Source organism: Phodopus roborovskii, unplaced genomic scaffold (assembly GCF_943737965.1).
Source record: "Phodopus roborovskii unplaced genomic scaffold, PHOROB, whole genome shotgun sequence".
Lineage (NCBI taxonomy): Eukaryota > Metazoa > Chordata > Mammalia > Rodentia > Cricetidae > Phodopus > Phodopus roborovskii.
Genome location: NW_026126517.1, coordinates 22,607,742 through 23,141,151, shown reverse-complemented (window position 1 = coordinate 23,141,151; position 533,410 = coordinate 22,607,742). Strand labels below are relative to the sequence as shown.

Sequence of the window (533,410 nt, the reverse complement as noted above, 5' to 3'; positions counted from 1 at the left end):
TCAATTCACTAGGTTCCAGCAGGGAGACCTGCAGCCTGATTTGTCTAGAGCATCCGACCTGCCACAGTTATGGGGTGGCTGTCTCTTCCATGTCTCGGTTTTGCCTTTGATGGTTTCTTGCCATGAACCCTCATGACCCACCTGATCACTTCTCATTAGTCAGACTAAGGATCAGTGGCTTCAGACAGTTTTCAAGTATTAGCACTCCAAGACACAGCAACATATTCGTTGATAAGAACTTAGAATGAAAAGCTTCAGAGTTACCACATCTTGAAGGAGGGAAAGAGTATGATTATGCCATCATACTATCTATCAGAAGTGGAAAGTGTTAGGTTTCAAATGTGGACAAATGGCTGAGATGCCTATTTCACATATCAAAGCAGACCCGGCTGTTCCAGTGCTCTACTGGCTGGTGACTATCCTGAACTCTTCACCTCAAGGACTGGGCTGCTCTTCCCTATATGATCCAACCATTTTGGTTACCTGTCTCCAGAGTGCTGGTATTAAAGGTGTCACCACCATTGCTTGGCTCTTTCCTTTCTTCTCATTATATTGTTTTTCTTTCATTCAGAAAGCCCTGGATAAAATTTAGCAGTCATTCTCATAAGAAATAAACAGCCCAGGACGACACAGTGAAACCCTGTAACCCTGTCTTGAGAGGTTTCTTTTCTTTCGTTCTTTCTTCCTTCCTTTCTTTCTTTCTTTCTTTCTTTCTTTCTTTCTTTCTTTCTTCCTTTCTTGTTCATTCATTCATTTAGTGATTTATTTATTTTGGGGTTTCGAGACAGGGTTTCTGTGTGTAATAGTCCTGTATGTTTGGAAGTCACTTTGTAGTCCAGTCTGGCCTCAAACTCAAAGATCTGCCTGTCTCTGCCTCCTGAGTGCTGGGATTAAAGACTGCCACCACTGCCTTGTAAAAGGAAACTTCTTAAATAAGGTAGCTGAGGCCTGGGATGAGGCTCAGTGGCATATAATTCTAGCAGGTGAAAGTCCCTAAGGTCAACTCCCAGTAAAAGTTATCAATGAAGTTAATCAGGGAAAGGTGAGACCCTGCCTAAAATAAACAAATATTTTTTTTTTAAGAAAGAAGAATGCTGTCCTTGCAAAGGACTCAGTTCCAAATTCAGTTCCCAGCATCCACATCAAGTAACTGCCTGTAACTTAAGCTCCTGAGAATATGACATTTCTGATCTCTGAGAGGTGCACCTGAAATCACATGCAAAAAAATAATTTTTTTTTCTTTGTCTGAGACAGGGTTCTTTTTCTGTCCAAAACTCGATTTTGTAGGCTGGCCTTGAACTCACAGAGATCTGCCTGCCTCTGCCTCCCCAAATGCTGGGATTAAAGGAGTGGGCCAGCAAGCCTGGTTTAAAAAAAATTAAGTTGTAAAGATGGCTTGATAGTATAGGCCTGTAATTCTAGCTTCTCAATGCAGTGAGTGAAGCTATAAACATACTCCTGGTTTGTCAACTGATGTGTCAATTTTGCAATTCCCCGTTTACTTTCTTTCTTTCTTTAAACATAATTCTTTATTGATTCTTTGGGAATTTCACATCATGTATGCAAATCCTGCTCACCTCCTAGTCTCTCCATACCTGCCCTTCACCCCTGCAGCATGCCCCCTCAAATTAATTATAAACAAAACCAACCAGCCAATTCACCAACCAACCAGCCTACCAACCAACCAACCAAAGACCACTTTGCTCTTCTGTCTTTCCAACACCTCTCCATTCATCCTAGTGGCACCCAGAGCTGCAGTGTGACACACATATATACCCTCTTGTCCAATCAGCCCCACCCAAAAACTGTTCATTGCAGTGAGTCATTGGTCTGGTTCAAGGCCACTGGCAGATTATCACCATCACTGGACTCTCACCAAAACTCCTCTCTGACATCCTGCTGTTACCTTGAGTCATGTAGATCCTGCAGTTACTCTGTAGGACCCGTCTGTCCCTTCACGAGCTCCAACAGGTCATAGATGGGGTAGATGTTAGGATGGGCCAACCCAAGACCCAAGATGTGGGTCATGTGATACCTGAGCTGGGAGCCACTTGGGGCAGGGGCAGCTTTTTTAGGTCCATGCCATCCTGACTAGCTCTCCCAGACCTGTGGTGAGGGGTGGTGTCATCTCTCCCAAGTGTGGGGATCTCCCATGAGGGGCAAAACCAGCTCTCCTGATGCAGTGAGGGGCAGGGCCAGCTATTCTAGGGCCATGAGAGTCTGGACCAGCTCAACATGGACCTCAGATTTCAACACTGAATGGCTCCTATGGCCCTGTGGTAACTGAGACCAGATCCTCACTCAGCCCCCTGCTTTAACAGCCTTGACAGGCTACAGAAAAGACATGTAGGCCTCTGACTCAGCACATGACACAAAGAAACTCTAGATCCTCTGGCCTTTGGGAGCCTAGGTCCAAAACTGAACACAAAGAAACTCCAGAACGCCCCCCCCCCCAGCCTCCTAGATACTTGGATCCTGGGAACTGTTTGGCCACAAAAGAAACTCCAGGGGAGACCAAAACCTCTCCTGTAGTCTCCAGGATACAATTCTGAAAATTATTGGTATCTATGAATAACAGGCCACCTACAAGTAACAAGACAAAGCCATAGAAACCACAGAATGTCCCCTCTCAGCACTGACCAATGAGAATAATTGGTGCACAGGTATTTCATGTCAAAATATGACTTTGAGGAATTCCCCTGATTGTTCCCCAAATGTCAACCAATCAGAAACCAACCCATACCTACTAATGTAATCCTATGGTTTTTGCCTTTAAAAACCTGACAGTAGACAGGGAACTTGTTTTCTCTGGTGGCTGCTGCATCAGCCAGCAAGATGATGTCCCTGTCATGGTTGGATGAACAATAAACCCTATGCATTTGCATCAGTGGGTATGTCTCTGATGTCTTTGGGGCTCTTCATGACTTGAGCACAACAGTAACATGGGCCCTGGACATTATCACAGATCCCAGCTACAGCAGAAACACAGACCCAGACATGCCCTCAGCAGCAGCCAGGACCAGAAGACACCATTGCCCCATCTGGCAGCTCAGGTTACCCAGATCAGCATGGTCCCAGTGGTTGTACAGCCATGCATGTTTCGGTCTAGACTATGGACATCCATGGGGCTTTTGGAGATACCATGAGCCATGGACATCAACGTAGAACCCAGCTGTGGTAGGACCATAGATCCAGACATGGTCCTCAGTAGCAGCCTGGGCTTGGCTGTCACCATGGCCCCAGATGACAGCATAGGCCACTCAGATTGGCATGGCCTCCCATGGCAGCATGGCTTTTGGACACCAACATGGTCCCAGGTGTCGGCCCAGATCCCTATCATTGGTATTGCGTTGGCTGTTATCGGGAGTCACGGACATCAACACAGACCCTGACTGTGGCAGGATCACAGATCCAGATATGCTCCTCAGCAGCAGCCCTGGACTGGACTACACCAGGGCTCCACATGGCAGCCTAGGCCATTCAGATTGGTGTGGCCCTGGTGGCAGCATGACCCTCTGGCGCCAACCTGGTCAGAGGTTCCCGCTTACCTTCTTAATTGGTTACTCAATGGCATTTATTTACATGATTTGTATTTCTGAATACTGATCTTGGGAGAAACTGAATAAAACACAAATTGTTCATCAGTATGATGACAATTCCAGAGCAACCCTTATTTTTTGAGGACTATTTTCTAGCTCTTTCTATAAGCGAGAACAAAAACAGTTTTTGTTTGTTTGTTTTTTGGAGGCAGGGTCTCTCTGTGTAACAGCCCTGGCCATCCTGGAACTCACTCTGTAGACAAGGCTGGCCTTGAATTCACAGAGATCTACCTGCCTCTGCCTCCTGAGTGCTGGAATTAAAAGAGTGTGACACCATGTCTGACAAAAAAAAAAAAAAAAAAAAAAAAAAAAAAGAAATCATCCTGTTGCTTTATTTTGTTTTGTTTTGTGTTTTCTTTGTGTAACAGTCCTGGCTATCCTGAAGACCTGGCTGTCCTCAACTCACAGAGATCTGCCTGCCGCTGCCTCCCTTGTGCTGGGATTAAAGATGTGCCACCACCGCCCTAGAAAAATGTTTTAAGGAAAAACAGTTAAGAGGGCTTTTGGTGTACCTCAGGCTGGCCTGGAATGTAACTTTTCTTTCTTTTCATTAATTATGTTTTATTTTTAAAGTGTGTGTGTGTGTGTGTGTGTGTGTGTGTATGTGTTTTGTGTGTGTGTATGTGTTTGTGTGTATACAAGTGCCTACCCACCCCAGAGGCATGGGATCTTCTTGGAGTTGAAGTGATGGGTGGTTGAGAACCACCTGACAAATTGGGAATTGAACTTGGGTTCACTAGAAGAGCAACAAAGGCTCTTAAACACGGAGCCATATTTCCAGCCCAGATTTTCTATTTTTCTCCTTTATTTTTTGAGATAGCATCTCTATATATATTGCAGGAACTGAGTATGTAGATCAGGCTGGCCTTGAACTCAATAGAGACCCTCGTTCCTGAGTGCTGGGGTTAAAGGCATACACCACCATGCTGAGCTTCTTCTCTAAACAATATTGCATTAGTTTATGTGTTTGGTGTTTGAGTGTTTTGCCTGAAGGTATGTCTGAGCATCACATATATGCCTGGCACCAGTAGAGACCAGAAGAAGCTGTTGGATCCCCTGGAGTTGGAATTACAGCGCAGTGAGCTGCCATGTAGGTTCTGGGAATCAAGCTCTGGTCCTCTGGAAAAGCTGTGTTTGTAATCATTGAGCTATTTTTCCAGCTGTATACCCCAAGTTCTGGGGTATAAGAAGCTATGGGCAGTATTCAGTTAGGTTTGTGGTGATGCTCTGGTGAGTCTTGGCATTTTTTTTTTTTTTTTTAATTCTGTGGCGAGAATACAGTAATTGTAGGTAGCTTGGCAACAGAAAGATTTGAAGTTCCCCCATGACAGCGCCCCTTACCAGCAGGAAATAGTTTGGAAAGAACGACGCCCAAATTCCCAAATATTGTCTATAAATGTTTGTTTTCATTTAAATGGACTTGGTTATATAAAATAAATAATAATAAAAAAAGATTTGAAGTTAAACACAAGAAACACATCCTGCTGTCTGGTTTGAGATCCATAGTAACAACACCCTTAAGTGCTTCTTTGTGGGGTTAGAGTCTAATGGCGTGGGACTAGTTTTGAAAGTTAGCAGTAGGGCTGAAGAGATGGCTCAGCTTTTGAGAGCACTTGCTGTTGCTATTTTTGCAAAGGACCAAGATTTGGTTCTTAGCACCCACAAGGTGGCGCACAACTGCTTATAACTCCAGTTCCAGAGGCTCTAACGCCCTCTTATGGCTTCCACGTGCACCAGGTGTGCAGACAAATGTAGATAAAACATGCATACACTTTTTTTTTTTTTTTTTTTCCCAGTCAGTGTCTTACTGTATATTTCCCAGCTGGCTTGGAACTCCCTGTGCAGACCAGGCTACCCTCAAACTCGCAGAGGGTAGCCAGTCTGCCTCTGTGTCCCGAGTGCTAAACCTAAACGCTTGTGCCACCAGGCGTGTCCCACTCACACACATTAAAAGGGAAAAGTATCCAGCTTTCTTGACAACCAAGCCGTCTCTAGTCCCTCCATAGTTCTTTTATTAAAGGCCCAACCAGTGGGTTGACTATTCAGTCACTGTTGTTCACCAGATTTTATTCACACTTTTTAAATGATGGATAATTCATACTACTATTACTATTATGAAAGTTCCCTTCCTACTGCGGAAGAAATTCTCTTATTTACATTCGGGTCTCTCTTTGAACCCCTTGTTGATGGTGATGGAGTTGGTCTCATCCACCACCTTGAACTACAACTTCCATGAAACAACCGGCAAAGTCTGCGTGATCTGACGGGAACCTCAACCAATCCAATGCCAGGACTCTCAGTCAGCAACCTATTGGCTCTTGGTAGAGGCGGGACTCCCAGTTGCTAGGCTGGTGCCTTTCCGGAAGTGGTTGCCGGTCGCTGCAGGGCAACACCCCGGCGTCCCTGGAAGCGGGGAGCCAGGCACCCCGGTGTCCCTGGAAGTGGGGGGGCCGGGGTGGTGCTGGGTTGGCGGCACCGAGCCATCGTCCCGGGAACCCCGGGGTGGGGACAGGTGAGACATCGGAGCCCGGCTTGCTGGCGTGGCGGGCTTGGAGTTTGCAGCGCTGCGAAGTGGTGTTGAGAGGGAACTGAGGTGGGAGAGGAGAGCCCTCGGGCGCGCGCGGCCTGGTTTTCTAACTTCTCCTGAATCTACTACCCTCTTCCCCACTCCACCCCGCTTCTCCCTCGTAACCCACTCCTGGGCTATTCCAAGCTCAACCAAACTCTTGGTATCTTTTGGCCAGCTGGGCAAGAGAGGGAGGTTTTGAGTTTTCTTTGCACTGATTTAGAAATCTACTCCTGGAACCGCTGCCCTCTTGGCCTGGGTGACTCGCTCAGCCCTCTGCAGGCCCTTGCTTGCTTCTCATCTGACTTCAGCTCTGGGGATTGTGCTCAAGAGTTTTAGTTATCGGCTGCTCAGCCAAGTACTTGCTGCCCGGCCTGATCCCTCCGTCTCGAGCTCAGATCTGCTTATGGATCATCTCCAACCTTCCCCGGACTCCAGATCAAAATCTGTCGAGTGTTTCTTGTCTCAGTGGAGAACTTCCCCCGTTTAGCCCAGTCTACACTGGAAATTCATTCTAGTGTCTGCAGCACACATCTGTTTGGCATGTATCCGGTTCTAGGCAGTTTGCTGTGGGGTTGCTTCATGGCCAAGGCCCGAAATCACAACGCACAGCTGAAATCCTCTTTGCTTTCTCTCGACTCTCCCTTCACCTAGACTGTAAGACCCGTTATTCTGCATTCTCCTATCCTCCCGACTGTTCCTTTTTTTTTTTTTTTTTTTTTTTTTTTTTCAGGTAGCCACAGCCTTGGTTCATAATTTCTCGTTTAGGCTTTCAGAATAACGGCTTCTGTTCTTGCTTCTCTCTGATTAAGTCCTTGGCAGATGTTGGTCACCTACCTCAACTGCAAATCTCATCACTTTGGTCTCCTTTATGAAATTCCTCTGACAGCTCCTTATGAAGTCTGCATACGGCTTCAGCCCTCCCAAGCCCATAGTAGCTGCTCCTTGCCTTCCATTCTAGCAGTCTCTTTATTTGAAAAGTGGGGATAGTAGCCTTTATCTAGCTGAGAGGGTGGGGTGAGATGATAGACATAACATCCTTAGTACAGTCCCTACAACATAGAAATATGCGGTTAGTCTAAACTTTGGTTGTCATAATTAATCCTGACCCTTCCAAGCATATGTGCCCTCCCCCATATATATATATATATGTATGTATATATATATATGTATATGTATATATGTATATATTTGTATATATGTGTATATATATATATATATATGGTTGTCATTTCGTAGTACTAGGGATTGAACTCAGGGCTTTGCACATGCTGGGCAAGCACTCTATAGCCCTAGTCTCCACCCCTTCTCTCCAAGCCTCTTTGCTTTTGTTCATGGTGCTCTTTCTGCTTTAAGTTTCCTTGCTTTGAGGGCTGGCGAGAAAGCTCAGATGTTGAAGTTCTTCCTCTGTAAGCATGAGAACTTGAGTTCAGTCCCTTGTAAAAAGTCAGGCATGGTGGTTCATGCTTGTAACCTCAGTGCTGGACACATAGAAAAGGTGGACCCCTGGGACCAGAGTTAGAGGTGGTTGTGAGCTGGGACTGGGATTTCGGTCCCCTGGAAGGGGACCAAGTGCTCTTAGCTGCTTGGTGGTTCCCCTGCTGCAGGGCTTGTGTGTATGCTGCTACTTCTATCGCCAGTACTACTTGTTTCCTTCTCTGTCAGTAAATACCCGTTCCTCCTCCAGGTCTCAGCATAGGCACCTTTAATCAGGCTCAGGCTTACGCTCATATCTTACTCCATGTGAAATGACACTTTTATGTTTTCTTTGTGTGTGTGTGTGTGTGTGTGTAACTTGAAGTGTATTCTTTTTCCCCTTCCACCACGTGGGCTTGGGGAGTGAGCATAGGCTGTTAGGCTTGGTGGCAAGTACAGTGAGTCATCTTGCCAGCCTCCTCCCCCATCCTTTTTCCTTTTCTTCCCTTCTGTTTCCTTCCCTTTCCCTCCCTTCCCCTCCGTTCCTCCTTTCCCTTCCCTTCTCCCCTCCCATCCCCTCCCTGCCTCTCCCTCATCCTCCTCCCCCTTCCCTTCTTTCTTTCTTTCTTGAGACAGGGCCTTAAATAGCCTTGGCTGTCCTTGAACTCCTGTAGTTGAGGATGAACCTTGCATTTGGGAATCTGTTCACACCTCCTTGTGCTGAGATGATGGGCGTGCTTGCCTCTCCAAGTCTACTTTAGTACTGATACTCTTATCTGGGACTGTCTAGCTAAGCAGTAGTAGCTCTGGGGAGTGGTGACTGAATCTGTTTAATACCATTGCACGTCTAGTGCCTAGAGGGAAACTTGATAGGTGCTCAACAGACATTTTTTTCCATCTCACGAGTGACCTCCATGAACTGTCAGTGAGGTATGAGCTCTGTCTGCACACTTTTCCTGCCTTGCTTCATGTTGCCCTCTTGCTTGGCCTCTCCTTGCCACATTTCTCTGAAGCCAGGAAAGGTATAGGATAGCCAAACATAATTTATTTGTTTTTCTGGCAGAAGAGTTCTCTGAAATTTGGAAAATCCATGAGTCTAGATTTTTCAATTTCTTCTCCTGTAAGTAATTAAATATAGATACTTTTGTTAATAGGCAGGTGTCCTGGTTTGTTTTTATTGCTGTGAAAAATACCATGACCAAAGCAATTTGGGGAGAAAAGGATTTATTTTGTCTTACAGCCTATAGTGCATCGTGAAGGAATGTCAGGGGAGGAACTCAAGCAGGAATAGAGGCAGGAGCCATGGAAGAACAATGCTTGTTTTACTGGTTCACTCTTCAAGGCTTGATCAGCTACTGGTGTTTCCCCCCCCCCCCCCCCATAGGGTCTCTCTATGTAGCCCTGGTCTTTGTAGCCCTGGCTGTTCTGAAACACTCTGTAGATCTGGCTTTGCCTGCCTGTGCCTCTCTATTGCTGATACTAGAGGCACACACCACTACTCCTGGAGGCTGGAGGTCACAGATAAGATACTCTTTAATTCCTGCCTTGTGCATTGCTACCATCCTGCTTTGTCTTCATCTGATGGAGTGAGGATTTTGATTTCTCTTCCTTTGCTTAGAAGGACATTAATTCTGTCAGGTCAGGGGCCCACTCTTATGATCTCACCTAATGTTGATTATGTCTTGAAGACCCTACCTCTTATAAAGTCAGATCATAAGTGTTTTGGAAGGACACAGCCCCCTCCATTGGGACCCCTCTCTTCCCTCCCTCCTCCGTGCTCCTAACAAGCCCTGTCTTTGTCCCTTTCCCATCTCTGCTTCTTCTGCCCTAATTTAAGACCTCACTAACTTTCACTGGGACAGAAGTCTTCTCAAATGCCTTTCTTGACACCTGTTTCTTATTTCTCCAATTCAGCCATGCCAGTCTTCCCAGAGTTCCTGTGCTAAATAAAAGGCCACCCTTCCCAAAGCCCTCAGTGAGGTCCCCTTAGTACAGGGAATGAGACTTTCCATGTCCAGCCCCAGCCATACGTGCTGTGGTTCCATGCCCTATGACACCTGCAAGATTCACCCGTTGCTCCTTGTCCAGAGTGCTTTCTTCAGCCTTCAGTGGGAACTGTCCTCTTCTTAGTGCTCTCAGAGCAGGTGTGGAGGTGGCATTGGCTCCTGGACCTAAATAGCATGCACCGGGGGCACTATAATGGCCTCTCTGTGCCCTGGGGTGTGCTGACACACCGGAGGGTCTGTGTTTTTGGTGTCACTGGGGTTTTCTGGCTGAGGTATACTACAGTTTGGGGTATTTTCCTGTTTGGGAGGGATACAAAGTTAAGCTCTTTAAAGGTGTAGTTTTGTTTTATGTATATGAATGTTTGTCTGTATTTATGTGTGTGCACCATGTGTGTCCCTGATGCAGGCAGAGGCCAGAAGATGGTGTCAGATCCCTTGGCACTGGAGTTATAGAAGGTTGTGAGCCACAACATGGGTGCTGGGGAATTGAACCCAGGTCTTTTGAAAAAGTAGCCAATGCTTTTAACCACTGAACTATCTCTCCAGTTCAAGGTAAACACGATAGAGAGACAATCTTGAAGATCTATTGTGGTAGGTACACTGAGAGTGTGTTCTCTAACCTTGGGCAAGCCAGGGAACTTACCCAGGCACAGAGTCTGTGAAGCTTGGAGCTGCAGGCAGGCTCCCCAGCCATGCTGATCTGCAGCCAGGATCCCTGGCCATGCTGGTCTGCAGGATCTGATGTGACACAGATTCTCTATGACCCAACTCAACATTTCCCTTCCAGGCCAGCTCACTAATTTTCTCTTTGGACAGGGTCTTTGGGATCTAGATAGTTCTGCCAGGCTGAATCATGGCTAGACGACCCATCCTCTTAGGTGACCAGCTGGTTCTGGAGGAAGATTCTGATGAGACCTACATCCCCAGTGAGCAAGGTAAGAGGCTTGTGGTAGATTGTAATTGTCCTTTGAGGACAGATATTATTTTTGATTTACTTAAACAAAATTTTTAAAAATTAATTTACGTGTGTGGGTGATTTGGTTGCCATGTACATGTATATTACATGTGTACAATGCCTGCAGAGGTCAGAAGATGGCATCAGATACCCTGAAACTGGAGTTACAGATGGTTGTGAGACACCATATAGGTGCTGGGAATTGAACCTGGGTCCTCTAAAAGAGCAGCCAGTGCTCTTAAGCACTAAGTCCAACCCCCTGATTTGCTTTTGTTCTTCCAATACAGTGTTAGTTCAGGCACAGTACTACTGCTCAGTGTACTTGAGTTAGATCAGAGGTTGGCAAACTACAGCCTTTGGGCTCAAGTTGGCACCTAGCCTGTTTTTTGTCAATAAAAACTTATCAGAAGACAGCCAGCCATGCTTATTTCTGTGTCCTCTGTGATTGTCACCATGCTGTAATAACAGTGTCAAATAATTGTGACAAAGTGGGGCATTGGTGGCTGGGCTTTTAATCTCAGCACTCAGGAGGCAGATCTCTGTGGGTTTGAGGCTAGCCTGGTCTACAGAGAGAATTCCAGGACAAGTTCCAAAGCTACACAGACAGATTCTGTCTCGAAAAACAAAACAAAAAACAAATCAAACCAAACAAAAAACCAAACCAAACCAAACAAAAAACAAACAAACAAACAAACAAAAAACCCAAAGTAATTATGACAGATTTATGCCCTCCAAAGCTTACAGTATGTATTATCCAGCCCTTTACAGAAAATGTTTACTGGCCCTCTAGAACATGAGATTGCAGTGTAACAGATATTGTGAAATATCACATGTAAATCCAATTTTTTAGAACAAGCTAAGGCTGGCATGTTGGCATTCCCTGTAATCCTAGCATTTAAGGGGCTGAAGCAGGAGGATTGCTACAGGTTAAAGGCCAAGAATACAGAATGAGTTTGAGGCCAGCCAGCGCTTCATAGTCTCAAAAACAACAACAGAACAACAAGGTTGTAGCTCAGTTGGTAGAGCGCTTGTCTAGCATGCATTAAGCTCCAGGCTCAGTCCTAGCATCTCATAAATTCAGGTGTGGAGGTGCAGCTCTTAGGAAGTGTGTGTGTGTGTGTGTGTGTGTGTGTGTGTGTGTGTGTGTGTGTGCGCGCGCGTGCGTGCGTGTATGTGTGCGTGAGTGGGACAGCAAGGGGAATCTGCAGTTTGTTGCCATGTCACTAGGCAGTGAGTTTAAGGTCCTTTCTTAAAATAAAAACAACAAAAAGAAAAAAAAGTAGCATTATGTATTTATATTACTTTGTTCTAGTCTCTGCTTTAAAATTTTAGTATCAATTTTCCTTTCAAACCAAGCTGAGTATAGGGGTGAATGCCTTAACCCTTAATCCCAGCACTTGTGAGGCAGAGACAGGTGGATTTCTGAGTTCCAGGCCAGCCCTAGTCTACAGAGTAAATTTTGGGCCAAACAGGACTAAACAGTGAGATCCTCTCTCAAGCAATCATAACAAAAAACCAAAAAGCCCCACCCCACCCTGGTAACTCCATTAGTTAGGTCCTTTCCTTTTCCCTATCTGTGAGAGAGGTTCAGGAAGGTTCCTGTAGCTCTGCACTGTGCTGAGTGGTAGAGCTGGGCCACCCCAGGCCCTGAAGTGCTTTGCTGCTCATGGATTGAAATTTGCTTTGACATTCTGAAGAGTTGTGGCCTCTGCTCACTCAGGTGGTTTCTTACCCGGGAGTGAGGGTAAGAACATGTGCCCCCACCAGTCTAGGATCCCACTTATCTTTGATATGCTTCTAGCCTGGTGTGTTTTCTGATAGCCATGTAAAAGTTCTAAAATTGAACATATTCATTATTTTATTTGTTAGTTAGTTTTGTAAACATTTACATATGGCATGGTGTGCCCATCACAGTAAACATGTGAGGGTCTGAGGACAGTTTGTGAAAGTGATTCTCTTTGTCCACCATGTGGACTACAGGAGTTAGACTCAGGTCTTCAGGATTGGTGGCAAGCATCTTCACTTGCTGAGCTGTCTTACTGCACCCCTATCCACTTCTTGTTTTTGAGATCCAATTTATAACAGTCCTCCTGCTTCAGACTCCCAAGTGCTAGATTATGATGAGTTACCACCTAGCTGTACATTTTTTCCCCTAGAGACAGGGTTATCTCTGTATTGCTTTGGAGCCTGTCCTGGAACTAGCTCTTATAAACCAGGCTGGCCTTGAACTCACAGAGATCTGCCTGCCTCTGCCTTCCAGGTGCTGGGACTAAAGGCATGCAGCACCAACGCCCAGCTCCTAGCTGAACTTTTATTGTTCATTCTCTGGTACCAGAGAGCGAACCCAGACACAAAGGACATACTCTACTATGGAGCTATATTCTCAGCTCCAGACTCTGAATTAAAATAGGACAGTTCTTGGTAGATTGTTTATTTTTATGTGTATGTTTTATCTACATGTATGTCCCTGTACCACGAGTATGTCAGAAGAGGGTGCTGGATCCCCTCAAACTGGAGTTACAGACAGTCATGATCCATTGTGTGGGTGCTAGGAATTGAACCTGGGTACTCTGATGTACATCCAGTGCTCTTAACCACTGAGCCATCTCTCCAGTTTAGATTTTGTAATTTTTATGTTATCTATCAGTGTGATGGTGAATGGCCTCTGAGTCATGTTTTTATTTAGAAAAGCCACCAAAAGGAGAACTGGTTTCTCTCATGTTCCTGCATCATTAATGGGATAGCTCACCTCTCGGCTGCCCTTGCTGCTGCTATGTGCATTTGGGTCTGTCTCTTATCCCATTGGGTTATCTAGCCACATGTCAGTGTCTCACTCTGAATTTTTGAGGCTCTGACAGATTCTAATACCGAATAGGGCTAAAGCACCCTTGTTGTAATTTTTCCAGTTTTCTTGGCCATTTTTTTATTTGTTTGTTTTATTGCCCCATGACTAGAATTATCTTGTCAAGTTCTGGGTAGGGCAGTGTATGGGAGGACTGTTGGTACCAGGGAGTATGGTGACCCATATTGTATTGATTCAGAAGGGACTGTCATCGTTGTAAAGTGTAAATGTTTATCATATGTGTGTATGCTACATATGGTATGTGAGTGGCGGTCGGAGGACAACTGAAAGGAGTCAGTTCTATCCTTCCACCATGTGGGTTCCAGGAGTGAACTCTGGCTATCAGGCTTGGCTACAAATGTCTTTACCTGCTGAAGCAGCTTGCTGACTGACTGCAAGTTTTCTTAACTTTATTTATTTATTTTTTGAGGCAGTTTCAATCTGTAGCTTAAGCTGTGTTTATATGAGCATATTCATCCCTCCCTCCCTTCCTTTCTTCCTTCCATCGTTCTGTCCTTCCATCCATTTCTTCCTCCCTCCCTCCCTGGCTGGCCTCAGTCTCACTAATTAGCCTAGGTTGGTTTTGTACCCCTAATCCTGTGCCTTCATCTCCTAAGTGCTGGATGATCGCAAGTTGCTTCATTGTTTCTAGAATTCAAGATATATTTCCCTCACTTCTTCCAAATTGCAAAATGTTCCAAAATCTGCCTTTTGGACGAAATATTTCTGATAAGAGATGTAACCTGTAAAGTCCATGCAAATACTCCAAAACTGGAAAGGAATTGAAACCTGTCCTGGCACTCACTCTGTAGACTAGACCAGGCTGGCCTCAAACTCAAACTCATAGAGATCCACCTGCCTCTGCCTCCGGAGTGCCACCAATGCCCTGAAATCTGTAGCATTTTTTGGGAAAGATATGCTTGATTTCTATCTCATTCTGCATCACTGGCTGTCCTGGAACTCACTATGTAGATCAGACTGGCCTAAAACTCACAGAGCTCCTCCTGCCTCTGTGTCCTGAGTGCTGGGATTAATTTTCCTTGTTTGTTACACAGGGTCTTGCTGTGTAGGTAAGGCTGGCCCAAGACCGGCAGTGACCCTGTTGCCACTCCTCTGGAGTGTCTGCCTCTGTGACTTCCTGCTCAGCTCTCTGTTCTCGTTTCTGCATTGTCTGGTCTGTGTTCCACCTATTGGCACAAATCTTACAGGGAGAAATGGATTGTTTCCAGACTGGATTCAAAGCCCTTCCACATATTTAGTATTCTTGATGAGGTTTTAGGGTTCTTTGTGACATGGCTGTCCCACCTTGGCTTGTGCCATCATGTTGGTTTTTGGCAGTCCCCAGATGGGCTAAGCTGTATTTTGTCATTGTTCTGTTATTCTGGCTCCATTGTACAGAACTAAAAAAGGTGAAGATATTTAATAAGTCATTCCCTGGACAGTTAAGGGCCAACTGGTCCCCAGGTATGTCACCCTCTATTTTGTCACGGAGATGACTTATATGGGATATCTGGTGGCCTGGACTAGACTCAAGCCTGGGTATTTATTTCATCATTCTGGTGGTCACTAGTGATATGTCCCAATGGACACCTTATATGGGATATCTGGCTGGCCTGGACTAGACTCAAGCCTGGGTATTTATTTCATCATTCTGGTGGTCACTAGTGATATGTCCCAATGGACACATCACCTATTCTTTTTCCTAAAGATCAGATTGCTCTTAGCATAGTGCCTCATCTCTTCTGTCCTCCAGATCTCTGGCAAAGGGCTGTCCTAACTATCTGATTCCAAGAGTAGAGTAGAGTGGAGTCCAAAATATATAGCACAATTGAGTAAGAAGCAATCGCCTTTTAGAAGAGGGATTCACTAGGGAGAAGAGGCCACGTGAATATCATTTCCTCTCTCAGCTGGGGACCTTCCTGTCCCTCAGAGAACCAGGCACTGCCTTCTGTCTGCTACAGTGGCACATGGTACATGTCACCATCACAGCACAATCTATTTTATGATCTGTGTTTGCAAGGTCCTTGAAGATCTCGGTCTTCTGTAGTTGATGGAACTCACTTGGGGCTTGAGGGCCAAGTGCCTCAGGCCAGCCCTTGTAAATCTTCTGAGAGTTTATCTACTAGTAAGGTTGCCTTCCTGTATGGTTCCAGCTGTGGCCTGGGTCCTTCCTGAGGCCACCCCACTGTGCAATCTTGGTTTCATTACTCTCTCCCTTTGTGAACTGTGGCTTCAGATTATATTCATGGGAGTTTGGCGGTAGCATGACTTGATTCAGATGCTATTTATAAATAGTGATGTAAGGAAACAGTTCTGTGTGTTTGTTTATTAAAGCTTTTTGAGATGGTCTCAAGTGACCCAGCTGGCCTGGAATTCACTGTAGAGCTGAGGATGACCTTGAACTCTTGATCCTCCTGCCTCTACATCCCAAGTACTGGGATTATGGTTGTGTACAGCCACATCCAGCTTTAGTTCTATATATTTATTATTTATATTTAGAGAAACTATATTTTATCCTTGCAGAAAACTTGATGAGTAAAGGAAAACCCGGGAAAGAACTGACTCAATTTTGCTTCTTTCCATGCCTTTCCCTCCCCCTCCTTCTTCCCCTCCTTCCTTCCCCACCCCCTCTCTCTTACCCTCCTACCCTCCTCCTTCACCCTCCTCCTCTTTTTGCAGAAATCCTCGACTTTGCCAGAGTGATTGGTATTGACCCCATCAAGGAACCAGAACTGATGTGGCTGGCGAGGGAGGGTATTGAGGCTCCATTGCCCAAGGGCTGGAAACCATGGTAAGTCATTACAGTAGCTCATTAACTTGTCCTGGACCTGACTCTGGAATTTAGTGGTGTGTGTGTGTGTGTGTGTGTGTGTGTGTGTGTGTGTGTGTGTGTACATGTGTATGTGTGTAGATCTGATGTGTACTGCCATGCCTGTCTTATGTGTATAAATGTTTTATCTGCATATATGTATGGGCTTGGTTCTTGCAGAAGCCTGAAAAGGACATCAGATTCCTGGGAATTATAGTTATAAATGCTGGAAATTAAATCCTGGTCCTCTGCAAGAGCAACAAGAGCTCTTAACTGCTGAGCTGTCTCTCTAGGCCCCCCCTTTTTGTTTTTATTTCTGTTCTTTTAGATTTATTTTTAATTGTGCTGTCTAGTTTTATATCAACTTGACTCAAGCTAGAGTCATCTGAGAGGAAGGGACCTCAATGGGGAAAATGCCACCGTAAGATAGGGCTGTAGGCAAGCCTATAGGGCAGGATTTGTGCAGGTAGGGTCCAGCCCATTGTGGGACTGGTGGTCCTGGGTTCTATTTTCTCTTTTTTTTTTTTCTTCCTACCTTCCTCTCTTCCTTCCTTCCTTTTGTTTTTTCAAGATAGGATTTCTCTGTGTAACAGCTCTGGCTATCCTGGAATTCGCTCTGTAGACTAGGCTGGCCTTAAACTCACAGATTCACCAGATTCATCTGCCTTTGCCTCCTGAGTGATGGGATTAAAGAAGTGCTACCACGTCCTGGCCATGGGTTCTAATTCCTTCCTTCCTTCCTTCCTTCCTTCCTTCCTTCCTTCCTTCCTTCCTTCTTTTTTTTTTTTTTTTGAGACAGGGTTTCTCTGTATTGGGTCCTAATTTCTTATAGTAGGCTGAGTAAGCCATAAGGAGCAAGTCAGTAAGCAGTACCCTCCATTGCCTCTGCTTAGCTCCTGCCTCCAGGTTCCTGCCCTGTTTAAGTGCCTACCTTGGCTTTCCTCAGTAGACTGTGACTTGGGATATGTAACCTCGATAAACCCTTTCCTTCCAGAGTTGCTTTTGGTCTGGTGTTTCGACACAGCAGTAATAACCTTAAGACATTAACTAGGTGTATGTGTGGGGTATATGCATGTTAGTGCAGTTGCTCGTAGAGATCAGGTCAGAAGAGGGTGTTGGAGCCTTTGAAGCTGGAATCATAGAAAAGGTTGTGAGCTGGGAAATGAAATCAGATCCTCTGTAAAAGCAGTATACAATTTTAACCACTGAGCCATATCTCCAGCTCCTTGGCTGTTTGTATGATAGGTACTTTATCTGAGCCATTTCCCCAAGCCCTGGAGATTAGTTTTAATGATCAGGGGCAAGACTGCCATTCTCTGCAGGGTACCTCTTGTTTCAGGACTGAGTAGGCTGACTTGAAGGTCCCTGGGATAGGATCAGAACGTCCCTCTAGACCACAGAGCTGCCACCCTGTCTTGGTCCTTTCACACTGGTGTCTGGGTTGGTTGCACTGAGGAGGAGTCAGAATACTAAAAGCGAAAGCTATGAGATTTGGGGAGATTGCTCAGTGTAGACAGAGTTTTCCTGTCTCTGCAGCTGTTTCCCAAATAACCAACACTGAGACTTAATATTTCTTATAAATGCTTGGCCGTAAATAGCTCAGGCTTGTTAATAGCTAACGCTTACATTTAAATTAACCCATATTTCTTATTCATGCTCTACCATGTGGTACCTTTTCCCGGTACGCATGCTCACTTCTCCCTGCATCTGCTGGCGATTGCTTATTCCGTCCTTTTTCCCATTCTCCTTAGTTTTGTTGCCCTGCCTATGCTTCTTGCCTGGCTAGTAGCCAATCAGCATTTTATTAAACCAATCCGAGTGACAAATCTACAGGGTACAAGAGGATTATTTCACAGCAGCTCAGTCTGTAAAGTGCTTGCTTTGCAATCATGAGGTTCTGAGTTTGGTTCCCAGAACTCATGTGCAAAAAGCTAAGCATGGTGGTATCTCAGCATAAGGAAGTGTAGATAGGCACTTCCTGGGGCTTGCTAGCTAGCTAGTCTTGCCTACTTGATGAGCTCTGGGCCAGTAAGAGACTCTGTCTCAAAAACAAGGTAGATGGCTGTTGAGCAACAATGCCTGTGTTTGTCCACTGGCTACCACATGCATGTTCATAAATGTGCATGAGTATACATATGAGAATGCACTTACACAGAAATAGTGACAGCTTATCTCCTCAGTATGTCTAAAATAGATGCTGAGGCCAAAGGGGTTTGTATCAAGGCCACACAAGTTTGGCAAAAGTTTTCTGTCTCCCTTAGCCATCCTAGAATTTGTGTAGCATATTCTTTTTTCTTTAAATTATTATTGTGTAAACCATATATGTGTATATGTGTGTTTGTGTATAACTTTGTGGATTTGGTATTTCCCTTTCACCTTTACATGGGTTCCAAGATTGTACTAAGATTACCAGATGTCATAGTTAGGGTTTCTCATGCTGTGAAGAGACACCATGACCATAGCAACTTTTACAAAGGAAAACATTTGATTGGGGCTGGCTTAGTTTCAGAGGTTTAGTCAATTATTGTCATGGTGGGAAGCATGGCAGTGTGCAGGCAGACATGGTGCTGGAGAAGGACCTGAGAGTTCTACATCTGGGATCTGCAGATGTAGATATAGAAAGAGAATGTGGCTTGAGCATCTGACACCTCATACCCTGCCCCCCAGTGACACACCTCCTCTAACAATGCTAGACCTACTCCATCAAGGCCTAATAGTGCCACTCCCTGTGAGCCTGGGGTTTCTTTGAAACCCCCAGGGTTTCCACTTCCTGGTCCCCACAGGCTTGTAAAAATGCATCAAGTCCAACTTTAAAAGTCCCTATAGTCTATAAAAGTACAAAGTCTCTTCTGAGATTCATGCAATCGCTTTTTTAAAGGTTTATTTATTTATTATGTATATAATGTTCTGCCTGCATGTATCCCTTTAGGCCAGAAGAGGGCACCAGATCTCATTACAGATGGTTGTGAGCTACCATGTGGTTGCTGGGAATTGAACTCAGGACTTCTGGAAGAGCAAGCAGGCAGTGTGCTCTTAACAGCTGAGCCATCTCTCCAGCCTATCATGTAATCTTTTAACTATAATCCCCTATAAAATCAAAATTAAAAAAAGCAGATCACATACTTTTAACGTGTATGGCACAGGATATACATTACCTTTCTAAAGGGGAAGAAAGGGGACATAATGAGGACCAAAGCAGGACCAAAAACTAGCTGGCAAACTCTAAATTCTGCATTTCCATGTCTGATATCATATCTCCAACTTCTTTTAGTGACTGTAACACACTTCTCTCTCTTGGGCTGGCCCCACTCCCTATTAGCAGCTCTCCTTGTCAGGTAACCCACGGCTCTGGCATCGCCAACATTTGGGGGTCTCCAAGACAATCCAAGCTTCATGAAATGGCTTTTCTAGGCCTTCATACAGGGACACCCTTGACACACTTCTGGCCTCTGGAGCTTCCCTTGGTCATGGAGGGGATTCCATAACCCCTTTCTTCTTCTATCCTTGGCTCTAAACTCAGAACTGCATGGCTGAAGCTGTGAAGTCCTGCTGTTTGCTGGGGCTGAAACATGCCTCCCTTGTTTAATTACATCTTCACCAGCTTTCTGTTTTTGATGGTTTCCTTCTGCTTGTTTTGTAGAGTAGCCTGGCCTTGAATTTAGGGGATCCAGCAGCCTCTGCCTTCTGAGTACTGGGATTAAAGGCGTGCACCACTATACCATTGTGGTCCTAAGCTTTTCTTTAATTCCTTTTTACAAATTGGAAGCTTAGCTGGGTGGAGTCTTGCTCTGAGGTCAGCACTCCCTATATTCCACTTAGCATCAGGCTTTAATCTGGTTACATTTCCTGGTGCCCCTTTATTCTTCAAATTGTACATTTAGTATTTTTCCTTTCTCAGCTTTCTCCTTTTCATTATAAATATATATGAGTGAACACTAGTAACCATAGAACAGAGTCAATACTGGGCTGCTTTGAGACTTCCTCTGCTAATGCAATTAATCCGAAAACTCTTCAGTGTAGCCTTAGGCATTGTTTTGGACAAGGGTAAAAAAGTAGCCACATTCTTAGCCAAAATATCACAAGAATGGTCTCTAGGCCACAAAAAAATATTCTTCTCCTCTGAAACCTCCTGAGCCAGGCCCTCACAATTCAATTCACCCTTGGCATCACTGTCTTCTATGTTTCTCCTAGTATGGTCCATTAAACCCCCTTTAAAGCGTTCAGCTGCCTTGTTAATCCAAAGTCCAAAAGTCTACATTCCTTCAAACAAAAGCATAGTCAGGCCTGTCACAGCAGTACCCCAGTCCCTGGTACCAACTTCTGTCATAGAGTTTGTGTTGCTGCAGAGACACCATGACCATGGCAACTCTTATAAGGGAGACATTTAATTGGGGTTGGCTTACAGTTTCAGAGGTTTAGTCCATTGTCATCAGGGCAGGAAGCATGGTGGCATGCAGGCATACATGGTGCTGGAGAAGGACCTGAGAGTTCTACATTTGGAGCTGTAGATATAGGAAGAGAATGCCACCCTGGGTGTGGCTTGAACATCTGAGATCTCAAATCTTGTCTGCAGTGACACACCTTCACCAACAGTTGTCAGACCTACTCCAGCAAGGCCATACATCCTAATAGTGCCACTCCTTGTGTGAGCCTATAGAGGCATTTTCTTTGAAATCACTGCACCACTGAGCCATCTCTTCTATAGCCTCTTCTGGGCTTCATGCTCATGGGTTCATTTTAAATCCCTTAAAGCTGTCTGGATTGGGAAAGAAGGCAGAAGTTGACAGTGCCCCAGGAGGAGAAGCTGAAAAAGCCAGGGCCAGTGCTGCCCGCTCTCTCCTCCCACGCACAGCATCATCTCCACTCAGGCGACACTGTTCAGTGCTGCATGTCAGCTTTGCCCTCTCTTTACTTCTTCCTCTCTCACCTCATGTGCAGAGCTCATCCAAGTTGTCTTCCTAAAGCTGCGACCTGAGTTTACATCTCACCCAGAGGAGGGTTTCCACTCTATTCTAAACTAGTCCTGAGGCATCCTAGGTGTCCTCTCTCAGCTGGGAAGGGAGGTGCATTTGGTGGGCTAGGTAATTGGCCCTTTCTTACCCGGCTGTGCCTACCCACCTTACTCTCCTCAGCAGAAGACATAGACTCTTCTCAGCTCCACTTTCTTGACAGGCTCCTTGTTCTGTTGATCTTTTAGCAGCCTCTCCTTGGACCATATCCAGGTTCACATCTTTCTTCTGGGAAATCTGTTAGCGCTTCCGACAGTGTTCCTGGTGCCGAGAACTCAGGCGTGCATTGGAAAGCTAGCACTTTCTGTTCTGCCCCAGTGCCCTTTCTGATGGAGGGTGGGGAACTGTCTGGTTTAGGGCCAGCTGTGGGCAAGGCCTTGTTTCAGCTGCCTTCATGTACCTGCTAGTGTGGTTGACACTCTCTTGTCCTACAGGGAGAACATGATTTTCATTTTCTTTTTCTGGTTTTTCGAGACAGGGTTTCTCTGTGTAGCTTTGGAGCCTCTCCTGGAACTCGCTCTGTAGATCAGGCTGGCCTCAAACTCTCAGAGATCCTCCTGCCTCTGCCTCCCGAGTGCTGGGACTAAAGGCGTGCGCCACCAACACCTGGCTCTATTTTTCATTTTCTAAAATAACATAAGTCATTAAAAGTTACTTGTACATGTTTTCTTTTACCCCATTCTCTTCCCCAAGCCTAATTACTGTCCTTCTAGAACTTTTAGCACACATAGCACACTCCATTTGTGGTTTTATTGTTTTAATCATAACTGTTACATTGTGTGCACTGTTCTGTCAGTATAATGTGTAGGTCTATCTCATTTCTTTTTTCTTTTGAGACAGTCTTGTTATGTAGCTTAGGATGGCCTTAAATTTGTGATCCTTCTGCCTCAGTCCTCTGAGTACTTGGATTACAGGTGTGTACCTCTCTCTCTCTCTCTCTCTCTTTTTTAATCTTCTGAGATAAGGTCTCATGAGTCTCAGGCTGGCCTTCATCTTATGCTGTAGCCGAGGATGGCCCATAACTCCTGATCCTTTTGCATGTGCTGGGATAACAGGTGTGCACCACTATACCCGGTGGCTTTTTAAGACAAGGTTTTACTGTGTAGCCTAAGCTGGCTGTGAACTTATGATCCTCCCTCCCCAGCCTCCTGAATGTTGGGATGATAGGCATGGGCCACCACACTTGTCTTACCTGCCTGTTACAGTTTCATTTTTGTTGTTGTGATAAAACACCTTAGCCAAAAGCAACTTAGGGAAGGGAGGGTTTACTTTAGTTCACAGTGCTAGTTCACAGTCCAACGTGTTGAGAAGTTCAGAGGCAAAAGAGCTTGAGGCAGCTGGTCACATCATATCCGTGGTCAAGCACAGAGAGAAACTGATGTGCCTGTATGGCTCGATAACCAGCCATTTTCTCTCCTGTTGTTTGCTTTGAGATAGGGTCTCAATGTGTAATTCTGGGTGGTCTAGAACTCACTGTGCATACCAGTCTGGCCTTGAACTCCCAGCCTGTGTCTCTGGAGTGCTGGGAGTAAAGACATGCCCTACCACATTCTACTCTTCTGTACTCTTATACAACCCAAAGCCCAAATCAGGTACTGATACTCACGAGGGGCTGTCCCCCACAGACATGTTCATTGCCCAACCAGATAAAGAAAATTCCTCAATTGAGACTATTCCTGGGTGATTCTAGGTTGTGGCAAGTTGATGTTTCAGGTGTATACTTTCCCATGTTAGACATAACACATTTTATGTGTATGTGTGTTAATGAGTCTGGAACATAGAACCTTGTGTATGCTACCAAAGCACTCTATAACTGAACTACGTCCCCACTGCAGGTGTACCACATTCCACCCCCAAAACAAAAAACAAAAAACAAGAACAAACAAACAAAACCCCCAAATTTAACTTTTATACTAAAGAACATTTAGATGTTTTTTGAGACTAACCACGCATAAGAGAGCCTGTTTCTGGGACTAGAGCTGTGTCAAGGTGGTTAAATGCACTGGCTGCTCTTTAAAAGGACTTGGGTTTAATTCCCAGCATCCACTTGGTGACTTGCAATAGTCTTTAACTCTAGTTACATGTTTTCCTCTGGTCTCCAAGGGCACCAGTCACAAATGTGGTTCACAGACAAACATACAGACAAAACACCCATAGACACTGGAAAAAAAAAAAATCAGTATTCCCTGATGCCTATCATTGATGTACTCATGTTTTGTGCTGTTTTCTCTTGATCACCCGGCTTTATAATAAGTCTTGAAATTTTTTAGGGTAGGTATTCCAACTTTGTTCCCATTTTCTTTTTAGTGTTATTATTAATTATTTTAATGTCCGTGGGTATTTTGCATGCATGTATGTATGTCTGTGTGTCACATGCATGCTTGGTGCCCTAGAAGCCAGAAGAGGGATTTGGATCCCTTGTAACTAGAGTTAATGATGGCTGTGAGTCTCATGCTGGGAATTGTACTCAGGTCCTCTGCAAGAGCACCGGGGTTCTTAATTCCTAACCACTGCTCCAAGTCCTTGTCCTCATGCTCAAAGTCTCTCAGTTCTTTGCATTGCCATGGGAATTTGAACATTATCTTGTCACTTTACTGTTTGGATTGGGACTGCACATAAATCAATTTGGGGAGAATAGGCATCTTAAGTGATATTGAGTCTTCCAGCCCATGAACATGGTCTGTTTCCATTTATTTAGGTTTCCTTTAATATCTCTAAGAAATGTTTAATAACTTTTGTGTACATGTGTTGCCTCTTTATCAGATTTATCCCTAAGTAGTTCATATTTGATGCTTCTATAAGTGCTGTATTTTTAGTTTCCAATTGTTGGCTGGTTTTATAGAGAAGTAAAATTGGTTTCTGTATATTGATCTTGCACTGTACAACCTTGCTAAAATCAATTATGTCAGGCCTAGTAGCTTTATTTGTTTTGTTTTTTTTTTCTTTTTTTAAGATTCCATAGGATTTTCTACAGAAGTGATTGTGTCTCCTAGGAATAAAAGTATTTTTGCCTCCTCCTTTCTAATTTGGTTGCCTTTTCTTTCTATTTTGTACGTTGGTGACCAGAGCCTTTAGCATCATTAAGTAGAGGCAATGCTGGAGGATGTCTTTCCTTTGTTCCTGATCTTAGGGTGCAACTTTTGGTCACCATTAGGCAGCTGCTAGCTGTGGGCAGCTGCTAGCTGTGGGCTTCCTGTGGATGACATTTGTCAGGAGAGTTTGTGCTGTTGCTGGGACTTTGAAGAAAGATGGATGAGTTTTACCCAGTGTGTTTCTACATAAGATTGAAAAAGATTAGGTGGCTTTCTTTTTTTGTCTTTTCTTATAGCCAAATTTATTGATTTTTTTCAAATATTTTTATCAATTTTAGTTGCATTTATTTATTATTTGTGTGTGTGGGTGTGGGCATGTCACAGCACTTGTAAGTTTGGATGTCAGAGGACAGCTTATGGGAGTTGGTCCTATCCTTTCACCATATGGGATCCTGGAAGGGAACTCAGGTCCTCAGGCTTGGCCATAAACACCTTCACAAGCTGAGCCATCTTTCTGACCCGATTTTCAAACGTTAAACCAAATTTCATATTCCTGGGATATACTTGGTCATGATGTATGATCCTCTTTATATTTGATCTTCTAAATTGCATGAAGTGTTATTGCGTCTGTGTCCATGGGGGAAACAGATCTATAGTATCATTTTCTTCTAATGTCTTTATCTTGTTTTGTGCCATGTTATTGTCCTCATAGAATGAAAATTTCTTCCTCTTCAGGTTTGTGGACAAGTTTGTGTAGGATTGCTGTCATTTCTGCTTTAAATATTTGTAATCATCTGGGCCTAGAATCTTCTTTGTGGGAAAAGTTTTAACTTCAAATTCAGTTCTAAAAAGAGAAGGCTATGTATGGATAAGTATACAAATGCAAAAGCAAAGGCAGGAGGGTTGCTGTAAGTTCAAGGCCAGCCCAGACTGGTCTACATAGTTAGTTCTAGTCCGGCTAGGATTCCTTAATGAAACCCTTTCTCATCCTTGCCCCCATGAGATACAGAATATTCAGGCCAGTTCTTTGCTTTGCTTTGTCCTTTGAGACAGAGCCCCTCTATGTAGCCCAGGACTGACTTTGTAAACTAGGCTGGCCTCAAGTTGAAACTTTAGGTCCTCCAAGTTCTACCCGCTGAGTGCTGAGATTAGAGGGGTGGGGCACTTATGCTGTCTCAGAGCAGGAAGTACCCATTCAAATGCTGTGCATAGATACAAACGTATTAAAGATTATTTATGTGCATATGTGTGTGCTTGCTTGTCTGTTTGTACAGCATGAATGCAGGTGCCTGAGAAGGTCAGGAGAGGGTGTCAAGAGTGCTAGGAATTGAGCCCTGATCTTCTGCAAGGGTGGCAAGTGCTCTTAACTTACTTCTCCAGCTCCAGTTTAATAACTTTATATTATTATGTTGATAGGTTGATGGTTATGTGGTATGGGGGTTTGAACCGTAGGCTTCTAGCATTCTAGGCAAGCATTCTACCAACTCAGCTATATCCCCAGCCCTGGTTAATTCTTTGTGAATGAGTTTTGGTAGTTTGTTTATTTATATTTTATTTTATGGTTTTTTTTTTTTTTTTTTTGTGTGTGTGTGTGTGGTTTTTTTTTTTTTTTTGCATATAGAGGTCAAAATAGGTAGGTGCTGGAATCAGACCTGGTCCTCTGGAAGAGCAGCCAGTGCTCTTGTTAATCCATCTCTCCAGCCCCATTTAAAAAAAAAAAAAAAATCAATTAGTTTATTTTTTAGGTATTTCTTTTCCTTGAGTAATCTTTGAGAAGTTTGTTGCTTGTGTTAAAAAATAAAATAAAATGTAGAAAGAAAGGAAAAAAAAAAAGAAAGCTGCTCTTGTAGCATTGAGTGTTCGTATTTTATCTTCCATGTCTAACTTATTTCTCATATTTAAAAATACCATCTTATCTTCCATGTTGTGTTCTGGATAATTTCCTAGGTTTATTTTTCAATTCCTTATTTGTTTATCCTTCAGTGTCAAACTTGATGTTTAGCACACTTTAAGAAATAACTATCCTTTGCTGTGATTTTATGTATTTCAACATTTGTTCTCTTTTTAAAGAATTATGTTTTTGCTGGACCTTAGAAGGGACTAACCTCTGAACTCTGCTCCCTCCTAGCCAGAACATCACGGGAGACCTTTACTATTTCAACTTTGACACTGGGCAGTCTATTTGGGACCATCCATGTGATGAGCATTATCGGAAGCTGGTGATCCAAGAGCGGGAGAAGTGGTTGGCTCCCGGGGCCATTAAGAAGAAAGACAAGAAAAAGAAAAAGGAAAAGAAAAACAAGAAGGACAAAGAAACCTCCAAAAGTCCTCTGGTGAGTCAGACTTGAGGCCACTTCCTACATAGGGCTCCAGCCCAAGGGGTATGGGGACCCTCCAGGAGTTCAAATAATAGTGAGTTCTTGACAGGACATTGTCTAATTTTACCTGGTGGATTTTTTTCTTTCACCTTCTAGCGGTTGTTACTTCTTTAAGTAATTTCTCCTCTCTCCTTGGGGAGCACATGTTGCACGGCAGGGTTAGTGCCAGTGTGAGCTCAGCAGAGCCAGGACCGTGTTTGCATTTGATGAAGAAGTGGCACTGTCCCCCACTCTGGGGAGGTAAGAACAGTGGAATTGTCAGAATATCGGTGCCTTCAGGTTTTAAAAGAAAAGCTGAGCTTGGTGGCGCATGCCTGCTTGCAGTCCTAGTACTTGGAAGACTGAGGCTGGAGGGTCACGATATTAAGGTCAGCCTGTAACTGATACATGTATGCCATCGGCTTTGCTGATGCCCTCAGTGGTCTTTGTGGCCAGCGTCCTTGGCTAGCAGAGGGTAGCAGCAGTTAGACTGGATCACGCTTAGTGTGGTCTTCAGTAGCGTCTGTGCTGAGTTCAGAGGACTCTTCCGAGTATTTATTTGAAGTTCAGCATGTTAGGTAGGAGGTGGAGGTTACCAACCTTGTTTCAGGAGGAGCTGAGTGAGAGCCTGTGGTTCAGGACAGACTTTGTCCCCTTCATGAAGGCATGGGGCTAGCAGCCTGAGGAAGCAGTTCCGTTCAACCCTGTGAAGAGCACGGAGGGGAGCATTGTGGGGTGTACAGTGGGGAGCACTATGGGAGCACTGAGAAGACTCTTTCAACTGTCAACGGTCCAGTTGTTTTGTCCTTTTGATTTTGTGACCCACCTGGCACTCCACCTCCCACCCCCATGTTGAGAATTCCTCGGGCCATACACATGCTAGGCAGGTGTTCTACCCATGAGCCACATCTCCAGCCCCGTTTTTCTCTTTCCTAAAGTGTCAGTTCTAGCCTTGAGCAGTTGTTAAGTCATTCAGTCCTTTATCACGTTCAGGTTCAGTTGCTGCTCTGTGCCCCCTTGCCTCCTCCCAGCTTTATGCACAGTTCTGAGAAAGAGGGCGAGAAGCCTTGTTCCTACGGAATAATGAAGACAGGTGCTTTCCAAATGGAATGTTAGAATTTTCTAATATCATCATGCATTTGAAAAGCAGAAGGTGGACGCTCTCAGGATAATCTGAAATGGTATTTTGGCATCTGGCAGGCTCCAGCCTGACTTAAGGTGGGCTTGGATGACAGACTTGGCTGTGGATGTATGTTTGAGTCCCAGAAGCTCCTTGTTTGAAAGGGCTCCTCTGAAGTTTCAGGAAAGGATCCCTCAGTGGGATTCTTAGGGCTCAGTCGAGGCACCTCAATCTTGAGTTTGTCCAGTGGTCAGGTCAAGGCTCATGGGCTCCCTAGGCTCAGGTGGTCTGGCCCCTCTAGAGATGTATGCTCCCAGCTGACTAGTTAGTATATTCGCAGAGGGTAGTTGATTATCTTAATGCTTTCTGGTAGCCCTAAGATTCTGAGATTGGGTGTTTTTTAAGCAGTGCCAACTTGTGCTGGTGGTAGAAGGCACTGGACTGAGTTTCCCAGGCTTCCTCTCTTCTCTTCCTCATAGGACATTTCTGGGAGTACTTGATAGGCTTTATAAAATTAACCAGTCATGAACCTGAGGGCTAGAGGAAGCCTAGGGACCAGCTGTGGTCTCCAGGCTTTGACTAGTGGTAAAGTACAGTCTTCGTATGACTGCTCTGTAGAGGCCAGCTTCAGAACAAACAGGGCTACTATGGTTTCCCAGGGGCTGTGGTTCTCTTCCCTGTCACTCATATTGTAGCCTTCACACCGTGGTAGCACCTTAGGAACTGAGTTCCCAGGGCTCCATGGAGCAAGGTTTATAGGCTGTTAATATGGTGGTGGTGGTTGTTTTCCTCTCTATAGAGGGAGCTAGAACCTAGAAAGGGGCATATATTTAGCCTAGGGGAGTTTTGGCCTCTCTTCTCTCTCTGTCTTATTTATGCTTTGTCTTAAAGAGGGTGGTTTTCTGCTCTGGGTCTTGGACTGAAGTGGCAAGAATCCATGAGAAGGTCAGTCCTTGTTTTCTTTGCATGTTTATATACCCATCTAGGAAACACAGCCTGAGCAGGGACTTCTGCCTTCTTCCTCCTTCCTCCGAGGCCTGTCCCCTCTCCCAGCACCTGGGCTTGCTGATCTGGACCTAGACCAAGAGGTGCAGGCTAGAAGTGAGGCCTCCTTTAAGAAAGGGAGGAGCCTGTGCATGCTGGGCGACACCCCGTGGCCTCTCATGGGTGGCCTTCCTGGCAAGCTGCAGCCACTCTCCAAAGGTCAAGCTCCTCGGACCCACCAGATCTTTGCTGACGTGGAGAAAATCTTAGGCAGGCCTCCGGTCCAATGCAAGACAGAGTTAGGAGACCCACAGGGTCTGGAGTCAGCCCAGAAAGCAACAGAGAAGTTCTACCTGGGATTTTCAGACCCTGAAATAGAAAAGCTGGAATTGAGGACCAGACAGCAGAAACCTGGCCTTGGGGGTGCTCATCCCACTGAGCCACTCCAGAATGGGCAGGGAGGGTTAGAATGCAGGAGCCAGACTCCTATGTACGCTAAGCTTTCTGAAGCCTCCAAAGGCCTGCAGCTGAAAGGGGAGCAGCACAGTCCCGGCATAGCCACTCTGAGCTGCACTGGCCCTGGAGGGGACAAAGGTCAGAGCCCCATCCCCTTGAGATCCTCTGAGGAGGAGCCCTCCTTGTCCCTTTGCTCATCTGACCACACCCTGCCTGCCAGGAAAGGCAAGCTGTTTTTACTAGAGAGCAGCCCAGCAGAGGACTTGTGCTGGCAGGGAGTTCCTGGGGAAGGTGGGGACCTTGGCAGGGGGAGGTGGAGGAAAGAGACTCAAGGACTATGGATTGGACAGGTCTCCAAGCTTGTCAACAAGGACACCACAGAGAGCTGCAAGGAAATGGAACCTGTTACTTCCAAGGTCCCAGAGGCCTTAGCCGAAGATTCACCACAGGGCCTCTCCCTGATGCCACCTGATACCTTGGCATCAGAAGCAGTTACCAAGCCCCCTCCAGGGGATCCTTCCAGTGAAGGGAGGCACCATCCACCTGCCTCTCTAGAGTCTCCCAATGAAGACAGGAAGCCTAGTGTCGCCGGGGCTGACTCGGATAGCAGTAGTGGAGGGGGCAGCAGCTTGGCCTCGCCCCTTGGCTCACAGGTCCTAGGTGAGGTAAACAACTTCCCCTGGGACATACAGAGCCCCCAGGGGTGTGTTCCCTTGATGGGTCAGTCAGGCCCAGGGCCTAGAGATGTGCATTTCTGCCCTTTCCTGGTGCCCCAGTTGTCCCATGTACAGAGCTCTGCTGAGGAGCAGTCAGAGAGTGAGGACTACTCTGAGGACCAGAGGTTCTACCAGCACATCCTGCAGATGGTCAAGATCTCCAGGCGGCCAGAGGGCCTGGAGCTGCCTGAGAACATGCAGGAAGTGCCGTGCAAAGACATCGCCGGCATGGTCTGTTGCATGGCCACCGAGTCTTCCAGGATGTCTAGTGAGGGTGAACACAAGGCCGTCAGAGCTCAGGAGAGGGACTCGGGGTTACTGACTTGGGGGCCAATGCTGCTGGAACATTCTGCCGAAGTGGTCTCTGCCTCTGCCGGGCAGGAGGCCTCTCAGCCAGCACAGTGCCAGCTAAGCAGTGGCCTCAGGCAGGGGCTGGTCCAGCCGGGTTCCGACACCGGGCTTGCTGCAGAGCCGAGCAAGATGCAGCTTCTCCACCAGGTAGGCTTCTTAGAAAGTGGGGCCTGAGGTCTGGGGCCCATGAGCTCATCAGGGAGGGAGTAGGTAGAACTTCTGTTGCTCAAAAACCCTTCGGTCTGTTTCCTTGACATTAACCCACCTTCAGAAACTGAGGAGCCCTTAACTACCCATGTGGCTACCTGATGAGATGACTTGGATTTCAAGTTTGTCCTGCTCTATCTCCTGCAGGCTAGAGCTGAGGGTATCTGTGGGTCTTCTTCCCTAGGTGTAGCCATGCTCATGGGTGGTTCACATGCTTTGAAGTGATTATCTTCTGAGGGTGGGCAAGGTGGTACTGATGTTGGCCCTTATCTAGAATCCAGGCACTTTCTGGGATTTGGGAAGTCTTGATTCTTGAGAAGAGTCAGTCCTTGAGAGCAGGTACTCGTCCCCAAAGCTTTGCATGCTCCCTTCTTGGAGGTACACAGCACCAGAGTCTCAGCACTAGCATTCCCGAGAAGGACCGAGCCCACAGCCTGCCCGCTGCCATGCAGACAGCTGCTTCTGCTCCTTGCCTCCCAAGGGTTCCCAGAAAATAACATGGCTAACCTGTGTCAGGTTGTGTGACCCTGTTTGTGACTTCACTTCCCTACCAGAATTTCCCAAAGGGCGGTGCTTGCTTTGTCATTCTTTCACGTTGACTCTTGCAAGAGTCACCCCATTTTTCATTCAGAAATCACATTGGATGGACCACAGGGCTCAATCTGAATTTCCTAGGTGTTACTCTGTGGCCCAGCTGTGACTTTACCCAGTCATTCCCTCTAGTCCCTAATTGTGGACACCTACAGATTCTCCGTTACTTCTAATAACTAGTGTAGTACTATAAATATCGGATAAGCCACAGATTATCCTGAAAGTTTTAATTAGCCCAATGGCATCAAGTTTATCTGTTCTGAAGGACAATGGCATGCACAGCCCCATGCTCAGAGTTAATGGCCATCTAGAGAACATGATCAGCTAGGAGCCAGGGGTGTATAATTTCCCTGCTAACCACCGATTCAGTAAAGGCCCAAGAGAACAAAGGCCTCAGCATGCCTGTCTCCCTCCCTCAAGCCCCCAGCACGTTAGCAAATTAGCCATGTTAGGAGTCTGTAATTTTCTATAAATACAGTGTGGGAAGGCTTCTGCTTACTGATATGCTTGGACTAGTGGAAGGGCTCAGCAGGCAGGGCAGGCTCAGTGTCTGTACTTCTTCCTACCATGTCACAGGAGCGTATAACATTTTCTCTCTCTGAGATCATCCCAAACTCAATCCCCACTCTGCCCCACTAAGCCTGTAACTTTGGACAGGATTCTTGACAACACCTCACCTTCATTTGCGAAAGTGGGGTCTCTGCATAGTGGTAGAGCCCATCTTAGGTGATTTGTGAGAATGAGCAGGGCCTAGTATTTAGCATCACTGGCCAGTTTTATGTATTGGTATCTCTTCTCCCTGACAAAGATGTTCTGTGCAGGTCAGATGATTGGCCATCTGCAGAGGTAAGAAGTATCTTACCTCATTTCTCAGCAGACTCAGGTATCCTCTCAGTACAGAGATAGGCCCTGCTGACACTTGCCTGGTCTAGATTGTCCAAAAGGGTGGTGATTCTAACCTTGGATCCCCCCTTCGTGGGGGTTAGTGTGGAGTTGCTCTCTGGTTTTTGTTTTGTTTTGTTTTTTCTAAGATAGGGGTTCTCTGTGTAGACTTGGCTGTCCTTTAACTAACTCTGTAGACAAGGGTAGCCTCCAACTCACAGAGATGTATCTGCCTGTGCTTCCTGAGTGCTGGGACTAAAGGCATGTATCACCACTGCTTGGCTATTCTTTTTGTTTTATGTATATGGTAAATTTGAGAAAAGTTTTGAAGAGTGTTGTAATGTGTCCCTAGTATGCTATGCTGATCTATTTTTTGAAGTTTTTTTTTTTTTTACTTTATTTCATGTGCATTGGTGTTTTGCTTGCATCTATGTTTGTGTGATGGTGTCAGATCTGGAACTGGAGTTAGAGACAGTTATGAGGTGCCACGTGGGTGCTGAGAATTGAACCCTGTCCTTTGGAAGAGAAACCAGTGCTCTTAACCACTGAGCCAGCTCTCCAGCCGCTCAGTGTTTTTAAGATTTTATTTTTTTAATTGTGTGCATGTGAGTGTGTCAGTGCGTATGTTCATGTGAGCACAAGTGCTTGTGGAAGCCAGAAGAGGATGTCAGAGATTGTCTAGAACTGGAGTTGCAGGCAGTTGTATGTGAGCGGCCTGAAGTAGGTTATTGGGACTATATAAACTCAGATCCTCTGAAGAGCATCAGACTCTCTTAACCAGTATGCAATCTTTCCAGGCCCTATGCTGGCCTCTAACTTGTTAGGCCAGATGATCAATTCCATAATATCGCTATAGCCCTGGGCTCCTTACAGAGGCCCCTAGTGTCTATCATCTCATTTGTTGAGCTTCTCAGCAGACCCCATAGGGTCAAGCATGACCCACTTCATTTGTAGATGAAGGAATTGGGAATGTGGGAGGCTGTGAGTAGCCTGAGGGTTCTCACATTCTGACCTGGTCTGGATTTTGAATCCAGTCCTCACTGGCATGAAGGTAACCTTCACTTGGATCTCCTGAGAACAGGGGAAAGCAAGTCAAAGGATGACAAGGCACATATTTATGTACAGCAGCCTCCAGTGTGCACAGCCCTACAAGGAGGCCTGCACTTTCTTCTGGTATGTATGTCCATCGTTGTCATTAACATGTTGAGACTGCTTTTTCATCAACTGTAGGGACCTCTAGTAGCTGGGGTTTATCTCTGCCCTTCCCCCATCCTGTGAACTTGTTATATAGCTCCTGAAAGGGGAGCAGAGCCCCCAGTCTTAGCATCTGCCAGATGTGAACTAGCACACAAGTTACCAGAATCAGGGAACTGGTCTGCGAGTCTCACCCAGTTGGCACATGGTATTTCTGGATGTTGTGTTTCATTAGCAGCCTCCAAGCGGAGGCGGTTTAAATTTGAACAGGCAGGATTTAGATGCTTTATTTTTATATCTGCCTCTAACACCCTGAGAGCCACGTGGTTTCTGGGGTTTGTAACAAGATGTGTTGTGTTGCCCAGGTCCTGGGTTCCCCCTTAGCCCCAGTCCAGGCCCCTCTTTGGAGCCTGGCTCCCTTCCGAGGCCTTGGTGATGCCCCGCCCTCTGCTCTTCGTGGATCTCAGAGTGTGAGCCTGGGGAGCTCAGCAGATTCTGGGCAGATTGGGGAACCCATGCTGGTGAGTCCTGCCTTTGCTGTGCATATCCTTTGTTACTGTGGGACCTTTTGGGTGTCATACTGGGATCAGTGGCCTGTCCCTGAGATACAAACTGTCTTCACAGTTCTCTAGCTAGTCTGGGAAGAGTCACTCTGGTGGTGGGGGTGGATGGGGCTGTAGGCCACCTGTGCTGATCTCCCCATCCATGGCTCTGGGGCAGTGGGAGTTGGGAGGGAGTAAGCAGTGTGAATTAGACTCCAGATTCATGAACATGGTGGGGCTTGATTGGGGGCCCATGTAGGTATGAACTGAGGAAGCATGCCAGGATCATTCTGAAGGTCTTTTTGGTAAGTCCTTTGTTCCCTTTGTGTTTTGGAGCCTCCACAGGGCCTCAAGACTGCTACTTGTGCAAAGGGTTTCTTGGGTTCTGCCCACGAGAGCAGGCGTGCTCTTAGCCTCTTGGCTTTAGGGGAAGAAACCAATGAAGAGGACGAGGAGGAGAGTGACAACCAGGTAATGGTGAGGTTCCTTTTCTGGCCTAGAAACCCTCTGGGTGTATATGTAATTAAACGGAGGTAAAGCTCTCTCTCTCACACACACACAGGTAAAATTTTAACTTACTTTAACTATCAAGTAATTCAGGGTTATTATTTTCTTTTCTTCCTTCCTTCCTTTATTTCTTTCTTTTTCCCATAATGTTATGTTACCATCACTACTGTCCATTTTCAGAGTCTAGCCACCAAACAGTAAATCATTCCTTTTTCTTCCAGTCCCAGTCCCAGTCCCAGTAACCTCTATAAAACTGTTTTTTTTTTTTTTTTGGCTCACAAATTTGCCACTTCTAGATGTTTTATATGAGTAAAGAGTAAAATCACAGTGTTTTTCTTTGATGTCTGGCACCTTTTTGCTCAGTATGCTGCAGCGAGTATGTAAACACTCATTTTGAAGCCTGTTGTGTGTGTGCACCATGTTCTGTTTATGCACTCATCTGTTGGTGGATATATGGATTAGTTCTATCTTTGGCTAACCTCCCAGCCACTTTAAAAATGAATAAAAGCATTTTTCCCCCCACCCATAACTTCCTTTCTTGACCGGTCTGTATGCCTCTTAGGTCTGAGCTGGAGAACACAACATACTTACTTGGTCTTGTGTTCACTGGGTAAAGGGCTACTTAGATTGGTCTTAGTGGAGGTGTGCCCTGGAGTCCCCCAAAGCCTTGCCAGGGCACCCCCACTCTCCTCTGTATGCCCTTCATGTTGGGCTGGCCAATTTCTTTAGACTTATCACTTTTTTCCTGGTCAACTTGACACAAGCTAGAGTTATCTGAAAAGAGGGAACCATGATTGAGAAAACGCTTCCATAAGATTGGCTTGTAAGCAAGCCTGTGAAGCATTTTATTAATTAATGATTAATATGTGTCCAGCATGTTGTGGGTAGTGCTATCTTTGAACAAGTGGTCCTGAGCTATTTACGAATACAGGCTGAACAGTTGGGCGGTGGTGGTGCACACCTTTAACCCAAGCACTTGGGAGGCAGAGGTAGGAGGATCTCTGTGAGTTTGAGGCCAGCTGGGTCTACAGTGCGAGTTCCAGGACAGCCAGGGCTACACAGAGAAACCTTGTCTCTAAAAACCACAAACAAACAAACAAACAACACAGGCTGATGGAGCCAGGAAGAGCAAGTTAGTAAGTAGCATTCCTCCATGGCCTGTGTATTGGTTCTTGTTTCTAGTCCCTTCCCTGAGTTCCTTCCGGAACTGACTACGAGAGTTGTAAGCCCTTTCGTCCCCATATTGCTTTTGGTCATGAACTCTATCACAGCAACAGAAGCCCCATCTAAGACAGTGCTCATAGTTGTCTTTGCTTGCAGAGTGTCCGAAGCTCCAGTGAACTTCTCAAGAACCTGCATCTGGACCTTGGTGCTCTGGGAGGTCACTTTGAGTATGAGGTAAGAAAGAGCCTGAGAACCCTGTTGATAAATGCTTCGTCTGGACTTTACCTTTGTTCCTTCTGCAGCTTTGCTGTCTGCAGAGCATATTTGGAAAGGAACTGGTCCATTTGGGTCTGTTGTTTGAAATATTTTTTACTCTTTTGGCTTCTTGGTCTTTTTGAGGGGCCCACCACCTAGCTCCCCAATAAATCACACACGGAGTCTTATTCTTTCTTATAATTGCCCAGTCTTAGCTTGGCTTGTTACTAGCCAGCTTTTCTTATCTTAAATTAACCCATCTGCTTCTTCCCTCTGGGATTTTATCTTTCTTCTGTATTTCTTACTTTCTTCTTTCTTCGTGACTGGCTGGCGGGCTGGTGGGCTGGCAGGTCGGCAGGTCGGCTGGTCCGTCCCTGACATCATCCTCTTCTTGTTTTCTTTTTGCTCCTCTCTTTCTCCTTCCTCCCTCTATTTATATTCTCTGCCTGGCAGCCCCGCTTATCCTTGTTCTTGCCTTGCCACTGGCCATTCAGCTCTTTATTAGGGCCATCAGGTGTTTTAGACAGTAACAGTAACACAGTAACACAGCTTCAGAGTTAAACAAATGCAGCATACACAAAAGTCACACACCTGAAAATAATATTCTACCACATGGGTCTGTGTAGGATTTCTTGGATTCAGGGAATCCAGTCTCTCAGCTGTCACATGACTACTTCTTGGTAAAGTGCCTGCACTAGCAGGTGCTTTGAGCATAATGAGATGTGTATGCTTATGGCCTCCCCCCTCCTTGCGTACTACACGGGGAAGAGATTTCGTACCTAAGGCAAACTTGGTGGAAGAGAGGACATTTGCCCCGGGTTTTGAAGGGAAGCTAAATTTTAGACAGGGATAGTCTAGATAAATGAAGAGCCCGAGCAAAGATTTAAGGGTGGAAAAAAAGCATATGGGTGGGAACAGTTTCTGGAGCAAGCTTCCAAGGTCCCACCTGTCTCTGAAGTCTGACTTGTGCTGCCTCCAGCATGTTTTTCATGGAGAGCACACAGGCAGTGCAAATCCCTGTGTCATCATATGCGAACCTTCCGTGCTTGTTTTGGAGCCTGGGCATAGAAATCATAGGAACATCTCCCACTGTATAGTCTCTGTCTAGTGTCTGATTTATTAATTTAAAAATTTTTTACTTCCCACCCCCCAATTTATTAATTTTTAAGCAATTAACAGTTCTCTAAATTTTCCTCAAGTATTTGTTATAAGTAATGAATCATGAAGTTGCAAATTAGAATCATGAAGACATTTAAATACCGACTGCAAGGTCTAAGCCTCATCCAGGCCTTAGATATTATGTTGTCATTAGTGCCTTCTATACCTTAAAGACAAAATGACTTTTATGTCATTAGTATGACCACAAACCTGGCCAGAAGAGCAAAGGTGCTCCCATCACAAATTGTAGTTGGTTTCTTAATTATCCCTATTCTTTGTGTGTATATGACTGTGTGTGTGTGAGACTGTGTGTGTTGCACATATATATTTGCTGGATCATAATATGCCCAAGTGCACATAGAGGCCAGAGGAGGACGTTGGGTATTCTGCTCTCTCACCCACTGCCTAATTATTCCCTCAAGATAGGTCTCTCACTGAGCCTGGCACTGGGCTGACAGGCAGCATGACCCGTGATCCTCCTGTGGCCATACCTGACTTTTTACATGGGTGCTCATGCTTGCACAGCAAGCAGTCTTACCCTCTGAGACATCTCCTCAGCCCCCCTTATTATTTTTAATTGCATTTAATTTGCATATGTGTGTGTGTGTCACAGACTATACGTGGAGGGTAGAGTACATCTTTCAGGAATCAGTTTTCTCCTTCCATGAGGTTCCTGATGATCGGACTCAGTCTGTCAAACTTGGCAGCATGTGCCTTTACCATGAACTGTCTTACTGGCCCAATCTCTTATTATTTCTGACTCATATTTCTTGGTACTCATCACTGCTTGGAAGCCAGGATACTGTCTTAGTCCACACGCTGGCTGACAGGTTCTGGATGGTACTTGAGACCTCACCGTGGGCGCATCTCTTAAGGGGTTCCAACTCTGTCTTTGGGGCAAGATCCATAGTAAAGCTTTGCTGATTATCTCAGGATCCATCAGTTCAGCCTTTTGGTTCTGCATAGTCAGCTATGTTTTGATTGTGCCTTTAACACTTTCTGCCAAATGTAGCACTTTTCCTGACTGCCCCATCTGTATCTCCAATCTGATACTGTCTGCTTTGAAACTGCTTTGAAACTGTTCCTTCTGAGTGGGGCTGGTCTGCTTGAGGAAAGAGGTCTGTTTGGTTCTCTACAGGAGCACTTTGTTTTCTTCCCAGCCCCCCGTTAACCAGTGCTGACTGACTGGTGGACTCACAGAAGGTCTTCAGTTTGCACCTGGATGGATGTCTGCGACTAGGAGAAGGGGTGTCATGAAAGCTTGCATGTTTGGAGAAAGAGGGTGATTTCCAGGAGATCAGGCACAGTGAAGGTGTAGATGCTTCATAATTTATGTCTGTACACCCAGCACATAGCCCACTTCCTGGGCATAGGAAATGCTTGGGTGTGTTTCATTTAGCAGCTGAGAGAATGGAGTGGAGGATATCCAGATAGGCTGGGTGGTGTTTTTTTCCTTCCCTTGGCTGTCTCGATTTCTGGGTACAGTAGGTGTTTGTTCCTTGCAGTCAGCTGGTGGATTGAAATTCCACTGTGGCTTGATCATGACTACTTCTTAATGGATTACAGATGTCAACCAAGAAAGGTATTTTTTTCCTTTACATGTTATGGCCTTCCGAAGTTTTCCCCTCGCTGGTGTGGGAAGCAGGAGCTTTTAAATCATTTTAATAGCCTGCCTGGCACCACAGTGAGGTAGGGAAGTGTCTGGAATAGGTGATGCTTAGACACCTCACATACCTGTCTTCAGTTCTCTGCCACATGGGGTGTGGTAGTCCTATGCTAACCTCAGTTGGTATTAGGGTTTTTTCCTAGGGTGAGGTGTTAGTGGTGGAGATCAATGAAGGCTTCTAGGCAGGCGAAGCTGTCTCCACTTGGGCACTTAACTTTGAAATGGCTTTTGTCCCGGTTATTCCCCCCCCCCCCCCCACACACCTGGGTCTTGCAGTGCAGCTACAGCCCTTCTTCCTGGGTTCATTTTGCCCTGTGTCACCAAGCAGTCACTTTGCTCTTCCTTCCATAAGAGGGCAGCAGGATGGCAAGAATGTCTACTCTGCCTTCCAACCTAAACCCCTTGCTAGTCTATTACAGACTGAAAGGGAAAGGTTCGCGGACCCCACACCAAGAAGGCTTCTGCGGGAGAGGGGGAGGCAGAGGGTGGTGAGGAGGCAGTATGTGGTCTTGCGGTGCTGATGAAAAGCCATCAGCTATCAAAAGGGAGGGAGGGGACCTCAGCTTAGAAATCACAGGATGATGTCAGTGTGATTGGAAAGTGCTAACTACACCCAGGGAGCTGTGCAAAGAGCTGAGACCAACTGAATGGGCACCAGGCCTGGAAAATAACCCAGACCGGTGGTTGGCTTAGCAGGAGTCTCCCCAGAACAGTATGAATGCCTCCCCCCAGGCCCTGTGACCCCCCCCCCTGCAGTGTGGATCATGGGAGCCCAAGTGCCTTTGTGCTCTGGGCAGGTGAGGGGGTGGGACTGCAACCTGGGGAGACTCATGACTTTTGAAAAGTGTTAAATTCAAGAACTGGTTCTGACAGACACTCCTCTTCACCCCCCTCCTTGTGCAGATGGCAAAGTCTTGAAATATGCCTTGAAATGCAGGACTTGAGACTGTGGCGGGAGGAGGTTGGGGAGTTTGAGCATGGAGGAGCCCAGAGCAGAGCTGTGCACTCATAGAGCCTGGAGCAGAAGACTGTACAGAGATGTCTGGGGTGTGTATACTACCTGGGGGCTTCAGAACCTGGGGACAGCCAAGGATGGGCTGGGTGAACAGGGACAATGTGGAGTCACATGAGATACTTAGATCCCTGCATCTTTTTGTAGATGATAGACAGCCAGGACACATTTCTGGCTGTCCTATGGATAGAGTCACTAGATGTGGATGCAGACCAAGGCTATTTGTTCTAATGGTTGTCTTATTTTATGAATTTTATGTTTAGGCAGGCAAATTGAGGTCACCCAGTCTCATGGAAATCTTCCTTTTTGGGAGAGGGAGGGATGCTGAAGGTGGAAGCTAGGGCCTTACACTTTGGGCACACACTCTACCAGTGAGCTATGCCCCACACTGAATTCATCCTTTGAAGGGTTTATTTGAGCTTGAGAGTTGCCTAGATGACGCTTAAGATTCTTATAGTTGGGTTGTGTTCTCTCCAGTATAATTATGAAACTCGGGGCTCGAGAGCTGGCTCATTGGTTAAGAACACTTACAGTTCTCATCACCCACATCAGGTGGCTCACAACTGTTTGTAATTCCAGTGGGTCTTATGCCCTCTTCTGGCTTCCATGGGCAAACCCTACATGTCATACACAGAGACACACAGATACACACATGAATAAATAAAAATCTTTTAAAAATAAATAAAAATAAGACCTACAGCTAATGTTTTAAAAGATTTATTAAATATACAGTGTTCTGCCTGCATGCTGGAAGAGGGTACCAGATCACATTATTATAGATGGTTGTAAGCCACCGTGTGGGTGCTGGGAGTTGAACCCCAGCCCTCTGGAAGAGCAGCCAGTGCTCTTAACCCCTGAGCCATCTCTCCAGCCCAGCTATTTTTTGTGTTTGTTTGTTTGTTTGTTTGAGACATTGTTTTTCTGTAGCTTTGGAGTCTGTCTTTGGACTTGCTTTGTAGATCAGGTTGGTCTCTTGCCTCCTGAGTGCTGGGTCTAAAGGCATGCACCCTATTTTTTTTTAAAATGAAAGAAAAAAAAAAAAAAAAAAAGAGTGAGAGTCTACTTCTATCTGGTATCCTCTTCTTTCTTACAGTAACAGGCTTGGGGCTGGTAGCAGTCACACCAGCCGCTAGTGCATCTTAGGTTCGAGTGGCCAAAACTCACAAGACATTTCACTTTTTTCAGGGTTAGCTTAGTGCTCTTCCCCACCCCAGGCAGAACCTGTGTGGTCATCTCCTGTCCCCTAAGGCAATGGGTGTCTGGTACACCGTAGCTCCCAGAGGATGAATATGGGGTCTCATTATCAGAGAACATTAGTGGTCATTTCTGCGGCATTTCTGCGGCACTGGCAGTGTAGAGAGGCATACTTCTAAGTTCCTTGCCTCATTTAATGAGTGGTAGTTAACTCATTTAACACTCCAAGTGGCTTGTAAGGTGGGCAGTCCTTGAATCTCTGTATTTAAGAGGAAGGAATGGGGAGGCACAATAATCTGCTTGAGATTGCATCTCCTGTCTCCCTTTACCTTTTCTTGGGAGCCTGGGTCAGCCTGTTAGTCAGCTGCCAGATCTGCAATGGCTCTGTCTTTGGCTTCAACAGACATCACACTAGGACAGCAGCAGAAGCCATGTAGAGGCCTTCTCCTTCAGGCTGCCAACTTGCCTTGTGATGCTCAGCTTTCTACTACCATAGTGAAATATCTGAATTAAACTTTATGCCATATTAAGAAAAGGCTTATATCCTCCAGCAGTTTTGAAAGTGATGCCGTGACTGATTAGCACACTTCTTTTAGGTCTGTGGTGAGGCAGTCCATCATGGTAGGACCATGTGGGCCTAGCAGAGATGTTCACACCATACGCCGAGGAGCAAAGAGATGAAGGGTGTGACCCTAGTAACCCAAAGACCTCCCAGTTGGGACTCATGTCCTAGAAGTTCCACCCCTTCTCAGTAATGCCACTGTAGGGCAAGCTTCTACCACATAGGCCTTTTGGGGGACACTTCAGATCCTAACTTAATATGCTCCTTGTTTTCATCTTCAGGATAGGGAATTGGGAAGTCTTAAAAATTCCTGATCAGGAGTTGTTCGGCCTGACAGCCTAAGTGCCAACACAGATGTTTTTCTGGAAGGAGGCTCTGAGTCTGGGCCCAGGAGAGATCACTGGCTGTATTTCTGAGGGAGGGCTTTCTGTTTCTATTTTGGTCACCTCTATGAAGAATTTAGCAGAAGCAGCCTTGGGTTTTTACTAGTGAGTTTGTATGTGAGAACAGGGTGTGGTCACTGTGATAAGTGTGCAGCTCGGCTCTCCTTTCAGGAGACCTAAGTGGAGTTGAGAAAATTGACAGCTACCAGTTACTGGCCTTTTTGTCTTTCCTGGTTCCTGCTAAGATTCCACTTCCTTGTAGTGTTACAGATCTTCCTAGGAGTTTGGGGACAGGGCCCTTCCTGCCTGCCTGATGTGGGACTTCTCTGACAGCGGCCCGCTTGAGCACGCTGCTTGACCCAGGTGTGCTCATTAGGCTCCTGTGCTCCTCTTTCTCTGCCACAGATGACCACCTGTGTCTCTTCTGAAGTTCTCCCTCCTTTGTTGGTCTGCCCCCTCTCTTACCCAGCTAATCCCACCTGGACAGCTGCTTCTCAGAGACCCCAGGTTGTGTGTCCTGGATAGGATATGCTGTCTGCAGGGTTGCTGACGTTCAGCTTGTGTAGGAAGACTCAGGGAGGAGGAGTACCCTTCTTATATTTTTCCCTTTCTTTCTTTGAAAAATGAAAATAAAAGTTCCCATCTTTGCTGTTGTTCTCCTGCATGGTGTCTGTCATCGTTTTGAATAAATATTGGCTCCTGAGGGCTGAGGGTTTGGCTGACAGGGCTGGGGGATATGGCAGATGATGGTGGAGTTGCAGTAATTTCTAAGCCCTGTTTAATGTGTCCATATCATTTCAGAAACTGCCATTCAGTTTATCTGGATGTGGATCAAGGGCCAGCAATCTGTGTTTTGCAAAGCTTTTGGGCAACTAAAGAGACAACTCACAGTGGTTAAGAACACATACTGCTTTTTCAAAAGACCAGAGTTTGGTTCCTTGTGCCTTTATTGGGTAGTTCACAACTGGCCATAATTCTAGTTCCTGTAGGAGCCAATGCTCCTGGCCTCTACAGACACCTGGACTCACATGCACATGTGCACACATACATACATAATTAAAGCATTAAAAAAAAAAGGCTGTTTGGGAGGGCTAGGAAGATGGCTCAGTGGGTAAGGTGCTTGCCGTGCAAGCATGGGGACCTGGGTTCTGATTCCTAGCACCCATTTAAAAATCCAGGTATGACAGCATTCATCTATAATCCCAATGCTGGTAGCAAAGAGACAGGTAGCTTCCTAGAGCTCCAGATTTAGTGAGAAGCCATGCCTCAGAGTAACCGAAGACAACAACTGACATTGACCTCTGGTTTCCATATGCAAGTGGACAGACAGACAGACACACAGACACAGACACACACACACACACACACACACACACACACACACACACACTATGTAGGATAACAAGGTCAGAGCTCACAAAGCCCACCCAAGAGTAAAGGGTCAGCCACTCCCATCTTGTGTCAGTTTCTAAACTTTTTGGCTCCTTTCTGACATTGTCTTCCCTCCTCAGGAGTCTCCAAGATCCAGCCAGCCAGTGGACAAGAAGGATGTTTCTCTCGACTCAGATGCCGATCGGCCCCCGACTCCTGGCAAGCTGTTCAGCCAGGGTGGCGACAGTAGTCTGGCCAGTGCTGGTGGCAGCAGATCCCAGGGAAGAGGGGCAAGTCCCTGGGACCCACATAAAGAAAATGAGAACAACAATCTCAAGACTTCCGAGAATGAGGTGGCTCCTGGATTAGACTCTGGGGATGATCACTCTGCCAAGGCTTCCACAAAGGAGCAGGAAGAGGGTGCAGTGGAGGCAGAAGAGGAGGCTTCCGGGAAGGAGACTGCAGCCAAGGAAGCTTCTGCCCTGGAGGAGAGCACATCAGACGCCAGGGAGGTAAGTCCCTTGGTCCCAAGGCAGTTGTCAGCTGGGACCCGCTGCTGCTGTCTACAGCTCCTTACAGCTTCCTGCCTCCATGTCTGTATTACGGAATCAGGAGCTGCATTCACCTGTCAGCATCAGCCAGAGCCCTTAATTGTGACAAATATGCCCAGACCCAGCGGGAAGTAAAGTCCTGAATGAAACAGCAAGCCTGCTGGCACTGGGAATTTAGAACAGAAATGTGCTTTTCCATTGGCACCTCCTGGAGAGAGAGAGAGAGAGAGAGAGAGAGAGAGAGAGAGAGAGAGAGAGAGAGAGAGAGAGAGAGAGAGAGAGAAAGAGAGAGAGAGAGAGAACACACCTCTGGCATTATGGCTTTTCCTACCCTTTAGTCTTTTTCCATATAGACAGTGAGAAAATTCATTTAGAGAGCTTCTGTCTAAGTCCTGGAAAAGACACTTCCAGAGTTGGTAAGATGGCTTAGTTCAGAAAGTGCTTGTGAACAGCTTGAAGGTCTGGCTTTGACCCCAGAATCCATCTTTTTTTTTCCTTCGGGTTTTTTGAGCAGGGTTTCTCAGTGTAGCTTTGGAACCTGTCCTGGAACTCTCTCAGTTTACCAGGCTGGCCTCAAACTCATAGAGATCCTCCTGCCTCTGCCTTCTGAATGCTAGTATTAAAGGTGTGTGCCATCACTGCCAGGCTCCAGAATCCATCTTAAAAGCCAGGTGTACTGATGAGCATTGTATGTATAATCCCAGCTCTGGAGAGGGGGAGATAGATGGATCCTTGGAGCTCACTGGCCAGCCGGCTTAGCCAGATCAAATGGGCTTCCGCCCAGTGAAAGATTCTGTCCCCCAAAACAAAGTGGATGGACGTCATGAAGAGCAACACCTGACCCTGACTTATGGCTTCTACATGTACACACACACACATACACACTCTCTCTCTCTCTCTCTCACACACACACACACACACTCACACACACATATACACACTCACACACATACACTGTGTGCACATGAAGATATATTTTATTTTTTGAGATAGCATCAGATGTCTATAGTGCTGACATCCTGTCTCTACTATTCTTAGCTCTCCTATCCTGTTTAAATCCTGCTGGTCTGATTGGGATGTGGTTGTCCTCTATCAGCATAAGTACATAGCCCCATTCTTGTATAGCTTTTTATATCTGTTAGTTTTCAGAATTGGTAGCTTTTTGGCTTAGGCTCAGTCTGATGTTGGCCCTGTGACCTATTGGGAATTCCATGGATAGCAGCCCTGAACATTGGAGGGGGGGGGTTGTTTCTCTGTCATGTGTCCCCTGCAGGAGTCAGAGATCCTTGAACACTCGAAGGACCCACAGTTCTCAGAGTCTGAAGCTTCTGTTCCCAAGTCTTTCCATGGCCTGGTAAGTTGCAGTGAGCTTCAGCAGGGCGGTATGAAGGATCTTGGTGTTTTTTTTTTCCCCCCAAAACAGTACTTTACCAATGGTCACACATCTGGGAAGTGGGACAGTTAACCCTCAAAACTAGGTCTTGTTAGTTCCACTTTCTCAACTCAGTGACCAGGGGTAGCACTGCCCACTTCATCAGTTTACTGTAGGAATGAACTGAGGCTGGTGTCAGTGTTCTTACTTTGTGTGACTTTTCTATGAGGCCACCTGAGCAGCCTGTGACCTAGCAGGACAGTTATATGCGGGAGGCTTCAGGTGTTCCTGGGTCACTGAGCCATGCTGAGGACAGTTGCTAGGCTTTGGCCAGGATTTAATTTGAAAGTTAAGGCTTTTGTCCTACACTGTCAGGTCATCCATGATTTCTGTGTCCTGGACCTCCATCCAGCTGGATCTCCAGTCCATTTGCCAAGACTGAGTCTTAAAGGGGAGATTGGGTTACTTTTGGTCCACTGTTATGTCTGCATGTCCCCCTCCATCTGCTCAGAGGAGGCAGTTATAAGGGAAGGGATTAGTGGAAGAGGGTTAGGGATGAACAGAGAAGACAGGAGGGCTGCAGAGGAGTTAGACAGCTGAGTGCTCTGGCCCCACACTGAGCCATGGGCTTCAGAAGCAGATGGCAGTTGCATTAGATTGAGTAGAAATCAAACTGAAGGGAAATATAAAAATCCAGCAAACCCCCAGAAACTAGAAAGGCTAGAAGGGTAAGCCAAGAACAAAACAAACAAATAAAACCTAAAACAAACAAAACCCCACAAAAACAAAACCCATTATTAGTAAAACAAAACAAAACAAAACTTATCCAAACCCCAAACAAAACAACAACAAAAAACCCATTTAGCCAACTAAACACTTGGCAATGATGAATAACTGTGTTTCACCCTCTGGTCCTTCCAAAGCTGCCACCGTGTGCTGCTGTGCCCATCAGCATTCTTCACTCTGGGTGTGGAGGGAGGAAGCTGGAGACAGAAAGCAGGATCAGACCTTTTCTGGGCATCCCGCCATCCATCAGGGATGACAGAACTGTCCCCTGTCAGATAGCAATCCTTCACTTAATCCAGCAGGATCTTAGGCTCAGAAGGGATGTGGTTTGGTCCTGTGGCAGCCAAAGGGCAATGAAGAATTGGGCTTGGTGTGGGCACCTGTTGTGTATTCCCAAGAGGACTCTGAACAAATCACTGTGAATAATTCCCATTGTTGGGGGGGGCACCTCTCTGGGAAGAAGGAAGGAATGAACTGGAAGGAGCCAGTCAAACATCACTTCCAAGCTTCCCATGGGTTTGGGTTTGCTGGTTTTTCTCCTGCCCTACTCCGGTATGGGATGGATGGGGAGTAGGAGACATCTGGGAAGAGCCATGCTGTGTAGTATGTGTCTTGGAAAGAGTCAGGCCTGGGGCTCATCTGATCTGCAGCCCCCTTGTTTCCAGCTTTTTGTCCTGACCAAATTTTATGTACTACATGGCCTGCAGCAGTGTCCATGAGGGCATAAGCATTCCAGTTAAGGCTTATTTTTGTGTATAATTTTATTATGAAAAAAGGTAAGTATATAGAAAAAAAATCAAAAGAATTTTATAGTGAATTTTCATGTTCTTCACTTAGTGTCTACAGGGGATGCTTGACTCTGATTCCCTCATCATCTTGCCTGCTTTTGAGAACTTAATTAGATGTCACAGTGTTGAGCTCAGTGCCTAGGACCTAGTACACACCCTTTTGAAAGGTTGGCAAGCACTGAGCATGACAAGGGCAGAGCTGATTTTCTCATCTCTACCATCTCCAGGACTTTGGATTTCGCAGCCGGCTCTCAGAGCATCTACTGGATGGTGACATGCTTTCTCCAGTCTTGGATGAAGCCCACTGGGAGGTGAGTCTGGGTGGGCTAGGCTAGGGCCTTAATTTCTCTGGCAGATACTTTTAGCTGACTCCTGCCTATCAGTGCAGACTTCTGGTCATTCTTTCCCTCCAGACACTTGCCTCTGGTGGAACTTCTGGCCATGACTGCTTTGTTGCTGCTATGCATTGAAATATCCCTGCCCTGTCTCATGTCCATTTATCCATATGACAACTGAGGGTTGACCACCTGCCCACCCATCCCTTCCAACTCTGTCAGCGGTCTGCACATGCTGCACCTTGTGATTGCTCTGCCGGCCTTACAAAGGTGCCTGAAACACAGATGCTGCTCTAAAAGGGACTTAAGTCAGGGCAGTTGTTTTTCTCCTCTGTGGGCTACTACAAGAGGGATTCTGGCACATGGTCTTCTCAGGGTTTAAGGAACAACTGGTTTGAGTGGATGGGAATCTTGTGTGAAACAACAGGATGCTTAATAACCCAGCATGGTGTGTGCTGGTGTGTGCTGGTGTGAGCTGGTGTGAGCTGGTGTATGCAGGGAGCCGTGTTTTCAGGTTTCATTTGAGCCCCATATGTTCCTCTTGGGTCTGGCTGGTACCTTCCTGGGTGGCTATCCAGTTACCAGGTCTCTGCTAGACTTTGGACACCCCCTGGTTGCAGTGCTGAGGATATTAAAGCATGTTGGAGTGTGGTTGGCATTAGATGATCTGGCGATGGGCCAGCAGTGCCTCTGACAGGGCCCAGCCTATAGCTGTCTCCTGTTCTCAGGGTGTGGAAGTGTGAGGCTGCAGGAGAGAGCAGCAGCCACTTCACAGCATGGACAGATCCATGGGTGCAGTCTTCTTTGTGGTCCTCTGGGGCTCTAGCTCCATTTCCTCTCTTCTGATCGCTCCCAAGGCTAGGAACAGGGAGAGCCTTAGAATGAAACTGTCTTAAGTTCTGCTCATCTCAGAATTATTTTGAGGACTAGGCATGTAGCTTAGTGCCTGACACATGTGAAACCCTGGATTCCATCCACAACACTGGAAGAAAAGGATATAACTTCACATGTAAGTGACATATAATAAACTGCATAGTTAAAGAGAAAAGTTTGATACATTTTGCCCTATGCATTCCTTTGAAATAATCCCCCCTTCCATTGTTGGACATTGAATATAGATAGAGCTGTGTATATGCTAGGTGAGTTCTCTACCACTTAGCTACCTCAGCACCCTGGTCCCTGCCCTTAAAAAACAAAACAAAACAAAACACATCTAAATTGCTCAGGCTTGTCTCAGACTTGCAACCCTCCTGCTTCCACCTGGGGACTAGCTCTTTAAAACAAAACTCGGTAGCTGAGGTAAGGCTGGGGTCTTGGGGTCCTGAGAAGTGTTAGGTCAGAGGCTTAGCATTGGTAAGTGCTTGTTTTGCTCTTCTTTCTGAGAGTGCCAGCATGCCCTGTCCCTTCTCAGGGTCCTCTTTTTCTTTCTGAGACAGAAGTTCTAGGGTGAAGTAAAACCCTGCTGAAGACCCACTGCCCTGCTTCCCCGTGTTGTCCCTTCTCTCCTGGGATGCTGCCTCAGTTTGTTGCAGAAGCACAGGGCCTGAAGCAAGGGGGGGCAGACAGAATGATGTGGTCTGTGGTCAGCTCCAGTCTGCCTCTGTATCCTCATGCTCCTAGAGTCCCTCGTGGCTTTGAGCTTATTTTGAGTTTTTATCATTTTAGTTTGTGAAGTGCTCTGTCTGTCTTTGAAAACCCGGGAACAAGAGGATGGTGGCGGGTGGTTTGCAGGGAAGATTCATGGCGAGCTGAGCATTAGAAGGAGAGTGAGGTGGGGTGGGGAGGGTGTGCTTGCCCGTCATTGTGTGTAGGCTGTGCCCAGGCTGATGCAACGAGGGGTGGCAGCACTGGCAGGGAGCCTTTCTGCTTCAGGCTCTGAGAGGTGCAAACAGGTGGTGTTGCTAGTTTTAATGTAATTTCAGGGAGCTGGGTTTTCGTGCAAGCCTTGCCCTTCCTTACCTACCCAGATGGCAGAGTCAGATCAAGTGGGGGGGGGTATTCAAGCTGCCAGAGGAGAAGTGTGTGTGTGAGATGGGCAGAGGACTAGGACCCCACTGGGGAAGACAGTGCTCTGTCTCCTTCCCCATCTCTCCTGGTGACCTCTGAGTCCTAGAGCACACAGATCTCCTGTCAGGAGGGCCAGTCCTAGAGTAGGCCTGGTGCTGTCACAGAGCTTTACATTTCTCTCTCTTAGGCTGAGGGAGAAGATGGGAGAGTAGAGACTGGTGTTATGGCCTGCCTTCCTCGGCAGAAGTTATGTTTATGTGTAGGACACCTCACCCTTACTGAAGCCCTGGAAGCTGAGCTTTACCATGCCATAGTTCGGGGAGGAGGCACTTGAGGAAGGACATTCTGGAACAAAGAATGGATCCCAGGCTGACATCATCACTACATTGCTTTAAGAAATATTTGAAATCATCAGAAATTGTCTTTTTTTTTTTTTAAACCAGTTTGCTAAATTTGCTTAGCTACCCAAGATGTAAAATAAGATGTGGGTGTTTATTTTCAAACAGATGCTGTAATACCAGACTGTGAGGTGGGGGGGAGGGTCATTGTTTGCTGATGGGGTTTATGTCCTAGAATGGTGCAGCGGAAGGAATGCCACTGTCCTTCCCCAAAGTCAGACGGCATCCCCCAGTTTGGGGCATAGCCTTTGTTCCCTCTATATTCTGGTACTTCAGAATTCTTTCTTTCTGGTGTGCTTACCTACTGGCTTTGGTCTGCCCATTTAATTTGGCACCTCTGTGCCACTGGTCCAGGCCTCAGTGAATTTAGGGTGTCCATGGAAATCGTTGCCTTCTCTTTGCAGCTAGCAGTATAGGCTCCAGGCAGCAGGCCAGGCTTTTAGATCCCCCCACCCCCCACCTCTGGCTCCTATCTATGTGTGTAGTGACCATATTTGTTTATCTCCTGTTCCATATATGGGCCAGGGGCTTAGCTAGAGCTTAGGAAGTTGCATTCTACAGTCAGCAGACATGTTCTGTGTCTCAGTGGCTCCTGTCCTCTCAAGACATGCCATAGTACACCTGCTGAGTATTTGACTCATCAAAATAAGAGACCCTTGCATCGCATACCCCTCTAATGAATTTCTCCCCTGGCTTCTTGCTTGCAGGCCCAGGGGTTAGGCCAGGAAGAGCGAGATGACAGCCAGTCCAGCAGAGCCGAGCCACAGAGCAAGCATTCCCCAGTCTCTGAGAGGTACAGTGGGAAGCTGCCTCGGGGACCCAAGGCATTCTGTGTCTTCAGGGTGCTGTTTGGCTGGGGTAGAACTCCTGGTTCTTATGGTTGCCATTGGCTTAGTATGTATGCCCTTGCTGGAAGACAGATGGTGACCTAGCTGGATGGCAGTACAAGGTGTGTGTGTGTGTGTGTGTGTGTGTGTGTGTGTGTGTGTGTGGTGTGGGGGCATGGTGGGAGGAACCCTGCCTGTGGTGGTGTACTGTGACAGGAGTGTGAAGTGTCACTTGGCAGGACTTTGCACATGGCCCTTTGGTGAGTTCAGGGCTCTGTCCTCTTTGTTGGTTTGGGCTGATTAAGCTGGGTTAAGCTGTGTGTATCTGGTTGTGAGCCAGGGCTGAAGTGCCCTGTTGGATGTCTAGAGCACCATGCTCTTCGACTGAAGCTCAGCATTCTGAGCCAGGCTTCTTCCTGTGATGATACAGGTGGCTGCACAGAGTCACACACACACACACACACACACACACACACACACACACACACACACAGAAAGAGAGAGAGAGAAAGAGAGGGGGGGGAGGAGAGAGATCCTGTGATGGTAGAGGTGGCTGTGCAGACACACACACACACACACACACACACACACACACACACACACACACACAGAGAGAGAGAGAGAAAGAGAGAGAGGGGGGGGGAGGAGAGAGATCCTGTGATGGTAGAGGTGGCTGTGCAGACTCTCTCTCTGACCCCCCCCCCCACATATGTGTGTGTGCTCCTCTGGCCTCATCCCATAAAAGGAGGAGGGCTACCACCCAAGAAAAGAAAGGATAGTAGTCATCTCTTCTGGGATCTGAGAGAATGGTATGCACTCTTCCTTCTTTGCTGTGTTCAGTAATGCTCTCTGCACTGGCTACTGTCTGTCCACTTGAGTATGGTGCCCCCTTCCTCATTTATTTTTAGTTTTTAGATTCATGTGTCTGATGTTTTACCTGCATGTGTGATTGTGCACTGTGTGTGTCCCTGGTGCTTGAGGAGGTCAAAAGAGACCCGTGGATCCTCTGGAACTGGAGTTACAGATGGTTGTGAGCATCCATGTGGTGATGGGGATTGAGCCTGAATCTTCTCTAAGAATAGGTGTTCTTTTTCACTGAGTCATCTCTACAACCTATCCTTGCCCCATTAAAATTTTTTATTTGATTTTTAAGTGTGTGTATGTGTGTGTCTCTCTGTGTTCATGCATTCAGTCATGAATGTGAGTGCCCACAGAGGTCAGAGGTGTCAGATGTCCTAGAGCTGGAACTATAGGCAGTTATGAGCTGTCTGACATGGATGCTGGGAATTGAATTGAGGTCCTTGGAAGAGCAATACATGTTCCTAACCACTGAGCCATCTTTCCAGGCCTTCCTTTCTCCATTTCCCCTTAACCCTTTCATCCCTCCCTGGCCCCCCATGATGGTGGATTCTGAGAACGGACATATATGTGAAGGTGTTCAGCTGCACATGCAGCAGGGCACGGAGAGCACAGCTGTAACTTGCAGGAGGGGGCTGAGGAGGAGGAGGCTGTGGTGCTGCTTGGGTGGCTGCTATGTCTGAAGCACAGCCGCTCCTGTCCGGCTGAGGAGGCCTGGTGTGCACTGTACCCACACACTGTGTGCTCCCATCTGGCCTTCCAAGTGAAGGCCCGGCTCTGTACCTCTGGCTGCCCTGACCAGGTTATGGTTCCCCAATTCTGTCTAGGAAGCAGCTCCAGAGTACCCTTCACAGCCAGGCCACCGAGGAAGGGCCTCTGCAGACCCTGGTGGGGCAGCCTGAGTGGGAGCATGCAAAGGAGCCTGGGAAGGACTCTGTAGCCAGCCCCCTCCCACTGGCCCCCCTCCAGAGGTAAGGATGAGGAAGAAGGGTCCCTGAGGGTCGTGGCCTCTCTGTGTGTCATTTTAATAGTGGGGAATAGTGGGCCTGGAGAAGGGAATGCGAGATGTTGTAGACACCGCAGCCAAAGCGGCAGTAGCAGATCAGCGGAAACTGGGGTGTGGGTGAGAGTGGGGGTGGGGCAGTGGCAAATCTGCTTCTTCATAGTTCTCAGCCTACAGCTGAAATTAGGGTAACCAGCCTGATCCGGGGAGCCATAGGGACTCTTGAATAAGAGTATGCCTCCTTCCAGGGCCGACTACTACTGCTTTGGGTACTACATTCCTGCTAGGGGACGCCTTTCAGCTCCTTTCTCATCTGCATTACCCTACCAGGCACCAGCCCACCTCTAGTCTCCACAAACTGAGCTGGAGCACTGTTTTGTCCCAAGCCCAGACAGACATCAGTTTGTGTGTGTGTGTGTGTGGGGGGGGGGCTGGGGGTGGGGTGGGGGGTGGCGGTGGACCTCCTGAAGCCAGATGGAAAGACCTCTCTGTCCCAGCCTGGTCCAGAGCCCAGGGTGTATTTGCCAGTGCCTCTGTTCTCCTGGCAAGAGGAAGATGTTGGTGTTAAGATTCATACAGTTGCAATGAGCCGCAGGGGAGGCTGAGCTGTAGCAATGTTCAATCAACAGCATCCATTGAACACCTGCTGTGTGTAGCGTCATTTCAAATGACCATAGAAGAGCCTGGGAGGGAGGGGGATTGGGGAAATGAGGTGGGGAAGTTTCCCTGGTGTTGCCCTCCTTGTCCCTACCACAGATCTTTGACCCTGAGCCCTTCACTTCCTACCAGCTCTAACACAGTTGCTTCTCTATTGCTTGCAAGGGAGCAGGTCCTGAGCCCACCTGCTTTCCCTGAGAGGGCTGAGGAAAAGCACTCCCAGGCTGAAGAGCTGGGCCTTGGGCAGCAAGTGGCTGAGGAGCCTGAGAAGGTGGCAGTCAGCCCCACCTCACCTGACTCTCCAGAGGTGTAAGGGCCAGTTTTATGTGTCTTTCCTGTCTTCCAGCGTATGGACTGCTTGAGTGCCCATTCCCCTTGAGTGGTGGCAAGGAGTAGAGCGAAGGGTGAATGCATCCTTGGTGCTCGGTGTGCAGCTTTGAGAGCTCCACCAGCCATTACTGACCTTATCAGATCTGAGGGTGGGTGAGGGGAACCTTGTGGCTCATTACCAGGAACCAGGAGAAGTATGTTCTCTCCTCTACCAAGCACTAGTTTTCTCTTAAAGCAAATATAAAATGTTTTAGAAAGGAAATGGAGGTTCAGGGTGGGGAGGGGACTTGCTGGTGAGTCACAGAGAGAGCAGACTTGCCCGCTAGAGCCCTGACGTTTGACTTTAGGCCTGAGGCATCTGTGCCAGGCTCCCCCAGTGAACGAGGGGTGCAGAGGACGCAGGGCTGTTGAGCAGACAGTTCTTTTGCTGGTGACTCACTGAGAGCTGCCCAGGCCAATGTGCTCATCAACCTAACTCTGCTGGAGTCACGTGGGCATGCAGCAGCCACATTTGTTTTAGACACTGAGCTATCCTACAGTGACGAAAGTGGCTGTCTCAGGTCTCTTGGGAGATTGTGGCCCAGTGGATCAGAGAGCTGTCATGAGAAGAGGAGCGGAGTGTGGCACAGAGAGAGGAAGCTAGGTAGAGGTCAGGAGGTGGTCCAAGGCCTTCTATGGGGAGGCCAGAGGCTCGGCTTAGCTCCTCTCCAGACACCTGGGCTGCCCAATGCCCTGACTTCATGTTTCTTCCTGTCACAGTGATGCTGTCTCTTCTGGGGTTTCCAGACCCTCTAGGCTCAGGGTGTCCCACCCTTAGGAGGTGCTTTCTTCGCTTTTCTTGAGTCTTTTCCAATGATAATCGGTTGTTTTTTAGAGTAGTGCAGGCGTTCTGCATCTGGCAGCTGAGTCTGAAGGGTTAGGCAGTAGGCACCATTGTCTGCATCTTTTGTTAGCATTTGTGGAATAGTAAATGGATCCAAGCCACTGGCTAACTATGTAGCTCAGTGGTAGAGCATTTGTTTGCCTAACACATGCAAGGTTCTAGTTCAGTCCCTAGTAAAACTGCAGAGAGTTGGGGTCTCTGGCTCTCTAGCTTAATAGTAGTACCCCCATTTCAGAATACTCCAGGGGACCACCTCTCCCTCCCTGCCTTCCCACCCTGCTTATCCCTGTGGATCTCTGAGCTTTTGGTGGCCAACCTGAAGTGATTAGGTTCCCCCGGTGCCTCCCCTTTGCCTCCCGTGACTGGAAACTGGGTCTCACAGAGGCTGATACCTGAGCGGTTGGCCTAGAAACCAGACCTACCTCTTCTTCCAGAGCCCTCAGATTCCTGTTAGTTCCTTAGGCATCATTCAATGCTTTAGACCTACCGTGGTGTTCAAGATAACCAAATCTGTAAACCAGGGAGGCAGGGGACAGGCCCATTTGCCCCTGTGTCAGCTGTGCAGGCAGGCTCACTGGTGCATACAGCCTGGGCACCTGTGCTCTGCTGCCCCATCTTCCTGCAGCATCTGTCCCTAGGGCTACACAGCTCTGCAGCCTACGAGGGAGACAGACATTAAAAGGTACTGTTGCTGGAAGGAAAAGATGCTTTCTGCCAAGGTTGGAAATGAGTTGGAGGGTTGATGAGGCAGAGAGCTGGGAGGGGAGGCCCTTGTGGAGGGCAATATTCTCAGAGGAGGTAGCAGCCATGTTGCTGTATCTGCCACCAGCTGGAAGCCAGGACGTAGAAGGAGGGAGGGGACGGAGTTGGGAGCAGAGAATTGATAGCATGGCTTAGGGTTATTATCTGACTTCTGACTTTAGGAATAGGGGAGGACAGGTCTTGACGGTATTTCAGAGATGTCACTAGCCTTTTCTGTCTTTCTCTTTCTAGTCTCTGTGGGCTGCAGTGGGATTCTTCACCCTCTTCTGCCATTCTGATCTGTCCCCTCCTGCTGCCTTCCATCTACCATACTGCTGAGCTGGAGGGAGGGGGTTTCAGGGCTCTCAGTAGGGCTGGCTGGCTCCCCTGTTTGATTCTCAAGTGGTTCTAGGATTCAGGTCCTTCACACCTGCTCCTGCTGGACTGAGCCATGGTCAGTGTGTTATGCCTGAGCACTGTGTAAGAAGAGCGTTTTTTGTGCTGAGACCCACTGGAATGTGAGCCTTAGGGATCCAGGAGTGCGCATGCCTCCTGGCTTTGAAGGAAGTGAAATGCTTTATCCTGATACTGTTCATAACTCTCTAGACGATCAATAAACTGATGCCATTGTTGTCTTCTTTGAGAGGGGTTCTCTGTGTAGTTTTGGAGCCTATCCTGGAACTCGCCCTGTAGACCAGGCTGGCCTAGAGCTCACAGAAATCTGCCTGCTGGGATTCAGGGTGTGCGCCCCTACCACCCAGCTGAAAGATCTTCCATTGTTGTCTCCTTAACAGTCCTCTGTGTGCTTGAGTTAGTGAAGAGTTCCTCACCATTCCCTGACATGAGCATAAGCATAAGCTGATGAAAGCCCCTCACCATGTTTGGCTCAGGGAAGCACCCTGGCTCCTTTGGTAGCAAGGCAGGGAACTTTGTGGCTTCCTCAGAGGTTCTTCTACATTGCCTTGGCCTCTGCTTGGTTTGAGAGGCAGAGAACAGACTCTGGGACCTGTTTCTGAAATGAGCCTGAAGTAGCAGGCAGAGCTACAGTGGGGGCATGGACACAGGATTGCGACTGTCCCTGGGGAGAACCCGTGAGGGACAGAACTTCATTCTTCTCTGCTCTGCCAGTTCCCGAGCCACCCCTCAGGCCACAGCCTCCCAGGGCTGTTTTGGGCTGTCCCCCTCCCAGGGTCCTGAACCTTATCCAGTCTGTGGAGCTTGTTCCATAGGACAGATGCTCACTGTATGTTACTGCCAGCCCCTGTGTGACCTGTTTGGGGGCTCCCCATTAGAGTTTTTCTGTGATGTTCTGTAGCTGTGGGACCTTGGTGGGCACTAACACTGTGGTGGTAAGCTGCCCCTCCCCCATGCAGGCAGACCACAGAGGCTGCAGCTCCCCAAAAGCAGTTCTCACAGTCTATACCAAAAGCCATGGAAGAAGCAGTGAACCAGGACCTGAAGGAAGAAGACCAGAGGCGGCTGCTGGAGTTGCAGAAAGAGAGGCAGAAGCAGCTGGAAGAGAGGCTATGGCGAGAGGAGGAGGAGGAGATGCAACGGCTTTACCAGCAGAAGGAGAACTCCCTCAGGTCTTTTTCCTCCCCGTGGAGGGGTACAGGGAGGGAGGGGCATCCTTTTTCTGTGCTGATCTATCTGGGATGCCCACAGCCTCACCAAAGTAGCTCCTAGAAACCTTTCCCAGAAACCTGCTGGTATCATATTGAGTACCCAGGAAACACATCTCTGGCCTGGCCCCTTTGTATGACCAGGGAGACTGGAGAGGTGGTCCTTCAGCTAGCTTTTCTGCAGTAGAATAAAGGCAGGCTTATTCTCAGAAGAAAATGGTGAATGGCTACCAAGAAGGTAATAAGCAGCAAGTCACAGCCCTCAGCCAGGAAAGGTGCTTCAGAAACATGCGCATGTGCTTTGTTGACAATTTAATGCCAAAGCTTGTCCTTTTAGACAGAACATTCAAGAGCTGTTGAAAGTTACTATTTTTGGACCACAGATAGCTAATTTGTGCTTAATTTTGAGGAAACAGAACAGATAACCAACATTTAAGTAGTGGGAGGGCAGTTTCAACCTCTCATTAGCCCAACACAGGCTCTCTGCACCAGGGTTCACTCTCTGTCACATTTTCTTGGGCCAACTAAAGGTCAGGGTGCAGCCAATGGCTTACCTTACAATACAGCATCTCTAGCACTCAAGGCAGCTCCTCAGGGCTCTAAGCTTGTTGTGGAGACCAGGATGTTGGAGGTATCTATCTCAGGGCCTAGAACATGCTAGTTGCTCCCTAAATGGCATTTCTTGTTTTGGTTTTGGGTTGAAATGAGTAGTTATAGCCAGTGATGACCAAATGATTTCCCATGGGCAAGAGTCTGTCTGGTTCTCCTTGAAGCAGTTTTTTAGGAGACTCTGGTTTCCCTTTACACACAGACATTCCCGGGTGTGGGTCCTCCCCACAGCTGAATGAGAGGACAGACAGGCTCTTGCCTTTTTTGTTTTGTTAGGTGTAAAATAGAGAGCTTGGGTTGCTCCAAATTCCCTTCCCATCAGCCCTACATTCATGTTGGCTGTATAAATTTTGCCACATAAAAAGAGACAGGTTTTTTGGGGGGATTTGTACTTTGCTCAATTTTTTTTCCCTCATTATTAAAGGAAAGCAGTGGTATCAATAACTCGAAGTAGGAAATCCTACATCTGTTTTAGCTCTGAAATTTACTACAAACCTTTTCAAAGGGGTTGTCTTCTGGTCTTCCGAGTCATGTTTTTCTTAAGGTTGAATGTCCTTGGTGCATTGCACACACCCACTAGTTTTGTGGGGTCTATGTGAGGAGTTAGACCCCCAACCCCTTCACACACATTCCCCCCCCCAAAAAAAAAACAAAAACAAAAAGATGTCATTTGTGAAAGCAGAGGTGAAATGATGGATATTATTGGTCAGATAAGGCGCCTCTCATGGACATTTAAGGCTTGCTCATAGTTTGGACTAGATGATACTGCATAAACCCAACACATTGATTGAACACCAGTTTTTTACATCTGTTACTATATTCTGTTCTTGATATAAAAGACTTAAAGATAGTATCATTAGCCTGGTATGATGGTATAAGCCTGTAATCCCAAGGATAAGGACTTAAGGCTACATTTGGCTATAGAGGGAATCTGAAGCCAGCATAGGCTATAGGAGATCCTGTTCCCTTCCCCAAAAGGAGGCAGGATTCTTTGAGGCAGGGTTTCTCTGTGTAGCTCTGGCTGTCCTAGAACTCACTGTAGACTAGGCTGGCCTCCAACCCAGAGATCCACCTGCCTCTGCCTTCTGAGTACTGGGATTAAAGGCATGCTCAACCACTACCTGACAAGAGGCAGTATTTCTTTTTCTTTGTGTGTGTGTGTGTGTGTGTGTGTGTGTGTGTGTGTGTGTGTGTTTGAGACAGGGTTTCTCTATATTGCATTGCTTTAGAGCCTGTCCTGGAAATCGCTCTGTAGACCAGGCTGACCTCGAACTCACAGAGATCTGCCTGCCTCTGCCTCTCCAGTGCTGGGATTAAAGGGGTGCACCACCGATGCCTTGCACCAAGAGGCAGTATTCTTGCTCTGAAGAAATTCCTTGCCTTGTAAGGAAAGCTGATAGAACAGATTAGTTATGAGGTACTGTGATGCACGACACAGGGAAGCTTGTGCTAAGAAAGGTTCTCACACAGATTGTAAGGGGAAAGGTGAATTGATGAGCTTGCATGTTGGGCAATGAATGTGATTTTGTCAAATAGAAAGATGGAATTCTTGGCTGAAGAACCAGTATAAGCAATAATCAAGGGGCAAAGAAAAGGGTAGTGAGATCTGGAGATGGCGATACATTTGTTGTACCTAGGATAGCGTCTCATGACTGAGTAGTGAGAGATGCATAGTGACTGAGTAGTGACTCTTGGGGTGGTTGTGATCTTCCTGAGTGAATACCTTGGCAGGGAGGATAATCTGTAGGTGGAAGGGAGCCTTGAACCAAGCCTGGCATTTGCTTCCTTTGACAGGGGTAGATGGAGTTTAGGTCCGGGAGGAACCAGCATGGATGACAGGTTGACCGATCTCTAATACCGAGGGTGGTTTGTAGGGAGGCCGCAAGGCTCTTAGAGGCCAAGTGGCATGGGTCCTGAGTACAAGAAAGACCTCTTGTCTTGTTGGTCACTCTCAACTGTCAACCTTTCCTTTTCCCTCAGCCTCCTAAAGGCACAACTGCAGAAAGCTGCTGAGGAGGAAGAGGAGGAAGAGGAGACTCGGATAAGAGAGGAAGAAAACCAGCGGCTGGCCCGCTTCCGGGCCCAGGTGCAGTCCAGTACAGAAGCATTTGAGAACCAAATTAGGTGAGTCCACATGGCGAGCTGCCCGGTCTGAGGAGGTGACCTGAGTGCACGGGCCTTTCCCCATTCCATTCTGTCTGCCCAGAGCTGAGCAAGAGGCTGCTCTGCAGAGGCTTCGAGAAGAAGCAGAGGCCCTCCAGAAGGCCGAAAGAGCCAGTTTGGAACAGAAAAGCCAGAGGGTGCTGGAGCAGCTAAGGGAGCAGCTGGAGGCTGAGCAGCGGAATGCCCAGGCCGCCTTGAGGGCGGGGAAGGAGGCTGAGAAGGAGGTGGCTTTGCAGCAACTGAGGGAGCAGCTGGAAGGGGAGAGGAGAGAGGTGAGTGAGCACAAGAGGGGCCAGCTCCAGGTTCAGGTGCAGGGGGGAGAGCCCTGAGCCCATCATGTAGCTCCACTCTACTCAGGGCAGGAGCTTGCCCCGGTCTCTGAAGCAGATGTGTAGGGTGGTGTCCTGTGGATTTGGGGAGCTTTTGCTTTTGAGCCATGGCCAGCACAGAGGGCTTGACACAAGGAGCTGACCCTGTAGGCAGCTTCAGTGGCTCCTTTCCCTGATTTCCGACCTGGAAGAAGAGACCAGCCCTTTGCACAGGTTTTCTCCTTTTCATTTTCTCCTCCTTCTGGCATCACATCAGCCTCCCAATTAAATCCAAAGTAACTGGCCACTGAGAGAGAAAGAGAGAGAGAGAGAGAGAGAGAGAGAGAGAGAGAGAGAGAGAGAGAGAGAGAGAGAGCTTTGGTCGTTAGACAACCAGTGATCTAGATCAGGTTTCCAGAGTCTCCTTTGACCTCCATCCGGCCTGGCCTGGCTGTTCTTATTCCCAGTGTGTGTGGGCTTGCTTGTTCAGAGTCGGGATGGAAGCAGTGACCTGAGGTTTACTGAGAGGCCCCTCTACACTGGCCTTCTTCTACCCCTCTGCCAGCTGCAGACTCTAGGGGCTGAATTATTTTAAAACAAAAGTGTCCCTGCGATTCTACTTGGCCCCTTACGAACAAAGAGCAAGGTGGTCTCCAGAACCCTGGCTTCCCATGGTCAGTGCCCGGCCAGCACCCTCCCCTGCTTCTCTCACTCACAGGCAGTGGCAGGCCTGGAGAAGGAGCACGGCGCTGAGCTGGAGCGGCTCTGTTCCTCACTGGAGGCCAAGCACCGGGAGGTGAGAAGAGTGTGGCCTGCTTTGAGGGGGCAGAGCCTGGACTCTCAGACCCTTTCATGCTGGGTGGCACAGGAGTTCAGCCCCGTCCTTGGCCAGTAGGGAATGAGTTTCCTTCACCCACAGGTTGCTGGGATGGGTGCTAAATCCCTGGCAGCGAGTCCCTGCACGGTGGCTCCTCATTTGAGGGTCCCGTTCGGTTGTATGTGCTGGCATCTCCTTAGGTGGTCTCCAGCCTCCGGAAGAAGATAGAGGGAGCTCAACAGAAAGAGGAGGCCCAGTTACAGGAGAGCCTTGGGTGGGCAGAGCAGAGAGCTCATCAGAAGGTTCATCAGGTGATTGAGTATGAGCAAGAGGTAAGGTCTGCTGGGCCGTCTAGCCTGAGTGGCCTCTCCTCCCTCAAAGCCAGGACCTTTGGTTCTTCTAGGCCACTGTGTGTTTGTAGGAAGGGGTGGTGGTAATAGTTCAGGTGCGTGCATGCTTGGGTGCTTTGTGTGTGTTGGAGACACTTTGTGTGTAAGACCTTCAGGTCCCCAGGCCTGTCTGCTCTCAGTCCTGCAAGCTGTGTTTCTTCTGTTTCCCTTCCAGCTCAGCAGCCTCCTTCGAGACAAGCGCCAGGAGGTAGAGAGAGAACATGAGAGGAAGATGGACAAGATGAAGGAGGAGCACCGGCAAGTGATGGCTGAAGTCAGAGAGCGATATGAAGCTGAGGTAGGCTCAGCCTCCCTCTCCAGCACATGTAAACACAGGCATACCAACTGCTGTCCTTCCCAGCTGGCCTCAGACACGGGGAGAGGGTGAGATCTGGAAAAGGGTTAGAAGAGACCTACTTCTCTGGCACCCTCCAATAACAAGATCATCGTTCTGTTTTTCTTTTGAAGCATGAGAAACCCCCATTTCCCCAATGAGGGGTGCTTATTCCCTCACAGCAGCTGCACTTTCTTTAAATGGTAATGTAATGATTGCCGATGGATACCTAGCTTTGACTAGGTACCAGGTGCTATTCTGAGCTCCTTGGCTATCTATCCTCCTGCATTCTGTCCACAGGGTAGCCATGGGAAATGTACTCATTCATCATCATCTTCATTTTGGAGACCAGGGCACTGAGAGCTGGGCAATTTAGGCCACCTTCCCAATCTGTCTGGCTCTATAGTTTTAGTTTTAGTCACTCTAAAACCATGTCCCCAGGGTGCATGGAATTTCAGGACAACAAGAAAGAAACAAGAGCCAAACAATAGCTGGATATTGTCTGTCTGCATTAGTTACTTTTTTTTTTTTTTTTTTTTTAGTGTTGTTGTAACAAACTCCCTGGCAAAGGCAACTCAAGGAAGGAAGGATTTCTTTTGGCCCCATGTAAAATCAGGGACAGAGGGGTGAGAGCTGATGCTCGGCTCCACCTGTGTCTCAGGTGGTCTGAGACCTCAGCCCATGGGCTATTGCTGCTCACCACCCCAATCTAGAAAATCTCTCACAGACACACCCTGAGCCTGGCTCCTATGCGACTCTAGGCTCTGTCAACTTGATAAGCAGTAATAGCAACCATCTCTTTTCCCATCTTCGGCCTAGAGGTGGGAATGTCTCACAGCTTGAGTGGACTCCAATTCAACTTGGCCTGCCCCTGTTGGGGGTGAATGGTGGGCAGGTGGCTCAGCCCCTGTGTGGGACCTTTAGGCTCCTGCTCTGGAAACTGGAATCCAGACTCTTTGTACAATCTTTCAGGGCAGAAACAGCAGCCTCATGGCAAAATCTGGGGAGCTGCTCATGACCTTCCTTTGTCTAACTGACCTACCACAGCAGGAGGTGGGGAGACTGGTTTTGGAGTGTTAGGAGCACTGTAGGTTCCCACCAGTGGCCCCACGATCTTTTCAGGAAAGAAAGCAGCGGGCTGACCTCCTGGGACACTTGACTGGAGAGCTGGAACGCCTGCGAAGGGCCCATGAGCGAGAGTTAGAGAGCATGAGGCAGGAGCAGGACCAGCAGCTTGAGGACCTAAGGCGTCGGCACCGAGATCAAGTGAGGGCCTGGGGGATGAGGCAGCACTTAGGAAGTCATGCGTGCTGATCCAAGAGTCGTGGGGCAGAGTCTGGCACCTTCAGGAATGGGATCTCACCCTGGCCATGTCTACACTTCAGGGTATCTTTGCTCCTTTGTTTTCTGAGCCTGGAGGTAGGCCCAGTATTGGAAAGGAGAGATCAGTCCATTTACATCTTTGGGATGGTCAGGTTCATGTCTCCTTGCCCCACTGGGAATCCACAAGATGTGGCATTCTGTATGCTGGGAGGCTGCAAGGACAGGGAAGGAGGAAGCAAGCCTGGGTCCAGCTTAGCGTTTGGAGTTTGGCATGCTGGGTTCTGGATCTTTTTCCCTTCCCTCAGCTAATACCTTTCACCCTTTCTACACCCATGTCTTTTCTCTATCATACTTCTGCCAGGAAAGGAAATTACAAGATTTAGAAGTGGAACTTACAACCAGAACCAAAGATGTCAAGGCAAGACTGGCTCAGCTGGATGTCCAGGTGAGGGAGGGCCATGGCTAGATCTGTCTTGCCTTGGTGAATGAGTGTGAACACAGAGGGCAGGCTCCACCTCAGTCTTGGGGTCTACGTTCAGCCTGGGGCTTATCTCCCTTCAGGAGGAGAACATGCGGAAAAAGAAACAAATGCTCATGGACGCGCAGAGGCAGGCTGCTCTGGATAAAGAGGTCTGTTTGCCCACCCTTTCTTTTTTGTTTATCTCCTGCTATCTGTTCACCTGCCCTGTCCAGGGCCCTGGGGTTCTAAGACTGTGTTGGACAGTGTCATGTTATCCAGCTTGGAGAATGGTGCTCTGGTGGGAGACCAGGAACCCACAGACCCCAGATCCTAGAGATAGTAGCTTCAGTAGCTCTAGCTTCCAACTCCTGATTTGTTGTTTTCCATCTTCCACACTTGTGATGCTGCCTGTCCCTCACCTTCTCCTTACGGGGTCTGTGGCGTTCTTATCTTTTCCTCTGCCTCAGGAAGCCACAGCTACCCATCAGCACCTGCAAGAAGCAAAGAAAGAGCACACCCACCTTGTGGAGTCCAAGCGGCAGCTGCGGAGGGTCATCGACGACCTGCGTGTCCGGCGGGTGGAACTGCAGTCCCAGGTGGATCTGCTGCAGGCACAGAGTCAGAGGCTGCAGAAGCACGTGAGGTAGTGTGAGCATGCTGCTCCAGCTGCAGAGCACGTGAGGTAGTGTGAGCACTCTGCTCCAGCTGCAGAGCACGTGAGGTAGTGTGAGCATGCTGCTCCAGCTGCAGAGCATGTGAGGTAGTGTGAGCATGCTGCTCCAGCTGCAGAGCATGTGAGGTAGTGTGAGCACTCTGCTCCAGCTGCAGAGCACGTGAGGTAGTGTGGGCACTCTGCTCCAGCTGCAGAGCACATGAGGTAGTGTGAGCACTCTGCTCCAGCTGCAGAGCACGTGAGGTAGTGTGAGCATGCTGCTCCAGCTGCAGAGCACGTGAGGTAGTGTGGGCACTCTGCTCCAGCTGCAGAGCACGTGAGGTAGTGTGAGCATGCTGCTCCAGCTGCAGAGCACGTGAGGTAGTGTGAGCATGCTGCTCCAGCTGCAGAGCACGGTAGGAAGTGTGAGCACTCTGCTCCAGCCAGTGGTGCCCTGATCCCCCAGCCCTCTACCCTCTGTTGCTTTCGGGCCTGTCTCATCATGGATCTCCACAGGGAGAGGCCCAGCTTGGAACCAGACAGAAACAGCCAGTACATTTCTGCTGCACTTCATAGAGAATGGAGTGCCGAGGCTATAAGAAAGAGAGGATTCTGGGTTCTGGTGTTCACACCCAGCCCTGCCCTGTGGGAGTGGGAGTGAGTGTCCTGGTCTCACAGCCCTGCCTTCTGCTGTCTTCCTCACCACAGTAGCCTAGAGGCTGAAGTACAAAGGAAGCATGACATGTTGAAAGAGCTGGAAGCTGAGAATAACACATCCCCACATTTGGAGCCAGATCTCCACATTGAGGACCTGAGGAAATCCCTTGGCACAGTGAGCTCCAGGCTGAGGCCTGGGAGTGATGGGAGGGGCTGTGAGTGGGAGGTGGAGAGGTGGGACATTTGGGGAGGAACTTGGCTCTGCTTTATTTAGGATCTAGCCTCGTTCTTATTCTCTTCTCCATCTTCTCTACCACTCAGATGGTAACTATATGAAAAGAGCACCTGGGGGCTGGCAGAGCTGTTTCTTTGGCTAAGACACCTGGAGGGGCTTCAGGATTTCTTTAGCCTGTGGGGTGTTTGCTTTTGCTGCACTCAGCTGGCATTTTCTATTATGTGTTTGCAGAATGAGATCCAAGAGGTATCCTCTTCTCTCTCCCAGAGCAAGGAGGAGATGAACCTATCCATGGACAGGTGAGTTTCCCTGGCCCATCTTGCGCCGTGAGTAAGTGCTTATATCAGAGCTGAGACGGCAATGACCACCAATGGGGCTTGGTTCAAGGCCTGACCCAGGGATGGAACAATAGTCTCTACTAAGCTAATATCCTACAATTTGTGACCTTTAACACAGCATGTCAGCACCTGCTGGCCTCTAGTTGGAGGTCAGACCACTAGGAGTGCCTAGTTATCTGAGTACAGGCTCCAGGCACGATCCGCAGAGTGTGTGAGGTATTGGTCCCATGTGCCACACTCTCTGGGTATTCATCAGTGATACCCCAGCCCCAGTCCAGTAGCTCCTGTGTGCATGTTCAGGTGGACATGTGCTGAAGAAGCGGCCCTGTGGCTCAGTGTCTTCAGTTTTCCTTCCTTGCTCCCTGCTGCCCCACAGTGTCCGGCACTTCCTCTCTGCTGAGGGTGTAGCTGTCCGGAGTGCGAAGGAGTTCCTGGTGCGCCAGACACGCTCCATGCGGAGGCGACAGACAGCACTGAAAGCTGCCCAGCAGCATTGGCGCCATGAGCTGGCTACTGCCCAGGAGGTGGATGAAGACCTCCCAGGCACCAAGATCTTGGAAAATGTGCGCACGAACTTAGATGAGGTTAGGAGCCTAGAGGAGGGCCTACCAGCCTATATTAGGAGGTTTGAGGGTGCTAGCTTTCCTCAGTTGAGCATTTTGGGAACTCTGAAATGGGCCACATGGGTCCTGGGATCACCTGCCTCATCGTGGCCATACATTATGTGTAAACACTTTCTCTAATAATAAATTGTTTTATCTTCATAGTACTCATCTTTAATGAGTGAGGTATATAGGTTAAGTGTCCCTAACCCCCAAGTCAATTGAAGCAGTAAAGTCTATGCAGATATTCCCAAATCTGAAAACTACAAAATCTCAGGTATTTCTGAGATCCAAGTAGTTTAGAAATGGGATGTTCAACCTGTATTGCCATTGCCATGTCCTAGGTGAAAGGTACGACCAATATCTAAAATATTTCAAGTCCAGTGCTCTTCTCTGCTGCTCTGGTACACTGGAGACAGAAGATCTTTGGATGCACTCAGTGTAAGGTCGAGTAGCTCCCCTGGCTGGCTTCTCTGATAGTCTGATTTGCAATGAAAGGACAGAGATGCTGTCATCACATGATGTTGCAGATTTTTGTTCCAGTCGAGGCCTCAGTAGCATGGGTTCCCTTGGATCACGTCTGAACCTCTATAATTCTGATGGTGCCAGAACTGGTGAGGGACACAAGCCCGAGTGCCCAGCTTGTGGGCAGCAGATAGCAAGAGGCTTGTAAACACAAGGATGGGCTCCTCAGGGTGTGTCCATTCTGTCCCTGGGCACTTTTACTGCTGTGATTGGTTCCTTTCGTTGGTGGCAAGAGTACTAGTAATGGCTAGCAGAGTGACGGTGACCACTCGGTTCACAGCTTGAGACCTTAGCGTCTATGGTATGGTGTTCCTCACATAACACATGGTCCTGTTAGTTCTCAGGGTCTGAGGGAAAGTAGCCGTTCTCTCAGATGAGCAGCCGGACTCAGGGTTAGGGATGTGTTTGAGACCACCCAGCCAGCAAATACCAGAGCAGGACTCTAGCATTTTCCCTCCCCTTCCTTCCTGGCCACAGGAGACCAAGCACCTGGATGAGATGAAGTCAGCCATGAGGAAAGGCCATGAGCTACTGAAGAAGAAAGAGGAGAAGCTGAACCAACTGGAATCTTCTCTACAGGAAGAGGTGTCACCCTGTGGCCCCTTTCTCCCTCCCTCCTCTACTCCTAGAGCCTTGATTCCTTCAGGCCTGGATCAGGGAGAAGGGGTCTCTAGTGCTCAGGCCCTTGGCTGAGATAGCAGAGGCAATGGCCCTGTGGAGACATCTGAGTGGTTGATGTCTGTGCTGATTTAGGGCATCCTTGGAGCATCTGCACAGAACTGGGGACTAGCCCTGTTCTTCCTGCATGGTTCTAGCAGAGGTGTGACCAAGTGTGGCATCAGGGGTGTCTCTTCCTTCCCTCAGGCTGTGCAGAATCTCCTTCATGCCCCAGGTTTCAGCTTGGGAGCAGGAATACTCAAATAGGGAGACCACAAGGCTAGTTTTGGGGGTAGATGATGGGGATCCTCTGGTCTTGGGGGACCTTATGGACTGCTTCACAGGTGGTTGGGTTCTCTTAGCTTAGCCTCTCTCCTGAGGCAGACTTTTTGGTGTGCCTCTCCTGGGTTGCCTATACAACCTTAGACCCCAGAAGAGCTACCTCATCAGGTCTTAGTCTTTACCACAAGGCAGGCAGAGTGAAAACACAGGGAAGGGACAGTGCTAATGGCCACTTCTACCTGTCAGGTCTCTGATGAGGACACTCTGAAAGGATCCTCCATCAAGAAGGTGACCTTTGATCTCAGTGACATGGAAGACTTGAGTAGTGAGAGCTCTGAGTCCTGCCCCTTGCCTCATAGTGAGTAGCGGTGTACAAGGAAGCCAGCGGGAAGGGGTGGAGTGAAGCCCAGTGTTGAGGAGAGGGAACATAGCAGGGGCCACTCCAGTCCCCTCCCCCAAGCCCTGCTTTGAGCCTGTATCTGGATGAGGTCCATCCTCATGGTGGATCTGCACCGTGGAGGGATGAATGAGCCAAGGATCCCCGCGGTCTCCTCTCTCCAGGTCTCCTGCAGCCACCCCCCCAACTCCCCCCCCCCCCCCGCCTCGGCTGCTCGGGCCTGTGGTTGAGGCAAGGACCTTGCTTTTCCTTTTGTCTATGTCCTTGGGCCTCTCATCTGGGACACAGAAGCCCTGCATCCATCATTTGTCCTCCCATACAATCTGCAGCCATAGGATACTCAAGTGTCAGCTAGATCCTGAATCCTTACCCACCATCTGCCTCTTGCAGTCACCCCGACCCCAAGTTCTGCTGATTCCAACAAGATCCATTACCTGAGCAGTTCCCTTCAGCGGATCAGCAGTGAACTAAATGGTGTGCTGAACGTGCTGGGCAGCCTCAACTCCCAGCTACCACCACAGGTCCTTAGCAGTCAGCCTCCACCTCCGCTCCTCACCTCCTCTCTTCGGTCCTCCAAGAACACCCCTGCCCCTGCCCACTCCCTCCTGACCAAGCCCTCATCCTCATGGTCTGCCACACCCACGTCCACTCAGTGGGCCTGGGACCCAGGACAGGGAACCCAGCTCTCCTCCTCGCAAACTGTGGATGATTTCCTGCTGGAGAAGTGGCGCAAGTATTTTCCGTGTAGGTACCTACTCCCATGTACACCTGGTTTCTGGGCGGAGCCTTCCCATGACTCTCCTTTACCCTATGTTCTCTCTCATAACCACCCTTTCCTTTTCCTTTGCCTATGTCAGTGGGGCCCAGGTGAAGGTAGACCCTGCTGTGGCCTTACAGCCTCACAGCCTGAGGCTCTGTGTTGGGATGCTTTACACTGAGCTTGTACTGTGTGGAGCTTTTATTGGCAATGCTAGAGCTAGGCCAAATCTAAAAAAGCCATTGTTGTCATCCCATTGTCTGCCAATACTAAAGTACACCACGGCATTTACACATGCACGCACACACGCGCGCGCACACACACACACACACACACACACTCTCAAGTCCGAATTGTAGTTCTCTTAGGTGGAAGTAATTATTTTTCCCATTTTATAGGAAATAAGTTGAGACTCAGTGAGGTTTAGTAATAGGCTCCAGAGGGCTCTGTGAGGGAGTTAGTCACAAACCAGGTGTGGACTCTACTTGTGGCCCCTTGGTCCTGGCTCCTGCTCTGGGAACAGGCTCCCCCTCTAGTCCATTCCTTGTTGAGGAACAAGGAAAAAATGTAAAAACATTTTCTGCCCCAGCTCAAATTGAAAATTAGATGTTTAGAATCAAAATAGATAGGACAGTTCTTGTCTGTCACCCGTCTCTCACCTTCAGTGCGAGCCTTTCCCTGCCATTGTTTGTTTTGGAGACATTTTTTTTCTGGGACTTCGGGAGGTATAGGTAGTGAATGTAGAAGTGGCCCACTGGGGCTGGGCTGGGGCTGGGGCTGGGGCTGGGGCTGGGGCTGGGGCTGGGCTGGGCTGGGCTGGGCTGGGCTGGGGCTGGGGCTGGGGCTGGGGCTGGGGCTGGGCTGGGCTGGGCTGGGCTGGGGCTGGGGCTGGGGCTGGGCTGGGGCTGGGGCTGGGCTGGGGCTGGGGCTGGGCTGGGGCTGGGCTGGGGCTGGGCTGGGGCTGGGCTGGGGCTGGGCTGGGCTGGGCTGGGGCTGGGCTGGGCTGGGCTGGGCTGGGCTGGGGCTGGGCTGGGGCTGGGCTGGGCTGGGGCTGGGCTGGGCCGGGCCGGGCCGGGGCTGGGCCAGGGCTGGGGCTGGGCTGGGGCTGGGGCTGGGCTGGTTCAGCTGACTGACTGCTGCCCTTGAACTCCTTGCTGTTCCAGCTGGCATTCCATTGCTCAGCAGCTGCCCTCCCCCACTGGAGAACAGGCTGGGCTATGTGTCTGTAAGGTAAGCCTCACAGTCAAGAGCTCCACTGTACCTCTCTGGACAGATGGCACCAGGGACAGGTGGGGGTAGACCTCATGGTCCTGTGACCTTAGCAGGTCCCCAGTCCAGAGTCATCTATATCTGGCCTTCGTCTGAGCAAGTGAACAGTCAAATCCCTGCTGCTTAGTTCAGTGGGTGTGGGGAAGGGCGTGTCCGACTAGCTGGACAGATGTTGTACACTGCTGTCCATGAGCCTGAGGTGAGACTCTGCTCTTCCTGTGGCCCCACAAACCCTGGAGTCTGGCCTGTCTTTGCCATTGAGCTCTCTGTCTGATTCCTATGGCCTCCTCTTCTCCAATGCCTGCTGAGTAACATCTGGAGTAAGCAGGATGCCCCATAGGGAGATGGACAGGCTATTATTTAACCCTGTTATTAATTTCCTATTCATCTTATTCCCTGCCAAATATCCTCTTGTCCCCACCCCCAGCCATAACTGTAAGTCCCGCAGCCATGTCTGCTCTCTGGGCCAGTCTGAGAGCTGCTGCTGCGAAAGTATCCGAGATAACAGAGGAAGTTTCTTGCTGAGATTGGCTGATGACTAACATGTAAAGGTCCTACCGAGTAGATTCTGCAATAGGTTCCCAGAAAAGGGGTGGAGGGGAGCCACTACCGCCCCTTTGGGGAACTGATGCTTGCCTCACCAGAGGAGGACCTTTGAATTGCTGGAGGCTGCACAGGGATGCTGGTGGACCAGTGAGAGGAAGAGGGAGGAGATGCTTGGCTCTGCCTGCTTCCTGCCTGCTTTCTTCCTCTCCTAACGCTCCCAATCCCCTTCTCTTCCCCAGTGAGCAGCTCCACCTCATGCAGCACTCCCATTCTCGAGTCCCCAAGATGGACAGTGTCAGTGTCCAGAGCATGATCGAGTCTAACCGGAAGTGGCTAGAACATTTCAGGAATGACCCCAAGGTGTATCCTTTTAACTGGTCCCCAAACCTTCGTCCCTTCCTGTTCTAGCTGCTGACTGGCTGTGCTCTGCCACAGGCCTCTGATGTTTGAGGAACACCCTGTTGGGCCTTTGACCCTTTCTTAGCACTCACCTGAACATGCTTAGCTATCCAGTTTTCCTTTACTTTGTGGCCAGACAGCTCTTCTCCTCGGTGCCCAAATCAACAACCACTTCGAACTTACTGCAGCTGGGCCTGGATGAGCACAACAGACTGAATGTGTTTCACTATTGAGCTCTGTCGGGGGCCAGGGCTGTGGCCTCCTCCTCTACACCAAAGTGCCTGAGGAGCCACGGACACTTTATTTCCCTCTGATCAGGCATGTCCTCCACTGAGTGCTCCACCCAGGACTTGGGAGAACCAGCAGTTAGGTAGGTGGAAAGCACGGCATGACTGTAAACAACTACACATGCTTCACCCATGAACTGTCCTGAGCGGACATGTGCAAACTTCTTCATCCAAGTGGCTGTGGAGGACTTCAGGAATGTGGTCACCTTCAATCAAAGCAACTGCCTTGGGAGTCCTAGGAAGTCTCCTTGGAGGCTGGGTTTCTGCCCTTCAAGCTCTGCTGAGGGCTCTCATGGCGGTGGAAAGTGTGGTCCTTTGTTTAAGACAGCTCTGTAGCATGGCTATGCCCTGGAACTTGGCAGTGCTGTGCCTACAGCTGTCTTTTGATACCTCAGCCCTGTAAGGATCACATCCCTCTCTTTTTGTATTTTTTTCCTTTTTGATGTCTTCTTCTGACTATCTCAGGTTTGGGCTCAGCTGCCTGAGTCCTGCTGGAGCTGTTAGAGGCCCCAGATGTTCTGCCTCTTTCCCTCAGCCAGCACTGGGCTCTCCTCAGGGCGAGCAGCCTTCCCTCCCTTAGGATGCCCTCCCTTGCTCTCAGGTCTCAAACACCCATCTCTCCAGGAAGCCAAAAAGAAAGCCATAAAGACGGGGATGGCTTCTGCTCTTCTTGATGTTTCTCTTCCTACAACATCCCTGAGTATCTGTGTGGCCCATTTCCATCTGTTCTTCTACCTGAGCCTCCCCTGCCCCAGTCCAACTGTCAGCCCCTCCCAGAGCTCGGTGGAGGGGCTGACTAGTACCTGGTACTGCCAGGGACTGTCTTGGCTAGTTGCTGCTTCTGGCACGGCCTCTACAGCCCCATGTCCCCCAGCGGGCTCTGCAGGCGATGTTCTCAGCATCTGTCTCATTGTTTAAACAAAACACCCTCATTTTTCTTGTCTTGAGAAGCTGTGGGCTGCCTTTACCCCTGTAACCCACAGAAAGAAACCCACTCTCACGCTTTACTGCTCATTTCTTTGCCATAGAATAAGACACTAAGAACCAGGTGGCTTTTTACCCTCTGAGATATTTTTTAGTCATCAGCCGACCACACACAGAAAAAAGTCCATTTTGTTATTTGTTCTACTCTGTGTGTCTTGAGAGCAGCTCGTGTGATACGATCAATCCTGTGTTTTTTTGCATCTATTAAATCTCTGCAAGTCTGTTTTCTACAAGGCAGTCCTGTGAATGTGTTGGTCTCTTTGGAGGCCTTTGTGTCCTTCCTCCTGAGGGGTAGGGAAATGGGGACGATGACTCTTCATGGACTATCTCCCTGGGTATCTGATTTAATTATCCAATAGTATGGAGCTTGGTGCAGGTGTGGTCTGCTCCATTTTCATGGTGACAAAAGCAAGGCTCAGAGACCTTTAGGTGCTTGGGGACCCTGGTAAAGCATAGCGCCCCAATGCCATCCCCCTCCCCCGGAGCACTCTCAGCCTGCCGTGAGTCCTCTAGGCGTTCTTGATCACATTCACTCTACCCCTTCCCTATTTCCCACTTGCTAGGCCGGGGACCCATGGGGTTATTTCCCCCGAAGACTGGGTTTCTTTTCCCATGTAGACAAAATGTGCCCTGTACCCTAGCCTTAAGCTGGCAAGGTTAAGTGGGTTTTCCCCCCTACTCCTCTGGGTGAACTGTCTGTGTACATTTTTAGGTTTATAGCATGGGAGTAGCTAGGAGAATCAACTCACATGACCTTCCTTCACAAAGAAAACCAACTGGAAACAAAAGAACTTAATCCAGTGTCCTAGCCACTTCTTAGGAAGGAGGAAGGAAATGAGGAAGGCATCAAGCTGACAGCTGTCCAACACTTCATGTATTGTGGCTTTCTTATGCTCTTGTTTGTAATTTTTTGTTTTGTTTTGTTTTGTTTTTTGAGACAGAGTTTCTCTGTATTGCTTTGGAACCTGTCCTGGAACTAGCTCTGTAGACCAGGCTGGCCTCAGACTCACGGAGATCTGCCTGCCTCTGCCTCCTGAGTGCTGGGATTAAAGGCATGTGCCACCAACACCCAGCTTGTTTGTAATCTTAACCTTAGGAAACTGATATTTTAGAGACAGGGAAGTTTAAGCTCAGAGAAGTTAAGTAACTAGATCCAAGTCACAGAGTTAATAACGAGGATTTGAACTAGAACCATCTGTTCCTGAAAGTCAGATTCTGTTGCCCACAACCACCCTAGTGTCAACAGCTCCTGTTTCTTCCATGCTTATGGCTCAGTCCCTGGCAGCTTGGTCTGAACACCTGGAATCCTGCAACTTGTGGTTCTAGCTGGGGTAGGAAAATCTTCCTGGGTTAGAGTTTAAAAGGGGAATTTGGGGGTCAGGGGATGTAGTGTCATATAATTTACTTGCTTAGCATGCATGTGGCCCTGGGATCAGTGCCCAATATAGAAAAAAAATCAAAAAAACCCAAAATGAATGATATTTGGCCAGGCATGGTGGCATGCCTATTTAATCCCAGCACTCAGGAGGCAGAGGCAGGTAGATCTCTTAGTTTGAGACCAGCCTGGTTTATAAAGTGAGGGTCAGGCTACCTAGTGAGAACCTGTTTCTAAATAAATATATTTAAATTAAAAAACCCAATTGTCCTTTCCCTTTTTTTCTTGTGGAATTTAGAATCTAGTTAGGAAGCTCAAATGACAAACCTCTGAAGCCAGCTGAAAGGGTTTGAGTCTGGGCTACACTAATAAGTTGGGGGAGGGTGTTCAGTGGTATAGAGTGTGTGTAGTGACAAGTTCAGTCCTTGCACCTTGCCCTTCTGTATTAGTTGGGGTTCTCTTGTTCCTGGAGAAAACTTTAAATGACAGTTAGAATTGGTCCTACAGTTATACAGATCAGTATTCAAAAGGCTTCAAAATCACGCTGTCCATGTTCTCTATAGTGCTCTGTGAAAATAGCAGATGCTACTGATCCCTGCTGGAGAACATGCAAGTACGAGAGGGCTGCTTCTGACCCCCACACTCCTGACTCCCCCACTCCTGACCCCCCCACTCCCGACTCCCCCACTCCCGACCCCCCACTCCTGACAGCCCCCACTCCTGACTCCCCTCCACCCCCACTTTACTGGTAGGGAACGGGTCATTCCTAACTTCAGATGCTATGGTTTTCTAGTACTTTCCAGCAGTGCTCTCCCATCCTCTGCCTCGGGTTGTTCCTGTGTGAGAGCAAGGGGAGCCTAGGGGAGAAGGTATTGATGCCAAGTGTGGGGCACACAGAACTGGCTCCACACTGGCTCCAGTTGGACCATTGGCTACAGCATTGGAGATAAGCCTGAGCACAAGGTGGCCTGGAGGAAAGGGTCACCACTATCCTTGTTGGGGGACTCTCTTTCTTGACATGACCGTTTCACTTCCCTGTACTCCACACTCCAGTTGCTCCCCCAGGCAGTCAGATGGGGGCCTGACTGAACCTGTCTGTCAAGAAGTGGCTTTGGGGTAGATAGTGTGCCTGAGGCTGTTTGGAGCTGCCCTAGTTCCCTGAGCCCTTTGTGGTTAAACTACGGAGTGGTCAGCCTGCTTCTCTGCTCTTGTGCTCTGGCATAGAGCCATGACACAGAAGACACTTTTGAGTATCTCCACTGAGGACAGAGGTGTCTTCTCTCAGGGTAGTAAGTTAGTTTAGAGGGAGGGGTGGTGAGATAGCTCAGAGAGTAAACATGCTTGCTTGTTGTACAAACCTGGCAGCCTGAGTTCAGTCCTGGGAACCCATGTGAAGGTGGAATGAGAACCAGCTTTACAGACTGTCCTCTGACCTCCACAGATGCACCATGAAATGCACCTTCATCCCCACCACAGAAAAAGAAAAATAAGGGAGTGTGTATCGCCGGTTCCATTTCACCCTCTTTCCCACGTGAAACTAAGCTTTCTAGCTGTACCTGTCCTGCAAAATGGCTGCCCGGAGTAAAGGAGCACTCAGCAAATCGTAAGGACTCAGGGAATGCTAGGTTCATCGTCAGTGCCCTTGCAGGAAAGTCAGGAACTTGGAGATTCTGTGCCTTGCACAGCTTCCCATAGTTAGCAGCAGAAGTCAGTAGGTGTTTCTCCAGTGTGAGGCCTGTGTCTAACTCCCTGCTGGCTCACAGATCCTGCCACTCAGGCTCTCGCTACCTGGGACTGGGCAGAGATCCAGTGTAGCCCTACCACATCTATTCTGGGCTAGGTAGGTCACTCTCCATTCTGCCTCACAATAACCAGATTCAGCAGGATTGGCTTGATGATGGCCATCCCCTTGCCAGGCTTTAGTGAGTGAGTGGAGATCAGGGTTTTCTCTAGTCTTCTCTTGGAGGGTGTCAGAGCATGAGAGGCATTGGGACAAGGGGGTGGGGGTGGGAGCAGTGTGGCAGTCACACAATCAAGTGCCTGTGGTGGGGAGGGACTTTGAGGGTGGCTGTCAGTGGCTTTCCCAATGCTGATCCCAGATCATAGCTTACCAAAGGCATAGCTTCCAGTGACACATCCCCAGTGACCTCCTTTCTCTGACCACACTCCAACTTCCACAGTTCTGCCACCGTCCACTAATGGGTCAGACCATGAGGTCAGAGCCCTCATGATCCAGTTATCTCTGAAAACAGATGCACGCTGCAATTCCCTAGGCACCCGTTAGGCTGGTCAAGTCGACAGTCAAGGTTGACCACCATCACCCTGTATGCGCAATGCTGCCATGTGAGAATGACATGAGACTTGCTTTGAGGAGACAGTGTAGGCCTGGTACAAGGGGAGATTTTATTGGCAGAGCCATCCACGGGTGGCTGTGCTACCTCTGTTGGACTCAGTTTACTTTCTGCTCTATATGACAAAATGCCCAAGAGTGGGTGATTTGTAAGTAGGCCTTTATTTCCTCATAGCTCTGAAGGCTGACAAGTCCAAAAGAGCGTGATGGAAGCATCTGCTCAGAGCCTGGTGCGACCTTCTTGCCGTATGTGGTGGTCTGAGGAAAGCGAACCCAAAGGGAGTGGCACTATTGGGAGGTGTGGCTTTGTTGGAGTAGGTGTGGGCTTATTGGAGGATGTGTGTCACTCTGGAGGCGGGCTTTGAGGTCTCATGTACACTCAAGTCACGCCCAGTGAGACAGTCTACTTCCTGTTGCCTGCATATCCACTTGTAGCAGCTACCTCTCCAGAACCATGTCTGCTTGCACACTGCCATGTCCTGCCATGATGATAATGGACTGAACCTCTGAACGGTAAGCTGCTACCTCATTTAAATGTTTTCTTTGCAAAAGTTGCCACAGTCATGGTGTCTCTTCACAGCAATAGAAACCCTAAGACACCGTATCATAACATGACAGAGGGTATCAGGGTTCTTTTCTTATACAGCTGCTAATGTCATGGTGCGGCCCCATCCTCATGACCCCATCTTTCCTGGTTTGCCTTGTTCATGTGACACAGCTTAGAGTCATCAGAAGCTTCAATGGAAGAATTGCTTAGATGAGGTCTGCCTGTGGGATGTTTGTGGAGGATCTTTCTAATTAACTGATGAATGAGGGCTCAGCTCATTGTGGGCAGGATTTTCTCTAGGCAGGTGATCCCGGACTGTATAAGAAAGCTAGAGGGCCAACAAGCAGCATTCCTCCACGGTTCCAGCTTTGAGTTCTTTCCTTGATGTCCTTCAATGACGGACTGTGATCTGGAAGTGTAAGCTAAATAAAGCTTTTCCTTCCTTTTGTTGCTCTTGGTCATAGTGTTTAGTCACAGCAATAAGAAGAATACCATGACCCCATCTAATCCTAATCTCCTTCAAAAAACACAAATACTATCAACACACAGTTTTGGAGACTGTGTAGTTTTGGACCCGATAACCTCTGGGGAGACACATTGATGCTATAAAAGGAGGTATGCATGGGAAGGTCAGCCCTTGCTGGTTGCCGAAGGACTTTTAAAAGTTGATGGAAGCTTGGATTAGGTGCCCTTGGAGGCCTGAGATCTTTTAGTTGTCAGACACTGAAACCAAATGTGGACCATCTGGAGAGCATCACATAGCCGGCAGATGTTCCCTTCCCCTCATTATTGCCACTGCCCAGCAGAAGTGGATTCTGGGAGGGAAGATAGGGTCCATCCTTAGGATTGGACCCCACTTGGTCCTCCCATCCTGCCGTCCTAATGACAATACATGCTCTCTTTTCAGCTCAGCCTTCCCTTGGCCTGGAATCCTGTCTTTATTCCAGGGGATAGAGGCCGGTACCTGGGTTTCTGATGGATGAGAGCCAAGTTCCTCTTCATCTTTGTCACAGATTAGGACAATACTAGCTATTGTAAAGATAAACTCCCGAACCCCAGTAATTTAACACATTAAATATTAACTTCTTGCTCACATGAAATCCACTCAGGATGCTGAATGGAGAAACACCATGAGTTCAAGGCCAGTTTGGACTACCTGTGAGGTCCAGGCTAGCCTGGGTCACAAAATAAGATCCAGTCTAAAATAGACAACTCCCTATCAATCAAACAATGGAACAACAACACACAGATGCTTGGTGAAAACAGTTTGGCAGGTTCTCAAAAAGTGAAATGTACAATTGTTATGTAGCTCAGAAAAATCTGATCATAAGCTTAAGAATCCAGACACTTACACACCCATGTCCCTAGCAGTGTTATTCATAATGCTCGGGAGGTCTGAGCATCCACAGATAAAAGATGGACCAAGCATAGTGAATACATACAGTGGAATACTCCACATCCTTAAATAGGAACACATTTCTGATACAGGACACAGCAGGGATAGTGAGATTGCTCAGTGGATAAAAACACCTGCCCCTAAGCCTGATAAACTAAGTTCAACCTTTAGGATTCATGTGGTAGAGAGAACTGACTTCTGTTAAGTTGTCCTCTGAACTCCATTTGCGCACCCTGGCACGTATGTGCATACACACACATGGGTGCACACGCATACACACACACACACTCAACAAATGTAAAAAAAATCATATGTTGTCATTAATTTCTCCTCTCTCCAAAAGACACAGATATAGTGGCTCCTTCTCAGCAGTTGGGAGGCTCAGGCAAGGAGCATTGAGGCTTCAAGCCAGTCTGGGCTACATACAGAGAGAACTTGTCTCAAGCAAAAACAAACAAACAAACAAACAAACAACAACAACAAAAGATGCAACATGGGCTAGGTGTGGTGGTTGCATATCTGAATTTCATGCACTTGGCAGTTGGAGGCAGAAGGACCTGTCACAGTTCTAGGTCAGCCTGTTCAAGCCAGTCAGTGCTACACATAAATACCCTGGCTCAAAAAATAAAAAGCCAATCAACCAACCAACCAACCAATCAAAACAAACAAGTAAAAATACAGCATGGATGAAATGCGGAGATATTTTTCTATGTGAAATAAACTAGTTATTAAACAACAGACATTGAATGAATGTACTCATATGAGGTCCCCCAAATAGCCAAATCTATAGAAAGTTCTAGAAATGGAGAGGGACAGTTGCATAGTTAAGTGAATATATCCTTAGTGATGTTCAATTGAATGTTTAAAATACTAAAAATTTGGTTGTATGTATTTTTACCATAATAAAAAAAAATACAAACTCTTGGCCTAATGACTTAACTGGATTGGTGAGATCCTGGCTTCTGTGGCTTTTAGCCAGGTCTTCCAGGGAATCTGTTGTGCAGCTAAGTTTGAGACCCACTAGTCTAGCTCTGGTTGTGGGCAGGCAGAAAGACATGGAAGGGGTAGTCTCTCTGATAGCCTTCTAGAGGGGGCTTCCATATGCACCCCCTGCACATTGCTAAGATACAGCTTCTGAGTCAGGCAGTGGCTTCATCCAGGGTGAGGCTTGAGGAGTAACACTACTTGCAAGCTTCTGGTGCTGATGATGCTCTTGGTCTTTGGACCACATTTTGAAGGTCAAGACCCTCAAGGTAGCTCTGTTGTTTGCTGGGGATGAAGGGGATATCTGGAAAGGATGAACAGACATTTAAGGCCATCGATTCAGGTCTTCATTTTGCTGAAGATGAATGATGAGGCTTTGGGGGATCTGATGTGCTTCTAATGACAGCCTTGCATCAGCTAAGGAGCGCGATGTGGTTCAGCATTATTAGCAAGCAGAATGGTCTCGGTTTTGTACAAACCTGATTCCTCCACTTTCTCCTCCTCCTCTCCATTTTTCTTCCTCCCTTTTCTCTCCCTCCTCTTCCCCATTTGTGACACGGCCTCACATATCCCAGGCTGGCCTCAAACTCCACCTCCTGAGAACTGGGATCACAGCATGCATCATCATATCTGGTTTATGTGGTGCTGCAGACTGAACCTGGGGCTCTGCGTGTACTAGGCATGCATGCTTACGACTGAGTTACACTCCAGCCTGGCCTGTAGGAACTTCCAGGCCTGTGTGTCTTACTAAGGGGCCAGCTCAGATGCACAGGCATTTAACTGGCTCTGTTTGGCTTTTCATTGCCTCTCTCATTCTTCCTCATCCTCCAGCCGCCTTCCAGGCTGACCCATTCCCTTCTACCAGACTTCTCCAGAGAGAAGTGTGTAGTGCTCCCAATCCCAAGTGCTCCCCATCCCATCAAGCCTGCATCAAGGCTCATTGACTGGACAGCTCATTATCCATTGCTTACCTGCTTCAATCCAGCTTACTCACAGGCTGGAGTCTCCTAATGGCTACACCTTCATGGCAGAGTTGAACTCAGGCTTTGAATGGTGGAACACCAGCTAGCAGGACTCAGTGGCCAAGGAAGCAGACTCTTAAGAGATAAAGCCCCATTGTGATCCCTTCCTGATCTTCTAAACTTGGAAGAGTTTCCTAATCCCTGAAAGCCCTGGTCTTCTTGTCCATCAAATGGAAATCCTGACACTGTCCCCTAAATCAGCAATGAGGTTAGTAGGCAATGTGATGGATGCACTCTACTTAGATCCTGCCCCACACACCATACCTTCTCATGACAATGTCCCCTTTGCAGCCCCTAGGAGGGTGGCTCCATTTCCTAATTACTTGGGTCTCTGAGGAGTTAGTTATTCATGCCTGTGTTCTCTGGCTGGAGTTAGGTCTGATTCATATTTGTTTCCCAATGTTTAGAAAGCGCGCGCGCGCGCACACACACACACACACACACACACACACACACACACACACACTCACACACACACACACAGTTAATTCTGAGCCTAACTCCTAGGTTTGATTACTGTGTATGAAGCCCCAGATGCATACACAGCCATGCATCTGACCTGCAGATGCACACATAGCCACGGAGGTGTCAGGCTCTGAGCTGGCACCAGGGCCTTGCTGGCCAGTCCTCCGGGATCTGTTTGGGTGAAGGGGCTGAAGTGGGCATTTCTCCATGAACTTGAACTCATTTCAAAGCCTTTACTTCTTCCCTTACCTGTTAATATGGTTGTTCATATTAATTCCTGGACATCCCACATATCCTCAGTAGGGTCTCCCTGTGGCCCAGGCTGCTTGGTGTGACCAGCCTGCATGCTGCACTATTCTTTCTCTCCATGCCACCTGTTGATCCCTTCTCACTCCTCTGTTTTCTTCAGACACAGCAGGGTTCAGACCCAACCTCCTTCCAGACCCATATGACACTTGTCTTTCTTTCTGGTGTCTGAATTGCTGATTCCTTCTGAACCTGGTGAGGTGCTGGTCTGAGTCTACTGGGTATGCTCCATTTCCCTGTCTTTGAGTCCCCTTTGCCCCCTGACCTCCAGTATCTTTCTCCTCCCTGTGGCCACACCTTGCCCTATGTCAGCTCAGAGCTTTGGGTGCTGGCTGGATCCCCAGGTAGTGTGTATGTATGTACGTACACACACACACACACACACACACACACACACATTCACTTTTGTACATCTCATGTAATTGTGCACCAGTGGTTCATGCAGCTACGCCTCCCTAGCTACTCCGGGTCTTGTGGAAGAGAATCCAGGGGACTCCCACCACCTGCTCCAGGCTTCCCAGCACACATTCCCTGACTGCCTCATTGCATGAGCTACACTCACTTTTCCATCCACACACAAGAAAACTGGCTCAGGAGGGTTTAGGCACTTGCTCAAAGGCTGGAGCTGGTTGCCTCTTAGAACCCAGCAAGGATCTGAGAACAAAAGGCATACTCAAGGGATGCACCTTGGCTAACTGCAAGTCTTTTAGAAAAGCTTCCAGCACAGAGTCAAAGCCCAGGCCTGGGACAGAGGCCTCTCTGCCCTCCCCACTGGCCCTTGCCAGATGGGAAAAAAGCTACCACATAGAAACATAACCTTTATTGCACACGGCGCTGGGTCTTTTTTCATAGAAAAAGGTATTAACACATAAGCATCTGCAAATTGAAGCAACTCCTGGTTTTCTTGGAACAGTAAAATCGCATGCAGTGTCTCTGAGTTGGGATTTTGGTCTTTGTCAAAATCACCTAGTTTGGGGTGGGGGGAGTGAGTAGGAGGGCAAAAAAAAAAAAAAAAAATTGCTGTCTTTGTGCCTCTGACTCAAAAGAAGGTGAGAGAGATATATAGATATATAGATTGTTGCTGTGTCCCATTCTGCCTATATATGTATATATCTCTCCACACGTATTTCATGGAGTGGAGGATTTGACTTGTTTTGTGCCCTGGCTTCATGGAGAAGAAAATAGTTTCATCATTTGTACAAAAGAGTCCTATGTACAGTGTTCATGACTTGGGGGTTTCTTTTTCACGTCTTTTTTTTTTTTTTTTTTTTTTTTGTCTGTGAGTTAAATATAAATAATTCAGGAAACAGCCACGTTGGTGTGTCAGGGCTGGAGGTGCAGAGGTTCCAGTGTGGAAGCCCTTCTCCTGACGTCAGCACTCCTACACCAGGGTGTAGGATTTGGAATAGGCTCCAGCCCCCTGTTTCTGAGATCGCCCTACCCCTGGGGTGCTCATCTCAAGTAGTGAGTCCCTGGAGCCCCCCATTTTGGTGTGTGGGCCTCCAGCCCTTGGAGGTTCGGTGCTGGGGGCCGGAGGGGCAGCACTAGAGGCAGAAGGAGGCTCACTGGGGGTAGGACCAGGTGCTGCGGGTGCCGTGCCAGCTGGGGGTGCAGGCATGGCCAGAGTCCTCTGAGGTAAGGTGGCCGTGGCGGTGGCAGCGGGGGCCCCTGGATGGGGGAGGCCCAGGGGCTTGCTGGCAGGGTCCAGAGTGAGGTGCCGTGCCTGGGTGTGGTAGGCTCGAGTCAGGTTCCTCATGGAGGCCTCTCGGGGTGGGACCACAGGGCAGGGCTCCCGCCCATCTGCCTTTCGGAAGAAGGCCTCTGACTTGGTGTACAGTGGCAGGTTGCAGTAGTCGCCTGGAATCACAGAGACAGAGGATTTCAGAGTCAGAAGCCTGGGGACACATTCAGTTCCTGTCTACCCCTACCACATTAAGGGAAGGACCACTCTGCCACGAGCTTCTCCCATGTGCCAGTCATGTATGCGATTTAAAAATATTTTATGTTATTTATTATGCATTTAATGCTCTGCCTGCATGTATGCCTGCAGAAGAGGGCACTAGATCTCATTACAGATGGTTGTGAGCCACCATATGTTTGCTGGGAATTGAACTCAGGACCTCTTGAAGAGCAGCCAGTGTTCTTAACCTCTGAGCCATCTCTCCAGCCTCTGTGATTTTTTAATGCAAAGGAGTTATTATACAGATAGAAAATTAAGATCAGAGAGGTTAAGCGACTTGTTTAAAAACCACAGAAATGTGAGGTTGAGTGAGAACATGGTCCTGAACTTTTCTCAAGCCCTTGTTCTTGCTTTACAGTCAGGGAACCAGGGAAGGAAGGCTGGATCTAGATAGGCTTGTGGTGCTGGGTGGCAGGGGCCAGAGCAGGGAGTGTGGGCTGAGCACTAACTCTTGTTGGCTCGGTGAGGGATGGGCACAGCCACGTTCTTGCCCCGGTCAGCGTCTTGGGGCTTGGGTGGAGAGGCGGTGAAGCGGCAGATGCCAGGCTCTGAGGGTGTGCTCATGGATGTCATGCTGTCGGCGTTCTCGTTGGTGCCTGTAGTCATCTGGTCAGAGGAGCTGTCCGAGATGAAGCACTCTGTGATCTCAAACTTGGCGTGCTGCAGCTGCTCCTCCAGCTTGGCATGCTCATAGGCCCGGGCCAGCTCCTCGTAGGTGGAGGAAGCACTCTCAGTAGACACCATGCTGTTCCGTCCTTTGTCTGGAGACAGGGAAGGGGTGCAGTTTGAGGGAGAGGAGTAGGCTATGGGGTGGGAATGGCATCTCCTAATTTAAGCAGCCATTTGAAAGCCTGGCCATGAGGGCACCAGGCTAAAGACCCTGTTCTCCCTGGGGAGGGTGATAGCGGAGGTGTATGTGGGATAGATCATTGGCTAATGAAGAACAGAACATTTTCAGTCTTAAAAAAAAAAAAAAAAAAGAAAGAAAAGCAACCAACCCCTATAATACCAGCTCTTCTTCCTTTAACAAATGTTCAATACATCTTTTTTTTCCCCTAATAATATTTTGGGGAGATCAAAATAAAATCATGGACCAAGCAAGGTCAAGTTCCCCCACAGCTCCCAACCCTCACCACATAGGGAGCTAATGGATAGCTGGGAAGGCAAATGATGAGGATGTTAGACAGCAGGCTGTTAGAAAGAAACTGGAAAGAAGAAAGTGGGCAATGAATGAGGGGAACTGGGGGAGAATGAATGGGATGCAGACAGGTCCCTGCAGATGGAGGTCCCTAGACCCACCTGTGTCTTGGGATAGACTGGCACTGTAGCTGTCACTCTCAGTGACAGTAACACCGTGCTGGGAACCCACGGTGCGCCAGTCGGAGGTGAGGGTTCGGGCAGGGGTGGAGGCCTGGCACTTGGTCAAGGTCCACTGGCTTGAGTACCGGTTCCGGGTGCTGTGGGCTGATTTCACGTTCTTCCTGGACACTGGGTCTACACAGAGGGAGGCAAGAAATAGCATACTCCAACTGAGGGCACTTAGACACAGGCAGCTGCCACTTAGCACAAAGAGCAGTGGGGAGTAAAGGTAGTGGCAGAAACAGTCACAGAGGTTCAGCTGGGAACGCTGGCCATGCAGCTTCTCTGAACATGTATAGGAGCAGTGGGCGGCTTCCTGATCTCCACCCTCCCCAGCATTTCCTTCTACATGGGGAAGAATGGGATGCTCTGTTCTGTTGTCTTCTAACTGTCATCCCCCGTGTCCTTGATGTAGCCTTCCCTTGTGTCTGGAGTCACTGTTTGTGACAGAAAGACTTTGCAGAGCATGAAGACCCAACCCTTGCTCCAAACTTCTAAGTAACGAAACTGAGAGCCATAAAGACAAGGCTAGCAATGTCTACAGGCAAGTCCTCCAGACTCTAACTCCAGAGCCTTATATACACTCCATCCCATTCCACTGTATGCACACACACACACACTCTCTCAAAATGTATGTGTACATATGTGCTCATGTGTGCATTTGTGTGTGGAGACCAGAGACTGATGTCTGTTATTATCCACCTGCCTGGTCTTTTGAGATAGGGTCCTTTGCTGAAACTGGTGCTCACCAATTTGATTAGGTTGGCTGGGCAGTGAGCTCTAGGGATGTACCTGCTTCTGTACCCCAAAAGCTGGCATTACAGATGTGTATCTCTGTCCCTGGCTATTTATATGGGAGATGGGCTTTTGCAGAGGCACCTTATTGACTGAGCAGATCCCCAGCCCTCTTTTGCTTGCTTTCTTTCTTTTTTAAAAAATCAACTCTACCCCATGCTGAGTGACCTCCCCGCTCCCCAACATCCATAGGACTGCCTTTTGCAGTTAATGCATACTGGTTCCTGGGCGGATGTCTGACATGTCAATGAGGGGTCCTGTGCTCTGGATGAGGGCTGGATGGTGTAAAGAGACACCAGTACAGAAGCTCTGTGGGTTGACTGCTTGGCTGAACTCAGCATCTGTTACAGGGATGGTGGCCTTGTCATCTCCTAAAGAGAGAAAGAAATTACTTGAAGTCCTCCCCAAATTTTTCTTTGTCTTTACCCAGTGCTGAATGCCAGATCTAGAGAGACCAGGAGCTCTCTGCATTGGAAGGAGAGGAAAGTTGGCCCTTGAGAGGAGCTGCAGTGAATTCCAGGGCTGCTGAGCAGGTGGGGTTGCAGCTAGAGCCATGGGCATGGCCGTGGGGCTTACAGTTGTCCTCCGTGGGTTGTGGTCTGGGGGAGCACACCTCGAGCAGGTCACTTACCTAGCTGCTTGATGCCCTCCTTGTCCTCGATGAGCAGCTGAACCCTGGGGATGTCAATGTGGAGCCGGGGACCCTGGGGCGGCCCTTTAACAGGGGTGTCAAAGCTTCGATTGTTCTTGCTGTGGAAGAAGGAAAGGAAGTGTGTGTCTCTGGAGCCAAAGAAGCTTGGGGTAAGGGACTTTTCAGACCAAAGGAACATTAGATACCTCTTTGGGTGGCTCCAATATAGGGGAGCAAGGAGATGGGAGTGTCAGGGGGAGGGGAGCAAAGAGAAAGCAGTTAAGTGACACCTACCTTATTAGCATTTCTGCCAAACTCTTTGCATCTGCAAAACAGTAGAGAGAGGTAGCTGGGTGAGAATGAGTTTGAGCAGGAGTGAAAGAGCCACATGGATGAAGTTGGGCAGTGTTTAATATGGCAATGGTCTAAGGAGCAGAAGGAGCAAGATAAAGACCCACAAGACAGCAATGGGAAGATTTCACTGTTTGGTGTTGGCTTACATCTGGCTCCCTTTTCTTAGACCCCCCCCCCCAATAGAGAGCTCTTCCTAAAGGAGATGAGGCATCTACTTCATGTCTACCAGCTGGAATTTAAGAAAAGGCCATAGCATGCTGGAAACAGACATTAGTAAAGGATCCTCAGCTATCTCTTGGGAAAAGGGGAGAGTGTCAGATGAGATAGAGGTGGTCAGTGAGAAATCCTAGATGACTAAACTCTCACACTAGCCAAGAGACTTTACTTCTTTCCCTAGGGCAGAGGTTCTCAACCTTCCTAATGCTGTGAGCCTTTAAATACAGTTCCTCATGTTATGGTGACCCCAACCATAAAATTATTTCATTCCTACTCCATATTGTAATTTTGTATTTTTTGAGACACTCATGAATTTTAGGCTGTCCTCAGACTTGAACTCCCTTTGTAGTTTAGGATAATCTCAAATTTCTGATTCCCTTGCTCTAACAGTCCAAGTGCTAGATTTAATGCTATATACTATCATACCTAGATTCTGTAGTGCTGAGGATCAAACCCCAGAGTGCATGCATGCTAGGGAGATACTCTTCCAACTGATCCACATCCCCAGTCCCCCCCCCCCATTTAACTATTTAATCATCTACTCAAACAACATTCCAACTATTGACTCACCTATGAAACAATACATTCAACATCAACCATCTTTCCATTTATATGCCCAACTAGCCATACCACTATGTAACCACCCATTCAACCATTGTCCCACCACACAGCTACTCTTTAATCCAACTATATGGATGGCTATATCATGGATCAAATTGTTACCTGTTATCCATCAAAATATTCATGCTCCCACCACCAACCCAAACAACCACTTATATATCCAAACCATCATCAAACCATTTGTCTATCCATTTATACATCTTTCTATCAACCATATATCAATCATCCATTTAAACATTCAATCATTGATCCAACTATCTAAGTATTCATTTACATAACATTTATTACCTATTCACTTAAATGATCTGCTCTTCCATCCCATCTGGTCCCGAATACCAAGGATAGGTTGGTAATTCTCTCTTCTCTGCTACTGTTGTCCCTGACTTCTCTCATTAAATAGTGAAGTCTATAAGTATATAGCTTGCCCATTCTTCACTTCTGCATCTCTACCCTTCAACAGTAGCTACTTTGCATCAGACTCAAATACTTTTTCAAAAGAGTGAGCAAACATATGAAGTAACTAGCAGATGCTAGATACTGTACCAGGTACTGGGACAATCAAGAAACAAAAGATTCATTTGATCAAGACTGAAGTGTTAAGTATCGAAAGGGACAATATTCAAAATATTTTTACATTTGACACAGCATGGAAACTTCCTGGCCAGGAATTGAACAGAGTCCTAGAGAGAGGTGTTTGCCAATGATATGGAACTATTTGCATATATTAATAACCAATATGGGTTTTACCAGTGTAGACCTGTGCAAAAGTCAGTTCTAGTTGGTGCAGGCACAAAATCCTGGGGCCATAAAAGGAGAAAGCTTTGAATGACTGAGGAGACTTAAGAAGGTTTAAGTGGTAGGTCTTCCTTTTAGGGGACACAGGCTCAGGTCTCTTGCCCAGATTGTTTTGTGGTTCACTGAAGGGCAGCCAGTATGGCTGGGAGTGACCACCCTCTCTCCCTGAAAGCTGATAGAAAAGTCCCTCACCTCGGAGCCTCTTCAACCGTTTCTCCTTCCTCTTCTTGCGTACAACAAAGAGCAGCGCCACCCCCAGGGTGGCCAAGATGACAGGGCAGCCGATGGTGAACAGCTTCTTCACATCATCCCCTTCACCTTGAGCAGACTTGATGGGAGGGATGGTGCCTGAGTGGGGCAGAGAAGAGAATCAAGGGATGCTATGACCTCGCAGAGTCCCATGTGTGGGCAAGCCTGCTGAGGTCTGTTGTCCTTGGTCTCCGATCCTTCACCTCTCAGTCCAGAGTTGTAACCCTCCCCTCTGCTTCCCTAAATTCTGGTCCCATCAGGGCAGTCATGAGCAGTTATGTAGCTTTTATGTTATATTAATGACTTTCTGGTTCTGTTCTAGAATTTTCCTGACCGTCTCTTAGGATTATTTTCCTGCCTGACCAGGTTAATGTGTAATCCTAGAGGGTAGGGGTGGGGTGGGGTAGGGATGTTGATGGGATTACAACCCACGTCTATCTGGGCACTGGAGGAACAAAGCAAGGGGATCAGTAAGGAGAAGTCATGGAGTGGGGGTAGATCCTGCCATCCCTTCGCCTGATGGAGAGTAACTCCTTCATCTCCCCTGCCACCTCACTCTGTTCCTGTTACTCCACCACAAGTATCATTTGCTGTCCCTGGGTGCCTGCAGGAAGGCGATGATAGACTCTACCCACTTAACCCTTTGCAAAACCCCAATTCATGATCCTTGCCAGTTTCCCAAGCTTTGATTAAGAGCCATCTTTTACACGAAGACTTTCTTGCTGGGGCCTATCTCCTGAAGACTGTTTTCATTCTGCTTCCTTAGTATGTAGGTGGACTTAATTTAGCTTATGACAATTGGCCCCTAAGAGCTCAGCTTTCTTTTTCTCCAATGTGTGCTGGCATGCAGTATGTGTGTGTGTAAAGTATCCCTGTGAGGTAGACACCAGTTAGGCGCTTACCAAATACCCATGCTCTTGTCTATATTACCCAGACTTCCTTGCAGCTAGCTTAGGGTCACATGATTAGTTGAACCAAACAATAGACTGTGAAAAGGAAGTAAGGTTTTTTTTTTTTTTTTTTTGGTTTTGTTTTTTGTTAGAGTGAAGCTCTGGGTTTGGTTCCCAATACACATGAACATATACACACCCCTTCAAGGCAATTAAGAACTAATGTGCCTTTTTTCTTGGGGAAGGGGCCATGTTCAAGATGGTTCATCTTGACCAGTACACTCTGCTAGCAGAGTCCTCAGAGGGCAGGGCCTCGGTTCAATCTTGGCTCAACTCTTCCCTCTCCATCTCCCTGAAACAATGTTCAGCAAGAACTGCATTATCAAAGACTTTCATCTGCCTGTTAGGACTGGCCACCTGTAGATCTGCCCACTTTTCTGGCTGCTACCAATCTACTGGTCACTCTGTCTTGCTCCTTAGCCCTGTAACCTGGATTTATTCCTGTCTGTTTCTATTTGTCCATCTCTTTAGAAGCCTTGGGGCTGTCCCATCGCATCCTTCCCAACTCACTGCCATCGTAGTCCAGGGTGGCAAATTGGGCGGTCTCGTTGCCACAGCCAGCGCTGTTGCAAGCCCTCATGCGGAGCTCATACCAGGTGGCCTCTCGAAGTTCTGTCAGAAACACTTCTGTGGAGCTGTTGGCCCGGACACCCTGCCAGGCCCAGGTCCCCTTGGGCCGGTACTCCAGGACAATGGCTGTGATGGGGCAGCCCCCATTGTTCCAGCCCTGCAGGTTAAGCCGAGCATGTGTGGAGTTGATGTGGGTGAAGAGGTGTTGGTCTTTACTGAAGGAGGGTTCTGGGGGACCGGAAGGGGAAAGAGAGGTTAGGGAGCCCTAGAAAGAAGAGATCATTCATCTATCTGGGAAGGCTTTTCCTGGGGCAGCGGTGACTGCAGCAGGGGTGCCCCAGATGTGGAGAAGTGAGAGGAAGAAAGGCCCTAGGGTGGGGCCCCAAGGAAGTAGGACCTTTCAGTCTATCAATCAATCAATCCCAATCAATGAATCAATCAATTAACTTTGACAAGGTCTTAGGTAGCCCAGACTGGCCTCTAGCTCTCTTTGTAGACAAAGATAACCTTGAATTGTCTGATTCTCTTGCTCCCACCTCCAAATACTGGGATTACAGTTTATGTGGTGCTGGGGGCTGAACTAGGTGGTCATGTATGCTAGATATGCATCCCCCCTCCCCGTGCCCCAGTCCAGATCAGTTTCTTCTGGGGATGAGAGTATACCGAGATGCTCTAGTGAGTCTCCTTCCTCTAGCCCCCTATAGCCCCCTATGCACTTGGCTTCTCTTTCCCCATGATAGCCATCCTCTGCCTTTTGCTGTGGGCTCACCACCCCACCCACCTCCCTCTTGGGCCCTGCTCTTCATCACCACCCCTGATCCAGCCTCACCCCGCCCATGGGTCTTGGCTTCGATGATCTCGCTGATGCGCCCAGAGCCCACACTGTTCTTGGCTGCCAGCTTCACCTTGTACCAGGTGCCACACTTGAGGCTGTCTAGCTTGAAGGAGCGCTCGCTGGAGCTGATGAACACATCCTTCCACTCCTCGCTGTTATCCACTGAGTATTGCAGCACAAAGCCTGCAGGAGGGGTTGGCTCAAGTGGGCAAAGCAGAGAAGGGCAGGACAGCAGAAACCCAGCCTTGGCTCCAGCAGTGGTCACAGGGATGGGCATATGCAAAGCTGGATGACTTCCATTCTAATGCTGGGTGAGTCTGGGTCTCTCCATAGTTCTAGATTTGGTTTAGAGAGCTGGCAGGCTGCAGGCACTAACTGTTCTACAAGGGTCAGGGAGTGTGACCAGCAGTACCCCATTTGGGAAGAGCTATCTGGAAGTGGATTCTTAGCCCCATCTCAGACTATTGAACCCTGAGCTGCATTCTTACAAGATCTCTGCTGAGTCACACATACTCTTGTTTGAGAGGCACTGATGTCATGTTTGTCTGCTTTGAAAGATTAGGAACCGAGGCATGGAGAGGGAAGCACTTTAGATGTGCTCCATTCGCAGATGGAGGGGGTGGGAGTACTTTCTATACTCCTGGGTGTCTCACGTTCTGACTCACCCTCCAGATCTTTCCTGGGGATTATGGGACCAAGTATTAGAAACAGGTGAAACCCCTCTCTCACCCTGGGACTCCAGAATTCCCTCTTCTCCTGATCAAGACTCCTCCTCACCTCTGATAGAGCTGCCCCCATTGTCTCCTGGGATCCAGGTCAGAGTGATGGAAGAGGCAGAGGTTTTGGAGACACTGAGGCGGGGCTGGTCCGGGGGAACTGTGAGGGAAAGACACCAGCTGTCATTTACAAAGGTTAATCCCGTATGTGGCAACAATGGAGGCACAGGGGTGATGACAGGAAGGTACTGGCCTTTCCACATGGCTTTCCATCCCTCCCACCCCCTCCTTTCCCCACCTTGGTTCCACCAAAGTCTGCCTCCCCAACACCCAGGGTGGCTTTCTTGGTTATTCAGTCTCTTTAACAGGATGGCTTTCCTGTCCCTGTCGCCACTTAAACCACCTGCCTTGCAGGGTCTCACCTTGCACCAGAAGGTTGACGATGATAGTATCAAAGCCTCCAGTGTTGGTGGCTGTGCAGGTGTAATAGCCCGAGTCCTCAGCCTTCACAGCACGAAGCAGCAGTGTGCCATTTGTGTGGATGAGCCGGTGTCCATCCAAGGACACTGGGATTGCCGAGTCTTCACTGCCAGATGAGGAGGTGGCATGGGTTATGGTACAGACTCCCCAGTGCTAGGGACCTCCCCAAAGTGTGGGGACAAACGGAAGAGGGGCAGGAAGAAGCTCACAGGGGATCTTGGGTTCTTGGGCCTTTGTTCAGCACTTGCCAAGGATTTCCAGTGAGCCCCTGTCTCTTTATCCACCCAGGAAGGTTATTGGCCAGGGGTGGGGGGAGGTAAACTCATATGAACAGTGCCATATGTCCTGTAGGACTGCCATGGGGCAGTGATGACCAAACAGCTTTCCATTTCTCAGGAGCCATAAACTCCTCCAGGGCCCATCACATACCTGTCCTTGGTCCACTTGACAGCTGGGGCTGGATCTCCTACTGAATTGCAAGGCAGCCGGACATCTTTCATCCAGGGTGTTGTTACAGTGCCTCCGAATGAGATGATCTTTGCTGGGGCTATTGGAAGGAGAACATAAGGGCCTCTCTGCTTTTTGCCCTTCACATTTCCCTAGCCCCTTTCATAGAGCTCCCCACATTTACAATGCAAGTCAAGGGAGATCTTAGGGTAAATTGGCTGCTTTGGTTGAGGTGGTCCTGTGACAAAGTGGGGCCAGTGTACCAGAGCTCAGGACAAGAACTGACAGGACCTGGGGTCTGCCCATTTTGGAGGAGATGGTGGGTGACCAGGCCTCCCAGAATTCGGGGCCATCTAGGTAGTGATGGTGTTCTAGCAGGGGCAAGGCACACAAGGAGAAGGGAAAGTTGGGTGTATTTTTGTGAGTTTACAGAAGTGTGTTGGAGGTGTAGTAATGTCTAGCTGTTCTGTCTCATGGGATAGTTGTGTATGTATAGGAATGTACTGTATTTGATGCCCACAGGGGTGGGGTCAGATTTCTGCCAAGAGCTCAGGTCCTAGGACCTTGTCCTGGGAAGATGGTAGGCTCTAAGCTCCTTCCCTTCTGAAGAAGGTGAAAACTGGAGAAAGGGTTGGTGGTACCCCGAGGAGAAGGAGGAAGGAAGGTGAGGATGCTCAGACAACTGTGTGCAAGGAGCTCTGACTCAGCTAGATGGTACAGCCCAGCACACCTCAACTGTCCTGGATGGCCAGGCCACACAGCTGGGTAGAAGCTGACAGAGTCTGATGGCAGCAGGTGTGAGCCCCTGGCTTACTACAGACCCTCAGTTGGATGCTTGCTGGCTCTCCTTCTGTGGCCAACAGTGGGGCTTCTTTTATCCGAGGGAGTGGAGTTAGGCCAAGGCAGGCCAGTCCTGGGATCCTGGCCTGGAGAGTGAGGTGAGCTTGGGGTTGGCTGGGGAGGGGATGTGACAGGAGGAAGGGCCAGAGATACTGATAAACTTGAAGCTCACTGATGCTAGTTCTTCTGCCCCTGGGCCAGGACAAGTAGAGCCCACATTTCCACTGTGAGTTCCTTCAGACCACCCCTCATGTCCAGATCAGGGATAGGCGATGTGTGCCCTGAGAAGGTCTTGTTCTAGCCCAGAGCCTGCTGGTGGATAGAGTAGTATTGTTGGTTGCATCACGAGACTCTCTCTGGAGTTCCAAAAGCCCTGTGGAAGCATCAGTGTACCCCATACTCAGAGAAGCCCCTCTTCCAGGAGCCGAGTACTAAGACCAAGAGAGTTTGCATTGCAAGACAAGGTGTTGTGTGACTTTTCCATAGTCAGGGGGCAGCAGAGGCCTATTCTTGGTGATGCAGAAGGGCGACTAGAGGCCAGGTCCTCACAAGCCTCAATCACAGTGCTACCTGTTCTTCCCAAACAACCCCTATTTGGGAAGAGCCAGAATTCTGCAAATGAGCTTCTGGAAGTTTCTCCCAGCCCCTGCCCCAGACCCAGGTCTCTCACCCTTGCCAGCAGGCTCAATGGTGACCTTCTCACTGCTGTTGCCCCTGCCGGCGGAGGTGACCGCGGCCACCCACAGCAGGTATTGCTGTCCCCGGTTCAGGTGGGCGATCCTGTAGAAGAGCTGTTCAGGACTCGTCTCATATTCACTGGGAGCCTGTGGGGCGGAGGCGAAGCCACACTGTGAAACAGAAGCCATGCCTTGGCCTCCAGCCTGCCATTGTCCTTGGTACCTTGGGCTGGAGCCCGGACTCTGTCCGGCATGCTCTTTCCTGGCCTGAGAATGGCAGTGGCCAGCATCTGTGCTGGGCTCAACCCCGGGAGCTGATGGTGCCAGTCTTGCAGTATTTCTGGGCCAACCCCAGTTTACCTGAGTTCTGTAGGCTTTAGCAGCTGCGGCTACAGGCCAACAGGTATGGGTATTTTGAATGTATGATGAGGGGCAGTCAGAGAAAGGAGAATAGGGATCCCAGGAAAAGCACAGGCAAAGGAAGGGGTTCTGTAATGCCGAATGACTGCTGTTGCCTTGTTAGGGCTGTAGTCAGCCCTCAGCCTGTCCCCTGCTCAGCCACCTTCCAGACTTGCCACCTAATTATACTCTTTCCTTCCCAGGAAGGGGTAGAGAGGCAGTTTTACTGGGAACACTTTATTAACGATCATTAGTGGTATAGATCACCATATATATTTGTAGGTTACATAAATCTATAACATTTTTTTTAAACCAAATGACAGTTTTGACAAGTTGCCAACAAAACAATATCAGATCCCAGTGGTTTTACCAGTTGCTTTGATGAAAAGATTATGTTGCCTTGGAAACCAGAGGCTCAGATATTGAAATGAATTTGAGAAGGCGCTTTTGATAAGCGCTAGTTTGTAGACCTCCTGTCAGCCTCTTCCCTGGCATCAGGCATGGGGCTGACTTTCATTTTGTTTTATTTTATTTTATTTTTTTGGCCAGCTGCAGGGAATGGGGGAGAGGATAGCACCAGGGCCCCTCTGAGATCAGGGCACAAGTCCAAGGAGGACGAACAGTCCCTGGAACAGATGGGGGCCCTGAGGCCAGAGGGAGTTAGTAATTAGTTATCTCTGCAGTCGTGAGATCTTGCACACAGGCTGTCTTGCACATGGCTGTGTGGATACACACATGTGCCGAGAGATGGATGTTACTGAGGGACATTCTCCATGGCCAGTGAGAGAGCTGAGGAGCCCAATGACTTGTGACAGGAAAAAAGAACCCTCCTATTTTGGACTCAGGTCCTCTGAAGGGAAATGTGTGCCCTCGTGACATGCACAGACCTTTTGGCAGTGCCCTCCTGCCTTTCTGGGGGCTGGTTGTGATGCTGTGTCTAACCTTGAACACAATTCCTGCTGGGGACAGGTGCAGAGACACTCTGAGTTCTTTTAAGCTAGGGTATCTGGGACTGGTGCAGTTCATGCCAGTGCATGACTCTAGGATGGTGTGATGGCTTCTACGCTTGGTGTGCTTACCAAGCATGTAACCCATGTGGCTAGGGCACCCAGAGCCTTAATTCTTTTGTAAATTAGGAATCATACAACCTTGCCTACTTTGGGCTGTGAGTCACCCAGCAAAGAGTGCATAATTACTTGAAAATCAGAATGCAGTTCCCTGGACTCGTTTTCTATGGGAATAGAGGTGTGTGTGTATATGTGTGCTTGTGGGCACATATGCATGCATATGTAGATAGATGTTTTGTGTCAGTGTGTACTTGAAAATACATTTGTGTTTACACAGAACAGAAAAGTTTATCTTTCCCTTGGTGATCTTTTGTGGTTTTTTTTCTGTGTGTGTGTGTGTGTGTGTGTGTGTGTTTCAATATGTGCACCTAAATGTCTGTATATCTGTGCATTTGTGTGGGAGTATGTGGGTGTGTATGGAGGTCAGAGGCCAATATTTGACTGTTTTCTCAGAAGCTATTCACATTTTTGTTTGCTTGTGTTTTGTTTTCTTTTCTGAGGTAGAGTCTGTCACAGGAACCTGTGCTTCACCATTAGCCTTGTTCTGGAACCCAGGATTCTGCCTGCCTTCACCTCCTCAGTGCTAAGATTGTAGGCACATGCCATGAGGGCTGGCTTTTTAGGTGGCTGCTGGAAATCAAACTCGTGTTTCTTGTGTGATCAGTAAGAAGTATTTTATCCTCAGAGCCATTTCCCCAAGCTCTTGCTTTTGTAGGGTTTCACTCTACAGTACAGACAGTCCTGGAACCATGGTGTAGCCAAAGTAGGCCTCAGATTGGTGATGAACTTCCTACCTCAGCTACCCCTGAGCTAAGAATACAGGTACTGAGCAATTCTTATAGTGGAATAGTGATCATGCAAAATAACCACTCAACCCTGTCTTTTCAACATCTGACAGGCTGGAGACAGAGCTTAGCTTACTTGGTAGGCTGCTTGGTTCAATCCCTAGCACTGTTCACTGTGTAAAGTCTCTCTCCTCTCTCTCTCTGCGTCACATGCATGTCATCCCAGCACTTGGGAGGTGGAGATGTCCAAAGTTTTTTGTTTGTTTGTTTTGAGACATGGTTTCTCTGTGTAGTCCTGGCTGTTCTATAACTCCCTCTGTAGACCAGGCTGGCCTTGAACTTAGAGACTCAATTGCCTCTGCCTCCTGCATGCTGAGATTAAAGGTGTGGTGGCATCAAAAGTTTAAGATCATCCTTAGAGCCTGGAATACATGAAATCTTGTCATCCCTCCTCTCAAAAATGTTAAGAAAAGTATCCCACAACCACTACAAAAATACAGAAGAGAACCTTCACAAATTATATGAAAATGATTATGTAACATGTAAAAATTTTATTTTAATATTATATAAAAACCCACTCCAATCCCACAATACATGTGCAGATCAAAGACTAGAAGGCTAGGCTCATTGGTGTAGCATGCCTGCTGCTTAGCACTTGGGAAGTGGAGGCAGGGAGACCAGAAGTCCAAAGTCTTCCCTGGGCAACATAGTGAGTCTGAGGTCAGCCTAGGCTACATGAGGCCCTGTCTCAAAATACCATCAGTGCTCATGTTTAGGAAGTGATCACAATAACGAATGTTTCCTTCCTTCTTTTTCTGCACTTTATGGAGTTTCTCATTATGTATGTATGTATGTATGTTCATGGACATGTGTGCCATGGTGTGCTGTGTGTATGGAGGTTATCTTAAAGCTTTGATTTATTCATATATATATATATACATACATATACATATGTATATATATTTGCATGGATTCATGTGCCTTGCTTCTGTGTGTATGGCGGTCATAAGATAGCTTCACTGTGGATTTTGGTAATCTAAATCAGATTGCTGGGCTCTTATGGCAAGCCCTTGAACCCACTGTGCCATCTCTCTAGCCCTATTGTTTACTTATTTGTTTTATGTATTTACCAATTTAGTGAATGCATGTGTGCACATGCAGAGATCAGGGGACAATTTGTAGAAGTTGGTTCTCTCTACTTTTGGTTTCTGGGGATTGAACTCAGCTTATTAGACTTGGTGGCAAGCACCTTTACTCACTGAGCCATCTTGTTGGCCCTGGCGATTATTTTTGTAAAAAGAGAAGCACAGCCACAGTATTGAAGTAACTGGTAAAGTCTCACCCCATCCGATGCAGCTGTGACTGCCCCCAGTCATTCACTGTGAGGCGTGTACCTGTGTGCATGTGTGTATGAGCACATCCAGTCTCATGGCCATCTGCTTCTAAGTCCACACTTACTCCGTGATTTCATGGTTTCACATGTCTCTGCATGTGAGCATGCCCCCATCCCTAGCACCCTGACCGGAGTTCCTTTTGTACATGAGTGGTAGCTAACAGAGTCATGTGGAGTATGGACTGTACTGTGCAGAGTAATAGTGCTCAGCACATCTCCCTCTCCTCACTCCCCAGACCTCCCCATGCATGTGAACTGAAGTACTCATCATTCTATGTAGACCTTGTGTGATTATACTTTCATGGCAGTCTCCCCTGAAAGAGGGGGTTCTTACGTGCTCAAGACACAAAAAGACTGGAATAAGGGTGTCTGCTACTTTGGGCTCTTGGATGTCCCCTGTGTGTAAGGCGTGGTGCCCAGCCTGTGGTACTATTGGGAAGAGGTGGAACTTTTAAGAGGTGGGGTGCAATTGGAGGGAGTGAAGTCACTGGGAGCCTGTCCTTCCTGTCCCTCTAGTCTTTGAGACAGGTCTTGCTATGTAGGCTGGGATGACTGTCTCTCCTCCACCTCCCAGCCAGGAGCACCCATGGTAATCTGAAAGTGATGGACTGCCATAATCTCACAGAGAGTGTCACTATTAGGAGGCGTGGCTTTGTTGGAGTGGGTGTGGCTTTGTTGGAGTGTTACTGTGGAAGAGGGCTTTGAGGTTTCCCATGCTTAGACTACTCTCCAGTGAATCAGTGGACTTCTTGCTGCCTGAAAGATGTAGGACTCTCAGCTCTTCCTTCAGCACCACACCCGCCTGCATGCTGCCACCATGACAGTGGGACCGAACCTCTGAAACTGTAAGCCAGCCACCCAATTAAATGCTTTCCTTTTAAGAATTGCCATGGTAATGGGGTCTCTCCACAGCAGCAGAAATCCTAAGACAGCCCATTTCCCCACCATGCACTTACTCCCAGCCACGATGAGCTGCCCCACTATAGACATAAGGCCATGGGGTCAGCTGACCGTGACTGAAACCTCCAAAGCTCCAAAGCCAAAACAAACCTCTCCTCTTTATAAGTCGATTATCTCAGGTATCTGTCATGGCAACAGAAAGCTGACTGACAGTCCCAGTGTCCTCAGTAGTAGGCAAGGAGATGGGGACCAGAAGCTCTGTGCTGGGTCCTGAAAGAGAACCCCAACCAGTCACTGGCCACTCCTAAGCCTGAGTTAATCAGGAGGTCTCCACAGACCGGCCCCTTTGAAAGTGTCTATTATCACAAGAGAAAGTGACAGTAAAGGCCGAGCCAGAGCATGCGGCTTCCTCCCATCAGCCATGAAAGGGAACATGCCATGTGTCTCAGGCTTTGGGGTGGTCAGGCTGTTTGATACTTAGTCATTAAATGTGTCTCAGTGACTCTGATAGTTTTGATAAATGCTGTACAGCTAGGGATCCAGAGATGAAAAGACACCGGTCCTGTGGTCCTTGGTGCCACAGAGACCAATGCAGGAGTCACCTATGCCAAAGGTTAATGTCCATAAGGCAGTTGGGTGATGGATAAATAGGCCCCAGGAGGACTCAACAAAGGCAAAGTGGTGGTATGAAAAGGAAGGTGAACAGTTTGGTGTTGGGAAAAATGGAGGGGGAGGGGGAGGAAAGAGAGAGAGGGCAGAGGATGTACTGAAAGCATTGATTGGTCAATCCCAAGGGTCTGTGCTAACGTGGAGCAACTAGAGTGTGCACCTTGTGTGTGTGTGTGTATGCACACATGCGTGTGTGTGCACCTGGCATAACACCAGCAGGAGCAATGTTCTTAGGTGGCATCTGCAGGCCATGTCCCAGCAACTCCTCTCCCAGACACTTACTCTACAAAAAAATGCCTGCCCAGTAGCAGTATGTGATGAGCTTGAAGAGAAAAGCACACCCCCAAGCCTCCACCTAGGATGCCAGTGGATAGCATGACACAGAAACTCGGGAATACACACACATGTGTACTCTAAAGCCAAAGCGATGAGTGAGAAGAATCTCTACCCACATACCCTAACCCTAACCCAAAGCAGGGCTGAGCTAAAGGAACCAGATAAATAGCAGGACTCGACCTACACTGAGGGCTGAAAGCAGTGCTCATCCAGACCGTTGAGTTGGAAGAGCGGAGGGAGAGAAGGTAATGGAGAAGCCCGGGAGGTCTCTAGAAGTGCTCTGATGTACTGTGCCCTGCTCTGAGTGTCACCAGATGGATGTGTTGCAGGCATTATGTTGCATGTGGCAGTACCCTTGAGTTTCCTGTCTGGGAAGAGACTCCTGGCTTCCCTGGTGAAGGGCTTTGGTGCCCACTCCAGAAGGGTAGTTCAAAACGCCCACAGAAAATCAGAGGGTGACATTGACCCAGCAGCTGCAGACAGCATTCCTGGCCCAGAGCTTGTGCAGGTCTGGGACTAATGGTGGCCTGCCACTAGAGAGGCTAGAGCATCCTTCTGCCGCTTGCCGAGCCCTAAGCCTCTCTCCCTGATAGCTCCTGAGGTGTTCTCACAGGCTGTCCTCAAACCCTGAGGATGTTGAGGGCAGGGGTTTCCTTCCTGTTCAAGGGATAAATGAGGTGCAGAGAGTCCACATACCTGGACTCCATGCCCTGATGGCTGGGGGTCAGAAAAGAGACAGGAGGAAGGATATTATGGGTTATGGCCATGTGCGATGCTTTCCTCATCCCCTCCTCTCTCTCTTCTTTCTCTGGGGACCCCTGAACTCCAGGTGGCAGTCAAGGCTGACCTCTGTGATGCACCTCAGCCTGGGACTCCAGGATCGGGGAAGACACTGCAGTCTATTAGGCTCTTGTCCCCACTGAAGTCCAGGCCCTGGTCAGAGGTGCCCTTACTCCTATAGTGTTCCCACCTTGCCTAGCTCCACACTGCAGCCGTCATTTGCAGCAGGGCCCCAGCAGTGTCTCCAAGCCTGGAGGACCCTGATGAAAGGCCATGCATTCCTGGAGTCCCTGGGAGTGACTGCGGTCAGTAGGTCAGAAGAGCAAAGCTGTCTGTCCCCCCCCCCCTCTGTTCTGTCTGCTGTGATCCACATGATTCAAGAGGAGCTCCAAAGCTGTGGCAAGCTTGTAGCCTCTTCAGTAGATACCTGGTCCACAATGGGTAGCATGCAAGATTTCAGCCACTTTGGGGTAGTACCCATACTTGAAAGAAAAAACTTTTTATTAATTGTATTTATTTATTTGGGAGAGGTATACACATGTCATTGTGTGTGTGTGTGTGTGTGTGTGTGTGTGTGTGTGTGTGTGTGTGTGTGTGTGTGGTGTCAAAAAGGCAATTTACAGAAGTAGGTTATCTTTTTTTGTTGGTGTTTGTTTTGTTTGTTTTCTGAGCCAGGGTTTCTCTGTGTAGCTTTGAGCTTTGGAGCTTGTCCTGGAACTTGCTCTATAGAACAGGCTGTCCTTAAACTCACAGAGATCCACCTGCCTCTGCCTTTTGAGTGCTGGGATTAAAGGTGTGCACCACCCAGTTTAATAGGTTATCTTCTAATGTGTGGGTCCCTGGGTCTGATTAGACTCATGTCCTGACTTTAACAAAGGCATCTTTACCCAGTGAGCCATCTTGTCCAGCGTCCATTCTGAACTATGATTCACAGGGAAGCATAGATAGAAAAAGCACGTGGTTTGACCCGAAAGCTGACTGATGTGTCATTCCTAAAAGCTGTGCTCCCTGCCCTCCTTGCCACTTACCGGCTGGCCGGACCCAGGGCTGGAACAGAAGATGGTGTACTTGCGGATCACCCCATTGGGCTTGGCTGGGGGCAGCCAGGACACGACCACACTGCTAGCTGATGAAGGGACAGCTTTGATGCCAGCAGGGGGACCTGGAACTGAACAGGGAGAAGACCTGGTCAGTCTAGAGAAGACAGAGCTCAGGCTTGGGAGACAGTGGTGGAGGGGGAGACTGGGTGAGTCTGGGAGAGCTCCCTAGAGGGGGGGACTCCAGAGCTGTGGCCTAGAATGGGAGGGCCCAGCATGGCCTACAGGCAGGAGGGTAGGACGATCATGAGGGCATAGGACAGGCTCTGAGATGGAGACTGGCAAAGGGGCCAGCTTCAAGACTGTTTGGCCAGGCCAGACACAGGTAGAGCAGAGAGAAATGGAACACAGGAAGAATCATCTGTTCCCTTTGACCTTAATCCTTGTATCCCCATGCCCTTACTAATGACAGAGCTGTGCTTAGGCCTTCATCTCACTGACACTGGTTTCCTTGCTCTCTTAGACCTGTGAGTTGGTAATGAAAATGACTTTTTGCCCAGGGTCTGTGTACTGGTGAGGTCCTTTCTGTTTCCAGGGAAGTCTATCTGGAAAGTGAACTCAGAAATCCACTTTAGACATTCACATAGGCTCAGGGTGGTCCTGCCTCTTTTCTGAACCTGTCTAAAGTAACTGGAAGCCCAGGGCCCTGCCTAGGAAAATGGTAGCTTTCTGTTTCAGCCACACTTCCCATCTCTCTCTCTCTCCCTCTCTCTCTCTCTTTCTCTCCACCTTATTTCTCTGTTCTTTTCCCAGCCCACCATTTTTACATTCCTTTATGGGCAGCAATTGTATCCTATCCAATTTTTTACCTTCCCTCCTCCAGCCTCAGTGACTCTATCCATGTGGAGATAAGAATCCCACTAAAGGGTTATGGTGAGAATTAATGTTAAGTAAAATAAAGCACCCAGAACAGGGATGGTGCATGAAAGACCCTCAATAGATGGCAAGAGTCACCATTTTTATCTTCTCTCAGCCATCTGTCCATTAGCCATGGCTATATCCTCTCCCTAGCAAGTAGTAATGGTTTGGGACCAACTATAGTGATGCTTTTCAGGAGCAGCAACCATCCAGGGGTGGAGTCTAGAGGCCAAGAGGCATCCTTGGCTTCACCTTCCTGGGCTGCAGTATCTGTGCCAGGATCTGCTGCGATTGTGAGATGCAAGGGTGTAAGTGAGGCTGTAAGTGTGGGGTAAGTAAGGCTGTCTTTGCACATTTTCTGCCTGTTATTAAGGGAAGTATATTAAATTCCCAATGGTGCAATTTTCTATTTTTCCATCTGTCTACCTATCATCTATTTCTATTTATTGTCTATCTGTCTATCTTTCTGTCTACCTATCTATCATCTATCTTTATTTATTATCTATCTGTTCATCTAGCTGTCACCTATCTTCTATCATATGTATGTATACATGCATGTATATATCTATCTATCATTTATCCATCTACAGTCTCTCTTTCCCTATCTATCTATATATCTGTCTGTCTATCTATCTATCTATCTACCTACCTACCTACCTACCTACCTACCTACCTACCTATCTATCTATCTATCTATCTATCTATCTATCTATCTATCTATCTATCCCCTACTTATCTATCTGATTTTTTGAGAAGGATCTCATTAGTTGGCCTCAATTTCCAGGTGTCTCTATCTTCCAGGTGCTAGGACTACAAGTGTGTGCCATCATGCTTGGTTTGTTTGAATGTGCTTTAAAGTTACATTTAGCCATACAAATTCAGAGTTTTCTCTGCCTACCAAACGAAGTCTTATAACCATGTGTCCTTATTCTTTTGTCTCCTAGGTCTGATATTAAAATTCTAGTTTCAGACAGGTGGTATGCTATAATTTTTTGTTTTTCTATGGTTTTATTTTGAACTTATCTATGCATATTTTTTATCTTGTGTGCGTGCATATACACATATGTCACAGTTCCTATGGCAAGGTCGGGTGTCCATCCTCACCTTTCACCTTGTTTGAAACAGGGTCTTTTCTTCTGTATTTCACCACTGCATATGCCAGGATAGCAGGTCCACCAACTTCTGAGCTTTTCCTGTGTTTGCATCCCATCTCACCACAGGAGCTCTGGGATTGTGGGTGAACTATTTTACGTGGGTTGAAGGGATTCAACAGCATGTCTTCAGTCTTACTCTGCAAGCATTTTACCAAGCAAGGTATCTTTCCATCCCCTTTTATACATCCTTATGCTTTAGATACCTTCTGCACATTTGAAGTTGGGTTTTGTTACTAGACAAGCTCTATCTTCTAATTAGAAAATTTACTCAGTTTATCCTTAATGCATCAGCTGGTATATTTGTGTTTAAACTTAACCTCTTATAAATACGTCCTGCTTGTTTTACTTCCTATGTTTCATTTTTTCTTTGCTTTTGTGACTTCTTTGAATTAAGTATTCTGAAAATTACACTGCTTGGACTGGAGAGATGGCTCAGAGGTTTAAGCACTTGTTGCTCTTATAGAGGACCAAGGTTCAATTCCTAACACCACATGATGTTTTACAAGCATTTGTAACCCCAGTTCCAGGTGATCCAATGCCCTTAGACCTCTGTGGGCACCAGATATGCACATGGTGCACATGTATACACACAGGCAAAATATTCACATAAATAAATTTTAAAAAGAAAACTGCATTTCCTACTAACCTGATAATTACATAGCATTGCATTATTTTCAGTGGTTATTCAAATAGATCCCAACATGAATTTGTTTTAAAGAAAAGGTTTCACTTCTTTAACCCATACCGGCCTCAAACTTAGGTTCCTCCTCCTTCAGCTTCCCAAGTGGTTTACAGGGTTAACAGGTGTGGGGCACTACACCTGACCACTAAATGAGTCTTTAATTATCCAAGTTCAGTATCAGTTGGCACTTTTCTTCCCAGACAATGCAAAGGCATCAGCGATTTCACATACTCTCCCAATTTGTATGCTGCTGTTGAGTATTTCAGTTCTGTATATACATCATCATTATGATCATTTTATACAGTCAGTATTAATTTAGATTGACCCATATGTTCACCATTTAATTGCTTTGTTTTCCTAGCTGCATCACTGAGCTTCCATCTGGGATCATTTTCCTGTTAGGCAAACAATAATACCTTTGAATACTTCTCTAGGGCAGGTATGTTGCTGATAAATTCTCCCAGCCATTGTCTGAATGACAATGTCGTTTTAAAAGTTTGTTATGTTTTTTAGATTTCTTTCTTTTATTTTATGTGTGTGAGTGTCTTGCCTGCCTGTGTGTATGTGTACCACGTGTATGCCTGTTGCCTGTAGAAGTCAGAAGAGGGCATAGGATCCTCTGGAACTGGAGTTAGGGATGGTTGTGAGCCTTGATGTGTGTGTTGAGACCCAAACCCAGGTCCTCTGCTAGAGCAAAAGTACTCCTGACTGTTGAGCTCTATCTCCAGTCGTCTGAATGAACATGTCTCCATTTCATTTTAATCTTGAAAACATCACAGGTCATAACAATTTTCTTACATATAAGCAATACTTTTTTAAAAACTTGTTTTCAGCTTCCATCATTTCTGACAAGTTGGCTGATAATCTTAGCATTGCTTCTTTCCAGATTTTCTTCCTTCTGGTTGCTTCTAAGATTCATTCATTCTCTCTCCCTCCCTCCTTACTTCCTCCTCCTGCTTTGTCACGCTGTGCTTAGATATGTATTTTCTTTACTTGCCATCAACAGAGTTAGAACATCTTGACTTTGCGGCTTGATAGTGCTTATCATCTTTAAGACAGTTTCAAAATATTATCTTCTGCTCAGTTCTCGTTCTCCTGTCTTCTGGGATGAATTCTGCATTTCAATATCCTTGATACTCAGAATAGTCCATCAACTAGCACGGGCATAAGTTGGGAACATGTTAAACACTGGAAAACCTCAGCTTCTACCCTTGACCTATTGAACCGGAGTCTGGATTTTAACATGATTCCTCACTGATAGTTCGATTTAAGGAGAGTGGGATTCAGTAGACACATTCCAACTCCTCAGTAGGCCCTGGCCTCTAATTTGTGTTCTTCCAGCACTATTCCGTGTCTCGGTCACTGTCTCATGATTCAGAAAATGTCATTTAGGGAAAGTGCTGCTTCACACCAGGTCCCTTCCTGAGTCCTGATTTTCCCTGGGGTCCTGACCCAGCAATTCACTCTCCTGTCAGCAGTATGATAACCTTTACCCACACATTTAAAAAAATCACTAGGTTTCTAGCTACCTTCAGCAGGGAAGGTAGGCGAGAGTCTCCTCTCAACTCACCCTTTCCTGTCCATCAGCTGCTGCCCCAGCAGAGAAGCTTTTCTTGGGCTTCTCCCACAGTCCTTACTTCACTGCAAGCAACAAGTGTTATCTTCCCAGAATGGCTCTAGTCCTGCTCCTTCCTTGGCTAAAAGGCCTTAAAATGGTCTTGTATGTACCTTGGTTTGGTTTTGGTTTCCACAGGGAAGGTGAGGAGTGAACAAAAGGCTTTGTAGTTCAAAAACTGAGTCCAACCAAGACAGCCTGAAACCAAGCACAGACTTGAGTTTTGCACTTGGTGAGTGAATGTGACTTCTATGTTTGCATGCTCATCTCCTTTCTTTGTAACACTTATTTTATATTAACTTTTTTGTTTTATGCACATGAATGTTTTACCTGTGTGTATGTATGTACACCATATGTGTGCAGTGCCTGCAGATATCAGAAAAGATCATTGGATCTCCTGGAATTGGAATAACAGTTGTGAGCTGCCATGTGGGTACTGGGAACTGGACAGTGCCTGTACAAGAGCAGTAAGTACTCTTAACTGCTCAACCATCATTCCTACCCCTTATTGTGTGTGTGTGTGTGTGTGTGTGTAAGGAGCCCCAGGAATCTGTCTGTCTTTACCTCTTTAGCTCTGTCTTTCAGGACTATGTTACCACACCTGGCTTTCTAGGTAAGTTGTGGAAATCAAATTTGAGTCTTTACATTGTATGGTTAGCAGTTTTCACAATGAGCTATCTCTCCATTCTCTTAGTTTTCCTATTTCTTTTGGTTGACTCTAAAGGGTTTTTTTTTTTTCTTTAGGAAAAGATGTAAATCTTGAAGGCAGTGGGCAGTTGAGGTCTTAATGCCTTCCGAGTAAGGTACTTGACCCACAGAAGGGCTGTGCTTGGAACATGGACCTGTCTGCTTTCTCTGCCAGATGAGTACAAACTGGGACATCTCCCTGCATATGGGAGAGCCTGGCTGGGGGAGCTCGTGTGGCTGTGTTGCAATGAACAGAGTAGATTGACACTCCTCCCTGCCTCTGACAAACAGACCTGTCTTTCGATCAGGTTCTCACACTCTTCCACACTTTACAAAGAGTTGACTCTGTCACCTACATTGGAGGATGTATTAAATTTTGGTCATAATTTGGTACCTGGTTTAATGAGAGGAATGGCCAAAAGGAAGTGAGGAGAAATCTGATAAGCAGGTTTCTGGGGAAAGTTTCTTTAATGCCAAGAGACTTGGCATAATGGTAACTTGACATGGCTTCCCCTTCCTGGTCTGGTGAGAAGCAGGGAGTGTTGGCCATCTTGAAATCTTGGCAGCAGCAGTGGTGGTGGGGGTCTGCCATGCTGAATTTGGCAGAGGGGAGCCACTGCCCAAACCAACCTGGAGGACCTTGCTCAGGCCTGTGTCGCATGGCCCCAGGCCTTACGATGGGACTAGGCTGGGCACCAGTTCAGGCTTCCTCTACTCAAGAGCAGGTGGTTCTGCCCAGAGCTGTCTCAGGAAGCCACAGCAGGGTTTAGTGGCAGGAAAGTGTGGCAGGAGGGCTGGTGAATATAAAAGTGATTAGAGCTTTTGAGGAGGGAGCTGATGGCAGGGCTGAAGGAGAGGAGGAGATCAAGCCAGGCTGGGAGCTGCCAAATATCTGGGTAGCCCTAATTCCAGGGTCTCCTTACTCTTTGAAATAAAGGCTGAGTAGGAAGGAAGACATGATACCAATGATGGCTACTGCTTACATGCCTACTGTGTTCCAGACACTTTACATACCTACTGTGTTCCAGACATTCTTCACCAAATATAGGCTTTCTAAGCACAGGGTACCTGACCCAGGACATTTAGTTAAGAAACAACTCAGGGCCAGTGATATGTCTAAGCAGATAAGGATATGTGCTGTGCAAGCCTGGTGATCTGAATTCGATCATCAAAAACCCTTGGAAAGACAGAGACAACCCCACCAAGTTGTCTTTTGAGCTCCACACATGTGCCATGGCATGCACATATGCACACACACCACATACACACATCTAAATAACAACATTTTGGGGCAGGGTAGAGTAAGAGATGGATGGCCAGAAGCAGGAGCCCATAGCTGTGTGTCAGGTATGGACCAGGTCACCTTCTGCTTCAGTGGTCTCCCAGATTTGTACAGTTCTGGGCCTCAACTGGAAGTTTAACCCTTCTCCCTACCTGTTCCTTTCAGGGCTGACAGCTTCCAGCCTGCATTTACTCACACTGTGTTCTTAAGCTTGGCCTGAATTTTGCTCAAGGAGGAAGGGTATTGTGATCACAGCTCCATGTGGAGGCCTATTCCACTTTCCTCCTGGTGACTTCAAGGCCTGGACCACACTGGAGCCTTGGTGGGATGACCACCAAGTCCTTAACCCTGGTTGTGATAGGTGGCATTCCTACCCCCATACTAACCATAACATCCATGCCTATAGGAAACTGGGCTGTGTCTGGTGGGAGAGCAGATGCTTCAAAAGGATGCCTTGTGGGCAGGGCTGGGAGGAGAGATGTCAGGCTGGTGACTCGGTGCTTCAGAGAGCAGAGTGGTAAGGGAGGAGACAGCTGTTTAGTTGTTCCCACATCCATCCCACAGCATGTCAGCAAGCTCCATGGTCAGGATGTTTGGAGGATAGCCACACCCTCCAAGCCACCCTCCAAGGGCTCAAAGGGACAGGAGAAAGAATGGTGCCCAGCTCTTGTCTTGCCCGTGGGATGGGAGCTGGAAGCAAGCAGCCTGTGTGTGGGGTGTGCTCCCAGGAAGCTGGTTCCTGAGGGCAGAGTGGGAGGTCAGTCTGGACTCACCATCTTCCTTGGTCTGGATGTAGAGCACGCTGCTGCGCACACCATCCCCAGCCTGCGTGTAGGCTAGCACCTGGACGCTGTAGTTGGTGAACTTCTCCATGCCCCGCAGCTCTACTCGTTCCCTCGTGGTGGTGACATTCTGCATCTCACCCCACTCTATGGAAATAGGCATCTGGTCATGAGGCTGGCTCTGCCATGCTCCCTGCCTCCTTCCCAACCTGGGTTCAGACATCTATTCTCTAGGGGCGAGGACTACATGGTCTTCTGCAAGGCAGCAGATCTGTCCCTAGGCCATGTCTCTCCCTGAGTGCCCAAGTATGTGTTGGCCTTGAACCCCAGTCGATTTTATACCAACTTCTGCTTGATGCTCTCTTTAAGAAGCATTCATCTTTTTACCTTCCTGAATCATGCACTCTCCTGCTCTCCACCCCCCCTTTCCTTAGCCCACTGAGGACCTAGCATTCTGGCTCTACTAAGAGCTTCTTGTAGATCCTAAAGAAGTATTTAGGGAAGGGTGGGTATGGAGTCTGAGGCAGAAGGATCTCTGGGACTTTGAGGCTAGCCTAGGCTACACCAGTCAGGGTTACATTGTAAGACTCTGTCAAAAAAAAAAAAAAAAAAAAAAAAAAAAGGAATAGTTTATGGCAAGGGTCCCATGGAGGAAGTCACAGAAGCAGAAAGAAAAAGAGCAGGGAGGGCTTCTGAGCTCTGTTGAAACTATGTGCAGGACTGGCCCAGACACAGGTGCTGTGGACAGGCTTTGTAGAGACGAGGGACTGTACATCAACTCTCAGCATCTCGCTGGTAACCAGGTCAGGCAAAGGGCTCACAGCACCGGCCAGGCAGCAGTGCAGTGTGTAGGGTCCAGAGGGTGAGAACACCATGCCCAGATGGGATTCAGAAGCCTGAGTACAGGAAGGAAGCAGGGCAGACCTCTCTGGGGCACATAGCAAGACCTAGGAAGAGGGCAGCTTGACTAACAGCCCGGCCAGTGGTCTTTGGAGAGTAGAGGGACCAATGTCCTCTCTGAGGGCTGCGTCAGAAAACCTGTTGCCTTGGAAAAGAGCAATCAAGTTCTGAAGGAGTGTTATAGTGACACTGTGTAAGTCTCACATTTGCTTGATATTTGAGACAGGACCTCACAATGTAGCTCTGTCTGCCTCTGCCTCCCGAGTGCAGGCATTAAAGGCGTGCACCACCATACATACTGGGCTGGCAGGGTGGCCCGGGATCACGTATCAAAAGGACTTGGGAAACCTTCAGGGGTTGAGCCCTAAGCTTTGGTAGGAGAAAATGGATCTGCATCCTACAGACTTCCTGGCCACTGGAAGGCATTTGTGTACACCACTGGGCATGAGAGTGATATATGTGTTGGAGTCCCATAGACCTGTCTGCATCTGCGGCAAAGAAGGCATCTGGAAGGCATCTCTTCCACTTGTCCCTCCATGTCCTCACTCTACTGTGAGCTCCACCCCGCCCCGACCTGCCCCTCATAGGACTCAGGTTGCTGCTTGTAAAAACTCACATCTTACTGCCCCCCCTGGCTCCATCAGAGTTTGGTCAAGGGTCAGCTTCTCTAGGGTTTGGATAAGCCTGTTTCCCCCCTCATCTCTCTTGGCCACCCTCTCTCCTCCCCACTCCACTGAAAGTAACCCCTGGACACACACACGTGTGTGTGTGTGTGTGTGTCACCTGCTCCCTGCCTGAAGTCCTACTATCAACATGTGAGAACAGTGAATGTGTCCCAGTACCTGATGACTCTTATGCATGCTATTGTCTAGGCTTAGCTGGTACCTACTGCCCCTCACCAGGGAGGTGACCATGTGCATGACCTTGACCCTCATCTGGCTCTGGTCCTAGGCTAACAAGGACATATGCAAGTGGACCCTCACTTGACACCACACCCTTGTGTTCTCCATATGTGGCAGAGGGGGCTGTGCTTGCATTTGACACACTGCTGGAAGCTGTTCAACTCTAACCAAGCCTGGGGAAGATCCCAGGGAATGTGAGCCCGTCAGCCTAGACCAAGCCATTAAGCCCAGAAGACTCACCCCCATCAACATAGAGTGACCAGAAGATGACCCGGTAGCCTTTGAGGACACCATTGAGGGTGCTTCGTGGGGGCTCCGACCAAGAGATGACAGCCACATCAGAAGTGATCGAAAGGGCTCGGACATTCTCTGGGGGTTGGCTGGGCACTGCAAAGGGTGGTAAGCATCAACAGCTAGTTATGGTATGAGTGACAATATAACGTATGTGTCTCATACTGGGCCCTAGTTGCTTGAGCATAGGGAGCAGAGTTAGACAAGCAAAGGGATTGTCTGAATCAGAGGTCTGGGAGTTGGGCTGCCATTCAAGTCTCCTCTGCTTCAGTCTGAAGCAGCTAGATACCTCTCCAGTCTCACCCTACCCTGACTCTTTGGGGCAAGGTGGTCCAGGTTCTGTTAGATTCCAGAGAAGGGGATGAACTAGGGTGTAGTCCCAGCAACTCCTCAGTAAGCCATGACAGTCAGCGAGCCCACAAGATAAGTGGTGGCTTGGGAGGACAATCAAGTCCCAGGGTTGTTGTAACTCAGTATCTATCAGAGCCCCTCCCTCAGTGCTCACTTCAGATCATAGATGATCTGGAGCCAGGTCTGGCCTGGGGATTCCTGCATTCTGAGGCTAAGCTGAGGGAAAATGAACAAGAAAGGGATCTCAATGGGCCCTGGCACACAGTTGGAGAGTTCCCACAGAGATCTCCAGGACTTCTGGGCCCATTATTCCTTGTTTCATCTTTACCTAGGAGCATGCCCAAATACCTGAATGTCCCGAAACCATACTGTGAGGCCAACATGGGTGACCTGTGTGCCTTTGACTCTGATAGGAGACATCTGCGTTTCCTGAGTTCCCTGTCTTGGGGTAACTGCATGCTGCATGCCTTTTCTCAGTGAGCAAAGAGCCAGAGTCAGCTCTGCTAAGAGCTTCAGGGGCACTTTGTGCTGACTTCTGAGGAGCCCAGGACAGAGGGAAAGACTGAGCCTGCTCTGCTGTGAATGGGAGAAAGGAGGCAGAGGCTGGAGAGAAGGTAATTAGATCCCGTTGCCCCACAAGAGGCAACTCTAATTTTTATGAGCATTTAAATGATAATACATCATCCTAACGATCCTCTTTGAGAGTGATTATTGTTTCATATTACTTAGGTGTAAAAATATAAGCACCATGTAATTAGAGACCCAGTGTAATAAACTAATACAGATCGCCCGTTCGAACAAAATGAAGGTAATACAATTATGGAAAAGACACTCTTGCTAAGGCAGGGGCCCTTGAATACCCCAGGAGGAGTGCTAATATTGCCAGAAAACGATCAGGATCTGACAGGCTAACGAGGGCCTTAATTAAGTATGAAAAACTGCGGAGCAAATGCACGTGGAAACTTTTTTCCCTGTCTCCTCCTTTGTTTTGAAAAGGGCTCCACAGCCCATGCTGAGCCCTCCCTGTGGAAACTCCAAAGGCTCCCGTCTATGGGAGGGAGGCTGTCCTCCTCTGAGGTCCTGGCATGGACTGCTTGACAGGTGAGGAATGAAGGATGGGGTTTTAGGGTTGGGCAGCTAGCCTGGGCTCTGGGTTTGGACAGCTGGTTCAGCAGACCTTCCTGGGGCATGTTGTATCCAGTCTTGCTCCCAAGCACTGGGGAAGCAGGAGGGACAGAAAGTACAGCCTCAGCACCAGGCTTGGATGTTAATCATAGCTGTTACTGTACTAGATAGAGAACTTCATTGCTGTCAGCTGTGGTCGCGCTTTGTGAATTTGACCCAGCTATGGTTTGCATGGGTACTCCACCGACCACTAGCAATATCCCAACCCCAATCATCATCATCGTGGAGTCCCTGCTACACAGAACTCTAGGGTCCAGCAAACGCTGAAGGTTTCCAGAGTGCTGTGGGAACTCCCGAAGTTCCTTATCCAGCCAGACTTGTGGTCAGTGTCTTCAGGTGAGGGAGAAACTTGGGCTGGGGTAGTATGGCTATGCTCCTGCAGGCTCTCTAACTCTCTGCTCCCTGCAACTCTCTGCTCTCTGCCAACCTTCCTTTTTCCTTTACCCCACTCAGATCTGGAGTCTAGCCCATCCCAAGACTCAGCTGTGTCCTGGGCCAGTGAGAAGGTTCTGGGGATGGAGCCTTGAAATCAAGTTTTGAAAGCTCCAGACAGCTTCTACCTTTCGCCAAGGTTCAGAACAGTGGCACAAGCTTCTCCAGTGTTCCTGGCCTGACTCTTCCTCTTGGGGGGGGGGGTGGGTGAACTTGAAGAGAGGAAGAGGGAGGAGAGGGCACACACACCTAAGCTCAGGGCCTGGGTTTTGTAGTGCCATGCAGCAAGGGCATCTCACCCTCCCTTCTGGGTGAAGTAGACTCAATATCCAGACAGTGTCCACTCTTAGCACCCCCACTTTCAATTGGGGTATCAGGAAGAAATTTTGAAGAATCTTCTGCATCTTCTTTGTTCTGCTCTCTTGATGTATGTGTATGTATATGTTGGTGGGGTGGGGGTAGGGGTAACTGTCTGCCTCCTCTTCTGGAGGCATCCAGGCCCTACCTCTTATCTCAACCTGATGCACAGTCAGGCTCCAGATGCTGCTTTTTTCATGTGTGTGGTCGGGACACATGTTCCTGTCCCCCCCCCTGCCAAACTCTGGAAAAAATGAGCCCCTTCATTTACCATCAGACTGTGGGGGGATTTCTAGTTATCAGGGTGTTATGATTTATTATTTATTTATTCTTGAGACAGGTCCTCACTGTGATTGCCAGCTGACCTGGAAATCACTGTGTAGATCAGGATGGCTTTGATCTCACAGAGCTCTGCCTGCCTCTGCCTCATGAGTGCTGGGATTAAAGGCATGTGCCACCATTGTCTTCTCCCTTTCAAAGTAGAAACTGGGTCCAGAAAGAGGGGAAAATCTTGGTCAGACGCTAGGGGATCAGAAAAAAGGAGAGAGATATAGGGATGGAGAGATAGGACAGACAGGTTAAGAGGTAGAGCATCAGCGAGGGAGGGGTAGAGTGGCCACAGGGGCAACGGGCAAGAGGAGATGGGGTGGCAAGTATGTTAGTTTTTTTTTTTTTTTTTTTTTTTTTTTTTTTTTGTCAACTTGATGCAAACTAGAGTCATCTTGGGAGGACCTCAATTGAGAAACTGTTTTCACCAGTTAGGCCTGTAATTAAGTGTTGAGCATTTTCTTGATTAGTGGCTGATGAGGGAGGGCAGTGCCACTTCTGGGCAGTTGGTCCTGGGCTGTACTAGAAAACAGGCTAAGTTAGTCATGGAGATACAGCCAGGGAGCAGTGTTCCCCCATGGCCTCTGCTCCTGGGATGCTGCCTTAAGTTCCTGTTCTGACTTCCCTCAGTGACACAGTGTGACCCGGAAGTAAGATGAATAAACTCTTTCTCCCTCAAGTTCATTTTGGTCAGTGTTTTTATCACAGCTGCAGCGAGCAAACAAGAGCACCCACGAAGCTCACGATGCCCTCAGGGTCAATGGACATCCAGGTCCTGGGTCTGTCTGAACCGAAATCTGACCCTATGCTTCCAACCCTGTGTCTGCCCTTACCATCCTCCAAGGTGGTGGCATTGATCTCACTGGATGAAGGTCCTGTGCCTGCACGGTTGAAGGCCTGGACCACCACACCATACTGAGCAAACTTCTTGAGGTTATCTAGGGTGTAGACCTCGCTGTCCCCGGTGGCCTTCATCTCTACGATGCTATACTGCCCATTGCTGCCAGGGCTGTTCTCCCTGTAGCCAATCTGGTATCCCCGGATGACTCCATTCTGCAGCTCCTTCTTTGGTGCCTGTAGGCCAGGGAAGAAAGGATGAAGACAGTGGCACTCTGAGATGACTTTGTTCTTAAAGCCAAGGACACATTATTTTTCACTTGGGTTGAACCTTGAGGTCCTTACCATAGTTATCTGGCCCTCTGTGACCATAACACTCAGATGCTGACCCATCTTCTCACATAACCCTTTATGCTGTTCTTGCTAGGCTTGTGACTGTCTCCACTATGATCCTTCTCCTCTGTCATGTCCTTGAGGAGAGGCCCCCTTCTTATGAGACAACCCTTAGCTGTTGGTGGGTTGTTCTGGTCTTTGGCCAGAGGCCTGGTTATTCTCCCATGGCTTCTGACAATCCATAGAGCTTACCTATGTGTTCGAAAGTCTGCTGCAATAGAACCTAATGTCACGGGGATGAGGTGTATTCACTCTTTTCACTGTTGAATCTCTGCATCTATAATGGGCCCTGAGTACATACTTAGTGTATGTATGCATGTATGTATCAATAAGTAGGGACATTACCTGTATGCTCAGAGGCCTAGAAGAATTAGAACCTCATACAGAAATGATCTGAAGGAGAGAGATGTGAGAATTTAAATGAAGGGCAATACTCTGTGATTCCTGATTCCTGTTCATGTATACTGGGATGATCATTATTGATAAAATGATGTGGAAAAATCAGAACCCTACTACACTGCTGGCAGAAATGTCAAGTGCTACAAAGGGCAGTCCAAGCAATCTGGCTATTTCTCAAGCAGACAGACATTGAGTTACCATATGATCCATGTGACCGTACAATCCTACTTCTGGTATAAACTTCAAAGGACTGGAGGCAGGGGCTCTGTTACTTGATATCCATGTCCACAGTAGCATTATTTACAAGAGATGGATGCATCAGTGAGATGTGGCATATCCACACAGTGGAATATTAGGCATCCAGGAAAGGAGCGAAAAGCTGACAGAGGTTATTGAATAGATGGGCTCAGACATTGTACTGGGTGAAATGAGCCAGTCACAAAAGAGAGGTACCATAAAGTCCCCATTACAGAAGGCTGTGGAACAGGTGAATTCACAGAAATAGAAAATGGAAGTTTCTAGGCGATGGGACGAGGGAACATAGAGTTCAGTTGAGGTGATGGATAAGTATTGAAAATGGTTCATGGTGATGGCCACACACCTCTCTGAATGTGCTAATTGGCACAGACCTGTATTCTTTTTAAAATTAACAAAAAGTATGTGGTGTTGGTGTGAGTGTGTGTGTGCATATGAAGAGATCTCAGGTTGCCATCAGGTGTCCTCCTCAATCACTCTCTACCTTGCTTTTGAGATCGGGTCTCTCACTGGTTGTTTTGGTGCTTGCTATTTTGACTAAACCCTCTTGTCTCTGCTCCCCAGTACTGGGGTTGCAGATGCACTGGGACATCAGGCTTCTACATGACTCTGGGGATCTGAGCCTGGGTATTTATGGTAACTCAGAAAGCACTTTGCCCTGTAAGCCGTCTCCCCAGCCTCCAGAGCAGCACTCTTACACATAGCTATAAGGTATAAGTTTTATACTCAAAACAAAACAAAACAAACCTAAACAAAGAGTGCTTGACTTCTGCCTGGCCCAGATCCTCTGGGAGCAGGCTGGGTTGTTCCCAGATACAGTGGCCAAGGGTGGGAGTGTGATGAGGGAGGAGGCCTGCAGGTAGCCACGGATGAAAGGTCAGCAATGTCGAGAGGATGTTGGTGGGAGTGAAGGGCCAATCTCAGAGGGCCAGAAGAACAGAGCAGAGAATGCTCTACCAGCATGGGAAATGTTCTTATCCAAGGCTCAAGTCCTGACAGAAACTCTACCTCATATAATCATGCACATATACAGGTGTCTTGAGAGAAAACATTGAAACATGAACACCAGTACATGGCGAGATCTTATAGGATCCCTGCTCGCACCCCTCCCCTGCCCAGTACATGAAGTACTATAAACACATGTTCAGATCCTTCCTTCCGAATGTGCATCCTAATCCCCACACCTGCCCACAGCCAGACACAGTTAGATCCACAAATAGAAACTGGCTTCTTTAGGGACTGGGCCTACCCATCTTTAAATTGAGATATAAAGCCACCTCTGTGCATATAAAACCAGTTAGAACCAGAGAATGAAGTTAATTTAAAAGCCCACCTTCTATTGTACTAAAAAATAGTGAGATAAAAAACAATTAAGTTCGTAAAACAGTCCCACTGTTTCTTTTAATTCAATGATGTTTTAAATGAACTGCATTTTAAGCTCACTGTTAACTCAATAAAGTTAAGTTTTTAATTTAACATAATTGTTTTGAACTCACTAAATAGGTGTGTGTGTGCCTGTAATTGACTTGACTTTTTGCTATTGCCTGAATCATCTCTGCACTTGGGCAGTTCTGTGCCAGTAGCTTGCAAGTAGGCAAATCTCTTCAGCTAGGGCTTGTGCATACTCATACACACACTTAGATACCTATCAGAGGTACACACTCATCTTCAAGAGCACAATACACTCATTCGTGCACTACATACACTCTGCTATTACATGTACACACAGTCACATCATTATACAATGCCACACTACTTTACACATCCAGGACTATCTATGCCACGATCTACCTCTGTACATATCATTTAGTCCTATCTGCATCATGTTATACGCATGTATACTTGACCCAGGGCTATTTATGTCTACTTGTATATCTCTGTGCATATAACCTTGGGCTATCTATACCACAATAGATACCTATGCACATGACCCAGGGCCATCTATGCCATGATATATGTTTGTACACAAGGCCACAGCTACATATGACAGCAGCCCTGGGCAAACACTCAGGTACTCCTGATATACATATATATTTCACAAATTTATACAAATCTTGACATACCTTCCCCCTCTGTCACTCACCTTTTTCTCTTTCCCTCTCTCTCTCTTTCATTCCACACCTCCCTCCCTCCCAATCACACACACTCAGGATTTAAATCAATCTTAATAATATTTCTCTGAAACATTAAGGAATCAATAGGGCTGATTGCAAATTTATATCATAAAGCAGGGGTGATCCATTCCACAGAGAGTCTTAAAGCAGAGTGACTTATCTTTCAAGTGAATCTTTATTTTTCATTAATCTGTTCTCAGCATTAAAAAAAATCCCCATGAGAAGTCAGTCCCTAAATTTATCGACATTCTGGCTCATTCTGAAGTTCTAACTTTCTAATCAATTTTATTTTTCATTATGAGACTTTGGAGAAATAAATTTCATTCTAAATTTTTATCGACCTCTGGGTCAGAGCTTTGTAGCAAACACCTGGGTGTTTTACATAGTTCTCTGGCTCCACCTCTGGGTACCCTATGTGAAGTCCCAAGAAATGAGTTCAGAACTAAGATGCTGACAAGATGGGGTGGGACTGGGCTTGCGGTGGGGAGATGGGTCTGGGAGTCCCATCTGTGTGCCTTGGTCTCTGTCTCATATCTGAACAACTCTCTAGTTTGAATCTCCACATCCTTGCCTTCCTCAGCTGGATGTCGCTGAAAATACCTTTCTGGGTACTTTATCACTTTTATCATTTCATTTTCTCACTCATAGGGAGAGGGTCAGATGTGTAGGAGTGAGCCCTGGGGACTGGATGCTGCTGCCGAGTCGTGGGAAGGCATGGAAGGAACCACTGAGTCATCTCTTCATGTGAGGGATAGAGAACAGGGACAGAGTTCCCTAGGAGCACCCTGACTCTTGGTTCTGCTAATCTCTTGGCTCATCAGTGGAGTCTCCTCTAAGATGTCCTTAAGTGGCAGCTGCTTCTTCTGTCCAAGTTCTTAGCCTCTTGGCACTGGCTACAGTGCACACTGGTCATTGACCTCTTTTCTCTGAAGCTTCCTGAGGCCTAGAAGGCCAGTGTTTATAGAAATAGTTCAGATGGAGAAATGGCTCAGCGGGTGAAGGTTCTTGCTGATAAGTTTGATGGTCTGAATTGTAACTCAAGGACCCATGGGGTTGAAGAAGAGAACTGACCCCTGCCCTCTGCATGTGTGTTGTTTGACACATGAGTGTGCATGCATTTGTATGCAGGAGCATGCATGTGCATACACACACACACACACACACACACACACACACACACCCTCTGATTTTACCCTGATGTTTTAGTAGGAGAACTTTGCACAAAATCAAACCCAATTCCTAATCTTTTATACCACATTGGGTTTAAGGATGGACCGGTAAGTGGGTAGACCACACTGGCACTGTCAAGCTCTTCATATCATCTCTTGCTGGAGGGTGAGGATGAAAAGGAGCAAGGCTTGAGAAGGGACCTTCCCTTTACCTTTCTCTCCTTCTACCCTTCAAATGCCACTGGACCTGGTGAGAAAATAGGCATGGGTATTGTATGACGAGAGATTAGTAAGCCTGGTGGATTACAGGTGTATCAGGCAAGATAGGATCTTACTTACCTTCCAGGTCACTTGGATGCTCTGTGAAGTCATTGGTTGCAGGGTGACATCCATAGGGGGCCCATCAGGAGCTGGGTACACAGAAGAAGCAACACTGAGTCACATCCTTGCAGAGGAAACAATCCTGTGTCCTCATATCAACCTGGAGGACTGCTGAGGAGGGAGAGGCAGCTGATCTTTAGAGTAGGACATGGCAGTTATCACTCTGTGATCATTTGTAGCATTGTACACATATGTATTAGAAATGTTTTGACATCATTTTGTTTCATAATAACACATATAAAAACATCAAGAGAAATTGTGTTTATATTTTTATTAAAAATCTGGGGCTAGGCCAGGTAGTGGTGGCACATGCCTTTAATTCCAGTACTTGAAAAGCAGAGGCAGGTGGATCTCTGTGAGTTCAAGGCCAGCCTGGTCTACAGAGTGAATTCCAGGATAGCCAGGTACACAGAGAAACCATGTCTCAAAAAACTAATCCAAACCAAGACAAAAAAAAAAAAAATCTGGAGCTAGATGGATAGCCCAGTCAGGTGTACTATGAGGACCCAAGTTCCATCCCCATAACCCATGTAAGAAAATCTGAGTGTAGTGGTGTGCATGTGTAGCTCCAACACTAGGCAGGCAGAAGCAGGTAGATCCCTGGAGCTTGCTGGCCAGCCAATTTAGTCTGCTTGGTAGATTTTAGGGCAGTGAGAGATTTTGTTTCAAAAAAAAAAAAAAAAAAAAAAAAAAAAAAAAAAGAAGGTGGATAGTACTGTCTCTTCTTTCCCACATAGGCTGGTGCTCTGGGAAGGGCAGGACTCTGGACAGCTCCCCCAAATTGGGGTGGCAAACAAGACAAAAACAATAATAAAGCCATAAAACATAAACAACCCCTGCCTTCTCAAAATCTCTGGCCTCTTATGACTCATAAAACGTATTTCTGGAATGGACAGGGTTGGTGGAAGCCCCTGATGTCCGTGAGTCTCAAGACCATTGGCAGTGGGGGCAGAGGACAGGATAGGTGCTCACCAGCCTCTTCCGTGCTGATGGTAAGCTCCTTGCTTGGCTCGCTGCGGCCAATCTTGTTGAAGGAGTACATGCGGATGCTGTACACAGATGCTGGGTGCAAGTCTACGATGTTAGCCTGGTTGATGGTTGGGGAGATGTTGCGTGTGGACTGCTTAAAATCCCAGGAATCTAGAAAGGAGACAGACATTTGAAAGCACAGCCTTGCATATTCTGGAGCCTATCCCTTCTCCAGCCTCAAGAATCAGCCTATCCCAGTTCCAGCTTGGACACCGGAGAAGTCCAGTTAACATTGACAGTAGAGAGAGCCTTAGTAACTCCACAGGGACTACAAATGGCCCATTTTAAGAAGCTCCATCTCGGGAGAAACCAGACTTTCCTTTTTCCCTATCAGCGTATGAGTTAAACTTCAGAGGGAGGCAGACAGGACATTTTCTATTGTCTGCTAAGGCCATCACTTGCTTGCTAACCCTGGGGTCCAATGGACAGTGCCTTTCTTATGGCATCTTTTGGAAACCCATGACTTCTCCTTGGTCACTGTAAGATACTCCATTCACTCATTGTCACTATGGGGAAGGGGAAGTGAAGACCCTTCCCTATTCCTCTGCTCTCCACTTCTGCATCTCTCTTCCTTGTGCATCTGCAAGGTGATCTGAGAGTTCTGTGTGAGGTTGGGGATAGTGGGAACAGACCAAGTGCCAGAGTGCACAGCTCAACCCCGCCATCTTTACTATCCCAGCAACAAAAATAAAAATGCAAGGTGTCAGAGTCTTCAGGAAGAGGGGCCAATAAAAGCGTTAACATATTCACAATTCAATTCATCCCATTTCAGGGCTACTGTTTAGCAAAACCGTAGAACATGGAAAATGGCAGATAAATGCAACTTAGGGATCCAGTGACTGCAAACCTTATGTATCTCCAGAGGAACTCAGCTCATCCATGCTTGCTGTGTCCCTCTTAGAGGACTCTAGAGCAAGACAGAGAGGGGCTGCAGTGACAGTGGTGGCTGAGCCAGGGCCTTCTCAATCCAGAGGGCTCGACCAGGTGCCCCTGCTTTTTAAATACTTCTGTAAAAAATGGTAAAGACGAAGGAAGCAAGCTAATAGTGGAGCTTAAAAATGTTCTCCAGGCATGTTCAGATACCCCTGCTCACTCTTCATAGTCTGTGCTTAGAAATCCACTGTGGCATGCAGTGTCCTGAATAAATCTCAGTGGAAAAGATCAAGCCACATCTCTACAGTTTAACTCAAATGCAGGAAAGGATGCTACAATTGTAGGCAGATTCTTAAGAGGGTATCTTTATGTGTGTGTATATGTGTGCAGATGTGCACCTACACAAGTCAGCATGCACGTGGAGGCCAGAGGACAACCTCAGTGTTCTGCAATCACTTTCTGCCATAGGATTTTGAGACAGGAGTTCTCATTGAACCTCAACTAGACTGGCTGGCTCGCAAGCCCTGGGAGGAACTCTGGGCTCTTTTTTGTTGTCTACCTCAATGCTGGGTTGCAAGTGAAATACCACTGTGCCTGATATTTTTATATTTTTATATGTCTGAGGATTGCACTCTGGTCCTCATGCTTGCAAAGCAAGCATGTTGCTGAGTGAGTGACCTCCAAGCACTTAAGAAGATATTTAAAAATTTTATTACGGTTATTTTAATAAGTAAGTAGGTAAATAATGTGTGTGTGTGTGTGTGTGTGTGTGTGTATGTGCCACACATGCATACAGGCTATCATCTACATATGAAGGTTAGAGGTCAACTTGTAGGAGTCAGTTTTTTTCACTATGCATGTTCTACAGATCAAAAGATCATTAGGCTTATTGGCAGTGCCTTTACTCACTGAGCCAGCTTGCTAGTCCAAAACACAGGATATGCACATACATACATATCCTGCATACAACAGAATCCTATACTTTCATTTCTGGTTAAATGATATCTTGATGCCTTTAAAACACAGCTCTCAGCTGCACAGGCTTAGCATCTGTGAAGGGCATCGGCCCAACTCCCATCTGTAGTTTTGCATTTAATTCATCGGTTGCTGGAGCCAAACCAGCAACATGGCAGGCTGTGGATGCTCTGAAACACATCATTTTCTTCTTGTCTTTAAAAACACCCCAGCCACCCAGAGAGTCACTGTGTAGCTGACAAGTGAAGCCAGAATTGCAAATAGCAGGCTGTACCTGCCGTGGACACCTCTTTGATTTGGGATGGAACAGAATGGCCATGTGGAGGCAGGTGCTCATGGCTCTGTACGTGGGATCCTGGGAGCTGGTGCCAGCTCACAAATCACATCGGGTTTGCCTGTGTTTATGGGAGCGGGAGAGTGATCAGAAGTCAGTGCATTCATTTTTGATGAGTGCAGGCAGAGGGGAGAGCCACATGGGATGTGTCTGAAAACAGGGGCCCCAAAGAGGCACTGACATCTACCAGGCACCTGTGTGATGTCAGGGCAGCAGTGGATGACTTAAATATGCGTTCTTGACTCCTTGAGCCTTCCTCTGGTGTCAGTGCTGTATCTTCAGCATTGGTCGAGTCCCATCACCCACCAGGCCTGCCAATGAGTCAGTCTCCCCTCATCCCCGCTCCACTTTCCCCTGGAATACTCCTCCCTTGGCTTTCTAAGAAAGCCCTTGAATTCTGCTTCTCTTTGGGGCCTGTTTTGCTCTCTTTCCGCAGCTGCAGCCTCCTTAGCCTACCACCAATGGACACTTTTCTTCCAGGTTCCATCCATGCCCTCCTCTCACACCATATACTTCTCACACCCAGGCTTCCTAGGTGTTATTCTGAACTTGTCCCTCTGTCTCCTTTGCTATCAGGTCTGATAGCTTTTATGTCCCTGTAGCTCTTGACTATATATGAGTTCTCTCCACTTATATCCCTAATCCAGGCCAGACTATTCCCATCTGTCCCTTTTCTCTCCTAGTCCTCTCTCCAGGCAACTGTGAGTCTCTTGCCAACTTCTACCTGTTCAGGACCCCACAACTGTCATTCATTCTGTATCCATGGTTGAGCCCCTCTCAAGGGCATGCACTATATTATGACATTGTGATTGCTCCTTGTAAAATGCAAATCTGACCCTGCCACCTCCTCTCATGAAACTCTTCGATCTCTTTTCCTTGCTACTGGATGAAGAAGAAGGTACACAGCAGGACCAAGACACCGTGTCCCTGGCTCATGTCCATCTCTCTCCAGCCTCATGTAGAGCCTTCATCATAGCCATGCCACAGCATCTCACTTTTGGGGGGTCACTGTTCTAGAGACGTTGCCTAAGAAGGTGCCCTGTCTCTGAAGATAGGAGCCATGTCTAAAGCTTTGGTCCACACCCAACTTTGCAAGTACTGAATCCTCAAAGCCAGTTGCTGGCTTTTAGATCAGATCACCCTTTTGGACTTTTACTTTGAATTTAGAGTCCCTCTGCATTTGCCTTTCCCTCCCTTGCCTTCCTCTGTTGCCAGTCACAGCAAGCTTGGCAGGGAAGGGGCTGTCCCAGATAGCATGTCCTTCCTTCTTTCGTCAGTTGTTTGCAGGTAGATCTGGCCTTGAGTTCCCACGTCATTTCTGATGCTGGTCTAAGCACTCCCCTCACCCTTCATGGCTAATGGATCCCAGTCAGGCCTGGAAAGGTCTCCCAAGTTCCCAGGCTTGATCATGGCCATCCCCCTGATGCTGAACAGCTGAACTCAGGGACCTACTTTCTTCTGTTCCCGCCTCTGCTCTCTGGGAACATTGCACTGGATTTGGTGAATATTGTCTCTTTTAATATTCCCTTTCATATGCGCCTGCCTTGCCCGGATTAACATATTTCATTAAGGGCTCTCTCTTCCTTTCTTCATCAAAGGATTTATGTTGCAAAATATTCTTCTTAAAAGCTAAAGAAGTGGCTGGGGAGATGGCCGTGCCTTCTGCTCTGAAGGCTGTTTGCTAAAAGGAGCCTGGGCTTTGGCCATTTTAGGAGCCACTCGCTGTAGAGGGCTCAAGGGAGGAAAGTGCCTCAAGGGGAGCACAAATCTGGTCTGCATGTCTGATCCCCCCTTGCATCATAGCTCTGAAGCCCACTCCCTGCATGGTACTACCCCAGTAACACAGAGACTCCCTGGGTCACAGCAGCAACTGACAATGTCTCAGTACCAGCTGCACCCAAGTCCCTACAGTACGACACACTAAAGCATGTTGACTTCCACCGGGGAGCCCCCCAAGCTAGCTGGCCCACCAGGCAGTCTTCTGGGCTTTGAAGGCTGTCCTCAGACAAGCCCCTCCCTGCTCCGTGCTTGGTGAACAGAGGCAAATGTGGCATCTGCATTTTTCAGTGTGTGCAGTACCATCTGATAGATTTGTGTGGACGGTGCTATTTATCATTCAGCATTCATGTATTATTACTCTACTGCCTGGGGCCGGGAAAAGACAGTGTGAACACGATGGCTTAGAAAGGGTAGGCTTGGCAATTTCCCTTGGAAAATTAGCATGATGAGCAACATGGCAGAAAACATGACAAAGGTGCAGGGCATCATGAGCAGATGGTCGAGACCCAGCTTGGGTGTGGTCTGGGGCAGGAGGCACAAGGGAGTGAGGGGGAACGTGGCATTTCTACATATGTCACCATGCTCCCTTCATCCTCATGACTTCCCTGAGAATGAAGGAATTCTGTCTCTACTTTGCAAAGAGATGTCCAAGGTTAGGGTTAAGGCTTGTGAGCTTACCTAGCATCCAAGAGGCCCCAGGTTACTCAGTCCTCAACACCACAAAACAAAACAAAAGCAATAAATCTGTTTGCAGTGTGTGGTGATACACACTCATAATCTTAGCATTTGGGAGGCCAAGGTAGGAGGATAACAAGCTTGAGGACAGCCTGATCTATACAGAGGGTTCCAGGCTTTAGGGAAAGAGCTTGTCTCAAATGTCACTCTACCTTTTAAGAAAAATGCAGGGAGATGCTCAAAAATATTTTCTAAATGCCACAAAATTCTGAAATTCTGCTCATCCTAAGTCTGTAGTTTTAGGAATGACAGTCATCTCCCTATCCCACAGGTGCAAATCATGAGATTAGATCACACACACACACACACACACACACACACACACACACACACACACACACACGTGTGCGTGCGTGCGTGTGCGCGTCCACTTTCTTCTTCCTTTGAGTCATCCTTCTGTTTCCTTGGATACAGTCTTCCACTCTCATGTAATACAGTTAACAGTAAACTGCATTTGATTGGATAGTGATTCTGGAAGTGTGTGTGTGAGTGTGCATGCATGCGGTTTGTGTTTCCACGCCAAAGGCAACATTCTGTTTCCTAATTCATTCCCTTTTTCTACTACATGACTTTTGCATGATTCTAGGGGCAGGGAAAAGACTGGCACTTGGTCCATGTGGCCCTCCACCAGACACATATATTTCAGCCTGCAAGTCCCATAGGGCTCTAAACTGCCACATAAGGTGTTTGAGTTATAGGGGGAGGGGAACTTATATTTGTCAAGGGTTCCCTCTAGCCTAATGCCAGCTGCCTCTAGAATTCTCTACAATCTTTCCCCATTAGACATTCTTCATTCTGCATCTACTTTAGAGGCAGGAAGCCATGCCATGCTCACACCTTTTGTCTTAACAACAATCTGAAGCTCTCATGGACCTATTGCCCCCAAATGCCAGGATGTGCCAGATGCTTAGTTGGGTGGACTTTTTGTCCCACTGAGGGCCACTTTCCCAGACCTCTGGATTTCTAAGTGTGCAAAGCCCCATGGGAAGGCTTCTGTGCATCTAAGCTCCAGAATTCCTCCCCTGTCCAGCCTACTACTGATGGTACTTCTGCCCTGGATAGGGCTATGCAGCCCCTCACCCTGTAATAGAGCCACAGGAGGATGAGGTAGGGAGGTTGGATGTGGATATGTTTTAAGAATAATGTTTTCCCTGGCTGCCTCTTTTTGCTTCTCCTCCCAGATGGGTGATGATCTTGGTGACCCCCACTGAGCAGTGCCCCAGGAAGTATTTCCATACATTAAAGAGATTTGTCTAGGGAGTAGGGAATAGGAAAGAGTGAAGTCAGGGAGAAGGGCAGAGTAGAAGTTACAAGGAAAATAGGAGAGGGGAGACAAGATCTCCCAGGTACCCACTACCCACCCAAGATGTGAGCTCAGATGGGGGATGGAGTGAGCATTATTGCATAGAAGTGGCGTGAGCCTCTGGGAAGCTTGTCCTCAGCTTCAGACAAGGCCTAGATGCGAGGTGGACACTCAGTCTCCTTGCCCTTCTGTCTCTTTACTAGCACCACCTGCAGGGCTGCATGTACCTCTTTGCTCTGCTACTGGATGCCAGCTTTTGGCAGGCATCCGTCCTTGGGGTAGGGTTGTGCTGTTCAAGCCTCTTGGGAGCACAGACATAATGGTTCTACCAAGTGGAAGCTCAGCTTGGGCTCTGTCCTCCCTTCCCTGCTTCAATGCACACCTGCAGCTGCAGTGCAGTGCCCATGGTTGGGGGCTGGGCCTTGCTGGCTCTGTCTTTCTGTCTTTTTGTCTTCTCTGCACGTAGTGTGTTCTGTCTTAGTCCACCAGACCTAGCTTAGTGAATCATCCACAAAGGATCTGGTGGGGGCCTTTCTTGGTGACCCTTGACAGAGCTGCAACCCTCCCTTTGCATTCAGTGTGATCCCTGGGTGTCTATCTGCAGCTAGCTGACCTGGAAGTTTCCTTTGGGTAGCAGCTTGTATCAGAGTTGATGTACCACATCTTGGGTATGCAGCAACTCCAATGCACATCAGAGACCACCTTCTCAGCTCCTTCATCACCATAGCCTGTAATGTGTGTTGCAAGTACTATGAGGAAGAGGACTGACCAATCAGGAGGCAAGGCCGTTCAGCCAAAGTGATATAGCTTGAGAGTTAAGCTAGGATTCAGTAGGTGAATTGGGGCTGGCAGGAGAAGGTCAGGAAAGGGCAGAGAAGGGCTGAGGTCTCCAGGCTGTTCCTGCCTTTTAATTTTAGTGATTTAGAGAAAGCAGGATAGGCCCTTGGTACTGGATTCCAAAGGTGCACAAGGGACCAGAGAAGTCTGTTTTCTTCTGACGCCTGCCATGGAGCCGTAATCTATCCTCTTGGCCCCTCTGCTTCCTCCTTCCCTATGCCATTCCTGCTGCTTGGCCATGGGGCCCATCCTGGACTCTGCACCTCCTGGGTACTTGGTATTTACTCTGCCCACAGTGTCTCACAGTAGTGTGGCAGCAGCATGGACCCTCTGGGGCTGCAGAGGAAGGTTCTGAAAGGGCTTTGGGAACAGCGACTCAGTGACCCAGTCCAACACATTCACCATCCCAAACCAAGACCATCCGGTGGCCCTGCAAAGCCACGGCATTCCCATATAGGCAGCCCACAGCCCTGTGTGCAGTATCTGTAAATCACTGGAGAATGTTGGCCCAAGGGTCCAGCCCTTCCTACCAGCAGGATGTCTCAGTCTGTACCTTTGCTTCTTAGGCTAGCTATTGTTCCCTCTCTTTGGAAGCCTCAGAGGTCTGTACACTGGAGGGTGCTGGTGAGTCTGCCTTAGGTTAGTGCTGCCCCATGAGAGAGGTACAGGCAGGCTGTGTACCCCAAGGGGTCATAGAAGGCAAGCCCTCACCATCTGTCCCAGCACCTACCTGATTTATTCTTGTATTCAATATCAAAGCCAGTGATGATGCTGTTTCCATCAAATCTCTGAGTCCAGCGCAGGTTCATGCTCCGGGCCTTCACCTCCCGGATCTCCAGCTCTGGGGGGTCAGGGGGTTCTGGGCAGGGGCGAAAGGGGAACAAAGGTGAGACAGTAGTGGGCAGCTTAGCTGTAGGCCTCTGGGCCCTAGGGAAGGTGGGGGGCAGGTGCCCAGAGAATGTACCTTGCACAGTGAGCTGGATCAAGCCCCGGTCTTCCCCGTAAGAGTTGATAGCATGGCAGCTGAAGAACACGGAGTCCCCACGGTCAGCTGGCTTGAGCTGAGATGTGCAGAAGCAGGAAAGGGAGGAAACAGTGAGAGCTTTCAAAGGGGACACTGCAGGGAGACTGGGAGGGAGATTCAGAGGGCCTTTATCAAGGGTTTATCTTCCCAGAAGGTTTGAGATCTGCATCTAGAGGAACTCAAGCAAGAAGGAAGGGTAATGAAAGAGGCTCTGGGTGGGGGTGTCCCCAAGGAGGCTCAGGGGTTCCAGGCAAGAAAGAGGGGCTGAGAAACCCACACAACGATGTCTGTGGTGATCAGAAAGGAGGCAGGTTGAAGTTCTAATGTAGAAATTCCTGGGTGGAGAGGAGCAATGTGTGGGATTGGTAGGTACTTTGTGAAGTGCTGGGGAGGACTCCCAGCCCCCCCATTTACCTAATGTAATGGGATCCCCTGGGCCTGGGTACCCACCTTAAGTGTGGAGACCACCTCATCGCCATTGTCCTTGGTGGCAATGGCATACCGCATGACTCGGTCTGGGTCAATGACTGTGTCACCCTTCTCCCAGCGGATGATGATGGGCCGCTCTCCCCGTGCAGTGCAGTTCAGCTCCTTGGCATGGCCCTTGATGGCGATGGTGGTGTTGGGGTGGGAAGTGATCATGGCTGGAACTGGGGAAGAGGAGACAAGGGGCTGTGATTATCCCAAGAGCAGCCTTGGGGAGGCACCTGTGAGACAGAAGCCTGCTCTTCACTCTGTCCCATCCATGCCTGGCTGTCTCAAACCCCAATTCCCCAGTGCCATCCACAAATCCTTCCTTAGATATCTTCCTCCCCCAAGCTCCGCTCTTTGCTGCCCAGATTCAGAGGGCTCCCTCCCAGGAAGGGGCACTCTGCTTGCCTATCCCTGCTAACATGCCCGGCCCCTTCCTCCTTTCCCCCTTATATTTCCAGGACCCTCCTAGCAATACCAGTTTTTGTTTTTGTTTTTGTTTTTACAAGCACAGCATAGTTACAAAAAAAAAAACCCAGTTATGTTGAAATATGGTTATGCAAATATTAAAAACACTAACAAGCAAACTTTGGATATTGTTTATCACACATCAATATGTTCTGCTCTTATTCTTTATGAAATAAGATCTGGCGGCAGGCCTTATAATTACTGTCTTATATTACCATGCTTTTGTAGCAGTGATGAGCACAAATGCTATTTTGAGAGATCTACAATAAATATGACATGACATGAAAATATCTGTGCATTTCTATGGGTGACAGTCACACACACCATTGCTGCTGTGGTTTGTGGCTTCTGTTCACAGGGAATGACTAGATCTCAGTTAGAGGTTAACATTAAAAAATGTGATTTTTCCACACTCAAACACACGGCTCCATTGAAAAAGGGGTCTTGGTGGACTCCAGGTTCAGGATCACACTCTAAAGCCAGGCTCTCTGCTTGTCAGAGCAGCTGAGGTGTGTTTAGCTCTGGCTTGTTCCACAGGAGGTCTGGGTAGGGGCATTATAAAAGACTTTCCAGCAATGCTATTAGGGCTCACCACATCCTGCCCCACCTGCTGACCCTATGGTTTCACCAAGGCAGAGCCAAGGCCCTGGATGGTCCTCGGGAGGCCTCCTCCACTCGCCTGAGCAGGGAGCCTTACCAACACCAGGGCCTCCTCTGGACTTGTGTGTCTTGACCAGAAACAGGGAGGGAGGTGAGCAGAGTCTCTGAAGTCTTGGCTCCTGCTTTCTGTCCAACTCAAACTAACCTGTGCAGCCTTTCACAGCATGAGGCACTGTGCCAGGCCTTGGGTATACATGCTGTAACACATCAGGTTCCATCCTAGATGGAGGGACTGGGAAGATAGATATATTTGTGGGCGACAGGAACATGGGAGACATCTGAGGACTGTTTCTAGGGATGTACAGAAAGGCATGTCCCACACTCACTACAAACATTCGTTAAGCCCTAGTATGCAGAGTCTGCTCACACCTGGGTTCTGCAGATCAGAGAGGAGCTCGCCTTTGACTACCATTGCTTTGTCTGCAATCGAGTGTGAAGAGACCCTTGTTTCTATCATTTCAAAACTCGATGCACTGGCACAAAGCCTTCTCAGTGGCTCCTCTTATTCCCCTGCTCCCTCCAGTGTCTTCCTGGACTGCTGTCATCTCTTGTTTTATTTTCATGGTGTGTGTGTGTGTGTGTGTGTGTGTGTGTGTGTGTCCATGCAGAGGCCAGAGACTGATGTCAGTTGTTGAACTTGGAGCTCATTGATTTGGCCAGCCAGTCTGGCCAGCTGATCATAGCGATACTCCTGTCTCTGCTTCCCCAGTGCTGGGATTACAGGCATACCACCACACTCAGCTTTTTACAAGAGTTCTGGGGACTCAAACCCAGGTCCTCTTGCTTGTGGGACAAGCACTTTACCAACCAAGTTATCTCTCCAGCCATGGCCCCTCTTCCAGTTTTAATGATTAGCCCAGACAGTGATGGCCCCAACCAACTCTTCAGGGACAGCTGGCTTTTATGACCCAAGAAGCTTTTGGAGAAAGGAAGGGTGGGCCTGGAGAGGTGCAACCTCAGATACCAACTGAAGGGTAAAAGGATGATTTGACCAGGTGCAAGAAGGTAGAGGGCAGCACCTGCTCCCTCAAGCTCCCTGAAGTCTCGCCTCACAGTCAGCTAGTCCCACGGAGGCCTACAGTGCAGGATCTGAGGAGAGGTGGGGGTGGGGAAGCCCTAGCCCCAGGCCCCCTGTACCAATGTCTCAGCACATTCCCCAGTCCCGGCTCATCAAATAATGAAGCAGATAAACTTTATAATGCACGGCATTACACCAGAATATACAATAAAATGTGAAAGACAAATAACGAGGTGTAAGTTATAATGAAGAAAAAGCCTGCAGTCAGAGACATCCAAGTATGAATTATTGACTAAGGTTTTACACTCTCAAGGATGTGCGCAGGAATATTTTTCCATCAAAGATTTGCATAATTCACTCGTATAAACCTGGGTAGAATATAGAGTGAGATTTTACATCGACAAGTCGAGCCTTGCACTGCAGATGCTTCCATGTTTTACGGGAGGGTGGGAAGGCTAGGGTTGGGGAGACCCAGCTGCTTCTACAATACCCGCAGGGAATGAGCAAGGCCTGAATCTGAGCCACTGGGTGGGTTTAAGGCCCGAGGCAGTTGGGAGAGAGGTGATCCTGTGTGTGTGTGTATGTGTGTGTGTGTGTGTGTGTGTGTGTGTGTGTACAAAAAGGAGGATGCAGGCTCAGCACGGGTCAAAGTTTGTGAAGGGAAGTAGGTGCAGAGGAAGAGATCTGGGAAAACTTCCCAGCTCTGAGCTATACTGAGAAGCTTGCTCATCTATGATCTGCCTTCCATGCAGGCCTACAGCACCCTGTGTAAAGACACCATCTATCCAGATGCAGCTTCATGCCATGACCTGCACCTTGCCAAGTGGATTCCACTCACCCTGTAGGTGGCATACCTTTGAGCAGTGCAGAACCTGTGCATCTACTTCAGGACACTTGTCTTTCCCAGAGACAGCTGAGTCTCCAGAGATCTTTGGCTTCTTAGTCCTGCATGGCAACAACATCGGGGGCTGGCTCCCCATCCTCCCATTGGCTTATAGTAAGATAAAATCCTCCCATGTTTATAGTAACAAGTGTGAGGCAAGACACACCTAGGCTCTCCTTACTGCCAATCCAGGGAAGCCACTGAAGGTAAGGAAGGAGGAGGGGAGTTTGAAGGGTTTGGGGGCCCTGAGACCTGGCTCTCGTCACTACAAGTTTTTCAGGCTTCCACCACATTTAAGTTAACTTCCCTGTGTCCCACAGAACGCCCCCCCACCTTCCAGGCACCCATGTCCTGCTCATTCTCTAAGGGAAACATTAGCTAGACCCATGTACACCAAATTCCTTCCTTAAAATGTTCCTGGCAGACAGAATCAGAGCGCCCAGATACAGACCCGTGCTGCTAAGTCTATATCCAGCAGCCACAGGCATTGCTGAGCATATGAAACAAGATGGAGCTGATTGAGAGGCACTATAAATGTAAAACAGACACCAGGCTTCAGAAATGTAAAAAGAAGAGAAATGTAAAATATCTCACTTACATTTTTATATTGATGATGTATGTTGATACTCTAGATAGACTGAGTTAAATGAATGATAGGATTACAACCCGTAATACTCTGCACAAGGGGAGGAACTTAGACTGTTAAGGGAAATGATTTTCCCAAGGCTATTCTGCTAGCAGAAGTGCACCTGAAAAGAGGGGGCAAACTGAACACAGTGGGTTATACCTATAGTCCCAGCTGTGGAGGGTGCTGAGGCAGGAGGATTGTTTGAGACGGCTTGAGTAACAGCATAGTGAGGGCTGTGAAGGAGGAGGAGGATGTGGACAAGAAGGTGGAGGAGAAAGAGGAGCAAAGAAGACAGAAGGAAATGGAGAAGGGAGTGAGGGAGGGAGGAAAGGAGAGAAAGCCAAAATGCCAAGTTCAAGTTCCTCTTGAAATTCTGTCTTGTTCTGAGTTCTCATTGGGCAGACAGCATTAGCTGGGTGGGGGAAGGGGCAGGGCTGAGGCCAACTTCACCCATACTGGAAACCCACAGGAGTGAGGAGACCTCTTGAAAGGGCAGAAAGGCAGCCAGCCACCTGCTTGACCCAAGAGGAACATCCTTGTAGCTTGGCTGCTGTGGGAGTAGGTGAGAGCCCTGGGCTGGAGGCAGATAGCTAGGGCTGATACAGAGAAGGGTTGGTGAAGCTGGACTCTGGGCTCTGGGCTCTGAGGCAGTCTTTTGCTCAGGAAAAAGGGGAAGACAGTCTTGAACAATAGCTCACTGTTTGGAGAAGGCACTTGAGACATTGTCTCCTGGCGTATGAATCTCCAACCCCTCTTGGGTCCTTGCTGGCAGTCTACTTGCCAGCTAGCAAGCCATAATAGAGAACTCTCTATTCTCTCCCCCAGGCTCTGTCTCATCCTTTAAAGGTCAGGTTGTCCTCCTGTTCCCAAATGGGGCCATGGACAGCCAGGTTTAATGAGGCAACACGATCTTTAAAGCCACTGTAGAGGGCATCGGGTCAGCAGATGTTGGCCCTGTTTGCTCTCCTTGTCTGTCTTCCTCCCACTTGCCTCTTGTGCTGGACCAAAAAGTTTCCCTGATTTATCAAATGCATCCTCTAGTAGGAGACTTCCTAGGTTTAAAATGACCTCCATGTGAAGACATCTGCAGGGGAATGGATTTGGACTCACAGTACACGCAAACACACACACACAGGTGGGAGGCAACAAAAGAACTCTAAAACATATCCCAAGGGGCATTCATTAATGGTCTTACTCCTGTACACCCACATGTGAGCCGGTGGCGTTTCCTCTGTATGCCAAGGCCTTGGTGTGATTGCTTAGTCCAGAGAACCATGAGGTAATATTACTACACACACACGCACACAAACACACACTCCCATGGTGCTCTGTGGTGGTAAGCTTGCCATGTGGCAGCATATTTGCTTTTCCTGAGTGACCTCCTTAGAGATCTGCCCATTTCTGCCTCCCAGGTGCTGGGAAGAAGGGTCTTGAGTTCTCAGACTTTGCATTATGGACTGAACTTTGCCTTGTTTCCTGCCTTTCCCAGGTCTCACTTCCTAAGCGGGATGGATCTATTCCTTGAGTTTATGAAGCATGGCGTTATGTTTTGAGGAGCACCATATTCCTTGCTTCAGAGGAGGATAGGTCGGGATCTATCACCCCTACCATTATGGGAACTCAGAGTGGTTAAGACTGCATGGAGTCATACTATGCTGATCCTCAAGGAGGAAATAAAGCCTCTGATAATTTACTGGGCCCCTTCAATTAGTGTTAGCCTAGATATCTTCTTCCTGGTTGCACCCACACACACCTCTGGATGAGTTTTGGGAAAAGTCCAGAAGAAGGCAGAAAATAGTAGGTGCATGAGGTATGTGGGGGCCAAAGGCCAGTCCTTATAGGCTGGGGCAGGGACAACAAGGCAGGCTCCCTCTGTATGTGTCTGGCTCCCTCCCTCTCCTCTTTGGTGATGGGAACTCAGCTGCTATTTCTGACAGTCCTCAAGCCACTGGGGAGGGAAGCATCAGCTGAATACCCAATGGAGAAGCACTGCCCTGTGGGAAGACCGGGCAGAAACTGATGATGATGGGTCAGTTGTCGGAGGCTGTGGGGCTTACAGTGAGGCTCTTAAACTGTGATTTGACTGAGGCTTTACTATGCACCAGGCACTAGGAATGAAGATATTGAATTCTTACAGATGGGGAAACTGAAATTTGGGGAAGCAAATAGCTTACAGTCACACAGCCAGTAACTGGCAGTCAAGAGTCCGGCTCAGAACTTTTGGGTAACTTGCTGGCCCTGTGACACTGGACAGAGGAAGAGAATGGAGGAGGGTTGGGGACAGGCAGAAATATGTGCCTGATACTAGTATGCCAGCTCTGTGGTGAAGGCTCACTTGGGGAAAGCAGATTGGTCTTGAAATTGGGGACTAAAGATGACAAGTCTGCTCTCCCAGATGGGAGAGGCCAGTGCATTCCCAGGATGTTTTCATGCCTGTTGACACTTGAGAACTATTATGAAGCTTAGTAACTCAGCATGGGCCATGTAGCTCAGCTGGTTGAGCCTAGCTTGAGTAAAGCCCTGTGTTCAATCCCCAGCGCTGTCTAACCTGGGCATAGTGGCACAGGAGGCAGGAAGATCAGGGCCACCTTCAGCTGGATAGTGACTCTGAGCTATATGAGACACTGTCTCAACCACAAACCCCAGAAAGCAAGACCAATAAGCCCGCCATGGTGTGGACCTAGCCCTTAGAGGTTGTGACTTAATGGATCTAAGTGAGGCCACTCTCGGGCTGGCTGTTTGGTTTTTCCCTTGCCTCAGGCAGGAAGTCCCCAAAGCCACCAAAACTGGAAGGGTGACAACAAAGTCAGTGTTCACTACCACAAAGGGAGGGCTTTGGCTTTTTCAGGAAGTCTTTTCTGAAAATGCAACTGCAATCTCTCCAGCGGTCTCCCAGGTCTTTCTGTGGAAAAGGACATCTTAGAGAGATGAGACGGGCTTCCAGAAGTCCTCCTCTTTGCCCTCAGGTAGACTTGGCTCTCAGAGACAGCACGTGCCCTGGAGCACAGCTCCTAGCTCTGTATACCATCCTGTCAGGGGAGAAAGTACTCCTCTCTCTCTGGGGACTCTCAGAGCCTTTTGTTTTCAAAAGGATTACAAGGTGAGGGAGACTCCTTCCCCTCAAACCCAGTCTTTTCTCCTCCCTCACTGCAAAGCCCGCATCCCCTTCCATGTTAACAAGCTCCCTGACAAGAACAGGACCTGCTTGGCAGTCTGAGATAAGCCACCACAAAGGGGCATCGTTGGCACGCTGGGAGGTGGGAGCAGTTTCCACTCAGCCACTCAGCTAGCCTCAGTGGCAGCCCAGCTCTGCAAGCTTCCCCTGGGACAGCTTTGGAGGGGAGGGGTGCCTTCTGGTGCCTGCTTTGTTTCCCGTTCTTAAAGAGCCAGGCCATGGCTTTGTTAATTTGATTGCACCCGCTCCCGCTTCTTGATTAGGCAAGCTCCACCTGAAGTGTGAGATTAGTTCAAATTGTGTGGCAGCAACCAGCCTGGCCTTGGTGAACAGGCAGGGAGGAGTCTGGGGAGCTGCAAGCCCCCAAGACTCCAGCTGTCCACGGCCTAAGGATGCAGGCATTAGGACTTAGGCAGGAAGAGTGTGTGTATATGCAAAGGATGCTGAACTCTGGGTCACTGAGGAGGGTGGGACCTTGCAGTCTCTGGGTCACTGAGGAGGGTGGGACCTTGCAGTCAAACTGCAGGCCTGTCTCTGCTGCATGGAGCTGCCACCCTCAGTCCCACCAGACCTTCCTCTGTCCAGCTATAAAATGGGGCAGTCATTTCTTCCCTTGGCTGTGGGCCAGGGTGTGCAAGAGCAGAAGTGGGGTGGGGGATGGGGACCCATTTTCCCCCACTGAGTGTGCTGGGAAAGAGATAGTAGTAATAATAGCCAACATTTATTGAATGCTTATTATGTGCATGCTCCGTGGTTAATGCTTTCCACGAATTAGCTCATTAAACCCCTCCCCGACACAGCCTAGGAGGCTTGAGGAGGGTAGCAGTGATGGTTCAGGGTGGCTTGGAACTGACAGAACCCTTTTAGAAACATGAACATTTTTCTTTGGCCACTAAGAGAAGGTGTTCTGGGTCATTGCTGAGAATACTCCAGAGCTGACGTTGCAAGCTTTTCCTGGCAAGGGCCAAGTGGCTAGTACTCTAGGCTTTGTGGGTCATTGCAGTGTCAAAGAAGCCACAGAAAACAAATAGGGAATGAACAAGGCCTGTTACTGGCTATGCAGGTGCTGGCAAGATTTGATCCTGGCTAGATTTGAGGCTTAGCTTGCTGACCCCTGTGGTTGAGTTGTAAGCTTGAGGCTCTTGACTATGAGGGTGGGTTGGCTAGGAGACTGCTCATATTCAGGCCAAGATGGTTCATTGTGGGGTTCCAAGAAGGTTCCTGAAGTCCACTAGCTGTGGGCAAAGTTGTTTCTAATCAAAGTGTGAGATGGTCATACTGGAGTTGGTGCTAGGAAAGGACACATAGAGAAGACGACAGGACCCCACAGGGAAAAGCCATGTGGTGACAGGGGCAGAATCTAGAGTGATGTTCCTGCAACTCAAGGATCCCAAGACTTGCTGCTGTCCCCAAAGAAGCAAGGATGCTTCCTTAGGTGGCCTCAGGAAAGCAAGCACAGGTCTAGTGATACCCTGTGTCAGACTCTGTGGACGGTGAAAGAGTGAGTCTGTGGTGTTTTGAGGAACTTGGTGGCACTTTTTTGTAGCAGCCAGGGGAAACAGGCAGGGTTCAGAAAGCAGCAAACTTAGGGAATTCTGTACTAGGTCCATAAGTTTTGTTTTCTGGGTCAAGAAGATAACCTGTCATAGAGAATTGAGTCTCTGAGGTCACAAAGGCTGTATCCCTCAGCTCTATATAGACATCTCACCCAGTGGGTATCAGGCTAACCTGTCACCTCTACTTTGCCATAGCACCCATGCTACCCCTTCATCCAGATCATCTTTGTGGGTGACACTGCCACTCCTTCTCTTCAGCCTCAGGCTCTTGACTTGATTCACAAAGGCTTGGCACTGTTCCTTCAAAGTGAAATCCTCCTTCCTCTCCGGTCCCTGCTCAGGGCCCTAATGCCATTCCTCCCCTCTAGGACATCATGCCCACACTTCAGCATTACTTTCCACCTCTCAGTCCCTAGCTGCCACCTTCTGCTCAGGTGCTCTCCTCACCATGAAGGCTTGTCTCCCAGTGCCTTCACCTGGCTGCCAGTCTCCCTGATGCCTCCTTTATCCTTCTGCTTGTTCCTCAAGGCTCTACCCCTACACTACCTCTCCTGGAAGCTCCAACTGCTCCTGCTGATGCATTCCAGGCTCCTCCATCTCTGACCTGACTGATGGCATGACCACCTTGTGGCCCACACTTTTGACTCTTCTACTGTTGTTTTCTTTTTTATTTTATGTGCATTGGTGTTTTGATTAGATGTATATCTGTGTGAGGGTGTCAGGTCCTCAAGAAATGGAGCTACAGACAGTTGTGAGCTACTACGTGGGTGCTGAGAATTGAACCTCAGTCCTCTGGAAGAACAACCAGTGGAGTCATCTCTCCAGCCCCTTGCTGTTGTTTTCTAACCATCCTATAATGTCTACAGTATGGGATGGAGACAGCTTCACCTTTTCATCTTGGAGGTTTGGGTACAGTCAGAGTATCTCTATGGGGTTCATGTGTTGAAACTTAAATTCCCAGGGTGAGTGTCAGGAGGGTGGGGGGACTTGATTTTGACTGTGACATTTATAGGTGAACCCTTGGGTGGTCCTGCATAGATCACCAGGGTAAGTAGGGTCACTGATTGAAATCTGGTGGAGTTTTAAGCAGATGAAGGGACATACACAAATGCATATGTTTGACATGCTCTCTGTTTCTCACATGCCATACCTCTAGGTTCGTGAGCTCAAATAAGTTCCTTTTCTTTAAGAGTTAGCCAGCCTGTGTATCACATTGTCAGCAACAGAAAGCAGGCAGACACATAGACCTCGATACCATGTTGGATGATGGACTGCTCAGTGAGTGCATGCCTGTGGCTTGCCTGTTGTTAACAGTGCATTCACTCCGAGTGGCTTTTGTCATGACTGGGCTCCCTACCTGGGACAAAGGTTGTTGGTGCTATTCAGCTGTTTGCCTACCTTTCTGCATCTCCTTACCTACCACATAGAGCCCTGTGTGCAGCGTGCCTGGATCCTGACTCTCATCTGAGCTATCCAGAGTAACCCCTTGGAGCTGGGAGCCATTTGGAAAGTCTTCAGCATGGTCATAGGAACTTCGGGGACAGGGGAGTGAAAATATGTCACCTGTCCTCACCTCTGAGGAGTGAGTGGCCCAGGTGAGGCACCTGGAGATAAACAGGGAGTGGAGGTTGAATGAGCAGGACAATATCTCTCCTTTTCAGTAACACCTCCCCAGTCTGCAAAGACCTGGTTTCCGAAGGTGACAAAGGAGTGGGTCTGGGACAGAAGCTGTTCTTTCCACCAGGTCCCCTAGGGGGCGAGGTCTGGGGATGTGACATAGATTGCTCCTGTTCCAGTGACCCTATTGGTCTCATGAGGTCAGTCAGCTGTCCTACATTTTGTTGGTTGAGTGATATTTTATTTTCCTTGCCCTCCCTGGAACATCCAGACTATGGCTTCAGGTCTCTATGGGAGAGTTCATTCATGTTTAGGGGTGAGAGAAAGTGAATGGGGTGATGTCCTGAGTCTCAGTTTACCCAGGGGAGGCCTTCTGGCCAGGCCCTTTCTGATCTCTGAGTGCTTCTTTTATCTTCCCAGGGTCTTTGGAGGCTGCAGACTCCTGGGAGCCTTGCTAACTCCCTGCTCATCTGTAAAGAAGGCCTGGGTGAAAGGAAGCTACAGCCTGTTCTTGCTTCTGCTTGACGAAGCGTGAGACACTGTGTTGGTTCTTACTATGAAGTCTGGAAATCAATAAGGTCAGAGAGGCCACTGGCTAATCATCACCATGGAAATCATCACTCCCTCCCTCTCTCACCAACATCCAGGGCTTTCTCTACTCTTGCCTACAGAGGAGACTCCCTGGTTTGGCACAGGCCATTCCAACACTGGGTAGCAAGGCTGAGCAATGGCCATCTAAAAGAAGAAAGAGCCAACAACAGCCTCCAAATTTCACAACTTTATAAGTGGGGGTGTTGCCCCTGAGTTCTGTCCATCACTCAGTTTTCTGCCTCTTCTTCCCACTGCTTGCAGATCCAGTAGAGGGTCTGCCCTGTTCCCTCAGCTTCTCAGGCGCTCATAGGGCCAAGGGGAAAGTCTGGGAGGCCACCAGTGTGAGGCAGGAAGAAGTAACAACATGCTGGGACATTACTGGGTAAGCCACAGCCTTGTAGAAATACACAGGTTGATAGAAATGGGTTAATAATTAAGATAGAGCTAGCCAATAAGAAGCCCTAGCCATTGGCCAACAGCTTTAAAATTAATATAGTGTCTGTGTGTTTATTTGGGGCCCAAGCAGCAGCAGGATCAGGCTAGCGGGACAAGATCTCCTGCAACACCAGTGATGCCAGGTTGATCATACCTGCAAGCAGCGGCCTGTCCATTTCCAGCACTTGGTGCCCGAGTACCAGAGTGGGTACAGGTCTTGTCTGTGCTATGTGCCAGGGTTGCAATTCATATACAGGGAAGACAGATGAGCTCTGGGCCTCAGGTAGCTCAGAGATAGTGAAGAGCCAGACCCCATCACCATGAAATACACAGGAGAACCCTAGGGCCACTCTGTTCCTAGACATCTCTGCCTCAGTTTACCACCTGTTTCCAGAGGGGCATTATGCATGTGACATCCCAATCTGTGTGTTCTGGCATCATTTACATGAGCTGCAAATGGTTTATTCATGTCAAGGGCCCAAGCAAGGGAGGAAAAGCTTCAAAAAAAGAGGCACTGGGAGATTGGAAAGATGGCTCAAGGGTTAAGAGCACTAGCTGATCTTTCAGAGGTCCAGATTCAATATCTAGCACCACATCATGGGTCACCATTATCTGTAACTCCAGTGGATACAACATCCTCTTCTGACCACACGAGTGATGCACAGGACATATATGCAGGTACAATATCCATACCCATAAAATAAAATAAAAGCATTGGGCAGCTTAAAGGCAGGCATAGGGCATTTGAGTCTGTACCAGGACTATGGTCGGGGCAGGTGTGGTCTCCGGATGACCATTTCCTTTGGTTCATTGATTCCTATCTCTGTGGGAGAGGCAGTAGTCCCATTACCAGGTCTTAGGAGACACCCCTTCTGTATGATAAAAGTTGTTTTCGCTGGGCAAGTTAAACAGGGATTATCTTGGATCCCCTAGAGTTGACTGCGCTTCCTAAGGTTTTGCATCTTGACCTCAGTGCCAGTGGTCAGCTATGGCAGATTAGCCAATCTGCTGCAGCTCAAGGGCTTCCTTGGGTCTTGCTAGCTCTTTCCACCCACCTACCTCCTTTAGGGTCCGATTCCTTCCACCTGCCTTCCTGTGATGCAGGTGTGTGGGAGCTGAGGGCCCTTGGAGTTCACTCTAATTGGCCTGACATTTTGCTAAACAAACAAATCAAAACTCAAACCAAACAAAGAGCCCTTCTGGGTTTAATTGGCCATGGGCTTTGTCTGTGGCTGAGTTACTGGAGCCTTCAGATAGGTGGAGGGAAACCTAGGGCAGAAAGAACATTGTCTAATAAAGATGGGGGACAGCAGAGTCCTTGGGGGAGGGGCTGCCATGTGATGGTGGCATCAAAACACAGCTAGCCCTCTCCACCCCCAATGAAGGACCGTGGCTTTGTGCCTGCCTCTCACTGAAGAATTCTCTTTGAAGATGGTTTCTTTTCCTCTGTGTGCCAGGTGGAGCAGGAATTGCCTCCTTCTCCTCCTTTTGGTCATATTATTTTTTTTTTCTCTCTCTCTAATTTAAAAGGGAGATTAAAGGTAGCCCTGTGGACGTGGTATTTTCTTTTGCTAATTACATTTATTGTCAATCAAGTCCTGGGAGGCAACAGCCTGGCACTCTGAGAAGCTCCACAGGCTGCTGGAAACACAGCTTTCTGGGCTAGAAGTGGCAAGGCTCAGCTAAGGGCTGGATTTTCTAGTTTGAGTGAATTCTTACTTCATGGGTGAGGAAACCATGGCCCAGGAGATGGAAGGAGTGGCTGATGGTCTAGGCTGTGGACACAGCTGTGTGACCCAGTGACATTGGCCCACTATCTCAGGTTTTGTGGAAAGGAACCATCACCAATTCTCCCAGAAAGGATGTGAGAAGAGGATCAGAAAGTGCACACGTGAAAGGGTGGGACTAGGCTCAGTGACTCAAGAGCTTATCCAAGACAAGTGGAGGCCACTCAGGAATTGCCTTTGAGGATGTCCAAGGGCTTGGCCAAGCCCCCAAACTCTTAGCATTCTGCCTAGGAAGATGGTTAGCTTACAGAGGAGGACACCAGGCTCACAGAGGTCGCTGTCCACCATCTCATAGCTCTCAAGTAGCAGACTGGGATTTGAACTCAGGGATGTCTATTCTACTCTCCTGGTCATGGAGCACCTACCACCTATCAGTACTGTCAGGGCAGTAATGTGCACATCCTCTTAGCAAGGCCCAGCCAAAAGGTCTGGTGTGCCTTGGAAGACTCTTTAGGATACACTGTACTCTCTGATACATTTTCTTTCTTCTGCTTGGGGACAGAGGGCACAAGGTCAAGTAGCCCTCTGAAAGCTTAGATCTGATACTATTCAGCTGAATCAAGCCAAATATCCTGAAAGTGGGAGACACCAAGGCAAGCCTTGGAATGGTCTTCGGGTGGCTGCCTCAACAAGTGGGTCAGGGAGGGTGCTGGTGACATTGGGGCATTTAGAATGGACTAAGAGGTGGCTGGGATTTCTCTAGCTATTTCAATGGGTAAACTCTCTCTCTCTCTCTCTCTCTCTCTCTCTCTCTCTCTCTCTCTCTCTCTCTCTCTCTCTCTGTGTGTGTGTGTGTGTGTGTGTGTGTGTGAGCATGTACATAGACTGTGAAGGTTCTACCTCCTTTTTCCTTTTCAACAGTGATTAGAGGAGGGGAGAAGAAAGTCAGAGTAGGTAGAATACAAATACAAGAAGGAGGAGAGACAGTGTCTTGAGTGGTTATTTATGGGTAACCTGGAACATCATACTGGTGTGGGAACAGTGAAGAATTGGAGTTCCAGAGAAGATGGAGTACATGGACACTCCACCCCAACTGTGTCACAGCAGGGTCTTCCAATAGCAGGGTACTTTATGGTATTTGTGCTGCTGTATGGAGGTAATCAGACCCTGATGAAGACCAGCATATGTCTATCCCTGAGCCCCAAACATCCCTGGCTCTGTCTGCCCCTTCCGTCCACCAGCATGGCTGGGGTGGACTGATGGGGAGACTCCGGTCAGAATGGAGAGGAGGGTAGCATATGAGTGTGAAATGGCATGAAGAACTAGTGTCTAAGAGGGGACATGTGAATGTGAGCACAGCAAAGGGTCCTTCTGTGAAGTGCTGAGCCATGGTGTGTGAAAGGGACAGGGGACAGGGACAGAGGGCCTGGAGCAGAGGGAATGGGAAAATGTGACCCGGCTTTGCTGGAGTGAGGGGATGGCTGGAAGACAGCCTATATTAGGACAAGGGGAGGGAGGGAAACAGCCACATTCTGCCCTGGCCTAAGAGTGAAATCCCATCATTTCCTGGGAGGGTTGACATCCCTGCACAGTCAACACAGAATTTTACAGTCCCTAGAAAAGTGTGGTGACTCATCTCAAGTCCAACCTGGCATGAGCCAGGACTCCTCCCACACTCTCTATCTTCCAAGGACTGTGGCCTTTGCTGCTCTGTCCCCTATGGAAATCCACATGCCCCAGAGCAGCAGCCTCGCAGGCACAGTGGAGTCCAGTGCTGTGGAGAGAATGTCAGTGATGGACCGGCAAGGACAAGTCCAGGGGAGCTGCTCTTCCCCTTGTGTTTCTCCCTGGCTGAGGGATGTAGATTGATTGCCTGGCTTTATTAAGGACAAAGTGCTTTTTGACGGTGGGAGGGAGGCTGCTCCTAGCATGGAGATTCCACTGGGGGCAGGGCGGGGGAGCTCCCTCAGCATCGATCTCCTGGCAGGGCTTCCCTGTCTGGGTTAAGGCTCAGAATTGCTCACAGAGGGAACTCTCGGGAGGTGCAGGGTGGACTGCACATAGGTCCTGTAGGTCTCTGGTCTCACTTGTGCCCAGTCAGGGCCACACTGGCTGCCAGACGTACATGAAGGGCTGGACACAGACTAAACTCTGGGGCATTATATTATCTTTGTGGATAGGGAAAATGTGGTTTAAGGAGGACATATATGCCTAACAGAGTTCCATAGTAGTGACATCACAGCCCCCATAGTCACATTTGGCTGTTGGACACCAAAACTTAAGTTGTCATCTCCATTGTTCAAAGTCCATTTCCTGACCCAGGACCACAGGAACACTTGCCCTGTGGTTCTTTGGGGACCCATGACAAAGGGTCCTAAGCCCATGTAGGAATAAGGCTTACCCAGCAGGAATGACTGCTGTGGTTCTTAACAGAATCCAGAGAGTTGACAAACAGTGGCCATCAAGGTGGCTCTCACTAGGGAATTCAGAAGCCATTCTCTGATTAGTTAGAGTTAGGGAGTTGTGTTGCCCCTAAGCACTTCCACTTACCCTCAGTTTCTGTATTGTTCAAAACACTTTTATAAGGTTTGTAAGTTGGAAGTGAACATTTAGAGTAAGATGAAAGACTAGAGCACGGGAGACGAATTGCTCTTTCCTAGGTCACACAGATAATTAGCAAGACTGGGACTAGGAACCAGTTTTCCAATTGACATGGTGGATATGGTAACTTCCTTTTGAATCTGTAAACACTCTGTACACAGCTGAGTATGTACTAAGTAGCAGAAAGAGGCTGTTTGATTTAGTTATTGAGACTGGCCTTGGTGAGCCTTGGCAGGGCTTGAGTGGGGGCAGTACTCACTTTTGACAGTAAGGAACATGGCCTTGCTGATGTCGGTGCCCACACCGTTGCTGGCCTGGCAGAGGTAGTAGCCGATGTCCTCTTCCAGGACGTGGCGTATCAGCAGGGAGCTGTTGGGCAGGATCTGGATGCGGCCAGTGAGGGGTACTGGGTGATATTGCTGGGGGTTCCCGCTCCCTGGAAGAAGGCAGCAGTTGGGTGAGGGTGTTGGGACTGGGTGTGACCTAATACCTTAGGAAAGGCCTGTAAAGCTCTCTTGTCCATCTGGGAACGTTTCATAGCAGAGTTACAACATCCCATAGTACTGACACCACACAGTTCCTACTGCACAACTTGAAATCCTCTCTGGCCTGTCCTGTCTCTGAAGCACAGGAACGGTTGAAGCAGTACCTCAGGCAGAGCCCACCTGGTCATTGAACTTGCTGGGATGAATTCATGGAACAGTAAGAAAAAGCCATATTTGGTCAACTTGGCGATAGGCCAGGAGATTGAGTTCTCATATGACAGTTGCCTGGTTCCTCTCCAATCACAACATTAGTCATGGACAGTCTATCATGTGGTGTGTAGTCAGATATCAACTGTATCCTTGTGATGAGGATGGGCTGTGTGGGGACCAAGGTCTCAGACCAGATAGGACCAAAAGGTGGGTGGGGCAGGGTGGGAAAGCAAAATGAATTAGCTTTAGGGTTGCAGGTCAAGCGGTAGGGACAAGAGGAGCTTTGGGGGCTGTGGAGGGAGCTCAGTGGTGGAGGGCTTGCTTGTCATGCACGGGACCCTTCATTTGATGCTTAGCATCACAAACAGCAAAGCAGGAAATTTGAATTCAGCATCATGTTGTATCTCAGCCTGGTGTGGCTGAGAATGGTTCTATATCATCAGATGTAGGGGTTCCCTAAGCTCAGGGTTCACTACTGCTCTCAGGGCAGGGGGTTGCATGTAAGAACAATCCCAGGCCCATCCGAGCATCCTCCTGTCCTCCCCTGCTCCTCTCACAGATACCATCTAGCTTACCTTTGGCATGCTTCCACATGACCTTGGGTGGCGGATAGCCATCTACTGAGCAGTTGAGCACACCAGCTTTGCCATAGATGCCATCCTGGTTGTTGGGCTGTACCACAAATCGAGGGGGCACTGTGGAAGAAGGGAAGCAGGGAGAAAAAGAGGCTGTCAGTCTGCTGGGTCCCCTAAGTTAGGGGGTCTCTCCCTTCTTGGATCATTACAATGTTGGGAGTCTGTGGAGTCAAGGAAAAAAAAAAAAGATTGAGAGCTCTTGTAAGTACTGCAGTGGGAGCTCTGAGTCCTGAGTCCCAAACCTGCCTGTGCCATGGCTGACCAGGTAAGGATGCTCTCCACTCCAGGCCTGAAAGGAAGAGGCTTGGGTCTCTGTCTGTAAAAACCCAGCCAGAACCAACTTATCAAGAGCCAGTAATTCCAACTGGAACTCTAGAAAGATGCTTTTGTCCCCCACCCCTTCCAGAGGCTGGCCTGACCCGCTCACCACGCACGATGAGCTGGCGCTCCCTGCTCACGGTGGCTGCTGCGTTGCTGGCAATGCAAGTGTAGTTGCCATTGTGCTTGAGGGAGACGCTGGAGATCTGCAGGGAGCTCATGAATTCCTTGCTCTCAATGGTCACACCCGAGCCTGAGATGATCACCTGTCCATCCTTTCTCCAAGTGATTCGAATGGGCATGTCCCCTGAGGACACCACACAGGGGATGTAGAGCAGCTGGCCGATGGAGGCAGGCGGGAACTCAAAGGGCTGGATCAGGGGGGGCACTGCAGGGACAAGAGGAAGCTATGGTCAAGTGCTACTCACCCACCCTGGTCATCTGTCCTACCTGGTATGGGTGGTGGGTCTGGCTTGCACTGACCCTGAGGCAGGCCCCCAGGTCTCTGGAACTTTTTTTCTCTTCTGAATGCAGCATCTCCTGGGCATATCCTGGTGCCCTGGCTCTTGCCCACCTGCATACCCAGGCCAGGGCTCCAGGTCTCTGACTTAACCTGCCCAACTCTCAGATTGGTCCTTGAATTTGACTCATGTGCTTCCTGACTCACTGCTTAGCATGTGTATAATTTCTCATCTTGGCATCCATCTCCCAGCCTCTTGGAGGCCTGGGCTAGGTAGAGATGAGGTATACTGGGAGGGGTGAGGATGGCCCGTGCAGATTGTCCTCCTTCCGTTTCCATGACTACTTGCCTAGACAGGTGCCTCCAAAACAGCTCTTCTTATCAGCTTGCCCCTCCTCATGGCCATCAGCATGTATAAACTTTACATATGCATAGGTGTCTCACTGAATCCTTCTACCAGCCATGGACCTGGAGCTTGATGGTCCCATTTTACAGAGTTTCAGAAGAGTGGTAACTGAGATAGGTTATGTGAGGTAACTTGAAATCTGATCTATCTGCTCCCCAAATCAAGGTTCTTTTCATTAAGTGGCATAGCTACCTCTTGAGGAAAAACCACTAATGTCTATAGACTCCTTGGGTAGAACTCTCTGCACCCAGCTGCCCTCATTTGGGCCCCTGGCGTGGGGGTGGGGTCCTGTCTGCAGCCTGAGTCACTGTGAGATGGATCCTACTCTCTCAGCACTGGCGGGAACATCAGCCATTATCTTTATGATAACTCAATTAGGCAGCAGCAACTTCCCCAGCTCATGGGGGGGAGAGAAGAGTGAAGGAGACAGACAATTAGCTTAACAAGGATGAGCACGAGTAGATGAGGGCTCCTTTCTGCAGTCGAATAATTAAATTACAAGGCTGCCCATGGTCTCCAGCTATCTCCCAGGCTCCAGCCCACCCTTCTTTGGAAGCCAGTGATGCTATTCCATCACAGACCTACCCAGAGCCACAGCCACAGCAGTGTGCCCAGGCAGGCCTTGCAGACACACAGACTTCCAGATGTGTACATAGTTCCTCTGGATCCTTGTTGGGGTGGGCTAGTGTGGTGGTATTTCTTGACTAAGAACTGCTGGTCTGGAAGACATGACACTTAGGAATGGTACTGCTTCCATGACTCCTATCAGGGGCCTTAGCTGGCCTTCCAATGCCACCCTACCTTGCCCTCCACTCCAGCTTGGGGAGGGGTGTCTATGATCATGTGTTTCTGTGCCTGAGCCTTGCTTGGGGAGCATGCCTGGCACTCCCTCATCCACTGCTAGGAGCTCCCTATCCACTAGCCAGCTTCCACCCCTCTGATTCCAGACCTGCCTTGGCTTTGGTCAGGTCCTAGACCCCAGAAAGATATCCTACAGTTCTGGTCATTGGTCAGATAACACATTTCTGTTATTGGCTGTGGTGGGACAGTGTTCCTGGTCCTGAGGGAGGCTGGCTGGACCATAGGCATCTGTATATAGAGTTCTCTGAAACTTAGGCTCTAACAATGGTCCAATACCCTTCATTGAGGCTTTCCAGAGAGACTAATTTTTTAGGTCATTGTGAACCCCTTCGCGCACGCACATATGTGTGTCAGAGAGAGAGAGAGAGAGAGAGAGAGAGAGAGAGAGAGAGAGAGAGAGTAAGTATAGGTCATATCTAGGCCCCCTTGTGGCTTCTGATTCAATTGCTTCAAAAATCCAGTGTAGACCTTACTTCTACCATATCTCTAAGGCTTGGAGCTAGGACTTGTATAACAGGAGTATTTAATGGGTAAAGAGCATAGGTACCCAATACATTCTCATTAGATATGCAAAGAAATAGACATGTCTGGATATCACTTCTCAGGGTTACCTCATCAGTTCCCCTATGTGATGGACCAGGGTAGACATAAAATGAGGGTCCAACTAGAATAAGAGGAACCAGGTGCTGCTGTTCTGTGAGCATGCCTGGGGCTTGTCCTTGGTCCTTCCGAGGGCCAGGCCTTTTCTGTGGCACTAACCCAGCTCTTGTGAATGAGGAACCTCTGGATTGTGAGCAGGGTTTGTGATAGTAGTGGCGCTCCAGGGGCTGGAGAACAGGACATGTGGCCAAGGCAAGGGTCATAGTAGTCTGGGCCCATTTCCAGGAGACAGAGCAAGAAGACAGAGTCAGTGATGCTGGGTGAGGAGCTTTTGCTCAGCGGGGGAGACTGTCTCCCTCAGTAAAGAAGGATATAGAGAGTGTTGCAAGTTACTAAGGCAGGTTAATTAATTAGCTAGCCAATTTATGTAATATTTATGAAATGTCTGCCCTATGAAGGCATTGCCACTGTGTGTATGAGGAGGCAGAAACTTGCCTGAGTTGTAGATGGAGAGCTTTGGGAGAGGCTAGATACCATCCTTCATGATTACTGGGCCAACACCCCTGGACCCAGACACAGGACTCAGTAGAGGCACGAGTCCTCTGGGGGTGATGGTAGCCTCAGGAGCCCTGGACATTTGAACTGATGCACACAAATACAAACTAATACATAAGATGAGGGAAGGGGACCAGGATGAGCCAAAGGGCAGAGACCACTGTGAACCATCATTCCTTTCTAGTCAGTGGAATGGCATGGAAGATCTCTTGAGAGGTTACTGAAAAGCAGCAGCCAGCGCCCATGCTGGAGGTTAGTTATATAGGTAGGATGGCCCAGGGTTCCTTGATGTCCTTTGTGACATATGACTAGACAACTCCTCAGAGGTCCAGTGCAGCAATTGTTTTCTATCACAGAGCCACCATCAAGCTGTGTCATGCCACTATGGCGAAAGCTCCTTCACCAGCTTGCATATAGCTGTCTACACTAAACTGAAATAGTCCCTCTTAGAGGAAGGACAGGCAAGCACTAATAAAAACAGGGAAGCTCACAAAACTTACAAGATTCACAAGGCTGTCCCCAAGGTGCTAAAAGCAGCCAACAGTTGCTGGGAAGAGGAGACACCTCCTGCCTAGCTTTAGGGCTGCAGCTTTCCTGACGTGGGTGTTCCTCTGAGTAACTCCTTACCTGTGCTTCTGTGAATAATCCCAACAAACCATTGCTTCACTCAGCTAGACTTGAGTGTAATAATTTCTTTGGTCTGTTAGTGCCCCACCTGGGATGAGAAGACATTTTGCGCACTTCTGCTAAGGAAAAGTCACACAACCATTTTGCAGATGGTGGAAGGACCAGATTGGCATTCTTACAGCGCTCAGAGGTGGCTCTTGGCTGCTGTGTAGGCTGGCTCACCCCAAGATGAGTGCTGTGGGCAAGGGGACTCTCAGCAGTTGTGGGATATTTGATAAGAAAACATGATTTCTTTCTTTTTTTTTTAGGCTCTGGGTTTCTAGAAAGGACAACCCATCATTTAGCCACATCTAAGCTCAGGTTCAGATATTGTGTGCCATCTTTCCCTAGGGGAAGCCAATTTTTTAGGAGTTGGGGGTCTCTGACCACCTGTTTTCACCAATGTCAACTGAAGTTCCAAGCTTGTATCCTGTGACCCTACACTTCTGCAGTAGCTGGAGGCTTCTTTCCTGGAGCAAGGTGCCATACTAGTGCAGGGGCCGTAGGCTAGAGTGTCTACAAAGATGCAGCCATTGTGGCAGTCCATGCAGCATCTGGCTGCCATAAAGCCTTTATAGATACTTGTTTGGAAGTGTCACGCGGTGCTGACCACCAGCCCAGCCCATAAATGCTTTATAGGGTCTCTTATCGTCTGTCTTTGAAGCCGAGCCTTTTATTTACTGCACCTGCTTGCAGAGTGTGCACTGTGGAAGTCAGATCCTCTCCGTCCACACAGAATGGACACAGGAAAGATCTATGTCTGGGGTCAGGACAATTGAATTCCAGACTCTGTTGTTCCCTCAAGTGACCATGGGCAAGTGGCTTGTTACAACCACCTGGCCTCTACCTTTGAGCCTTGGCTTCCTCCTCTGAAAAAAGGCAGGGGCTTCAGGCCTGGAGAGATAGGTAAGAGTGCTTGCCACACAAACATGAGGATTTGAGATCTGATCTCTGTGACTATGGGAGTGGTGATGCCTGTCTCAACCCCAGTGCTATTGTGGGCAGAGACAGGTAGAGCACTGGGGCTTGTGACCATGAACTTAGCTCCAGGTTCAGCAAGAGGTCCTGTCCTGGGGAATAAGGTAGGAAGTGGAGGAGCAGGACACCTGATGTCCTCTTCTGGTCTTCACACGCATGCATAGCACATATGCTCACACATATGAGTATACACCACACACACACACACACACACACACACACACACACACACACACACCAAATGGTGGATGTAGTAGGCCAATTAATTTCACAAATGTGACCCCAGGTTTTCCGTTTCAGTAAATATAATTACTTTTAAAATAAGCATAATTTACTTCAGTTTTTATCACAGCCATCCCTTCTTGGGAAGTCTTTCCCTGACCGCAAGTTCCCTCCCACTTGGCACTCTTATCCCCAGTCCTGATCTAGATTTACTATTACACATTGTTCACACTGTCTGTTTACCCCTAAGATGCAAGTTCCTGGAGGGTGGGGATTTTTTGTGTCTTGAACACAGCTGTGTGGATGAAACAGTAATAGTCCCAGGAACATAGTAGGTGCGCAGCCAGTCACTGAGTGAATAAACATGCTTCCCCATCCTTATCACCACCACCAGCAGCAGCCCTATCTGTCCCTGAAGGAGGTTGCTTGCTCTGTGTTCCCAAGGAAACTTGGCTGCAAGCACAGCACTTTCTAGAGGTTGTCATGGTAGTAGGCAATTCTCCTCCTGTAGAGCCTGTGGCGCCCCCTACCTGTAGATTCCGACAGGGCTTCTTTCAAACCACCTCTGCAATAGCAAGCATTTGGGTAGTTGGGTAGCTTATGGCTTCAGATCATAGGACCTCCCATCCCAAGCCATTCATGAGAGTGGGAGAGGGCTCCCCACAGGAGCCTCCTCCAGTTATGGCTGAAGCTATGCACTGACTAGATAGCAACATATGTGTGTGGGTCTGGGGTAGAAGCATGTAAGGATAAGAGTATGTGTGCAGGGGTGAGCTCCTCTTCTGCTGGCTTGCTCTCCATGGGCACTCAGCATGTCCTCAGCCTGGTCAGAGTGTGCCTCATGCCCTCACTGTAGCTGTAAGGACTCTCAGAGACTCAGAGGTGGGGAATGGACACATTTCCTCCACAGAATCATGCCAAAAGGTCCCAGTAGCTGGCCCTGCCTTTGGTTAATAAAACATTCAGTCTTTGTACCAAGAGATTCTTTTATGACACTTTTTTTTTTTTTGTTGAAGAGGTCCCCAAAGTCACCAAGTTGAGGTGACTTAGAATCCTACTAAGGATCTTTCCAGAAGCCCAGAGACAAGTGCTGCCTCCCTCAGACTGGTTCCCCTTGCCATTCAGTGCTGTGTATGCCAAGCCCAGGAAGTCCTCAGGACATCCTCATCCCCCTCCATCCATCTTCTGCTTCCCCTGCCTTGCTGTGCCTCAGTAGGAGCTCTCGAGCAATGTTTCATATAACCAACCATAGTTGCCTTTCATGGGTCAGGGATGCTGTCTCACAGGAGGAAGCATTTGTGCACAAATAACCGCTCACATGCATGTATGCTGAATCTGCCCCAGAATGAGAGGGCTAGTGTGCTAGCTACTTTTGACACTTGATTGTGCATGTAGTTTGTACACACATGTTCACCCCACACATCCCTGAACATGCGTGTGTATGCATGTCGGGTATGTTCTGATTTTGGCTCACTGATTGAAAATTTCATTAGCAGACAAGCAGTCCCCAGAAGGACTGGAGTCAGCAGTTATTTTCCCAGCTCACAAAGCGGCATGGGTTTGGCCGCACCTGGTCCACCAGTCTTGGCCCCACAGAGAAGTGGGGGTTGGGGAGGGGAGCTGACATACTATTGAAGGCTTCCAGTGCCTGTCTCATTCTACCCACCCTTTCCTGCACTCTGTCCCAGTCCGATTCTCCAACATGATGCATGTTGCAATGTTCAATAGCCATGGAGTTTGGAGTGTTACCCCTGCACCCACTCCTTCCTCCCTGGAGTCAGGGCCCCTTGCCATGCCCAGGGGCGCCTCCTCCTCCCCCCCTCCTTGGGGAGCTCTTGGAAGAGCACAGCCGCTAATCAAGCAGCGTGATCATAATCAGCTTTGATGGGCTCTTCTGCAAAAGTGCATTCTAATGAGGTGGGGGAGCTGAGCAGAGAGGGTGGGGGTGGAGGAGCCAAGCTTTCAGAGTGGTGGGGGAACTGGCTTCCAGGCCTTTACATGAGTGTCTGGTCTAGAGAGGAAACAGGGCTCTTTCTTACCCCTCCTGTGGCTGCATATTGGTATTTTTTTTTTTTTTTTTTTTTTTTTTGGCAGACCCTGATGAGGAGGAGCAGAAAGGTTTGCACACAAGCCTGTATTACACACAGACAGACACACTCAGATACACACAAATAGACACATAGATACACACATAGGTACTCAGAAACACAGATCCACACACCCTCGTGTAAACACAGATGGACAGACAGACAGACAGGTACATAGACATATAGATAGACAGACACAACAGACACACCGGCACATACACTACAGATACACGCACACACACACACACACCACATGTGCGTGCACTCTCTGTCCCTCTCCTTGGGCTGGAAGACATTGTCACTGTGCACTATCACTACAGGCCCAGTGAGTCACTGAGCCTGAATGCATCAGATTCAATTCATTAGGACCTATCGCTCCCTGAATGGGGCTGAATAATTGATGAGCAGAGAGCAGCTTTCAGAATGTTCTGAGTACTCCGAGGCTTGCTGGAGCCCTGTTATGTTTATTATTATTTTTTTCTTTTAGCTGACAAACCCAGCCAAATGCTTGCTGGAGCATTGGGCGCAGGGAGCAGAGCAGAGGTTAGATGCTTTAATATGTGATGTTTACACTGTACGCTTTCGGCCCATTGCTTGTAACAGAAATGGATACAGACTTCTGTGATGCCCAGTGGGGTGGAAGCAAGGCAGACGGGGTTGTGCCACATCCATCACCAAGTCCATTTGCCCAGGTGTGGAATGGGATTGTGGTCCTGGCTTGGTGTTCATGGGCTGCCCGGAAAGGGCATTAGGTAGGAAAGACTCTGGTATTGCTGCAGCCTGGAGCAGGGAGGTGACATTACTAATGTATAGTCTAGCTCTCTTTCTCAGGCCTAAGATAGCCACCAAGCCCTCAATTCTTGGAGCTCACAGTGTGACTTCCCATATACAACTCAGACTAATGTCTCAGATTCAATTCAACAAACATGCACCATCTGGGGATGGTGGTTACCCAGGATGCATGTGACCCGGCCCCGAGAACTGCTCAGGATGAGCCAGATGACAAGCACAGAGAGGAGGGTTTCCTCCACCTTTCATCATGACTGTTCAGGTTCCAGGCCTTCCCATCCATGAGGTCACTGTCATCACACATTGAAGGACCACCACCAAATACAGCATGTGTTCCCTGAAACACTTTCTCTCCTAGGCAGCCCTTTTCCTGTGCACATGCAATGTTGCTTCCAGGGTCAGAATAGGAAAAACCCAGGTCTGAGACCTTCAAGGGCTCCCCAGGTGTTGGGCCTTCTTGCCTGGGCCTGTGACCTTCCTTCCTTGGACCCTGGCCTCTGCCTAGCTTTCCCTTCCTGGTTAATTATCCCTCCCTGTCTTCTCTTCTGGATATGTGGGAGAGGTCTTTCCAGCTTCCTGTTTTCCCTTCTGGATGGATGTCTTCAGGAGGGATGGTTCTAGGTGATAGGGCCCCTCTTTGGTTTCAAGGGCATTATCTCTCTTCTATGACCTTCCGAGCCCCACATGTCCCCTCTGTTCTTGAGGTGGAAGCTGGAGCTGATGCTAGGCTCCAGTCTGTCCTCCTCAAGTCCATACCCTCCTCTGATATTTCCTGGTCAGGTCCAGCAGGATCCATTTCACCTGTCCTTAGAACCCACAGGATCCTCATCCTATGCACTCTCCAGACAATTCCCATGCCTGTGGACCCCAAAGGACATTTTTTGGGGCTCCATAACTGACTGCACTATCCCATAGCCAAGGGAGCAGAGGCTAGTGGCTTCTGAATTGTTCCTTCAAAATCAGTATACCTGTAGACTTAGGGGATTGCCTCTGAGAGGGTGACACAGATACTTAGCACCTACCTAGACTACTGCTCCAGCCACCCTCAGGTGAACCAGAAAGCTGTGGTGGGTTGGTGACTGAGCTCCAGGCCTCAGAGAACTAGTACATGGTCTTTCCCCATGCCATCTCAGAGGCTGGAGGAGTTCATTCTGGCCCAGGATGGAGTCAGGCTGGTTAGTGCGTGCTTCCTCTCCCTTGGCCTGCTGCTGCTCTTTAGGGTGGCCCTACTGGGTACCTGGTGGCCCCTTTATCCCTTATCTGAACCCCTGCCCAGAAAGCATGCCGCCTCCTCTTGTCTACATCTGAGCTTTCAAACCCCTTGGGTCAGTACTATTTTTTTTTCCTTCCCTGAAGCTTTTAGTTTTGTGCCCATCACAATAGCCCACTGTTACCTTTCTTCCAAAGCTCAGGCCCATTCGGTCTTCCTTGGGCTTCTACTCACTGGTGATTGCCTTCTGCTGGACACCTGTACCAGATGCCTGGGAGGGAGGGACCTACCTTTGACGGCCACGTGGACACTCTGGCTGATGGAAAGCTGTGGCTGGATGAGAACACTGCACAGGTACTCCCCCTCGTCCATGCCCTTCTGCACATCTGTCAGCTTGAGGGTCCCGTTCTCAAACACCACCTGGCGGTGATTATCCGGTAGCAGCAGAGCATCCTTGTACCACTTGATGGAGTAATAGGGGTAGCCAATGACCCTGCAGTTGATGAGTGTGTCCCGCCCGGCGACTGCTGTGATGTTCCTCATTGCCCGGATGCTGGGGGGTCCTGGGGAATGTGGGGGAAAGTGGAGAGGAGGGGCTGGTGGCGCCATGAGCCAGTGCCGTTTTGTGGTGGGGCTCTTCTCTCTTGCTTGGTCCCTGAGACTTCCCCTTCTCAGCTAAGGGCCACCAATGTGACCCCCAGAACTCACTGTTGTTATTGTGAAATAGTTGTAAACAGGTGTGAGCCACACATACCTATCACAAGGCTATGAGTCCAATTCACCAGGGTTGGACCAGGTGAATTCTTATTCGGGGAGAAACTAGGACCAAGTTGTCAACAGTGAAGCAGGGACCTCATGCTTTCCTGTGCTTGCCCACACTGCATTCGTACCTCAAGCAACCTCTCATTGAGCAATAAACTGTCCGAAAGAAGGCCTTGGCCATGTGAACTCACATGTTGTTTCTTCCAATCAGGGAAATTGTGTTGTGGGTACCTGAGAAAGGGCTGCAAAGTTGCGTTCTGATCACATTGCCTGGGGGTGGGAGTATCTTCAGCTGGGCTGGCTGGCAGGTAGCATTGTGGGAGTGGGAGGAGGAAGCTTAGAGGTCACCATGAAGGGACAGTACTAAAGAGCAGCAGATAACTTGGGGCAGAACTAGAGAGGACAGAACTAGAAAGTTTTCCAGGGCTCTGTAGCTCTGTTCCTGCTCCAATTCAGAGAGAGACACAGGGGCCTGGCCAAATGGTGGCCTCAGGCTTGTTATGTAGGATGGGAGAGCTGGAATGGGTGGATTTAAATGATCTCCATTTCCACCTCCTTCTCTGCCTCAGGGTAAACGTTAGCACCCCTGAACTGGTGGTCCATTTCTGATCCTCTTGGTTAGAGGTAATTGGTAGGGTCCAGAGAGGACTAGTCAGACTGAGAGGCCTACAGGGCATCAGAGGAGACAAGTTAACTTGGAGAACTGAGGTAAGGGAATGGCTGGCACCTCCTTCAGGCTGCCTATCGCTGGGAGTCACCCAACTCCAGCCTCAGTTTCAATCTTCTACTCCTGAAGATTTGAGCCTTGCAGTTGAGAACATGATCTCCAGGCCCCTGGCTGTCTACATCTCCTGGAACATTTCAGGGTTGGCTCTGTGTGGAACATTGGGAGCTCACTAGTATTAAGGTTGAGTCTGCCCTACTTCTATCTGTCTTTGTCCTTTCAAGACCCTGCTGGGGGCTGGCAGGTTCTAGCAGGTGCATAGAGCACCGGGGGCCCCAGAGTGGTTTGATGGGGATGGGGTGGGGAGGATGGGCAGGCTAGATTATGGGAGAGAAGGGGAGTGGGGAGGAGAATGGGATGGACTTTACCAGACACACACTCACACACAAGAATGATTGATGACACTATGGTGGGCAGGAGAGAGAGAGAGAGAGAGAGAGAGAGAGAGAGAGAGAGAGAGAGAGAGAGAGAGAGAGAAGATTGCAGAGAGAGAAGAGAAAGAAGACAGAAACCTCCACTAAAATCAAAATGACAGTTATTAAGAAGCACACAAGAATGGTGGTGACCACAAAGATGGCAAAGGAACTCAAAAGCCTATTCTGATATTTAAATGTGGACAGGCACCTCTTACGTTTATTCGCGCCTGATATTCAGCACTGCCCACCGAGTTCCGCGCTGTGCACCGGTACACGCCCCCATCCCGGATCTGGGGGCCTGTGACGTTCATGTGGCTGATGGTGGTGCCGTCGGACATGGTGTACTGGTTGGTGCGGTGGCTTCCATCCCGCACAATGGGCTCGTCGTCCAGGGCCCAGGTGACTGTGGGGGGCGGGGCGCCCTTGGCAGCACACATCAGTGAGAACTGCTCCCCGGGGTTGACCACCTTCTCGCTGAAGGATGAGACGATGCGGGGCGTGCCGTCTGCAGGGAGCGAGGAGCCCCCTTCAGGGTCACTGAGTCACAGAGAGACTAACCCCCCCAGGCCACCCACCCAGTGACTGGGAGGAGGCAAAGTGGCAGCCAGGATAAAGACAAAAGGTTGTCACGAGTGGGCTTTTGCTATACACAAACCCATGAGGTACAATTACTACCATGGAGTGAGACACAAGGCTTTGAGCAGGCTGCTTCAATGATGGCTGGCGGGAAGAACGGTGATGACAATTACTCCCCCGTCTTCTGGACATGGTGAAGATTAAATTAATTACTACATTCAAGATGCTCCTCTATTTATTAATAAAGACTACAAGGCTCAGAAGGCACAATGTGCATAAAGGCATGTGTGGGCAGAGTCTGAGTGCAGGTTTTGTACTTGACCATGCCAAGGACAGGGAGTAGTGGCATTTAGCCCTATTAACAAAAGACCTTAAGTTTGAGGTTTAAAATGCAAGTTTCCCAGAGACAGTGGAGGTGATGGGGGTCTGGCTAACCACATAATTGAGGATGAGACAATTAATTTCATGTACCATCTTCCTACTGTGAGATGTGGGGGTAGTGTTACCACCCTGATCACCTTCCCCCACAGGATTGGTGTCAGGGATTAAAAAGACATTAGGCATATAGTATCCCATAAATATGTATGCTTATTGTGTGACAATTTAAAACAAAAAATACGTTAGTAGTGCGGGCAAGGGACTGAGCCTGGAGGATTGCCACCAGTTCAAGGCCAACCAGCCTGGCCTACATAGTGAGATCTTGTCTCATAAATAAATAAGTAAATAAACAAACAGGTAAATAAAAAGATAACAAAAGTAGATGCTTAACATAAATAAATAAATAAATAAATAAATAAATAAATAGCAGGGCAGATGTTGTAGCGTTATTGATACTCTTCAATGTTACACATCAAAATGTCAATGTTTACCAGACACCTGGCCAGCCTGCCAGCCCTGTCCCTACCTCTGGATGGAAGAGACACTCATCTAGAACTTGGGAAAACGTGATGCTTTCCTGAGCCTGGGAGGATGTGACAATGTCATGCGACTTTGGCCTTTCCTTTTCCTCCTTCCTTCCCTCTCTATGCTGGCCCTGCCTTCCTACTTTCCACTCCCAGCTTCATTTTCCATGTCTCTGCTCTCCAGGGCCACCCTCTAAGGTGCCAGAAGTCTACTGAAGGCAAGAGGTTGGCCCCTCCAAATGAAAAAATGAGCTAGCTAGTGAAGTGCTCCTAAGTGGAAGGCTTCTGAGATGATGGCTATCCATTTCAAAGGATCCTGCACTGTGATTGCATATTTGTTGGGAAGAGCAGTGAGGGACTGGTTGAGCAAGCATTAGGGCTTATTGTGCACAGTCCTGTGGGCAGGAGGAGGCGCAAGGTCTTAGGTTCGGTGACTCCCTAGCTACCAGGCTCCACAGGCCCTGCAGTAAGACCAGGGAAGACCCACCCTTAAAACAAAGGTGGTGTTGCTTGTTGCTGCGTGTGTTTTTGTAGTAGAAAGGATCAGCTGGGAACACAACTAAACCTGAACTTATTGGAAGGCGGGGTTCCTGTCAACCCTGATGGTCCCTTTGCACTAATGAGCAAGAGGCATCTCCTCCGTGGCCTCAGCCTAGTGCTGGAGTTCATGGCTGGGCAGGTGGAGTGTAAGTCTGATTTAGTTCTAGTTTTTGGCTAAGCACCTTGCACTGTGCACAGTATGAACAAGCGTGCCCAGGGGTGCTGTGTGAGGGATCCTGGGTGGTGGCAGGTGTACCAGGAAAGAGAATAGGATAGAAACGGAGACCCTTGATTAGAAACAGTCTGTTGAGAAGAGGCCACAGGTTGGAAATGAGTCCAAAGTTCAGAGGTTCCTGGCACCACCGCCTCTGGAAAACCCAGAACCTCTAAGACCCCTCTACTAAGAAAGTGCTAGTAACTGTTGAGGGCAAAGGTAGTATATGATATAGTAGTGTTATACTATACCATAGTATAACTGTATCATATTGTTAAAACCCTTGTTCACTGGACATGTGGCCAAAGCTTTGATTTCCTCAACTTCAAAAATAAGGGACTGATAGGAGAGCATGGTGCCTGCCGTGTGTGCACTGAGCAGCACTGGCCTGATGCCTCCTGGCATGTGCAGCACCTCTCAGGAACTACAGCCCCACTCTGCTTTGCCACCCACACCCACTCACCTTCCAGCACAATGATGGCAAAGTCCTGGGCTGTCTGGGTCTTGCGAGTGGCAAAGCACTGGTAGGCTCCCGAGTGGCTCTTCTGGGCCGAGGAGATAAGCAGAGTTTCATTGCTGAGCCCACGGATGGAGATGGCCTCCCCCGGCAGTACCAATTCAGTGTTGCGGTACCAGCGGATGGTGAACTCTGGGGAGCCCGTGAGGGCGCAGGACAGGATGACCGTGCTACCGATGCCCGTCTTCAGCTTCTTTGGTGTCAGGGTCACATGAAGGGGGTCTGAGAGGCCAAGTTGGGCAGATGTGAAGGCATAAGGGGAGGTGGGAGGAGAGGAAAGAGTTTACTGTGATGGCATGTGGCTGGATGGATAGAGGTCAGAGCCCAGCTCTGCAAACACACCTGTGTGAGATTTGGGACTAGGAAATGCCCTGCTCTGGGCCTCAGTTTATTTATGAGGTACAAGCTAGGGTTTCCTGAGGGATGTCTTATTCTGATGGCCTCTACTTCCCTGCTTAGGCAGATCTTTAAGGCTCCCTTAGCTCTCCCAGAAGCCTGGGATCTTGATTTACATGGCACCCAGAAACTAGAAGTCACCTTTCTTCCTGCCAGCTGCCTCTTGTCCCCATGCAGGTCACTAGCTCCTGCTTCCTGCTACCCTGATGTCCTTTGTGTCTGGGGTTCCATCACCTCCCTGTCCCCCTCTCTACTGCAGTGTCTGCCTGCTCAGACCTTTCATGGGTTCTCCAGACTCATTAAGGCATCCAAAGCCCCCAGAAGCCTAAGGCCCTCATCATCTGTCACCAAGGTTATAACTCTAGAACATCAATGACCTGTACATGGTTCCTGTCTTCCTTAGCATGCTCAGGTTGCAGAGCCTAAGCTCTAGGCCTAGAATGCTCTGCCTAATTCCTGCTGAGCTCTGGTCACTTCTTCCAGGGAACCTTCCTGGATTTCACTTTCCTCCCACTTTAAGTCTCCTATCTCCCCACCAGGGAGTAATTAGTGCCATACAGAGCAGCCTGACATTTCAGTACCCTTTTCTCATCCTTTGGATGCTGGGCCACTTGGAAGTAGCATTATGTCCCCACCAAGACCTGGACTATGAGTATCGGACTAATGACGGGATGGTGGAATGGTGACAGCCCCAAGTTGGCTTCCCTCACTGATTTCTATGCCTGAACACTGCTGTGCAGGAGTTCAGGTTGCAGGAATGTAGGAACCCAGGGACCTTTCAGGAAGAGAAGGCAGGCCTGGGGGGTGGGGCATAAGAGAAGGCTGCACTGCTTCCTCTTGAACCTGAGTCTCCAGCAAGCCACTGTGTGTGTGTGTGTGTGTGTGTGTGTGTGTCTGTATGTGTGTGTTGTTTTGGCTTTTGAGACAGAATGGATGCAGCCTGTGAGCTTGCCTAGGCTTGAATTCCTAATCGTCTCTATCTCATGGGTGCTGAGATCAGATCACAGGAGTGTACCTGGATTAGATATGAAACATTTGGACACTGTTTAGAAGAAGAGGGGAAGTTTTGTTACAATCCTTTACTGTTATGATCCTTCTATCTGTGTTCAGGGCTTGCTCATGAGCAATGATTCCCTAGTTCCCTGGGGCTGCTCTCATCATTTTTTTAAGTCTTTGCCTTCTTGCTGTCCTGGAGCAATTCTTGGGAGGTGATGACTGCATGTGGGGGATGGCCTCCACTCTACAGGAAATGCACACAAACTGTCAAGGCTTTCTGCACTATGGGAGGATGTTGAGCCCAGGTCTGGCTAGAGAGTCAGATGCAAGGTTGGAAGGCCAGAAGCTCTGCAGTGTCTGTCTGTGGCATACCCAAAGGTCTCATGAGAAGATGGCGAGGGGTCAAGTGCTACCTTGACCAACCTTTATGGCATAGTAGAATCTGCTGAGGATGGAGTAGAGTCACCCTAGATAGCTCCTGCCTTGCCAAACGGGAGTGACCTCAGGGAACTACCATGCTGTTGAGTACAATGTTCAGGGGCTCAGGCTAATGCTGCCTGACACCTGGAGGGCTTCTTAGGGATCCTAGATTCCTTGACCTCCTGGCTGGCAGAAAACTCTGGATATTAGAGCTCAAAGGAGCCTCTGCATGTGACAGACATGGGCAGCTCAAGAGTCAGGATGGATGGTGCTGAGGGAATCATCGAGAGCACTCCACTCCCATGGCATCAGCTCTGCCTCCAATGCCTCTGCCTGCCTGCTGGGGCTCAGAACAGGAGAGGTCTGCAGGGCCTTCCTGCATTCCATAGCTCCCTGGACCCCCGGGTTCTGTGCGGGGAAGAACAGGGAAGGACCAGACACCATATGCATGGCAGCCCCAGGTACTGCTGACTTGGCTGCCTCTGCACAGTGTCTGGTCTGATTGATCAGGACCCTTGCTAATTATTCTTAAGCACTTGGACAGTCATCCTAGACGGAGACACAGTCCTGCCTTGTGGATTAACATCAGCATCGACTCTCTCAGCCAGACAGCCCTCTGCTAAGAAGCCTAGGAGCTCTCCCTTTCATGATCTTCCCACAAGACCCCATAGTCGGCTTAACTACTGGAGAGATCACGTGACTGGAGGTTACAGGTAAGGCTGCTAATGCCAGGACTGAAAGGCAGGGCTGGTTTCAAACCAGTGGCTTCTTCAAGCCATAATCTGCCCTCACAGCCACTAGGAGCTCCTCCTGGGGCAGCAGGAGGCAGGAGCAGGGCCTGCACGGTCACAGCACTCCATCACACAGGTCAGTAAAATCTCCTGAAGGCTGCAAAACACTCCAGACTCACCGATGACTGTGAGGATGCCGTTGGCCTCTGCCGACCCAAAGGTGTTGGTGACCTCACAGATGTAGGTGCCACTGTCCTCGGTGCGCAGGTCACTGATGGTCAGCCCTGTGATACGCTTAGCCCAGCGGCTGTCAGCAGGGAGGGGCCGGCCATCTTTGAGCCAGCGGATGGCAGGGATGGGGTAGCCAGAGGCAGCACAGGGCAGCTCCACTGCATGGCCAGTCCAAACTTCCTGGGAGTGGAAGCCATCCAGGATGGTGGGGATGGACTCTGCAGGGTCTGGAAGAAGAGAGGATCAGTAACTGAGACCATCCTGGGCAGAGGATATAGGAGTGAGGAGAAAGAAGCAGAGCCTCTAGGTAGAGGCCCCTTCCCCATGCTTATAGAGCAGGTTCCAGGGTGGCAGCACCTCCAGAGGAGTGTATGTGTCCTCCACTTGTGTGTCTAGACCAGGCCGAGCCCTGAGAACCATGCTTGTGAGCCAGGCTGTGAGTGTGGCTGAGGACATGGCAGAGCTCAAAGCCAGAGCGTCAGAAAGAATGACCAAGGAGGACATCTATGACAGCTGTCTTCACCCTGGTCTCAGGATGTGACAGAGGGGACTACAGTTTGTGGTTATTGGTGGGCACCCCCAAATAGTAAACAGTTGGAGCACCCAGCCCTGTTTTGAAGTTTTGGTTACAAGCCTAGCCTTTAATTGCCATGTCAGCTCTTCAGCCCTTTGCCCTGCCTTCTGCCCATATTCTGGGCAGGTTCAGAGCCCAAAACAGTGTGGGAGCAAAGCCAAGAGAAGCCAGCACCTGAGAGAGCTGTAACCCCTAGGTGGTAAAAGACCTAAGCCCCAGTGGGCTGAGATGTCCAGGTCATTTATGGGTGTTCCTGTCTACTCTCTCAACCCAACTCTTCCTGGGCAGGCATTTCTGAACGTCTGTAGCCGTCAGGGGCCCACAAGCTATTCTCCTGTATAGAGCACCTCCAGTTTTGTTTTTGATAGGGTCTCTAGCCAAGGTTGACCTTAATTCACATCACCAAGGATGACCTTGGATTTCAAAAAAAGCATTACAGTGGTGTGCGTATGTGTGTGTACATGCACTTCTGGGCATGTGAGACATGTATAGGAGTCAGAGAACAACTTACAGGAGTTGAGTCTCTCCTTCCACTGTGTGGGTCCTCAAGATCTAACTCACGTTATCAGGTTTGGTGTCACCTTTAATGCTGGGCCATCTTACTGCCCCATGATCTTGAACTTCTGGTTATGCCTTTACCCTGTGAGTCTTGGGATTATGGGCATGTCTCACCATGCCCGCTTTATTTTGTGCTTGAGTTCAAACCCAAGGCATCCTATATGACAAGCAGTTTTCCCTAACACACCGTTCTTTTCTTTCTGCTTAGCAGTCCAGGCTTACCCCAAAGGCTTGTTGGCCCTCCCTTCTTAGCCTCTTGAGTGCAGGAATTCACAGGCATGAGCTGCCAGCTCTGGCTTTACCCTGACCCACCCTAAGCTGTCTACAACCGATCCCTGGCTGTAGCCTGCCCTTTCCTTACTCCACACTAAGGCAAGCTGGGTCACCCAGACATCCAGCCCTCTGCTTTGCACAGCCCACTCTGACTCATTGTTCACAAGCCAGCCTCAGTAGTGTCTCGTGCACACCTCCCTGATGTCTGCTGCCACTCTCTCTGGACTCCTGTGGAGTTTCATATTTTTCTTTCCTTTTTAAACAGTTCCTTTTCTTTCTTTTTTAAAAATAAAACATATAAAATTATTATTATTTTTCGAACAGGTAATATATGCAGGTGCAAAGCTTCAGGTAGCCAAACAGCACAGATGGAAAGGGAACCTCCCCCAGCTCCTGACTTTAGCCTGCTGTCTGCCCCTTGAGGCCACAACTGTGGCTACCTGTCTTTTTTTTTTTTTTTTTTTTTTTTTTTTTTTTTTTTTAATAGCAGCTGCTGCAGGCCAGGCATCCATCTTTCCAGAAGACAGCCAGGCTTCTTGAGGCAGTGTTGACCTGTGTTGCCCTTCCTGTGCCCAGTGTGGATCAGGGTTCCTGCTTGTTGAACCTTCCATTTCGTGTGTGTGTGTGTGTGTGTGTGTGTGTGTGTGTATTCACGGATGAAGGTGTGCCAGCCAGCCAAGTTTGCTGGGTAAACTCCATCCTGCAGACTTTATGGACTAGAACTGCATTGTGACTTCAGAGAACACAGAGGGATGAGGCTGCTGAGTCCAGAAAAGTGTGGGGACCTGCCCAGAACCACATGGTAGACCAGAGCTCTGAAAGCAGGTTGTCCTCACTCTTGTTCAGCAGATGGGGCCCCAGATGGAATAATTTAACATGCTGGATCTTGTTTGGGAGGGAACAGGAGAGCTGCTGACCCCCTCCTCCCCCACACCCCACCTCGCTTCACCAGTGGGGCCATCTGCTCTTTGCTCTTGCCCCTTGGAGAGGGGTCAGGCCTGGAGTATCTCTGGGAGAGGGACTTTCCAGAAGGCTTTTGTTTGTGTCTACTTGTGGCTGGGACTCAGGAGGCCCAAGCACCAGTTCTACATGCTCTCTAGTCTGCCCTGAGACTTGGGACCGAGTGTCATGACTTCTGCACGGAGTTTCTTTGCACAGTGGAGGTGACTATGGTTCCTCTGTATCTGATGTTACTCTCCTAGGCACCGACCGCATGGCAGGATGTGTGTGTGCTACAGAGCCTCACAGACTCAGGAGGTGCAGATGCATCCGGTGATTGCCATTTGATGCTCATCTGCCTTCCCTGCCAGACTTGCTGTCCTCTCCCCTCCTCCATCCCGGTGGGAATGGTTGATTGGTTGGGATCAACAGAGCCAGTGCCAGAGAAGAATTACTCAATGTGACACTTAATTGATGCGAAATACACAAATTCCATGGCACAGGGCAGAATTTACAAGCAGAGGGGCTGCCAGGGTGGTGGAGGAGGGGCAGGGTGTATGTGTAGGGAGAGAATTAATCACTGAGGCCCAGGCGTGAAATTAAATTCTGGGGGGTGTAGGGAAAAGAAGCCTTTTTCATTACCAGGGAGCAGAGAAGTAAAGGGCTACGGTGTGTACACCTAACATCCCGGGGGACTGGGCGCTGCCAGCTTGGGCATTGGCCTGGGAAAAGACAGCCAGCTCTGCCTGAGGTTGTGGGGCCCCAGGATATCAGGCTGCTAGGATATCTTGTGATGTCTGGGCTAAGGCTGGAACCAAGGCTCCATGACTCTCCTGCATGTGCTGGGGGACAAGAAGGTGGTTTCCTTGGTCTCTGTTTCAAGGTGAGGCTCCTACTAAGTTGTCTGGGATACTGGTGTTCTATTGAGTTCTATTGAGCTCTCTAGAAAGTCCTAAGTCATGTGGAGCAGGTGTTATCTGTGAGGATTTGGGGGGGGGGGGAAGAATTAGATTTTCTGTAACTGCTCTGTTTGACTTAGAAAACAGAAAAATAAAAGTTGTCCATTCTTGTCCCCTGCCTTGGGTATGTGATAGGAATCGTGTGTGTGTGTGTGTGTGTGTGTGTGTGTGTGTGTGTGTGTGTGTGTGTGTGTGTGTGTGTGCAGGAACAGCAGGGTAACGATGCAGATCTCCCTACCAAAGCTACTGCTTGACTTGCTGAAGCTTCACAGGCATCAGATACCGCTGAACTCCACATGCTGTGGCCTGCCACCCCTTATCACCACCCAGCTGACTGTATCTGCCATGCTTGGTTCGCAGACCAGGGAGTGGAGGTTGGAGACTTTGTTAGATGCTTGGTAACACAGCTCACTAGAAGCCTGCTGCCTTCTTGCGTCATCTCCAGCCCAAGGGGCAGCCCCCTCTGGTTCCTCTCACCTTCGTATGTGGGGAATCCTGATTTCAGACACTTGTAGGCCCTGGCCTTAGAGGCATGGAGCAGCTGTTCCCTTGGGACAGGCTGGGCTTAGGGGTGGGTGGGGGCAGGGAGCTGGTGAGCCTGGAGGTCGGAGTTCTCCTGATGCCGTTCCCTGCTTCCCTCTCATATCACTTGTGTTTTTGCAGAGACAAGCAGCTTGCAGACAAGCTACCTTGTCACATCTTATCACATCAGGGCCCTGCATCACTGCACGGCCTCCCTTCCTGTCCTTGCTATTCACTCCCCTCCAGCATCTTCCTTCCTTTCCCCTCACTTCCCTCTGTCTTGTTTTCTCTCTGGTCTGGTCCAGGTCTCCTCTCCTGGTCACCACTCCCTCTGTGCCCAGGCCCCTCTCACTGGTTGACCTTTGTACCTGACCTTTGTTCCCTAAGGTAGGGTTTTATCTCCAGTCCTTGGGGAGTATGGTGTCTCTCTTGCTGTTTCTCTTTTACCCACCATGATGGTGTAGGATGAGAAAGATAAAAGCTGGCATAGCCCCCAGCTTCCAGGATCTGTTCTTTTGAAGGACCCTTGCCTAGTTCTCACACCTCACACCCAAAGATGGAGGTCCAATCATCTGTGTAGAGAACTAAGGGCTTGATGGAGGAGAGCAGGGCAGGCCTGCAAGAGAAGGTTTCTGGGCCTCCCACCCCTGCACAGTATGAGAAGCATACAAATGAGATGCAAAACAGCATGCAAACAAGGCCATGTAATTTGGAAGCAAACCACTCCAATGCAGCACACTGAATCGGCTGCAGATTCAGAAGCCCTACCGCACAGTCTGTGCTCTGGTGCTCATTAATGCCACCAATGTTTACTTGGTACCTATTGTGTGTTACACACAGGACCAGACATCAGAGACACAGGGTCAAACTGGGTTGCCTGGTTATTGCCTCCTGATCCCTGAGTCTTGTTTTCAGCTATGCTGGACAGATGAGATGGGTCCTAGGGAGTCTCCTATTGATGAGGGTTGACCTCTGCAAGCCACAGATGGCAGAAGCAGACAGAGGGGCTGAGTCCTTCCCTGAGGCCTGGAGTGGGGCATTACCTCGTGGTTTCCATCCCCACAAAGTGAGGATCTGACTATGAGTTTATCTTCTCTCTAGAAGCCATTCTGCCCTACCTCCTCAAGGCAACGATGCTTAAACTGTAGGTCAAAACTCCCCAGGAAGTTGTGATAGCCATTCTGTGGGTTGCAATCAACCCTGAGAAAAAGCAAAGTAGGACAGGATACAATAGGAAGCATTGGGTGCTGAGGATGTATGTTTGCCTAACATGCACGAAGTCCTGGGTTTGACCCTCAACACAGCATAGATCTGGGGTGGTGGCACATTTATAATCCCAGTGCTCAGGAGGCAGAGGCAGTAGAATCAGAAGTTCAAGGGCACCCTTGGGCCAGTCTGAAGACTTCTCAGGACTCCGCCTCAGAAAACTGGACAAACCACAAAACCCACACATCGGAAGTATCAGAAACTCAGTGTGGTGACACATGGTTGTGACCCCAGAACTTGGGAAGCTGAGGCAAGAGGATCACCGAATGTTTCAGGTCAGCCCATCTCTAAGAGAATTCTCCTCCCAAAGGAAGTATCAGATCCCGTGGTGACAGTGTGTGGGGGAAATCCCAGTATGCACTGTACAGGTGATATAAGAACACCTGTCTGTGGATGGATGTCAAAAATTTGGAGCTACTAGTGGAGAAAGCTTTATGAAGGGAGACAAATGCCTTTGCCTCTTTGCCAGAGGTGGCATGTTGGTGTTCTGCTGGCCCTCCCTGCTTTCAGCAGAAAGGTATTTCAGCCAGAGGGATGGAGTGTGAATTCTGACTGGGACTCCCACTGGCTCTGCTCAATAGCTCAGGGAGGCCATTGAACTCCTATACGAAATGCAGAACATTTACACACACCTCAGAGGGCTGTGGATGCTGACCAGGTAGCACATCGAGAGCCACCTGCAACCCAGGGCACAATACACCCTCCATCTCTGCTCAGATGCCACGATCACCCTGGAACAAGAGTCTCTTAGAAACATTTATCATTTATTTTCTACCTGTTCTCCAGTGCTGTGAGGTGGCCTCCAACAAAGTGTATACATGCACACATACAACAATAACAACAACAGCAACAACAACCGCACACAACCAAGCAAGACCCTCCCAGAATCTTTGGGAGTTCTTAGAGACACTTACAGATTTAAAACACTACAGATTTTAACAATGAGTTTCCTGTCAAGAATGGCAAAAAGAGGAAGGGGTGGCAGTGGGAATGGAGAGGGTAATTAGGTGTGTCTGAGAACTACCAGACACGCGGCAACATTTCAACCCTTCAGGAGGGCCAGGTGTGGTCTGACAGCAGTTCCTAGACTGGAGATACCTCTAGGAAAGCTATATCAAGGTTACTCGACCCAAGCTGGACGAAGTCTCTTCCATTGGTATCTGTGCCCATGACTGTTACTCTTTCTCAGAGTGGATACACAAGGCATCCTGTGTCTAAGGAGGGTCAGAGTGCCCCGGGCGAGCAGCCTACCTGTCACGGAGAGCCGAGCCCCGTTGCTCTGACGAGTCTCCCCACTGTATTTGTGCTTAGTAATGCATCGGTAGGTGGAGAGCGCGTCTTCCTTCTGCACGTCTGAGATGTACAGCCCACCGTGTGATGTGATGAAAAATCTGTTTTCTGGAGACACAACCAGGTAGAGCCGGTTACTTCAGGTGGCCTGCCTGGAGTTACCTTGAGCCAAGGCAGTAGGGAAAACCAGGGAGGAGATGGTGTGGCCCCACAGGCATGTCATGGCCCATAGATGAGGCTAGCACACCAACACAATGATAAGGAGAAATGATGGTGCTTTATTTTTTCACTGTAGTCATTATGTAGCCCAGGCTGGTCTGAAACCGAGGACCTTCCTGCCTCTTCTTGAAGCACTGGATTGTAGTATATGCCACCACACCTGACAAGGATTTGGGCTTTAGAGTCAGACTGAGTGAAACTGGTGTCTCCATTGGGTTTTTATACTTATTAACCATGCAGTCTTGGGCATTGCTTAACTCCCTGAGCCTTAGACATACAGTAAAGTACAGATACTCCTATCTAGGCTGGCTATACCAAATGCCTACGTGCAGGCAGTACTTACACAGTGTGGAGGAGTCCTCTTATTTCCTACCCTTCGAGAAGAGTCTGAAAAACTTCCTCATTCATTTCCCAGTGGCTCCTAGAATTGCTGGTCTCCACTTCAGTGGGAGAAGCAAATATGAGTGAAGTGATTGGCCCATACTACAGTCACTTGGCCAGGAGCTTGGGGGTTCTGACTCCCAGCCTTCCTTCTAAGCCAAGCACCAGCTTAAATTCTTTCTGCACTGGGGCTGTGGAGAGGCAGAGACAGTCACCACCAGCAGTCGTGATTGGCCATGGGACAAATGCTGTGTTTACTGTGGTGCCAGCGCAGTTCCTGCCTCCCTGTCATCCCTGGGGTTTGGCAGGAGAGCAGAGTAGACCAACAAGCAGTGAGACACTCACTTGGTTACTGCTGTTGTACGTGTCCACAGCAGACTGGTCTTCTCTGTGTAGGTTCCCCAGTGAACCTTGACTGAGCTGATTTAAGGGCAGAGATGGCCTTGGATTAGGGAGAGGCTGGTGGTAGCTGAGGACTCTGCTCACTGAGAACAGAAGAGATCAGACGGTCTGGAGCCACATCTGGGCTCTGCTATTACCCTTCGGTAACAGTGGGGTCAGGGTAGGGAAGTGATGTGAAACTACCAGACGAAGCTGTCAGCATGACAGGCTCTAGGATGAATCCTACACTCGACACATGGGATCTTGTAGAGGTCTGCTTCCCTTTCCCTGGGGCAGACTCACAGTCAGTCCCTCAACCCAGAGCTCTAGCTGTCTGTGGCTTACCCTATAAGGAATGTTCTGTGATGCTGCTTCTTGCATGCCCCAAGCACACACTTAGGGGTGATAGTGTGTGTGCATCTGCACACATGCATGCACTCACACTCTTGTAGACCAGAGGACAACCTTGGGTACTGCTCTTCAGCAGCTGTTCACATCTTTGGTTTTGTTTGTTTTGTTATTTTGAGAAAGTGTCTCGCTGGCCTGGGACTCACCATGTAGGCCAGGCTGGTTGGTCAGAGAGCTCCAGGGACCTGCCTGTCTCCACCTCTCTGGAGCTTGGATTACTAGTGAGCATCACCACCTCGGGGTCTTATATGGGTTCTGGGGCTTGAACTTGTGCAAGCCCTTTCCTGAATGAGCACCTCCCTGGTCCATAAATTCATTTCTGAGCATCTAGAGGTGAGGATGAAAGCAAAAGACACTTTCTTCCTCAGAGGTTGGAAAACCGCAGGCTGACAAGTTTAATGTTCTTGACAATATCTTTGAAAAGTTTCCCTGGGTTTCTTTTGAATAAATATTTATTGATTTGTGTGTGTGTGTGCTTGTGCATGTGCGCGCATGTGTGTGTGTGTGTGTGTGTGTGTGTGTGTGTGTGTGTGTGTAGATCAAAAAGAAACATTGTGAGAGGAGAGTCAGTTGTCTCCTCCCACCATGTGTGTTCTGGGTGTTGGGCTCAAGTTGCCAGGCTTGGCAGCAAGCACTCTTACTCACGTAACCATCTTACCAGCCCATCATAGTTATTTCTTCAATATGGCTTTAAATAACTTCATCAATCTGGGCTCTTCTGAATGAATGTTGGTCTAACTACAACCCTCCTAATCACTTCCCCCTTCCTTCCTCCACCCACTGCCTCTTTTCTCTACAGTGCCCTGGGCCAGCACCAGCCAGCCTTTTTGTCAAGTGCGAAGCCTAAAAAAAAAAAAAAAAAAAAAAAAAAAAAATCACACTCTGCTGATCCAGGTAGGAAAGAAAAACACTTGACTTCACATAGCACAGTGCTAACTTTTTTGTAAGATAGTATGAGGAGGGAGGCAGCGCAGTCAGCTAAAGCCCTGATAAAGCCATGTGACCCCAGCTGGTTACTTTCCTCCATGTCCTCTTGTGGGCTTACTCCTAGGTCATCTAGGTCATCCCATGGTCTAGCTGCCTCTTGTTGGAGTTCTCCCAACTGACCCAAATGACACCAGGAGCCCTCCTCCTGGGGGCTCCCAGGGAGAGAGGCACCATGGGGAAAGTCAAAAGGGAAGGAAGAGGGCGGACAGAACCCTCACTCCCACCCACTGTGTTGTGATGTGATACCCTAAAGTCAAGTGTGAAAGCCCTCTGGACATTTAGTATGTAACTGGGGTGCAGAGCTACTGTGGGTTGTCACCATGGATCGGAGGATGGGGAGGAGTTGTAGGGGAAGCCAGGACAGTCATCAAAGCAGTGTTAGCAGCCCACAGGTACCCCAGCCCTGGTCAGCCTGAATCCTGTGGTCCTGGCCGCCAGCACCCCAGGACCCACATAGCCCTATGCTATTGGGATTCTGCACCCAGAGTGGAGGGTGGATGGGGTGATGCTGCTGCTGGTGGGGATCTGGGTTTCTATAGCAACCAGCAGCTGCTGCATCGGATGTTTCCCATCCTTCATTGTCCTCATTTTCCCCTCCCTTCCCCCCTGTGCATATTTAATTGCAGTAGTGTTTTTTTCCCTCTCTCTCTCTCTCTCTCTATCTCTCTCCCTCTCTCTCTGTCTTTTTTTTTTTTTTTTCAGACACAGTGTTTTGCTCCTACTGAAACAAAGACAGGCTGCAGCCTAGAGATGCACAGTGTGAGAGGGGAAGGAGAAATCAGGGGTATTATGTTAATCTCTTTTTGAGGGGTGGGGCTCAGCTACAATGGTTTGCATGTTTGATGAGACTCAAAAGAGAGGGTTGGCGGAGGAGGGGGGTGGGGAATGTCCCTGCTGGGGACAGGAGGCTAAAGAAGTCTATGGAAGAGAGAACCAGAGTCTTGAATAGTGTGCTGAGCCCAGGAAGACATAGCTAGCTGTGGGCCTCCTCCTCCTAAAAGCAAGTGTTGTCCCTCTGCAGGAAAGTAATGCAGCTGACCCATGGCCACTTGGAATGCCTGGGGTAGCTGTAGGGATTGGGTGGGGGTGTTGTTCGATTTTTAGTTGATAGCTCTGTGAGTGGTGAAATGGCATTAAAGCTGGTGGGGTCCTCATTGCTGGATACCCGAGTGAGCACTCTGAATGCCAGTAGTACCCCTGTGGGTGTATGCTAGTGAGTCTTCACTCTTAGGCTAGAAGAGCCGGGTAGGGAGCTGTGCTTCATCCTGAACTCTGCCTGGTCATATGATACCACTGTCACCAAGCTCACAGACAGGGGAGTGGTGAGTGTGGTAGGTGCACCCTTTTCTTTCCTATTATCACAGTGTATGTCCTGGCCCGTTTGGTCATTCTCTTCTTTGGTGTCCTTGACAGAACTTCTAAAGTTAAATATTTATTGAACATCTGTTAGGCTCTAGGCAAGAAGAGGGCAATGAAGACGTAGGTACGCAGGCGCAGAGAATGCCCTGGAGAGATGTAGGGAGGACAAACTGATGCGTCCCCAGACAAGAACTGACAAGGATCGCTAGTAACCTGGGGAAGCTGAGAGTGTGGAAAGACCCTCCCCTGGGGCCTTTGGAGAACCAACTCTGTCCATACCTGAACCTCCGTCACCCAGCCTGCAGAACTGGGTGTATACAGCAAGTCTGCTACACAAAGTCACAGCCTGTGCATGTGACATCTCTGGGACACTGGCATGGCATGGGGTATCCTCTCTCAGAGCTTCTGTTGCTTATTCATTCGAGGAGGGAGAGGATCAGGGGAGTGTTCCCTCCATGTTTGTTCACTGTTTTCACCCAGGGAACTTTCCAAATCTTGTTGGTGTGGTGATTGGAAATAAGCTTTTGGGAGATGCTGGCCTGTAGCGAAGGGAAGTCCTTCTTCAGAAACAGTTGGAAGGACTCTGACTCCTGGGCATGGGCAATCCCACTCTCCTTTAGGAGAATGAGGAATGGACAGAACACATGGTCCCAGGAATGTGGGGGAATTAGATGTGGCTCTGTCCAGAAGGCTTCAAGATTAATTCTTATAAAGGAGACAGGTGGGCCTGGATTTTGGTCACTTCTTAGGATCCTGAAATCTTTCTGTAAGGTCTTGTGTGTGTGTGTGTGTGTTGTACATGTTGGTATGAGTGCATGTAAAGACCAGAAATCCATACAGGATGTCTGTCTGTCTCTCATTTGAGTGTGGGTGTCTCACTAAACTGGAAGACAACAATCCAGCTAAGTTGTCAGGCCATTGAGCTCCAGGAATCTGTTTCTGTCCCCCAGTGCTGGGGTTAAAGTACACATGCCATGCCTGGCTTTCTGCGTGGGTGCTAGAGATCCGAACTCAGGTCCTCATGCCTTTTTAGAGCTAGGCCAGGGAGCAATAGTCTGAGAGCACAAAGCCCCTCCTCCCTTGAGTAGGTGCTAAGTTTAGGTGACAGTGACTTTCCTATCTTCTCCCAGAAGGTCAGAGAGCTGTGCACAGGGACTCCTGCAGCTGCAGAATTTACTGAGACTTGATTGATGGAGACTCCATGATAGCCAGAGGGCTTGACAGGAGAAGTCAGCGTTTGAAGAGGTGACATCTTGTTCTCTGCCCTCTGGGAGGCACCAGGGACACTACAGGAAGCTGAGGGTTTGGAGGAGAGAGTAGGTGTGCAGACCCTGCTGCAGCCTCTGCAGAAACAGGACAGGCTCTGCAGCCCCCGCCCCGCCCTGTTCCCACCTTTGCCTCCTCAGCCTGCCCCCAACCCCCACCCAAAGTGATGCTTTCAACCGGAGGCAGAGAACCTGATGCATTAGTGAGGATCCCTCAGTGGGACTCTGGTTTACCCAATGCGACAGTAGTGCTTGTCACATCATAGACAGCAGAGATTTCCAGGATGAGCGAGCAATCTCTGGAGGAAGGTGACGGAGTCTGATGCTAGCTGCACACTCATCTCCTCCAGGAAGCCCTTCCAGGTTTTCGAGAGTACATGCATGTGCCACAACTCACCACTGCATCTACTGAACCTACTAGACATTCGTTTGTTTGAGGTAGGGTCTCAATCCTGAGCCCAGACTGGCCTGAAACTCATTATGTATCCAGGCTGACTGCACATTCATAGGAATCCTTCTGCCTTAGCCTCCCAAATGCTGGGACCACATGTGTGCCCCACACTTTAGAAATAATTATTGTTTCAAGCACGTGAACATCAAGACTAAGCCACATGGAAGTTTGTCAAAAATAAACAAATAATTCCCCCCACGACCTTGCCATTCCACTTGTAAAAGGAACAGGAAGCAGGCCATAGAAGGTTTGTTCACTTATCCATACCAGCATTGATCATGACAGCCAAGAGGATTTGCTGATAGATGAGAGGACAAACCACACAGACTTTGGAATATTACTCAGCTTTGAAAAGCATGGGCATTCTGATTCCTTTTTCAACATGCATGACATCTGAGGACATCATGATACAAGCAAAAGAAGCCACATCTCAAAAGACAAAATATGCTGCAGTCCATTCAGATGAGACTTTTGGAGTGGTCACCCATATAGAGACAGAAAGCAGAGTGGTTAGGGCCGAGGCTTGGAGAAAGGGGGAAGCGGGTGTTGTTGTTAGTGAGCACAGAGTTTGAGTTTTGTGTAAAATCAAGTTTAAATGCTGCAGAATGATGGGGGGCATCCTTTTCCAGCATGGTTGTACCTCTAAGGCCTGAACCTGATGCTCAAGGTAGAGGCCTGGGGATCCTCTGCCCCATAGATGGCCCTGGAGGAAGGCCCTGTGCTTCAGGCCTGTAGCCAGGCAGCCACTTGGGTATATCCCTCATGGGTGCTGTGCATCTTGGCTTGCTAAGAGATCAAGGTTGGGTTGACAATGTTTTTGTTTGTTTGATTTTTTTTTTAAAGCTTTATTATGTATACAGTGTTCTGCCTGCATGTATGCCTGAAGGCCAGAAGAGGGCACCCGATCTCATTACAGAAGGTTGTGCGCCATCATGTTGCTGGGAATTTAACTCAGGACCTCTGGAAGACCAGCTAGTTCTCTTAAGCACTGATCCATCTCTCTAGCCCCAAAATTTTTAATTTATGTCAAGCCCAGCAAGAAAGACACTCAGAGGCACGTGCATCCATGGTCTTGGAGTCCCAGATACTAAAACCATGAGAATAAGTTGGTAAGGGTCTGTTCCATCATGCTGTGGCCTGAGGAGACCTACACCTACCTACCTCACCTGTACAGGTAGGTCACTTCCAAGAGACCTTCTAGCACTGACTTTCAGGCGACTTGGGCTGCTCCATGTGCACACCATGGTGCAGGGGTGGTGGTAGTGGGGGGGGGGAGGCAGGAGTCCTGAATGAGGACAGAGGATGAGCTTGAGTCCTCCCATGTGTTTGGGGACCAGGACCCTAGAGAAAGCAGAGAGGCAGGGGAGAGGAAGCAATAACTCGAGACAAGGTGGGCAGGAACCCTCCCTGGAGGTGGCCTTTTAGCATAGGCAGGGCCTCATCTGCATTCTCTTCTTGTCCATCACTGCACATTCTATCACAGGAAAATGGGGCAGAGTATCGTCTGGACCAAAGTGGTGATGTCAGAAAAGAGCTCCTATCTGCTGTGCTATTGAATTGAGCAGCCTTGGTGGATGTACCTGAGGCAGGAAGAGACTATGTGGATGGGAGGTAGCTTGGTCCATTCAAATGTGGGTGGGACATATACAGCCAGAAACGGGAACTGGAGCTGGCAGGTTCTGGCTAGAGAGGGTTTTGCAGAGGAACAGTCTCCATGTGGAAGTGAGCAGGCCTGAATCCCTGCTTTCTGGACCAGAGGATCCCGAGAACTAGTGTAAACACCATAGTCTCATATTCATCTCAAGTGCAAGACCAGGTTGGGCATGCCAGGCCCATGGGGACTACAAAGCAACAACATCAAGTATTTACAGGCTGTGGCGGGGTGGGGATGTCAGGGCAGTAACCTCTTTTATTCCTCCTGTACTACTACTCTGCTAAGAGAGCAAGTGGCTGACGGTGAAGAAATGCTGACATAGTCTCTACAGGTTCTCATTCAGACTCAGTTTTTCCTGCAAGGCTGGAGGGTCACAGAGTTATCCCCTGAGCTGTCTTACCTCCCATTGGATCCAGCCCTGGGACAGGCCTAGCTCTGGGTTTGGCTGACCTTGCACGGAGCTCTGAGGAATAAGGACATTGTGCTGGAAAAGGCCCTGTGACTAAGAGATGTCATCTATGGGAAGCACTTAGGTGGGGACAGGCACAGCAGAATTGAGCCTGCTGGTCTGGGAGATGAGAAACATGGCTTCTAGATGGCCGTGTGAGTTCAGACAAGCTTCTTAACACTGTGGACCTCAGTTTCCCTGATTGCTGAGTAAAGGGAGACAACCAGTTGCTCTGGAATGGTTCTTCCAAGTCTCACTTTCCTGGGGATTTGAAGGTCTGCCCTCCACTGTCCAGGCAAGGATGGCAGGCTCAACTCTTTGGACGTCATCTCTATTCAAGGGCTGCAGAAGGCAGGAGCCAAGCTTTACAATCCCAAGTGAGGGTCACTTTCCCGCATAGATACAACCGCCCTGTGATGGTGCTGGCATTGCTCATTAACTCCTGATTCCCTGTCAGAGGGACACGTAATATTCTATTTGTTCATCATCTTTGCTTTTGGGTCCAATAGCAGATGTTGTCACTGAATGACCCAGTACATCAACAGCAGTGACAGGAGTCAGAGAGCCGGGCCTCAAACCATGCTCCACTTTCTAGTTGGAAGGTATAGGAAGTTCTTGAACTTTCTGAATCCATTCCCTGTTAAAAGTAAATGAACTAAGGTGCCTAACATGGCGGCTGAAAGGCAACAGGTGTTCAGTACATTAAGCAAATGATCTTTGATGACTCTGGGAAGTGGGGAGTTCAGAGGGAGACCTGGGTCTCAGCCCCCAACTCCAGGCTCTATTAATTACCACTGTCACCTCCTTACAGCTTACAGAGTGGTCTTTTAAGTATATAGGGTGTGTGGGGACTTACTGGTGGCAGGGGTTGGGTGGGGGGTGGGCTGGATCTACTTCACTAGGAGCCAGGCAGACTGCCACTTGGGCCTCTGACTTACAGAAGAGTTCAGCACTGTCCCTGTGGAAAGCTCCAGGCAATGGGGAGGGGGAGGTCCCACTGGCTGAAGACCAGGTCTCAAGAGGGACAGCCAAGACACAACCTTGGAAAGGGGCGGATACAGCAGCCGGTTTCTTCTTTTTCCCAGAATTCTTTTCTCTACAGCGCTTTCTCTGCACCAGGATTAGCACACATCTCTCACTCTCCTATTGCAACAAGATTTTATTTCTAATTATGCTGTAATAAAACTGGAGCGCTCCCAGGCTTCCTTTCAAATGACTTGTATACACACTGCGGATTGGACCCTCCTCGGCCTCATTGTAATAGCGGCTCCCTGACATTCATTAGACATGCATGAGAGGGGCGCTTTAAGAATAGAATTGCATTTAAATGGATTTGCTGAGAGAGGAAGATGAAAAAGAGAGAGAGAGAGAGAGAGAGAGAGAGAGAGAGAGAGAGAGAGAGCGAGCTCATAGGGAGGGGGAGAGGGAGAGAGGTCTGTTGAACAAACTATGAAAACAAGATGCCATAATAACAGGGTACTGGAATAAGCCTCTTTATTCCTCGTCCTCATCTGCTGCACATGGCAGAGCGCAGCCAGGGGCGACAGCCACCAACTCCCCCCTGAGTCTTCACCCTACTTTTATGCTCCCTGCCAGGGGCTTTATAGCTCCTTGCTCTGTGTGTTCCCATGTGCCAGACTCTTGGAGCTTAATGGGATCTGCTGCTATTGCAAAGGGTGAATGAAGCTGCCTCGATCCCATAGAGCCCTCATAGAACAAGAGCAGCCAGGAAGGACAGACAGCCCAGTGTCCCTTGGAGGAGGTGTCTACAGGCCTTTACCTATGGGGCTTGGCTCTGTCCTCTGTCCCCTGCCCTACCCCAACTCTGGGTGGCTAAGAAAGGAGAGAAAGGAGAAGAGGGGTTCTATTCCTGCTCCTGGCCTGGCCCCCATAGGCCCTGATCCCTGATTCCATCTCCAGTAGGTAGACTCTGCCCTTACCCAGTTAGCACTGTAAAGGCTATGGCTGTCACATACTAAGAAGCTACTTTGTGACTTCCTGCTGGTGCTGGCATCTAACCCATTCTCTTTGCTGTGGCCAGGTATTCTTAAAATGGACATCTGCTCACCCAGAGAACTGCCATGGCTTCCTATGCTTGTTGATATAAAGACAGAATAGCCACCATCTCTGGTTCTTCATTGTGCCAGCTCTCCCCCCCCCCTCCCCGCAGGGATGATGCTATGTGGGAGCCTCCCACCATGGCTGCCATAGTTCATTCTGACATTTAAGACCTGAGTCCTCTGCCTCCAGGAGACCTTCCCACATCCCTGCACAGGGCCTAGGCTGATTCACCAGAGAATAGGAATGCCCAAGAATGCTAGCCCCCAGGACCTACCGATCCTGACCCTGCATTGTTCTAGCTCTGTAGTGCAGCCCCAATGTGATGGATTTGGGTGCTGGCCACAGCCAGTATGCTACTTCTTATTTTATTTGGTCCTTGCTGCAGCCTACAGGAGACTGTATTAGTTTTCTATTGCTGTGCTAAAACACCGTGACCAAGGCAGCTGATAGAGGGAAGGGTTTATTTGGGCGTATGGCTCCAGAGGGATAAGAGCCCATCACCATCTCTATGGGGAAGTGTGGCAGCAGGCAGGCATGGTGTCTGGAGTAGGAAGCTCACGTTTTAAACCATAAGCATGACAGTTATATACTTCCTCTAGCAAGGCCATGCCTAAGCCTCCTCAGATAGCACCATCAACTGGGGACCATGGGGGACAGCTATCATTCCAATCACTACAACTTGTCCAAAATCTTAAAGATTAGTGCTGACCAAATCAAAGCCAGACTTTTACCAAGTACTTTCAGGGCATCCGCCCACACCCCCTGAGCGCACACAGACCTCTCTGAGAGTCCAGCTAAGTAAAACCCCTTCTCCATTTCCAGACAGTTCCTGATTTGTGCTGTTGTGTTACATACACCTGGACAGACCTTAGTGGTTGCTGACCACTGCCTCTCAGTCATTTTCAGATTCCTAGATACAATGCAGGCTTCTTCAAGATGTCACATATCACTCTGCTGAACCCCCATTGTGCCTGGTCATGGATGAGAATTCTGACTAGATCATATTGCCAGGGAAGTACTAGAAACAGCTGGAAGAGTGGGCTCTCATTTTTTAGCCCTGTCATCTGGAGGCAAGTGTCATGAGGACTGTCACCCCTTACTGGACCCTCAGTCCCTCTGCAGTGGGAATAAGCAGCCCCACCCCCTTGCAGGAGACAATGGCTGCTGCAATCTTGTGCCTCCCGGGTGCTCATTTCTGCCTCTGCTTCATTAACTTTCTTTGGTGTGTTGGTGACAATGACGGGGAATGAGAACACTGGTTTCACTATGCTCCAGAGGGGATGCAGTGAAGAGGAACACAGCACCATGACCTCTCAAAGCCATCTAACACCAGCCCCTGTGTTGTTTCAAGGGCACTATGGAGGCAGGGAGACCTCCCGCCTTTCTGTCCTTATGTTTGCCAATTTACCACCCTAGGGCCTGCCTGCTTCATAGCTCCCAGGGTCTATCCACTGCAGAGACAAGCTGTGACAGTGGGCAGAGCCTCTGAAGGACGGGAACAACTGCATGAGTCACATGTGTCTGTTTCCTAGTTCCCAGCATAGCCTCGGCTAAGCAGCCAGGAAAGCCTGATGTGTCTCAGTGAATGACTATGGACTCCACAGGATGGCAGGGGCCATCTCCTCTCCCTGAGCTGGTCTCAACAGCAGTCATACTGCTTTGGTGATGGCGCTAAGATACATTGTGGATCAAATGGATGAATGGATGGATGAGTGCGGGAATCATGACCTCTTTACTCTGTGGTAAGTCTTTGGCTTTGGTGCTGCAGTCAGACTTTGGTTCCATTGTGGGGCCTTACACAGCTACCTCACCCCTTGGACTCATATTGTACTAGTATCAGAGATCAGAGAGGTCCTGAGTTAAAGCATTTGCCCTAGGGACAAACTTTGATTGTTCCATCCGTGCTGCAGTCAAAGTCATGACCAACAGGAGAGGGATTCCACTCAACGTTCACTTCATATGGTAACCACGTGGCCTGTTGGTCTCATATCACTCCCACATTCCGTAGTCCTCTGCTCAGAACCTTCACAGTTCTCTTCTGCCGACGGCAGGATGATCTGTATAATATTCAGTACCCACCCAGCCGGGAAAACCCACCAGGGACCGCCTGAGCAAAGGCACAGTAAGCACAGGCCACCTGCATGTGTTTTTCCAAATCTCAAAGGCGTACCAAGAGGATTCAGATACACACATGCTGGGTCTCAGTTGTCTGGGACCCCTACTGTCTTCCTGTTTCTGTGTACCGTCAGGCATCTTGTCCAGACAGCCCCCAATAGCCTTTCCATGCCTCCGTGTGGTGCTACCTCCTCCACCCCACCAGCTGGAGTAGCTGAATCCTTACCTGGCTTTCATCATGAAGGTGACACTTAGCATGGAGTTTTATAGTTTTTGCATAGATGTCCTGTCCTCCTGGGTGTCGGTGGGAGAGGAGAAGGAGAGCATGTCTCTTATTGGTCTGTTTCCACTATGCATCCAGCATGGTGTTATAGAATATAGTTGTCCTCCTTTATCTGAGAGGAGGGGTTCTAAGGCAACCCCCCCCCAGCAGGTCTGAAGCTGGCTGGTAACTGATATTACCTATACCACACATGTATATAATTTATAAATAAACCCAGAGATTAATGACAAAAATAATAAAATAAAATTATAACAAGAGTTTATAATGCAAGTCATAAGAGTTTGTTTTTTCCTCTCCTAAAATATATTCTACTGTGTTCACTCTTCTTGTGATGATGTGAGATGAGACGGTTCCCACATGACAAGCTGGGGTGAAGTGAATGTTCCTGGCATTGTGACATAGCCTCAGGCTGCTGTTGACCTTCTCATGAATGTCAGCAGGACTTTTGGGACAGGCAGATGCTGGTTGTTCACAGGTAACAAACCACAAAAAGTGAAACTTACTTAAGGTAATCTTCCTGCTCTATTGTCCCCATAAGTCCTCAGAGGCGTGGGGTATCTCTCTGTTCTGTGACGAGAAACCCCCGAAACAAGCCCAAGACCACATGATTGGGGGATGCCCTGTTGGGATTTGACCTGAATTGCTGAACTCCATCGCTCTTCAGGCAAAGGCCTCACTTTACCCATGGTCCCCAGCTCAGGTGCTCTGTGTTTGTTTATTGACTTTAGTAGTTGGCAGTGATGGTCTTGTCAGGGTGACACAAAAATGACCTGTGTAGTGTCAGCGAGGGCTTCACACAGACCTGGGCTTACAAGTAAGGGCCAATTTCAGATCTCTGCAATTATTTATTTATTTAGAGATAGGGTCTCACTCCATATCCTAGGCTAGCCTCAAACTCAAATAAAGCCTCCTGCCTCAGCCTCTTGAGTTCTGGGATTACAGGCATGAGTTGCAATGCTTAGCCTGCGGTGTGATTTATGAAGTAGAGACACTGGTCTCAGTAGATCCTGGGGGGTTCCCTCATCATCCAGAGTGGCACCAGCACCCTTAAAGACACAGCAGTTGGCATCCTGGCTCATTCACTAGGCACGCACGGTTTCCCACCTCTCATTCCCTGACACTTTCTGTGCCACTGAACATGAAACTATATCTTGCTCAGCACTGACTCAGCTCTGGATTCGGCTGTGCTGACTCTGGTATCTCCCCTTTTCCCCCAAGCTCCGCATGCCCCAGCCTCCCTGTGTCTCCTCAAACATGCTGCACTGACCCAAGGCTGGGCCTCAAGGCCCTCTTGCTAGGGCCCAGGGCTACTGTGGACTTGAGCACGTTCTCAGCATTCCTCTTGTCTCTGTTGTCACCATGATTTGGAGGCATTGGTTGTCTTCTTTCATTTGATACCCTACAGACTGAGATTTCTGCTGACAACATTCTGGGATGAAGTTGCCATCACATTTCCTCAACATCTGGTCCTGTAAGTGTATAAGGGGACAGAGACTTGGAGGGACATGGTTAGAGGGGATTGGTGCAAAGAAGAGGGTTTAGGAACACCAATTTTTGGGAAATCTGAAGTCCCTGCCCCCATGAAGCTCCAGTTCTGAAACAACAGAGGAGGCAAATAGCCCTGGCTGAATGTCTACTGTGTACTGCCAACTCCATGCGTTGTTAGACCTTGCCAGACAGCATCATCCTCCAATGAATGAAAAGCAGGGCCCAGAGATGTCAGGCAAATCACTATGTTATGTCCCAGGCCTAGGAAGCAAGCCCAGGTCTAGAGCTGGGTTACCTCATGCATGCTACCAACTAACCTTGTCCTGTATTCTGCTTATAGTCTTTTTAGGGACACATGTGAGGGGTGAGGTAGAAATTTAAGAAAAGTGTACACAGTGATTTGAATGAGAATGGCCAAATATGCTCAAATATTTGACTTGGTCTCTAGTTGGTGGAACTGCTATTAAGGATTAGGAGGTGTGACTTATTGAAGAAGGTGTGTCACTGGGGGTGGGCTTTGAGGTTTCAAAAGACCCCAGCAGTTCCTGGTGCGTTCTCTCTCTGTCATTCTCTCTCTCTCTCTCTCTCTCTCTCTCTCTCTCTCTCTCTCTCTCTCTCTCTCTGTTCCCACCACCATGCCTTCACTCTGCCATCATGGGCACTAATTTGAAACTTGAAGTCAAAATTCAATGTTTTCTTTTATAAGTTGCTTTGGTTATACTGTCTTATCACAGCAACAGCATAGTAGCCAACCCAGTGTACTGGCTCCTTTCCTCGTTCTTGGGACAAAGTGCCTGACAGATATAACTTGAGGGAAAAGGATTTGTTTGGGCTCATATTGTTAAGGAGATAAAGTCCGTCGTGATGAGGAAAGCAGGGTGGCAGGTGGCTGGCAAGAGTATGTGGTCTCCTCATATCTCAGTGGAGCAGGAAACGGAGAAAGAAGAATGTGGGACTGACTTTGGCATTTTCTTTTCCCCCTTTTATGCAGTTTGGACTGTGGGAAGCTTTGTCCCCTGCCAATTCAGGGCGAGTTTTCCCTTCTCAGTTAAATCTCTTTGGAAATACATTCACAGACATGCCCAGAAGTGTGTCTCCTAAGTGATCCCAAAGCCAGCCAAGCTGACAATAAAGATTAACAATCACAGGGTGGATTGAAGATATTCTTCTATTATTTCTCTGCTCCAGCTGTGGCCCTGCCTCTTTGGCTCCTCCATTGGAAGCAGTTATCATCTCTAGGACTGCAAGAAACCCCAGGAGTGGCTGACTCAAGAGGAGACAGCCTGTGACCTGCTGTAATTTACCCACAAGTCTGGTGGCCCAGCAGCTGTTGTGTGTGGGGGAGTTGGGCATCCCAGCATATCAGAAGTCATATGATCAAAGAACAAGGAGGAATTAATATCCCTGAGGTGGTCTGGAATCTCTGATACCAGCAGAAAATTACAGGACACAAGATGAGGGTATTACAGAGGGAAAGGGAGGGGACAGGAGATTTCCATGGCTAATCCTGTTAGCGAGACAATTTCTTATCAAACTTATTATGCTTTTGAAAGGAGAGGAGAGGGGGTGGAGGAGAGTGGGTCAGGGCGGGGGCATGGGGGTGGAGAGAGGCAGGAGCAGCTGTGGTAGTGGAGGTGAGCAGGCAATGGGCAGCTGTTTGACCTAGCTTGGCATCTCTGTTCTGCTCATAACAAGGTCTGAGGTAAAAAAATTTCCCTGGGAGCCAGCTCCCTCCTCAGCAAATGTCAGCCAGTAAAGCAGTTGTTCCCGTCTGGGTCACAGATGTCCAGAGTGACCTTGCTTCTTTGACCCAGATTGTACTGTTCCTGTCTTTATGGGTCATGAAGATCACTTCCAAGCTACACAAATGCTAAAAAAAAACCAAACCAAACCAAAACTAAACTGAAACAAACCAAAACAACAACCCCCAAACCCAAAACCAAAACAACAAAGCCCCAAAGACTTGCCTACAAAGAACATTCTCTCCTGTGCCCTCACTATTCTCAGCTTGCCTCCCTCCTGAGATAGGGTAGGAAGGGCTTAGTTAGACCTAGGAAGTCTCAAAGCTTTCTGGCATTCACTAGCTGAGTATTCTTGGACAAATCGCTTAACTTCTCTGGGCAGTCATTTCCTCAGCTTGAGTATAAAGAATTACATCATGCTTGTGTTCTTCACAGGTTCCCTGTGAAGATGGAAGGGGGTGCTTATGCAGAAGAGCTCCATCTGTGAAACTTCTACATATAGGGAAGCGATTGTTCTATTTTGAAGCTGAGACAACAGGTTCAGCTAGGCTAAGTGTCTCTGGCAGTTAACAAGGCTGTATGTGGCCTTTCAGGGACTAAGCCTTTAGTTCCAGTTCCAGGGTTTTTCTGCTTGCTTAAACCACCCCCATCACCCTGCTCCTGACTAACCAGTCACAAGGAAGGCATGTGATGTGCACAAACCTGAGCGCTTGCTTATTAAGAGTCATAGAATGCTTATCACTGCCCCAGGATGGCCTGGAGAAACAGGTCCTTATGGAAGGTGCAGCATGTGTCTACCCTGTACCTATTCTCCCTTTCTTCTGAATGTGCTTGGGTAGGGTAGGTAAGTGCCCACCACTGCATGTTCTGAGTGTTGAAATGAACTTGTGAGGTAGGGGTAGGGAAGGGCTTCCAGACACCTTTCATTTTCCAAGTGAAAAGGAGAGGCACTCGGGACAGATCAAGGATGTAAGCCCGAGGATGAAAACGATAGAAGTCTTAGAAGAAAACTGCCTGAGGATGAAAACGATAGAAGCCTTAGAAGAAAACGAGGGGAAGCTCTGTGACACTGGGTTTGCCAGTGCTTTCTTGGCCGTGACACCAAAGGCACAGGCAGGGAAAGAAGAGTGGATGATATGCTCTCCATTGGAATTTAAAATTTCTGCCACCAAAACCCATAAGCAACAAAGTGTAGAAGTCCCCACGACATGGGTGTAAGTCAGATATAGGGCCAAGGGCTAATATACAGACTAGATGGATATTTATAAAGCAAACAGCAAAACCCAGTAAACTGGTTTAGGAATGGTTGAAGGACAGGGATAGATATTTCTCCAAGAAGAAATAAGGTGGCCAAGAGGCAAAAGAGCAGAGATGTTGGACATCAGAAAAATGAAAACCCAAACTGCAGTGAGCTACTGCTATGTACCTATTAGGACAGCCATTCCCAACCCAAACACACTGCAAGGCTGGAAGTGTTGGTAAGGATGTGGCAACATCAGAACCTTGTGCTGTGAGGGTGGGACTAGGAAATGTTACAGCCAATAAGGGAAACAGCACAGTGGTTCCTTGAAAACTTAGAATCACTACATGCTGCAGAAGTTTTACCTCTGGATTTGCACTCCCCAAGAACTGAAGGCAGGTGACACAGAGGCATTTGTACACCTTTGTTCACAGCAACAATAAGCTCCAAAGGCCAAAGACGAAAGCAATCTAAGCAACCACAGACAAATGGATAACCAGCCTGTTACATATGGCCAGAATACTATACAGCCTTAAAATGGAAGGGGCTGAGTGGATGGCTCAGTGGCTAAGCACTTGCACACTGGTGTGAGAACCAGAATTTGGATCCACAGAACCCATGTAAATGCCATGTGTGTGTGTGCTGGCGTGCTTGTAATTTTAGCCTCAGAAGGTAGAGACAGTTGGTCCACAAGCACTGGGCTTGCTTGAGAGACCTTGTCTCATTGAATAAGGTGGAAGAGCAGTTGATGATTTCCAGCATCAACCCTGGGCCTCCACATGCACACATGCCCACCTGCCTGTGCCCCTTCACACATGTGTGTTCACAAGCATGCAAAAGGATGTATATACTTATATGCACACCACACATACATGAACTGGGAAAGGAAAAAAAAAAGAAGGAAATTCTGACACATGCTACAACACAGGCAAATTTTGAGGACATTATCCTAGGGGACATAAGCCTGAAACCTTGACCTGAAAAACAAAGCAAAACAACCCCCCAAAGAGTCATAATAAGGCACAGGTACCATCAACACAACTGTCTCGGGTGTTGTCCTGCTTCCCTTACTACTCCTGAGAAGAGAAATGTGAGGCTCCAAAGCAAGAAGAGCTGTCTTGCAATCATAAGGAAGGCAGAGAAGAAAAGGACAAAGGAGCAGTATTCCTAAGCAACTGGGCACTCATGAACTGCCCACTCCCTTGATACATGAGCAAAACAATTCTCTAATTTGCCTGAGCCATTGTGGATGGCTTTGGTGACAGGCAGCCAACTGCAATGCTATAGCATAGAAATTAGAATTCATCGCCTACGACTGCTTCTGTGTCCCTCATGGTGACATGGCAGCCTCAGAGAACTCCGTGTTTTGTGCTTGCTCATTCTGGGCCCTCAGCATAACCCCTCTTTCTTCTGGAAAGCCTCTTTTATTGGGATGACCTTCTGCACTCAGACTGCACTAGCTAGGGTTAGTTACTGTGTGTCTGGGATCCCCTCACAAGTATACCCATCTCTCTTATAGTGTTGCTCACTTTTTTGTTTTTTTAAGGTTGGCTATTTTCATGCCATCCTTCTAGTTAGTGAAGGTCAGGATCTTATTCAGATATGGACACTGGTGGTTGGGTGGACATCCTGTCCTTGATAGGAGCTCAGTATTGACTGAGTAGGATTTTAGTGACTTGTAGGGACTTGAAATGTAAGGAGATGAACAGATACAGATCTGGAAACAGATGCTCAGAGGTTAGATGACATCAGAAGCAAGACTAGACTTTTTTCCAGGCTCATAGTCAGCATCTAATTATTGCCTGGTTCTGTCACCCAAGCAGGGGACGCAGGAGGAAGCAGGCAGAATGTGGTGATGAAAAGCTGGAGACAGAGGAGCCTATGGACCCATCCTCCATGAGATCCTGCTGAATTCTAGATCTGGGTGAGGGGCTAGGTCTGATGTTCTAGTGATGTCATGTTTGTGCCCATGTGATGGAATAGACAGGTGCAGCTCTACCTTGAACTTCCATAAGAGGGACCAAGGCCTGTAGGAGACTGATAGGATGGCACATGTCCCAGGGAAGGGTTGGTACACATTTGGAACTAATTGCTAAAAGACTGGCAGCCCTCTTACTCTCCTCTTCCATTTTTACTGGATTGCACTGGCCTGGGAAAAGAGGCACTGGTAATGACATGGTGTGGTGGCATTATTCCAGGGAGAGGGGGCAATGTCTCTTTCTGGTGATGACACAAGAAGAATGTCAGTATCCCTAGGACCAGACAGGATTCAAGTTAGACTAGACTTTGGATGGGGCAGGCTTTTCAGCAGAGTGAGAGATTTGGGTGGTCTTTCTGTGAAGGCAAGAGTTGAGTGCTCCAGCAGAAGGCTGTATGGGGACTCGCAGAAGGCAGAAGCTGACATAGAACCGGACAGAAGACACTCCGACTGACAGTTTGTCAAGTAGCCTTCTGGGACTGGGAGGAGTCCAGGCTGCATCCCTGGAATAGCAAGGCCCCAGTCCCCTTAATGCCCACAAGAGACTATTCCACTGTGCTCTGCTGCTCTGGTTGTCCTTGCAGAGACTGTGGCTTCCTCAGCCCTACCCCTTTCCTCCTATCCCTGGAGGTTCCCAAGGCCAAGAAGGGGGTAAAGTCAGTGGGGCTGGGAGGGAGCCAGGCTGTAGCTTCTTAGGACTCCCTGTCTGCCTCACTTAGGCCCCAGACCCTCTTCTTCCCTTTTATCTGAACAGAAATCCAGGCAGCAGCCCCAGGCACAAGCAAAGCATTCCATGGAGTGCAATTTACACCATCTTCCTCCTTCCTAAGCATCCTTGAGCAGACAGAAGAAAGATCAGGGGCTCAGCCAGAGAAGGGGTGAAGAACCCTGGGGTGACAGTAGTCTGGGGGGGTGGCAGAGAGAGGGAAGGACACACAGAGAGAGGTGGACTGAGAGAAAACAGAGAAGGTGTTAGTGGTTAAGATGGGTTATAGCTTTAGGGCAGTGATCCTCAAGGTAATTTCAGCCCCAGGGGACATTTGCAAAGTCTGGAGACATGTTTGCCATGGCAAGCTTGGAGTAGTTGCTACAGTCATTTAGTGAAATAGAGGTCAGGGGTTGCTAAACATTATATAAACTGTGACAAGTCTAGTAATGGAGGTTCCTGTAGCCCAGATGTCTGTGGTGCTGGTGAGTTAGAATTCAGAAAAGAGTAGAACAGAAGAGCTTGAGTGCCCAGGGCAGCCAGTGTCACATAGACGTGCTCTAGTGACCATAGGAGGAGCGTGTGGTTGGGCTGAGAATCTGCTATTGCACTCCCGGATCTTTAGAGCTCCTAAAGTGGAGCTTTCTGTAGGCCATGGGTGTCCTGAGCTGAGATCCTACCTTGAGAAAGGAGAGACACTCAAGTCAAGGAGTGCTATGAAGCACAGAGATGAGAGGGTAGGCTGAGGTGAATTAAGATAGAGAAAGAAGGGACTTGCAGAAGGATGGGCCTGGAGCTGGGAGCTTGGCTGGAAGAAACAGATGGGAAAAGGTCTGTTTCAGCCCCGAGAGGTTCCAGCCTCTGCCGAGAGCTTCTTGGGTGGCACCATAGTTAATCTTCAGTGTCAACTTGTCTGGATTTAAAATCACCCACAAGGTATATATTTGGATGTGTCTGTGAGGGAATTTCTAGAGAGGTTTAAGTGAGGAGGGGAGATTGACCGGGAAGTGGGTGCCACGGGGAAGTGGCTGGGAGCTTAGATGAGAGGCAGAGTTCTCACTTCTCTACTTCCCAGTCCTTCCAGATGTGAGCAAGCAGCCTCACACTCCTGCCACTGCAGCTGGGGCCATTCCCACCTCCACACCTTCCTCTACCATGACCACTCCCACCTCCATGCCTCCACCATGATCCACTGCATCTCTACAAACCATGAGCAAAAAACCAACCAACCAACCAACCAACCAAACAAAAACAACAAACAAAATCCCCAAACCCTTTCCTCCCTTAAGGGGCTTTTTGTCCAGTGTTTGGTTACTACAATGAGAAAAGTTCCAAATATAGGTGGATGTTCCAAGTCACCTTAGGCAGGTCCTGATGCTGTGTTGGGCACCAGCAAGCCTAGGCAGGGTGTAGGGGTGACTGAAGAACTCAAGGGCTGGAAAGGCTGGTGTCTTAGTGACAATGGTGATGGAAATACTAGTATATCTAATTGCAGACATGACCATTGCTGTGGTTTGAATGTCCTCTTCAAAAGAACTCATGTTAACATTTAATCACCACCGTTATCGACTTAAGAAGTGGAACCTTTAAGGGGTGTTAATCACAATTCACACACATAAGTCTGCTATGCTGGAAGTAGTAGAGGTTCAACCCTTCAATCATGTGATGGTTTCAACCATGTTATAATAAGCATGGAAGACCTGGCTAGATGATCCCCTTCACCTTCACTGGCCTTCCCAGTCTCCACAACTATGAATACACACACACACACACACACACACACACACACACACACACACACACACACACCAGAGAGAGAGAGAGAGAGAGAGAGAGAGAGAGAGTGTTATCTGCCTGCAATATTTTTGCTATAACAGCAAAAGATGGACTAAGGCAATTGCCTACTTTGTGCCAGGCACAATCAATCCTAGCATTTTAAAAGGAGTATCGCACTTAACCAACAGCCCAATTACCACCATGGTTCCTCTCTCAGCTATCACATGCCCATAGTTTCCTATCAGTTCTTTCAGATCCACCTTTCCTGTTAATTTGCCTGAGGTACACCAAGCAAATATCAGTGATCTATTTTACACCTAAGCCTGAAGATAACCAGCCCATTCATGGATGGGGTGGTTTAAATGAGAATGACAGCCCCCCAACCCCAGCCCAGGTTCATGGATTTGGATACTTTGTCTCCTGTTGGTGGATTTATTTGGAAAGGGTTAGGAGGTATGGAGGGGCAGGCTTTGGGGTTTCAAGATGTGAGTTCTCAGCTGCTGCTCCAGTCACCTGTCACAGGGTACCTTCACTTGGCTGTCATGCACTCGCTTTCTGAAATCGTAAGTTTCCCCCAAATCTTTCTTTTGTAAGTTACCTTGGTCTTATGCCAGCAAAAGAAAAGTAGCTAAGACAATGGGAAAGATAAAATCAGAACCCCAGCTTCTGACTCCCAGCAAGGCTCTTTCTAGCATCTCCCAGGACCAGAATAGGCACTTCCCTAATCTTCAGAGGGGTCCTGGAATCTATCTCCTGGCTATTTGGTGAGGCTCCTGGGATCTACCGAACTGACCTTGCCCTTGCCATCCACATTTTAGGCGATGCTTTGGCCTGTGTACCTATACTATCTACCCTCTCCAAGGCCTTTACTAATTGTTGCAAAAATCTATCTTCACTGTAATCATAATGCAGTAGCAGAACATGTATTAAAAAGCTTTTTTTCCCCTCCCTTGGCCGGGCTCGCAAAGATTGGGATCCAGGGACCCAGAAGGATCCTTGGATGGAGGATGGGTACCAGAGCCCTAAGCACAGTCAGCACCAGGCAGGGGAACAAGATAGTTTGGGCTACAGGAATGAACCCTCCCCTGATTATAGAGAACATAGGCTCTCTGGAGAACTCCAAGTAAGAGCTCCTCAAGCCAGTGCTGAGCAGAGATAACACACCCAAGGAGACTGGCTAGTCACTGCCTTCCTCTCACCGTAGCAGGGGACAGTGGCCCTTAGGTCTGCTCCCTCATGAATCCTTAGGTCCCTCTGCAGTGAGAGGTGAGACTGTAGTCCAGAAAAGTCAACATGGAACCATGGGTAAGGAAACCTGGAGCCTGACAAATTCCTGCTCCCCTCCTGAGGTTTTGGCATCTTCGTGCAAAATAGCACTCTATGCCAGGTGACTTTAAACCTTGTGTGGTTCCCACACTGGCTTTGCTGTTCTTCTGATAGTCTGTGCAGTTGTGGCTGTGCTACTATACCGATGTTTAGAGGCATCCAGTCACCTGTCTCACTGTCTAGCAGTCTCCTATCTGTCCCCCTCCCCTGCCCTATCCCAGCCTCTCAGAGCCTCAATCAGTAGCACTTGATCCTCCTTCCTTTGGGCCTATGTGGGTCCCCACTCTCCCTCCATCTATGTCAGTACTGTGAATTCCCAGCTTTCATTTCTACCCAAAGCCCCATGAGGCCATTCAAAATGTTCCAAGGATTTGTACAACCTTGCCCTGTAATAGTCATTTACGACACATTTCCCTGGTAAAGCTGAGCCCTTTGAGGACAGGCTCATGTCTGTTATGACCCATTGTATCCTCAGTACCTTCCACAGTGTTTGACACAGTCACTGGATAGATAGTATGTGGTCCCAGGTGTGGAGAAAGGACTAGGCACACTAGCCCTCTGGCCTCTGCTGGGGAGACAGTGTGGAGCGAGAATGGGCTTCACAGGCCACTGATAACAAGGCCTTTAACTTGACGTTTCGGTGGCAGGCTGTCTGGGGTTCTGAGTCTGATGGCACTGAGACCAAGGCATGGAAGAGGCCTTCTGAAGTGCTGTCTAGACCGGACACCAGAGAGCTAAGCCTAGAAACGTCATGTGTCATGGCTCCAAAGGAAGCCCCTTGAGCCCTCCCCATGCCTTTCATCAGGAAGAGGCTGTTTCCTGAACACATCATAGCAGTTCCTTTCCTCTGAGCCTTAACTCCAAGGCTCCTCATCAGAAAGTGCAGGCCAACCCCTCCACCCATGCAAATGCCACCCCTTCTGTGTGCCCTCCCACACCCCCTTGGAATCTCTCCTGACTCTGAGCCCCAGCATGTGCCATGTGACTCCATCAGATGTCATTCATACTGAAACGTTGACATGTGGGTGTCCTCGGCAGAAGGGCAAGTCCTCTGAGGCCCACGGTTTGAGGATCACAAGTTACTGGAAGGAAATGGCCCTCACAGACTTGAGATCACATGTTGCTAGTTCTTAGCCAGTGTCTAACAGAGTAGGTACTTGTGATGAACAGTCCGACGGGTGGGTGGGTGGATGGCTAAGGCTGGGATAACTCCATCTGTGTTGTGTGGAGACTGTAAGGCTTGTAGACATGATATAAACCAGAATATGAAAGTTATTATTTTTATTCTGAATCTGTGTTTCTGCCCTTGTGACACCCCTCCTAACTCTGCCTGCTGGGATACACCAAATGTCACACACCATCACCCAAATCCTCGGTCATTTGCTGATGGTGTGTCATTTACTGTGTGGCTGGCTCTGGGACAGGCTGCCACTTTATTTTATTTTGTTCATTTTTTTTTCACATAGGAGGAACATTCTAAGACTTAGGGAGAAAGGGGGGGTAAAAGAAAGAGAGGGGAACAATACCCCAAAGAATCAACAAGAAACTGATGGGCTTGGCTAGGTGATACAGTACAGTGTGGTTCTGGACAGTTCAGTTCAGCTTCCATCTTCCCAGCTCCAGGGTCTAGTCAGCTGGGAACCCATAGGCACATGGAAAAAGATAGGTAGAGCTGGGAAGGAGTAGGCAGGGGATCATGCATTAAAAACCCCAACCTTAAGAGCTCACCTACCTGGGAGTTTGCACACCCTGTAGGTGTGAATGATGCTCTGGACCAGAGGGAAATCACACCCAAGAGAGTCATTTGGATTTTTTTTTTTTTTTTTTTTTTTTTTTTTTGCCTGTGGCTTGTCCTTCACTCATTTGCCACATTTGTGCTCAGTTTGATACATTGCATAAACCTCTTTATGTTTGGAAATGTAGTAGGAACGGGGTGGTGAATGGGGGGAATAAGAAGAGACCTAGTATAATGACTAGAGGTTGTTACAGAAATGGGGAGTGGGGAGGGGGAACATGATCAGTGTTGCCCTGCCCTCCCTATGGAAGCATCCTGGGATAGTGAGGGTGGCTCTGAGGGCAGATAGTAAACGCTGATAAGATGTTGAAAGGACTTGCATTCAGCCTGTGCAACCAAGCAAGCTCAGAGACCAAGTGCTAGGCACTTGCTCCTCAGCGGCTGTGTGGATTCCAGCTCGCTGTGTGATCTAAATGATACTCACAGAATTCTGAAAAAAGCCATGGGTGGCTTTCCAGAACTGCATCAGAAGCAGTTCTACATCAGCTGGGTGGCGGCTTCAAGAACGGACAGCCGTCAGGAGTGTCCAGAGAACAGCACGGGGGATGGCACAGGCACAGAGGGCATTACCTGATGGACAAACTACCTGCTTGTTGCTTCCTGGGTGGAAACTGAGTAATGTGAGCTGCGGCTCTACCTGTACCTTTGCTCTTTGAGCACAATGTGTAGCTATTTTCTCCTAATTGAAACATTCCCTCCTGGAGGGAGGAGGCTGACTCATTGGGCTCAGAAAGCTAAGGCTCTGAAGGTCCCTTGCCAAGGCTCTCTAAGCAGTAATCAATTGCTGGCGAGAGGAGACTCTTTGGTGGAGCTACCTGTAAGCTGCTCAGGGAGCTTCAGGGACATGTCTTTCATGTCATCACCCACGATGGCACAGGCTTGCTGGTGTTGCAGCTGCCTTTGAATCACTCGAGCTGCTGTATAAAATCCATTAAACTCACTGGTTCGCTAGGATAGACTGGGGTTTCCCCTGCTTTTGTCTGCCATCATTGCTCTATCTGGAGTGGAAGCCATTTGTTCACAGCTCCTCAGAAAAAGTCATACGGCATGATCAGTAGCCGATCAGGACTAACAAAACCCAAGGTGAGATGAGGAGGAGTGGCTGCATGGTCCCTGCAATGGGTGATAAGATGTGCGATCAAGGTCAATCCAATTGGAAGTGGAGTGTCCTTGGCAGGAATTGCAGGGTGGCAGTCTTCCTCTACATGGTATGGGATGGCATGCCTACTTTATGAAAGAGGTCTATGAAGAGGTCACACTCATATGAAAACATGAGAGTATGGGACACACCCAATAGCTGATGAACTGGAGGGTTACACTGATGTCTCTTATGATATGCAATTTTAAGCAGGCCATGATGGCAGTTGTGTAGCCTTTGTGTGGGCACTATCACATGTAAATAAGGCTGAGCTGTCAACAAAGCACTTACAAAAAATTACAATTAGAAAAACACACATGGTACCCTCTACCCTAGCCTCTGATTTGGTAGGAAAGGGGAGCATGAGATGGAGAGGTTGGTTTGCTCTTTCTCATAGCTGGCAAGATGTAAGGAAATGAGGGTACCAGCTGGCAAAATGCAAGGAAATGAGGGTACCGATGAGATGTGCACGGAATAGCCCTTCTTGGATCCAAAGACTTGGGACTCATGAGGAGAATTTGGCATTGAGGAGGGAGAAAGTGAGACAGGAGAGATAAAAGTTACCCCTGGAGTCCAACCTTTAATATAGAGAAAGGGGAAATCCCTAATAGAGAATGCAGATGGAGGCCTCAACAACGGCCCAGTACAGGACACTATGATAATCAGGGATATTCTACACCTGAACTGCCCCACCCTTAACCGAGGAGCTATTGACAGTTAATGGCTTCTGGAGTTTTCCTTCCTTCCTTCCTTCCTTCCTTCCTTCCTTCCTTCCTTCCTCCCTTCCTTCCTTCCTTTCCTTCTTTTTTGGTTTTTTGAGACAATGTTTTCTGTTGAAGTTCTGTCTGTCCTGGAACTCACCAAGTTCAGGCTGGCCTCAAACTCATAGATTTGCCTGCCTCTGCCTTCCAAATACCAGGATTAAAGGCAAGCTTCACCACTGCTTGGATGGGAGTTTTTTTTTTAAGGGTATGACCCCTGGTAGATTAACTATTGTAGTGGATGGTTCCACATTTAGGAATATATGGGCAGCAGAAATAAGACTTGATGGATTATTGTTTTTAAAGGGACACACATTTGGGGGTTTAGGGAGGAGGGGTGGATCAGGGAGGACTTAGGGAGAGGAGTTAGAAGTGAATATGATGAAAATGAACTGTACAGAATTCTGAAAAAAAATTAATAAAAATGCCTATTAAAAGGAGGGAGTAAATGAAGGGCAAGCAAAGGAGTCCAGAGCTCAGTGTATACTCCAGGGTGAATGTGGTAAGATTGTGTCCAGCTGAAAAAAAAATGAACAGAAATCCAAACTGCTGTGCCTGGAAATTTCTGGAGGGCTTCAAGACCTGTGCAGCCATTCACCAAAGGATGGGAGAGACTAGCATAGCTGAGAGGGATCCAGCCTGCCCTGGGGTAGGCAGTTATTCCTCAGAGGGCAATGTGTGCGTTTATCTCCTGAAGGGACAGTACATTGGAGATAGAGGCTATATGCTGAGCCTTCAGCCTCTTCTGGAGCCAGGTATGGCCAATGGAGAAGTGGTAGCTGCAGCATCAGCTCAGATGGTGTTGGACCCATGGAGATGGCTCCAGCGGTGGAGGTAGTAGGTATAAGAATGGCCTGTTTTTCTTATCACCGGCCAGGACAAAGAATGTGAGCTGGGCCTGTAAGAGAAGGATCCATGTATAGCAGCCACATAGCATTGTCCCTGGGTGAGGAGTCCAGATGGCTCGTGGACAATTAACTGTGGATTACAGGGGGCTAATTAGAGCAGTGTCTTCCATCCACACCATTGTACCCAGCATTGTTCTTCTGATGAAACAATTGGTACAAGTCATGTGATATTTTCGTTCTATACTGAATTTAGTTTTACTTTCTATTCCATTAGCTGCTGCATCTCAGGACACTTGTTTGAAGTGGATGGTGGTGGGCCTTCAGCGATTCTGTCCACCCTCTATAAAAGGGTTTAATTATGTAATGTTAACCCTTGGCTGTTGTAAAGATTCAGAAAAGCAGTTAAAGATGTAAACACAGAAGGGATCTTGCCTGGGTGGGAAAGGCATTCTTATCAGATCTAAGGTTACTGAATGAGGGCAGGATGGCTTCACAGGGATAGTGACGTTTGAAACCTGGCAGTACTGTGGTACTATTGTCCACATTTGTCCTTCCTGCAGGTAAAAAGTGAAACTACATTTCCCAACCCGTCCTGCACACAGGTAGGGCCAAGTGGCTGAGTGATGGCCTTACCCCAAGCCTGTGTTATCCATCCATATCTCCTCTCCTCTACTTGCTTGGGAGCTTAAGAGACTCAGGAAAAAGGAGGAACTTCTAGGAATTGGTCTCTGTCCTGAACATCTCTAACAGTGTGAGACAGAATATTCAGGTGAGATCAAGTAATAGAGAATTGTAGATGTTCAGTATATCAGATGCCACACACCCCAAACCTGGTCTTGAAGGTCAAGGGCAGACTTCCCAGGTTCAGGATGCAGGAGAGAGCCTTCTAGAAGGAGAGAACACCTTGCACAAACTGTGGGAATAGGATATGGGGTTATAGTCTGTTTACACTTTATAGAGGGTCAGTGAGAGATGAGCTGGGAAGTAGCTGGAGCTGGCTCAGTGGCCTTGAATGCTGCCCTGAGATGACAGGGGCTGTTTGGGGATACATGCCAAGGCCTGACCATCATGTCTCTGTGTTTGAAGGACTAATCTGGAGCATTCCTCAAGACCTCCCAAAGAAATTACAGTCCTGAGGTGTTCTCACACACTGAGTCTTGTGCTCACAGATATAGCAGGTGTGACACATTCACCCCCTCACCCTTTCCTGGGTCGATTTTTCCATCGGACTCACCACTATCTGAGTGGATTCTCTAACTTAAAGATTTGTTCTTTGTCTTCCCTGCACCAGGGTACAAGATTCCCAAGAGTACTAAGCTTGCCTGTTGCTATGGTTTGCCCGGGCTCTGTCCCTTCTGTAACTTAGGTTGAAATATAGTGTCCATTATGAGGTATTAAAAGCAGGACCAGGTGGGACCTTCAAGAGGGGATTGGGGCTCTGCTTCTGTTAATTAGTCTTGCTATTCAGTGAGTGAAGCAAAGGGTTATCCCGAGAGTGTCTGCTCCCAAAGCCAGCTTTGTTTCTTGCCTTGCATTGCCTTGGGACTCTACTAGGAAGGCCGGCATCAGATGGGATCCTTTGACCTTGGGCCAGAACTCTGAGAACAAACAAATTCGTTTCTTATAATTAACTAGTCCTTGACATTATGTTTTTAGCAACAGAAAGTGAAGCAAAGCATGTAGTCTCAGCTAGATGAGCACTTAGTGCTAGTTAGTTGGTACTCAATACATTTTTTGGGTGACTTGGCAATAAGTGGTTCTGGGAAGTCCTGTGGTAAAGGAATTAGTTTATTGTGTGTTGGATGGAACTATCTATCTCTCCCTAGACTTTGTACATGCTTCTGTGGTAGTAAGTGGCTGGTGGTGTGTCTCTCTGCTGAATGTGCTTTCTAACTCCAAGGACCACTGAAGGCCATGACACTTGATGAGGGAGAGGCTGAGGAGGACCCACTGTGACACAATGAAGTCACTGACAGCAGCTGGATCTGAGTGCTGAGCCTGAAGTCTTGTTGCTGGAATATCTCAGGGACAAAGCCTCTGCCTCCTGCCAGCCTGGCTTCATGCCAGACGCAAGGCCAGCTTTCTACACATGGCAGTAGAGGGTGGATGCTAAGCTTGGAGGATTAATGCCAGCGTCTTACAAAACCCAGCTCCCATGTCAAATTCTCTTCAGCTGGGCACCAGCCCAGGCAAATGAGGTAATGAAACCCAAGCCTCATTAGGGGCTGCTACAGAGCCTAGAGAGCAGAGCCCTGACAGGGAGAGGGGTGGGGAGATCACAGCACCTCAGGACCCAGGGCTGATCCTGGCTTTCTGTATCTGGATCTAGTAGTTGTAGGGCATGAGACATCTTCCTAGACAAAAATCCAAGAGGCCATTGGAGCTCAACTCTCTCTTCCTTCCTTCCTTTCTTTTCACTATAAATTTTTGTTGTTGTCATTTAGTTTCGAGATTGTAATTTTGGAGTTCACCTCTTACTGTCACTGATACTGTAATCATTAGCTAGGCAGTGGATATGTACCAGGTACTGACTCACCAACCAAGTCCTGTAGGCTGAGACTGTTATCTGTGTTTTACAGGAAGAGACAGGTCAGAGAAGAGTGGTGATTCCCCTAAGGTTGTGGGCTGAGTGTGTGTGGTCACACTGAGATGATAACCCAGCACCCACTCATTATAGCTCTGATGGGGCTTTTTCCTCTAACAGAGGGCTCTGAAACACTAGTCACCCTCAAGAGGGCTACAGTGGCTCCAGATGTCTCAAGGGAAGTTTATCCCAGAGACAAGTGTCCTGCTCTGTGGTTCACAGCAACTATTTAAAAGAAGGTGGGCTGGACAAAGCATCATGGGACCTCTGTCCATCTACCAGGGTTTTCTTGCCTTTCTTCTCCTAGGAAAAATGTTTTATTGGTAGGAAGATCTTGTTTTTGTTTTTTTTTTTTTTTTTTTTTTTACAAAGGCTGGCCATGTCCTGCCCCTGGGAGCCTGTGGAGAGTTTTATGGTAGTGATAGGTCAGTCTGGGGTTATCAACCACATTGCAGTCTGCACAGCCCTCGGAGCCCTTCCTACACAGTCTGTCTCCCATTCTCCGGCCTCCTTCTTAATTCTTCATGTCTGTTCCACATCTATGCTGGTAGGTCCCAAGTTCACCCTCACCCCATGACTCCGTCCAAAGTCTCTCCCATGGATTTTGCATATGGATTTTTATATGCATAAAATATATATTACTATAAATCTGAATTTATAGGCTTTTCTGGACAGAACCCCAGAACTGCCTTGTCATCTGCTCCTGGGATCTGATTGTCATTGCAAAGTCTTCGTGTCCCAAACAGGACATTCAGGCTCACCACAGCTGTCTAGCCTGTCTCACTCTGCTCTTTCCATTCTCCACCAAGAATTCGAAAGTCCAGAGTCCTCTGTGCTCCCATTCCTGTCCAGGGACTAGCAAGTCTTGTTGACATGTACTCTGGATCCATCCCAGACCCATCTTCTCTCTAATTACTTTGCCATGACTTATCTACACCTTTCTCCTTTCCCACCAGGCTCTGTAGCTTGATTGTTCACTCTTGACTCTTATAATTGAGTCCCCACTACATAGCCAAGGTACTCCTTTCAAAAACACATCATTTCTTTCATGTCAGTAAGTTATTAAATTGAAACTTCTTTTCTCTTTCTTTCTTTCTTTCTTTCTTTCTTTCTTTCTTTCTTTCTTTCTTTCTTTCTTTTATTTTTTTGACAGTCTCATGTAGCCCAAATTGGCCTCGAATCTCTGTGTCAAGGATAACTTTGAACTTCTGCCTCTACTTCCTGAGTGCTAGGATTACAGTCATAAGCCTCTATGCCTGGTTTATGTGGTGATGAGCCTCAAACCCAGGACACTGTGTATGCTCTACCAACTGAGCTATGTAACTTGCTCCAGATTGTCATGACCTATATCTGGCTTACCTCTGTGGCCTTTGTTAATCCCACACTGGTCACTCCAGCTCATGGCCAGTTCCCCCAAGAACAGTAAGATCATTTCCATCATCCTTGGTATTGGCTGTCCCCTCTGCTGAGCAGCTGGTCCCCATCACAAAGCTGGCTGGGTCCTAGTCTTTAGGTCTCTGCTGAATGTCGACTCCTAAGGCAGCCCTTCCCCAGCCACGATTTAAAGTAGATATGGAACACTTGCTTCTATTTCCACTCTCCATGGAGCACACAGCACTGAGATCCTACAGCCAGGGATGGCGCTTTCCCAGTTTGTTTGCTGTCTCTTTCTCCTCTAGTATGTGATACTTGCAAGGTCAGTGATTGCGTTTATTTTGTTTACAACTGTATTCCTAGGGCCTAGAACATGTCTGAACATAATATACTCAATAAATATTTATTAAGTAAAATGAATAAATATAGGTTTCTTCCCAGCTCTAGCAGTATAAAATATATTTATAATATTTAATAATTGATTGTGTTAGTCTGTGTAAAAGTGTGTGGATCTCAGGGTGTAGTGCAATATAGAGTGATTGGAGAGTGTTCTGCTGCTGCTTGTAGCTCTTCAGCACTCTGGCCCTCTGAGGCAACACAGGCCTTGCTTCCAAGATACAGTGAATTCCAGGAAGAGATCATGTCTCCCTCACCCTCCAGGCTCCTGAGGTTGTACTGAATTCTATAGATGAATGGCAGGAGAATGGGCAAATGGTCATCTCTTGAAATGTGAGGTTGAGAGGAGGGTCCGTGCTGTCTCTGGCTGCTTGACTGGGTGTGTGGCTCAGTTCTGTCTACCTTCTGGGAGGACTGCCTCCAAGCTCCTCTTACATTTTTCCAGCATGTGGGAAGGTCAAAGTAAGGTCATCATTTGCCTTCCCACCTTGGCACTGGCACGAGGACTATGTGTAACTTTTAGCTCTAAGGGGCAGTGTGGCAGAGTGGGGTTAAGCGGATGTTAACTGTGCTGTGCATCACTGTGTGACCTTGGGTTGGTGCCGACTCTCTCTAGCTTTCCTTTCTTTATCTGTGACATGTGGAGAATCACAGCACGTAGACACTGCAGTGGACTCCTGCAGTGTTTTAATGAGAACATGTATGAGCAACTCTTTATAGGGACTGGGAAGATGGCTCGGATGTAATGTGTTTCATGTAAGCCCGAAGGTCTGTGTTTGGATTGCCAGGACCCATGTAAAAGGCAGGCATGGCAACATATGTCTGTAACTCCATGTTGAGCATGGGGGTAGGGAAGATGGATAAAGGTGAATCTCTAGGACTTACAGAGCAGCCTAGACAAGTGTATGAGCTCTAGATTCAGTGGGAGACCTTATCTCTAACAGTAAGGTAGGAAGTGATAAAGACTTCTGACATTGACTTCTGGTGTCCACGGGCACCTATACTCATGTGTTATAAACACCCCACATATACATACACTGATAACCACACAAACATGTACATGCATCTCTCATACACACACACACACACACACACACACACACACACACACACACACAGAGCGGAGGAGGAAGAGAGAAAGAGAGAGAGAGAAACTTTTTGTATGGTATAGTATACACAGTAATTGCTCAATATATGTTGGTTATTTTATGATCATTAATGGTTTTGGCCTTGAATTTGGATCTGGTCACCAGTGTCCTCTGTCTAGGATTTTTTTCTCTCCTTCTTTTGTTGCCATAGGCAATTCACCTGGAGCCTTCCCCTTCCTCGATTTTCTGCAACCAGGATAATGATAGCTCCCCTTCCTTCTAGTACCGCTGTGTGGATTAATTAGTGTTAATTAATGGGCTTTGAAAATGAAAAGCACCTAGGTAAGTGCTGATCATGATTATTAATGGAACCATAAGCATGGAGAAGATGCTGAACAGGGTCCTAAAATTATACAGATTAGAGAACAATGGCAGAAAGTCAGAACATGGCTATTACACTCTGAGGCTGGGGCCCAGGGCTGCCAGCCTGCCAACGTGCTTGAACTAGAATAAAACCCTCACAGCCATTCTCATGCAAAAGCAGCTTGCCATGCCAAGGAGTTGGAAAACCTGCACCTAGTGTCATAGGCTGGAAGAAAGCAGTACAGGTCAGCTAGCCCTAACCCTCTTCCTTTGAGGAGGACTGTAGCTAACCCCTTTACAAAAACCTGCAAAGTCTCTGCACTTTGGGACCAGAATGGGGTCCCCACAACAGAGACAAGTGTATAAACTGCCAGATATCAGTTGCTCACTAGGAATGTGTTTGTAAGTTAAATACTATGTATGGCAGATCTTATATAGGTACATTGCTTCTTTTCTTGAAGTATAATTTGCCCATTTCAGTGAACAATTCTAGAAGTGCCAGCATACAGATACAGCTGGGTAGCTGCCACCACAATCAAAGGACAGAACAATTCTATCACCTACCAGATCCCTTCATGTCCCTTTGTTAGTTTTTCTCCGCAGCTCCAGCTTCTGGCAACTACCCATCTATTTTCTGTCTGTACAATTTTGCTTTTTCTAGAAAATCATATAAATGCAATTATACAGCAGGTAGCCTTTTGAAACCAGCTTCTTTCATTCAATATAATGTGTTTAAGTGGAATGCATTGAGATGAATGCAGGTCAGATCCATGCAGTTAAAAAAAAGTATGTGCATATATTATCTCTCCATTCTCGAGACACTTCTGAATTAGCTACTACTATTCTTCCCATTTTACAAATGAAGCAAGTGAGGCATAGAGTGTTAGAGAGCCATCTCAAAGCCATTCAACTGGGGAGGTACAATGCCAGGATTTAAAGTGACCCCAAAGCTCACAGGCTTGCTCTGAGTAGGGATTAGTATTAGCATACACAGTCCATTATTTATGTTGATTCTACCTTAATTCTGGAAATGCTCTTTTGCTTTTAGAGCTCATTCTAACTTTACAGGCTTCACCTTTTATGTTTACTTAGAAACCCAAGCTAGTTTGTAGCTTGCAGCTTCCTATAAGGAGCACACAGCACTCTCACAGAAACTCTCATTGCATGAGCCTAGACCCAAGTATGAGGCATAAGAGGGTGGGATGAGTTCCTGGGAGGGAGGTACAGGGAGACACCATGTTCCTTTTTTTTGGTGAGCATCACAGCCAGTTTTCTTTTAGATTCAGTGTCTAATTTGATTTCTGCTGCTGCTTTGTTGATTTGGGGCTCCAAATCCATTTACAAGTCCAATGGGAGTTGGGAGAGCGGTGTGGCTTGAAACCACAAACCCATGCTCCCTTTCTTGGGAGAAGTGCTGAGTTGGAGCTATAGAAGGCAGCCTTGGCTACAGACTCAGCAATTAACACACCAACAAAAGCATTAGCTGTCCCTGATGAGGGAGGAGCCAGCCCACGTGACACATTTCCCCCACTATCATATCAATAATTATTAAGATGTGCATGCAAGTGCATTGACCTACTTGGAGGTTTCATAAATATAAATAAATCAAGTAATCCCGCCTGAAGATGCCTGGGCAAATACATGGGAGGAAGGAGGAGTTGCTCATGCTTGCATGGACCCTTAGGCATGCCAAGTCACAACAGAGAGTACATGACTGTAAGGGAGGCCCTTGTACCAAGGCAGGACTCTCCCTCCTGGGGCTGACTGAACTTGAGCCCTTGTGTTGTGTCTGTGGCCAGAAGGTGTTCTTTGGCCCTCCAGGTATATTTGTAGGTCCAGGAGGGTGTTAGTCTAGGTGAACTCTAACTGACAGATGCCTGGTCCTTCCCTGGGATGCTGTGCAGTATTTTCTTTTTTTTTTTCTTTGAAATGATTAAGTCTGAAAGTGAAGGAACATAGACGGTAGAACCATGGAATTTTCCTCTATTGGTGACTAAGCACGAAAATGGACAAAAGAAAGCACACTGTTCTTGGGGAGGGGTTTCAAAGTGCTCCCAAACCAGGATCTCATTTTGCATTCTCAACAACGTGCATAGGTGACAATGTGAGACACATTTTTTTCTTTCTATCATAGGTGGCAAACATGCCAGTGGCCAGTATTCTGTAAGCCTTCCCCTCTTGTGAAACTGCCTGTCTACCTAACCCCTGGACATTTCTGTCAAACTTACTCTCTGTCACATGCCTTTCCTCTGTGCTGATTGTGAGCGAGCCAATCCTGTTAGATGGTGAGAGCTCTTACCAATGGGATAAGACACATTTACCACCTATGATAGAATAAAATCTAAGTGAACTTCTTGCCCTAGTGTGTGTGCTGGCCAGCCTCATTTGGATAGTGACACACCCTTTTTACAAAGAGAAATTCTCTTGCTGTGTTACTTTCCATTCATGTGTCTCTGTGCTACACTTGTAACAACGAGGATATTGCTGTTAACATTAAGATGCCCATTTTTGTGAGATGAGAACACTGAGGAAGGGAGATGAATGATCTAATAGGTCATTCAGAGACCAGCTGGTTTCTAGCTCAGTAAGCCATGGCCCATCACTACAGCTTTGCAGGGACTAGGCAGCCTGGGGCCCTCACGGTTACCCTGTCCCTCCTACCCCGGCGCATCTTTCTTCACTTCCTCTATCTCACTTCATCTTTTTGCCATGGAGCCTTGTTGCCCCCTGACTTTCCCTTCCTCTACAGCTTGCCTCTCTGCCAGGCATGTTTTAGACATTGTGTGAACATTACTTACCTCCCTGGCTGCATTTTTTTTTTTTTTTGGCTTTGGGCCAGTGGGTCAGCTACCTCCCTTGAACCTCATCTTGCCAGATGAGAATCCCCTGCTAATGAAATCTGAGTCCTCTCATCTTTGAAGGTTCAGTGGAAGCACCACTCACTGGGGGGTGAGTGTCCTGGCCATCCTGGTCCATACTGCCCTTTCTTTTCTAAGTCAGCACCATGACACTCATTGCATGCGCACATCTTTCCTCCAGCCAATAGCCCAAGAGCCTTCTGCATGCACCTGAGCCACACACACAGGATAGCAGAGAGCCTGTTGGGACCCAAACCTATCTGGTAACCTAGACCATTGTCCTGCCTTTTCTTCGTCATTGTACACAAAATGGGCAGTAGTGTGGTATGGTGTGTGTGTGTGTGTGTGTGTGTGTGTGTGTGTGTGTGTCTGTCTGTCTGTCTGTCTGTCTGTCTGTGCCTGTGTGTGCCTCCTAGAGATCTAAGAAGTTCTTTCCAATATCCACCCTCTCTGTCATTATGAACCCCATCTAGCAGTGGTAAAAATGTAAAATGTGGGGTATGGTTTTGCATTGGCTTCTCCAGGAATCTGCATTTTAACAGGTATAAAGCTTCTAGCCAAAGGACAGGAAGTCTGATATTTTGGGGGTTTGGGGAGCTTCCCCAAATTCCTGAACATCCATACACAGGGTGCAAGTCCTCATGCCCACAGGCCAAGAGTGATTTGTGGTTATTTTCTTACTCCCTGTCCTTCCTACCTCCACCTCCCCAAGCAACATTAAGGGATCCTCAGGAAGCTAAAAAAATAGAAACACATTTGGATTCTTCTCCACTTCTGTCCTGTTGCATTCAGATGACTGACTCAAGCTTGCCTCATTTCCCTTCTTTGACTTGGGGCTCTAGCCCCTGGGGAGGGGGCAGGGACAGTGTCTGTGTTGTGCTCTGGGATTCTTGATTGGGATCACCCCCTGCCTCTTCATTGATCCACTACTGAGTCAGAGCCCTCCATCTTGTCAGGACTTGGAGCCATGCAGCTCCCTCTGGTCTGAGTAATTGCTACAGTCTAATTTTGATCTTGGTTCCAACTATTCTTGCAAATATTCCATCTTGGGATTATTTGAGGCATCTTCTCTTTGATCGTTCAGCCCTTCTATGGGACTTTTCTGCCCCTTAAAGTGCATTTTAAGTCAAATGGAAATGAGCTGGGAGCTGTCTGCATGGCTGATGAGCAGTTTCAGCCTTGACGAAGATGCACTAGGTGTGCTGCCCATGAGAGCACCGGTGACCAGGAGGGCCATCAACATGACAGCTAACTCCCAGGAATTCCCTGTCTGCCAGTCCTCAGCCAGTGGTCCCAGGAGGAGGTGACAGCAGATGAGAAAGACAGGACAACTGCCGGGAGCTCAGAGAGCATGAGTTGTCTAAACTGGGGAGCTCTCGTTTTGGGAGGCTCTGTTGAAATGTCACTTCCTCTTGGTGGCTCTCTTAGTCAAACTCCTCTTAGAATGAATGACTCACATGTTTCTTTGTTCTCGGTGTTTTCACGGACACCACAAGCCAGCACTGGCTTCCCCCCCCCCCCCAGCACTTTGCAGGTGGTATTGCCACTGGTTCATTTGAGTATCTGAAGCCTCTAGCACCAAGCTTGGTGAAGCAAATCTCTCTGAACTGTTTATAGATGGAGGAAGGATGTCCTGGAGGCTGACTGGTTCCAGAACCCTAGAATGAGGGATTGGAGGACCACCCAGACAAGCACCTTCTTATAAAGATCCATTGGGCATGGCTAGCTGGCGACAAAGCTGGGACTAGAATTCCTGGGCTCTGCTCTCAACACCACTCACCATTGTAACCTACTTGGCACTAGGTAGGTATCAACCTCTTCTATGGGAGGATAGACGAGAAGGCTGGAGTGTCATTTCTGAGGTACAGGAGACGGCTGATTCAGCAGAGCCTTCCAGTGTGACCCACCCCCCTCAGGAGGCCATTGTGATTAAGGAGAATGTAACATCCCAGTGGAGACAACAACCCTGCCTGTAGCCTTCCTTAGGTTTAGGGCAACTTGAGCTTTGGGTATTATTTCTAGCAAGGTTCAGCTGGTCCTGGAGCTAACAGAGTAGCCTACTTTTCCTTCTCTTAGCTTAGTCCCAGCAGGACATCCACTTTCTTCTGGGGTTCCCTTCCCAGCTACTGTGTTATCCATGCTCCAAGCAAACTCTGTGCTGATATTGGCACAGATGAGAAAGTCTGAACTTTGTCCTCAGGAGAGATGAGGGGTCAGTACCAGTGTAGCGCTGCATCCCTCTCTGGTTTCCATTTCCTTGGCTACCCAAGATCAGGGAGATGTTTCAGTGAAGCTGAGGAGGGGTCTCCCCTGCAACCTATCCCCACGGCTCTTTCCCACACAGCCTTTCCCCTTCACTTCGTGGGTATGTGGCAGAGCCTGTGTGGCATTCACACAGTCTAGCTGCCCATTCTTTTTCTCACTTTTTGCCTGAAGAATTATGCTAGAGGGGAGAGCTCTCAAAGTGTTCAATTGAGAGTCAAGGTTTCTTGGGAGTAGTTTTTGAGTCTAGAGTACCAGAGGGAATTTTCTAGAGAGCTTCTCATCCCCCAGGCTCGCCCTATCCTCCTCTCTGCCTTGACCAACACCATCGTCTCCGGTACCCTCCCCTCTTTCCTACATGTGTGTTTAGCTGTGCCACTTCTAAAGTGAGGTACTGTCAAGTGAGATGACCCCACTCTCCTCATTTATAGATGGAATCAGTAAGCCTGGGTGTAGTAGTGAGGAATGCATGGACACACTTGGGCTTGAATCCTGGCTCTGTTCTTTCCTATAGGCTGGAGGAGCCCTGGCCCTCCCTGATCACTCTGTATGCTCTGCAGACATGGTCCCACAGTGATTGCTGGAGGAGGAAGTGTTTCCCCAACCCAGGCTGACATTTCTAAGTTCAAATTTCCTTTCATAGAACTTTATAGATATCTGTTGTATTTAACGCCTTAGCTTTGGAGGACAAAGATGGGGTCTGGCTTGCATGGTACTAAGGTCAAGCTGTTTTTTTTTTTTTTTTTTACATTGTCAACAGGGTGAGATGCCTTAGGGAATGCCCACTGCCCTTTGTAGTCCCACTGATCCCTGTGGTCTAAGACAGACACACAGCCAGGCCAGCTCTTCTCTGTCAAGTCCTCTGGGTGGGCGTCTGCCAGGGCTCATTCTCACTGTTGCTGCCCTCAGGGATGTCTTCTTCTGTCAGGACTTAGTCCAGCTGCCTTCCTACTGAAACATGTCAGGCAGGCTGTGAGCAGGTGCCATGACCACAAGCTCATCGAATCCCTTCCCAAGCACTACACCACGATTCTGCTCATATTGGAGCTGGTGAGGAAACCAAGGCCGAGACAAGGCTAGTGATGTGGCCAAGGGGCACCAGTTAGAGGGTGGCAAGGGCATGGGTTCCCAGTCTTCAGTCTTCATCCCTCCCACACTTCCTATCACAATGCCCCTGACCCCAGGGCCTTGAGACAGGCTTGGGGGGGCATCATTGTGCGTGATATCATTGTCCTGTCCAGGCTGGGAACGCTGTAGATTACCCTGTCCCCACTGGCTCCTCCAGGGAGCAGAGATTCATGATGGAAGTCAAGCAGCATCTCCACATTGCTTATGTAGCCTGGAACTTCAAGATGATAAACCAAAGGGGCAGGGAAAGTTCCGAGCTGTTACTCTTCTGGGGGTAGCAAATGACAAGGGAAAACACGAAGTCAGGCTGGGGCAAAGGGCTTAGTGGGCAAAGTGCTTACTACGATAACATGAGGACCTGAGTTCAAATCCCCAGAACTCATGTAAAACTGAGCATGATAGGCCACCCACCTATAATCTCAGTGATGCTACAAGAAGATGAGTGGAGGAGACCGGAAAATCCTTGGAAGTGCATGGCCCAGCTGGCCTGGCATATGGTAGACAAGAGACCCTGTCTCAAGAAAAATGGAAGACAAGGACAGACACACGAGGTTGTCCTCTGACCTTTACAAGTGTTCTGTGTTACATGATGCTGAACACATGTACATACACACACACACACACACACACACTCACAAAGGTGCGTACACACATACACCACAACGTCAGTCCCTCTCCTCTCCTATTTTACATCTCTGCTTGTCCTTCATCCTTGCCCTGCTGTAGAGTGAGCCAAGAATCCCCCATGCCGATGTGGTCCTGGAGGAGAGGGGAAAGCTGTCTTCCCAGTCCTTCTTAGCACCGAATGACCAGCTTTTAACACCCCAGAACTGAGCTATATCACACTTCTAACCCTCAGAGCAGCCCACCACCCTGACATTTCTTCAGCAAAGACTGACAAAGCATTTCAGCATGGCTGATGCCATTCTAAGTGTACTGGTGACATAGTTCATTTCATCCTCTGAATCCCATAGGGGAGGGTTCTATCTCCTCAGTGTAGGCTGAGGGAACCGAGGTATTGAGATCACACAGGCTCTGTGTATGTGTGTGGGTGCAGAGCTGAGAGGAGTCCAGACAACTCAGAAGCCTGGTCCATGACCACAACCATACTTCTCTCACTCCTTGTTCGGTACTATGGTAGGTGACATCAGTGTGTCACAGCCTTTCCCCTCTCTGGGAGAGTAGGCTGTTGGTCCTTGAAAACTCCCGTCCATTTTTGGCCACTTTGGATTTCCCACCTGGCCTTCTGTAGCTTGTTTAACTAGGGAAGAATGGATCCCAGTTAACACAGCTGCAGCGTCCAAATAAAGCCACACTGACAAATCTGCCCTCCCCACAGGCCCTGGAGCTAAGGGACACCAGGAAGCTGTCAGCTTATTACACACACACACACACACACACACACACACACACACACACACACACAGCACTCACATAGGCTCCTCATGACAGGTGAGGCAGAGTACGAACCTTCACAGCCCACAACCTCCAGGGCTGGAGCTGCCTCTGCTGCTGGGGCTGGTTCTCCAGAATGCCAGAATGTTGCTGTCTGTCAAGCAAGCACTAAACAACTGAGATGCTTGGATCTAAGCATGCAAAAAGAAGCAGGCTGATTGACTCGAACCCCAGGATCAGTGGCTGAGGCATTGCCAGGGTAAGTCAAGGAAAGCCAGAAAGGCATGGGGCTTCCATCCAGTCCCTGCTCTCTCCCTGCCCACTTATTCTCTTCCCTTCTCCTCCCCTTTCTTCTCCTCCACCCCTACCCCCACCTCCCTCCTTCCTCTGAGGAGCAAGAATATCAGTGCGATGTGCTCAGTGCCCGAGATCAGAGGACCCTGCTGCCATTTGTAGAGAGGAAAACAAGCCTCATCGACCCAAATAAATAAAATAAGCACACGCAGGAGGGAAGCATCACTACAGAGGAGAACAAGGTCCCACATGGGTTTTGGAAATTGTCCAGGTGGGATCAAGAGGCACAGAGGCCCCATCTTGGCTTATCTCAAGCCTTGGATGGGACTAAAGAAGAGGCTGGTGGCCTTGGCCTCCATCATGATCAAATGCAAACCTAGGTGGGGGCTGGTGAATTGGCAGATAACAGACATCGCTGGGCATTAAAATGCTAGCAACTGAAGAGCTCCTGAGCCTGCCAGCTCACTTCCCGACTTGGTGGTGGCTGCTAGACCAAGTTGGATAAGATGCACAGGGCAGCCATCCTCCTATCACCAAGCTATTTATTTATGCAAAACAAACACACTCAAAGTCTTTTTATTCTAGGTGAACAAAGCAAACATACTCCGCAGGCAGAACAGCCCCCTCCCACCTCCCCCAACTCAATGTGTTTTCATTAATATAAATTGTTTGCAGTAGGCAAATTAATTCTAGAAATGGTTCTTAGACACGGCAAATCGTTCTTGTAAAGCACGGGATGCATGAGAGCCTACTGCATTTTCTCTATGCACAAGGGCTTGGGTAAATACACTAATGTTGATCATGATAATCGATGCTTATTACAATGACCAAGCTTAACGACCTGCAGTACAGAGAGCAGATCAAAGCCTTCTAGGCTGTGAATTACAACCCCCTCACCCCCCATGACAGCCATGGAAACATGACTTGAAGTGCATGAAGCTTTCAGATGGCAGTGTTCTTAGTGGGTCTTAAAACTTGCCTCTCTAGGGGGCTTTCCAGTAAAAGAATACTCTCTCGCCCCATTGAGCTTGACCTCAATGAGGCATGTCCCAGTGGACAGGCATAGACCCATTGCACAGGGGGAAAGTGAGAAACTGAGTTCTCCACCCTAACTGGAGGTTAAGTGAATGGATCTGGCTACCCAGCTACTAGTGGATAGAGCTTCGATGCAAGTTTGAATTTTCTAGCTCTTTTTTTTCCCAAAGCAGGATAACTGTATTCATTGCAAAGCAGTGTAGGTTGTAGAGGACTGATACACTGTCAGTCTGACAGTGGGTCCACGTGAGACTCATGAAGGGTCAGGGCCTGGGCTCTTACTGCAGATGGCTTGCTTTCTCTATGCACGATCTAAATTTATTTAATGTTTTTCTCATAACTGACTCTGGGCTGGGGAGATGGCTCAGTTGTTAGAGTGCTTGTTACATAGGCTTGAGGATGTGAGTCAGTTCCCAGTACCTATGTAAAAGCCTGGCTTGGTGACATGGATTTGTGATCCCAGAATTAAGGAGGTAGTGATAGAGTTGGGAAGGCTCACTGACTGGCCAGCCTCTCCCAATCTCACTAGTGAGTCCCAGGTCCTAGTGAGAGAGCCTGTCTCAAAAAACAAGGTGGATGGCTCCTGAGGAACTGACACATGTTGACCTCTGGCCTCTGTACACACACACACACACACACACACACACACACACACACACACACACACGGGTGCACATGTAGGCACTTTAAATTTCAAAACATTTTGGTTACCCTCATTGCAGCAATAATATTTGTGAAATGGAGAGGTTGATATGCTTTTTAAAGAAAAAAGTAAAGTTTAAAATACAAACATGCATATGTACTTTGTGCTCATCTGCACACCACCCAGAATTTTGCCAGGCTTGTTTGTTCCTACACTGGCTCTATCAGGTCCTTTCAGGACACTCCTCTTCAAGGCCGTGTCCCTGGTGAGAAGTAGAGAAACTGGGGCTACAGTATGTCTTGAGTTCTTGTTGGGATCTGACTATGGAAGGACTGATGGCTGGGTTCTGCTGGGACAGTAAAGTGGGGTGCCCCAAAATCATTGTTAGGAAGGGGTTGTGAGCCACAAAGACCCTCAAACTCAGGCCAAGTGCTGCTGGTAAGGGAATGTTGTTAATTTCTTAAGTGGTGGTGAGAGTTATGTATCCGAATGGAAAAGTAGATGGATTGTGGATTCACAGAGTTACATAGGTGTGAAGTCATTAGAGGCCTAGGATTCACTCCAGCCTTGGGGCTAACGGTGTGGCTCAGAGACAGAGCACTTGCCTCACAAATGCTAGTCCCCAGGTTTGGTCTCCAGCGCTGCAAACAATAAATCCAAACACTATAGGGCAGAGATGAAGTTAAGTGTGGAGGAAACTTGAAGCTTGGTGGTCTTTATCTGGGTGATGGCATGAGGGGTATGTGAGATGAGGTTTGGTTCTACTATATACTACTTGATTGCCTTTGTAATAATTACTTCAAAGGATGAAACAATGCCCTTGGTCTGCTGAGTGGACTAAGAAGAGGATAGATTAAGACTTGTAAAGGGGCAGCAAGGTGTGTGTAGTGATGTGGAGTCTGTTTGGGTGGGTAGAGCTGGCTCCAGCACCTCCAGAACTCAGAGGGTACCTGGATTCCTCCAAATTCACCTCTGCTGCTTATCTTGGCCAGGTTTCTCCCTCAGCCACAGTATCCAGACCTGAGCACCTGCCTCTGTAATGAGGAGTGATGTATAATTGATGAAAGCACAATGTGATACAGTCACAGAAACCTCGTCTGCTATAAGACATCTGTTCAGCACATAGAATCCACTCAGCTACTGTCACAACGCATTTTCTGTATTGTATCAGAGCTGCAGGAACGTGTGTGCACCACATGAGCTGCGACCTGTAATATTTGATGTCTTGGGATGTGGTGAGGCAGGAGCTGGTGCTTCTGCCTTAGATATTTATGGGTCTGGGCTACACTGTCTGTACCACCCTTACTCTGCCTGCATTCCTTTAGAGGCCTCTTCATAAATTATCCTTGCACTTTGATGGGCTTTTAACAGACTCGGGTACTAGCATCAATGTCCTTTTTCAAATACTTCTGTCACAGGGGACTCAGGAGCACCGTGTAGTGCAGTGCAGTGCAGTATTCATTCTGGAAACAGGGAAGCAGAATTACAAGAAGACTATATTCCTTCCTTTCCAGGACTATTCACCTCTGGGCAAATTCAAGGTCCTCACTAGGGTCCACTCAACACTGAAGGCTCTGGTCACATATGGCAGACTCTTGAGTCCTTGTGCCTGGTGCTAGGTTTCTTTCAGGTTCTCTAGTCTTTGTGTTTGTGGTTGGTGAAGGGTTTCCTTCAAGTCCTAGGTGGGGATGGAGGTGGTGATTGGGAAAGGAAGACATCTTGTAGTAATGGATAGCAAAGGCCACAGCTGAGTCAGCCATAGTACTGGATCAGGGTTGTTCACAGGAAAGGGGAAGCAGGTGGTCAGGTGGTGGAGCCTGGTGCATCAGGACTCCAGCACAGGGGACATGGGGACCTCATAGGCTAAGTTCTCCTGTTTGTGTCACCTCCTGCCTCTCTGCTAAGTCCTAGCTGGTTGTCCTTCTGCTCTCTCACACTGAGTGCCTCCTTGCAGGAGCTGTTCCGTATGATGGAGTGGTCACAATGCAGCCTAGCATGGTTACAAAGGATGCTGTTATCCAAGTGTACAGCCTAGCTCTGGGGAAGGCAGGACAGGCTGGTTAATGGTTAATGGCATTGTATCCAGTTCATTGCTAAGCAGCATTCGTGTGTACTGGGCAATATGTTAAGGGCTTCACACATATTATTCACAAACATACTCCTGCAACTGACCCTGAGCCTTCAAAGAGAAGAGACTGGGTATATAAGGTTTTTATGCTTCAAGCTCACACAGGTAGCCTGTGGCAGAGACATCATTTGAACCTAGGCAGTGTGGCTCCAAGCCCATGTTTCTAACTGACACATTCAGCAGGCTCACCTTTGACCTTGAGTGGCTTGGAGTTGAGCCTCACATTGTTACCAAGTGCAAACCATTTTATCCAGGATCAGTGTTTCCCAGGCTCGGGCAGGGACGGGGGGCTAACAAGACTCACTTAGAAGACTGTGAGGGTCAAATGAAGTAAGACACAATGAACCCTGGCGTAGTTCTTGGTACTGATGAGACACTCAGAAGAGGTGAGCTGGTGATGAGCAAGGGCAGCCTAGCCCAGGAGAAGGGCAATGCGCCTGCCCTGCAGCTGCAACCCTGTTTCTCTGTCTCTCCACCCTGCTCTAGCCTCTTACACATTCTCACTGATTCCAGGAAGCAGCTACAGAGTTGCCTCTGTGCATGTTTCACCAGGGGCTATAGGCCCAGTCCCCCAGGGGCACTTCACTGCTTCCAGACTTCATAGCATCTGACATGTCAAGCACAAGAGGGAAAGCTGCTCCCCTGCTGCCGGGGAAGCGAAGCTGACCTACTGCCTTGCTGCTACTCAGAGCTGGTCTCAGGCTTCTTACAGACTGATCTCAGAGCCAGGCTACTCTTCAGCCTCATTTCTTAGGAAGGACTCTGGGAGTGGGGCTGGAGGGGGACCTCCTAGTTATGCCCATCTCAGGGATGTAGGCTCTTGCTTTCTACTGCATTCAACCTACATTGCAAGTGTTTGCAAGTGTTTTTGTTTTGAGACAAGGTCTCATGAAGCAGAGGATGGCCTTCAACACAATATATGGTCAAAGATCAACTTGAACTCCTAGTCCTCCTGCCTCCACTCCATGAGTGCTGGGATTACAGGTGTGTGCCACCACGCCTGGTTTATGATGGGTTGGGGGTTAAACTCAGGGCTTCATGAACATTAGGCAAGCACTCTACCAGTTAAACTATAGCCCCTCAATGGCCTTCATAAAAGGGGTCCAGATCCCACTTGGCCTTTTTGCCTGGTTACCTAGAGACACACAACACCATCCTTTTGCAATCTTGCTAAAGGAAGTGGGGTAAGAAGTATTCATGATAACCCCTGGCTCAGAGCCAGCCACAGATCCAGGGATTCTGTCTGTGGCTTTGTGTCAAAGAGTGTGACTTTGAGTCATCTCCAGATATTTCTCAGTGAGGGTCACAGGGCTATATGGGGTCTGGCCCTGCCTTTGAGGGATCTATCCAGGCAAAGAAGGACACAAAGCATGCAGTTTTTAGGCCTCAGTCACCTGTGACAACAGAAGGTGCTTTTTAAAATACCCACCCCATCAAACACCCTCACGGGGGAGACCAAAGAGGAACACTAGGGATACCCTGGGCTCTGCAATGCATACACCTGTACAAGTCTCCTGTTGTGAGACTTTAGAACCAGCATGTGTCCTCTGGGTTCTAACTTCTAAAAATTGGAGATGGAGGTGTCTCCAGTGGATGGCTAGCCCTCCCTATTTTTTCTAATTCCAGCTCCTTGGGCTTTTCTCTCCAGCTGGACTCCCTGATCTTCCTGTTTGTGACTCCTCTTGCCCCTGCCGCCAAGCTTTGGTCCTATGTAAAGAGAAAGGCCAGGAAGAGGTGAAAGGTAGGTCTCTTCCCCAGGGTAAACCTTCCGTTATTCAGCTCTCCCATCATCCCCTTGACAGCTTCTGTGATGGGGTTTTAGTTCTTCATTGTTACCCTTGTCATGATGGGACCCTTCCATAGTTCACACTTGCCTTTCTCTTCGACTGATCTGGTTCTTTTCTGTGATGGGTTTTCTTTTTCCTGATACAATGATCTCTCTCTCTCTCTCTCTCTCTCTCTCTCTCTCTCTCTCTCTGTCTCTCTCTCTGTCTCTCTCTGTCTCTCTTTCTCTGTCTGTCTGTCTGTCTCTCTCTCTGTCTCTCTCTCTCTGTCTGTCTGTCTGTCTCTCTCTGTCTCTCTGTCTCTGTCTCTCTCTCTCTCTCACACACACACCCTTTGATATCTCCAGACATTTCTTTGAGATGTGGGTGAGGGGAAGCCGTGGGGCGCTTTAATGAGGAAGGCTTTCCTCTTGTGAAGTGGGGTGTGTGGGTAGGGGTGGGAACTCATTAGAATAGGGACAGAGGATGTCAGGGGAGCCACTGCCTCCAGAGGGCTTTTTAAAAACCTTCTTTTTCTGATTAAAAATAATACATATTCATTGTGAGAATGTGGAACATTTTGAAAAGCAGATACAAGAAAATAAAATAAAAAATATTTTGGCGCATTTGGTAAATTCCCTTCCACTGTATTTTGGGGGAGGTGGAGACCAGGTACACAGCAACAGTAGTTGGAATTTTATATCATTAAGTCATAATCTAAAGCACAGTCTTAGGGACTACATAATTCTTCCTGTGGACATAGACTTCACAAGTGTCCCGGATTCTGAAGGTCAGAGGGCTGGCCCTGCTTACTAGTTCCACCAGTATCTCTTGATACAGAATCAGTTCCTCTATGGTGTTTTTTGTTACCTTGCTTTGCAGCTTGGAGGATCAGATTTATGTGCCCCACCCCAACCTCCACCAGGTGTGCCCATCTGCAGACAGATTTTTTGCTATTAACAAAAGCATGATTTGGGACTCCTATTCCTTTACCACCAATGTAAGACCATTTTCCCTCAAGATGACCCTTCCCACAGTGGAGGGGCAAAAGGAGGCAGACTGTCCTAGATCCTACCCTGGGCTAAAAAACATGCAGATAGAAGTGAAGAGGGAACAAAATGCCAAATCGTCAGCTCCAAGGCTGACTCATATGGGAGCAGGGAACATACTAATAAATTCATTTTTGCTCTGAATTGTCCATGATAAATGACCACACTCAGCGTCAATAACAGCAAACATCCCCAGGAAAGTGGTACACACACGAGCCCATCGCTCCTGCTTGAAAGGAGTGGGTTGAATTCAATTTCAGGTCTGAAGGCAAATTTCACAGCCCTAAACAAAATTATGGTAGAGAGCCACTACCAAGCACACATGTAATAAAAGTAAGAACATTGTGACTAAAGTGAGGGAATGTTTCCCTAGAGCTACAAGGGTTCACAAGGTGCCAGGCAGTGAAGGATTGCTTCTCCCGAGTCCAGATCTTTTGAAACTATAAGGTTCTTCTTGTAACAGGGTTGCTACCAGGAAATACAACCTCCCTAGAAGTTCAGTCCCCATCAATCAGAACATGTCATTGCTTACAGAGGAAAAAACCAAACCAAACCAAACCAACCCAGCACTGCAGGCATTGCCATGCACGCCTTTAGTCCTGGCACTTGGGAGGCAGAGGCAGGTGCATCTCTGAGAGTTTGAGGTCAGCCTGGTCTTTCTAGAGGGTTCTAGGCCATCCAGGGGCTGCATAGTGAGACTTCCTCACTGTGCAGGATATGCCTAAGGGATTGGGAAGCCTCCATTGAGTTGGAGAGAAGAGAGCATTACAAAGCCCATTCCTCGTGGCTGCCATGTACCTATGATGGAGTGAGATGGCTGACTAACCAATATGTCCACCAACTGCCACTCACAGAGCCCATAGTATCATGATAAAAGGAGGTAGTAGAACCACTTACTCTAGAAAACACAGAGACACTGGGAAAGTAGGGAAAGGAACAACATGTATTTTATCTAAAAAGCAAATCCCTTCAACAAATGCTAGTCAAGGCTAATGCATGAGCATTTAATGCACCAATGGCAACTCCAAATAATGGGTCAACAGTTTGATGTGTATATTTGTTTATGTGTGTGTGTGAATACTTGCACACATATGTACACATAGATGGTCATGTGCATGGAGGTCAGAGGTTTACTTCGGGTGTTGTTCCTCAGGAGCCATTTACTTAAGAATATGTGTGTGTGTGTGTGTGTGTGTGTGTGTGTGCATACATTCCACTGCATGTGTAGATCAGAGGACAACTTATGGGAGTTATTTCTCTCCTGAAAATATCTCCTGGAGATTGAACTCAGGTCATCTGACTTGGCAACAAGCTCTTGTTAAAAGAGCCATCTCACCAGCCATGATCTTGTTATTTGAAACAAGGTATCTTGTTGGGCCCCAAAACTCACCAGTTAGGTGAGGCTGGCTGGCCAGAAAGCCTTAAGAACCCTACCTGTATCTATCTGCCTTCCTGGTGCTAGGATTACAAGTACACACCACCTACCATATCTGCCTTTTCATATGGGTGCTGGGATCAAACTTGAACATCAAGAGTTTTATCAGTTGAGCTATATCCCCAGTCCCCTTCATCATTCTGAACACAGAGACAAACCTAGACACCTAGAATGTTAGTATAAGAGGTTCATGGTGGGGGAGAGGGGCTCAGTAGCTAGAGTTTGGGGTTCAACTGATTTGGCATTTACAAGGTTTCCATGTTCATGAATTTGCCAGTGCTGTGGGATTTCTTTTCCCTTGGCATAGAACAGTTCCCGTGATGAGCATTCACATAAAGCACAGTATAAATTTTTATTATGATTGGACGGTGCTGTGGCTGGAACAGCACTGTTCTGCATGGAGGTTTTCAGACATATTATAATTACATTCTGTAGGTTTGCAAATAATGACATAACCCAGTCACCTTACTGTGGGTATGATTTATTACAAATAACAAAATGTTATTATATGGAAATTAGTTTCCACACAACAGCGGCCAGAGGGTTGCTCTCCAGAGTGGCTTTAATAACTAGGATGGGAACCTGGGCCATTTCAGGACCTGGGACAGCGCCAGGCTAGCCTTAGTCACCTTTCTTTCTGGAAAGGCCTCTACAAAAAGCTAAGTGGAAGAAAGCAGTGCAGGGCAGGGCAATCAGCACTCAAGGCACCCAGAGCTCAAGGTTAAAGGCACTCTTCGGCCCCAGGGGAGAAGACACAGACTAGCTTCTGTCCTTTTTATTTGAGTGCTGCCTTTTCCTAACCTACCGAGCAGCTCAATTTTCCTTTTCTCATATGGAAAACAAAAACAAAAACAAAACAAAAACCCCCAAAGACTTTCAACTACAGGGTCTTCCATAAACTCGTTTTATCTTTTTCATCTTTGGGAATATTGTCCTTGTTTAACAAGAAAGAGACAAAAATGCATAGACATATTGAGCTTACATATAACAAGCATATGGGCACATTGTGCTTATTGCCATCCACAAACTCAGGCCAGGCTGATATGGAAAATATATGTAGTGAACAAGTAAAACATTGATTGATCATTTAGTTGTTTAACATCTTCCCCAACAAGTGGACGGTCACTGTTTATAAAACAAAGCAGAATGTGAAACTTTCAAACAATCTTGACAGCTCTCTTTTCTTCCTTCTGCTCAGTGGGACAAGCTTATGCGGTCTAGGAAGGCCAGTCTAACAGAGAAACCCATGCTAGGCCCCTCCTGAGATTACCTGGGTATAATTCATCCTCAAGATAAGTTTTCATATTTCCATACTACTTTTCATACCACCTTCATGTTTGTTTGCATTCAATGGAGCAGAACTCATTGGCCCAGCCCCTAAGAAATGGGAGCCAGGTTAGGTCCTGGCCAGGGTTTACGAACAAAGGGAGGACTGATTCTTTGTCCATGCTATCTACTGCTCTTTGTGTGTATCCAAGGTGACTTAGGAGATTACTACTGTTCAGAGGCCTGAGCCAGGTCTAGACACTACTATACTTATTTTCCTTATTCTGGGAATTCTTTACTCTGGAGGATCCTGGCCTTTTGCCTTTGCAAACTCATCCTACCTCATAAACCATCATTCAGCATTATGTTCAAATGTTTATTTGCCTTGGTTGACATAATTTCAGGGTTCAGATGGGTGAGGGGAAAAGGCTGGAGGAGAGTGAAGGAAAGCAGAGATCATTTTATGTGGTGAGGCATGATGGATCCAACTCTCATTATAGCACCATGGAGACTCACTGAAGCAGAACACAGAGTTAGGATGTGATCATCTCAACACAGGGCTGAACAGCTTACCTTCAAACAGCTTACGAGCTCTCTAAGTATTGAGCAAGCCTTCTGACTATCCGATTTTACAGTAGGATGTTCAGTTTTTTTTTTTTTTTTTTTGACATTGGTGCCCAAAGTTTTGAAAGGATAAGTGCATTAAGAATTTAAACACAGGGAAAGCAATCACTCAGTGACATTTAATAACATTAATGCAGTGGGATTACAGAATTAGCACCGTAATGCAGAGCTCAACCCCAGTTTCCTTTCAGTGATTAGAGAATTCCTGACCAATTAACGTGAGAATTCTGCTGCTGCTTGTGTGTGTTGGGGGGAGTGATGAGGGCTGAGAGCAGTTGCTGCAAAGCCAGAAGGCTTTTCTTTGTACAGGTGAATCCCACCTCTTAGTCTCCTATTTTCCAGGATGACTCCAAGAAGAAGACACAGCCTTGCTTTGTTTGCTACCAGGAAGGTGAAGGTTTGTCACTAGCCAGCCCTTGGCACTAAATGGCCATGTTGAGTTCTGGCCCTTGGGAGTTTGGATCTAGTTGGTTGCTGGCATATGGAAAGAGATTTTGTGTGTGTGTGTGTGTGTGTGTGTGTGTGTGTGTGTGTGTGTGTGTGTGTGTGTGTGCACTCATGCAGATGTGTGGAGGTCAAAAATTGACATTGGGATATTCTCTATCACTTTCTATGGTATTTTTTAAAGGTTTGCTTGTTTTTATTTTCTGTGTATGTGTAAGTGCCTGAATTTTGAATGTGTGCCACATGAGTGTCTATACCTGGGGAGGCCAGAAGAAGGCATGGGATCCCCTGGAACTGAAGTTACAAGCGGTTGTGAGAAGCCCAATTCAGGGTCTGAGACAGAAACTCAGGTCCCGGGCAAGAACGGCAAGTACTATTAACCACCTATCAATCTCTCCGGGCTACTTATTATTGTCATTGTCATTATCGAGTCTTTCACTGAACCTGGAGTTAACCATTTTTTTCTAGACTGACTAACTAGTCAGTGAGCCCCCCGGACCTGCCTGTCTATGCATCTCTAACAAATGGCCGATAGTAAAGAATCTTTAGTAGATCAGGTGACTTAGACTCAACTAGGAATATTTCAGTGTTGAATACCTTTTTTGGATTATAGATGCTTTTATTCAAATGAAATTTTACATGAAATCCAAAGCATAAAATGATCGGAAGGTGGCATTTTAGATGGATCCAAGATCTACCAGCTTCTTTCCACACTAAACATATTCACTGACTTATTCTCCAATTTTTTCCTCTTCATCCTAGAACACTATGTATTCTTCATCAGGACAGATTCCCCTCCAAGACTGGACCAAGTCAAGCCTGTGTTTCTGGTTGGATGGGAAAACTTCCAGATGGGTCAAAAGATGAGTGCATGACCAGGTCAGCAACAATGCACACTCACTCAGACTCCCCAATGCCCTGCTTAGCATCTGGGCTTCCCCATGGTTGCTTGCCTCCTCCAGGAGAGCACCCAGTGAATTGCCCTAGCCTGACCCTAGCTTGGCTCTGCACTTGAATTTGAGCAAGTTATGCCTCACTTTCCTCATCTGCCAACATGGGTGATAATAACAGAGCCAACATTGTAGAGAAAGGGTGAGGAGCCAACAGTCTTCACAGATGCTGTGCAAAAGCATTTAAGGAAACACCTGAACTAAAGGGAACATCCAGTTAGTAACCCATATTGTTCCCTCCCAAATCTCTCTTCTCATCACTGTCAGTATCCTGGCTAAAGAATGAGCCGGGGAAAGGTCTCCTGTGGAACTCAGGGAAGCTTCTTCTCTGCTGTACCCCTCATCCCATTCTCTTCCGGGTCCTGCTGGCCAAGCAGGACCATCTTGCAGGCACATGACAGCCTCTCATGGCTGAGCTGTGACACATAAATGATTTACAGTTATAGAGCATCTCGCTGTGGACCTCATTCATTGGGAAGTGGAACTCATCCTCACTCTCTGGTCCCAGCTGCACACTAGCTGAAGGAGCCTGCCAGCTTCCTTGTTTTCAGAGCCCTGGCTCCTAGGGGATGTTTTGAGCTCACCCCTCCCCACACCACAGGATCCCCTTTGCTCCTTGCTCCATTTTTTCTCCACCAGAGGAGGGAGGAGGATGTGGTCTGAGCTGCCATACCAGGCAGTGACAATTAAGCCCATTCAGAGCCGAGTCATTTGCATGCATCTCCTCACTAGGCAGAGAACACTCAACCTGTCATTATCTCTTGGCATAGCCGGTACCCAAGTCACGTGGTGGTGGGGATGGCGGCTTCCTTTCCTTGGATGCTGCTGGGCAGGATGGGAACCTTTCCTCTAGGCCCAGACAGGAGGCCAGAGCTGGAGGAGGAAGAGGATGGGGTGAGGTGCTTGGGCCCCGGGGCAGATCTGTAGAGGATGTCGAGGGAGGACAGGAGGGAAGGCAGGAATCATGTGAGGGTAGCTCCCACCTCCTCAGCTGGAATTTATTGAACGAGATTATCCCTTGCAAAGTATTAAAAGCCACCATTTTGTTGCACACCCACAGAGCAGGCTCACAGTAGCAGCTGTTCCCTCAAAGGCACTCCAGCTGTTCCCTGCCCCCACTCAGCACCCACTACTTCTCTTCTCTGCCTTCCCCCAGGTCCAGCCTGGCAAAGTGAGTTACACACACTGCTCTGCCTCGTGTGGAGGAATCCAGCATTTCTCTTCTCAGAAGCTGACACACAAAAGAGCAGGACTCTGATGCCAAGGTCTTGTATGATTCCTCCTGCTTAGGCCATTGACCCCTCACAAAGGAAAAGGGGCTCAAAAGTCAAGAGGTCAGGTGGTCAGGGGGTGAAGAGTCTTCAGCAGGGTGAACCTGACCCTTCCGATTCCAAGAGAAGGCCCAGGGGATATACTCTTTAGCAGGACCAGCTTACCTGTGTTAGTTATAGTTTCCATTGCTGGGAAGAGAGACACCATGACTATGGCCATGATTATAAAGGAAGTATTGGGGCTGGCTCACAGTTCAGAGGTTTAGTCTATCATTGTCATCATGGCAGACATGGTGCTGGAGAAGGAGCTGAGAGTTCTACATCTTGATCCTCAGGCAGCAGAAGGAGACTGCCACACTTGAGCATGGCTTGAGCATATATATGTAAGACCTCAAAGCCAGATCCACAGTGACACACTTCCTCCAACAAGGCCACACCTCCTAATAGTGCCACACCCTTTGGGCCAAGCACTCAAATGCATGAGTCTGTGGGGACCATTCCTATTCACGCCACCACACTATCATTAGTTAGAATGAGTGCTATTCCCAAGAAAGATTCAGAAGCACCCTCCCCAGGCTTATCAATATCCAACAAGATCTGAATTCCATATCTAGATTTTATTCCTTTCATTTAATCCTTTGATCCTAGTTTAAATGCGAATACCCATGAGAGAGGCGACATTACAAATGTGTTCAGTCATTTGCCCTGTAAAAAGGATGCATTTCTTCAGCCTCCCCTTCCCCAAAGGGAACAGTACCGATTCTAAAGTCAAGAGAGGATCCTTGAACAAGTGGGGGACAGTCGGTGGCTGGCTACAGAGGGAATGGGAGTGCCTGGGTAGGGTGGGGGGTGGGGGAGGGCTGGCCTCCCTTGTGCTGCCTGCCCAGGTGGTTTGGTTTTGCTGCTTCCCTAGACACAGTGATCAGGGCACACTGAGGTCCTTGGTCAATCAGCATAGCAACAGCAGGTCCAATGTGAGTGGAGGCTGGAAGAGCATTCACCTTTATTGCATTCTCTGCTGCTACAATGGACCACACACCCACAAAGCCCAAGCCCGTGTCTCTTTGAAATTCACAGACTGATCAAAATGGATAACTGCACTCTGAGTGTTTGCACCCCAGAGTCAAGAGCCCTAGGCAGGCAAGGTCCAGTTGTGAGGGCTTTTGGTGACCTCTGAGAGGTGTGGTCTGCCAGGAAGGTTTGAGTACCCACTGTATGATTCCAGAGTTGGGAATGGTCTGAGCTGAGGCCAGCCTTGAAAAACCCCTCTGCTCCATGTCAGACCCTGAGCACAGGTGGCTTGGTGAGGTCCATTGTCTCAGGAAGTGTGTGTGTGTGTGTGTGTGTGTGTGTGTGTGTGTGTGTGTGTGAGTGAGCGCGCGCGCGCACATGCCTGCCTGCCTATCTGTCCTCTAGTCCCTGTGAATGCTCAAAGAGAGAGGCCCTCTCTCTCTAGACTTTGCAGCTCTGCTCAGCATAAGGCCAGACATGCAGCTGTTTCCCATGCATCGATTGATTAGTGGCTAGTAGATACTTTTGAGTTCCTCAGTCTAGCTGAGAAAGTAGCAACCAGAGACACCATCAAGGTCCCTTGGGAGCAGCACTGACACAGGCTCTACTGACCTGAATGCAGTAGGCAGTCAGACCCTTTTAGCCTGGCCTTATTATTTCTGAAGTGGGGGTTGCCACTCCACCCTAGAACTGAACACTTGGGGCTAATTTGGGCCCATCTGTGGTTCTGTCTTCTGGGGTGAAAGGGCACTCACTACCCAGAGTTCCAAAGCTAAGGGAAATCCATGGACCCGTTTCATGGTGGTTTAGACCTCTGGGTCTGCATTTACAGTGGAATAGAGGTCAAGTTAACTTTTCTAGGCCCAGGCTTCCTGCTCTGCCCGAGGACCATGAACCAGAAGACAAAATGAGATGGTGGGTGTAAAGTGCTCACAGGGACCACCCGCCTACAAAATTCAAGCTCTTTTCTCTTTGAAATGCACAGATCCATCAAAAAATAATAATCAGAGGATAACAGCACAGGATAAATATTTTCCTCCATGTGACTTCTCTCAGTGCTGTAGCAAAATACCAGATGAAATCAGCTTAAAGGAGACAGGGTGTACTGCAGGTCACAGCTTAAGAAGGGATGAAGTGCATGATGGCAGAGAAAACAAGGACCAGCGACATGAGGCAGTTGGTCACAATGGGACCTCAGTCAGGACACAGAGTGGACAGGAAGTGGAACTGGACTGCAAAACCTCAAGACCCACCCTCGTGACCCACTTCCTTCACTCCTGAAGATTCTACAACCTTCCACGACAGCACCACCAACTGGGGACCAAGTGTTCAAACACGTGAGCCTATGGGGGGCATTTTGCATCAAACTACAAACATTCTAATATTTCCTATAGCCTAAGACTGATGTCTTGAAGGCACCACAACAGAATTCATTAGGAAGAGAGGTTTTCATGTCGAGATCGAGAAGCCAACTCCTGTCTTCCACACAAGTGTAAAGAGTGAAATCATTTAAGGTGAGGCTACTCTAAGAAATTACATACCTTTGGGCACACACACACACACACACACACACACACACACACACACACACACGAGGGGGGGTGGATTTCCTGAATGGTCTCCAAGATCAAGATACTCGAATGAGGTCCAGACACATCATTACCAGTATTAAGACAAACTTACTGACCATCTACCGTGTGCCAGACACATTTAAATGGAATCCTTAGAGTGACCCTTCAAAGAAGGCATTCTCACATCTACTTAATATCAGTGAGGAACCTCAGTGGAGAGCTGCTTTGGCCAGGGCTCCACAGCAGGTACTGACAGAGCTAACATTACAACCCAAGCCCAGGTCCTTCCCTAAGCACAGTACCTGCTGTGTTCAAATGACCTAGTATCACTCTTTACAGACAGAGCAAGCAGGTAGCATCTGTGTGAGCCCAGCAAACCCACCTGGTGTCCCACCCTTGGCAGTGATCAGCACCTGCTCACTGGGCTGAACTTCATGGTACAAAGAGATTTCATGGAGCAGCCAGGTGGGTTAAAGGAGAGGTGCTACATCACCCAGACCCTCGAGAGAACAGTTGTTACGAATGCGTTTCTGAGGTGATAGCTCAGGTGAATTTGATCTCTTGCTCCTTCCAGCTGCTGCACAGAATCCAGCCTCCCCTTTCTCCTCAAGGCTTGTGTTCAATGGCAATGGATGCCAGAGACCTCGCCTTGAATAAGGAGTCCTGTCTGTGAGTGGGGAGACAAGCCCTGGTCCTTTGATGGTATATCTCTTGACTGTCCAGGCTCATCATGGCTGCCGCTTCTTTATTTGTGCTCAGATAGGCTCTCCATTTCCAGCATCTTTTCTTTCTCCACATCCTGCTCTCCTCCCACTTTTCTAACGAGTGGCTTTTCTCCTGAGACCTCCAGTGGTAGATGAAGATGAGAGGCCATGTGACTTGATTGTCCCAGGAGGATGAGTTGGAAAAGATCTCTCCCATTCCGGTCTGTCTGTCCATGCTTCCCTGGCAACAGGGCCTGTCTGGGAACCCCAGGCTCCCTGCCATGGGATTGCATGACCTCTGGGGACCGCCATTGCCTACATTGCAGAACAGGCTGTCTGTTGACTGTGGGTCAAGGAGGGCCCTGAAGGCTGGGATTCCTCGCTGCAGTGAAGCTGTTTTCTGGGTCCTACTACTTCTCCCTGTCTCCTTGGTTAGATCCTTCCTACCCTTCTCCTTGCCCCTCCCTTCCTCCGTAGCATTGTGGGACTCTTATGGCAACCATTTCCCAGGCCATCAGCACAGGCCTCTCCTGTGTCCATTACACTCCAGTCCTCCATCTCCAGGCTTATGGTGCATCCCTCTGCAGCAAGCTAGGAGTCCATTCATCCTTCAAGGAGTCACAAACAAAACCAGACCTATCCAGAAAGCAGAGATAGATTGGAGGACACACAAGCTGAGAACCTCAGGCGACTTTCATTTACTTTCACCACCTGGTTTCTTATGTCCTAAGCTCATGGACTCTGTCTCTGTTGGACTAGTCTTCTCTACTTCAGCCAGGCTTGTAGAAGAAAGGGTGTGGGTGGAGCAGGTGGATGGCCAGAGACAGAGGGATTGGGGGAGATACAAGAGTCAGAAGGGGGCTCTGACTGTAGTTCTCACTGCCTGGTTGAATATCTCCTGCCTCAGGGGGGCCAGGCTAGTTCCATTTGAACCCAGGCTTGCCTCCTTTCTAGTGTCATCTTGAAGCACCTTGATGTCATATACCCAACCTCCTTGCTGTAAGAAGAACAAACTATAGACTTGCCATCATTGACCCAGAGCTGGGGATACTCAGAACACGGAAACAAGTATATTCTGTCTGTTCTCACCTTAATTTTCCATTCAGGGTAATGGGAAAAGATGAGCTCTGTTGGGCATAAGGGAAGTCATTCCTGTAGCAGTCACAGGAGACCCTAGGCAGAGGGCCCAGCTCCCTTACTGAGCTCTCACTGGGCTGTGGGATGGGGACTCTTACTCTCTTTCAGGGTTTCTTCCTTTAAGCTCCAGATTTCCTTGTGAGCATATCCTAAAAACCAGAAACCAGAGACGAGTAAAATGTTTCTTTCTTCCATGGTTTCCATGGCTCCAGGAAGGACCCACTTTTCCTAATCTTCAGAAGATAATCTTACCCTGCCTTTTCTATTTGTGAATGGTTCTGAGTACTAAATTACCTTTTAACAGCGAGTGAATCCTGGTCTGGGGACATGGCTCAGTTGGCAAAGGCAGCAAATGCATAAGCATGAGGATCCAAGTTTGAATCCCCAACACCCACATGAAAAATAAGCCAGACACAGCAGGCACAAACACCTGTGACTGCTGTAGTGCTGTTGGGGTGGAGATAGTCGAATCATGGAGGTTGTTAACTGTCAGCATATGTCCAGGTTCCAAGAGAGACCCTACCTCAAGGGAATAAAATGGAGAGTGATAAAGCAGGATGTCTGATGTCCTCCTCTGGCCTCTGTGTGCACATGGGTCATGTACCTACATGTGTATGTACATGTACATGTGTATGTAGACAATGTAAACACATACACTACACCACAGATCCTCGAAGCTCAACACACACACACACACACACACACACACACACACACACACACACACACCTTATACAGATGTCAAAGAATGAAACCTAACAAAGCATGGTTGTTCATGCCTGTAATGCACTCTGGAAAGCTGAGGCAAGAGAATTACTGTGAGTTCAAGCCCAGCTTGGGGTATAGAAGACAGGCTAAAAGAAAATGAATGAATAACACAAAACCCCCAAACAACAAAATGGGTGAAAGTCAGTTTCTGGTGCATGTGGAGGCCAGAGGAAGGTATGGGATCCCCTGGAACTGGAATTAGGGCTGGTTGTGAGTCACCAAGTGGGTTCTGGGAACTGAACCCAGGCCCTCTGCAAAAGTAACAAGTACTGCTTGCTAATCAGTGAGTCAGCTCTCTCTAGCCTCACTTCTTCTTGAGGCCTGTCTATGTAGCCCTGCTTGTTTTGGAACTTACTATGTAGAGCAGGCTATCCTCAAACTCCTAGCGATTCCCCTGCCCTGTCTCCTCAGTGCTGGAGTTAAAGGCATGCGTCACCATGCCTGACAACATCCTCATCTTAAAAAAATGTGTAAAGAAAGACTGAAACCCATAATCCAGCTCTCTATGAATTTTTTGTGAAATTTCCTTAAAATCCTTTAAAAAATCTTTTATGTAAAAACACACACTTTGCTATAGTAGAGACAGCCTCATACATAGCTATATTTCCTATTTATCTCACTTAGTCCTTAGTTGAGAACATCTTTACGCCTGTATGCAATCTTTCTAAGTCAGTATGACACCTGTGAGACCTGCTGTATGGACGCACCATAGTGCATTAAGTACTCTGTTGTTGGATATAGAGACCATTTCTGGTTGATTTTGTTTGCTTGTTTGTTTGTTTTACTATTTTATGTCTTTGTATTCATGATGATCGTCTTAGGATAAACTCTCAGCAACAAAGATACTGGAGCTACTGGAAATATCTTAAGGCTCTTGGACACATATGCCTTGAGTTGCCACCAAACACTAACTATGGCACAATTTTCCCATGTCCTCATCAGTTTCCTCTTTGTCTTTGCCCAAAGACAAAAATTAAATATTTTTGAATACATGCCTAATTGGAAGGGCCAAATAGTATCTGCTTCATCTTATATATCTCATGGCTGATGAGGCCAGCTCCCTCCCCGTATTATTTTCAACTTCTTTTTTCCTTTTGCACATTCTCTAGCATGCCCCTTTTCTTTTCTTTTTTGGGGGGAGGGTGTGTTAGTATATTCTTAATGACCCAGAAGAACATTACATTTTAAGAATCTTTACTCTTATCCATTTCCATATTTGTTTGAAGCAACTCTCTCGTGGTTTGTATGATAGCTTGTGTGCATGCATGTATGTGTACTGTGTATGTGTGTGTGCATGAGCAAACACACATGCGTTATAAGCACCTGTGTGTATGTGGTATGCATGCACACATCTGTGAGGGTATACACATGGAGGCTAGAGGAAGAAGTTGAGTGTCCTGTTCTATCTCCATCCACTTCATTCTTTTGAGACAGGGTGTCTCCCTGAATTAGGATATAGAGTCTTTCCATGGACCAGGATATAGGGTCTGAACCAGGATGTAGGCTGTCAGTCAGCAAGACCCAATGGTTCTGTTGTCTCTACCCCACATCTCTGGGGTGGCATACTTTCATGCCACATCCAGCTTCCTCCATGGGTGCTAAGAAGTTAAACTCAGGTCCTCATGCTTACACAGGGAACACTCTTCCTTGCTGCGTCTTCTCCCTAGCCCTATAGCTTGCCTTCTGGCTTTAGATACAGCACTTGTTGGATGGTGTGCGATGGTAGATTGGTACAGTTGGCGGAAGGCTTTGCATTTGGCCCTACTTCCAAGGGCACTATGCTTAGAACAGGGAGGGTCTGTGAATCGGCTCCATTTCCCCCAACTCCTCAGAACTTGTGTCTGAAAGACCAGAAAGGACAGCCCACTGTCCATCCTCCTTTAACGAAAAGCCTTCCAATCCCCACCTTCACTGCAGGGAGTGAGAAGCCTCTTATCCAGCAGGCAGCTCCCAAGGAGGCAGCTACACTCTGCAGCCCAGTTTTCTAGCTGTCCCTAACCAAGGAAGAGCCTGAGGAAGAGTAAAGTTGGGGCCATTTCCAGCTTCTTAATGCCTGCGAGGATCTCTGGGCATCTCTGCCGCGCCATGCAGAGATTACAGGGAGCGGTCCCCCACTTCTTTTTGTTGTGATAACTGCATTTTGTGGTTTTCCATTCTTCCAGTTGACCCTCTCCCGGTCTCACTTCTAGTTCTCTCAACAGCTGGGGCTTCGGCCTGATTCTTACTAAGGCGCTACCAAGCCAGTAGATACCTTTCCAGCAGGCCTCTCCGCAAACCCACTCCAGTGGCACGTCAGCGACACCTCTCCCACCCCAGGTTTAGTAAGACATTCCAGAGCCAGTTAGTAGATTTGGGGAGAAGTCATCATGTGGTAGATCTGTAACATGGGTCTCCACAGCAACTATGGCACACTTCCCCTCGGAACTTCAGGTTCTCCTTTTCCAGTTAAAGTCTTGGCAGTAGTTCCTTATTCACACGCATACAATGTCACTCCACTCTTTACCATAGTGGTCTGGTGTTCAATAACACAGTTTTAGGACCAGTGCCCTACTACTGAGCATTTGAACTGCTTCTGGGTTTCACACTGCTAAATCCCTCTTCTTCCCTTCCTCCCTCCCTCCCTCCCTCTCCCTCTCCCTCTGTCCTCCCCATCTCTCTCCTCTCCCTCTCTTCCCCCTTTCCCTTCCTCCATCCCCAAACCCCCTCTCAGCTATCTCGCTAGACCTCCCTGTCTATATACTTGTACATAGGCTTCTTCGTGCCTGCATGGAGAACTACCTCCTGTGGTTGGAAGGTCAATTCCTAGATATAGCTCTGCTGAATGAAAGGACATTGCACACTGCTGGGTTTACATCCCCTGCCAGGGGTCCTGTGCAGGCACCCCACTTAATCTTAGCCAGCACCCAGTGTAGGAAAGTGTTCCTTACCCCACAGTGTTAGCATACTTGGAAAAGACTAGACACCCAGTGGCTTCTCTGCCTACCCCCTTCCAGCCTACCCCCTGCCAGCCCTGGCCACAGTCTCCGCTTCCCTCACTCCCTTACTTCTTGGATGCTCTTTAAACTTTTTTTTAAAATTGAATTTTCTTGGTGTGTGTGTGTGTGTGTGTGTGTGTGTGTGTGTGTGTGTGCATTGCACTCCATGGCTGGTGTGTAGGGGTCAGTGGACAACTTGTGGGGATTGGTTCTCTCCTACTATGTGGATCCTATGGATCAAACTCAGGTCATCAGGCTTGGTGATAGATGTTTACCCACTGAGCCATCTCATTGTCTCTGAAAGGTACACACACACACACACACACACACACACACACACACACACATACACACACACACACTCCCCACATGTGCACACATCCTGCTTATCCTAAGGCTATGGAAGACAGGCCATTTCTCAATTCCCAGGTCAGCTTCAGCCTGTTGGCCAAGCTTATCCCAGGGGTATTTGTACAATGAACGATGTGGTTAACAGACAAAAGTGTGTCTCCTTACTAGACTTTGCTTCCTGAGGTCAGGGTCTGAGTCTTTCTCACTACTGTAGTCTTCATAAGATACATGGTACCTGGTGGCACTCAACATCTTGACTAAACAACAAAACCAACTCATCCTTTTGTTGAAATCTTACTCTAGCCCCATTTCCTTAGAGAAAGGTGTTGGTACCCTACTATCACCTTGGCAAGAGACTGTCACCCAGTCTTCTCCCCCTCTACAGCCCACTGTGATTGCAGGGGGTACACTTCTTCTCTTTCTGGATTTTGAGTCCTTCTCTTCCCTGCACAGCACCACCCACCCTATATCTCTTAAGATAATCTGTGCTTTCTCCTTGTCTCCTCATGGGTATTTCCCAGCTCTCTCCAGGAAGCCCACTCACAGTCTCATATAACGTGGCACCTTCTAGGTACCCTTCTTTGACGGAGGAATGCAGTGGTCTGTGGGTTTTCTGCTTCCCATTGGCACATGGGATATGAAGTAGGAGAGGTATAGTAAGCTGCTCATGCTGTCTTCTGGGTGCTCTGCAGCCCTGGGCATAGTGCTCAGCATCCAGGGTTAGACAGTGAGCCCTGGATAGACCAGAAATGGAAAGGGAGCCCTTGGCTGCTTATACTCTGGGAGACTGGCAACACAGCCCCAAGGGGCAGGTAAGATTGGGAAACTCTCCCTTCCCCTGCCCTCCCCATCTCTCTTCCCCTCTCCCTGTAGCTTGCAAACTTTCTGTCTCATCTGATGATTGTCAACATGGGGCTCCTGCACCACTGTCAGGCAAGCCAGGTGTCCCCCACCAGTCAGAAGCTTTCTATTTTCATTTTCCACATCAGTGTCATGCCATCCATCTCTTCTCCAAACTGCTCTCCTCTCCTGGCACCCCTTTCCCAATCTTACACACCCCACCTCCTGCTGTCCTGTGTCTTAGGGGTGTCCAAGGGGTGGGGTGTCCTGCTGTCCAAGGGGTGGAGCTGCTTTCCCAGGAGGGGACACCAGGGCACTCAGCAGCACGGGGCGAGGACAGTCCTGGCCACACTTTGGGCCTCACATTCATACTGCCCTATTCCTTCCTTTATACACCTTGAGTACTTGCAGAAGCCAGGCATAGCCAGAACCAGCATGGGCATCTCTTTTCACAGTCATTGGCCACAACTAGGTTAGTGGGTAGATAAGGGCATCTGGGTTCAGAGACCTTTCTTGTGGGCTGGTGCCCCCAATGCTGGAGGAGAGCGCTACAGGTGATCCAGCTGTGCTGTTGGAAGAAGTCACAGGTTTTTGCACCAGGAAGCCAAGGAGTTAGACACACAACCTGGAGTCCATGGACCGGCATCAGAGTGTCCTTGTGCCCATGAAATAATTCTAGGATGTTTGTACACATGCGCTGGAGAGGTGACTCAGTGGGTAAAGTGTTTACCTTGAAAGAGTGAGGACGTGAGGCTAGTTCCTAGACCCCTGTGAAAAGCCCGTCGTGGAGCCAGTGAGACACAGTCTCAATTATTATTGAGGTAGAAAGTGCCTGAGGAATGTCCTCTGGTATCCACACACAACACATGTATGCACTGACCTGCAACAAATTTGCATATGCGTATACTGAATAGATGGTCCATGTTCTCCCAGCTTCCCTCTTTCATCAGATCCTACAGGAAGTCTCCACTCCAGATGATGCCTCGGCCCTGGCACTCTGTGGCTGCAACCTGGGGACAGGTGTTCTTACACGCCACTGATAATTATTGATGACACATAGTAGGTGGCCTAGAAAAAGACTCAAGGGCATGTCTCATGTCACAGTTGGATGCAGGTGGACAAATCCAGGTAGACTTCCTGGAAGAGGAGCATTTTTTTAATGCAAACAAGCTTCTCAAGGCAAGGCAGAAGCTTCAAGGGAACAGGAGAAGGGGTCCCTGAGGAGTAGGAGAGAGCTCTCGGTCTTCTTGAAGTGAAGAACACGGGATGTTTTCAGAGCAGGGACTTCTAATTAGCTAAGGCAGCTCACAGTCCTCCACCAAGAACAAGAAAATCAAAAAGTCAACACCAGCTCATTAAATACCCGGGTCTGGCTAGCTATTAAAAGAATTTCCATTTCTGAACAGGATGCCTACCAGGGAATGCCAGCCCTAAATATAAGCCAGCCCCCTCCCTGCCAGGAGACTTTACTGAAGCAGGCAGGCAAGAGGGAGGGCTTGGTGGGGATGTGTCATTACCTTTAACTTCCAAATATAACCAGCCCCATGGGGTCAGAGACTAAGTCAGCTCTTCCCAGCTGCCTCCAGAGCCAGGAGAGGGTGTCAAGAAGGCAAGGACAGACCCCTGCAAGGCCTGGTAATAGGGGCTGCAGACAGCTGCAGCTACCCTGGTCCTGGTTCAATCACTGTTTGGAGGGAGGCCAAGAGAGATCTATGGGGCACACTCTGGTTGGTGAGTTAAGGTTGGGGTGGGTTCCATCTAGAGACAGAAAGAGATGCTCTTGAATACCAATAACCACTTTTCCTTTTCAGGAAGAATTTCCAAGGCATTAGGAAAGCTATCCAGATGACTAAATGCTAAGATCCACATAGGTCTGTGTGTATAGGGTTGCTCAGAGTCATATACCACATGTGCTTTTCAGTTAACAATGAACTGTTTACATAGCAGGAGTCCTCCAAGACAAGGTCTGGAGCCATCTTAGTTAGTATAAACTCATGTGAGATGTTCATATGACATAGTGATCAGAAGGCATCTTTTTGTTAAGCTCTTCCCCTGTGTACGTGTGTGTATGTGCAAGAGTGTGTATGAGTGTGAATGTGTGTGTACAAATGTTCATGTGTGCACACATGTGCATGTATGTGTGTGTGCATGAGCACCCGTGTGTGCAAGCATTTGAGTGTGAATGCATATGTGTCCATGTGTGTACCTTCGTGTGAGTACGAGTGTGTGTGTATACATGTAAGTGTGCATGCATGTGTGTGTGTCCACCCTTTTTCAGACTTTCCCTCTACAATTTGGTGCTCACATTTGTGTTTCTAGAGATCAGAAGGTCCTGGAGATCACAGGTCTGGGGTTGACCACACTCTATCACATTCTATCCCCAGTGTTTGTGTAGCATCCTCTTCCTGGTTCTGGTTTGTTGATCTGGGATGAAGGTGGTCATGGGGACTTGAAACCTCCCTAGCTGTTGCTTAGAGCCTGGAGCCCTGATATCTAATGGGAGCCTTCATCAGTTGGTTCTCATTTCCGCTCCTCTTCTAGTTCCTCCTTCAATCCTCTGATGTTGATTACTAGAACAACCTCCCAGGTGCCCAGGATAGGGAGAGTTATCCCTGTGGGACTTAAGAGAAAACACATGTTCAAGGAATTTGGTGCCATGCCCAAGGTCATGCAATTAATTGGTAATGGAGATGGGACCCAGATTCAGGTCTTCCCAGCTTCTGGTCCGGCCTGAGTTCTCAGGCTTCATCAGACCACCAGGGTGGTGTTCTGACATTAAGAAAAGGTTGACTCACATCAGAATGTGTAGTGGAAGGCAGGAAAATCATGTCACCCCACAGGATCCAGAAACTGTTCTCAAAATCTGACTGGTGCTGCTCCTGCTGGGCAGCCTGGCCTGGGATGAGTCAGGCTGGAGGTGAGCCCAGAGTCAGGGCAGGCTGTAATGCTCACACATGGAGGACATTGTTTGCTGTCATTGGTAATCATGCAAGGCAACCCCTACTAAATATGCTGTGGTCAAACAGTCTGTCCCAGGTTGCTCTTGATCACATATCCTTCAGTGGTAGAGTTGGACTGAATATCTGTCGAATTCGGGTGGGGGGGCACCACTTAAGTTTCTGGTTTCTCTGGCTGGGAGATGGAATACTAAGTCTCATTTGCTGGCTGCTGGGACTGGACTGTGAAATGGGGAGGTGACCCACATGGCTCTCAACATGAGGAATTGAGGAATCAGCATCTTGGTACCCTTGACCCTTCTGCACATGTTGAAGTTTGCCACCCAGTGAGCTGTCTTGGGGCAGTAGGTCCTATGTATATCCTTCAGGGCAAGAAATTATGACCAGAGAGGAGAAAGATTTCATATATATACATATGGACATAGTCACATATATAGGGAACTCTCTCTCTCTCTCTCTCTCTCTCTCTCTCTCTCTCTCTCTCTCTCTCTGTGTGTGTGTGTGTGCACGTGCTATAGCTCAGTGATTTCCAGGATATGTTTTGGGGGAACAGCTCTCTCCCCTTCCTGTACTGTGGCTTCTCTTCTGAGGCAATGTGAGTGGGTTGTATGGAAGAAACTCCACTTGGAAAGTGAGGTGACCTATTGTACCCCAAGCAGGTGCTCTGGGCAGAAGAGCAGGACCCCTTCTTAGCAGTAGGTCCTCACAATATCCCACAGATGGCTGGACCAGAACAAGTGATCCTTTAGGGAGTGAGATGGGAAGATTGCAGGGCCTTGCAGAGTAGGGATATAGTGCTCCTGCCAGGAAACCATAGCCTGCTCATATCTGGGACCCATGGCCAGCTCACAACCACCATTTTTACCTCTTGCAGGCAGCCTTGGGGTTTGTCTCACTGCCCACTGAGATTGTCCAATGTAACAACCCTGTAATTAACAGAATCCCTGTGAAGGAAGGGATTCTGGAGATGTCATCAGAGTGGTGGCCATTTGATGTTGCAGTCTTCCTTGTAAGGCTAGGTGATGGCATGCTCCCGATCACTCAAATTACTTCTACTGGATTGGGGCTTAGTGCTCTCAGCAAGTCTAGAATGTCATCAGCTGTCCCTTAGGGCAGAGTGACAGCTGGATAGACTGCTCCCACTACTGGAGCTGACACCAGGGTTTAGGAGGGTATCTAGGGTGATTCCATTTTGTGCATTTGTGTGTAGGACAAGTCAACATCATATGTCTTCTTCGGTAGCTCTTGACCTTATGTTTTGAGTCAGGGTCTCTCATTGAACCCAGAGCTCAGTGAGGTGGCTCTACTGAATGTCTAGTCTGTCTCTGGGACTCTCCTGATGCTTCCTGCCCAGTGCTGGGATTGCAGGTGCATACTGCCAAGCATGGCTTTAAACAAAAACAGAACATGGGGATTAAACTTGGGTTTTCATGCTTGCACAGCAAGAATTTTACCTACTGAATTATCTTACCAGAGCTACCCCCACCTCATGACCTCTTTACCACAGACTAGAAGGGTAGAGAAGGGATGGATAGTGGGTACATGAATGCAGTTAGATAGAAGGAATAGAGGAATAATTTATGTTCATAGTTTGCAGTCACAGGATGATAGCAACTTAGCAGTATATTTTAAAATAGCCATAGAACACATTTTGAATGTTTCCAACTCAAAGAAATAAGAATCCTTTGATGCCATAGGCTTGTGTGTTACCCCCTTCTGGTCATTAACCCTCCCCCCCTTTACAGGCATTAAGATGTCACATGGACCCTAGGAACAAGCACAATACTGATGGGCTCCAAGCCAAGCAAACACACAGCAATGGCTTCCGGTGGAAATGCCGCACAGCCCCCATGCTCTCAGGGGCTTTCTTGCTTGGGTTTGGTCAGTCTTCATGGTGAACAGTAGTTCTTCTAAGTGCTCTGTATTGATGCACAACTGAGCATGTTCCATAGCTGGATGGATGGTGGAACCTCACAAACATAAGCCTAAGCAAAGAGCTCAGCCTCCACTACATTTCACACGGCAAGAACTAGGGTTATAAATCACATGGTGAGAACTAGGATTATAAATCACATTTTAATTCTAATTGATGTGTGTGTGTACATGTGTGTGAGCATGCACATGCATGCCACACTTCCTAGTCCCTTCTCTCCTTCCACTCTATGGGTCCTGAGAATCAAACTCAAGCAGTCAGGCTTGGTGGTAGACACCTTTACTCCCTGGGCCATCTATCTCTTTAGACTATCACAGTTAGATTTTATTCGATTTTATTTTACTTTCTCTTATTGCAGTTTAGGGGGTGGGACACTAGAAGGGTCTCTGGGGCACTGGTACTGTTCTGATCCTTGAGGGAAATGGTGATTATGCAGCTGTGTGTACTTCCTGGCAGATCGATCATTACTCTGCACATCTGTAATCTTCGTCCTCTGACCCAGGTGCACTACACTTCATTAAAATGTTTATTGCAGAGATTATGGCCCGGTTGTGATTGATTTTAAAATAATAGTAATATGTAGTGACTAGTGGCATAGAAGTTGACAATATATTACAGAGGAACAGCAGCTAAGAGAGAGCCTGAGGTTTTTAGAGCTACAGTGAAAAGTCTAGCAGTGCTCAAGACACCAACAGTGACCCAAATTTGCTGACTGTTTTTATAGGCCGACAGACACGGCTCTAAGTACTTGCTATGTACTGATTGATGGAGTGTGTGTGTGTTTTTGTTCATGTGTATAAGGGTGTAAGTATATATGTATGTGTACATGTTCATGTATGTGAGAGTGACTTTTGTATGTGTGTGCATGTTCCTGTGTTATAGTCCTGGTATGCGCATTTATGTGTGTGCATGTGTATGAGGTTGTACCTGTGCATGCTTGTTCATGTGTGGGGTATTTATGAAAATTGTGCACATGCACGTGGAAGCTAGAGGACAACTGTGGGTGTCATTCCTTAGGTATTGTCCACTTTTTTTTTTTAAAGATGGAGTCTCTCACTGGAAAACAAACCCCAGGGATCCACCTGCTTCTTTCTGTCTTTCCTGTGCTGGGTGCCAGAATGGGTATAACTTTTGTTGTTAAATGTGGATTCTGAGGCTCAAACCCAGGTCCTCACCTTTGCAAGACAAGCACTTTACAGACTTAGCTACCACCCCAGCACTTCATTACAATAATGCTAGGAGCTTAGTGTTCTTATTTTGCAGGAGGCCCAGAAAGGTTAGGTAGGTAGTGAAAGGTCACACAGCACATCAAAAGTAGATCTGGGGCTCTAGATAATCCCTAGGAGTTGAGACCATCTGAGCTCCTTCAATACCTCAACCAAAGTCATGCCTGGGCCTGTTCTGAGGAAGCTGGACTGGGAGGGGTGTGCTCCATGCTTGGTCAATGGCTCCCATGTTTCTGGACAGCTGAGAGGAAACCTACCCCAGCAGTGTCGATGTTGTGATATTTTTAAAAAGAAGTAAACAAGCCTCGTCATTTGCATGATATTTCATGCTGACTGCCTCTCAAACTGTTATTTCATCTACACACGGCACTGTGGGATGCCTGAGATATTTTATAAAGTTAATAACTTTCTCTTAATTGGATGAGTTTATAGAATAGTCTGTGCAATTAACAATAATTACGCCAAAGACACTTTGATTCCGAGGACGCTCCACAAACACTGGCAGATTAAGCCATTTAGGAAAAAAAACAAAAAACAAAAAACAAAAACAAAAACAAAAAACCCCAACAACCCATAGCACACAGGCTCACACAGGCTGGCTGCCCAGCAAACGACAGCCCTGTGACCCAGAACAGTTCTGCTTTCCAGGCCACATGGTGGACGGAGGCTTCTGAGAGCTGCTAGAAAGGGAATGGCTCTTGTCACACGCCAGGTGGAGGAAGGGGTTGGCAGGGCCAGAGCTTGCTACCACTTGTTGGAGAACAGTCTGTCCATGGCCAGGTAGGACATTGTTTCCTGAGCAGTTGGCAAAGACTGGTAATAAAGCACACCGGAGCATCTATCTCCTAACCCTTTTTCCTTTCTCTATCTCTCTCTCACACGCCCTCCTCTCTGTCCCCTCCCCAGCCTTTCTCCCATGCTCCCTCTGATCCTTCAATACCCTTTCCGGAGGATGTCTCATTTACAAAGAACAGTTGCCCAGAATTGAGTGACTTGAATAGGACTTGTGAATTCTTCAATGAACTTCTTCATAAAGTCCTAAGTCCTCAGGGCTGGGAGGGGTCTTCGCCTCATCTGGTGGCCAATTGAGTTCTCCAACATTCAGCCTTGGCTGAAGCACACACACTGACAGGAGCTCTCTACCTACCAAAGACTACATCCTACTAAAGATAGCTCTAATTGTGACAAAAGTGTCCCACATGCTGGTTCCTACATTATCTTCCCGGAGCTTCCACCCAGCTTTGTCCCCCATGGAAAGGTAATAGAGTCTCTATTTCATAGGCTGGCTCTTCTGGATGGGACTGAGGAACCCAGCTCCTGTGCCTTCTAGTTGCCCTGCAAGGCTCTTTCCTGGGACAGTCCTCCTTCATGAACATCTGTGGCACTGAAGGCTTCCCCGAGGGACAAGCCTGCAGGTGTTCCTCAGGATGTCAATACCTGCCCATGAGGCTTGCTCAGCCTAAGCCTCCCTTGCCACGAGCTCATGATACCCACTTGCCCCCTTTTGTAGGATGCAGAGTTATTAATCGGAAAAAGCCCTGCAGATAAGAATGCAGTGAGACAACCAAATAGGCCCTTTGTCTCAAGAGATCATGTGCCTTTAGAATTGGGTTGAAAAAAAATCAGTTTTTGCAGACAAATAGATACTTCTTTTGGAGGTGTGTGTGTGTGTGTGTGTGTGTGTGTGTGTGCGCGCGCGCGCGCGCGTGCGTGCACATTGGGGGTGGGGGGGATCATGGAAAGGGAGAGCTATCTTTATCAGTCCATGGAGCACAGGACTCAGAGACAGATCTCTTGCTACTGAGGTTGCCTTAAGCAGCATCTGCCTGCTGTTCCCAGGTCCCCTTGGGAGAGCCTTCAGGGTTTCTACTGCTCCCTAGAAGGTGTATGTCCCAGGAGAGACACCTTCCAGACCAGCTGTTGGGCAGCACAGAAGCTGTGTCCCTTTGTTAGTCCATAATAGTATTAAGCCCACCCCCAGCCTGGCTCTGTGAGCCACTTCCGGACCTGTCTCTTGCTTTTCTCTCAGTTCCCTCCCCAGCTCCGCTTTTGCCTTTATGGTTCTAGCTTGGGGCGCCTGTGCCTGGCCCATCTGTTCGGTCCCATATGCTTCCCACAAGGACTGCCAAGTCAGGGCCTGCTGCTCCGTGACTCCACTCCAGCCCAGGGCGGCTGGTCTCAGCTTTCTCAGTCCAACCTGGTCGCTAGGAAACAGCCTCAATTGCGCATCAAGGACAGCCTTGGATTCGGTCCTGGAGTAGTCGCAGGAACAGGGCTGCTGGGCACCCAGATGGGCACCTGATGGGCATCCAGGCTGGCCTCCCTCAGGGACCTTCCACAGGTTGGTTGGGCCTGACCTTGGGAGACTGGCCCTCTGGGCCCAGATCCTTAGGAGTAAGGATGAACCAGGCCTTCCAGATCTAAAGGGTTCCCTTAGGGTAAAACTATACTATGGTGTGGAGAAAATGTTCAGAAAAAAAGAAGATTTGGAGGAAAATGGAAAATGCTTTTAATCTCTTTGTATGCCTTTGCAAATCTAAAGAGCTTAACTATGGACTTCACTAGATATATTTCCATTCCAAGATGGTGGTAGATTTAAAGGGATACAGATGAATATTGGCTAGCTTGAGTTACAATGTAACTGAAATCCCTCCCATCCACCTCTCCAGGTTACCTCACATTTTGGGAAAAGGAAATCTTCCCTGGCTTTACTTATCTCTTCTTGTTGGTGAGACAGATTACAGATGGATGCTATACACCCACCACAGGTCACGAGACATGTCTCAGCAAATTGCATGCTGGCCGACGCCTGAGGCCTGATGCAGGGGTATCTGGTGGAACTTGGGAGTAAAACTGCTGAGGTCAAATTCAGATGCTTCACTTTTCTAGCTAATTTCCTGTGAGCCTCAGTTTCCTGGTCTGGAAAACGGCCATGTTAGTGTCAGCTTCATGACATTGGTTAGAGATTGATTTAAGATGAGTTTGCTTAAAGCACTTGCTGAGGCAGCATTTGTCACAGAGGGGGTGAGATGCTGTGGTGCCCATCCTGGGAAAGACAGCCTGGCAAAATCAGGGTCCCAGATGGGAATGGCCCAAAACAGGCCTCCAGCTTTCCCAGAACAGTGGCAGGGAGCTCTGGAAGTAGCCAGAAAGCAGCTTAACCCCAGACCCAGCCTGATCCAGCTCCTCGGCACAAGGCAGAACTAGGTAGGAATTTCATCAACCCCCAACAGTGCAGATCTAACAAATTGCCCTCTTACCCCACTGGTACCTGTAAAGCCTGCCAGCTCCCTCCCTCCCCTCTACGCTTTCTCTGCTCCACTTCCCCTCCCCCCTAAGATGAGATTGGATTCCAGTTTTATAGGGACATTCTGACACCTACAGCCAACCAACTGCTCCTCTTAATAGAAAGACACTGTGACTGAAATTAACTCCAGAGGGGAGTTTCCAAGCCATTGCTCAGGCAGGCTTGCCTGCTTGCTACTGGTTTGGACTTGGCCTCCATTTTGCCACGCCTTCTCCTTAGGCCTTGCTTTCTTATCCTCGCCATGGCTAGGTAGAAATCCCTTACTCCTAAAAATCCATGTTAGACACAGACAGGCAGGAGAGATGCCAGCCTCACAGGGGCAAGGATGAAAGGAGAAGCTAGAGACAGACAGATTTGCAGACAGATTGATAAGTTCCAACTTCATTTCCATGTATTCGTCTTGTGACTTTAGGCAGGTCACTAAATCTTCCTGGGTCTCAGTTTCCTGGATCGCAAAGAGGGTGGGCTAGTAACAGCTGGTTAGGGTTGTTGTGGGAAATGAGCAAGATGACACAGGTGAAAATACACCGTGTAGTAGCAGGTGCACACAGAAGGAGTTTAAGCTGTGATAGACCACGAGCCAGCAAGATGGATCAGCAGGTGAAGGTGCCTGCTTCCAAGCCTGACAGCCTGAGTTTCGTCTCCTGGTCCTACACAGTGAAGGAGACAACTAGTTCAAATTGTCCTCTGACCTCCACACACTCACACATGCATGCAACACCACACACACACACAAACAATTTCTTTTAAAAATATAATAGCTCCATTAAAGTCCAAATTTCTGCTTCGAGGCAGAGGGAGAAATGATGGGAGATATCATTCTGTATATGTTTCTCATACTGGTTAATGAATAAAGCACTGTTGGCCAATAGGAAAGGAAGATAGGCGGGACTAGGAGACAAGGAGGAAAGAGGAAGGAGGAAGGAGGGGTCAACATGGAGAGTCTGGAGAGACTAGAACCACCAGCCGCCTCTCCCTGGTAAGACCACGTGGAAATACATAGAAATGGGTTAATAATTAAGACAGAGCTAGCCGATAAGAAACTAGTAACGGGCCAACAGAATTATATCAAATACAGAGTCTCTGTGTGTTATTTGGGGTTGGTGTGGCGGCCGGACAAGACCAGGCGGCGGGAGGAAAAACCGTACTCCTTACAGAGAAACATCTCCCAGGATAAGGACTCCATATTTCTGTTAAGCAGTGTACTGCCTAAGGAGACAGCTTGGGCTGATGGTTAGTTAGTACTTGGGCTCCATTTAAGCCCAAATCAAGAGCTGAGATGTACCTCTCTGGTAGAGTTCTTGCCTGGCATGCACAAGGCCCAGCAGCAATATGCCCTCCCCCCAAAAAAAGACCCATCAGAAATAAAATAAAATATCTCAAGAATCTCCTCATAGTAGGAAGACTTTTTTAAAATTAAACTTTTTGTTTGTTTGTTTTTTGTTTTTGCTTTTTTATGGGTGCCCTTCGATACTTATGAACACATTTGAGACTACAGAGAAAACTCAATTATAGGTCAACATGAATGCTTAATATGTGCAAAGTTAAGAATGGATTTATTTGCTAGTGTCAATCCCAGTGAGGAATTTTCAGGTGTCTGTGCTGGCAGTTACCTGTGAGGCCAGGTAAGCAGATCAGTTCTATGAGATCCCAGTGTGTTTCTTAACGATGGAACAAAGAGAATGAATGGGCTTTTAAAGTCCTTCCCTCTTGGCTGTCACTCCAACCACACCTCACTGGATTATTTACAGATGAAATGAGATAATGTGTGTGACACCTGCTGCTCTCTAGCTAGGTGTCCATGGGGGAGGTAGGTAGTTTCACTGAGCTTTTAGTTTTCAAGTTGAAAGTGACATCATCAAAAGCTTACCACATAAAAAGTGTCCTGCGGGGCCAGGGAGATTGCTCAGTGTGTAAAGTGCATGCCACACAAGCACCCAAATTGCATCCCCAGCATCCATGTAAAGAGCTGATGTAGTGACATGGATGAAATCCCAGTGCTGGGGAGAGGAGATGGAGGATGCCTGGGGACTCTGCCCAGTTAGCCTATTCTCATTGGTGAAGTCCATATCACAGTGACAGACTGTCCCCAAAATTCAAGACAGATGAATCCTGAGACTGACTTCTGACCCCCATGTGCATGCAGGCACACACACACACACACACACACACACACACACACACACACACACACACACACACAGGCACACACAGTTACACATACACACACAGGCACACACACAGGCACACACACAGGCACACATAGGCACACATACACATACACAGGCACACATACACACACAGGCACACACACACACAGGCACACACACACAGGCACACGGACGTGGACATCATGTAGATTAAGTGTTATTTAGATATTAGTCCTTTTCACAATGTCTAAAGTGTGGAATGAGTTGGTTCTGACTCCATGCTTGCTGGATGAAAAATGAGATGGGTGTTTTCCAAAATGAGGCCCCTCAAAAGGAGCAGGGGACAGGTCTTTCTCTATGTCTTTTTGCCCATCCCCCTAAAGATCAGCAGCCTGGGTGCTCTACAGACAGAAGGAAGGCAGGTCTGATCCAACACCCTTACTTCTCCAAGGAGATCCACTTCATTTTGGTGTGAGACTATGAAGTTGAGAAGCCACCATCTGTGAGATGTAAATTCTGACTAGTCTTCCAAGTTGTACACACTTTCTCTTCTTCGTTTCCTTTTGAAGGATGGTGCAGGGCTTGGAGGGAGCTAGCTGAAAATGGAGGGAAGTCTGTGAAGTGAACATTCCATACATGGATTCAACACGTACAACCAGGGTCACAGAACACTATCCTGGATGGCTCCTGGCTCATGTATGATTTCTCTTAGTTCAGAACAACCGACCTTAATCGTCCAGTGACCGGTGAGCTTGGGACCCAGTTCTATTAGCAAAACTGCAAAACAAGTTCGCCTCAATTTCCTGTGTCTTGGTACTGTCCATTCTCCTACCCAAGGGACCCAGCATTCAGGCACTTCCCTAGGATATTCTGTGGGTAGCCATTTCAGTAAATGATACAGACTATATAAAATGAGTATCTACTGAGTCCACACTGTGCCTATCAGGAGCACACACACCAGCGTTTCCACCAGACAGCCCAGCCACTATTGCTCTTATCCAAAGCCTGTCTGAGCCCCCCAATCCTGGTTCTCCTGCTGACTGGCTGTGTGGCCTCTGGCTGGTTATTCAACATCTCCAAGCCCCATCCCTCCTGCTCTGTGACCCCACAGGACATGAGAACTCTGGCTTTACCCACTTATATCAACTCAACTTCTTATCATGCAGAGGGTTGGTTATCTGCTTGTCTCCAGTGCTCTTCCCTGCATAGTACAGAACCTGGGCTTACTCTTGGAAAAGGTGCTGAGAACCTGCAAATGAGCTCACCTCTAGAGTGTGCATGCTATTAGCACCTCTCCCGACACATTGTTGGAAGGCTAAGTTGGATGGCACCTCAAACACACACAGCTCTGGAATATGGAAAATGTTCAGTATATTCAGCTTTTGATCTTAACTAAACCTCCAAAAAGATGAAGCAGCAGAGGTTCCAGAATTTAAATGACATGACCAAGGTCACATACAGGGGATTTGAACCCAGGGCTTCCATTGTGAGACCCATTGGATACTTCTATCATAGGGCATTGGCCAATCTGAATAACTTGTGCTGGATACAATGCAGGAGAAGACAGCTTGCTGCTTCCCTGCACAAAAGCACAGTGACAATCCCTACGGGAGCTGTCAAGACTTGGTCCAAAGAGAAAAAGGCCAGGCAGCCAGGTGCCTTAGAGGACAAGTGGAAGACAGCTCCAAATGCAGACTGCACTGTACAGAGACAGAACAGCCTAGCTTCATTAAACCATTAACTTTCTTTTCACCATTTGTTGGTTTCGAATTAAAATAAGTCTAGCCAACTCACAAAGCCACCCACCAGCTTCAACTTGATTGAAATCAGCTGAACGAAATGACAGCATCACGGGCGTTTACAGAGGAGGGTGAGAAGAAGGGTGCGGATCTGGGAAGACTTCCGCTCAAGCCAGGCCTACCAAAGGGAGGGGACTGGGTTATAGCACCCCTAAGAATAAACAGGGTTGTGCTTGACCTTGTGGCTCCTGACAGAGTCATGAATGAAAGGCCACGTTTTCTTGTAAAGAGAAAGTTATTGGGCTGTTCAAAACCCATCTGTAAATGAACTCTCAGGGGATAAAGTGTTGAAAGTCAGCCCATCGAGTGTTTGAGAGCATCTCTGGGGCTCTTGATATTGGCCTTATTGGACTTTTATTTTGACTGTTTCATTTATGTATGTGTGACTCTGTCATTTTTGCACATTGGTGGTCCAGCTTACGGTCTTGAAGCCATCCTGTGGTCCTTTTATTGCTCACCTGGTCCCCAGAGGCTCTCTCTTGCTTCCTTTCTATGGCCAGGCTCGTGAGCCCTGGGTTCAAATAGAATCACCACTCAGAATCCCAACCCCAGGAGCCATCCAGGCTGAGGATGGGGGTTTGAGGGAATCATCTCTCAGGGTGCGGGGAGAGATACGTTTGTAGCTTGGCAGGAGAGTGAAAACCAGAGTGTGGGAGGCAGGCCTGGCTTTCTGGTTTGGTCATTGATTCTGAAGCCTGCCTCCACACAGAGCCACAGCAGTAGCTTTAAGACCCATCCATGCTTGTCTCGCCCTTTCTTGGAATAATTTAATTGGTCTTGGGTACAGTCTGAGGTTTAAAGAGGTAAAAAGGCCCAAAATGATTTTATGTGGGACCATGTTTGGGAATCATGATTTGGGGTTTGTTCAGAAACAAGGGCTTCATTTCATAGCTGAATGGATGTCCCCATCCCTAGCAGATTGCTGGATGGGGAAGCCAGGTGGGTATCATCTTAGAAGAAAGGTTTCAGGTCCTGGAAAGAAACCCCTGGTTTACAAAACAGCCCTCCCTCCTCCTCCTAAACACCTGCTGCTTCTCTTCTGCACCAGGACAAAGTTCTTTATTCCAAGGCGAGAGATGAGGCTTAAGACAGCAATGCCCCTGGGAGACTCAAACCCATGCTCAGTTATAAATGACTGATGAGGAGGAGAGGAGCCTCAGCCATCTTGACAGCCTGTCAGGAGAAGTGTGAAAACAGGAAAGCCGGAGACACTCCTCATTTTAGAAACGAGGAAGCTTCGTCGCAGAGGTATGACCAAACCTGGCCAAGTCAGTCTGCTTGGCCAGCCACAGTGCAGTCAGAAGCCAAGGGAACTAAGTCTCTATCCAACATAGGGCAGTGCTGACCTCGAGTGTCAGCTGGGAAAATGTCTTGCAGGTGGCCCTGTGGGGGTGGTCTCCGCATAGACATTCCACTGCCCTCCAATGACATATCGACAGGCGTTGAGTGTTTTCCATGAGCATCACCCATGGCTTCTAATGTTGTTCATTGTGTGGCATCCAGGGACATTAAGTAACCTGTTATGTGTGAGACTGTCAGCATGTGTTAGTCACTTTGTTCACTGCTGTGACCTAGTAATTGACAAGAAATGATTTAATGGGAGGAGGATTTATTTTGGCTCATGGTTTGGGGATACAGTCCATCATGGCGGGGAAGGCAGTGTTGGTTCACAGCGGTGGCAGTGAGTGTTTGCTCACATTTGGGCAAACCCAGATGGGGAGTACTGGGATTCAGCTGGTTTTCTAGACTGTGGCAGGAGGGGGGCTGGTGGGTCTTCCCTCTTTAGTTATTCCTTTCTGAAATTGTCTTCACCATATGTGCCCAAAAGCTTGTCTCTTAGATGACTTCTAATTCACTCAAGATTAACTATCACAGTGACCAAGGAAAAACAGCCCAGCCATTCATGTCCCCTTTCAGAAAGAGAATTGATTTTCATGCCCTCAAAGGGGATTGTGGGACCCTAGCCCATCTCTGCTTCCTGATCTGTGATTTGAGTGGCTTCCTTTACCATAGACTCCTGCAGTGATTTTCCATCCTCATCAAGCTGCAGAGTGTGAACCACCTATTTGATCTTTCACTGGAACCTCCAAGACCATGAACCCTTTGTCTTTAGAAGTGACTTCCTTCAATATTTTTGTTATGACAGCACAGGGTTGACTAATAGCAGCCCCTTTGTGTTATGTCACCCCTGAGCCCCACTTCAGAGTTTCCTCTGCCCCTACAACCTCTGGATTTGCTGGTGTGGCTTTGCTATTGACAGAGGAAGTGGCTGCTCCCAGGTAGGCCAGCAAAGGGGAAGTTGTGGTCCCACAAGGCTCTGGGACATTGACTCTCCAGAGCTAAAGCCCTGGGTGTAGAGGGCTTAAAGGTCCCATACCAGTTTCAGAACAGAGATTAAAAATGCCTCTGGCTTTGCGTCGCTCAGTCCTGCTGAGACTTGGTCAGAGAGTCTGTCCACATATTCATCTGTCTTTGCTCAGCCTTGGTCCCCTGTGGCTACTACTCCAAGTGTGCATTTGTGGAGAGGGTTGTCCTTTCTTGTCCCTGCACCACAGCACAGGGCAAAGTGGTACATGTGGGCTGCACACTGCAGCCTGGTGACACTGAGGAACCCCTCTGGACTTTATACAAACTTATTTGTCTTTCCTTGCTTGAATAGTGGGGCAAGGAAAGATAAATTGGCTATTACCAGGTAATTAAAGAGTCTGGGGTTTTGCAATCAATGGGCCTCTCTAAGCTCACTCCTCATATGCAAAGGATGCTAGGAATGAGGCTTACTTTGTCACCGGTAGGACCGAAGAGGTCCTAGGTGAAAGGATGCAGAAATACAATACGTGGCAGCTCCCATGCCAGTACACCATCCAGCTCCCCTCTGTGCTGGGGGTACTTGGGTTGTCATCTTCCCAAGCATTTTCTGCCTCTGTGGCTCCATACCCCACCCTTGCAGACCTTAGGCCAGGTAGAGCCCAGCTCCCTAGAGTAGTTGCCCTGTGAGACACTCTTATATATTGCCCTCAAGACTCCGAGGTCTCAGCCACAAACATTGGATACGCAGTGGGGCAGATCTCATAACATACTACCTGCCCATCACCAGCACCCTAATCACCTAGAAAGAAAGAGGCAGATGGGGAGAAAACTTCACAGGAGCAGCAGACAGCTAGGTTTGTCTGCTCCTGGGAGACTAAGTATTCTGGAGGCTGAGCTGACATTTATGTTGGGAGGTTTAATCCCTGTGGTAAATAACCTCTAATGGTGTAGGTCATTACACTAATTACAGCAGATAATTAATTTTCTCATTCCTATTTTGTATTTTATTTTATTTTGTTTTTTTTTTTTTTTAAAGATGGCCACCTATCACCAGAGAAAGGGAATTTATCCCTTTGCTTTCTGTATAGATAAGACGGAGCAAATCTGGTCTTGATGGCGTCTGCGATGGCAAGGGTGTTTCCCCCCCCCCCCCCTTGGTCTTCTGGTACACACTACAGGAGACTGAGAACCCTGCCTTCTTGGACAGGGATTTTATACATCACTCTCATTCAGAAGCCTCTTGCTCAGCATCCTTTGAGGATGCCCTTTAAGCCTGCAAGGTCCCTGTTGGTCTGGACACAGGCTGATGCTTACTTACAAGTCTGTGATGGAAGGTGGGTCTCACTTGGTTCCTAGAGGATCACTCGGTGAAACCATCACACTACTCTGTCTAGCTCCACACTATCACTGCTTAGGTTTCCTAGAGTGGGCCCCAAAGGTCTGTGGGTAAAAGGTATAGTTCCCAGGTGGCACCACTGGGAACTGCTGTGGGCCTGTAGGAGGAGGGGCCTTCTGGGAGGTCTTTGGTTATTGGGGGTGTGTCCTCAAAAGGGATTGTGGGACCCTAGCCCATCTTCTCCTCTGCTTCCTGGCCTGTGATTTGAGTGGCTTCCTTTACCATAGACTCCTGCAGTGATTTTCCATCCTCACCAAATTGTAGAGTGTGGACCACCTACTTTATCTTTCACTGGAACCTCCAAGACCCTGAACCAAAACAAACCCTTTGTCTTTAGAAGTGATTTCCTTCAATATTTTTGTTATGGCAGCACAGGGCTGACCAATAACAACCCCTTTGCATTATGCCTCCAGGCACCCTACTTTTAGACTTTCCCTTGTCAAAAATCAGGTGTTCAGAGGCCAGTGGTAAACAGAAAATTGGGTATCAATCTACCTCAAGATCCAGTGACACCACTCTTGGACATAAACCCAAAGGATGCTCAATCATACCACAAGGACACTTGCCCAACTATGTTCATAGCAACATTATTTGTAACAGCCAGAACTTGGAAACAATGTAGACGTCCCTCAAGTGACAAATGGATAAAGAAAATGTGGTACACAATGGAGTATCAGTCAGTTGTAAAAAAACAATGACATCATGAAATATACAGGCAAATGGGTAGAACTAGAACAAATCATTCTGAATGAGGTAACCCAGACCCAGAAAGAATTTCCCTTGCCTCTATAACCAGTCACCGCCTCTGGAGGGACCTTGGTTCTTATCCATGGCCTGCCTTAGCTTTCAGTTCCATCTCCAAGAGGGGCCTGTGTGAGTTGTCACGCCTAGCACAAACAGTACTTTGTATATACCATACCCCACTCAACTGATGATGAGCTCAATACCTTTATTTAAGAGCAAAGAGGAAATTGAAAGCTCAAGGAACCTAAGTACCCTGCCCCAGATTACCTCCTGGGGACATGGCCACACTGGATTGGGCATCTATAGAGTCCCAACATTTTCTTCTGACCTCAAGTCCATCTGCTTTTATCTGCTGCCAAGATCCTTATATCCCACAGGTTTTGTGAGTACTTCATTTTACAGACCCCCTACAATTCTAAGTAAGCTGACTCTCCTTTCCCAAGAGACCATCCTCTCTCCCCCTATGGGACCACAGACATCTCAACGTCCTCTGTCTTCCCACATTTCTCCAGAGGCCAGCATGGGCTTGAGCATTTAGATTTCTTGACAACTAACTAGACTTACATTTTAAAGTGTTTTTGATGTAGAAAGCCCCTTTCATTGCCCACTGCATTGGACCTACACTAGTGTCATGATGGGCACCCTGGTATGGAATTATTCCAGGGTCAAGGTGAGAGACTGAGATGTTCAAGGTGACAGAGCTGAGTAGACAGATGCACAGAGCTGGGGCCAGACCTCTCACACTCCACTCACCCAGGGGTCTCCTTAGCATCCCAGTGTAGGGAGTTGAGGAAAGATGGGGTGGGGATGGGTGCCTGAGCATCTTTCCTCCAGCCACGCCAGGGCTACCTTAGTAGGACTGGCATCAGCAGAGGTATTGCTTCCAGGTTGAGAAGGGAATGGCAGGGGCCCAAGTCCATGTTCATCACCCACCCCACTCTGGTACAGTCAGAAGCACCAGGTTTGGTTTTTTCTACAGCAAAATAGAAAATCTTTCATGAAACCCCAAAGGTGGCTTCCATCCCAGTCTGCTCTCATCTCTGGGTTCCTCAGATAGAATCCATGTTCTTTCTTGGAGGCCGATCTCGAGGAGAACTCTCTGGGACTCCAGCCCATAGCTCAGGGTTGCAGCACTAGCTTTTACTTTAACGATGTTGGTGGGAAGCAACCTTCTGGGAGAGGAGGTATGGAGAACACTCCTACCTGGAAACAGGCAGGATCAGGAGTGGTTTCTTCCAGACATCCACCTATTTTATAAGTGAAGGAAGAAAATCAGGCCCAGAAGAAGAGAATGCCTTGTCCAAAGTCACAGAGCCAGGCCAGACAGCAGACAGCCTACATCCTAGCCTAGCAGACCTCAGTCACAGGCTCTCTCATGGGAAGCCAGGGATGCCATGAGCAGGATGGGCATCCGAGTCAGCAGCCCTGAATTTCCAAAACTGGGTTGAGAATTAGCAATAGTAGATTGATCAATGCTAATAAGGCCTTTTGAAAACACAAAAATAGAAACAAATCTAGGGATTAAAATAAAAGATGTCAAGGATGAATCCATTCATCTCCATGCATAAATCTGCTCAACTGAGAGTGAACTGAATCATTGTGTGTTTCCTACATCACTGTCTAGAGTGGAGGTGGGGTGAAGGCAGGGGTTTAAAAGAGTTCACCAGACCCAAGATAAATGATAAATAGGTGTTTATTAGGGAAGCATTTAAACAGATAAGAGTAAATAACCACCAGGCCTTTCTGCTCCAGAAGATGCAGTCTCTGACCTTCTGATGTTCTCTGAAACCCAAGACAGCACCCACCAGCTAACCCCTCCTCTATCTTAATGGGTCACATCTGCACCTGAAACCACACCCAAAGGGTGTGTCCACTACTACAAGTTCACTAGCAAGGCAAGGTGTCACTACAATTCCCCTTTTTGTCTAAAGGAGAAGGGTTTAAGCCTGATACAAAAACTATACACAATGGTAACAAATACCAAGTATATTCCAGGAGAAGGAAAGTAAAACCATACACAAATTAAGACCTACAACCATCAAGAGTAACATCTGCCTGTGCAGAGGGGCGGGGCACGGGGGGAGGGAGAATATGTGGGGTGTCGTGTCTAGCGCTGGATGTCCAGCCATGGGCTCTTATCAAGGTTACATTTCTGATGCTAAAATCCTGGTACCCGCAGCTCCCCACAGTGCCTTCTCCAAGAAGCCCATGTCTCACTCAGCCCACTGAATGGGGGGCCAGGCTGGCTCCAAGCTATTGTTCCCAGGCCAGGAGCCTACAGAAGCTGAAGGCTACACACTCAGCACTAGGGAGAGCCAGGTAGTGAGATCTGGGGACAGGGCATAGAGAGCAATTTCATACCAGGAGGCAGCTGGGGAAAGGGCCGGTCACACTGGGCAGGAGAGATGAGAAACTATGGCTAAGACTGAGAACATTGGGCAGACAGACAACAGGAGAGATGGACAGAAGACAAGAGTCACTGAAGTTCAGAAGAGGCTTTAAACATGGGGGAGGGAGGTGGAAAGAGTCTTCAAGAGCGGAGGCATCAAAAGAGGAGAGCTGGCCTCTGGGGTATGTGCACTCAGGTGACCCTGACTCCTTCCTTCAGTCATGTGCCAACCAACCATCTAGCCTCCAGCCTTGCTTTCTTCTAGCCAAGGTCTCACTATGTAGTCCTGGCTGTCCTGGAACTCACTGTATAGACCAGGCTGGCCTCACCCTCACAAAGATCATCTGCCTCTGCCTCCTGCATGCTGGGACTAAAGATGTGTTATTATGACTGGCACTATTAAAAAAAAGTTCTGGTCAGTGTGGGTAAAAGGGCTTTGATTCTTCGTGTTTCATAGTACTGTTTAATTTATAACCATGGAAATGAGTGTTTTCAAGCACTTAATAAGTGCAAGCCCCATGAAAAGGATTCTGTGTACATTATCTCATTTAATTCCTTTAATGATTCTTGAAGGTGGACTCTGCTGCTTATTACAGAAAAGGAAGCAGGCTTGCAGGAGTTAACTGAGGAAGTGACATTTTCCATACTAGAGGCCCTAACCCTATACTACCTGACATTTCAGGACATCATGGTAGCAGATAGGCTTTTCCAATCCCAGGATGACGCCACCTGGGCTTAAGCCTTGTGGTCAGGAAAGACACCCCAAAGAGAGGTCTTTGGCTTCTGGAATTGGGGGTGACATCTGCCTAAGAAAGATGGGCAGCCAGGATTGTAGAAACCCTCTGTTTTTTTTGGTGGGGAGGCCATGCCTTCTTCCCCAGCCAGACAGAACTGGGACCCCCTTTCTATGCAGGGAGCTTTCTCTACGGTGCTGAGCCAGCCTGAGCAGAAAAGTGGTAGCCACCACTAAGCCCCACCCTGGCTCCCTGTCAACACAGAAGGGGGCCTCTGAGTGCTTCAAAAACTGGGTTAAAAATGGCTCACCAGGCAGGACCTATCTTATCTTCTTTGCACTGAAAGCCTTCAGCCCGTGGCGGGTTTCCACGCAGACTTCTCCCCGCTAATCCCCCTTTGTCAGCTCTGATGCCGACATTGCAATACCAGCCTCGTCCCAGCGATTTGAGAGGGATTACAGACCCTCAATCCTTCAGCTTGTGGGAGAAGAATGTTTTCTCAAATCAAAATTTTCACAAATCTGTTTTCAAAAATAATCAAGGCACAAATCCCCTCAGAATGGCAGGATTGTGGGGAGACACTGGCTCTTCCACACTGTCCCTGAAGGGGGTGGGAGATACAGAGCTACCTGGGCATTGAGGCACCCCCCCTGGACTTTTGTGCTTTCTAAGGGGAGCTATGTAAGGGGAGATGGGGGTAGGCAGAAGCTGGCACAAGCTCACATTGACTGTGATCCTGACTCTGTGGGGTCCTACGTGAGGGAGCAAGATGGGGAATAGATAAAGCCAGATTTCAGTTAGTGTATGTGTCATCATCACCTATCACGTGACCTGTGCCAGCCTGGACATTTGGGGGGGGCACAGATGATGGATACAGTTTTATCTAGTCTTGTCTTTAGGAAACTATGGCCTAGCCCAGAAGCAGGTGTATGTATGGGGCTCCTGCCTACAGGCTAGGCTGGGACAGGGCTGTCATGGTGCAGCAAAGACAGGGCAGAGGCAACATAGATAGGAAGCCTTCTTGACATGTTGGAGAACATGGACAGGACCCTGGATCTTGGATGTGCCAAAAGCTGTCCCATTCTGTGCAGAAACAAGGCCAGTGGGCACCAAGGAGACCTGAGTGCTAGGCTGGACCGTCACCACAGTGGGACCTCTGGTCATGGCTCCTTCCCAGCCTCTGCATCATACTGTGCCTTAAACTATGGGTTCTGCCTTCTTTGGTGAGATGGGTCCCTAAGGCACATCTGGTTCCTAGGTGTGGGTCTGGATGATCAGGATGATCTGGGCCCAAGATTTCACTCAGATCGCTGAGGTCTCTAAACTACACCTGGGGGTCTAAGTTGCCATTTGTACTCTAGACTTCTGGATGAATTAGTGGCCATAGATGATAGAACCACAAAGCCACCTCCATATGCAAATCTTCCCTCTAGCTACTCACATGCCTCCTGCCCAGCAGATGCTAGGCTACCCCTACTCCTCAAGCAGTGAGTTATAGACTGGAGTTTAGCTGTTCCGATCCCTATCTGCTCTCAGAATCCGAGCTTTCTTTTCTGGTTGCTGAGCTGCAGTCTGATGCTTTGCAAGAGTCAAGACCTCTGTCAAAAATGGGTCTCAAAACCTGAGTTTGATTCCAACCTTTGGCTATGGGTAGGCTTGGGAAGGGGAAGTGAGTGTGGCCCAAGCAATAAACGCTCTCCATCCCTGGCTGCCAGAGACTTGCTGCTGCTCACCCAGCCCATATTTAGGAGGTTCAGCAAGAAACAGATTGCCCTTTGGGGGCTGATTAAAGATGGACATGCAGCCCTGGAGGTTACTCGCAGCTCAACCTGCTCTCAAATGCATAAGTCCAATATTTTCTTCTTAAGCAATTCTTCTGCTCTTTGATGTTCGGAGGCAGACACAATCACATGTGGTTTGACGCACAGGAGGAGGGGAAGCTGAGGGAGATGAGAATGGGAGGGGAAGCCCTGGCTCTGTCTCCTGGTGCTCCCCAGGCCCATTCTCATTCACCATTTCATCCCTGGCTGGCCAGAAATTTGCCATCTTCACAGCGCTGAGTCCTGAATAGCCAGGGATGTGTATTCAGTTGATGGATGTTAACGCTTTAAGGAAGACTTTTTTTAAAAAGGAATTTTAAGATTTAAATTTTTACTATTATAATAATAATTACTATTATTTGTGTGTGTGTGTGTGTGTGTTCAAGAGCATTTGTAACACAGTGTGTATGTATGTGAGGGAAGAGAAATTGTCAGTTAGTGGAGTTGATTCTCTCTTCCCATCTTTACATGGGTTCTGGGGATCAAACTCAGGCTGACAGCCTTGCACAGCAAGCAATTTTACCCACCATCTTGCAGGCCCCAGGGACGCAACTTTTCCATAGATGTAGGTTAAAAAAAATCTGTGGCTCACTGGTGAATTCCCCATTTCCCAGGGTGCAGCAGGTGCTCAGGAGAAGGAGGGTGCAGGGGCTTTAAAGTACATTTTTGCTGGGGATCAGAGAAAGGGGAAGGGAATGAAGGGGGAAAGGAGGAGGGAGGCCAGAGGGGCCAAGAAAAGGAGAGGTACAACAGTGTGAAGCAAAGAGAAAGATGGAAAGAAGGAGGCAGGAGTCAACAACGCCTGAGAGGAGCTTGGGGAGGAGGGGCACTGGCTGGGAGGTGCTGCTTCAGCCAGACCGGGTTATAGTCACAAAGCTCAGAAGCTGGGGTCGAGGAAGGTTGCTGAGGCCCGGGTCATCCAGAGGACTTGTCCAAGAGTGAACTCTACCCACAAAGCCCTTAATCCTTCAAACTGGCCAGCTCTCTCTGCCTCAAAGAGCACCCCACTAAACTGCATTCAGCTGGCAGGATTTGAGTAATCTATCTTCTATGTGCACCCAAATCACAGCCCTACCCCTCATCACAGCAGTGCTCCCTGGAGCCAGAGTTGACCTGGTAGGAGACAGAGGTCAGGAAGGGAGAGGGCTAATGTGCTAAATGGTGGCTGTTGTATTTGAGTGAGGACAGGAGCCCTTCATCTGCATGGCAGTGACATGGGATACAATTACATGGCTGTGCCTGGCCAGGACGTTTGGGGAATAGGTGAGCACTTTCAAGCATTCCTTTTAAAGAGGGAAGCTGTATGTTTCATTATCATATTTTAATTAAAAGGAAAAAATCCTATTAAACAATTCCCAATGCGTTGGGATTAGCAAAAACCAGCACCTGGGACCCAGGAACTCAGCTTGTAGAACATAGGAACAAGGCTTATCTTCCTTGTGCCCGTTAAGAGAATGGCTTCCTGGAAGCCCATCCATAACAGGCCACACAGGGTGGCCCAGGCTGAGCAGGTCCCACTTCCTCACCTCTTTCGGGAGGGCAACAGGAGGGGCAGGCAGGTGGGAAGTCCTCCATCTCCAAGAATTGGAATCTGTAAACCATTTGTGCAAAAGGTTCCTGGTCAGAAACCTGGCTTTTAGCATCAGCTAGTGTTGGGACTTGAAACCCAGTTTCACAATATACTAAAAGGGTGACATTAAGTGACTGATTCCACTGAGCCTCAGTGTGCTGGCTGGTCTTCTGTCAACTTGACACAAACTAGAATTATCTGAAAGGAGGAAAATGCCTCCATATGGTCCATTGTGGGTGGGGTCACTCCTGGGCTGGTGGTCTTGGGTTCTGTAAGAAAGCAGGCTGAGCAAGCCATGGAGAACAAGCCAGTAAGCAGCGCTCGTCCATGGCCTCTGCTTCAGCTCCTGCCTCCAGGTTCCTGCATTGTTTGAGCTCCTGTCCTGACTTCCTTCAGTAATGAATGGCAGTATGGACGTTTAAACTGAAATAAACTTTTTCCTCCCCAACTTGTTTTTTGATCACAGTGTTTTGTCTCAGCAATAGAAACCTTAACTAAAACACTCAGTTTGCTGGTTTGTAAAATCTGAATTTTACTTTGCTTTTGTAGAGTTACCATCATACCTTATAAACAAAATGAAACTGGTATAGAGCCCAGATTAGAGGGTATGCCAATGAATAATGTTATTATCTAACAAGGCTACTGTACTGTTTTCACCACTGCTAGGAACTTTGCAGGAAGCCCGTCCTATTCCTGAGTATGTTGGCTCCTGGAGGCAGTTGGGGATGTCATGAAGGGGGACACTGTGCTTTCTCTGGCTTTTGGCTTTCCCACACACTGAGCCCTGAATAGGAGTTCATTTTACACCAGCATCCTCACCCACCTTTCTTACTCTCATTGCTCCTGCATTAGATCTTGGGTCAACATCACATCCCATCAGGAGTTCCCATTGATGTCAAGACTAAGGTGGAGGCAGCCAGGGGTGGGGGAATGTGGTGGTGCACGCCTTTAATCCCAGCACTGAGAAGGCAGAGGCAGGCGGATCTCTGTGAGTTCGAGACCAGCCTGGTCTACAGAGTGTGGCTGTTCCCTATGCCACATCACCTCAGTCTTGTATAGAGACACTGGTAACCTGAACCTCCTTGAAACTCCAGACATCTTAGGAGTGGGGACCAGGCTCTACACACTGTGGGATGACCAGTGTCACTGCTTACAGCAGGTGTTCCTTGAGTATCTTGAAAAGAAATGAATGAATCAGAAAGAGAATGAAATATAACTGGATGCAAATTAGCAAAGTGACGGTGAAAGTGAAACCTCACAAATGCATAACTTGAGGGTATGAGGACAACACCAGGAGATAGACCCCACCCCGGCTCCACAGACATGATGAAGGCAAAGGGCATGAGTCCAGCAGACGTAGGTGACAGCTTGCACACCACTCATCAAACTGGCTGTTTTGCAACATGAAATGGCCTTGGACACACTCTGGTCATTCTAGACGGAGGCTCCATGCCAGTCAGTAAACAATATGGAGCAGCAGTCCTGGGCTGCACAGGCAGGGACCAGTCATCTCAATGTGTCTGTTTTACCACTGAAAATCCCAAGTCCTGGGAAATCCCAGGGTCCTGACAAAGTAGGTCATGCTAGCTCCACAAAAGCCTGCAAGTGCAGATGTGTGTGAACATGTGGTGTTTGCAGGGCAGTGAGCTTTGCCAGGCTGCAGTTTACACCACAGGCAGCTCATCCACAGAAAGTCTGCAGTGATTTCCAGTATGCACACGGACTTGTGCAGACACTACCACAGGCAATTTCTCATCCCTCCCCAGCGAGTTGCCATGCCTTTCAGCTGTCACTCCAGCCCTACTCTTCCCCCAGGACGGATCTGCTTTCTGTCTCTATGGATTTGCCTAGGAGGGACATTTTACATAAATGGAATCAGACAGTATGTGGTCGTTTTTTGACTGGTCTCTTTCACTCAGCTTAAGGTTTCCATGATTGATCCAAATAGCAGCACAAATCAGTCTGGATTCCTTTTCATAGCCAAACAATATTCCATTGTACAGGTTCACATTTCCACCTTCTTTATAATTCCCTCGGTTTGTGAAGGGACTTTCTGCTAATTCCATTTTTAATTGTTATGAACGGCCATGTTTAATCATCCTTTGATATGTCCTGGGCATTTAGGTTCAATGCCTCTGTGTACTGGTTGGTTTTGGTCAAAGCTAAGACATATGGGGGAAGAGGAACCCCAAATGAGAAAAGGCCTTCACACAGATTTCAGGCAACTAACTAGGTGACTGATATGGGAATGCCCAGCTCAACGGGAGCAATGTCACTCCTGGTCCTGGATGGTGCAAGAAAGCAAGTTGAACAAGCCTTGGGGAGTAAGCCAGGAAGCGGCCTTCCTCCACTTCACTTCCTGCTTCTTGGTTCCTGTCTTCAGTTCCTGCCCTAGCCTTCCTCAGTGATGTACTGTGACCTGAGAGTTGTAAGAATAAACCTTTTCCTTCCCAAGCGGTTTTCAGTCATGGTGTTTTTTTTTTTTTTTTTTTTTTTTTTTTTTTTATCATAATAGAAAAGTAGCTGAGACATCTTGCAAATACCCAAATTTGTGGATGCTCAGGTTACTTATATAAAATGCATATTTGCATTTAATTTGCCCTGTATACTTGAAAGCATCTCTAGAATACTTCCAGTATTCTACACTATAAACACTATGTAAGCAGTGTTATATTGTGTTACTTAGGGAAAATGACAAGAAAGAGACCGTACATAGTGTGTTTGGATGAGATTGTTTGTTTGTTTGATATTTTTCATCTGCGAATGGTTGGATCCACAGATACAGAAGAAGAACCGAGTGAATTTCGTGGGAATACGTTTTATGGTTCTTTTGGGTAGACAGATACCCAGGAGAGATGGGCTACATGGAAATGCTACTTAGCCTTTTGTGGAACCACCAGCCTGTTTCCAAAGTGGCTGTACTACTTATACTTTCCCACCAGTACTGGATGAGGGCTGGTTTCTCCCAGTCTTCATCACACTTGTAATGATCTGTCTTTTTAATTTAGTCAACCTAGTGAGGGAGACAGAACGTTTTCACCACGAGAGCCCTGAGGAGTTTTAAAAGGGGCCCGCAAAGTGGTGAGAATCTTGTCAACCCTTGTGTCCCAAGGCTAACCCAGGCTGGTTTGGGATGAAAAAGAACAGATCAAAGTCTTTTGTTTTGTTCCATCTGAGGGCTAAGGGGCTAGGAGGAAGGCTTGAGGATAGGGAGATGGGGGGGGGGTGTCCCAAAGGAAGAGGGAAGTGGGACAAAGGCAGGCTTATCTAAATCCTGACTTGATTTCTGTTTTTGTTTGTCTGTTTGAGACAGGATTTCTCCATGTAGCCCTGGCTGTCCAGGAACTCACTCTGTAGAGCAGGCTGGCCTTGAACTCAGAAATCTGCCTGCTTCTGCCTCCTGAGTGCTGGGATTAAGGGTGTGCAGCACCACTGCCTGGCTCCTGATTTGATTTTTAAAAATTACTCATTGTGTGTGCATGAATATGAGCACATATGAGCAGGTGCCCTGAGAGGCCAGATCCTTTGGAGATGGGATTATAGGAGATTGAGTCACATGGGTGCTGGGAACCACACCTGGTCCTCTAAAAGAGTAGCAAGTGCTTTTAACTGCTGAGCCATCTCTCCAGCCTCATGCTGCTGGCTGGAGTGGACCAGCAGGTGTGGTCCAGATGCTGTTAGCTAGGCCAAGGCAGCTGCTCGGTGTGAGAGAACTGGCTGCAGAGACAGAGACCCTGAGAACTGCAGCCAGCACCCTCCCCTGCTGCCCACTGCTCTGCCTCCCCTCTCTGTCTGACCTTCCCTTCTCTATCTTGTTAGCTAGGAGCCAGTTCTCCAGGAATGCTCTATCATAGAGAAGATGTGAGCAGACTTCCCCAGGTGCTGATTAGGGCGAATGGGGTGTGGAATGGTCTCATAGAATTTGGGGGCTGCCTAAGAAGCTTTAGAAACAGAGACTACAGCTCATTTTGTGTTCTCTCTTCTCAGTATGAAGCAAAACCACAGCCCGGGTCTTAGTGCTTGTTTGGTACACTGATTCCCTTTCCTAACCTCTTCTCTCCACTCCTACCCACCGCAACCCACATCATGACTCACATATGGACACAATGCACCCTGCTGGCCACACAACCCATGTGAAGGTCCTGATGCCATCTTGGGATATTTTCAGGCACAAGTGATCTGTGTAAACCTCAGGGAGACTGTGGAAGTGGTGGTGGTGGTGGTGGTGGTGGGCTAGTCTTCTTTTAGACAAGGAATGGCATTATTTTGAATGACTTCTTCTAAGTCACACAGGGAAAATGTCACAGTGAGGACTCAAAGTCAGCCTCTCATTTCCTGTTTAGTCATACATGATCTCATTGCTCAGGATGAAGACTAAGGTACCATGAATGACGCTTTCCTCCGCCGCCCCATCAAAACCACGAACTGCTGGTTCAGTCTTCACAATATATCTTTAATGATGTCCTGCTCCACCACTACACACCAGAGCATGGTCATCTCCTATGTGTATAACTACAAGCTCCCTCCTTAGATGTACCCTCAGGCCCTCACTGACTCTGACTTCCTTTGTGCAGGACTGATGTTTTAGCTCTCTTCTCCATCCTTATTTTCTCAAGCACCACAAGGGACATAGATCTGAGTCTCTGCTGAGATATTTGTTCCCTGCTCTGGGCACACACACACATACACACACACACACACACACACACACTCACACACTCACACACATACACACACAAGCACACACACACACGTTTACAAATACACACATACATGATTCATCCAAAATAATACAAAAACTAGGCACACAGCCATCTCTCTTGTCGTGAGCTGATTTATTTTACCTCTACCACCTTCTCTTTCTTTTTTTTTTTTTTTTAAATAGAAGGGAGTACACACACAGTGGATTTTATAGCAAATAGGGATAAGAACCTCTCCAACTGGTGAGATGAGATTGTGTGTTTCTCAAAGAGGCAAGGCCATAGCTAAATTCCCCATCTTTTTGCCAAGCACGTTGAGTCTGATCAGATGCCAGGACTGAGGACTAGTTGACCCAAGGGTCCTGGACAAGGATCACTTGAGATGCTGATGGCCAAGTGCCACCTCCTCTCTTATCCCTAACAATGGAGCTGAATCACTCTGAAGGCTGCAAGGGCTGCTGGAAGCAGGCAGCCCCCAATCAGCACTTTATCTTTCAAGTCTGCTTTCGGCTTCCTCTGTGATCACATTAATGTGGGAATGCCTCTCATGGTGTTGTCTGCATCCAAGATGGAGACATAATGATTTCCCCAGTGTCTTGAGCATGGACATGTGTGCGCGCACACACACACCCAGCTCCTCTGAGCCACCCCAAGTTCATCTCCACAGAGCTACCTACATATGACTGTCCCTGGGCACAGCTGCAGGGACCCAGAGCAGAGCCTCAGCTCCTGCTTCCTTCCTGGGCCCATGGGCCATTGTCATTCTAGCTTGGGGCTGCTCTGGGGAAGACTGCAGGGCTGAGGAACCTCCCTCTTGGATTCCTTCATGTTGTCTCTATAGCCCACCTGCTTTTGCCCAGGATACTCCTCCAGGCCTCAGATGCCAAGCTGTCCTATGTTCACACAGTTTGGTAAACAGTCTCCTCTAGCCACCCAGGAGGTCTTTGCTATGGTGAGAGATGAGAAGCCAGGGCAGTCATTATCTCTAGAATCCCTGAAGTCTTTGATTTGCCCTGCCTGGAATCTCACCAACATTGTCCCCTTCGCGCGCGCACGTGTGTGTGTGTGTGTGTGTGTGTGTGTGTGTGTGTGTGTGTGTGTGCGCGCATGTGCGTGCATGGGGGTGGTGGTACTGTCTCTCCTATGACATTCAGTTCAGACTCTCCTGAATCTGAACTGAAGCCCCTAGGTTCTGGTCATGTCCATCCTTTTTGAAGCTTTTATGGGGTCAGTTTAGATTCAGAAAGGGAAGTGCAACTTCACAGGGAAACTTGTCAACTCACAGGCCATCTCCCCCAAAGAGGTGGGACAAGCTGCAGCATAAATCCTGTCGGATAGAGTTTAGCTCAATTTCTAGATACCAGGACACCAATGGAGAGCAGAGGAAAAACAGATAGATGATGTTTGTGTATGATAGTGTGCTAAGTGTGTGTACTGGTGTGCATGTGTGTCAGTGTGTGTGTGTGTGTGTGTGTATACCAGTGTGTATATGTACCAATTACCAATGTGTCTGTGTTCTAGTGTGTGTGTGTGTGTGTGTGTGTGACAGGAGGAGAGGGAGACAGAGAGAGAGAGAGAGAGAGAGAGAGAGAGAGAGAGAGAGAGAGAGAAGACACACAAGACCCCCAACCGATGTTTCAATGGCTTTGTTCTAAGGCCTCCCCTTCAAGGTTGCTGCTGGGGAGGACTGTTGTTCTTTTGCTGCAGTGAGGTAAAGCCTGACATAGAGATGACATGGCCATGAGCGTCCTGCCCATGGTTGGGGGTGGGCTCAGCAGACTGCTGGTTCCCAACAAGGACAGCCCTTCCAGTTAACCCCCCAAGAAGGTAGAGGATTGCTCTAGGCATGCCTTTCACTGGTTGTTGCAAATCATTCAAGGGGCCTGCTGAATTACTTTTAGATACAGCTTCATTGGCGGAGGCCTGCCAAATTTTAGGTGTGGTGGGGAGGGAGCCTGGCGAAACCCAGGTAGCTCACAGACTGGCAGTGTCCCTGCTTCACAGAAACAAGTCCTGAGAATGAGTCTCCCCACCAACACTTACCTCCACCCTGCATACTTCCACTCATGGATGGCAGTTACCCTGAGGTGAGCAGGGTAGCCATTACTCTCATCATGCAGCTGAAAGAAGTTTGAATAATTAGTAAGGCCCATCTATTAAGAGTGGGTGGGTTACAGAGCTGGAAAGTTCCATACACACCCAACCAGATAGGCCATGCTGCCTATGAGACCAATGTTAGAGTAGAGGCTAGCTAGACAGCAACCTGCTTCACTCAGTTTCTATCCTAAAAGATCCTACTCCCATGTGGAACAAGAACCCTGCATAGGAAGCTGCAGAGGGCCCTGTGGAAGTTCTGGGTTCTGGGGTAGCCAGCCCAAGCTTATAGAACCCCTCTTTCCCAAGGAAACCCACTTGATGGCCACCTCCCCTTAAGCCTTGCAAGTTTCCAGAGACAGGAACTGGAGGCTTCTCTGAGGAACTGAGGGGGTGTTTTACAACCCCCAAATGGCAGAGATCATCAACCCTCATTCAGAAGCCAGGGAAGGGAGGAGACCTGAGGTCTGAGCTCATTTTCTGAGAGCCGAATACTGAGCATATGTCTGACTTGCTAGCTCACACCAGGTCCCCAGAGATACTCCTGTGTCCATGCATGCTCACCTCTGGGAGTTGGCACATGAAAGCCTGCTCCCATTCCCCACCCAACCCCCACACCCAGAGTGCTCCTTCCCTCAATCGAGCCCATTTAGAAAGTTTTCTTTTCTCACTCCCACTGAAGACATCCATCACTTTCCCCAGCTGAGGCGAGGCGGCCACAACTCCTTCCCAGGGTTTATTAAATATGTTCAAGAGCCTATTTGTAGCTGTCAGCGAGACACTGAGCGGAGCCTGGGAGTCCTCTTAGCTATGCAGCTTCCGCTACACCTCCCAGGCAGGGCTTCTTCTACAGACATGTTTCTGACTGACAGTGCTGAGGGATATCCCAGTCCAATAGCAGTAGACTTACTCTCTAACAGCCACTGTGGGGCCAAGGCCAACAGGGAGGGCTCACATGCTCTTCTTGTCCCAGTCACTTCCTCATAGTCACAGACAGGGCCTGGGAGCTTGGAGTGTACGGGAGCTGTTTCACTGCCTTGGGGGGCCAGGCCTCAGGCACACAGAAAGGGTCTACCTGGATGGTGGTTCATGTCTGGATATGGAAGGAAAACATTTTTCATGAGGTCTTTGGGAAGAGACAATGCCTTCATGTTGGATAAATGTAAACAATGAGTCTCCCAAAGAAGAAGGGATTGCTTAAGGTCTCTACCCCTCTATCCAAAGCTCTGGACGACCAAGGCTGGTTCCTCTCTTCCTGCAACTAAGCAGGTAAGAAAAGCAATGCAGTAGAGAAGTGGACCGACAGCTAGAGGATACAGGTACCTAGTTGCTGCTTTTTCTCTTTTTCTTCTTGTATCACGAAACATTACAACAGCATGGAAGAGCAGAAATAATTACATAACCAGCAGCTGTGTCCTACCACCCAGGATGAACAAATCCTGATAATCAGAGTGACTTCTATTTTCAAACTTGGCATTAGTTGCTATATGGTTAGCTGAATTTTCATAGCTCTTTTCAAATGTAAAATAATTTTATTCTTTTCCATACAAGCATTTCATTTAATGCATAACTGGCATTGAATGTTCAGTCACAGAGATTTCATTTAAACGCAAAGTCAAGAATCAAAATCCTCAGGCAGACCAGGGGTCTTATTTGTTGTTGTTGAAGCTACAGACTCCACGGCTGTGGCCTGACCAAGGGGATGGAAAGAAGCAGAGTAGACTTTCTGCACCCTTTGTAGTAGAACCATCTCCCAGGGAAACACTTTCTCTCTGACTTCCATGATGGACACCAAACTAGAATGTCTGGTGTAGAAGGAGGAACCCAACAGAATGTTGGGTGGGCTCTGCCAGGTCCCTCACTTAATCCAGTCCTGCCTGGAACCCCTGGATCTCTGCCTTCCACCCTCACCTCAGTACATTCCTGTATCCCTTTAGCCTGACAGCTCTTTCTTATCCCCTAGCTTCTATTTAGAATCTATTATATGTGCCTGCCAAAGTGTTAATCAGAGTAACTGGTTATGCCAAAGCTGCTCAGACCAGCTCCAAGATTGCATCTCTCCCCAACTCCACTCTAGTGACAACATGTTGGTAGCTTGCTTTTGCGGTTCTGAGAGAGTACAGGAAATCAGTCTGCACATACTACCCATCTGGGTGTGATGGTATGAATGAAAATGACCCTAATGGGCCCACAGAGAGTAGCACTATTAGGGGTATGGCCTTTTTGGAGGAAGTGTCACTGGGGGTGGGCTTTGAGGTTTCAAATGGTCAAGCAAGGCCCAGTGTCACGCTCTCTTCCTGCTGCCTGCAGATCCGTTGTAGAACACTTGGCTCCCTCTCTAGCACCATGTCCTGCCTATGCACCACCATGTTTCCCACCATAATAACAATGGACTAAACCTCTGAAATTGTAAGCTAGCCCCATTAAATGCTTTCCTTTATAAGGGTTGCCATGGCATAGTGTCTCCTCACAGCCATAGAAACCTAACTAAGACAGTGGGCTTCTCTTTCCGAAGCCAGGCAGTTGTTAGGCATTTGCCAGAACACAACTGGGCCAATAACTTCTGCATTTCCAAGAGGTCTCCTAGAGAAGGACATTGAGGAGTCAGAGGAATGAACCACAGGTGGTCAACTTTAGGGAGGTGACCAACTGAGAGGATTTGTCTCTGCAGCATGACCATGATGAGCATTTTGTGGCTGCATGGGTCCTCAGAAGTGATCTTGTCTAGGCCTCTCCCTGAAGACAGCAAAGCTAAGTCCAGGTGACATGATTGGCTAGCAGCATGAGTAGTCTTGCAGTTCACACTTCCTTACCCTAGTGTTTGTTACACAATGTCACAACTCAATCCCACTTCTAAGCACATCCACCAAGGGCTTCCAGGCAAGGCAGCACCGAAGGCACAGGTGGGACTAGAATGCCTAAGTATTTCCTGTCCCCTTGTCTGTGTCTTTCACTAGAAGGAGCTGGGTGCTCTTGGGTGCTTAGCAAAGGCTGGGCAAGAGCAAGGTGACAACACAGGCTTCTGGGGACCGGAGAAAGGCACTCCTGATGGAACAGATTGCCTTTTACTCACAGCTCACTGCTTTCCAGTCCCTCTACAGCCAAAGTGCAAGGAGCAAGGCCATAGAGACGCGCTTACTTGGAGTTGCCAGGGTCAGAAGGCAGCTGTAGTCTGTTGTCTTAGATGTGAGGGGCAGGTTGAGGGATACAAAGGACCAAGGAAACAGAAGCCCTTTGCTTTTAGGCTCTTGAGCATGCTATAAAGGACTTTGCTCAGAGACACCCACTTAGAGAGTGGGAGAGAGGGGGAGAAGGGTAGGGGAGGAGAAAAAGAGACTCTTCTGAATCACACAAAAGGGTAGGATATGAGAGAGCGGCAAGGAGAAAGGAAGAGAGAGAAAGATAGAGTGTGAGTTAGAAAGAGCAGGAGGTAAGCGAGGGAGACTTGCCCCAAAGATGCTTTCCTGCTCTGGCTCTGTTCAGCCCTCTTCCCCTCTGTAGCGTGCTTCCCACCCCTGTAACAACACAACCTAGTGTCTTTGTGGCCCCCAACTGCCCATCAGGTTGCCAAGTACAGTGCTGTGTGATGTCCTATAAGCAGGTGTGGTGGCCCAGAAGCAGCACAGGGGACTGGCTACACCAGCCATCCCTGACCTGGGCTCTGTCCAAGTGTATGCACAAGTGACAGATACCCGCATCCCAGCCTTCCTCTCCCTCTGCATCCCGTGTGCCCCTCTGCACCCACATACACATTCTCCCTTGACAGAGGGCTTCGGTGACCTGGAAAGCAGCCTTGGCTTTGCTGCCCAGCCGTGTGTCCCTGGGGTGAATTACTTCCACTCTGGAAACACAAGGGGAGGGGAGGGGGCAGCATCTGAGAAGGAAGGGCTCCAAGGTTTCCCTTGCAGGGGCAAATTCAAGGTGAAATTGGCAACCATATCCTGGCTTCAATGTTCCTTTCAAAGGGACCAGAAGAAAAGTTGGGCTAGCTATATGCTATCCATCTCAGCCTGGCCTCAGCTTCTATAATTCAGGGCCAAGCTCAGTTCCATGTTTGTTCGAGAAAGAAAACTTTAAAGGCCACGGAGGGTAGGGGTAGTGAGCCTTGAGTGGGGAGGCAGGCTTTGGGGTGGACAATCTGTTTGTTACAGACCACAGAATGATCCAGGGGCAGCATGGGTTTTATGTAGAGTTAGAAATTACTCTTAGATAGATGCCATACATGATAAAGACTTAGCCTGGTAGCTTCTCAACAAACATCCCATCCTTTCTTCTATTCTTGGGCATCTGGCCTCTGCAGAGGTTGGAGGTGGGCTTGCTGCAAAGCCAGATGCTTAGTGGCTCTAGGAACAAGAGAATCAGCCTCGGGGATTCAGACCAAAGTTAGGAAGAGGTAAGAGTCTCAGGCTCAGGCTTAGCCTGCGTGAAGGACATTACAGATGGAGAGCCACCTCCTAAGCGTTGCTTGGGCTGCAGACGAACACCATCTCTGCTGCGAATCCAGAGGGAAAGTCTGGTCCTTAAACCTGGTCTCCCCAGTTTTGCCAAGATCCACAGTTCCATGACCACACCTTTGCTCTTACGCCCACAAGGCTCAAGATGCTGATATCTCAGGCTCACCGTCTGTCCGGCTTCCTATGGTCATCTGGGCCAGGCTCTTTGCTCTCTTCCCAGACACTGCGGCGATGAGCTCCCTACCCAATGCTAGGAAGTCATGGCTTTCTTCGGCTATCTCTCTGCACTGGACCAGGCCTGTTGAACTCACTGCTCTCTTCATTTTTAGAGTAAATGTCTCACAAATAACACTAGCTGAGAAAACCCTCCCCAATGCCCTTGAATAATATATAAGTTCTCTAGTCTCCGATTTGTTTGCATCTGCTTTTCTGGGCCTGTCTCTAGTTCTTACTCCCCGGACAGAACACTTAAAGACCTGCATTCTACTAACCTGAAAAGTCATTTTTCTTTGCCTGCTGCACTGTGTTCTGAACTGGACCACTCTCCTAGGACCTGCCTCTGTGAAGTCTTTCTTAACCACTTCTCATCAGAGTCTTTCAATTGGCTCAACCTGCTTCCCTTTTGATTGGTAGGATGTTTTAGAAACATGCCTGACCAAGCATTGGCCACCTAGAAAAACTGATACCCCCCCCCAAGCCTCAATATCCTTATTTGTGGAAGGGAACAGACCAGAGTGGTCCCTCTTTTCCTCCCTCCCTCCCTCCCTCCCTCCCTCTTTCTCTCCCTCTCTCCCTTCTTTCTTTGCTTTCTTCTTCCTCCTATATGCTATTTACCCAAAGTTGATTTTAAACTTCTGTTTCTGTTTTTTGACTGGCCTGAAACAATGTAGACTAGGCTATCTTCAAACTCAGAGATCTGCTTGCCTCTGCCTCCTGGGTGTTGGAATTAAAGATGTGTGCTCCTATGCCTGGAAATCTTTAAGTTATGATCCTTCTGCCTCTACCTCCCAAGTTCTGTAATTACAGGTGTGTGCTATTATGCTTGCTTTACATAGTATGAGGGTCAAACCGGCCTTCATGCATGCTAGGCCCTCACTCACTCTCTCAAGTGAGCCGCATCCCCAGCCTACACCTGAGGACTTTCAGGAAGCATAGCTTCACTGCCCTGCCCAGAGTAGAGCTGGGAGTATGTTTGGGAACAGACCCCAGGTAACTTAGAGACACTGCCAGCATTGGTAGTTCCTGGACTCACACATCCTCTCTATGAAAAAGGCTGGAGTTGATAGTTTCTACAGATCACAGGAAGAGGAGGCCCATCTTCTGAATGGTCCCAGGCTGCAGTCATGGCATTTGGATGATATGGCTGGATGTCAACTGAACAGAGAATGAATGTGCTCAAGAGAAGCAGCTGTGGTGCTGTTGCAACCATCCTCACTAGCTCTTTCAGACAGTGGAGAGCCAGATCACCTCCAGCCACATGCAAGCAGTCTGTGTGGGCATCTCATGGCCTTGAGAACTTTCTTGAGGGAAGTCATATGGCTTGGCAGGAAGTCTGGATTCTTCTGGGCTATTCTGTTTAAAGTGTGTGTGTGTGTGTGTGTGTGTGTGTGTGTGTGTGTGTGTGTGTGTGTAGTGTCAAGGGTGAAGTGGATAACTTGTCAGAGTTATCAAGATAACAGGAACACTTGGAATCTATTCAGAGCCCAGTAGCCAATTGCCCCAGCTTTCCAATTGAGCTATGGTCTGGAGCTTAAGCTCAGAGTAAACCCCACAGTGACAGGTCTGAGTGAGTTCTCCAGTACAGTCCAGACAGACCCACGTCCTGGTGCACTGCCAAGCTGGGAAGACCCAGGAAGTGAGGATTCTTCTCACAAGGTCAAGAGAAAGGGCAGAGATGAGTAGCCTGGGGTTTTACATACCTTCCCAGCCAGAAAGTAACCCTGGAGGTCAGCTTTGTGATTAGCGGGCATATGAGCATGTCGGAGGTGAAAACCCAGACTAACGTATTTTGACAGATGCCTGCCTTAGTTCACACACTTCATTCTCATTTATTTGTCTAACTGTTTCCATGTTTATTTGAGACAGTTCATTATAATTCTCCTGCCTCAGTCTCCCAAATGCTGGGATTACAGTGTGTAATCCCAGCTGGATTACATCCAGCTGACACAGTGATTTGTTCTTACTATTGTAGCTGTTCTCTCTGTCCCAGAGGTGGGACAAGGAAGAAAACTGGGTGACAAGACCTCAGAGAAACCTCAGACAACTGAAGCAGAATTGGCTCATCCCCTTGATCAGACCTTGTGCTTCAGCTACCAATGGATACTGTTCAGGTGCCTGAGCCTGGGCTGCATCACTGACAAAAGTATGGCCGGTCAGACCCCAGGCATGTTTTGTTTTCAAAAGTTCAAAATACCATTGCCTTGACTGTGTCTGGTGGGAAAGTTCCAGCATCCCTTCAAGGTAAATGATCCTGTATGGACTCTAAAGACACACAAGCTCAGGGATGACAAGCCTACTCCGAAAGTTGTGGTGGTCAACCAAATATCCTCTATGCTTAGTGGTTTGTGGACATTTGGTCTAGGCCCCTGGGGTAGCCCAGGCTTACCTCAGTCATCACAACCAGTATTTCTCTTCTCAGAACTTAGTCTTTCCACTGGACAGATCCACAGTTCTGGCTTCAACATTTCTCAACACCTCATGTGCTGGTCTGTGGTCAAATCAAGTATCAGTATGACTTTTAGAAAGGTAACAATAAAGGAATTTCTGTCCCTAATTTCCTCACTCACTCATCTCTTGGCTTGGTCTGACTTCAGTGTCACCTCCAATAAGTCCTTAGCCTAACCATATACTAGGTGAAGATTTAAGAGAGCACCGGTGTTGGTAAGGATGGAAAGGATCTGGAGCCTTCATTCACTGTTGGTGAGAATGTCAGACGATGAAGCCACTTTGGAAAACAGCCTGGTGACTCCTCAAATAGTTCATTATAGAGCTAACACAAGGCCCAGCATTTCTAGGTATATATAAAAGAGTAAGGGGAACATACTCCCCTCACACACACATAAAACAAAACAAAACAACGACAAAACACCTTGTTCCTCGGTGTCTACAGCAACATCACTCATGATAGCCAAAATGCAGAAGGAAGCAAAATGTCTACCAACTGATGAATAGATACCTGAAGGATGGCATATCCATCAAAGGATTATTGTTTGACCATGAGAAAGAATGCCTATTAATATGGACAGACCTTGGAAATGTTTTGCTGAGTGAAAAATCTCAGGCAAAAAGACCACATAAAATAGGCTACATGTTTCACTGATAGGAATCTCTAACCAGGCAAGTCCACGTGGATGGAAGCAGGGGTGTTAGCTAAGAGGAAAAGGGGTTATTTTGGAAGTGATGCGAAGGTTCTAAAATTGACCATGGTGAGAGTTGCACATTACCTGTGAATTTACTAAAAACCATTGCACTGCACATTTAACATGGGTGAATGGTATAATATAGTCCAATAAAGCTGTTACAGAAAAGCGAAGAGGAAGGAGAACAGGAGTCTTGGAGTGGGAGATGTGGGTTTCCACTGTGGACACACCACCAGTTTGTCCTGTGGCCCCTGCAAACATCCCTTTCCTTTTTGTCTCTATTGATCCTTCTGTGAGATGCAGAATGATTCATTCCTGCTTCTGAAGAGCTTTGGGAGAGATGAGGATGGAGAGCAGGAGTAGGAATGGAGGCATTATTTAAATGGGCAAGATTTACTGCCATGGTGTCGCTGTTCTGGGGGAGCTGTGGCTTCCCTGAGTTATGGGATCATTTTCCTGCAGAATGCTAAGGTGGAGGAGACTTCAGCCATCAGTCTGGAGAACAGTTAGGACAGAGGCTCGCCCACCTCTTGCCCACCAACAAAGGCTTACCTGCAACGCAAAGAGCCCTGAGCTTGTGGATTTAATGGTACTAGGATAAGTGGTGTTATTCATAGTTTGGGCACTCTGCTGAGGTGCCTGGAATAGCATCGCTCCTCATCTCTACCCCAGGGTGTAAAATATGGAATCAAATACCACTGTTGCTCCCCCAAACAGACAACCCTCCACCCATGCCCAAATCCCAGCCCTAATGCCAGGTGTCCAGATGTTGCATCATCAGCTGCCAGCATATTGCCTTTCCCAAACCTGAATACCCAGGCCAAGGCTGACCCAGGGCTTCTAGCTATGCAGCCATTTCTGGGCACAGCTACAGCTCACACACAGTTCTGAAGACCCAGCTGCCATCTTAATCCCTGAGTTTGGGGTCCATCTGCAAGGGGAGACTCTCCACCAGGCTTGGGGGTTTGATGTACCCAAGATCTATGAGCAAACAGAAGAGGGCTGCTTACACAGAGAGAGGGTTTTGAATTCTGAGATGGTGGGATATAAACATGATAATGGTCACATTACTAGAAAGTAGCTCTCATTTCCCCCATGCTCCAAGCTTTACAGACATCATTCTTCAAAGCTTACTTCCAACTCTGTAAGGCACATTTTATCGTCTACTTTTTTATGGGTGAGGACATCGAGGCTCAGAAAGGTTAAGCTTCTTGTCTGAGTTAGTATTGGAGTCAGAACTTAAAAGGAAGTCTGTATGGCGAAAAGTCCAACCTGAACCTTAGGATCCTTAGGACTCAACCCAGAGCCCTGGTGTCCTAAAGTCCAGGGCCATCCAGGCATTCAGAAAACTCCTGACAATAGCAGACAGCTGTTTCAAGCAAGAGCCTTATCCCATGGTCAATTTGAATTCAGCTCTAAATCACACTTATTTCATATGCTGAGGGTTAAGGTGTTGTTTAACTGCAATGTGGAATGTTGGGGAGGGAGGCATATTTTGCAGGGCTGAGGTTGAGAGACAAATTTGGGTACAGGAAGAGCCCAGTCATAGAATGCCTCCTAGTTCTTTTAGTCATAGATGCTGAGATTACTCAGTCTACCAAGAGAGAATGAATCTGTTACAGTCACTGAGCTGAGCATGTGCAGTGTCCACCAAGAGAGACTCTGAGTCTGTGTTAAGGTTGCTGAACTGGGTGTGTACAGGGTTACTGTCTCTGACAGCAGAACCTCTACTCTCATACTCAGGATGGCATGTGAAAAAGCAAGATGTGGTAAACAGCACAGGGTCTGTAGTAAGGTGGACCTAGATTAAGTCCATCCAAGCAACCATGGTGCCACTTTTGACAAGGAACTTAACTGCTGTAAAATGGGGTTGAAATACTTTCACCAATGAGATTCTAAGACTGGGGGTGATGCTAGGAATAGCTTACATAGCAATCATGTAGTGGGGCCAAGGATGACTGTGGTCAGTATTCATTTAATTACCTTTAGGTCTCCCTAGCTATGCCAATTTGTACTGTAATTTCCTTCCTTCATTCCTTCCTTCCTCCCTTCCCCACTTTCCTGATATTTTGAGACAGGTTCTCACTTTGTAGCCTAGCTAGCTTCAAGCTCACAGCAATCCTTCTGCCTTAGTCTCACTCCCAAGTGATAGAATGAATGACAGGCACACACTACACCTGCCTCATATTTTCCTTTATAGATTAAAAAAATTAAGGCTTAGATGAATTAAGAAAATTTACCCTGGGACACAAGCCTGAGAGGTGAGCTGGGATTTGAACCTGGACCCTAGAGTCTAGTGCTAGTTTATCACACCGAGTCCCTGAAGAACACAAAGGAGAAGTGTCTACACCACAGCCAGCCTAGAGCCTGAAGGAAACATACATGTGGCACCTGAGTCCCGCCAATGTCCCAGGGTTCCACAAGAAGCAGGAGCTCATTAAGCAGGGTGTCTAGCCATTGACTAGTTACAGACATAAAGGGATATGTAGCCATCACTATAAGAGGAAACTAAAAAAGGCTAGGGTTATATATCGAATCCTGCCTAGGGATCTTCACACCAGCGGTTGGAGCTGGGAACAAGTGGCCACTATGGGGTGTAGTGTCAGTAACGGATACCTGCACATCACTTAGCCTGTTCATCCCTCACCAGGTCCAACAGTCCCCAGTGCTTCAAGGGGACACTTCTGTGTACCTTACCAAAACCATGCTTTCCTTCTCAGAAAACTCTTGGGATTTCAAAGGAAACATAGTGTCCCAGGACTCCAGGCACATCAGGGTCCAATGGACTCCTAGCGGAAGAAACAGAGAGTAGTTGACCAGACTGGGAAAGCCCCTGAGGTCTATGGACTCTCGAACAGAAGGACAACAGCAGAAGAAAGGAAAGCAGAAACAAAGCTACCCCTCCCAGGGTCACCTTCCCTGACTGGTAAACGAATGTGGCTGGCTTTAAAATTTAATACCAGGAGAAAGCGTGTCTCTCCTGCCACAAGTCCTTCTGTCAGACACCCACATAACAATCATGTTTCCATTTTTGCCTTTGCTGCCAAAAAGCTTGGAGTTGAATTTAATGCTCTGTGTCAGAGACCCTCTAATCCTAGGTCACTAGCAGAATGGTCCCATCCTTTTACGTATAAGGAGACCTACTTTTCAGACTCTATTTGTAACTGTCCATGGTCCAGTATGCCTTTTTGAAAGCTGGCAGGACACACAGAGACAGCACTGGATGGCGGAGAGAGACACCAGCCTTGAGGAGCTAGGACCTGTGATGATTGAAGGCCACATTTGAACTCTTAGATTCTGTGGCCATGAAGAGCAGAAGTCTGGGTGTTGTTTCATGGAAACATTAGTTTCCTTGTTGCCTGCTGAGACAGGGTGCTCTGCTTCCCCTGCCCCACCCCTTGTCAAAGAGTCATTGGCTCTGGGCATGTGTTGGTCCAGCACCGGTGCAGACTAAAGCTGTTTGCCAGTGTCACCTTACAGTGCTGGGCTGGGTTTGGTCTCAGGATGCCAGCTGGCACTGAGGCCCCATAAGCTGACTGCTTGAGAACAATGCCTTTTCACCATGCAACTGTCTGCTCGTTGACAGCAAAGCCGTGCAACTTTACAACTGTCTGGCTTCACAGCAAAGAAGCCTCTCTTCAGGGCTCACTTTTAAAAACATTCCTAGGAGCTACCACGGTGTCCCTCCCAAGCCTCGAGTCTTTAGAGCATATGCTATAGGATCATCAGAGGCATAGCATCAAATGGTCTGAGCTTGCAGTTAGCCAATTCATGCCCAAGCTATGGGGTATCCCTCTTTCTTTGTTTTGATAATAAGGAGTCAGTCTCTCTCTCTCTCTCTCTCTCTCTCTCTCTGTGTGTGTGTGTGTGTGTGTGTGTGTGTAGATGCCAACAGAGGCTGTAAGATAACCTTGGGTGTTTATCCTTAAGTACTTTATACTCTTTTTGTTATGACAGACTTTATCACTGGCCTGAACTTTGCCAATTAGACTAATCTGGTTGGCTAGCAAGCCCAAAGGATCTGTCTGTCCCCACTTCTCAACCACTGGGATTACAAGAACACACCATTATGCCCATGTTCTTCTTTGCATGGTCAAACTCGGGTCCTCGTGCTTATAAGTCAAACACTTTACCATCTGAGCTATTTATCTAGCCTCCTGACCTGCTACCACAGGATGACTGAAGCTCAGATAGACTGGGAAGCTGGCCCAGTCATCAGCAGAATGAGAACTAAAACCCTGTTTCTTCACAGTAAGAGCAGGGATGGGCTGGTGCACATGTCAGGCACTGATAGGGAGTGAGAGTTCTGAGGAAGTGTGTGCCCATAGCTTATGATCCATGGCTCAAGAAGAACTGGCTCTATCAAAAGACCCAGTAATAGCTGACTTGGAGTAACAAAGGGTTAACACCTCAAAAGAGTGATGGAAGCTGGAGTAGGTAGGACAATGAACATTTTCACATAATAACACTTGCTTTAGATTAGACTGGGTTGCTTTGTCTATGAACTAGCCCATCAACAGGAACTGAATGAAACATCTTACACCTCCATCTCCCAGCACCCTAAACCCCCTAACTTGCATTGCTGAAACAAAAACTGGTGAATCGGGTTCCCTTGGGTCATTGGGTGGGAATAGGGCATTAGCCCATCTACCTGTCCTTACCCTTGGTTGGCTGTGTCCAGTTCTGACCTCCAGATGCCCCAGTCTATAGCAGGAGCTAAGGATAGAGAGGACCTCTTGTCTGGCCACCATCGTTCCTGAATCTCCCATACAGCTTTCCTCTCAGCCCCAGGAACTGCCCCTCTTCCAACGCTCCTGGAACAAGAGGCTGCCATCTAAGAACAGCCAAGTTCAGTGTAACTCTTCCTAGGACTAATTGATGGATGTCATTTTTCTTTGGTGCCTAGTTGTGTCCCCCTTGAACCTTGAGGTTAATGGAATAGAAGAGCCTCTCTGGATGCCTGTGACATATGGAGTTACATTATCACAAAACTCTTCCATCCATGGACACTTTCACAAGGATATAACACAAACTTGGCCATGGACTATGGGACCACCAACACAAGTCCCACATGACAATAGGAAACAGGGACCAGAGGTGATGCTGCTGATCTAGGCCACACAGCAGGGAGTCAATCCAGTCTTGAATTGAATAGGACTGTTTTCCAAACAGCAAACAGACCCACATCCTTGTTAAAACATTGTTATTGTTCAAGCACAGGTCTGACTGGGATTGCAGAATGAGGTAGCTGCCCTAAGTATAGTTGAGGCAGGTAGAGGAGGCCACTAGGCTTGACTCTGTGGAAAGATGGGGACCCCCATGTCTCATCACTGAAGCCCCCCAACTTGTCTGATGTGTGTCTTCTCCATACTTTGTTCTAACCTCGCCCAGGAACCTTTTCCCTTTTCCTATCACAATTTCCTGTTTCTCCTCCCCTCTCGACTCCCCAACAGGCTGCAGTTGCAGGCTGCTATGAAGTTCTGGTCTGTTCCCTGACCTGAGTTTGGAATGTCAAGCTCTACGGCAGGCAAGCCATCGATAGCCCTGTCCCTGCCAGGTCTTCTGTTGGGAAAGTACCAGTGTCATATCTGAAGTTAAGTGTGTTGCTGAGAAGAAAGACATGAGCCAGAAGCCCAGCTCTGCCAAAGTCTCCAGGACCCTGGGTCATGGCTTTCTACAGCCATGCCTCAGTTCCCTTGTCTGACAGGCTTGAGTTTGCAGCCTTGATGTTTCCGTCATTTATTTCTAGTTCTTCAGGAGAGTTGGTGTGATTATCTGTATAAGCCAAGTCTTACCAGAGCCCTCATCCTCTGAACCATTTTCTGTAGCAAGGGAGGCTGGAGTGTGGACTAATAGATTCACAGGAACTCCAGAGAATCCAAAAGGATTTTAATTAAAATGTAAATGTTGTAAATATCAGAGCTCTCTCCATTCTGGGAGCTGGGAACCAGCTGCTGGGAGGGTCAGGGCACCACCCCCAGCATCAGCATTACCAGGTGCCTGTGTACACTGCCAGTACAGGATTAAATGAGGGGGCCTCCTTTATGCAGAACATCCAGGCAAGGGGAATGGGTGATCTCTAGCTTGCCTGAATCCAAGGGCAGGTGGTGTGGCCTCCTGAGTTTGAGAATGACCTCTCGCCCCTGCATATCTTCCTGTCCCATTATATGCATTTTGATGCTTATGAGCCCACCAATGGGGGTCCCTTCGAGTTAGTCATCATACTCCCACCAGTGGGAAAATAGTGCCACACATTTCATTACTGATCTCTCCTAGACATACAGTCTTGGGCACCAGTTTGATGCCTTCTTAGAGCCAGTTACAAAGAACCTGGTGTGTAATACTGTGTATAGCAGGCGTGTAACACTTGGGAGGCAGTCAGGAGAACGGTGAGTTTGGGGCCAGCATGAGTTACCCAGAGTTCTAAACCAGTGTTAACTGAACAGTGATGCTCTATATCACTTCTCTGTGCCTGTGAGAAAGAAATGGTGACAAAGATGCCATGGCCACTCTGTTCCAGGAATGAGAAATGCTGCCCTGGCCTGGACCTGGGGCTTTGATCCCTGGGGCCCAGAATCCAACAGTTGTGTTGAACTTTCTCAGGGCCAAGTGCTCTTAGGACTCAAATGTGGCAGATGGTCCTCCCAATGTCGGGAGGAAACCCAAGGCTTAAGAGACAGAGAGACACCTCAGAGGACCACAGACTCTTGTTGAGCGACATCAGAGCAGCTGAGGTGGCAGCCATGGCAATGAAGACTTCCCCAGGGGCTCCTGTCCCAAGGGAAGAGAGAACAGAGTACACAACAGGTGCACTGAACAGTGACTACATGGGCACATGCTGGCTGAGTTCTACACTCATTCTACTCACTGAGACTTTTGGTGATTGTCTAATTAGGGCTCATTACAAACATCAAGTTACATTTGCAAGGTCGTAACTGCAGGGGAAGGATACAATTATTATAATGAAGCCTCCCTGGCCTCAGACTGTCTCCACTGCAATCAGTCCCAAATGCTACTGCTTAAATCCTCTCCTTCATCTGCCACCTGGTCCTCCAAGACCTCTTCCCCTGAATCCCTTCCTATGGCTGATGTGATACAACTAGATCCCATGCATGGGCACCTCTGTGGTGCCTGTCTCCACTGTCTCCACTCAACGACCTTTTGGGCAATTTTCTCTCCCCACCTTGATAAAGAGAGGAGCTGCAGGTGTCAGATGGTGACCACATACGGGTCATGGAGACCTTAGGAATAAGCAGTAGTTGGATGTCGTCTAAACACAATCGGTGTCTTGCCCTCATTGGAAGCGCTTCAGACACCCACATCTGTTTTAGGGACCCAGATTTTCCCCTCTACAGACCCCTGTGTAAGGCAAAGAAAGGCTGGGAAGTCTTTTTAGAAAGGGAAAGTGAGATTCTACCTAAGTCCTTTGCTCCTATAGGCCACCTAACTGCAGAAACAAAGTGTCTTTTTTTTTTTTTTTTTTTTTTTTTTTTAAAGGATGGTAGCCATTGACCCCAGGGTCTGGAGAAGGGAAGACTGGAACGGGGGCAAGAAGCAGCCAGAAGCCCATCTCTCCCTTCCATGGAAGCTTTTCAGTCAGAGAAAGAGGCTTCTAAAGAACATGACAGATGGCTACAGAATCTGAAGGCCTGCCTTACAGAGGGAACAGACATGGTCCATGTGTTCTGAAGCAGAATCAGGACCTATGGCTCCCTCTCAGTGTGCTGAGGAGGTGGGAAGAGGCCATTTCATCAAATGGAGCATCCTTTCAGAGGTCCCTTCTACCTTAAGATGGTACCTGTGTCTCCAGGCAGCATCCCCACTGAAGTATCATCTTACGTAAGTAGGCACTCAGTCAGTACTTCTGGGTTATGAAATGGACACTACTATACTACACTGAGGCACTGGCTCTCAGGTAGGGGGTAAATGACCTTCCCCAGAAGTCCCTTTTACACCAAAGATACCCAAAGCAGCTCCTAACTAGAGTTGTCAAAACTCTCATAAATTAGGTGGGTGTGGGTGACCCATGCCTGTAATCCCAGCCCAGGGAAGACTGGGACCATCTCAAGTTTGAGACCAGGCTGGACTACAAACAATCAAGAAACAGGGGGCTTGGGTTAAAGCTCAGTGATAAGAGTGTTTGCAGAGCATGCAGGAGACCTTAAAGCTAATTCCAAGCACTGGAAGTGAGAGCAAACAAAAATCATATAAATTATAGCCATATAAAATGCATTATTTAAAATGCAGGTGCTTGGGCTCTCCTCAAAGTTTTCAGACATTGAATGGGACAGATAATCTGAATTTAAAAATAAGCTTCCCAGATGATTCCTAAACAAGAGGTTGCAGACAACCCTTCAAGAACTGTCCACCTAGGAGGCCACCACGGGGACTCAGGGATCTTGCCATTACTTGGTACATGGGCTGGACCAGGTCCTATCTGAATGTGCATGGGAACCAGGAAACTCAGACCCAGAGGAGCAGGAAGACAGGGGCATCTTTCATCCAAAGACCTCCCCAAACCTCACACACACACACACACACACACACACACACACACACACACACACACACACACACAACCTGTGCACCTGCTGAACCTCTGACACCCTTGCAGACGACAGACTCGGCCCCGGCACTTGCTCATTTCATCATATGTTCACCTCTCCATTATCAGCTCTGCCTGGCTCCAACCTGGGTTCAGGCTTGGTTCTCACATTTTCTATGCACTGGGCTCTGCTTCTGACTCCCCCTGCCTTTGGTTTCCCAGACTGGATTTCAGGGTTTCTCCTCCTTGGGACTATCCCTCATCACCACTCTGCATCCTGGAAGCAGATCTTAATCTACTCATCCCTGGGAAGTCTTCCATTTGCCAGGTTGTGAAAGTTTTTGAACTAAAATCTTCCCCATGGACTAAATTCCTCCTCCATGGGTTTTCTGTTCCTCTCCTGCCCCTGCCACCACTGACCAGAGAAACTGGACCTCGTGTAGAAGTTTCTCTTTCATATATGTTCCTATCACTGCCAAGTGCACAGCCAGGCCAGCTTTCCTCTCCCCTGGTCCTTTCCCTGCAGGATTGATTTGTTTAGTTTCTACAGTTTAATCTCCTTCCCTTGGAGTGGAGCTGTTTTCTCTGATCCCTGGTGGGAGGCGTTCTGTCTTGGACTGAATCAAGAGGGGCTGGGGAGGGAGGCAGGGGGAGGAAAATAAAAAAGAAAGAAGGAAGGAAGGAGAACATACCTCCTGGCAAAACCCAGAGCAGCACTTACACAACATCCTTCCCAGTATATTATTTATAGTGCGACTGAACATTGATCCCTCCACTGCTCTTCCACAGAGCGCTGGGAAGTTACAGCGAGTCTTTCCCAGCTACCTCAGCTCAGCACCAGCACTGAACACTTGACACACAACACTGCATCCTGGAAAGTGGAGAGATCCCAGGCATTCAGAGGAGGACTGGTGGGCCCAGGGGGAGAGAAAGGAGCTCGGGGACTCCAATAGAGGGGACAGTGAGAGCATCCGGGTCCGGAGAGAAATGATGGATTATCCAGGCAGACAACCAGCAGCTTACATCTAGGGGCTTGTAGAAAATTAGGGTTTACAATGTGCAAGGCAGCCACTAAGCCTAGAGCCGTGACACTAGGAAGTAGTGGCTGGTGACAGTCATTCAGAGAGGATATTTTTCATTCTTTCTCCAAATTATATAAATAAGTACATGTATGGATCGTGGTGGATGAAAACAGCTTTCCCATGTCCCTCTGACAGTTCCCCACCACATGACCTAGGTCAAGTCACCAAAGCTCTGGTAGGCTGTTTTCCTCTGCAAAAATAGAGCTAACACTAGTTCTCTCTTGCTTTGCAGTTGTGGAGTATCAAGGCCATGGGCAAGAAGCATCCAGTACTCTCTAAAATCACCTCAATTTAAAAAGAGAACAGGACTGGGACCATGCTCAGTCCTGATGGAGACTCAGAAGGGAGGGGAGTGCATGGTTGTTGGCAGAGCATTTTGAGAACATGTGGGTCTCATGGGAGGTTCTTCAATGGCTTGATTTACAACCTGATGAAGACATGAGGTGGTGTGGGATCCAGCAGCTTCTGAGGCTTCACGCTCTCTTAAGGAGCAGGCCCGTGGACCACACGTTGGAGCTCATGACCCCTCTACCCCGGTTAAAGATGCAGTTCCAAGTGTCTTCCTCTCTTTGTGATATCTTCAGAGCCCTCACAGTCACCAGCCACTGTGGCTTGTCCACAGAATGTACAGGGACTGTCAGATCCAGCCCCCCTTTGCAAATACTGCCCTCACTTGCACTGTCTGGTGGCTGCCAGGCCAGCCACTGCCATCTCAGCCACGTTCCTGTTTCCTTCATGAAGTCTTGGTTGGGGACACCGGCCCTCCAGACATCCCTCTCTGAGCCTGCAGGTTAATCTGAGAGTAGCAGGAGACCTCAATGGCCGTTCTCTGCCTAGTGCATGTCAGTCCTCTCTAACTGGAGTGGAAGCTGAAGATAGTCTGGCTTTGTTCTCTGGTGTCTTGAAGGAGGCCATTGGGAAATTGCTCTTTTGCTGAGCAGTTAACAGGCGAGTTAAACAACATGTTGAAGCCCTGATTTCTCCTTTGTAATGTGAGGGTACTTCAATAGCATGCACCTAGCAACAATGCTACCATGCCTAGCATTTCCTACATATGTGGAGTTACTGGCCTAAGAGTCTGCTACAGACTTGTTAGCTCTTAGGTGGGCAGGAATGGTCCAAGTTTTGGAGGCTGCAACATCTATGATTTGGAAAGTTTGCTTTAAAAAAAATAGGGCTTTGGGATGGGTCAGTGCAAATAAAAGTCTCTGAAGTTTAAGCTTCACCCATGCCAGACCAGCCTACACATGCCACAGGTGAAGAGCCAGGCTCTGAGAAACTGGCATCTTCTGTAAAAGCTTCTATAATCACAAACAATGTCTAGACAGAGCCTGTAGCTTCCCTCACTTCCCTCTGGGAAGACCAAGGAAGGACTTGTGGTCAGAAATCAGTGGCTGGTATTTTTCATCCTCGCCATTAGAGCCCAGCAAGGCTCTTAGGGGCCATAGAAATGTTCTGAGTGGCTTCTTGCTTGCCTTACCCCAACCTTAAGTTCCAATGATGGGTTACAGATTGGCCACAAAGTTTCATCAGGAAAGAATGTTGGAACTATTTCTGTTTTAGAACCCCAGTTGGCCATCTTGAACTTTGTCCTGGGAAACAGCATGGCATGGGGGAAGGGCATAATCTCAGAAGGCCCCAGATCAAGCCCAGCCCCTGCCTCCTCTTGACCTTGAAAGATCCAGCCAGCCTCTGCAGCCTCAGTTTTCTCCTCTGCATATCAGGGATGCTAATATTATTTTGGAAGGTGTTGGGAATCAAGCCCACTTGCCAACAGTGGTTGGTGGTTTTCCGGATGAAAGTGAGATACCATGTGTTCAGTGTCCCTGTACCTTTGCCTACCATCACAACAGAGCTCTGGAAGTTAGGTCTCTGTCCTTGTCATGGCCCCTGGTTTGACTTCCTGAATCTCTCCTCATCAAGTCCCTCCAAGTGTGTCAGAAACTTCAGGTAGCTAAGCTGCTCCTGCCTCCACCCTCAAGCACCTCACTGCTACTCCTTTGCTCATGGTTCTGAACCCTAGTAGGAGTTCCCAACTCCTACCCCTCCCAGTGGAGACTGGGACACACTTCAGTTCATAGAAAACACCTTAGCTTTAGATGGCAGAAAATGCGAGCCTGAGCTGTGGGCAGAAGACAACACAACACTTTAGGATTGGCCTTACAAAAAGACACCATCCAAAGGAAAGTGGCCAGTTCAGACATGGCTTCGGATGAGGCTCTCTGAGGTGCTTTAACAGCCTAGTTCTACTGTGATGCACTAGATCTCCTTTTCTCAGACTGACCACAATAACTGAATGTGGTGATGGCTGTGGAGAGGCTAGCCCAGTGCTGGCACAGGTCACTATTTCACAATGCACACAATTATTGCCACTGTCTCAACTAACACCCACTTTCTGTGGTTGACTGTCGGGTGGGTAACCAGCAGATGTCAGCAGCCAGGCCTGGGTGGCTGGTACGTCCAGGGTCAGAAGAATCGTGGGGTGGTCCACAGAGCAAAACAGATTCCCACAGGACATGGCTGAAGCTGGGTGGGAGCAGGATGTTCCTTCCCAGCAAAGGTAGCATTGGTGAAGGCCCATCCACTGTCTGTTCATCTCCTAGCCCTCTAAGGACTAGAGTTCCTAGGTCCTCACCTCCTGGGATGCTGAAGCACCAGCTCAGACAAATGAGGTTTCAGGTGGTACCCCACCCCTCCCTGAATAGTCTCAGTGCTCTTCCTGTTTGCACAGAGGACTCTTTTCTCATTCAGCCACCTCCTGGTTTGACTTGGAATCTAACCGGCAGACACAATCTAATTGCCTAGAACACTCAGAAGATGGTGGATCAAAACTTGGCAGCAACCTCACTCCAAAAGGGAACTCTGCTCACTCCTTGCCTCTTTTCCAGTGCTTTTTCTGATCCTACAAGATGGTCTGCCTCCAGACACATGCATGGCACCTCTGTTCATCTGATTCATTCCTAGAGAAGGTATGGGATCAAATGCCAGGTCTACTGCCCACTGATCTGGTGCTGGAGTAAATCCATCAAGACATCACTACAACCAACAACACCTGCTTTATCATACATTTGTGATATTGTCTTACAACTAACTGGGGCATGGATTTTATTATCTCCATCTTCTTTCTTTTGCTTCTCAGTTATTCATACCTTCAAAAGTCCTTTGAGGGGCTGGAGAGATGGCTCAGTTTAAATAAAGTATTTGTTCCACAATCATGAGGACCTGAATTTGAACCCTAACCACCCACAGAAAAGGTCAAGTATGGGAAGGCAGACAGGAGGATCCCTGGAGCTTGCTGGACAGCTAGTTTCGATGGATACGTGAGCTATGTACTCAGTGAATGACTGATAAAGACAATAACATTGACCTCTGGCTCCTATGTGAACATAGTACATACATACCCACACACACCTTCAGAACATGTGCTTTATGCCAGGAAAGGATCAGAGCCAAAGGTAAGATGGATCTGGTCCCCATCCTCATGGACACTTAGGCTGCCATACTGCCTGCCCTTAGTCATGACTACAAGCCTCCCAAGGCTCTGTAAAGTGCTTCTCAGAGTAGAGCCCCCATTGGGACTGCTTTATTCTGAATCGACCCCCTCCCTGCCAGCAGCTGTGTAGCTCTGGAACCTGGTGAGTTCCCTGCAAAACTTGGCATGTGCATGAAGATGCGTAGGTAACCTTGTCAACACTGCTTGCTTTTTTGCCTCATTATGCTATAGCTCAGTGGGTACCTGGGAGGCTGGCCAGATTGCTTCCTAATTGTAGGACACCAGCAGGTGAGCCAGGAAGGCACCTGTGCTAGTGCCTAGTGCTTAGGCAGTGCTGGGTTCTAGGCACAGAATCCTGCCTTCACGACCCTCCTCCTGGTCCTTTGGGCTCCTGCACCCCCTTCTGGCACGTGGTACCACCTCTTGTTGGCTGTTTCTGCTGCTTCCAAGCCTGGAAGCCTGGAGAAGAGAGGATTCATGTAGCTCAAAAAAAAAAAAAAAAAAAAAAAAAAAAAAAAAAAAAAAAAAAACCAGCCACTATGCCTAAAACCCCAGGGATGGAGTTAATAAAAAGAAACAAAGTCATTCAGGCTACCACTGAAATTACAGTCTTGGTTTCACTGTAGTGATGCAAGTGGGTCCTTTGGCACAGCAGGGGGCCTGGAGTTGGGTCTAGTGGGGAAGCAGGTCCCCAGCAGTAGACTAGTGAGCCAGGTATGGGCTGTGTTCTCTCCCTTCCCTTCCAGTAGCCTCCTCTGGAGACCCCTTTTCTCAGAATGTATTTGTTTGTTTATTCCTATTGATTTCCAGGGGCCTAGGTGCCCTGGGGCCTGTCACAGCTAGTAGACCAGACACAAATTCAACAATTACAATCACCCCCACAGCAAAAAATTCCTCCATGAAAGGAGAAAGCCGAAAGACTTCCTCAGCCCTCAAAAAAGTGGCTTCAGTGGTCTGGGAGCCTGTCAGAGGCAGGTACCAGGGTGGCTCTGGGAACGAGATTCCGCTGGCTGTGGTATCTCATCCTGAGAGGTCTTTGAGGTTCCTATCTGCCTGAGTCAGGTAAGTGGGAAGGGTGTGTCTCCCGCTGGGTCATCTAGTCATTCAACAGCTATCTAATGCTATTCTAGAGCCAAGTACTGTCTGGGCCTAGGGGTCAGGGGTAGACCTGCACTAGTGCTCCTGGGACAGTAGCCTCCTGGGAAAAGGATGTAAACCAAGCATGACAGCGTGGAAACCATGAAGGAAGTGAGTGGGATTGGCCCAGGGCTATAACTGGCCACCGAAGAAACATTTGATGGAAACACCAGGGTCTGAAGGATCCATTGGAGCTGAATATAAGGTGGGGACAGGCTGGGGTGAGATGGAGCTTTCTAGGCTCAAGGAACATACGCAAAAGCTCTGGAACAGGGGAGAGGCCTGGGTAAAAGACTGGTTTGTGTGAGGAATGAATAGAAACTGGTATACTTACAGTTCACTGTACAAGGGGACTGCTGCATGAGGTAGCTTGTAAGTGTGGCCTGGCTATGCCCATGATGCTAGGCCTTCTTCCAAGCAAGGGACCTTTCTGAGTCCTGGGCGTTAAGAGACCTTTGTCATCTCTCAGGAAGGAAGGAGAGAAATTAAGAGAGCAGTTCCTTCCTCATAATTGTGTGTGAGTGTGTGCATGTGTATTTATGTGTATGCGTGTTTGTGTGTGTACACACAGGTGTGGGTGAAGGCCAGAGGTTGTTAGGTATTTTCCCCGGGCCTCTATTTTTCAAAGTTTAAAAAATTACATTTATTTATTTATTTATTTGTGTGTGGGGCACGTGTGTACCCGAGGATATGTGTGGGGTCACAGACAATATGGGGAAGCCAGTTCTCTCCTTCCACCGTGTGAATTCTTGGGACCGAATTCACCTGAGTTGTCAGGCTTGCTAGCCAGTGCTTTTACCTACTGAGCCTTATGAGCCACAACTTTAGCTTTTGAGACAGGGTCTCTCGATGAACCTGGAGCTCACTCATTCATCTGGCCCATAAGCCCCAGAGATCCTCCTGTCTCTGCCCCCCAGCTTTTTCAGCGTTCTGAATTCAGGTTCTCAGTTTGTGCAGCAAGTACATAACTGATTAAGCCATCTCCCTGCCCTTTGGGCATACTTCTAAGTAGTAGAATGCGCCTCAATGCTCCTTTATCACTCAAATCCAATCCCTCTCATTGGCATGCTCATCCCAGCACAGGCTGAGTAACTGCTGTGTGCAGAACAGAGGGCAGCTGGAGGGAGGCTATCGGAGATGGCCTAGAGTGTGGACCCCCTGGAAAGTTTCGCAACAAGGAGTGACATACTTGGATTCAACCTGCAGAAGGAGGCATGGCTACCCTGTAGAGGAGGACAGAAGGGGCCTACCAAGGCTGCAGACAGAGGCCACTGTGGTCCTCCAATAAGATGTGCACCTGAATGCACTTCAGGACAGAAGGAAAAATCATGTCTCGATGCTTGGGTGACACTTGGTTCCTAATTCCCGTCCTCCCACCCCCACTCAAAAATCACAGGTCTTCCAAGCTCCTTCAGTCATTAGAGCTCACGAAGGGGCACAGGGAGGGAGTCTCCCAGTGTGATTTTGCAGATGTTACCAGTGAGATGAGTTTGCTTTCCAGACATGCAGCCATGCCAGAAGGACAGGAACACAGAGGACTTGGGCAGTGAGGAATTGTGGCCTGAATTCTTTTCTCCAGGTTTATCCATGTGGACACTAGGAAGCCAGTAGCCCCTTAAAAGAAGTGCACATATGGGAAGGGGGTGGGGTGGGGTGGGAGGGAGCCAATTCCCTATGGCCTGTTCCCAGCATAAGGCCCTTAATGTCAGTACTTCAAAGTAGGAATGTAGTCTGCATCTTCCCCAGGGACCCAGCCTGGATAGCCTGGGCCTGCAGCTGCGTTTGATATGCAAATTCCCCATCTCTTTAAGTGAGACTGTTTGTGGAAAAGAGAGTTAAAGTCAGAGATAAGGAATTTGAGCCCTTAATGACTGGAGGATGGCCACTGAAGTGATTTCTCTAGAACCCTCAGTTAAGGGGCTGTCTGGGTATGATGGCAAGAGCCTCAAATCCTAGCAGTCAGGAAGTGGAGTCAGGAGGCTAAAGAGTTCAAAACCGGCCTCTGTTACACTGAGAGTTTAAAGCCATCCTGGACTACATGAGACTGTCTTAAAAATAAATTAATTAATTAAAAATAAAGTGTCTGGATCCATTATAGTAGCAGAGTCTATCTGCGGGCTTACCTGCTAAACTCAGCACACACATAAAATGTTAGACAGATAAATTCTCGGATAAAAAGACATTTACCAAGCCCCAAATGCCTTTTAACAGAGGCTGTGCACCCAGCAAGATAAGCCAATTACCAAAGGATTGTGTTCGCAAGCACAGCCAAACTGTCTCAGAGCCACGTCAACAGAGGATCAATAAGTAGTTAATCAATGGATTGATTGATCGTTTACTGCTAGTAATTAAATTTTGGAGAAAGTACAAATTCTATTACATCTACAGTCAGTTTAAGGGGATGCTCAGATTGTGAAGCCAAAACAGAAGCCTAGTGGCCACAGTATTGGGGGGTGGGGTGGGAAGTGTCTCATTTCGTAGAAGCCTCATCCAGTCTGTCCCATCCCAATTTGTTGGTAGAGAGGCTAGGCTTGGGCAAAGATGGCCTCATCCACCTCGCCCAAGCTTATTGGTGTTGAAGCAAGGACAGCAGCTAACCTGTGACCTACTAGCTGGGTTCTACTTGCAGCAGGGTACATGTCACGTGGGCTGATACTGGTGCCACTTAGTAGAACCCACACAAAGCTTTTGCATGGACAAGGGTTCACAGAGACATGCATGGGTTTGAGTTTTGACAAACCGAGAAGTAAGTGTGTGCAAAGAAGGAGACGATGTGGTCACTGGAGAATTCAGCATGAACCTTTGGTGCAACAGTTCCCATAGAGGCAGCAGAAAGGAGTTCAGAACAAGCCCATAGCATCCTGGGTGATCCTGGCTGGGCCACTCACACAGGCAGTTATGTCTGGCTGGCTGTCAGTGGCCTCTGCTTTGTTGTTATAGTTGTTTCACAGTACACATGTCCTCCATTCCAGGTTTTGTCTGTGAGACTTAACTGGGTTGTGACCCAGGTAAGACCTGGTGTGTTACAAACTTTGAAACAACTGCCCAGGCAGAGCTAGTATCCTTTCTTTTATGCCAGCTATGGGGATGGATGCTACAGACCTGGACCTGGTGTGTCACAACCTCTGAAACAACTGCCCAGGCAGAGCTAGTACCCTTTCTTTTATCCCAGCCATGGGGACAGATGCTTTGGGCTCACCTCTGTACAGAAGTAGGAAGTGAAAGAGGAAGCCCCAGGAGAGAGTCTGCTCCCTAGTGTCAGATAGGAAGCCCCAGCCCACCTTCCCGGGGGATCTACTCTCTCTAGAACATTCACACTCTCCAGTGCAGTGCTTATCCAGCTCCTTGGACAAGCTGTCTTCCTGTTTGCAGCTCTCTGAAGACAAATTGCAAACCCAGTCCCTTCTTCTAGGCAGTGTGAGTGTGAGGCCCTGCCCCTTGCCACCAGCTGAGATGAGATCAAAACAGGCAAACACATTTTGTATTGCTTACTTAAGCCAAGAGGAATTAGGGAGGTGAACTGTCTAGGAGCAAAATCAATACGTTCCAAAGCCAGACAGCAATGATTTCTGAAGGATCCCCCGCTTCTCTAAGATCTGTGCCAGTGTATCTGTTTACAATAAACCCCTTCCTGAGCCAGCTCCTGGGTGGACTTCCATGGAAGAAGAGTCAGTCCCCCAAAGGAGGGAATCCTTCTACCTGCTAGACAGACTGAGCAATCTTCAGCTTTCCACCTGCTTTAGTGCCAAGGGCTCAGGGCTGATGCTCAGCATCACCCCCCCAAACCACCTCCGACCATCCCTGACCTCTCTTTCTTCCCTTACCACAAGCCCTGAGCCTGGGGAAGTAAATCCAAAAGATTAAGGCTTACTTGATGATTCTGGGCTGTCATTGGTAGCAACCAAGACTTCCTTGCCCCCTCTAATTGGATCCATGGCCTGGAAGTCTGGTTTAATCAGCCTGTGATCAGTATGGGGGAGGGGCAGAGCAGGCAAGGGATAAGCTGTCTCAGTCCTGGTGGGGGGGGGGGGAGGCGCAACTTGCTCTGTTTGCTGGCCCCAGCTGTGTGTGTGCACAATAAGCCTTTATTAACTATTACACTCCAACCCGGACAGCTGCCTGGGGAGCGGACACTGATTCCTCCCCAGTCTTCTCTGCAACCCTGGACTTCAGCCTTTTCACTTATTTATCTCTGTCTGTAATTCCCCTCACACATGTGATTAAAGCTGGCCTGGGAAAGAAGCACCCAGAAACAGACTTGATTTGAAGCATGGTGTTCTACCTTCTCTCTGACTTCTCCGGGCACTCATTCATGCTACTGGGTCCCCTGGTCACCCATACACATCACAAACTTTACCCACAAGACTCCACTAGAGGAAGCAAGAACAGCTTCCTTAGGTGTACCCACGAGGACCTCTGTGCCCTCTGGTCACCTCCACTCCTCACTGGTGCTCTGGACTCATCAGGTGCAGGAGGTCATAGATTGCTAAGCCCACCCACCTCCAGCCTGAGGACTCCAGGGAGTCCCCTTTCCTCCCAGTGTCAGGAAGTTTGCAGCTCTTCTGAGGGTGCCTCACTCCAAAACAAGGAAGGGGCTTCTACAGAGACATTTCTGATGGACTGTATGGAACCACCGTGATTCTCTTGGAGATTGGTCCAGATGGCATCACGGCATGGACCCCCTGTCCTCTTGCCATGGGCCAAACCCTCTCTGGGAATAGTGATTGAGTCAACGTCCTGTGTAGAGCCAGTTACGCCTGAGGCAGAGCCACAGCCCCCATCCCTTGCCAAGGAACCTGGGCAAGCACTTTTCGTTACTATGACCTGAGAGAGGATTGAGTGGTACCTGAGGGAAAGCACCCCGAAAGCCTCCTCTGCCTGGGTTCTGCTCCTCCAAGGTTCTGCTCTGTGACTTCAGGCAAGTCAGATAACCCCTCTGGGCTTGTACTTCTATATTTATAAAAGGAACAAATCAGCCCTGGCTGCTCCTCTGCTCGGGAAAGGGAGGACCACGTAGAGGACGTGTGTAGATTTGGGAATGTAAAGTGTTTCATCAGGCAGACAGTGGGGTGATTAAGGGAACAGATGTCCAACCAGCTGCCTGTGTTCAATCCTTGCTGTGTGACCTTGGGAAAGTTATTGTCTACTCTGGTGCCCTTTATGAAAGCAGCCCCCTCATGAGGTCTGTAGTGAGGACAATGGGTTCATGTACAGGAAGGACTTGGGGTCTACAAGCTACACACATGGACAGCCATTCTTCACCATGTTGTTCTCAAAGCATACACAGACCACAAAAAATGGGACCATACTATCCTTCAGTCTCAGGAGAAGGAGCCTGCCTGGGTTTCTTCTCTATGGATGGGTAGTCAGTGAGGCTGATGTTTCTCTCTGTCTCTCTCTTTCATGGAGCTGTTTCCTGTAGCTCAGGCTGGCCTTGAACTCCTGACCATCTTTCCTTCACTTATCTAGTGCTTGCAGCACCATGTCCCAGTTTCTGCAGTGCTCAGCATTGGATCCAGCTAGGCAGGCTCAGTATGAACTGAGCTAAATCCCCAGCCAGAGGCTCATCTCCTAGGGGTTCATCCTTTGACTCTCCAGGGAGGCCAATCCTGGAGGACCTTGGGCATGGCTTCTGTTTGGTGGTCAGTCAACTGCCAGCATCTGCTGTCATCCCTCAGCCATAGTCACTGCAGAGTACCTGTAGACACTCAGCTGCCCACTCCATTCAGACTTATCAATGATTCCCCTGGTGAAATTAAAACTGTATCAGACTGTTTCCACTGCTGCCTGTGATTCTCTCTCCAAAGCCAGTGACCCTGCCCTGCAGATGGCTGCTATGAATCCGGGCTGGGGTAATACAGAGAGGCATGGAAGGAAGGGAAGGAGGGATGGACAGACAGATGGAGGGAGCTTTCCAAGCCCATCGGATTCCCTTATGGAAAGTCCCACAATCCACAAGTTCTGGATCTCTCTTTAGTCTTCACACAAGGCCAGCAAAGATCTTGCTTGGTTATGGTTAGGGGAAGTCGTCATCACAGCATCAACTCCCCTGTAAACACCTCCTATCACCTGAGGGCCACTAGCATGAGTCAGGGAGATCCCTTTGTCTCTCCTTCCCTTCCAATTTTTGCCTGTTACCAAAGCCAGCTCCAAGTGGCCTCTCACAACCTGTTACTTTCTCCTATAGGGTCCAAGGGTTTCCATTCCCACAGCTGCACATCTACCACTTGGAAGCTGCTAGTGGCCTCTCAGCTAGCCTCTCAGGGACTGATCCAGGTCCCCTACATTGTCCAGGGCTGCTCAGCTACCACCTTCTTAATAAGGGGCACAAACTGGAGCTTTATTTCAAAGAACCGAAGTCAGCTTCCCATAGAAGCTTCCAACAGGGTAGGGCCAAGCCTAGAGGGTAGCAGGAAGTAGGCTGGAAGAAGAGTCCAGGCTGCTACTGGTACCCAGAAGGCATTCATGCTAGGGCCTAGAGCCTGAAAGTCCTGATTCAAGGACGACTTTGGTTCTCTCATTCTGTCCTTCTGGATCTTGTGGGTTTTTTGTTTGTTTTTGTTTTGTTTTCATCTCCTTCTTCCTTTATATCCCTAACTTGGTGTGGCAGGATGTGCCTAGGGTCATTGTGTAGTTCTCCAGATTTTGAAGAGCTGAGACTCACAGCAGATAAAGAGGCCTCTAAGTCCTGAAAGGTACAGTCAGGAGAGAAGAGGGGTCATCCTGATAATCAGGGTCATCACATCTCTAGCTAGGTAGAGACATGCTAAGATGACAGGGTGAGGGCCTCTTGGAAGAGAGTGGCCCATTATTGTGGGTCCCTGCACATATTTGAAGGATGAACTCCACTCACAGCTACCATGATCCAGGGAGGCCCTAGGGATGGGGCAAGAGTGTGAGGAGGGTACAGAAGAGCAAGGCATGGCACCGTAACAGAGAGCAGAGACTGATGAACTGGGCCTGGATTGCCAAGGCAGTAGAGAATGTTCTAGAGGGCCACAGTGATGCTACCACTAAGGGGCTTCTGTTCCCTGAGGGGAAGGAGATGCCATGGGGGCATCAGGAAAGATGACAATGGTTCACGTTTGCAGAGCACTTCCTACATACAGGCCAGCCTGTTTAAGAGCCTTACACATACCAGCTCATTCGTGTATCACACTAACCAATCACTGAACAAGCTACAGTTTGTGGAGAAGGTAGCTGAGCAGAGAGAAGACAGGGGACTTGCTGAAGGTCACTGTGGTAATGAGCTCTGGATTTGGGAGTAGAGTTGGCAGCCTTTCCCCAGATGCTATGCTTGCCCATGGGGCTCTACTGCCCCTCCAACGGGTCACTCGGCCTCAAATGATGCTGCCTTCTGTGCCCAAAATGGGGAGCTGTAATACGTCCCAAACCAGTACCCAGAAGACTACCAAAAGGCCAGTGTCCATAGTGGTGCAGGTCATAGGGCCCAGAGAGAGAGAGCAGCTGGCAGTGAAGTCTGACCTACACTGGCAGCAGCTAATTGGATAACCCCTCAGTTCTTTCTTTCACAACCTTCCATCCTAATCTGCAGTAGGCTAGAGGTGGTGAAGCCAGGACTATACAAAAAGCTATCTCCTCTTTTCTTCTTGTAATGACCCATAGAGTTGTGTCCCAAATCAGGGTGGAAGGAAAGAGAAAGCTTGTCCCAGCCCAAGCTTTTGATTGATGTTTAGGTTGGGGTATGTGAACAGACACAGGGCATCTACTATGTGCAGGAAGTGTTTGGGACCTACAGGGTACAGCAGCGAATAAACTGGACAAAACATCTGCCTTCTTGGCTTACACAGGAAGCACACAAAGGACTCTGCTGTACGTGGATGGTGCTTAGGCTCCTCGAGAGAGGAGTACATGCCGAGCAGAGGAAGCGGGGGCATGACCAATGCTAGAGGGCTCCGGGAAAAGTTTTCTAAAATATCCTGAAAGGAGCAATGCAGCTATCGGAGGGAAAACATCCCAGGAATCAGGGACAGCTGCTGGGAAGGACTGATGCTGACACAGTGGCATGTTCGGCAATAATGGAATGTTCTAGTCCACTGCATCTGGATGGGAGAAGTAGCAGGAGACAAAGCCACAGAGAGTTGGGCCGGCCTGTGCCTGACAGGCCAAGGCTGGCTTAGTATTCAGACGGAGATGGGAACTGTGAGTGTTTTACTCTGACAATGTCAATTTCCATACTAGAAAGCAGAGGCAGAAATGCTTCAGGAGCTCTGACAGAGGTGTGGCTGGGGGAGGAGGTGGGTGGGAGGGGATGAGAGCAGAGTGTCAAAGCGCTTCCGGGTCACACAGCAGTAACAGCGATTTTCCAGTGAGGCATAGTTGAACACTTCACTGCACTGGGCAGTGGTACTTGCCCTCTCTGTCTCACGGATTCGGTAGCAGCAGGAGGTGGGGAAGGTCTCCTTTGAGCAGGGTGATCTTAGAGAAGCTGAGGCATTGCCCATCCGGGTACTTCTGCAGGTGAGCACTAAAGGCAAGACTCAAGCTCTGCGGGCACACATGGGAACATGCGTGTGGGACTCTCTGTCCTCCTTTGACAAGGGACATTGAATAGGGAGCCCTGCCTACCTAAACAGCAGTCTTTCCATGGCCTCTGCATGCCTGGTCTGTGGTGTCCCACCTTCCCATTCCACCATAGGTTACCAAGCCACCAGGACTGTTGAGATTAGCCTCCAAGGCCAGGCTTCCCTGCCTTGCCAGGGCCAGATTGAACAGGCTGCCTTGGAAGTATTTGGCAGGTCAAATAGCCTAATAACCCCTGCTGGGGTGGTCCTCTGGAATCTTCCCCCTCCAAAGAGCCAAGCTTACAAGTGTGACAGCTGCAGTGAAAATCTAGGGCAGATGGAGCACAGAGCCCGAGGGGCATGAAGCTTCACAATGGCAAGTTATTCAAAGAGTGAGGTGGTGGACTGTTCCCAGATGAGCACCGAGGGAGAGCCTCCGCTCCCTTTACTCTTGTATTTGCCCTTTGTCCTCCTCTGCTTTTTTCTCTTCTTCCTCCATTTTCTCTTCCTGGAGATGGACTCACAGGTCTCAGGCATGCTAGGTAAGTCCTCTGACACTCATCTACTATTCCTAGCCCTCTTTTAACTTCTTATTCTGAGACAGGGCCTCACTAAATTGCCCAGGCTGGTTTTGAACTCATTTTATAGACCAGGCAGAACTTAAATAGTTATCCTCCTGCCTCAGACTCTCAAGTAGCTGGGATTACAGGCCTGTGCCACCAAGCCCACCTTCTTCCCTCCTTCTTATCCTGGATCTCACCCTGTGTTTTGCAGAACAAGAATCCCACAGCTTTCTGAATGACAGGAATAAACACTCCTGGGTGCACACCCACCTCCCCCCCCACAAATCTCCCAAGCTTGTCAGCTCTCTTTAACCCCTCCCCACCCCTGCAGAGGGATGGACCTGGGAGATTCCAACAAGGCTTGGGCATCTTGCCACTGGTAAAGTATGGTCCTCAGGGCCACATCAGCATCCTTGGAAACTTTACGCATATATAAGCCCTGAAGAGCCCAAGAAATCAGAATCCACACTCCAGCAAGAGGCTCAGGTGGTGCTGTGTACAGGGACATGTGGGAAGCACCGCTCTGAGGTCATAGGCTGCCCCACCCCTATTTCACCATAGTGCACTCAAGTTCTGTCCAACCTGGGGAAGACCACAAGCCCTTTCTTTTTGCAGGCAATGACAAGATGGGGCCCTTCTGAACATGCTTCAGGATTTCAAGTTTGAAAAAAACATCTCTTGACATGCCAGGCCTTTACTGAATTTCCATTTTTAATTTGCAGAGCCCTGCTAGCTACTCAGAGACCGCCTTCTCCTCAGTTGCCACCCACCCCCTTTCCTAGTTCCGGCATCTTGCCTGCTCCCCACTTAAATGAAAACCCACAGAAAACCCATGTGAGGACATCATTAGCAGGGACTGTTTAATTAATTTAATAAGTTAATCTTGGACTTTTTCATTCTTGCCTCCTCGGGAGTCCCTTCCGAGACACTGGGCAGAATCACAAACACCCACATAAAATCCTCCAGCCACCAGAAGCCTCTTCTATTAATATTACCATAGATGAATATCATTATTTAAGCTTCTAACTGGCTGCCCTGCTGCCAGCCTGCCTGGCATCCCCACTCAAGCACCGTGGGAACTCTCTACAGCTAACATTTGACCTTGTCATGCCTACTTTGTCCTTCAGTGACCTCTTAACACCTCCATAAAGGTGGGGTCCTTCTTCCTTTAGGTGCTGTTAGGAAATGGGAGAGGTTGTTTATCACAGAGGTTGGGTGCCTGGGTACCAGAGATCCTTAACTCCCTGCTGTGTGTAGGGCAGCCCAGCAGAACAAAGGATCTTCTCATTCAAATGCTAGCAGTGCCCCATTGAGAGAAGTATGAGATCCTCTCTTTAGGCTGGCACATGAGGCCATCTGCTAGCAGATTTTTCCAGACACCCCGCCCATCCCCCACACCTGGCATCTTCGCGGCTCCCACCTGCTGGAGCCAGGAGTCTGAACTTGAAGATTTCCTTATTGCAACCACTTGCTCTGATCCCTTTCAGTGTTTTCCACCTCTCTCTGTCTCTCCCTGGTAGAAATTTAATTCATATCATAGAATATTTCTACAAAATACTCCATAGTATCTGTAATTTATTTTATAATCTTTTAACTTTTTTTAATGTATTCTTTGTGTCTTTAACACCATGCATCCAGATCCCATTCATATCCTGTCCTTTGTTTCCACCTTCTGCCCTTGCAGCCACCACCACCACCCCCAATAAAATTTAAGAGAAAAAAAAAAAAAGGAAAAACATCTCGTCATGGATGCTGTAGTGTGACACAATGAGTCATGAATAAACACCGATTCCCTCCAAGTTCCCATGAAGTCTGCCCTTTCCCCAACCCCCTTTTCAAGATGGAATGGATGAGAGAGAGGTCTCAAGCTCCATCCAGGGTACAGGTAATATGGGCAATGCAGGAGAGCGCACCCTAGTGGTGAGGACAAGGGAGAGCTGGCTGGTCAGCTGACCAACCCTGCAACTTCTGAGGCCCAGAAGCAGGGCTATGGGTCAGTCCCCACAACATCCACCCCACCTGTGATCTGCTGGAGCCCATAGGGGACTGGTCCTGCAGACTCAAAGCTGCAGGGTACCTACAACGCAGGGCAGCAGCAGGATAACCAAATGGAGTCCCAGTGAGGGCTCAGCATCGATAGAGGAGCAGAAACCCAAGTCTTCGAACCAGACCACGAACCAGACCAATGGCTCTTTGCAATGAACACTTTCAGTAAAGATATGTGAATAAAAGAGTTTACTGTATGACTCAGTGTGTCACACTACAGCTTCCGTGACGAGGTTCTTTTCCTTTGTTCTCTTAAATTTATGGTTGGGGGGGGGCTACAAGGGCAGAAGGCAGGTGCAAAGGGCCAGAATATGAATGGGATAGAGATGCATGATGCGAAAGACACAAAACATACATACATAAAAAGAAAGTTAAAAGATTACAAAATAAACTGCTGATACTATGGAGTATTTTGTAGAACTATTCTGTGATATGAATTAAATTCTATGAGAGACAGAAAGAGAGAGAGGTGGAAAGCACTCATGTTTCACAGAGAGGAGAGGTATCTTCTGCAGGGTCTGATAGATGGTAGCCCTTCAGGAAGTCCTTCAACCTTGACCCCACCTCCAGCTCACATGGCACAGCTGAGGGAGGGTTTCTTCTCAGACAGGGACAGCTGGCAAAGAGTCATTTCCTATCCCTAAGACAATAAGTGGAATGTACTTCTCCCCCAGCCAGCTCTGTGACTCCTGGGGCCCTCAAATCACTACATAGTGTAGAGTCTTAGGAGAATGTGACCCATGACCCTGAGCCCAGGAGTGTCAGGAACAGGTGCATGCCCCTTTCAGGGAACGCTATGAAGGTTGGACAGTGGCTGAAGCGGACAGGAGGAAAAATACCTGGTCTCAGCTGGTCCTTTTGTCATTCTACTGAAGAGGAAGCAGACCCCAAGAGCCAGGGTGACTTGTCTGGGACCATATGGTCATTAAATGACTTGAACAGAAATCAGAACACATCTTCCACTCTCTACCATTCCACAGTGTCCCTGTTCCTCTACTGAGGACTTGTCCCTTCCTGGCCAGCTCATCCATTCATGTATTCATTCACTCACCTCACTGGTCAAGATAGATGGGGACAAATGGGGACAGATAAAAGCAGCTAGCATAGAAAACTCCCCCAGGAGTCAGGAGTCTAGCACTGCTACACTGGCCAGTTACTTGTCTTTGGTTAGTTTGGATCTTACCCCATCCCAGTGGGAACTGGAGGCAGCCTGTGAAGACACCTGCAGTAACTTCTAATAGGATGGCATGAAAAATTAGTGAGGACATGAGGGACTATTGGTGACTGAGCAACAAGGACATCAGTACAGTTGCCTGAGCATGGCTGGTCCCCAGGACACCAGGGACATAGGACCTCCAAGTGGGGAAGAGCAAAAGGTGTCTAGGGTGTTCAGTATGGAGCTTAGCCATCTAGGGCAGAGTACACCAGCAGTCACATGCCTATAACTCTGAAAGTTAACAGAATGATCAGGTTGAGGTCACAAAGCCAACAGCCAGTGGAGACTTCCGAGTCCTTTTAAACACAGGACTTCAGGATGTATCCCTGGAAGCAAACTTCCTAGGTTTGTATCCTGGATCTTCTACGTAGTCTGTGAAGCTTTCAGCAGCCACTCAACATGTCTTTCATGTGGGCCACACAGAAGGTATCTGCAGCACTTGACTCCCAGAGGGTGCTCAATGTTAGCTGCTTTTATTCTGTTACTATTCACCCTAAACAAGGTCCTCACTACTGGCTTTAAAGGGGGCAGTGGAATGGGTACTCACATCCACTGACAGGCACAGACAGAAGCAGATAATCCATGTACTAATGGTCCCTTCCCCTTTCCTTGGGGATGAATAGCCAGAAGTCAATGCTTAGGAGGACGCTCTTCCCTATTAAGGGCATCACAAATGTCAAACCCTTTTTCTTCACCTACATATGTACTGATGCTCTTCCTAAAGGGCTCGAGCCTCCCCAGTTCCCCATGCTTGTGCTCAAAGGCCAGCAGTGGGGTCCACACACAGGAAGAATGAAAGAAAACAGATCACACAGGGGCTGCAGACAGATCTTTCCAGTCTCCTCCTTCCTCCTCATCTCACCTCTCAAGGCAGCCTGCTCCACTGCCAGCCAGTGCCTCACTTAGAACCACCTCTCCCTCCTACACAAAGAGGTATGAAACCCATCAGTGCTTGTTTTTAGCTGAGAACAAACTGTTCACACATTTCATTACCTTAAAGAAAAAAAAAAAAAAAAAAAAGAGGAGAGAGAGAGGGGAAGGGGACGCGTGGGGTGAAGCCGCTGGTGTATCAGAAGCCAGAACTCGGTTCCATAGGGAGGGTTGGAGTTAACAAGGAGGGGGAGGCAGAGCGGAGTTTCATTAAGAAAAGATCAGGTTTGGGAGGAGGTGGCCCTTTGTGCTTTGTGCTAGTCTCCCCTGCTGACAGGATGTGTCTGCATAATGCACAATGCACTGTGGAGTGTCAACTGCTTCTCAGTCAATAATGTAAAAGTGAAGGGTGTTGGTGTGTACTTGAGAATGTATGGGAAATAGGGTGTTGTTGTCAGGCTGGCTGAGCACTCAGATCTTTAGCCAAAGAATGGGGCTGAGGGTTGTTGCCAAAGTGCTATAAGCAGTCTGTGGAAGAGGCCCAGGTGACCTCATACAGAAGTGGGTTCTGCAGCCAGAGGCCAGCATGGGCAATCAGCAGACGAGGACAACCATGTTGAAGCAGAGCCCAGTCGGGTCTACCGAGGGTCCAGGACCTCTGTGGTACGGAGGCACCTATGGATCTCCAGGGGCTTCTTCAAGCATTTCAAGACAGATGTATGGATCACGTATATCTGGATATGCATACATACAGTGGCACACATACACTTACTATGGAGGACACTGTAGATTTGAAGGGAATCTATCTTGGAGGCCACATAGTAAGACTGAAATGAGGAGAGTGGGGCTCATTTAAGGTCACATGGGAAGTTAGTGGCCAGGTCTAGAACCCAGGCCTCCTGATTTCCAGGCAGGTGCTATTTTCTTTATTTCCATACCCTGCCTTCCTTTCTATGTTCATGTTAGCAAGAAGCAAGTCCTGGAAGGCCCACTTGGAGTCAAGGAAGAGCAAGGCCAAGATGGGTGTGCAGGCAGAATGGGAGCCATGTATATCGCCAGGGGCAGCATCCCGGGGTCCCTATGTTCTCTGCTAATAAGCCCTTGATGGGATGGAAGATCTGTTGGCTAAGGGGATGGCACTTTGCCCCCTCGAGCTGCTGTGAACTCCAAACTCAGAGCATTTTTTTTTTCTCCTGTTGGCTGTGAGTGGCAACTCAACCTCTAGAGGCCCTTCCTTGTTTGCAGGCTTGCCCTGCTGGGTCCCAAGGGTTGAAAAGGTCTTCAAAGTCTGCAAGCCTTCTTATGTGTAGAGGTTGCTGTGATTTCTAGCAAAGTTATGCCGTTTGCCCTGAGCTGAGTGCTTGCTTTTAGAAAGCAGGGCCTGAGTCCTTGAAGCTGGGCTGCAGCCTTGCTCCATAGAGACTTGCGACTGAGGACTCATCTGCAGTTATACCCACTCTCTTGAATCCAGAGGCAGAATTCCTGGTGACAGGGATATGGGGGAAAGAAGCTAGGATGATGTGAGGTCCTGGATCCCTCCCCACCAACCATCCCAGCTTGCCTAAAGCCCTCTATGATCAAGAGCTCTGAGCCTCACCTGACTAGGCCTCAGGAGAAGGGTTGTGATGGGGTCAGGTGGGGAGGGGGCACCTCTTGTGTCTAAGCTCAGTGACCAGACAATGGCTCTTAAATTGCCATCCTGCCCCTGTGCACTGCCCTTGTAAGTATCCAGTTTACAGCACAGGAGCTGCCAGATCCAACCTTCTGCGCAGCTGCCAGCTAGCCCCATCCCACCAGAAGCAGAGGGGAAATGGAGCCCTGCCTTCTGAGTGCTGAGTTTCAGCTAGCATTGGTCCATTCGTCTTCCCACCCTTGGTGCTCACTCTTGGCTCCCCACCTCCCCCATTAAACAAAGTTCTCCTTCAACTGATTGTGACCAACCCAGCCATACTTGGTTGTAAACAACTGTCACAGGTTTTTACTTTCCTTTCTTGGAGTACCAAAATGGCATGTGGATAAGTGTCAGAGAAGAAATGGACAGACATCTGGGTGTAGGGGAGAGGAGTACAGCTGTCACTGAGTTCAGGGACTCTGAACTCTGACACAGTGGTCAGGAGTGGGTGAGGCTCTTCTACTGGGTCCTCTGCAGGTGGCACCAGGGTGATGCTTATGAGGAAGGGAGCTTGTTTATCTGGCTCAATGTTTTTAGAGTCTTCACACTGTGGCTGAAAAGCTGGTGATTGGGGCGTGGAGTGAGAGAGGCTACTGACCCACTGGGGACAAGCTGCGTTTGTTCTTTAAGAGTCTAGCTGTGAGAGGATCTGTGACTGTGGACAGTGCCTTAGAGCTTCTCAGGAAGTGGACTGAGGGAGCTGGAGCTAGGGAGAGAGACTAGAGAGAGAAAGGAGAGAGAAGGAGAGAGAGGTGGGTAGAAGTCAGAGGGGTAGGAAGAAAGTCGAAAAGATCACAGTTATGACAACTACAGAAATTAAAAAGTAGGTGGCAAAAGTCAAGGGCCATCTGGATTCAGATTTGAATCTGTCTTTGATTCCCCAATTTTTGTATAATTCTCTATCATCTATCTATCTATCTATCTATCTATCTATCTATCTATCTATCTATCCATCCATCCATCCCTATCTCTCTTTCTCTTCTGGAGCTCAAACCCAGGGCTTTCTGCATACCAGGCAAGTACTCCACCACTAATCTACACTCTCAGCTCATCAGTCATTGAGTATCTACTGTCTGTCTAGTCACATGGAGTACACAGAACACCCTCAAAAACCTAAGAAGTTAACAGCATCCCACTGGGGGGAAAAATGAGGAAACAAAGAAGCTTAGATATAGTATAATCTTTAGGGCTATGGACAGGGGAGAAATTGAAAGTATGAATTATTAACAAGACTACTGAGGGCAGATTCTTATGACAGGTGTACCATGTCCTTACACAAAGGGCCCCAAGGACATCAAGAGAAAATGACCAGATGTCTCAGATGTGACCTCAGATGTGACCACTGTTGTCAGGCTATGGCTGGACAGGCCTCAAGCACAAGGGCACAAGGGGGCCTAAAGGTGGCTGCATAGGCCTGCTCTCCTTTGTGACAGCTGTAGAAGAGGGAGTGGCATTCTGGGGAGGGAAAGCCCGCACCCCAAGAAGGGGTGGGAGACGAGGATGGATTCGCAGCAAGAGCAGCCGTAACATGGGAGGAAAGAATGGTGTCTGGGAAGATAATGACTCAGAGACGCTGGAGCATAAAACTGCTACAGAGATGCCAACCCTGAGGGACAGAGCAGGCAGGGACATGGCTGGTTGCTCCCAGGAACCATTAAGGAAAGCACTCGGTTGGGTCCAGGAGCATTCATCCCTTTCACCTGCTAGCAGGGGCCACACAAAGACTCTGTTCTGTTGTTTGTAAAGGCCAAGCCTGCCATTTCCAACAAAGGTTTTAAGCCCAAGCAGGACAGGAGTTAGAGGAGGGCACAAGAGCATTTCCTTCTGTCTCTTTAGCTCTACAGAACCTCGTCCCCTGTCTTCTCCCTTGTACCATCTACAGCCCCATTTTTCAGGGCCTGAGCTGGGCTTCATCTTGAACAAGCTGTGTGACTTCAGGGAAGCCTCCAAACCTCTCTGTGTCTTATATCTGCAGGGAAAGGGTACTCAGTGCACATTTGCTTTCACTGGCCTAAAGGACTGAAAAGAATCAAAGTTCTAAGGGGTAACAAATTCAACCAACAGAGCCTCCTTCTAGACTCTTCTAGAATGTACTGAATGGCACCCAGGGTTACAAAGATCACCCTGATTTTCTCAGAAGCCAAGGGCAACACAACCAGGTGGGGGGATCACCTTTTTTCTGCTGGCACCCCTAAAGTCTCTCCGGAGCCAAGGAGCCCTTTCAGCAGGCTTCCAGGTAGCACACACTCTGACCCTGAAGAAGGAGTGGGCTCTGGAGCACTGAGTGGAAGAGAGGTTGGTCACCCTAACTGTGAAGTGTCAGGAAACAGCCCAGCCAGACGGTTTCTGCTCTCCTGCTATTCCCGGGCTTCCATATCCAGAGGTGACCTCAGGACAGGATGACTGGGCACAGAGGTCTCAGGGCACTAAGTTCACAGACAAAGATCTCCCAGGGGAAGGATCATGCAGACAGCTGCTCTCAGTAAAGGCAAAACAACTCTTAAGCCCACCCTTGTCCAACCTCGACCCTGTGACAGAAAGTTGTCAACTACAAAGTGCTCATTCAAGAGCCATGGCATCGAGTTATGAGGAAAGAAGTAATAATAATAAAAGATATAATAATAATACTTGCATAAAAGAGAAACTTGAAGCGGGTGCTCCATGGGACAGCACTACCTGCGAGCTGGTTAAAGTGTGACTTAAAATGGAGCCTGTGAGACCTAAGGCCTCCCAATTTGTGCTCTCATGTGATTTGGCAATGCTCTGAAATCTGAAAAGTGTGGATCCAAAGCCTACTAAATAGTGCATAGCAAGAAACACTAGGGCCAACTCTAGAGTAAAACCTTTTGAACTGGAGGGAGAGAGAGCATGGCTGGCTAAGTGCTGCCACTCTAACACTTGCATAAGGACCACATTCCCATCCTCAGCGCAATGGGAAAGAGTGAGCATGGTGGCAAAGAGTGAGCATTGTGGCAAGTGCTGCTGGTCAGCCAGTCTAGAAAACAAGGGGGACCTGTGAGGTGGAAAGGAGGGAGGGAGAGAGAGGGAGAGAGGGAGAGAAGGAGAGAGAGGGAGGGAGGAAGGGAGAGAGAGGGATGGAGGGATGGAGGGAGAGAAAGGGGAAGGGAGGAAGGGATGGAGGGAGAGAGAGGGGGGAGGGAAGGAGGAAGGGAGAGAGAGAGAGTGAGAGAGCTTCTATCAGCAGTTTAAATTGGGGGGTGTCAGACATCCTCAGCATCAGGAGGTGGTAATGGGACAGAGGTTGTAGGAGCTGACTGCTCAAGTCTCTTTCTGCTTTGGAGCCTATATGAACTGTTTAGGCGTTTCTGGAGTGGTGTGTCCTATACCCCCCTTCATGCCCTGAGCCAGCTTCCCTGGCTGCTGGCAGCCTGGTTTCAAATGCACCGCCTCTGTCGAGCAGAGACCAGCAGGCTTAATTCACATTCTCCTGGAGGACAGGTATTTGCATCAGAAATTACCCTGGAACTTAATTCTGCATAATGTTGCTCAGACAAACGACACCCCTGAAACTCTTTGCCAAGGCCAATAATAACATAACTGCAGAGAGAAATAATGAGCAGGAGCAGGGGAGCAGGAAAACCGGGGAGGCAAGGGCAAGGAAGTGGCAGGGAAGGCAGACTGGCTTCCAGTCGGATGCCGTTTTGTCTTCACATTATGTCGCCAGCACGGTGCTCACACCTAGTAGGTCGTCCGTAGACAGGCTTTGTAGCTGTAGACTGTACTGCAAAATGAAAACCTCCAAAGCCACACAAAGAAGAAGAGAGCCACTTCTGTTCATTAACTACGTTATGGACCGATTCCTAGTCCAACTATTCCCGTGTTCAAGGGTCTCCTGGGTACCTTGTGGCCACACCGAGTCCTGTGCTGATCATACTAGGTACAGACACAGGCAGGGCCCAGCTCTGGCAAGTTTAAAAGCAATGCTGGAACCCCTGGGAGGTGACTTCAGGCCTCACAAGGGGCAGAGGTATCCTAGGCTCTAGACGCCCCTTTCTGCTTTTCATCATTTCTGGGTTTCACGGGGTGGTAGAAAACCCCTGCTCAACTCCATTCCTTTTTTCAGAAGGAGGGATAGGATTTAGAGAGGTGATATTTGAGCAAGACCTGTCACACACACACACACACACACACACACACACACACACACATACACACACACACACACCAGCCATGTTTGAAGCTTTCTGCAAAGCAGGAGACTATGGTCCATGGGGCAGGAAGAAAGCAGTTTCTTTGAATTCCAGGGTGATTCTCCTGTATTCCCCAGGGATTCCTCCCCTGGGAAAAAAAGTGGTTCTAGGAGAAGAGGGGCTCTGGCCTCTACTCTGCTTCAATTACAGAAGCTCTCTGGCTAGTTGGATTGCCATGAGACAGTTACTTTGAAAGGTTCTGAGACTAAAATCCCAAACCAAAACCACCCATCAAAAACTCTCCACAGGGATCCTGGGGTAACATGTCTGGAGCACTTGGCTGTGGCTTGGGGAATAGAGGACAGGGCTCTGCACTGCACAGACCACATTTTAAGCAAAAGGAAACTCACATGAGCAGACCTGAAAGTCCCCAGGAAATGACATTTCGAATTATAATTATCTGTCTAAAGTGTTCCAACATCAAGGGTGACATATGTCGTATGGAAAAGAGGGAGCTCTCCTGCCCATAGGGTCTGGGAAGGTGGGGCCACCACACAGAAACAAGAGATGGAAGATAAGTCCAGGTGATGGGGTGTCCCCAAGCTCCACCGTTCTTCATCTGAGGATCCACCCAGTGATGTAAATACCATCTTCAGCCCATCACCACCAACCCTCCTCCTCCCCTCAACTCAACCCAATTATGCGTGTTTACATTATGGTTACATATAATTCTTCCATTTACATTCAGTCGAAGATTTCTCTGTGTGCTCATAAAATATTAACATTGGAGGGCCGCTTGTTGCAGAAGTGTTTGTAATTTCTCTTCCCCATTATGGGCTTATTAATGATAATAATGCTGTTTCCCTGCTTAGGAGCCAGGGCTACCGAAATACAATCACTCATCAGAGCTGAAATATGACAGTGGGAAGTCGGTTTCATTCCCTGTTCGGCATTTAATCTTAATAACATTTTATCTTGGACGACAAGTGTGTGTAAGTTGTTTAAAAGCCACAACTACTTCCACACTATGAGTTCAGGGAGAAGCGTAGGGGAAGGACTGGGGAAGCCATTTGTCCTCTCTTCTCTACCTCTTGTCCCCAGGGTGCTCTGCCCATCACTTGTATCTTCCATGATCTTCCCTCTCTGAGATGGAAGTGAGATTGACCCTTATTAGGAGGCTGAGTCACTGCAGACACTGAGAGGGGACCACCCTTTCACCCTTCCCCCAACTACTATCCAGCATCACTACTCAGAAAGGATTTTTTTTAAAAATCCTGTGAGAATGGAAAGTACTTAGGAGCATATCAGCCTTTGAAAACACAACTGCCTCAAATGATCTCTATTAAAAATAAATAAGTCCATTTCAGCTGGAGAGCTGGGCTTAAGGGAGTGCGAAGACTTCAAGACATGCTGCAGAGGGACCATGGAGCAGTGTTTTCCCAAGGCGAGGAGGCCCATGAAATGGTCCCTGAGCCGTCCTTCCTGGCTGCTTCCCTCCTCCCCAGACGGCAATGCTCTGTGTCCCCCATTTTGTCTGAGATGACTTCCCTGTGGCTAAGCAAAAAGTCAACATTTCCCACCCATTGTCTGCCCTCCTAGCCTGACTTGGCATGAAAACCCAAGTTTTTCTTGGAGACCTTGTTGCTATTCTCCCTTCCCTGAACACACCAAGCTCTGGGCACTGCCCACCAACTAGAAGCCATAGTACATGTTAGAATTTAAAACAAGAACTGACTACCAGGGTTTTATGTACACACAGAGAGGCTGGACAGATAGCTCAGTAAAGTGCCTGCTAAGCAAACATGAGAAGCTGAATCTGGAACCCTAGCACAAATGTATTAAAAAAAAAAAAAAAAGAAAGAAAGAAAGAAAGAAAGAAAGAAAGAAAGAAAAAAAGAAAAACAAGCAAAAACAAAACAAACAAACAAAAGCCAGCTTGGAGTGGTGCTGGCAGGCCCCCAAGTCCCATGAGATACTTTATCTTTTCAATAAGATAGGAATGGGACCCACCAAGGTCTCCTTGGTACTCCTGAGAAATGACCCCTGGTCATCACACATTCTTATGTATGCTTGTAAAGATATACACGCACGCGCACACACACATGGTACCAATCTGTAATGAAAATCAGAAGCTAATGACCATGCTTGTGACCCACACAGATGGACTTCTGGGTCAGGGGACATTGTGGTTATGTATTCCCTTTCTGGTACCAAAATCTGCTGTCTTACTGACTCCTAAGTTCTTCTGTCCTCTGAATCACATCAAGCTGGCAGCCTCTCTACTGCATTCTGGTTATCTTTAGAATTCTTTACTCTTCCCAGAGTAAGTGCTCTTGCGTTCTAAAGTATTTGTTTCTCATGAGATGGCATTCCAAGACTCCTGTCATCCTGATTACCTACCTACATATATGGTCAGATTGTTAAGGTCCTTCATACCTGCATGTCCTCTGTTTGGTGCAGTGGACAGGAAGCATCAAGCCCTCTGTTTTAGGGGTGTGTGTGTGTGTGTGTATTTTGTTTTAGATTCTTAATTTTCTTTATTCATCCCAAGAATGAACTGTGTACCTGACTGGGGTTGCCTAAGATCCCCTTGTAAACATTTCAAGCCTTTCCGGTTTGAACTTCCATCAGGTCTGTCTCTCCCGAGTCAGTACTTACAGAATCGATTTTTTGGAAACTCAGAGCAAGGCTCTCCATTTATCCCCATTAGGTTTCATCTCTTTCCTTTTAGCCTGATGCTCCTGCCTGAAAGGCATTTCAGATCCTGATTTTGGAGCCCCACAGAGCAGCCATCCTTTCTGCGTTTTGTGACATCCACTTATTTGAAAAGCATGACTTGTAGCTTGGCTTTGCAGCTTGCTGTGTTATCAAGGGGGCAAAGATCAGGGCCACCAGAAGAACTCCTGATGTCTCCCTCCAGGTCCACAATAGCCCATCCTACAACATCTTTTGTGCATACTTGATTAGCATACGGCACACCCAGAAACTCCAGGAAAATTCAGGAGTGGCAAGAACCCCAGAGCTTAAGAAACAGACCAGCAGCTGGCTATACATCTAATAAGTAGTATTTTCTTTACTAAATGATACTTTGGGGCTTTCATTCTCTTTAGTGATGGGAGAGAGTTGGATGGGAAAGGCTAAAGTTTCTTTCAGCTTAACCTGGTATTAAAGTGAATAACGTTTTCCAGCCTAGTCCACCAAGATACCTTGAGGAATTTTGTTACAAGGTTTTTTCCATTCCTTTCTCCCTGCCTCCCTCCCTCCTTTCCTTCCTTCCTTCCCCCATTTTCTTTCTAATGACCATGGGCCAACAAGCTCTATCTTCCTTCAGTCTTGGGTCCTTATGTAAACAACAGATGTGGTTTTGGCATGGCTTTTTCCAGTTCTTTTCTGCATGGTGGGAGGCTAGGTGCAGAGGACAGAAACTCTTCTCTTTGCTGGCTAGGAGATCTACAGTAGGCAAAGCCTCATTGTAGCAAGTCAAAGGCATCACCACTTCCCAAAATGACTAACTTGGCTTGGAGCAAGTAGAATGGGAAGCCACGAGGAAACATTCATTCTGGCTGAAGTCAGGGTGGTTGGAAGAAGCAATGTGAGACAGACAAATCTCGAATGACCTGCTCTGTGAAGCAAACATGAGGATATGAGCTATTTCTCAGCCTGTGAAAGGCAGCCTATGGCACTGGGTAGTGGGTAGGGTATGTCATTAAAGATGAGGCCAGAGTCCCCTGGAGTGAGCTTGGTATCATTGAACACCTCCCAAGGATCTGAATTTTGCCTTCTAGATGACTGGAAGATGGGGAGTATTCAGGGAAAATAATAGAGCAGGCTTTAGAAGGCATCTGCTAGCTAGTTGTTGAGTGGATGAATTAAAGGCAGACACTAAAAGCAAGACAAGAGTTTAAAGACTGTATTATGAAATCCCAAACAAGAGCAGAAACAGCCAGAGGAAAGGCAGAGTAGGGACTCATGGCTTTGGAAAAGGCAGAGTCAAGGGAGAGATGTCTCCTCCTCCAGAAAGCTGGAGGGACCTAGTCAATTTATGTTGTATGCATATGTGTGTATGGTGTACCTATGTGTATGCATGTCTGCAAATGTGTGGATACATGCATATATATGTGTGCTGATGTGTGTGTAGGCCAGAGGTGGATGTCAAGTGCTTTCCTTGATCACCCTCCACCTTATAAATTGAGGTGGGGGGTCTCAACATATAAATCAGGGCTTGTTGATTTGGCTAGTCTAACTAGCCAGCTAGATTTGGGGATCCCCTGTCTCTACTTCATAAGCATTAGAATTATAGGTAGGTTATCAGGCCAGCCCAGCACTCATGAGACTCCTGGAGAGCTGACCCCTGGTCCTGATGGTTGTATGGCAAACACTTTGCTCACAGAACTACTTTCTGGCCCCATTGAATCTAAGGAAGAAAGGAGCAAGGACAGATTGATGTAAGGGAGGTTGTGAGCTTGTTAGGAGACAGGCTGATGTTTCTGGGGACTTCAGACGTACTGGGACCATCTGTGTACAAAGGATGATTACAATAAAGAGTTAGAATTCTATTTGGCTTTGGGCCGGCAGGAGCCTGGGTGCACCCTGCCTGACCTGAGATCACCAGCCCTGCAGAGCTGGTCTCCTCTGGAAGGCCTTCCCTAGTACCTAGCCAGAGCACAGCCTGTCAAGCACATCTTTAATTGCCCTCTCTTCTCAGTGATCTGGACCTGTATGGCATGGAGGCTGGGAACACTAATCGGCTATCAGTAATGCAAAAGCCTCTCACTTCCAACATGTAAATTCCTGCTCAACACCTTGGAAAAGGACATCTTCTCTGCTCACCCATTAATAGTACAACCTCCCTTGTCATCAGAGGCCACTGCTGGCATTTAAACAGGCCGTTAGCTCCATCTCCTCCTGGGACTAACAGGGGACCTTACATTTAACAAAAGCCATCTATTTGTCTATTTGCTAGATCCTTCCCATGAACAGTCCAGGTGGGTTTAAGTTTCTCAGTAGCTCAGGTGTTACCACTGGCCCCTCATTTTCTCTTATAAGAGAACAGTAGCTCGGAGAGGGTAGCTCACTAATCCAAAAGCACACAGCCAGAGCTAGCAGCACTAAGATCAATCCCAAATTCAGCCAATTCCTGCTCCTAAACGAATCTTCCTTCTGTGCTGGCCGCTGCCCTTGGCTCCTGTCCTACAAGGTACCAAGCTGGTAGTGGTCCCTCCTGGTTACCAGCCTGCACAGAAATAAAGTCCGACCATTCTGGATTTTATTTCTGCTTGTGCTGAGGTAAAGTACGTTCAAGTAAAGTTGACCACGGGGACAACTGATCTGTCACTTTCTTTTCTCATGACAAACTTTGACTATTTTTAGAATAAAAATTTTGTGTCCAAATTACCATAGCAAGTAATTTACTATCTTAATTGCTTTGTATTCATGCATGTGCAGGGACATGCATATACACAGGAGGAGGTACATGAGTGGGGATATATACACACATATACATATTACATATATATATATATATGTATATGTGTGTATATATCCATATATGTAGAGGCAAAGGATCACCTTGAATAGTCTTCCTCAGACATCATCTTTTTTATTTTTTATTTTTGGAAACAGGGTCTTTCGCTGCCCTAGAACTTGTCAAGTAGTTAGATATGCCTGGATGACTAGCCATCAACCCACAGTGATATACCTGTCTCTAACTCCCCATTGCTAGGAATACAATGTTCATCACCATGCTTATAAAAAGAAAGGAAGAAAGGAAGGAAGGAAGGAAGAAAGGAAGGATGGAAGAGGTTAAATTTGAGCTGGGAGGAGTGGAGGGAGAGAAAACTGTGGTCAGGATGTATTTTATAAAAGGAGAATCTATTTTCAATAAGACAGAAAAAGAAAAAATATTTAATTTTAATGGATCTGTGTGTGGTATATGCATGTGTGTGCAGATGTTCCCGTAAACCAGAACATTGGCTCCCTCTGGAGCTGGATTCATAGGCAATTGTGAACTGCCTTACATGGGTGCTGGGAATCGAACTCAAATCCTCTGCAAAGTAGTGCTCATTCTTAACTCCTGTGTCGTCTCTCCAGTACAGATCATTTTTAGATTTTCAGTGTGGTTTCCATGGCTCCACTCAGGTTCCTCTGATTCAAGGCCAGCACTTTTCTGATGGAGCCATCACTCCAGCCCTCTGCTCCCAAGTGCAAGTTCAGTGGCATTAAGTGTGTTCACGATCTCCTGCCATCATCATCATCACCATCCATCTCCCAAACCCCTCTCCAAAGTGACCCCTTCTTGCGTGCCCTCATCTCTGGCGATCTTCATTTACATCTGTCTCTGTGAACCTGATGATTCTGGGTCCCCCACAGAGGTGGAATTGCATAGTGTCTGTCCCTTTGTGATTGGCTGGCTTCGGTGAGAAGCACCCACAAGTCACACTTTCCTTCCTTTCAGAGGTTGAGTAATATTCTATTGGAGGGTCACATATTTCATTTATCCAGTCACATATCACCAATTTCTGAACACAAGTGCCTAAACATCTCTTTGAGAACACTTTCTCATCTTTTGGGTACATCCAGAATGGCACATTTTCCATCCTGTACCCACACATAATGTGAACTTGATGCTCACTTCGTGTTTCTGTGAGGTCTACGTGTTTTTACATTCCTGTCAATAATATACCAAAGTTCCAGTTCCATCCCCGCCCCCCCCCCCCAGCAATCCACCGCCCCATGCACTTAGCAACACTGGCTAGTTTCTGGGTTTGGGAGAGAATGATTGTAAGGTAGTCCCTTATTGTGGATTTCATTTGCATTTTCCCAGAATTTACTGGTACAGGACATCTTTCACCTGCTTGTCAGAACTCTCCATTTCATCTGTTTGTAAATCAGGTTGTTTCAGGCTGTGATGTTTTAGCATACCCAATCCCTCCACTCTCTATAGCTGTCTCTTTTACACAAATCCCACCAGCCTGAATGATAGTGTGTTGGGGGCAGAAGGAGCCTTTGAGCCCTGACATCGGGTTATTTTTCCAAGCTGACAGCTGCCTGGAAATGCTACACAGAAGAGGCAAGGACCAGATCACCCTGACTCATAAAACTTGATCTTGAATGCCTTGACCTGGGTGGTATCCATCAAGCAAAGGGCTCAGGGTGGAAGGCCGGTCCCAGGACAGGAAGGCAGGCTCTGGTCTCCTCTCCCATCACCGGATGGACCTGCCAGAACTTGCCTTACCTACTTTCTGGGGCTTGCGGCCTTTCTCTTCTCATTGCCACTCCCCTCCTGGGCTCTGAGGTGACCCGCTCGAGCACAGCCACCCTTCTCGAGTTACTCTCTCAACCGCTTTCCTCTTTCTATGGAAGATAGACACAAGTGCTCCCAGATATACCTGCTGATGATTGTTTCATGGGCACCTGCCAAGGACAGACCTACTCACTGCCAGCCTGGGGAACTCCAGTCCCCATGGTACTTTAAAGTCTAGCAACCCTGTGAGTTAGGGTGAACAGACGCTGTCTCAAAGATGCTAGCAGATGTCCAGAGGGGTGGAAGGACTCAATCTAGTGTTCCCTCACAGTGCCCCCATTCCTCCCTTATAGAACGGCAATGTGTATGCTGTGCCATTGTATGTTGGAAGACTGTAATTTGTTTTTTAAATTTACATGGTTACAGTTAAGACACTTGGGACTTAAAACAGCACTGAGTCTGTGAAAGACTGTGGGGCGGGAACCTTTGAAGATGGACGCAATGCATTCTGTATTATGATATGGCTATAAGCCTGGGGGGGGCAAGGAATGGAATGTGGTGATTTGAATATATCCCCACCTGCCTGGTCATAAGTCTCAGCATTTGAATATTTGGTTCCCCATTGATGACACTATTTGGGTATGGTATGGCCTTGCTGGAGAAAGTGCATCACTGGGATCAGGACTTGTGGTTTCAAAGCCTTAGGCCATCCCCAGTTAGCCCTCTCAGCTTCCTGCTGAAGCTGCCTCATGCTTCTTTCTATCAGACTGGAGCACACAGCCTCCTCCTTCTTGCCAACAAAACCTTTCCATGTATAGCCCCCTGAATATGGCCTGTGTTCCCAGCACTCTGGTGACCATCCAAGTCAGTTCCATCACCGGCCCAGAAAAGCTGCAGCTCCAAGCATAGGGTCAATACCAGATCCAATAGGGCACACATGAGGACAGCTAATGAAGGACTAGTCAGCTTTGCTGTGCCAATCACTAATACTCATAATAAACAGGTTCCTAGGACAAGGAAGGAGAACCTAAGGTAAGGAGAGCCATGACCAAAGTGAGTCCATGTCAAATGTCCCTTCTGCCAGCCCCTTTCTACAGTGTGCACACCAGGGGATTCCTGCCAGGTGGTCCTTCAGAAGTCACTGGTGTCCCTTACACATGGTATACTTTCTTTTGTCTTTTTAAATGAGGTTAAACTGAAAAGGAGAGGGGAGAGCTGAGGGATGGTGTGGTGGTGCAGGAAATGCCTGCATGCTGAGGAATGATGCCAACCTGGGTAGAAAACATCCCCGGAGAATGAACAATCATGAGAGACAAATGGGCTTTGATAACTTGCTCATGGTCAATTAAAAATCCCAATTAACACTTCTGAGAAATACTTCAATATTTGTCACTGAAAGTAGGATGCATTGAGGTGCCTGTGGAGGCAGGTGAGGGAGGCGGGAGTCTTTTCCAGGAGGATGCTGGGAGGCTATGGAAAGACACCCACTTCATCCCACTTGGGGTGAAGGGGGGACCTGACTCTCAAGCTTCTCCTCACTGTCAAGTGCTTATCTCTGTGGCTTCAAACCAAAGTCACCGAGGAGGCAACTCAGCTTACTGCCTACCTTCTGCTACCCTTGTTCATCACCTGCAGGATCCTGGTCCTCCATACAGTTTCAATGTCTGGCTTGAAGAAGTCATCATCTTTCCACCCTTAGTCCTAATGACCTGAGTGTTGTGAGCAGCCTGAGCTGGAGCCTTATCTGCCAGACAGATTACTCATGTCCAGCACCATGAACTTCCTTTCTGTGTCCTACTCCCCAGGGACAGTCCTTTTCTGCTCCACTGCCTTTTCTGGTTCATGAAGCTGCCTCCCCATCATCCTCCCAAGCCCGAGCCACATCTTGTTTGGCTTGCCTCTTGCTTTTCTGGCTCCCCAAGTGACTCTCTGCATTTCTACAATACTAAGATCTCTAAAAGAAATAGGACCCAGCTGATACCGTGTCTAACAGAAGCCAGTGGTACACCCAGTTTTCCCTTTTCAACATCTCCTTTGATCTGGCATCTCTCTTGCTGGTACAGAACTCATCACGTAAGCTAGGCTACTGAGGAATGATCCCACCCTAGGCTAGGCTTGTGGGTCAGTGAGCCCCAGGGATCTTCTTGTCAGTACCTCCCCAGTGCCAGGATTACAAGTGCATGCCACCAAGTCAGGTATTCCTTACTTGGGTTCTGGGAACCAAACTTAAGTCCTCATGCATTCACTGACTGAGCCATAAACCCCATTGGTAATGCTCAGACAACCCTTTCTGTTCCTGGCTGTCCTTATAGCCCATACCTCCTCACACCAGCCACTGAAGTCCCTTAGACATCACAATATATCATCACTGCTGAATCAGCTGTCACTTTTCCTGCTAGTAAACAGCTGCCCTTCTTCCTGAAGTTACCCCGAGCCCCGCCTACCTCAGGAAGCCCTTTTGGGCTGCTGGTCCTCTAGTTTGATTCAGCCCATCTTCCCATGTGTTTCCTTTGAAGACATTGTGTAATTATCAAGTTTGTGTGACAGTACCCCTTGAGTTTCATTAAAAACAAGAGGTGTTTTATTTTCATTTCCAACTGTTAGGCCCTTACTAGTGGTCTTAAGTCTTTATGTGTCTTCCCTAAAAGCTTTTGTTGGATATAAATTAACCCCAGAATGCTGTAGAAGCTCACCGTTAAAGGGTGCTTTTGTCTCACCCCTATTATAAAACCAGAAGCCACTCTGGAATGCAAATAACTATCTCCTAATTTGGCTACTTGTAAGTTGGAATTTGAGGGTTTCCTAAATTAGCAGTTGCAAACTTGCAGTTTCTCTGGAAATGGCATAGCGGTTGTGGCTCAGGACTTGAAGGTGCAGAGAGGGAGGATCAGAATCTGGAGCAAGAGGCAAATCCATGGCTATCCAGAACAGAGGCTGGGCCATGCACAATGCAGAAACTCCAGTATGCAGAGCAGTGCTTTGGAAGGTACACTGCCCACAGCCCAGCCTCCAACCCTGAGTTATTCTTAGGCTATTTCATTGCAACTTTAACCAGGCTATCTGCACCATCCATCCACCTAAGCTCTGACTATGTGGGGAGGAGGCTGCAAAGATCCAGCTTGTTCTTCCTCAGGTTGGAATTCTTTTGTCTGCTATTTAGATCTGTCTGGTCTTTGCTCTGGTCACCCTCTCCCTGCCCCACACTGCTGGATTCTGACTTGGGATATGCTCCTTACTAAACAGCTGACATTGAACCAACTGTACTTCTGAGGTTGCTAATGGTTTTGGTTCTAGGAACCTTCAGTACCTGAGCAACAAATGGGGATTTTAGCCCCATTGGCATGATTTATCAAAACTCCAAATAGGAATCTCCACCCACCTCTGATACTCTGTAAGACTTGGAAGTAAGGTTTTCCTTCTGGTTAGGACAACCCCAGCCAGAGTCTCATGGCTTTAAAGGCAGCTGATAGAAGAAGTGAGACAGGTTCCCCCAAGGACTCTGGTACCTGAAGAATAGAGACTTATACTGGCCGGAGTCCTCACTGCCCAGCCCAGAACATTGTACTTTGTGTCAGTCTGAGACCCACTGTGAGGGAAGAGAAACAGCGACTACACAGTAAGAAACTTAGCTACTCCCACCCCACTCCTGCATGGTGGGTTCACTGTGCCCACCCTGGCCAGCTCCGCACTGATACTTTGTAATCTCTTCCTCATTAAGCAATGCTATCCCTGTTCTGCATCCAGGACACTGCCACTTAGGAAATCAGGTAACTTGTCTGAGATCATAACAGAGTCTGAATTCATTCATGCTCTTAACATCTGTGTGGGAAGGAGAAAGTGGGGTGGACAGAGAAAGGGAATGGGATGGAAATAAAGAAAGGGGGGAGGGAGGGAAGAAGAAGGGAAAGATACAGGAAGGGAGAGAGGTTAGAGTAGGAGGAAGGGGAGTGGGGAGGGCAGGAGGGGGAGGGCAGGAGGGGGAGGGCAGGAGGGGAAGGCAGAAGGGGAGGGAGGAGGGGAGGGCTGGCAACCAACAAGGGGTAAGTCAGTCAAGATGGTAATGAAATTTACAAAAGAGAGAGATAAAAACTTCATTGTCATTCCTCAGACTTCTTCCCTATAAACTTAAAAAGCCTCACAGCTGTCCTTTTTTCTCCCTAGAACTCAACATGGTAGGTCAGAGTGTCAGTAGCCCTTTTCTGACCATCTAACCCTTCCAGGCTTCCTCTGAGATACTCTCACTGAAGACATTGTTTTAAAGGCAGATGGCAATATTTCACAGGAAACATCTTGTGGCTGTTGCTCCGCACAATGGCCAAGCTGGGGAGATTGGTGGGGAAGATCAGGAGCTGAAGGGAGGAGGGCTGAGCACGGCCTGACACTCAACATTCCTCCTGGTGACTCCGGCAGGGAGCCCCAGTGCCGAGAACATATGTTCTCTTGTTTTGGCTCCAGCCAAAGGGAAAAGGTAGGTGTCATGCACACCCACACCCCAGGAACAATGCAAGTATTAATAACTGTTTTAATTGTACTCCAGTCTCTGCATATTTCCCCCGTGGTACCTCAAAAGCCATTTATTTTGGTACCTCATAGCAGGGATGGTACTATCCACTGGGGGCCCAGCCAGGCTGGTGGTGACTAATAGAGGAATCTTCATTCAGAACAAGGCTGTAAATGTGGTTCCATTTCCCTGGGGCGCATTAGGTGGGTGGTGGAAGCAGTGAGCTAAGCGGAGCTCTGTAGGTGTGTGTGTGCTCCCCGGAAGTGTGTGGAGCTCTGTTGGTGTGTGCGTGAAACCCGGATGTGTGTGGAGCTCTGATGGTGTGCACCCCGGATGTGTGTGGTGCTTCGATTTGACTTTCAGTCCCCACTCGGGAATGAGGCAAGTCTGGGGACTGAAGAGGGGCGGAAAATGCAGATAACCCCCTACAATGCAGAATCTAAAAATAGTGTGCACTTGCCTTCGACTTGCAATGTATGATTTTCTCCCCGGCAGACTCACCTTTCTAATTTTATTTTGCTTAGGCTGTTATTAAAATGAGTTTGCAATCTCAGATAATAGAACTTAGATGGCTCTGGAAGAAGGGGCGAGGGAGGGTGTCCAGTGGCAGAGAACTCCAACCCAGGAGTCCCCATGTACCCTGGACAGTCTTAATGGAAAACCAGTCTGCTCTAGGCATGAATCCTGTTTCCCATTTAAGATAGTATCACCCCCCACCCTTTTGTTAGAATGTAGAGATTTATTTTTTTTTTTCTTCTGCTAAAAATCCCTCTTCTTGAAGACCAGAATTTGAGTCCCAGAATAAACATGAAGATGACACTCTCTAGGACCCCAGAAGAGAGGCAAAGACAGAAGAATCCCCAAAGGCTCCAGGGCCAGCTAGCCACACTGAGCAACAAAGAGATGCTTTCTGAAACAGGGGAGTGCAAGGAGTACAGCGTGTGCACATCTACTCCCAACACACATGTCACACAAACACACAAAGAAAGCAATTATTATTCTCACCGCACCATCTCATTGGTGGGACTTGCCCTCAACACCTGCTGATGGATCGAGTAGACACAGTAACTTCCAAGCTCTCAGGGATGGTTGGAAGGCTGCATGCAGGTGTCCCGGCCCGGTGAACTTTACTTTGGGACACCACAGAGAATGAAAAGGACTTTTTTTTTTTTTTTTTTTTATCATACTGACCCAGATCTGAATGTCTGAACATCCATCTGACTTGATAGAAACCCTTCCTACCCATCAGGTTTCTGCTTCCCTCCCCAGAGTTTGGGTGTTGTCTCTGCTAGTGGGAGCTGTTCCCTGGTTTGCTTTTGTTTGTTGTTTTTCTGAGGTTTTGGTTGGTTGGTTGGTTCAATAATTTCAAACCAGCCTCTTCTATTTTATGCAAAGGGAAACAAAAACCTAGGGGCAGGTGGAGGCCGCAGTGCAGCTCACTACTAACTCGCCCATGTCTCCCAGCTGGCCTAGTCCCACAGAGGAAAGCAACCAGAGTAAGGTTTTTAGTTTGGCTAATCCAGCAGGATTAAGAGCTGAGAAGGAAGAGGTGTCAATGGGAAGGCCTTCTGTACTGTGAATCCTTTGATCACATGTATCCTGGGCCATAATGACTTCTTCTGATGCATTGCAAGCCAGCAAAGTAGAAGCTACCCACCATGGAAGCAAATATAGCTGTATCCAGAACCACACACACGTGTACACCAGAAAGGAGACATAATGTCTGGTTCCTCTTCTGCCATTGATGCTCATCCTGTCCCTAAATACATTCTTCTCTGAACTTATCCAATTATCAACACCATCCTGGGGCCTTTATTTTAAAGTGAAGTTTCTTGGAATTGTTACAGAGCTATTGACCTGGACAGTCCAACGATACATACCTCAGGAAGATCATCGATCATACATGAACAGCTCCCATTTTTAGAACAGCTCCCATTTTTAGACCTATGTTCATTCCTTTGTAAAAAAGATGGGGATGAGCCAGGTGTGGTAGCACACACCTGTAACCCCAGCATGAGAGGCAGAGGCAAATGGAGCCTGCAACTTTAAGGCCAGCCTGGTCTATACCTTGAGTTTCAGGACAACCAGGACTACATAGTGAGATCCTATCTCTAAGAACATGGGAAAGGGGTAGATCAAATACCTTCTAAGGCAATATCACATGACAAGTATTGCAGCCCTAAAATTTGATGTGTCTACAATCAATGTACACAGGAAATCAGAGCATCAAAACTGGGCCCAGGCTTACATGAACAAGTAGACTCTTGTCCCCTCCCATCTTGGGATACACCCTTGCTTGCCTTTGCCTGAGCTTCTAGTGGCAACTGGATGGATTTTAAGCTATCTAAGGCAACAAAATAAATATGACTTTATGGAGGCCCCCCACCCACCCAATAGTGACAACAATGGAAAGAAGTTTTGGGTTTGCAGAAAGTGTAAATGGGGACATAATGAATGGTCTGTGAGGGCCATTGGCACTCTTTTCTCTCTGCTCCTCCATCTTCTCTCTGGAGGGGTTTGTGGGGGCAATATGCAGGACTCCTTAAACAATCCACCTAGTCTACATTAAGGCAGAAGTGCTATTTAACTCAAGGTAGGCCATCTGACTGGAGGTGGGTAGACCAGATATCCTCCAAAAGCAATATTCTAAGATCTATATTCCTGCTTTAGGGAAGTGAGTACTTTCTTCAGCTATAAGAGGTTCAAGCAGAGAATGGACACTGAGTATAGACACAGCAAAGAGTGGAATAGAACATTATAGCATCCATGAAGTGAGGGCTATTCCTACCTCCTAATAGCTCCATGTCTTCAGCATCATTTCCTGTGCTCCACACATCACAGTGTATCCTCTTGTCTTCTTCAGTGATTATCAAGGAGACTAAGGTTGGCTTAACCTTAATGTGCAAAACTATAGCTGGTGCGTTGCACACAAGGGGACAGAGTAAGCCCACTGCTGGGGTACTCAAGCTACTATTTGGACATCAGAAGAGAGGGCAGGAAGGACCCCCAAGCACTTTTGTGTACTCATCTCCAAGCTCAGTCTCTCCCTTCTCACCCTGTGGAGTCAGACATAAGATGTGTGAAGCCCCATGAATGGCACTCTCACATCATTCAAGTTCATCTAAGACTGGGTGGTCCTATTTCAGAATCCAGAGCCTGCCTGTCCTGGAAAAGTCAGATTCTGGCTTAGGCAAAGCAACTCAACTCTCAGAATTCCAGTTTCCTCATTTGTGAATTGGACTTTTTATTCTGGGATAAAATGAAGTAACGAATTTGTGCCAAACTTGGTTATTGCTAAAGGATATCAAATACAGCCTAATAGCCATTAGCTGTCATGATACAAAGCAGTGGCTGTTTCAGCCTGTTATAACAAAATTCCACAGGCTGAGTGGTCAACAACAGAAATTAATTTTCTCACAGATGTGGAGGCTGTAGTTTAAGATTCAGGGGCCAGCAAAATACCTGATGGTTTACAGATGCCTGGTTTCCTGTTGGCTTATTCATACACTCTAGTATCTCTTCCTCTCAGGACACTAACCCTCACTTTGCCTTACTTCTTTAAAGGTCCCAACCCCAAACAGGTACCAAACAGGAATTAGAACTTTAATACATGAATTGGGGGTGGGTGGGGATATGAAGACACAAACCTGTGCTTCAAGACAATAACCAATAAAGCTTTTAGTAGTGATGATTTATTTCAGTACGGTTCACAGAAAGGTTGTTGGTCATGTGACCATCTTCTCATCCCAGCCTCTCCTCAGACTCTACTTCCCTTTGTCTTTGTCTTCTGGGCATGGCTTCATCAGAAGTGAGCCCATAAAGTAGCCTTCTCCAGGCAATAGAAAAGTCTCCAAATCCATCAGTCTTGAGAGAAAGATGAGACTTCAGGAAGATGGGCCAGGCCCAGGACCTTGAGGAAACCAATGACCCCTGACTGTGAGGCTGGCAGAAGACAAATCTAGACAGAAGGAATAGGACTGGCTCAGAGTCTTTTCTCATGATGGGCCTCCAGGGTAACACACACACAGAATAAATCCCCAGACTTGACCTAGCCCCAGCATAGAGCTACAGTTAGTTCAAGGAAGGTGTCTTATCTGCAAGGGATGGTCTGGGTAGATTTGCCTAACCAAAGGATTACAGTTCAGATGGCCCAGAATTTTCATTTTACTTTTCTCCCACCAATGCCACCTTGTTTATTTCATGGATATTTCATATTTCATATCTCAGATTCAACTTAGGACTAATCCCAAGATGTTCATGATAACTATACAACTCTATGCTGTGATTTCATATTATTAACTAAAGCTTTAAACATGGGTAGTTGGTTACAGTAACTGATGTCCCTCACTTCTTGGCATCTCTCAACATCAGCCTGCCACTTATAACCTATTTTTGCATGTCTTAAAATTTTGCTTCATGATTTAGTCTCCCCAGTTGTAGCACTGGATGATTGTGATGCTTAACTGGTGAGGTATTTTTGTTGTTGTTGTTGTTAAACGAGCATTGTGCAGTACTTAGAAAAATGTTTACCCATATCAGAGCTTAGTAAAAGTAGCTGTTAGGTAGGTATGCTGAACCCAGCTCCTGACTAGAGAGATTACCACAGACAATATCTTAGTTTCAGAAAAGCCTGCTTGGCAATCTGATTGGGGAAATGGTTACACTTAAAAAAGAAGAGTGCTGAGGCTAAAACCACACAGCAGCTGTTGTTACCAATGCCTGTCAAGTTGGGTCCCTTCAAGGTCACATAGCTATACTAATCAAAGGTTGTTCCCTTCTCTGACTATTCTTGTGGGCAGATCCTTGGAAAATCATGGCCAGCGGGTCAAGTTCCTGGTTTCCATCTTGCTCCAAGACAGTGAGCACATGACCGGATGACTCCAAGGAAACTTAGAGGGTAGCATACTGTTTCAGGCTTTCACCTTTATAATGGGAATCATGGTTCTGTCCACTGCTTCACAGGGCAAGCTGAGCTCAGCCAAGGACAAATAAACAAACAAAAATTCCAAGGTTGAAAGTTATACCTGCACAGCTTTGTGGTATCCTCCGTTCTTTTGGAAAGCTAACACACAAGACCCACCGCCTTTCTGGGCTGGGAAATAGCTTAGTCAGGAAAATGTTTGTAGTGCCAGCATGAGGACCATGAGAACCTGAGTTCCCCAGAACTCAAACCAGTTGTGGGATGGGTGCTTTGAGCTCAGTGCTGGAGAGGTGGAGACCCTTGAGATCACAGCCATTCTAACATTCTGGGTAAGTTCCACATTAGTGAGGGACCCTGTCTCAAAAAAAGGTGGATGATGCTTGATGAATAACACAGGATGTTTTCCTTTGGCTGACACACACACACACACACACACACACGAAGCTCACACACACATGTATGTACTCACATGAACACACAGATACATGCACATGCTCTCACCCACACCAAATGTGCTTACTAATTGCTGGAATATTACAGGAAAAAAAGTGAGAGGGAGGAATGGCTTGCTCAAAATCTACAATGGGGACTGTTTTGGCTGCTCACCAAGATTACTCAGGGTTGTATGGAATATTCTAGTTTAGGCAGATGCCTCTGTCACCATTCAATTCTTCACTTGTCAGCTGCTCTTAAGGCCACACTTAAGTCTGCCCATCAGTCCCTGGCATAGACGACTCCAGGGACAGTACTTTGGCCCACTGGTGCATCTTTATCCAAATATCTGTACTTCTGGGCTCAAGAAAGACTGTTCCATGTCTTCTTTTAATACTTATTCTTCTAATTTTGCTCCCATCACCTTAATAATTGTGTCTCTGGATCATTTAATTCCACAATTAAGCCACTTCTGCTCACGACTAGCCTATCACCAGCTAGGATTAAGATTCGTATCCAATCGGAGGGTTTTCCCCTATTTCCCCCAGCTTTTTATTCCCAAAATGAATTTGCATCACAAAAAATTAAACAAAAGCAGCTTTCTGAATCTCCACTCATTACTCCTATTACATGTGTTAACACCATTGTCCTCCGCTGAAGGCAGAGCCAGCATCAAATGTCTCAGCGCATTTGTGGGCCTCTTGCTATATTAGTTTAGAAAATTGCTTTAATGCAGATGCTTTTAGAGGTTTAAAATCTACCACGGCATTATGAGCTATATAATGCTGTACATTTTTTAATCTAATGGAGCATTCATTTTATTAAAAAAAAAAAAACACTGCACTGAAATAAAAATGCATGCCTCTGGTGAGAAAGGCTAAAATGCAAGGAGGGGGGAGATGCAAAATTTGCTTCTGACTGGCAGGTCCTCTCCACTCCCTTCTTTTCTTCCCCAAAGGAGAAATCACTCCTCTGGAAACCAGAACCTGGAGGCTCTAAATTGGACTAAGGCCCTGGGCATTGTTGGGTGCAGACAAGTATGGGGGTTGGGGGGTACTGTGTTCCCCTATTGACACAGGGATGGAAAGGGTCCTACATCATTTGGGGTTGTAAGCAAAGACAAACCTTGTTATTCATGAACACTATGAAGTGCAGGTTCAGGGGCAATTACCAAGTTTCTATATTCATAGAAACCCAGTTTCCCTGGAGAGAAAGGCTCGGGTGGAAAATATAAGAAGTGATGGTTTCTTATGGAAATAAGAATTTTGGGTAATTACATAGAAGCTGCTCTTTTTCTGCTTCTGTGTGCTAATGACAGGAAATGGCATTTTGTTAGGTTCTCATTTATTATTATTGTTGTTATTTTTTATTATTATCAGCATCATTGTCAATGTGCATGCTCACCAACAGCATCTTTGCTGCTGTCCCAGGGATCCATTCATCCTATTAGCCCAGAATGACAAGCCAGATCACTGTGCTCAGCAAACCCCAGAGAACAGAACAGGAGAGCATGAGGTCTTTGAGGCTCTGTGCTTGCCCCTCCTCTGACTCCTTGGTCCTCTCCTTCCTCTTCATTCATCCTTCCCCCATGCCTGACTCCCTCTCCTAGGATGAGCAAATACCTTTCTCATCTGCAGAGTGAATTGGCTAAGGCACGAAGAGTCTGTTGTTTTATCCACCCCACACCCTTTCTACAGACCAGGATTAGTATCCCTAAAGTGGGAGTCATACCATAAAGCTACCTGCCTTAGTTTCCCATTGGGTCTTCGCCCTTCCGTTCTTGATTGCTCTTTCCAGTTCTGTCTCTAATCAGCCAGTCTTCCCATTACTTAAACTGTACATCTCCCTATAGTATTCCTTCTCACACCATTTCTACCTTCATCCCATAGATGACCAGCCTCTCCCAGGAAGGATAGAGAGAGGACCAGCCCCACTCCCAGAGCCATTGAGGTTGATTTATAGTGGTTGGAAAAGAGGTCAGAGCTTGATTGAGCTTAATAGATCCATTAATTAAACCAAACAAAACAAACACAATGAACATAAAAATTTACAGTCCCTGTGAGCAGTTCAGATGGGCCCCTTGTCGGGCTTTGACAGGTTCCATGGAGCTCATCCATCTTCACACTCTGTAGGTCTACAGTGTGTGGAGACAGTGTGGTAGAGGTTGGAGACACAATGACCCCACTGCCCAGATGTTATTCACCATTAGTTTATCTCTGTTCTGGCTCCATGAAGTCTGCAGAGCAGTGCAGTGTGGTGGTTAGAGCATGGTGCCATCTATACCCTGGTTCTGAGTCTTGCTGAATGACCTAGAAGCCACCTAACTGAACACATCCAGTTTCTCCTAGGAGAAAAACAAGAAAGGCCTCAAGGGATTATTTGGACCTGGGGAGCCATGCAGTGACCAGCTGGGATGGAAACCTTGTTCCCCTGACCACAAGTATTCTGTCATACCCCATCAGACAGACATACAGTGTGCTCTGAACCAAGAGACATCAGTACCACAATGAAGATAGAGCCAAGCCTGGGGAGATAGGAATAGCAAACAGAAACCTTATGCAGTTTTTACCTTTCTGTTAAAAACAAGGGCTGGGAAGTGGGTCAGTGGGTAAGAGCTCTTGCTGCAAAAGCAAGAAGACCAGAGTTCAAATCTCCAGCACCCATGTGAAAGACAGAGATGGAGGCAGAGGCAGAGAGAGGTGGATCCTGGGAATTCACTAGCCAGCCAGCCTATCTGAAATGGTGAGCTTTGGTAGAGACCAAGAAAGGAAAACTCCTAACACCTTTCTCTGACCTATGTCTGCACAAACGCTCATATCTCCACTTCTCACAAAACAAAACAAAGCAAAGCCAACAAACAAAAATCCCCAAATTCATTTTATTTGTTTTTTATAAAAACACCTTAAGTTGAGTTGCTGATATGACCCTCCTTCAGACCTTCCCATAGCTGTTTCCTCTCTGCCTGTGATGCCGATGCCTTCCTTTCTTGTTCCCTTGACCAACCCTTCTGAAGATTCAGCCAAGTTTTGTTTGTTTACTAGCTTTCATTACCACTCTAAAGATCTCTAAGGAAAAACAGGCCATCAAACACCTCAGCAACTGCCATGGTTTGGTCTTGGTTTAGAAGTTAATATTATTCATTGTGGGGGTCATATTTATTCTCCCTCCCCTTCTCTCTTTCTCCCCCACCCTGATTTCCCTGTCTTCCCATCTTCCTCCAGGGTTTCACATAGCTGAAGCTGGCATAGAACTCCTGCCCCCCTGTTTTCACTTCCCTCCCAAGTGTTGGGATCACCTGGCTGTTGGTCATTCTCTTTAACAAATTCACTGACCACTTGTCATGTGGGACCCCGGGGATATGGTGATGGCATTGATGTTCATCCTTCTTGCCTTCACGGAGTTTGTGGTCTTCTGTTAATTTTATTGTGTGTAGTTTTGAACACTCTCTGCTCATCCCAAGGCTCAGGAGAAATAGTTCGTCTGCAAACGGGGATGAGTTAGCAGAGGTCAGGATGTCTAGGACAGCAGCTATCTACTGTACTTTCAGGGAAGAAAGGAAGAGGGGTCTCAGAGCCTGGGCCCAGAGCAGAGGCAGGAGTGATGCTGCCCAGAGCTCACCCACAGGGCTGTGCAAGCCTGGGGGCATGCTACAATACCCACTCAGAACAGGCTTAACCACATATCAACCCCTGTCCCCCCAATCCATTATTCCATCCTCAGATATCAATTCCTGGTCAGTCACTCTGCCCACAAGACCCTGAAAAATAGATTGAAATTATTGCTTTATTTCCCATCTTGCTCAGGGTGTTGATTTATGCTGCCCAAACAATCAAGCCTTTATCTCAGTCACCCAGCAGCATTAGCAGCAATTTATCATGTTTTACTTCCTCCTTCTGCTACTCGTTGCTGGTGCCTCTTGGCTGTGTCCTTCTCAGAGAGCTGCAGCCACAAGGAGGCATGAACAATAATGGGAGCAAAGGCCAGGATGCGTCCTGACAGCCTGGAGCCAAGGGGCAGGTGATGCTTAACCCGGAGATGTTCTTGTCTTATTGTCACTGGGGGAAAGATCTGCCACTGGATATGGGAGGTGGCCTCATCCAGCTGTGTTATTAACCATCCGAATAAACCTGGAGAAATCACCACCCTTCTCTGGGCACTCATGCTTTTGCCTTTGTTTCTGACCACAGTGAAGACTGATTCTGTGTCTGTCCTCATAGAAGAGCTTCAAGGTATGTTCTGTAGATGTGTGGTCTGATCTACCCTTCCCTCACCCCCTAGTTCTTGATGAGATTGGCTGTGGCCATATCACAGCCAGGAGCTCTCTGAAAACAGCATGCTCCCCTTCCCACACCCATCAGAACAGGCACACACACCTGTTGAGAGGGAGAGCAGGACAAAGTGCTAGTTTCATGTGAGGCCTGATGCTTCACCAGGTTAGGAGTTCAGGTCCTGTCGACGGCCTGCTCGAGAGTTATAGATGTCCTTTACATAAATGGTTGAGGTTAAAATTAACCAAAGCAAGCGAAGAATAATAGTTCATGCCACATTAAAATGAAATGAAATGCTTTTGTTTGTTTCATTTTAAACACAGAAGCCTGACCTGTCCGTGGGTTGCACATAGCTATCGGTGCTGGACCATAGTGGTCAGGACTGAGCCTTTACATCTAGCATATTTTCTTTCTGGTCTTGTCCAGAAAAGGCCTGGCTATCCTTGGGCCCACGATTGGTAATGCCAGGCCATTGGTGCTTTCCTTGTAGTCTGGCAAGACTTTCTGGAGACGTGTAGAGAAAGAACAAGTCTTCTAAGGGTGTTATCAGCTAAAGAGATTGTGGTGGGGGCAGTGACATGGCTCAGTAGGTAAAGTGCTCGCCTGGTGACCTGAGTTTGAGAAACAGAGTCCACATAGAAGTGGAAGGAACAACGAACCAACTCCACGAAGTTGTCCTCTGAGCTACATATTCACCCCCACCCTCCCACATACATGTACACCTTTTCTTTTTAAATTCAAAAACAAAAAGACAAAAAAAAAAAAAAAAAAAAAAAAAAAAAAGGGTATCCAGGGTTACAAGGCAGCTCTGAGCCACCATGTCCAGGACCACTTGTCTTCATGTATGGCCTCTCAGCTTTGTCCAGGCTCTTCCTGTTCATTTCATCCTGAACCCACATGCATGGTCCATCAGTCCTACCCCGCAAGGAACACTTCCTTCCAAAGGCCTTGCCTCTCCCACCCAGAAGGGTGCCATCCCCTCCACAGCCCCTCCACACTTCATCAGATCCTCTCTTATATCACGCTTCCTCTCCTCCATGGGGACAACAAATTGGTTTCATCTCAGGCTTGTTCCAATTGACTGGAGGTGGCTTCCTGTGTTGATAAGGAGTATGAGGTTGTTTGGGAGTGCAGGGGGGAATAAACAGGACAGCTGCTGTGCGTATGGGAGGGGGAGCCATGTCTGCCTCCTCTAGGATGTATTCTAGTCACTGGACATTTCTAGAGACAGGGGTCTGTTTTCCCAGTCCCTGTGACATCCTGCACTCCCCAGTGTCCATTGTCTGGGTAGCTGGCCTCAGAGAACATTCAGCATCACCGTTAGGGGACAATCTCCTGGAACTGTCTTTCCAGATGTCCCCTAGCAACTGACCCTCAAATATACCCTTGTGGCTGGACCGGGTACTGGGAGGGATTAGGGGAGCCCTGCTCTTGAACCAGCCAGCCATGCTCTCAGACCCAGGCTGGGAAGAAGAGCTGAGCAACTTCCGGGTGGAATCGTTGGCATTTACATAGCAAACAATACCCAGGTGTGGCAGTATGTCAACAAGCTCTGGCTCTGTAGCTCCCAAGTCTCCACATACTTGAAATGTTTGCCACATGCCAGGCATTAATATTTTAACAGCTGCACGTTCGTGGCAGACAGAGCAGTGTCCAGAACACAGCGTAAAAATTGAGTGATAATAGCCTGCCCATATGCGAGGTCAGAGGGGCACTGGAGCACACTCTTCTGCAGCAGCCTCTGCTCTCCCAGCCAGCCCTGGAGGCCTGGGCTGCAGGCTATCAGGGAGCTGACTGTGCAGGAAGGGCTCCTGGCCTTCCTGCCTCAGTAGTCACATTGGGGTGGGGACATTTAAGTGTGTGCACAGAGCCACAAGTACAGTTCCACACAGCCAGGTGACTTCTTGCCTTTGGGGCAAGGGCTGTCTTGGGGCAGAAATCTAGTCAGGGGCAGAAGTAAAAAGAAAGGTTTCCTCGCTGGCAGAAGGAATCAAGGGAACAGGGTAGTCTCCAAATTCCCAACAACTCTAAGACAAGAAAATATGGATTAGGAGAAGGTGTATATCCCTACTAAATACGGCTCAGACAGAAACAAGGTGAATAGTCACTGTAGGAGACCTTTCCAAAGTTCTCTCTGGTTAGAAAGTACCAGAAGCCACCTGTTCCTGAGAGCCTGGCCTGCACCTCTGCCCACAAACAGCATGGGGACTGCAATTGTCCTCTGATTAAACCAGTGTTTAATCAGAGCTGTAGCCAGAGAATAACACAAACCATACTTGCTGAAAAGTGAATGGCTGTGCTCGAATAAAACTTTATATACAAAAAAGGGTGTATGGTTTGGATGCACATCCCCCCAAAGCCTGTGTGTTAAAGGCTGGGTACCCAGCAAGGAATCACTGTAAGATCTTTAAGGGATGAAGCTTCTTGGGAGGTTTTAGGCCAATGGAAATGTGCCCTTCAAGGGGACTATAGAACATTGGTCTCTTCATCTTTTTTCCCTTAGTGACCACAGATAATTTGTTTTACTGTCACAGGTTCTCAACAAGATGCACAAGCTTGCTACAGTCCCCAAAACAAAGAGACCAGCTGACTGTGCCCTGAGCTATGAGCTATTTATCTATATTTTGTAATTTGTGTGTGTGTGTGTGTGTGTGTGTGTGTGTGTAGGCTAGACGCTGACATTAGACATTTTCCTCAAGAGCTCTCCATTAAATGTGTGTGTGTGTGTGTGTGTGTGTGTGTGTATGGGTGTTCTGCCTGTGTTTATATATGTGCATCATATGTCATATGTGTGCAGTACCTGAGAAGGCCAGAAGCAGGAGTCAGATTTCCTGGACCTGAAGCCCCATGTGGATGCTGGAACTCAAATCTGAATTCTTGGGAAGAGCAGCAAGTGCTCTTAACTGCTGAGCCATCTCTCTAGCCCTTTCACTTTGTTTTTTGAGACAGGATCTCTCACTGAACCTGGAGCTCACTGATTTGCCTAGACTGGATTGGCACTGAGTTCCAGGGGATCCTCCTTTATCCACCTCCCTTGGCACTGGGTAGCCAGAGCTAATCCTTGCACCAGGGTCTTCATGTGAATGTTGGGGATCTACACTGAAGTCCCCATACTTGCATGGCAAATGCATTACTAGGGAACCCTCTCTCTAGCCTCTCAACTTTTCCTGTTTTTAAATCAATTATCTCAGTTATTTTTTGTCGCAGTAATGGGAAGCTGGTCAGCATGCAGGTGGTGAGCAATAGTTTGCTGACCTATGTCCTTGATGATATTCTGATTACACACACACACACACACACACACACACACACACACACACACACACACAATCTAATTTAGCCCTGATAATCACATTAGGCAAAGGAACTATTTTTAGCAATGAAGAATCTCAAGTTTGGGATTTGGTACCTCAATTGAGATCATGGTGCTATAATACCATTAGAATTTGAACCCATGTAAGACTCTACTGATGATATATATATATATATATATAATCTATAAATCACATGTGTAAAAGTCATATGTGTAAAATATATATTATAGATACTTACATAAGCAAGTTGAGTGCTTACTAGGTATCAGATATTGTTGTGAAAGTTTTATTTATAATTTCATCACTATGACTATTGTATAGATGATGAAACTAAGTCCAGAGAGGTGAAAGCACTTGCCCAGGAACACACAGCTTAATGGTGGTAGAGAAGAGGTCCAATTAAGGGTAGTACTTCCACCCTTGTGTCTAACTGATTTCATCATTTGCAAGACATGGGAGGTAGGTCAGGAGCTCAGGCCTCTCCCATCCACTCACCACTGAAGAATCCAAGCCCCAACCCCAGACTGCTTGAGTTCCTAGCAGTCCCTCCAATTGCTTCCAGAAAGTAGGGCTTCCCTTTGCAGCTTTCTAACCTTAAGCATATGTGGGGCTTCAGGGGCAGCCAGGACTTGAAATGCAGATGTCAAAGTCTTGTGTCTGCAACCCTATAGCCCCAGGGGCTGCCCCATCAGGTCTCAGTCAATTTGTCCCTGTGAGCCTGCCCTGGTGGAGTCAGGGTGACCGCCCAGCACTGGAGCTGCCAGCTGAGTTCCTGCAGTGCTTGCCACTCACAGTGACACCAGACATCCAGGTACTGAGCAGATAGCAATTTTCCTCTTTACTTATTGGTGCAAGATGAGTCAGCGAGCCTGACAGGGCCCCAAACAAGCTGTCAGGAACTTCTAATTAGGGTTGAGTGCACACACCCTTCCAGCCTTGGAATTAGCAGGACAAAGTACCCAGATGGAGTCAGGCTGTAAGCAAAGCCTGCCTGAGGCTGCAAAGAGGGGGAACAGGGAAGCAGGAGAGAGCTTGCTCCCCCAGGACAGAACAGGCTCTGTTAAGGCCTGCTGGCCTTTTCTCCCAAGGCTCAGAAATGCTTGAGTTAAGAAGAAATATGGGACCCAGAAGCTACACACCTGCAAAGTCCAAGCAAGCGCTGAATCTTAGAGAGGCAGCAAGAAGGTACTGTGTCTTGGATTTGAACGAGATCAATGAGGCTTAATCCCTGGCTCCAATCCCCATTTCCTCATTTGTAATATGTCAAAGTAGTGGACAGCAGGTAGAACAAAAGCTGCACTTCCGGAAGATGGAAGCTGACAGGATGCTGGGGCCTCTCCTGAGGACTTCAAGGGGCCCTGCAGAGTGCCAAGCCCAGTGTTCTGCACAAGTCATCCCTTAAGATGTAGATGCCATCTTTGTTACCGAGGGCTTTTCTCACCAAAGGACAGAGCCTTTGCCACCCAAGAAATGTTCAAAGGAAGAGCTGATTGGTCCCCACACCAAAGGTCTCATTATTTATCTTTAACATCTACCCAAGATGTAAGTGTCATAACCTACATTATAGAAATGAAGAAATGGTAACATGAAAGGTGGAGTCAAGCCTAACAAGTAGCAAGCACAGTCAGGATTCAAATGCTTCTGCTAATAGTCTTGGGCTAAGCACATGTGTGCTACTTCTCCCCACAATGGTCAGCACTGGTGTGCTTTTAGGGGTTCTCCTTCACACTGGGCTAAGATGTGCTGCAATTGCTGCTCATCTGTCCTGAGTCTTCCCTTTGGGGACTCATGGCAAACCTAGACCTGTTTTGATGCTTGCCTCTGTCCTCTCTCCCCACCTGGGTCAGTCATTTCAGCAGGGAAGGGAACTCAGGTCCTCTTCATGAGCAGCAAGCACTCTTAAATGCTAATGCCACCTCTCCAGCCCCTAGCTACTCTACACAGTTTATTATCCCTTACTGCTTCAGATCATTCACAAACTTCATCTACACCTACATTAATGTCTCTGATTGCATCTTGGAAAGAATGCCCCCTCCCTCCAGTGCAACTCCATGCACCAGGCTCACAACTAGAAAGTCCTTGGGAGTCTGAAGCAAAAGAGTCTCTGAGAACTCAAGGCCAGCCTAGACTACAGCCACATTCATCCATCCCTCCAGAGTGGCTTGGTACATCAGAGCTTCACCTTGTCTACCAGGGTTGCTGAGATACCCATCCTAGACCCAGAACATTCTTTTGACTTACTTGTATTTCATTAAGGTTTGCTTGACTCCAGTGAGCCTCTCCTGCTTTCTGGCTATTATCTCTTTCTTCCATTTGTGTTCAAAGTGATCTGTGCCATGGTTGTTAGAAACCGGCCTGGGACGAGGTTAGTTCAACCATAGGTCATTCCCTCTTTCACTTAGGTTTTCCCTTTGAGGAACCAAATGACATTTGCCTTGCTTCCTCCCCACTTAAAGCCCTCTCTCCAGTTTGGGGTAGTTCTCCAGAGGGTTAGCAACTGCTGCCACTGAGTCCCCTCTCACCACCCCAGGAGGCAAGGAGTGGGCAGGGCAGAAAACACACCTATTAGGCATAAGGGAATGAGTTCTTTGCACCTGGCTTTGCTCTCAGACTGAGGAGAGGAGACCCAACAAGGGCTTGGCAGCTTCCCTTTACTTCCCATTATCACCAGAACCCTCAACTTCTTCCTCATGCCATTAATCCTAGTACTTGGGAAACTGAGGTAGGAGGATAGCCCCAAGTTTGAGGCCAGCCTCTGCTACAGAGTAAAACCCTGCCCCACCCCCCAACAGCCACACACACACACACACACACACACACTCACACACAAACCCACCCAAAATCTCCCTTCAAAGGCCACATCATTTTTCCCTGGTATCTTGACTCACCTGGAACTTAGCCTTCTTGACTCTTGCCTTTCAGAAAGCAAAAAACTGACCTCAGTGTCTCCCAGTGTCAGTTGAAAACAGAATGTCTTGGGGCACAGAAACCATAGATAGGACAAGTCACCTGGCCTGCCCCAAATAGCTTGCTCCATGTAGCTATGAAATCCCTGCAGGAAGCAGGGAATGGGACCCTGAGCCTGAGCATATCAGGGAACCAACCCCACTGGGAGAGGGGCAGGCCTGATGGAGGAGCTGGGAGGCAGGAACTAACATGCCACCTGTCCTTAGGACGAGTGAAAGCTCCCCCTTCCCAGGCCTCCTGCTACTCTTTATTCATTAAAATGCTCAGATGCTGACTAACTTTATTTGCTCAATATTTATTTCGCCAGCCTTGAAGCAGGAACAAGAGGCAGCGTGATTGAAAGGTTGTCTAGTTTCATTGTGGTTCCTGTAAGTAATTCTCCGGCCTCGGTGGAAATGGTGTTTTATAACTTGCCAGAGCAGATATCCCTTAGTGAACTGGAATAGATAGTCCCATGTCACCTACACTGTCCTCTCTCCAACTCCCAGGCCTCTCCCACCCCCACAGTGCTCTCCCTGCCGTAGCCCTGCTCAGGGGACAAGGAGCCTGACCTGGATGTGTCAGCCAGCCACTACTCCCCTCACTACCACAGGAATAGTGGAGAATGCAGAGATCTGCTCCCACTGCAAAAATCCAAGGAACTGAGGGGGACAGGAGGCGGTCACTCTTCTGGGCCTCCCCTAAGGGCTGGGCCTGTGGAGTTGGGCCCAGCCTAGGTGGGAGAAGGAAAGGCTAGGGTGCTCTGGAATGCATTTAGAACAGGAGAGATGCCCTGTTCCCTGAGACTTTGATCCACTGAGCTGAGACCTCCCAGGCAGACAGGACCCTATGCTGGGGTGCACACAGCAGGCAGGTCCAGAAGCCCTAGGCTGTGTCCACTCCAGCCAACCCTCCCACTGGAGGCAGTCTTCTTCAAGGGCAGTTCTCTGCTCCCGGCTCTTATCAGGCTCACTGTGGGCCCAGGATGGCCTGTCCTCTTGCCCTTCCCCAGTGGCTGTCCTTCTGCAGTCTAGGCCCCTGGTAGGGACAGGAGAAGCTCTGTCCTGCCTCCACCACTGATCATAGCTCTGATCGTAGCAGGCGCGGCTCCCCCTCTTTACTATTATGACTAAATCAAGTTGGGTGATTTATTTTCCACTTATCTTTCTCGTTTCCGCTCCCTGTCCGATCTGCACTGTTGAACACAGCAGAGTGAAAACATATCACCCATTCCGATCAGCGGCTGTGCAGCCGAAAAGCATCCCCACCCCCGGCTGCCTTGTGGACAGAGGGGTCTGTGGAAGAAGGGGGGTCCTCCCTGCTGAGCCTGGATTCAGAGAACCCCAAGGCCCAGCTTAAACACCCGGCTAAGCACCAATCAGGGAGTCTTGGAAGGAAATAGAGGGAGAGATGTGAGCAGGCACCCCACTCCCTTCTGCCTCAGCTAACCCAGGCCTCAGGCCCTGTTCTAATAGGGTCTCTGCAGCTTTTCCAGGAGGACAGGGTACACCACTCTCCAGACCGTCCCTAGCCACTTTTTGCCACCTACTGAGGTGGCAGGAAAGACATTCATGTCTGACATTCTCCCTCCAGGTTGGGTAGCCAGCTGGCTGTCTCTCTGGGAACTGCCCCTTCTCAGGACACCACAGGGCATAAAGAATATGGCAAAAATCACTGCTTGGTGTACTTGAGCAGGTTACTGGTCTCCATTATTGTAAAAAATTAAATGAGGTTTTGTTTTTGCTTGTTTGTTTTGTGTTTGTAGTGTGTCAGGGTGTGTGTGTGGGTGCTTTACATGAAGAACTTTTTTCTATCTAAGGTGACTAGCCTGCCAAGGATCAATATTCCATGAATCTTCCCCACTTTGTAAAACTTCTATTCAAATCTTTTATTCTCTTACACCCTGAAACCTTTAGCTTAAGGAAAAGTCCTGTAGCATTTCAAGAACTTGACCTGGATTGGCGGACCCCTTCCTCCTTTCCTTCATTTCCTTTGGAACATTATTGCCTCAGATTGTGAGGTCAAACTCTAACCAATGGGATGAAGCATAAGTCCTCACTTGCTTTAGAACAGATAAAAAACAAGTGAATGAACTTTTACTTGGGTCATGGCATATCCTATATTTTCCATCCCGTTCAGTTGTCTCTGTGTGACACTAGGAATATTCTTTCCCAACATTTAAGAAGTTGTGTTTAAACTGGATTCAACTGGAGGTGGGAATAAAAGGGACCTTAGGCCATTTGTTATTGTTAGTTCAAGGGAAATAATTATTTTCTTTATTAGTTAAAATTTAAATTTTGTTTATACAAATGTAAGGTCAGTTGGTATCTCCTAAGCCAAGGAAAAATGGCCCAGGATGTTTTCCCTGCACACTAGCAATGCCTTCCCTGCTAGAGGGTCCAGAGCAAGGACAGCCAGCTGTGTCCCCGGGCACCAAAGGTCTTTTCCCACAGGGTCATCTGTTAAAAAAGCCAGTGGCCCTGATAAAGAAACTGCAGCTTCGGTGTTTGTTATTTTTCTGAAGCAGGGCCTCACTTCATAGCCCAGGGTGACTTCTATTTCCCATTTCCCTACCCCTGCCTCCCAAGTTCTAAGAGTGGAGAACTTCTCAACGTTATTGAAGGTTTGATGGCAAGAGAAGAGCCCAAGAGCCCCAAAGTGAGAGCATCAGGCTGTGGGGCAGGGGACTTGCTCAAACTTCAGCACTGAGGGGGGGCTGTGCAGGAATGATGGGGCTAAAGCCTTGGAATCCAGCTGTGAGGCCTACAAGAGAGCTGGTTCAGCAAAAGCAGTCCCGTTGGACAGGTGTCCTTAGGTGTCCTTAGAGAAGCAGCCAGAGTCAACCTAGGACAAAGCAGCTGATGGCAGGCTTGCTGCATTCAGCCACGGTGTGTGGCGCTTACTCCCCTAACAACACCACTCTAGTTGCCACCAGAGCCACATTGTTCCATGCTACCCCAGTCACTGACTTGTAAACTTGATTCTAGAAAACCCCTATTAAGTGGATACAGCTCTTATCACAACATTGTAGGTGAAGGATAGGGACAGAGAAACTTGGGATAATTTATACAAAGTCACACAGTTAGTAAATAGAAGAGCTAGGATTGGAGCTCTAAATTCACTGTTATAATGAAATGATGACATTATAATGTAGCAATGTCAGTTTTTAAGCCCCACCCCATATTAATCACCAAGGCCATGTTTACCCTCTGCAATGTAATGGGATTATGGATAAGCCTCAGGAAAATAGTAGGTACAGTCCAGGGGTTGGCAGTGACCCCATAGCCTTTCCTTTCTTTCTCCTCTAAGTACTCATATCCTCCACCTTCCTCAAGCAAAACTACTCTGGAAAGGAAGGATTCACTAACTCCCTTAAATAGTGTGTAGTGGCTGAACTGAGAGTATGCCTGTTGCTGTATCTGCCTTCTAAGTTCAGATGAATTAAGTCAGTGGAGTGACATTCTAACTGTAGACTCCGGAGTGAGAAAAGGCAGCCTGGCAGGCTGAGAAGGGTTGAGAGTCCTAATGCTCATGTCTGGACACTCATCCTGGTCATGGATCCCATCTTCCACTCCCAAGAGCTAGCTGGTTCCCTTCTTGCTTGCATTTTATCTATGATTTCTGTTGGGATGCTGGTTTAGGACAGTAATCTCCGAACAACACAAAGTACCCATAAGGCAGGAGGAGCCACATTAGGCTTTGGACCACAGAGGTCCCAATCACAGGGCTCTCATCCTTTGGAAGGCAGCCCTGACATTAGGAAGGACCAGGGATGATGGCAAGTGCCTTCTCTAGCAGAGCCATCTTCCCAGCTCCTGGTCCTTGAAAATGGTTTGTGGATCTTAAGAACTTCTGTGGCCAGAGATGATAAGTGACCGTGAGCTGAGCTGTCTTCACTCTGCTCCCTGTCACTGCTGCTGACTTTTGATTTGTGCTCTGTCCTCATCATGTCCCTGAAGCCCAAGCAGATGCGGATAGTGGCCCCAGCTGGCTGGTCACCTCCTGATGTTTTTCAGGCTTCCCAGTGGTGGGCTACAACCAGCTAAGTCCAGGTGGGGAGCACAAGTGACTGGGGACCTGGTGACAGGAAAAAAGCCACAGGTGGGGTCAGAGCTAGAAGGAGACTGGGTCCTGAGTAGCTGTGTGACCTTGGCCAGGGCCTTGTGTGTTCAGGGTTCCAACCTGCTTACACACAGCAGGGAAGCCTTTGCTCTGCCTTACCTGTTCCAAAGCAGGGGTGGACTTTGTTCCTGACAAGACTTTGGGTGTTATGCTGTGTCTGCTTTGTGAGAGTCAGTGCTATTACTCCCAGCCTTTTGATCCAGGTCTGTCTATGAATCCCAGGGTCTCCACGAACCTGTCTGGATCAGGTAACCTTTCCCAGGGAAGGGTCTTTACACAATCTTTAGACCCTCCTGTCCTTCACCATCTACAAGTGGTCTGGTCCCAATGGGCACTGTTACAGCTGCTCAGCAGGGACAAAAATGTCTGCCCTTAAACTCCTCACCTCAGTCTTGAAAGAATCCAGGAGCAAGATGAATCCTGGAGCAAGGGATGCCTGTAACCCAACCTGCTCCAGCTAAGCAAGGCAAAAAGAGTGGACCAATACAAGCTGTGCTGTGTAGTAAGTACTAAGTCAGACCTGGAAGGTCATCTCATCCTGAGATGGTGCATCCTGAGGCTCCTGAGTGCCTCATGTGGAAGAGTCAGGGTTAGGCAGGAACCCACTCTTCTATATACTAATAATGAACAATCTAAAAGTGACAATGAGAAATAACTCAGCTTCATGCCAGGAAGATATGAATAAGCAGAGGTTGGTGAATTCCCGAGGCTAGTCTGGGGTAACAAGATGCTTAGTAGGTAAAAGCATTTGCCACCTAAGGTGGACAACCCAAGTTCTATCCTTGGGTCCCATTCGGTGGAAGGAGAAAACCAATTCTCCAAAGTTGTTCTCTGGCTTCCATATGAGTACCGTGACATGTATGTGCCCCCCTCCACATATATACATAAAAGAAATAAATGTAAAAATCTTTAAAATAATAAGAAACAACTCCAAACCCAACAGTACCTAGCAGAATAAAACACTTAGGAGTAGTTTTACCTTGAAAAGTACAAAACATCATTGGGGAAAAGAAAAGAGATTTAAATAAATAGAAAGCTACCCTGTGTTCACAGATGGAGAAACTTCATGTTGTGAAGCTGCGGATGGGCCACTAGAGCCCTTATGACTAGATGTAGCTTTCCCTGTAAAGTGTGGGGAAACCTGGTCCAGGCCAAATGCCCAAGGTCCCTGAGATGGGGACAGTCAGGGCTTCTTACAGCACTGTGGATAAGCCATTGACTGCTCTTCCAGAGGACCCAGGTTGGATTTCCAGCACCCAGGGTCTCACAACTGTCTGTAACCTCAGTTTCTGGGGATCCAATGCTCTCTTTTGGTCTCTTGGGATACCAGAAACACATGGTGAGCAGACATACATGCAGGCAAAACACACACACACACACACACACATAGAAAGTAACATCATGGTTTTTAAAGCATGGTGTATATTTTATTTATTTATTTATTTATTATTTATTGATTTTCTGAGATGTAATTTCTCTGTGAAACAGTCCTGGCTGTCCCAGAACTTACTCTGTAGACCAGAGTGAACTCTCAGAAATCAGCCTGCCTCTGCCTCCTGAGTGCTGAGATTAAAGGCAAGCACCACTACTGCCCAGTTAACATGGCATCTATTTAAAAAGAAGAAGAATCATACTGTATGCAGAGGAGCCCAAACTATCCCAGAAAGCAACAAAATCCACCAAACAACAACGGCAGCAATAAGGGACAAAGTTGAATGAGCCACATCTCCTGATTTTAAAACTGACTTTGATAGTCAGCAAGATAGTGTGGTACTGACATAATAACCAATATTCAGAACAATAGGACAATAGGACAACAGCCAGGCATGGTGGCACACACCTTTTACCCCAGCACTTAGGAGGTAGAAGCAGGCAGATTTCTATGAGTTTGAGACAAGCCTGGTCTATGTAGCAAGTTCCAGACCAGACAGAGCTACAGTGTGGGGCCTTGTCTAAAACAACAAAAATAAAACTAGAATAATAGGACAGAAATGAGAGTCCAGAAATAAACTCTCACAATTTTGTCAAGGGTGTCAAGACCATCCAAAGGAGAAAGGACAGTGTCTTTAAGAAGTGATACTGCAAATGGATATTCACAGGCAAAAGAATGGAGGTGGGCCATGACTTCCCACTACCTAAAAACTGACTCAGAATGGATCAAAGATCTAAAACTACATATCCTTAGAGCCTGTAGAAGTAATCTCCAAGACTTCAGATTAGGCTGTGGCTCCCTAGATAAGTGCCAACAACAGACAGAAAAGCAAACAACCTAGATTTCATCAAAATGAAGCCATCTTGTGCTTCAAAAGACACCATCAAGGAAAGTAAAAAGACATGTCACAGAACAAGATAAAATATTTATAAAGTGTATGCTTAGTAAAAGACTTGTCTTTTAAACACATATGAAGAATTCTCACAATTCATTAACAAAAAGGCAATTCAGTTAAAAAAAATGGTTAAGGAACTGCATAGATACTTCCTGACCAATAAGTACACAAAAAGATGCTCAACATCATTAGCTATCAGGGAAGCAAAAACTGAAACCAATGGGTGCTACTTCCTGCCCGCTACAGAGGATGTTGTGGAGAGAGAATAATTATGGTCAATCATCCTAGTCTCCTGGGAATTGTGTTTCCTTTTTTAGCAAGAAGAAGCTTGTGGGTGTAACTGTATTACGGTCTTAAGATGAAGACATTATTCTAGATAGTCAAGTTGTGTTATTCTAGATAGTCAAATTGGGTCCTTCTAAGTGAAAGAGGAAGATAGGAGAGCCATGGAAATATTTTCAAATCAGAGTATATCCACAGGGTTGTGGGAAAAACAACAAAATCCACTTAGACCACCATCACCCTGAAAATAACCTGCAAGCTCATTAGCTCTGGGTCTCTACCTCCTCAGCCTCTGAAACACTAATCAGAGAGTGAAGTGATATGAGGAAAGTGGGGTCAGAGCAATACATTCGCTGGTTCCGAAGTAGGAGGGGGCCTTGAGCCAAGGAATATGGGTGACTCAAAGAAACTGGAAGAGACAAAGAGGTAGAGTCCCCTCTCAAGTCTCCAGAAAGTACAGTCCTACTGATGCCTCACTCAGTCTCACCAGAGCCGCAACCATGAGACAGCAAATGTGGTTGTTCAAGCCTAAGTCACACCACCCCTTCTCCCTGTAAACTTCCTTGTCCCGACTCTTAGCCTTCAAGGTCCCACCCAGGTGGTTTTCCCAAGGGCACTGGTCCTTCCTATGCTTCCTCGGACTCCCACGGCTTCTTCGGGGACATTGCTGGCCACATACAATAAAGGTCTCTTTCACAGTCTTTCATTTCCTCAGGGGTAGAAATCACCTGGTACTTGTTATTGTAGCCCCAATACCCAGTAGTTTCTGGCACCCAGTAAGTGTTTGGGAATGGTCAGCGGTGTCTAGCACCTAGTAGATGCTTGGGAATGGTGTATTAAACAAGACAACCAGGCTGTTTTTCTAGTCTCACCTTGAGCGATGTCAGCTAGACATGACAGTAAAGAAACCTACCAGACTACAGATGGGGTGGTGGTGGTGGTATGAGCATGCTCTTACATAGCCTCTGCAATGCCAGATGGGCAGCAGAACCAGGTGGATCACAATTACACCCCATCCCTGTCCCTCTCTAAGCTCAAGAGCCTGTCCTCTAGAATTCCTCTAGCACAGGATCAAAGATGATGCCCCACCCAAGGACCTTTGTACATAAACAGCATATTGCAATAAACAGGAACTTGCAGGCTAAGGAGTCTTACAGACAAGAATGACCTAATGTTCACTGAACATCTCTCTACTGTGATAAGCTCGGTGCCTGAAACTTCTGTACATCTTACACACCTTATTCCTCACAATAATCAAGTACCTTCTTATTCACCATCTCTAAAATAAGAAGCAGGCAGGATGTCAAACTGGCATTGATAGTGACTTGGCAGGGAACCCTAGGCTGGTTCTGAGCACACTGCTCTCCTATTTCCTGGCTCTGCCATTGACTTTCCTTGGGACCAAGGGGTAGGTCACTTTGATGAGGGGCTCACATGCCTCTATTATACAAAGTTAAAGACCATATCCAACTCTCACCCTGGCTATGGATGGAGGGTAGAACTCTAGGCAGGGCTAGAGGTGGGTGATGACCCTGATCAGCACTTCTTAGACCATACTTAGGGAGGTGTGCTTTGGGCCCATATATACTTAGCACCCACACAAGATGGGCCACAAAGTAGCAGCAGAGGCTGATGTAAACTCATTCCTTCTGGACCACATGGTAACTGCCCAGGTTTCAGAGAGACACAAATGAAACCCAGAAAATGCCGGAATTTGTTGTTATTATTACCATTACCATCATTATTAGTGTGCGTAAACTCTGCATGACTAACTTAGGAAGGAAGGGCCCGCTTTCTTTTTCTAGATCCTATGAACATTAGTATGACAATAATAAAAGAATATATATGTGCTTTGAAATGAACTCAGCACTGCCCTGTATTTTCTTCTAATTGTTCCCAGAGCCTCCAAGAGCTACACTGAAATTAAGTGGGGCAATTATTTAGTTGGCAATTAAAGACTGCAACGATTTATTTTTAAATAGGAATATCATCACCATAGGGGTAAAGTGGCATGAGAAGACAGAGGGAGCCAGTGGCCCTCTGCAGAGGCAGCAGGAGAATTAGCAGGGTGTGTGGGATGTTATACCAACACAGGCATAACGATGGGGTTGGAAGCTGGAGGGCAGAAGGCTCACAAAGGGTGTCTTAGTCTGGCCTCCCTTAGCCTGGCCTCACTCCACAGGCCTGCCATTCCTGGCGGCCACCAGTCTCTGGGGGGGGGGGAATCTTCCCACCTTGCCTAGTCAATTCCCCCATTTCCTCTGAGCTTCTTGTCTTAGTTAGGTTTCCATTGCTGCGATGAAGCACCATGGCTAAAAGCTACTTGCGGAGGAAAGGATTCGTTTCGCTTACTCTTCTACATCATAGTCCATCATGTAGGGACATCAGGGAAGGAACTCGAGGAGGGAACCTAATCCCATCATTCCTGGGGTTGGTTGTTTGTCTGTCTGTTTGTTTGAAAATAGGGTCTCATTATGACGTGGTTTTGGTTTTTCAAGATAGGGTTTTTCTGTGCATCCCTGGCTGTCCCGGAACTTACTCTGTAGACCAAGCTGGCCTCAAACTCACAGAGATTCATTTACCTCTGCTTCCCAAGCACTGGGATTAAAGGTGTGCACTACTACACCTGGATAAATCCTGGAAATTTTACTAAGATTGAGGCTGCACTCTCGCTGAAGACCTTTCATAGAGCTGAACCTCAGCCTCACACCCTCACGCCTTCAAAGCCAGCACCACCTGGGAGACTCTTACACATTATTAAGTTCAGCTGTCAGCACAAGGCACAGCTTTGACCTCTTCTGGAGCATAGATAGCCTTTATATGCTGACCCTGGAGGAACACTCCCCAGAAGATCTAGCCTCAATGATGTTGCTCCTCTCTTAATCACAGCTGACTCTCAGCCCCAGCTCCTCAATATCAATTGTCTCAGAAAAGCAAAGGTTTCACTTTAGTGGTTCTTAAGTCTGACTCAAACATCCCTGTTAGAGTCTTTACTTCCCTCCACTGTCTCCATTGCTCTCAGCATTCTTATTTTCCACACCACCACAGAACAACACACTGATCTGAGCACTCAATAGCTTTTCCAGCCCAAAGTTCAAATCATACCACAATTCCCCCCACCCCCAAACACACAGTCAAAGTCTGTCACAGCAATACCTCCATGATGTGGTACCAATTTCTATCTCAGTTGTGATTTCTGTTGTTGTGATAAAACGCCATGAATAAAAGCAACTTAGGGAGGAAAGAGTTTATTATAGCTTACCACTCTCAGGCCCACACTCTATCATTGAGGGAAACCAAGGCAGGAACTCAAGACAAGAACCTGGAGGCAGGAACTAAAGTCGAGGTCATGAGGAACACTGCCAGTAAGGCTCTTCTTAGCTGACTCAGCTTGCTTCCTTACAGCACTCAGGACCACCAGGCCAGAGGTGGCGCCGTCTACAGTGAGCTGGACTCACATCAATCATCAATCAAGAAAATGCCCAGAGACCAATCTGGTGAGGGCATTTTCCCAGTTGAGGCTCCTCTTCCAGAAGGACTCAGGTTTATATCAAGTTGACTTAGAAGCTAACCAGTGCACCTCTGCTTGATGACCATTTTCTCAGAAAAGCCTTTTTAGACCCTCACCCATGACCCTCATCCTGTCACTATGGTCTCCTCTTTCCTAGCAATTATGTCTGCCTGCTGACACTGCTGTTGTCTTCTGAAGGCTCCACGGGGGCAGGGACAAGCCTGTGCTGTTTCTGCCACATCTTCCCAGAACCTGCCACAGCATTGGTGTTTCATCAGTATTTTTGAAGTACATGGTTCGTGGATAGAGAGGAATGTGGTAAGGTGGGGGTGTGACAAGGCTGAGGCTGGGCTTTGGAGGATGTGGAGTCAGATGTGTGATGCTCAGGAAAAGAGAGCCTGGGAAAACCCAGAGCTGGATTGTTCCTGCTGCTTCCCTGGCTGCTGGCCTATCAAGACTGTGGGTAGCTGAAGTCACATCACTTTCAAGAAATCTGAGGGCTTATGTTACCCAGTGGGGGGCATAAGTTAAATAAAAACAGAAGAAGAAGAAGGAGAAGGAGGAGGAGGAGGAGAAGGAGAAGGAGAAGGAGAAGGAGAAGGAGAAGGAGAAGGAGAAGGAGAAGGAGAAGAAGAAGAAGAAGAAGAAGAAGAAGAAGAAGAAGAAGAAGAAGAAGAAGAAGAAGAAGAAGAAGAAGAAGTTGTTTCAGTGGCCTCTCTCATGCCACACATTGGATTTCTCCTAAGGAACTAGACTGTATCTCTGCAACCTAGCTGGGAGAGGAAGGTAGACCAGATCTCTCTCCTCAGGAGCTTCCAGCTACCACCCCCACTTGGAGGTCAGAGGAATCTCCCTTCATCCAAGAGAGGAAGGGAGCAGATAGAAAGATCTTGAAGTTCATGAGAAATGTGGTATGTCTGAGGCCACCCAGAACACCAGGGGTGGAACCATGATGTGGATACACAAAGGCCATCAACATATCAAACCTCACAGGGCTATTGAGCTTGTAGACTGAAAACCTGAAACTCAGAAAACATGTAGCCTTGGCTCAAGATCACCCAGGCTAAAGAGGATAGATCCAAGGCACCTGCCCCTGGGAAGAGCAGAGGCTATGGGGGTGGGGTGTTCCCAAGAAGAGCACAATCACCCCTTTTAAATGGCACATGAAAAAAGAAGGCAAGAAGGCTAGCCCTCCATATAAAGAGGGGAGAAAACAAAATAGTTTTCTCTTTCCCCAGACCATGTGAGCAGGAAAAAGCCTCACATCTGTCTGCTCACACCGCATGAAAGGGGTTTTGACAAACAAGAAGGGGGCAAAATAAAGCTCAGACTGTACCGAGCCAGGAACTGTGCCCAGTGGGTCCTGTCACTGTCACAACCAGGAGACAGCAGCCAGGCTGTTCCAGCAGCTAGGCTTCCTGCAAGCCCTGGGACTCTCAGAAAAGCACACACAGATGGACACAGGCTGAGGGCAGAGCTAGAAAGCCCAAAAGTGCAGCACCTACTGTGACCCAACTGTGCCATCTACTCCTGATTGAGAACCCAATTCCCATCTATGAAACTCGGAACTCTCCCAGAAATCAGACCTGCAGTGTGCTTTATCTACTGATACATAGCAAACAGTGTAAGGACTGGGCACATGTATAACTTCTCAGACACATGATTCCTGAAGATTGGCAGTCCCCGGATGGCTGAGCTGAGTGATTGTGGCTTAGGGTCATTATTGCTCAGCTGTTTGCTACAGCTCACCATAGCGAGGTTTAGGACTGAGCACATGTCCTATTTCCTCACAGGGCTGAATTAGGCTTAGGTTCTTCAGTCCATTGGCTGGAGGCTTTCTTTATTCATGGCAGGAACACTCCCACCCTAATGGCCCAGCTTTCCCTGAAGTCAGCGACCTCAGGTCAAGAACTTCTGTCAGAAGTCACACTTGAAGATGGAAAATGACACCATCACTTTTGTCACATGTGACCGAGCATGGCATGGGGTATGGATCTAAGAAAGGAAGGCTTTCAGAGGCCATGAGGTACCCCAGCTTTGGGGACAGAACAGGACTATGTGTTTGGTGTCCCTTGTCTTGTCCTCATGTACCAGTGTTTCCCTCTGGTCATTTATACCTAAATCTTCTTCCCCCAACATGAACATGATTCCAAAGGCTTAGGGATAATAACATTAATGTTGTAAATAATGCTAATATGCTAACAATGTTATTATTATATTAATATTTTGTTAATATTATAACAATAATTCAGAGGCAGTGCCTCACTCCCTCCCTTTACTAACTAGAGAGAGGTTTTTCTCTACAGCAATGCAGAGCCATCTGTAACATGTTGAGCAGAATGACCATGATCTATGGAACCCCTCAAAATTTGACTCACAGCCCACTCCCTGCTAGCTGTCGTGAATTTGGACTCCAGGCTTCGGCTCTGTGAAGCAGCACGCTTGACCTTGCAGAGGCGTCGAGAGAGATGAGTGGCTTTGGCTGCATTTCACCAAACACCTGGCACACAGTAGGAACTCAATTCTGAGTCGAGTCCTGCCACTCAAAAGACTAGTTATCTCTCCCATATCCATTGTCTGTTTGGGCAGACAATGCTGACAGGCTGCAAGGGTACAGCCAAGTGAGTCTAGGACTTTGAACTCTATTCTTGGCTCTGAGGAATTGCTTTAAATGTACCTGGGATCCACTGTGCAGACCCAAGGCGCTGGGCTACAGGATGTCAGTTGAAGATTTGAGACACATCATTATTTTCTTAATTGTAAAAACCACCTAAAAGTTTTATAACCATGGTCCTGTGTATTCCATATCTGGGTACTTGGACATGTAGACTTAGAGTTATAAAAGATTATTTTCAGTTATTTCATCCTCTTAAATTGTTCTATGATGAAGAAAAAAAAACTAGATTAAAAGGCTTTTCAGGGGTTAAGATTGGGGTGGGGAGACCAAGGGCAAGCTTCACCACCTCTGGTTTCACCCTGGTCTCCCAGTCAGTGGCTACTGAACAAGACAGTCCCAGGTGCCATCTGCTTTCAGAGACGCACTTTGGAGCTTGGTGGTCAACCACATGCAGAAGTAGATAAAATTCTAACAGTCCGTGAGAGTAAGGCTGTAAGCTAGAGCCTGAGAGCAAGTATGCTGGCCACATGTCCTAACTGCTGAGTGGGAATACCCTGGGCCACTGTGGCAACTATGTAAAGTGCTATTTGCCGTTATGAAAGGGATGGTGTGTCTTAAGTCCATCATGTATCTCAGCCACGTCTTATAATCCAGCAACTGTAATGGGTCCACCAGAGTGGGGGAGCCCTGGGAAGGCTCACTGGGGAGCATACCCAAGGTGGGGGGACCTTAAGAAGAATGACTTCAGTTCCCCCCAAAGAAATGCAGGAAATAGAAACCAGAGAAGGAAAGCCAGAGGCATGAGAAGCCACGCAGGGAAAGCCCAGAGAGGTCATAATGGTGAGTGTGGCTATTTCTCACATGTGGTGAGGAGTGAAGAAGGGTTTTCCAGCTAGGCAGCAATATGATCAGATGTGTATTTTAGAGGAGAAACTGGAGGCACCCAGATCAGTTCGAAAGCAATGTTACATGCGGAAAGGATGACAGCTGCCTGGGACTGGCAGAATGTAGGTTACTTAGTGGATGCTTGCTGTTGAGTGGCTGTGTGGGAGTGTGCACCTCTATACAGATGTGTGCGTGCTATGCACCGTTCTAGAATGGGCCACCTCAGGTGGCATCTATTCATTCCTTCTCCACCCACACACTCTGAGCAACTCACCACCTGCCAGCACCCCAGTGAGTCTTACCATCTTGGAGCTTTTCTTGCCAGAATCCATCCAGTTTTCTATGCAAAAAGAAACCTGTTTTGCATTCTAGGTCATTCTCTCCCTGGAAAGAATTTTGTGAGTCTAGCAGTAATTGGCTCGGGGCTTCTTGAGTCTTCCCTTCCATGCTGACGTCAGCCATATCCCTCTGGCTGACGTCAGTGTCACCTGTGTTTCATCCCTCACCTACCATCCCATCTGTCTCACAGGCTTCAATGCACACCTCTTTCCTGGTGGACTGCTCACATCTCCACCTTCATGTTTATTCCTAAAAGCGTGGACAACTAGGCGTAGGGGATGGCTCAAGAGATGAAGAGCTTGCTGTGCAAGAACGAGGACCTGAGTTCAGATCCCCAGGGCCCCCATTAAAACCAGATACGGGGGCTGGAGAGATGGCTCAGCAGTTAGAGCACTGACTGCCTCCTAGAGGTCCTAGGTTCAATTCCCAGCACCCACATGGAAGCTCACAATTGTCTGTAACTCTAGTTCCAGGGGGTCTGACGCCCTTTTCTGAACTCTGTGGGCATCAGGCATGAATGTGGTATACAGATGCATACAGGCAAAACACCCACATGTATAAAAATTTAAATTTAAAATGATTTTTTTTTATATATCAGGAATATGTCTGTAACCCAAAGTGCTAAATGGCGGAGGCACAGAGGGGTGGACTTCAGGGGCTCACTGACTAGCTGAAATGGCTGGCCCTACATTCAGTGAGGGACAGGTCACAAAATATAAACTGGAGAACAATAGAAGATGCCCAGTTGACCTCTGATGTTCAAATACATACGCATAATGAACATGTATACAACAAGTGCATGGTAAGCATGTATATAACAAGCACATACATGCATGTGCACGCGTTCACACCCACACACAACACCTTATAAGATCTACAGACAAACTTGGGTTACCCTCCCTGGACCTTCCTTCCCTGCTCTGAAAGGACTTCCACAGTCTCCAGGCCTTCTCTTTTGGACTACTTTCATGACATGCTAGTGTGTCCAAACCTTTTTGTGGAGTGGTAGCTTTGATGAGCTGTGGCACACTGACCACTGGTCTCTCTATAACAACCTCTTTCCCAGCATCTTGGTACTTGTAATGACAAAAGATTCAAAGCTGCATTGTCATGTCCTAGAAGACAGCAGGTAGATCACTGGTGAGGCCAGAGGAGATTTCACCCTGCTGACAACACTAGGCAGCTAGCAAACATGAGTAGCACTTGGCTATAGTCCTAGCCCTCCATTCTGACTCTCTGAATGCTGCCCGGGGTGCTGAAACTAGGTGTTATCATTTCCAGTCAATAGAGAAAGGTAACCAATTCTCAGGGGGTGAGGTGCCATTCCTAAATAGATGTTTCTAGCAAGAAACTGAGATGGGGCTCCAGCCTGGTCTCTGGACTCTGTTTCATAGGTTATCATAAAAACACACCCAGAGCAGAGGTTCTCAAAGGCGCTCTGGGACCAACAACATGCCTGAGATATTGTTAGAAATACAAATTCTTGGGTCTCATTTCAGACCCAATGGTTCAGAAACCCTGAGCCTAGAGTCCGGCAATCTGTATTTTAACAAACCTGCAGCTTTTTCTGATGTGCGTGCAAGTTTGAGAACACTGGCCTTGGATGTCAGACGGAAAGAATGAAGTAAGACAGATAAAGGGTCTTTAATCCCCCCAAAACTTGGATATTGATAACTATGTCTATCCGGTGCCCTCCAACTGACATCAATCTCACTGCACTACAATGCCCAGTGCATCCTATGCTGGTAGTTATTTGAGTTGTGCACTCTGGACCAATGGTTCCCTCCGTCATTTATGGTGGATGAGAAAGTCCCAGGCACACCAGGAGGAGCTGTCACCCTGTCTGACATTGATTGTCTCACATGGCTGTAATGGGTGAAACTGAGCCTGACCAGAAACATGATGAGGATATAGGACCCAGCACTGTCATGTCTATTGTTGGAGACATCTCAACTACTAGTTGATTCTAACTCTAGGGTCCTTGATCCCCACTCCATAGGCCCAACACTGCACCTGCCTCATGGTCCATGTCCAGACCATTTAAACGGCTGAGTGTATAACCGTCATGCTTTTTGAGGGCTGTGAAGTGTCTATGGTCACAAGATCCAGAGTAAAGTTTCTGGAAGGATGTTTTTAACCTCCAGAGATAAGATGCCTCTAGAAATGGGGCCCCAGGTCACAAGGAAGAGTCAGATTAGGTCAGACAGCTGAACATCCCAAGGGCCATATACATCAAGGGCTGCATACAACCTTTACAGACCATGCATGCATTCACGGGCTTGTTAGATGAGATCACCTAGTGTTGCCACCACCACCTAGTTTGGGTAAATAGGCTGTGATGTTTGCACACACAGAAGTCCCTGTCTCAAAATGACAGGTACATGTATGGTCTCACCTAATGGTGGAAACAGCTCCAAGCAATGGGCCACTACTGGTGTCTTTTCCTGACCAGGGAAGAGGCTTAGAGACTACAGAACTTGCTCTACTGCAGCACAAACGAGCATGAGCCCATGTGATTACAAAGTTCACACCCCTCCTTTCCTGTGCCAGACCTAACACTCAGGTGGCTGTGCAGTTTGAATGTGAGATGTCGCACAAGGGCTCATGGGTTTGAATACTTTGTCCACTGCTGGTGGTGCTTTGGAAGAGCATGGACCACTTGGGAAGTGGGTTCTCAAAAGGGGAAGTGGGTCACTGGGAATGGGTTTTGGCTCTACCCTGACCCACACTTCTTTTCTGCTCTCTGTTCCCTGACTAAGGTGCACTGGGAACAGCTGCCTCATTTTCCATGGATGGATTGTTCCCTTAAACTATATACCACAATAAACCCCTTTCTCCCTCTTGCTAGGTTGCCTCTTGCCAGGTATTTAGTCCCAACAATAAGAAAAGTAAGTAATTCACCGACTGCCCAGGTTTGCAACGTTATAGGGCTGAGGAGGAAGTTGTGCGGAGGTGGGGTTTTCAGAGCTAAAGCTAGAGGAGCCCTGCACAGCCCAGAGTGAACTGGCTACACTGCCTGAAACATGAGCCTCGTCTTAAGGGTTTATATGATGTTATTGTCAGTTCCTCCCTCTTCTCCAACCAGGGCTTCACTATTGCTGTTGAAATCACCCAGAGGACACCATCTTCCTGGATACCTCATAGAAAGCTCCCTTCCGCCTGGCAACTTGCCTTCCTGATTCTAGCCCCTAACAAGTGCTGTAAAGGTACCAGATGATCCCATTAAACACAAGCACTGGTCATGGCTACCTGACTCATACATTCAAGGAACCAGAGCTTCCAAACACTGTAGCCGTGAAGTTGCTGCCAATGCACTGCATTCATGCTGATGAGGAGACACAGCTGGGCTCAGCTAGAAGGAGATGCCAAGCTGTGTTCATTGGGCCAGACCAAGGCCAATCACACAGCTGCAACAAGTGCCTGGGCAAGAGCGAACACCTTCCCTTCAGGCCTTCCATCTTCAATCATGTCTAAATGGAGATGTGAAGCCTGCCGGAGGGAGGGGGCTGGTCCTTGCCTGAGAAGAACACAAGGGAAATGACATTTCCTAGCACCTACTGTAGCTGGGGACATTTCCATGTTCTCTTACTAACAAGCATCCCCAACCACCCAGGTCGTACTTGCTTTGGGCAAGGATGACTATCCAACCCCTCAAGGGGTGTGGAGATGCTGCTGGCAAGACTGTTGCCACAGACTTCTAATCTAGGTGACTCAGGTGCCTGATCCCTGGCCAGTCTAGGTTAAGAATGTGCCCACTGACATTCCAAGGTTCTTTCATCCTGGAACTGGACCAGGGGACACACAGATAATGGGGAAAGTAGAAAGTTTATTGAGAAGAGAACTCTCTGAGTGTGGAAGCAGGCAAGAGAGCTGGACTCTTAGAAACATTGGAGCACCCAGTCATGGGCACGCTGAGCCTTCGTGGGTTATTTACACAGCACCCTGTCTTCTCTAGCAGTTGGAGATCACAGTTTTTTCTCACACATGTTCAGTCACTTACATGTAGCCTTTGTGGGGAGGGCTTTCCAATCATCCTGCCAACTAGCTTCTTTTATGTTAATTTGATGTCTTTCTTTCCAGGTTCTCCTCCCTTGCCATCTTCCATGGCCTCTCTCTTCTACTATGGGCCTGTGTTGACATCTAATACAACTACTTTGAGGGCCAGAGGTTAAGGAAAGTGCCTGGCAATGAATATAGACCCTGTACAATCCATTTGAATAGACCCCACACTGGAGTTTGGATTCTCTGTTGGCAAGGAACAAGTATTAAAGTGCTAGGTTTCCAGGATTTGTATCATAGTATAAATGGGAATGCAGTGTTATTCCCATTGACAAATGAGGAAATGGAGGCTTCAAGATACATGAGGACTTTTTTTTTTTTTAAACATCAAGTACAGAATCTGATGGCACAGGTCTGTCATCACAGCTACTGAAGAGGCAGAGGCCAGAGGACGGCAACTGCTAGGCCCATCTGAGTAACTTAGTGAGATATGGTTGCAGCATTTTAAAAAAGCAAACAGTGGCTGAGATGTAGCTCAGTGATAGAGCACTTTCTTAATATTTTCAAATACACACACACACACACACACACACACACACACACACATGCACACACCACATACTTAGGGACCCTCTTCTCCACATGTTCACATTTCTTGACACTGGCACTGGGATTCTGACAATAGTCTCCTAAGACTCACTAGTAGCCTCAAGTGAATGCTGAGGAACCCTGAATGTCACAGTAGCCCCACACCATGGGCACGGACTGAGCTAGTATAGGACCACCATGGTGGGAGCTTCATGGTGGGGAAGCGAAACAAGAGGAAAAAGCAAGTTGGACCCCGCACTCCAGAATTTGTCTCTCTTCGATGACCGTGACCCTGAGAAGGGTTCCCTGGGCAAAATCTCTCAAGGAGGGAAAGAAAAGGAAGGGTCGCCCCTTCCAATCCTTGACACTGTCCTTGGAGGAAAACATGTCTGTCATTGTCTCATGACCCACACTGACCTCACCTCTAGAAATTCTAGGGAAGTTTTGAGACAAATGGATGCGGAATTGTAAGATACAAACCCGAAGAACTAGGGTGGCTGCCTTCAGTTTAACTCCACAGACAGTGAGGAGGCCCAGAGCGACAAGATGACTTAAGTCAAGTCACACACCACTTTAGAAGGAAAGCATGTTGGAACCCAGAACTCCAGCTTCCCAGTCCAGCAATGACAGGACATAGAGTTGACCCACAGACAAAGCCAAGTCTGCTAGTAGTGCCAGTGACCCACTTTGAGACACTAGTAATGCTCCATCCCTAGCTTGATTGTAGGACACTGTTATTACCTAACACAGGAATCTCTAATGCTCTGAGAAAAAAAATAGATAAGTCCATCTGGAGACATCCTGAGCTTGGAAGGAGCATAGCCGGGTGGATGGTAAAGAACGTGCCTGGAGCAGAGACCAAGTAGGGCACCTTCATTCATGGAGCCAAGCTGGAGACTTGGAGTGCACACAAGATATCCTCAGTTGATCTCTCTACCAACAAATGCATGGAGCATTTGCCCCATTTATGTCCCTCAGATCCAATCCTGTCCTCAAAGAGTCTACATGTTTGGATCAGAAAAAAGTAATTAGAGAAGGCCACTGGAGCTAGAAGATGAATCCAGGCTGACACCAAGGTCAGAAAGTAGTGATAAACACAACTGGCATGAAACGAGCAACTGGTACCTGGCCTTACACCACACAGATGAGGAGCACAGGCCAGGGAGAAAGTGACAAGGGGAACAGGCCTGAGTCAACCAAAAAGCAACAAGTAAGGAGCAGACACAAGGTGCCCAGGCAAGACACAGGCTCCTGGTCAGGGTCAGGGTCAGTCCCCTTGAAGGTTGCATTAATAAGGTACTTCTTATACAAAACTGAGAACAGATGCAAAACACCAAGTGAAGCCTGAGCCGCTCTGAGATCCCTAGGCTGTTTGCTGCTGTCCACAGCTCTATGCAGCCAGCAGGGCTCCTCTGCCCCACCAAACACTGCCTTAGTTCCAGCTTCTTGGCATAAGCATATGTGCTTGCTTGGCCCCTAGCTTTGAACCCTGGAGCCTAGGTTCTGGGTAACTCTGGTTCCTTTTGGGGGCTATCTACTCACTAATAGACCTCTGCCTCTTTCTTGGTCTCAAACCTCCTTTCTCATTTAATTTAGAGATTGCTGGAAGCCAAACAAACACCTTGTGTTTATCCTTAACAATTAATCCTTAGCGATTAATGGTAGAATTTAATATCATAGACACAGCAGCAGCCTGTTGCTGGCCTGAGGGAACCACAGCACAGGCTTCTGTGGGAATAGGGGTCCTCACTGCACTCCACGGAGGATCAGTCTCCCATTCCACCCTGCCACCCAGAACATGGGGTACGTCACACCCTGTTTCTAAGCTGGCAATTGGGATTCTTGCTATAGACAGCAAGCCCAATACTTCTAGGCTACTGGGAAGGTGGGGGTGACAGAGCGTAGGCACACCTCACCTAGTGCCTGGCACTGAAAAATGAATGATACCTGTTTCTTACTATATCCTAGTTACCATCCAAAGGACATGGGTTATTTCTAACACCCAAACCAACCCTGTGAAGTAAGTGCCATCATGATTCCCATGTTACAACTGAAGTTCAGAGAGGTTAAGTAATATGCTCCAAGTCACACAGTGAGTGGTTTAGCAGGAATATCCTAAAGGCTCAGCTGTGTGTCTACCAAGGCAGGGGTGGGGACCCTGGCTTTTCATCTCCACTGCTGTTGGACAGTCCCTTATCCCTGTCCCCTGGCCTCTATTTTCCAGCCTGGATATGTCTACTCAAATGTAGATTCCCATGCTATAGGGCAGGGTGGGATCCAAGATTATATTTCTAAGAAGCTCCTGCTGATGGTGCCAGGCAAGGCCTTCAGGAATTGCTTTCCATTGCATTCTCCAACAGCAATGTGTTCTGAAACCTGCACCCTGGAACTCCTTATCATCCTGCTAGACCTCTGCTGAGGGGTATTTTCTCCCCTCCTCATCAGCTCAGGCACTGGCCATCGAGCATCTAGACTCCCCACAGGGGTCAATGTTCACCTAGAATGCATTCTGCCTGGCTCTGTATTTGCCTCAACCCTGCATGTGGGATGCACTCAGCCTGGCTTTGCATTCTAGACTAGAGAACCATCACCACATGTCCCCCAGAGGGAAGCAGACACATGCTAGATGGAGGGACAGTTGGGTATGAGAGACCCTGTTACATGTCCCCATCCCATGTGAAGTACTGATGGGCCTTAGGAAACTGGTTAACATGGATTTGGGGGGAAGCAGCTGGGAAGGGCACATGGGAGGCTTATGGGGACATTTGTGGACTATATATGCTGCTTGTTTTGGTCCACATATTTTTCTGTACATATGCTATACTTCACTTTTAAAAACTCAATTAAAGCAAAACAGAACAAAACACCTGGCTGGGAAGCAAAACCCAATCCAGGGGCAGCTAGCAAGGAATCCCACTCTGGGATGCTTTCCCGGCCCCAGACCAGAGCTGGGAGAGGTGACAGAATTAGTGGAGCAGGTGACCATCTGGATGCCAGCAGCCCTGCTCAACAGGGTCTGGCTACTAGATACCATCAGCAGTGACAGCCTTCCTCCTTCATGGCATCCCAGGATATTGCCCTGGAAAGGTTCTTTGTTTTCCCAGATGGGTTCCTGGAGTGCTGTGTATCTGCCCTTTGTTCTATGCAGACTAAGCATGGACCCTCAGAGGGCCTGGATCTGAATCTCAGCTGCATCTCTGACTCATAGGAGACAGTGGGCAAATGCCTGAGCCTCTGAGTTCCAGTGTCCCAGTGTGGGTATCTACAAAATAGGGATAGCCATAGTACCTTCTGCTAGGCTTACTCCAAGGAGGGAATGGATCTGTGTGTGTGTGTGTGTGTGTGTGTGTGTGTGTGTGTGTATTTTGCTCTGAACAGGCCTGTATGGTAAGTAGTTTTATTATTTATTATTCTGCAGTAGTATAGGTTTATTACCATCATCTGATATAGACATTCAGGAGCAGGCCACACAGGTCAGGAGCCTGGGACTTGGGGCTGTGTCAGGCTGTCCCCAGGTGAGTCTATGGCCAAGGGACAGCACCTTGGCACAGTGCTTCTCTGCCTCAACATAGGAACTGGGGAAAGAATGTATGGAGGCACCTGGGAAATGCTATGAACCACCCTGAGAGAGACTAGTCTCCTCAGGTCTAAGTCACACCCCTCAGCTACCACCAGGGGAACCTTCTGGAGTACATACATGCCTGACTGTGTATGTCTCCCACCCACAGTAAGTATGCTACTAGCAACCTGGACTACTTACTCCTGACCACTTCTGCCCTGGAGAGCCACAGGTGCTACCCAACCCAGGGAGTCTGCTCCTTTTTGAGACCTCTCCAGCATGCTGCTCTCATGGCTCAATATGGCTCCCCCACTCCACTCCACCCTCACTCAACAAAGTTTTGGGCTCAGCTAAAACCTCCAGTTTTCCATAGAAACTCTCAGGAATTACCTGTTGTCTTCCTGGTCTGGGCTTCCACTCACATCTAAAAACATAGAGGTAAAGTACGTGTTTTCCCCATGTCTGTTCTAAGTACAACCAGTAAGTGGCGATGAATAAATGAACAAATCAATCAGTCTTCTCCATAGGTCTTGGGTTTGCTGTCTTCATCGACATGCCCTGAGGCCCCCACTCCTTATCCTTGTATGAGTCTGCATTGGCAGTCCACGTACCCACCACAGGTATTTACTCCTAGTGGCTTAACTTCAGATCTTCCCCTGACCTGCAATCCTCTCTATCTGATTTAATTTAGCCCCAGTCCCTAAGCCCTAGAAGTAGGTGACTTTAAATTTCTATTTCATGCAACCTGGCCCAAGAGTGTTGGAGAATTGATGTCTTACAACCCAGTGAGTTCCATGGCCTGGGTGGCTGTCCAGACAATGAGAATTCACTGTCCTGGGCCCATTCATTTTCAAACGAACCATAAACACAACAGTAAATGCAGGGCTGGAGTTATAGAAGATTCTGGGGAAAACCATCCTGTTTAGAAATAAATACACAAGCAAATGACTGATTATATGGCTAACCTATGCATGAAGGTATAAAGGTCTGGAACATCACAGCCTTCTGGACCAGACTCAAGAATATTGTGCTTCTCCACATCACCCACCTCCCCCACCCCAGCTCCTGTAGGTCACTTGGAAGAAACTGCCTCACCCACTGTGGTGTGTGTGGCATACAATGCTTGGTGGAGCCAAATTCTCCATGCAGCTGTAGTAAACCCCATTGTTTAAATTCAAGATGATAAGAGGTGGTGGCAGGGAGGTTCAGTGAGGACCATTTCCCAGGCCAGTGACCCTTCAAAGAGTAGAGGAGCACCACTGGTCCCTGCTAGGATGGGTTTTCTTCCCACAAACCCCATGACATACTACATAGCCTGAGAGTCAGGGATACTGCTTACAAGCTGAGTGACCATTTATTTAGTTTCTCTGACTTAATCATCTCTATACCATATGGGAATGATAATATTTAAATTGTCAATGTTTATCCAAGAACGCCTGGCATTTAGTAGGTACTCAATAAATGGTAACTCACATTTCCTTACGCCTTGGAACAATGGCAAACTCACCATCTCATGAGGAAATCCAGGCCACCGCGTGACTATTTTAGTTGTGAGAAAAGTCACATGGACATTGAGATACCTGTCTGCCATAATTTTGTCCCTTGGTCCTCATGAAGCAAGACTGATCCCATTTTAGACATTGGAATAGGGAGGGAAGGAAGGGAGAAGAAAATGAACATTTTCTTCAGTTCTTCTCACTTCTGACCACTCTGCTGGGTCACATCAACCTTTCCCACAAGACCTGATTCTCCTTGGCTGCCTCCCGTGGACATGCTCCAGTGAGGGGCTCCAGCCCTCTCTGGTCTACAGTACACTGAAACTATGGATTGGCAGGAGTCGTGACTGTTGCTTACAGCCCAAGTGAACTCATACCTGTAGCCAGGACTGAGCAGCCTTGTTGATCCAAATTTAGTGACAGTCAATCACAGAGAGGGCAGAGAAGGGCCTGTATCATATAGTCTTCCTCTCTGTACCTCAGTGAGGGCTGGCTAACTCCCAAAGCATCAAGATTCTGGGACCCCATTGAGCCAACTCAGGACCCATCCATCCTGAATAGAGGAACAGGGTCTGCAGACCAGAGCCAGGAAGCTGAGGCTCCTATCCACTAAAGTCCTGTGGCCTAGGATATCCGGCACACACACACACACACACACACACACACACACACACACACACACACACACCTTTCTAGGCCTACTGGGCTCTAAGGGAGGGATCCCAATGTCTTCTTCCACTCTCCCCTTTCAGGTGAATACCTGTTCCCACAGAGGATCACTACAGGAAGCTGGGAAAGGTGAAGGCTCAGAACTGAACACTGGCTCCTCTGGCCCTTGTCCCCTAGTCTCTGGTCTTGAATGCACCAGGTGCAGTGTGAAGTAGGCTGAGAATTTGGAGACATGTTGGAGGCAGATGATGCTGAGGAACAGTGCCTTCCCAGGTAAATAAATTACACACAGTCAGCAGCTTGCCCCTCCCACTCAGAGTGTGTGTGCTCTGCCAGAGGCATCTATGTCTTGCTGTGGGAGGCAGGCCTTCTGTGAGTACCTGAAGTAGGGCCAGTGTCAGGTAAGGGAGGTCTTGTCTCTATCATACCCCTGGAGATCTGAGTAAACGACTAAATAGGAACTTTATCTGTGGTCTTTGGAAAGGGCAAGAAAAGAGGTCTGCTAATCTGAGCCTTTGGAGCCAGCCCATCTGCTAAGGATAAGATGGTAGGCAGACTGGATGCCTGGTGAGATGCTGAGGCCCAGAGCAGGGATGAGCCAGCATGCGGGAGGGATTCCTAATGGGCTGGAACCCAGCACAGTGGGGGTAAGCTACATCTCCTGCAAGTACACAGTGCACACAGCCTGAAGCTCGGGTGGAGGGAGCTCCTGGACAGCAAACAGAGCCACAACTAAATCCCAAATACCCGGAAACAGGAGGATTCAGAATAGACCACCTTGGGGGTCCAATAAGTGTAAGCACTGGTAGTCATTATTACAGGCACTACCCCACCCAGTGGGGACCCTGATTAAGGAACATGGGAGTGGGAGAGTGGCAAGCCTCTACCTAGTCAGTGATAGGAATGAATGTCTGGATTTGATAGAGTTGAGAAGAGGCATCCACCATCTCCCCACAGGCTGTGACCATTCTGGAATCCCATTTGCAAAAGTGTTTGTAAACAGTTATCTATAGTTGAGACAGAAGACTATCTAGGAGCAGAGGGAGTACTCAGGGGCCCTCGCTCTCAGGCACTTTGCTGTCCCTCCCTCCCCGGCCACATACATTGAAGTTAAGCTTTGAATTCCCTAGGATGAGCAGGTGAGCAGAGCACATAAAACACTTGTGCCTTTGCTGGGCTTGTGGAAGGACAGCTTAGGAGACTGTGGTCCTTTAGCGATATGGGAAGAAGGTTCTGACTCTCCACCAAAACAGTGACTTGGGAAGGTGACAAGGCTGGAAAGACTGTCAGTTGCTGAAGGGTGGCACCTGTAGCCTGTGTGTCACACAGAGGAGGTGTGGCTGATGCCAATAAATATGCATGAAGTGTCTATGGGGTATGTGTACTCTCTCCAAAACACAAGGGCTGTGGTGTGCATGCCAGCCTTCCCCAGGGTGGGTGAGTCACACACGTCAAAGAAAACTGAGTGAATCCCTGGTGCTCATTCTCAAACCCCCAACACCTCAACCCCTCACCTCTGGAAACTTCCAATGGAAATTTCTTGGTCTGGGAAGGAGAAGATGGGTTTACCTGAGATGGCACAATCGACAGCTACCTAGTCTTGAATAATCAACATATCGCACCACTTATGAAAACCCTGAATTAGCCACCCAGATTGGACATATTTGCAGTAGGACTGGCTATTGGCAGTCCCTGCCCTCTGAGATATTCTAGGACCTGGATGGGCACAGAGAGTGAAGGGACCTTAAGACACTGCACTGGCTTGACACCTGAGCTGTCCCCACCTTGCCCTTTGCCCTTTGCCCTTTCTTACACAGGCTTTTAGGGGCTTCCTAGAGCATCTGGGGGCAGCCAGTAGTAGAGGGCAGGAGCAGGGACAGGGCAGGAGCTGCCTAGGCATGCGTGTTTGTATGTGTTTGTGTGTGCGCAGGCGTGTTGTTGGCACGGACGTGACTCTGCATTCTCTAGGCCCATAATGAGTCCTCATTGCAATGGGTTTGATGGAATAATTATATTCTGGAAAAACTGCAGGAAACTGCGTTCCACTTCTTAAAGGGCAGGATCATCAAACATTTGTGTTACATTATTTGCAGTCACACCTTCTGCTGCATCTGCTCCCTTAAAAAAAATCTTCAACTCCAATCTGATCTGAATATATAAATCTGAATTATCACAGCAAAGGCGATACGCTCACACCTTTTTTCTTTTCTTTCTTTCTTTTTTTTTTTTTATCTGTTGCCATGGTGATTAGATAAAATTCACGCCAAGTCTCCAGGGAAGGATGGAATTATTTCAGACAGTTTCTCACCCCTTTCCAGCTACTTCTCTCTGTAACAAGCCTGGGCACCATCTCTGGGCTTGGGCAGAGAGTCAGGCAGTGATTCATGGGGAAAGCTTCGGTCGAGTAAAAGAAAGTATGCATCTTCCCCAGACACTTCTGGTGCCCAGCCATGTCCTAAGTCATAGAGTCAGCCATATGTCCTCAAATCTACAGCTTCCTCTGTGACCCTGGAAGCCACCTGAGAGGAAAAGCAGAGGCTCAGTGTTCAAGAAGTCAGTGCCCTTGAGCAAAGTCGAGGCAATAGGAGGTGCAGAAGTTGGCCTTAGGTCTTGGCTTTGCTCTCTCCCAAGTGAAAATCACCAAGCAAGGAGATTTTCCTCAGAATGTGGGAGCTCCACAGGGCCTGTGTCTCCACCGACCCTCTGCTGGAGTTTCCGCAGGCTGAGCATCTCAAGGGGGCTAATTATCAATGGATGTGATTTGTTAGCAGGTTCTGTGTAAAGGGCTTCATTGACCTAATTGTTATTTAGCGCCCTGAACTCTGCATGCATGTTTTTAGAGAAAAGGATCTCTATCCCTTGCTCAAGCCTTCCCATTTTTATCCAAAGTCCCAGTTCCAGGGTGTGGGAGATGGCAGCCTCAGGGAACCAAGTGCAAGGTCTGTAAAAGCTGAGCAGCTCATTATTGAAGCCATTGCTGAGCAAGAGGGACAGCTTCGTCAGCCAAAACCTGCAGGGTGGGACAATAATCTGTATTTATTTACTTTGGTGGCTCACACATTAGGGTCTCATTAATTGTCCCACTGTTACAGAGGGAAGGGATGGGGCATGTCACTTCAAGCCTTTCTCAACACATTTTAGCAGATGGAAACTTAGGAGAGAGCCCTGGAAGGCAGGGGAGGATGGTGGTCCTGTTAGATGCTCAGTCCAGGACACTTTCAGGTCAGTACACCTAGAAGAAGGAGCCACCAGCAGGTTGCAGAGGTGAAGAAGAGTTGTTTGGGAATATCAGCTAGAGAGCATATCTTTGGGCAGTCTGTTGGGTGGTCCCTGACCTATCCAGTCAAGTGAACTGGGGAAATAATGGTCAAGAAGAGGCTGTTTGCCAGGAACACTGTGTATTCTGCCAAATGACGCCCTTTATTCTCAGGACCTCACTTTCTCATTCTGAAAATGCCAGAGGAGGGGAAACCCACATCCATCATCACTGGGAAATGTCACCAATTCTATCATCAGGACTGAAGAGCCCTGTGGTGAAGCCAGGACAGTTTGGGTGATTGATGGGTCTTTCCCATGTCTATCTGAGACCCAGGACAAAGAGGCATCCAATGACCTTTCCAAGAAAGAGTTTCCGATCTTCTGCCACTGGCCCACATCTGTCCCAAGGAAGCTGCAGCCCAAGATGGTGGCAGGGGTGGGAATACAGAAAGACATGATGGCATGGTCTTGGGAGTCTGGAAGACCTAGCTTCCATCCTGCTCAAGCCACTTAATGAGCTCACAACCCGGAGCAAATAACATCTCGAAACTTCTCTGACATGCAACGGGAATACATTTAAAAGCTAGCACAGATGGTTATCACTGGAAATTAAAAGATACAAAGTCTCTAAAGTACTCAGCATCATGGAAAAAGACTGAAGGAAACAGTAAGTGGTACCTGGGAGGAGGGGAGGACGGGAAAGATGCTTCTTTCAGCACAAGGGGATGCTGAAAGGAGGCTAGAAGACCCACATTTGGATTCTCCTCTGCCATTTGTCACTGCTGTGTTTTTAGGCGTGTCACTTCATCTCAGAGCTTTAATCTTCATTTATAAAATGAGTCTACTCTGTTATTAACTTGTGTGATAAGTGTTATTATTCTCGGTTTTCAAAAGGAGGTTTTGAGAAGTTGAATAGTAGAAGTTGCACAGAGCTGTGTCTTACTAACTTAGGATTCAGACCCATGGGCAGTTTCTCCCTTGCCTTGGCCACACCAGGGTGAGGGGAGACCACATATGCATGTTTTGTTGGCTGTAGATGGTGGTGCATAGCTAAGTCACCACCATTTCAGCTAGATTTCTAAGAACCACCTTGCATTGGCAGCTGAGACCTGGGGCTTAGGTAGTCTATTCCAGGCATGCAGCTCTTGCTCCTTCTTCATGATGACAGACCAGGGACATGAGGTCAGAGAGATTGTTCTAGATCTAGGCTTTCAGGGGCTGGAGCAATGGAGCAGTGCTTTAGAGCAATTGTTGCCCTTTCAGAGGACTTGTGTTCAATTCCCAGCACCCACAAAGTGGTTCAGTACCATAAGTAACTCATAACTTCAGATCCAGGGAACCCAATGCCTTCTGCTGATCTGCATAAGAATAGGCACAATGTTTTACACATGCAGGTAAAAGTCTTCAAATACATAAAACAAATAAGTCTTAATGGGAAAGAACAAAGATAAAATATTAGAAACTATAACTTTCTAAGCATTAGCTATATAAGTCTAGACTGGATTATCCCCAAGGCACCTTCTCTACTTTAAGCCTCCATAATTCTGGGATACAGTCTCTAAGAATAAGATGGTATAGGCACCTTTTGCAAAGGCAAAGGCTAGGCTTTACCTAAGGACACATAAAGGGATGACAGCAAAGAGAAAAATGAGGCCTCTCTAGGCAACCAAGAACAGACCCTGGGGTCCTTCCCCTTTAAGAGGAGCACAACATCTGATTTCTAGATTAGAGGCTGGGAGGGGGAGGGGTAGACAAGCCCCCAGAGTCTAGAGATTCAAAGATATCCTGCCCCTGTGAGATGCAGAAACTCCTAATTGGAGCTATGCACACACCCAGCACCAATCACTCCATGATGTGCATTTCCGAGGCAGTGCAGAAGGCAGGCCTTCATTAAATCCGACACCAGGGAATTAATTCTACTCCCTGCCATCACTCTGTCTCTGTCACCCTTTCCACCTCGACAGCCCTGGCTCCTTGATCTTCCACACCTTCATGTCGAGAGAGTTCTACTGCAGAAAGGAAGCTATCCCAACTGTCACCTGAACTATGACTATATCCAGGGCCTGTATGATGGAACCCACACTGGGAAGGCATAGCAGGAAAGTCATGGGGGTGGGGGCAGACACACACACACACACACACACACACACACACACACACACTGTGGTTAAAAGAAGGCCAAGGAAGTACCACATCATGGGGAACCTTCACCCCAGTAGAAGGGAAGTTAATGGTGACAGTTTGCTGGCTCACCCTATTTAGCTGCTCCTGAAAACAGCTACTTTTTAATTAAAGTCTCTTTGGGAGGGAGTCATGTGGAGGAGGGAACAGAAAAAAAGAGGAGGGGCTGCCTGGAAGCCACCTGAACCATTTACCCTTCAGTGTCACAGTGCCTCCTTGCCAACTGGAGAAAACATCACAGCTACTCGACTGACCACTCCCCTTGCTACCATCTGCCTATACAAGACCTATAGTCTTCAGGCCCAAGAGTGAGCCAAGGTCTCTCAGCTAAGATGAATGAAGGCAGGACTTGGGACAGTCAGGATCCTATATTTTATTTTATTTTACATACATTGGTGTGAGGATTTTAGATACCCTGGAACTGGAGTTTACAGATAGTTGTGAGCTGCCATGTGGGTGCTGGGAATTGAACTTGGGTCTTCTGGAAGAGCAGCCAGTGCTCTTAACTGCTGAGCCATCTTTCCAGTCCCTGTCAACCTATTTTGGACCCAATATGTCAATTAATGTTGCCTTTGTTGTGCTTGTGTGGAGAGTGAGGAAGCTGGGAGGCACAGCCCAGGGGCACCCAGGTCGGAGGCCTATTTTTGAAGGAGCTGAACTTTTAAAACACCCAGCACCCTGGTAGAAGCCCTAGGACAACAGTTCCTGGGTGACACGAGAATGGCAGCTCTTCTCCCGCCAAGCCCTGTCCCCCAGATTGGTTCAGGACTTGAGGAAACAAGCAACCACATCATAAAACCAAGGTGGAGAATGTAGACTATTTGCATAGTGCCAGAACAAAAGGGTTAGGGTGGATGATGGATTAAGGAAGAACTTTCTAGAAGGAACCAGGTAGAGCCCTCAGGAAAATGAGACAAGCTGGTTCAAAAAATGATAGCCATGTAAGAGCTTGCTACCAGCATCATGTTTAACATAGAGATTTACGAAGCAAGTAACCTGTTCAAATGCACCCGGCCCAGGACTTGAGCCCACCTTGTCCCTACTTCCTCAAGCTGTGGGCCCACTCTCAAATAGAGTCCCTTCTTTCAGAAGACTCCCTGATCAGGAATTCCTCTTGTCTGGAATCAAATTACAAAGTAGAGTCAGAAGCATAAGAAAAGCTTGGAATCTTGCCTTCCTGGGGACTTGCAGATATCCATAAGGATGCTGGATATTTAGAAGAATGCAAAGCTAGGATGTGAGCTAGCTCATGCAGCTTAGAAGGAGCAAAAGCCATCCTGTTGCTATCTAAGTTAAAGATAACTGCTATTCTGGTTTTGGAAATAAGAACATGGAGAGGTTTAGGGAAAGAGCCCAGAACTATTCTGAACCAGTGATGAGAAGAGGTCAACACCAAGAAGTAGCTCAGGAAGAAACTCAAATCAGGGCATATTGGTGAGCAACTCACCAGACCCTCTGCTCAGAGCATCCCCAGTGTGGACATCACGCAGGCAGGCCTGGGTTTCTGAACAATGTAGCAAACCTAGGTATGTTCAGGAATAAGAGAAGATCCTGCCAAAGGGGCTCCTGCCAACGGGTACAGGGGATCAGTACAAAAATAGGACACTGAGGAAGGGATGTAGAAGACAATGAAAGCTGTCTGCCAGCAACTGATGGGTGTAGGGGAGGTTAAGAACGGGGAGCAGGCAGCAGGGGGACTCAAGGGTAGAGCTTCAAGAAAGCAGACTTTAGATATTAGGTATTGCTAAGGACATGACAAAAGAGGGGCTTTCAAAGAAGAGGGGGATGGCCAGTGTGCAAGAGACCCACACTCAAAATCAGCATGAAGACCACATTCGGACTTTCACACCCCTTCACATCGGCTCTTCTCAACAAACACGTGACAATTTTAGAAGGCTATAAAACAGAAACCAAAAATCATCTCTCACTCAACTCCCTAGAAACAACAGGACACACACACACGCGCACATACACACACACCCCACATCCCCAAATCCTGCTATCGATGTATTTTTTTCAACTCAACATCACATTAGGATCTTTTACTTTAATAGTGAAAATGTATTTTAAAACACTTCAGTGTATTTTATTTAATCATTCTGCGTTTCAAATCTTTTTGCCCTGTTATAAACAGCATTGCCACAAAAAGAAATCAGAAATCAACAATCAACCACTGTCTTTGGCTGTTTGTGGAGTGGAACTCTAAAGGTAAGCACATGTATGTCTACATACTTATCCTGAGTTCTTTTCCAGTGACTGCTTGCATTGTGGAGGTCAAGTGTCTGACCATCCTCATGCACGGGAACCAAGATCATCCCAAGTCCTCCCTACAGAAGAATGCTCTTCCGTGCAAGAAAAATATATGGTTAGATGCCTACGTGTGATAAATGAGGAGCATGATCAGCTCTTACATACACATGCACACATGAGGGGGGGAGAGAGAGCAAAGAAAGGAGAGAGAGGAGAGGGAAAGAGAGGGAAGGGGGAGGTAAGTGCACTAATTCTGCACTCTTTGTACATATGAAGAGATAGTCTGATTTCAGAGGACCTTAGCAAGAGTCTCCCCCATGGAGACTGAGGCCAAGGCCCTCATCCTGTAGTATAAAAAGATGTTTTTTGTTTGTTTGTTTGTTTGTTTTTGTTTTCATTATATTTTCTTTTAAGTATCCCAGGCTGACCTCAAATTCAAGATCCTCCTGCTTCAGTTGCCAAAGTGCTGGGATTATAGTGATGTACCCCATGTCCCGATTCCAGGGCATTTCTTGAGGCTTGGATCCCAGGTCCAGTTAAGGCTGCAAATGGCATCTTTATACAGCAGCCAAGGGATTGGGCTCAGTGATTTTCAAGGCTCCTTCTGGGCCTTACAAAGCAGTTTTGCCATCTGTACGAACCACCTGGGCACTCAGGGAGGGAAAAGGGAAAACAGGAAGAGACAGGTGCAATCACTGTTCCAGGGCAAACTAATAAAGGTAAGAGCCTCTAGGAGCCAAGCAAGACAAGCAGCTGGCAGTCCCTGCAGGCCTCTGCCTGGGAGACCTCAGCTTCACAGATCCCAGGGCAGGGTCTAGGGGCATTGTGGGTGGGGCAGGAGATCACTTTTCCCTCTCTGGTTTCTCTGTGCACTGTGAGTCCAGCTCCCATCTTTCTCTGGTAACATGAGTAACATAAGCTGGGAACAGGGAGCAGCCTATCCAAGGGGTTAATTATGAGTGCACGTCCAGGCTTCCTAACTCCAAACCTTCCCCAGCTGGCCACTCATCTGACTGCATGCAACTGTTGATCACCTGTCGACAGTACTGAAGGACAAAGGGCTGCCAGGACCCTCCCCAACTCCTGACTTTGGGAAGGCAGAGAACACCAGGCTGTGCAACCCCATTAATCCTCCTGGTGTTCTTAATTTTCAGTGGCCTCACGCTGGGTCTCCAGGCTCTCATTAAACAGAGAAGCAGATTATAGTGGGTCCCACAGCAGATACATTCTCCTCCTCTCATATTTATGCCACTTTTATTGTTATTTAACAACTACTGCACACCAATCCCACCCAAGGTGGCTCTGGAAAAGAGTTTAAGAAACAAGAGTCCACAGAGCAGAGCTGAACAGTGATGTGTGCGCTGGCCTCTGCCCCCAAGACCACCTCTCAAGTTCTCCAGGACCAGCCACCATTCCACCCCTAGCCCTGAAATATCACAGAGAGACCCAAAGCTTATGTCAGCCTTCTATAACCTTGTACCCAGCCATGAAATAAATGACTTTTTAAATGAACTATAGCATGCATGTAGAAGAAGAAGAAGAAGAAGAAGAAGAAGAAGAAGAAGAAGAAGAAGAAGAAGAAGAAGAAGAAGAAGAAACTGTTTATGAAATAAGACATTCTGAAAAGCATTGTTTCTCTTTGCCGAGCCATCACCTCTTCCTTGGAGGTAAGCACTGCTCTGAGTATGGTGTTTTTGTCCCATGCATGTTGAGATGCTGTTGCTGCATATGTATATACTCAGAAGCATTACAGATTACAGAGGACTGGCTTGCATGTTTCCAAACTTTGTACAAATGGCACCATACTGTTCTCATTCTTCTGCAATTTGCTACCACCACCCCCTCCCCCACTTACCACCCTCCCTGCAACATGTCCAGGCTGGTTTGTAAAGTTCTGCAGCATGTGTTGCCCCTGAAGCATAGTACTTCACTGTACATAGTAAGCAGACCGCATTTACCCACACTGGTTTCTAATGTCCTTGTTATCATTGTGAGGAATATGGCCTCGACGGATCCCATGGTGGGCGAGGGACAAACGGCAGCGAGTGGGGTACAGACAGAGAGACCTATAGACAGAACTTCTGTGGAAAGTTTATTGGGGTAAAGGAGTGAGAGGAGGCAAAAGAGGAGAAAAAGAAAGGGGGCTGCCTCCACAGAGAAGCATCAGAAAGAGAGCAAGAGAAAGTGGGCAGAGCTTGCCTCTTAAAGAGAACTCTGCACCTGTAGCTGCGTGCAGAGCTAGGGTACTGCCTGCCATTCGCAGAGGGGTAACACACTGTGCCAAGCTCCCAAAGGGTGGGTGGGCCCAGGTTTGCCTGGATTATAACCATCGTCAGCATGGATATGGCTACACTGTCCACCCTATTTCTTTGTGCACATTGTGTGAGGATTTCTTAATATACACATTGGAATGTTTTTAATTTGTCTGCTTTCCCATTGTAGGCCACCTGCCTGTCGCCATATCCCCAGCACCCAGTGTGACTTGTCTGTTTGAGCTGCAGGAAGCAGGAATGGACTGAAGGGCTTCACCTGTTCTGGCCTGTCACTTGCAGATGAGGAAAGTAACATGCAGAGAGGGGCCCTGCCTTTGCTTAGAGATGAAGGAAGCAGAAACTTAAACCTTCTACAAGCTTCCTACTTGCTTAGAGGTATACCTATATACTCTGAGACAGCACATGACTATAAGAAGAAACTATGCAAAGGAGAAGGGGACGGGGGAAAACAATTATGAAGGGGCATACATGAACACCTGGCCTCTGCTGTGAGTTCTCACTCTAGTCCCAGCCTCATACTATAGACCTGAATCTTAGCGTGCTTAGACTAAGGCCTTAGAGTTGGACATATGGTCCTAGATTGAGGCCCAGTGTAATCTTGGGGACTAAAGTCCAGATCTGGGGCCTATTTCCTGAAGTCTTCTGTTTGCCTCCTGCAGATCATCCAGCCCTGTGGAGGATCTTGGAGCCACGCACCAGATAGCCCCAATAGAATGTCTTGTGAGATCAGATGCCCTCAGAAACATAAGTCCCAGGAGGGCAAAGTGAGTACATCAGTGTGTACATTGGCCCCTCCCTTTCTTTAAATATTCAGAATTTGTTTAGATAAAGCAGTTCTTACAAGGCCTGTCACACGGCAAGTGCTGTGTGCTTTATGATAGTCCCAAATCTCATACAATCCTGAACCTCCTCCTCTCCCATCCTGCTACTACTCTCTGGCATCATGGAAGGCATCTTTCTGAGCCTCAGTCGCCCATCTAAAAATTAACAAATATCAAATGAGACCAGACAGCCTGAAAGGGCCTTGAGAAAGTGAACTCATCAGTAGAAAGAAAGCTGTAGTACTACCATTTTCTTTAGCTAGCTGTGGTCTACAGGCTGGCTAAGTATGTCTTCATTAATCAATCATAGGCTCCCATCACAAGGAAACAGATGAAATGTTCTGGGACTCGTAGAGGGTCTCACTCCAGCACAGAAGCTGCCCCTGGGGCCTGACCCTTTCAGGGAACTAGAGAGATACAGTAGTTGCCAGTCCTCTGTGTACCCATTTGCAAATGAAGGCACTGGCTTCTATGCTCTGCAGGCTCAATATGAGAATCAAAATTAATGCATACCAAAGTATGGTGTATGTTGTCAGAGCACAATAAAACATAGCTTATTACCAAAGGCTAAGTATCTTAAAACCAAATGTTTTAGGTTTTGGAATATTTGTATACCTACATTGAGGTCTCTCCAGGATTAGACTCAAGTCTAAATGCTAAAATCACTTCTATTTCAAGCATACCTTGTATCCATAACCTGAAGGTAATGTCACACAGTGCTTTCAGTGTGACTGTCTTTTGCTGAGACCCATAAAGGAGACCAGGTGTGCAATTCTCTATCTGACATCAAGTTGGTTATTGTTTAGCTATTTCCTCAGAACTGAAACATTTCTTCTTTAGACAGGAAACGGGGGAAGCTCATAAAACCCATGAGGTGAGTCAGGAAGTTCGAAAAGCAAAAAGTCTCATAAGGTCCCTCCTGGAGAGTCCACAAGTGGTGAACAGTTGCTATGGAGAGGAGACCCTACAGTGATGCTGCCTGCAAGCTCCAGGGATCCAATGTCATCACCCATCCTGGGGTAGCTTTTGGATGATGAAGCTTGGCTTCGAGCCACCCATAAACTCATTGGCTCCCTAGACTTGGGTAGAATCTTTCCTTTAGTCTGTCATTGATGGAGAGAATAGACTTTTGTTCATGTCTCCCCAGGAAAAGTCACACAACATTGCTGCTCAAACACTTGAGGTTTGGGGATTACTTCAGAGAGTTCTAGTTTTTGGACTTGGAATGCTATAAATTATGGGACCAAGAAGAGGACCAAGAGGATGGACGTGTGGGATGTGGGAGAAAGGTTGATCCATGTCTCACCTCCCCAAGGATGCCTAGCAACAATCTCTGGGAAGTTCAAAAACAGAGAATGACTCCAGTACCTCATGCTGAGGATCACCTCCCCTTTCCCTGAAATACCACTGAACATTCCCCCACCCCACTCAAAATCTTCAATGACTCCCCATTGCCCTTCAATTACACTTGGCTCATGCAGCATCAGTCACTCCCACAACTGATCACTTCTGAACTCTAGTCAAAACAGACTGTGCCCTGAACACAAGCCATGCTTTAAGGCTCCCCGGGAGCTTACTCCTGTGGTTCCCTTCACTGGAGCCCCACTGTGATGGTGTGTGTGTTTGTCTCTCTCTCTCTCTCTCTGTGTGTGTGTGTGTGTGTGTGTGTGTGTGTGTGTGTGTGTACCGGTGTTCTTGAAAGCTCCAAGGTGACTCTATAGTTGACATATGGCAGGTCTACAACTCTCCTCTATAGGCAATCAGCCTACCCAGTGGATGTACTCTGCAGAACTCTTGTGAAAGGTGCCTTGTCTAAGCATGAGAGATGCCTCTCTAACACTGGACAAGAGAAATTAATGTCACTAACACATTTATCACACACTACCTTGGGTTGGGGACATCAGTATCCTGAGCTCATCTTGTTTGTCAGACACTAAGATCCTCAGAAACCAGAATTAATGCTTATGCCCTACTTATGCCTACTCTTCTGCCCACCCTTCCATGCCCAATAGGCTCCATTAAATGATGGACAGAAGCTATCCGGAAAATTCAGAACATTTAAACACAAAGAGGAAATGGGAACTGCCCTCTTTGTTCAGAGAAGAGGCAGGGCTTAGGCCCCAGCCCCAAGTGGGATTCTCCAAGATGTCATTTGTCATTTGTCATGACAGGAAACCAGGGCATCTCCCTCAGGTCTCTGCTCTGGGAACCTGCTAGAGTTCTAGGCAGGTGACAAAGTGAACAAATTATATTGTGCATACTATTTATACATGTGCATACATATCTATTTTGAGTTTCTTGGGTGTGTGGGAAGAGGAATTCCCCCACCCCAATCCCTTGGGGTCCTCAAGCAAAGACCCCTGGGAATCACTGTCTGCATAACACAGCATCTTGTACACAGAAAGTGCTCAAAAAACATTTGCTAGCTTAAATAATAAACTAAAAATTCAGTCAGTTGGGGTTGCTTATGCCAACATATGGGAAGAAACTGACTCAATACATGGTGCCACACAGCTACAGTCTGCTATGTCCAGCCACATCTCAAGGGAGGCCTCTACAACCAGCTTCCTTAGAGGATGCCTTGTAGTGGTTGGAACATTCTAGACTCTGGAATGGAGGTTCTGAACCTTTCTAATGCTTCAACTCTTTAATGCAGTTCCTAATGTGATGGTAACCATAAAATTATTTTGTTACTACTCCATAATTGTAATTTTGCTACTGTTATGAATTATAATGTAAATAGTTTTTTGGAGATAGAGGTTTGCCAAAGTGGTCGAGACCCCGTCTAGGGATCCTGTCAAGCTCTTTCATGTTCTAGATCTTACTCTGGGAGACTTCAGCCATGTGCTTTAAGAAGGAAAATGTTTGTAAGATGGTTGTTGGTGGCGCATACCTTTAGTCCCACCACTCAGGAGGCAGAGGCAGGTGGATCTCTGTAAGTTCGAGGCCAGCCTGGTCTACAGAGCGAGTTCCAGGACAGGTTCCAAAACAATACAGAGAAACCCTGTCTCAGAAAAAAAAAAAAAAAAAGAGGAAAACGTTTGCTTCACAAAGATAGCCCACAAGAATGATGAGAAAGTCAACTCGCTCCACATCTAGGCAGAATCTGAACTCATAGCCCCAGACCCCATCCCTGCTCCACCACCATCCTCTTGGCCCTCACTTTCACCCCTTTCGGCCTCCTCAGTTGTCTTCTCAGCTCACTCAGATTCTATGCCCCTAAAGGCATGGGTGTGAGACAATGCTCTCAGCCCCTTGCCTCTGTAGCCCTGGAGCAAAGAGGAAGAGCCTCAGGTGTGAGCAGAACCTATCTCTAGCTTAGAGACCTTGGTCCAAAGCACTATGCCCTACTCTTGTCCACTGCAGTGCATTCCACCTAAAGGCAGGTAGTAGGGTTTAAATACAGGCTCCTGTGTTCGGACTCTTAGACCCCAGCTGGTGGTGCTGTTGATGGAGGATGTGCAACTTTCCAGAGGTAGACCCTAGCTGGAGGAAGTGGATCATTTGGTTGGGAGGGGGCATGGATGGGGAGTATGGATAAGGGTGGGGATGTATGGACAGGGGTGGAGGGTGTGGATAAGGATATGGGGATGTGGATAGGGGTGTGGGGTGTGATAGGGGTGTGAATGCATGGGGGCATGGATAGGGGTTGGAGTATGGATGGGGTGGGGGTATGGATGGAGTGGGGTATGGTTAGGGGTAGTGTCTTTGAGGTTTATAGCCCTGCCTCGCTTCCTGACTTCTCTATGTTTTCTGCTCTCTAAAGATGGGAGCAAGCAGCCTCATGTCCCTGTCGCTGCCAACACACTTCCCCCTCCCCCATGCACTCTACTTCACACTGAAAACCAAAACAAGCCCTCCTTTCATACGCTGCTTGTAGACATAGGCCTTGCAGGCCCAGCCACATAGTCAGATGCCAGGTGGCCACCAACACAGAGGCAGGCGCCAGGGAGCTTCCTGCTTCTGCCACACCATCAGGCCGCCTCACCACTCCTTTACCTGTAGCCCCGAAGGCCACATGAGTCCCTGTAAATAGCTTCTTGTCCACTGTTCACACTTCTGTGTTCACACATCTGTGATCATTCTTCCCAATCCAACAGATTCATTGCACAGACAGAGAAATGAAGGCCTGGGTGACAGGAGGGATGGGACTGTGAGGCCTGCCCTAGGGTGTGTCACCAGGAAGTGCTCCACTAGACTCTGGTTTTGAAGTCTTAACCCCAGGAACTTCTGAGGGTCCACCTAAGCACTTGACCAAACTCCTTGGGACTCCAGCACTGATCCAAGGACTTGGTGCATGTCTGCCTAGCAGTAGGAGGGATCAACATTCTGCATGAATAATGTCTACATGTAGAGAACAGATCTGCATGAAAAAAATATGTCATATATAGAGAATATATTTCCCCTATATTACACACAGGAAAAAAGGGGTAATTTCTCATCCTCAAAACAGCACTGGGCTGGGCATGCTGGCACATGCTTTTAATCCCAGCACTTGGGAGGCAGAGACAGGTGGATATCTGTGAGTTCAAGGCCAGGCTGAGAGTTCCAGGCCAATCAAAGCTCCACAAAGAAACCCTGTCTTGAAAAAACAAAAGACAAAACAAACAACAACAAAATCTGGTGACTTCAAAACTCTACAAGGCTAAGGGTTTGCCCAGCCATTTATGGAAAGTGAGGAATGGGGTCAGATTTGAACCCTAGTCCCTGAACCCTCACCCTGCACTCTTTGCCATACCGCTTACTTCATCCCATCAGGAACTCCAAACAAGTCTTGCTGGTTTGGGGAGTATAAAGGAGCAGTGACTTCATCCTAGACACCGTAGGGACAGGTAGCACTATGCACATTTTTTTTCTTGAACCCACTCCTTCTCCCACCCAGACCACACAACCAGCCACTACCCTGGCTAATCACCTTCTAATCACCAAACAAAATTGTCTAAGTGCCCATTGTGTGCTGATACACAGCCTTGCAGATGCTGACCCCCCCCCTCAGTCCAGCCACTCATCCTCAGCACTCACAACCTGGGCGCCATCTCCATGTAACTGTGGCCCTAGCTATGGCTGTGGCCATGGCTCTCACTATGGCAGAGACAGCTTATGGATATGCCACAGAGTTCAAAATCACAAGCTTGGCAGGAAGTGGCATCTATACATAGCTCCGCCATTCTGCAAGCGCTGTTGGCTCCTTCTGAATAAATGCTACCCTATATTAAATGCCAGTATTCGGCAAGCAATGCTGCCTGTTTGCAATGCGATTGAGAACTGAAGGTAAGATTGATTCTGATGTGAGCACTGGCAAAGCAAATGGGTTTTTGAAAACCCTATAATTTCCCTGCAACCCTTGACTTCACTAAACACACATTTTTAGACTGCAGCACAGTTAGGTAGGCATTAAACAAAAATGAGGTGGTCTAATGATGATTTATGTATAGGATAACCTTCTATAAAGAATTCTGCTCTGATTTCAGGGTAACTTACAGAGGTGCCAACTTAACCAAACAATGCTGCTTGTTCTGTGTCCACTGTCGCGGCATGATCCTGAGGCAGGGCGTTTGCCTGCAACTGCCTTAAATCTGTGGAAATTCACCCAGTGGGTGCTCTGGAAATGCAGCGCCTGCCATGAACTAAGTGGAAAAGCAAAACACGACACATGCACACACTGCCAGAGGCACCTGCAAACACAGACATTTCTGCTTGACTGGGGAGCGAGGCTGATGGCTCTGGAACCAACCAACTGGCGAATGACTGCAGAACAGGCTGCCTGCTGGGACATTGGAAGGAGTCCCGGGGAGCCAGACAAGCTCTGAGCCTCCAGAGCTTCTGGGATGAAGGCTGTAAACCCAGAGTCCAGTTAAGCTTCTCCTGGTGACATGGCTTTGGGAAGGCATTACAGCTCCACCCCAAGCCTTAGTTCACTGTTCAATGAGTCCCTTTAACTCATACAGATGTGGTTAGAAGGACTCAAAGATAGGATACCTGTAAATGCGCTTGGTTTCTGCACTTAGAGCAGTGCAGGAAAAGGCAGTGTGGAACACAGATGGCAAGGGAGCCCAAGAGGGAAGTCATGCTGTGCTGGCTGGGGCAGGTGGCTGACCTCCATGTGTCTCAGACCCTTGACATTGGATGTGAGTAGTAAGAGAACCTGCTAGGTAGGATGTATGCAGAGATAAAATGACAAGACCCGGGAAGGGTGCATATCACCGGAGAGTGTGAATGCTGCCTCACTGTCCATTTATTTCTTCCCATCCACTATGATAGTGGTTGTCCTCCATCGTGAGCCACTGAATCAGGGAAAAGGGTGCCTTGGTGGCTCCTGAGGGTTTCCTTGCAGAGTGTGTTGAATTTAAGGGTTTTCTTTTGGTTTGAGACAGCCTCTCATGCACCCAAGGCTAGATTAAACTCCTGACCCTTCATTCTCCGCCTCTCAAATGCCATGAATATGTCATCACACCCATTTTTTTTTTTTTTTTTGGACAACGTCTGTTTTAAGGATGTACTTGAGGAGAGAATCTAGGACTACGTGAGTCCTATGTTCCCTTCTTCACCAAAGCAAAGAGAAGCAGAAGAGCCAGCTGCCTTTACTCTAGGGAGCTGCCCTCATAAAGGAAACAATGACAGCTGGAAGGCCCTAGCCTACCCCAAAGTCACTGGTAAGGAAGGAGCTTGGGGTCCAGGGACAAAGAGTTTCAGGTTTTGCCTGGTGGAAGTTGTGTGTTCTGGAGCAAATTACCTGGTCTCTCTGGTGTCATTTTCTTTAAATCTGCAAGTGGAGGTGTTTCCCTCACAGACTCACCAGGAGAATGACATGAGGTGACATGTAAATAACTGCCACCAAGACCCTACAGATGGGTAGTTTAATATGCATTCATTTTCTCCCCTTTAATTTCTCTTCTCTTTGCACAAGTCTCTAAACCTAGCTGTGTATCCTCAAAAACAAAATGGCCACAGTAACAATTATGGAGCAAACAAGAAAACCCAGTAGTGTGTTACAAACTGTTGTTTAGAGGAAACGCTTATCCCTAAGCTGGGGCCTGAGCACACAGAGCCAGTGAAGGAGCTGATGATCACTGTGTTGCAGCACACCTTCATTGTTCCCAGGTTTGCATGAAGTGACTGCCAAGCATGAGCGAGTCTGAGACGCATAACACCACCCACCCAGGCATTCAGTTTTCCCCGTGCTGACCAGATAGGACCATAGAGCATTTAAGTTAAAAGGCAAAACAAAACAGGATCTTGGTTATCTGTCCATGTCTTTGTAACTTTCTCAAGACTGATAGACTCTCCTGGCACAAGCTGCCAATGCCATCCCTTTACTGTGCAGCCTTAGGCGGGCCTCTCACTTCCTGCTTCCAAGGGTCACTGCTATGACAGGCACTTCATCCTCATTGCTGACCATCCCCCCTGAGGATCAGAGCAAAGGGGCTGGGTGAAGACATGTCCCAGAGGGTGCCTCACTCCTGTAGGAGGGGTGACACATTCAGGACCCAAGACAGGAAGTGATACAGCTAGGAGAGGATGTGGAAGAGGGTCCCTGGGAAAGGGCCAGTCTGCGTGGTGATCAAATCCGGTCTAGCAGGAGTCAGAACAGAATGGTATTTGAAAATACTTTGGAGGATGGGTAGAATTTAGACAAAGGAAGTGGGAAGCTTGAATAAATAAATAAATAAATAAATAAATAAATAAATAAATAAAATACCCCATGAGTCATTAAAACTGTGTTCACTAAATGTGTACAGCCAGACATTGGCCTGACAGTATAGCTCTAGGCCTGAGTCTCACACCAGTCACCAAGAAGGATCAGAGCTCTGTGACCCAGGGGCCTCTCCCCATCCTGACAGTCTACAAATCCAGGAGTTCACTCGTAGCCTACTTGTGGCCACTTAAAGGGTTTGTGCGACCACCATCCCTTTGTGTTTGTGCCCAACCTCACCCAGCCTTCCAACCTAGAGCAGACACACAGGATTGAAGCAGCCTTAAGGTCAGTGTATGAACTGTAATTCATAAACCAGATCTGCATTCCAAAGCCAAAGCCAGCTTATGTCTGTTCACTGCAATGGGATCATGTGTCTCTAGGCATCAGAGCTGATGCAGGAGGTCAGCGCTCAGTTCCTGGATCAGGCTCAGTTCCCTGTGTCTCCCACTAAAACCAAGAGCTGGTGTCCCCTACAGCCTTCATGTGAGAATGGTTATTCTGTCCACTGCTCTCCAAGCTAGAAATCTGCTCTCTGTCAGAAAGGCCAGAACCTCTGGTCACTGAACACACAGCCAGAACTTGGTGGTTAGTGACATGTTTTTGTCCCCAAGCAAGTGCAGGAGTCAGGGACAGGCTCCCCATTCTGGGTTGAAGTCCAAAGACAGAACAGATGATTTCTTCTGGGAACCTGCTCCAGAGAGTCAGCAGGAAGCTGAATAAGCCAGAAGCTCCCCCATCCCAAATCCAGGCCACAAAAATCAGCTGTGTGGCCATGAGGAAGATACTTAACTTCCCTGGGCCTCTATCTTGTCATTTATAAATGGGGAGGGGGCATGATCTGTCTTAAAAGGTGATTGTGAGGATTATATACCTAACCCCAAAAGAGGGCTCCATACATGACAGGCATCACCCTTAAACTTGTTATCTTTATCACTCTGTTGCAGTATTATGCTGGTCCCGGGGATAAAATAAAATGACGGGAATATCGCACACCCTCCTGTGCAAACAGAAATAGAAAGGAGATGTATCATCTGCTGCAGGCTTATGGTATAGACTCATGGAAGGGGATATGTGGGCACCAAGTTCCAGGAGGAAGGAGGTGTAGGGTCTTTATAGGAAGAGGACATGGGTAGATAAGTTAGGCCAGAAAAACAGCAGAGACAAATGGAAAGAGATGTAGAAGTCCATGGAAAACCTTAGGACCCTTTAATCTGGGCAAGGCACTGTCTAATGAGAATCCTTGAAGCAAGAGCCTTTTCAGAGAGATCCCCTCCCTGACAGATTCCCTTTGTCCCTGCTTGCCCCCTCCCCCAAGATTCAGAGTCCCCAATGTACCCCCATGCTGGACCAAGGCCCAGTGACAGCCTAGCATCCAAGAGCCCCAATCCACACCAACAAGGCAGCTCAGCCAGGCTCATCTTCCAGGGCAGCAGGGAATACATCTGGCTGGCATCTGAGCTGTGTCCAAAACTCCCCATTGGGGCTAAGAAAGCCAGTCAGAATGCTGGGGAAGAGCATGCTGGGAAACTCCCACAAGGAGCCTGCATCGATATAATCAGGTCTGGTGGAAATTAAAAGCTATTAGGAACAGGGCCGGATTTATCTTTATATCCAATAACATGCATTGTAATGGTGATCATGCAGATGGGAAATTAAAGCACATCTTGGCTTCACTGAAGGCCTTAATTCTGATCCATGTTTGTACACTGCTCATAGTCCTCTTATGGCCATCCTGCTCACTCTGAAGAGATGGTTTCACCCCTGTTTTCCTAGACACAACCACACACACACACACACACACACACACACACACACACACACACACACACACACGGTACTCTAGGAGGGACATTGGGGTAGGAGTCTGGCAAATCAAAGATTTTACATACACTTTTAGAAGACCAGGTTTTAAAAACAACAAACAGCTGAAGGCAGGAGTGGTTGGGAAGTCAAGTGGAGACAGGAGCAATAGTTGGCTGAGCTATCTCTCTAGCTTCTCCAAGCTCTGAGAAATTATAACAAAAAGCTGGATAGGGCTTTGGTGGCCAGCTCCAAGACAGCATGGCTAGCCAGGAAGGGCAGCCTGTGAGCAAATACTCAACTCCCAGAGCTTGTTTAAATCTTGAGTTCCATCAAGAAGAGGCTCAGGAGGCCTTGCTCCAATTCTGTGGCCAACAGGCCCTTCCTCCCAGGATATATGATTTTTCCAAGGAGGATGCTTTCTGAGACCTCAACTGGTCCATCCCAGTCTTCTGGTTTTCTTTGGCTTTCCAGCACCTGTTCCTGCTGGCCCTGGAGTGAAGAATTTTAGAGACTAGCCCATGGATCCAGAGATCAAAGTTAACACAGGTTCCCTGCTCCAGATGCTAACATTGCTGCATCCGTTCTCTGCTTTCAGACCAGATTAGATTATTGCCTCCTCCACAGTAAGAAGCAGTGTCCTGCTACCACAAAACATGTGATGTGCCTAAATGTACAGAATGTATGCACACTGGAACATTGGTAGTATAAAAGCACTATTTTATAAAGCTATATAAACTACTTGCATTTTCCAAAATTAAAGCATATGGCAGGTGTCCCCAATCTCTGGCCTTCACCTACAGAAACCAGGTACAGTGAAGCAACACTATCTCTGCTTCCCCTGGGATTCTCTCCCAGAGACATATTAGTTAGACTCAATGTATTTGGAAGACTGTCCCCGGACCTAACAAATAGCTATAGAAGGATCTAATAGGATTATAGCTGGAGCTGAAAGGCTAGGCAAGAGAGGGGAATTCTCCAAAACCAAAGGAAAGGAAGTTGGTCTACCAAAGTTTAACATGGTCCTGCAGATTAGCATAATCAAGGCCACTTCTCTGGTAATTATGCCCTTTGGAGCTACCAGCCTGGTCCTGACATCAAAGACTGCTCTGAAGCACCAACTAACTGCAAGGGATACCTGGAGGAGCTTGCTGTCTCCAGCTCCTGGGCTCATAAACTAGTTAACCACCCCTCTCAACTGCTACCTTGCACATACCAGCTTGTCTTCATGTCCCTGTCTGTCTAGACTGCCTCCCAGAATCTCTCAGAATTCTCAAGCAGCCAGTCCTTCCTTACTGGACACTGAGTGAGTCCTTACTGTTGTAAGTAAGTACAGAGGACAATGTGTTAGGATCTAAGGATGCATGCAAAAAAAGCAACACTGTTATCATTCCTAGGAGACCCAGTCTGGGAATGAGATACAAGGTCAGCAACATAGTAGAAATACACACAGTACACAAGGAACCAGAAGAAATAATGAAGGACACCGTTCTCTACTTAAACAATGGCAGCCACAACCCAGCACATCATCAAAATGTGAGGCAACATTCTGAACATTGCATATTTTTATTTCAACCCTATAAACCCATTCTACAGTTTTAGGAAGTGGGGCCCTATGATTGCTAGTAAGCAATGGAGTGAGTTTCTGTCTCACACAGTCTTGCCCCAGATTCTAGGTTCTTAATCACTCCCCGCATTTGGTTCCACAAAACCATCCCTTTAGAAAACTAACAGTACTTCCCCCAAAGCTCTCACTGCTTAAAGCACACATTTAAATCTTCATGGTACTCTGAGAAACTGGGCACATTTGTGTGCACGCAAGGGGGGCACAAACTTGGGGAACTCCTGCTTCAGTTTCTGCCTCAGCTGAGTAATGGACATGTGATCTGGAAGAAATTGAGTTCCTCCTCTGAGCCTAAGTTTTCTCTTCTGTAAGTGGAAAGGGGGAAAATATACTTCTGGGCTTTCTGTGAGGCTAAAATGAGGTGATATATGAAGGTGTCAGCCCAGTGCCAGGAAAATAGCAAGTACTCAAAAAGTTTTAATAACATAATTATTATTTTAATAGACATAATGCTTCATCCATAAACCCAAGTGTATAAGAAATACCACATTTCCTTGTGGTCTTTAAATGCCTTCAACCAGACTTTGCTAGAGCTGCAGGAATCCCTGTGTCCGTTACTTTTGAGGCCTCCCCAGAGATGTGTAAGCATCCACCAGCCTGTGTTCCCTACATGAACGATGCCTTTGGATCTTTGACTGTGTTTGCCATGTCTCATTTGGGACCTCAGTCTCAGCCTTGTGGGCTCCCACAGATGCTCCCCTGAGGTTCAAGCACTTTTCCTATTGGCACCCACAGTACCATTCCCAACCCTGGATTCCTTCTCTTTGTCACTTTCTCTTGGGGCTCTCCTTCCAGACAGCTTCCAGTGACTTACAGTTTTACAGAAAGGAAAGGAGGCATCTGTATGTAGCATTGAGTCTGCCTTGTTACCATCAGGCTGCTAACTTGTCTGGTACTGAGAGATCTTTTTGCCTGGCCATCTGTTTGGAACTGGGACAAAGAAATGGCACACGTTTATGTCGTCGTCTTCTTCTCCTTCTTTTAAAGCACCTGCTATGCTACCTACAAACATGTGAGCAAAGTTCCACCTTTCTGTATCTTAGATCCATCTAAAGAGCTCTGGTCAGTGCTGAGACCCAAGCCTGCTCCTGAGTGATTTGGATTCAGCTGACCGGAACACTGCTATTTCAAAGGTGCTGCTCACACCCCAGGGTGGGGGGAGCTCATCAAGATGAAGAATCCTGCTCTATCATAGGTTGCTATAAAGGTATGTCATCCTCAACTAACTCTGAAGACCATGGTCGCTGCAGACAACTGGCTGGGAATCTTGGTGCCAATGGGCTGCTTAAAGAGTCCTGGCCAGGATACTTCACTTTACAGGAAGAACCTCCAAAGAGGAAGGAAAGTGGAGCCCCTCTTGTGTGGGGCGATGAGGTTAGGGTGGGCTTTTTTATTAGAGCCTTGAAGGCAGAACAAAGATTTAAAGGGTCCGCTTGTGAGATTCCTAGACATGCTTCCTGATGAAGGGACAATCCTTCCCAGGTGAAAATGAAACCATGAGGGCTATCTCAATACAGTACTAACCGAACTCCAACATCAGTCACTGAGGGGATCTTCTGACATTTCAGTCAGCTCAGGGGAAAGCAGAAGTCCTTTATGCACATTTATAGATAGCACAGGCCTCAGCACATGGACTTACCATCCCACACAGAGACGATCAGATGGACACCAAAGATGCTCATTTGCCAAAACTCCACAGAGCAGTAACAGATCAGTCCCTAAAGCCATGCCATTGTCGCAGTCTTGTTCCATTCATAGACCAAGTCAGGTACCATCCACCACCCAGGCAGCTCTGCCAGCCACCACCCATGATTCCTTACCTGGAGTGATGGAGACTGTGTCTTTCTCCCAAGACACGACACTAACATATTCCTGCACTGAAGAGGGGATGAGGCACTTAAAGACGGCCACGTTGCCACGCATTGACCTTTGATCCTCCACCCGGACGGTGTAGGGTTCCCTGAAAACTGTGGGAGATTGAAAGAAGAGTGTCACAAAGTCATGGTGGTGGGAAAAGGGGACAGCAAGTGGGTTCAGCACAGTGACCATCATTTGCCAAATTAAAACCCAAACCAAAATTATGTGAGATAACAGCACTGTGGAGCTATTCCAGTGTGTCCTGGGAAATGCAGTTCAGATATTGAGCTCTTCATGGGATTGGTGGTACCCAGTGGCAGTAGAAGAGAATAATTGAAACTGGGGATGTCTGAGACACAGATACAGTCCCCATATCCCTGCCCCCCATCTCTCGTTGCTTGAATCTTATTCCAACTTTGGTCCTGATTGTAGGACCATCTTGTCCCTCTAGAGTCTATTCCTGCCTGTTCCCAGCCCTGCCCTCATTTTTCACATGGTGTCACCTGCAACTACTCGTGTGTCACATCCTGCAGGTGTGCTGACCCTACCTTAGCAGTGGGATGAAGAGCTCTGCCTATTCTGTCCTCCTCTGCTTGGCCTCAGCCGGGGCCTCTTCCTCCTTCTACCCCCTTCTCTGACAAGCAGAGCTTCACAATTCAGAGCCCCCACTGCCTGTTGACCTTGTCCCCAGCAGACACCTGGGCAACATGCCCTTCTGCTCTCCTTGCCATGGTTGCCAGGGCGACACCTAGGGCCCTGGCATTCTCCCCACAAGCAGTGCACCTGCAGCCTCTCTGGCAGCGTCAAGGGCCTCTTTAATTGGTCATGTTTCCAGTGGACCTAGCCCTTCCCAGGCCTTCATCTTTCATCTTCTCCAGGCAAGAGGAGAGGAGGGAGGGAAGGGAATAAAAGAGGGAGGGGAGAGGATGGCTGTCAGGCTCTGGCCCAGCCCTCCTGTGGGTCTGGCAGCATTTCCTCCATCCAGCCTCACAAAGAAGCTTGAGGGAGCTGACCCACGAGGGTGCTGGAGTAGTGGAGGTCAAGGACAGGTTGTGTTGCACACCAACCCTTAGGGGGTCTTGGAGAGGCAACCAAGGTGGACACAAGCGTATCAGTCAAGCAGGCCCTGGACTCCTCTGAGCAGCATGGGGAGTGCTAGATGCAAGTAAGTTAACCTTAGAGCCTTAATTTCCTCATCTGTGGAGCAGCACAGAAAAGGCCAGGCACGTGCAAATTACTTCATTGACTTGACCTCCTCTTCGGTAAGAAACCTTGTGTAGACTTCCTGTGAAGACCGATTCTAACTTGATGAGGGGAGTGTGTAACCAGAAGCATGACAGCCTTTCCCAGGGCTCCTGGTTATAGAGAATTAAATCCAGGCTTCAAGGCTTCCAGCTCAATACTTGGGGTTGTATTAAGAACCAAACAACGAAGAAAAGACACCTGCAGGAGCATGGGAGAGAACCCTTGCCCCGGCAGTATGGCCAATAGTTAACCCCCAGGCTACCCAAGGGCATGGGAGGTCAGGACTCACCCCTTGCTCTCCCATAGCTCTGGGCCTAGATTCTTGCAGCCTTGTTCTTGTGAGAAACCCTGTAGGGGGAGGTCAGAGTCCAGAGCTCATCCTATTGGGACCTGCCACTAGGCCTGCCCACCTGGTCCTGGCCAACAGGGCTGCAGGACAGATGGCACCCCAGAGCTACATGGTAGGCCGGCCTCTTGCACCCAGATTCCCTTGTAAGAAAACCACTGCCCACACTTAGGTGTCTTGCTGCTATCTGAGGCACTTCCTATCTGTATCAGAAGCGTAGTGTGTTGTGATGTCCTAGTTAAAAAGAGCCGACCAAAGCCACTTGCCCCCTTCCAGGCCTGACCCTTTCTGTTTCAGCCCTGCTTCCGTGCCCCCACAGACTCTTCAGAGCTCCAGCTGTTTCACTGCTAAGGTTTTCCATCCTGAATTGTATTTAAATGACAGTTCTCTGAGCTGTGTGGCACTCAGATGCTCATCAACAGTGGGATGGACAAATAACGTGTGGCCTAGTTCCATGGTGAAATACTATACATCAATGATAATGAGTGACCTTTCCACACACACAGCAATGAGGATAAATTCCATGACGAGAATAATGAGCTGAAGATCCCAGAAGAGGCAGAATATAGGCCTCCATTTCTGTAAAGCACGGGCACGGCAAAATATCCAAATAATTCCAAGTCAGGATAGTGGCTGTCCTGAGGAGAACAGAGTCCACAGAGAGCAAGTGGGAGACCTCTGAAGTGCTGTGGGTGTAGCTCTGTGCTGGGTATTAGTTGAACCTTATGGAAATTGTTTCAGCTGCATATGATAACAAACACTTTCCATGATATAGTTCAGGAAAAGGAGAGGTCTTAGTTTGGGTTTCCATTGCTGCGACAGACACCATGACCAAAAGGCAAGTTGTGGGGGAGGAAAGGGTTTATTAGGCTCCACTTTAGCATTGCTGTTCTTCATTCAAGGAAGTCAGGAGAGGAACACAAACAGGGCAGGTTCCCGGGGATAGGAGCTGATGCAGAGGTCATTGAGAGCTGCTGCTTACTGGCTTGCTTCCCATGGCTTGCTCAGCCCACCTTATAGAATGCAGGACCACCTGCCCAGGGATAGCACCACCCACCAAGAGCTGGGCCCTCCCTCATTGATCACCAATTAAGCAAATGCCTTATGGTCAGATCTCATGGAGGCATTTCCTCAACTAAGGCTCCTTCCTCTCTGATGACTCTAACTTGTGTCAAGTTGGCACACAGAACCAGCTGGTACAGGAGTTTTTAAAAAATGAAGCTCAAGCAACAGTTTCCTGTTTCAATGGCGAGCACTGTCTCACTTAACTCACTGGCAGTGCTGCACGAGGTAGGTACTCACTTTGAATGAGTAGTTGAGGTTCCTGCAGTAGATGGCCAAGCTGTTCCCAAGTAAATGTTTCTTTCCATCTCTCATGCGCACACCACATATATACCCTCACAATGGCAGCCTGCCTACCCCATTCTGTGTTCAGAGCTCACAGGGAGCCACCATCGCAATGCAGGTGTCTGGTCCCTCACCTGCTTTGATGCGAATGTTGGGGCTCCGGATCTTGCCAGCTGCATTCTCCGCAGTACAGAAATAGTCATTGTCGTGTATGAAGCTATTGAAGGCGGATGGGGAGAAGGGGTAGAGCTGAAGAGTCCCATTGGCATGCACGTGCCGGATATGTGGCACATCGTAGATGTCGTCCCCTGTGGCCAGGTACCATCGAAGAGCCGCGTTGGGGGAGCCCGCGGCCGGGCAGGGCACCACCACACCCACAGAGCTGGAGAAGGTTACCTGCTGCAGGGAATCATTTACAAAGTAGAGGCTGGTGCCAACATCCTCAGGGCGGGCTGCGGGGAGGCAAGCAGAGAGATTTGGTTAGGGTCTACTGGGGAAACGTGTCTGGAAGCCTTTCAGGTTGGCACTGACTCATCCAGCCTTCAAGAGTCAGTCAGTCAATAAGCACTCATTGAACCCCAATTATTTACCAGGAAATGGCAAAGAAGAGAAAGGGCACTCATGCCCTATCGATGTTTCTTGGTTAGTTGGTACAGGAATGACCAAAGTCAAAAGTCTCATTTACTGTGTTGAACCAAGTCCATGGTGAGGAGGGCTGCCATAACTCTGTTGTATGAAGGGTCCAAAGTCACCACCTACTGTGGTAATGCACATACCAGGAGAGACACCGAGATACTTAGATCCATACTTGTTTAACACCTACTCTTTGCAGTCTGCCTCCCAGACATTTCTTTAACGCACTTGCACAGCCCAAGGGGGATAGGGCCTCTCTCCTCCCAAACCCCCTCCTTTCTTTCTCTTCCTCTATTTTATGTTATATGTATGAGTGTTTTGCCTGTATGTGTATATATGTGCACCACATGCATGTGTGGTACTCACAGAGCCCAGAAGGGCATCAGATCTCCTGGTACTAGAGTTACCATATGGTTTCTAGGTACCGAACCTGGGTCCTTGGAAAGAACCAGTACTTTTAACCATTCCAGCCCCACACTGCTTTTCATCACCCATTTTAATTATAGTTCCTATGACTTTGATAAAAACATATGATCAAAGGCTACTTGGGGAGGAAGGGGTTTGTTTGGCTTTCATGATATAGTCCATCATTAGGGGAAGCCAAGGAAGGATCCTGGAGGCAGGAGCTGAAGCTGAGACCATGCAGGAGTGCTTCTCACTGGCTTGCTCTCCATGCCTTGCTCAGCCTGCATTCCTGGGACTCAGGACCACCTGCCCAGAGGTGGGACCACAAACAGAGAACTGGGCCCTTCTACCGCAATAGTTAATCAAGAAAACACCCCCTGCAGGTTTGCCCACAAGCCAATCTGGTGGGGGAATTTTCTCAAATGAGGTTCACCTTCCCTGAATGACTCTAACTTGTGTCAAGTTGAAAAAAAAAAAAAAAAAACAACAACAAAAAAACAAAAAAACCCTAGCCTGAACATGTCCCTTCAATAAGTTTAGGTTATTCGGGGGATTGTCCAATAGCACAGGGTGGTTGCCGAGTTGAAATTTGGAGGCCTTGCTAAGTAGGGACCCTTGCTCTTCCTAGCCTATGGGGGACAAGGAAAGGGCCTCACAATCTCAGCCTGAAAAGGATAAGTGGAGGAAGTGGGTTGCTAGCCTTGGAGACAGAAGGCAGTGGGAGTCCTTGATGGCATCTTGGATCCCTAAAGGTGACCAGTGCCTTTCCCTGATGACCATTTGGGATGTGGAATAAGAAGCCCAGTGATGCATCTTGGCTCCCTAAAGGTGACCAGTGCCTTTCCCCGATGACCATTTGGGATGTGGAATAAGAAGCCCAGTCTTGGTCTTGACTGCCTACAGTTGTCCCTGCTCTTTCATCACCAGCATTTCCCTCCTCAGCTGGAGAGTAGCAGGTGGACAAGCCTTGGAAAGACTCCTTCTATCCCCAGTGCTCTTCCAAACCCCAGCCCTGTGGAGCAACATTCTCAGGGCCACCTGGCAGGAAGGGCAGTGTCTGATCCTTCTATCCCAGCCGCAGGCCTTGGAACCTCCTGCTCCTTCCTTGTTGTGGGAATGGGGGGGCGATCCCTCCCTACTCAGGGTCCTTCCCCTTTAAGAAGGCCAACCCAGAGGAAGAGAGACCTGGCTCCCTAGTCTCCTGTGGGAAGCCAGTCCCTCTCTACCAGGCAGATGAAAGAGTAAGCAACGGGCTGCTGCTTGTTTAAAGAACGTTGTGGGGGACCCAACTTGACCTCAATTTCCACAACTTTATGGGGAGGGGGAGAGCCCACATCCAGACTGTATTAATATTCTTGCCTTAACTCGGAGCAGAGCCTCTAGGGAGAATATACCAGGCAGGTCGTTGAGGAAGGCCATTAAGCCTCATTGGCCAGAGCAATTCACATCATCTCATAAAAAGCCGTGATGAAGCCATTAGCAGCTGTGCTGGAAAAAAAAAACATCCATGGGCTCCTAACTGCAGTGTCAGGGGCATCCTCTTAGCAGCAAATGCATTTGCGGTCCCCACCAGGCTCTACACCCTCAACAACTGAAAGGCCCTGGGGGAAGGCAGCATCGCTTGGCAAGCTCCTCACACTGCCTCCCTGTAATAGTCCATGCATGGTTGAGTGTTTCTGCTCAGGGAGACCCTCAGAAGCTCTTGTAGCAAGCCTATTCTCTGTGGCTAGAACATTCCTCATGATCACAAGATGGGGCCATTTTACAAGTTAAGCCAGGCTCAGCGAGATGTCTCAGCATGTCCATGTATGGGGGCCCTTTTCACCTTCTGAGAGGCCCTCCTGACAAGATGCATTCAACAAGTAATTGGCAGTGTCCCTTCCATGGCCTCACGGCATCCTCCCAATGGCCTAGGACTGAGTGACCATTGTCATCCTGATCTACAAAGGAGATTGAGGCACTTCCTTGTTCTCCTCAAGACACAGACAACCAGTAAGATCTCTGGAATGCCCTCCCAGGCAATGTGTGGCTGTAATATGATCAATACAATACAAAGAGGGGCTTCCTCAAATACAACCAGGCCACGCCAATTTATCTCTCTTTCTTTCCTTCCCTCCCTCCCTCTATTTCTTCTGCAAGTGGATCCTAGTAGACTCTAGACATCCCAGCAGTCTTTAGCTTATCCTTAGGCATCCCCCTGGGTTTCTGGGTGCTTCCTGAGATGGCCTAATTACTTAGCTACCCCTACCATGTCAGCTTCATGGATGAGGGAGCCAAACCCCATCAAGGCATGGACTCTTCCCTGGACCTGACAAGTAGATATAGGGAAACTGAGAAAGTCCTCAAACAGATACGAATCCTGGAAGTGTTCCATTCATGGGAAAAGGCTCCCAAATACTTATTGTAAAGATCCGAGGAAGAGGTTTAAGGTGGACAGAGCCCTTGGTGATGACAAGAGCTGCCCAATAACAACAACAGTCATCGACTTCACCATCAGCTGTGGGCCAGGCTCACTGAGGTCATCATATTTCTATCAGTAATAGGTAACTGTCATCCTTTATCTTAACTCCCTCAAGTGAATCATCATCATCATCATCATCATTATTATCTCCACTTTACAGATAAATAAAGACTGAGAAGCTCACTGACTTACCCTAAATTTATACAACATGGTGAGAGTCAGAACATGGACCCAACTGTTATCAGAAGCAGAAGATAGACCTATTTGTTCTGTTGAACAATCACGCTGGAGATGAATCAAACCACAGAAGAAAAATAAATAAATAAAAACAAAAACAAAAACCCCCTGGCTTTTCAGGGGTGGAAGCCCTGTCTACCCTCTCCCCACCCCGGCCATACCTAAATGTCATTCCTATCTCCTCCACTAGCTAGCAAGCCCTTTCCCTCTCCTGGCCTCTGAGAACAGCCCTTCCTGGGCTATGTCTGCTCCCACCAGGACCATCAACCACAATGACAGCAACCCTCCTGTACTTGGAGGTCCCAGAGCCAAGGACACAAGGTTTCCAGCAACTACAAATGGGTAGATTTAATTGATGAATTGACTGGGATTGTCCAGCCACCTGTCAGGGCTGATGAAACAGCAGATTTATAGCAAAAGACGAGTAGCCTCATATTTCTCCCACTCCAGGATGCGAGCTGCTGTCTTCAGAGTGTGGGGGAGCTGGGGCGGATTAGACACACCATTCATTTCTGCTTAGGGTTCTGACAGTGCATTGCCATCATGAAACATCACCCGCAGGTGTAAAACAATAGCATTTTGCACTTAGGTTGGGTTCATATTTTACCCTCACAAGGCACCTGTCATCTCAAAATGCAGAATCCCTTAAATAAACATTAATTTAGCCTCACCCTTTCTGCCAATGGAAGGGAGTGAGCGGGTCCAGAAGAGGGAAACTGAGGCACTGCCAACCGGATATCTGGATTTCTTGCCACAGGAAGAGTGAAAATCCGGGCAAATCAGCCGGTGAATAGATGTGGAGGCAATGGTACAGAAGAAGGGGAGAGGCAGGTGTCCAGGGACCCAGTCCAACCCCAGAGAGCCTAGTATGGGCTCTCTAGGACTTCATCTCCTGCTCCTGCCGAAGTCTACGGAGCGGCGATGTTGCAAGGGAGCAAGGAGATGGGGAACTGCAGAATCTTGGAAACAGTCTGTCAGAACTGTCTACCTTCCAGAGGCTCACATCCCCAGCTGTGTGACCTTATGTAAGTGGCTTAGCCTTTCTGGGACACATTGTGCTCACATCCAAAAGAGGCAGAGTGAGGTGGGGGCAGAAGTAGCATGTCTTAGCTGCTTTGTGGGGCTGCTGAGTGTAGTGGGGAGTAAAGGCTCAGCTCCTCTACCAAGGATGCATGGGTGGGAGGTTCCAGGCTGCCTAAAATGATCAGGAGAGTTCTGCCTGCAGCTCTCCAGAACTCAAACCTCTCTGTTTAGTCTGAGTTGACTCCTTATCCTCCCCAGCCACTTCCCATGTCCTCTTTGACTCAGGTCTTTCATCACTCCAGGAAACCCACACAAAGCACAGGCTGAGTGTTCCAGTGTATTCCAGGGAAGTTGGAGGAGGCCTCAAAAGGCAAAGGAGAAGCATGCTGCCTTTCAGAGAGAAGAGCCAGAGAAGGACTACACCTTGGCACAGGCCTGAGTCTGGGAGGGAGCTATGCCGAGAACAGCTTTTAGATTAAAGCTGGAGTTCTACAGGACCAGATACTCCACAGGCCAGCCTTCACCAAGCTGGAAGGTGGATGGGTCTAGGAGGCTGGCCCTGGAGACATCCCCAAGAAGCTCAACATGACAACATGACTGGCAGTGAGTTGTGTGTATTTGGGGGAACTGTGGAAACCTCCAGGCTGGAGTACCAGAGAGATGGAGAGAAGAGGTGGTCACTGCTGTGATGGCCTGCCACCTTCAGCAGTAGAAGGTGTAGGGTACAGCTGGTGTCTACGAAATGGGAAAGGCATCAAGCAGGATGTGCAAGGGGCCTCCACACAATGGCGACTGTCCTCATTCAAGTAGGTCCCAGACACAGGTTTTAGGGCTGGACATCCCTCTGGAGACTCACTGGCAGGGCTGATGGCACCAGGTCCCAGAAAGGGGCCCAACATTTCCTGAGTGGAGGCTGGACTGTGCACTGGGTTTAGGTGTTTCCATAACCTTATTTAATATGTACACAGTAAAAGTAAAGGTCCTGTGAGTGAAAAATAGGAAGTTTGGGGTTGGGGGGAGATCAGTAACTCCTGCAAGATCAAAAATGTAGGAAGAGCCACAAATGGTGCACACAGGGGCTCCTGACTTCTCAGGAGGCTGAGGGAGGAGGGATGACTTGAGCCCAGGAGCTCAGGACCAGACTGGACAAAAAGACTGGATTTCTCAACAAAGAGAGAAAGAGAGAAGTGGGGATAGAGATATGTGGTAGGTAGGTGAGTGGGCAGGGAGGTGGGTGAGTGGGTATATAAATAAATAAATGTGTAGGTAGATAGATAGATCAAGAATAAGGAATGGAAAGGACAGGGAATGGAAAGGAGGAGAAGGAAAAGAAGGAATGAAGGGAGAGGAGGAGGAAAGGACGAAAGAAAAGGAAATTATAATGAGAAAAAGAAGAGAGAGTAGGAGGGGAGGGAAGAGAAAAGAGAAAGAAAGAAGTGAAAAAAGAGGAGAGAAGGAAGATAAGAAGGGAAGGAAGATAAGAAGGGAAGGAAGGAGGGAGGGAAGGCAGGGAGGTGAACCCAGGATTCAGCTGATGGGCAAGGGCACCAGGCTACACAGCTGAGCCTTTCTGTCACAGTGAGTTCCCAGTCTAGGACCTAATGACATTTCTCCTTCACCTTTCTCTCCAAACTAACCCCAGTTAGAAAGGAGACCCCACGATGGCAGACCACAACTCTCTCCTTAAATCTCTGTCACCCCCTCCAGCTCTTTCTTCTCTCTGCAGATGGAACCAAACAAATTTACAGAGAGCCAGGAAAGGCAGGGGGGGGCTTCATAAATAAAGAGAGAGACATTCAGATCAACAGCAAAGCTGCTTCTGGTCAAAGGGGGAAATGGATTTTTAATAGAAAATGGAAGTTATGGGCCTAGCTGTCATGTGACAGACGTCCAGACTTAAACCCATTTAATCTTCTCTACCCATGTAACATTGAGCACCACCCGGACGCTGTGTTTCATAAAACAGGCTCCAAATCGCTAGGAGATTAGAAGTGTAGAAATAGCACGGCAATATTTTTAAACCAGAAATCGCCCCTAGGCATCTGGCTGCCCCCAGGGTCACAGCTAGAACCTGCATATCTATTCTATCTACCAACTAGCTCACCCTTAGCCTGTCTGGGCATCACATGGGGGATTAGCTTGGCAAAGGAAACCTGACACGAGTGTCGCCTGTAGCAACACCAGTGGTCTCCCACCACCTGCCCAGAGTGGGTGGGGAGGCGTCTGGCTGCAGTTTAACACACTCCCAGCATTCCTCTGGGGAGCACACTGAATTACCCGATGTCATCATCACCAATCATCAGAAGTGACAACCAGAGGGGACTGAAATATTAACACCTCACTGCCTCCACGGGGACAATGAGTCATTTAGTTCTCTCTTCCTTTGCAATGTTTACTCCTTTCATTCACTGGACTTTGCATGGAGCAGTGTCTGGCAGCGCTGGGCATCTGGAACACCCACTCAAAACTCTAAAGAGTACTTTCCCAGGCCTAGCATGAGTGGGTAGAGAGAGTGGCAGGTCTTCAGAGGAACAAGGACCAGATGAGAGGATGGGCCAGGGGGTAGGAGGACCCTTTTACTACTGTGAATTCCTGAGGACAGTGACCCTCCCAGAGATCACTCCATCTCCTGGGCACAAGAGCAGGCACTTACATAGTGGTAAGCACCTTAGTTCCACTGCCACACTCCCTGGGTTTGAATCCCTGTTAATCAGTTACAAGCAGTGTGTGCAACCACAGGCAAGACAACCTTGTCTCTCTGTGCCTTAGTTTCTATAAGACTGAGGTGACAGTATGTACCTCAACAACAGTTTTTGGAGAATGTTAAGTGTCTGGCACCACTCAAGTATTTGGAGCTGTTGTTATGAGTATTATTGTCAGAGCAGACAAGCAGGATGTACTTGTGGGGTAAACGAGTCCTTACGTAATAAATATTTACTGAGCACCCAGGATGATGGTGATAATCAGAATAACTTAAAACAGTGATGTGCAAACATGAATATGTATAAGAATCACCTGGGAGTTTGTTAAAGCTGCAGCGCCTCAGACAACAGCCCCCCAGTGCCTGTCACAGGGCCAGCAATGATATTTTAGAAGTTAGTGTCCTCTGTCCGCATTCAGTAGCAATCAGTGGGAGAAACAGGTGTATCATACTGGACTTCATGTTTCGCGTTTCAGCAGTGTAGTTCTTGTGGGCTTGCTGACAAGCCTTCCCACCATGTGTATTAACTCAACTTGGCAACGGATTTAATCCAGGAAGAGTTACATGATCCATGAACAAGCATCTCAATAGTAGTCCCACTGCTGTCCACGTCCACTGATGCCCCCATCCCCAACAGCCTGCCTCGGAGTCCCTTATATACGGCCCTCGAGGTTTTGCAGATTATTTCCCAAAGTTGATTGCATCTATGCATTTGCACACAAATGTTTACAGGTGAGACAGACAGATTGTGTAGCATCACTCTGTTCTCATGCCCCAGCTGGGGAAACTGGGCCCAGATGGGGAGCAATCATAGGGCCTCTGTTCAGCCACCAGTATGTGCCAAACCTCAGAGGGCCAGCTAGACACCAGAAAACCCTTTTGTGGTTAATTTGCACTTGGAGATAGTGAGAGGCTAGGCTCTGGGGAGGAGTGGGAGAGTCTCCCAGACGGCACCACAGTGCTTCCCAGGTAACATGACTTTGTGTTGTCCTTGGGCAAGATGAAGCCACAGGGACCAAGCCTCCTGCCTCCTGCCCTTGGTTTGCCTCAAATCTGGACACACCTGGCATCTAATCTGCTTTCTATTACTGTGTTAAAACACCATGACCTAAAGTAACTTGGGGATGAAAGGATGCACGTGGTTTACAGGTTACGATTCATCATGGAGGGACATCAGGGCACCTGCAACTAAAACAGAACACAGAGGAATGCTACTTACTGGCTCACTTCCCCTGGCTTGTTCAGCTTGATTTTTCTTTAATCCAACCTGGTATGTCCTGCCCAGAATGGCACAGCCCACAGTGGACTGGGCCCTCCCACATCTACCATTTGTTATTTTAAAACAGCCGGTAGGCCAATCAGATGGAGGCATTTTCTCACTTGATGTTCTCTCTTTCCACATAACTAGTTTATGTCAAGTTGACAAAAACAAAAACAAAACAAGAAAACTAGCTAGGACACCTAGGTTACCACACTCCTCACACTATCGTGGCCACTGATGCTGAATTTTCAGTATCTCTTTGGTGCCAGGCAACCACGAATGAAGAACTCTTTTCTTGCAACATTACTCACTTAATTCTTATGCCAAGCCTTTAATGCAGCCGTTGCTCAAAATTCCATTTCTTAAAAGACCCAATTTTATGGATAAGTAGATTGGTTCTTTCCTGATGTTGCCCTGTTCCTCATTTATAGCTGTGTTCCAATGACACCCACCTTGAGTCCCACAGCCACACTACAAACTAGATTACACTAAGACTGTCTCCAAGGGTATGTAAGTTACAGAGGAGTGTCTGATACAGAGCAGCAATCTGGAACAGGGTAATTCTGCAGCACTTGGGACCATCTCAAGAATTGGATGTTTTACTTCTCTTTACAATGCCAGCAACTCCCTACTCTAGTCACTGAGATGACCACTTTTTCAAAGCTTATTGAGAATGGCTGCTCAGGGTCTTCCTTATTCCCATCAGAAACAGTGGTGGGTTTTGTTTTGTTTCGAGTATTCTCAACACAAACATGGTTCCCCTAACCAGCAAGCAGAGAGCTGTGAGATCCAATGAGGATGCAGCATCCTCCAGCCTCCAAGGCCCCAGTCCCATCGGCTCCAGGAGGAGTTATGGGTAACAGCTGACAGCTGGGTAGAATCTTTAATCTTCCAGCCCTTTCTAGACAAGGCCTGTCAAAGGAAGGCCCCTTCTGGCCAGAAAGTTCTTTCTAGGGAGTCGGCTCAGACAGTACAGTTGTCCTTAGAGAATCCCAGATTTAGATTGTTAACACTTGAGGGATTTAGGAGATTATTCTCTCCAATCTCTTCCATTCACAAAGCCTAGAGCAGTGGAGTCACTGTTCCCAAGGACACTAGCCACTGCCTAGACTGGGGTCAGTGCTGGCTCTGGGGTTCCTTCTGTCAGGTACATTGGAACATCATGAAAGAGATGATGTCACCTAAAAAAGCATTAGAGGGACTAGGGAGGCTCTTCAGCTACAGGAGCAATTCCCAGATGTGGAGGATGTCCATTTACAAGTGGATGATAGGTGACAAGTGGAAGGGGTCTTTGCCTTAATCTGTGGTCCAAATATGGAATCAAGATGAGTAGAGAACATACAAGATCATGTCTGGGTGTAAGGATGGTGCTCTAAAATACACAAGCCACATAGCCAGAAACAGCTGCATTAAGGATACTGGACATATAAGAGAATAGGAAGGGAAACCAGGTAGAGTAGCTGCAGAGGGACCATGTCTGGCTGGGAGATGCACTCCATGTCCTTCAAGGCACTTTCCAACTTCAGGAGACCATAAATTATGACTAGTAATATTCTCCTACTTCCAAAGCTGGCTCCCAACTTCCCCTACCAGTAGACCCAGAGTTTATGACCCTGTACTTTAGCCTTCAATGAGATCACCACAGTGAAACTCTCACAAAAGACTGTGGATTCTCTAGAGTGGCAGTCATCTCCAGGGGCTTTAGTTAGGGAATAAAAGCCTACCTAAGTACCTAGGAGGAGGGCAGAGAAGCTGAAGTTGGCTTCTTCCTACTATACATTCATGGGGGTGGGATGGGGGAAATACAGGAAGATGGCTGCTGCAAGCCACAAAACAATACTAAGGGAATTCCCCATAGGTGGGGAATGGTGAGGGCATGGAGGGAGACAGACGCAAACAGTTGTCTCTTTTGTGAGACCTTTGTCATTATCTATGATGAAATGATAGTAATTATACATTAAATTTTAGCATATTTATAGGGTAAAGACTGCTTTGTTGTGTTTTTTTCAAGTGTGTGTGTGTGTGTGCGTAGCATGTTTTCTCCATTTACAAAGCACTGACACACAGTGTTTGATTTTATTCCCTTTATTCTTATACACACGCAGGAATACCTGCCTGTGAGATAGCTAGGACCCTTATTATTCTACCCATTTTACAGATTATAGAATAAAAGCATCTCAACTTGCCTATGACAGACAAACCAAGCCTTGTTTTCTAGGTCCACAGAAAATGTTCTCTCTAACCATGCATGTGTGTTTGGCTGCTCGAGCACACACACATATCTCTTTAGAAAAATCAGTCTAATGAATATGCAACTGGCATTTGAATTACTGTTCTTAATGAAGATGGTGACCTTGGAAACTGTCAGAGCAAGCTTCATGTAGAGCAAAGGCATGGGGAGGGTGCAGGGGGTGCTGAACAGACCAGGAGAGTAGCAGCTGGAGTGGCACGTGTGATACCTAAGGCTAATGCTGCTCATGCCACAGCAGCACTGGACAAACATCTGTCTAACAGGGCACATGGGTTGGTGTGCTACAGCAACCCCTCCCCCATTTGCAGAGCCCAAAGGCTACAACCTGCCATGGACAACCCTTGATCTCCGGGTCTATGTAGCAGCTTGGTTCGTAGAGAGAGGAATGATCAGGGACACCAACGTTCGTGGGTAGTCTCTCAACACTGGACTATCTAGACAACAGAAAGGCTTAGCCCAAGAGGGAGAGACACATTCAGAGCCACTTGGAGGGTTCACCCTGCGAGGAGCACTTGTGCACACTCTGAGCTGAGTTTAATTCATGTTCCTTGCTATTACTACACAAAGCATACATGCTAAGATGCACTGCCCAGCCTCAGTCTTCTCTGCAGGTAATCAACCCTAGCTTCCCTCAAATGCTAGACCTTAGAGTCTAGATTCAAGCTCAGCCCTCTCCATTTCCACTGCTGCCACTGGCCATGATGAACGGAGCAAAGGGTGGTGCTGGACTCCCCAAGGACACCCAGGTAGGTGTCCACTTGGCTGCCACTCTCTTGCTAAAGCCGAAACCTAGAAGATACCCTGCAATGTGATAGATAGGAAGGAACTCCTGACCCCTGTCCTGGTCATCACTTGGTCTCTTTTAGTGTCATAAGGACTAAGACAGTTGACCTTGCTGGAAATGTGGCTAGCTAATACAACTGCTCCAGAGAGACAAGATTCCAAATCTATTTTGGGGTCAAGGCAGGAGGAGATAAGTAGGAAACAAAAGGGACCTAATGTTTATTGAGTACCAGCCCTGTTCTGGCTACAGTAAGTGCTTTATCTTTCTTAGTCTGACTGTACAAATAGGGGAAAGGAGACTTAGAGATCCACGCTCCCCCCCCCCCGTCTTATGTCGGCTATGTGCAGAGCTGGGATGTGCACAAAGGGCTTGATTTGGCTCCAAATTTCCACCATAGAAGCCAGACCAGTCTTTCCCCAACACGTGTGAACATTCACTTGCATACACACACATACACAAACACACACACACACACACACACACACCCCAACATATGAAACAGACAAGAGCACTAGTTGAGGTACTGGATAGGAAGAACAAAGCTCAGTCCTTCTAATTCTACCCATCCCCCACTTAGAACTCCACAGAACAGTCTTTAGAGCATGCACTCTCTGGACTCTGGTAGACCAGGACCCTTCTGGACCAGCAAGCATGCAGAAGCACATTCCAGAAGGCCTAAGAGATGTACCTTCCAGGGTGAGTTTTGTTTACAGCCCCAGAAAGACAGACAAGGCCATCCCTAGGCCATGCCCCATCACAGATGTCCCTGCTGGCTTCCCAAGAGTAATCACACAGCTCTCCTAAATGCTTGTCCTTCAAACATTACTCCAAAGTCTACACGGCCTGCCTGCCTTCCCACTGCCCATCCCCTGTAGAACAATCTAGAGGCCCAAACTGCCTTAGTCCTGATAGAAGAAGCAGCAGGCTCTGGCTTCACTCCCTCAGAGGCGGTGCACCACCCTTCCCAAGGCTGGATATTGAGTAACTGGAGGATAAGAGCATGGTGCCTTAGCCATCTCACCCACAGATGGTTCTTCACTCCTTACCACTACTGGAAGCACGAAAGTTCCCTCCATTCAAATGTTCCATTCCCAGAAGGTTGATGTTGCCCCTAGGTTCCCATAACTGGAATCCTGAGGCACCAGAGGAATGACCCACACCTCATATTTGCTCGGGCTATCTCTGCTCATTGTCACCAGTTCTATCCTAATTACCCAGTACCACTATCTAGCTCAGGTACATACAACAGGTAAAAGCTACTTACTTGTCAGCTTGCTCTGACAGCTCTAAGCGCTTGTAGGCCTAAAATTTGGAAACTGTATGTACCAAGCTGTTACTCCCTCTCCGCCCCCCCCCATTCCTATTTCATACAAGGAGAACGCTACTGCATAGCTCCTACCAAAGCTGGGATTGGGATGCTCCTCACAGGACTAGGCACTTGGCCTAGCTAGGTGAGCATGAAAATCCACATGCAAATTGTATGCAAATCTGGAGCCTGCTCTTGGGTTCCTGGCCTTCTGCCATCTCTGGTGCTTGCAGTTTGCCCTGTATTCTGGCACCAGGGTTCTAATCACTGTTAGGGGCTAGGAAAGCACTTCAAAAAAACTTGAAAATCCTTCCTTGCAACTGCTTTAAATTTCCCCTCAAGAAACATTTTCTCCAAGAACATAGGGGAGGAGAGAACCTGAGACCTGAACACTCTGATAGAGCTCTCTGAACAAATAAAGTCATATTTCACCAGCCAAGGCAAGGAGCCAAACAAATCACAAAGACAGACTCCCTAAAGATGTAGAGGAGGTAAGGGCTCCTGTGGACCATACCTTGCCAAAGGCTCTGGTATCTGTGATGTGCTCTAAGCAGACCCTCACCCTGTGTTTGGGGACCCCCTAGCCTGCTTGCTTCTTGAACAAACCATCACCAGGCCAAAACTGACTGTTTGTATGCCTACTCCTCCCTCTTTGTAAGAAAAACAGACACTCTGGCCAGTGCCCGGCACCTGTTCAGCCCCGTGCTGCCTTCGGGTGGACGTCTTTTTCTCTCTAATTGAGCTCTTCGTTCTGCGGCAGAAATATTTTAAGGCAGCCGGCTTTGATGCCCAGGAAAAGGAGCATCAGAATGGTTTGTCAGGCATCCACGGCAATTGCCTTCTCCTTCATGTTTGTTATTCCAGTAGCTAGGGTCCCTCTGGCCATCCAACCCCTCCCAGACACTCACTGGTCCTTCACCTACCTCCGCTAAGTTGTACTTGCCACTTTGAGATTTTAAAAACATGCCCCCAGCAACTCCCCCCCCCCCTTTAATTAGACGCTGAACAGAATGCTGGAGATTTTCTTAATGGCCCGACAAAGGCTTTTAATTTGGTCTTCTCCAGAGAGAGGAACCCTGAGTCCCCATCGGAGAGGTTGGGGTGGGAAATGAAAAAATCAATGCAACCCATTATTTTGGCTTTTAGAAAACAGGGATTTTAGTGCCGAGGAAGCTTGTTCTTTTACACAGTAAAAATGCAAATTCGGGCAACACAGATGCTGGCACGCTGGATGTAACAACAGAGAGAGCCTCGCTGGGGTTCATCTGGCTGCCCAGACCTGGATTTGTTTTGGCAATAATAAGGCAGTTATTGGAGACTCGATAGCCGATTATTAAAACACCTTCCCCGTTTAGTTCTGGGGAAACGGGCTGAGCTGCGGCTTCATCAAAAAAAGGGTATTTTGAGAGGAATGGAAATAACAGAAGCTTAAAACATTCAATAACTGCTTAATTCCATCCAGAGGACGCTCCATCTCCCCCTGTTTTCTTCTCTCTGCCTGCCGCCTCCCGCTCCTCACAGATGGACGTACAAATTATTGCAAGAGGATATTGTTTTCTGTAACAGGCTGGAACATTCGCATTTACATTTTCCTTGGTGCCGCGGGGGTGACTGGCAACGGGAGAGAAATAAACCACGCCCCATCTTTCTTGCTTTCCCCACATTACATCTTCCCCCAGCCGCCTCCACCACCCACCTACCATGCCACCCCAAGCAGAACAGGCCCCTGGGGATCAGCCTGGCACCTAAGACCCAATTAAGGCACCACGGAAAAGATAGGCCTGTCTGGCAAGGCTGCCTGGCGCCCAACACAGATGCTGGTACTCTGAATAACAGGGGAGCCAGGGATCCACACACCCAACAGCCACCCAGGGCTGCCATACCTGGTAACTCCCATCTACCCACAAGACCTACTCATAGCAACTTCCTGCAAGAGTAGGAGAGGGGTCTGCCCCTCCAGCTGTTGCCCTGTGGCCTTCTGGGCCTTTCTTCACCCCCACCTCCATCTGCTTCTTCCCTATCAAATAACTTGGGCTTCATTTATTAATGCAGAGCTCCTGGATGGGGAGGGTGGTGTCCTGCAGGTGTTTGTGAAGGGGTCTCTGTTGCTGAGAAATGGGATATTCCTGGGCAAGGTTGGGGACAAAGCAGCTGAGTGTGGCCGCACCTCTGGTTTGTGTTTCTTGCCTGACAAAATGGAATAGGGATGGGGGGTGGAGTGAGAGCTATGGAGAGAGAAAGCCGCTCCTCACCTTATGTATATTTAATATTAACGTAATTAAAGCTGTGAGCCAAACCAACCTGCTGGGGTGGAGGGAAGCAGGAAGAGCCCCGGGAAAGAAAACTGGGTGTATAGTGAGGGCAGGAGGCAAGCTTGTGGCCTAAGGTGGGATGAAGGGGTCAGTTCAGGGGGCAAGGAGTCAAACAACCTAGACCAGCCTTAGTGTGTTACCCAGTGGCCTCCACTGAGCCTGCGAAAGTCCATTGCTTTGCTCACCATCTAAGGCCACCCACTGCCCAACACTCGGTTCTTCTGGGCAAAATCACAGGAGACTAGGCCATCAGACTAGCTCTGACCGGGGCCATATCTACAAATAAAGGTTAGCCTCCTCTCCCCGCCCCCCCCCCACTTACTGGGCATTGTTTTGGGGTCTCTGGCAGGTTGCAAACTCAGGAGAAGACTGGATCCCCTCCCCGGACTCTTGACTGCCCTTCCCCATCGCCTAGGGGGCAAGAATTATTGTTGGTACAGGCCAACCCAGGCAAAGGGGACAGAAGGATAAACTGCCCTCCGGCGCGAAGGAGAAAAGTTAGAGGGTTGAGCAGGTAAAGCCGAAGAGCGTCTGTGCTCTACAGCGCAAGGGCGCGGAGTTCGGCCGCCTCCTCTCCCTCCCGCCATCTGCGCGCCCGGGGGCACGTCCTCTGCCACAGCCTAGAAGCTCAACTGCCCGCTCTGGCCAGGTCCCAATTTGGTGTCCAGGTTGGTCACAATCGGGAATGCCTGCCTCTTGCCAACACCTCAGTCTCGGCTACCTCTTAGATCAGGTGCGCGGTGCCCCAGGAGCTGGTCTGGACTTGCCGGACACCTGGACTCACCCCTAGCGACCTTTTCTCTGCAAGGAAAGGGACACGCCCCCCAGTCTGAACACTTCTCCCCAGGTCCAGCAGGCCAAGCGCGGGAGAGTCTCGCACCTTGGGGCAGGCTGCCTAAGGTAGCCAGGGAGACTCAGAGAAGACGAGGTACGGGGGGGGGGGGTGATATAGGTGAGGGCGACCTTTGGGCCTGAAGAACAAACTTCCTGTCCGAGGGAACCCCCGCCTCCCTGGACCCCCAGCTCTCTCAGCCCTGCACCCAGCCAGGCGCGGATAAGCGCCATGCGGTGCGCCGGCATTTGCGCCAGGGCGGGGGTCGAGGGCGGTCGAGGGGCGCACGAAGCTACAGCAGGAGTGAGCCTCCTTAGGTCCGAGGACCCAGTTATCGAGGGCTCCCGGATGAAGTCTTGGTCCGAGGACCACCTGGCTCGCGGGGCACCCCGGGGTCCCGGCTCCAGCAAGCCCTGGGAACGAGCAAGGGGCTGGGGGAGGGGGTCAGGGCAGAGCTGCAGGCAGGCTGGGATGGGGAAACCAGGGGTTCCTTGGCCACCGCCCCCCACGGGCGCGCCCCTGAACGGCAGGCTTAGGGGGGCTGGCAAACGGTCCCAGGCTGACTCTCACCCTACCCTTCTCGCGGAACCGCCCCACCCCTCGCGCCCACCCAGCGCCATACACCCGAGTGGGTCCTGCACCCGGGCACCTGGAGCCCACCGGGCACCGCACCTCGCCTCCAGCCGCGCGCATCCCGGCCCCGCCGCGTCCACCGCCCAGCCGCGGGCAGCGCGGGTCTCACCTTTGTGTAAAGAGTCCAGGAGCAGGAGGAAAGTTACCAGCCACATGCCATAAAGAGGCCCTATTCTCCGGGGAGGTGGTCCTGTGGCCGGCCGTGCGGCAGCGCCTCTCCCCCGCTCAGCGCGCTCCCAGCCGCCCGCACTCGGCGCCCCGCTCTCTCTGCTCCTCAGCCCAGCGCACGGCGGCGGCTCCTCCCTCCTCAGCTCCCCGGCTCCTGTCATCCGCGGGGCTGGGCTAGGCGGCCGCTCTCTCCGCCCCCCCCCCCACTACTCCCCGGGTGGTAAGCCCCACTCCAGCCCCAGTCCAGGAGTCCCTTAGCCCCACAAGCTCAGGGACAGAGGTGGGGACCCTGACCAGACCGTCTCGATCTTGCTTCTCTGGCTGAAAGAGGAAAGGGGTCCCTGCCACCCACAGGCTTTGAGCCTATGGTAGCAGAGAGAGACATATGTCATATATGTGCCAAGAGTCCGCCATGCACGGGGCAAGGACGCTGGGTTTCTCCCGGCTGGGTTATCCAAAGCCATTGCTTGCTGTTTCTTTTGGACTCAGTTTCCCTCCACGAATAGAAGAGTAGGGGTACTCTAAGCAGCATCTGCTACTCCCCACTCCAAAGCTCAAACCTATGTGCTGCCCCAAATCTTTAGCCACTTCTGTAAGTCAGCATCCTGGGGAAGCCCATCTCTGGCACTGTCCAAATTTGCTCTAGCACCTAGTACATTGTGAGCTTTTAAGCCATTTACAGTGCACAAATAATCCCTGTTCTGTGTTCCTTATCCCCACCCAAGTCCCCATCACCACAGCTTTCCCACTTCCAGAAACTGGTCAATGGGACACAAGTGAGTACCCCAGCAGTTGCCAAATGAAAGCTGAACACCTGCTGAGCTCTGGGGCAGGCACCATTGCACAGCTGACTGATGTGGAAGGTTGGTGTGGTGAAAGTCTCCTTCTGTCTTAATTCTCAAATAAGAGGCCACACGGGGTCCAGGGAAGAGATCCAAGTAACCGTGAGGATAAACTAAATGCCAGCACTGGAATTCTCCATGCAATTGGTCTAGTAGGCAGCCTTGGAGATCCTGTTTCCACCTTAACCCGCTTGACTCCACGGTGTGTGCATTTGACCTGGCTTTCTGGCATGGTAAGGGTTGGGGAAGCTGGGGTGCTGTTCTAACAGAGAGGCTTTACTTCTCCCAGATGTCTCACCCAAGTTCAGGTGAAGAACCAGATTTTCTCATTCCCAGGTTTTGCCAAAATATGTCTCACATTTTAAAGTAAATTGTGAAAACTGCGCATTTATTTTTTTTAAACATGGTAAGATACATCAAATGTGAAATTGCCTTTTTAACCATTTTTAAATGTGTGAATGTGTGTGGTATACGTTCTTGTTTGTGTGTGTGTGTGTGTGTGTGTAGGTGCATATGTATGCATGTGTGTGTAACCACTGGTCAATGTCAGGTGATCCCCCCCCTCCGATCTCTCTTCACCTTATTTTTTGAGACAGGGTCTCTCACTAAACCTCCAAACTCAGGGCTCCATGTTCACACAGCAAGCGCTTTAAGGACTGAGCTATCTCCCCAGCCCCCCTTGATACCCCCACTTTTAAACTTACTATTAAGTAAATCCCCAGTGTTGTTCAACTGTAGCTACTTCCCATATCCAGACCTTTCCCTTCAAACCAAGTAGAAACTCTTCACCCATAAAACTATAACTCCCCATATTGTTCCTCTTCCCAGTCTCTGGAACAGTCATTTGTCCTCTCTATCTATCCATTTAACTGTTCTAGGTATCTCACAATGAGTGGAATGCATAGCTTTGGCCCTTTCATGTCTGCCTGAACACATGTTTTCAAGGTTTAACCATGTTACAGCACGTGTGAGAATTTCATTCCTCTTTACGGTTGAATAGTATTCTATTGTGTGCCTATACAGCATTTGTTTACTCACTCATCCATCAAATGCACACTTGGGTGGCTTCCGCTTTTGGTTCCTGTGAATAGCGATGCTATCAACAGATATATATATATATATATATATATATATATATGTCCTTGCTTTCCATTCTTTGGGGCATAGAACCAGAAGTGGGATTTCTGGATCGCGTGACAATTTTATGTTTAACTTTTTTGAGGAACTGCCAGACACATTTAATTTTTTAAGATAGCATTTGGGAGTTTAAAGGGCTCTCGCCAGCGATTACTCTGTGTAACTCACATAAGGTCTGTTCAAGTTTCATAGGGCTCTTTTAAAACTGGTTAAGAAATTGAGGCTCACACATGATCTCCAAGCTTGTACCAAAACCAAGACCAGGTCTCTCGACCCCAGCAGCTGCTTTCTCCCTGCTATGCAGCCTCCCTGGTGGCTGAGCCCTCTGGTATAAGCCAGCCCTCTGAAGCATATGCCTTTTGGTAGGTGACTTGTCTGAAAATGCACCGTAGAGCAACAGAAGCACAGAGGTCAGTTTGTAGGGGATGCTTGAGATGACGCGGTCCAAAGCTGTGCTTTGCGGGTGGGGAAACTGGTTCACTGCTTGCAGAAGTAATGCACCTGTCATACAGGAGGTGGCAGAGCCCACTTGTCTTTGCTCCTGTCTTGCCTTCTGTCTCCTCTCACCACCCTAGCCTGTGTTGTACTCTCCCTTTCATTGTGTCCCTTCCTGCCAAAGGAGATACTCACAGAGAAGAATCCAGTTATTTAAAGCTAAGCCTATTGACCCAGAGCACCTGGTCAGGCTGTGCCTAAAATAAACCACTAAGTCAGACAGGATGAAAGAGCTCTGTCTGCCTCGAGGGGACAGGGCCAAGAGAGGGCCTGGGATGATGACACAGCTGCTCCTGCTCAGGACCTCCAGGCTGGAGGAAAAGGAGGCCTCTTCTCTCCATGCACCTCAAGTGCCCCCTAGATTCCAAATGTCTCCTTCCTGCCCATTACACACAACCTGTGTGATCCCTGAGGGATGCACTCACTCACTACATCTGCCCCTTGAAGAGGAGCAGACTATTCTGAAACAGAAAGAAATCTAAGGGAGGGCAGATTCATGCACTCACTCTAGCAAAGAAACTTTCCAACATGGCCCTTGGGAGTGTGGCTTTGAATTCAGGCTGTGTTCTCAGTCCAACCTGCCACTTGCTGCAGAGTCCCCTGGGAAATGTATGTGTGTCAGACCCTGGTGTCCTCACCTGGAAAGTGGAGACAGCTCAGCATCTTTGGCAGGAAGTCATGTGAGGATTAACTAGGACAAACCCAGCGGCACAGCATGGCACAAGTAAATATTACTGATGTCATTGGCTTTGCTCACAAAGACCTTGACTCATGTGAGCTGTGGGGTAGAAACTGTGAGAGAGTGGGGTGTCATCTTGCACCCCATGTTATGATAAAACCATAAGTAAGGAGTTGGGGACCCCAGCAAGTGGCTATAGAAATACAGAGAGATTCAGAAGCAAGACTGATACAGAAGGAAGGGAGGAAGGAGAGAGGGAGAGAAGCAAGAGAGGAAAGAAAGGGGAGGGAAGGGAGAAGAGAAGGGGGATGGAGGGAGGACCTAGTAACAGACAAGCCTTACATTTTTGTATTGACATTTCCTAGATTATATTTCTCTCTGGTACTCTGGGAAAGCACAGGCTAGTTCAAATGTGTTCAGAAGTCCCCTTTTCTTCCCTTTGTTTGGGGGTTTTCCTATAGTGACAGAACCCTAAAGGGGAAATGAAAAGGTGATCCAGACAGTTTGTTCCTTCTTAATTCCTCCATAGTCCCCAACCTGGTGGAGAACTCCCATATCCACACATAAGTCTACATACACCCGTGTGAGAACAGACACAGTTGCCCAGGCAAACAGTCATATGTACAGGTAAACATAAACACTTAATGACAGGCCCACCTGTGCTTAGCTGGGATTTGAATGCGGTCCAGAACTTCATATTGGCTCTTCTGCATGGGCTTGAAATGCATGGAATTCAGTTCTTACAGGGACACCACTTAAAAGCAGTGAGAAATTCCTAATGTTTTCTTGCGCTGGAACTCAGAACAAAGATTTTTTTTTTTTTTTTTTTTTTTTTTTAACTACTGTCAGTTAAAGCAGCTTCATGAAGTCACAGGGAGATTGGGAGGGGAGCCCTTTCCAATTCAGGTTAATCATGGATATTTAGGGGGTATTATTTTGCCATGTTGTATTAAGAACAGGGCCATCAAGAGAAACAACAGATGTTTTCATTGTTTAACTTAGACAATGAACTTATGTATTTTGGATACGTCTATACAAAAATAAAGCCATGTAATTATTTCAACAAAGCCTTCATATGTGCTCAGACATTCTTGAGCAATTTCAGTATAAATATGGCTTTCATAGAAGGAATCAATACTGAACCAAGTCGATCTTAAAAACTTAACACTTGGGGTTATGTAGCTAATTTGAGATTGACCTTCGTGGTGCTTACTCATTGATTGAAGAGGGGAAAGCAAGGAATTCCCTGCTCTCCTTCCTGTTTGTAATAGATTTGAATGCTATGCACAGAACCTTGGGTCTAGGATCTCATGGCATCAGTGTCATCAAACATCTGTGTGGCACTGGGCAAGTCCCTTAGTTATGTTGGACCCCAGTTTCTTCACCTACAGTGAGAGGTTTGAACAAAAAGATGGAGTAAACACATGTATGCAAGAACCTTGGATCCACCCCACATAGTGTGTGTTTGTGTGTGTGTGTGTGTGTGTGTGTGTGTATGAGTGCAAGCCTTTGAAATATTATGCACTCTCTAATGAAGAAAGCAGGTAGAATTATAAATTATTAATCACAAATAGAAATAAAAATACACAAAGCAAATACTAAGATTCCCACCTTTACGTTTAAAAATATTGTATTTACCCTATCGTGGGGGAGGCATGGGGATGTCAGGGGGCAGATTTCAGGAGTTGGCTCTCTCCTTCCACCACAGAATCAAACTCAGGTTCTCTAGCTTGCACAGCAGTCATTTATTTCACCCACTTCCATCTTTTAAGATAGGATGAACTACCATGATTCATAGACTATGATGCCTACAGAAACACAGTGAGTGTCACTAAATGATCCAAGTTGAGTGCCTAGAGGAAAGGAAGCCCTTGACTGTCTTTCACAGGTCCTAACAGCTTCTGGGGTTGTCCATCTATTCTGGCCTCTCTGAGCAAGGACCCTTGAGTGCCAAGACCTTCCCCTTAGGTGGAGTCTCCCGTGCACCTCTTGTTCAGCCTCCTGCCTCAGCAGTGACACCAGCAAGAGTCTAGAGCTACAGAGATCCCCGGGAAGGCTGGAGTCTCCCCAGCTGTGTCCTCTCTGAAGCTGCCTGGGAAGCCAACTCAGGGAGGCCTTAGGAAGCCTGAATGAGGGCTCATCGTCAGAATTCTCTCTAGAAGTGAGACTGGGCTGGGGTGGATGGCATAGGGTATGTGGACAGAGACAAACAGCAATTTTCCAAACAAAAAAAGCAACAGAAACTCAGTCTGTGTAGCTTCCCAAGTTATCCTAAGGTCTTTGATCTACTCTTCTTCCAATTTTCCAATTTTACTTAACTATTCTGGACCTGTTGCATGTGGTGGCACCTTTTCTATTTTGTATTTTTTTTTTTTTTTTTTGCTTTTTAAAAATTAATTTATTTTTAACATTCCGATCCCAGTTTCCCCTCCCTTCTCTCCTCCTGCTCCCCTCCCACCTCCCCCCCCCCACCTCCCATCTGCTCTTCAGACTCCCCTAGGAAGTCTACTAAGTCTGTCCCATCATCTTGCTGAGGCAGGATCAAGGCAACTCTCCACCCTCTACACCTCTTTGCTAGGCAGAGCAAGGTATTTCTTCATATAGAATGGACAGCACACACCTTTAATCCCAGCACAGGGGAAGCATAGTAGGAGGCAAACAGATCTCTGTGAGTTCAAGGCCAACCTCATCTACATAATGAGTTGATCTCTGTGAGTTCAAGGCCAACCTCATCTACATAAAGAGTTCCAGGCCAGCCAGGACTACATAGAGAGACCCAATCTCAAAAAACAAAACAAAATAAAACAAAACAAAAACCAAAAAACAAACAAACAAACAAAAAAGAAAACAAAAAACCAAGTTGTTTTCAGATCCTTCTCCAAGGGCTAGTCCAATAAATATAGTCCTCACCTCTCATCAGAGAAACTTCTCTTTGTAATAGACATGCCATTACATAAAATCACACCAGTCAAAATGAAGAATTGTGGAGCCCAGGCCCAACTGATAAATCTACAACACAACTCCTGGATGGAAATAATTGCAGAAAAGGGACAGAAAGATTATAAAACCGAGGAGCGGGAGTTTGCTCTGAGATTGTGTCTCTTAGGAACATCAGAAACTACACCTGTAGTAGTTCATGACTGCCCACAAAGAAGCTGGACAAGGACAGCAACAACGGACATATGAATATGGACAGAGGAAAGACTTCAACCCTATATAAAGAATGACAGGCAGCTAAGAAATGATGAAAGGGGTAGAAATGGTTTTCTCCAGAGAAAAGTGCATTAATTCGTTATCCAAAGCCAAAAATTAGCCCTAAAAACATACATATGCAGTAGCATTGTATAAAAACATACATATACAGTAGCATTATATAAAAACATACTTTTATAGTAGCATTGTATAAAAACATACATAAGTAACATTGCATAAAAACACACACACACACATATATATGTAACATTGTATAAAAACATAATATACAAGTGGTATTGTATAAAAATATAATACACAGTAGCACTGTATGAAAACATGCATATATAAGTAATATTGCATAAAAACATATATTCAAGTAGCACTGTATAAAAACATTCTTATAAAGTAACATTATATACAAAATACATATGTAAGTAGCATATAAAAATACATACACAAGTAGCATTGTGTAAAAATATGCATAGACAAATAACATTGTATAAAAACATACATATACAAGTAGCATTATACAGACTGAGCATTTGTACTTATGGTTTTAAGAATGTGTGTGTTTACAAAACAATAACTAATGAAAAGGGGCTATGAGAGGGTTTAGAAGGAGGAAAGGGAAGGGGGAAATGATGTAACTATATTATAATCTCAAAAATAAAGGAATTGCAAAAGCAACCTCTGAACGCTCTGTGCCTTTTCCACCTGTCTTCTCCAGTTTTCAGACCCCTTCCCCTACCTACGGTGTGCTGTCCTATGTGAGGCTAGTGGTTACTCTGGCATGGCACAGTAATCTCTCAGCTGGGCTGCCATAGACAGCAAGTGGCCTATGGCATGACACTCATGCCTTTGTTGTGAATTGAGGCTCTTTCTGCACTCACATGACCATCTCTTGCAGACATCAGGTGCCCAACCCTCCTGGCTTTACCTACAGGCTCCCTCCTGGAACCTCCATAAATGGTGACTGAACGACTGGCTTGGCTGTCCCACAAGGTGGCAAGCACCTTCCTACATCCCTACATGTCACAGCCCCACAGGTGTGGCTTTCCTCTTGAGTCTGAGCCCTAAGCTTGGCAGCCTCATCCTGGCATCTCTGGCCTCTCAAGGCTTGGCAGGGTGCTGGCATCTACAGACCCACTGACCTCAAAGCCTAAGAAGTTTTGCCAAAGGTGTGTTCAGTCTGTATCACCATCATCTTACTGAGTGTTATTGTGGGGAGCTTCTGGGGGTTCCGAGGGATTCATGTCTTCTTTTTCTCAGATCTTTACAAAATAAAGGCAGACATGGTGATGCATGCCTTCAATCCCAGCACTCTTGAGGCAGAGGCAGGTGGATTTCCTGAGTCGAGGCTAGCCTGGTCTACATAGTGAGTTCCAGGACAGCCAGGACTACACAGTGAAACCTCTTTCAAAAAGGGAGGAGCAGCAGGGTGGGGTGGAGCAGAAAGGGCCACAACTGCTTTTGTTGTTTATACAAAATGCAGCTCATAGGGGCTGTGCATGCCCAGGGGACAGGCTTGCTATGGAGCTGACACAGATGAAGTTTGGGATCCTCCAGGCTGAAGAGTGTTATTTCTAAGCTCAGAGCTTATGGGACACGGTGAGACATGACTCAATTGATCTGCATCCCATCACTACCCTTCCTCTTTTATTCTCTAGCATCCCAGGGGGTCTGGTGAGCATTGGGTATCTGACTCATTTTCAGGTGGGACATACTTGTGTAGTTCACAGGCAATTCATGCCTCTGTCCCTTGAAAGAAACAGCTTGCTGGAATACTCTTGCAGCCTCAAAACAGCTCACCTGGCTTTGCTTTTGCACAAGGTCTTGCTATGGGACCCGGGCTAAACTTGAACTTGAGCCTTCTCAGTGCTGGGATTACACAAGTACCCCACTATGCCAGGCTTGCTCACTTTGTGGCAAAAAGCTGCAGTGCTATGATTTAAATCCCACATGCCTGTGGACTTTGCTGCCTGCCACAGGGGGAGGGGGGAGAGTGAAGGAGGGAGGGGTAGAGAGACGGAGGAGATCAGGTGTAAAATAGATGGAGCCAGCAGCTGGTCTGTGTAAGCTTGGAAGCACAAAGAACATTTCAAAGGAGAGTGCGGTAGAGGCTCATCAGGCCTAAGGGAAAGGAATGACTGTCCAGATTTTGTGATATTTGCAATTTTTTTTTTCACAGCTTATCAGTCTTACTTTTGTGTGTATATGTAAGTGTGGATGAGATCTGTGTGTGTTCATGTATGCGCACATGTTGATGTCAGGTGTCTTGCTCTGTCACTGTCCACTTTGTATTTTGAGACAGGCTCTCTCAGTGAACCTGGAGCTCACTGACTGCCCCGGGGCTCTCCTCCCTTCTGCCTCACCGGTACTGGGATTGCAGGTGCGGGCAGCCCCTAGCCTTCCTGTGGGTGCAGAGGGATCTAAACCAAGGACCTCATACTTGCACAGCAAGCACGTTACCAGCTCAGCTCTCTACCCAGACCCATCATCATTTTTATCATTCTAAATTAGCAATCACATTTTATCTATTTTTAAACATTTTTAAAATAAATTGATCTATTTATTTTATGTCCTGGCCAAAGTTTCCCTTCCCTCCTCTCCTCTCAGCCTCTTCCCCCAACACTCCTTTGTTCCCATCCCCCAATCCACTCCCCCTCCTTTTCGGTTTAGGGAAGGGTAGGCCTCCTATGAGTATCAACAAAACATGGCTTATCAAGTTGCAGTAAGACTAAACACCTCCCTGTGTATTAAGGCTGGGTGGGCAAGGTGACCCAGTATGAGGAGGAGGGTCCCAAAAACCAGTAAAAGAGTCAGAGACAGGTGCCTTTCCCAAGAGGAATAAATATAAGCTACACAACTGTAACATATATTCAGAGTACCTATGGCAGTCCCATGCAGGCTCCCTGGTTGTTGGTTCTGTCTCTGTGAGGCCCTACAAGCCCAGGTTAGTTGATTTTGTGTGTTTTCTTATGGTGTCCTTGACCCTCCTGGCTCCTACAATCCTTCCTCCTCCTCTTCTTCAGGATTCCCCAAACTCCATTTAACGTTTGGCTGTGGGTCTGCATTTGTTTCTAAATGATTTTTAAGACATTTATTTTATGTGGACGGGTGTTTTACCTGCATGAGTATCTGTGCACCACAAGCATGCAGTACCTGTGGAAGCCAGAAGAGGGTGCTAGATACCTTGGAACTGTAGTTATAAATCATTAGCTGCCATGTGGATGCAGGGAATCCAAGCCAGTCCTCTGGGCAAGCAGCCAGTACACTTAACCACTGAGCTATCTCTAGTGCCTGCCCATTCTTGAATCTGTAACTCCTTTTGTTTTCTTAAGATTCAGGCTATAGAAATCCTAATCCACTCCATTTTAACAGGATTGCTAGACCCTTCAATGTGCTGACTTCCCTTTCTGCCTCTCCCCTCACCACTCACTCTATGGCACAGGGCAGCCTAGAACTTGAGATTCCCCCTGCCTCATGGGCACCATGCCTGGCTAACATTTCCCTTTAAACAGAGCAGACCCAACACAGTAGATGAGGTCCGAACAGGCATCCCCCGAGGGAGCCCACCAGTTCTGACTGCTGCTCTGGGCCCTTTAGGTTTGGTGACGCATGGGCCCATGGCCCTGGTGTGGATCACTGGGGGAGAGGTGTAATTAGATGCATCATTTGCTGAATATTGGGAATTGGGATCAGAGGCACCACTTACATACAGAGGGGACATTGGTGATAGTGACATAGTGGGTCAGTCCCACCCACAGGGAGCAGAGCTCCAGGGCAGAAGTGAGGAGAAGGAGCCCATCCTCAGCCACCATGGCATCAAATACCAAGTCCTTAGTAAAGTTGACCCCATTTTTTAACAACCTCAGCTGACAATGTGAAAAGATCGAGTATAGCATTTCCTAAGTGTTTCATCAGAAGATCACAGACAACAGATGAAACAAACTATGGTCAATGGGTTTAGAAACCCCTGGGCTACCTGGAGGGAAAAGGTCTTCTCTCCCAAGAGCTTGCAACCTGCCAGAAGGTGCTGAGACTCTGTATTCGGGCACAGTAAGAGGCTGCCTGGCTTCTTTTGACCTAAAATCTTTGTCCTTTTCCTGTATACAACCCACCCATGAACCACAAAGGAGACACATCCCTAGGGCATCTACATTTATTTGTTTATTTCTTGATTGTGGTCTTGTGACTAAACTTGGGGTACTGGGGATGTGAGGCAGCACTTGACTACCGAGCTACATCCCAGACCCATTCATTCATTCTTTTAGCTGTTTTAAACACTGTCACACTGTCACCCACTCCCCACACCCTAAAAAGGATCTATAAATCTCTGAATGACCCAACTGAGAGCCTGTGTTCTCACACCTACCCTGCATTGGGGAGAACAGCTGTGGAGAAACAGAGTGGCCCCTAAGGCTCACAGTCAATAGGGCAAGGGGTACTTAGAGGACAACCTTCTGTAAGCAGGTTAAACCAGGCTGAATGGGTTAAATGACAGCCAGTCTCTGGGCAACAGTGCAAGTCACCGCAGGGCAGACATAAGTCTCTTTTCTTTAAAAAAAAAAAAAAACTGTGTATTTATACATGTTTGGCTTTCCTTTACATATGTCAAAGTACCATGTGCATGCAGTGTCTACAGTGACCAGGAGAGAGAGATAGATTCCCCCTGGAACTGTTGTGAGCTGCCGCGTGAGGAATTGAACCAGCATCTCTGTAAGAGCAACTAGGGCTCTTAACCTCTGAGCCATCTATCCAAACCCTTTCTTTTCCTTTTTTTTCCCCCCTCAGGTCACATATAGCCCAGGCTGGCCTCAAACTTTCTAAGTAGCTAAGGATGACCTTGCACTCTTTCTTGATCCTCCTGCCTCCACCTCTGAAGGGCTGGCCTCTCTCACTACACCTAGAAGAGACGGTTGCTAGTCAGCAGTCCTATATCTAAAATGGCGTTTATGTCACTGGTGGGGCTCCCTCTTTCTCTTGCCAAGTCTACTTCGAACACTCCAGGAGGACATTTCCAAAGTGTTTGTTGAATGAATCTGGCATGGTGTGGTTGGGATAGATGACTTTTCCAAGTCTCACTGAGGGTTGAGGTTTGTGGAAACTATGAAAGGGCTGCTTAAATTCAGAGAAAGGGCAGTCATCAAAAGCAGAGGTAGGACCTGAGCTGGGCTTGAGAGATGGGAAAGCCCAGGGTTGGCGGGCGTAGTGATGGCAAAAAAAGATTGCTGAGACAATCTCACACTGGGGCATGTGGTACTTTAAGGATGTCTTCAATGACACATTAGTTAGTGCCCCTAAGCTAAGCAGAATCAACCAATTGTTGTCAGCTGTTCCATTTGGCAAATTTCTGCCAGGGCCAAGGACAGCTACCCATCATGATGACTGTAACTGGCGCTGGTGGTGACTCAGGGCCACGCTCGGGTCCTCGGGACATTGCATCATCGTAGTGTGCAGTCATAGAAGGCCACTTCATGCCTACCATCCCCTTTGTACAGACCATGAAGCTGAGGTCCAGAGAAACAGGCTACCTTGTCCTCACAAGGATGAGAACCTTTGTATGATTACTAGTGGTGGAAGCAGTGTTTACTGTTACCTTTCCAAAGCCGATTTGACAGAATTTCAAACACACACACACTCAGGGAGAGCAGTCTGCCAGACCCCCTGGCCCATTTCCCAGCAGCACCAGCTAGCCACTTGAGGCCAGTCTGACTTCACAGGTTACCCCATGACTCCTCCTCATCACCTTGGATTTTTACATTTTTAGTCTATGTGTTATGGTGTGTGTGAGAGAGTGCAGGCATAAATGCCATGATGCACACATGTGGAGCTCAGAGAACAGTTTTCAAGCATCTCTTCTACCCTGCTTTTAGCCATTGAGTCATCTCCCTACACACCTTGTACCATGTTGAATTGTGTTGTATTGCATTATAGGACATCGTCAGGAGACTTTGCATCCTCTTAGCAAAGTAGCCTGGGCCAGGGACACCCTAATCATGCCCCTGTCCCACTCATGTTTCAAGCCAGCCACTGTTCCAAACACCCCAGTATTTGGGCATAGATGTGAGTTGTGGAGGAGCCTGTCCTAAAACCCTGGCCTGGTGAGTGCCTTCTGGGAGCCACGTATGTGTCTATATCTGTAGCCTCATCCCTCATCCTGGCTTCTTTGGAGACAGAGACAACCAGATGTGGTAAGGCTCTTGCTGTGAGCACAAGCCTTTCTAGACCAGGTTGGTCCTAAACTCACACTCCAGTCGTGCCTTTACGCTTTTTTAGTTCCTGCTTTGGGGCAAAGGGAGAGTAAGGAGTCTCTACCTGGGCAGGAAGGACTCCCTCCTCCTCCCAATCTAAGAGCAAGAAGTACAGAAGAAACCAAAGCGGAGTAAGCTTTCTCAATAATTTGGCCAGATGAGGATACAGTACCTATTATGGCCAGCAGGTGTCGCCTGAAGGGCACCAGAAACCATGGGCAGTGTGGGGTAGTTGTGATGAGGTTTTCTTGCTGTGTTAAATCCTATTGGACCTGGCAGAAGTGGGATAAAGTTCCTTCTTGGTTGATCTGGTGCTACTTGGATTTTGAGTGAAGCTTTGAGCTCTAAGAATCTGTTGTGCATTCACATCAGATCCCAGGGCCAGGCTGGCATCAACAGCCCTGCTCTGCAGATGGGAAACTCCAGGCTCTGGAAACCACACAGCTTCTAAATGTTACAGCCACTAAAGGGCAGGGCTTGGAGTCGGCAATAGGATGTGACTCTAGGCTCCTGGCTGCTCTGGGCACTGTGCTGAGATACTGGGCATCCCTACTGGCCTGACAGGAAAGAGGAGACAAGGTCACAGTTGTCCTTGGCTCTCTGGGAAGAGATGAGGAGCAAGGTGCTCTTGGGGCCCCTGGCATGTGATCTGCTGTTCTCTGAGGGCATCTCCCTCCAGTTCTCAAAGTCTGTCTTTCAGGAAGAGGGTAAAATTAAATCAGTGGCTTCCAACCCCTGCCTACATGAACGCACACACAGACACACAGACAGACACAGAGACACAGACACACACACACACACACAGAGACACAGACACACAGACACACAGACACACACACACATACACACACACACACACATACACACACAAACACACACACACACACACACACACACACACACACACACACACACGGGGGGTGGGGGAGGCCAACACTGCCTGTGTTTTCATCTTCTCCATGTTTAAATGTAAGCAGCCTCTCGTGGGGCTTGGGCTGGCATTCGCTCCAGGGGATGTTCTGTGTTTCTGATCAGCATTTTTATAGACACTCTCCGCGAGAGTTTGTCCAAAGGCCTAATACAGTGCCTGGCACTTGCTGGCTTTTCAAATCCTCAATGAAAGCACTCAGTCCACAAGACCAGGGTTGAGCTTGCCTTGTCCCTCAGCTAACTCCCTTTCTGTTTGGTAGCCTCTATGGCTTTGTCACAGATGAGGAAACTGAGGCACAGAGGTATGGAAGGACTTCCCTGGTGTCCAGCTCTGCTTCACACTGTTTTCCCACCTCACCCTGGTTTTGCTCCTGCGGGATCTAAGAGCAGAGAAGCACTGAGTCTTGATGACAGCCAGGTTTCTAGATCTGCTCAGGTCAGGGTGGTGACATCAGGAATCTGTACAAACAGTGGCTTCAGGGTGTTGCCGCATTTGGTGAAAGGTGGAGTGAGCAATCCCCTCTAGGTGGCCCGAGGGTTAAATTGCCATGTACACCATCCCTGAAGGGAGGGTCATTGGGGGAGGAGGGCAGAGTGTATATCCCCAATTCTGCTTGTTCTCTGTGGCGGTTTGGTCCCCAAGGAGGACTCTGCTGTCCCTGCTCTGGCTCAGTGAACCTGGGAATGGAGAAGCTGGTTGGGTGGCGCCCTCTAGTGTCTAATGGCAGGATGACGGGGCTGTAGGTTGTGCTGAAATCTCTTTACTACCTCAAAGTTGTGTCTCACAGGCTATACTGCAACCTGCCCCATCCCAGCTTAGGTCCATGTCGGCCCCTGAGACACCAGTCTGGGCCCCTTATTCTCCAATATGTGGGCCAAGCTCTGGGGAGGGGATTCCGGTTGTGGTTTACTTGCTGTTGCAGAGACATTCTAACTAAATTAGGCAGCTGGGATAAGACACTTCTGGGTCACAGACCATCTTTGAAAGAAGTCCAGGCAGGTACTCAAGTAGAGCAGAATCCTGGAGACAGGAGCTGATGCAGAGACCATGGAGGAGTGCTGCTTACTGGCTTGCTCTCCATAGCTTGCTCAGTCAGTTTTCTTAAAGAACCCAGGACCACCGGCCCGGGTGCTGCCCCACACACAGTGAATTGGGTCCTTCCATATGGACCATTAATCAAGAAAGTGTCCCCCGGAGTGCCTACCGGCCAATCTGATGGAAGCAATTTCTGAATGGAGGTTCCCTCTTCACAGATACCTCTAACTTGACAAAACTTAACCAGCGCATTCCCTAAGGCACATGGGCCTATCTGCCACAGCATTTCTAGAGTTGTTAGGGTCACAGCTTGGGACTTGGCAGTCCTCACACACTGGGCCACCTGTCCTCAATAGGTCAACTAACAAGTCACAGAGAAAAATGACTACATTGAGAAGAGGTACAAAGGACCTTTGGAGGTCCTGCAGTGGTGTTTAGTTTTAAATAGACAGCAAGGGGAATGTGTCATTGGGCAGTCCAGGTTGTTAGGAATAATGAATGCGCTTGGGGGGAACTGGGCAGATTCCACAGCGGTCGAGGGTGACCGAGGCAGGGGACAAACATGCCAGACAGACAGAGCTTAAGTGGGAAGCTTTATTAGAAAGGGAAAGGGCAGGAAGAGAAAAGAGGTAAAGAGACACAGGCACACAGACAGAGGAAGGAAGAGAAGAGGGAGACAGGAAAAGTCCTGTCCACCCCGGAGTAACAGTGGGAAAGAGAAAGTAAGTGAGTGGGAGTCTGTCTTTTAAAGGGGTCCTTTGCACCTGCATGCAGACTAGTAGTCATGGAACCCTGGGTTGACCAGGGTACTTCCTGAGTGCATTCTGCCAGGTGACAGAATCCTTACACAGGTCAGGGTGTGGTCTAGCCTGACCCACCACTGTCTAAAGTTCCTCTTGCAAGGCGTTCTCACGAGTCCTCAGAACTGTGTGAGGTCTCTTGCTAGGAGACAACTCCCCTCTGGCTGGCACCATGATCTTAGTCTTTTTCTTCTCCCAGCATGAAATTCCAGGAAAATTGCAGTTCTTTGGTGAGGCCGTTGTTTCAACAGCCCATGAAGGGGGCACAGAATGTCTTCGTGGCTGCCCAGACTCTTGCATTAGTCCAGGCTACCTCTGCCCTGGCTCTCTCTGCTGGCGGGTTTCTCTGCCTCTCCCCAGTTCCAAGAGGACTTTTCCTCACATAAAAGGGAACATACACTCCAGAGATATTTTCATTTTCCACATCCTCTCTGTTCTCAGGACAATAGGCCCAAAGACCATCTGTCCCCCTCATCAAGGGAAGAAACCAGGTCCCCCAGGTGAGGGAGCAGAGGGCCCAAGGGGTGAAGACATCCTCCAAGTGGCCACCCACATTTATATCTCAGCTCATGTAGGACTGGGAGGGGGTATGGGTGTCCTAGTCTATCCCTGGCATCTGGCTATCTTGAAGGTAGGCTCATGGGGCACTGCCTCGTTGCCTTCTCTGGACATGGTGCCCTGAGAAGAGGCTGGATAGAACTTTCCCAAAATCATGGATGGGAAGGTTCCAAGAAAGCCTTGAGTGTTAGTTTGGAAATATGTCCATCACGTAGTCACCGGCCCGGGCTTCCAGAGAGTTTTGCTGGTTCCCAGGACTTAAGAGATGAAATAAACGCTGTCACTTGGATAGATCTCAAAGGTCCCCAACTTGAGTCTACATACAGCTGTCTCTACCCCAGACCCCACCCTGAACAACTCTCCTCACCCCTGTACACTGAGGGAGGGAGTGGTGGTCATTTCTCATTTATTCATCTTTCTCTAAGGAGCCAGCGTGGTTACTCAGTAAAACATTTACTGAGCAGACCTTTTGCTGGACCTGGGATGGGCACTAGGGAGCATGGATGAACTCACAGATTTTATCCCATCCCTGGAGTAGCTGATCATCTGGGGCCCAGAATGATCCAAGAAGATACATCATGAGGGTCTTGGGAAGTTATAGAACAGCTGAGGCCTATTCTGCACCCCCCACACACACCTGGTGGCTGTCTGAGGGCTCCAAGCTTCTCCTAGATAACTTTATTAACTTCATAGTGAATGTTTTATTTGCAAACAGGAGACCTGAAATGTTACTCATTGCAGAGTAAGGATGCTGAGTTCCAGTCGGTCTGGGTAAATGCATTCTCAGTTACTGATTGACAGGACTTTCTAGGGGGACAAACACAGAGAAAATTCCCCATGTTCCTTTCTAGTTCCTTCCTCTGCTTCTCCAGGTGTCTTTGTGCCTGCATTCTTCACTTACCAAGCCTGTACGTACACGCACCATTAAAAACAGCTAACTACCCTGGGTTCGGAAGAGAATTTGCTTCAACTCCAGCTTCCCCTTCAAAGTTACCACCCCTTGACTTTTAGACTGAAACTTGGAATTTTTGTCTCCTGTTTTGCTTTGACAGACAGGGACCTTTCCGAGGTCACACAGTAGGCTCAGGCTACTAGGAAAGCCAGTTTCAGTTTCCAGAGTGTGGTCTGCAGCCTGCAAGGCTCAACAGTCCTGAGCCACCAGCTGATACCTTGCCTGGGAACTCCCCACCCTCCTCCATCACCCTCCCACCTGGCTCAGGCAGGCATTCCTCCCACAAAAGACTCTCCCAGGAAGCAGCAGCAAGACGTTCTCAAAACAGGGAACCAAGTTTAGAGATGTAAAGATGGCAACAGCACTCTGGAATTATAGGAGGGTCACACTGGTCAGCCCAACACGCTTGGAGAAACATACTTGCCAAAGGGGGCTTGAAGAGTGGCTCTGGTCCCTGGGCCTCCCAGATGCGAGGCCCATGACAACTGGGGATCCCGCACCATAACTTGGGTTCTACCATCATCTCATTTGTCCCGTCAGTGTCTGGCTGAAACCCTGGGCACTAAGGTTCCAACTTCTAAGTAGGATTTCCAACCCCCCCAGTCCGTTGGTTATTCAATTGTGATAACACAAAGCGTTCCCAGTCCAGGATTCCTTGTGTATCCTGAGACTGGGGTTGAGGGGGACCTGAGTCCCCAGTATCTAAGGCTAAGACAGCTTTCACTTGCAGCCCATGTCTCAGTGTGCTCTCCTAACCACTCCTGACTGGCTGCTGTGTCTCCGACTCTGAGGCCTAAGCTAGTCCAACTCTCATACTGGAACAGCAGAACTGAGCCACTATGGCATTCACCAAGGGGGGCATCTGTCAAGCCAATGATGGTGGTAAGGGTTGGGTGATCATCATGCAACTGCAGTTCAGAGCTTGACCACCAGGGCTGCATCTCTGCAGGGAGGTGATTTACTGTCCCAGCAGTGGCTCTGAGCAAGGTATTGGGAGAGAGGGGACTCAGTCCTCCCTTTGCTCTAGGACCCCTTTGTCTACAGAGCGCCTCGTTTTTCTGTGGGTAGAGTCAGCAGAGCTACTCAAAGCTCTGAATCCAAAGAACCCAGAACTGCTGGGGTGAGGTGGGGGTAATCCCCCAATCTGCCAAACTTTTAGAAAAACTGGAGGCCTGTACAAGGAGTCCTCACACTCCAAATGAACCAGCCTCAGTCCCAGCTTCTGACGGGGAAGCCAAATCTAGACAGAACCGGAGAACAGGGCCCCACCCAAACCGCCCTTCCCAAGATGGTCTCATTGCCTTATCCTGGGTGTCCCATACTTGGGTGTCAGTGAGTTTGGAAGGGGGCATCTGGAGATGGGGACAGGATCATGATGACAACTCAAGCTGTGTGGTCTGAGGCCTCGTTGTAAGGAGTCTGGAGCTTTCCCGGGAAATCAGGAGCAGGACAGAGATTCAGGAATTGCAATTTTAGGTGACTCTGAGTATGTTGTGTGCTCTCTCTGGTGGTAGGAGGAGGAATTGCAACTGGGTCTCCAAGCTATGTACTGGTGAGTCAAGGGTCACTTTGAAGACTTGGTTTGTATTCTGTAGTTTGGCACAGCTCTGCTGTGTGGAAAATCTCAGAGTGAAGGGCAAGTTCAGTAACTCTCAGTGTGTGACCTTCCCGGAGAGTGAAGGGTGGTGTCCTGGCCCAGGGGCAGGTCACAGAATCAGAACGTCCCTGGAGCAGTGGTCCTCAGCCCTGGGCTGGCTCACTGAGCTTCAGCCTGGGTGAGGGTAGCAGAGGGCATGGGGACAGGAGGACAGGCTCAACAGCTAATCGCATGCTTGTGCCCATCTGTCCCAACTCAAGGATGACATATGGTTAGGCCCAGGTTGGACAAAGTCCCCAAGGTTCACCTCCAGTCTGGCTCCTTAGAGAACAGAGCAGGAGACATGGTGCAGGCCGAGGGAGGAGAAGTGACTCATCCAAGACCATTTAAGTCATGGGCCGATGAATAGAACATTCTAGAAACCTTATTCCTTTCCAGGCTTCCCAATTTTCTCTAGTGAACCACAGACCTTGAATGCCTCTTCCCATATGCCTTGACCCTGTATCCAGAAACCTTGAAGAGTTTGGCTCCTCCCCCCATCCTTACCCTGGCCAGTTCTAGCTTATTCCTCCCACCCTCTAGAGGGAGCTCAAGCATAACAGAACCCAGTTCTACTTAAAGGTGTGAGGTCACATTTTGTCAGTGGTGTGATACTTTACCTAGTAAACTACTGACCTCAGCTGACACCCACCCTCCACCCCAGGTTTCCCTATCTCTTAGCTTTCACATTAAAAGGCAAGAGGGTGTTACCCTGTCTAGACAAGTGACTGCCTTTCTTGGGGGGAGGGGGTGCTCAGCATCCCCTTCCATACAATGGAATGGTCTCAAAGGACTGTCTGTAGTTACAGGTGGGTGGGTGGACTTCAGAGCCCAAGGGCAGTGGGTTAGGACAGAGGCTTAAGTACCAAATGTGATGGCCAGTCCACCCTGACTGTACAGCCCACCCAAACACAGTCTGTGCCTTTCAAACCATCACCCAGGGTTCTGCTCAGATACTCTGAGATGCAGATACCGAAGCCAGATGGTGCCCACATACTGCCAGCCCTCCAGGCTCCTTGGAGATCTCATGGGAAAGGTGGGAGAGGGAGTTGGACCCCTTTGTAGGTCTCTGCCCACATGGACAGGGCTGGAGGAAGCAAGTGACAGTGAATTCACTCTTACTGCTCACTCCTGGCCCAGGGATGAAGCAAGCCAACACCCAATTATCTGGGTAGGAGTGGGTCCAGCTGGAGTTCCTTGGGCCCCACCCACCCAAGCAGAGTGATTGATGGATTGCTGGGAGCATGAACTGAAGCTCAGCACTGGACCTTTCGGATTCACCCACCTTGGATAGCAGTGCACCTTGGGAAAACTCACGAATGTGGCCACAGACAGCTACCTCTTGGGTGGCCAAGAGCACCTGAGAAGCAAGTTCCCTATGGGAGAACTCAGGCTTCAACAGCATCCAACAGGATCCAATAGACCCAGTCACCTTCAGCCTGACACCTTCAGACTTCTGCAGGGCACTTAGAGTCAGGCAGAGGTCTCTGTCCCCAACTGTTCAGGGGTCAGTGATGAAGGGCCCATAGATGACTACACCAAGCCTGTTTTCATTAGCATGTATTTGCTAGAATGATTCATTGAAAACCAGTTAAATGAGACTGCACACGTACCCCAACTTGGAGCAGGAAGTGGGATGTTGAAAGAGTTGGGAAGAGGAGGGAGGAAGTTGATCAAAAGGCATGAGCAAATGACCATGAAGGGGTGGTAGGGAGCCTGGCACGTCCTTCATCCTGAGTGCAGGCTGTGATAGGACAGTGGAGCACAGCTGGGGAAGATGGGCATCCTTGGTGCACAGCTGGGGGAGATGGGCATCCTTGGTGCACAGCTGGGGAAGATGGGCATCCTTGGTGCACAGCTGGGGGAGATGGGCATCCTTGGTGCACAGCTGGGGAAGATGGGCATCCTTGGTGCACAGCTGGGGGAGATGGGCATCCTTGGTGCACAGATGGGGAAGATGGGCATCCTTGGTGCACAGCTGGGGGAGATGGGCATCCTTGGTGCACAGATGGGGGAGATGGGCATCCTTGGTGCACAGCTGGCGAAGATGGTCATCCTTGGTGCCTTGCACTAGTGGGCACTGGCAGTCTGGAAAGAGGAAGGCATGGTTTGAACTGGGAGAGAGGCCTCTGGGGCTGGTAATTTTGTCCCTGTCCCTCTTATTATTCCAGGGATCCCTCTGCAGTGTCCCTACTCTGCACATCCCACTTCCAATACTCAGTCCTCTGTTTAAAACATTAATGGGGACAGTCCCCCAGCCCCCCCCACATTCCTCTCTGCTTGTTGTCTCTTGTTCTTATGTGTTCTCTACCCAAACCCTCATGTGCCTTGAAGGAAACATACCTATTGTCACAGCTCATCTTCATTGACCTGCCTGGGATGGGGAAGAATGAAGATAGGATGAAGGCAGAGAAGGGGAGGCCTGGAGTCTCCTGATTGTGGATCCCCTCCTCCTCATTAGGGAAAACTTCCTGCCCTCCCCTTGCCCCTCCCACCCTGTCAGTTCCCTGACAGCACTCACCTGTGCCTCTTACTGCCCCCACAGCGGAATCTTTTGCCTTAAAAAGAGATAGTAAAGTATGTTGCCATTTTCCAAGGAAGACCTGGAAGTTCTTCCAGGCTTGCTCCCGACTCCCCCAGCATCATCACAGTGTGGGGCTTGGAGTTTGTGTTTAACTGTTTCTCTGTTTATATGGGGCTGGACCACCAAGCAATAAGTCAATCAGCAACTATTCATGTCACTAGATCTGTGATGGACTATGAATGTGTTGGAAGTGGCAGCTGGTGTTCATGATGCCACCAGCACAGTGTTGGGGACAACAGGGTAGCTGCTCTGTGCACTCTTGGAGGAGGACAGGCCAAATTCAAAGTTCAAATCCCTGCCTTGGCTTATAGCTTCCAACCACCGCCCCCCCAGACGGATCCAGGAGCCAGCTTTCTGGTGGAGTGGCAGGAGCCAGCATGTTGGGAATTCCAGAACACAGAAGCCTATTTGCTTCCCCAAGGGTCTCCCTGATTGTGATTCTATTTTTCTTTTGGTGGCAACAAACATTGATTAAGCACTTGCTGTTGTACCTGCCAAGGATGGAAGGTATATAAGGACATTTTCTCCTCCTAAACCCCTCCATGGTTACCCCAAACCCTTCCTAACGTACCCCGCTTTACTCCTACAGCTGTCTTAGGATACTAGCTCAAATCTTATAAGACTAATGGGTTTGTCCCCATTTAACAGAGAGAAAAACGGAGTCTCTCCCATCCCCAAGGTTAGGATCAGTCAGTGGTAGGCCCCAGGGCCTGGATCGCAGCCCAATACGGGGAAGGGTGAATGTCAGATAAACCCAGGCAGGGGAGTTGCCATAAGTCTCTCTGCAAGTCTCATTGTCCATCTCAAACGCTGACCGGGGGGGGGGCAGGGGTACTGTCCCTCGGTGTACTGAAACTATCTAATGGCTAGGGTGTGGCCACCTCAGAAGGTGTCCAGATGAAGTTAGGATAGGGTGCCTCCTCTTGGCCTCCTCTGCCCCACAGTTGCCCAGCTCAGTTTTCCCTCCCAAGGCCACTAGGGGGCACCCTGAAGGAAGCGGGAGACTGCAGTCCACTGCTCACCTAAATTCCTAAATTCCTCCTTTGACTGAAGTGTGGGTTGGGAACTGGCAATTGTCTTTATTGTATGACTTTGGGAAAATTCCCTAACAGTCTCCACTTACTGAGGAGGATGAGGAGGCCCACGACGAAGGCCAGGCCCGCGAAGATCAGGCCCCCTTTGCGGACAGTCTCATAATCTTGGAAGAGAGGAGGCGTGGCAGTGGTGTAAGCGAGGCCCTTCGACCTCCCAAATCCACCCACCAGCAGCCCCATGCCGTGGAGAGCAGATAGCAGGGAATCAGGCCGGGCACCTACAGATGGCGCGGGCAGGGGAAGACTGTCTTACCATAGTAGAATGGATCCTCTGCACCCTTAGCGTTGCTACCTGAGGAGAGAGCCAGGGATGGGATGAGCAAGACATCACAACCCAGAGCAGTGGGAACTCCGAACTTCTCAGGATCCCCAAGGGCCCAGATAGACAAGGGGAAGCTGGATGAGAGTGGCCAGGACATCACACAGACATCCTGGGATCAAACGCAGGGCCCTGAAGTAGAGATCTGTGCTGGCTGGGGGAACCCTCACAGTTCCAGGAGGGTGTGGTCCTCCCCAGCTCCCTGCTCTGTATCAGGCCAAAGAGCTGGGTTCCCAAGAGGCTACTTAGTGACCTCTATTGATAACTCCACTTTCTCCAGGAGGAACAGTATCTGTGAACTAAATGGATGGGTGAACCAGAGCCTCTATATTCAGGGAGCATGGCCCCCTGGAATCTTTTAAAAACATTGGAAAATGAAGGCAGAATCAGGACTTGACTCATCCTAGATTCTACTTTCCTATGTCATCATCCTCGGGGAAAACTTAGCAAGAGAGAGAAATATGCACTTGGTGTCTGCATTCCAGGTCCAAATGAACAGAACATCCGCTCAGACCACCTGCGGGGCACTGAGCTATTCCCCTCTAACCCACAAGAGACTGAAGGACAGAGAGGGTGAGTGAGCCACACAGCAAGTAATGGGCAGAGCTGGAATTTGAACCCAGGCAAAGGGTCCCTCTCAAGTGACAGGTAGGAAGACTTGTCCACAAGCTACATGGCCCTGGCCTATTGTGCCCCCCTTCATCCTGGTGGGAAGCAGCTGCTTTCCAGCCCCCCTGAGCTCAGAGCACAGGCCAGCAAAGCTGCAGTCACCCCTCCCCCTCCATGTCAGCTCCACTCTTTGGGGCCCTGCTGGAGACCCTCTTGGCCCAGGGGGGGCTGAGGCCCTTTCTAAAGGGATGAACAAGTTAGCAATTCCCAGGCAACTTTGAACTGTGACCCTGATGTGGTCAACCACAGGGCCTGGTGGGTCTGGCTGTTTCCAGTGGCCCGAGGTGGTCAGCAACTCACAGACCTCAGGGATGGGTTGTTCAGGAAGGCCAGAATCTAGGAAGAAGCCACAGGGACCCAGGCTCTGCTTCCATGCAGAAGAAAGTGTCCCCAGCTTCAATCACAGTCAAGGTCACAGAGGGAGCTAGTGTCAGCCTCAGGTGGATCTAAGCTAGGACCTCTCTTCCCTTTCAGAACCACTTGATGAGCCCCTCCCCCACCAGAGCTCTGAGCCAGAACCCTCAAGATCTGCAGGTCAGCAGGGGCCCTATTGGACTCCAGGCCTGAGTCTGTGGATCCCAAAACTCAGGGTTTTTCTTGTGACCCTAAGCCAGCTGGGGAAGGCTGGCCAGAAGGGCTGCTCTTCCCACTCCCAACCCTGGAAGCCCCTGCCCACTTAATGATCTTAGTTCTCCATCCATCCAATACAAGAAAGTCACACTGGGCAGGGTGTGGAAGGCTGAGGCAGGATGATTGCAGTGAATTTTAGGTTATTCTGGACTATACAGTAAGTTGCAGGCCAATCTGGGCTATAGAACAAGAGTCTGTCTCAAAAATAAAGTCAAACATGAGCACACAGACAGACAGACAGACAGACAGACACACACACACACACACACACACACACACACACACACACTTCTGATGCTCTAACTTCTGCTATTCTGTTTCTTTTCTGTGGTGGTGGAAGAGTCAGGTCCTTTCCCATGGCTAATTTTCTTAGAGAGCCACTGGCTGGAAACCTGGAGGCAAGTGAGCAAGAGAGGGGAAGGGGGTTCGGCTGCCCACCGAAGGCAGTCCCAGAGGGAAGGGGGTTCGGCTGCCCACCGAAGGCAGTCCTGCCAGCCTCCCTAGGCGCTGCACTCACCATCACCAGCCGACAGCCCTGTCATTTCTCCAGCCATCACAGCTTCTCCAGTCTTCCTGCAGCCTCTACCTCGGGGACAGTGTCTGCCGTGGGGGTGGCCGGGACAGAGGTGGGGGGCATTAAATATTAACAGTGTCAGGTAATATTTACCCTGGTCACAAGAAAAGCTGAGTGTACTCAGAGGGGCTCCTGCTGAGCCAGGCAAGAAGGCGGTGTTAGGGGTAGCCAGAGGCAGAGAGGGGTTGGCTGCAGTCTCCAGCCCCTCCCAAAGGAAATTTCCAGAGAGCAGGGCCCGGATGGGCAGCAATAGTAGTCTTCCATCAGCAGGGGAAGACGCAGCTGGACTGAGGAAGTGGAAGTTTCAAGATGCACTCAATGTGAATGGCACGGGGCGGGGCACTCTGTCAGGTCAGGGACCTCTGAGGCCCTTAGCCGTCAGAGTTTCCTGCCAGCCCCTGTGGATAGCACCATGGCAGCTGACATTCTCATGGGGCACTCAAGTTTCCCCGAGGGGTTCCTAAGGAGCCTAGCCTGCCTCCCCTCTCACCAAAGTCCTCTCAACCTTGGGCCACAGCAAGATGGTGCTGCTGTCCTGGACAGTCAGTCCTGACTTATTTATCCTGATCCTAAGGCCACATTTAGTGACTCACACCTTAGTCTGAAGTGCTCTGTCATCCCTGACTAATGTCTTACCCTAATGCCCGGCACTCCCTCATGTGGCTGGCCACCATGCACTTAAGATACTTTCAGGAAGGAGCCCAGCCTTGCTCTTATGGCTTATGAAGCATTTTCCAGCTGACTTCTCCCTTTTGGTTTATCTCCCTACTTGACAGGGGCTATCTGAGGCACAGAGAAGTTAGGGGCCTTACCGAAGGCAGAATAGCCAGTGAGAGTTGAGGAGACTGATGGCAGCTCCTTCAGATTCAGGCACAGATGCTTTGCCCACACTTACCGGGCTGTCCCCATGTCATTGTGACTGTCCCCTTGGGAACTATGGTGTGGGTGTTCAATGAGTACTATACAGTTTTCTATGGGTTTTAGACAGTAGAATTGTCCTCCAACAGGCTAATGTCTATCACTAGCAGGTGATGTATAGACAGGTACACAGATGGTAGACGCATACATAGCTGATACATACATGCATAGAAACATTCAAACATTCATACAGGCTACATAGGTGATGGGTGGATAGATAGATGATAGATTGATGGAGAGATGATAGCTAGCTGGATAAAAGATGTATGGATGGGTGGGTAGATAGATAGGTAGGTAGGTAGATAGATAGATAGATAGATAGATAGATAGATAGATAGATTGATAGATAATATCTCCTTCAGTCCTTCTGGAGCGAAGAGCTCCCCACCTGTGAGTCCCTCTCAACCAATGCCAGGGCACTGATAGCTGTGTTTACACCCTGGATCCGCCACATGCTGGTCATTTGACCTTTGTCAATTTGTTTAGCTCCCCATGCCTTTGTGTCTTTGTCTATACAGTGGGCAGGACACAGGACTCAGGGAAAAGTGTGGGAACTGAGACAGGCATATCTGAATATAGCCTAGGACAGTCGGTACCACTGTCCACACTGCATTGCTTGCAAAGTGACTGCCATTAGCCTCTTTAATGGTACCATCAGAAAGCCAACCACTCTCTAAGTAGGTGAGAGGAGAGAGAGAGAGAGAGTGCCCTGACTGTGCAGCTTTGAAACATCCATGCAGCTCTCCCAAGCTTTCAGAGCCCAGTGACACACATTCATAAAAATAGACAGCAGCCCTGCCCTGTGAGAGGCTGGACTCACATGCTAGGCTCATTCACAGTCTCCATTTACACCTCTGGTAGCTCCATTTGACAGAGAAAGAAACTAAGGCTGAACACTAGCTTCCTCCAACTATGCCTAGAGCAGATTAGTGCCATAGTCCTCCAGAGATGAGAAAAATACTGAGATTAATGAAGGGGAAGCCTGAAACATAGAAAGGAGAGAGCCAGGATGGGACTATGCAGGTCAAAGATGGCAGGGGGATCTGGAGCCATTCACACAATTTAGCAGCACCTCACCCCTGAGTTCTCTGTAGAGTAAGAGATGAAAAATAGGTAGCAAGTTAGAAAGATATATGACAGACAGAAGGATGGATGGATGGATGACAGATAGACGGACCCGTTAGCGGGCAGGCAGGCAGGTGGGTAGACAGGTAGGCAAAGCCATGGGAAAGCAGGTTGACAACTACTTTTCTGTTCCAGGCACTGGGAAAGTAACCCCTCTATTGCCACATGATTCAGTGGGGGGAAGGACAGGACTAGCATCATCCTGTTTTACTGAAATGCAGACATAACCGGCCAGGGAGCAGGCAGCTAGAAAGTACAGGGACCAAGATGTGACTCAGTAGTCTGAAGTCAGATGGATGGACTCACAGCTGGATGAGGAGACTCATGAAGAACTCGTTTCCCCAGCTTCCAGCTCAGAGGTGCCCTGTACAGCACAGCAGGGCTAGTATTGAGGTGTCCTTATTTAGGACAGCCTGTCTTCCACTTCTGCTTCTCCCACAAGTGAAAGGAGCCAGTAGGTGTGTTTGAAAGTGATTGGGGATTCCCTGAATCCGAGTTGAAGAGTGCAGGGTTGGGGACAGGCTTGGGGGACTCACCTAGGTACCATCTGTCCATGGCAAGAGCTGCTGGAGATGTCTCAGGTACACAGGAGCTAGGGAATGCCTGCTCTTGCCTGGGGCCTGCATAGGAAGAGGGACACGCCTTCCCTTCATGCTAGATGGGCTGAGTTGGGACCGGAAGAATGAGGCAGGAGGAGGGGCTGGAGGGGGAACTGTTACCCGCACCTGCCTGCCTGGGCTGGTTGGAGCATGAGGCTAGGGGAAAAGTCTCCGGCCTCTACTGGTCTGAGTGTCCCAAAGGAAAGGGACACTCAGAGCAACAAAGTAAGCTACAGCATCCTCTGCTTCCTCCTCAGGGACCTTGCTGCTACAGCCAGTGGTCTGCATTGTGTTGTCTAAGAGGGTTTCTAGAAGGGCAATGGCCAGGACACAAGCTGGCAGGGCCAGAGCATCGTCCATCTGTCGCCATGGTCCACTCCCCCTCCCAGCCTCTATGGGTTTCAGGCTGGCAGCTGAAGGAGACACACAGAGGCAGGTGTGGGTCCTCAGCCTTCACTCAGGACATTCCATCCTCCCATTCAGTGGGCCCCACCCTGATGTGTCTTGCCCCTGGGCCCCTTCTGAAACCCAGAGACCTCTGAGGACCAGGTAGGAAGCTGCTCCAGGTGCAGTGGGGACTCTGTGCAGGAAGCTGCCCCAGAGATGGGCAGTGGCTGGAGCCCCAGCTGGTTTGAGACGCTCCCATGGTGGCCTGTCCTTCCGCCTCACCTACAGCTCTTCACTTAGCCCTGGGGACATGTCCCAGTTGTGATGTCACACCTGCCTGGATGTACCTATGGGGTCTCAGCAAGAGCACATAATGAAGTCCTCTGAGGATGGCAGGGGAGTAGCTTAAAGACACAGTGTCTTCTAGTCCCCAGGGCTGGGGTGGCACCAGGAGCCAGCAAAGGAATGACAGAACAGCTACTCAGTGGCTCCCAGTGTCTTTGCGCTGGCCACTGAGTCTGTCTCAAAGCTAGGCCACTGCAAGAAGTCTTCATTGGATGACTAAATAGGACCACAGAGTCTCCCTAAGTCTCCCAAGATCATCCTGATGGTCATTCCATAGGGATACCCGCAGAGTACCAACAGTGCTGGCTCTGGTCACCGTGGTGACTGGCTTCTCTGTCCCTCACAGCAGCACCCTGGAAAGTGGAGGAATGTCACCCTCAGGGAGATGGAAGCACTCTGAAATGTTGGCCTGACCTCATGCTAGGTTCTTTGGGTTGGCTGAAGTCTGTCTTATGGTTCTGAGCTGGCAGCATGCCCACTCCCCACCCCCAGCCACTTGTGAGATGAAGGGCAACTCCACCCAGTGGCCCTGTCATGTGTTTCCAAGTAGAAATCATAACCTTCAGGTATCCTGGAGCTGTGAGTGGAAATTCCCCAAGCCAGGCACTGGGGAAGTTCAGGCAGCACCAGTGGTCTCTGTAGACCTCAGCAAGATGCCTACTTCCCTGCAAGCAAGCCCACTGAGTTCCCCCCAACCTCAGGGCTGTGAAAAAGACATCTTCTTTCCTAGTAGGCACCCAGTCAGCCCTTCACTTGTAAAAAATTACCACTTTCCTGCCCAAGATCCTCTGAATATGATTCTAAGCCTTTCTGTATCACTTCATTTCATCAATTTTTAAAAAATTGATTTTTTTTTTGTTTTGTGTTTTGAGAAAGGTTTTCTCTATGTAACCTTGACTGTCCTGGAACTAGCTTTGTAGATCAGGCTGGCCTCAAACTCACAGAGATTTGCCTGCCTCTGCCTCCCGAGTGTTGGGATTAAAGGCGTGTGCTACCAATGCCTGGCCTCATCAATTCTTTTTTTACTATGTTTGTTTATTGATTGATTGATTGTGTGTGTGAGAGAGCTTGCCTGTGTTGTGTACATGTCTGGAGCTCAGAAGACAATTTGTGGGACCCAGAGTTTGAATTCAGGTTTTCAGGCTTTGTGGCAAGTGCCTTTACTTGCCCTCATTCTGGCCCCCTTTTGCGTTCCTTCTTAATCTCACCCTAGTGTCCTCTCTGACCCTGTCCCCAGCTTTTCTGCTCATCTGTCCATTCCAACCATACTGCCTTCTTAATGGCTGTCTGACTTTCCAAGACTCATCCCTACCTCAGGACTTTTGCCAGGACAGTTCCTGAGTACTCGGCCTGCAGGGTGCTCCTTCTTCCCTCGGCTTTCCTTGTGGGTGTCACTCAGAGACTGTCCTACACAACCTTTCTAAACTTTCACACTATGCTAGCCCAGAGAACATTTTGCCAGTGACTCAGATAGCCCCCAAGTTTGCCTAAGGCCATTTTCTTTCTAGTCTGCCACCTGAATATAGCAAGTAACTAGCCTAGTTTGCTCTAGGGAGGCAGTTAGTACTTAGCACCCTTGCCCTTGGACTCTCTAACACCCCATCCTGAGACACACACACATACACACACACACACACACACACAAATACCCACACCCACTTATACCCCTACACCTAGGCATCCCACACCCACATGCACTGACACACCTGCTCTCAGCCCCAGACGCCCAGGTAAAAGTTAAGAGCTGTTGTGATCTGCTGAGTTCACCTTTCTCTTGTCTAAGCCCTCCTCAGGCAATTCCCATGCCATCTCCCAGCCAGCCAAGACCATCACTGGGGTTTAGTCAATGCTGGGGACAAGGACCCCTCTGTGAGACATCTTAATCCCCTGCAAAGAGACCCTGTCTCATGCCGCCCTGAGAGCAGCAGAAGGGGTGTCTCCACCCATGTGTGAGTCCACAGTCCCTTAAATCAGACCACCCCACTGCAAATCCTTCTATATACTGACCTTGCCCTTCTGACCCAGTGAGTCAGTGTTGACTCCCTGTATGAATCGTGCCATCTGAAATGCACGGTGACACCTACCTCAGAGGCTTGATGAGGGAGGATGTCCTTAGGGAAAGTGCTTGTCCAAAGAAGATCCCAACAGTGGCAGTACCACTCTCTGCCCTAAACTAGGCTGGGTCCCCAGGAGATAGGATTGCTTACCATATCCCTTTGCACAGCTCAGGAGCCCCATTGACTTCTACTAAAGGCTCCCTGACAGTTGCCTTCTGTCCCAGTGTTCCAACTGGATCCCCACCAGCCATCACCACCACAGGCCCCAAGCTTCCTTTCTTCCCTGGGAAAAACACAAAAGCATGCTCTTTCCACCAATGTCTCAACCTCTATTCTCCTTCTTGGAGTCTTGCCTGGAGCAATGGGGCCGCTGCTCTTCTGTTTTTTTTTTAGAAGAACAGGGCAGGCCAAGCGCCTCCGCTCCCCTTCTCTGTTGGGTTTCTCCAGTGTGAAGCCCCAGAGGGGCATCCAGCTCTGCCCTCCTGTGTCCTCTAAGACCCAGAGACCAAGGCAGCCTTTGGAGCTGGGAGAAGGTTCTTTCACGGGGACCACAGTGGCTATGCCTCCAGGCAGGTCTGTCTTAAGTCTCAGGGCAACCATGTGGACAGGCCCCATTGCATTTGTGGGTAGGGAGGTCACAAGCTGGGACATCCAGTAGATCGTTGTCTCCCTGATGCCAGCAGGAAGTATCAGAGTAGAGGTCCTCCTCAACAGTCTTCCGGAAACAGCCATGAGCTATGTGATGTTTCCTGCCAGAATCCATAGCATTGCACTCCAGCTTCATTTCCTCCATGTGAGTTGATTCGGGGCTTCAAGGGGGTGGAAACCCAAAGCCCCAAGAACCCCCAGACTCCAAGCTCAGGCCCATTCTCCAAGATATAGTGTCCACAGATACTGGGCAGGGAAGGTGGCTGCTCTTTGTAGGCCCCATCTGTGGTGGCTAGAGGTCCCAAGCCCTAAAGAGTGCCAGCTCCTGTCTCCTGCTGTGACCACATGTGCCAGGTCACTGGGGTCTTATAAGGCAAGGGCTTGGAGGAGGTGGGCCCCATAGGACGCAGTCCTTAAGTGTTGGCTCCAAGATGGTCCAAGCGGTGGGGCACAGAGGTTCTGGGAGCTGCCAAAGGGCAATGTTCACTGAGACTCAAGGTCACCATGTTATGGCAAGGGCAAACCCATTAGTCCAGCCTCCTACACAGAGAACACCCTGGAGAGAAATGCATTCTTGACTTTCTCAGAACTCACACTTGGCCTTGTCCTGGAACTAACGTGTTTCTAGTTGGCTCCCTGTGGCCACTGCCTTTGGAGAACCTCTGGGAAACAAGCCATTCCTTTCCCTCTGTGGCATCTGGAGTCCTCAGATGTGACTCCTGTGGCTTTCGTGTGGCCTGTGACCATCCTGTCCTGGCCTATGCGCATGCAGAGGCCACCACATCCACTCACTGTTTGCACCATCTATCACTGAGGCTGAATCTAGCTCTCCCCACCTGGTAATGACTCTGCCTGTTTCACGGTTCTGGAGCATTCCAAAGATCTGCTTTGCTTTTTCTGACATCACAGTCAGCCAGGCTTTGGTATCACTATTCCATAAAGCATGGGGACTGCAGGTAATATGTGTACAAGCCAGGTCTGGAATCCAGGTATAGGAAGGGACCCTTTATCAGTGAGGAAGCTACCCTCACACAGCCATTGTTGCTAGTACTGGCAACAAGACATTTTCATGTAGGAAGTTCAGTGTGTTTTTTATGTCTACTGTATCACTTTAACTCAAGGAAGCAACAGGGAAACATTGACGAATTCATTGTATAATATATATTTATATATAGTGTATATACTGTATAGTGTAGTGAATAGTGTATATACACACACACACACACATACATACATATATATATATATATGTATATATATATATATAGTATACACTGTATAATGTAGTGTATATTACAGGCTACTTTGGCTTCAGTGGCTTTCCCAGAGTCGCATCTTGCAGGAGGCCTAAACTTACCCTAAGGACTTTATGGAGCAAGAAGGAAGGCGACAAGAGAGGTAGGGCTGAAGCTCACACAGCTGGAGAGAAGAGGGGTCCAGGCTCCGAGGCAGGGACCACTTCCGAAAGCCCCACTCCTCCTGCCCCAAACCCCAAGTCCTTCAGGACATCAATGCCAGCATTGGCCCTTGGCAAGGCACCTCTTGTTGCTCAAGGCTGTGGAGCTGGTACTGGCTCCGTAAGTCAGCAGGTGGTTGGCCTGAACTGGTTGATTCTGCCAGTCAGGAACTTAGGGGTGACAGCAATGAATCACACTAATGGCAAAGGTGGCCATTCCCTCCTCTTTATGGCCTGGAGACAGGTATTTTCAAAGTTCCTCCCCTGGCTTGGACAAACACATCTGACCTTCCTTGCTCTCCCTGGGCCTCAGGGGAAGGGACAAGGTGAGCACCAGACTGAGCTGGAGAGTTCTCCTCACAGGCCAGCCTGCCAAACTGTGAAAGGCAGAGCAGTGCCTCTCAGAAGAGGAGGGGGCAGAACCCCTTGACCTTGGGGTGTACTTCAGCTTCTGGCACCTGCTTCCCACCTCTGGTGCTAGCCTTAAGCCTTGCTCTCTGCCTCTGCCCCTCTCCCAAGAATAGTTTGGCCAGTTCCAACCTACATCCTGCAAGAAACAAAACAAAACAGAACAAAACAAAACACTGGAAAGGCTGGTGATCCAGGCACAGGTTAGTGACCTTAAGAATGATCAGCAGTGGATTGGGGTGGGATGAGGAGGTGGGGTGGGGTGGGGGATGGTGGGGGGAGTAGGAGGCTGGGAGGGAGAGGGAACTGGGATTAGTATGCAAAATAAGGTTGTTTTTAAAAATAAAAAAACAAAGAGGAAAAAAAAAAAGAATGAGCAGCAGCAACTTCCACAGAGGCTTGAACATCTTTGGGGTCAAATTCATGTGAGATGGGGAGGTTCTGAAGATCAAATCTGGAGGACCCTCAAAGTCACTGAGGACAAGGGACTTGCAAACACTTTGTAGTGTCACTGTAGCTTTCCTGTCCAACCAACTAAGTTGTCACATTAAACCAAATCATAGGGACTTGGGATAGAGCTCAGTCAGCCACAAGCTCACACAGCATGCATGAAGTCCTGAATTCAAACACCAGCACCACCAAGAACCAGCTGTGGCCATGCACATCTGTAACCCAAGTTAGGAGGTGGAGGCAGGAAGACCAGAATTTAAGGTCATCCCTGGCTACATGTTTTGCTTTTAGTTTGAGGCAAGCATGGGCTATTTGAGGCCCTGTCTTAAAGGAAAAACAGAAAATAAGCCACAAGAGAAAGGAACATTCGGTATCAGAGGCTGGGGGCTGCACGGTCCCACCCTCCTGAAGTTGCAATGGTGATGTGAGTGTGGAAGGGTGAACTCGCGTGAAACCTCAGTCCTGCATCTGGCTAGAGCTTGGTAGATGCCTTACTGTACTATTTCCATCGCTGTGGGTCTGGTCTCCAGACCACTGGCCTGCCATTGGAGCCTCCTGAGGGCATAGCCTGAGGTGTGGTTTAGCTCAGTCACATCCTGAAGGGTCATGGAGCAGATAAGGTTGCAGGAGCCATGGGTTGCCCCTCCCTTTATCTGACAGCTTTCCCCAGATGCCAGCTCTGTAGTGTACACATGGCCCTGGGAACACTGCCTGAGTCCAGCTCCAGCTCCCTAAAGCTACTGTGGCCCCTGGACCAGCCTTGGGGGACAAGAGAGAATCTGTAAAACTAGACTGTCCAGCTCAGGATAAAGTGGAGTTACCAGTTGTCTTAATTAAGCTTGCTTTCTTTTCTTTTCTTTCCTTCTTTCCTTCCTCTCTTCCTCCCTCCCTTCCTTCCTTTCTGCTTTGTAGACAGGGTTTCTCTATGTAGCTCTGGCTGTCCTGGAGCTCACTCTGTAGACCAGGCTGGTCTTGAACTCACAGGGATCTACCTGCCCCTCCCTCCTTGAGTGCCCATTAAAGGCATGCACCATCACTGCCAGGGTTAGGGTTTCTAATGCTCAGAGAAAAGACCATGACCAAAAAACAAGTTGGGGAGGAAAGGGTTTGTTTTGCTTATACTTCCAGATCACACACCATCATTGGAGGATGTCAGAACAGGAACTCAAGCAGAGCTGGAACCTAGAGACAGGAGCTGATGCAAAGGTCATGAAGGGGTGATGTTCACTGGCTTTCTTACCCTGGCTTGCTCAGCCTGCTTTCTTACAGAACCCAAGACCACCTGCCCAGGATGGAGCCACCCACTATGGGCTGGGCCCTCCCCCATTGATCACTAGTTGAGAAAATGCCTTCCAGCTGGATCTTATGGAGGCATTTCCTCAGCTGAGGCTCCTTCCTCTCTGATGACTCTAGCTTGGGACAAGTTGACAGTAAACCAGTTAGTACGGCAAGCAAACTAAGTGGGTGCCTTTCGACACATAGTAAAATGACAGTTACTCTCTTTTATTGATGTAATGAAGGAAGATCAGAGCCTCTCAGTGGACTTCTTCAGAGTTTAATGCTTTGGTTTTAGTAATGCCTGCATAATCCCACAATCCTTTGTGTGTCTGGGGTCTGTCAGGGTCTTGGCCACATGCAAGGACACGAACACCTGATGTGCTGTGAACGGAGCTCATCTGCTTCCTTACCAAGTCCACATTTGACCGAGATATTCTAATCCCCGCCGTCACTGGCTTGACAATATTAAACTTGATTCTTGATGAAAGATTCCATCTTTTCAGAGTTCCAAGGGGGCAAAGCACATTAAGAGCAGGTGTATCAAATGTACCAAGCAGGTCTAGAGATCTCATTAGCAAGAGGGCGAAGCCATCTGCTCCTTCAACCCTGTGTTTTACAGCCCCTTGGCAGGAAGCAACTCAGAACTCACAGGGGCTACAGAGGTTCTCTTGAAACCCTAAGGTGTTCTGTGCATTCTCAGGTTAGATCAAGGCTTAGTCTTTGACCTTCAGGAGTTGTGTCTCACCCAAGACACACAGAAGCCTGGAGACTGGGCTGTGCACAGGGGTGAGCTTGCCACCTTTACATGGAATCTGCCTGCAGCTGTGTTTGTTTGGCCAACAGTACTTTAAAAAAAAATCACCAAACTCAACTGGAATGCCAATGGGAGGCTTGCAAGTTCCTTTCTACGTTACTGTTTTTATGCCACTAAGCTTCTGTGGCTGCTGTCCACTTTAACCTGCCCCTCTGTGAGAAGAACCTGAGACCAAAGGGAGCAGGGCAGATGGGGTTCAAAGTGGGGCTCCAGGAGCCCTTCTTTACAGAGCCCCCATTCTTCAGTCTTATCTCCTCCCTCTGACTGGGGGCAGGCTCTCTTGTCCTGCAAGTTCCCCAAACCCTCAGACTCAGAGTCACTAGGAAACAAGGTTTATTGACTTGTTTTTCCATTGTCAGAGGATAGATCACAAGACAGAGATCAGCAGTCCTGGTACACAGTGTGGTTTGATTAATTTCCAAGGGATACACAATGGACAGGTGGGGCAGGGTCTGGTTTGACTTTCCACTCTGATGACCTTTGACTTCTGGCCTTTGCTCACCCAGGTTGCACCTACCCTGTTGGTCTCTGACCTGCAGCCCTGCTGCTCCTGCACCCTTCCATCCCTCTCCACTCAGACCCCATCAGGCAGAGAAAGGACAGCATGGTGGCCCCAGACCCACACCACAAGGCAGGGAGGCAGGCCCACCCCATCCTCTCTGTTACCTATCCCCTCAGCCACCCCCTGCCAGAGACCTGCTTCAGAGAAGGAAGGAATCCTCAGGTCAAATAAACTGGGCTAGAAATTAAAGTCTCAGAAGCAGGGAAGGTGGAAAAAGGCAGGGGGATTCCAGAGCCTACAGTTATTGCGTGAGGAGCACATTCCACAGAAGCAGAAGAACCTGGAATTCCTGGGTGTTCCACAAGGGTTGGGCAGACTGGGACTCTGCAGTGGGCACCCTAAAAGGAAAAGGACCCCAGGAGGCCTGCAGGAAGGCAATCCTAGAGCTCTCCAGCTGCTGACAGACCTTCAAAACTGGCGGAATGGGGAGCAAGTTTCTTCTGAGAGTCCATGAAAAGCAACAATGAAGATGATTACACACTTCTCAGTCCTATGACAGCTGGGGACCCTGCCCTGGGTACAACTCTCCCTTGAACCTAAATCCAGAGATGGGACTAGGACTCCTCCAGGGCCAGAGCAGACTCCAGAGAGCTGGAGAGGATGGAGGCAACAGGAGGGCACAAGGTGTGGATGGCAACATGGCCCAGCCCCTCCCAAGTAAGGGAACACACACACACAGTTCACAGCAACAACGAAATCCACGAGTGAGTAGCCACAAGACCACAGTCAGCAGGACATACACACACACACACAAAGACACAGCACAGAAAGGGGCCAGACCCCCAGTTGCAAGGAGAAGGGAAAGGCTATGAGTGTTGCATCTTTAAGTACAGAACTGGGTTAGCAGTGACAGGAAGAGGCACAGGGAACACATGTTCTTGGCTTCTCCTAGGGAAGGAAAGATCTGGTCTGAAGTAGCCGGTTTTCTCAAGCCTTGACACCAGCCGCTAAAGGATCAGGTAGTTGGCCTCGGCTTCTGGAGGCTGTGGAGGCAAAGAATTCACATTTAAAGCTCAGACACTTTCTGGTACTCATACCTAGTCTTCTCTCCACCTTCAGCACAGTCCCATTGCCCATAAATCCCTCAGATGGCATGCCCTTGAAGTCCCCCCAAGGTCCAGTGAAGACCAGACAAGCCTGAGAGGCAGGGAAGGCAGGTGGAGGCTGGGGGGAGGGCACGGGTAGTTTTTTGGGCTGGAGTTGTTAACAGACCCCTGCTTAAATGGTCACGTGTCTTTAAGACATCCATCTCAAAGATGGATGACGTGAGCCCAGCTCTGCTGCCTGGGGCTGACATGTGGAGACACACGCAGACACTGCCAGGAACTAAAACACTGTACAGGTTCATGGTAGTATTGCCATCATAGTAAAAGCTGCTGCCCATGACACAAGACAGTTTTTTGTCCTGTTTTGTCTATTGCTGTTGTTTGTTTCCCATTTTTGAGACAGAGTCCATGTAGCCCAGGCTGACCTCAAACTCACTGTTAGCCAGTTCTGACCTCTCTGTTTTTATCTCACATGGGCTGGTTTACAGGTATGCTCCATTATGCCTGGCTTGAGAAAACCTTTAGTTTACAACAACAGCTAAAGTTTCGCACTTGTCCATTATGTCTTACTGTGTGGAGGCTGGGGCAGAAGTGAGGTGACAAAGTTAGCTTTCTTGCCTTTGTATATCCCAGGGTCTGCCATCCAGACCACAGTGTGTGGGTGTTCTGGGTGACCCTAACCTATAGTTACAAAGACCTAGATTCAGGGCCCAGCTTGTCACATACTGTCTGCACTATCTAGTTTTGTGTCAACTTGACACATGCTACAGTCATCTGACAGGAGGGAGACTCAACTAAGAAATGCCTCCATAACATCAGGTTGTAGGCAAGCCTATAAGGCATTTTCTTAGTGAGTGATGGGGGAGGGCCCAGCTCATTGTGGTTGGGGATACATGTGGGCTGCTGGTCCTGGGTTCTGTTAGAAAGCAGGCTAAGCAAGCCATGTGGAGCAAGCCAGTAAGCAGCACCCCTCCACGACCTCTTCTGCCTCTGGGTCCCCCTCTAGCTTGAGTTCCTATCCTGACATTCTTCAATGTGGAAGCCTACACCAAATAACCCTTTCCTCCCCAACTTGCTTTTTCCAGTGTTTCACCACAGCAGTAACAACCCTAACCAGGACACTATCTGAATGGCTTTTTCTGACTGCAGGTTTTTCTGTTATAAATGGGGCCAGCCCTGCATGTCCTAGTTCTCCTGGTAGGCTCCTGAAGGTTCCTATACGGCCTGCTAACTGACTGGAAGATTTATCCAATCACTAAGTACTCTCTGGCACACCCTACAGTGAGCAATGAACAGACAGTGAGCCCCAACTGTTGAGGACAGTGCAGGTATGGGCAGGTGCATATTATTTTCCCTACTTTTGAGTAGTATTAGAAAGCTTCATAATATATGTGTGTATGTGTGTGGGGTGTGTGTGTGCATGTGTGCTTAAGTGGTTTGGGGCTCATTACTGGATGCCATTCTCAATGTTATTTTGACATGGAAGTCACATCCCTGTGGAAGCTGGGACAGTGCCCCGAGGCTGTTTAGAAGCCCTGGTTCCCTGTGCTTGTGTGTTTGGGTAAGTGTCTCTGGGACTGGGCTGTCCACTGTCCCTCCCCGACCTCTGAGAGACACTTGAGAGTGAACTGGTAAGAAGCGTCCCATGAAGAAGTTAGGGCGATACCACTGCCCAAACTCAATGAAGACAGCAGCAAGACGCTGCTTGTCATCTACCTTCCTGCTGGAGGCTGGCACTTCAGTTCTCTGTCTTCTGGGGCTCCGCAGCTGGAAGAGAAAGAAGATTGGTGTAGTGTAGGCTGCTCACCCAGGGGCTATGCCATGCCGGACCTTCACTTATGCCTCATACTAGGATTTTGTGTCACTGGTTACAAGGGCTTGGACCTAGGATGTTGAATATGGGTAATGATGGCTACCTCTCCCAGTTTCACACACCGGTAAAGATGAGGTCTGCTTGGTATAAAGCAGGTACTCTGTAGACAATGACTATTGCTAGTAGTTTGTCTTTTGTTGTGGCATATTCGTTTAATCAGGCAAAGATGTGTTACATTTGTTCATACGGCATTCGTTAACTATGTAAAGATGTGTTGTATCTGCATTAATGAAATAAAATTAACCTGTGCTCAGAAAAGTGGGGTTAGCAACTGGCTGACAGGAAGTAGCAGGGGGTAACTTAATGCCATATTTGTTTGTTTTAGTTGAGGCAGTATGGAAGGGAGTGGCTTCTGGGATGTCAGCAAAGAGAAAAAGCTAGCCAGTTGCTACTCTAACTCTCTAAGCTCACAGCTTTTCACCCTAGCCTTTGAATCTCCAGTTTTATCAGGACTTTAGAGATTTAGGTAGAACTAACTTTAGCAGCAGCAACAGAACCATTGTCTGGTGGGGGGAGCAGAATTCCCCCAGGCTATGGCCTTAGACCTCCCCCCACACCCACTAGCAGTTTAAAGTGCAGCCACTGTGAAGAAGGTAAAACAACAGTCTCTGGTATGGAGGAAGTGCCAACATCACAGAGGTCCTGCAGAGCCCTCTCCTGGCACCTCAGAGGCATGTCTGCTGAATGCCAAAGTAGCTCATGGTACCCAGTTCAGTCCTTCCCCAAACCATGGGAAGACTCTCAACTAGCACTCTTCACGGCAGTTACCGTTTGTAGTGATGAGGCTCTCCCCTTGGGCCTCTTCATCTCCTGGAGCCCTATAACAAGAGGAGACACACTGTCAGTGGTGTCCAGGGAAACCATAGTGCCTCCCCATTCTCTTCCCTGAAGTAGTGCCTCTAGGACCCCACCCCTCAGAGCCCCCTACAGGATTCAAACCCTGAGGACCGCCAGGGACAGAGGCAAAGAGAACTTAGGAGTACCCTGCACTGTCTGCACCCCGACCCCCTCCCCACCCCCGTGGGATTTGTGTGCCTGCCACAGACTCTGAGATCCATGGCCTCCATGGCTGTGTTAATGAAGGGGTGTAACCTTGTATGGTATAAAAGGAAGGTCAGGTATCTACACAGTGCACAGAGCCCCAGGAAAAGATGAGAAGCAGGGACAGTGTATCAGCCCTGCACCTCTTAGCAAGCCTAGCTGCCTCAAAGGCCTCCAGACAAGGTTCTAGAACATTCTTTCTCAGTGTTCCTTCCCCAATTTACACCCGAGGGCCTACTCTCCATGTTGTGATGTTGCCTTTGTTCCAAAGTCACTTGGAAATCCCCAGATTCATACCTCAGCCTCCCACATTCTCTCTCTGAGACAACCCACTGGGTTCACACTACACCCTCTCCCTATCCCCTCCGCTGTTGCCCCTGCTGGCCACAGCCTTGACACTCTTACCGGGGCTTCTGATTGAAACTGCACTTGCACCTGCGACCTGAAACACAAAGAAACCAGTCAGTCAAGGTCATGCTCCCAACATCAGCCCAAGGCCAGGCTTGACATAACCTACTGTGAATCTATACAGGCCGAAGGCACTGCCAGACACAAACAGTGCATGCCTGCACTACTACATCTACTGAATGAAGCAGCCCTGGGGGGGGGCAGGGCCAACCCAGGCCAGGTGCTACGGTTTAGATGCCAAATGCACCCCGCAGATAGTTGTGTCTAAATACCCGATCCTCAGTGGGGTGCTATTTGTGCGAGGAGGGACTCTTTGGGAGGGGAGCCTGGTTAACCAGAGTGGGTTGCTGAGGTCAGGTCTTGGAGGTGATAGCTGCTTCTGGTTATACTCTGAACTTTCTGCTTCCTGCTCAACCTTAATGAGAACAAGCCACAGATGTCTGCTGCCTTGGACCAAGCTGCTCCGCTGCGATGGACTTTGCCCTTTCATAAGGTGAGCAATGCCACAGCTCTTGGGGAAAACACATAGAGACACTTTCCTAGGAACACTAGGAGAATGGCATCTGTCTCCTGGGATTGGCAGAGGCCCTGCCCTAGAGATGCAGAGAACAGCCTTCTCACCTTTCTGGTTTTACTGAGCATTACTATATGCCCTGCCCTGTATTGGTCTTGGAGATACCATGGAGAAGAAGACCACTCTCCCATAGACTGGCAATGGATAAGCTTGTACACTGCCCCCATCTGTCTAGCAGTCACAGAGAAAGGGAGGCACACTTACTTAGGATGAGGAGTATCCCAACAGAGAAGAGGACCACGGCGAACACCAATCCCCCAATCCGCAGAGTCTGGTAGTCTGCAAAGGAACCAGGGATGTGAGGTGGAGGAGGGGCAGGGACAAGAGATCATGTTTGTCCCTCTCAGATGGGGCCACACCCCGGGGGGCTACCGAGTTCACTTACCATAATAGAATGGATCCTTTTCTTTCTCCTTCTCGGCTGCTGGGGAAGCAGACAGACATGGTCAAGAGGAAGGCAGAGGTGCTTGCTGCAATGTCTCACCTGTCCCACAGCAACCTCTCCCCACTAAAGGACCCCTGTGACGCAGGATCATGGGAAGATAAGGGAAATCTTGGAAGATGGGTTTGCTGGGCTTAGGGTCCACATCCAGGGCCTATGGTAGGTATGACTCAGCCTCATGGGGTCCTGAAGTCACAGCATGCCCTTCATTTACTCTAAAAGGCTAGGACTATCTATCATCTAGTGACAAGTGGGGAAACTGAGACCAAGGGGTACTCATGACTTGCATATATGGTCAAGGTAGGTTAATTATAGGCTGCAGGTCCACAAGAGCCCAAGGTACCCACAGAGGGTAACAGAAGACCAGCTGGACCCACCCATGCAGGGAGAGTGGAGGACACCCCGATTGGGATCTGTTTTTCTCTGCTGACTGAAGGTAAGGTCCCTGGCCAGCTGTGAAGCTGTGTCTTGAACCTAACATTCAAAATGGTCAGAACCTTCTATAGAAATGGCTATGGCTGCCCGCTTGGCACAGCCAGGCTCTAAAAGACACTTACCACTAGCCAGGACTGCAGGGGCCAGCAGGCTGCAGAGGATCAGCACCGTCTCCATGGCGTCTGGGATAAAGGAAGAAGACATCACTCTGGGACAGAAGACCTTCCTCCTTAAGCCATCACCCTAACTGGGGCTCATCCCAGCCTTAGCTGTGCTGGCAGCATGTGTGACCTGAGGCTACTTCAAATCCCCAGGACCAATGCACCTATCGCCTGCCTTATCAGACTCTCAGAGAGCTCTGCCTGGTCAATTCTATTATTGCAGATGAGTCAGAACACTTAGCAGATGACACTATGAGAGGTCCACACCACAGGTCTGGGACCAGAAGCTTGATGACAGTAAATGACCTTCATAGAGGGAACTGAAGGATCTAGGTCATACAGTGTTTCAGTAACTTGTTTAGCATGGGGCTTCTGGATCAAAGCTTTAACATCCCAAAGGCTTGGGAGATGATCATCCCACTGTCTTTCTTCAGGCCATCTCTGCCACAATAAGATGTGGGGCCTCTGGTCCAGCTCCCAATGTCAACTCTCTCTCTCTCTCTCTCTCTCTCTCTCTCTCTCTCTCTCTCTCTCTGTGTGTGTGTGTGGGGGGGGGTGTGTGTGTGCATGCTTGCTATATGTATGCAGGCATACCTGGAGGCTAGAAGACCCAGGGCACCAGCTGGAGTTGTGAGCTGCCTGATGTGGGTGCTGGTCCCCTGGAAGAGCAGTCAGTGTTCTTAAGCACTGACTCGTCTCTTCAGCCCCTATAGTCCTGTAGTCCAGTCCATGGGTGGAGGCCACACTCTGTTCCCCAAACTCTATGGCAAACCCTGACATCCATATATAACCTCCTTAATTTCCCCTCATGCTGTTTCCTCTGTATTCATCAACTTCCCCTAGAGGACCAGGTCATCATCCCCAAAAGGTGACTTGACTGCATAAAGGGAATGTAAACAAAGGTTTCTGAGCAACAGCCTCCAGTCCCCCCTTCCCCAGAAAACACTGAGTGCTCGCTTATACCACTGAATCCTGGGGATGGGGTGGGGGAGAACCCGGATGAGACACATGGCCAGAGCCAACAGCAGGGTCAGTTGGCTTCACTTGAGACATGTGGAGTTACACTCATTACTCTCAGAGTCAGAGGGTAGTATGGAGTGAGAAAGGAGGAGAACTCAAATCAGGAGTGTCCAAACCTAGCAATCTTTTCCAGGTCGGTAAGCCGAGTTACAGCCTGGCTAGTGTGGCCCAGCCTGTGCTCATTCTTAACAAGCAGTTCTGCTGCCATTCACTAGTCAGACACTAGAGGGCAGCATAGCCGTACCCAGAATCATGCTCAATCAGATGTAAGCGGCAAAGAATAATCTTCCGCTGTATGAACATATACACCTTGCTCATCTTAAAACTATGCTTGACACATATCCAGTCATGATGCTTAGTGTGGTTTTGTACATATGTACATGTTCGGTGTCTGAGCAGGGGCATGTACATGCACTCGGAGCCAAGAGATGAACATGAGACATCTCCCTCTGTCTTTGGACAGATTTGATTTAGCTAAGCTCCCAGAAATCATCCTTCTCAGTGCTGAGATTGAAGTTAGCTTTCACTCCATCTGGCCCTTTTTTAAAAAAAAATCTGTAAATTCAAGGAGGGATCGAACTCAGGCCCTCATGTTTGAGAGACAAATGCTTTTGGGACTGAGCCATCTCCCCAACCTCTAGTATAGCCTTTTTGTTTTTTAAAATTAGCTTTATAATTATGACATAATATTTAAAGTCTCCTGAGACTTGCTTTGATCAACATTATTCTGAAGTTTTATTTCTACTATTATACAGCATCGTAGTTGATTCATGTTTAATGTGATATTTCATTGTGAAGGCAAATTACTGTGTAGTGATCCATTGTCTTGTTGATGGGTGTCTGGTGTCTTTAAAAATACATTGCTAATGCTAAATGATATGATTATGGACATTTATGTGCATGCTGCCGGGGCACAGGTACAATCGAGAGATTTTTTAACAATCTTGAGCACCCATCCACAAAAGGAACGGGATTTACATTATAGATCCATGGAAACTCACATTTTGTGGATGCTAGAAAACATGGCCACCAAATAACACTTACTGTGAATGATGTACTCCATTGTTCAGTTTCCTTTTGCAAGAAATATGATGAGGCCCCTTGACAAGTCTCATGCTGCAGCCCAGAAATGGTGGTCTGGAGTGAGCGTAACTCTGAACTCACAGCTTGGGTTACAAGCTGTCACTGCTACAGTTTTAATTGCCCTCCATGGAGGTCTTACCCATGTTAACATCCCACCAGCGTGATGTGATTTATTTCTGTGTCTGTCGCATCCTAATTAGTATTTGACATTATCAGATGTCATAATTTTTATCAATCTAGAGGCAAAACATATGGTGTTAATCTGGCCATTTAGCACTGGGTGTTTGTTGTTTCCGTTTTCCATCAGTGATGGGGTATTCCTGTCTCCCCCCCCCACCCCATTTTTCTATTTTCAAATCATTTTCTCAATCTTGACACTAAATCTCAGTTATTGAGCATTCCAATATCTCCTCTCAATTCCTAACTTGTCTTTTTACTTAGGAATTGTTTTACATCTATTTATTTCGTGTGTGTGTGTGTGTGTGTGTGTGTGTGTGTGTGTGTGTGATGACAACTTGCAGGAAGGTAGTTCTCTCCTACCATCTGGGTCATGTGATCCAACTCAGGCAGTCAGGTTTGGTGGCAAGCACCTCCATCTCCTGAACTAGCTCGCTGGCCCTGTTCTCATGAGAACTGTTGTGCATCTACCTGGAGGGACTAGGTTCCAGATTCCAACTGCCTCAAGATTTACAAATCTTTCCATTTCCCAGGATCTTCTTAATATTCCCTAGTGAAATATTATGACACCTTGATATAGATGTCAGATCCATTCAGGGTATATTATAAATTATATTGCTATTTAAATATTAATGTATTGAATAGTATGGAGCAAAATAACTGTTTTTTTATCTATTGGTCTTAAATACAATAATCTTAAGCCCTTTTATTTCTTCAGCAAATCCTACCGGCATGCATCACCACAACCAGCTCCCTTTTATTTCCAATAATTTACACAGGTGCCTTTTGGTTTCATTGTAGACAGACTTTGTAAATAATAGAGTAGTATTTCCTCCTAATTAGCACACAGGTTATTTCTATTTCTTGTCTTAGTGAACTAAGACTTAAAGTGAAATGTTTGGAAAACAGATCACATATACATATGCATACACTTTTACACACTTGTACACAAATTTGGTCTTTTTACTTATTACTGATTTTAAATGGAGTTCTAATGTTTTGAAAATTCTCCCCTCACACCGAGTTTCCAATATGTTTGCTTTATATTAATTATGAATAAGTGTTTTACATATGTGTACATATATGTGGGTTTCCCCTTTTTAGTCTGCCAAACAAATAATTTTTTGTGGGTTTTTGTTATTGTTTGTTTCTCTGTGTAGCCCTGGCTGTCCTGGAACTGGCTCTGTAGACCAGGCTGGACTCTGCCTCCTGAGTGTATTACTAATGTTAAATCTGGGATAAAACCAATGTAATATTTAAATACATGGGCAGACTTGGCTTGGGGTCATTCTCCTTAGGATTTTTGCACTTATGTGCATATGTGTGGGACTGGATAGTAATTTTATTTTACTATATTGACCTTGCATGGTTTTGATAATATGATGTGATTTCTACAAGTTTATGGTTGGGAAATTTAATTCTAATTCATGTCAGTGCTATTTGGAAGTGATGTCTTTGGGAGGAGCTGCGGTTTGAACTAGAAATACCCAACCCCCATAGGCTCATGTCTTTGAGCACTTAGTCCCTAGCCTGTGACATTCTTTTGTAAAGATGTGGAACTTTCAGGAGGTGGAGCCTCTCTAGAGCAGTGGTTCCCAGCCTTCCTGATGCTGCCACCCTTTAATACAGTTCCTCATGCTGTGGTGACCCCCAACCATACAATTATTTCATTGCTACTTTGTAACTGTAAATTTGCTACTGTTACCAATCATAATGCAGGTATCTGATACACAGGATGACTGATGTCACCCCAAGGGGTCAGGACCCACATGTTGAGAACCAATGCTCTAGAGGACGTGGGTCACTGGAGGCGGGACCAGGTACTTGCCGCTGCACCTCACTCCCTGTCTTCCCTCTGCTGCCTGAGTGCCAGTGTGATGTGGCACTCGGGTTCCTGCTGCCATGCCCTCCCTGACATGACTGACCACTCCATTAAACTGTGAACCAAAGTAGCTCTTCCTTCCTTACTGCTTTTTTTCAATAATTAAAAGTTTTATTCCATGTGTGCTTAGACTATTGTGAGTTTCTTTGGTAAGAAGTTACATATTGCTCAGGAAGTGTAATCATTTGCATTTTTATGTTAATGAATTTGACACTCTGACTCAAAAATGGAACCAGAAATCTTAAGATATGCCATAATCAGCAAGGACTTAAGAAATTTAGCCGTGTTTCCACCATAATCCACTAGGTTTTTAATTGTTCTATCATTCATTAGATAGGCCTCTGAAGAATATATAGTGGTTTTCTTTCTTTTTAAGATTTATTTACTATATATGGTGTTCCTCCTGCAAGTATTCCTGCAGGTCAGAAGAGGGCACCAGATCTCATTATAGATAGTTGTGAGCCAATACGTGGTTGCTGGGAATTGAACTCAAAACCTTTGGAAGAGCAGATAGTGCTCTTAACCTCTGAGCTAACTCACGAGCCCCCATATAGTGGTTTTCTTGACGTATATCTCATTATTGTATAACAGTTATTGATTTTTAAAAATCCTATGAAATAGATATCAGGATTTGTACTATTTGATCAGATTCACCAAGTATGAAGGCCATCCAGGACCTTGTGTTAGGCCTATTAAGGATACTTAGGCACCCCTGAAGCGAGGCCCAGTAAAGAATTAAGGATCTTGATCCCAAAGCCTACTAGGATCTGACCTCCCATAAACCACCGAGTAAGTAAGCCTGGAAGCATGTGGCCCAGCCTCCCATGACCTCTACCCAGGTAGGGAGCTTGGTGACAACCTCTTCAAATGACTTGAGCCAGACCCACTCAGCTAAGCTTCTCCCTAATTACTGACCCTCATAAACTGTGCAAAATAACAAAAGTCGGTTATTTAAAGCTGCTGTTTGGTGGGTAATTTGATATGAAATAGATAATACAACATAGTCTCTGTGTAAATTGTTCACTATTCTTTTAACTCTGAGCCTCCCTTCAAATTGTTTTCCTTCTTGTGAAGACCAAGGTTTCTTTTAGAATATCCTTTAATAAAGATATAGTCATTGTAAACTGCTTTTATGTTTCTGAAAATGCTTTCACTTTACCTCTCAGGTGGACAAATCCTAGGGAGACCCACAACAATTCCAACCTTGTAGTGTGCTGGTGCTACTCCATCCCCTTAAACAGAGGAATGCCATGATTAATCTTGACTGTCAACCTGATGGGATTTAAAATCACCATGGAAACAAGCCTCTGGGCATGACTGTGAGGGGTGAGGTGGTAAGACCCACCTTAAATGTGGGCACTCCATCCCATGGGCTGGGTCCTGAGCAGAATAAAGAGGAAAATGTGTGAAATGAGCATCAGCTTTATCTCTTTCCTTCCTGATTACAACTGAAATTTGTCCGAGGGACCACGACCAGCTGGCCTCCTGTCCCTGCCAGGATGGACTCTATGCCCTTGAACTGTACACCACAATAAACCTTTACTCCTTTTGCTGCTTAGTCCTGGATATTTCATCACAGCAATCAGAAATAAGGCTGGGGTGACAATGTGGCGCCGGTGATGGGCTGACACACAGTGCTTATTTGTTAAGATTCAGTCTTCGATAGTTGGATATTAAAGGGCAGGCAGTCTCGTTACAAGTGGGTTTATAGAGAGGAACATGTGGCAAGAGATAAGAGGTTGTGGGGAGCCCCTAGCAGCTCAAAGTAGCTCCTGGCCAATCGGCAGCGAGAGAATAAAGACCTCCATTCATCTGCCACATAGAGATGAAGTCTTCCATCGAGTTAAAGGGCCCTGGAGCAGAGCCCTCCCTACTCATTCTTCATGTTGGACTATAATGCCAGCTTACACCTAAGCTAGTTTGGTCAGATTCTGAGGATGCAGGATGCAGCTAGGCTAAAATGAGGCTCTGTGTGTGTGTGTGTGTGTGTGTGTGTGTGTGTGTGTGTGTGTGTGTGTGTGTGTGTGTGTGTGTGCGCGCGCGCGCACCTATGCGGCATGCCCGTGTGCACACATGGGAGGCCAGAGGAGGATGTCAAGTGTCCTACTCTATCTCTCTTATTCCTTTGAGACAGGGTCTCTCACTGAAGCTGGGGTTTGACTGGCAGCTGGCAATCCTATCTCTATCTCTCAAAGAGTTGGAGTTCCAGGCACATTCACGGCCACATTTGGTTTTTATATAGGTGCTGGGAATTCAAACTCAGTCTTCGTGCTTGTGTGTCAGTGATCTCACCTACTGAGCCATGTCCCAAACCCCTAGGCTGTACTAGATACCTGATCTAGAGAAACCATGAGATAATAAATATGAGTGTCCAGATGGCAAGTCTCTAGTGATTTGTTAGACTAGGCATTGCTAAAACCATTCAAGGTGTCTTGGCCATTTACACATTTCTCTGTGCTTTGAGGTACCAGTCCATTGTGTTTTGGTTTCCACCATTGCAGTAAAGTCTGCTCTTCATGGTTGCTCAGAGCTGTTTCCTCTCTCTCTGCCTCCTTCTCTGGGTTTATTTCTATGTGTTCTATTGTGTTTCTTTTGCCTGTAAGTTCATCCTTCTCCTAAGCTATGACTTCATCTCCTCACATAGTTCCTCTCTCGCATTGGACATCTTTATTCTCTTCAGCAAATCAAGCTGCTCATTCATATTTCCCACTGCCTGGCTCTCCTGCGCTGCACACTGGGTAATTGCTTCAGAATTGTTTCTTTCCTCCCTTTAACTGTGTGATCTGCTGTCTCATTCATCCCCTTAATTTCCTATCTAGATAATTATATTATTTCTATATGTGCTAGATGGTTCTTTTTCTAATAGCTTGGTCATTCCGTTAGTCTTTATTGCCTGCTCCTTTTTTATGATCTCATTGTTTTCTTTTAACATCTTCTTCAGTTTTTTTTTTTAAATTTTCTGTATCTGCTATTTTCAAAGTCCTGAATTCTTAGAACATAAATTGCTTTGTGGTTTTAAACAGTGATTTGGTTTTTCTTGGTTCCCTTCAAACACACACACACACACACACACACACACACATACAAGCACACACACTACCTTAGTTTAGTAGTCTTCTATTGTGAGCTCAAATTTGCTATATTAAATCATGGGAAATTCTGAGACTTACTTTGTTTCCTTTTTCCATAGAGAGTGAGTGTAGCCAACACTAACCTAAGAATAGGTAAGCCTTTCTCACAGGTCGTCAGCTTAATGAAGAAGCCATGGGTTTGGTTCCTAGCCACACTGGGTTCAGTGTTTATTGGTCTCCAGAAGGCAGCAATGCCAAGGGTTCACTCTCAGCAGCTCTGTTTCAATTTAGTTCACACTTTACATAACTGTGCTACTTGGATTTCATAGGGTTTTAGTTGGAAGATTTATTTTGATTTTAGAGTTTAGGTAGTGTTTGGTATGAGGTGAAGAATGACTAACTGACTACCTTTCTTCCTTCTTGTAGGGCAATCCCTGTGACAACAAAGCCAGGATCACTATTTTATAGGAGAAAAATCGTTGTTCAGGCAGTCATACTGACTTAAAATACTGTTCAAAGAGGGGACTAAGCACTGGGGAGGCAGAGGCAGGCAGATCTCTGTGAGTTTGAGGCCAGCCTGGTCTATAGAGCGAGTTCCAGGACAGCCAGAACTACACAGAGAAACCCTGTCTGGAAAAAAAGGGGGGGATAAGTTGTATGTACCTATTTCCTTCCTGTTGGACAGTGATGGGCACACCTTTAATCCCAGCTCTTGGGAGGCAGAGGCAGTTGGGTCTATGTGAGTTTGAGGCCTGGTCTACAGAGTGAGTGCCAGGACAGATTCCAAAGCTACACAGAAAAACCCTATTTCCAAAAAAACAAAACAAAATTTCCTTCCTTTCTCCATCCATCTTTCCCTCCCTCCCTTTCTTCCTTCTTCCTTCCCTTCTATCAATTTATTGCTATTTCCAGATCAAGTTCCATCTGAAATTACACAGTAAGTATATCTGTGCCTTGTTCGGTGGGGGGGGGCAGACTGAAACACTGGAAGGAGGGTGGAAGTGACATTAAAATCCCCCAAATGTGGCACGTGCATATAATCCTAGCACCCAGCAGGCTGAGGCCAATGAGTTCCCACAAGTTCTAGACCATCCCAGGCTACACAGAGAGGCCTTGTTTCATAAGTAAAACAAAATCCAATCAACTCTTAGGGGCCTTCGTGTGAACACTGGATCTCCAAAAGGATCAACAGGGTAGGCTTCTCAGCTCACAGTGGAGAAGTTACTGGGCAGGTAGAGCCCCTCCTGGGGACAAAAAGACCCCTCTATGTCAAGAACTCCAGACTACCAGGTGTGGCCATCCACTCGGGCCACTGCTGTGCTCCTCTGTGAACCCTCAACAATCACCTCCACAGACACTCAGCTCCAGGTAATTCCACAAACACTGAACTCCTGGAGAGGACATGAACTCTAGGTCTGCAGAATAAGTAAAGCCATCAAGATTTGGCTTCGGCTACCAAGGAGACAGGGTTTGAGAGCAAAGGCCCTGCTATTATCATTAGGAACAGGATGACAGGGGACCTGGAAGTGCCCAAGCCAAACCTTGAGCACAAGATGGCATTTTAATAGACAAAGGTGGGGGGGGTGATCAAAGGCAATGAGAGACAGCAATGGAAAAAAGGGAGGCAAACAGAATTCAAGTTCAATTTAAGTCGAATCTCACGGTACTTCACTCAACCGTGGCTGCCTGCAGGGTCTTCCTAGATGGCACAAAATGAGGCTGGATCCCCTAGTGATGTCGATATGGCATAGGAGGGGACTGTCAGCAACCTAAGTGTTTCCATTTCTAGTGGCAGACACCTTCCAAAACAGTGAATAATCCCTCCTGGGTAAAGCATGAGGTGGGTGGTGAGAATCCTGACTAGAGGGCTGGAATCAGATGATGGAGAATCGTGAATGCCGAGCACCAGAGTGAAGACCTGCCTTTGTGCTCTAAGGCAAACATTCACGATCAAGTTGCAGAGGGCTGAAAGAAACAGTCATAAATTTGAGAAGTGGCCAAGCCTCCACCCCCTCAGCTGCTGCTGGGGCCTGAGCTACCAAAGTCCCCCTCAGCATGTGTCTCCTCCAAGGCTGCCTCTTGGCGCCCGGACCACGTAGAAAGATCACATCAGTGGTTCAGCTGGCACTGGCTGGGAGTCCAGTGGCCAACCACATACACAGATGCCTTTGTTTCTCTGTTAACCAAGGAATTCTATCCTGGCCTCCCCCCTCCGCTGTGGTAAGACCCCTGGCTTCTCCTGCTCTCCCAATCTCCACACTCCTTTCTTCGTCCTTACAGGGCAGCCTGGGGCTCAGCTGAGGGGGGGAGGACCAAGATGGGGGAGCATAACAACCTCACTTCCAGGCCCAGAGTTTGGGGAACAGATGGGAGGAGGGAGGAATAGTCAGGTGGGGGACTAAGCCAGACAAAAGTGGATAGGACCAGGAGGGAGACTCCAGAACATTCCAGAACTCTCAAAACACATGTGAGAACCGTCTTGTTCTGTGGCCCCATACCCCTGCATCCATGCATCCCTGCATAGATCCCTGAAGACCTGGCTGCCTGGGATAGGGCACCTGAGGAGTTATCGCTGCTGCAGTTGAGGACTCTGTTACATCTTATTATCCTGATCACTGCTGCTCCAGATCATTCTGCCTTGTCTCTGCTGCTTCCTTTGTATGAGCAAGAATTCCATCCCATTCTATCCATGCCCAGACACACAACAACGCTGCGGCTGACAGCAACCCTTCCATGTTAATCTCGTCTCCCGCCATCCTGCTGTTTGCACAGCCACCCACTGCACGTGCAGAGAACGCAATCAGAAGAGTTCCTCCAGCGATTATCTTTCCACACTGAGTCACATAATTTCACTTAATTGCCGGGTAAAAGCTGCTCAGAAAGAGAAGCCACCAGTTGATGATATAGCAACACACTGTATGACTTCTGGTTCCACAGCAATGAGATATACCAGGATGCCTACCACGATGGTGATATAATTTGACAACCATCTCTCTTTACGAGGCAGAAATTCCAAATGGTGTGAAATTGCCTCACTCTACCTGCAGACCCTCCTCCCTTCCCTTGCATAACTCCTGTTTGCCTTGTTTGCACACTCAGCCCCTAGACAATGCATTCCAGGATCATCACAGCCTTCTTGGATACCCCAGTGAGATGATAGGCAGGACTTACCCGAGAGGTAGCCATCAAAGGGTCACCGAGTCCCTGGGCCCCATGGCTTAAGTTTTCAGGTTACCTAGGCTGTTATTAGAGACCACGGAGCATGAAAGATGTGGTGGGGAAAGGATGTGCTGTGTGCAGCACATCACCAAGATGCAAGTTTCCAGATGCACATGGTGTCTTTGCAGGCCAAGCTGGGATAGAATGAGACAAAGGGATCTATCTGCCTTTAGTGTGGGAAGACTGGAATCCAGTGAGAGAATGATTTAGCTGCCAGTCATGGGTTAGGCCTGGCTCAAGAACCCATGCCTCTGACCCTGCCTGCTGATTTGATGAGCGGAGGCTGGGAACAGACAGCCTCAGATCAGGAAAACATGGGCAGTACTGGATAGTTCCTGGAGGCAGCCTGGCAGGCGCCATGGCAGGGCAGTGAGGGGCAGGAGAGAAGCAACTGACAGGCTCTTTTGACTGGAAAACGAGCTTGGGTTGGAGATGAGAAGTTGGGAAGGGGACTAAGGGGGTACTGCTGGCTTCTGGGACAGGGAGGGGGTTGGTCCAGAAAGGGCCTCTAGCCCGAAGCTTTCTCTCACAGAAGAGCAAGGCTGAGGAGGCCTTAAAAGGAGCAGGCCCCGCCTGGAAGTTCTCACTTAGCACACACAGAGTAGACCGTTCTTAGGAATGTGAGGACTTCAAGTCTGCTAGTGTGTCTGACCAGCCTGTCTTTGATTCTTAGCCCTTAGCTTCTTTGTTGTCCTCGGCAGCTTGGCCTTGCACTATTTACAGCTATGATATGGGACAGCCACTTGGCCAAGCCCCCAAACACTATGCAACAGAGTTATGGCAAAGACCAGTTCCCATGGTCCACTCACTCCTCTACGGGATGAGGAAGAGCCTCCTAAAGGCCCCTTGTTAGCCTCACACCCCTTTTACAGGGAGAGGAGCTGTGGCAGAGAAAGTGAGTGAGAGCTAAATCCTACACTTCCATCTTGCCCTGTCTGCCTCTCCACTGGTGGAGAGAGAGTAGGCTGCCCTGGGGGGGGGGGGAGCCAGCCTGCCCCATCACAGAGGAGGGCTCCCACCCCCCACACTGGAGTAGCTCACTGTGGCGCTATCCCCCTGGCAGGTGCGCTCTTCTTGCTCCCTCCCCAGTGCAGCAGGCTCTGAGCCCTAACAGCCTAGGGAGGAGGTAAGATAAACTCCACAGGAAAGGGCGCTGCATTTCCCAGCCAAGCTCCTAGCATTTCCAGCTTCATCCATATTCACAAGAGCATGAGAGGGACAGCAGAGAACAGAATGCCTGCCAGCTCACCATGAGTGAGAACTGAGCTGTTTGCTCCAGAGGGTGATTTTTTTTTTTCAAGACAGATTACAGGCCCATGCAGTTCATTAGGCAAGTGTGGGAGCGTGGGCTGGGCAGTGCAGAGTCAGCTGACCCATCCATCCCGTCCACTTTGCAAGGCTGTAATAAAGGTCAAGTGAGATAACACGTGTGACAGATTTTTGAAAGCTGCAGAGCCCTGTGATCACAATGCGCAACATTTACCAGGCGCTCATGCCACACAAGGGTGGTTCTACAGGGCTTGCAATCCTTCAGCAATCAGAACTGACCTGGGAAGTGGTCACCATGATGATTATTGCCATTATACAAAGCTCTACAGGCCAGACTCAGTCCCAAGTGCCCTGGCCCCTGAGTCCATCCCTGCTGGGAAGCACTCAGCTGGCCTGTGCCTGCCACTCAGGAGCCCAATGTCTCAGGAAAGCAACGGGAGCTCTAGGAGGCTTTCCTCCTGCAACTGCAAGAAGTGGTGATGGTGATGTGACCCCAGGTCCATGAGAGCGGATGCTGTGGCCTTTGAGTGGCTTTGTCTGCCTTCCATAGCCCCACTTCTTACCACTCCTGGGATGAAGCCTGGCCTCCAGCCTCACCTCCTTCCCCCTCAGCCTACGGTCTGCTCAAGTTTGCCCCTCACAGTCTCTCCCTCTGGTGGCCAAAAGGAATGGGTAGGGGACTTCAGTGTTCCCTTGTCACCTGAGATGCCAGAATCAAGGAAGGAAGAGACAGAAAAGTTTGGTGGTGAGATGCAGGGCTGGAGGTGATGTGTGTGTGTGTGTGTGTGTGTGTGTGTGTGTGTGTGTGTGTGATGGTGTGCGTGAGAGTTGGTGTTTATGTGTGTGTGCTGATGTGTGTGTGAAAGATGGTGTATGTGTGTGTGCTGGTGTGCGTGTGTGTGATAGTGTGTGTGTGTGATGGTATGTAATGATGTGTGTGTAATGGTGTGTGTGAAAGATGGTGTGTATGTGTGTGTGCTTGTGTGTGTGTGTGTGCGTGCGTGCGTGCGTGCGTGCGTGCGTGCGTGTGTGTGTGTGTGTGTGTGTGTGTGTGTGTGTGTATGTATGTAGCTAGGCAGGAAGCTGCAAAAAGGGGCAGGGAAGCCAGGCGATGGAGGTGCATGCTTTGAATCCCAGCACTTGAGAGGCAGAGGCAGACAGATGTTTATGAGTTCAAGGCTGGCCTGGCCTACAGAGCTAGTTCCAGGACAGCCAGGACTCTACAAAGAAACCCTGTCTTAGAAACAAAAGGGGGCAGGGAAAGGGTTCTGATGGGCATCAGGCCATTTGTCCCTCAGGTAGCAGAGCACCTACTGTTCCTGAAGATCAGTTCTGTGAGTGATTGTCCCTGCCTTGCCTGGTTGAGGACAGGTTCCATTTCAGCCATGGACAATGAAGGCAAATTGGTATGTGGCCTAGTATGGTGGCACATGCCTGTAATCCCAGCATTCAGGAGGTAGAGGCAGAAAGATTGGGGATTCAAGATCATCCTCAACTACACAGTGAGTTGGAGGCCTCAGCTACCCATGAATCTTACCAATCGTGGATTCCATGAGACCCTATCTGAGAGAGAGGGAACCTGGGCTTAGCAGCTGGCATAGTACTGGCTCCTTGGGCATCAACTGTTGAACTCACTACTGCTAGCACTGCCTGTCCTCTCCTCCTTCTCTACTTTTTCCCTGGGGCCAAGAAAAAGAACAGGGCCAGGAAAAATCTCGTTGTTGCCTCTCACTTCTTCCTTGCATTGTCCATAAACACTAGAGGGTTCTAATGTCCTACATGGACGTTAGGCAGGAAGCGCTTGGCCCACAGCTGACACTGGCTCCCCAAGCACTGCTTTCTGCCTCAAGATCAACAGCTGTCACCTGGGCCTCAAAGCTGGGGACACAAAGATTATACTGGAGGAGGAGCCAGAGAACTGAGTGCTGGCCAGGACCAAGAGGCACTCTCCCTGGCAGGCAAAGGAGGGAAGGAGGTCACAAGGTGGGCCTGAGGAGGGCCCAGGGACACTGCTCCCATCAAACACTGAGCCAGCAGAATGGAGAGGAAGGACAAAGGAGAAAACAGACAGCAGGGGGAAATAATATCTCGGCACCATCCTCCTCCCAACAGGGTCCTTGCCTAACCTCACTGAGCTCCCTCTGCCATGCCCCTGGATTCCTGGTTGCCATGATGCTCTAAAGAGCAGAGAAAGGAAAGCGCTCGAGGGTGGAAAGTCAACAGACAGCTGCTATGACAGGAGAAAGCACCTCACACTGTTCCCTGGCAGCCAGGCAGTGTTAGGCACAGCTGTGTCCCAGCCCTTGAGGTCCTCAGTCTCCTCTCTAGCTAGCAAGGCCAATCTTCCTTTCCAAAAGTTCTTCAGAAAGACTGCCTTCTGCAAGGGGCAATTTCAGCATGTCCCAAGGAGGTGCATAAGTCAGGCCACATTGTCTTCTCTAAGACCTGGGGACTGCCCCTAAAGTATCACTGGCCCTTCTGTTCCCTTGGGTTCAAGGAGTCTAATGCATCAGATCCGAAACTCTTATCTTTTAGCACTGAACCCTCCAGTGAGCTGAAGCTGGACTGTGGCCCTGATCAGTTGTGGGGGACACTGCACACCAGAGCTGAACTCATGTCCAACACCAACAGAACCAGCTGCCCAGCAGCTGGCAGCCTTCCACAAGGGGCATGAAACTACTGATCACTTGTGTCCTGTCTGGTGAGAATTTTACGGCATGGAGCTGAAATGAAGGTGTCTTCCCCCACAATACCATCCCCAACACAGCCTTTTAACGTCAATACATCTACTTGTGAAAGAGAAATACTCCTTCCTGATGCTAACAGCTGTTGATGCCTTAGCCTGGGGTACTTATTCAAATTGATTCCTGTATAGCTGAGATGCAGAGAGTCATTGTGGAAGAGGCTGTGATTTGAGAACGAATATCAATTTTATTATTCCAATAACCATGGCCACCTACTGTTGCCTAGATCCCTCGATTATCCAGAGTACTCCACCAAGCAAAAGAGACACAGCCCCTGCATGATGGAGCTATGATCTAGCCATGTTCTCAGGCTGCCCTCTCCCTCCCTAACTCCAGTCTGGTTCTGAGGTTCATCTGCAGTCACTTTAAGGGCAACATCCCTTTAGTCTGTCCCTTTAGTCTGGGTTGGTACAATAGCCTGCCTCATTCTGCAGCTTTGGAGCCTGTCCTGGAACTTTCTCTGTAGACCAGGCTGGCCTCAAACTCACAGAGATCTGCCTGCCTCTGACTCCCAAGTGCTGGGATTAAAGGCGAGAGCCACCAACGCCCGACTACTATGCACATCTTTAACCTCCTGCCACTCAGTCACGGACTTGCAAGTTGGCAAAATGACCAGAGATGGGTTAGTATGTCTGCCTCAGGGAGTAGAGGGAGCTGAGTTCTAATGCAGGTACCAGAACTGGGTTGCTGGGACATGAATGGGTAGAGACCCAGTGCTTTCAACAAGGCCTGACATGGTCACAGTGACTCCTTACCTCTGTGATCTTCCTTCCCCAAACTGGAGCCCCAGTCTAATGATGGGAAAACTCTGCCCACATCCCAGAGGCAGAACATGCTATAGTAACCTGACCAGTGTTCCTCCTAAGGGCAATAGTCATTAAAACAAAGATATAACCACAGCCAAGAAGGATCCAAGTAGTCATGATAACTAAATGCAAAGTGGTGTCCTAGAGGCAGGCTCCTGGGTAAATGCTAGGGACACCTGTGTAGAGGGTCAATTTTAGTTTACAATGTATCAACAGTAACTAGGAGGAGGTAAAGACTGTGGCACACTAAGGTAATATCTGAATGGCAGCAGTAGCTGTGAACAAAGGGAAGGCATTGAGTTCTGTGTTCTGTGTCTACCTAGTTTCCCAGTAAACCTGAGACTATAAAAAAAAAAAAAAAAAAAGGAAGCTTGTTCCTAACTGAATTTGAATATTCAGTTAAAAACCAAATCAGTTGTGCATCTCTATCCATCCCTAGCTCACCAGCTCACTTCCCTGGTGTCCCTGTGCCATATGGCTTCCATAATAGGCAGGGCAGGGCTGGCTGGTTCACTGCCACAGAACCAAGAGCCGGTCAAGGCTTTTAAAGCTGTCTGTTAAAGCAAGTGTTTTTGGTAGTGATCAGAGAGGCCACTGAGAGACCTGTGGCCCATTTGCTTGCCCTGTATTTTAAATAGCCATTGAATAAACAATAAAATGTCAATTCTTCAGTTTAAAAGCCTAGCTTGAAATGATTGCTCTTTCTACAGACTGCTCACCCCCCACAACCTCCCCCCCCACCCCGCCCCATATTCCAGAGCAGAAATGATGAGGAGATGGCCTTAGAGCTGGCAAGGGAAAGGTGAGTAGAAGGTGGAGACATCCCGACAGACCTGGAGATCTGGTGGCCTGAGTTACTTGTCTTGCATTCCTGTGGTGCCCAAAAGGCAGCTGGGCAGCCCAACAACAGAGTAGTTAACCAGCCTCTGCCCCCTTTCAGGACTAGGCCTTCATGACTGGCAAGGGCCCAGTGACTTGGGGTTCTTCTCCGTCATGCCTCCTTCATGGAAGAGGAGGAACCCCCAGGCTCCCAAGACTCAAAACTGTTGCTCTAAGAGCCCAGTCCCAACCCCATTGTCTGTGCAGGCCAAGGTCAGAGGCCAAAGCACCATATTACATAGCAGAGCATTTGTTACAGTAGCTCTAGGAGCCTCTACCTTTAACTTGGAGTTAATTCTGGGAGAGGCAAAGTTAGTCATAGGAAACAAAAGTGAGAGCAGCCCTGGCAGAGAGTCCAGGCTGTTCCTCAGAAAGGGAAGCTTACCACAAAACTCAAACCCAGGTCTGCTTTCTACATGTCTACCTGGAGAGACTCCAAACTGACCTACAGCAGGGCCTGGGGCTTGGGATCACTTTACCATCACTGCCAGCTGAGACAATATTCATGGTGCCAACCTAGCCAGTCCCCAGCAGTTGACATGAGCTGCCCAGCATGAGCCGGGTCTAAGCATCTCCAGGGGATCCTGCCTGTCCAGGACAAAAGTGTCTGGTTCTAGCAATTCTAGGTAACCAGTAGCATTACACAGAAGCCATGGGCTTGGTGGGTGTGATCCAGCCAGTCATAGATAGATCACCCGCTTGCGTGCACGCCCATGCATACACACACACACACACACACACACACACACACACACACACACGCACGCACACATGCACACACACACACACACACATGCATACAACACTCACACTCACACCTGCTGACTAACGCCCATTCACAGAGGCCAGAAGAGTAGTCCCACTAGTAAAGACAGAAACCTAAAGTCACTGCCAGACCAAGGGCCCAGTACCAGGCCCATGACACCCAAAGCAGATCACATTCCAGGGGATCACCATCCTCCCACTGCTAGTTATCCACTTCTGAAGCACAGCTCTGGCCTTCAAGTTCCCCCCGTACTTTGCATGGATTCTAACTACCCACAGTGTGTGGATGTTAAGGGACTCTTGACTTGACCCTACTTGTCTATTTTAGGAAACTGCTCCTTCCCTTCTCACCTTGTACCTTTGTTGTTCAATTCCCAAAATGACATGGCCTACACCTTTTCCATGTATTGTGCTTGTGTGTGTAAGCGTGTGTGTTCATGTGTCCCAGAAACTATAAATGCCTTAGACCAAAGGCACTTGCCAGCATCTCTGGGGTCCCAGCAAGTGGGTACAGCAACTGCTCTATAGGTATTGATTGATCGAGTAGTTAATTGATATTTCACCACCACTGCATCTTTAAGTCATAATCCATCCTGATTTTGGAATACCTGAGAATCTCAATGGCATATTTTAAGCATTTTGAGGCATTTCATAATGCCTCCTCCAACTCCAGGCCTTCACTTCCTCATCTCTGCCATCTGAGTCTCGCCAAACTCCAAGATGGAGTCGTGAATCAGCTCCCTCTGTTAACTTCAGCCTTCAGCATCTGCCAGACTGCAGAGAAAGAGGCATTCCAAGACCATACAATGGAAGAAAGGAATGGACACCTTAGGGATGGGCTAGGTGGGAACAAGGGCAAGGACTGAGCACTTCCCAGTGGAGGCCGACTCTATGGGGCTCCCAGGACTTCCTCCAGGTGACCTTGCCTGTATGGAGGAGGGGGTATAGAAGAGGAGGAAGTCTGTAAGCCTACTTAAATGCTGACTGAGAATTAGATAGAGCTTCCTGGAGGAATGAACACTTGAGAGGAGCCTTGAAGGATGACAGAACAGTGATGTCTCCTAATGACAGTAAGATGAAGTTATCAATATGGTTCAACTGCTTTACAGAGCTAGCCCCAGTACATCTCCATGCTCATTTGACATATAAGGAAAAGTTAAAACAGCGAAACCGGAAAGCCCCAGAACCTAAATTCATGGCTCTACAAAGTCTGTCACCCCAACTCCACAGGCAGGGGCAGCAAGTTCTAGCAAGTTCCAAGTAGAGGGCAGAACACAGGTTTGCAGTGGGCACGTGGATTCAGCTGACTGGGAAGGGCCTGAAGGGTAGGACCATGCACCTGTCAGTGACAGGATAGTCACACACAGGGGCTGTGACAGGACCAAACTGGAGCCCCAGGAGCCACAGATAACAGATCTGGTGGCAAAAGGGAGAACTTAATAGGCCATCACAAGGGTGAGAGACTGCTGCTGGGGAAAGGAGGAGGGTGTGGGAAAGTGCAAGCACCTGCTTATGTGTCAGCACAGAGGATTATGTATGTGTGAGGAAGGGATTGGGCACGAAAGTCTAAGTGTACTTATCCGTGAGTCAGGGGTCCTCCTGTGCAGGGAGAGGGGCACAAGGAGAGGCACAGGGTCTCCCTGATGGAAGACAGAGGTGAGGGCAGTGTGCATCGGGAGGGACAGGCCAAATCATGAGATCTGTCTGAGCAAGAGTGAATAAGAAAGCATGGCTCCACAGCTCTACAGGGTTCTGAGACGCCCACAGGGCCTGCCATATTGAAGGGACTTGGCATTTGCTAAAAGCATGAATGAGTGAAACCTAGGCCTGGCTTTGCTCTCAGGTTGTAGAGAACGGAGGGTCTCTGACTCTTTCTTGACTGGACAGAGGCACTCCCACAGGCCCAATTTAATCTCTGGGGTCCTGAGCCCTTCCTCCCCAGCCCCTCACCCAGCCAGACATTGTTGTGACCAAAGTTTTCCTATGTTGTTTCCAAGCTGGCTTTATGTTTCCTGGGTTCTCTGTTTTAAAGCAGAGAAGATGCTGCTAAACGGTATCCCAACTTCTGCCATGGCCAGAGAAGCGGGGCTTCTTGCCAAGGGCAGAGATCCAAGATAATGTGCCCCAAGCTCTCTAAACTGTCCAGAGGTCTTCAGAGACTCACTAAATGCTGGTCCCAGGCTCACGCTCAGCAGAGGTGGCCCTTTGGGCCCTTTAAGCTTTTTAGGCCCCATGTGTGTCCCAGCAGAACAGACAGATGACGCTTGCCCAGAAAGTCCCTCCCCCATTCAGCCCATCCTTGGTCTCTCGGCCATTGCCTGACCTTTCTCCAGAGAGGCCAGACAATCTCTTTCCGGCTCAGTTTAGTTGCACCCCCGCCACATTGGTGCCTGCAGAGAAAAGCAATCTTTTAAGACTGTAGAATCCATACACATTTAAAGGAAGGAGATGGCGCTTGGAAATGACTAAATCCCCTATGGACAGATCCAGAAACAAATGTCCAAGATCATGGAGGTCCTCGGGTTACTTGAGCACAGACCAAGCCATTTTCAGGTTGCACCAAGAGACCTGTGGTGCATGCATCCAATAGGATATGTGTGGAATAAATGCATTTGCCCTTGGGAAGCATAGCATGCAGGGTTGGGCCAGGGAGCTAGGACCAGGCTTTTGGTGGCACAAGCTCCATCTCCTGTGAGTTGTGCCTTTTCAATGCACCCCAGCAGGGGAAGATGGGCAATCTGTTAGATGGCAATCCTAGGGGATACCTGGCACTATCTGCACCCAGATGGTAGCCTGTTGCATCCAATAGGGAGTGAGTGGAGGTTGAGGACTGTGTGCTCTCCATGGGGGAATCTAAGTAGGTTGATTGCCAAAGGCTGTGTGTGTGTGTGGGGGGGGTAAGGTCCTGAAATTGCTCTTCACACTTCTCCTTGCCACATCCTCCAACTTCACTCTTTAAGAAAATAAAATGAGGATCCTCACTTTGGAAGGGATATGTCTGATCTCCAAAGGACTGATAGACACCACGGGAAGAAGGTAAGAGGAATAGGCCTGACAGTGTGGAACCCAAGATGTCGCCTGTGAAGTTTGGCCTCAAGCACTGCTGGTTGTAAGGTTTTGCCTCAGTTTCCCCACCTGCCCATGCTCCTGAGGCTCTGGAGTCAGGGACTGTGTCTCTTTCCTCACTGTTATGTTCCCAGAAGTTAATAGATGGTGGGTGCTCAAAACCATTCAATGACTGAACAAAATGGGTTCTCTACCAGTTCAAGGGTCAGCTGGAACCTGGAGGGGAACTCTTCCCTGAAGCTCTGGCCATCTGAGAACAAGTCTTGGGAGTGTCCTGACAATTCAGCAGCCCTTGGCAATGAAGCTTACCCTCTCAGTTGCCCAGAAATGACTGGAGGAGCAATCAGAAAGCAGGAAAATGGGCCTGGAGGGAGAGAGACCTAACTCCACATAGCAATGTACCTGACCTCCGGCTATCTGCTCCCCTCCCCCAACATCTCTGCTCCCTGCCCACTTGTGTGCTCCATGACAGCCTTGTCTCCCCTCCACAGTATCCCCTCTAGTTGGAAGGAACAGTTTGGGTTCATGGAGGGAAGAACAGAGCCCACAGAGATGTAAATTCTGGTTTGTGCCCCGCCCCACCTCGCCCCTGGAGTCTGGCACCTAGTAGAGGTGCCCCTTTACTGGAAACATCTCTTGCTAGGTGCCTGGGAGATGTCAGAAGTTCCCCTCTGGACTTCTCCCTTTCCCTCTTCATACTCTAGATATCTAAGATAAGGCTGAACAACAGCAAGAAAACCAGTCCTCACTCTGTGTCCTTAGCCTCACCCAGCCTGGTGTGTGTGTGTGTGTGTGTGTGTGTGTGTGTGTGTAGTGTGTGTGTCCTTAGCCTCACCCAGCCTGGTGTGTGTGTGTGTGTGTGTGTGTGTGTGTCCTTAGCCTCACCCAGCCTGGTGTGTGTGTGTGTGTGTGTGTGTGTGTGTGTCCTTAGCCTCACCCAGCCTGATGTGTGTGTGTGTGTGTGTGTCCTTAGCCTCACCCAGCCTGGTGTGTGTGTGTGTGTGTGTGTGTGTGTGTCCTTAGCCTCACCCAGCCTGGTGTGTGTGTGTGTGTGTGTGTGTGTGTCCTTAGCCTCACCCAGCCTGGTGTGTGTGTGTGTGTGTGTGTGTGTGTGTGTGTGTCCTTAGCCTCACCCAGCCTGGTGTGTGTGTGTGTGTGTGTGTGTGTGTGTCCTTAGCCTCACCCAGCCTGGTGTGTGTGTGTGTGTGTGTGTGTCCTTAGCCTCACCCAGCCTGGTGTGTGTGTGTGTGTGTGTAGTGTGTGTGTGTCCTTAGCCTCACCCAGCCTGGTGTGTGTGTGTGTGTGTGTGTGTGTGTGTGTGTCCTTAGCCTCACCCAGCCTGGTGTGTGTGTGTTGGTAAACTGGTTTGTGTTACAGGTAGAGTTTGTGTGTGCACATACAATGAAGGTTGTGTGTAGGTGGTATGCAATGTTAGTGTGTATGTGTGTGGGGGGGTGCATACAGTGTATTTGGTGTGGCTGTTATATGGTGTGTGTGGTGTGGTTGATGTGTATGTGGTGTGTAGGGTAGGTAATGCATTAAGTGTTTATGTGGTGTAGTGTGCTTTTGGTGTCTTTGGTGTTTATGTGTTGTGTTTCATGAGGTATGTTCGGTGTACATGTGATGTAAATGTATATAAGATTTGTGTGGATTATGTTAATAGACTGTGTGGGGTGATAGGCATGTGAGGCTGTGATGATAATGTGTGTAGTGTATGTGCATTTGTGTGTGTGGTGCTTATGATGATGGGGTGGGTAAAGGGCCAAGCAGTTTAGAGTAGGAGCCAGACATAGGGTGTCCTCCCTTAAAAGCCAAGGGTAACCAGTATCTAGGCAACCATATTGGGGGGAGGGGAGGCAATCGGAGGTGAGGAATGGGCAGAAACAGGAGAGAGGTTGCAGTGGAGGGGTTTCCATAGCAACCATGAGACAGGTCACGTGTAAAAGGCCAAGTTGGAAAACAGATACACACATTCATACATCCACAGTATGAGGTCAGCCAGAACCCCAGAGCCAGGGGTCCTTTCACAGAGGGCTGGGATGCCTCCTGGTCTCTCTACAAAGCTGGAAATCCCAGTTCCTACAGCATGCGAAGCCAGGTTAGACAAAGAGAATAAAGACAGAGGGCCATCCCTGGGACCAAGCCTTGGGGCACACAGCAACCTCTGGGCCTGGAGGTTGATAGCAGCTTGGGTGGGCCCATATTTCCAACCTGACTGTTCTGGAGCAGGCGCCCAGAGACACAGGCTCTCAGCCAACTCTACAAAAAACCCATGCAGACACAAAGGGGGAGGCTCCGCTAGGACCAGACCTGGGGGGGGGGGGGGACCGGTGGTGATAGGGTACCAGGGGCCCTGAAAATAAAACTGGGCTTGATAGACCAAGAGAAGGCATTATGTCCCAAGAGAAGGCAATGTGTCAGATGAATCCCCACGCCCTAGAACCTCAATGCCTTCTTCAGGGCTCCCTCTCCATTCCCCCAGCCCACACCCACACCCCACAAGCACCAAGCCAGCAAGTTCCATTTTGTGTGGCTAATGTGTCCACATTCACATCTAGCCACATTCCCAGTTCCTCACATCTCCCACTCCCGGTAGGGTCCTCAGCTTCCAAGTAACAAAAGGGAAGCTCCCTGTTAAAGGGTCCTCTCCGCTTTCCTCGGAGCTACTGATCCAAGCTCAGAGCAGCCTCGAAACCATTTCCCAGACACTACCATCGCCCACCGCCATTGCCTGCGTCCCCATCCTGGGACCAGTGGCCTCCGAGGCTTACCTCCTTGTTTACATCCTCAAAGCCTTTTCCCGCCGCCCGGGCGGGGAAGTGGGCACACACCCACTGAAACAAACAAGACTCGGAGAAATCAGGCGTTAGAGACACGGGTCCCCAACCGAACCTCCTCCCCGCGTAATAAGGCGCCAACTTACCCACCTCCCCTGCTGCTCACCTAGGCACTGGGTCCCCTCCGAGCGGATCCCGGGAGGATGTGAGGAGTCCCAGAAACCGGGAGTGGTGCGCTGGGGGCAGGGCAGTGGGCGCGGCTTGCAGCTTTCCCGCCTCCCAGAGCGGGCTGACAGGCTGGGCTCCTGGGTCGCCCGCGTCCGTCCGCTGGCTTCTCGGGCTGGGCCGTGACCGACCTCTGTGCTGTCTTAGCCGGCTCCTTCCTCTCCGCGAGCGAGCTCTTCTCAAAGGGAAGTAAGGCTAGGAGAAGCAACAGGAGACGCGCGCGGAGGAGGCGCCCAGCGCCAGAGAGAATTTGCCAGCAGCTGTTGCTTTTTGATTTTCCTCCTCTGGCGAGGGTAGGAAGCGAGCCAGACTAACACCGTGACAGGGCTGGTATCTTTTGGAAATAGTAAACTCAGGGGAGGGAAGCAGAAAAATCGGAGGAAACCTCTGTGTATCAGTCACCCGCAACCTGCATTCTTTGGGTGTGTTAGCAATTAGCATGAAGGGAACCAGAGGTGGGTGGAGTTGTCGTTTTCAAATAGAGCTGTAGGCTGGGGGGGGGGGTGTGGAGAGAAGGCCCTTACCTGAACCAGGATTTTGCTACACAGGAACCCGTTTGCAAGACACCCCCCTCAAACCCTGTCAGAAGGCTGTAAGAATAGGTTTTTTCCAGCCTAGCCACTAAGAGTCAAAATTCGAGACAACAAATGTATTTGAAGATTTTTATCCTAGCTCTGCAATCCTACCTGTGGTGTCACCTTGAATACTCACATATGGAGTCTTCCATTCTCTTACCTGAGATAGGGGATGTGAGCATAACCCCCAGGAGTTTTTTTACTCCATGACTCTATACTCATGAGGGTATAGCTCGCAAGAATGGACAGAGATAGCTACCCCACCAGGCTGGTGGACAGGAAGCCCTGCTATGAGCAAGGCTGTCCAAGACAGTCATTGTGTGTGCTGAAGGGTTGAGGAGAGCAGCTGCCATCGTCGAGTTCTAGGTCTGACCACAAGGGCTCCCTGACAACCCCCAACCCCTGAGGTAATGTACACTGCCAGCCAGAACCCGGCCCTGCCCCTCCAGCACCCTAAACCCAGGCCAGTTTCTCATTTGTGAAGAGAAAGAGGGGAATCTGCCTTTAATCCCAGCACTTGAGAGGCAGAAGCAGGCAGATCTGTGAGTTTGAGACCAGCCCAGTCTACAGAGTAAGTTCCAGAACAGTCTGGGCTACAGAGAGAAATCCTGTCTCAAAAAACCAAAAAGAAAAATTACTTTTTAAAAAGGGGGGAATTTGGTAATTCTGTGGCCCTTCAACTTGATTGAAATATTTGAAACAGGGTTTCTCCGTGTAACTTGGCTGTCCTAGAACTCAGTTTCTAGACCAGGATGGCCTCAAACTCACAGAGATCTGCTTGCCTCTGCCTCCTGAATGCTGAGATTAAAGGCCTGTGCCACCACCACAGGGCATGATTGAATTCTTCTAATTAATGATCAGCTCTAAAAGCCCGAGGCAGGAAATAGACATGTAATCAAGGAGGCCTTCCAGCTGGCAGAGAAGCCCTCAAGGGCTCACAGGAAGGAACTGAGTTACCCTGCTTAAGGGGAGTCTGGAAAATAGTTTGACCCCTTGAGCACAAGATGCCAGGATACTGGGATGAAAGGACTCCACCCTGGCCCAGTTTCAAAGTCACTAGGGTTCCTGTGACAGCAAAAAATGCTTTCATCCAAGTCTGGCTCAAATCTTCCTGATCCACGTGGCTACAGATAGCGCCTGACCCTCTGTCCCCAACTTTTCCTCTGTAAGCTGAGGACTGTAACTTCCTGTCCCTTTCCACTTGCCCAGTGTGGGAGAGATGATACCACATCTCTTACTAGTCCCGTGTCCTGGGCAAGCAGATCAGTCCCTCCCTCACAATGCCCTTGAGCCCACTTACAAGTTATCTTTTGGAGCCACTCCTTGTAAGCGGATACCAGACCCAGGCTTTGCAGGCCTGTTTGGGAAAGGACAGGCCAATGGGTCAGAACTCCAAAGCCTAACCACCTGTTGGTTCAGTGTATTTCTGCCAGAGGATGTAGCCACGTTACTTCCCAGGCCTGTGCCTCATGCTGCTGACTGTCCTGGCTCAGGAGGACAATGGGAGTCAAGCCTGTGAGGACTGGCCAGGGTTTACCTCTCAAATAACACTCCTTTTTGTTTATCCAGGTGGAATTTGGGGTGTTGCTGCTTCTGGGAGAGTCGCACCTCCCTTATAGGGGGTAAAGAAGCACATCTGGTTCCTGTGATAAATGTGACCAGGGGTTAAAAGAGGCCACCAGTTGCTCCACTCTTCCAACACAGCCCTGCGGGGATGACTCTTCCCTGAGACCTGGAGCAAGCTCTGCAGCTAGAAGAGAGAAAGGAAAGGCGTGTTCTCTTATAAATAATGGGTGAAATGGGTATGAATCAAATGATCCCATGGTTTGCAGGCCTGAGAATGTAACATTTGCAAAGACAACTGGAAATGAGTGAGAGGCAAGAACTGGGGTGCCAAGAAGGGTTGGGGTTACCCCAGCTTTAGAATAGAAGCAGTGTGTGTGTGCAAAGGCCCTGGGGCCGACTATGTAGGGTGGGAGTTTCTCATGTTGTGGGAGTAACAGAGAAGACAGGCTAGAAAAGGGTACTGATGCCAGGGCAGAGATTCCAGCATTTGTCTTCAGGGCAATGGGAAGCCTCTGAAGGCATAAGAAAGTTGTTGTGAACAAGAATTAGGGAGAGGCTGGCTCAAAAATTTCCTGAGAAATATGCAGTCAGGATTTAGACTATAGATGGAGTACAGAGAAATGAGCTTGGATCCCTGCTAAGCAATTGCTTCTCTAGAAACCTGAGGAGGAGGAAGGAGCTGAGGCAGGATTGCATGCCAGGGCAGGAGTCAGGTAAGAAAGAACAGGAAGGTTTCTAAATAGCACAGGTACAGGAGTCTCTCTCTCCTCTCTCTCTCTCTCTCTCTCTCCCCCTGTCTGTCTCTGTCTCTCTCTCCCTGTCTGTCTCTGTCTCTCCCTCTCTCTGTCTCTCTCCCTGTCTGTCTCTGTCTCTCCCTCTGTGTATGTGTCTGTCTCTCTGTCTCTCTCTGTCTGTCTCTGTCTCTCCCTCTCTCTCTGTCTCTCTCCCTGTCTGTCTCTGTCTCTGTCTCTCCCTCTCTGTGTGTGTGTCTGTCTCTCTGTCTCTCTCTCTCCCTGTCTGTCTCTGTCTCTCCCTCTCTCTGTCTCTCTCCCTGTCTATCTCTGTCTCTCCCTCTCTGTGTGTGTCTGTCTCTCTGTCTCTCTCTCTGTCTGTCTCTGTCTCTCTCTCCCTGTCTGTCTCTCCCTCTCTCTGTCTCTCTCCCTGTCTGTCTCTGTCTCTCCCTCTCTGTGTGTGTCTGTCTCTCTGTCTCTCTCTGTCTGTCTCTGTCTCTCTCTCCCTGTCTGTCTCTGTCTCTCCCTCTCTCTGTCTCTCTCCCTGTCTATCTCTGTCTCTCCCTCTCTCTGTCTCTCTCCCTGTCTGTCTCTGTCTCTCCCTCTGTGTGTGTGTCTCTCCCTCTCTCTGTCTCTCTCCCTGTCTGTCTCTGTCTCTGTCTCTCCCTCTGTGTGTGTGTCTGTCTCTCTGTCTCTCTCTCTGTCTGTCTCTGTCTCTCTCTCCCTGTCTGTCTCTGTCTCTCCCTCTCTGTGTGTGTGTCTGTCTCTCTGTCTCTCTCTCTCCCTGTCTGTCTCTGTCTCTCTCTCCCTGTCTGTCTCTCTCCCTGTCTATCTCTGTCTCTCCCTCTCTGTGTGTGTGTCTGTCTCTCTGTCTCTCTCCCTGTCTGTCTCTCTCTCTCTCTCTCTCTCTCTCTCACACACACACACCCGACATGAAGACACACACATGGTGTGGGGGGTGCAAGCACATGAGACTGCCCCAGGTCTGGAGCCATGGAAAGCCCCAGTGCCGGGCTTGTCAGGACAGTGCCCTATTGAGTGGATCACAGGCTGCTCCATGCTAGAACGTTTACACTAAGTCACATAACTAAACCCTATCCTAAAAGCAGTCACCTAGGTGCTGGTACTATGGCAGAAGTAGCCCTTCTAGAGCCAGTGGGAAGGCTGCCTTGTCCAAAGAACAGGGCGTTCACATGGGTAATAAAAGGGTAGGGGATGACCAGAAATCTTAGTTACACTGGCCCTCCTAACAAGGAGCTCTCCAAGGGAGTAGACTAGAGAAACGGAGACGTTCCCTCACCGGCTACCACTGTGTACCCACTCACCCCTTCCTTATATAGCCCAGAAGAGAGCAAGTCCCAGATTCCCTGCTCATTCCAAACCACTCTTTGATCCTCCTCCTTAACCTTTCCCATATCCCTCTGGACTTCTCCCTGGTGAAACTGTGCCAGGCCCTTGTCTCTTTATGTCATTTCCAAGCAATCTGATCACCAGCCATGTTTTTAGCACTGGCCTATGCTTAGTCCTCTCCTCTAGACAAAGAATCCAGGAACTTCACATACTGAATCCAGCATCCTGTGTGTGTTAGTCAACATTCCTCCATGTAACACATACCTAAATTAATTCAACTTAGAAAGAGGAGGCTGGGCAGTAGTGGTGGACACCGTCAGTCCCAGCACTCAGGAGGCAGAGGCAAGTGGATCCCTGTGAGTTCAAAGCCAGCCTGGTCTACAGAGTGAGATCCAGCAAAGAAAAAAAGGAAAAAGAAGGAAGGCTGGAAGGGGACGGGTTGTTTGGCTCATGGCATTGGAGGGTTCAGTTTATCGTCAATCAGCTTCATTGATCAGAGCCTGTCTTGAAGCAGAATATTATGTGGGGAACACAGGGCACAGTAGAGGAGAGAATCTCAGCTTCTGGCATCTGGCAAAGAAAAAAGAGGAAGAGGAGGAAGAGGAAGAAGAAGAAAGGGAAATACAAGAAATATGTGTGGGTAGGGGCATCTGGGTCCTCACTAGCTCTTTCAAGGACACTCAGTGGCCCAAAGATTCTCATTAGGCTGCATCTATTAACAATTCACCTACTTCCCAATAGTGCCATGGTCTGAGACCAAGCCTGTGACTCACTGGTCTTTGAGAAACATTCCATATGTGAGCCAGAAGCCATAGACCATCTCCGCAAATGCCCTACGTCTTTCATGTCAATAGCACTGCCCTCAGCTCACTTCACCATCCAGAAAAATTCATGCCATGCCCTCCCCCAGTCCCTCTCGTGGCTGAGTGTTCTCTTGTAGCCATTGCTTCTGTGATAGATCAGACCTCCATGGTACCAGCCTCCTACTGCTGGCTGTGCCTCCCCACCTCTACCTCCACTGACTTCTGTTTGATAAAGGTAATAGTTACTTTTTTTTTCATTGTTTTGGCAAAATGCCTTGTAGGTGGACTTTTCTGTCCTGCCAGCCAGTTCCCAAATAACCACACTGAGATTTATTAATTATAAATGCTCAGCCAATAGCTCAGGCTTGTTACTAGCTGACTCTTACATTTTCAATTAACTGTATTTTGTATCTACATTCTGCCACATGGCTTGGTACCTTTTCTTAGTACAGCAAGTTCGTCTCCTTCTCTCTTCATCTCTTTGTGATTTCCGAGACGCCTCCTTCTTCTATTCCATGCTCTCATTTTGTCCAGCTATTGGCCAGTCAGCTTCTTTATTAAACCAACCACAGTGACGTACATTCACACAGTGTAAAGGAATTTTCCACAATGCTTGACAAAAGTAACTTGAGGACATATGGGTAGTTTGGGGTCACAGATTGAGGGTGCAGTCTCTCATGACAGCAAAGAGCATGAGGCAGCTGAGCGACGGTGCCCACAGGCAGGAAGTAGAGAGAGCTAGCACTTAGATCACACCCTTCTTTTATCCCATCCAGATCTCAGCCCATGGGATGGCTCTGCCTACATTCAGGGTGGGTGCCCCCGGTTTGTTAAACCTCTCTGGAATTGCCCTCATAGACACTCCCAGAGGTGTGTTTCCATGGTTACTCTAAAGCTAGTCAAGACCCAATTCCCACAATTCCTGTAAGATTGAGGTCCAGATTCTGAAGATCACATTTAGTATTTGTAACCCAGGGGCCACCTACTGCTCTTATTTCATCTCGGGAACTCCTCTAACGCCCTTGTCACCTCCATGAAGGTAGTGCTGAGCTTCAACCCTAGAGTACACAGTGGCTATGGTCACTGCCTGTTTTCCTACCCTCTAACCTTGGCTCCATTTGAAACAGCCTCATACAAGACTTGTACCTACCCCACAAAGCTAGGTCAAATTCTGCCTTGTTGAAATGAAGGCTCTTGTCCCTGCCGTCATGAGTCTCACCGTGCTTCTACTATGACTGTATATACAGCATGGTCTGAGCTTTGTGTTCAAAGGAGTATGCTGACTGTGCTAATGGAAATAGGGCCTCTTTGGTCAGATTGAGCCTCTTGGTTCACTCAGTGTTTTCAATTTAAATATTGTAACTATTCACTTGTCCCTAAACAAACTCTTTTAATTTTCATCTTGGACACCTTCTTCCTTGCTATCTCTTCAGCCAGTGACTGCCAAACTCAGTCAAAGGTCCTTATCAGAGGCCATTAAAGGTCTTTGGAGCTGGTGCCCTGAGCATTGCTGCCCTCAGCCTCGACCACATCTATGCCATGCATCAGCTTTGTTAATAAAGCCTTGCCCTTCACTCAATAATAGAGCTAAAGCAAGCAAGAAAACAGCACTACACCAGGCAAGCCAAACATGGATGAAATTTTTTTCTGAGTGGAATAAAACACTTCCATCCCATTAGTCTGGAGGACCCATTGCTGCCTGATTAACTTAAACTTGCTTGTAAGTATGAAATATCACCCCTAGGTGCTGATTGCTAAGATCTCTAATTAGGAACACACATCTCCCAGAGAGCAGGGCTGGTTACCCAAGTCTATGGCCAGTCCTCTAAAGCCTTTCCACTGCAAATCCTTGGCCGCTGTTGGTATTCCTGTACAAGCAAATAGAAGCAACAAGAAACAATGTTGCCCTTTGTAGATAATGACATTGGAAACCCAAGAAGCAATGGCTCCCTAGACAAGACCAGAATAGCTTCCTATCCCTGCCTTCCTCACACACAGAAACAGCCTGTGAACACGCAGGGGTCTAAACTCCTGGCCTCACCCTGAGTGCCTGAAGCCAACGTTCATGGGGAGACACACCTGTTTATCAATAGCCACTTGCTTCTGGCCCACAGGATAAAGGCTCCAAATCTGAGCTGGAGCTGAGTCCTTGACCAGGAAGAAAGCTAGCAACTCAGCAGGCTTCTCCATCCAGTCTGCAGGGTAGCTTTGCAAGGAGTCTATAACCTGGCAGCCAAGTCTGTGTTTGCTGGGCAGGGAAGGCTGATTCGAATCTGCCTGTTTTCTTCTGCTCCCAACTCCATCCTCACCCCCAGAAGTATGAGCTTAGGAAAACAGTCATTTTGTAGTTGTGATTTCTAGGGAGGTCATGGGGAGCCTAGAGAGTAACTGCCACCATGGCAGAGTAGAGTTGTAGAGTTTCCCTCCCCCAGTGTGATATCAGGACCTATAGGGGAAGCCTATATCTCTGAGTGACATTGGACATTCAAGATGGACTTGGGCAGCCAGGAGAAGGACTCAGCAGACATGTGACTATAGAGGGGTCTGCCTCTTATGTTTGTGTAGGAACAACTTGGGTCTAGAGAGTGCTCCACTCCCCAGTTGTCTGTAATCAGTATCTCTTTGATGATGCTGTAATTACTTCCCAGACCAGGGCTGGGTTTTTTGAAGCACCCCCCAACCCTCACCCCCATCCCCCACCCCCGCCAATAATTTTCACTTCCAGGCCTTTTAAGGATCTTAGATGTGGAAGGTGAGAGGTGATGGGTGTAAAACAGTTCCCATCCTGCATTCTCCCCATTAAACATTTACATAACCCCTGCAGGATTTCCCCTCCTGGGCACACAGTCAAAAAAGAGAACTCCCAGTTACTTCCCTAAGTGTAACTCAGAACTAACTCAGAACCAAGGAAGGGTTGCAGTGCTTTAGCCCAGGGAGTTAGTTGCCCAAGTTGTCTACTCCTGGATGAGGAGAGGACAGGAATGGCGGAGGGTATCTGGTCTGCTTTTAGCCTCCTTCCTCCCCTCCCCCTTCACCAAGACCACCGGTATATAATGATCACTTCCTGAATACAAAGACTGGTGTCACAAGAGAACACAAGACACATCAATCATTAGTCCATTAGTGTCAGTGCTGTGATGGGGTCTGAGGCTGTGCCTTAATTGGCAGGAAGAAAAGGGGGAAGATGACAGGCAGGTCCCTAGGATATGGCTTCCAGACTTCGAATACACCAGGCACACTGGGAAAGTGTTTTTACAATTATGACTATCTACATGCCCAGAGCTGGCCTCAGTAACATTTCTTGTCTCTCCGACTTATCTATAATGACACACCGTCGCTCTTCCCTCTTCAAGGCGGGTCTGCCTATCCCTCTGGCTAGGCTGTGTGACTTACGGTTATTGTGTGTAGGGTACATGGCTGTGAGAGTATGTGTGTGGCTATGCATGAGGAGGTCTGAGGGCACCCGCAGGGACTGTTCCTTGGGAACTGACCACCTTTTTCCTCCTCCCTATCTTCTGCCTCCTTTTCCCCATCCCCCAGTTCCCCGCCCCCATCCCCTCCTCTTTCTTTTGACAGTTTCCCCACTGGTCACTGGCCAATCACTGGTCAGTCACTGGCCAGGAGCTCACTGGTTAGGCCAGGCTGACTGGCCAGCAAGCCCTAGGGATCTCTGTCCCCAGTGCTGGGATTACCAACATGCACTGCCACATCCATGCCTGTAACTCAATTTGAGCATGAGAGAGAGAGAGAGAGAGAGAGAGAGAGAGAGAGAGAGAGAGAGAGAGAGAGAGAAGAGAGGGGGAGGGAAAGGGAAGAGAGGGAGAGTTAGAACTATCACTGACTTTCTAGAGTGTGCTTTGCACAACAGTGTGACTTCTACCTTCCATGTTTGGAATGAAGACTTGTTTGGAGGAAGCCAGCTGCCTGGCAAGACTTCAGACACAGATTGCCTGAAGAGGAGAGTTCTGATGTTATTCATGTAGAATGTTTCCATCCAGCCAGGCTCTCAGCCAGGTCCCTTCGATGACCTTGACTGGGAACCATTCAGGGACCTCATCCCAATCCCTTAACTATGGATGGTGAGCAAATAAAGTAGCATTGTTTAAAATACATCATCAGAGGGCACTTAGCCCCATAACAGTGGATGATTGGTATAGGAGAGAGGGACCGGTTTTAGTCCTGTGAATCAGAGAAAGACCTGGGCCAAGTATACAACCTGGTCATCTGCATCTTCACAAACTTTCCCTGGGACTGAGTGCTGAGGTTCCAGTGACTTCTGTCTCAGCCGTGGCATATGACACTGTGAGTCTGGAATAGAGTGACCTGACCTGCAGGGATACATGTGTTCAGGGAGATCAGACAGCTTTGGAAAATGGCTTTAGAAAGAAGGCTTAGGAGATGTCTGTGTAAGGGGCTCAGAAGTGCACAAAATGAAGAGAAACCAAGGAGGCAGAGCTAGAAATTTTGCAATAAGACCTGGCCTTAGAGAAAATTCTTGAAACCAGGGTTCCAAGACCCAAACAGGCATGTGTTGTGTTCTAGTTTGCTTTCTATTGGTGTAATAAACACCATGACCAAAGGCAATGTGGGGTTTATTTCATCTCACAACTCTCAGGTCACACTATCACTGAGGGAAGTCAGGGCAAGAACTGCAGCAAGAACCTGGAGGCAGGAACTGAAGCAGAAGTCATGGAAGGACGTTGCTTACTGGCTTGTCCTTCACAGATATCTCAGCCAGTTTTCTTATACACCCCAGGGCCACTTGCCAACATCAACCAGCAGTAAGGACATGGCCACAGACCAATGTAATGACAGTGACTCCTCAGTGGAGGTTCCCTCTTCTGAGGTGTGTCAAGTTGACAACTAATGTTAACTGTGACAGCAAGTGACTTCCCTAGAGTTTGAGAGTGACTACAGTAAGATTAAAGTCTCCTGAGTCTTAATCCACACATTTCCTGGGATTTTTGTGGAGTGAAGAAACACAATGCCTTCCCAAACGCATGAAACTATTTGTTGATGACTTACCTGATCATGGTGTGTCTACCCATAGCCCCAAGGACTCTGCTGTGGCACTAATCAGGATCATCTTTCTGGAAGAAGTGACTTTGGAAGGAGGATGGGAACAAGTATGCTGAGACACAGAGTAGGAGCCAGGTGGATCTACAGATTGCTTACTGTGCAGCCACTAAGAAAGCCCTGCTGAGAGGCTGGATTTGTACATTTCTTCCTAGGGAGCATCATCCCAGGTGGGAGGACCCTGACACAGACTATTATGCCCATCAGCCCATCAGCCTATTGTTCTGATAAGATTGATATCCAGGGCCAAGGAGGTGGCCAGTACTGGGAACAGAACCACCTGAGCTATCAGGGGGCTTCTCCCTGCCTCTCTCTCCCTTCAAAGTCTAGCCTCCCTTTATCCTTGGAGGACTCTAGACACAACCCAGTCAAGTTTGTTTCTAGTGTCTCATTCTCTTAAGAAGCACCAGGCACAGACCAAGCTACTGAACTGCCCTCAGTTGCTCTTTGCTAAAGGCTGAGTAAGAGGGAAGGAATTTTTGCCTGTAGCAGGAAATGCCAGACTAGATAGCAAGAGGCAAAAAAAAAAAAAAAAAAAAAAAAAAAAAAGTGAGGATGGTAAATTTACTTTCTTGGTGCCTCTCTCTCTCTCTCTCTCTCTTTCTCTCTCCCTCTCTCTCTCTGCCTCTCCATCTCTCTCTTTCTCTCTCTCTCTGCCTCTCCCTCTCTCACTCCCTCTCTCTCTCTACATGCATGCAGGTGGTGTCTATGTGTTGTGGCACACGTGCAGAGTTCAGATGACAGCCTTTGACTCACAGGGGAGTCTCTTGTCCTCCACTGCACCAGGCTAGCTGTTCTGACAGATCCCAGGAACTCTTCTGTCCCTGTTGGGTTACATAAGTATGCTGTGTCCTGTTTTAGATGGGTGCTGGGGATCTGAACTTGGATCCCCAAGCTCGCGCAGAAGGTATTTTACCCACTAAGCCATTTCCCCAAGCCGTGCTTGGGAAAGAATTCTTATTTGGTGGAGAGATCAGTACTCTAGTCTGCAGACTCCATGCTACAGAACAAGGTGCTATCGAGGGGAGGAGAATGTGCTCATGTAATCGTTCTTTGGAATTCATTAATTACTGTCAGGCTTGAATAAGTGACGCAGCGTCTCTATGCATCAGCTCCTCCATGTGCTACGATAATACTCATGACATATATTCTGTGGACTTACGAAGATTGATGAGCATGGATAGCATAGCTGCTGCAGTGCCAGACAATGGTGATTGCACAATAATTATTTATTTATCTTATCGTGTGTAGGACTGGGACCGTAAATGTATGTGTGTACATGTTTGCATGCATTTGGATGTGTGTGGGGGTAGACATACACACGTATGAGTGGGTGTGCATACATGTGAGGGGAAGAAAACGACCTTGCATATCATTCTGTAGGTACAGTCTGTGATTTTTTTTTTTTTAAAGACAGAATCTCTTGACTAGAGCTCATCAGGTAGACTAGGCAAGTTGGCCAGAAAGGTCCAGGAATCTGTCTGTCTCTACCTCTCCAGCATTGGGAAAATAAGCACACATCACTGTGTCAGAATTTTTTATGGGAGCTCTGGGAATTGAACTCATGATCTCATGCTTTTGAGGCAAACATTTTACTGACTGAGCACTCTAACCAGTCCCAATAAGTGTTCTTGACTTTTGTATACTAGCATATAGTATGCTTTCCTATACCCAGAACCAAGATAGAACTTCATGTAATATGTATCTACTATGTGCCAGGTACCAAGTATGTCTCTGTCACACCTTACCACAAACAGCAACCTAGCAGCTAGGTTTCTTTCCTATGACTCTGTCTATGGTGCATCTGCTTAAACATTAAGTCACAGAGGGGGTTCAAGTTGCAGGACAGGGGTCTGTATGGTCAGACTGCCACATAATGCTTGGAAACTGGGTATTCTAAGAGGGAAGAAATAGCCATTGCTTTCAGCTCCGTGTCTGGGGAGTCCTGGGCAACCCCATTTAACTCTTTGAATTGGCTTAGGTGATGGATTCAGCAAACTGATATAGTTTTCTGGACAGGAGAAGCAACATGGAAATAGCACAGATACAACAGGCAGATCAACTGGACCTTTACTGTATATCTAATGCAAATCAATTTATGTTTCTCATCTTATTTAATTGACACAACAGGCCTGCTATGTGGATCCTATTGCCAACTGTGTTCCAGAGACAGGGAAACACGGAAGAGATAAAGAGCATGGCAAAGATAAAGCAACGTGTGCAAGGTCAGTTAGCTGGCAAGTATTAGAGCTAGAACAGAAATCTGGGCGCAAAGAAATGCTTTGTTGGGGTCTTCCATTGGGATATTCCCACATCTACAGCATTCCAAACCCTTCCTAGTGCAGGGCTGAGTTTTGGCTTCCACCACACCCCCCCAACACACACATCCATATCAAGCCATTTACCAAGAATGGACAGAAGCTTTTTATCTCATTCCAGCAAAATTGGAGGGAAGAACAAGTAAGCATTTTTTTTTCCACTCTGAATAGGTCATTTCTCTTGTTCTTGCTTTCTGCACTGTTAGGTTAGATTTCTGTCTGTGACAACAGTAGGAAGCCTTGTGGCTACTCTATCTCAGGTCTGGCACAGAATATGAGCTAGGCTGGTTGGAGACACCTCTGGCCACCATCAGCAGCAGCAGCATTTAATATTTGCAAAGAGTCCCTAGAATGGCTGCCCTAGACAACAAGAGCTCTGAGAGGACAAGGTCAAGTGAGATGGAGTGGGCCCTGTCACAAGGATGCACACATGCAAATTTCCACCTGCAAGGCAAATTAGCCCCAAGCCTTGCCTACACCAATGCATCCAGACAAACACAGCCTCCAAGCCAGGGTTCCTACACTTGACTCTGTATCATCACCATGAAGGAGGCTTGGCGAGACACAAAAGCTAGATCTACCCCCAGAGGAGGCTGACACTTGGCCAAGCAACCACAGTTTGAAAGCTAGTGCACTCATACACCTTCCAACAGCACTTAGGGATTCAACGCAGACTCACACACATGTACACAGATGTGCCAGGTCAGGCAGAAGGTACTCTGACAGCCTCTTCCATATCCTCTTGTTGCATGCTTCCTGGGAGTCTGTGAACTCCAACCTTTCCAGCATTCTTTATATTCTTCAGCCTGTGGCCTCCTGTCTCTGGAGCTGAGACTAAAATCAGGAACTCCTCTGTGTGGATAGAGTTCTGGGCAAGATGTGCACTTTGTGGCAGCCAGGAGACAAATGTAGTCCCAGAGAATGTGGGAAAAGAGATATTGCCTGTTGGCTCCTTCTGTCTTGTGAATGTATCCTGAGCTCCAGTTCTTGGCTCTACTCTAACCTTCCAATGAAGCCTTTCCTGCTCTCTCCTACTGCCCCAAACGCCATCACCAGGCAAGAAGGAACCTTGCTATAAATGATAGGATCTTTGCATAACTCTTCTTCATATATTTCTATTTACATTTTTCATAAGATGTATTTTGATTAGGTTTCCCCTCTCCAACTCCTCCCAATCCTCTCCCCCTCCCTATTCCTTCATGTATTGATGGCAGGATTTAGTTTAATTTAGTTGTTTTGTTTCTAAATGTGTGTTTTTTGGACTCTATTAGAGCCGAGATCACATTGGGTTTCTCATAATTTCTCACATGCTTCATCACCATGTTAGATTTAAGTTTCATGAAGGAAAGGTGTGTTTTGGCTCATGGGATTGGAGCTGATGGCTCCTAGTTGGCTGGCTCTGTGGATTTTAGATCCATGGCAAGCAAGAGACTTCACAGAGAAGGGGCTTGATGGAGGGAAGCTTCTTATTCTGTGGCAGCCAGGGAGCAAAGAAGCAGACAGGAAGGAGCCCAAGGCCATACAGAGAGCCCAGAACACAATGACCCTGCTTCTGCCAACCAACCCCCAACTCTTAACAATGCCACAGCTTCTCAATAATGCTGTCAGATTATAAATACCTCACAGGTGTGTCCAAGCCTTCACAGTCTGGTTACCTGCCTGTGATTGGGTACTCTAGCTAGAGACCAACACTCAGATCGGGAGCTCTTACTCTGAAAGGGAACGTTTCACATATAAGCCATCCTACTTACTACCCTTGACACCACTCCAGCACCAACTCACTTACACAGTAAGTAAACTGATGCAGCCTTGCACCAGGATATTCTGAGTCAACTAGAAACAATGATAAACCCAATACATGGAGAGGGCATTGATCCCTATTATTAAGAAAAAGCTGGGTATAGTGGCTCACACCTTTAATCCCAGCACTCAGGAGGCAGAGGCAGGAGGATTTCTGAGTTCCAGGCCAGCCTGGTCTGAGTTCTGGGTCAGTCAAGGCTACACAGAGACACTATGTTGCAAAAACAACCAAGGTGTCAAACTGTGTATACAATATGATCTTACAAATATAAAAATGTACCTCTATGAATATGTAGAGAGAGTTTCCAAAATATTTCACCTAAATACCCACAATATATCTCTTTATGTGGAAGAAATTTAATTTCTTCCTTGCAATAATTCTGACTTAATAATGTTAAAAGATTAAATGAAATAAAGCATGGGACAATTTGTTGAGTTTATTGTATAATAATTAGTAACTTTTGTATTTTTCATGATTGTTTGGTAACTGTCTTTTGGGTGCTTCTGTAGTGACATCTAAAGTACATTACAGATGCAGTTTAAACTTTAAAGCAACACAAGCAGAATTGGGGAGGGTTGCTCAGTGGTAGGAAGTTTGCCTAGTATAAGGACCTGGACTTGGTTCAGTTAGCAGCGGTGGGGTTCAGTGTAGCAATTGTAGGGTTCAGTGTAGCAGTGATGGGGTTCAGTGTAGCAGTGGTGGAGTTCAGTGTAGCAGTGGTGGGACTCAGTGAAGAGGTGATGGGGTCCAGTGTAGCAATTGTGGGGTCCAGTGTAGCAATTGTGGGGTTCAGTGTAGCAATTGTGGGGTTCAGTGTAGCAGTGGTGGAACTCAGTGTGGCAGTGGTGGGGTTCAGTGTAGCAATTGTGGGGTTCGGTGTAGCAGTGGTGGGACTCAGTGTGGCAGTGGTGGGACTCTGTAGTGGTGATGTGGTTCAGTGTAGCAATTTTGAGGTTCAGTGTAGTAATTGTGAGGTTCATTGTAGCTATTGTAGGGTTCGGTGTAGCATATCGGTGGTGGGGTTCAGTATTCAGTGTAGCAATCCTCATACCAGAACCTGAGGACTACTGGGGTGCCACACACGTTTTCTAGTGACCAAAACTATTTTCCTAATTATACCTCAATATCATTTGATCTCTTCATTGGGTCAACCTTTGCACCAATGGCACAAAAATGACAACAAATAAAACTCTGTCTCTTTCCCATGGATCAAGGCAGGGGCATGAAAAAGGACCTGTAATTATTGTGTCCTTGGAATTCATGTGCTTGTCAGATTTACAGACACATATCTTTGGTGAAGCAATGACGTTATTACTATCATTAAGTCTCAACACCAAGCGAGCAGTTTTTAATATTTGCTGTGACAAAAAAAGGGGGGAGGTCTGCACAGAACATTCTGAAGCACGCTCAAGTGTCATGCTTATTTTAAGGAAAAGCACTTCTTATTTCCTGAGCCATATGCTGAACTAGCCACTTTTCTCCATGAAACATTATTTTTCCTTGAATAAAGACTGACAGACAAACTGTGATTATTTAGACCTGATAGTTGAGAGTCATTTTCCAAGAATGAACAACATAGGCTGTCACTCTGAGAAAAGAAGCTGGTAATATTTACTGCTAATCACAGAGGGTTTTTCAGGTGATAATTAGAATTTTCAAGAAAGCAAGTCTCTTTTCACCATAAACTTGACAGTTGTCTAATCTCTAAAGCTTTTTTTCAGATGTTAATACATGTAATTTTGATATTGCATAATAAAATGGATCAACACTAAGAGTCATTCAAAATTCAGATAACTGATATTTTCCAAAGGCCATACAAATAATGCTACAAAATTAGACATGGGTAAAACTCAGTCAGAATGTAACATAGAGCAAGAGACTTCAATTTAAAATAACTAGAAAAGGATCGTTGGTGTGGTTTCAGTTGCTATGTTGCCAAGCTTGAATATAGTAGTAAATAAAAGTATCCATATATCCAAATTTATCTGATAAGACTTTCAGATACCCTTGTACTTTACAATTCTTTATGAAGTTGAGTTTTCTCCATGTATTTCAACCAAATAATAAACCACAACATATTGAATTTAGAAGCAGTATTAGAATCCAGTTAACTTTTATTAAGGTATGCACAGGGTGGGAGAGGTGGCTCAGCAATTAGGAGCACTTGCCTTCTTCCAGAGGACCCCAGCACTCATATAGGGTTACTCAGCTCCAGGGGACTCTGACATCTTCTGGCCTTTATAGTCACCTGCACATATGACACTTACTCACATAGACACACACAGGCACACATTAATAAAACTAATAAAAATAAATCTTCAAAAAATATACATTAAAGAGTTCTGAAAAAATTCAATAATTCCTTTACTTTTAATGGTTATTTTACTAAAAATATTTTGGTAGCACATGGATACTTAGCTGTGAGTCTAATCAACTAGATGAGCGGTTTGTATACTGAAAACTACAGCATCTGTAATCATTCTTGAAGGTAATAAATATAGCAATATGCCATGTTCATTGAGTGTAAAATTCAATTACCAGTGACATATTAATTCCCTCCAAAGTGATATATAGATTTAACACAATATTAATGGAAATTCCAGTGGGATTCTTCATAAATACAAATGAATTGATTCTAAAATATACATTGTGAATTTAAATAAACAAACATAAGAAAAACAATTTGTACACTAATATGAACATGGAGGTTTACTTCACATCCAGGGTGGGTGGATCTTCCATTCTCTTTTAAATATTCATGGAAACACTCCAGAAGTGTTCCCATGGTGATTCAAAAGCTGGTTAAGTAAACAATGAAGATTAACCATCAAAAACTCAATAAAAAACAACCAAAGAAATTGTAATATATATTATATATGTTTAAACAATACTTTAGCAAAAATGATCTACAGAGAGCAAATAGACACACAAAAATGATTGTCAATACCATTAATTAGTCTTCAGGAAAAATACAAATCAAAACATCAGGGATATTGTTAGACATGTATTAGAATGACTTAAAAAAATACTGACATCACCAAGTGTTGGAGAGAACTACAGTACCGATGCTCAGGAAACAGGAAGTTTCTTTGTAAAAGACACAATTGCAAGATGCTCCAAGAAGGGCTGGAGAGATGGCTCAACAGTTGAAAACACATTCTGTTCTCAAAGAGGATTGAAGTTTGGTTCCCAGCACCCAAGTCAGGCTGCTCAGAATTGCCCATAACTCTAGCTCCAGGGCATCCAACACCCTCTTCGGGACTCCTCTGGCTCATGCACTCAGACTCTCACATGCACACACAGACACAAACACATACACACAAAACAAAAACAGTATTCAAGCAAGCAACTTGTTTCAGAGCAGTAAAAACCTATATTTGCATAAAGACCTGTGCCTGATTATTGAAATCTTGAATTTTGTTTTTGTGTCATTATGCAAAGCTCTTAAGAGAAGCAAGCTGCTGTGTTTGCTGGGGAACTGGCTCTGGGGCTTGAGTGGAGAAGAGCAGCCTGAGTCTGACCAGACTGTGGAATTTCAGCAAGTTTGCAGGCTCCCTCCACCAGGACATTCTTCCGGGTGATGCCCATGAAGACACCCGATCTGGAAAGCAGTACTCTCTGAGAGAAGAACATGAAGATGGGTAGCGATCAGTCAGGTTGCAGCAGCTCAGTCAGATTAATATGTTTAATATTTTTTGCTTAATTAATTAAAAGACATTTCTTATACTTTAATGATAGGAAGAAAATTCCTGCTGGCTCTGTAGAAGTTATTTGGAAACCCAGGAAGAGGATGCCATGGGCCCTGGAACACTGAGCATTAGTGTAGCTCACTGCTGTGGTTTCATATGAAATGCCCCTCACAGGCACATATGTCTGAACATTTGGTCCCAAGCTGCTGGCTGGTAGTGATGTTATTTGGGAGGTAGGTGTGTGTGTGTGTGTGTGTTATAAGCAGTTTTCCCACCAGCTTGGTCCCAGAACAGCATCAGTCCCAAATAACACACAGATGCTGTATTTGATATAAAGCTGTTGGCCTGTTACTAGCGTTTCTTATTTGCTAGCTCTGTCTTAAATATTACCCCATTTCTATTAATCTATGTGTTTCCATGTAGTCTTACCTTAATGGAGAGAGGGTTCAGACCTCTGCTCTCTCAAGTCTCTACATCTTGAATCTCCTACTAAATCTCCCATAATCCTCCTTGTCTCTTAGTCCTGCCTATCTTGCTTTCCTATTTGCCAACAGTACTTTATTCATTAACCAATAAGAGAACCATATTTACAGAATGACATCTCCCATCATCTCTTCTTTTCTGTCTAAATAAAAAGAAGGATTTAACTATAACACAGTAAAATATATAACAAAACAGTTATCAAATAAGAACTATTAACAATATTTAGTCCATTAACATTTAGCAAGATTTAAAGAAAATATTCCATCATCTATCCTATCTTTGTGAGTCTAAAGTCTTATATGTAACTTACCTTTAATACTAACTAAGGAAAACTATAACCATAACTATCTGTCTTCAACTCCATCAAAGACCACAGAAGGATAATATATAAACTCTAGAAATGACAGAGACAACTCACTGCCTGGTCAGTCACCTGAAGTTCTTCTGTAATCTTCCATCTTCAGCCCATAGGCCATAGTGTGTCTGGCAGACTCCTCAGCAAAGCAGGAAACTCTAAACTGTCCACCTGTATTGGCAGTTTGTCAATCACTTTTCTCTGTGTCCTACAGAATGTCTGTCAGACTCTTCCATGAATCAGGAGTCCTGTAGCAATGTCCATCTTGTATCAGGAGTCACTTTTCTGTGGGTCCTGCATGTCCAGTGCATACAGCTTAAAGTTAAACAGTCAAAACAAGAGCAGTCTCTTGCCCAAATGGCTAGTCTTGCCATATTGAAAGCAAACTCCATAATGGGTTTCTTCAATGTCCATCTTCCTTTCTGATGAAGGTGGTGTTGCCAGGAGCAGTTGTGCCTCACTGTTAAGAAAAACCCTAAACCATTTTATATGTCACATTCTGTAGGTCTTTGAAAGGTTTGAAGAATGCTTACTCATCTCAAATATATCTCTGTATATCTAAAAAACCTAACTCACCTAACTATAAGTTTTGACTATTATAGGCAACTATCTATAATCTGTACTTAATTATACATTACATTTTTAAATGAGCTATATAAACACAATACATAAACAAGAGAAATATACATATCATAAAATTGACCTTAAGTTTGTATCAATAAATGAAAATCCATTCTAAAACAAAATATTAATTTCTATACCATAATCTCCTTTTTACCTTTAAAAAGAAATTAGCTGTGATAATTAACCAATTATAACCAACCCCATGTAAATGAAAACAAATATTTAAAAACAATATTTGGGAATTTGGGCATTGTTCTTTCTAAACTGCTTCCTGCTGATAGAGGGAGCTGTCTTGAAGATCCTAAGAAGACCTAGAAATCCTGGCTGTAGTCTGCAAGGCTGCCTTGTCCCAGCTGTTTTGAATGTTGGATCACCTGGGACTCAGTTACAAGGGGTCTTGCTTGATCAAACCATGTTAGTCTGGAAGGAATCCACAGCTTTTCATTTTCTGTGGAAACAAAAATAGAAATTCTTTTCCCCAGTAACCTGTCCTTAGACTTAAATTTTGAAGTAAAAGCATTTTTAAAATATATAAATTGGATTAATTCTGCAGCATTTCTTTTAATAGTTGTTGCTATTCCTTGGCAGTCGATTTAAAGACAACACAATAGCATACAGTATCCAGACTCTCTGTGTGCTTTCCATCTTCATGTGACTTTTTTATTACTCTATTTCTTCTACTTTTATTTTTTCATTTATTGAGACAGGGTTTCTCTGTGTAACTTTGGCCTGTCCTGGAAATAACTCTGTATACCAGGTTCGCTTTGAAATCACAGAGACCTGCTTGCCTCTGTCTCCCAAGTACTGGAATTAAAGGTGTGTCTCACCACATCCAGATACTGTCTTTTTATTTATTTACTTTTTAAACCACTTTATCCTGTTTCTTTTTCTCTCCCAAAGCTATGTATATTTTAAAACACACTGTAAACCAGTCAGGAAATCTCCCTTAAAGGAGCCGCACAAATCTGTGCTTCTCTCTAGTAAAACAGAGTCCAATCGAGGAAAATGCTGCTACCAAGACTTGTTTGTCTCTGTTCTTTAGTTTCTAAAATCCATTTTTAAATTTTTAAGTTTTTGTCAAGTTTTAAGTGAAAGTTCTCAGGCTCCAAATTGTATGGGCCATTTTGTTAAGAGCAGTTTTCCCACCAGCCTGGTCCCAGAGCAGCATCAGCCCCAAATAACACATAGATGCTGTATTTGATATAAAGCTGTTGGCCTGTTACTAGCGTTTCTTATTTGCTAGCTCTGTCTTAAATATTAATCCATTTCTATTAGTGTAAGTGTTTCCACGTAATCTTACCTTAATGGAGAGAGGGTCCAGACCTCTGCTCTCTCAAGTCTCTATATCTTGAATCTCTACTACATCTCCCAGAATCCTCCTTGTCTCCTAGTCCTGCCTATCTTGCTTTCCTATTTGCCAACAGTGCTTTATTCATTAACCAATAAGAGAAACATATTTATAGAATGACATCTCCCATCCTGTGTGTGTGTGTGTGTGTGTGTGTGTGATTGTGGAAACTTTAGGAGGTTGTGGTGGGTTGAATTAGAATGATTTCCATAGGTTTATATGTTTAAATGCTTAGATAATGGCACTATTTGAAAGGATTAGGAGGCATGGCATTGTTGGAGGGAGTATGTAACTGAAGGTGGGCTTTGAAGTTTCAAAACTCAAACCAGGCCCAGAGGTTTCCTCTTCCTGTTGTCTGTGGATCTAACTGTAGAATTCTCAACTACTTCTCCAGCACTATGTCTGCCTGCATGCTGCCATGATTGCCGCCATGATAACAATGGACTAAACCTCTGAAACTATAAGTCAGCCCCAATGAATGTCTCTTCACAGCAATAGAACAGTGACTAACATAAAGGTGGAGCCTAGCTGCAGGAAATGAATCTGGTTTGGGGTGAATGTTGCCAGAGGCAGGGTTTGGAGAGTGGCTAACACAGGGTTCTGATAGAGTGCTCTCTGCTGGCAGCCTACTGCCAAGATGTAACAAGCCACTCTCTGATCTTGGTCCACTATGCCTTCCCCAGCAGGAGCGACTGAAACTCCTTCAAATCATGAACCAGAATAAAGTCTTCCTCTTGCGCTGCCTCTGTGGGAGTATTTTGCCACCACAAGAAGAAAAAATAAGCAGAATAACATAATCATGCACCACAGAAGGGAAGAGAGCCTGGGATGATCTACTGAAAACACCCTCACAGAGCTTATGAACCACTGAGAGAAGTCAGTCAGAGGCCCAGAGGAGTAAGGGAGAGGGTTGGTGATATTTTAGTTGAGTTGATTTTGTCAAGAGGGGAGTGCTCAACAGTTAAAAGCCACAGCGATGTCAGGAAGATGAGTGTTTACAAGTTTCTGCCAGATATGACAACACAGGTATTCATCATCATTGTGATGGGGCAGTGAACAGATGTTTGTGGGAAGAGGATGAGGGTTGAGGATGTGTGACCCTCACAGCTCTGAACTTGCCAACTCCATTAGCTGAAGAGTCAGAGGCCACTGAACATGACACTAAGTTCTAGAGGAGAATTCTTCCATGGGCAGGCAACTAGCCCATCAGTGACAAAGGGAGGCACTCAACTTGGGGTTTTGTGGCTTGGAGAAATGGCCAGCTGGATATCCACCTGCCCTGTTGAAAGATTAGTCCAGTGCTCAAAAACTAGAGGAAAGCCTATACAGAGAAATTGTAAATTTACTAGAACTTGAAGATTTGTTTGAATGCCCACTCTTGTTCGCTTGGCCAAGAGATAACAGTGGCAAAGGAACTGGATAATCTCTTTATGTCACTTGTTATGTTTACCATCCCACTGGATTCTACAGGGTCCAGGAAAGATGCATACACTACACATATGAGGAAATAGAGGGATCCGCTTGCCCAGGATCACATAGCTAAGTGAGTGGCAGAGCTGGAATTCGCACCTCCAGGTACTCTGGGTCCAACCCCACTCTACTGCAACAGTGTAATTAGGAGGAGCTCCTCAAGGCACGGGTGTTGGGTAGAGAAGCCATGGGTGACATCCACATTCCATGTCCTGCTCGAAAGAACTGAGCTGGGGAGGATCAAAGACTACATCAGGCCTTTGCCTTTCTCGGAGGCCTTCTTTAGCAGTTTTCCAGAACTGACCATCCCCATTCTCTGGGCAGATGTGCTGTAAGATCACGATGTTGTTTACTTCCTGGGCTGAGCTGCAGCCTTTCCAAATGACAGGAAGTGAGGACCAGTTCAGAGCAGGTAGGGAATGAATGGCATGTGCCTTTTAAAGCCAGTGACCCAGAGCAAGGAGACATGGAGGTGTTCTGAATGACAGTTTCTCAAGGCTTGAGAGAGCCATGACATTCACAGGTCGAGGGAGGGGCCTCTTCCAAGGTCCTGGAAATTGCCAAGTCTAAGCTTCTGATCATGTGATACTCCAAGGGTTGTGCCCAGCTGCCTCTTGGGAGCTGTTCCTCTCCTCCCATCCTGGAAGGTTACACAGAGCCAGATGGTGGACCCTACTGAGGTCACAAGTAGGAGGGGCTTGCTCTGGTCTTGGGAAATCTGCTGTGTGCAAAGTGCATGAAAGCAGCTTCAACAACCACACTCCAGAAAGTCCAGCTCTGGCCCTTGAGTTTGGAAGGTGCACTTCACTCAGCCAAGCCTTTGTCTCCTTGTTTACAGAATAGGAATAGCTGTCATGTGTGCTCTCTGGAATTGTAGGCTTAGGGAATAATGGACGGCAGGTGCTCATCTGACACAGGCAGATGCTGAGTTATTGTCCCTATCCTCCTCATTGTCATTGCCAGGAGCACTCCATGTGCATCTACTCTCGTGCTCCCAATTGCATCAGAATAAAGGCAAGCAATTATGAGAAACAATGGCCCCTGGGTATCTAATCAAACCCCAGAGGCAACCAGATCAGCAGCTAAGCTGGAAGTGGCTCCTCTCCACAGAGCTGGCACCTGCCCTGTTCACCAACAGTTCACCAGGTCCTCATTTGCATCCCAGAGAAATTCCATGGAAACTCAGCAGCTAACAGGTAGGGCAAAGTCAAAGGATTGGAATGCTATGTGGAGATTTTTGGGTTCTGGGAATCTGGGACAGTATTCCTGTATTTACTCCTTACTTCCACTGCCAACCTCCCCAGAGATTTTGGGCTTAGCTTGGGAAGTCTCATTAGCCCCTTTCTGTAAGACTTTTAGTGTTTATAGATGTCCTGGGTTAAAGAAATAAATTTTCCATTTCCTTTGCAGAGTCTGATTTTTCTTTCTACACCGTCCCTACGTGACAATCAGCTTATAATTTGAAAAGTAGGACATACCTGGAAAGAGCTGGTTATGTGAACAAAGGTGGACAGAAGTGACCAAAGTCCTGTTATTCTGCCCCAGGTTTGGCTTCTAGAGTTATAGCCAGCTTCTTCTGGTGGACCGAGATACCTGGCTGAGGCCTCTTATGGGTGTGAGCCAAGGGCTATGGATCCTGGCCCCACAGCCTCTCAGTGACACCATGTGATATGCTTATCTGTATCACATCTGAGGCAGGCATTTAAGAAATGGATGTGTCATCTACATGTTTCCCAATTGGCCAAAAGCAGACAATATGACCATGACAGTCACATGATGGAAAGACATAGGTCCTAGAAGCACCACATGGAAGGAATCCCCCAGCTGATGGAACACTCTCGAGGGATGAGAACTGGACTTTGATTAAGTTAAACCATGGAAATTGTAGGCACTAGTAGAGTCATGATACTGTGACTAGGAATACAGTAGCCATGCCCCCTACTACCTTCCTTATGTCTTCTTGTGCAGACAAAGCAAGAAAAGAGTCAGAGTCAGAGGAGGGATTGCATGGGCACTGATTAGAGATACAAACTAAATAGAAGTATCATAGGCTAGGTACGTGTAGACCAGAAAAATGCTGAGGGTGGCCGCAGACATGCACACATGTGCTGGCCTGTCATTAGTGGAGTCATAACTGTAAAGGTTAATGTTGCAATTGCAAAAAAAAAAAAAAAAAAAAAAAAAAAAAAAGTGAGGGTGCAGCATGGAGGGGTAGAGCTTGCAGAAGAGGTCAAAGGTCACCCAATCAGCCCTCTTGTAAAGAAGTGGGTGATCACTGCGGCATGGGAACACACTTCTTGCTGAGCTAATAAAGTCAGAGGGAGAGAAAGAGGGGGAAAGACTGACCCCAGAGTGTACTCTCCATGCCACATCTTCTTTAGGAATGTCCACCTACTCTTTAAAACTCATGTCAAACGGCCTCTCCCCAGCCAGGCCTTTCCTGATCTCTATAGATGTGGCTGGCTCATATATCCATGTCCCAAGCCTGGTACCCACACTCACTCATCACTTGCATCACACAGGGCAGAGGGTGCTGTGCTGCTCCGTGGATTGACTGGGCTCAGCATGGGTACCTGGTACCACTGAGCTCTGATATCTTTGGGGAAGAAATCAACGATGTGGGATTGGGTGAACAGAACCCACAGGTGAGAAACTCAACAAGAAGCATGCCTGAGATGCTTGGGCACTGGAGCAGAGTGCAGGCTGTCTTGATTTTCTACCTACATCATCAATGAAACATCCAACGACTTCTTCAGGTCACACACTTTTATTATTGAAGCTCATTGCCGGGAACTTCTGCAGATGTGAAGGCTGTCCCCCTTCCCAGCCTTGAAGACATTCCCGAATATTCCATCTCTGTCTGATGCTGCCCAACCACTCTGGCTACCTCCAGCTTGTCTGACCTGTCCTGAGCTGGTCTGATCTCCTTGAGCTGGCCTCTGAGATTCAGTATCACAAGCTATCTGGTAGATCTGAAGAGAGTGGAGATGAGGAGAAACAGGCAACCAAGAGAAAAGACCTGGAGGGAGGCCAGGACAACTTAGGCCTCCAAGAAGGGCCGTTTAGAGCTTCTGGGGCAGTTCTCGATTTCCCCTCATGGCCTCCTGAGTCAGTACAAAACGATGGAAGAAGAGGGAGGAAGCCAGAAACCAACTGCACAGTCCCAGCTCAGCCCTTGGGTGTAATCGATGCGGTGCATGGAGACTTTCCAGGGGTTCTGGCAGCACACACTTCTTCATTTCTGTGGTCTGTAGTCCTTGGAGGCTAGAGCAACATGCACTGCATTTTTCTGTCAGCCCAAACAAGGGTGTTCTCCCCTGAGTATCTGAAAGGGCCCTAGTCTCCATGGCATCTTGGAGATGTCTGTCCTGAGATTTCACTGAGGCACTTCACCTAATTTCATAAATTTCATGACATCATCCTATGTCACAGGATGCTACAGCTCCCATGAGTCCCCTGGGGTTCATGAAGTGATTCATAAAAAAACCTCCCAAGGTCAGTAGGATTTCTGGAGACTCCTTAAGAATCACATCAATTTCTATATCTTAAATATAAAAATAAAATAAAATCCATCCCAACAGCTTGTGACCAAAAGTTCAGCAAGCCTGAGTCACAGTCATCACCCAGAGATGGACAGCCACAGCACAGCCAGCTCTGGAATCCACAGTAGCCACCAGAGGCTGAGAGGGCCTGAAACTCGCAACACCAATGGGAATGGCTTTCCACTGAGGACCGATGGTCCAGACACCAAGAATTCAGATTTTGACAAAACTTGCTGCTGTCCCAGTGCAGCAAGGGTGTCACTGTCTGCTGGGTGCCTGTTCAATCTGGGCTGGTCTCCGAGTCAGAGTCTTCCAGGCCCCTCCTGGGCTCATCTTTGGCTTCACCTCCACTTATAGACTATTAGTTAGGAGCACACCTGGTGCCCAAACTCTCAACTCCAGATTTCCAGCCTGGGATTCTGGGAAGAGTCAAGTTTTCCTGTTTCCTTAAGAACTTTAGTAACACACACACACACACACACACACACACACACACACACACACACACAGGCATGCACGGCGCAAGCACCACATATGAACTCTCACAGAGACAGCAGACAGCAGAGGTGGAAGGGACAAAGGTGCCTGATGGCCACTGGCTCAGGTGCAGCAAATGGCCAGTCCCGTTAGCCGCGATGTTCATAGCAGTCAGTGACGTGAGGGGGGCCTGGCTAAGATTTCCGGAAGCGTACCTCACTCTGAGAAAGAGACCAGGAAAACAGAGTAAGGGTGAGCATGAGACACAGAAGCCCGAGGACTAGAAAGTCCAGGGCCTGCTACTCCATAGAGCTGAATGCCAGTCGGCACATTCTCTGGGAGAAAGGGGATGTACTCTGAGGCTCATGGCAGGGGGTTCTAGTGCAGTCTCCCTCTGTGTTCTGCAGTATCTTCCCTTGCCCAAAGGATGGGGGAGGTTGGTTATAGCACTGGCTTTACAGTTATAGACAGGAGACTGGCAAGGAGGCAGGGTCCTGCTGAACAGAGCTTGTAGAGCTGGAGTAGATTCATGTTTCCTGATGGCTAACTTCCTGCCTTGAAAGGCAGCCCCTTAGCGCACTCTAGTGGCCAATTTGGATGTCTTTGACTATTGCTGGGAGAGGAGAAAAATACTGGTGCTGGGGCCACACCATTCACCATTTAATAACCCTCTGCTCACTGTTCCAAGGGAAGGGAAGGCGGGAAAACAGACATCTTGGCCTGGTCCCAAGCCTGACATATAACCCTGCCTTAGACATCCCAAGCACACAGAGCTCAGGTGGCCCCTGTCTGGACACCTTCCACCCTCCTCCAGGCTCTCTCCCTGTACTGAGCTCTCACCTCCATCTTGCTATAAATCCAGGGAAGTACTTCTGTTACTTTGGTGTACACACCAGGCTTGTTCCTCTGGCCACAGCCTGTGCCCCAGCTTGTGACACCTGCCAGGTACCAGCGGTTGTTCTGCTCACAGACAAGAGGTCCTCCACTGTCACCCTGCAAGGAAGAACCAGAGAGTGAGCCAGCCTGGTGCACAAGGGGGGTCCAAACCAGGAAAGCATGGGTCTCCAATCCCTGGGTCAATACCAGCACTTCAGCCATCCCCCATCTCAAGGGTCATGAGACCTGAGCTCCAACCACAAAGACTCACCTGGCAGGAGTCCCTCCCTCCTCGAAGGTCCCCGGCACACATCATCCTTGGGGTAAGGTAATTGTCATAGACCGAGTAGTCATTGCACTTCTTGAAGTCGATGAGGTTAACCTGAACCTCTCGGAGGAAGGGGGATGTCTTCTCTTCAGTGAGGTGAATGTGGGGAGAGAGGATAGGAAGCCAATGAGACCGTGAGAAGCCTCGACAGCCATCAGCTTGCACCTTCAGGACCCAGAGTCTGGGAGTAGACAGCCCATGCCTGGGTCCAAACCCACCCCAAGGTGGCCTTCCAAGGTGAAATACACATTCTCACACCAGACACAACTCACTGGCCACAAAACAGAGACTTGTTCGTATGCAAACTCACAAGCCTATGGGCTACCTGACTGCAATGGTTTGAGTGGACTGCCAACTTGACAGGGCCTAGAATCACTAGGAAAGGAGTCCCAGGAAAAGGCTGGAAGGGTTTTTCTTGATTAGTTAACTGAGGTAGGAAGACCCACCTAAATCTGGATGGTGCCATTTCATGAGCTAGGTCCTAGGCCTAACAAAAATGAGACAGGAATCTGAGTAGTAGCACTTAGCTCCCTCTGCTTCCTGACTACTAAGCTCAGGCTGCCATGACATCCCTACCAAGAGGGACTGTACCTGGGACTGTGAGCTAATAAACTTTCCCTTCTTTAAGCTATTGTGGCAGCCTCGGGCAGAGAAACGAACACAATGAGTTAGTACATCATCTGAAGAGAAACTAACATACTGAGTTAGCACATCATCCCCATTCAAACCACCATCTATCTCATTTGCCATTTGTTTTTGGAACCCTAAAGACTGTAGGGCAGGTCTTGAGCTCCCACTTATAGGCCTAGATAGGTCTTCATTTGCATAGATATGGCCTACAAAACAATACACACACACACACCATGTAAAACATACACAAACATATGTATGCTCATACACATATGCACACACATGCACAAACACACACACACAGTACAAACATACACACACAGCCTTGCATCTCTTTCTCTCACCATCTGTCTCCTTGGTTTTGCCAAAGCCAGTGATCCAACAGGTCTCATTGAGGCTGAAGGTCTGACCATGCATAGGGAGGCAGGCAGGGTGGATATGAGCTGTGATGAGACATTTTGGGTCAGTGTAGGAGCAAGGTTAAGAGAAAAAAAAAGCTAAATGCTAAGCAGCAAGCAAGGATGCCTCTAATCTCTCTCTCTGCTCTTGACTGTGGATGAGGGGTGACTAGCTGCTGGAGGTCCTGCCTTGACTTCCCTGGAAGGATAGACCATAACCTGGAATTGCAAGCCAAATAAACCCTAACCCTAACTACCACCCTACACCCCGTCAGGGTCCTTTGCCACAGCAACATAAATGCTCTAGTCTGAGCACATGCTAAATTCTTTGGTGTCTTGGGGATTAAACATTGGTATTTATACATTTTGTCTGCCTGAGAGTAAACACACACACATGGAAATGGAAATGAAAGGGTAATATCAATTATTAACCAAAAAGCATGATTTCTTCTTTATGCTCATTGTTGAAATATGTTTTCACAAGTCACATGGTTGTATACATTCTGAAGCTGTAGTTTGCTATTGTTTGGGGAGGAGTTTAAATTATTGAGTTTTCACAGAAAACACTGTAATTCAAAAAAATCCCGCCCTGATTTGAAAACCGAAAATCCAAGCTTATAGTCTGAGACTAGGGTTATGTAAATCTGTACTGTGGTTCTAAGACTTAAGGTCCACTTCATGCCCCAGGACACACCCACGTCAGAAGAGAAACTGGGGAAAACATAGGTGTTTTAGCCAAATGGTTTTAGAGTTGCACGAGGTCGAGAAACCCTGCTCAGTTTCATGGTGTGTTTGTGTGAGTTTCAGGGAACGGGGCTGCTTGAGTCCCCAGCTTAGCTCTAGGCTCCTTAGATGAGCCTGGGTGGGTGTGGCCATAGACAGATTGCACATCATGGCTCAGCCCAGGGCTCTTTCTCCTCACCCCATTCTGATGAGCTCGCTGTTCTGACAGGTGGCAGATGCTTCTTCCGTATGGATATGTGAGGGAACACCAGTTCACAGGCTCAAGGCTCCAGAATGTCTGGACTAATCAGAACTCTCCAAGGATTCAGGGAATCCCGGCCCTCCAAAGAAGACGTGCCTGCTTCGCTTCCATGAGACTTTCCTTAGGCTTTTTCTGTGGCCCCACCCTTCAAGTTCTCTTCTTAGCCTCATTAACCAATCTCTTTAAAGATTTTTATTTTTAGTTACGTGTATATGTGTGTCTGCATGGCTATGTACACAAGAGTACAGGTGCCTTTGGAGACCAGAAGGGGGCCCAGAAGCCCTGGAGCTGGAGTTAAAGTGCTGAACATGGGTGCTGGGGACTGAGTTCTCTGATAAAGCAGTATGTGCTCCTAGCCACTGAGTCTTCCTCCAGTCCCATCTGTTCTTTGAGCACTCACCTTAGCTATCCTCTGCACTGCCCCCCAGTCCCCAGCCTGCCACATCTGACTGCCCTCTCCTCCCCTCTGATCCCCTAACATGACTGCCCTTTCTGGCAGTCTTGGTGCACCTGTTTTGTTCTATATTTGCCATTGTCAGTGTAGCAGACACACAGTAAGTAATGAGCAAATGAGTGAGTGAATGAATGAGGCCTTCTTTGACATTCAGTGTCCCCAGTGATCTGAGAACTTCTGTAGACTTTCTGTCATGCAGCCTCACTTGGTCCTTTGCTCCCAAGTTGGAGCAGTGAGTCACTCAAACCTGTGCTCAACTCATGTTCTCCACTGCACTGCATATCATGAGCTATCCCACAGCCAGGTGGCAAGGACCCTGCTTTGGAGCCAGATTGATCTGGATACCATCCAGGAGCTACTGCCTGTCACTCATGCCCTCAGTTAACATCTCTACTTTTCCATATGTCAGATGGAGCTCATGGGCTCTGCTCTACTGGCCTGGTTGAGAAGAGTACACACAATCATACATACCAAGTATCTCCCAGTGGGTTATGGCTTAGATGTAAAATGCCCCATATAAACCAGCCTATGTGTGATTGAACACTCCATCCCAGCTGGTGGCTCTGCTTTGGGAGGTTGTGGAATCTTTAGAGGGTGTTCTTCACCCGAAGAAGTGGTTTGCAGGGACAGACCTAAATGTACATAGCCCATCCCCACTTCCTGATTTCACTTGGGTATGAACAAGTAGCTACACACTCTTGCTGCCATGAAAATTACCTGCCTTCTACTGTGCATCTCCTCTTTGGGGGACTGGATCCCTTCAAGCCAGGAACCACATAAATCCTTCTGACCTTACATTGTCTTTACTAGGTATCCGTCACAGCAATGAGTTAAGTAACTGGTGCACACTGTCTGGCAGCTGCTAAGTGCACAGTTACTAACAGCAAATCAATTCATCTACTTACATTTATTAGGACCAGTAAACAAGCCCTAGCCCTTGGGCCAATTTACAATGTGAAATATGTCATTTGGGACACACGTATTTCTAAATCTTGGGTCTAGGTTTCCCCAATTAACATTGCCTTTCTTCCTTTCCTTGTGTGTTGCTCAGGTGTATGTGTGTGTGCACGCACACACTAATGCACACACAGACATGTGTAGGTGTGGCTGCCCATGCAAGTGTATGGGGTCAAAGGATCATGCCAAGATGTCTTCTCTCAATCATTTCTACACCTTGTGTTTTTGAGACAAAGTATCTCCTTGTGCTAGAAGCTTTGCCTAGTTATCAAGCCCCTGAGGTCCTCTTGTCTCTGCTCCCCAGTGCTGACATCACAGGAATATGCCACCAAGCCCAACTTTTTACTCTGGCTCTGAGGATCTGAGCTCAAGTCCTCATTCTTGTACAGCCAGCACTTTACCCACTGAGTGTGTCCTCCAGACCCCCAGTTTTCCTGCTCGTAAAATAAATGTATTTCATGTAACCATCTCTAAGTTCCTTTGGCTTTTGCTGTGATGACACCCTGGATCCTTAAGCTGTGCAAACAGGGGCTTCCAAAGCAAGGGTGCTGGGAAGCAGGGGCACCCTCACTCACCTGACAGGGTCAAGGGCTTGGACAGCCTAATGAGAGCAATGTCGTAGTCATCCTGTTCGTCAGTGTAGTTACCATTGATGATGATCTGGGAGATAGAGGCAGCCTCGGGCAGCTGGTGCAGGTTGCTGGTGCCTGCATACACCTTCCAACCCTCCAGAATCTTCTCGCGGGTTCTGCAAGAGCCACAGAGTATGAGTACTGCATTTATACACCTGTCAGAGTTCACTGCAAGATCTGCCACACACAGGCAGCCAAAGCAGGAACACCATCCCGGAGACAGGAGGATGAATAAAGTGATCTCTGAAGGTGACCTATGTCTTATGAAGCCTACAACTACTTCTCTCCTCAATTGTTCTGAACTGGCTGTCCAGAACCCTCGAGTGGGGGAAAAAACAAACGAATGAGTAACTCCTCTATGTGTCATTCACCCCCATTTTCCCATCTGCGTGCCACTAAGGATGAATCCCAGCAAGCGGGACAGTTGTCATCTGCCATGGAGATTTGGACAGGACAAGGTAATGAAGAGCCAGTTTTCACAAGATCTGTGCTATGGGTTCCCAAAGGCTTCTTGGAACTCTCAGAAGCCAACTGTGCCACCCTGCTGCTGTCCCTGTCCCTCAAGTCCTCAGACCAGCATTCCCAGTTGTCACTCTACTGCTGTTAGTTCTGCAGCTGTTCTTGCAGGAGGTAGCAGCAGCAAGCCTGGAGCTCTCCAAGAAAAGGATGCAAAGGTCTTCTTCTAGCCGGCCTCAGTTTTCTTAGGGGCCTCGTTTTTCATCCTTGGCTCAAGCTCAAAGCCAAGCCCTTGTTCACACCACTTGATCTTTTGATCAGTAGCTGACCCTGAGGAACTAGGCTTTCACTAAAGTGTCCTTATACTCTTCCTAGTGGCTCCAAGTCCCCAGCAGCATCCAATCAACCCCCCCTCCCCAGGCACTTACACAAAGAAGCAGTGTGCAGCGGTGAGCACCCACTGGGCATCGATGAGTGTGCCCCCGCAGATGTGAGTAGTGCCAAAATGTAGGCTGACTTGCCAAGGCCACTTGCTCTCTGAGGTCAAAGACCCTCCCACGATCCGCCCGGTCAAAGCTCTCAGACCACAGTCTGCGGGTAGTAGAAAGGACAAATTGTGACGTGTACTTCTTTCAGAGACTCTCCTACTCTTCTTGGACCCAGGGCAGGCTTGGGCAGTCCTAACCTGAAGGTCACCCTTTGATCTCTAATGTGGCACACCTATTCCTTGTCCAAGCAGAAATAGGACAAGGTGGTCTTAGCCTTCTGGGGTTATCTAGTAGGAATTCTGACCCAGGGAGTACCTGCCTTGTTCCCATTCATTTGCTTTTTCATTAATCTACCAAATGCTTAATCCATACCCAATGCTTTGGCATTGAATCTGGCTTGGTTATGAAGGTGAGTCGGAAAAGCAAAAGATGCCACCACAACCCAGAGATGGTGAGAATTAGTATGGTCATCTCTCATTTCAGATGGAGGAAAAATGCATTTCCTAGGTTTGCATAGCTAGGTTTTCACGGGGAGCAACTCTGGAATGAGTCAAGCTCAGGACAAGGATGGGCATCCTTCTGGGTGTGTTCAGATATGGGGTCTTTCTACTTGCAGAGGAGAGAATAGCACACTGTCTGAGCAGTGGGTACTGCAGCCTCAGCAGCAGGCCAGCCTGCACTCTGGCATTCACCAAGAACATAGATCTTGTGAAGTCACTAACAGCTAAGGCTTAGGGGTCAGCTCTAAGGTCAGGTATCAGCTCCCCGCCTGCCTGAATTCTGATCTTAGGCAAGGGACATTGGGTAGCAATGGTGATTGCCCTGTAGGGCTCTCAAGTCAGTAACTACAGCCATGTCTCTACAGACATAGGTGCAGTAAGTACCCTCCATGGACAAGCACTCAAGTGAGCACTGACAAAAAGTCTCAGCTAGCCCACCCCCGCTGTCCTCCCCCTCAGTTCTCAGCCCTACCAGAAGTCCAGGGAACTCATGTGACTTCCTCAGAAAGACAGAGATCACAAGATCAAGCTTCCCGTGGTCAGAAGGACCAGGAGGGAAATAGTAGCCAGGCACCCCGATTCATAGGCTCTATAGCCCTGAAGCAGACTCCACTGGCTTGGAACCCAGGAGCAGCCCTTCCCGCGTTCCATCCCTCTGCTCTAGAAAGCCCTCACTCTCATCCTCATAGGCAATACTTCAAAGAAAAACAGCTTACGGGAACACTGGAGGGAGACATACCGCTGGGAAGGACATTCAGACCTACACAAGAGGTGAGAAAAAGGGTCAGTAGCTGCCTGTTCTTTCCAGACTGGTACCTGCTCAGTTCCTGTCCCATTTCCAAGGAAGCTACCTTTAACAAGAGAGGTGTGGACTCTGATCTTCCCTCTCCGAGTAGGTGAACCTCCTCACAGTACTTTCTCCAGGAATGTCCATGGAGGCAAACTCTCTCCATCGTCTTCCCCTCCCCTTCCAGTTTTCATTTGGTGAACCACACAAGTAGGCTAGTTCCCTGTTCTTCAAACCCAAGCAAGCCTCTGTGGTCCCATCCTCGTCCTACAACCAAGCAGATCCCAAGGAGCCTCTTCTATAGCCTCATGTTCCTCAATGTAGCAGGCACCGAGGGGCCACTCTCAACTGGAGGCCCGCGTCTTCTCGCACCTCACATTAGGTATGCAATGCTAGTGGGAAGACTTCCATTGGGGGGGGGGAGAGCTGCAACAATGAGGAACTGCTGTGCAAAGGTGACAGGAGGGGCTGAAGCTTCACAGGTGCCCCTCAGTCCCCTGCTCCTGTCCCCAGTGATGCATCTTTCTAAGTCCTCCAGGTGAAGCCTGTGTACTCCCTCTCTGTGGCCCCATGGTTTCTTAGTCATCTCTTAGATCAGGCAAGCCCTTGCAGATGGGAGGCAAGAGCTTCTAACCTTGGCATGATCTCTGCACTAGATCTCAGATAAGAGCTCTTAAGCTCTAGGTGTCCACAGCACTCCTGGCATCTTGCGATAGAGCCTGGGAATCTGGGCCCCAGGGAAGGGTGAGAGAGGGGGCTCCCCGACTCTAAGCACCCTCCACCAGCCCTCTGTTTGCAGTCAGCCCACTTGTTCCACTGCACCTGTAGAGGCTTTCCTGGATGGTGGAGTTGTATTCGGAGAGTAAAAAGCTGCTGGTGATGTCCCTATGGGCCACCTCAGTCGTTCGGTAAGCACTGCAAAGAGGAGGAAGAAGAATGAGCACCCCGTGGTCGGCAGACCTTAAGTCCTCCAGCAACGTCAGAGCACTACGCCCTGGCAGACAGGCAGGCCAGAATGGCCTGTGTGCTGGCCACTCCTGCACAACATTCAAAGCCTGGTTCCGTCACATGCTCTGCTCCTGTCACCACCAGCCCTTCGACTGCCCCAATAGCTCTCCAGTATGGTGTAGGTCTGGCCACAATACCAGTTCCTGGTTAGGAAGGCATGTTCTTGGCTCCACCTCAGACTTACTGACACCCAGAAACCTATGTTTTAACAGCTCCAGGCAGTTCTGATGCATCTTTGACTTTGAGAACACCCATCTAGCCCTTTATATTGGGGCTGGCTGGTTTTTGCATCACTTGACACAAACTAGGGTCATCTGAGAAGAAGAAATCTTAACTGAGAAATGGCCTGTGGTCAAGTCTGAGGGCATTTTCTTCCTTAATGATCTGGGAGAGCCCAACTCACTAAGAATGGTGTCATTCCTGGGCAGGTGTGCTAAGTTGTACAAAAAGGCAAACTGAGAAGCTGAGAAACCACGTTCCTCCTTGGCCTCTGCCTTCAGTTCCTGCCTCCGGTTCATTCCCTGATTTCCTTCAGTGATGCAGTACAACCTGAGAATGTAAGCTGAAAGAAACCCTTTCTTCCCCAAGTTGCGTTTTTTCATCGGGTTTTATCACAGTAATAGAAACCCTGACTAAGATACTATCCAAACTGTGACACACAATCCAGCGTCATCAGCAGCACCCCAGACCTACTGAGCATCAATCTGCATGTTCAAGGTGACCCAGAGAGTGACCTGGCATATAAGATGTTGGCTCTCAGGACAGCATGCCTCTGAATTGCCTGGGTATTTGCAAAAAAAAAAAAAAAAAAAAAGTTTTGAATCCCTAGTTCTAGGGATTCAGATTGTGAGGTCCGTTTTTACAAGCACATGGTGATTCCAGTGTGTTCTGCTCTTTGCCTGGAACTTACATACATTTCTAGAACATTCTATATTCTTCTGTGAACTGGGCCTGTGAATATGCATTCCTCTACCCACACACAGTTGAGAATCTTCTCCATTGTATCCCACAGGCCCCACACATACCCTTGGTGCGGGACTGCTGGGATAAGCCTTTCCCACATCACACTAGAGGTTCTGTCTTGTTCTTTTATGCCTGTGTGTCACATAGTCTACTAGAAGCTCTGTGGGTGCTCTTTGCATAGATGGAATCCAAAGAGAATGCTGAGGTGCAGGGTAAAAGAGCCAGCCAAAGAAACTCACGCTGACCCTGAAACCAGGACCAAAGACACACATTTTGGCCCTGAAACCAGAGCCAAATCTGCTCCTGGCCAACTGAGAACAAAACCAACCAATCCCTGAATAGGACAACCAACCAGTCCTTGAAAAGGAAAAACCAACCAGTCCCTGAACATGAAATCTAGCCAACCTGAGTTTGTACAAGCTCAAGAAGATTGAGATCTAACTCCCTCCCTGAAAATCTCCCTGCAAAAACTCTCCACCCCTCAAAAGCCCTATATAGGCCCTGTGGGGCCAATCCCCTGGATTCCTCCTTTCCAAATAAATCCCTTGAAGGAGTGTTGGGTGAAGACCTTTCTCTGAGCAGAGCACAATCCAATCTCTGTGGTGAAACGCTTGCAGAGTGGAGCAGAGAAGCAACAGACCTCTGCTGGGACACCTCTTCCTTTGGGGTGCAGAGCAGACGTAACAACTTTTCCCTGGAGCTGGTGCAGATTGCTACATTTCTGCAGGGGTTTGCCCCTGAGCAGAGTGAAGCAGAAGGAGTAAGTTTGGGCCAGAGCTGAGAACTCCCTAGTGAAAGAGAGCAGAGAAGCAATGGATACCTCTGCTGGGAAAGTCCCTTAGGGGAGCGGAGCAGAGTTCGGCTGTAGCTGAGGAGCAGGATTGCCACATCCCATGGGGAGACCATCCCCCACCAGAACCCAGCTTCAGGTATCCCTGGCTTCTTGGCAAATCAGGATACCTTACCCTCAGAGCTGTAACACTCGAAGGTACAGTCTGACTTCTGAAAGTCAGTATATATTTTCCTCTGCTGCTGTAACACTTGCAGAGAGGTTTACACTTGCCTGAGATCACACACAGACAAAGACACCTGGTTCTTAAGTCTGAATCAATTAGTACCTCCTTTACCCACCAGGACTCTGAGACATAGGTGGTGGCAGAGAACTAGCTGGATCCTAGCTCCAACCCTATCTTTCTAGGTGTTTCTTTTTAGGGGAACTCACAACCACATACTCATCCATTCATCCCTAAACCAATCAGTTTAAGAACTCAGAGAAAGGGCATGCTTATAATCCTAGCACTGTGAAGTAGATACAGGCAAATCCCTGGGGCTCGATGGCCAGCCAGACTAGCTTCCTCACAAGCTTTGGGCTGGTAAAAGGCCCTCTCTAAAAAAAAAAAAAAAAAAAAAAAAAAAAAAAAAAAAAACCAGAACAACAAAAACAAACAAACAAACAAACAAACAAAATTGGCTGACTCCTGAGAAACACCTGAGGCCAACCCTCTGGCCTCCACATGTATGCACATACATGTGCAACCACACACACATGACTCAAGATGATGAATGGAGGTGCCTATCTGGCCTTCAGGTGAGAGGGGCCCTCAAGTAGGAAGATTCACTCACTTCTGCTCCACCCACCAACACTGGCTTCTTGGTGTAAACTTTTTACACCAAGCTTCACTGGACTTGGTCAAACCATACCAGTCCTATCCTGTGTCTCATTCAACAAGCTTCACAACCAAGCCACGACTACTATGCTTCAAAGTCCACTAAAGTTTTTGCACATCTGGGCTCCTAGTGCCCAGCGTAAGAAGGTAAGATGTTCCCAAATACCCACCTTCTTTGCAGAGCCATCCCAGAATCACTCAGTGTGGTGATGACCCTGAAGGTGTTTTCACAAAAAGAGCCCTAGGGCAGAACAGTGCAATCACTGCTACTCCAACACACAGTGGAACCCAGGCCACTGCCTTTTGTAATTTCTCAGGTTGTACTGGATTGATGGGATTCTCTCTCTAGCTATACCAGACTCATTCCATGTTCACCTGTCAAAGCCCAGCTGCTGGCAGGTCCTCTTGGAGTCGCTGTCATTCCAGCTGCTGCTGCAGACAGGGAGCCACTCACCAGAGGAGCCAGAGTAGACCTTCAGCAGAGACCTGTCCCAGTCGAACCTGACTGCAGAACAGAAAAAGGGCAGAGCAGGGTCTCAGTGCTCAGGAAGCTTCAAGCTTTTAGGAATAAGTTGTGGGAGGCTCTTGGGAGAGGTGTGGAGAGGCTGGGCTTCCCAAGCACTGATGAATGGAGGTCCAAGACTTCATAAGCACAGAGCGAAGTCAAGGGACTGTGGCTGGTCAGCTGTTCATCCATCAGGACTCAGGAGACCATTGCTGGGAAAGGGACAAGCATCTAACTCTTAGAGGGCAATGGCATGCTCAAAGGAAAGAATGACAAGGAGCATGGTGTCAATGATCTGAGTGTGTACTCATAGGACAGCCTTGATCACTGACAGGTGCCGTCATGGGCAAGGGTGTGTGCATTAATAACTGGAGAAGTTATTAATACCCTCAGCAAGGGTACTAAAACCACAGAAGCATAACCACAGAGGACTAGTGCTCAGGAGGTCTTTGTGCTTGCCTAGGACATGAAGAAACCAAAGGGGTCACAAATCTGAACAAAGGAATTGGGTTCCAGAGAACCCTCAGCTTTTCTCCAGCCAGACTTTGTTTCTCTCTGTCTCACAGAGTTTATGTAACTGTCACCAGTCTCATCCAGTCCATCATTTTACAAGTTAGCAGTCAGAAGCTCTAAGACGCGCATGATGCTCAAAACCAAGTTTCAAATCTGTGTCTCCTGTGACTCAAACCAAGATCTTCCAATTTTCTGCCCATTGCCTTTGCCCCAGAGTGTACATACTGGTCACACACATACACACACACACACACACACACACACACACACACACACACACACAGAGAGAGAGAGAGAGAGAGAGAGAGAGAGAGAGAGAGAGAGAGAGAGATATGGTCGGCTGCTCAGCCTTCTTACCACAGCCCAGCTCATCACTTTTCATTTTGCAGTCCACCACTCCATCACAGCGAACTGCATGGTTGGGGCAACTCTCCATCGGCTCTTTGTACTTGATCCCTGTGTGGCCTCGCCAGAAGTAGACTAGAGAAACAAAACAAAAGAAACAACAAGCAGACAGCTGGTTATTATCAGAGCCCAAAGGACAGGACACTCAGTAGCCCAAGGCCCTGGGGATCCTCAGACACCGACCTGCAATCCCTCTTGGACTCTGGGGTTCTCGTCCCCCATCTGTATGGAGAGAAAGGCTGCTCAGGAATGTTCTAGAAAGCTCCTGCAATCAGAGCAGCCCCGAACAAATTTGAACAGCCAGCTACCCAGATAAGAAAAGAAAGAGACCAAGAGAAACAGCCAGAGATGGGCATGGATCCTACTTAGGAAGCTTCCTTATCCTATATGCTAGAAAGGATAGTAGCCAGAGAAATCTTCTCCTCCATTATCCCAGAGTTCTCTCTCAGAACTCCTCTGGCATCCCCTTCTCTCTGTGCTACATAGATACATATATACAGAGAGGGGGAGGGAGAGAGGGGTGAGAGAGAGCAGGGAGAGGAAGAGGGAGAGGGGGAGGGGGAGGGAGAGGGAGAGATCTTCTTAATGGATACCATGATGTCAGCCTCAGCAGCTCCTAGGTTTGCATCCTCCTCCCTCACTCCTAAATGTGGGTATATCTTGTGCTTGGTCCTGGCTTCCTTGCCTCTCTCTATGCCTTTCAGTGTCTTCTCACTCAACAAGAAACATTTGGCTGATTTCCAAACGTGCAAGCAAACTTCTCTGACCTTATGTAGGAACCAGCTTCAAGTCTGCCTTTGCCTCTAAACCTGAGCTGTCACTCTACTGCCCAGAGACAGCTTCCTGTGCAGCCCCCACAGACCCGTCATCTAATGCCTCACTCAACCCCCCAGTTTCTTCCATCTCCTCAACCCTGACCCCACATTTTCTCCCCAGCTCTTCCATGGTCTCTGTCACTCTAGAGAAGGCTACCTGCTCAGACAGTCCCTTCCCAGTCAGGACACATCCTCCTAACCCCTCAGTACTGCATGCTCGCCTCTCAGTATCTTTTCCTCCTCTTCCACCCTAGATGTTGACACTCTAGGGAGTCTGGGTGTCCCTTTCACCGTGCTTGGGAAGCTGCACATCCTAGGACCACTGTGAAGTGTTTTGGATGGAGTGATGATGGGAGAGGAACCAGGAGGCTGGACTTGACCTATAGCTCGTACTACCTCTCTGGCCTCCATGAAGGAGCAGTGAGGACTTTGGGAAATGCAGAACCAGGTTAGAGCTCTAAGGCTACCTGGTGAGGCTGCCCTTGAGTGTGTCATGTCCCTCCCTAGGTCAGTCCCATTGTTTTCAGAAGCAAAGTACTCTGCTGGCAAAGGCAGAAGGAACAGACAGGAAGGAAACCTGGAAGCCATCACATGTGTTGTGATAATGACCACATCACTGAGTCAACAGGTGGAGAAAGTGAGATCCAAAATGTTAACTAACTTGCTGACATCACACAGCACATGAGAAGCAGAAGCAGGATGTTGGAGCAGGGATGTGTGGTACCAAAGCTATGCTATAGCAGCACACTACACTCTTTCTCTAATAGCCGTGCCACTGGAAGTTTCCATGCACCCATCCATCTCTCCATTTACCATCTCATGCTGCCTTTTCCGTAGAATCATTCTCAGTCTATGTTTAAAGCTTTCTAGCCTTTAATCCCAGCACTCGGGAGGCAGAGGCAGGTGGATCTCTGTGAGTTTGAGGCCAGCACAGCCTCCAAAACCTACAGAAAAACCCTGTCTCAAAAACAAAACAAAACCAAACAAACAGAAGCTTTCTGGCCTCATGCAACTAAACAGATGGGCTCCAGGCTCTCAAATATGTATCTCAGCCTGACTTGTTCTAGCTGTTTCTCAGAAGTGGGTGACCTTCCTGGTACAGAATAACAGGATATGTGCTCATCTTTGCTTCCTCCTAGGCTCCCCTTCTGGGCTGATTTCTAATGGATTGATGATCAAAGAGCCTAGGGCATGTTCTGGGTATCTGCTTCCAAGGGACAACAAGGTCCTGAATCCTCAGACATCACACCTTGTGCCATTGACCTTCAGAGGCTTTTATGGCATGTTGGTTTTCATAGATAGCTGTATGTTTTCATAGATTTTATGTCAAAAATTTACACTTCTCTCATATAGTTCTCCTAGTCTAGGTAAATTGGAATAAGGCCTATGAAGTGTATGCTGAATTGAGTGATTAATGATAAACTGGATCCCATCTAATGATACTAAAACAGAGCCCAATATAGTTAGTGCAATTGTTCCAGTGAATCTTCAGACTTCACCTGCAATGATGGATCCAAATCCAGAATCCCATGACACTCCACACACACTCTTACCCCAGTCATCTCAAAAGAGCCTAATACCCCATGATCCACGGTTTTCATGTGGATGTGAATCCCTCTGTTTCTGTGGTATGGCTCATGACTGACCCCATTCCATTCTGAAATGACCCAAACCCACCCTGATCCTGCTGTTCAACTCACAGAGAAGGATGAGTGAGACCACCAGGCTGATGAGAAGGATGACACATCCAATGAGTGGCAGCTGTCTCTGGGTCTCATGCCAGGAGAACTTGGACAAGCTGAGACCTAAGAACAGGGTAGTAGGGAAGGAAAACTACTGGGGAGGAGTTAAGCATGGTAGAAGACAGAAAAGGAAGCAAAACTGGCCCCAGAGGATCTGGCTAGGACCCTTGCACCTTGCGCCTTGCAATACATCTTCACCCCATCCACCCAACTCCACTCCTCCTATGTAGCCAGGCACTGTGCATGTGTCCTGATATTTCATCCTCACAACAATCCATAAGCAAAGTCTTATTAGGTCCATTCTGTAGATGGGGGAACTGAGGCTCATGGAAATGAAGGTCATTCAAAGTCATCAAGATCAGGTCAGAGATTCAAACGCAATGTCTCACTACAGAATCCATCCACCAAAGTGCCTCTCCTGCCCTGGACAGGGACAGGCTAGCATGGGCCCAAAACCATGAGTATTTCTTCACAGTCAAATGGCAACCAGACCTGAGTAAATGGGAGTAAGGCAATGGGGACAGGCTGAGGTCTGGCGTAAGTGAAAACAGTTTCCTGGGGGAAGAGCCAAGCCTGGAGGCCCATTGGCTTCTTTGACTTCCCAGCAACCGAACTGCTGAATCTCATTTCCCTCACATGTTTGGAAGCTTGGAGTGTCAGAGTCCCTCTCATTCTTCTTCCACATATGGACAGACATACTAATCATGACCTTACACTACTGCAGACACCGGCCTGGAAGACATGCAGATCAGATAAAGGGAACACCCCCTCCTCTAGTTGGGAGCCCTTGCTCTTGAAGTCAGATCTCCAGTGTTACACAGTTTCCTAGCTCTTAGCTTTGGTTCCCCCTTCCCACCTCCTTTTGCCTAATTTCCACTGTCTCAGTTTGTCATGTCATGGTCTCTTCCTACTCTCACCTCACCAGGTACCCCATGGTCCACTTTGGCTATCCCAGGGTCACGAGGAACAGAATGCTTTCTGCGAGCATCCCTCTGCCCAAAGACACTGCCCTGGTTCTCTGCCCTCCCTGTGATGGCCCCCTTACCTGGGCTCTCCCTGGTGGCCCTGGTGGCTGCTGCTGACCTGGCAGGAGATGCCCGGATGGGGACAGCCCCCACTGGTGTTGCTCTAACAAGGTACACTCTCGTTGGGGAGGATGTCGTGGAGGCTGACCTGGCAGATGATGACCTGCCCGACGATGACCTGGAAGGTGATACTATGGCTGGAGATGTCCTTGCTGGAGAAGACTGAGGAGGAGAAGCCCGGGCTGGAGAGGCCCGGACTGGAGATGCCCAGGCTGGAGATGGCCTTGCTGGGGAAGCCTGAGGAGGCGGTGTCCTTGCTGGAGAAGTCTGAGGAGGAGGTGTCCTTGCTGGGGAAGCCTGAGGAGGTGTCCTTGCTGGAGAAGCATTCTGCAAATAGAATGAAGATCATTCCTGTGTCTACCCTCAGCCAGCCCATCCCAGCTGTGGGCCCTACTGAATGGGGGGTGGGGGTGAATGCTCTGGGGCAAGTGTCTAGGGACAGAGCAAGTCCCATGCTTGAATATATTCAATACAAGCCCTGAGCAGAACAGTTCAAAGTTCTCCTCCTGAGACAAGCTGGGACTTGTCTCATTGTCACTACTGAGTAGGACACAGAGAATGTACTTTTTAACTCTTCCCTTCCGGGAATCAGAGGTAATGGGTTTGGTTACATCTTCACTTTATTGGTGCCTGTTGTTTGGTTCAAGGAAGAGTTTGGCCACACTCAAGGCAGGGACCAGAGAGTCCATCAGTGGGCAAGGGCGGTCACATGTAAGTGCAGATCCCCCCCCCCCCCCCCGCTGCATGGGGATGCATCTGAGTGTGTTTAGGGACATTCAGACACTAGCCTCTGCTACTGCAGCTGTTCTGACACCAAGGTCACCTTCTCACCACTGTTATCTAGAGAAAAGATTTCCAAAATAAGCAGATTCTGGCCCCTATGAGGGGGGTGGGGACAAGGAAGGTAGAACTAGAGAAGGCATACTTGTTTTTATGGGTGCTGAAAGTTGAACCCAGGGCACCGTGTACAGCAGCAAATGCCCCATCACTGAGCTCCACCCCTGACCCAACTTGGCTGTGGGCATACTAGGCAACTAACAACTCTGCCCCCAAGCAACAGTCAGGCAGCCCTGGGTCCCAATCTCAGGCCTGTCCTTGTGTACCAAAAGGACTGGAACCAGTCTCTTAAGCTTTTCGCTCATCTGTGAAATAGTCTGGCACTAATTGGGAGAGTTCTCGCCAGGGCCCAGGATACAGAAGTCACCCAGTAAATAACAGTTTCTTCTCCCTTTACCTTCCCATATACAGCATCAAGAAGACCAAGGTTCAAGGGCCATGGGGTATGGGTGATTGATGGGAGAAAAGACTACAGTCATTCATTTAGAGGGATGGGCCTCAGCAATGTGAGGCCCTGAGTGAACTTCTCAGCAGTGGTGGCCTGGACCTTGGCTCCTAGCAGGGACCTGGTGTCACAACACCTCTACTAGGGTCCAAAACTTTCCCAGTACTGGGGAAATTCCTATGATTTGATATAATAAGGTACACTTTAGAATCTACTACAAACTTTCACGTCTGTGTCCTTGTGGGGTTCTAACTTCATTCTGAGAGTTGGCCATTCTAGAAGCTAATTTCTAGAGTTGGATTACTAAAACCACAGAGACAAGATTCCATCCTGGGTCTCCTTACATCCACCTTAACTCAGAAGGAGAAACCATTGGTGCTGTTTTCTGAAGACAGACATAAGGCACTCTGAGCATTTGTAGCCTGACCAAAGAATTGGGATCTGGGACCTTGTAAGGCGGGAGCTCAGCCAGGGGCTGAGGCAGAGCCCAAGGGTTTCTTGGTGGGGTCGTGACCTTGTGGTGCTTTTTGTTGTGAACTAGACAGGCCTCCCAACCCTCATTCCCCTGCCTGCCAGGTCTGATTGGAGCCTTATGACCCAGACTGAAGCCATTAAGTTACAGCGACTATGCCCGAATTCAGCCTCGTGACATGAGCAAGCGACTTCACGCCTTTCCACACAGCTTCCTTATCTGCAAGGTGTGGGTCATCACCCTGCTTCGTATCACAGTAGTCATAGATGAGACATGCATTGCACTTGTGCATAGTGAGGACTGGGGTGACACTGACTGTGACAATGGGTCTGCTTGGTGTTTGAGAATGTTTGGCTGGAAATTCACCTGTTTGAATAGGGCTGCACCCGTTCCCTGCTAGATTTCCTTGGGCAGGTCAGCAAGAGCCAGCCAGAGCTTGTTTAACTGTATAAACAGGGCTAATCTCATCTCCTCCCCCATACAACTGGGAATCTATGTGAATAGGCCTGGACTGCACATGAGGGTCTAGCTATAATGAAGGTAACAGCTCACGAGGCACCTTACTTGGTCGCATGTCAGCCTCCTACTTGCTCTTTGTAGTTGGCATTGTTAGCTCCACTTTACAGACATTAAAACCATGGGCTGGTAAGATATAGAATAGTGTAAGGTCGTAGAGCTTGCTGCCAAGCCTGAAAACCAGAGCTCAATTCCTGTAACCCATATGTTCAGAGAGAGAAACGATAGTGGAAGTTGTCTTCTGCCCTCCATGTGAATGTACCACACACACTACACATGTAAAAAAATAATAATAATAAAAAGGTGATCAATTTTCAAATTTCTAGGTCAAGTAAGGGAGAGGGCTTGGGTTCTAATCAGGCCAGCTTGTAGCTAATGATGTCACAAATGACCACAGCAGTCTCCCCCGCCTCTCCAGGGCTCACCATCTGTAGAGTCACACATACTGTCTAGTCTGGTTCTCACAAGGGGCCCAGTGAGCAAACTGGTAAGAATGGCCATCCCTGCCCTCCCTCTCTGGTTTTGTCTGTTTACATGATTGTTAGTCTGTTTGTTGAGATGGGCTCTCATGTAGCTCAGGCTAGCCTTGAACTCCTGGTACAGCTAGAGATGACCTTGAATTTCTGATCTAACTACAGGCATGTACCAACATACCAAGTTTTAGCAGAGATGAAGATCAAACCCAGGGCTTCGCACATCCTAGGTTGGCACTTTGCCTGCCTACCCATAGCCACAGATCAACCATCTGCCCTCTATCCAGGAGAGTTGGGACTTAGGAATGATCCTAGCTCCCCAAGTAAAGGAACTCTCAATGTTCTGAGTCCCTCATCAAGGACTCTAGCTGTGTCCAACTGATCTTGACCCTTCAGTCCTGGCACTGAATCACAGATGTGAGGAGTGCAGGGACTGGGCTGGAGGAGAGAGGGTTAAGAAGGTCCAGGGCAAAGAGTACAGGGGAATCAGAAGAGGGAATATCTGTGAAGCTGGAGTAAGAGAGAAGAAACTGGAGATGAGCCAGCAAGGTGGGAGGTCAGTAGAAACTAGAAAAGGTAATGCTGGAAGCTGGTAGGTAGTCCTGAGTCAGAGGTATTCCCCAGCCTTGACAGACTCAGCACTGTGTTATGAGAGCTGGGAGCAGAAGCTGGGTAGTGTAAGCCTCTCAGACCTGTGCAGGAGAGAGACCTAGAACCCCAAAATCTAAATGAGAAATGCCACTTGGAGAACTGTGAGTCCCTGGAGGGCATTGGAATGGAAGGGCAGCACCCAGACAAGAGGACAGAAGCCACTGAACTTTGACCCAGACTTCACAGGTCATTAGGAAGCACCCTCATCTTCAGAGTCCACGAGGATGCCAGTCCATAGCCTCCCTCTTTATGCATTTCATGGCCTGCCACTTCACCCTTCTGGAAGTGTTTCCTGATGTCTAACCTGCTACAGCACTAACTCATTTCCTCCCCCTCCATCCTTGGAAAGCAATGGCAGAGATGTCATCCTCCCATATGAAGCCTTGACTTGGTCCTGATGACACATTGTGCCCCAGGAATGGAGGAGACTTCTTCTCCAAGGTTCCTAGGTACTAAGGTAGAAGCAGGTGGCCAGAACTCAGGCCTCTCAATCCGAGTCTTTGGCAATATACACAACTCCAAGAAAGAAATTTGTGACCAAGTACTTGCAGGGCCCTGCCCTTTGCACAGCCAGCTACAGAGCAGAGACTGTTCTAGCTTCATGGGCAGGTGTCTATGACTGAGTTAGCACCCAGACAACTTGGGCCATTTCCTAACACTACCATGTATTCCCTGTGAGCCCATGCCCACTGTCTCTAAGGTCATCGCTTGCCATCAAGCACACTGCATACCAGTTACCTTTGATGCTCCTGGTTGTTCCTGGGAAGCTCTGGGGGCCCTGTTTACAGCTTGTCAGGCTGTCTAGAAGTTCTGGTGTATCATGGGAGGCCAAGGGTCCAGGAAAGGTATACCATGAGGAAAGTTGGACATGGTTGTGCATCGCTGTAACCCTAGAGTTGGGGGCACTGAGACTCTGATCTTTAGAGCTCACCAGCTACAGACTAAGAATCAGTGCACTTCTGGTTCAAGGAGAGACCTTGTCTCAAGGCAATAAGGAGGACAAGAATAAAGGAAGACACTAGACATCCTGCTCGGACCTCCACATGCTCACATGCATGCACCACACATAAGCACACGAGTATGCAGGTGAACATGCATTGCATGCATGCACAGGAGCATACACACACCTATGTACTCCTTTTTCAAAGTTCTATACAGAAGAACATACAGCTAAAGACCCCCTAAGCCCCCCATTTCTAGTCCTGTGCCCACTCTACCTCAGCTCCCAGGGATGGATTCTGCACCCACAGGTAAATGGGGCATTTTTAAAAATTTCTCTTAGCTGGTGAAGCATAGGAGTTAGTCAACAGCCCCCGAGTGTGTCTTGCATTGACGTCCCCTGAGTCTCCTGTGAGTCAGTTAGCTAGCTGTTACTGCAGGCTGAAGTCCCTGGCTCCTCAGCTCCACACTGCCCACGAGAAGAGCTCCACACAAGCTTTTCTGCTGGACCCAGGAAATGTGCAGCGACCATCAACCTTGCCTAAGACAGGGCCATGGAAACTCCTTCCCAGAGCCACTCCTTACAAAGCCATCACTCTGCGGATACACAGGGATGGAAGGACCACTAACCAAAGCTTCCTTTCTATGATGAGATGGTCAAGGTCCAGAGAGACTCTGGTGTGCCTAAGTTGCTGGCTTGAGGCAGTGATAGGGACACAGGTCTAGTCATCTGGTTCCGCCCTTGAGCTGCTACTACCTAATGCTTTACTCTCTATTGACTTCTTCCTTCACCTCCAGTGAGCAAAACCAGACTGGAGTTCTGCACACCCCTCTTTCCCAGTTACCCTGAGTTTTAAGGGCTATCAAAGGAGGAGATACAGAAGCTACACTATGGTCTGCACTCTGGAGCCCTAATCCTTACTGGGAGCTCCTACTGTTTTGTCTGTCTGTGTCTTTAAGAATTTTGCTGTATAACCCAGGCAGGATGGAAACTCACCATCCTCTGCCTTTAAGTACTGGAGTAATAGGTGAGCCTCACCTTGTCTAATCTGGGAGCTCCCTTTCACAGGGACTAGAAGTTCCTGTACACTGGAGACAGGGGAGGACAGAGGGAAGCTGAGTTGGGGGAGCTTGGACTCCACCGCCACATGGACCAGACTGGTCTGGCACAAAGCCAGGCTTCACTGTGTCCCTCAGGACATGGCTCAGGAGCATAGAAGCTTGCTTCTCCTCCTAGGCAGCTATGTGAGCTAGGGGACTGTCACGTCCCTGTCAGGCTCTCAGTTCCTTATTGTCTAAAATGAAGGGATTGATAACAGTTTTCCAGAGGTTTCCATGACATGTTCAGGTCACATAGAGTTACCATGGAGCTCAGTCATGGGCCCTCATGGTGGGGCTTGAGCCCTTTCCTCACCTCAGCAGAAATTCACATCTTTTCATGCAGTGGCCTCTGCCCAATATTTCATTTGAATGGAAGAGGCAGCTGCTGCAAGAACTTGAAAATGACTGCCTTGGGTGAGCATCCCAGTTTTTTCAATTTATAATGCCTCTTGGCACATGAAAGAAACCAGAGGAGGAGCCATAAGACCATACCTCACTGGTCACTTGATGGCGCATTGCACATTCATTCATTCATTCATTCATCCATCCATTTGTTCATTCACAAATGACATTAAAGAACGTGGTGTGTGGACCCAGGGAGATGGCTCAGGCATGAAGATCTGAGTTCAAATGCCCAGAACCCATGTGAAACCAAATGCAGTTGTGACCATCTGTAATCCCAGTGTTCCCATGGTGAGAGGGGAGGCAGAGACAGGAGAATCCCTCTGAATCCCACACAAGTACTGTACACACACACACACACACACACACACACACACACATACACACATACACACATACAGAGAGAGAGAGAGAGAAAGAGAGAGAGAGAGCACATATAACCTGCATACATCTATACACACATAAAGATTAAAAACAAAAAATAAAACACTGAGTGCCCACTGTTGCCAAGTAAATGGTATTCCCTGACTCTGTTTCCCTGCTAAGCCTCTCCTGTCTGCAAATGCAGGGGTGGCTAGCATAGAGCTAGGTCCTAGAGGCACTTGGAGCTGTCCCCAGCAGAGGAGCCTTCACCCAGGAGCGCCAAGGCCTTTGCTTAGAGGACAAGCTGCTGTCTGTTGTGTTTCCCCACCTGTCCACCTGCCAGGGTACAGTCCACCCCCATTGTTGCTAGACTGGAGGAAGCTGTGCTGCCAAAACAAGACACTTAAGCTAAGTGGCCATTGCTACATCAGCCAGTCTTCCCACCCAGCACTGAGCTGGAGCCTGACACACACTCCCACATATTCACACTAAGTCACAGGGGACAAGGCAGAATGAGGCTTGGTGGGGTGTGCCAGGTGCATGCTGATCAGCACCAGTGACAGCAGGAATCAGATGTTCCAGGTGAGGGGTGTGGCCCTACAGGACAAAGACAAGCTGTTGGAGGTGCCTGCAGTTTGGGGCTGTGGGATTACAAGGGGTCCTGAGTGTGCTGGTCTTCCACCTTGGGAACATATGCAGCCTCCTGGGAAAGGTGTGCATCTTGGCTCATGCTGGGCTTCACACATCCTCACATACAGCCAGCTGCTTGCAGAAATTCCCAGCACAGGAAAATCTGTTCTCCAAAGGACCACTGCTTGACCAATAGGTTGACTTGAGTCCTCCCTAGAAGGCACTGCAGCTCCCCAAGCATTGAAAAACACGACCCACTTGGCAAAAGCACAAGATCTTCACATTTGGCAAGGACAGCTCATATACCCAGCAGGACACACTTGTTATCCCTCCCTGAATTCCCATTCCAGTGATTGCAATGGAAACAGAAAGAGATTTTTTGGGCCATTTGTCCAACCCTCTTTGTCAGATGGGGGACTGAGGCACAGAGAGAAGATGAGTCCCCCAATTTAGAGGAGCCTGCACTAGACTCCAGACAGAGATGTCGATGAGAATGCTACATGGCATAACTATCTGCAGCTATGGTATACCAGATGCCATTCTAAAGGAGCCTTACTATACAACAGACTTCTGAGACTCGTTGAGACAGCTGCTCCATTTTACAGATGAAGACACTAAGGGACAGGAAGCTGAGGAGACCCTGTTTTGTAACTTCTGCCCACCATAACAAGTGGTTCTTCCTTGGGTTATTTTCCAACAGCAGTCTCGCTGTGTAGCTCGGGCTGGCTTACTACTAACTCTCCATCCTCCTGCCTCAACCTCTAGCATAGCTGGGATACCAGGTAGGTACCACCCAACTCATCTAGCTCTGCTTTCCTTCTCCATCCCTTCCTAAGAGCCTTCTGAAGGTTCAGCACATGCTGCAGGAATGCCAACAGAGGAAGCCCTCTGGTCACCACTTCCTCTCTCTTTGTGAGAAGAACAAAACCCACAATGCATCTCTTTGACACTGAGTTAGACACAAGTAAGCACTTTCCATTAAGTCCCCTGGTAGGTGACCAAGGGTAGATAAAAATCCCCATGAAAATCTTAAATGTATACATAAAAGTCACATTTTTCTGGGAAGGTTTAGGAGTCTACCTAGGAGGTAATACTTAGAGATGAGTTAAATATTCTTATTTCTCAACCCAGCAAAAATTAACTTAGATTAAATCAGAGTCTCAACCAGCAAAGCTGACCACATAACAGCAGCGATGTCTTTGCCAGGGCATGGGCCAAGCCCTGTCCAGGCCTCAGCCACTGAGCCCTGGGGATGCCAAGTAACCAGACCCCACATTTTATGGGTTTCCCCTCCTAGGGCTCCTTCTAGAGATAAAGATAAAAGGAGGTTGTGATCTCTGGATCCCAGGCAGTTTCCAGTTAGAAGAGGCGTTCTATTTTTCCTAAACCCAGGGCAGGCCTTGGCAGTGCCCTGCCTGTCTCCAGCCTGTCCCTGCTCTTCAAGTCTGGGAGAGACTGGGCGATGTTGACACACTCACCCGGTGGCTGCCTCTGTCCATGGTCTAGGAGGATGCTTCTTCCAGGCTCAGCTGATGTCAAGGAGAAGATCCATGTTGGCCCCCAGGTCCTCCAGCATGTGGGGAAAAGGAAACTGAGGGCTGAGGGCCAGCCCCCAGCAGATGGGGCGGGGAAGCTGGTCGGATGTGTGAGGTAATCTCAGGTATAAACAACCTAGAACTTGCCAGACCAGTCCATCAGCCCCATCCCAGGCCATCCCAGTTACTCAGCTAATACCTGGGCTTTTGAAACTGCCACCTGAATTTATGTGGAGCCTCTGTGTGTGGGATCTCCTTCACTGCCCCTCCAAGATTCCTCAAAATATGTGCACCTTAGCCTACCAGGGACGGCCCTGTCCCCACATTTCCAAGTGCCCCCGTGTCCAAATCCCAATCTAGGCACAGGAGATGGACCTCTATGTTTCTCTGATTTCTGTTTATTTTTATGAAAACACTTAACAAAAAAAATGAAATCTGGTGGTTTTTGAATTATGCACATGATAAATTATGTCCATTGACAGCAGTAAAAATTACAAACTATACCAAAGTCAATTAGTATAAAACATGTAAGTATGTAAATGGAAACCAGTCCAGGGAATAGTGAGCTGACTCATCGCCTCATGCCCTGTGCTCTGTTCCGATCGTCAGAGGCCAAAGAAACAGGAAGAGACATGTGTCCTGATCCTAGCATAGCCGTACTAAGAAGTGTGGGGAAAGAGGCATTAGGTGGACTTTGGGAAGAATGTTCTAGATCCTGAGCATTTTAGAGAGCTCAGAGATGTTCTAACATTTCCTTTCACCCCATTTTACAGATGAGGTCAGGATGTCTAGGAACTCAACTGAACTCACAGGTAGCATGAGATGCCAGCACCCATGGCAGGCTTCGTGTATCCATCATTCATTCATGCAATAACAAATATTTTCAGAGTGCCCACGACATGCCTGGCCCCACTCCAACAACTTCGTGAAAATCAGTGTGGCTGAAGAATGGTCAAAACTAAACCAAAATCCTTTGCTACGCTTTGGGGACTTTTGTGCCAGCAAATGACCACGGAGACACCACAGCAAGAACTGAATCTGATAGAGGGAACTGATTTCTGAAATCTAAAAATACCTGGCAAGGGTTGAGAAATACTAGACTGACCAGTTAGCTTGTCTCAAGCTGGTCCCTTGAGAATAAAAAATAAAAATTGTGACTACTCTAGTAGGCTCTAGTTTCCACCCACCAAATCTGCCCTGTCCCACATAACTCCACTAGGAATGCTCCTTTTGTGACAAAGCTTCAGTCTTGCCCAACTCTGAGGAGCACTGTGGAATCCCCAACTGGTCCATGTTCCCCCATGCAATGATTTTGCACCTGAATAAAACTCTCATTGTTTTTTATTTTTGCCTCTTTTTATGAATTCTTGGTTTACATGGAATCCTAAGAGCCCAATAGTCTTAGACCCCTGGACCAGCACTGACTGAGGGGAGGCTGACAAAACTCAGCAAACCAACCAAGCAATGGGCAACAGGCAGTGGGAAGTCAGAGGAAACGAAGGCAGGAAGGGACGGAGGAGGCTGAGAGTGCCCTGGCAGTTGGGTTAGTGACCAGTGATGGCCACTGGGGTGAAGTCTGAGGCTGGCTCCTGCCCTTGTTTAGACCAATTGATGTGGAAGCTGGCCTAGCTTAGGATGTTCAGGGAAATCTAAGATGCAAGGGCTCATGGGTAAACTCCTAGAAGGCCTAGGCATAGAGCCAAGGAGCCTCTGATTTGAGTGGGCTACTTCACTGGCTGCTCTCCAAGACAGCAGGGGTTCGTCATGGTCCACTCCCTCTTACTGTCCATGCTCTGGTCATCCAGGTCTGGGCACAGGCTAGTGTTGTGTCCTGGATCCTCCTCTCCTCTCCTAAGGAGGCTCCCCCTGGGCACCAGTGAACAACAAGGCTATGCTGGAGCCTTGGCATCCAGAGGCCAGGCCTGGAGGTCTCCACTCATCCTCTAGGCAGGTCACTTGCCTTTTTCAATCCAGGTCTCCTCAGTCTCTGGAAAGAGCTCAGAGAAGGGGTTTCTGAGCAAGTCAAGGGAACAAATGAAGGCAAAGGCAATTTGGAAGTCTACAGGTGTGCCGTCTGGAAATTGGTGTTGACACATAGGACCCAAGAACACAGCTTTGAAGCAGGGTCAATTCTCCTTGGTCTCCTGTCCCAGAGTCCTTGCTAACCCCAAGCTGTGTGGCTCATGTAGAGTCCTCATCAGAGTGGATTCAGTAAGCACGGGACACGGATCCTCAGGCTCCTAGGGTGTGGGTAGGGTGGGTATGGGAGCAGCAGGCCACATGCCGGGGCTCAGCAGGGCATATAAGTCTTCCTTGGTAGTTTTCCTGTTTTTAGAGGAAGGCTTTGGGCTACCTGGACAAGACTCAGAGCCTTCCTCCTGCAGAGCTGGCCTTGACTTTCATACATGATCCTGGTTGGGATCTGCTCTTTCCTGGAGCCCTTCTTCCAGGCTCTGCGCCCTTCTACCTGGCTGTACAATCCTATCTCCCTCTGCCTGGCTTTTCCTTTCCCTCCTTAAGCTCCCTGGCTGTTTTCTGGAGGGATGCTAAGCAGGCCTGACTTCTCTCTACTGGGGGCTCTCAGCAGCACTTTCACTCCTTGGATGGAGATCCTAGGCAATGATAGGGATCCTGAGCAACACTGGGTCCATCGTAACCCAGGCATTCCCTACCTCTGGGTCATTGTCTTTGGGATTGGAGGGAGGTTTTTACATAAAAACCAGGCAAAGAGCTCATGGCTTCTGGCATGAGGAATGGAAAAAAAGCTCAGTGCTGTTTGGAAACTGTGCTCTCTCAGTTCTGGGAACTTCAGGGTTCCATCCAATGCTGTAGTCTGGGACACAGCATTCTTTGCCACTCTATTCTTAACCTTGTCACCTTCTTGGTCCCACTTTGGGCAAAGCTCTTCTTTTGGACAGCCTCACTCAGGCATCTCCAACACTTTCCTTGGGACCCCTCAGTACCCTCTCCTCTTTGTACCCCACTTTTGATCTCTACCATGCAATGCAATGGGATTCCTTCCAGGCCTGAGGCTAAGCAGAAAAGAGAAGACCTACCCTAAGGGGATGGGTCACTGGCAGTTACCCCTGAAGCCCAGAGAACCTCCCTCCCATTTACTCCATGCCCAGATCCAGTGGAGGGCAGATGTCTTCTACTCCACTCACCCTGGTAGCTATGATGCCAACCCTTTCACCCCAGCCCTGGCCCACAGCAGGTGATGTAACTGCTGCCTGCATTTAAGAACTAAAGACTTTTTTGTTTTGTTTTTTGTCTGTTTGTTTTTGCTTTTTCTTGTGTTGCCCTCACTGCTGAATGAGCATGAGTAAGAGAGGACATCACCCAGGCTGTACAGTATTAAAAGGTTATATAGTAACCAAAATTTATCATATTTTAATGGGCTAGAGAGCTGGCTCAGCAATTAAGAGCACTGCTGCTCTTCCAGAGAACCCAGGGTTCAATCTCAGCACATGGCAGCTCACAACTGTCTGTAACTCCAGATCCAAGGGGATCTGTCATCTTCACACGGATACACATAAAATGAACTTAAATTATTTTTTAAAATCAACATTAACACAAGAAGTCTATCTCTGAACAAAAGGTCAAAAATTTGGGTAAAAAGAGGATCAGATATCTGCCCAGGTTTCACCTTCTAGTTTTCTTCCTCGCAGATTATTGGGGTCTCAGCTTCCCTGGTAACTATCCTTCTGTCTTTGCAAGCTGCCAAACTACAGGGTTTCAATGAAAGCTAAGCATCTAAGGCAACCAGCAGCCCAGGGCCTGCAGCCTAGGAAGGAAGATCCTCTTTGCACAGAGACCAACCCTAGGGAACTGCCAGCTCTACTGTGAATCTTCCTGCAAGGGTTGTTTCACGCTGAATCTCCACGAGTCTGCCTGGCTCAGAATCAGGACCTCATGTCGGTCTGACCACTGCCCCGGTGCAGCTATTGTTGTTAATATATCCTAAGACTTTCTTTTTCTTTTGTTAAATAGAGGGTCTCATATAGCCCAGACTGGCTTTGAACAGTTATGTAGCTAAGAATGACCCTGAACTTCTGGCTCTCCTACCTCTGCCTCCGTGATGAGGAATTACAGTCTGAGTTTTATGTGGCTTTAGGGACTGAAGGCAGGGCTGGATGAGGGGTAGGCAAACACCCTATTAACTGAACTATAACCCCAAAGGTTTGCTTTTAATTAATGATGCACAAAGAAGAAGCATAAGCCAGGTGCAGTGGGACATGTAACTATAATCCCAGGATGAAGGAGGTAGAAGCAAGAAGATGTTGAGTTGGCAAACAGCCAGCTCAACATAGTGACCATAGTGTCACAGACTAGCGTGAGATATAGACTTAGAAAGGCTCGGTCTCAAAAATAAAACAGCAATAACAAAACCAGAGGAAGTAGATAACTGACTTCTGACAGAATGAAAAGGTAGATGCCCATGTAATCACTATGATAATCAAGACTTAGAATATTCCTATCAACTCAAAAATCTCCTCCCCACAGTTCCAGGCAAACATCAACCCAACTCCTGTCTCCAGATTAAATCTCCCTTTCCTAGAATCTCATGGAAATATGCCCTAAGATTAATGGTGAGTAGGAGCACAAGCAGGGGGGGCACAGTCTGGCCCACAGCAGGTGCTCAAGCAGAGCCTGATAGGGGTATTGTACAAGGTGCTCAGGAGTTGTGGGGGATTGCTCAAGCCAAGAGGTGACAGCTCACAAACATCTGAGCAGTCCCAGTCCCCAACTGGTCTCTTAGCCCTTCAGAGAAAGGCTCACAAGGGTCTTTGGTGGACCACCTCTATGGGTTCCATTTTCAGTAGAAACTGGACCTCTTGATGGATAGCAGGGCTGAGGAGGGAGTAAGGAAAGACAGACCCACAAGAAGAAACCAGAAAATAAATGTGACCAAAGGACCACCTAGTGACCCCCTTTCCCCAGCACATCTGTGACTCAGAGAGCCTGGCGTCTGCATCCCAAGGCTCACGTGCTTCTCTTGATCTTCCAGGTCTTCGCTGGGACAACATGGTCAAAAAAAAAAAAAAAGAAAGAAAGAAAGAAAGAACCCCTCTCTCAGAGGAGCCCTGTTCCCAAAGTACTATCAGACCTCCGCAGTCATAGAGTACAAACTGTGGGGAATGTCTTTCAGGACCCTAGCTCTGAGCATACACAGGTCCCCTCGGGAAAGAAGCAGATGCAGGGACAGCAACACATGCGTGTACACACACACACACACACACACACACACACACACACACACCTTTCAAGTCATCCATGCAAGAGCAGCTGAGCCATGGAGCCATCACTGGTGCTCCAGCAAATGCTTTGGGGACTGAGTCCAATGGCTCCAGGGAATGGAAAATACCATGGTCACATCTGGACTGAGACCTGACTGTGTAGGTGCCACCTCTTTCCAAAGAAGAGCTTGACGCAGCTGCCCATATGACTCACCAGTATCCTTGGTTCATAGTCACCTCTATGGGGACACACGGCAGAAGTCAAAATCCCACTTCCCCATAGTGGCCCTTCTCAAGCTTGAGGGAAACAGTTTGGTGACCCTCAAAGTGGGTCACCTTTCCCAACTGAACACATCCAGTTCCTTCATCTGCTCCTGAGATGAGGTAGTGTCAAAACCCTTCATTTGATTGGGGGTAGGGTGGGGTGTGTGTCAAAGCCTCCTCTGGGATTCTCCACAGTCATAATGGTCTTCTGAATAGTGTCCCAGTGCCATACTTATCCAGGATGCCCTGACTGTAGATAATACCAGTTGCTCCCTCAGATTCATTTCCCCACAGAAACAAAGCAGCATGGACAGACCAGAGGGCCTGACAGCCAGGTGGGGCCTTACCCAGCTGTGGCCAGCTGTTTACAGCTGGGTGCAACAGTTACCACATAAAGAAGAGAGATGGGTAGTTTGTGCCATGACTGCCAGAACCCCACATTCAGATGGGAGCATCTTTAATGTCTAGCTGATCCATGGGGAGCATTTTCTAGAGGAGGAAGTGAGCATTCAGAAGCTCTGAGACACAGCGAAGCTAGCTGAAACCCTCCAGCTGCCAGAGGGAGCAAGATGGGCCTGGGAGGAAACATTCAGAACAATGGACAAGGCCAGGCAGTACCAAACCACAGATGTGCCATGCACTGCTATCCCTTACACCGAGTGTCACTTACCCGGTGTGTGAAATCATCAGTGGTTCAGATTTTGAGTTTTGAATTCTGGAAGGTTTTCACGTGTCTAGTGAACTACTAGGAACGGGTTTCTGCCTAACCCTATCACACTTTGTCCACATGGCCAGAGGGGAATTTTGTACAAGGTTTTCAGTATGCCTGTGTTTTGACTGTGACCCATTGGGTGAGGTCAGGTGTGGAATTCCAGGTGAGGCAGTGTGTCAGCACCCAGAGCATTCAGATTTTAGAGTATTTTGGATTAGAGATGTTCACTATGCCTTTGTGTCTTTTAACAAGGTACTTAGAATTTCAGATCTCCAATGTCTTCATCTATAACATGAAGATAATAGTTCCTCACAAATAGGCTATGGATGTCTGGTCAACAAAATCATGTGCATTACCCAATTAGGCATAAGCTATGGTAGACAGTGTTCAACAGTAAGTAGTAGCCATTATAACACACACACACACACACTACCACCACTACCACCACCACAGTATGCTGAATAGGAAGTGTTAAACTGTTCTTTGAAGCCCAAACAGTATCTTTTGCTGAAGATTTAGTAGAGAAAGCCTTGGGCTAGGCTTTAGAACTGGGATTTTGCTGTCTCTAGTTCCCTCTAGGCAATGTGATGCTTTATTCCCTGGTGGTTTCTGGATATCAGTTTTCTCATCTCCCACCTGACCCCCAAAGCAAACAGATGTTTCTAACTAGAAAGATAGTAAAGGACATACATGCGTACACACAAAAAACAAACGGCCAAACAAAAACAATTGAGTGAGCATCTGGGGAGATGGCTCTGTGGGTAAAGGGCTTGCCATGCAAGCTTGAGAACTTGAGGTCAGATCTCCAGTAAGAAGCTACGCAAGGTGGAACACTCCTGCCACTGGGGAGGTGTAGATGGGGGTCTCTGAGGCATGTCTAGCTGTATCAGTGAGCTCCAGGCTCAGTGAGAGACTCTGCCTCAAAAAAGTGGAGAGCAACTGAGAAAGACACTCAACAATGACCTCAGGTCCCCACATATGTGTGCGAGCACTTGCATATGCATCTGACACACATGCAAAAGTAATTGGGTGCTTCAGAGGTCCTCACCAAAGAGCTACGAGGCAGAGAATGTGAAAGGGAGAAACCGAGTCACAGTGGGAAAAGGCAGCAAATACAGCCAGGGACTGGCCAGAAATAGGGACAGGAAGGCAATCAGGAATCACAGGGAAAAAGAAAAGCTTCCGTGTGCAATGGATAGAAATCAGGAGCAGAGACTGTGTGGCTATGCTTTCTCCATGGCTCACATCTGCAAGGCACTGGCCACATGTTACTGTATGTTCAGAGCAGTCACACATGGTTTTTATTACCTAACCCATTTTGCAACAAGGAAGCGAGGATTCTAAGAAATAGTTTTCCAGTGTCAACAGCTTGTAAAAGATGGCGCTGAATCTTCAACCAGTATTAGCACCTCTTCACCTGCACCCTTGCCATGACAGAGCAATACAGTAGGCCATTGTATTTCCAGAGTTTTTCTTAATGCCTACAGTTAACATAGTATCTTTCCGTGTCAAATCTGCACAAGCGCATTCAAAGCTTTGCCCTCACTCTTCACAGCTTAGGGTGCTTGAGGAGTAACGCTTCATGTCCACGCCACTCTTTTCCTGGGTTTGTTTCTCAGCTGCTCTGGTAAGTGTGAAGCCATTGAAGGTGACCTTCAGCAGGTCCCCAGATGAATCATATCCTGCTTTGTCCACTGTCTCCCATAACAGACACTTCCCTTGTTGGTTAGTAAAAGCAAAAATGTGCATTTTAAAAATTATTTATTTTGCTTTTTTTGAGCATGAATTATTAAAAATAGGTTAAATTAACCAGACTTTAAACACTGTTAACACAGACACTTCTAGATATTATATCCATGTTAATACAGCCCCCTCACAGAAAGCCGGCCTTTCTGTTTTTTCCACTCTCAAAGGGTGTCTCTATGCACAGACATGGTTAATGAAGCCAGGGGCTGATTGTTAACCTGCCTTGACATTCTTACTGTCTTTCTGGAGTAGCCTGTGAAATTAGCTTCCTTTGGCTTGACTTAATCCAACTCCAACTGGGAAGAGAAGCTGGTGATGTATGCCAAGTCAGGCCCGTGGGCAGGCACAGGGAGGATGTCAAGGGACATGGATCTCTAGCTTGATGCTATGATTTTGAATATCACACTTGCAAGTGGTTTTTCTTTCCTGATCTCATCTGACCTTTCAAATAATCGCACAAGGCAGACAGGACAAGGGGCACTCTCTCTTCTACCCAGAGGAGTTCACCACCTTGCTTCAAGTCCCAAGGCCACTGACTTGACTGAACCTATCTGTGGCCCATGTGTCTATCAAGCTGTTCTCTTCACATTAGTGGAACATTCCAAGCAATAAATCTCAGAAGTCCACTAATAACTACGATCAACACAAAATATATCAAGATACAACCATTCCCTTGAACCAATCTCTGTTTCCAAACTACAGAACTTTGTAGGGAAGCACACCATAGCCTTGGTCCAGCCCTGGTGTGGTTACTTCCTACAAATGCTGTCTAGGTCAGTTACTCAGCTTGAATCCTTTAAACAGTGATCTTGCAGAGGTAAGTCTGTTCTGCCCGCTTAGAGGTCACAAGATATCATGAGGGGGCTCTAGGGCAGCTCTGAAGTACACGTGGGACATGGGACATTGTCACTGTCAGTTTTAACTCTTGACAAGCAACTCTTCTTATAATGTCTTAGCCTTAGTTATAAGAGGCTCCCTTCTGCAACAACATCTGACCACAGGTCAGCCTTTGAGGGTGTATATATTCAGTTTTGATCTACCCATAGAGAGGGGCTGTGACATTTATAGTAGCTCCTGGTAGTCCTCTAGATATAGGAGTATCAAGTGGGAGAGGCATTGCACAAGGCAAAATCCCTGCCTCAAAACATCATAAGTCCACTGGCCTTCCCATTGTAGGGAAAGCTAGGAGCAGTTGCTAGTTGACTGAACCCAAGCCATATGCTCTAACTCTGGCAGCTCTTCCTTGAGTCAAAGTTAGAGACTGGGAGCCATGAACCATGGACAGAGCTTGGATTGTGCTGTTGAGATAGGCAATCTTCCAATAAAGAATTTTATTACATTTATTTATTTGTTTGTTTGTTTTGAGGCTATTGAGTATGCTACAACATGCATGTAGAGATTAGAGGACAACTAGCAGGAATTGGTTCTCTCCTTCTATCATGTGGATTTCATGGGTTAAACTCCGGTCATCATGTTTGGAGGCAATCACCTTGGCCTGCTGAACCCATTGGCACTCTTCTGTTTTCTAATAAAAAAATCAAAGAGCACTTATCAAACCCTGGGTCTCGCTTCATTTTTATGTATCAAGAACAGCTGTCAGCTATGTGCTTTCCTGTTCCAGGAGCAAGTGAAGTAGAGGCAGGGGTAGCCTCCTCTGCTGGCCTTGATGGACTTCCTTGTGAGTGAGAAGCCTCCCCCACCTTTCTTCTTGCCATCATCATCTTAGGACTTTGCTACCAAAAAGCAACAGCTAATACTATTGGGCCTCTTAACTGCAAATAGATATTAGGTGTATACCCATTTTACAGATTGAAGAAGTAACTGAGGTCTACAAAGAATATAGTAGCTTCCCAAAATGGTAGAGTTTATAGATACTAGAAAATGAGTTTGAATACAACTTATTTGATTAGAACAAGTTCTGGTCTTTATGAGCTCAGCTCTTACCAAGTATCTCATGTTGGCACTGAATCTAAGATCATCTTACCTGACCCTCCTGAGTCTTAGAATTTCAGGCATGCTCTATTCTAGCTACTTGGACTTCTGAAACTATTAATACTATTTTGCACCTCTCTATATTCATCAAACTCAAATGCAAAGCTACTTGTTATTCTCTTTTCCCAAAGAGTTCAGCAAGTTTCTTAAAGCCCTGCCAAGATAGATTAAAGGGAAAAAAAAAAAAAAAAGCCAACCAAACCAAACCAAAACAAAAAAACTCTGAGTACCTTATGTTAGAAATTGAGTGACATTACTTACAGGATTACTATGTAAATTTCAGGCACTCCCCTTTCTCCTCTCCCTCCTTTTTTCCCTCCTTACTTCCTCCTCTCTCTCCCTCCTTCCCTTCCTCCCTCTCTCCCTCCTTATTTCTTCCTCTGTTGCTATTTGAAACAGGATCTCACTATGTAGCCCAGGCACAACTTGAACTCATGACCTTCCTGCCTCTGCCTCCCCTCTGCTGATAGAATCAGGGCATCATCATATTTACCCTTAGATAGTTCTTGCTCACAATTCTTTTCAATAGTTTTGTGTACAAGGCCTTTTCAACATGATGAGAAAAATCTAAACAGATGTTGTATACTGCTATCAAACTGGATTCACAGATCCATTCAGAATATAAATATAAATTCATTACCAACATTTAAAAATACAATTAATAACCTTAAGAAGCCTGACCTTCCTATTGGCATTGATCATAATGTGCGCTTCATCAATATCCAATGAATGACTGATAACAATTCTTCTACTTCCCCTTACACCATCTAACAAAAATCTAAGCAACCAGTTAGTCAATCAGCAAGTCTTTACTGAATGTCTACTATGCACCAACCAAACAGGAGTTGCTTCATATCTAAATTGTTTCTAGTGAGTTCCCATCACAAAAAAAAAAAAAAAAACAAAACCTTGCTGGGTCCTCCCACAAAATAAGCTCAGTGGTTGAGTCATGTCTCTACCTTCTTCAGATGGTCCATGCATCACTTGGACATTTCCTATGCAAGCCAGAGCTTGGTTCTTTAGGATCACAAAATTATGGAGTACGGCAACAGTTGGATAAGATCTTAATGTCTGAATCAGGCCAACCAGGATTTGAATACAGGCTCTACTGAGTGGGAGGTCGAGCATGGGACAGATAATTGGCTTGACTCCTCTGAACTTCACTATCCCGTGGAACCTGGCAAAGGCGGTGGGCCCTGTTGGGTTCTGTATGAAAGGAGAGGATTCTGGTTGGATCAAACTGTCCCACAGAGTAAGTGCACAGTGGTTGGTAACAAATGCATGAGCAGGATGTGGGAATGAATCTCAGGCCATCTTTTCTAAGCAGTCCATAATTCCCTTGGACTTCTAACCCTGACTCCCTGTGCAGAGGGCTTAGGAAACTGGAATTTTCCACCACTTCCTGCTCTTGGTCTTTCTTCCCTGTCTCAGCCCATGCCTGGGGCTGAGGGCTGCCCAAGAATCCTGGGGCCAGCACCAAACCACAGGTCTTGGCATAGAGTCCAAAGCCTCCAGGCTAACACAAGCTTAAGTCAACCAGCTGCAGGCTCCACTTTTGGGGGTAAGGACTAAACAAGAACAGAGAACCCTCTTGTGTTGCCAATCCCCCTCATCCCTGGCTCTCAGCGCTGGGTGCTCTGGCTTTCCACTCACCCCAGAGCCTGGATGAGCCATGGAGGAGCCAGTTCTCCCAGTCTGCTCTAGGACTGGTGTGCTGCCATGTGGTTCACTCATCAGCTCCAACTTCGGTTTAATTATCCCAAGTACAGTGACACGCACGCACGGAGGGGGTCTGGTGGTGTAATTACAAGGGGTGTGGTGAACCCAGACAATGAAGAGAATGCTTCACTCTGACTGTGGAGCATGGGGGAGAACAGTTATCAGACCCCCCATGAGTTCCTACAGACCACCTGTTGAAATCACAAGCCAGATGCAGGAGAGAGAAGGTCGGGTGTGCATAGACTGTAGGATCTGGGTCCTGGAGCTCGTCCTGCCCGGCTTGTCTGCCTAAGAGCCAGGAGACAATCAGAAGAGGCAGATTCAACTAGTGTAACTTCATCCAATAATCCCAGCACTAAGGAGGCAGGAGGATTACCAGGAGTTTGAGACAAGTGTGAAAACTTGTCTAAAAATAAAAAACAAAAACATCCCCCCAAATGGGGGTAGAGGAAGAGATTCATTTATTCATTCCATAAAATGGTTTCAACAACTTACTTAGTTGAGACAGAATTTACGTACAGTATGAGTCAGACATGAAGAGTGTAATCCACAAAGTTGCGCAACTATAAACCATTATTACAATCAATTTCATCTTCATCACCCCCCTCAAAGGAGCATGCTTCTCATTAGCAGTCAGTCCCCACTTCACCCCAATGTCCCTCCCACAACCATAAGTAATGTCCAATCTACTTTCTGTATCTGTGGGTATGTCTAGCCCGCAGATTACTTATAAGTAAAACCATAATTATATAGTCTTCCATGTCTGGATGTTTTGTTTGTCAGGTGCTCAAAGCCCATCCATGTGTTGGAACTTTAATCTGTGCATGTGTGGGATGGTGTTATGGAGGTGTGCATGGGGAGGGGGTGCATATTTGTGAATGTGGAGGTCAGTATTAGGATCTTTCCTCAATTGCTCTCCACTGTAATTTTTTGAGTCAGGGTCTCTTACTGAACCTGGAACTCACTGATTTGGCTGAGGCTGGCCGGTGAGTCTCAGGGAGCTGTCCATCTCCTCCCCTGCCAAGACTGGGCTTACAGTCATGAACCACTCTGTCCAGCTTTTTACAAGGTTCCCAACCCTGGTTCTCATATGTGTGCCCCAGGTGTCTTAACCACTGAGTCATCTCCCCATTGTTATTGTGGAATAATATTCCACTTTGTGGACATGCTGTATCTAATTTATCCATTCATCATTCATTGGTCATTTGGATTGCTTTCACTTCTTTGGGGTAGTTATGAGTAAAGCTGCAGTGAACATCTGTGGACGAGCGCTTGCGTGGGTATATGCTTTTGGTATATTCTTTTGGGTATATTCACCAAGGAGTGGACTTGCTGAGTTGTATGGTAGCTTTATGTACCTTTTGGACAAAATTGTCCATAAATGAGGTTTGGGTTTGTGGGTTTTTTTCTGTTTTTGTTGTTGTTGTTGTTTTTATTTATTTTTTTTTGTTTGTTTGTTTTTTTGGTTTTGGTTTTGGTTTTTTTGTTAATCCTATGCTTTGTTTTTGTTTTTAAGGGTACAGCCTTTATTGGATGTAACAGTAAATGAAAAAGAGGAAACACATCATCTATGGCTCCAGGGTCCCTTGAAAGCCAGTGATATTTTTAAATCTCTCTACCATATTTCATTTTCTTAATCTTAAATACTGAGAACCATGCCTCTATGTGTGACAGCAGTGACCTCTCTTTCACCACTAGGAAATTCTAACTCAGCGATGAGGAAAGCAGGATAGGCCGTCTTTTGTTTGTATATTTATTTCTTCTTTGGCAGTTTCATACCAAAGTACAATGAACTTTCTCTCATCACCTTGTCTCACCCCCTCTCGTCCTCCCATCAAAACCTTCCTGACAAGCCCCCTCCTACTTCTGTTTTTGTTTTTGTTTTTTCTCACAAATAATTTTGAAGTTCCATATGTCAGGCCTGAGCTAGGTGCTGAGATTCTGAGTGAATCTGGAACAGAGAGAGAGAGAGAGAGAGAGAGAGAGAGCTGAATTCTGAGTAACTTTGGCCATCCAAACACAAGGGGCCCTTACCCTCTCAGATAAGAATACAGAGGATTCTGATAAGGGGTCCATATTCTAAAAGAAACTCGTTTTCATGAGGAGGAGAGGCAAGAAAAAGAGTTAAGAAGGAAGCACCTTCATTTCATACAGGGATAAGTAGAACTACATGCACTGCACACACACACACACACACACACACACACACACACACACACACACACACACTAGTGAACCAGAGCAGAATAGGGGATCGGTTTTGCATGAGACAGTTCTAGAAAGGTCCTAGAAAGTGGGAAGTGGCCAGGCTGCAAATAATTGGAGCTACTGGATTCTTAGTAGAAAGAACAACTCAGAGAGTTTGAGAAAGAAGAAAAACCCGAGCTCAGCATTGGGAGAAGAGTGAGTGGACACCAAGAGGCATCCTGAGCCCTTTGCACCACAGCCTGGGGCCCACTCGTACTCTAATTGCAGGAGAAAGCTCTTGTGTCATTCTAAGTAAGTGTGGAGGCTCTGGCATGACTTGCTTCTTCTTTTAAAAAAATAAATAAACAAACAAAACTCTCCAGAGTTGTTGATGTCTGATTTGCATACAACATTCACTTTTCAAAAGCATTAACTCTGATGACCTTTAACAAATACTTCCCGTTGTGTCCCATTGCTGAAATCAAAGCACACAGCATTTTCATGACTCCAACACTTTCTCAGTCAGTCTTGGTTCACCCTCCCAGCTCTCAACACAGATTTGTTTTGGAGTCCCATTTCTAATATGGAAGACACTTTTTGCAATGAGCCTGCTCTCGCTCATGTGTGGCTTCTTTTATTTATCATGCTTTTGAGATGTATCCATGCTGACAGGGAGCAGTTCTTTGCTTCCTTTTTATTGTTGATGGTGTGCTACTATGTGTCAGTGTCACAACTGATCTGCTCTTCACCAGATGATTGACACTGTGTTATTTCCTATGTGGGTCTATCAGGTTTCTGGAAACACATTGTTGCATAGACGATATTTTCATTTCTCTTATCTAAATACCTACAAGTAGAAATATTTGGTAATATGTTGTTTTGTTCGACTTCATAAGAGTAAGAAGTGACTTTCATTCTTATTAATTTATTGTGTGTGTGTGTGTGTGTGTGTGTGTGTGTGTGTGTGTATGGAGGGGGACGCACACATCCTGTGGCACGTGTGGAAGTCAGAGGACAACTTGAGGGAATTGGTCCTCTTCATCTGCCTGTGAGGGTTCTGGGGATCTGACTCCAGTTGTCAAGCCTGGCAGCTAGCATCTTTACCCACTGAGTCATCTCACTGACCCACTGAACTGCTTTTATAAAGCGGTTGTGCTATTTACTTACCCATGAACAATGGAGGAGAGCCCTAGTGGCTGCACATGCTCACCAAAGCCTCTCTACTACTGTCATTCTCTTTAATGCCTGCATTGGGCACCAGTTGTATTTCAATGTGGTTTCTAGTTGCATCTTTCTGATTTCTATATACACTAAGTGAAGAGACTCTGGCCAGCTTGATCTGGCAGGCCTTGCCCTTCTCCCCATTTCCTGTCTTGCTAAACCAGTAAATTACATTCCTAACATTAGGTACCAAGGTCTATCCCCTTATTTGGCCACTTCCTCCTCTTGAGACTGACTACCAAAGTGCAGGTAATGAAATATTGAGATGCAGCATTGAGAAGCCCCTTTTAGTTCACCTAATTAACACACCCAATTAAAATTAAACACCTCATCCTAACACAGGGTTCCCCCCTTTACCTTTATAAACTGCCATTTTCCTATGTGCCACATCTGTCTCCCCTCTATCCAGAGGCATTCCTTTGTCCCTCTGGGACAAATATCCCTGGTCCCTTTCTCTTGTCACCTTCCCCTTCTCCCTCGTCCCCCATCTCCTATACAACTGCACCCTAGCCCATCCTAACACAGACCTCCAATCTTCTCTTCCTAAAATGATACCTGTAAGGTCATTTGCTGCTGTTTTCTGCCTGAGTCAGAAAGCAGCCACTTAACTTTTCTTCCATGCTTAATAAAGGACCTCTCTATGAAAACAGGTGTTTGGATGTGGGCTGTACCTAATCTGGGTCTGGGAAGGAGCCCCCCAGTGTTGGAGTCCCCTTCACTGAGCACATCTTCTTCTCTTTGGTGACATGTAAGGAAGAATTTTGCCCCCTCACCTATTTTTATAACAAATGATAAATTATTTACACATAGTGATACCTTTAGCATATTCCCAATATCTGGAAATTCATTTTGCAAATGTTTTCTTTTAACCTCTGACTTTCTTTTCTTTAAAAGAACATTTTTTTCCTTTCTGAGGCAGGGTTTCTCTATATAGCCCTGGCTGTCCTAGAGCTCTTGCTGTAGACATGGCATGTGCCACCACCCATACAGTTATTCCTTTTCATAAGTTGTATTCCTCATGATTTATTTAAAAGTCATTGCTTAACTGAAGAGACTTTCCTGCTGCTGTCCCCAGAATTTTTATGCAACATGTTGGTGCATGCCTTTGATCTCAGTGCTGGGGAAGCAGAAGTAGGCAAATCTCTGAGTTCAAGGTCAACTCTCTACATAAAGAGTTTCAGGATAGTCAGAGCTAAACAGAGAGACACAATTTCAACAAGCAAGCAAGCAAACAAACAAACAACAAAACCCCTGTGGTTGTTCAGTCACGTTTCCTGTTCCTACAAAAGCAGGCTAAGAAAGGAGAGTCACAGTTCAAGGGTGGAGTCCATCATGGCAGGGGAAGCCTTGGGTCAGGAGTCCCGGACAACCAGTCCATCATCTCTCCAGTCAGGATGAGAATGGTGACTGCATGGACCATTTTCTCCTTCTCCTCGGCCGAGAACCCCAACCCATGGACTGATGCCACCTCAACTAACCGCTAGATAATCCTCCCAGATGAAACTAACATCTAGCTGAACTAACCATCTAGGCAGTCTTTCGCTAGCGTGCCCAAAAGCTTGTCTCCCAGATGATTCTAGATCCCATTAAGTTGACAGTGTTAATCACACAACTATTCCAGGTAACTGCTTACAGACGGTATGAGCCAAGAAGGCTCATTTGTTTTTCACTGTCAGCATCTAACTACTGAGCTACCATTTGTAGGAAGACTTTCTTGGTTGCATTAGAGTAAGTACCTTAGCACTTTTGTCAAGCATGGGTTGACTGAACCAGGGCTGGAGCTCTTGGTTGTGGGAATCCTAGAAGAATCTGGGTCATTCTGAATTGATTCCTCATCAGCACTGGGATGGTTTATAAGTCATGTCCTATGTAGTAGGAGATAGTAGGCAGAGTAGATGTCTGGTGTGGAGCATGCCAGCCCCCTCCTAGAACCTCTAACCCCTAGACAGGAATGAAGAGAGGGTCTTTAAGAAACCACATGTATTATCCCAGGACCCACACCCAAGAGGTCAATTGAGAAGTGTCTCACTAAAGACGATAAGGAGGAACACTCAAACAAGGCACTGGGCTCTGTCCTGGGAGCACTTAAAACATTTATTTATTCATTATTTATTTTGTGTGGGTGTGTTCAGGTGCTTGCAGAGGCCAGAAAGTAGTATGCAATCCCCTGAAGCTGAAGTTACAGGCAGCTCATCAACCCATGCTATTTACACACCCACAAGCTCCTGGTATGTGTACTGAGAACCAGTCCTCTAGAAGAGCAGTAAGTGCTCCTAACCGCTGAGCCATCTCTCTAGGCTATCCTCTATCAGACACCATCCCAGAGACCTCTTTCAGTTTCTCTTGTGAGGTGTCAAAGGGGCTGTCGGGGTGATGCCTTGGTCAGAGGTGGGACAGAGGGAGAGACATCACTGACTGAACTGGGCCTAAGGATCACTGATGCACGGTCATCCAGGCATACCAGCATTCCTAGGTGGAAGGGACAAACGAGAGAAGAGAGGAAAAAACAAAACATGTTTCATCACCCATAGGAACAACATTCCAGGCTAGCCCTGGAACCCGGCAGCAAATGAACTAGCAGTCTGTCCACGGAGGTGCCACAGATCACTTAGATCACTCGGGACAATGATTCTTAGTCCTGGCTTCATATAATGTCAACTGGCAACATTCAATAACTCTGAGCATTGGTGGCACACACCTTTAATCCCAGCACTAGGGAGGCAGAGGCAGGCGAATCTCTATGAGTTTGAGGCCAGTCTGGTCTGCTCCAAAGCAATGCAGAGAAACCCTGTCTCGAAAATATGTCAACAACTCAACAATGGCCAGGCATGGTAGTACCTGCCCACTATCCCAGAATTCAAGAGGCTGAGGCAGGAGGATCTCAAGTTTGAGACTGTGGGCCATATAGTAAGTTTTGGACCAGCTTGAACTACAATGTGAGACATGTCTCAAAAAATCAAAATAACTCATTGTTATTTGGGCTTTACCCACCAACTCTGCAGAGGCCTGGACACCAATATTTCTAGTCCTGAGGACCTGTGTTCACCTTATAATGGTGGAGGCCAAGAAGTAACATTGGGAAGATGATCAGGTGACTGACTGTCCTCTCTTGCCCAGGACTGAGAAGGTCTCAGAAGGTTTGAGTTTGGGGTTTAGGGCAGAACAGTCCCAGAAGATAAGGCTTTCAATGCTAAAACTGAGCAGGTCCTGGGAACTGGGACAAACTGCTCAGCTCATATACAACACTCCATGTCTTTCCCACTTAATAGGTGATGAGTGGTGGACAGCAAGTTGGGTGCCTGGCTATTAACTTCTTAGTGTGTAGAGCCCTTCTGTCTAACTGCCTTCTGAGCAAGACATCTTCAAAGATCAGCCACAAGGTGGTTTGTCAATTTTCTCTGCAGGAGGCCTATATCAGTGTGGAGGCAGATGGGCTCCGTGGAGGCCATATACGGCTTGGCTCAGACATCTGTTTCCATAGTTTCCTGCTTCTGTGGCATGCACAGCTTCTTTCCTGTCTAAATCTTTTCCCCACCACACGTTTTCATGAACATCTGCCATGGGGCACTTGCCATAGCCATAATTTTGTACCTCAGTATGAGACAGAGTCCTGTAGCTCAGACTGCCCCTAACTATATCGCAGTCTTGTAATCTTCCTGCCTCTACCTCCTGAGCACTGGGGTTGCAATTATATACCACCATGCCCAGTGTGTGTGGTAATCTGATTGCTGATGCAAAGATTTTTAAGCTCAGCAAGGACAGGGGCCAGGTCTCTTTTAGCACTTTACTGTGTTTCATTATCATTTAGTAGTAGAGTGACACCTAGGAGGTGCCCAACAAATGAATGGATGGATGTTCCCTTGCATGAAAGAATCTCTGACTATCATAACCGATTCTTATACCTCGCATCCCTCTGTTACCTGATTTCAGACCAGCAGGAGGTGAGGATTGAGCCTTTGTCTACTATGGTCCAAACTGCTCTGGTGAAGTCCTCCATATTTATATGGAAGCGTAGGCATAGTGATGAGGGTGGTGAAGGCCTTGCTTTGAGGCCTCTCTGTGCCACTTCCTGCCCAAGATATGGTTACTTCTGGAAGCAGAGCTACTGATTACCCGCATATCCAGCCCACGCACCTCCCCGCTTCAGAGACATTTGTCGTCATTATTAATATCTTTGATGTGTAGGACTTGCTAGGCAGGGCACACAACCTCACTGTAGACACATAGTCTGTGGCTTCTTCTTCTTCTTCTTTTTCTTCTTCTTCTTCTTCTTCTTCTTCTTCTTCTTCTTCTTCTTCTTCTTCTTCTTCTTCTTCTTCTTCTTCTTCTTCTTCTTCTTCTTCTTCTTCTTCTTCTTCTTCTTCTTCTTCTTCTTCTTCTTCTTCTTCTTCTTCAGCAGCAGCAGCAGCAGCAGCAGCACCACCACCTCCACCAGCAGATAGATCATTACCAAACTCAATAGTGGTACTATGCTGAGTGCTGCAGGAGGCGGGGGAGACACGTGGATGAGATAAAAGTGATTAACCATACTTGACCAGCACATGCTACATTCCACAGCTGGGGAGATGAGACGTGTGCTTTTTAAAAGTAGGGCAGTTGTAATAAATGCCAGGCACAGGTGAACTTGGTAAGTGGTGCCTAGTCTCAGAGGAGGGAGAGAATGAGCTAGAACCGTGGGTTGGGCTGGGCTGGGTCACACTGTTCTTCACTGTGTCATCCATTTCCTTCATGTTTCATGGATAGACGTCAGTCTCAGGTGCCCTCACTGCCCAGATACAAAGGAACCTGGACTGGACTGCCGATGAGTGGAGAGCAGCAGTAGTATGTGGACAAACCAAGAAGACCATCTCATCGGCACCCAGCACTGACTGTACTGAAGTGATGGTCTCAAGCCTGGGTCTCAAATGAAAGAACACCCAACTGCTGACATCATCCTTGCTGAATCATTTCCGGGCTATCTTCCTGCTCTTTCTGGCGTCTTTCCTTCCAGTACCTGTCTTAGGGCGCCACCTAGTGACATGATTTGAAAAAGCTGTCTGCTCCTCCCACCTCCTGCCTACCTCACTTGCCATCATCTCACTACCCCTGCCCCCACTGTAATCCCAAGCACAATAAGACACCCCTCCTTCTAGTCCCCTTCCTCTATGGTATTCTCACTGCTGCCTTTGTCCTGAGCATCCCCTTGAAGAAACACATCGTCCAGTCAGCTTCCTGGATTTCTTCAAGGCATCCTTTCTTAGCCTGTGCTTTTCAGGTTAGATGTGGGGAAGCTAGTGACATGCTTCAAGTCCCTGAGAATGCTGGGCTGGGGTTTATGTCTCCCAGCATTACCTGTAGAACTGTGTCCTTTCTGTTTTTTCCTTTCTCTGTACCGAGTGCCACACTATATCAAACTCTTGAGTCTTCACTCCCCAAAGAGCCACCAGTCCAAGTCTGCTCACGTGGCTCATTTTACCACCAGAAGGGAAGGATCAAGGTTGGAGGTTGTCATTGTCAAATAACCTATGGCAAAGGATTAGATATCCATCTAACTGCCCAGAGACGAGGAGCTTAGGTGGAGATACGATTTGCAGCCCTGGCCTTATGACAGGCTGGCTAGTAATCGTCCTGGTGGCTCAGGGTTATTTGGAGTATGGGATCCCTAGGGTGTGCAGACTCTAGGAGATGTCTGGTGGAGAGGGGCAGGTTACAGCTGGCAAATTAATTAACTGATAGCTTCTGTAGCAATGCTATAGAGGCAAGAAAGGAAAATAACGTGGCTGGTTGAAGGCAGAAGAATACTCGGTGAGGCAAGCCAGACCTTACTAGTAAGAAGGATTCAGAGGGAGTCAGTGAAGGTGAGGCTGGACAGACCGCTTAGTAGTCAAGAGCTCTTGTTGCTCTTGCAGAAGACCCAGGTTTGATTCCCAGAAGTCATGTGGTGGCTTCCAATTACTCTTAACTCTGATACCAGGGGGATCCAGCACCTCCTCATGGCCTCTGTGGATACCAGGCATACCCACACACAGTACACAGATATGCATGCAGGCCAGGCACCCATACACACAAAATAAAAGTAAATAAATAAACAATGGAAAAGAGAAGAGGAAGAAGTGAACAGCGGGGTCAGGAATTCACTTTGGAGTTGAAACACTAACATGAGGCCCTTGGGGTAAGTTGGACAACATGCCTTTAAAGATAACAAAGTCTTGGTGACTGTTGGTGTATAGGTCACGAGAGGCACGCTTGCTTCTCCTTAGCCCTTCATTTTCGGTGAATTGATCACACACAGAAATATTTTACACAGGGGGAGTTTTTACTTTTTCATTCGGTTCCTCTCTTGGTTTGGGTGGAAATCAAAGAAAGAACTGAGATTGCCACCCAGAGAACAGAGGAGAGCAGCTGGGAAGCAGAGGTGAGCTGACGTGGGCCTCCCCTGGAAACCCCTCCTGAGGGGACCCAGATGACGAGCTCTGGAGCTGACACGGGCCTCCCCTGGAAACCCCTCTTGAGGGGACCCAGATGACGAGCTCTGGGCCCGGCCTCGGCTGAACTCATCTCATGGGAATCTCAAGGAGCCGGGGGCATTACCAAGCTCAGGGGCACAGTCTCCACCCCAGGGGTCAAGTTCAGCCCACTGCCCGTGAGCAGCCGATTTAAACAGCCGAATGAGTAGTGAAAATCAGAAAAAGGAGATTCCTTCACTGTGGCCACATTGGAAAGAGGAAGAAAGAGGTCCAGTGACCACTTCAAGCTCACTTCAGAATCCTAAAGTGAAATCGAAATTTAAACAGAGGACTAGGGACGTGCACATCTAAGCAGTCCTGGCCAGAGTGACCCATCGTTGTCCGGGCTTCATTCAGGCTTGTGCTGAGATGATCTGACAAGCTGTGAAACAGATACCCTCCCCACCACACACCCCCAGATAGTTTG

The 533,410-nt window shown here is 48.0% G+C and overlaps 4 protein-coding genes across 4 annotated transcripts; 1 reads left to right on the top strand and 3 right to left on the bottom strand.

Moving 5' to 3' along the window:
* The first annotated feature begins 5,960 nt into the window (after positions 1 to 5,960).
* On the top strand, positions 5,961 to 71,287 carry Cep164 (centrosomal protein 164). The gene is made up of 32 exons (XM_051197294.1): positions 5,961 to 6,111; positions 10,404 to 10,522; positions 16,064 to 16,175; positions 26,363 to 26,567; positions 33,458 to 33,613; positions 33,971 to 34,105; positions 35,462 to 35,539; positions 43,047 to 43,418; positions 44,731 to 44,811; positions 46,631 to 46,714; positions 49,851 to 49,936; positions 51,656 to 51,799; positions 52,654 to 52,797; positions 55,816 to 56,028; positions 58,654 to 58,797; positions 58,880 to 59,108; positions 59,863 to 59,940; positions 60,162 to 60,293; positions 60,526 to 60,648; positions 61,807 to 61,950; positions 62,369 to 62,452; positions 62,569 to 62,637; positions 62,935 to 63,110; positions 63,828 to 63,951; positions 64,243 to 64,310; positions 64,726 to 64,933; positions 65,954 to 66,061; positions 66,662 to 66,773; positions 67,203 to 67,556; positions 68,733 to 68,799; positions 69,624 to 69,746; positions 69,920 to 71,287. Exons 2-32 carry the CDS (start codon positions 10,441 to 10,443, stop codon positions 70,014 to 70,016), a joined length of 4,332 nt encoding a protein of 1,443 aa, XP_051053251.1. The 5' UTR covers positions 5,961 to 6,111; positions 10,404 to 10,440; the 3' UTR covers positions 70,017 to 71,287.
* Positions 71,288 to 80,765: 9,478 nt separating this feature from the next.
* Dscaml1 (DS cell adhesion molecule like 1) lies at positions 80,766 to 396,421 on the bottom strand. Its single transcript, XM_051197313.1, has 33 exons — positions 396,202 to 396,421; positions 379,388 to 379,705; positions 376,279 to 376,425; positions 165,742 to 165,888; positions 159,348 to 159,626; positions 156,572 to 156,847; positions 154,085 to 154,381; positions 152,265 to 152,537; positions 143,250 to 143,528; positions 142,763 to 142,882; positions 141,752 to 141,928; positions 126,113 to 126,312; positions 125,603 to 125,699; positions 125,369 to 125,497; positions 117,746 to 117,913; positions 116,732 to 116,802; positions 112,059 to 112,299; positions 108,523 to 108,669; positions 106,472 to 106,627; positions 99,352 to 99,491; positions 91,988 to 92,141; positions 90,460 to 90,577; positions 89,973 to 90,136; positions 89,612 to 89,710; positions 88,829 to 89,017; positions 87,940 to 88,227; positions 86,423 to 86,578; positions 84,539 to 84,569; positions 84,245 to 84,363; positions 83,832 to 83,984; positions 82,759 to 82,953; positions 81,909 to 82,220; positions 80,766 to 81,356 (listed from the first exon to the last, which is right to left on the bottom strand). The coding sequence occupies exons 1-33, from the start codon at positions 396,419 to 396,421 to the stop codon at positions 80,881 to 80,883; spliced, it is 6,336 nt and encodes a 2,111-aa protein (XP_051053270.1). The 3' UTR covers positions 80,766 to 80,880.
* Positions 396,422 to 417,097: 20,676 nt separating this feature from the next.
* Positions 417,098 to 460,744, bottom strand: LOC127231644 (FXYD domain-containing ion transport regulator 6). Its single transcript, XM_051197314.1, has 11 exons — positions 460,596 to 460,744; positions 437,633 to 437,692; positions 437,019 to 437,057; positions 436,838 to 436,912; positions 436,057 to 436,093; positions 434,472 to 434,504; positions 419,465 to 419,485; positions 418,706 to 418,740; positions 418,482 to 418,556; positions 417,296 to 417,332; positions 417,098 to 417,148 (listed from the first exon to the last, which is right to left on the bottom strand). Exons 2-11 carry the CDS (start codon positions 437,685 to 437,687, stop codon positions 417,124 to 417,126), a joined length of 432 nt encoding a protein of 143 aa, XP_051053271.1. The 5' UTR covers positions 437,688 to 437,692; positions 460,596 to 460,744; the 3' UTR covers positions 417,098 to 417,123.
* Positions 460,745 to 486,998: 26,254 nt separating this feature from the next.
* Tmprss13 (transmembrane serine protease 13) lies at positions 486,999 to 511,514 on the bottom strand. The gene is made up of 13 exons (XM_051197297.1): positions 511,364 to 511,514; positions 503,017 to 503,383; positions 501,930 to 502,034; positions 499,367 to 499,489; positions 498,367 to 498,496; positions 495,176 to 495,268; positions 494,283 to 494,326; positions 493,007 to 493,169; positions 492,066 to 492,238; positions 489,041 to 489,139; positions 488,010 to 488,152; positions 487,703 to 487,855; positions 486,999 to 487,083 (listed from the first exon to the last, which is right to left on the bottom strand). Exons 1-13 carry the CDS (start codon positions 511,382 to 511,384, stop codon positions 487,057 to 487,059), a joined length of 1,641 nt encoding a protein of 546 aa, XP_051053254.1. The 5' UTR covers positions 511,385 to 511,514; the 3' UTR covers positions 486,999 to 487,056.
* Between the last annotated feature and the right edge of the window lie 21,896 nt (positions 511,515 to 533,410).

What these genes read in the sequence shown, in the direction of transcription:
- Cep164 (XM_051197294.1), top strand. Translation starts at nt 10,441, where the DNA reads ATGGCTAGACGACCCATCCTCTTAGGTGACCAGCTGGTTCTGGAGGAA. An exon ending in TGGATGAAGCCCACTGGGAG is followed by an intron (nt 46,715 to 49,850) that starts GTGAGTCTGGGT and finishes TCTTGCTTGCAG; the next exon opens with GCCCAGGGGTTAGGCCAGGA. An exon ending in GAGAGCGATATGAAGCTGAG is followed by an intron (nt 60,649 to 61,806) that starts GTAGGCTCAGCC and finishes CGATCTTTTCAG; the next exon opens with GAAAGAAAGCAGCGGGCTGA.
- Tmprss13 (XM_051197297.1), bottom strand. Translation starts at nt 511,384, where the DNA reads ATGGACAGAGGCAGCCACCGG. An exon ending in TGGACAGAGGCAGCCACCGG is followed by an intron (nt 503,384 to 511,363) that starts GTGAGTGTGTCA and finishes TTCTATTTGCAG; the next exon opens with AATGCTTCTCCAGCAAGGAC. An exon ending in AAGTGATGAGCTGGGCTGTG is followed by an intron (nt 498,497 to 499,366) that starts GTAAGAAGGCTG and finishes TCTGTTCTGCAG; the next exon opens with TCAGGTTCGACTGGGACAGG.
- Dscaml1 (XM_051197313.1), bottom strand. Translation starts at nt 396,421, where the DNA reads ATGACAGGAGCCGGGGAGCTGAGGAGGGAGGAGCCGCCGCCGTGCGCT. An exon ending in CGGCATCCTCACAGTCATCG is followed by an intron (nt 156,848 to 159,347) that starts GTGAGTCTGGAG and finishes TTGGCCTCTCAG; the next exon opens with ACCCCCTTCATGTGACCCTG. An exon ending in GTCAAGTGGACCAAGGACAG is followed by an intron (nt 90,137 to 90,459) that starts GTATGTGATGGG and finishes CTCATCTGGCAG; the next exon opens with TGAAGACTCGGCAATCCCAG.
- LOC127231644 (XM_051197314.1), bottom strand. Translation starts at nt 437,687, where the DNA reads ATGGAGACGGTGCTGATCCTCTGCAGCCTGCTGGCCCCTGCAGTCCTG. An exon ending in CCCTGCAGTCCTGGCTAGTG is followed by an intron (nt 437,058 to 437,632) that starts GTAAGTGTCTTT and finishes CTGCTTCCCCAG; the next exon opens with CAGCCGAGAAGGAGAAAGAA. An exon ending in AAAGGATCCATTCTATTATG is followed by an intron (nt 436,913 to 437,018) that starts GTAAGTGAACTC and finishes GTTCCTTTGCAG; the next exon opens with ACTACCAGACTCTGCGGATT.